The following is a 545,495-nucleotide window of genomic DNA, read 5'->3' as shown; positions in this document are numbered from 1 at the left end:
TAATAAAAACACAACAGTAAGAATGATGTCTGCAGCTAACAAATAAGACATACAGAAACAGACATACAGAAACACACACATAAACAAACAAAAGACATTGACAGAGAGACAGACATAAAACATAAGGGACCAAACACATACACAAATAGAAGTAAGAAGGCTATAGCACAAGTCTACAGCATGGATTTCAAGGATTCAGCAATGTTGAGCCAAGTGTCCAAAGTTTTTTCTGACGCTCCATTTATGCCAGCTGTAGAGAGCTCCATATATATGAAATCCAAAAAGGAAAGGGTCCATGTACGAATAGACAAGTCATGAGGTGGTTTCCAACGGGTTGCAATCATTCTCTTAGCAGCTGTAAGTCCAGCAAATACAGCACATTTTTGAATTTTAGAGAGCTGAAAGGCTGACAAATCATTCAGAATCAAAACACTGATAGTAACAGGTACAGTATCATTAATCAAGGCAGATATTTTGGATGCAATATTGTTCCAGAACTGACAAACAGGAAAGCAATCCCAGATCATGTGAAGATATGTACCTTGAGCTTTTAGTGGGCAGAAGGTGCATAAAGGACTGTTAATTACTTTCATGGGATGCATTTTCACAGGGGTGAGATATGTCCTATGAATGAAATTGTAGTGAATCGGCTGATGGTCTGGATTGCGTGATACTTCTGGAATGTTAGACCATACATCATGCCAGTCAAGATCGATGTTCAGGTCTGGGCAATCGCGTTCCCAGACCCTCACAATAGGAAGGCCAGAGCGGCCAGGTATCGCCAAAAACTGCTAAAGCTTGGATACCATACCACAGGTTTTTGGCTGCATAGTAAATAATTTCCAGATAGGATGGATGGGCAAAGATCTCTGCCACCGTATACCTTGAGTGCTGATCTTAGTTGAAGGTAAAAGAAAAATGAGGAACGTGGTAGACTGAATGCGTTTTGTAAGTTGGAAAACAAGCCAACCTCGCTAAAATGTCTTTTAGATAATGAACTGTGGAGCTGTTATAGGCCTCCCACCAATCAGGAGTGCTGTATTGTTGAATAATGGAGAAAGTGTATGCCAGTTACATGGTATATGGCAATATGTTTCAACCAATCTCCAAGTTCTGATGAGAGATAATGGGGCCAAAGCGTAGCTGGCACTGTTTATTAGAGATATTGGCAAAAAGAACGTCATGGAGTGACCATGGTTCTGTCATAGCACTTTCTAAAGTACGCCAGCAAACAGACTTATCTGGGTCAAACCAGGTAAGGAGGGGCCTTAACACAAAGGACCAAAAATAATGTTTAAAGTGGGGAACTGAAAAGTCACCATCTTCCTTCCTCCTCTGTAGAGTAGACATCTTAAGTCGCGGCCGCTTGCCTTTCCAGATAAATTTAGATACTGCTGATTGTAATTTATGCCAATAATCAGAAGGAGGGCAAAGAGGTCACATAGAGCGCACAAAATTAATCCTGGGTAAAACATTAATTTTAACCACAGAGATACGGGCTTGAATAGACATGGGGAGAACCATCCATTTTACCATATCTTTCAAAACAGAAGAGCAACAGAATAGTTATGCTTAATAATCTGGTTTAAGCAAGGGAAAACCTCAAAACCTAAATATTTAAACTGTTTAACAATGAACAATGAACAATTGAATTGCAAGCAGAGTCATTTAAATGAAGTAGTGCAGACTTTGACCAGTTAATTTTAAAGTATGATAAACTTCCATACTCCTCGCATAAGGATAGAAGGTGAGGAAAGAACTGAGAGGGGTTTTCTAAAAAAAAACATAACATCATCCGCAAACAGTGAGAGGTGGTGATGGCGCAATGGATATTACACTTGCCTTTGGTGCGGGAGATCCGGGTTCGATTCCCACTGCGATACATCAACCAGTGTGTCCCTGAGCAAGACACTTAACCCCTAGTTGCTCCAGAGGCGTGTGACCTCTGACATATATAGTAATTGTAAGTCGCTTTGGATAAAAGCGTCAGCTAAATGACATGTAATGTAATGCTGTGTATTGCAAATGCATATTGGTGAATGGCTTGAGCCAGAGGCTCTAGAAAGAGCACAAATAATGCAGAACTCAAGGGGCAACCTTGGCGTGAAGATCTAGAAACTGGAAATAAAGAGGAGGACGTGCGCTGAAGGGTTAGAATACATAACTTTAATCATACCAATGAAAGTGTTACCAAAGCCAATCACCTCTAAGACTGACCATAACAATGATCACTCAAGTCTGTCAAAGGCTTTCATTGCGTCAAGAAAAAGAAGTGACATTGGTGTCTTACTGTCTTCTGCGGCATCAACAATAGGGAGAAGGCGCCTAACATTATCTGCTGCCATTCTCGTTTTTATGGATCCTGTTTGGTCAGAATTTACTAATTTTGACATATGACGGGCTAGGAGCTTTGCAAAGAGTTTAACAGGCTCAGAGGTCGATAGAGCACTCTGCAGGATCCTTATCCTTTTTCAAGAGTAAGGAAATCAAGGCTGTGTCCCTTGAGAATTCACCCTTCTCAATAGAGAAGTTATAAAATTCAGGGGGGATCCCACCAAAGCCCTGTGATTTTCCCTTTTGCATTCTCTGTACTGCAACTCTTAGTTCTTCTATAGTGATCAATTTGTCTAAGTCAGCTGATTCCTCTACTGATAATTGAGGAAAGTCAAGCTGATTTAACCATCTGTCACAGTGGGTTTTATCCGAATTAACCTCTGATTCATACAAATTAGAATATCTGAAAGGTTTTATTTATTTCAACAGGGTCAGTTCTAATATTGCCATTTTTTTTTACGTCTCCCGTAGTATTGGTTTATGAGGGTCATATAAGACATTATTCATTCTGGTACTCTCACATACATACATTCTCTTTTCACATACATATATTTTCACTCTTACATACATATATTCTCCTTTGACATAAATATATTTTCACTCTCACACACATACATACATTCTCTTTTCACATACATATATTTTCACTCTCACACATACATATATTCCATCTAAAGATTTAATAGCAGGTATATCTGCAAATAGATAGATTTCTGTTTCAGAATGTTGTTTATTACTTTCTTGAATAGTGATTGTTCTAAAGCTATTTGATCAGTAAAATTAGTTTGCAACAATGAGTCTAATCTGGTGAATTCAGCTTCAAGGTTTTGTAGTTGAAATGACCTCTGCGCGCATTAGAGCAGAATAGTATGGTATTACTCCTAATAAAACCTTTTATCACGTCCCACAATATCCTGGGGTCTTCTACAGAGCCAACATTAGTTTCTGGAAATATCTGAAATTCTGCAATAAACTGAGTGATAAATGATTAATTTTTCAATAAAGAAGTATTGAAACGCCATCTAACAGCATGTTGAGACAGTCGGCCGTACTACAACATTTAAAAAACAAAAAGCTAATTATGTGACAGTATCACAGTAGCAGCTCCCCTATGTCTTCTTCTTCTCCATGGACATACATTGCGCCATATTCTTGATCCAAGCACCAATTGTAGGTGCCTCAATTTTCTTCCAGATGAGAGCTGTAGTCCTTTTTTCCTGTAATGTAGCAAAATCAATACATTTATATTGTTGGAGATTCAGATTTGTTGGATACAGGTGCAGAAAAATCATCTTAAGCCGCCCACACATGATAGGCGGCAAAACTGCTTTGCGCTGGCCGTTCCATTGATTTCCTCTGGGGAGAGCGGTGCCGCTCAACTACGTGCTGCGCTACCCCTGGCGTCACACACAGCTTGGATTTGCCGCTTTGCCCTGCGCTCAAAGTTAAAATTATTTCAACTCTGACCTAGTTGGTGCTGACGTCTTGAAAGCGCAACCAATGAGGTAACAGCTGTCATTACCTAGCAACGGGAAATAGCTTCCCTGCCACCCTTGATGTCGAAATTCTGCGCTGCACTTTGCTCTCTGCGCTTTGCTCTCTGCGCTTTGCTCTCTGCGCCCTACCTAGCGGTGCGCAGAGAGCAAATCCCTTATGATGTGTAGGCGGCTTTACGGTCAAATGGAATGTTCACAGACAAGATGAACATAGTTTTATTGCTCACCTCCCTCCATAATGTTTTAATTTTGTCTCTCAGACACAGTGCATAAATGATCTTTAGCCTCGTTGCATTTAAAAACTGCATCAACCAATTACATTGGAGTAGCTTTAAATTAGAGTTTGCTGGTTTTTTCGGTGATGCGTCACAAGTTTTCTTCTAATTGTTTTCTCAAATGTCCCCTTTTGAGTCTGCCCTCCATGTCTCAAGTCTAACGATCGATGTTTCTTTAGAGCCAGATGCAAGCCAGTTATAGATTGATGAAATCAACCCCCTCTCATTGCAATTGTTAGTTGTAATTTCTTCTAAGGGTGAGAGTGCAGGAATCCTGACTGATTGGTTTTGCATAGACAAAATAAAGTTCCTCACTTCAAAGGTCATTAGAATCCCTTCTTTAAAGAGGTTGTTTACTTTATTTATTACTTTCTTTGCCCATATCTGGAATCCTGCATCCAGCTTGCCTGGTTTAAATGAAACATTGCCCCACATTGGGCTGAATTGTGACAGAGAGTCCAATATGTTCATATATTCTTTTACCTCCTACCATACATTAACCATATTGAGAACTATAGGATGATGTGTTCTTAAGTAATTTAGCTTGGCTGAATAGTACAATTTTGAGATACTTGTACTTCAATCCAGGTTATGCTACTTTGTACGTTTCACCTCCCTAGATGTACGTAAAGTAGGCTACCTCTCACATCAATAATAATGATCCAATAATATAATAGTAAAACTGACAGTAGACACTGCATTCTGTGGTACTTTTTGTTTTTGATGCTTTACCTAAATTATGTTGCTAATACCTGATTTTGAATGCAGGACATTTACTCGTAATGGAGTATGTTTATAATGTGGCATTGCTACTTTTACTTTGAATAGTACCTCATTCACCTGTAAGGGAAACATTCATTATGATTATTAATTTTATTATTCTTTTATCACTTGTGTTTGAATTTTCACTAGAACTATTGAACTATAAGTTATTATTTTAAATTGGCTAAATGTACTTGACAAGATTAGGGGTTTCAGCCGAGGGAGGATTTCTCGAGGCCTTATGAGGTCTGAGAAAGAAAACTGATAATAGTGTATCTGCTAGCTTAAGATGCTCTTTATATGGTCAAGGTAGTGATGTAATGAAACTATTAGCTCATCTTTTCTCTGTGTGTGTCTTTTGTATAAAGTTATCTCTGTGGGACTGCCCTACAGACTCAGACTTTTTTGCAGACTCTGACACTCTGTAAACTGTCTCTTCTTGTGCACAAGAATAAAATACCACAAAGACATTGATTGACTCAAGATCTTTTATTGCACAAATCCTTGTTACCGAAATTTCCTTTACAACTTGGTGTCAGAAGTGGGATCCCAGGACCGTGGCCATCCAAGACCAGAAAACAGACGTCTTGTCTCCTACCTCAGAATCTTAAGAGAAGGGAGGACCGTCTCCGCGCACCAGAATTGTCACCTCGGGATCCAAACGAATTCCAATCTTCCTGAATTTGAAATTGGTAAGCAAGAATCTGAATCGATTCAAATATTTTTTTTATTTAAATAATTCTGAAAAAAATCTATTTTTATTGAGTCTAGAAAAGTGTCTTTGTTCTGAAAATTTTAAACACATGACTGTTGAAGACTTCTGGTGGTATCATTGGAGCTGTTTAATGTTGTATTCTGACTAGATTCATTGAATCTCTGAGTAGGTTCGAATCTCTGACTAGATTCGTAGAACCTTTGTTTTTTTTCGGAGGTACTGGAAAAATATTTAATACAACATTCTGAGGAGTTTGTCCGTTACCTAGGTCATCCTAGCAAGACGGTGTTAAGGATTCTGGAAAATCTCACGTGAGCCTGATCCTAGGTATGGGGTCATGAATTTCCAAAGATTCTAAGGAATGTCCGAAAACACAATGTTGTTTAATAACGAAAGGGAAATATACTTTCCACATCTTCACTTTTGGGTAAAAGAATGTGGTTTCCCTGAAGAGGGTTCATTCAGTGTACAAAGGTTAAAAAGGTTACGTGAATGTATGGAGAGTAAGGAAAAAGAGCTAAAAGGTAAAAAGAAAGTCAATGGAAAGGAATTAGGAGAAATAGAAGGTCACAAAGCAAGTTGGCAATTATGGATGAATGAAGCAGAAAGAAGAGAACGAAAAATGAAGAAACAGTTACCAAAAGGTGACGGTAGTGATTCAGGGAAAGAATGCAAACACACACATACACCAACCTCCTCCTCAGCTCCACAACCTAACCAAGTCCCATATTCTGAGCTTTCCAGTTCTCTACAAGCCATGAAGGCGAGCTGGAAACGGGGGGACGACGACGACACATGTTTTGTGCAACGCCGCCCAAACCCCAGACCCGACTCCCAGGCAGGACCGCCACAGCAGTCCTCACCGCCAGCCTATAACGAACAGTCAGTACCACCTCAACCCATCGGATCAGATCTGACTGGACCATGGCGTCTGTCACAACCCGTTGTAACCCAGCCACGATATGGCGAAGCAGATTCCACCTTAGGTTCAGTATCACTCTCTGACTCACTGGACCACTGTGTGGCGTTTTCAGCCGTTTTTAAGCCTTCCCCAATGTTTCTTTCCTAAACCCAACCGTTTATTGTTTTCCTAAGCGTGTGACGTTGGTCACCGTTGTGTTTTTTTGGTTTTTGTCGTGTTTTTCTTGTTTTTTTTGTTACTAAAGCCTTTCCCAATGTTCTTTTCCTAAACCCAACCTTTTTTTTTCTTGTTTTTTTACAAGCGTGTGACATTGGCGGATTGTACGGCACGTTCTCGCGATAACACGCAACGTGGCGACGCACGTGGTGTGTATGTTTACATCCGCTGTATACAGCGTAGACATACACGTGGATCGCTCAAAATGCGTACAGATAACACGCCATTTGGCTTTAAGAGAGTGGCGTGTATGTTTACACAAAGTCATGATGCCATGTTGCTGCTAGACTTCTGCAAAATCTGGAAACCAACGTCACATGAGGTAAGACGTCTCCTCATGAAAACCTGGACCTGTGGACAGGTTCAGAAGATAATGGCCAAACTGGACGGAGATTACAGACAGGCCCAAACAGCCTGGGATGGCACCAAACCATATGAAATATGGGTGACTGCCGTTTGCACTGCCATAAAAGAGGTTTTTCCTGTAAAGGTCAACATGCCATTAATTCATAATTTACTCGTTTATGTCAAGGCTTCACGTCATCACCTTCCTTGTATAATACTGCTCTATCTCGCAGCCTGTCCACACTTTCCTTGCCTGGTGGTTCTGCCCTTCTAAATTATGTCGACAATCTTTTTGTGGATTATCCCCCCAGAGCTCAGTGTGAGGAGGACACCATCGCTTTGTTGAAACATCTTTGTCAGGAGGGACACAAAGCTTCTCTGAATAAGTTGCAGTTTGTCAAGCAAGAGGTGACATTCATGGGACACATTCTTACACTGCAAGGTAAATCTTTGTCCCCAACTAGGATGTCTGCCATTGTAAACACTCCCAAACCCATTGCAAAGAAACAATCAATGTCGTTCTTAGGGACGTGTTCTTACTGCAGACATTTTATTCCTAACTTCTCTATATTCTTCTATTGAACGCCCACTTCGTGACATCACACATAACAAGGGTCTGACTGCATCCAGTCTTTCGTGAGTTTGAAAACATCCTTGCAAACCACTCCCACTCTGGGTGTGCCTAATCCAGACAAACCTTTTGTTCACTGTGTTGATGAAAAGGAGGGATGTATGACATCCGTCCTCTTACAAAAACATGGATCACATCTAAAACCTGTTGCATATTTCTCCTGCACGCTCGATCCTGTTGCTAAGGCACTTCCTAATTGTCTTATAGCCGTGGCAGCCGTGGCAGCCGTGGCAGCCGCATAGCGGGCGGTCCTGGCCTCTAGAGACTTTGTAGGTTTTTCTGACTTAACTCTTCTGGTTCCACATGCTGTCTCTGCTTTATTAGCAGAGCAGAAAACCTCACATTTATCTGCAGCCCGCTGGTTCAGGTATCACACCACACTCCTTGATCTTCCTCATGTAACTGTGAAACGATGTAACACACTTAACCCTGCTACTCGTTTGCCTCTCCCAACAGATGGGGAGCCGCACAGCTGTGCAGCAGAAATTGAGATCCCCTGCACTCCAAGACCTGATGTCTCGGATATTCCTCTGCCTAACTCTGACCTTGTTTTCTATGTTGATGGCTCTGCTTCTCGTGACCCTGACACTGGTCACTGTCGAGCAGCTTATGCTGTCGTCGATGATTTCAACACTGTAAAAAGTTCTTCTCTGCCTTCTCATTTCTCAGCACAGGCGGCAGAGCTGGTGGATTTAACTGAAGCATGCAAATTGGCTGAAGGTAAAACTGTATATATTTACACAGACTCCCGCTATATTTTTGTAATTGTCCATGATTTTGGCGCCATCTGGAGGCATAGAAAGTTTCTGAAATCAGTTGGTAAGCCTATCTTACATTTTGACAAAGTTTCTGCACTTCTAGAAGACATTTTGCTTCCAAAACAGATCACAGTTTGCAAATGTGCCACACACACATCTGCTGGTGACCCAGTTTCTGCAGGCAATGCTAGAGCAGATTCTGCTGCAAAACAGGCCAACAACACACACTCCTAACCTTACTCTTGTTTCACACGCTGTTGCTTCTCTTTCCAATCTCAACATCTTAGCCTAAGAGAAGAAGTTGTGGTCTGGAAACGGTTGCGTTCAAAAGTAGTGGTATGAGCCTGACGGTAAGCCATGTCTGCCTAAACGTCTTTTTCCATGTTTTGCTAAATTGACACATGGGTTAGATCACGTACCAAAACAGCGGATGTTTCAGGCAATCAAAGCAAATTGGTTTACGAAAAGTTTTTCAACTTTTGCTGCAGATTATTGTAGCAAGCCGCTCACCCAACCACAAAAAAAGTGCTGGATGATGGATTTTATTGAGCTTCATCCAGCTAAGGGTAGACGTTACTTTCTGACAATTGTTGATATGTATTCACGATGGCTAGAGGCTTTCCCGGTTAAACACGCCACAGCCACCGCAGCGACTAAGGCGCTGGTGACGGAGATTTTGCCAAGATGGGGTCTTCCTGAAAAACTGTCCTCGGACAATGGGTCCCATTTTGTAAATTAACTCTCAAACAGGTAGCTGCGTATTTTGGACTCAAACAGCACTGTTCGTAATATCCACAAGCAGTTGGTGCCATTGAACGACAGAACGGCATTTTAAAAAACAAAGTGTTGTAAAGAAACACAACTTTCATGGCCCAAAGCACTGCCTATTGTACTGATGTATATATGAGAATGTGCAAGCGTGAGCGACTTAACCTGTCACCCTTTGAGATTTTGTTTGCAGCACCTCCATACATTGGACTTGGGCCAAGAGGACCCCCACCGGACACACCATTGTGTGAGGACCAACTGGTAATGTATTGTATCTCACTTAACAAATCTCTGTCTGATATCAGAAGACAGGTGTCAGCTGCACAACCAACCTCAGCATCAACACCGCTGCACGACATCAAGCCCGGTGACTACGTGTTGGTGAGAAATTCCAGGAGGAAGTCTTGGCGCCAACACCGCTGGTTAGGACCCTTCCAAGTCCTGCTGGTCACCCACACTGCAATAAAGATCGCTGAGAGAGCAACGTGGGTGCACGCATCCCACTGCAAAAAGACACCAATTCCTGATGACATGCTAACAACCACAACGGCAGTAGGAGACACTCAGTGAGGTGCTGGTAACCCCTCACTGTAGACTAGGCATACAGAGGAGCAAGGCCATAGAACCACAAACACACACAAACACACACACACACACTTGCCAGAGGAAAGGAACAAGACGGTGGTAAAGACTGTTCTCCTACGGTGTGTCATGTGCTAGTGGACGAACCTCTGACACCAGAAGAACATGGAGGAAAGAATAAATCGTCCGTGGCATCCATTGAGGCATTTAGGGTGCCCCCTCAGATGTCTTGCATGTTTAACTCTTCTGTTTGCGATTATTATGTTTCTGTTACTATGGTTTCTCGACCAACCCTTGTCTGACAACACCACTGACAACACCTCCGACAACACCACAGAACAGAGCTCTCCTGACCACTGCTTTCAATCTGACGTTTACTGAAGGTGTCACCTCTGCATTTAAAGTAGATTTTTGTTCTGTGTATCGCTGTCCTAACCTCAAATTTGAAAGAGCCATAGCTAGTTCTGACATTTATCTGTGTATGGTATATCAAAATACAGAATCTGGCTGGCATTGTCACGAGTGGTCTAGAGTGGTCTGGACAACTTCACCAAACTCATGGGGTAATCACATTTGAGGCAGGAAAAACTATGACAATTTAGAAATCAGACTTAGCATACACAGAGGCCCTTTTAACCATACTTGCACCCAGGGAAACTGCAATCTGGTGTTCATCTCATTGGAAACTCCAAAACCAACTGATGCTCGTGTTTATACGTTTGGGTTTCAGGTACCGATCCAATAGCTAAAATCCAATTCAAGGTAACTCCACCAGGTAAAGCAATCACAGCTAAAGAAGCCCTCCAGAGCCATACTCAAACTTTGTTATCCTTTCCCAAATTTACAATCATCGCGCATATTGCCTGACCCAGACTCTGACCACTTTACAGGCCATTCAGGTTATCTTTGGTATCGATCCTTGATGCTGTTCGTCAGAAAAGCAGGCATCAATTCCTCCTGCTACATGTACCATATGTCTCCATCTGCCTTATCTGATGCTGTGCCCATGTATCCATACCCTCTAACTGCTAATGAAACAGCAGCGGCGTTGTTAGCTTTGTCCAGCAAAACGTCTGTTGTCCCAACACAAATTGTTCCAGCAGGTTTTCCTAATTACACTGGTTTCCCCATTAGAGCGCATGATGGTATTTCTCTGAGAACTGCAAATGCCAATGCATACAAATCTGTTTTTGTGTTCAACCCTAACCACCACCCATACTTTAGTCCTCATGTTTGTTTCCAAAGGCTGTGTTTCCGTAATTATCGGAAACACAGAGTAATTATCCCATGTGAGGATTCTTCTGTACAGACACCGATTTTTCCTGTAAAGAAAGTCAGACCTGCTGGTCAACCGGACGAATGGCGATTTGTCCAAGACTTACAAGCTGTGAATGCAGCTGTCTATGCTCCAGCTCCAAATGTCCCCAACCCTTACACTATCATCTCTCAGGTTCCTGAAGGCTCCAAATTCTTCTCTGTCGTGGATCTTTCTAATGCCTTCTTCTCAGTTCCAGTTCATAAGAATTCTCAGTTCTTACACATTCTTACACCGCAAGGTAAATCTTTTTCCCCAACTAGGATTTCTGCCATTGTAAACACTCCCAAACCCATCACAAAGAAACAATCAATGTCGTTCTTAGGGATGTGTTCTTACTGCAGAACACCACACTCCTTGATCTTCCTCATGTAACTGTGAAACGATGTAACACACTTAACCCTGCTACTCGTTTGCCTCTCCCAACAGATGGGGAGCCGCACAGCTGTGCAGCAGAAATTGAGATCCCCTGCACTCCAAGACCTGATGTCTCGGATATTCCTCTGCCTAACTCTGACCTTGTTTTCTATGTTGATGGCTCTGCTTCTCGTGACCCTGACACTGGTCACTGTCGAGCAGCTTATGCTGTCATCGATGATTTCAACACTGTAAAAAGTTCTTCTCTGCCTTCTCATTTCTCAGCACAGGCGGCTGAGCTGGTGGATTTAACTGAAGCATGCAAATTGGCTGAAGGTAAAACTGTATATATTTACACAGACTCCCGCTATATTTTTGGAGTTGTCCATGATTTTGGCGCCATCTGGAGGCATAGAAAGTTTCAACCCGGTCTCACGGCAGTTCGTGTAAATGTCCACGTTATTCTTAATGTATTGATACGTGTTCACGGAGACGTTTTTTACGTGTAAATGTCACGTTATTTTCTCGGGGAAGAGGTTGCTCCATAAGCCGGGAGGCGCCCGCGAGGCGGCCCGCTGGGGACCTGCTGGATGAGGTGGCCGAAAAGGACGCTCCATAAGCCGGGAGGCGCCCGCGAGACGGCCCGCAAGGCGGCCCGCTGGGGATGTCCCACAATAACGGGATGGCGGAGGTTGGGTTTAGGAAAAAACTTACGGGGAAAGAGCGCCGGGGGACGTGCCACAGTAACGCGGGACAAAACGCCACACGCAGGGACGCCATCCCCGGGAAACAAAGCGCCGCACGCGGGACGCGATCCCCGCTCGCGGGACGCGTTCCCCGCTCGCCCGGGTGAAAGTCCTGTGTTGTTTGACCCATCCACCACCCCGACCAACCTCCCTACGCGGATTTTCGGCTTTTTATATCACTCCCTACCATTTTGTGCTGTGGCCACAAAATATGCTTCCCATTGAAATACATTACTTTACATTTTCGTGTTGTCCACCACGTAAAAACCGACAAAAACGTCTCCATGAGCACATATCAATAGATTCAAATAAAGTCAAATTTACACGAACTTCCATGAGACCGAGCTGTTTCTGAAATCAGATGGTAAGCCTATCTTACATCATGACAAAGTTTCTGCACTGCTAGAAGCCATTTTGCTTCCAAAACAGATCGCAGTTTGCATATGTGCCGCACACACATCTGCTGGTGACCCAGTTTCTGCAGGCAATGCTAGAGCAGATTCTGCTGCAAAACAGGCCAATAACACACACTCCTAACCTTACTCTTGTTTCACACGCTGTTGCTTCTCTTTCCAATCTCAACATCTTAGCCTAAGAGAAGAAGTTGTTGTCTGGAAACGGTTGCGTTCAAAAGTAGTGGTATGGGCCTGACGGTAAGCCATGTCTGCCTAAACGTCTTTTTCCATGTTTTGCTAAATTGACACATGGGTTAGATCACGTAACAAAACAGCGGATGTTTCAGGCAATCAAAGCAAATTGGTTTACGAAAAGTTTTTCAACTTTTGCTGCAGATTATTGTAGCAAGCCGCTCACCCAACCACAAAAAAAGTGGAACAACACTGGATGATGGATTTTATTGAGCTTCATCCAGCTAAGGGTAGACGTTACTTTCTGACAATTGTTGATATGTATTCACGATGGCTAGAGGCTTTCCCGGTTAAACACGCTACAGCCGCCGCAGCAACTAAGGCGCTGGTGACGGAGATTTTGCCAAGATGGGGTCTTCCTGAAAAACTGTCCTCAGACAATGGGTCCCATTTTGTAAATGTAGCTCTCAAATCGGTATCTGAGTATTTTGGTTTTGACCTCAAACAGCACTGTTCATAATACCCACAAGCAGGTGGTGCCATTGAACGATAGAATGGCATTTTGAAAAACAAACTAAGTGTTGTAAAGAAACACAACTTTCATGGCCCAAAGCATTGCCTATTGTACTGATGTACACTACCGTTCAAAAGTTTTAGAACACCCCAATTTCTTTAGTTTTTTATTGAAATTTTAGCAGTTCAAGTCCAATGAATAGCTTGAAATGGTACAAAGGTAAGTGGTGAACTGCCTGAGGTTAAAAAAAAAAGTAAGGTTACCCAAAACTGAAAAATAATGTACATTTCAGAATTTTACAAAAAGGCCTTTTTCAGGGAAGAAGAAATGGGTTAACAATGTAAAGCTGTTCTGCAGCAATGGAGGTTGATCAGGGCTGGACTGGGACAAAAAATTGGCCCTGGCATTTTTGGCTCAGGCGGCCCACACCCACCGTCATTGGTCAGACACATTCCGTGCATACAGTCCTCTTAAAATATGCATGCATTCTATGATATGAGTTGGCTAGTGTTCTGCGTTCATGTGATTGTTTTGGATCCTTCAAGAGGGGTCTCAAGAATTACACTTACACTTACTAAGTAATTCATTCTTAGAGTTATGATTTGTATATTTATGGTATTTTTATTATTTTTTATTATTGATATTTAATATTGAATTGCCATTGTTATTACTATTTTGCTTAATATTGTCTTAGCAACTTTAAAAACTGTTTACTGTTAATTGTAACTATTGTAAGATTCATATTTTGTCGCTTTGGACAAAAGTGTCTGCTAAATACAATAACCATAACCATAGCCCTTCCCAAAAGCTACAATAAAGCTGAGAGTAGTATATGCCCTGGAAAAGAGCTAATTAAGCCATTCAAGTAACACTGATGCTTGTATCAACACAGACCTTATAGATCACACAGACTTTTCAGCTACCTAACAGGCCAACCGCTAGCATTTTCAATGTTAGCTTAAACAGTTAGGTTACCTGACAGCCACTAACTGTAATGTTACAGCCAAACTGCTTGTTGTCGTTATGACGTGAGGCGCAGATAAGCACGCGCGCACACACACACACACACACACACACACACACACACACACACACACACACACACACACACACACACACACACACACACACACACACACAGCCTCCCTCCCTTCCTGAGAGTCCCTGTTAATTTGCCTACTCCTTACCACGTCGTCATCTACTCTCTCTTCCATCTTTTCCTCACTCACTCCCATGGCCCTGTCATGGTCACTCTCCTCTTCCTCGGCTTCTTCCCTGTCATGATGTTGTTTCTGCTTCTCTGTATAACCAGCCACCTCTCCTCCTCCTCGGCTTCAGGTAATGCTGCTGTTGAAGCAGCTACTACAGCCCTAAACATGTCAAAAATGTCGGCACATTTTGAGGAATCCTATAGATTATTATTTTTTTCTCCCGTAATTTCTCTGCACCTCCCTTGCGCTTTGGTGGTCGTTTGTCCATTTTAACATGGATGCTAAACTTCCAGCATAACTATTACAGCTCGTTTCTCAGGGCTGGGAGGCGTGGCCATAGTGGGATTCGTAAATTTGCGCCCGGAGTTGGAAAAGTGGTTCCTGGATTTGATTGAGTCAGAACAGTGCCAATAAAGAAAATTAACCAATGGGCTGCTGTGAGTTCTTTATGGGCCAAAAATAAAAAATGGCTTATTTATATCGGCGATTCGGCCCAAAGGTTTAGTCGGGCCACCGGGAAAATGCCCGGTATGCCAGATGGCCAGTCTAGCCCTGAGGTTGATCAAGCTTTGAAAGTTGGTGTTACCAATTCCCACAGGTGTTCCAACTTGTCTGGATTACTTACAACCCCCTCTGTTTGTATAAAAGTATTGTTGGAACACACTGTGGTACCATACCCTCGTGAGCATTATTTGAACAGTATTGTACTGCAGAAAGTAGTGTGTTGCCATAAAAATGGCGGGGAAAAGGCAATTAACAATGGAAGAGAGACAGACCATCATAACACTTAAGAATGTTGGTCTTTCCTACAGAGAAATCGCGAAGAAAGTCAAGGTGTCAGTGAGTACAGTATTCTTCACCATCAGAAGGTACTTAGAAACTGGGGAATCTCTGACAGGAAGAGGTCTAGCAGACCCAAAGCCACAACAGAATCAGAAGACAAGTTTCTGAGAGTCAACAGCTTGCATGATAGGCGGCTCACAGGACAACAGCTTCAAGCACAGCTTAATAGTGGTCGTAATAAGCAAGTCTCAGTTTCAACTGTAAAGAGAAGACTTCCAGCTGCAGGTTTGATAGGTCGAGTTGCAGCAAGAAAGCCATTGCTAAGACGTCAGAATAAGAAAAAGAGGCTTGCCTGGGCCAAGAAACATCGTCAATGGACTACTGAAGACTGGAAGAAGGTGCTAGACTGATGAATCAAAATTTAAAATCTTCGGTTCATCACGCAGGATTTTTGTATGTCATCAAGTAGGCGAAAGGATGGTTCCTCAGTGTGTGACATCAACTGTCAAACATGGAGGAGGAAGCGTGATGGTCTGGGGCTGTTTTGCTGATAGGTCGGTGATTTGTACAGAGTGAAAGGCACCCTGAACCAAAAGGGCTACCACAGCATTTTGCAGCGCCATGCAGTACCCTCTGGTATGCGCCTAGTTGGTCAGGGGTTCATCCTACAGCAAGATAATGACCCAAAACATAAGTCCAAGTTATGCCAGAACTACCTTAGCAACAAAGAACAAGATGGTAAGCTTAAAAACATGGAGTGGCCAGCACAGTCACCAGACTTAAACCCCATTGAGCTGGTTTGGGATGAACTGGACAGAAAAGTGAAAGCAAAGCAACCTACAAGTGCCACACATTTATGGGAACTTCTGCAACAGAGTTGGGAAGAACTTTCTGAAGAATATTTGATTTCCATTGTAGAAAGAAAGCCACGAGTGTGTTCAGCTGTTATATCTGCCAAAGGGGGCTACTTTGATGAGTCAAAAATGTAGAATACATTTTGGTTTATAAATTGATTCAAGATTTCTTTTTTAACTTACATTTTTCATTTGTTGTATTCTTTCATTTCAGAGTACAATAAGACATTGAACTGCATGAATTTCAATAAAAACCTGGAAAAATTGGGGTGTTCTAAAACTTTTGACCGGTAGTGTATATATGAGAATGTGCAAGCGCGAGCGACTTAACCTGTCACCCTTTGAGATTTTGTTTGCAGCACCTCCATACATTGGACTTGGGCCAAGAGGACCCCCACCGGACACACCATTGTGTGAGGACCAACTGGTAATGTATTGTATCTCACTTAACAAATCTCTGTCTGATATCAGAAGACAGGTGTCAGCTGCACAACCAACCTCAGCATCAACACCGCTGCACGACATCAAGCCCGGTGACTACGTGTTGGTGAGAAATTCCAGGAGGAAGTCTTGGCACCAACGCCGCTGGTTAGGACCCTTCCAAGTCCTGCTGGTCACCCACACTGCAATAAAGATCGCTGAGAGAGCAACGTGGGTGCACGCATCCCACTGCAAAAAGACACCAATTCCTGATGACATGCTAACAACCACAACGGCAGTAGGAGACACTCAGTGAGGTCTTGGTAACCCCTCACTGTAGACTAGGCATACAGAGGAGCAAGGCCATAGAACCACAAACACACACAAACAGACACACACACACACACTTGCCAGAGGAAAGGAACAAGACGGTGGTAAAGACTGTTCTCCTACGGTGTGTCACGTGCTAGTGGACGAACCTCTGACACCAGAAGAACATGGAGGAAAGAAGAAATTGTCCGTGGCATCCATTGAGGCGTTTAGGGTGCCCCCTCAGATGTCTTGCATGTTTAACTCTTCTGTTTGCGATTATTATGTTTCTGTTACTATTGTTTCTCGACCAACCCTTGTCTGACAACACCTCGGACAACACCTCCGACAACACCACAGAACAGAGCTCTCCTGACTTACTCCGACGTACAAAACGTAGATCTGCTGCAGGTGCACGATGGTTAACCCATAGAGCAACCTATGCAGACCCCACCAAGATTGACACCACTGCTTTCAATCTGACGTTTACTGAAGGTGTCACCTCTGCATTTAAAGTAGATTTTTGTTCTGTGTATCGCTGTCCTAACCTAAAATTTGAAAGAGCCCTAGCTAGTTCTGATATTTATCTGTGTATGGTATATCCAAATACAGAATCTGGCTGGCGTTGTCCCGAGTGGTCAAGCGCCATACCTCTGTCTATTTCCTGTTTTCCGGTGAAGTCCACACTAGTCGATTGTCGAACTCATACAATCCAATATTCCAAAATGTATTTTTTCCCCAAAAACCCAATTTGCCGTTATGTCCTTAGTAATACAGGCTATAACCTGACACCATAGCTGAGCCAGCAGAGCTGCAATTCAAGAGTTCAAGAGCTATCAGTAACTAAACAGTGGGCTCTTGAACTTGTGACCTGCTGCAGCCATCCGCTCAGCTCTGCTGGCTCAGCTGTGGTGTCAGGTTACAGCCTGTTGCTACATAGTCATTACTAAGTAGCCTGGGTAAACCCTGATGAACTTCCAGCAAATTTGAGGTTTGCTCTGCAAGTCAGTCTGGCGAAGACCCCATTCAAGCCCATTTCCAATGTCCCCAAAATCGAGGCACCAATCACAATGCAACGATGATAGCGCAGCGACGGCGAGAAGCTTTTTGTTTACATTCAACATGACTGCTACCGAAGCGCAGCGTCACCCGGATTGTTGGTCTGATTGGTTGAAGGACTATCCAATGCGCCCAGAGGCATTTGAGCGGCGTCCGTTGGTGATGCCCCTGGAAATGAACTGTCAATGAACCTTTCCCAGACCCACTCTCAGTTACAACTGAGAAGGGTCTGGTGTCAACCAGGCTAATTACTAAGGACAACAACGGCAAATCGTTCATACAGAGGTATAGATTAACACAACTTTTATGCCTTTCTGTCACATCTACTGCAGTCAGACTCGCTGTGTTCCCTCCGAAGGAATCACTGCACATGGGTAGGCACTTGTAATGACATTTTGAACATGTTTAGAGGCTAAAAACACGATTAAAACTTGCCCTGTTTAAGCCTGTTGGGTGCTAACTCTAGCAGGGGGAGAACACGGTGTAGGCAGCACCAATTGTTTCCGTTTTACTTGCTACTGACAGCACTCCAAATTTCCAAATAACAGAGCTACATGTTGAAATCGCCCGGAGTTCTCCTAACAGGATCTCTTCTGTTATGATGACTTATGCTAAACTTCCACTGACTAATTTGAGGACACTCCTGACCTCTATCTTATTTCTGACTCTGACTTTGACTCTGACAAGGATTCAAAGGTGTAAATCTCTCAATGAAGATGTGTTTATGTGTTTTAAACTGTTCTCAGGGTAGTACTGTCAAGATGTGTGGCTAGAACCCAGAAGCAGACAGAAACACAGCTCGACGTTTTAACAGTTTATTTCAGAATCTGAGAATTTAGCAGAATGGACTGGTGGGGGAATCCTCTCAGGTGACAGAGCAGGTAGTGAACACAGGCAGGGAAGACAAGTCAAGCCGGGCTGGTGATTGCAGGCAGAGAGTGGCATCAGCAGGCAGGTACAGCGACAGCAGACAGAGTGGTATTCCTTCAGGACACGAGAAAAACAGTATTAAGGTCGGCAGGCAAAAACAGCAGATCAGAGACAGATACTGGCTGGACGTTTACCTACGTAACAACTATCCGGCTCCGAACAGCCACAGCTTTAGACGCTGCGCTGATGAGCCACAGGTGGTTGATTAGAGAATAGGCTCGTTCGAGATGAGCCAGATCTGCGCAGAATCGATCAGCGGCGATCGCCACCCAATGCATGCCGGTTAGATTTGTGCCCGACTTGATCCCGACTTGCTCTGACATCATGCTGCTGGAAACGGCTGGAAAACTGTCCGACTTGACAGTGGATTTTTGTCACCGCTCCCAGCTGCTGCCGCCTGCTCTCGTCCACTTTACAGGAGAGGCGCAGTTCATCTCGAACGAGCCTATTGCCTGCAGCTGTGCGTCATCCCGGGAGCGGCCAGTCACACACACTGCGAGAGAGGAGAAAAAGAGCGAGCAGAGGAGAGGGAGAGGAAAAGAGAGAGAGAGACTCCAGGAAACCCCGGCTTAACACTTTCCCACTAGTGGATTCGTGACAAGTACATTGGATGCTGAAATTAATTGTACTGTCACTGATTATTTTCTGCAAATCTTGGGTATTTTCTTTGAGTGATTATGTGTAATCAAAAGGAGGGAATTGTAAGGGAAAAATGTATTATCATTATAAATTTTATTATCCTTTCATCACTTGTGTTTGAATTTTCACTTGTGTGACTAGAATTGAACTATTAAACTATAAGTTATCATTTTAAAAAGGCTAAATGTCCTTGACAAGATTAGGGGTTATGGCCGAGGGAGGATTTCTCAAGGCCTTATGGAGGTCTGAGAAAGAAAACTGATAATAGTGTATCTGCTAGCTACGGTGGCCGGGAAGTGCAATGCAACATTACAAAGAATGAAACACTTTTACAAAGCTCGAGACAAATTTACATTTTGGAAAACAAATTTACATTTTGGAAAACAAATTTACATTTTGGAAAACAAATTTACATTTTGGAAAACAAAATAACATTTTAGAAAACAAATTTACATTTTGGAAAACAAATTTACATTTTGGAAAACAAATTTACATTTTGGAAAACAAAATAACATTTTAGAAAACAAATTTACATTTTGGAAAAAAAAATAACATTTTAGAAAACAAATTTACATTTTGGAAAACAAAATAACATTTTCGAAAACAAATTTACATTTTAGAAAACAAATTTACATTTTGGAAAACAAAATAACATTTTAGAAAACAAATTTACATTTTCGAAAACAAATTTACATTTTAGAAAACAAATTAACAAGATGCAAAACACTTTTACCAGTCCCGAAACAAATTTACAAATGACAGATTCTTCACGGAAGGGAATGTACCACATACCGGAAGTGATGAGGTGTTGTTGGCTGAGCCGCAGTCAATTTGTGTTGTTGTGAGGAGTATATGGCGTGAATGAAGTTTATGGTGACTTTACGCTGTGGTCGGTGTTTGGAGTTTTTATATGACGCGGACCTGACGGAAACATTGGAAAAACAGGGAACGTGACGACAGCCACCGGGCCGGATCGAAGCTACAGCAGGGGGCAGCTGAGTCCGTCTGCAGCTGCAGGACCTGGAGCTCACTGTCCATTCCTGGGAGCCAAAACCGACACCACGCAGCTGGAGACCCAGGCCGTATTGCTGGGCCCGCTGGAGGGAAGGGAAGCCCGGGAGAATCAGATCCAGGACTAAACGGAGCGGACTGTCACAGCCTGCTGAAGTTTAAATCACAGGTTTCCTAAAGGGAGTCTGGCCGGGACTCGGACTGTGGATCTACGAAACACGACTTAAAGTCTCGTTAAATAAATAAATACATGCAGAAATAAATGAATCATTAGTGTTTAAACTTCACTTTGAAGCAGAACCTCTTAGTTCAGAAGGGTGAAGTTTCCGTTTGTACTCATCTGTGAACTGATTATAATAAATATTCTTTGTATTAACACATTAATTAGTCTCTTTGTCTTTTGTTTAAAAAACTAGAACATCGCATGAGATTTTGACGATTTATAGTGATTTTATTTCCGTTAGACCTTTGCCTACATTGACGCTGATGCATTAAGGACGGGCCCATAGTATATAAGGGAGTGCCTCCCCTGTTCCAAGATGGCGGCTCTATTGACATTCGATCCATAACTGCCGTAGTCAAGGCGACATGTATACAACACCTCATCACTTCCGGTATGTGGTACATTCCCTTTCCGTGAAGAATCTGTCATTTGTAAATTTGTTTCGGGACTGGTAAAAGTGTTTTGCATCTTGTTAATTTGTTTTCTAAAATGTAAATTTGTTTTCGAAAATGTAAATTTGTTTTCTAAAATGTTATTTTGTTTTCCAAAATGTAAATTTGTTTTCTAAAATGTAAATTTGTTTTCTAAAATGTTATTTTGTTTTCCAAAATGTAAATTTGTTTTCTAAAATGTAAATTTGTTTTCGAAAATGTTATTTTGTTTTCCAAAATGTAAATTTGTTTTCTAAAATGTTATTTTGTTTTCCAAAATGTAAATTTGTTTTCTAAAATGTTATTTTGTTTTCCAAAATGTAAATTTGTTTTCGAAAATGTCATTTTGTTTTCCAAAATGTAAATTTGTTTTCTAAAATGTTATTTTGTTTTCCAAAATGTAAATTTGTTTTCTAAAATGTTATTTTGTTTTCCAAAATGTAAATTTGTTTTCCAAAATGTAAAAGTGTTTCATTCTTTGTAATGTTGCATTGCACTTCCCGGCCACCGTAGCTAGCTCATTAAGAAACTCTTTATATGGTCAAGGTAGCGATCTAATGAAACTGTTAGCTCATCTTTTCTCTGTGTGTGTCTTGTGTATAAAGTTATCTCTGTGGGACTGCATAAAGTACCATAGAATAAAATACCACAAAGACATTGATTGACTCAAGATCTTTTATTGCACAAATCCTTGTTACTGAAATTTCCTTTACACACCACTGTACAAAATCTACACTTTCACACAATGTTTGGCACAGTGTTGTTGACTGCCTGGTATAACAGTCAGCAGAAAAAGAGCTCAAAGTTTTGATTCAGTCCAAACAAGAAGAAATTCTATGTTTCACACTGTTGCCGATGCAAAGCAGACTTAGTTGACACCTTAAAATGATATCAAAGATATCAGCTGCTAATCTTGCCACCTCTGGTCTTTGTAGCATTGCAGTAGAAGCTTTCCCGTATCTGATGAGTCAAGAATCCTAGCGAGTTAACACCAGTAGGCTGGTTAGTGGATAACACGTGTGGGCAACTGTAACTGACAGTTACAGTGAAATAAGACGTGTGAGCACCACAGTGTGTGGTAGAAGGTTTCCTCAAACAAAGATGCAAACTGAGAAAATGTAGTTGTTTGTGGAAACTAAAGAACTGTAAGACTTTACTGTCAAAGATGCAATATTTTCATGTTTTGAAGCCCTCTGTTAACATATACAGCAAATAAACTGTACAGAAACATTTAAAGTGCATTAAAAGGAAAGGAGGGAATGGAGTAAGGGAAGTGTGAGCATGTGGAGGAGGCATTAAAAGCAGTTCCTCTGCAACAGGAGTTCCTCTGTTGTGTAAGGCTCTGCACTAGTAGACTGACTACTGAAACATTCAATAGGAGAGCCACTTTACTGTGAAACACTAATCACCAAATCTGCAAATATATTCAGGGGTAGATCTATGGAGGAGAAATAATGATTTTTTAAAATAAATTGTTTAATCATTTGTGCACTTTATGTTAGCTAGCCTGCGACCTAACAATGTTGCCATATTGGTGACAGTTTACCCGTCCAATAGCACTTTCGCCATCGTGATCCTTAAAGGTACAATATGTAACATTTCTGCATTAAAATGTCTGAAAACGCCAGCGGTAGCGCCTACAATCCCTCTGCCTCACTCCTCGCCCGAGGACAGCGGACGCTGGGCTGTCATCCGTTCTCTTTGCAAATAATTCTCCCTGTGGTGGGGAAGCGGAGGGACCGAGCAACCCGCTGCCATGGCCCGCTGGGCCACTGGATAGTTAGCAAGCTTGCTAATTCCACCCAACATGCCTTCATGCTACACTGGTTACAGAAAATGAGCCGAACAAAGTTGTCACACGTGGTGATAGCGACGTGCTTTACTATGCTGTGACAAGAGCATGTCAATAAAACATTAAGTTGTTAAATTAGATTTTTTTTTGATTTAGTGGCCGGCCTATAGTATTTCAACCGCTAATAAATTATGCACTGAACCACAAGGAGCAAAACTAAGAGATTGTCTATAATTTGCAACAGATTATTAGTGACAAACGCTGATGAAATCTTGCTGAGCTAAGCATGTTTTCGGTGCGTGGTTTAGCCTATTTAGCTGAACCTCTGTGGGAGGGCAGCACTTTCTATTCTAATGTATAAAGTCGGGAATTGAAATTCAGTGGTTTCCTTTGTTGGTAGACAGACGGGTTTCGCTTAAAGAGGCTGGTAGTACCCTAAACATGCCAATAATAGACTGCAGAGTTGGTTCATTTGGGGAGGGATGCAGTCATGAGGAAGCAGTTGATGGTTTTTTTCTTTTTCTCTGCCTGGTCATTTAGTTTTGCTTCTGCAGCAACAAAAAGTCTCCACAGAAATCCGCGAAAGTTTTGTCTTATCTTGAAAATTAGGGGGAAACGAAGCCAAGTCTGTGTGTTTCTCTTTTACAAGATTTTTCTCAAGGTCAAAAGAAAATATGTCGGTTTTACACAGATAAGATATTATAGACTGGTCTGTAGTGTTAGGACAGTCCTAATTGTGCACCCAGATTACTTTAATGCATAAATAAACAACAAAGACATTAAAGAAAGTTGCCCACCCTACCTCCAGTCTAACTTGCAGCCATGTTTATGTGGTAGCAATCAGTGACACCTGCTGACCTTTTAAAACTGACACCAAATTACAAAAAAGGACAAACATGGCTCATAAGTTGTGGTCTTCTAACAATGTGGAGCAGGAAATGAGAAAGAAAACTTGAATGGCTGCTAAAGTTTGACGTGTTTCAGTTTGCTAACTTTGTCTCAAAAGCATGGAAAAGGCTAGATGGATTAATTAATTTTTAATTATGATTTTTTTCCAGTACTACATTGTAAATGTTTCTGTGATTTATTTATGAACTTAATGATGGTCTGAAGATTGGTCCGTGAAAGATACTTGATCTGTTATTTTTGGACTTTCACTGTTGTTTGATAAGGTATATGCTGCATGCTGGTCCTGGCTTGTATGAATGTATCCTGTCCTGTAAGCCCAAGCGAGCTGTGCATAGGTATATGCATTAAACAACAATATGAATTTCATTCATTCTATCTGAAATCTGACTATTAGTTCTAAGCCAGTCAACATTTATCTTTGTGAAATCGCCCCATGATCTCAGTGCTAGGATGATCTATTTCTCCAGTCAGAACAGCAGACTCTTAATCTGAAATCTCTTCTTCCACATTCACTTTCTCTAACCTACTCTGTTACAGACCTGTACAGTACATTTTCTTAAAGGTCCCATGGCATGAAAATGTCACTTTATGAAGTTTTTTAACATTAATATGAGTTCCCCCAGACTGCCTATGGTCCCCCAGTGGTTAGAAATGGCGATAGGTGTAAACCGAGCCCTGGGTATCCTGCTCTGCCTTTGAGAAAATAAAAAAAACTCAGATGGGCCGATCTGGAATCTTCTCTTTATGAGGTCATAAGGAGCAAGGTTACCTCCCCTTTCTCTGCTTTGCCCACCCAGAGAATTTGGCCCACCCATGAGAGAGAGAGAGAGATATCATGGATTGAAAACAAGCAAAGTGGCAGTTGGTCAAGGCCACACCCTCCACCTTGCCCCCCCCCTCCTCCTCAATAGCTACAGACACAGAAATGGCACATACTAAGGAAAGCTCATTGTGGGACTGGCTCTAATGTCTGTAATTCTGCACAAAGGCTGAATTTCGGAAAAGAGACTTCAGATACAGTATTAGGGGACCACTAAGGTCTATATAAAAGCATTAGTGCTGTCAAACGATATTTAATCGCGATTAATCGCATTAATGTCATAGTTTACTCGCAATTAATCGCACATTTTTATCTCTTTTAAATGTCCCTTGATTTCTTTTTGTCCCATTAGTTTTTCTCATTTTAATGCTCTTATCAACATGATACGATACTTTTAAAACGGTGCCTGAACCGAAAGATATATATATTTAAAAAAGGAGCACCTTGTTCAATTGTATTTGTCTGTTCTGTATGTTCAAAAATATAAAACAATAAAAAGTTGATCTAAAAAAAAAAGGGAGCACAAAACGGTGAAAACAACCACTGGATGGGAAAAGGGTATTTTACAATTACAGTGAATGCACCACGAGGCTGGCGAGGCGAGCAACATAACATCATGACTGTGTTTTTCCAACCCGATCTCACTCAAAAGCGTACAAATAACACAGGTTTCTACCGTGCAATGTGTACGCGAAAGTGAAATTCTACGTGCATTACATACGCGGAGCGCTCCAATTGAAGTCATGGGGACCGGTGCGTTTTATATGCACGCAGCTCGCGTCACCACGTTGTGTGTTATCGCGAGAACAGCATCACACACAAAAACATAGATATGGTTGGGTTTAGAGAAAGAATGCAGGGAAAGGCTTTAATAACACAAGAAAATCACAAAAACACACTAATAAACGGTTGGGTTTAGGGAAGAAACATTGGGAAAGGCTTAACAAAAAAACACTACAAAGTCGCAAAAACGCGCCAAAAACACACTAATAAACGGTTGGGTTTAGGGAAGAAACATTGGGAAAGGCTTAACAAAAAAACACTACAAAGTCGCAAAAACGCGCCACATAAACACGCTAATAAACGGCCTAAAATCGCCAAACAAGGGACGCGAACCCCGGTCTCCCGGTCTCCTGGGTGAAAGTCCTGTGTTTTACCCATCCACCACCCCAACCAACCTCCTTACGCGGGCACACGTCCCTTCATACTATAAACGCAGTGGTTTCCATTACTGTAATTGGAGCGCTCCGCATATCTGCTGTACGCACAATTTCAATTTCGCGTACACATTGCACGTATTTCACAGGTAGAAACCCGTGGTATTTGTACGCTTTTCAGTGAGACTGGGCTGGTTTTTCAGACAACGGCAGCTACAGTCCGGTGTTGGAGTCCTCTCCAGTGAAATACAGACACACTTTACACCGTTTAGCTGAAAACATTTTAACCGCGTTGCTATTTGGTCCGGTAGATAACGGTTGTCAAGGCACTGGTGCCGTATTAGCACCGGGTCTCGGACCCCATTCAAAACGGTGATTTTCGTCGAAAAGCGACTAGTTTGCATGTATGTACTACTCTTTGGCCGGCTCGCAAGCAAGTGCAAACAAGTGTGTACAGCGTGCATGTTGTTTTGTTTCCGGTCTAGCTAGATCCGGTGTGGTGTTGTAGTTTTTCTAACGTTCCTAGTTGTTGCAACAGCATGTGAAAAAACTACAAAGTTCGCTGGGCCAAAAAGAACGTTAATCTTGCGATGCCGTTAAAATGGGTTTGCGTTAACGCCGTTAATAACGCGATTAAAGCGTAACTCTCGCCAAAACGCATCCTAGGGTCCTAGAGTCAAACTTTAGTTTAAAGCATATTTAGGACCGAATCGCCACTTTTAAGATTCACCGTATTCTCGTTTTTGGGTCAAATGGCCTTTTGAATGGGAGAGCTAGGGGCACTTTTATGCTAGTCTCAAAATAGCGATTTTCGAAATACTAAGAAGGCTCGACACAACATGAAACTACACTCGAAGTATCACCAGGGGCTCTACACATGAACGAAAGCATTGAGAACATTCTTTGTGTACACAGATTTACTAAAAAGAAAGTTTTTGAGCAACTCACTGCAGCTGTTGTTGTTTTTTGCGCTTTTTGCGTTGCCTAGAAAAATGTTGAAAGATCCACTATCATGATCCACTATTGTGATGATTGTGTTTGTCAAAAGTCAGCTGCAAAAGATATAAAATCAAAATTTGAAATTCAAAAAAGGAAAAATCAAGTTTTCAAATTCTAATTTTAATCTTTAATTTAGCGTTGATATTTTTTTGCTAAATGCCACTAAATTCTACAAACTGCTTCATTAAAGGGAATGATTTATCAAGTAATTTTATTTATTTAGTCCAATATCACAGATCACAAATTTAGCTCAAGGGGTTTTCCAATCTGTACAACATACAACACCCTCTATGCTTTGACCCACGATTAGCCTGATTAACTTGATTAATTGGAAATATAATTATTTAATAAACATATGAATGTACAGTTCAACCTTAAACTTTTAATGTCCTCTTTTGACCGACCCAATACAACCGCCTTGTTCCGGAGCCCTCAACTTGATCCCTGCAGAGTTATTTACTGTACAAGCGTATCTAAATTTAATTTTAGAATAGACATCTTATTTTCATAAACGGGAACTACAGTCTAATTTTGTTGGGGGAATAAGAATCCCCTCAATGAATTACTTACAAGAAAAGGATGTGGTTATCAGGGACCTCTAAGGCAAATTAAGTAATTAAGTACTGCGCTGCTTGAGTAGGATACTTAGACAATCAGACACATAAACCCCATTTCATCATACATTTAAATATATAACCACTTGCAGATGTTATGCACCGTCTTGTGGATACATTGCATTCTGGTCTGTTTATTTGGTGTGTGCGGTGTTATCTGTGTAGTGTTCTTGCCAAACAGCAAAGTGTGTAAATTCTGCTGTCATCAGGATGTTTTTATGCTGGGACTCACATTAAAATACTGCTATTCTACCTAGTTTACATTTCTGTGTTATTGTTTTGGTCCAACTTAAGTTAAAATTGTTTCATTTCTACCTGACCTGATAAATTAGAAGACAGTTCATAGTTTGAATAAACCTTTCCTTACTGTACTATCTTTACCATTTTGATACTGGAACAGTGAGCACATTGGAGCATATCTAGATGTCCCATACCTAGATATATCCCATACGTCAGGCTGGGATGAACCCCTGTGTCTATTGGGCACTTGGCCTTTTACCCAAACGTTTCACCTCATCTTATCCAATCCTTTTCTAACTTGTCGGACTCAACCACAACAAGTAAAATGATTGGCTGACTATGCCCAGACTGTCTTTCCCAGAAAACCGACAGCAATAGTCCTTTCGGGCAAACACTCAAAAGTACTTTACGTTTTCCTGTGACTTTGACACTGGAGACCACTGTTGGCATCCCATCTTCTACCAACAGTCAAAGTTGGTTTCTTTTAACAATTACCCTTCTCTAACGTTGGCCAATTAGTTTTAGCTTTGAAGGGATAGTTCAGATATTTTGAAGTTGGGTTGTATAACTATCCCAGTTAATACCACTGCCTTTCATATTGCCATAAGTCAATGCTAGACAATTATTAAGTCAGGCATGTGGCATCAATGTGGCAATAGAATCCAAAAATTGTAAGTGCATGAAAGATAATTAAGTACATTATTTTATTTTACAGTAGTGCGTAGTGGAGCCTGCTTGAAAAGACCAGTAAAAATAGACCCTCAGAAATAACTCAAAACTCATTCAGCAGAAACCCCCCTAAAAATTTAAGAGGCCACAATTTTTACATTTTGATGTGTCAAGACAGGAAAAGTGCAGTGTGTTTCCTATGCACACTTCCTTTTTTGCCGCTTTATAAAGCCAGACTCTACTCTATTCACTCTCAAAGACTCTCACATCACTCTCACATCCTCACTGGTGCTGAAAGATCAAAACAACCGCCAAGATGACAACTAAACCACTGCTCCTCCTGGCTGCTCTGACTTTCTGCTTTTGCATCGCCTCTCTGCATGGTAAGAGATTTTTATTTTACATTCAAAGCAGTTAATGACCTAATTAGAATTTTCTTAAAATCTTCTTAATTCAGTCCGTTTGACTACCTTCTCTCAGTTAAACAATAAGGTGTCATGTCATCTGCATATAATGATATTTTACTAATCTTTTAGACAATTTCTGTTGCTTTAATGTATGTTTATGTCACTCCAGATAAACTAAAGTTAATAAAATAAGGTGTCCTCTGCATATGATGATATTTCAAGCTAGACATTTTTAAGCACTTTATGCTGCTCCAATTTATGTTTATGTTGTTCTCACCACCTTATTTATGTATTAAGTTTGATACCTTACAGTAAGCAGGCAATTTGACAAAAAACTCAAAATATATCAGATCTCATATTGCTGTTCAAACATTTTATATATATATTATATATATATTCATATATATGATTATAATAAAACATAATAATTAAGCTTTTAAAATGTTTCATTTTCACAGCGAGGTGTATCTGCATACAGACGATCTCTACTGTCATCCCTTATCGGGCCATCAAGAAAATTGAGGTGATTCCTATTTCAGGAAACTGTCGCCGGACTGAAATCATGTGAGTATTTAAGATTGATTCAAAGACTTCAGGACTGTTAGGAACTGTCAGCTTTGAGCTGAGATGATAGTCGAGTTTGACACCGTGAGAGGTGAAAGAGGATTCTTTACTCAAGTAAAAGTAGCAATATGTAAAAATCTTATGTCTGTGCGGTAGCTATGGAGCTCGATTAGCAAGTGGATTAGCTTAGCATAAACACTGGAAGCAGGGGGAAACAGCTAGCCTGTCTCTCTCCACAGTTCAAAACTATGCCCACCAGCAAAAAACTCATTAACTTATTTTCTTAACTTTGGAGAGAGTCAGGCTAGCTGCCCCTCTCCCCCCGCTTCCAATCTTTATGCTGAGCTAAGCTAGTTGCCTCCCATCTCCAGCTCCAACCTTATCATCTCTTGGAAAGAATGCAAATAAGCGTATTTTCCATATTCCCAAATTTGTGCTATTCCTTCTAAGTGCAGTATTTGAGTAAACATAATATACTTTCCATCTCTGTTCGGGTTTGACATCAGAGCAATGATGCAGCTTTTGATTATAAACACAGATACCTGCTTGTTAACTAAAAGTACTTATACACTCAAAGCAAAAGTAAAAGTACCGGTGTAAAAGTACAAAGTTGCACAAAATGGAATAAGTAAGTTAGCAACTAGTTCAAAACACACATCTACAGTACTGTACTACTTCAGTAAATGTACTTTATGTTCCACTTTTGTTTAACTGAAACCTAACATAACATGACATAAACAACATGTTATGTCATTGAGTATCTTGTCTTGTCCTGATGTTTGTTGAGGGCCACAATGGAAATAAGTCTTGGACTTTATTGTGTTTTTATCCTTGATTGTATTTGATATCCTTTTATCATGTGTAAGGCACTCTTTTACAATTAAATAAATCAAATCAAATCAAACCTGTTTTACTATAACTCTGAAGTTCCTCTGAATGGAAATTTACATTCACTCAACAGGTTTACTCAAACATTGAGTCCAGTGTGAGAATTTCTCCCCTGTTAATAAAAGAATGTAACCCCTCTCTTTCTCCACAGAGTCACCACGAGGAAGGGCTCTAGAGTTTGTGTCGACCCAACTGTGCAGTGGGTCAACGACCTGCTTAGGTCTTTCCGAAAGTAATTACTTTATATGGTATTTTTCAACAAAAGCAATCAGGTCAGATTTGGCTCTTTAAAATCGAAACTTTTCACAAGTTAAATTTTTTAGACTAAACGATTTACTTGTAGCCCTAAACAAAAATTTTAAAAAGAAAATGTACATTGTACGGTGGTGGTTATGGAGATGTGTCACTATGTGTTTTGTGTTTCTGCCTTTAATTTTCCACACATTTTGTGTCCCTGAAAACAAATACAGAGAAAAAATTATTTTCTCCGTCCTCTGCCATGCCAGAGGGTATTTAATGTTATTTTATTGTGTCTAAAGGATGGACTGTAACAAAAGAAGGGCTCGCATTTTGTGTTGGTAGTCAGTTATTGTGATAATGGTAACAGATACGTTACTAGGATTGTATAATACTGTATGTTCCTGCTCAGTTATCATGTTATCCTTGATCATCATACAACTCTGTCTTTTATTGCTTTTTGAATAACTGTTAGACACTCCAGTCTTTAATTATTTTTTCTTGTCTTGTTTTAATTACAGTACAAATGTGAACTCCAAGTCAACCACTGTGTCCACCACTGCTTCCACAATTCCCTTTTGATCACATTTTGTGGCAATGCTTTGACATAACAAAAACCCTAAATTTGTATTGTAAAGTAAAATAGTTTCAAAGCACAAAATAGAGAATGCTTTCCTGGAAATGCACTGACTATATTAACGATGGTGCTGTAACCTTTGACATGATTGTGTTGTATCCATGTCTTCTCATGAAGAATAAAAGACAGACAAAAAGACTTCAAAAAATGAGATGTTTATTGCCTACAGGAGGTGGAGAGAGTCGGGGCTTTGTGTTAAGAGATGATACAAGTGCGGTTGAGCATGTTTGGTTTCAACTGAGGTGTAACAGCTCACATGTTAAACACAGCTGTAGCCTTTGTAGAAGTCCTCCATTCATTCATGGGAATATCAGTGATTCAACATGGCAAGAAATTATTTCTATTCATACAAGTGTTGAGACATAGGGCCCCCAGGAACCACTGAAAAGTTTAACCAAATCACTTATTTGGATGAAAACCTAATATCAGGTTTTTGGGGAACACATTTTATTCTATGATATCTCTCATAAAAAGATAAACTAACGAAGTGATTAAGTGCCTTTTTACTGATTTTAAAGCTTTAACCCTTGTGTTGACAACACAAGGGTGGGGGGGAGGGCTTCCACTGGGCCTTCATGACTTTAGAGAACAAAACTTGATAATTCGCCTACAATGTGCAGCTTCAACTTTCATAACAAATGGAAATTGGAAAAGGACCTCTACAAAGGACAGATGTGTTTTTTTTGTCAGAGGAAAACCACAAAGTCAGCTCAGCCCTCCTACGTTAGACAAGCTTCCACTTGTCCTCGCAGTCAAACAGTAAGTTTTGCACCTTTTTGTCATTTAATCTTCAGACGTGACGTACACTTTGGCTTCCACAATACCAAACGTGCTCCGTCTACGTTTAGCAGCTCTCCACCACAAAGCTGCAAGTTTTCCTTCCATCCAAACGCTCACTGACTGCTTCCTCTTGTCTGCGGTGGAAGCTGGTTGGACTGAAAACCCTTGTGGTGAAGAGCTGCCTGTCTGGAATCTGATAACATAAACTTAACACTGTTGTTAAATATAACAGGTTTAAGTGCAGTTCTTAGAAATACTATTGAGAAATAATGTAGCACCTTTGTTGGTGACTGCTGGTGGCGGAGGATCCTAACCCAGTTTCATTTCACATGAATACAACATCTGCTCAAAGTTACCGAAAGGCAGCAACTTTAAAGACCTTTTTTCTAGGAATGCACCAAGAATATAAATAGTTTGTTTCCAGAAAAATTATTTTCATTTTTTTGAATTGACAGATGCCAATTGGAAGTTTGAATTTTTAGGCTGTCAAAGCAACTGACAGAGGAAGACTTTTGAAGACTTTCGGACACTGAAGTTGCTGCCTTTCCCCTTTGTAGTCCAAATTTATAATAGCCTCATTCCAGCAAATTATCCAGTGCATTAACCTGTGTTCAGTATTGTAAAAAATAACATGAGGATTTACTTTTTATCAGACTTATTTGGCATTTGTTTGTGTTTTTGAATTCCTTTTCCACAACATTATTCACAGTTTAATACACTGGGAAAAAACATTTACGCAGCATTCTTTAAGTTTATGTTTCCCGATTTGAATTCGGCGACCTTGCCTAGTTCGAGGCCGTCAAATTCAACATGTAAAAGCAGATTAAAGACAGCAAAACCTTCGTCCAAATTCTACACGCTTTGTCAGATAATCCTCATGCGTCTTATTGGCCACCAAAGACTTAAAACCTCATTTAGCAACCACATTGCTGTAAAATCAGCCCGGATAAACTCAACAGTGGAAGATAAAAAAAAAAAAAAAACAGGGCCAGATATTGAACAACAGGGTTTTTAACATTCAGAAATCGCATGCGATGATGGTTGTGATAATCTTGTGAAAGATACAGCAAACTCTTTGCAGAGAAACTGCAACAAAACAAGTGTGTGTGAATTTCAGATATCTGGTAGAAATTAAGTGTCCTTGATGTTATGGATACAAAAAAGCAATTTGATAAAAAACAAAACAGAAAGCAGTCTGAGGTAAGCAATTAATTCATCAGTATCAATTCTTCATGATGTCATTGGATTGGATTGGAGGGATGAAAGGATGGATGGCTGGATGGTTGGATGATGGCGCTGGGTTAATCTCTGAGCGTCTTGGTCTCATGGGCAGTGCTGCTGTTGGAGAAATTGTACAAACTAGGCACGTTGTTTGTAGAAAAAGTATGTGAGGTGTGCTCTACAGAGACAAAATTAACAGGGCAAATGCTCTAGGTAATGATAGTAAAGGAAGTGGCTGTGGATGTTGGATGGTATGTGTGAAGGGGATCTGGAAAAACATTTTTTTTGGAAAAACATCAAGTAGAGTACCAAATTAATTTTGATTAAGCATCATCTCAGAGCGTGAAAAGATGTGCACTGGAGAAATGAAAGCCATCAAGACAAACTGCTTTTAAACGTGGAACATTTATCTTTTTTTCTCAAAAACTTGGTAATACTGAATTGTACAAAGTACCAATTGAAAGACTGCATGTATGTTAGAGACAGAAATTGCTGAAAATAGTTCAAAATAAAAGTTGGACAGAGACCAGTTTTGTCTCTACAAGAGTATCAGAGACAGATGGAAGTTGTATTCACATATGAGATCTTAGTGCACTGGGCAATGAAGAAAAAAAAAAATGTACAACACCAGGTACATCTTTGATTTGTGAGAAAAATACGCCCCTTAATCAGAGAATGGTACATTACCCTCACAGACGCCCTGTCAGCAAAGGCAATTTAAATCATGTACAGCTGTTGTACAAAATCAGAAAACCCTGTGAGTTTAGGAGTGAAGTATAGGCCTCAAAATGCTCAAAAAGATAGACTTCATCAACTCCACCAAAACTGGAGGTGTATCCGTTAGTATTAACGTCAGCGTCAAATCATGTGCAAATGAAGCGAAGCCGATACTGATCGGAGTACGGTTTAAAGCTGAGGTTACAGGGTGCTGTGTTGTGCAGACACCTTTTATCCCAAAATTATGGCTTTTCTATTCAAATACTGAACAGAGCAAATGCTTTGACTAATTTAACTAATTCAATCTCAAAACATCAGGGTTTACTAGACACTACAGTGTGAAATGTGCCTGATATGTTAAACACTGTGAGTGCATGTGTAGGCAGCTATTATAGAGTTCCCCTGCAGAGGTAGGGCTGGGTATCAAACCTCAATATTTTATTTTGGACCCATCAAAAAGTGTCAAAGTATCGAGAAATGTCAGGTACTGAAAGCTGGCATTGAATGTCTGCCCAGATTCGTAATCTTTTGAACTGATTCTTGAATCAGAGATGTATATTGTCTTTTTAGAATTTACCTGACACCATCTATACAGGAAAAAAGAAGAAGCAAAGACTACATAAAAGTCCCAAAAATAAAGATAGAAAATAAAAATGTCTTGTTTGCTACCATGTTAATTATCTCATGACACCAGGTTTGGAGCTACTGGTTTAGATGGCATTAAACATTTGAGAAGTCTGGCCCCTAGTCTAACAGACAAAAAGGGGTTCTGTAGAAAAAAAATCACTTTATTTTTTCAAAAATGTTTTTAATTTGGAATTTCTCAAAATAATCTAAATAATATTGGTACTGAATCTCAGGTACTGCATCAGTATTGATACCCAGTCCTACCACTGCATTCATTAATCTTATCAATCCCACATTGATACTCGTGCTTCTCTTAAAAAGCCTTACAACTAAACCAAATTTAAATAAACACGTTTTGCACCTTTTGGCACCTCAAAAGTTAGACTAATTTCAATTTTCTTTTTAGATAATAAAGCAAAAGGCTAGCATCAGTTTTATCAAAAATGCACCAAGACGTGGGACTTCTACAACAACAACATATATGTATGTAAGTACATACATTACCTGTGCTTTATAAAGGATATCCATACCAATAGCTTGCCGTTTGGTTTTGCTCTTACGACGTGACTCTGAGAGTCTTCAGTTTGAGAGGTACTGCTGGATGCATAGCATAGCCCTGAGTTACAACTTACATAAAGGGCTATTAGTTCTAATCATCTGGCACAAATATACAAAGTCCACAGGAATCTGGCATTAAGAGGCTCCGACAACCAATTTCATAGGGAGCCTTTGCTAAATACATTCGGCTCCTGGTCACAAATCATTGGCAGATTCTTCTCAGGAAGTCTTTTTTTTTTACCTCTGGCAACAATAAATAAATATCTTATTATCGACAGAGCATAAGTCACTCATTCCGGGGAGATTCTTTGGCCAGTGAGGTAAGGGGAAACGGGACGATACTCTTAAGACCGTAGGTGTTTGAAAGCACGACTCAAAAAGCTTAAAGTATTAAGCGCATTGTTGGTCAATGTCACAATTGTGTTTGAAATATATTTCATGTGTTAAACTATTTTTTTCAAAACAATTCAAAGAGTAGGGGCTAATTAGTTTGCAATGCTTATTAATATTTGAGATCTGAGCACTGATTTGACATGAACCAATCATTTTATTACATCATCGTGCTGCAGAAATCTCACAAGTTGCATCTTTTAAATCACAATGAGCATAAATCGGACGAGATGGACACGATACCTCTGCAAGTAAAATATTTAGCAACTAAAGAGAGGTTCAAGACCTGTTTTATGTAAGAAAAAAAATGATAGAAGTGAACGCAGCAGCTCAGCAACATTAACGCAGCACCGTGAGGTAGCTTTCCGGTTGAGATTTGCTACAAAACAAGTGTCAATCTGAAAGCCCCCTAAAATAATCTTAATAGTCTTCAATATTATCAGTGCTGTTGTTATTTACAAGCAGCTGTGGCAAGAGATGATTTCATATTCTAGTTCCCATATGAAACACACCAATTTAGTGTCATTACTTTAAAAAAAACGCCCAAGCAGTACTTTTTAATCTTTAAAAATGCAGCTATTTTCTCTTAACGTTTAATTGAATTAAGTATTTTGGCGTTTCTCGGCTGATCAGAATTGAAAATATGGACCAGTGATTGTAAACAAACCTTTCACATCCTCGTAAACATTCCTAACTTTCAGTTGTTTTGTAGGGTTCCTCCTTTCATTAAAATACCTGTCAGTTAATTTGGGAGTGATAGCAGGTTCCAGTTCTATCGTCTGGGATTGTTGTGTTGCAGCAATAATATTTTGTTGTGTTTTTACTCTAAAATTTCACAACTATGTGAAATGAGAAAGAAAAAAAAATCCCGCTAATCTGATTTGTGTGTTTTTTTTCTTTAAAAAAGTTAATAGTTAAGGTTTGTTGTTGTAGGAGCAGAATCTACAAGCGGTTATGATCTAAAGGCAAATAAAACAATTGACATTGGGGGTTACCATCGCAACTTCGTCCCAAGCCCAACATTTGGTATCAAGCCTTTTCGGGGAAATGTAATAAAACAAACATTTACAGTGTGCAAAAACACAAAAAGGAGCAACAAACGGGCGAATACTTCACTCCTTTTGTGAAGGTGTGTCTCAGGGTTGGAAGGGTCGGAGTTTTAACATGATCAGTAAACTGTACAGGGTCCTGTATAAAGCTGGGGGTGACAGTGTTTTTTAAAGGTGAGGCAGGAAGGTTGGGGGGGCTTTCTCCGGCTGCACTACCTGTGGACGGGGAGGTGCAGTCCGTTGAGGGGTTTGAGCGGGTGGGGCAGGGGAGGGTGAAGCTCCAGCTGGGCGAGCAGGGAGAAGTGGTCCGAGGGGATGTGGGGGTGGGGGCAGCCAGTGATGTTGTTGTTGATGAGCCACTGGCTGTCCAGCGGTCCCATCAGGCCCAGGACACTCATGTGGGTCTTGGAGAAGAAGATGTAGTCGATAACGCCCTGCAGACACAAACATATCAATTTAAGGCTGGGCATCCAACTTTAATCTGTTCTGAGTTGTGATGGAAATGTGTCTCTATACTGGGACTACATTCGTAATCCTTCATAAGATTAGGTATTTCCATTTAAAGTGATGGTTCGGAGTAATTTCACCCTAGGGTCCTTTGCACCACGACCTCGAGCTAAACAACCCCCCCAGAAGCTTTTTTCACCTGGGTCTAACATTGGGAGAGTTAGCGTTATCAGCTGAATAGCTTAGTGCAGGCGCTAATGGATCCAAGAGTGTATCTTGTACCCCACTGATAATGCCCGAAATGATACCAAACTTCTACACTAGTACAAATAGGTTATGTACTCATAAAACGATGAATTGGAAAGTTTGTAAGTACACCAGAAGTTTATTTAAATAACACTTACTGCTACCGGCAGTAAAACGAGTGCTTAGGGACGTCTACAAATTACAACACCGAAAAGAGATAAACAAACATATTTATTAATTTAACTTATTTTTTAAAAGTGCTGTAGTACAACTAGCAGGAGACAAGTAATAATTGAGGTAAGTTTGGAGACACTACCTTATTTAATCATTAAATTAATAAATATTTTTGTTGCATCTCTTTTCGGTGTTGTAATTTGTAGACGTGCCTAAGCACTCATCTTACTGCCGGTAGCAGTAGCAGCAGAGAGCAGAAGCCAGCAGGCAAGTGTTATTTACATAAACTTCTGGTGTACTTACAAACTTTCCAATCCATTGTTTTATGAGTGCATAACCTATTTGTACTAGTGTAGACCTTTGGTATCATTTCGGGCATTATTAGTCGGATCATTTACGAGATACAAACGTGGATCCATTAGCGCCTGCACTAAGGTATTCAGCTGATAACGCTAACTCTCCCAATGTTCGACCCAGGTGAAAAAAGCTTCTGGGGGGTTGTTTGGCTCGAGGTCATGGTGCAAAGGACCCTAGGGTGAAATTACTCCGAACCATCACTTTAAGAAAAATCTGAATTCTGCTCATTTTAGACTTTTTTTGTATTAGGAAAAGTTTGACATTTCGGAAAATGAGCTTATTCACGTTTATTCCCTCCGATTTATAAACACTAAACATGAAGCTACAGGCAGGAGAATATTAGCTTAGCTAAGCACCAAGCAAGCACTGGAAACACGGGGAAACGGCTAGCCTGACTCTGAAGGTAAATCAGTTACTATCTAAATAAGTTACTATCCCGAACAACACATAATCCTGCACATAAACCCTAGATTCAATACAGAAAATATAATCTCTTAGTTAGTGAGCTTTAGAGGTGGAGGTTGGACAGAGCTAGGCTAGCAGTTTCCCTCAGTTTCCAGTCTTTGTGGTAAACTAAACAGTCTGTTGGCAGTAGCCTTTTTAAACACACGAATGGTATCATTCTTATTATTTAACTTTCGGCAAAACAGCAAAAAAGTGTATTTCTCAAAATGTCGGACTTTTCCTTCAACATAAAGCAGCACACCTTTGCCTAAATACAGTATTGGGTAATGTCCTGGCATCTGTATCAAAACAAAATGATACACTTCACTGGTAATTTTACTACTGCAGGGAAACACTTCATTAAATTGATGCCACTTTATTTTCTGGCCAAAACACTATAAAATTAAGAGATTACAGATGGCAGTTTTGCCACTTCAGTGCTTTCAAAGACCATGTTGCAAAAGATTTTACCTGCTCAGTTTTTATAACCACATTTTAGTCTCAGATAAACATACTGTATAATCAATGTTCTTGAGCATACTTGGCCAAATCTTGAGGGACAAGTGCATCAGAAAATTCACTATAGGTTGAATAACGAGGAAAAGATCCTGTACTCTGTCAAAGAGCAAAAAGGTAGATAGGAAGACCTGCAGAAAAACGTATGTTTGATAATGTAATGTTGTGGTTTGTGAGCCCCAGACAGAATCATTTCCTTTTAAGATTGTGGTCGGGAAAACTTTCACTGAGCAAAGACTCTTTCAGTCAAATAAAATTAAAAAAAATGTAGACTTAGAGTTGTCAATCAAAGATAAATCTTGGAGAAGTCTGACAACATTTTGTGTACAGGAAGATTTTATGCTGAAATGTGCGCAAAGGAAAAAACTTCTCAAGCCCAAAGGCTCATCTACTGTAATTTTAATCTTCGCCCACTGATAAGGTTGCTGAAGCAGAAGCCCACTGACTGTTTCCAGACCAAAAAACTTGTAGTCTCTAAAAACGCTTTGGACGGTTGATGTTTGCACACTGCGCTTGACTCATTTCTGCCTCTCTTATCATTCATTAGTCATCCAATTTGTTTATACTAACGTAAAAAGAAACTCAGTGATGATGCACCTGTACAACTAATGGCACCAACGTTAAGATACTGCCAAGAAAACATGAACTTCTACACAAAAGAGGGATTCTTTGATTGTTCCAAAAATAAGGATCCACTTGGTTATTTGTTTCTGCAAGAACCTTTGCATGTTAAAGGTTTATGTAAGGGGAACTCCATTGCTTCTTTTGTAAAAACCAGGAGCAAAAAAAATAAATAACTGTGAATCTGTGTGACAAGTGCCTGCATGACTCATTAGAAGCCAGAGCAGAGACCACAAGACAAATTAAAGCAAATACAGGCATATACGCTTCACCACAAACACATCTAAAAAACAAAAAGCGTATCGTTGTTTTGTAGCACTTTATCATCACTTTAAATCATCACTGCAGTGTTCAGGGTTTCCATTCCCACTGGGATCTCCCACGGCAGAAAATACTCATGATGATAGAAAACATTCCACATAACTGAATCTACATTATTACTGTATACATCAGCTAGTTTCGGGTTTTAACCACTCAATGTTGAACTGTATGTCCTTTAACTTGATGCTGTTCAACCAGACCAAAAGTTTGCAACTGTACAGTAACTTTTGCCAAATGCATCTTGAAAGCAGGAGGAAATCAGCCTCAGTGAAAAGGGTGGTTCAGACAGATTCAAAGATAATTATTTAAGTTTTTGGTTGATTTATCGAATATTTAGCTGATGTTTGGCATGATCACAACACAAGTTCCAGTGTATTAAATTCTACATGCAGGGTACCTGAGTACTGGTCTAATTAAATATGGGCTAATTCTATAAATCAGGCTATGAATGGTATATTAACAAACTTTCAGTAGAGATAGCATTGAAACTGGAAAGTTTTGTTTATGTAAGTGCTACAGAGGGTGGAGATTTCTGGCTCAGAGTCTAAGAACAAACTCATTTTGACAAAACAGTCTTTAAAAATATGTCCACAGGAGAAATCTATACACGCAAATACACAAAGTAAAATAAACACCGAAATGTGTATTTTAGTTTAGTTTTCTTTCCACTTGTCTGAAAGAAGACCAGTACATGAAAAAAATGTTTGCCTGTAGTATCTGGCCTTAAAACTTCCTGCCTCAAAAGGGTTTTTACCTTAAAGTCATATGTGTAGTTGGTGTAAGGCATCAGATTGCTGTCGTAGGCGCTCTTCAGCTGGAAGCTGTGTGTGATGCTTCCATCGGAGTTGCCGTTCTTGCCGTTGCAGCTGAAGTTGGTCAGACATTCATTGTAGCGTAGCTCCTTGAAGTCCTTGTGGTTCTCGGCCACTCCTCCGTTGCTCAGGTATTCCACCACACCTGGATCATACAAAAAGGTAGACTTTTTATTGTAAAAGTGCATCGCATTAATCTAGAACATCCCTTTTATTTATAAAACCCTAAAAAATCGATTGTGTGTTTGTCTTAATGGAGATCAAGGCACCGATATTCGATATGCACGACTGTGTCATCTATTTGCATGAATGGGACACCGATATCAATGAGTGTATTAAAGGTCCCATGGCATGAAAATTTCACTTTATGAGTTTTTTTTAACATTAAAGTGAGTTCCCCCAGCCTGCCTATGGTCCCCCAGTGGCTAGAAATGGTGATAGGTGTAAACCGAGCCCTGGGTATCCTGCTTTGCCTTAGAGAAAATGAAAGCTCAGATGGGCCGATCTGGAATCTCCTCCTTATGAGGTCATAAGGAGCAAGGTTACCTCCCCTTTCTCTGCTTTGCCCACCCAGAGAATTTGGCACGCCTATGAGAAAGAGAGAGACATCATGGCTTGCAAACAAGCGAAGCATGGCAGTGGGTCAAGGCCACACCCCCACCCTCCACCTTGCCCCCCTCTCTCCTCCTCAATAGCTACAGACACAGAAATGGCACATCCTAAGGAAAGCTCATTGTGGGACTGGCTCTAGTGGCTGTAATTCTGCACCAAGGCTGAATTTCAGGAAAGAGACTTCAGATACAGTATTAGGGGACCACTAAGGCCTATATAAAAGAGACTTCAGATATAGTATTAAGGGACCACTGAGGCCTATATAAAAGAGACTTCAGATACAGTATTAGGGGACCACTGAGGCCTATATAAAAGAGACTTCAGATACAGTATTAGGGGACCACTAAGGTCTATATAAAAGATACTTCAGATATAGTATTAGGGGACCACTGAGGCCTATATAAAAGAGACTTCAGATACAGTATTAGGGGACCACTAAGGCCTATATAAAAGAGACTTCAGATACAGTATTAGGGGACCACTAAGGTCTATATAAAAGAGACTTCAGATACAGTATTAGGGGACCATTAAGGTCTATATAAAAGACTTCAGATACAGTATTAGGGGACCACTGAGGCCTATATAAAAGAGACTTCAGATACAGTATTAGGGGACCACTGAGGCCTATATAAAAGAGACTTCAGATACAGTATTAGGGGACCACTAAGGTCTATATAAAAGATACTTCAGATATAGTATTAGGGGACCACTGAGGCCTATATAAAAGAGACTTCAGATACAGTATTAGGGGACCACTGAGGCCTATATAAAAGAGACTTCAGATACAGTATTAGGGGACCACTGAGGCCTATATAAAAGCATCATGTCATAGGACCTTTAAAGAAACTAAACCGTATATAAGTTTAGCAGAATTGATAAAAATGTATCCAACAATAACGTTTGTGTTTGTGTTTCAACGTCTCCTTCCAGGCAGCGCTGCCTGGAAGGCACTAGGATTAGGCAATGGTTAAGGTTATGGTTAGGGTTAAGGTTAGGTTTAGGTGCCTTGAAGTCAACAGCCGCAGCGCTGCCTGGAAGGAGACGTTGGGGGCTTAAAACACCATCGAGCAACAACAACACCTTAATACCAACATACAGTACAAAACTAAATTTGCAGCAACATAAATTGAGGACGACTAAAAGACTGAGACTGAAACGAGGATCCTAAAGAGTGAGACAGTCCTACCGGAGTCGGGCAGCGAGTTGAGGTCAGCACAAAGTACGATGGGGATGGAGGACGGGTTGGAGGTCGGCGAACCGGTCGCCATGGAGCCTGAGGCCCTCTCAGCGATGCTCTTCAGCTCAGACAGGAACATCATAGTTTGGATCAACTTGACGTCCGAGTACTCGGGGTCCCAATGCATGTGGGCGTTGGCCACCAGGATCAGCTGCCTCTCCTGTTGGGGCTTCATGCCTGAAAACAGAGATGAGAAGAACAAACTGGTTAAGCCACAGATATGCAGCCAATGAAACAGTGGAATTAAATCCAGTCCACCAAGTTTTTAAGAAATAAAAAACATTGCTTAGGTAAGATGAAACTCTCTCATCATGGAATTTTAAAAAGGTCAAAACCTCAAACCTAAAAAAAAACTTATTTTAGTAACAAAAAGCACATAGCTGATGCAACTTTAGAAACTCAGAAAGTGCTGACACAATGCAATAAAAATATTAAAAGGAGAAGGATTTACAGAATGTGAGTGAAAATGAAAGTACATGTATGATTACTAGGGGTGTAAAGATTCACTTATATGAATCGGTATCTGGTTGTATTATCACAGATACGACTACATCGATACACGGACCCCTGAATCGGTCTAAATGGACCAAGATTCGGCCGATGGCCTGGTTCTAACGGTACGAATCGGTTAGTCTAGCTAGCTGTCTGGATTTACCCTGCAGAGATCTGAGGAGCAGTTAACCATAGTCCTCATAAATCCACCGAATTTAAAATTCCATCACAAAGAAAGCGGAAGGAAATGGAAAATACACGCATTCGGCGGATTAGTTGAAGTTATAGTGTATATTAGCATCTAGCTTTACTATTGCCGGTTCCTTTTACAAAATATATATTTATTTGAAGGTAGGCAATGCTTCTTTTATAGAATTGGATTATTTTCATTTATAATGGGAAATGAATGTGTGTACATTAAAAAAAATATTAACTGTATCTATCAGATTGAATTGTATTGCACCGAATTGAATCGAACTGAGTCATTTTATATTAAAATGTATCATCCCTGATGCGTATCGTAGTCCATGTATCTAGATACGTATCGGATCTTCTTATAAAAGGGAGAGATGCACACCCCTAATGATTACTGTTAAATACTTAATGCAGACAAAACAGAGCTGCTCATAGTGAGGCCAGCCAAATATAGCATCCCAGTGGAGAAACAAATTTTAAATTTTAACGAGAGTGACACTGTTAAGAACTTTGGTGTCACCTTTGACAAAACTCTAAATTTCTGCCCACATATAAAGGCTATCACTAGGACTGCCTTTTACCATCTAGGCAACATTTCTCAAATAAGACCAATGCTATCAATGCATGATAATGCAGAAATACTAATTCATGCATTTGTCTCATCAAGACTCAATTACCGCAACGCACTGTTCTCAGCCCTCCCTGCCTGTACGACCTAAAGTCTCCAGCTCGTACAAAATGCGGCAGCCTGAGTTTTGACTTAGACAAAAAACAATGTAGCTACATTTCACCAGTTCTGGCTGCTCTACATTGGTTACCTGTGATTTTAAAGTTCTTCTTTTGACTTATAAAGCCTTAAAGGGACTTGCGCCTGCCTACTTAAGTGAGCTACTTACACCATATATCCCAACACGCCCCCTTTGTTCTATGGATGCTGGCCTTCTGATCGTTCCAAATATAAAATAAAAAAGATCAGCTGGTCACCGGGCCTTTGCCTTTCACGCACCCTCCCTCTGGAATGGTCTTCCATCCAACGTTAGGGAGGCAGGCTCAGTGGATATTTTTAAATCAAGACTTAAAACATTTCTTTATTCAAAGTATTATGAACATGTTTAAAATCCATAACTTTTGAACCATTGTTTTATTGTTTATTTTATTATGCATTATCATTCGTTGTTTTTATTCCACATCTTAACAATTTTAACTTCTTTTTTTTTTGTGTTGTTGATTTTATATTTCATATTTAATTCCGTCTTTTATATTGGCTAAATTGTAACTTTTTAATTTTTGTTGTGAAGTGTTCTGAGACCATGGTCCATGGTGATAATTCACTATAAATATTGAATTGAATTTCTAATCAAATTCCCTAGCGACACCTTGTGGCAAAAAGACATTACTGCGTATCAACTTTTTCTGTGCTAATTTTATTTATTTATAACACATCATTTCAGACTGCTGTTTACAAGGTGCCTGCAATGTTTTAGTTTTTTTTGGGCTACACTTTTCGCTACTGTGTGATGATGGATTAATAGTTAGTAGTTATATATTACACATTAATAATAACACTATGCATGTTTTTTTAACGGTTAAACTTTAAAACTACAAATGTGAGAGGGTTAATTCACATGCATATAGAGCTCTTGGTTGTTTGCATGCAACAAACCACAATGGTCTTGGGTGACGCGAAGCCCCAGATGCAGTGCTTTATACCCGTACTGTACATCTGGTACTGATGGAACAGCTGAAGACATGAAAGGGGAGAGAGAGAGAGAGAGGGGGGGAATGACATGCAGCGAAGGGCCGCAGGTCGGAGTCGAACCCGGGCTCACTGCGTCGAGGAGTAAACCTCTATATATGGGCGCCAGCTAAGCTATCCAGGAACCCGTGTGTATTGTTAATTGAATATCTTTGGGTGGTGGATTGTTGATTGGACAAAACAAGCAATGAAAACGTCACCTCAGGCCTTTTCACTCGTTTCTGACATGTTACATACCAAACAATAATTAATAACAATGTTGACAGATTCATTGCTAAATTAAAATCATACTTAGTTACTTCCCCCATAGGCAAAAATGGTATGTTTCTGTGAACCTGCAATGCTTTGAGGCTTGAAAAGGGTTGCCTTTGATTACATTCATGCACAAGGGATGGTAAAAATGACATCCTCCGTTTCTGGGTGATGTTCTGAAGATGGTTCTTACCATCGGAGAACATGTCCTTGTTGACCTCAAGCAGAACGACCACCCCGATGTTGTCTTTGGTCATCACTCTGTTCAGCATGACCTCTGAGCCCTCAGAGTTGGCCATGGCCACCTGGTTGAACTCCACAGTGTGTTTCTGGACCAAAGTAAACCTGCAGGAACATCCACAAAGCAGCATAGACATTTACGGACGAGTTTGAAAACTCCTGTTTACATTTCAGATGTAAAAATGTCCCCGATTTACTGCATACACTACTGTTCAAAAGCTTGGAATCAGCTGTTATATTGATTTTTCCTTTCCTTTAATAATAATAATTTTAACAGGAGATAAAAACAGTATAATTGAGACACCAAATGTATAATATACCTTTAAAATAGTTTTGACCCCAAAAGAAGAATGAAATGATTCAAACTTCTACTATCCTTTTTTTCAGTCCAAAAAAGCACAGCAGTGCAATGTGCCTCTGAATATGTGTGTTTGTCTTTGGGCCCTCTGCACTCTGCTCAGTGGTTAGTTTGAAGAGGTTTAACTGTGATTCGTCATTCCACAGTATGTCCAGCTGACATTCCAACAGTGCTAACCCTAGACTAACCTATTTCTCTTGTGAAGTTTGAAGCAGACTTTGCTAAAGCAACATGTTGCCTGTTAATTCGAGTTTGTTATACTGTATGCTGCATTATTGAGGAATTGACACTAAAACTGGAACCGGTTACTATTTAAATCTGCACACATGTTGATGCTAAGCTTCCTGTTTCTTTTACCAATGACTGCTGATTTGTTCTCTTCTTATTTAACTGTTGCTCAGAGGGACCTTTGTCTCTTTCTGCCCTTTCAGTTGTCAGTCTGGTTGAACCATTGTACAGTGTTTTGTTCTCCATGTTACAAATCTAAATTACATCTATTTGGATGACTTTCTACAACCTAAAAGCATACAAAAAACATTCAAACATATTGAGTAGTCCACGCAGACGTCTGACTGGACCCGGTCAAGCTTTGGTGGCTGGAGATTACAAACTTTTCAACAGTAGTGTACATGAATCGTAGTCATCTTGTCTATAACACGCAGTCAATGTGGTCATGGTCAGTTTTAAATGAACTTCTGTAAAACTCCATCTCTATAAATATCGCTCACTTCAAACAACATTCTTCGATATCCAAAAAAAACAAAAACCTACAAATAGACAAGTGTATTCAATAAAGCAGGTTCCGTAAAGTGTAAAAAAAACCTTACTTTTCGGTTTTGAAGAACACAGCGCAGCCGTCCACGTGTTTCCTCTCCTGTTCAGAAACAAGTTTGGCACGAGACTTTGGGCAGAAGTAGCCGTCGTAGCCGCGCTCCTTCAGCGTTTCCAGAAACATAGTGTAGTACTGCTCTGTCTCCACCTCCTGCAGACACACAGGGCAAGAAATGTCACCTAAAAGAGTCAATGAAATGTATGTGTAAAAGGAGTGAGCATCAGCCAAATATAAAAGGCAAATACAGTGGGAGGAGGAGGGGTATTCTGATCCAGATGAGGTTGTTCTGTCCTGAAGATGCCTTTCAATAAACAACAAACAACCCTCTCTTGTGGGAAAGACTAACCAACATCAACTGAGATTTTATGTTCCTAAACTGAATGAATGCTTTTATTATATCATAAGAACAAGGTTACGGCCATTCATTCGGATGCAAAAATCAATAACTTATTTATAACTTTCCATTTCAAAAGATGAAGGATACAGTTGAAAGGAACTTTGCATTTAAATATTGTTTCTCTAAACAGCTAAATAGTGTGGTTTCCAATACATTTATCCCAAAAATACAATCTAATATTGAGAATCAAGTGTAAAATATATATCTGTTTTATTTCTCCCCCTTTCCTGATTTTCTGAACTTCTGCCAATTCAAAAATATTGCCAGTTTTTCTTCACTCTTTTCCTTGGTGAAAGAAAATCTGCTTTAAGTCAGAAATGTAACAAGGGAAACATGGAGGCCATGTCAACTTCAAGCTGAGAGGCCCTTCATTTACCTGCAGGCTGATGATGTCAGCGTCACAGCTGGTGATTTCCTCCATGATGCCTTTCTTGCGGTACTCCCAGTTAAGGGCCCAGGATGGACAGTAGCCGTACAGCTGTCGCGTGGCGTACTTGTCGCACAGCACGTTGTAGCACATAACCGTGAACACGGCTGCAGAGTGTGGGAAATGTTAAATGATTATCATTGAGATCAATGCAGTTTTATTTTTATTCCTCTGGTGTTTGCTGTCCTACATATCCAACGCTGAGAAAGTAGCAAGACAAACATGTAGTCTGCTGCAGGTAATTACTTTTAGAAAGATAGTAGACTGACAATCCATCTGACACTGGAATTTAGCATAAATACACTTTTTGTTCCTTTTTTTTACCACTTATGGCGCCTAAGGTTTATGTCAGGAATCATTGGTTAAGAAAACAATTTACATTTAAATGTTAGCAGTGAACAATTGAATGACAATCACAGTTTCACAATTTAGGCAAGAAAAGAACGCACTGTCTCAGCAAGTCGGGATGTGATGCCACGTGCTGATTTAGGCTGCTAAAATAAGTGAAATTGTATATAAAAACCTATCCTGCTGCAGCCTCAAGTAGAAAAGAATACATGTTTCACCTAGACATACAGTATCATGAATTATTTCTACTCCAACAGGCAGCTGAACTTGTAACTAACTCTGGCCCTGATGAACATACCTGTGGGAGTCATTTGGTCTCGCTCTTTCAGAGTGATCCAAGGTCTTTGAGGGAGCTGCTCTGGGTGCACTACAAACAGGGCAAGGCAGAGGGAAATTAGGAATAAGCGCCCACTTGGCTGTGACAAACACAATGGCATACCTGCAATGATACAGCTGCATTGCTCAGGTTTACAATTAACTGCCAGTTAAATATGCATGAGTTCCAATATACGGTTGTGTAGTAAGGTGAAGCTGCCGAGCCATTCACCTGCTAGATTGTCGAGCATGTAGTTCAAAAGCTTCCTGGTTCCATCCGACTCCTGGTACAGATTGAGGATGTCTTGGGACAAAGGGTTTCCTGCAAAACAATCATATAATAAATATTTAAAAAATAATTTAAGCTGGGAACTCACACTTTTAATTCACCAGCCACTCTCAGCTTTTAGGAAAGTTTAGAAAATACATAATGAGTAGTTGCAGCCAGAATTTAATCACATTTTGGTGGATAGTGGTAATTTAAAACGGTCAGAATTGAATGGTAATTAAAAGAAAGCCTCACCTTTTAGCCCCAAGGTTTGTAACTGGAAAAGCCTCCCGAGTTCATAAGGCAGAACTCGTAAAAGATTGTTGTTTAAAAGCAATTCCCTGCAAGAGAATGGGACACGAACAATGAGTATAGTCTCAGTCTTTTCTCTTTCACAAACTTTCTCTACATTGTGGTAATTCCTTGTCATCGATGTATTGTTCAGGAATTACCACAAACTGTTGTCAAAACATCTGCCACGTTGTCCTTTGTTGTCACTTCAATGAAGTCTTCCAGTCATAATGTGTCTTTGCCAGTCATCTTTGTTTTGTGTATGTTTGTCAGTCAAAGGGGAGGGGATTACTACTTCCACCCACACATTTCATAATCTTCCGCTTTCTTCTGAGTGTTTGATCACTGTGTTTTAATCATTACTTTTCTTCTAAGCTTTGGGATTGTTTGGCAAATAATCACTTGAATGAATCCAAAGAATTGTGTATTTTTCTAGACAAAATACATACTGTTAAGTGAAGTGAATCCTTTGTACAAATGAAGACATTAGCAAGATTCAATCCTTTGAGTAAACCTCAAACAAGTGGACAAATGTCAGCAGATATGCCGAGTGGAAGCAAGAAATATGATGATGAAGATGATTAGAAGAAAAACAGACATCCTCATCTGGTTTACATACAGTATATCTCAAAATATTTTTAACCATTCTCTTAAGATCTGTGACAGAGCTTTAAGGTAAGTTAATTTTTCTTACCATATTCAAAACTCCTATTTTGAGTAACCAGAATAAAATGTCTCTTAATTGAGCCTGATGTCAGTCATGTCCCTGAAATCCCTAAAGGCATCCCTCCTGGCCAGGTTCAGCCTACCTGAGAGAGACCATGTTGCCCAGTTCGGCGGGCAGGCTGCGGAGCTTATTGGACGACAGGTTGAGGAAGACCAGGTTGGGCAGCTTGGCGATGTCTGGCGGGATGCGGCTCAGGTTGTTGTCGTTGATGTGCAGCGCCGTCAGGTGGGTGAGCGTCCATAACGAGCTGCTCAGGCTCCTCACTCGTCCTGCGTCAAGACAAACAGGTACAATGGCGTCTTTAAAAATAACATAATTTCCAAAACTTGTTAAGAAAACACAGATTTTATTTAGGGATGGGCCGACGATCCGTTACCGATAGATACCGGCTGATACTGACTCAAATAGCTGGATCAGGTGTCGGTGACAATGGGGCCCATCTATTTAATTCAATTCAATTCTATGTTAATATACTATGTACATTATATACTGGAATTGTAATTCCTGTTTAAGTTTTTGACCAGTTTGTTTCTGCACTTAAAATGTATTCCTGTTCATTTTAAAGAATTTTTAACAAGCCTCTGCTGCACGATTTATTGTTTTAATAATAAATAACAATTCAGTAAAATTCAGTAAATGTATTTATTTGTGAAATTTAGTTTTACCAAGTTTGGAAAGCAATGTTTAAGTAAAGCCTGATGTTGCCTTACACATAAAAGAACTTCCACACAGCGAGGCATCCAGCTGATTAATTAAACACTGGTATGGGATCGGTACCCAAAGCCCAGGTATTGGTGTCGGGACTGAAAAAGTTGGATCGTTGCATCCCTAATTTTATATTTGAACTTTGTAATAAATCAAACCAGGGAACAAAACAATGTTAATATATATTTTTGTTTTGCTGCAAACATTGACATTTTCATGCCAAAACAATTCACATTCAGTTTTTCAGCCGGGATATAATTGTCTTCATATATAGGGTTTACAGATCTTCATTATCTTAACCAAAAGTAATTTAACCAACACCATCTTGGCACATTTTCTTGATCAATCAATTAACCTTTTGGTTTATAAAATGTCAAAAAAATGCCCAAAACACAAGGCATGTTGCTTATAAATCACTTAAATGATTTTCTGTCTGGAAAACCAGAAATTAGAAAAAATGAAAAACATGGTAGTGATTTTCAATCCTGAGCTATGCTGGCCTCAGTCGGGATGCTTTTATGGAATCAGATCCAGAGGGAGTTAGTTAGACTGACCAGAAATCTCGAGCTCGGCCCAGTAAGACTTCTTCCCATTGGCCGCCTCCTCCGCTGGCATGATGGTGTAACATCTGCGGGGATCAGGAGGATCATATTTTTCCTTTGGCATACCTGTTAATCTGAAAAACAACACAAGAATCACAGATATTATAGTCTATATTAAGAAAACCAAGAAACACAGAGAGCAGAGCTATTCTTCCCACACTAAAAAGAGCAGTACAAATAATACAAATATATATATATTTTTTTTAATGAATAAATAAAAAGCACTCCTACAGGGAGTGTCCTTCCTAAAACTGTAAATCAAAATGCCCAATAAAGTTTCCCACAATCCAAGGCAATGTCCTCAAATTGTCCAACCAAGAGTCCAAAACCCAAGATATTAAATTTACAGATATAAAACAGAGAAAATCAGCAAAATCCCCACACTGGAGAAAGTGGAACCAGATAATGATTAATTAATTTAAAAAATAGTTTAACTAATTGTTTCAGCTGTACAAACAATAAACAAAAGAGGTTTTATGTCCTTGTTGCTGTATGTTTTAAAATATACTTTATGTTTGGTTTAATTTGGATAAGAAATCTGTGATTTTCTCAACAGAAAACACATTTTGAGTCCTCTAGCACCATGAAATACAAATGTGAGGTGTGTGTCGGTTGCCCCTAAAATTCTCCAGCCACCTGCAAAATATGTTCCCAGCCATTTAAATATTCAAAAAAGTGTGTGGTGGGGTGGGCGGCCTCAGCCAGTGTTTACCGGCACACGGCTGCATGACAATGACACAAAGCCTTGACCAAATCTGAGCCAAACCACAACAGGAAGCACCTGGAGGACAGTAATGAGACGCTGCAACGAAAACGGCTGTCATCGTGTGATTAGCAGTATGATGGCGTTCAGCACGTGAGAAATACTTTTGCGAGAAGATCAGGACAATAAGCCTTTGATCTACAAGCCACAGCTAATTACTTAACAGCTGGAATTTTAGTGCAGAATACAGACCTCCACTCAACAGCAGCTTACCTACAAGAGTCTCAAATAAGAGTCACAAACAACAGTCAACACATTTTGGTATTAATACTGTCCTTTGTGATCTCACCCCTAAACTTATTCAGGCAAAAAAATATTTTGAAATCATTCCCTTAATAGGGTCATTTTGGAAAAGCATTTTCCAAAGAAGGAAAACATGTTCTCGTCTGAATCTGGACTTCTCAACCTCTTTTTTCTTGGTTGGTTATACAGAACTTTAAAACATTGGCCATTTTACTAGTTGATTTGATTTGGAAAATTCTGTGAAATGTTATCACGATGAGGATCAGATGATGTTATAGTTTTACAAAATCAAATTCTGTTGTCTAAACTAATAATTTCAAGCAGATAGATAAATTATTTATTTATTAATCACAGGGAAATTAAAGTGTCAAACAACTAACCTTAAATGTCTCAAATGTCGTTTTTATATATTTTTAAATGTGTAACACCACTTGACCTATGGTGAAACGTTGTTTCGTCTCACTATATACAGTGTATAAAACCCACTTGACTAACAAATATAAACCAATTCAATTGGGTATCACAGTTTTTGTTTGACCTATGTGAAGAGTTTGGGTTCATACAATGTATAACTGTGGGACACAGTTCAGTGCATTGAACATCAGTTTGATAATTTCAAACTTTAACCTGTATGTCACAGTTGTCAAACTTTTTGAAGGGTACAGTACAGAATAAATCAGACCAACTGAAGCATGCACATGTTGGCCTCCAATAGAACTAGAGTTTCTTTGATTTCGACCTAGCCTTCTTCAATCTAATTTGGACTCTTATCTCCAGCCCTATGCTCTGAAAAAGGATGTTAGTCAGTCTTTTGGGAAAGCACATTTTTATGCTACCTCTACAACATTATAATATAACACACATAGCTGTTAATAACACACATTGTGTCACAAAAAAGAAACCACAATGTGTTTTCCCAAAGCAGGTAAATATGAAGAATATGCTACTAAGACAAGATATATATTTGTAAAATATATCTGTCATATAATGAGACAAGATAGCACCTCAAAGTCTAATTAATGCAATACATTAAAAGGCTTAAAAATTACATTATATTGTAAGTGGCATGGTGTCAGGGCTTAACTCAATGTTCTTGAAAATAAAATAAAAAATTAAATGCCTTTATCTGAATAGTTATCATGTCAACTTCACAAGCTTTTTGTCCATGAGCATTGCTTAAAAGCAGTATCAATATGCAAAAAAAGTTATTCAGTCAAAAATACAGGAATTGCTTACATCTGCTCTATTAGCAGCCATGCAATCTGCAGGAGGTCTTCTCTGAAGCCACCCAGCTTGCAAGTTATTTAAACTCCCCCTGTCAGTCTAATGACTGCACTGCTCAGGGACACATAAGAGTGTATGACTTGTTATCTATTATCCACTGATTTCTGCACACCGTACATATGAGCACAAGGGAAAATATAAAAAGGGTGCATGATATTATGAATCCAGCCGCCTTGAGGTTAGCTGGGGTTGAACAAGTTGGGAGAAGACTTACATAACTTGTTTACACACTTCTGGGTCACAAGTGAGCGGCTGCGGGCAGATATACGGTCTGCTGGCAACGGTTCATATCACAACCATGCGGAGACAGTTGCAGCGGCGACTTTTATCACATGCCTGGGTTGATAACAACATTTTAGACTCCACGGGGCTGTGACAGAGAATGGTTTTCTGAATCTGATGCTTTGGAAACTGTTATAATTTTAACAAGGGGGGAGTTTTTGTAAATGGAAAATATGTTATCGATGGCAACTGAACTAACAGCTGAGTATCCAAACATAGCTGTAATGTCAAATGTGACAAGCACTAACGTTACATGGATGGGGGCCCCGTTCGGGAAAAGTTCGGCCCACCGCTCACAAGCTGTCACATCTGGCAGTGAGGTTAACACGCCCTCTGGATGTGTCTATTTAAACATTTCGAATTGTTAAAACTATTAAAATATTGTCTAAACGGAGCACGAACAGGTTAAGCGTCCGGCGAGCTCAAAGCACCGCGCTGGATTTGTTTGGCTAGCTGCAGCAGGGCGCACGCCGCCCGGGCTCACCGAGGCGGACAGCGGGGGTAGACGGGGTTGGTACAATCAGAAGCGGATTTAACGGTGAAATCGAACCCTAGAGAACCTAGACAAAATGTCCGCAGCATGACAACAAAGTCTGAACTGGCATTACCTTCATTCGGGAGCAGTAGAAGACGATTTATAGAGGGAATTGGTAGAGACATGCAGACACGGCTGTTGAACCCGTTTAGACCCTGAACGTCTCGGAAACAGAAGGAAGAACAACAAACGGGGCTTCCGCTCGTACCCGTACGCACCATAGACAGTATGCTCCCCCGGATTTTCTCTCTCGTTCATGTCATGTCAAGACCATACAGTCATTGGTCAAGACATGGAGTGTTTAAACTATTATATGGTTTAAACTCATTTTTAACATTAAGAATACAATATTACCCAAGATGCAGTCAAAAAGCCGTAGTTTACTGTCCCCACTTTAAAGCAATCCGAAGTGAATATAGCATTTTTCTGTATCAAAGTATTACCAAACTCAATTTAAATCATACGTTTACTCACACATCGCAGAGGATTAATTCATGTTTTTTCTTATAATATGTATAAAACACCGGGAAATTCGGCATTCATTTAATCCAGCAAGAAAATGTTCAGTTAAATTATAGCTGTATGAATTCCTCTCTAGATTTGCCTAAATGATCCTATAAGTCAAACATTTACTAAAATAAGTAAAGATTAGTTTATCAAACGCATGCCGAAAATTAAAGTGGAACTAAACATTCTACTTATTTAGTATCTGATGTATGTTTTGAGAATTTACCAATATGTTTGGAAATGATAGATTAACAGTTTTTGAACGGAGATATGGTTTTACTTTCCAGGTGGAACTTTTCAATACGTATCGCTGTTTTCACACGGACCGGACCAACGGCATTCCCAGACATGGCGACCTGCACGCGGACTATATGGGGAGGTCAGTCGTTTTGTGTAATTTACTTTATTGTAACTGAGAGTAAAAGTGCAGGTCATCTAACGTTTTTACCGCAGAAAAGTAGCCTACATGCTATTTCTTCCAGGCTTCTTTTTTGGTGTCTCGTTTCGGTTAAAAGGCAAAACAGTCATTAGCTTGTTAGCTTGCTGCTCTGTTCCCTAACGTCATAGATATATACACACTAACGTTGGCCCTCTTGGATGACAAGTAACGTTAACGTTACAGATCCCAAATGTGTGTACATTTTACTGTCACCTAGCTAACTTATTGAAGAATTCCCCACATGGGGCAACATTACTCAAGAGTACATTTTAATTATTTAGATCTTCCGTTTAATAGGGTATTAATGCAATTAACAATGTAACGTTAGCTTTTAATTGACCAAAAAAGAGCGCCCTTGTAGCAAAACCGGTCGTGGTGAACGGTGACGAGAAGTGCTAACGAGTTTATAAAAAAAGTTGATACTATGGTATATATATATATATATATATATATATATATATATATATATATATATATATATATATATATATATATACAGAATAAAAACCACCAAAACAGCTATTTATCTATTAGCTGTTATGGGCTGTATATATCAGCATCTGTCTCTGCCTCCAGGACTAACCACAACCAGGGTTCATACGTTTTGAAAAAACCTGGAAAAGTTATGGAATTTGAAAAATGCAAATTCCAGGCCTGGAAAGGTTTTGGAAACCTAAAAAGACCCAGAATGTTTTGGAAAAGTCATGGAATTTTTTTTTTAACACAACATAATAATATGTGATGTATTTTCACGTCGTCTTAACCTCAACATTTTATTCGGGGAGCGATATTACGAACCCCGCTATAAACCACATAAATTGTCGTTCATTTTATAGTTAAACCTCTGAGGGTAAACTTTAACACAGATTTGTATTCTTATTGTATAATGTCAACTGACATTTTCAGGAACACAGTCATGGAAATTTGCCGAAAAGTATTGGTTAAAATGCGTATGAACCCTGCACAACACTTCAACCAATTAAAACTGCATTTAATTAATTTGATTTGCATCCTGCACAGTCAGTAAAGCGGTACAGACACCGATTTACAACCGCACCAACACGAGGCAGCTATTCCCATGACAAATCCCTCCGGTCATTCCGGGATTTATTACTTATTATAACAAACAGAAAATTTAGATTCTCCCAGACTGTGAAATAAGTGAAAAGTGCTTTTGATGGTAAACAAAAGTAGCACTGGTGGCATGTTAACTAGTGCCAGGGAACACGTGCACACTAGCTTTAAATTTGCAAAGCACATTTTATTTTGCAAATCAGTGAGCTCTGTTTCAATAAAATAATATTGGTACAGGCAGATTTTCATCCACAGACATTAAAAAATCTTTATAGTTTCCTACAAAATAGCACACCACTAGATGCGGTCTGCTTCAATTTGGCAGAGATAAGCCCTGATGCATACCTGCTGCATTGGAGATGTCAAATGCTACAAGATCTTTACACTTTTTGCAGGTTTTAAACTAGAAAGGATATATTTTTGAGTATTCAGTGTTTCCCACAGATTAGGAAGCGAGAGAGAGAGAGACGCACGCACGCAGTTGGATGCTGTCCTCATCTCCTACTTCAATGCCTAACAAATCTATTTCTTTCTCTCCCCTGTCTTTCACTGGTTGAAGCCTGGAAATACTGTAAAACAAATTAATAACATAACTAATTCCACTGGTCGGGCTGTTCAGCTCTGTTTCAGAATGATACCTCCGGTTCATCCTCAACACTTGCCTTTTTCAGTTGCGGAAAATACTTTTCAGTAGGCTACTCATCTGGATTGAAGCAGCAAACTAAGAGTAAAAAATGACATAACATTATTTATAATACGTTTATTTGATTCACAGCTGCTACATATAGTGTTTTGACCTCGACAACTCTGCATTTTACCGCAAACTTGCGACTAGTTAACTTTCTAAAGCAGGCACAATCGCTTGTTTGCTAAGAGTCGGGTCGGAACTCCAACGTTAACACACTGACAACATTTTATTCAGAATCAAAAAAATGTTATAACACTTTTTAATGTGTGATTGTGTAAAGGTGTTCACGAGATAGATACCAACCTTTCGTGAACTTGTGAATTTCGCCAGCCGTCTTCTCTCCTTGATGGAGACAGACGCTGTGTGCACAGTGGGATCGATGGTGTTTTAAGCCTCCAACGTCGCCTATCGGCTAAATGTGTCCCGGCTATTCCAGGCACTACTACAGGCACTAACCCTCACCGTAACCTTAAACATAAGCATTGCCGCGATGCCTGGAAGGTGACGTTTGGGGGCTTAAAAAACCCAACGCCCCACGGTGTGTGTGTGAGCAAGACACAAGTGACAGAGAGACGGAGGAGAGCAGGGAAAGGAAATGCAGAAGAAAGTATTTTAAATAGCGTTTAAAAAAAAATAATAACGAAACGCAATGTGCGGCGGCCTGTGTTGATAGTGAGGCGGACCGCCACACAATAGTCTATGTGTGGGCAACATTGGTATTTGTGAACATTTCTCTGCATCATTTGACCCAAATGGAGGTCGTCACTTGCACCCTGTGTCTCTTTGTTTTAATTTCTTAACAGCTTTTTTCTCTTTTGCAGTTGTAGCAGGATGTCAGAGGCAGCTGCTGAGAGCTGGTGGTCCCGCCTACACAGGCGTCTTACATACTGCACTGAGGAATCCACCCATCAGGTCTTTCGCAGCTGTAAAGTAAGTTTATGAACCTTTAGTTTAATAAAACCAACTTTAAAGATCTTTTATCCAGGGTAGATTTTCTGTCCAATAGAATCAGTTTGTTGTTCAATTCAGTTCAATTTTATTTATAGTATCAAATCATAACATAGGTTATCTCGAGACACTTTACAGATAGAGTAGGTCTAGACCACACTCTATAATTTACAAAGCCCCAACAATTACAATAAGTCCCTCAAGAGCAAGCACTGTCAGCAGATAAAAACGTGAACTGGGCCTGGTGATCCAAATATTTTTCAGTTTAACATCTCCCTTATTGTTTGTCAGAGCACTAAGGAAAGACAAGAAAGAGGACACAGAGAAAGAGGTGAAGAAAGAAAAGAGGGTCATCGATGACAAAGACAGACACAAGCCATATGGCAAGACGGCATGGGCGCCTGTGGATGACGTGTACGTTATGAGGTACTACCCCCGGACAATCTACAATGCGGCAGACGCCATCGACATGCTGAAGAAATTTCAGATGTTGGACTTCACTCCCCACAAGCAGCCTATTTACATCGATCTGAGGCTAGACATGAAATTGGAAAAAAAGGTAATGGCAGGAGTTCTAAGTGTTGTTTGTAGCTTTCTTTGGATCAATTCTGCCTATATTAGATAGGAAACAGTGGAGAGCTGAAAGGAACAGTCTTTCCTAGAAGGTATTCATGTTAATGTGTTGCACTCTGTTATTTAAAGGTCCCATGGCATGAAAATTTCACTTTATGAGGTTTTTTTTAACATTAATATGCGTTCTCCCAGCCTGCCTATGGTCCCCCAGTGGCTAGAAATGGCGATAGGTGTAAACAGAGCCCTGGGTATCCTGCTCTGCCTTTGAGAAAATGAAAGCTCAGATGGGCCAATCTCTCCCCTTTCTCTGCTTTGCCCGCCCAGAGAATTTAGCCCACTCATTAGAGACATCAAACGAGCCAGGTGGCAGTTGGTCAAGGCCACACCCCCACTCTTCACCTTGCCCCCCTCCTCTCCTCCTCAATAGCTAAAGACACAGAAATGGCACATCCTAAGGAAAGCTCATTGTAGGATTGGCTATAGTGCCTTTAATTCTGCACCAAGGCTGAATTTCGGGAAAGAGACTTCAGATACAGTATTAGGGGACCACTAAGGTCTATATAAAAGCATCCAAAGAGCACCATGTCATGAGACCTTTAAGTTAAAAGTGACCGAAATAGTCAAATGAGAAGGAAAAAAAAGTTCAAACTCTGGCTCCTTTTTCACCTTTGCACAGCAGGCCAATTGTTGTACGAAGTGGGTGCGAATGTTGAATTGTCTGTATCGGAAATTCGGAATGCATAATAAGGATATAATAACTGTAGTGGCGATTTGTCCTCAGGCTAAACAAACAAAAACTCAAAATCAAACTGTCATTGAGACACCAAAGGAATGAATCTTACGCAGAGAAAAAAAAAACATGTTTATTGTCCAGGCAAAGATGGCATTTTGTGAGGTTTATTTTTCAGTTTTCGGCAAGCAAACATCTCAAAAAAAAAAAAAAAAATAAAAAATATATATATATATATATATATATATATATATATATATATATATATATATATATATATATATATCCTTCACCTGGTGGCTCAGGCTGCGTGGTACCTTCAAATCAAAATCACTAACGGATACTTAAAGTAACCAAAATAAAGATACTAATGATATGATCAAACATATTCCGCTGTATAATTCAAACAAAACAGCAACACAAATAAATAAGTAAATATTTAACTTTTAAATAGAACAAAACAACGAATAGCTCCAACAACAATAGATCTTTAAATTAATATGGAACTATTATATTAATAGATAGAGATTTGTTTTTTGGGATTTAGAAACTAATACTCAATTTAGTTCCACTATGTGATTTCTTACATGTATTTTGTGTTTCATATATATATATATATACATATATACATACATACATACATACATACATACATACATATACACACACACACACACATACAGTGCCTTGCAAAAGTATTCACCCCCCTTGGCTTTTTACCTATTTTGTTACATTACAGCCTTTAGTTCAATGTTTTTTTTGAATCTGAATTTTATCTGATGAATCAGAACACAATAGTCTAAGTTGGTGAAGTGAAATGAGAAAAATATATACATAAAAATGTTTTTTTGAAATAAAAAAACAGAAAAAGTCAATGTGCATAACTATTCACCCCCCTAAAGTCAATACTTTGTAGAGCCATCTTTTGCGGCAATCACAGCTCCAAGTCGCTTGGGCTAAGTCTCCATGAGCTGGTCACATCTTACCACTGGGATTTTTGCCCATTCCTCCTTGCAAAACTGCTTCAGCTCCTTTAGGTTGGATGGTTTGCGCTTGTGAACAGCAGTCTTTAAGTCTGACCACAGATTTTCTATTGGATTGAGGTCTAGGCTTTGACTAGGCCATTTCAACACATTTACATGTTTCCCCTTAAATCACTCAAGTGTTGCTTTAGCAGTGTGTTTGGGGTCATTGTCCTGCTGGAACGTGAACCTCCGTCCTAGCCTCAAATCACGCACAGAGTGGTACAGGTTTTGCTCAAGAATATCCCTGTATTTGGCACCATCCATCTTTCCCTCAACTCCGATCAGTTTCCCAGTCCCGGCTGCTGAAAAACATCCCCACAGCATGATGCTGCCACCACCATGTTTCACTGTGGGGATGGTGTTCTTTGGGTGATGTGTTGGGTTTGCGCCAGACATAGTGTTTTCTTTGATGGCCTAAAAGTTCAATTTTAGTCTCATCAGACCAACGCACCTTCCTCCATACATTTTGGGAGTCTCCCACATGCCTTTTCGCAAACTCAAAACGTGCCATTTTGTTTTTTGCTGAAAGTAATGGCTTTCTTCTGGCCACTCTGCCATAAAGCCCAACTCTATTGAGCGTACGGCTTATTGTCGTCCTATGTACCGATACTCCAGTCTCTGCTGTGGAACTCTGCAGCTCCTCCAGGGTTACCTTAGGTCTCTGTGCTGCCTCTCTGATTAATGCCCTCCTTGCCCAGTCCGTGAGTTTTGGTGGGCGGCCGTCTCTTGGCAGGTTTGCTGTAGTCCCATGTTCTTTCCATTTGGTTATGATAGATTTAATGGTGCTCCTGGGGATCATCAAATATTTGGATTTTTTTTTTATAACCTAACCCTGACTTGTACTTCTCAACAACATTGTCCCTTACTTGTTTGGAGAGTTCCTTAGTCTTCATGGTAGTGTTTAGTTAGTGGTGCCTCTTGCTTAGGTGTTGCAGCCTCTGGGGCCTTTCAAAAAAGGTGTGTAATGTAATGTAATGACAGATCATGTGACACTTAGGCAAGGCAGCTTTATTTGTATAGCACATTTCAGCAACAGGGCAATTCAAAGTGCTTTACATAAAACATTAAAGAGCAGTTAGAAAACAATTAAAAACAATTTAAAAACATTAATAAACAAATTAAAAACATTAAAAGACAAGAATAAAATTGATAGTGCAGTATAAGAATAAAAGTTACAGTGCAGTATAAGAAATTAAAGTTAATAAAATAGTAATTTAAAGAAAAGCAACATCAAAAAGATAGGTCTTTAGCTTAGATTTAAAAGAACTGAGAGTTGCAGTGGACCTGCAGGTTTCTGGGAGTTTGTTCCAAATATGTGGAGCATAAAAACTGAACGCTGCTTCCCCCTGTTTAGTTCTGACCCTGGGGACAACAAGTAGACCTGTCCCAGACGACCTGAGAGGTCTGGGTGGGTCATAGTGTAGTAGCAGATCAGAAATGTATTTTGGCCCTAAACCGTTTAGTGATTTATAAACCAGTAAAAGTATTTTGAAATCAATTCTTTTAGGCACTGGAAGCCAGTGTAGAGACTTCAGTACTGGAGTGATGTGAACCACTTTCCTGGTTTTAGTGAAGACTCGAGCAGCAGCGTTCTGAATCAGCTGCAGCTGTCTGATTGACTTTTTAGGGAGACCTGTAAAGACACCGTTACAGTAGTCAAGTCTACTGAAGATAAAAGCAAAGTTTTTCCAGATCCTGCTGAGACATAAGTCCTTTAACCCTTGATATATTTTTAAGGTGATAATAGGCTGATTTTGTAATTGTCTTAATGTGGCTTTTAAAATTCAGGTCTGAGTCCATGACTAAACCAAGATTTCTGTCTTTGTCTGTTGTTTTTAACATTGTTGTTTGAAGCTGAGCGCTGACTTTCAACCGTTCCACTTTTGCTCCAAAAACAACCACCTCAGTTTTTTCTTCATTTAATTTAAGAAAGTTCTGGCACATCCAATCATTAATTTGTTCAATGCACATATTTAGTTGTTGTATTGGGCTATAGTTCCCTGGCGATAAGGTTATGTAAATTTGTGTCATCCGCATAACTATGGTAACTTATTTTGTTGTTTTCCATAATCTGAGCCAGTGGAAGCATGTAGATGTTAAACAGAAGAGGCCCCAGAACTGAGCCTTGGGGAACTCCGCACGTCATATTTGTATGCTCAGATGTATAATTACCTATAGACACAAAGTAGTCCCTATTCTTTAAATAGGATTCAAACCACTTTAGTACTGAGCCAGAAAGACCAACCCAGTTTTCCAGTTGGTCAAGTAATATGTCATGGTCGACCGTATTAAATGCAGCACTGAGATAAAGTAATACTAAGACAGAAATTTTGCCACTATCTGTGTTTTAAGTGGATGTCATTAAAGATTTTAACAAGAGCCGTCTTAGTGCTGTGGTCGAAAACCTGACTGGAAGGCATCAAAACTGTTGTTTAGCGATAAGAAAAGGTTGAGTTGTTGAAAAAACACTTTTTCTATGATTTTACTTAAAAATGGAAGGTTTGATATCTGCCTATAGTTACTCATTAGTGTTGTGTCTAGAGTGTTCTTTTTTAGGAGTGGCTTGATAACTGCTGTTTTCAGGGCCTGTGGGAAGATACCTGAGAGCAGAGATGTGTTTACAATCTGTAGAAGATCAGAAGCCAAACAATTCAAAACATTTTTGAAAACACCCGTTTGTAGAATATCAAGGCAACAGGAGGAGGTTTTCAGATGTTGTATAATGTCCTCCAGGTTTTTAAGGTAGATCGTATGAAATTGTGTCATATTGGAATTTGTTTTACGTGCACACTGTGACAGCACATATCCTGTACTTGATATGGAAGCACTGACTGTTTCTCTAATTTTCTGAATTTTGTCTGTGAAGAAGGAGGCAAAGTCATTGCAAGCCTTGGTAGACAACAGTTCAGATGCTACTGGTACCGGAGGGTTTGTTAATCTATCAACAGTAGCAAACCAAGCACGTGAATTATTATTATTTCTGGCGATAATGTCAGAGAAAAAGGACCGCCTTGCATTCCTTGGTTCCAAATTATAAATGCGAAGTCTCTCTTTATAAGTGTTATAATGGACCTGGAGATTAGTTTTTCGCCAACTGCGTTCAGCTTTAAGACACTCTCTTTTTTCTGGTCTCACCACTATAAAATTACTCCATGGAGATTTTTTCTTACCAGAGACAGACTAGCTTTTGACATCAATAACATTTGTAATTTTACAGTTGAAATTATCTACAAGCTCAGTCACTGAGGCCCCAGTGAGGGTGGGTGTAGAGGAGAAAAGCTGAATGAATGATTCACTGGTGTTTTCAGTGATATACTTTTTTCTGATTACCTTTGTTTGAACACTTTTGGGCACAGATATAGTGCCGTTAAAGAAAACACAGGAATGATCAGAGAGAGCAACATCAGTCACCACAATCTTGGAAATGTTTAGACCCTTGGAGATAATCAAGTCCAGTGTGTGCCCCTTATTGTGCTGAGTCAGTCCATAGCTCTCAAAAACGCAACACAGTTCTTTGGTCCCTCGGTCCTGGGGGTTGTCAACATGAATGTTAAAATCACCAACAATAATTACACGGTCCAAGTTTATACAGATTATAGACAACAGTTCATTAAAGTCGTCAAAGAAGTTTGCACAGTATTTAGGTGGCCTGTAGATATTTAGAAGTATAGCTTGAGGGGAGGATCTTAGCTGAAGAGCCACATATTCAAAAGAAGCAAAATTTCCATAAGATAATTGCGAACATTGGAATGAGTCATTAAACAAAATGGCGACTCCACCTCCTTTCTTATTCACTCTATTCTCACTCATAAAACTGAAGTTAGGGGGGGCTGACTCAGTGAGAACAGCAGCACTATTATTATGGTCCAACCAGGTTTCAGTTAAAAACATAAATTACTTAGATTGCACAGGTGGACATACTTTCACTAATTATATGACTTCTGAAGGTAATTGGTTGCACCAGAGCTTTTTATGGTATTCATAACAAAGGGGGTGAATACATACGCACATGCCAATTTTCAGTTTTTTATTTCTAAAAAATAGTTTTATGTATATAATTTTTCTCATTTCACTTCACCAACTTAGACTATTGTGTTCTGATCCATCACATACAATTCAGATAAAAAAAAACATTGAACTAAAGGCTGTAATGTAACAAATTAGGTAAAAAGCCAAGGGGGGTGAATACTTTTGCAAGGCACTGTGTGTATATACACACACACAGTATATCTTTTAAAAGCACAACTGAAGGGAGTATGAGATCTAGTTTCCGTTGCCAAAGACTACTTTGGTCTAAATAGCTAAATTATCACATCTATATTGCTATGAACTTTAGGAAATCTCAGCAGAGTTAAGTCTGCACCCAAGAGCTGGCTCTCCACATGAAGAGACTTCTTGAAATGTGCATTTGGATGACCCTCAGCTCCTTTGACTTCATGGATATGCTCTGCATTAAGTCCATGAATCTGTGGGGAAGTCTGGACATTTGTTTATAGTCACTGATGTATCCCAGAAATCACCAGCTGCTTTATTTTAACAATCTAACTGGACCCTCAGAATAGAGCAGGATGTCCTGATAACGCTTGATCACCTGCCAAAGTGCCTGCTAGAGACTACTTTTAGCAGTCAGACTTGGCAGACTTGTTTGCCTTCCACAAATCTGAGCGATATTTAGCAGTCTTTGCAACATGAGTTTTGGTTACTCGGCAAAAACAGTGTGACACAGAGGAATAAAAACCTCAGTAGTTTGTTTCCACACCGCAGGACTGCAGTGCTGCTATGTTGTCCAGACAGTCCTCATGAGACAGACTTAACTTAGCTTCATCTGTCTGTCTGCAGAACCTATGCAGAACCAATGTTGCTATGCATAATGAATTAAGAACACTCCAGAGAAATGAAAAATTAAAGTTGTGGCGGAATAGATTTAATACTTTATTATCTGAGCTTGCTCTATGATTGACATCCCTCCTGATTTTTTTAGAGCATGATGAGGGTTTAAAACTATAATAATTGATTTTTTTTTTCTCCTCACAGAAAAAAGTTGACCCCTTTGTCAGCACGGTGCACTTACCACACCCCTTCAAGACAGAGATGAACAAAGTTTTAGTTTTTACTGAGGTAAAAAGTTTTATTTTTCTTCCCCTTCAGCCTCACTGAATCTTATTTCATAGCCAGTTGATTGCCTGCTGTTGATGAATTGCTTTAATATTGTCTAAACGTGATTCAGATTTGCTGCAGCACCTTCTAATTTGTTGCCCCGTTTGTCTGTAAAGAATGGGCTCGGGTGTTTTGATCATAGAACCCTACAAGCAGGATTTGATTAATATTCCTGTCGAGCAGCACAGGTTGTGGGTTGTAACTTAGATGTTGCATGTTAACGACCAAAACGATTTATGACTGGTGGGGTCTGCCAGACTTTGACACACCCAAATCAGATTTAAATGTGTAACGTTGCTCCTGTTTTTCTCTGCAGGATGTTAATCAAGCTAAAGTTGCCCGGGAGAACGGAGCTGTGTTTGCTGGGGGAGCAGAGCTCATACAGCCGGTGAGTTGGTTAAACAAAGGTGTGTGTGTGTGTGTGTGCGTGTGCGTGTGTGTGTGCGTGTGCGTGTGCGTGCAGGTGCGTGCAGGTGCGTGTCAGAGGTGTCAAGTAACAAAGTACAAATACTTAAGTAGAAATTTTGGGTACTGGAGTAATTATTATATTCACACAATTATTTGTACTTTCTTCTCTTTACATTTTAAAAATAGCCTCATTACTCCTATTTCAGTTCGGCTTGGTTTAATTCCAGCTTGTCATTAAAAAAAAAAAAAAAACACAAAATCATCATATCTCCCGCTCCATGAAACACATGTCAATGCTCAGTAGTACACATATATGGTTCTTTAATGTATTCGCATTGTACTAAAATGCGTTCATTTTCAATGGGCATAAATGCGGCTGAAACCGGTGCATCCCACATTTTTCAACATTAACATTTAAACATAACATTATAGTCATTATGGCCTTAAGAAAATTGTTGTTTTTGTGGAGGTGGGGTAGTGCACTATAGGCCCCTGTGGCGCGGCCTATGCTTTACTTTAATACTTTAAGTAGTTTTGAAACCAGTACTTTTACACTTTTACTTGAGTAAAAAGCTTGAGTTGATACTTCAACTTAACTACAGAAATCTTTTTAAACCCTAGTATCTGTACTTCTACTTGAGTAATGAATGTGAATACTTTTGACACCTCTGATATATACACTTGAAACGCAATGCATGTCAATGCTCAGTAGTACACATATATGGTTCTTTAATGTATTGGCATTGTACTAAAATGCGTTCATTTTCAATGGGCATAAATGCGGCTGAAACCGGTGCATCCCACATTTTTCAACATTAACATTTAAACATAACATTATAGTCATTATGGCCTTAAGAAAATTGTTGTTTTTGTGGAGGTGGGGTAGTGCACTATAGGCCCCTGTGGCGCGGCCTATGCTTTACTTTAATACTTTAAGTAGTTTTGAAACCAGTACTTTTACACTTTTACTTGAGTAAAAAGCTTGAGTTGATACTTCAACTTAACTACAGAAATCTTTTTAAACCCTAGTATCTGTACTTCTACTTGAGTAATGAATGTGAATACTTTTGACACCTCTGATATATACACTTGAAACGCAATGCATAACAGTGGAGCATGGTTCATTGCATTTAACTTCAATTGGATCGTCTTTGCAAACAATTGCCATATTGTGATATATCAATATTGGAAAATATATATATATATATATATATATATATATATATTTACTTTAACTGTGTGAATTTGAATAAAATTAAACACTCAAACCTCTGAGTTGTAAAACTACCACAGTCACAAGGGCAGTTAATGTTGCAGGTAGGGGTGGCAGTAGCTCAGTCTGTAGGGACTTGGGTTGGGAACCGGAGGGTTGCCGGTTCAAGTCCCAGTACAGAGTGTGGATTGGTAGCTGGAGAGATGCCAGTTCACCTCCTGGGCACTGCTCTTGAGCAAGGAACCGTACCCCCCCCAACCGCTCAGGGCGCTGGTCCAGCACTGGCAGCCCACTCACTCTGACATCTCTCAATTTGTGCATGAATAGGTCCTGAGCATGTCTGTGTGTATTTCAGGCATGTGTGTAGTGATTTCTAACAAACAGAGTGTAAATTGTAATTTCTCCAATAAACAGTATAAATGAAATTAAATAATAAACCCAAATAATTTAAGCCTTGTATACACCTGATTGTGGTTGGTGTAGACATGTATAAGGCATCATGGTGGTAGTTTTTGAGGCAGAAGAAAAGATTCCTCTCTGTGTGTGTGTTTGTTTCAGATAGGACTTCGGTTATTAAATGAATCAGTCAATCACTTAATTTGTGCTCAAAGAGCAATTGGTGATGCAGCAGAGAAACAAAAAATATCAACACCAAGCACATAGACATATCATATAGATACAAGTTAAAACTAGAATTGATTAAACAGTTAAAATATAAATAGGAATTTAAATGCTTAAGATGTTAAGGATTGTGTCTTCAACGTGCTCATGTCACCTTTTCCTCAGTTAGGTTTAGAGATGGAAGAGGGTATGAAAGTGTTTTTGTATATGTTAGGCTAATGGGACTCTATCTACAGTATACGGTGTAATATCAGCTGATAGTTATAGTTTTAGTTTTGACTGTTCCATATCTAAACATATTTCAAGTTGATGTTCATTTTCAAGGCTGCAGTTTGTTTTAAGTCAATTTCCAGTTAATGTGTTTAAGTTACATTTATCTAATAGTATACCTGCTTTTCATGCAGCGTCTGCTTTAAACTATTACTATTTATATAAGGCAGCTACACAGGTAAGCAGTTTGTATCACACAATCACTGTTTTTATAAGTGAGTGTTGGCAACTAAAATGGTACAAAGAAGCCAGATAGTTCCTGTATGCTATGTTCATTTATTAATTGGCTGCTAAAATCACAATCTGAAATTTTGTCAGAAAATGAATCTGTCAACAACTACATTTGTATTTGCTCCATTTATTGTCTGCTGTTAATTTGACTCTAAGTATCATTTAGACTCCCTGCAGGAGTCTTTAAAGTTGAATCTAATCAGTTGAATCTAATTTTATTCATTTCCAGATCTTAGATGATGAAATTTCAGCAGACTTCTACGTAGCGGTGCCAGATATACTGCCAAAGCTTGTACCGCTAAAAAACAAACTGAGGAAGAAGTTTCCAAAGAGCAAGAGAGGTAAGCTGAGGGTCAAAACAATATATGTGGCCCTGGTGTGTCTCTGCAGATTGACGATTTAACTCATGTGAAGAGGTATTAGGATTGAAAACCTGATTTCAAGACAACAAAGACAACTAAATGTCCAAAGTGTAAATATATTCATGACTACAGAGGACATCATCGCTGATCAATTCTATTCTCTGTTGACACTCAGGCTCGGTCGGCATTCACATTCCCAAGATGTTGGAGTTGTTTAAAACGGGTCACGAGTACATGGTGGAGAGCGACTGCTACGTCAGGACCCAGATAGCTATGGTACGTCTCAACAAGTTGCTGCAGAGTGTGACTGTAATAGCTGATAGTGATATGTGAGGGGTCCACAGAGGTAGTTTTACATTTTAAATCTTGCAAGTTAAAGTGGTCAAGGCTTAGAGAGAAATCCTGATTAAATAAGTAAAAAGGAAACTGGAACATAACATATGTGCATCCTGAGGAAGACTGTGGGATATGTTTGGGTGTATTTCCGCATGAAATACAATTTTTAAATTAGCTTTTTTTGTCCCTGTGTTTTGCGCTTTTACATTTGAGCTTCCACCAGGCTACATTTTGAATTGCACAAGACAAGGAAAAAACAAATATTGTTCTATAAAATACATTTTGTTTAGTTGCAGTAGTAATATTATTTTCTCTCCTTTTGCACAGCTCGACATGTCCAAAGAACAAATCTTTGCCAACCTGCAAACTATCCTGATTGATGTTTGCTCCCACCGACCTGCTAATATGGGTACGTTGACCAAAACCAACCCATAAATCGCAACACACAAGTTCAGGGCTGCTCTTCTTCAGCAGCTGATGAGCTCCTTCTAGCTGTTTTGACAGCTCTTCAGGATATAATAGCACTATGTTGATTGATTTTTTTTCTTCGCCTGAATGGTTGTTGGAGAGAAAAAGCTTTAAAAAAAAAAAAAAAGATCTAGCTTTCATCTGCTGGCTGGTTTAGATTTCCCTCCCTGGTTCAGATTACATCTCTGTAGTGAGACTAATGGAGTCAACATGCCCACCAGGCGTTCTTTGTGATCTTTCCAGGCTTACGGTTGCAGTTTCTTAATCAAGTGGTTTTAACTTTTTTACTCCAAAACGAGAGTGATTAGTCCAGTCACCTTTCCTGTTTTTACTAGTTAATAGCCGGGCTTCATGTGGATCCAGAGAGGGAAGATTTAATGGTCTTATCAAAATCAACTCATGTTTTCATCCACATTTAGCTGGAAAGAAGAGATAAAGGTGACTGACTTGTGCAATTTAATTATTATATTGGGTGTTATATTAACACATATACAAGTTTTCAAATGAAAAGCCCAGGGCTTCAAACCTGGATCTTTCTCTGCAATGTGTCTTTTTCAAAGAAATGCGTAGATGGATGTGTTTTATCCAATTTACTATACATCTTTTTTGGATGTACTTTGCCCATTACACCCATTCATTTCTCAACATTATGATCAAATCAAATCAAAAAATTGTGTAATTCATCACAGTGACCATGAAGTCTGCATTTTATTCTTGTCAAACAACAATTAAACAATCTGCATTTAGACTGCTCTACCACACAACATTAATGTAACATTTATGTTCACTGTGATGGATCACACAACTCTGCTAATTGATTTGCATAATCTGCAGGCATTAATGGAAACTAATGCCTGCAATGGTAGGACAAATAAATTGAAAAATCTGAAACTGCATGCATTTGAAGATCGTCAACCAAAGTATAGAATATACATGATTTGTAATGAAGGAAAACATGAAACTAAAACTTTAAAAATAGAAAATTGTTATGGCCCTTTAAACACGGAGTGAAAATGACCCAAGTTTCCCCCGACGAGGCAGCCGGTGCTCGTCCCAGTGCTGGTATAAACTGACAGGGTTTTTAGTATGTTGCACATTTGCTTCACTTTCCGTTCGATAATAAGATACAGAGTGTAATCATCAGCTAATGGACCCTCATTGGAGGCAGAGGCTTAAACGGTCAGCAATGTAATTGATTCTGAGCTTTCTCAATAAAATGTCATTAACAGTGCTGAAGTAAACTGCAGACCTTTCAGAAACGCTGATTGCGGTCACATTGAAACCCGGTGGCTTTTTGTGACTTGGAACTTCTCATATCAAGTACTCTTTACTTTCTCATTTATCTTGGATCTCTCTCTTGAGGATCATATTGCCTCTAAGGCATTCATCTCTTCAGCCGGCCACTGAATAATGAGTTTTTTGCTTAGATTTACTTCCTATAGGGGTACAAAATGCGTTCTAACCACAGACGAAATGTACCGCAGTTTGTATAAATCCTCCCAGTTCAGGTTGACTCAAGTACAGTTGCTTGGGCCTCAATCAATCAATTAATTTATTATTTGTCCCAGAGGGCAATTTCTGTCGCAGCAGGCATAAAGCATAAAAACATAGATACGTGTATTAAAGCACATAAATGCACAACAGATTACAGTATAGTTTACAGTAGATTATCGTCAAGAAAGACATATCATTCCCGGGGCGGCCTCTGGCTCACCCAGTGGGAGCGTTCGCCTCGTGTTGGCTGGGTCCTGCAGCGGCGTGGGTTCGGATCCGACCTGCTGCCCTTTGCTGCGTGTCATCCCCCATCTCTCTCCCCCTTTCATGTCTATCCACTGTCACTACTACTAAAGAAGGGAAAAGCCCAAAAAATAAGAAAGACATATCATTCCCTATCGTCAACAAACTACAAGTACAGTGTGAACTGTTACTGTCCTATCATCATCATGAACATTATCGTCCCCATCCTCAACAACAACAACCCCCAAGCACAGTGTGTACTGTCACCGTCATCCTATTATTATCATCATCAGCATCACCATTCACCACAGGCAATGGAAACTAAGATGTTACCTCCTTCTGCTAATAGCATTTTAAAGCATGAATGGAGACAGGAATAATAGTTTTTTTTTAACCTGTTTTTCTTGGTAACGGGCGCTGAGGCGTAGGCCAGATGTTTTTGTCATATTAGGTAGGTAGGTAGGTAGGTAGGTGGGTGGGTAATGCGGATTACCTAACAAACAAATCCAAGGTCACCAAAAAGAAAACGTCCTCTGCGGAAGTCATTCAACTTTTTCACTTCAGACCACAGCCAGCCAGCCAGCAGGTCTGTGGCTGCACTCAGCTTCTGATTGAAGTGCTCACAGTAAACTTGAGTTTGTGCAGTTTTATTCTGGATGTTTCCTGTGGGGACTCTTCGCCACTCACCCTGGAAATGTAATTGCTCTGCTCAACCTGCGCCGGGCTGCAGAGAGCATCCTCTGCACTACAGTGGCTGAGTGAAATGTCTCACTCAGTGGCTCGTTCCAGCTTCGTAATTTCGGCGGCGGTGCGTCGAGCCGAGGCACCTCGGCTTTTCTGAACTCTGTCAGCAAAGAGTCCTGCTGAGTTTATGCCAGCAAACATTATGCGGTAGTTCAGCAGAACTTAATTTCCTCTGCAGTCAGTAGTCAAGGATCATAAGATGTATATACTTACTGTTAACTTGAACAGCGGAGGTTCTTTCTTTATTTCCATTAATGTCTTTTAAAAAGTCTAATGGCTGCAGCGTGGGCAGAAACAAGAGGAAACTTCACAGAGAAATCCTTAAAGCGCTTCCCCTTGGGGAAGAAAACCCCAAGGGGTTTATGGGAATTATTCATGACAAAAAGCACCATGCAGATAAATAAAGACCTGAATGCAGGAAATCTGAGACAACAGGGAAAATTATGCTGAAATAACTATTCATAAGTTTAAAAGTAAATACATGGGAGAAAAAACTGCGAGGATTTTGTGCATGTTTTTAAATAAAAGAGACTCACAGGACGTGTGGGTGAGAGAGTGAAGGCAGCTGTTTAACATAATCTCATGCAGGCTGATGCTCAGCCTGATGTGTGTTAAAAGTTGTCAAGCTCCTTATTATTCTTTTTTTTTTAGCTTTGTTATCCAGGGAGACTCTGGCTCTAAATAACTTCTCACAACATATTTGTTTACAGTCATGCTTCTATAGAAATGTTGTAGACTGGGGTTACCAGGATTACAATGACCTAATATTAGAAGTTGGATGCTGTTCAGTATTGAATAGGAGAGAGGGGGGGGGCAAGGTGGAGGGTGGGGGTGTGGCCTTGACCAACTGCCACTTTGCTTGTTTGAAAGCCATGATGTCTCTCTCTCATGGGTGGGCCAAATTCTCTGGGCGGGCAAAGCAGAGAAAGAGGAGGTAACCTTTCCCCTTATGACCTCATAAGGAGAGGATTCCAGATCGGCCCATCTGAGCTTTCATTTTCTCAAAGACAGAGCAGGATACCCAGGGCTCGGTTTACACCTATCGCCATTTCTAACCACTGGGGAACCATAGGCAGGCTGGGGGAACTCATATTAATGTTAAAAAAATTCATAAAGTGAAATTTTCATGCCATGGGACCTTTTTTAAAAGTCAGGTTCTTCTTCAGTCTTAATTACGTATTCTTTGATCATGTATTTCTTAAACTACTGTAATTTGAAAATCAGAAAACAGTATTTTATTTAGTCAGCATTAATACTCTTGCATTGAGAAGTTTGAGATATTTTCTTGCGAGGATGCTTTTCTTTGTCATACATGATACTAAACTGAATATTTTTAGACTCTTGGACTGTTCAGACATCTGAAGACATCACGTTGGGCTGTGGAAACTGAAATATAATAATAATGAAAATAATCTTAATTATTATAGAAAATGATCAATACATTAATCACTAATTAAGATAAGGGTTAGTTGCAGCCCTATAAGCAATCAAAAATGAGAATACATTGCTTGATAGTGAAGATAGAGAAAGAACAGCAGCTTCATGGAATTGTTAACTGAATTTAAAAATAATATTGTTTGCATTGCAAAACCTGCATTTGGCCCATATGTTTTGTACAATTTGGTTTCATTTCAGTCTGATTCATGTATTTTTAATCGTGTCTGCCATTTTGTCGTTCATATCTCGCAGCAGCATCTAGCAAATTGTTCTTAAAACTGTTCTTTCTCTCCCCCTCTTCCTCCTCCTCAGGACCTTTGATCGAGCGGGCGATCATCGCCAGTCACACCAGTGAAGCTCTGTGGTTCAAGAGTGAAGACGTTTTACCGAAACCAGCAGAGGAGAAGGAGAAATGACCTGTTCTGTATATATTCACTGTATTGAATAAAGTATTTGTTCTGAGTTTGCGTCCTGAGTTCTGGTATTTAAAGTTGAAAAAAAAAAAGCGTAAAATGAGGACAAAACATACAGTAGAGAAAAGTGATTTTTATTGTTTTTTTCAAACGGGTAACTACAGCCCATAAAAGATCTAAAAAGGTTTGCGTGTTACCTAAATAATTACTTTAAATTTTAAATCCATTCCATATTGGTGCATCTAGGTAGCTCACATGGTTGAGCGTACGCCCCATGTACAAAGGCTCAGTCCTTGCCGCGGCGGCCGCGTGTGCCCTTTTGCTGCATGTCATTCCCCCTCTCTCTCCCCAATTTCCTGTCTACAGCTGTCCTATCTAATAATAGCCTAAAATGCCCAAAAATAATCTTAAAAATAAATTCCTTCCATATCAAGTTCAATTCCCCCTCGTTCAGTCTGGTATATCAACATTTTAGCCACTTTGTTTTTATGTTCTTAAACCTACAGTAGTTTTGAATTTAATATCTATTAAAAATGTAGTTAATGTGTTTGATTTGCTCGCTAAAACTGCAAATACCTTGTGAATGAATAAATTAATATCTGTATACTATAATTAGATATGATTCTCCAAATGTCCTTGAATATGGTGAAGTAGTATTCTGTTTCAAGTTATTCATTGTCATATGCACAACAATCAGAGAAGCAGTCGTTGGCAATGGATCTTTGGTCGCAGGCTCCCTTTTGATTGGGAAACATTCAGTGATCTGGGAAGAGATTGAAGTGATTTCTTGGTGTGAAATCATTAAGACACGATCTTGGATGAATTCATGCTATAGTTGTCAGAGGGGTGAGGGTGTCTCTGTTGAGTCTGGGTGCAATCCTGATCATCATACTGAATGGATAACCGCTGATCATTTAGGGAACCCCTGTCCACGTACTTTTCTGTACTTTTGGACTGTGAGTCAGAGCTGATCACCAAACATTAGTGTTGCACTTGGATCTCACTGCTAAATGGGAGCAAATCCCCGCAGACGTGTTACATAATGTTGTGGAGTTAGAAACCTGAACAGAAATGGAGATATAGTACTTCCATGTAAACACCAGGAGGCAGTATTGACATAGCCTGTGCTGCGGACCCCTGTAGAAATGAATTCCTGCAAGTTGCAGCTAAAATCATCAGAATTATGAACAGTATTGCCAAAAGAGTAGTTGGATTTTCTCTTCTAATATTTTACTCAATAATTCATAAAGTCCCACATCAACACTTAGAAAATGACAATCATCCCATAGAAGTAAATGGTTATTGATTGTATATTAGAGATGTACTCTACATAATTTATAAAGTGTGCACAATGGCTCCAGCTGGTATTTGAAAAAAAATCTTGAAGGCCTTTTGGGTTTAAGGAAGACAAATTTAAGCGTAAAAAGAGACTGATTTTCAAAACTTAATAGTGTACCGCAACATTCACATCTCAAAAAAGTTTAGGTCAAGTTTGTATTCATTTTAGTTCTTCAGTTTAAGCTCCTCAAGCTGTTTTCCCTGGTTGGTATCTTTATTAATTCATGTTTTGGATTAGAAGCCTGCAGTGAATAAAAGCTTTCTTAATATTAGCTTAATATTCTTGTGGCTGTCTCCCCACCATGTTAAAGAGCCACCATAATGCATTTTTTCTGCACTCCACACAACGGGAGATGTTAGCATGAGCTCCTAACAACATTCAGTGTGTCTTAGGAAGGTAACACATTGATGTCCCAAACCACAGTCGAGATGTCTTTTCAAACTGGGTGTATTGAATTATAGCCTCTTACACACCCGTTCTCTGATGCTGCTGTGCAGGTTGATATTCAGTGCAAGATTGAGATAAGTTGGGGCTTTTATTGGTCCCTTTGGGGCGATCAGGCTGTTGCAGCAGCTAATGTAATAGGATTTGGCAGATTAAAGAGACTAGAGAGAGGCACAATGAAAACTGAAATAGTAAAAATTATGAAACTGACAAGCAGCAGCTTTAGAAAAGTTATGTTAGTTATGTTATTATTGTCATTACAGAAGACTTTTGTATGTCTGTCTGTCCTCGAAGATCTTTACCTCCTCTGTTGCTCCTCCTGAGCAGACTTTTCTCTTTCTGTTTTACAATCTCCCCCAAGGTTACCCAGCATTTGACAGTTATTTCAAAGTAATAATTTGAGTCAACATAACTTTCAGTAAAAGCACAGTGAATGATTAAAAAAGAAAGCATTACAGAAGAAGTATCTTCCATCTCTGATCATTGATTGACCCAAGCCTTTGCACCTTATTGATGTTATTTAACTCCTATTACTAGTGTGAAAAGGTCTCTGTGGTCATAACCAGAAATGTATGAGGGTGACCCCACCTTACCTCAGTATCAAATCATCAAAATCAAAATAACTTTATTTGTCCTGTGAGGGAACTTCGTTTGTGGTCAGGCACATTCAAACACAACATACAACAATACATAGTCCATATTAATCATACCAGAGAATAAATAAATGCTAAATACTAAAAGAAACGTCAAAACCCTGAGGGTAGGAGTAGAGGGGCGGGTAGGGAGAAGTCTGGATCGATCGATGGGGGGGCGGTTATTGTTTGTTCAACAGTCTGATGGATGCTGGCACAAAGGTGGAGATGGCTCGTTTGGATCGTAGGGGAAGGGAATGGAATCTCCTCCCTGAAGGCAACAGATGGTACTGGTTATCGAGATTATGGGTGGGCTCCGATATGATGAGTTGACTTTTCCTGATGGCCTGTTTATCGAATATGGTTGTTGAGAGTGGTCTGGGGTTGTCCAATGATCTTCCCGCTCATCTTTATGATTCTGTTGAGGGGACATTTGTTCAACTCAGTCAGGGAACCAAACCATGCCAATAAGCTGAAGGTGAGGATGGATTGGATGAAACAGTTACAAAATGACTGGAGTACTGACTTCTTGACCTGCAGTCGTCGTAGTTTACAGAAGAAAGTACAGGTGTTGTTGACATTTCTTAAAGATGCAGTGTTACTTTTAAAAGTCAGCTTGTGGTCAATAATTACACCAAGGTATTTATACTCTTCCAGTCTCTCAATAGACCTTTTTCATGTTGACATGTCATAGTAGGAAAAGCACAGGTGTATTCAAAACCATTACTGATGGCTGCATTCCACTTAAGAGAGGTCCTGGTATTGGGCACGCCGACTCACTGAAATAGCTTACTGGGACACTTGATGGAATTGAACCATCGTTAAGGTTATCAATTTCAGCTGGGCTTTTCCTACTATGACAAGTCAAAAATGTCTGCTGTGAAAAAGGTCCATTGTCTGGCCATCTACCTGAAGAGCAGGGGGGTTGGTGGAGGAGCGCCTGAAATCTATGAACATATCCTTGGTTTGAGAGGTGTTCAGGGTTAGGTAGTTATCCCTGCACCAGAGAGAGAAGTTGTCAGAAGACAGCAGACAGCAGCAGCAGACAGCAGCCGCAGAAGACAGCAGACAGCAGCAGCATTAAAGCAGCAGAAAGAAAGAAAACTTTTCAAAGGCAAAACTGATTCTGATCCCTGTTTTTGGCAGAGGACAAAAGGACTGAGTGTAGATCAGGTTACTGCTATGTGACACTGAGGAATCTTAGACCTGCACTCCCTCTGATTAAACATTACAGACACAGAGAGAGAGAGCTGCAGACATCCCATAATACTCCATCATACAGACATCAGCTGAGTTAAAGACCCTGCCGCTACTATGGATTAAAAATAAATCCACCAGAAAGCATACTGTAAGACTTTATGAATGCAACATGCTATTAATATTTACTGAAAAAAAGAAAACCTCAACCAAGTCTCTATAGGATTATTTTCGCTGGGGTTAAAAATAAAACCTGAGTAACATAAGAATACTTCAACTCACAGTTCAATGTTTGCAGTATGTGGTTTCATGATAACATATGTTAAGAATTGTAACTATAAATGCTGTTAAGTAAGCTAAAATAACTATAAGCTGCCACCAGGCGTGTGATAGTTCTGTAAAGGGGATACAACTAGCAGGTTTAAGTTACTATAACTCAATGTTTAAACATTTAAATGATCAAAATGACATCAAATTATAAAGAAAGTAGAATAAAGTGAAAATTAAGCACCTTAAACACATTAAAAAGTTCATATAACACCTTAATCAGTTCAATATTATCAGTTTCTCCTGAGCTTGTTTACTTCTTTCACTTGTACAGATAATAGAAATGATTTTGGGATTGTGGGATAAAGAAACTACCATAATATCACTACAGAAAGCCCTATAAAGTAATACCTTAGAATATGTCACACCTAAAGTACCACAGAATTGGATATCATTGCTCCAAAAACACAATATGAATAATATAATCAAACAATAGCTGATGAAATATGTTCATGAATGTTAAAGTAACTACAATACAGGTTTTAGAATCCACATTTATCCTCACATTTTCTTCAATTTCCCCCAAAACTACTGAATTTTGACTTTTACTCATAGTGCAGATACAATAAATGAAAAAATAATTATTTTGGGAAGCCAGTGATACTTTATGAAAGATAAAATATCAAAGCGTCACTTCAAAAAGTCCCTATTTGTATACATAAACAGAATTGGAGTTGTAAGACTATTGCACATTAGATGAGGAGTTGAACCAGAGAGTGATTTTTGTCTCTGAAGATTGTTTTAATTTGAATCATGAAATGAAACTGTTCAGTATTATATGAGAAAAAAGAAAAATTAATAATTACAACACCCTAGCCCTCGGAGGCCCCGACCCCTGGTTTGGAACCACTGCCTTATAATTTGAATCTTTCTTTAATAATAATATGACACCTAAAGTGCCACTGAGTGCAATATCATCACCATGAACTCACTGGGCATTTAAATATACATGTAGGAACAGAATAAGAATATAATAAAGGTCATTTAGGGATAAAATGTCATTAAGTGAGATAAAGTCACCATTCATTCCCTCCAGGAGACTAACCAGGAGATACAACACCATAAAGAAGTTAAAGTCAGTATAAACACCTAATACAAACTTATAAAAGTGAGTATTGAGTAGGCTACCACAGAGAGGTCCCTAACATGCCTATTATAAAGACAGCTGACAAATTGTGTTTTTATGACTGTGGTGGGAAATATCAATATCAATGATTTATTATTTTTATTAACCTCAAATGTTGGGCTGTAAATTGGATTAAAATGATGAATCCCTCTGATAGCCATTTTATTTGTATTTTTTACATTCATTCCCCTCCAAAAAAAAGAAAAGAAAAGAAAAAAAAAACTAATTCTCTCCCTTAATCCCCAAGGAGCAGAGTCTGAGATTATGATATGAGCGAGGTGGGTGGTGGAGGTGGAGGGAGGTGCAGCAGCGGAGAGGTGGGACGTCCTCGTGGAGAGAGGAGGGGAAGACGGACAAGAAAAAAAAAAAGAAGAAGAAGAAGAAGAAGAAGAAGAAGAAGAGAGTTGGGGGTTTCGGGGAGGACAAGAAGACCGTCGCACCGCAAGAAGTGACTTCAAACACCGCGCAACATTTCGCCTCTCCGCCTCTCGTCGTCATGCGTCTCGGCTTTTAAAAGCGTCCCGGGCTTCTGCTTCTTCTGCTGCCGCTGCTGGGGGAGAGGACGAAGCACCTTGCATCCGGTGCTTTTCTTTTTGGCAGAGTTTTGTGTGAGCAGTGAGCAGGCGGGGAGAAGGAGAAGGAGTAGGAGGAGGTGGATACTTCTCCAGGTCTGGGACTGCGCCGCATTCGAGCCCGGAGCGCAGCGCTCAGGAGTCGGACCCGGTGCGCTCCGTCTCACCCGGTTCCTGGATCTTTTCCTGCTTGTTTCCTTGTACATCGGGACATCGATAATGCACACAGAGAACTGCTTTGATTCGAGCTAGAGTGACAGACACCAACACATCGCGCGTTTCCCCACTGACTGGATTTGGATTTAATGCCCTTTTTGGCTGCGACCATGGGTGCATGGTGGATATTTGTTGGCGCTCTTGCTGGGATCCTCACCGTCCCCCGTGGGATACATGGTTGGTATTTTTGGTCTCTTTTTTGAAAAACAAACCAGTTGTTGGGGTTGTTATGTAGGTCAGGGCTTATCAGGGACCCCATCCACATTCACATCAAAGCAACAGAACCTAAATTTGAGTAGATTTACTTCCATATTGACTACTTTTTTTTTCCAGCACTGAATCAGAAATCTGTCCAGGCTGCAAATCTGAATCTTGCCGGGGAGGGAAAAGTTGTGGTTTACCTTTTTCGATTTAGAACAGTTTCAATTGATCCAGGCTGCAGTGAATGTAATTTATTCCTCTAGTTGCCCAGGACACCCTGGAAGTTCCTTAAGGACCCCTGGAGAGGGCCGAAACCCTGCTTTGGGACCCCCTGAGCAGGTTGTTGTTTACCAGGGGTTAGAGCAGAGATTTGTGCTATGTGTTTCCCCAGAAGAGAAAAGTAGTAGTAGTAGTTGAAAGTTTCATCACACAAATATTTGATAGGATTTCTGAATGAGCACCCTCCACCTTGGATGATGTATTGATCATTAAGAGGAGATTTAACGTTTAATGATGCTAGGAAAGCAACACCCATACTCAAGTTGGTCAGATTTTTTTCAGAAAGCATTGGTTAGGAGATTTGAAGGTTAAGACTGGGCTGGATGGTTATAAAGTGAAAGTTTTTATGGTTACAAATGTTTTTTAAACAGCATTTCAGGGACTATATTTCAACCTGGAGTTAGGACACTGAACTATAAACATTGCAATGCTGTTGAAACAACTGTTGTATGTATCCTATGTATTAAAACATATTTAGCCAAAATTTGACAAGAAGTCTTCACATCTCTTGACCTGCAAATCAATTCTTAGTGAGACAGAGGTGAAGCTGAACTTCAAAGTCTGTTTTGAAAAAAGTCTAATTCGAGAAAACTTCTGCTTTCGGCAAACTTAAAGTGGAGATTTAACTGTTTATGATGCTGGGGAAGCAGCGCCTTGTTCCAAAAATTGTTTCCCAGAAGGCATTGATTTGGTGACTTGCAGGTGAAAAGACAAAGCCAAACTTTAGTGTTAAAACTGCGATCAATTTTGTTGAAAAGGGAAAGTTTTTATGGTTGTTTAAACAGTTTTTCAGTGATTTTATATTTGCACTTATTTGTAAGACATGCTTTACATTGAAATATAGTCACATAAAAGCAACAGTGTTATGAATCCTAGACATTTAAAACACCAAACGTGTCATCTTTGGACCTGCAAATAAGCAAATCAGTGCTTCATTGGATAGAAGTGCAGCCAAACTTGACCGCCAGTTTGAGAAAGTCTAATTTAAAGAGGACCCGACCCATGCTGCAAAACGTTCACTTATACTTGCCTCAAAAATACAGTATACAAACTTGTTGTCTGAGTCGACCTGTTGTGCATTTTCACTTTCTTAAATATCTCAATGTGTCTTTGAATCTGATCCCACTCTTGGCCTCTGTGCCATTTAAATATTCATAACTCTGCATCACATCTAAAAGGTCTGCCCATGCACAGCTACAGTATTCCCATCAGATGAGTTATAATGCAGAAGACTGTCAGAAGCTGAATGCAAAGCAGCTGTTACTGAACTGACCCATTCAGGGTTTCACTTCATTCCTCAAATCAAACTCACAATATCACAGTCGGGTACCTACGGAAAAAGTGTCGGGCTGCATGTTAAAATCTGGCAGGTGAATGTTTCGCTGCTCACATGCAGCAGCAGAACGTCAGACTTTTTTTTTCTTTTTCTTTCATCATTAGCGTCCTATCTCAGCCATCTTGGCATGCATCCAATCTGCTTGGCAGCACTTGCTTCAATACAATTCAAACTTTTATAAAGCTACTCCTTCGCCTCCTTCCGCTGAATACAGAGCACGTTGGCGTTGGCAACCAGAGCAGAGTAGTTGATAAAGTTGAAATGTTATCGACATTTAGTGCTGCTCGATGGATTGATGGATGCTGAGATGAAGAGAGACAAAAGTTTGGAGTTTACCTCACATGTTGCTTTTCTATTCAGATTATTTTACAGTCCGTGGCTGTGAGCATCTGCAGAATTATTATCCCTGACCCAACCAGATGATACTCTCACCCACCTTGGACATTATATTTTGTTTGATAATGCCTGAGTACTGTATTTTTGAGGCAAGTAACTGAATGTGTTCCAGCATGGATCATCTTTAGAGTAGACTAAGACAAACTGGTGAAGTTTGGCTGCACTTCTTCTATCCCATGAAGCATTGATTTGGGTTAAATAAGGTGTTTTTAAATGTCTTGGATATACTGTAAAACTGTTTCATTTAAATGATTAATATTTCAATGTAAAGCACGTCTCACCTTCAAGCTTGAATATAATTACAAAAAAACTGTTAAAAACAACCGTAAAAACGGGTCGCCTGGTTAGCTCTCCTGGTTGAGCATGCGCCCCCGTGTACAGAGGCCCAGTCCTCCAGCTGCTGCGGGTTCGGTTCCGACCTGTGGCCCTTTGCTGCATGTCATTCCCCTCTCTGTCCCACTTTCCTGACTTAATCTGTCCTATCAATAAAAGCAATAAATGCCAAAGAAAAACTGAATGTTTACAAAAACATAAAAACGTTCACTTTTCAACAAAATGTATCCCAGTTTTAACACAGAGGTTTCGTCTTTTCACCTGCAAGTCATCAAATCAATGCCTTCTGGGACATAAAAACAACAAGAGGATAAACCTGACTTTGACTACAAGGTGGTACTTCCCCAGCATCATAAACCATTAAATCTCCACTTCATATTGAGAAAAAGTCCTCTCAGGTGGAGGCCGCTCATTCGAAAACCCAAATAAAAGGAACGTTTGTGTTGTATGAAAGAGTCCTGACTGTGAGGCTGAGAAAGACAGCAGTTATGGGTGATTGTAGCGAAATGGCTAAAGTTAGGTTTTCTACATGGAAGCTGCGAGTAGCCATGGATGCTTCATTACTAATTTTATGATATAAATATATGAATTATATGTGCAGGCAGCAGGCCAACATATTTTCTTGTCTTTGTGTTGTTCTCTGATGCCTATTTCTTTCAAGGCTGAGATAACAACTCCATGATGAAACTCTCTTAGACCACGATTATCACGAGCTGATGAGGCACTCAAGGCTCGATCAAAAGAGTTTGATATCTCCAGATTCTGTTAAATCATTGGCATTGACAGGCATTGACATCTTGTGAAATGGGCTTAAAAATAATAATGAGCAACATTTCTTATCTCAGGTTTCCCTAATCCTCCGTCATCTTCCAACATATACCAAACCTCCATTCAAAATGTATACATTTTTAGAAAGTTCTAGAAGTTCTTTGCCCCCGTCAAACTATATCCCAGCCAAAACACGACATTTTTTTTGAAAAAGAGTGGAGTATGTTGAATTAAGATTTCTTTTCAGTATGTTTTGCTCAGTAAATCAATTTCAATTCTCAACACTTGTAGTATAAAAAATAACTTTATTGTGAGGCCATCACGTTTGGGCAAAAGCTGAAACACATTAGGTCTCACAATAAAATAGTTTATTTATACTGCCAAGTTTTTCAGAGTTCCGGCCTCGAATGCGGCGCAGTCCCAAGAATCCCTTCTTACATAGGCCTACTTTCATAAACAAAATCTGAATATAATTCTTTTTTTTTAATCTGCAAACTGGATTACATTGACTTCATACTCACTCTTTGATAAAATGACACACTCTCTTAAAGCCACCGACATGTGTTAACTGCTGCCTCAGAGTCAAACAGAGAGTTAATAAAATCTGTATGTTTAAAATCTGAACTGTTAATTGTTTTTTTTTAGAAACCGTATTCACAGCTTTCACATCTGTATATCTGCCCAATACTGATTAAACTACTATTATATTGTAGTTTTGTAGTTATTGATTATATTGTACATTGCACTTCAGTGATAACGAGATGATAGCATGAAGCAGCAGCATAAACAGACTTGCTCTCTCGTATGATAATCCAACTGTAACTGTGCTCTTGTTTTGAGGACCTGGACCGTTATGGTAAATGTTTACCTCTTGCTGTACTTCTCCCCCTAATGCGTCTGGTTTTTTGAGGCTCGGACCTAAGACTGTCCGTCTGTGTTTTCTTTACAGTTGGTCCTTAAATTGAGCAGAGATAATAATCGGTGCTCTGACAGTCTATAGGTCGCATATTTTTTGTTTTTCAAATTTCTGTTCATGATGCACTTTAAGCGCCAACCTCAGCTGCATTTCATCAGCATAAGCTGTGTGTTGGCGGACTCAGCTGGTGTTCATGGGGTGTTGAGCTGAGTGTAACAAAGTATAGCTTGATAAAAGTTTGTCCAAATATGACAATGTTGAGCTGAACTGACAAGCTGAGAGGGTGATGTTCTTGATCGGGCTTTCAATGAAAGCTCACCCCCAAATTTAGACACATGTAGGCTAACTATGTTTATTATATCCATCACACAGGGGATTTGGATAATTTTGAAGCTGAAATTATTATTGTTACCATCCCTGCATGTGCCTGCTCTTTAAACTTTGTGAACTCCTGCATGTCATGTGTTATATTTCATCCAGTTTCAGAACAAGAGTTGTCCCAGTATTTTTATCATTAAAAGTGCATTCAAACCTGAACCTGAAAGTTTTGAAATGATGTATGAATTAAGACACTAAGGTGAATCGGCCTAGTTGGAGACGTTTTGGTTCAGATACTGAAAACGAAGCTGATTGGACAGATTTCAAGGATTATTAAATGGGTAGAGAAAATTAGGATTGTCCAACTGCGACTCAAACTAAATCAGACTTTAACAACATCTTCATAGAACATTTGAGATCATATATGTAACCGTGAAATCTGAATTCCTGTGACCTTTTTTAAAGTGTGGTGATTTCATGGCTTCACTTCAAGTAAGGGAGATTTTGAATATTGGTTCTTGGATTATTCTCCCTATGGGATTCAGAATCTGTTTAATCACCATTGTCCCTCTATAGATCACTTTCAGATTTTGACAGTTCGCAACAACAGGCGACTTTACAGGGTTTACAGGAACAGATTTACATAATCCCTGACACATGGAAAGGTGTGATCATGACTGGAGTCTAATGCTATCTGTCTTTCTCTCCCCCTCCTTTATCCGTCTGTCATCCTAGGAGCTTGTATCTACGAGGGATCGCTGTATGCGGTAGGTGCACCCACCCTGTCTTGTCCAGTTTTACCTCTCTAGAATCACTGGCTAAGATTTCTTCCCCGTCCACTCACAGAATTAGGATCTTGGGTCCGTCTGTGAAGCCTAATGGGTATTTGCTCATGTATTATTCACAGGGGACATCTCCAGGTTAGCATGGCTGATGATTGAAGCTGTGTGTATGGAGATATAGGTGGGGAAAGGTGTGTGTATTATCTGTAGAGATTGATGCGTATCCTCTGTTGTCTGAGATGTAGCAGAGAAGATGTGTCTCATCTATAATGCATCCCATATTATGCATCAGAGAGAGAGAGAGAATCTTGCAGGCCCGGATGCTAAAAGAAGAGTCATTGACTCCCGCTGCTCTGTCGATTGGCTCATTTCAAAGTGAGAAAAAAGTTTGTGATGAGCTTTGTTTCTGCGGTTCTGCTGGGGATTGGTGAACATTCACGGTTTTGCTCTGAGGTGTGCTTTTTTGATGTTCTTTAAAACCTGCTGCAGGATCCTCATATCCTGGCTTGCAAAATTATTTTAATGTTTAAAGTTTGTCGTGTTTGGCTTTAGGCATTGACAGACGAGAAGTCCCCTTGTTCCCCTGCGCAGGCTGCCAAAGCCTGCCCTCCATCATACTTCTATGCATTTTCCCTTTAAATAGCCATAGGTTTGAGGTGTATAAAGTGGAGTTTGAGACAGAGATATATGCCAATATATATTTTTTTTTAACTGAGAATATGCAGAACATGGACAGAATAAAAAATTAACATTTACCAAGTTTTAAAAAGCTTTAAAATTCCCCACCTCAATGCTACAGATTGCCAATGTTATTAATGGGATGTTATTTTATTAAATCAACCGTCAGCCGTTCATGTCATCTGTGGCCAATTATATGGAAGCTTCTCTCGGACAACGGCTACATGAAAAAACTGCTACAAGTAAGACTACAATTTTTTTATTTAGCTAGTTGTCCAGATCAATTAATAATTCAAAATTTCCAAAGAAGAGGTGTGATGGTGGATCACTTTTCCTTAAAGAGCTTCTAGTCCTAAAATAAATGTACGCCAGATTTAACTGGAGGGTCTGAATGCTGTTTCAGAAGATTTTCTACCCTACAAGCAGTAGAAACACTTAGCAGCGTAAGATATTCAATATCCGCACAAGCTGTGCTTTGAAGTGATTCAGCCGTAATATAATTTTGTTTTCTTTTATTGGTCAAACCCCAAGTAAAAATTGAAATTTGCTGGTGTGCACTTAAGAAAAACACCACTTGTGTGTTGCAACAACTGGTAATCTCTTCTAAGAAGCCTTAAACATGGTTCTCAGCGGTAGACTTTGGGTTCCCAGCCAGAACTCCTGCTTCTTTCCTGCTGTGTTATCAACATAATTACAGTAAAACTGTAACCGTAGAGCATACCTACCTACAACATACCTACAACTACCTGCAATCCTGTAAATGCACAAGAACACATCCTGCTTCCCCCTGTTACTTATCCCCTAGCTTTGAAGAGCGGTAATTGTTAGAGCGAGGATGTAAAGACAGAAACGGCTCAGTCAGTGTTTTAGGAGGGAAGAGGAGGAGGAGGAGTGGTGGTGGTGAAGAAAGGAAAAGGAGGAGGGGGTTTGTGGGAAAAAAAAAGGAGAGGGCAGGGAGACAGGTGGGATGGCCCCAGCATGTTTGAACACAGTCAAGAAAAGGCCCATCTGGAGTTCAAAGTGAACTCCACACACACACACACACACACACACACACACACACACACACACACACACACACACACACACACACACACACACACACACACACACACACACACACACACACACACACACACACACACACACACCTGGAGTTGTGGGTAGATGGGAACAAATGGAAAATAAAGAAACCCGCAGATTAAAGTGTAGAAGCCCTCAGGCCTCTCTCTGTGGTTAAAAATAATCACAAGAGCAAACAAGTATTCTCACAACATGATCAGTGTCCCCTTTCTTTGTTTGCCAGACTTTACTTAAAGCGCCCATATTATGCTCATTTTCAGGTTCATAATTGTATTTAGAGTTTGTACCAGAATAGGTTTACATGGTTTAATAAAAAAAAAAACACCATATTTTTGTTGTACTGCACATTGCTGCAGCTCCTCTTTTCACCCTGTGTTCAGGTCTCTATTTTAGCTACAGAGTGAGACATCCTACTTCTGTACCATCTTTGTTGGGATTCACACATGCGCAGTAGCTGGGTAAGGATCACATCAGCTAGCTAGCTGTTTCTCTTCAGTCAGTACAAGGCAGGATTAGCTGGGAGACTACTTCTAAACGAGGGCGCACTTCCAACTTTGCGTGGAATACCTGCAGAACAGGGACATGTAAGTAGTTCTTTTGTAGATTATGGTGAACTTGTGTGTGTTGTAGCAGTGTTTTGCCATGGACCTTTTTCACAGCAGACATTTTGACTTGTCATAGTAGGAAAAGCACAGCTGAAATTGAAGTGTCCCAGTAAGCTATTTCAGTGAGTCAGCATGCACAATACCAGGGCCTCTCCTAAGTGGAATGCAGCCATCATTAATGGTTTTGAATACACCTGTGCTTTTCCTACTTTGACATGTCAACATGTCTGCCGTGAAAAAGGTCTATGGAGAATGAGAGGGCTAACCGCTAGCATGGTTTTTAGCCCCCTCGTTTCGGCTAGTGACATAGAAAACCCTGCAGATTTTGAACCGCTCACCCGGTTAAATTCAGAAACCCGTATCTCACTCAAAACAGCATGGATGTTTTTTTTTTTCTCCAAGTTTGTATGCGTGTGGAAGCACCAGAGACACAAAGTAACACCCCAAATCCCCACATTTCTTCCTACATAATATGGGCTCTTTAATTAGCTCTAGTGTTCAGCTTGATTTATACCAATGATAACTCTGTTAATCCATAAACAAAGGTGACTCTGATCATTCTTCACAGCTAAATTAAAAAAAAGACATATAGGCACAATTATATACTGTATGTCGATGACAGGCATTTCAAAAGCACAGGTGATACGCATATTAGGGCAGTAAAACTGTTTTCACATACCTTTTCTAAGGTTTTTCCTGTAATTTGTAATTTTTACATGTACACATGTGCACCACAAAGACTTCAGACAGAGAAAGTAGCAGAGGAATGATATCAGAGCTTTGCTCTCAAAATAAGGTTGGGTAGAAAGCTGATTACTGACCTGCTGCATGTATATGTGTATTTACATTAACCAGGTCACTACAGTGCATGTAAACACGATAACCTGGATTCTCTGAGTAAATATGGACTCACAGAGACCCCTCACACCCTGGGGACCCCCTGTTTACGCCTCTTTCCAGGCATGCTCAGAACCATACACACACAGACCAACAGGCTGAGAAACAGCTTTTTCCCAGAGACATGGACACGCTGCTGAACCCATAACACCGCCCCCCCCCCCAAAAAAAAAAAAAAAAAACAACAACAACTAGCACTTTCTTAAAATATATTTATATATGCTGCTAAGTGGAATGGGTTGCTGCCAAACCAAATAATTTTGTTGTGTTTAACATGCAATGACAATAAAGCATCTTATCTTATCTTAGATGGCTGGAAAAATGTTGACAATATAGTCGGTTGTCCAGCAAAGTGAAGTTCTGTTAATATCACAGTAGAGTGTCAGTCAAGAATAACACTGAATAATACTATAGCTAGCAAGTTTACAATGGATGTTTCGTCAGCAGCTGTTTGGGGAAACCGGATCGTGGAACTGCTTAAACTCCAACCAGCCAATCAAAATTTCTGATATGCCAAAAATCTGTCTGATCTTTCAACAGCCAGGTTTTTTAATTTTCAGGCAATTAATTAGGCATTGTGACCCCCTAAAACGGAACGTTCATCTGGTGGAAATTATTTAATATTCTAAGCTCTGCATACTGTACGACAGAGGCACAACTACATTGATATCAAACTCAATTTGGGGATTTTATTAAAACAAAGCCTGTTGGTTTGGTCTTTAAAACCCCAGATTGATCAAAGAAATTGTGATTTTTACATGTGGAACAATGTGTGCAATGGATTAAAAGCAGTGGGACAATGAAGAGCAAGTCTTTACATCTTCCCACAGAGAATAGTCTTAGTTCCCACGGCTGCATTGACCAGACCTTCTTATCAGTTCAGTTTCTACTGACAAGTTGCGAGAGGCCAGGGGAGACGGTGTTTGGCTGATGTTGCACATCCGCACTAAATCATTCATCAGTCAGCGCCCTCCCAGCTCCTGTAACCTGATGAATCAGATCAGACCCACAGACGGTTGTGCTCAGAGGAACATATATCGTCTGGGTGTAAACACTAAGTGACGTCACGTCACCCTTAGGTCATCCTTAACATCCCAATCTTGTCAGCTCATGTCACTTTGGACGCTTACATCATGTACTAAACATGGCTGCCAGTGGAGGAAAAAGCCTTCAGATTATCTACTTAAAGAGCAGATATCATAGAAAACAGGAATTGCTGTTACAGTAGATATATTGAGTAAACTGTTACATTGTCTTTTTTAAGTGATTAAATTGCAGCCATTTTAACTCTAACCTATCAAATTCAGTCTCTGACTTGTCGGGAACTCCCAATATCCCAATCAGCAAAAACCTCTACAGAAATTACAGGCAATGGACAGCCACAGATGTTAAACAGCTTCCCAGTTCTGGCCCAATGATGGCTGATGGTCGGCTCACTGTGTAAGGGCTGTAAAGCTTTCTAGATAAGGTCTAGAATGCACCGTTGTCATCCAACTCAAAATCAGCAGTACTTTATGATAGCTCATGTTTTTGTAAACTCCTAAAATGTTAATGAATTAAAAGTAATCATCAGATAAATTAATAAAAAATGCAAAACGTGATGTAGTGATTGCAAAGTAGAAAGCACTAATACCTCAAAAAACAGAGTACTTGTGTAAATGTTGCTGAATCCTTAACCCTCGCTGCCCATTGCTTTTACCCAGCAGCTGTACATTACGGTTGTGGACAACATGTTTTACATGCGTCCTGACAGATTTAAATAACCCCAGACTTATTGCAGCGGTGGAGTGTGCCACCAGGCCTGACACGCTGCTCAAGTACAGCATATAGCGTCCTCAGTGAAGGACCGCAGAGCTCGGCAACATGCAGCACCATGTCCAAATATATCACCTGCCCCCTCAAGGCTTAAATTCCTGGCATTGCAAGTCGCCGTTTCTGTAGGAATCAAAATGTAGGGCACCTCAAGAATAGCACCAGGTCCGGGCAGTAACGCCAAAGTTTACAAAGAGGGCAGAGTTGAGAACCTTTTTAACCTGAACAGAGCTGAAACGTCGTGGCGTTGGTACAACTCCAAACCCCTCCATCACACCGACTCACAGTAACTGCTACGTGTGTCGTAGAGGATTACATTTTCTTCCTGAATGGTCCCAATTCATTTCTTCTTGTCTCGTCCCAATCCTCCCACTTCGTACTGAGTCATTGTCCCCCCGTGTTGAGAATTGAAAAGCTCCAACCCAAAGAACTACTGATAACCACTTCTTAATTTGTAACTATTTCTAAATACATAAGAAATGAGGAATGCTTTTTTGATTCCAATGTGACTTCAGTGGTTAATTTTTGACCTGCTGAGCTTATGCACGCATCAATGCACATGCATAATGTTTACAATGTGGTGAACTATAACAGGTTATGAATCTTGCTGCTGTGCACTTTGGGAAACACCTTCTTATGTCTCTTTGAACCACTGCAATCTCTCTAAACACAGTTTTTCAGGGTTGTTGTCGTTAGCTAGTTAGTTAGTTAGTTAGGCCTTTAAAGTATGTGTATGACAGATTTTTCTGGATTTATGTAGAGCTGGCCATATAATTACAGGTCGGAGTCCGCCCAAGGCAGCCCTGTAAAATTATGTTCCCATAAAAAAATGATGATCACAAATAAGTTTTTAATTAAAGTCCGCGAAAGGAGGGATGGGTCTAACAGACACAGCACTTTCACCCAGGAGACAGTTCTTAGAGTCCCTTTGTGAAACTAAAAGTTTCAAACGTTGACTTGTTCACTTAACATACTTAACTTACGTACACACCTTAAATTACGTAACAAACTTACTTATTTCAACCCAAACCATCATCTTTTTCTAAACCCAACCAAGTAGTTTTGTTTCAGTTCACAACTTTAACCACATGTTTACAATAGGGACCGTTTCACCACATGCACCATTCTTTCTGGCAGAAAGTCCTATAGGCTATCTTCTCCCAGCCTGGAAATTAAGTTTCCCTTGAAAATGTAATTGAGAATGCGATTTTGTTTTTATGGTAACGTAATTCTTTATGAGACAGGGTTGTCCAAGGACATTTGCTGCATGTCGTCCCCCATCTCCCTCTCTCTCCTTCCTTTTTTGCTTTCATCTCTCGAAGGTCTCCAATCAATTAAGGCTCAAACATCTCAAAAATACTTCCCATGATGGCAAGGTTTTTCACTCTGCCTTCGAGTGTAGCCGCGCGGAACAACTATAAACAGTTTTAATTCCCGACGTGGTCGAACAACACTTTTCACAAACTAGTTCTGTTCAAGCACAACCGCACCCTGAAGTCATGACCACTTATGCCCCAGTTTTTAAATTGTGTTTGGAGTCAGTTTAATATCTGATTAGTTTAGTTTGATTAGTGAGAGTTAACTGTGAACGTAGCGTAAAGCCTCAGTACTGTTGCTGTAGTTAAACCCATTAAAATACCTGGAGCACTGATGTAGAACGGTGGTTAAATATTTGACTGAAACTGTGTTTGAGGTGTTCTGATAAACAAGACACCTACCACCCAATCAGAGTCAAGTAAATTGTTAATATTGATATACTTAATATTTTCTTGAAATGGCTACAGATCCTACTCCTAATCCAGTACTAAATAAAAATCCTGCATTCAAAAAATAACATAAGTAAAAGTATATACTGTACCAACAAAATGTACTTAAAGTATTTAAAGTAAAAGTATGAATTGTGCAGTAAAATGTTCCCTGTCAGTGTTTTCCTATCATATCTGATGTTTCTGGATTAATATTCCTGCTGCATTAATGTGTGTGTTGCATTTTACTGCTGTAGATGTTTAAGGTTGGGCTCATTTTAAGTCATTTATATACTGTTTGGTAGTTTAATCTTCAGCAATGCGTCATATTCTATAAGATCATCATATGTTTGTAGCGACCGTAGCCCCCTCTTCAGCTCTGCGACGATGCATTTTCCAGCTGATCCAAGAGGCTTTTTAAAGACTTTATTTAGCTTAAGAAGTAAGAGAATTTTTTCAACGCATAAAGGAACACTTCATCCTTCAGTTCATCACAAACATTCAACATCAACACCTCTGGAGATACGTGGTTTTCACTGGACAGGAAGGAACCTGTCGTCTGTCACACAAATGTAGTGGAATAAAATGTATAATATTTAACTGAGATGTAGTGGAGTAGTATAAAGTAACACAAAATGGAAATATTGAAGAAAAGTACAAGTTACTTAAATGTGTGATGTTAAGGTGTTGACTCCTATATAACATACTTTTTGAATCATATTTGACATTTATATTCTTAATTTTTTTGAGCATTTCAGGCCTTTATTCCTATAGGACAACTGAAGACATGAAAGGGGAGAGGGGTGGGGGGAATGACATGCAGCAAAGGGCCGCAGGTCGGAGTCAAACCCACGGCCGCTGCGTCGAGGAGTAAACCTCTATATATGGGCGTGCACTCTACCAGGTGAGCTACCCAGGCGCCCTATATTTTTTAATATTAATCTGAGCAGCCCTAATCACTTCTCATCATAGTACCTCCATGCTAAAGTTAACCTCCATATGTAATTTGCAGTACAGTAGTGATTTCTCAGGAAAATAGTTTTGCAGAACATTTCCAGTCAGTCACCGTCAGAAACACAATCTCAGCAGTGCGTCTGATTTCTGCTGCTGCCCGACCATAGATTTATATCTATGTGCCTGACACGCTTCACAACTTGAGGCTGACGACACTGACTGGAAAAAAAAAAAAAAAAAACATTAAAAGGAGATAATACAGTGAGCTATTTTACTAGCTAAATACTAGCTATACCTAGCACATGCTGTTCCTCCCCGTTCCTTCTGAGAGGCTGCTGTAATGTGTGAAGTTCCCGACATAATGAAGTGAACGCCGGCCGCTCTGATGTCAGAAGAATAGGGGCTTAACAGAAGCACTGTGGCCCAGGACACTGAAATAGATCATTTGAGGACTTGCCATTTGTGACTCTACCACATCTGAATTATTAAGTGGCACGAGGCTGTGAAGCGCTTGCACTGGCTGCTCTTTTCAAGATGCTTTTAAAGCTTAACTGCTTCTTGCATCTCAAATTCCTCCATACTTTTGAGCCAGAGCAGCAGTTTCCCATTTTCTTTGCTCAAGGGAGAAAGGGTATAAAAGTGCAGTGTAAAAACAGTGTTGTTTTATTGTCATGTCCATCACTGAGGTTGGTTTAGATTGCATAGAAGCATTAAAGTTTCAAGACACATTGAGACTTATTCAGTGAGGCGCTACAGGTTGCAATTCTTAAAATCCAATGAAAAGATTACTATCAGGACATGGAAATGGAACTTTTAATAGAGATACATGTGAACATAACTACATTTTCTTTTTCATGTTGGCATCCCTTGAACTTTAAAACGGCATTCAAGTGTTAAGTGTGGATACATCTGTAAACAGTTTTTGTGTTTCAAGTGTGGACTTTTTCCTTCAACTCTCTGATCACTTTTCAAGTTTAACTTAAGAGTGTAAAAACCAACAATGGTTTAATGATGGCGAAAGTAGCATATAGCTGTTTCAGATGATTGGCAGATCAGCCCAGGAAGAAGGACTTCTGTCATCAATGAGCCTATGAGAAGCTGGTACCTGGAGGAGGGTGCAGAGATGTGGAGAGATGCACAAAACTGAATCCAAGAGGAAAATGAGAGAATTAATAGATGTGTAGAAAGTTGGGTAAGGCCATGTACAGACGGAAAACTGCACTGCATTGTAAAAAAAATAAAAATGCAAGCAGCTTTGTCGGTGCAGACGTGTTGCTTCAGGTACAGGTGGGAAGCATGATCCAGGAAGTCCAGTTTGAATTATACATCTGAGTTTGAAGGCTTATTAGATGGCAAAACACTGACTGCACATACTATGCTGCAGGACCTCACTTACCAGTCTGTAAAGTGTCAAAAATAGAGTTAATTTAGTTAATGTATGCCTTTCATGCTACAGAGCAATCTAGTGTGCACTTACACATATTTAATAGCCAGTGCAGTGTGTTGCTGGATTATGTTGAATAGCATTTGTTTGCTGGGTTTCGCTGCATTTATTTTTGCCAGAGCACTCTTTCAGGACCCCTGCTGTGCTAACGCAGTAGTCGCACTGAAATGATTGAGGAGGCTCTTTTACTAGGGCAGTGCTAATGTTTGTCTGAGCAATGCCTTAGGGGATGGATAGCTAAGACTTATTGAAAAAAGGTTGGGTTTATGAAGTACAGCGCCACTTGATTAAAGGCTTTAATAAGAGTATTGGAAATAATTTTTGCCATCCTTCATGTAACAACCCCTCAGAGGGCCCTGATCCTTGGGTTGAGACCCTCCATTTGACACTGTCCCACGCCTCAGCAGTGCTGCCGGGGCTAAATGAGAGCTCGCCATGCTCCCTCGACTGGAACAAAGACTCCCCCACCCCCCCCACCAGCTCTGTGCAGACATGCAGAGATGTGTAGGACTGGAGTGAAGTGGGGCAACCTTTGGCAAACACCCAGTTGCTGGGCTAATGGGCAAACAAACAAGCTAGATGCTCCCCTTTTCTCATCAACACCCCCCTCATCTCTGACCCCCCTGACCCTCCAGGCCATCTGACGGTGGCTCTGACAGTTTCATCGCAGAAGGTCTGGGGGGGTCCTAGGCCTTTTGTCTCTCACTTGATTCAGATTGTTTGATTCCCGGCTTGCCATTCAAGCTAGTTTGCCTCTTATCTGTAAATACCAGCATGCAGCCCCCGAGCCCCGGTTTGTCTTTCTTGCTCTACTTGTCCTTCTGTCTGTGCCTGCAGGCTATTGGAGCTACAAGTGTTTAGACAGAGAAACGTTACACTGAGCCAAGTCTTTGTCCCTGTCGGCTAAGACGGCTGTGTTCACACACGCTGCAGATCACAAACCTCCCATCCACAGGGCTCATTTTTTGTCAGTTTTATGCTGAGTTCCCTCCTGTTTTCTGTCCTGAATGCAGGAGGAGGAAGGAGAACATCTTTAGGGGAAACCCCTTCAAAAATGAATTCTTTTGACTTTTAAGAAGGGACTGAAGGAATTCAAATGACTGTGAAGAAATCGAGCACATAAGGGAGCTCTCCATATTTCTATTTTTACTGATTCTCTTGAGTTCAAGAATTATTTCATTCTGCGAAGCCACAAAATCTGTCCATTGATGTGTCTATTAAGAAGCACCGTGAGAATTAAAGATCAATTTTTTTTATTTACATTTTCTTTTTTTTATTCCATGAATGTACAAAGTTTATACCAATTGTCTTTGTCATCTGGAAGATCACTACAACATGTGAAGCTTCCTGCACATGTGCATAAAAGCTGACACTATTACACTCAACTTTCATACTACTTAGGACTTTGAAGTTCACACTGTCGATTTTCAAGTCTTTGTACTGTGTTATCTGGCTTCACATTCTGGGGTTTTAAACATTTTCAGTAAAAAATGAAAGCATTTATGCTTAAGAATAGTGAATTTTGAAGTTCTGATTTTTACATTTCTGGGGAATTTCTGGCAGAAAAGTTGAATTGCAAAAGAAATTCACAAGACAATTTTGTTTTTAAAAGCAATTTAATATTAAAAGAAATATTTTTAATTGTAAATAATCGAACTTCACATGCTACCCATGGTCCAATCAGATGGCCAGATCGTTAACAGCGCTGACAGGCTTCACGGGAAGGACTGTGATGTTTACCCTCCTCCTCACGTTTGCTCTTTTCTTTCTCTTCTGTCATCAATTGCAGAGATTCATGCTCAATCTGGCCCTCCTCCTTCTCCTCCCTCCCTTTTTTCTTCCCAACTAGGAAGTCAATTTCTGGTCAACCACATTTTCCTTAGTGTCTATCTGGAGTATTGATGAAACAGGTGAGGTGAAACCAAACCGACAGCAGGCAGAGTGAAGCAGGTAAAGAGGTTCAGGGATAATAACACAAGCTCTTCATGTGGAGTCACAGCTTTAAAGGCCAGTCTAAAATTAGGTTTAGTGCTGCAACAATTGTTTTTTTTTTTTATAATGGATTTATCTGTCAATTTTAGTTTTACTTCATTGATTGATTGTCTACAGAACGTCAGAAATGTCATGTAAAAAATCCCAATTTTCAGGAAGACTTTTGGTGACTTTTTTTATATTGATTTTTTTTTTTATCTGACCAGCAGTTGAAAACCCCCAAATATTCAATCACAATGAATGTCAACATTGCATTACTCTCATGACTGCAAGAGATCACCTGCCAGGAATGCATCAAACCCCCTTTATTTGGGGTTAGGTACTAATTCTGTCTCTTATTATTTGTTGATGAAGTACATGAAGGGAAATCATTGCTGTACAATAGATATTGTATAGCTAGTACAACATTTGACACTTATTTACATGGAAATGTCACATTATATCCCTGACAAGAATAGATAATCACCTTAAATCTAATCTCGTTTTTATCCTATGATCATATATGATCGGCATGAATCACCAAATCCACGACCGCAAAAGCCTTAGAATTAAAATCCCAGAGATTTAAAGCTAAGCAGTATAATTGTGCCTCAGTCTGTCAAGGATAGTTTTATGAGTGCAGCATGATTATGGATTATCTTTGAGTCTGTGCTCATTACCCTGCACTGTTAACCTTTTACTAAAAGGAGGCCCGGTGGAACAGCGGCCTGTGCGATAAAGCAGATGATGACAGGTGGAGACGGATGTTTGCCTCGGGGGAAACGCGTTGAATGCCAGACCCGGCCTGTCGATGACTTCATTTCCCCTCCTTTACCTGGGTCGCGCTGCCTCACTCAGCAGAAAACAAAGCGACTCCGTTAGACCCCACAGGATGCTGGGATTACTCTACAGAACCCTCCACTAGGCTCCCTGCCTGACTGATAAGACAATATAAAGACTGTGGAACTGATCTTGTTCGTTTCCTGCCTCTTGTTTGAAGCTGTAGATTTGTCGCTGGCATTTATTCTTGATTGGCAAGCAAATTTTACTTCATCTCTCCTGGCCTTCTGCTGACTTTTTGTTGACATCCTCTCGTGGATTGAGCATATTGAGTTTAGCAGGTCACATGTTGGATATTTGCATTTCCCACCCCTCCTTGCACACTCAAAGTTGTGTTGAAGTGAGTTAACAAAAAGCTTTATTTATTATTATTATTATTATTATTATTATTATTATTATTATTATTATTAAGAAAAAACTTGGCATTGAGACTTGTCTTCATCTACCAAGACTGTCAGAAATCACTATTCCTTACATATTAAACAAATCGCTTTTGTACCTAAAGTAAAAGTAATTATTGTGCACTAAAATGTTCCCCGTCTGTTTCTGGATTAATATTCCTGCTGCATCAATGTGTGTGTTGCATTTTACTGCTGTAGATGTTGAAGGTTGTGCTTATTTTAACTCCTTTATATACCGTTGGGTAGTTTAATCTACAGCAATGTGTCATATTCTATAATATCATCATATGTTTGTAGCGTCGCTGTCCAGTGAGAATCACGTATCTCTAAAAAGTTTTAATGGTGTCAGAAAAACAGCCCTGTTTTCAGCTTTGTGAAGATGCAATTTCCAGCTGATACAAGAGGCGTTACTCTATTTACCTTAAGAAGTAGGAGAATTTTCTCAACACATGAAGGAACACTTCATCCTTCAGTTTATCACAAACAATCAACATCAACACATTTGGAGATACATGGTTTTCCCTGGACAGGAAGGGGATAAAAAACTGTCATCTGAAAAGTAGCTAAAGCTGTCAGACAAATGTAGTGGAGCAAAAAGTACAATATTTACCTTTTGAGATGTAGTGGAGTAGAAGTATGAAGTAGCATAAAATGGAATTACTCAAGTAAAGTGCACATGAACATATGGAGAATTTTTAGAGCAATATATTGTAGCTAAATGTTACACTGAGTTTGACAAAAATAAAATGTCATAAAATAATAATGCTGTAGGAATATATTAGGCAGTAATTCCAGACTCCGCATAAATGTTTAAAGCCTCATCAGGGGCCTACAATGTTTATTACAAAGTGTTTTCAGGGGAACCAATAACAGCGAGATGATTGTTCTATTCTTAAAGCATCACCAGAAGTTAAGATAATAATGTAAAGTTTGTCCTGAACATGCTCAGTTGGTTTCATGGCTGGCCTCTGGATTTTGACATTTCCTGTCTCACAAATGGAATTATTAGCCAACAAAATAGTTGGGTTCTTTCTCTGGAGACCATGAATACACTAGATTTAACAGAAGTCCGGCCACTTCTTACTCTTGATTCAAGCTTTGGACCAACTGACTAACCAACTTGGGAGTTAGCATGTTTTTTGTGATTTGCAAGCCAAAAGACATCTACATAAAAATGGGGCAGAAACAAAACCATTTTTAATATATTTTAACATATATGTACTACTTACAGTAAAATGCAGTCAGTTATATGCTCTTTCAACAACAGTTTCTCTTCAACCCAAATTTAGCCCAGTTTTAACTTAGACATCTAGATGTATTTTGACCTGCAAGTTACCAAATCAATCCACTCTGGCAACTGACGACCAACATCGCCATGCTCAGTCCCAGCAGGGCTGAAATCAATTGTGCTCCTGGCTTGTTTTTTGGGGGGTTTCAAACCTGCAACCTTTAGTTTTCTTTGAGTTTTTTGAGTTTGAGGCTAAATTTACATTGCTACGTTTTGAGCCAAAAGCATTCTCGTATACTGGGTATAAACCGGAGGCAGCATGTATACGTCGCCATTTGCTGGTAGTGTCCATGGTAACGTTAGTATACTCAGTCTCAGAAAACGAGACGTCAGGACTGATATGACCCAATCAGGCGGCGAAACATTGGCGTCAGTGTCGGCGTTGCCAAAGGTCTTTTTTTGCGGCCGTTGAGACTGAAACACAACCCCGCAGATTCCATTCAAATTTCTCCTGTTTAAGGGCTCTGAAACGCCAGAGCAGTGTAAATGTGAGGTGTAAATGTAGCAAAAGATATTCGTTTTTAAAACCAAAACGTAGAAAATCTACAAATGTAGCCTTAGACATGTTGCTCTGCTTGAAGTTACTTAACATGTCATTTTGCCATTTCAGAAGGCCTTTTTCACAACCTTTCCTAACTAGACCTTTTGTTCTCAAGCCAGCACTGTAAGATTTTCAAAATGACAGGAGGAAACCCTTCTAATATTCATCTTACGAGCCTCCTTTGACCTTTTCTTTAAAAGGAACTTGAAGCCAGTACAGCTAAAAGTGACCGTGCACACTCTCTGGTCTGTTTGAATGGTCTTTGCCCTTTTAGTTAGAGAGGGAACATGCCTGAACTCGTTTTATTACAGGCCAGTCCGAGGTGAAGACTTAAGGACTAAAAGCTTCTGTCCCTTTTGTTTTGCCTGTGAAAGGAACTTAGTTGACAGAATTTAGCATAATATGAGGCCTCGAGTTGTTTTAAATGCCCTGATTGCCATGTAGTTCTGACCTGAGGGTGTAAAAAGGAGGTATAAGGATGACTTCAAAGTTCAGTGAACAGAAAATGAGCTCCTTGTGGCTCCTGAAAACAACTAGTTAGAATCGGATCAATAATCTAGAGTCGATTTTCTGAGAGAACAAGAGCTGACACTGTGTTTGACCCCACGACCACCCGGTTTATTGTTTATTGTAAGAACGAATGCTGTTTAACTGAATGCAGGCGTTAAATGTTTATTTTAACAGTAGCCTCATTGTCTGGACGACGTAGCTCTTTTGTCTTGGTCATTATTTCGGGCTGTAAAGAGATTTGTCTGATGGCGGCTGCTACAAAAGAGAAAAAAGGACATTTTTTAAATTCCTTGCTAGGCGCTCTAGAGAGGAACTTGGCAGCAAACTGAGAAGTTGTCTGCACGTCGTAGCTCGCTGTGTAAACATCTAATGTGTGTAAAACAATGTCTCATGATTCTTAGGTGTGATGCTCAAATATGATAACCAGCTCTGAAGCAGGAGGAAAAGACATGAGCATTTGTCTCTGAGCCAGAACGTGGGATGAATTTTTGATGAGCTGCTGTGCAGGGGGGGGGCACTGATTTGTTTGCTTTGATACGCGCACGGAACATCAAATAATTTCATTGCAATTAGACCGCGGCGTGAAGCTGCGGCACTCTTATCGCAGCATTTATATAATAGGGGAAAATTACATTTACATGTCCCATTTTTCCTGCTTTGTTGCCTCGGTGACACCATCAGCTGAGTCAGCTGTCCTGCTGGGTGACACCCTCTGGGCGTTTGACAGCTCTGTCTCCGGTGGGCCGTCAGGGTTTCATTGAGGGTTTCTACCCCCGTGACGCTGCTACTCGGCAGGGTGTCCGTCCTTATAAGTGCCAGAGAGACAGGGAAACTAAGTCCTGACTGGAGGAGGGGGGGTCAGGCTTTAGATTTAAGTAAAGGGCTTATAGTTTGGTGACCTGGTGCATCAAGGTTTTAATTTCATGAAACCCCAGAAAGATACTGACACATTTGTCATGCCATAGAGGCCCACTTGAGAAGGTTTTTAGGTATTTTTACATTAAAGGAAGAGAACAGAAGTAGAAGACTCTCAGTATTACCCTGGATTTCCACTGGATGCGTAACTGCTGCATAACAGCGGCAGAGTCATTAGGTTTCCATTAAAGTCAGTGTGTGTATTTCCACCGGTTGCAGAACGTTTGCGTTCCGACTGCGTCCCAGCTCCGGCGGTCCGCAGCCCTCCGGAGCAGATACGCAGAGCTTCTATTTTTGCCGGACGCCGCGGAGAGCTCCGCAGCAATTCAGCACAGGGCAGATAGTGCGGGACAGGAAGTCGAGCACAGAAGCAAAATAAAACATCCGGTTAATTTTCAAAATAAAATACACCGTGCTCACGGCGGATCATACCCCCACAAAAAGCCAAATACTTCCCTCCAAAAAACTTAAAAAAAAAAAATCCCCCCCCCTTGTTGGTTTTGTGGTTCTAATTCTACTTGAATTCGTGACTACAGCTGTCAGTCATGGCCGCAGCCGTGCCACAACAAATCCAGACCTAGTGGGTATTGACGGACGGCGGAGCACGCAGCAGACACGCAGCGGAGCCGGTCCGCAGCCGTTATTATCCAGTGGAAATCCGGAGTTAGCCTGACAAGCCAGACCCACATCAAGATGTTGGGTCTGGGAACACACCATTGGCAGGGCTCAATCCGAGGGGCGGGATAAACGTTTTTTTTCAAATTCCCTCTGCACGCAATAGGATAGTGCTACAACCAACCAGAGCAGAACCATGCATTTTCCCACCAGCGGAGCTAGTTGATAGATTAAACTTTTGCCCTATCCGGTCGGCAAAACTCCAAACACGTCTTCCTTTTTTAAGAATGACTTCAGTACCATTCTTTGTTCTTTTCTCAAAGAAAAGCTTTACTCCAAGTCTTCCAGAGTCGCGGCCAAAGCCGATTCGAAAGGCCGCTGTTTGCAAGCAGCAGCGGCCTTTTCCTTTTGTTTTCAAGTAGCAGGGAATTAACGCGGAACCGTCGCAACTCTGCCGTCATTATGTTAAGCACGCCCACCGACTCTATACACGATGTGATTGGCCCGACTAGAGTTTGGTTTTTCCATCTTGCAAGCCAAGTTGCTAGACGACCCTGGCTGCAAATTACATTTGCTGCCGCTGGGGTGCGTCTAGATTTATCTCAGTATGCCTACTTCTGATGAATATTGGCAAGAGATTTGTGATATTAAATGACAACGTTAACAAAAAACTAGCCACAGCTTTATTCTACTTTCTTCAGAGAATTTACAGAAAAACATTTCAATGCTTGATATTACTTTCCTTATTTAAAATTTAATATTCGCCTGCCTTCTGTTCCAAGTCACTTTTAACTGAAAATACTGGATCAAAAAAAAGGAACACATCAGTTTCAACTGTTCTTAACCCCAATGTTATGTTCCCATTCACCCGAAAGTTGTCGTATTGTCTGCTGCAAGAAGATGCTTATCAACAGGACAGTGTCTCGGTTCTCAAAACTCAGAAGATAAAAATGTGAAACTGAAGTGGCTGATTGTGCAAAATCCAAATATTAAATAGTTGGTTAAGAAAAAAATCTCAACACAAAGCCCATTCAGTAGCTGTTCTGAAGCCTTCAATCAAATCACATCATCTTCATCAGTAGATGGAGTTTGTCCCGTGGTAATAGAGTTGTTTTACCCCTGAGAAGTCCTTAAAGTGCTCTGAAAACATGGACAAAGATGATGATATGATTTGAATTGCTGCAGAACAGCTATGGGCATTGAAATTGTTTCCTCAACTGCAGTTTCCAAAGTTAAACTGTAGAGTGATTGTGTTGCAAATCTTTGAATTTTTGTTTTTTGGTCCGATTTTCATCTGCAACAAACCAATAATCTCATGGATTTGTTTTTCAATAAAATAATAAATAAGTGAGGCCCACAAATAATGATAAATTAATCTCTTCCTCTGACTTTTTCTGGAGACATTTTAGAAGTGCAGCAAGGACTCCCGAGGGTCTGCAGTGCTGAGTTTGGGAACCACTTTGTTGCTACTTCATGCAGAAATGAATGTGATGGGGCACACACAGCTTAAACAACTCCATGGTTGAATGATGGGTCATGTTTTTTTTTTTTTTTTTCGTTGAAGGAATAGGGAGGGATGCATTTTCCCACTGTGACAATAAAGTGCTGCAGTTTACAGAAGAAGGAGGTTATCATGGGAACATGTGAGAGCATCAAACAAGCCTCACAAGGAGGAACCGTGCTGGTGATACGACAATAAATGTTAGCTATGATGACCTCTCCAAAGGAGGTTAACAGTTAAATCTCCCACCCTTGCATCGCCTGCACTGTTGAAACATTTTCCTTGTCAAGAGGCATCATGTAAATTTTACTGCCTCTCCCTTCGTAAAGTCATAAGATAAAGAAACCATTTAACAACCGTTTTACTTTCCTCAGTGAATTCTCCACTCTGTCAGCTTTACATGGTGCACATTATATGGTACATCATGCATGGAAAAGCTGCGGCAAACTTGAAAGTTGACTGCTTAAGGCTGAACAAAAAATAATGGGGAGGCACTATTTTTGTCTCCACAGGGTTAAAATGCCACAAATAAGCCTGGAGGGACAATAATAGCAGGCAATTACTGCTACCCAGCACCCTGTGCCTCCCACGTCTTAGCCATAGGTCTTAGCACATTGACTCTGGCATACTTTATCTTGTCCACTGAAAATAGCACAGAGCTCGTCGTGCCTCCTGCTCGCTGTTTCAGCCTCAGCAGACCCTGGAACCTCCGCTGGTGACAGTTGTTTAAAGGTAAACACAGTCTCGCGGCTCCCTATAGCCTCCTCGCTGCCTCCTACCTTCCCGCAATCATTAATCTAGAGTATAAACAGTGCCACAGTATCGACCAGCAAGTTTGGTTCAGGAGCTGAAATATCCCGCCTTCTCCTTCTTGTCCTCCTCATCATCTTCCTCCTGCTCTGTGTTTCTTCACTCCTCCACCCACCCTTTTCTTCTGGGCTTTCCCAGGGGAACATAGAAAAGTTGCGAAGTATAAGTACATTTATTTAAGTACTGTGGAAAATGTAGGTTTATTACAACTTAGATGGATTTTCATGCTTTCACATCAATTGAAGAAGGAAAGCAAATTAAGGAACCGAAAGTTGAGAAGGATGAAAAGAAGGAAATAATAGAAAATAGGGATCATAGCGGAATTTGTATGGAATTGTAATGTGTGTACCATAGTTGTAAGATAAAAGCAGCGGAAGTAATCATACCTTACGTGTCCAATTTCCTTATTTTTGTCCTTCAGCATTCCTATCAATAAATCATTAACATTTCATAACAATCCTTTTGAGGTATCACTCAAAGCACTTTACCTAAGTATTTTTGCATCACTGAGTACCACTAATTGTAAGATAAAAAGTAGTGGAACTCGGAGGGGTACAAAGTCTCACAAATCGGAACTAATCAAAGTAATACCTTCCTTGTGTCTGATTTCCATATTTCTGGCCTTCATCATTCCTATCAATAATAATATTGTTTTTTGATACTTTGGTGAGTAAAAAGGTTTTGTAAATGAGGGCCAAAACTGTTACTCTACAAAACGTTGGAAGGCAACTAATTTGAGGTACTAGCACTTAACTTTTTAGCATTTTTGCCTTGTGGGACTAATTTTAAAAGGTAATACTGTGTTGGCGAGTGGCTTCACTGTGAGTCCAGACAATGCACAAGAGATAAATGGATAGATAGCAACATAGGCGGACAACCCTGCGATACAAATCATCGTCTTCAACAACGAGGGCTCTGTGGAGTCAGTTATATCAGTCCAATTCTTATTTTTTTTCATGTATACTTTTTTTCGATTTTGGGGTGACTTGAAAGCATGGTCTCTTTTTTTAGCCAGATGAGAGTATCACAAGGAAAATTGGATATTTTGACCTGAATTATGTCTCAAAAACAGGGCTCAATCTCAGGCTGCATACAAACTCCAACTCCTATATCTAGCGCTATAGCACTGATTGATTTAAAAGCAGATCACCCGTTTCGAATGTTATCACTCCATGGGCTGATAACGCCCATTAAATCGGCTGATAACGTTCAAAGCTGGTGAACAGACCAACATTTTTACACTACTGTTTTGAAAGCTCCTTTTTTCAATTCCTGGAAAACACAAGCTGCAGTACAATAACTCTGTCTAAATAAAAAAAATAGATTTAAATCAGTAGCTACAGGTATGTGATCGAAGATACGGATACTGACACATTGTAGAAGGTCGAACAGTCCAAAAATATTACATTTTTAATTATATAAAATAAAGAAAAGCAGCAAATCTTTACTTTTTAGAGACTGGAACCAGCAAATGTTTTGCATTTTATTCTTAAACCAGCAATAACTGCTGAACGAAACACTGAAATATCATCACCATTTAAAGTGAACTTTAAAGTGAACTTGCAAAACACTTGCTTATTTCCACCTCCAGCAGTTACAGAGCAACATGATGATGCATTAGGAATCTTTGCATTTGTGTCCAATATTCTCTCTTTTAGCTCTGTTTTTAGTCTCCACCAACTCCTGAGGTAAATATCTGTCTCTTTAGCTGCTAAATACTAACTCCACTATGTTCACCAGCTAGTTGCTTACCATGTCTGTCTGCTGTTGGCTGTGGTACAGGTTAGTGTACAGTTGCGTTTTACAACTTTTTCTCTGAAAACGACGCTATGAGAGCTCTGAGAGTAAACCAGAACAGTAAAGTTGCAGCCTGGACAGCTAAACAATGAGCTGAAACACGACATAAAGATCCGTAAAGCCAAGGGGCGCTGCAGATTCAGATGATAATTCTCTGTAGCATCGTCACTATGAGAGACACCTTTCCACATTGTCTTATTGTTTTCACATTGTCATCCATCTTTTTGTGGGTGAGTGAGTGGGTCTTGGGCATCTGGTAAAGTACTCCCCTCCAGCTAATTTCATGATGTACCACCAAATGTTCCTCTTTGGAAATGCTTAAAGCATGTGTAGAGTTTTTATTAAATTGAGTCCTGTAATAACACCCTAAACAGCACAGGACACATACTCGGAGGAGTTTAAGATGCACCTACAGATATTTCACAGCGGGAGAGCTGGTCTGCAAACAGCCACTTTAACTCTCAATGCTGCAATTAGTGTTCAGAGTGCTGCAGCAGAGCGGCAGTGATATAATGTCAGGCGTCGTTGATGCTGCCGCGTAACATCTGGACCTGTGCGCAGCTGAAGTCGACTCCACTGTAATTTGTGAGAGAACGGCAGTAAAAACAAGGTAAGGCGGAACAGCTTTGAAAAAAGACAAGAGGCTGGGCTTCTCGTTACCTGTCATTAGTTTGCCAAGCCATTCATCTCTCTGGCATGTGTGAAAAATACAGGTCGGCAGTATTCATGAGAGCCCAGGAGATGTCTGTAGGGGGGAATAGTCTGTTTGGAGGAGTTGGGAATGCATTATGGAGCTGGAACAAGAAAAGAGTGATAGTCCAAGGGCAAGTAGGCCACAGGGAGTTAGACGATGGGTTTCTGCTATCTGCCGCTGCTCAGATGTATGGTATAGGAACAGCTGCGATCAATGCTTGAGAGGTATTGATCCTGCTGATAATAGTCCGCATGAGAGGGTTTTTGCAGGCTGCTTCAGGTCTTAATGAAGAGCCTGCACAGTCTTCACGTTGACTTTGGTTACCACCTATGAATAAGAGAAATAAGAGCTTCTCATGGAGATCATTATTTCTGAAGCAGCGGATGGAGAAAGACTCTTACATGGCTGTTTTTCTGTCCGCGGGGACCTATTCGGAGCCTTCAACGTACAGTGGGGCAAAAAAGTATTTAGTCAGCCACCAATTGTGCAAGTTCTCCCACTTAAAAAGATGAGAGAGGCCTGTAATTTTCATCATAGGTACACTTCAACTATGAGAGACAAAATGAGAAAAAAAATCGACATGAACCGCGCCTCGCCTGTAAAGTAGACGAGAGCAGGCGGCAGCAGCCGGGGGCGGTGACAAAAATCCGCTCTCAAGTCAGACAGTTTTCCAGCTGATTCCAGCAGCCTTCAGGCTGAACAGGAAGTGACAGAAACAGTGGTGGTCCGATTCCGATTTGATAAACTTTTATCAGACCCCTATATCAGCTCCTACACAGTCTCCAGCTGTTTTTATTATGACAGAGTAGCTGTCAAAATGCTCACATGCGATCTGTTGCTGATTTTAATTAACAACACACTGTAGATGATCTGTAATCTGAACAGATTTAGTCTCTCTGACTTCTAAACGTAACTATCAGTCACACGACATGTGGTCTGTACAGAATAAGCCTTTAAATCAGATAAATCACAGTTACAATCCCTCCGATTCCAAATCAATAAAAAGTTTATATAAAACGTCATCATGTTGTGTCGATTCTGAACCAATCAGCTGTTCGATCAGCTGAGAGGCTGGCGTTTCCCAGCATGCACCGTGTCCGCCTGGCTCTTGCAGTTGGTGAAAAGCAACTGCGCTACCTGCGTCTCAGAACTGCGGCTGCCTTGGTCTCGTGAGATTATCGTTACCCACGTGTGCATGACGTCAGAGCAAGTCGGGATCAAGTCGGACACAAATCTAACCGGCATGCATTGGCCGGCGATCGCCGGTGATCGATTCTGCGCAGATCTGGCTCATCTCGAACGAGCCTAATCTCCCTCGATCTGGGGCTCCACGCAAGATCTCACCCCGTGGGGTCAAAATGATCACAAGAATGGTGAGCAAAAATCCCAGAACCACACGGGGGGACCTAGTGAATGACCTGCAGAGAGCTGGGACCAAAGTAACAAAGGCTACCATCAGTAACACACTACGCCGCCAGGGACTCAAATCCTGCAGTGCCAGACGTGTCCCCCTGCTTAAGCCAGTACATGTCCAGGCCCGTCTGAAGTTTGCTAGAGAGCATTTGGATGATCCAGAAGAGGATTGGGAGAATGTCATATGGTCAGATGAAACCGAAATAGAACTTTTTGGTAAAAACTCAACTTGTCGTGTTTGTAGGAGAAAGAATGCTGAGTTGCATCCAAAGAACACCATACCTACTGTGAAGCATGGGGGTGGAAACCTCATGCTTTGGGCCTGTTTTTCTGCAAAGGGACCAGGGCGACTGATCCGTGTAAAGGAAGGAATGAATGGGTCTGGCGAGGTTTCTTCCTAAAAGGGAGTTTTTCCTTGCCACTGTCGCAATAGCCACTGCTAATGCTTGCTCTTGAGGGAATTGCTGTAAGTGTTGGGGTTTTGGAATTTATAGAGTGTGGTCTAGACCTACTCTATCTGTAAAGTGTCTCAAGATAACTCTGTTATGATTTGATACTATAAATAAAATTGAATTGAATTGAATGGGGCCATGTATCGTGAGATTTTGAGTGAAAACCTCGTTCCATCAGCAAGGGCATTGAAGATGAAACATGGCTGGGTCTTTCAGCATGACAATGATCCCAAACACACCGCCCGGGCAACGAAGGAGTGGCTTCGTAAGAAGCATTTCAAGGTCCTGGAGTGGCCTAGCCAGTCTCCAGATCTCAACCCCATAGAAAATCTTTGGAGGGAGTTGAAAGTCCGTGTTGCCCAGCTACAGCTCCAAAACATCACTGCTCTAGAGGAGATCTGCATGGAGGAATGGACCAAAATACCAGCAACAGTGTGTGAAAACCTTGTGAAGACTTACAGAAAACATTTGACCTCTGTCATTGCCAACAAAGGGTATATAACAAAGTATTGAGATTAACTTTTATTATTGACTATATACTTATTTTCCACCATAATTTGCAAATAAATTCATTAAAAATCCTACAATGTGATTTTCTGGATTTTTTTTCCTCATTTTGTCTCTCATAGTTAAAGTGTACCTATGATGAAAAATACAGGCCTCTCTCATCTTTTTAAGTGGGAGAAATTGCACAATTGGTGGCTGACTAAATACTTTTTTGCCCCACTGTATATATCTGTCTTCCCTCCACAGCCGAGCAGTTGTTTGTTTGATTCACACATTCTACAGGTCTAATGGGGATCTGATAAGCTGATGCTTCATGCCACATTAAAGACCACACCATGCACACCGTGTCTAGATTTTCCATGCACTATAAAATATAATGCAGCCCTCAAGCAGTGATGAGTCTGTTCCTCCTGATGAGAAAAGACAGTGTCAAGAGCAGAAAGAAGCTGATACTGGTACTGCAGAGTAACTTCCTGGTCTGCTGTTTGAGGCCAGAGTTTAATCCTGCGGTTTCGCACAGCAGCTGATGGACACAAACACACACACGCAACAACACCTTTACTAAAACAGTTTTACATAAATATAAAGTTCACCTCTTTAAAATCTTTCTGTCAGATGGGAAAAACACAGAAGACTTCTTCAAATCCAGACATGACTAACCACAGTTTGTGTTCACACAATAATGCACCAAACATAAAGTCACACTTGCATTTGAATGCCTGAAGAAAATAACCAACTTGATTGCAAGACCACACACTGGCGGCGTCTTCACACACCGTGGTTTGACATGCGTTAGTAATTGCCAGCATTGACAAGTCAACTCTTCAGAAACAAGCTTTTCTAGTCCAAATTACTGTTATCGAATTTGTTTTGCTAATTATGTTTTGATTTCTGATTATGTTGATAACTTACGTACTTAGGCCTTTGTATTCCTTGTGCCTTTCGTGTCAATTTGCTGCCATGACAGCCCGATTAGGTTCATTTTATGTTTTTACCAGTCAAGAAAATGTGCTTTTGTACTGCTGCTAGTATAAAATAAACATGTCATGTCCCGTGCCTCATAGTCACTGTTGACTTTTTTTCAGAATTTAACCACAAAGCCCACAATCTTTCTCTAACCTAACCTAACCTATAAGTGCTGTGAGTGCCTGAACATAAAGAGGTGCACAGTGTAGAACTCCGTTGGGTAAATGTGCAGGACAAAAAGCAACAAAAGTAAAAAGGAGAGGTTGTCTGCACATTAAAATTTGCGAGCTCCCAAAAGGCTTTTATTAATGCAACGTCATTGAGCTGTGTTTGCTTTTGAGTGTTTAAACATAATCACAAAAAAAGGGTTTCATCATGCTATAGTTGCTCTATTAGTGGATATTGTATTGAATTATTTACTTATTATTGTGAGAGTAGAGAAAAGTAAATGTAAACATTTGACTTGGAAGACATGTTTTTAATATTTTTTCTCATTATGTTGATAGAAACCGTTATAGGTGGCATTAATTGCTTTTTGCAAATTAGTAGCATATAAATAAAGAAAAGAATTTCCACATTCTGATTATAGTACTTTAACTACTTCCTCTGTCTTGCGGTTTGTGGTTTGTGCATCAATTAACAAGACTGTGTCATGGTGAAAGTATATAAAAAAAAGGCCCCCTGTTCCTCTGCTCCCCATTTACTTCTTGAGGAAGTTTTGTTCAGTATCGTTGAATTGCACATTTTCTCAAACACTTTGTTTCCTGAGAAACACACCCTTGGATTGTCTCTCACTCTGTCTCTATCACACTTCTTGCTTTGCTCTTTCATTTCTCTACTTATATGCCCTCCTTTTATAAGTCTCAAATGGGTCGTTTAGGAGAAACATCTCAACAGAAATCTATTAGCAGTCTGGGAGTGTAAGCGATATCAGCACTTTGAACGCAGACAAATGCAGATGTATAATCTTATGTTCATGTCTCTTATTTCTTCTCCTGAGGCAGTTGAGGAGAGAAATTCAGATGTAATGACCCCAAATGAAAGAAAAGCGATAAAGAAAAGCTGATGTGAGACAGCAGAGCCTCCTGTGTCATCTTTTACAGTAAATCACCTTCTTGAAACTCTTTATGGACAGATTTAACATGTTTTATTCGGAATCCTGAATTGTCATTTTTACTCCTTAACATCCCTGTAAGATGAACAATAAAAAACCCATTCCTGGCTTTTATTTTTATTGCTTATCGTTTTAGTTTTCACTCATTTCATTTCTATTTTATTGTCTGTGAAGCACTTTGTAGCTCTGCTCTGGAAAGTTCACCACAAATGAGGTTTATCCTTATTAGTATTTGTGAGCATGCACAGAGCTTTAACAAACCGCTACTCTGATTTGGGATTACTCTTTAAGTGTAGAGTAAGCAGAAAAAATGCAGTAAGCAAATACCATAATTATAATTCATTCACGGGATTTGCTTAGTTTAGATGCTTGTCTCGACAGATTTCCTCAAAGGAAGTGTGACGGAGGCGAACACTCTCGGTTCTCGTGGCATGTTTCAGCTGCTCAGGGCTTTAAAATGTCCACCTCACAATGAGAAACCGCCCTCTGTGACCTCCGGAAAGGCCAGCGTCAACACAGTTGGCCTCACAAAAAAGACCAGTTGAATGGAACAGGTGAAAATGGGTCCGTTTTGGGTTTTATTGAGTGCAGCCAACTTCACAGAGAGAGGGAGGGGGAGAAAGAGGGGAAGGCCACTTGTTGTTTTCTTTTCACGGCGTGGTTTGGGCGCTTGTTAGAGGGCAGTAATGCTTGAACTGTCAGATTAGGATGTTCAACCTGGGGCCCAAAGCCTCTTAAGGGGGGAAAGCGTGGCAGTTTGTCACGTATTCGAGCCATAGCGATGGTAATTTGGGACGATTAGTGAGGCAGCAGGGGTGTTGAGGCCAGAGAGAGACTGTCCTGCAGAGGAGAGGAAGCAGATTCATCCCTTAGTCACATTTATATATGCTGCCTACAGTACAGGATAAGTCTGATAATATTTTTCTTATAGTGAACAAATTCCATGCAAAAGTCGAAAACCAACTAAAGTATTGTTGTATTTGTGTATTAAAGAAGAATCTTTTTCTGCTCTGTGCCAAAGAGCTTCACTCGGCTCTGGGATCACTTGGATCTTCACCTTGTTTTTTTTTACTAACTAGTGTTCTTCTCTCCTAATTGTCCCCAAATCTGTTCCCTTTGCAGCAGTCTGTATTTGTTAACTTCCAACAGCTTAATAAGGTAGGACATATCCTATCATAGCTGTCATAAAGAATGACTGTTATTCCACCAGATATTGATTGTTAAACTCTTCCTGTGGTGACTGCAGATATCGTTATTACTATGATTTATTGAAGGGGATAAACCTGCTCGTTCAGTTTGCATTATTCAGTGTGTATCAGGTTGTTGCTAGGGATTGGGTATTTTACACAAGATTGTGGTCCAGATGAGAATTTTTCTGTTTGACATTAAATTCAAACTTGATCAATAAGGGATGTCAAAAGTTAGATTTTAAACAGAAGCTGTAAAACGTTTTGTCCAAGCCTGTAGTTGCATCGCAAAGGTCTGCAGTGTCTTCATAACGCTGTGCAAAGCAGATGAGTTGGTTTGCAGGCGATCATTAGACACGAGCGTGTACAACCCGCGTTTACTTCCCATTTGAAGAGGAAAGGGTCATCTTGTACGACTTAGTTACAGGAGGCAACGACGATGGATCGTTTCTGCAGGAACAAAGGTTGCTGTTGCTGTGAACGCTACTTCAGAGAGTTGGCGTCTATGTTTGATGGGAGGATCCTTTCTTTCCCATCAAACGTGTACATCCTGTACATACAGTACATTCTTGAATGTCTGGGGGTCCTCCTCCCCCATAACATTTTGAGCGCAAATACTTAATTTCCTGCATTTTGGTGAATTTGTATGCATCAATTTATGGTGCAAAAGTCTTTATTTGTGTAAAAGGAAAGTATTATTTTCCTGTATTGTTCAAAACTTTCTTCATATTTAAAACACCACACGTGTTTTGAGATATTTATTCTTTTAGGAATCATGCCTCCATCTCACGTCTTCAACTTGTGCAAAATGCTGCTGCTCGCTTTTTAACAAATACATCTAGACGTGCACATATTACTCCCGCTCTCCACACTCTACATTGGCTCCCTGTGCGTTTTAGAATAGATTTTAAGATTTTATGGTTTGCTTTCAAGGCCTTAAATGGTCTGGCCCCGGAGTATTTGTCTGAAATTTTAACTTTGCGGGAGCACAGCCGGTCATTGCGTTCTTCAAATCAGCGATTTTTAGAAGTGCCAAGGTCAAGGTATAAAAGGTGGGGTGATCAGGCTTTTGCAGTTGCTGCCCCGAGACTCTGGAACAAGTTACCCCCTGATATTCGCACTATTACAGATGTAGCTCTTTTTAGGTCCAAACTCAAAACTTATCTGTTTCGTCTGGCCTTTAATACGTAGCAGTGGTGTGACAATTTCATTCTTTTGTTTCTTTGTAACCTTTTCTGATTTTGACTGTTTTCTATGTTCATTCTTTCTATTGTATGATATGTGTTTCTGATGTTAAGCACTTTGGATACCTGCTGGTTGTTGTAAAGTGCTATATAAATACATTTTGATTGATTGATTGATTGATTGATTGATGTACATCTCAACAAAAAAACTGTTAGAGAATGAGACCTTGTTAAAGCTATAAGCTCCACAGTTTAAAGCTAATAGAAGACCGCAAATCACATCTTTATTTTTCACGGTCCTGTTGTGTTCTTGTTTGTATTATGACAACATTGAACACTGGTGATTTGTCATCTTAAGTCAACTCTTACAGGCGATAGGGTGGTTGTAGGAAAACATATTTATACTCTATAGCTCTTTGCTCACTTATTTCAAGTCACTCTGAACACGAGTATCCATCAGCTAAATGCCTCAAATGTAAATGTGAAAAATTGAACAAGAAAAGGCTCCATCTTTGTAACTCTGCAGTATATGGAAATGTGGGTCTGTAATTATGAATTATTCATGCTTCTCTTCAAACTGAGAAGTTTTAAAAACTAACAAAGTGTAGGGATTTTTTTTATCTTCTCTTTAGTCATATCACATGGCTTTGATTCAGATTCAATCTGCTGCAAAAAGCTTTAAAACATAAAGCCTCTTTATAGTGTTCCTGTGAAGATCAATCGATCCTCTTGAAAATATCAGTGAGCGACCGTTAAATTAGTTTCCACGTGTTTGACCAGGATGAAGTCTGCACCGTGTACTTTTATGATGACTGATCCTCTTGGGGTGTTTTCTCTTCAACTCTTTAATTACACAGTACCCGTTCCAAATCCTGCCCTCCAATGGGAATCAAAGCACCGGAGGGCAGGAAGTTTTTAAGCAGAAAGTATAGCCCGGGCTCTGATGAGTCAGTCATGACCCTGAGGCTGCCGCTTCTTGTAAATTAGCCTTAAGAGGCTGGAGCAGCCAGAGCCTCCCTGCCCCACAGCACCTGACGATGACGGGACATTAATGAGCACATAAGTGCCCCAGGGCTTAACTCTTGTACAAAATACTCCACAGTAACAGGGAGAGAAAAAGTCTTGATTTCTGTAGCAGTCAACTGTCGCTAAAGGTAGCAAGTCATTGGCTTGGTTCATTCCTTCTGCAGCAGTACTGATAAGTAGCTTTTCAGTGACTTTTGTCAATTCCCTTCCCCTAACAGTGGATGGGAAGAAGTACTCAGACCCCTTTAAAGCAAAGGTGCCCAAACTTTTTCCATTGGAGGGCCAAAACTGAAACTTAATGCTGGGCCAAACGCAAACACCCATTGTATTGTTAAGATGCAAAATAGATCCCAAGTTCCCTTAATTGAAATACCTTTTGTCTTTGTGGCACTGTCTCTGCCTACAAAATCCCTCCAAACTACCACATTAAGGGCGTTTTCACACCTAGAGTTTGTTTGCTTTGGTCCGAATCAGTTTTTGAGTGTGTAAATTTGGTGCGATTTGCCCTCGGTTTGGTTTCACACCTGGAAAAATCCAAGCGTACCAAAATGCGTCATTACAAATCACGCAAGAACGTTCACTCCTCTTATTGGACGAATGTGTCTGGGGGCGGGAGCAAGAAAGCAAATACAGAAAGAAGGTCCTGTGTTCTGGACTAGTGCATACTTCGTCTGTCAAACCAGCTCATTTCATTAAAATGATCAGACATTGTTTCGCGAGAGACGTGCTCTGGTCACTGTGACTTTGCTCTGCTCTGCCGGTGTCTGTCTCAAATTTGAGCCACGGCTGGTTTGACCACGGAGATGCGAGTGACGGACGGCGAGCTTGACAGCTGTCTATTTCTGTGATTGAAACACTGCAAGCTGCTATAGTTTGCTGCTCTGCTGCATTGAAGATTGCACACCTGACCACAGGAGACATTAGCTCAGACTTACAGAGTATGTATAGTTGGTGCGGATCACGTTCTCACCACAAACAAACCACTCCAGAGTTGGATTAAAAGCGTACCGAGACTTGATTTGGTATCATAACCTTTTGACATTTGGAGATTTCTGTAAGAATTGCATTGGATGTCGAGCACTTCTGTACTGGAAACTTCTCAAATACCCCTTATTGTCAATATACCTAAGAAAGCCATACGTCCTCTGAATGTCCTGGGTCTTTAGGTTGTGGTTGTAAGTTTCATGAGGATGTGATTATCCTAGAGGTCACAACAGCTCATTTTATACGGTGAGGTCAAGTTTAAAAAAATGGTCTCGCTACTGTGAAATGGCTACTATGGAGACTAACATCATCACACATGAGCACAATTCAGCTCATGGAATCCACAAGAGTCTCAGCTTTCCACTCACACCCAATTTATGGGACTCCAAGTCTGTTTAGGGACCCCAGTGTGCAGACATTCAAATACACCATTTTAGAATAGGCAAATTTGTACTGCATGAGACCAACTGCATGTTTAGTCTCCAAACTGCATGGGATTAGCATAAAGTGGGCACATCTAAAGGAAAGACTTCGGGTACCCATAGAACCCCTTTTCATTCAGATATCTGTGGGTAAGAGGTCAAGGGACCCCTTTGAAAATGGCCAAAATGTAGCCTATCCTGTGGAGTTGTATTTACCCACCTTCCAGTAAAGGTGGCAGTGCAACAACGACAAATACTTCATTTCAAGCCTTTTATTCAGATTGTTACTGTTAAAAAAAAGACATATTTGCAGTAAAATGCACTATATCAAAAGTTCAGCACTCCTAATGAGGAAGAATTTAGCATTTCTAGTTTTGAAGATTTTTATGCTTTTAAAAGTTGACTAGACAAAGAAACAATGGATTCAAGAGATAAAGAAAACATAAAGAAAGAGAGAAGGAAAGTTGTGAACTTGGACCATGTCATAAGTAGTTTGAGGATTTGCATGCTTTCAGATTAGCGGTAAAACAAAGAAGGATGGAAGGAAAGAAGGAAACCATGAACTTGAACCATGGCTAAAGCTAAGGGTAGCACTTCATTGGCTTTCCTCTCTCCAAAGCCCCCTGCAGGGAGGAAGGATTAGGGAAGTGAACCAGGCCAGAGCACCAACAGGAGACCTGGATGGAGCGTTGGGAGGAGGAAAAGGGGGGTGTTGTTGCTGCAGCTCGGGCCTTCAGTTGTACTTTATATGTGTCTAAAGGTTCCTTGTGCTCTCTCTGCTCGAGCTGTCTGTGACTAAAGGAGCTGAGAGGGAAGGTGCTGCCAAACCAAAGACCCCACACATCCTTTATGCTCTTATCAGACAACTTCTCTGTTACCTGAGATTGCCTTTTTGTAATGACGCTCTTCTTCTTGTCGTTGTGAGGTTGTTGCTGAAACAAAAGGACACAAAGACGGATATTTGTAGTGTAGTTTGTGTTGTGATAGTGGTGGAAGATGGACTCTAAGTACAAGTCAAAAGTCCTGAATTAATGCAAGTATTTCTTTTCCCAAAGGACTGCCAGGTATGGTGAGAAACAAAGAACTATACCTGTTAAAGAAGAAAAGAGGACAAAGTAAGGAAAGGAGAGGAAGAAGGAAATAAAGAATATAGGAAAAAAAGGGAAGGAGAGACAGATTGAGAGAGAGAGAGAGAGAAGAAAAAGAAGATGAGAAGAAATAACAGGGAAAGAAAAGGAAGAAAGAGATGTATAGAAGAGAAAAAGGGAAGAAATAAAGGAGAGAATGACCTTGGAAAGAGATAGAGGGGAAGGAGAAAATAAGTTAGGAAAGAAAGAAAATTGAAAGGACAGAAGGAGAAGGAAAATTGGAGGGAAAGAAGCTGTGAAAGTGTTGAAGAAGGGAAAAGAAAAAATAAGGCGAGAAGGACCCTAGGAAGAAAGAAGAAATGAAAGAAGAAGAAGAAGAAGAAGAAGAAGAAGAAGAAGAAGAAGAAGAAGAAGAAAGAGGAGACAAATTAGGAAAGAAGGGAGAAGAGAAGAAGGAAGAGATTTAAAAGGAAATTTAAAATAAAAAACAACATACTGGTAGAAGAAAATTAGGAAGGAAGGAAACGACGGAAGGAAAAGAAGGAAAGAAGAAAATAAATAAGAACAGAATGAATTTAGGGGGAAAAGAAGAAGAAAGGAAACAAGACAGAAAACAAGGGAAACAGTAAGTTTAAAGAAGGAAACGAAGAAGAAAGGAAGCAAGGAAAAATAAAAAGATATATTTTATAAGCCAATCTCAGTGATTTGAATATAAAACCTGACTCTGCAGTTAATGTATATATCCGTGTGACGGGGCGTAGAGAACACATGGAAAGTCTCTCCCTGATAGTTTGATGGTGGCACCTTGAACAGGTTGTGCTTAATTATTGTGTGTGGATCCTGGTAGTAGAGAGACTCAGTGCCGTCTGCAGCGTGCGTCAGAGAACACCCATATGCAGCTTTTCATCTTTCCCTCTCTCCAATGCCACCGACTCTCTGCGGGCTGATCATTGTCTGACAAGGACTCGCAGCTAAAACTGTCAGAGCTCTTGAATAACTCGACTTTGGCCTTCACAAAAAAAACGTCAGGCCGAAACACCGGAGCTGCAGTAGTGCTGTACATCAACAGAGTGTCAGAGAGGAGCAGCAGGCGGAGGAGGGTTGTGGAGCTGCTGACGGCGAAAGTCAGATGGATGGAAAAATATATATTTTCAGTTTTTTCGAGGTCCAGATGGATTGACTGGATGCAGCTTTGAGGACAGGAGTCAGAAACGACCTGCAGCAATATGATCCGAAATAACTCTGAATGACAGCTTTAAATGAAGTTCATTCAAAGTTAAAGGGGGCGGAAAGTGAACTCGATATATTATTAGTCAAAGTCACTGAAGCTGTCCGATTTTATGTTCAACATGAGATAAGATCCTAAATTGTATTCTTATTTTTATTACTTTCTGATGGGCTTCTTTCTTTTGTTTCCTTTGTTTCCTTTTTTATTTTTTTTGTTTTTTACTTCACTTCTCTTTTCTTTTTCTTCTACTTCTGCTTCTTCTGTTCTACATTCTTTCCTTCAAATGTTCCTTATTTCCTTTTCTGTCTGTTCTTTATATTTCTTTCCCTCCTTCCTCCCTTCCTTTCTTTCTTTCTTTCTTTCTTTCTTTCTTTCTTTCTTACAAAATAGTCTTTATGTCCTGTCTTTTCCCTTCTTTTTTTAGCTGTAGGGTTCTTTCTTTCTTCCTTGTTTTTCTTGCCTCCGCTTTTCTTTCCTCCCCGCTTTCCTTTTCTCATCTCTTTTTTCCTCTTACCTTCTGTTTTTCATTCTTTTCTTTTCTTTCCCTCAAATTTTCCTTATTTTCGTTTCCATCTCTCCTTCCCTTTTTGTTGCGTTCCATTCTTTTGTCTTTCCTTCCTTTATCCTTCCCACTTTCCATCTTTTCTTTTCTTTTGATCTGCATTCTTTCCTTCCATTCATCTTTTTCTTTCCTTCTTTCCTTACTTGTGTCCCAGAGGTGGGTAGTAACGAGTTACATTTACTCCGTTACATTTACTTGAGTACGTTTTTGAAAAAATTATACTTCTAGGAGTAGTTTTAAATCACTATACTTTTTACTTTTACTTGAGTAGATTTGTGAAGAAGAAACTGTACTCTTACTCCGCTACATTGGGCTACAATGAGCTCGTTACTTTTCTTTTTACCTCTTTGGTATTCTACACGTCATTGTTTGTATTCCCCAGTACGCCTCATTTTAATGTTTTATTTTGAAAGAGAGAGAGAGAAAAAAAAAAAAAAAAAAAGAGAAGAGACCGCCAAAGGCCCTACCGCACGTCGTGACTGTTCACCAATCAAACGTAGGTGTGCAGTCTCGTCAGCTGGCAACAAAAATAGGGCGGCACGCTGATGCGGAAATCAACACTTATCAATATCACTTCCCCATCAGTCAGGACCAAGATCTGACCATAATTCCAACTTGTGCTTTCCATAAACTGCCGTAATTAGCCTATTATTTCAGTTGCAATCCTGCCAGTGGAAGCGACCGTAAAAGCAAATAAAAAATATAAAAACATAATTCAAACCCGGCGTATGCATTGGCTCGAAGACGCAGAGAAATAGCCGATATGTAATTCCCTCCCATTCAAATCTATATATTTCATAAATATACCCATCAGGGAATGTTTACGGCGTTGTCGGTCTCTAAATGTTTTAACTTTTATGAGCCGCACTCTTCCCTCTCTCTCTCTCTCTCTCTCTCTCTCTCTCTCTCTCTCTCTCTCCGCACCGAGCTCCGCCTGATCTTCTATAAGAACGGTGATGCCGTTATCAATCGAGTAGGCCTATTGATTGGTCAGTAGGCGGTGCTTTTACACCGGTTGATCTGTGATCTCCAACATAACCTGCTCCCGACCAGGTTAGGCGTCCAGCATGAGTTACCACGGCGATTGAACCCGGTAACAAGTGATCCACCTTCGTGATAAAGAAAACCCTGGTGAACCTGAAGTTACCTCGTAAACCCCAAATCTTGCTTCGTAGTCCAGGCCTCTGGCCTCATAATGAAAGCATGTTTACCTTAGTAAAAGTGCCAAACAGCAGCTACATTATCTTGTTCTAGTTCTGCCTGCAGAGCCTGGTAAAATAAAATAGGTTTGGAAATTTGTGTTACTTGTGCTTATTTATTTTTATGTATTATTATTTTATGTATTTAATTTTTTAAGTACTTGAATTTACCTGGATTATTTTAATGTAAGCTATTTTGTAATTCATTAATTTTTATTTATTTTATTGATTGGATGAACTATAATTTGCCTAAAGATGATTATTTAGTATTTTTGTCCGTCTGATTGAATGCTTATGTTAAAAAATAAATCAGACGTTACTCAACAGTTACTCAGTACTTGAGTAGTTTTTTCACCGAGTACTTTTTTACTCTTACTCAAGTAATTATTTGGATGGCTACTTTTTACTTTTACTTGAGTCATATTATTCTGAAGTAACAGTACTTTTACTTGAGTACAATTTTTGGCTATTCTACCCACCTCTGTTGTGTCCTTTACCTTCCTCCCCTTTTTTCTTCTGTTCTTCCTCCTTTCATTATCTTTCTTTCTTTCTTGCAAAAATAATCTTTCTGTCCTTTGTCTTTTTCCCTGTTCTTTCCTTCTTATCTTAGCTTGTGAGTTCTTTCTTTCCTTAATTCTTTCCCTCTGCATTCCCTCTGTGCTCTTTTCTTTTCTTTCTACGGTCTCCTACTCTTTTCTCCTCTTACCTTTTGTTCTTCATTCTTTCCTTTTTGTTCCCTCATATTTTCTCTCTCTCCTCTTTCCTTTTGTTTTTTTGTATTTCATTCTTTCTTTCAATCATTGTTTCTTTCTTTTGTTCTTCTGTCTTTCTTTTTCTTTCCTTCCCCCTCTCTGTTCCTCATTTTATGGACACTGAAGTGATTTTTATTGTTAATATTTGCTTAACAAAACGTATACTGTAACTTTACACAGAATAATTTTACACTGTAGTATAGTCTTAATTAAGTATTTAAAGTGCTCATATTATATACTCATTTTCAGGTTCATAATTGTATTTAGAGGTTGTACCAGAATAGGTTTATGTGGTTAAATTTTCAAAAAACACCATATTTTTGTTGTACTGCACATTGCTGCAGCTCCTCTTTTCACCCTGTGTGTTGAGCTCTCTGTTTTAGCTACAGAGTGAGACATCTCACTTCTGTTCTGTCTTTGTCGGGAGTGGTACATGCGCAGTAAGTACTGCTAGCTAGTCAGTTGCAGAGTATGAGGGCGTGCCATGCTACCAGCTAGGCGAGCATTATAACGTGTGTTACAAAGTGACGCACGTTCGTCACGGAAGTAAAGGCTGGACTACAGTAGAGCTGTTTGGAGCAGTTTGTGAACAGTGTTTTCTGTTGGAGATGGTAAGTACCTTTGGGGTGGACTTTGGGCTTTTTCACTTTGTAAACCTATAACGTTCACAAAAAGATATATAACACAATAAAGGAAAAGGGAAAAGCCAAAAAGCACAATATGAGCACTTTAAAGCTGTCTGGCTGACATCGCTCTCATCAGAGAAATAAACAGCCCTGTCCGAGCCGAGGCGCCCTGTGTCGTTAACACTCCTCTTCCTCGAGATGACAGTAACTCGGGTTCAGCTCTGATCCAACCACCAGCTGCCCTTCTATCTGAAGAATTAGCAGCATCAGAGAAGACATGATCGAAGAAAGCACTCTTTCATTTCACCGTGTATTCATTGCACACTTGGGAGGACAAAGGGATGTTCGCGGATGAGCTGCAACCAGAAAAACTCTGTCTCTGTAGAGCCGAGGCCATGAATGAGGCCTTTGTGCTCTGCGAGTCCTCCCAGTGCTTCCAAAGCGACCAAACGGCCTCCAAAAACACGCTTTTGTCCAGCCTCATTTGTTTCCCTGTTGGCTTTAGAGTGACTCTGCTGTCCCTGTAAGAGGTTTACAGTGTTGGCCTGCTCCTGGAAGTCAGTACCTACATCAACCCCAACACACACACACACACACAAACACACACACACACACACACACACACACACACACACACACACACACACACACACACACACACACACACACACACACACACACACACACAGCTATATAATGAAAATCAAGGGTGGCTGATCCGCACAGCTCCGGCTTTGTGACGAGGGTTTGAACTCGCACTGGTCGACAGAAGGAATTCACTTTGTTGTTTACACCCACAACGCAGCCTCGTCTTGGGAGTCCATTCACCCCCCACCACCACCATCCTTCTCTACTTCCAGCATGAGAGGGGAGGATTGAAGGAGAGAGTGAGAAAGCAGAGGGGGGGGATTTGTGAAAACATGGTCATGTCTGAGCTCATATCACAGACTCGGCTTTGACTTCTTTCATGTTCTTTACATAAAATGTGTTCCTGCTGGCGCTCAACGCTGCAGAGCTCATCAGAGATTCAATATGTCAGAATGCCTAATTGGAAGTTGAAATCAGGCAGTAATTACATCACTGAGTTGTTATGTAATTATTGGCAGGACTGCAGTCTTGTGTTACTCTACGTTAATTAGGTTTTGTTCTGGTGGTGTTTGTATTGAAAATGTGAAAGGTTTTAATCTAAAATATTGGAAAGGTTCTGCTATACATAATTTATTCTTCACTATTTCAAACATACTTGACTTCTACAGTCAATATTTGATTGGGGCTGTAACTAAGGATCATCCTCATTATTACCTCCGCCAAGGAGGTTCTGTTTTTGGCTCAGTTATGAAACTTGGCGGAAGGGTGTAGCATGGCCAATGAGGAACCCAATACATTTTGAAGAGTTGATACACATTTTATTTTTCACTTTGTTAATATTGCCAGAAAAGGGCATTTCTGCTGCATTCATGTGGTGTCAGCATAATGGGAAAAATTTGTTCCCGATTACATTTCATGGCTGACCTGGTCCATTCCATTTACTTCATTGTCACGCAAATACTGGAAAGATTTTTCAACGTGTTATTTAAACACTCTGAGCACTAAAACACAACACATATTCTTGGTAGTGTCCATGTTGTTTTCACATTACGACCTAAAGCTAGCCTGGGTGAACCCTGATGAACTTCCGGCAAATTTGAGATTTGCTCTGCAAGTCAGTCTCCTGAAGAGCCCATTCAAGCCCATTTCCAATGTCCCCAAAATCGAGGCACCAATCGCAACCGCTGAGGCGAGCTTTACACTAATCACAACCGTTGAGGCGGGCTTTACGTGATGACGATAGCGCAGCGACGGCGAGCAGCTTTTTGTTTACATTCAACATGACGGCTACCGAAGCGCAGCGTCACCCGGATCGTTGGTCTGATTGGTTGAAGGACTATCCAATGCGCCCAGAGGCATTTGAGCGGCGTCCGTTGGTGACGCCCCTTTGGAAATGAACTGTCAATTAACCTTTCCCAGACCCACTCTCAGTTACAACTGAGAGTGGGTCCGGTGTCAACCAGGCTAACCTAAAGCATGAACACACCGAAATCGGAGGAATAACTTCCGAACTCGGGAAATGGGACTATCCGCGGTGCACGCAAATGCATCATAGGCCTTCATTGCTACTACCCTTGTATTATTACTAAATAGCAGATTAACAAAGTTAGCGACCAGCTGGTGGAGAAAGTGGAACATTTAGCAGCTATGGAATGAGATATTTTTTTCAGGAGTTGGTGGTGACCAAACCAGAGCTAAAAAGAGAATGAACATTGGTTTCATTAGTTGGAAACACAAACATAACTTCTATGAGATGTTAATGTTGCTCTGTGTATGCAACACGTTTCTTAGTTGATTACATGTCAGAGTAATGTGTCCGTCAGCTTTCTGTAGAGTTTAGCTGCAGTTAAGTTAAGTGTCCTGAAAAATCTATGAATGCAGCTTTGACATCAAATAGATGAGAGAAAGATCTGTGAGATGTGTTTTGTCAATTTATTGTTTCCAAGCTAAAGAATGATCTTTCAGGCTCAATAGTTGCTACTGGAAGGCTGTTTTATTGTGTCATAAATCCTCACTGCGAACAAAGCAATGTTTGGTTTCAATGTGTTGAACCGAGTGCTGTCACTTATACCTAATATTATAGCTCAGGTCTGTAGATGACTTATATAACTTTAATAATAATAACTCTGCCAGCCAGCATAGTTTTTCTTTTTCATCAAATGTGGATCTCATTTGAAGCACAAGGTCTCAAAGGATCTGTGATTGTGAGCCAAACATTATTTTTTTTTATTCCAGTATATTTCAACAAGAGCTACAGCTTGTGAGCTTATATCAACTTCCTTTTTTATTTCACCTTTTTCCGCTGTTGGTCGATATGTTTGTCCTTTAACAGAATCGAGGCCGTGTACTGTAAGCCTCTCACGTAGTCAAATATGTCCTTTGAGTTCTCACCTTTTGCACAGCTGGTGGTGCTTCTCCACAGCTTTTTATTGCTTCCTAAACGTCCTACAAATGCTTACTCTTGGTGAGTTTTTCCCTTCACTGATGTGGATGAGATGAGGGCTGTAGCAGCTTGGCAGGGATGCCATGAGTTTGTCCTGAGTGTTACCAGATGGAGGAGATTTTAACCTTTTTTGTTTCACAGATTTTCAGAGAGCATAAGCTCTGCCTCACACCGACACTTCCAGTCAGACAGTCATAACTGGTAGCCAGAAGCCCACAGGCCATCTGGAGCTGTGGGAGGGTTTTCCTCGAGGGACAGCAGTGAGTGCAGCAGTGTGGATAAGAAAAGATGCCTGAAGCTGTTTGGCCTGTTGGTTAGTCCTGTAGACTAGTCTGCTTCAGGACTGGGGAGTCTTAAGTGCCATGGAATGTTCTTGTTTCTAATTGGCTGGCAGACCTTTGCACAAGATATATAATTTCTCTGCAACCATGGCAATGAAAGTAATACTTGATGCTGCCTTATCACCCATCACCTGTACAACTGAGATTTGAGGATCTGTAAATTGCTTATGTAGCGCTGATTCTTTGGTTGGAAGCAACGTTTGGGTCAACATCACATCACTCACCTGCTTGTATACCAAACTACATCTTGATCAACCTTTGATTAGGTGCCTTTTTTAAAGGATGTTTGGCGGTATTGGAAACTCAGATCCTCTCCGGTTGCACTTGAACTAGAAGCCCTCCAATCTGTCTGTGACATTTACCTGCGGCCACCTCCACCCCTCGTTTACCCCCTCCCCTTTGATTAGGTGCCTTTCTTAAAGGATCTTTGGTGGTATTTTTTGTTTGGAAACTCAGATCCTCCCAGATTGAACTTGAACTAGAAGCCCTCCAATCTGTCTGTGACATTTACCTACTGCCACCTGCACTGCTCGTTTGCCTGCCCCCCACCCCCTCCCCCCAGCAGACCCCAAGGCCTCAGAAATGTGCTGCAGTCACCTGTCACGCAGCCTCTGGCGTGAAAATTATTTGACACGCTCGGCTGCTTCCTCCCACTCTTTCTCCCCCTCCATCTGTCCTGATCTTCCTCCCACAGAGCGGTCAGCGTCGCTGCTATTTCAGCCACTTCTCCCTCCGACACAGAAAATGTAAGATGCGGTGGAACAACAGGTGGAATTCCGCCACATCAGCCTCTCTGTCCGACAGCCGGAAATGATGTGCGTGTGGGATGATTTTATATGTGTCATCCTTATGCTGGATTTCTGAACTCTAGCGTCATGCATTTAGATGTTAGAGCAGTAGAAGAGCTGATCCTTTACTAAATGTTGCACCTGACTCAGCAGTTTCCCTCAGCTCTACAGAGCGTTTTTGCGTCAATCTTGGTAACAACAAAAAGCTGTAAAAACCCACCTGCCTACGCATCACCGTATGCACCAACAAACACTGGAACATGTCTGTGTAATCACACACCAAATGTAGTATAAACAGAACTGCATGCCATGTATGTCCACAGAGGTGTGTGTTTAGGAGTATATCCAGCTCTGAACTCCAACTGTGAAAGTTTATTCTCTGAAAGTTTAAATGTGAAAGAGAAAAAGTAGAAAAAACTGCACTTCATTATCAAGTCTGTCTATAGATTGATATTTATGAAGCAATATACGTATCTATTTATTACCACAGGTGTGACACGAGGGTGTAACTGATAACTCAGACTGGGTGTGAATGTCACGCCCTTTCGTCTTTCTCACCACACACACTCCTCCGTGAAGGATTAGATGTAAGCTGGTGCGTGTGGGCTGGGATCATCGCAGGACGAGCCATCTCTCCTTCCCTTTCCATCCTCTCTCCCCTTCCTCCTCCTCTCCCTCACCCCTCCTCTCTCTGCTCTGATAAACCCAAGTGGAAAGGTTGAAGAGGAGGGAACGCTGGGGTCAGAACTGGACTTCCCGTTAGCTCCTGAAATGCGGAGCAGCAGTGCTACATTGAGCGCTTTGACATGAATAAAATAAAAACCTTGTTCGATTTTGGGATGTCAGTGTAATTACAGTAAACAGATGATCCATAACTGAGCAGACTGTCAGCCGCGAGAGGCCTCTACTCTGCTTCTAATGTTATAAAACGCGAGTTCAACTCCGAAGGTCTGACTTTATAGCACCGAAAAGCAAGACAGTGTGTTGTTTCTCAGCGATTGTAGTTGTTTGTCCTTTTCTGGAATGGCCACGTCATGAGGTTAATGGGAAATGTGGTCTTCATTTTAACGGATTTGAAAAATTATCAGGATTTGGTACAATTAACCAACCAGAGTTCATTAACGGGGTTTATTGTGCAGTATTTGTTAATAGAGATGGCCCGATACCATATTTTGCTTCCCCATACCGATTCTGATACCTGAACTTACGTATCGGCCAATACCGAGTACCAATCCGATACCAGTGTGTCATATATTTTATTATGTTTTAACAGCTGTATACTACTATCCCTGTATGGATGTGATATTATTTCTATCTTTGTTATCGGTCTGGCTCAGATAAAACACTTTGTGAAACATGAACAAACACAAACAATGAACGCCACAGAACTTTCTTTTATTCTCCAGTTTGACAGACAGTTATAACGGAAAAAGAACCTAAATTAACTACTTTAACGTAGATTTTCTTTAGGGCTTTATTACATGGTATCGGATCGGTGCATAAACTCCAGTACTTCCAGATACAGATACCAGCGTTTTAGGCAGTATCGAAGCCCGATACTGGTATCGGAACATCTCTATTTGTTAACTAACTTTATTGGCCTTTCTTGGCCAGGATTCTCTTGAAAACCACATTTTAAGATCAGTGGTGCTTTAGTGGTTAAATGAAGTTTAAATTTAAATATAAGGTGGACTCAAAACAAATAAACCTTTCTAAAATCTTATTTTGTTTCCGCCGGCATCGTCGGCATCCGCCTCTTTCATTTTAGGATACACAAGCAATCTAATCATCTCCCCCATGCTTTCATTTGTTTACTGTAATTATTTTAAGCGCAGATCTTTGGGGGTGTTTAAAAAAATGCTCCATGTTCCACCTTGAACTGCATGAGAGGGAGCCAGCTGTTGTTCCCACTAAATCACATGAGAGAGCCCCAGAGAAAGCGTTCGGTGCCTTCCTCCTTCCTCCCTGAACTTCACCACATCCTGGCAGACGAGAACATTTCCACTCGCCTCTTTGATTTTTCTCCCCCATCTTTCTAATTCAAGTCCGTTCTGCTCATCTAAAAGCCCAATATATTCCTCAGCATAAGTTCAAAGACTTTCCCCTCCTCAGAGCTCCAGTGTGAGAGTGGTTTTGTCTGAGGAGGGGGAGGTTTTCATGAAAAGAAAGACAAATCTCAGCTCGTCAGCTTGATTATGGCGACACCCGCCTGGGGTTGAGAGCTAGGGTTTCTCCGAGACCTCGAACTCGTTCACGTACGCATGATGAGGTGCAGAGCTGTGTAAGAAATGCGTGGAGAAAGTGGTTAAGCAGAGGGTTAAGATTAGGGCGGGGCAATATGGAGAAAATCAGATATCACAATATTCTTGACCAAATACCTCAATATCGATAATGCGGTGAAATTCTAGGGTTGACAATTGGTGCTTTAACAAAATATCTTCACACACAAGGCAAATAATAGAACAGCTAGAACAGTCTGATAAGTTCAGAAAAGTACATACCTTTACTGTAATGCAGCCTTTAAAACCAGGAAAAGACAACACTTACATCATATCACGATATTACAATATCCAAAATCTGAGACGATGTCTAGTCTCCTATCACGATATCGATATAATATCGATATATTGTCCAGCCCTAGTTAATAGATGAATATAGAATATATGTGAGGTCAGAGGTGTTGCTCTGTTTAGAAGTAGGTACAGCCCACTCCACTGGCAGCTCGCTTTTTCATCCAGAACACAACAAATTGCCATGTACTCCAGGTCCCTGAGAAAAAATGAGTGGTTATCAGAGGGCTGCTGGCATGTGGCACAGAGTTTGAGTGATGATTTTTCCAAAACTGGAGCTGGATCCTAAAGATCAATTTCCTTTTGAGCCACCAGGCCGGGCGGGAACAGAAACACCCCATCAGGGAGTCAGAGAGCCGTGACTGGAATCTGTTCAGGTCTAAGGGCAGGAATGTATTAAGGATTGAAAAGAAAGACTTTTAGTTTTTGGGTGCAGGTTTTTGCATCAGCTCTCAAGCGTGAAAAAGGTTATGTTGTTGTTATTATCTCTGACAGTTTGAACCAACCACTCCTCTGTGACTGGACTGGTAATTGTTAAACATATCTGGATGCACAAGAACGGCTGAGAAACCTGCAGTCAGTTCATGAAAGCTTTTACTTTTGCTCTTAAACACTCAAGGTTTCACTGACATTTTGTTTTTTGTTTTCTGTTGGGAATGGGTCGATAGCTTGGCCTCCGGTATTGCTGCTTGCGGTTTTCTCGAGAACTGCTCATCCAAACAACTTCACACTCAACACGGCGCGTCCTTGGGTCCTGAAGCAATACACCTGCCATGACATCGTTGCGTCCCCTAGCAATGCTAGAGTTTATGTGTCATTTTATTAACAGCTAGTTATTTCGGACCAACCTTTCGGAGCTGATGCTTGAAATGTTTGTAACCTGTAACCTTTTCAGTTCTCTTACTTCATCTCTTCTTAAATATACTTTAGAGTGCTACATAGATTGAGCTGTACCCAGCATGCCATTCAGCGGTGTAACAGTCACTCTCCCAATGATCTCAAGAGCTTGCACTCGACACTGCACATCCTTTGGTAGACAGACAGACAGACAGACACTCTTTGATTTATAGTTATATAGCCTAGCTATAGCTTGATATAGTTATCAAGCCTTTATTTGGTGAGCAAAGTCAAGAAAATAAATCCATTACAAGTCCTGCGTTCGAAATTGAAGTAGAAGTAATTGCAGTAATAAGTATCAAAATTAAAAAAAAATAAAAAAGTTCCTATAACTAAGCCAAGTATTTTTCCTCTGATAGATGGTTCTTCTGAAGCTCTTCAGTCACCAGAGTATCACACAGCCTTTCCTGATTATTCCTGAGCATCTGAAGCCAGTCTGAAGTCAAAACATGAAATGAGAAACTGAGATAAGCTGCTGTTGTTCACTTGAAATAAAGAGTTTTTCTTGATAAATGTTACCAGTCAGCTGCGTTTAAAGTTTTTGTGCCACTTTGTGTTAACATCACTAAACTTTTGACCTTCTCAATACTTTTTCCTTTAGTATGTAGGTTTTTATTTAAATTTATGAAACTATGTGGGAGTTTTTCAATATTTTGAAACTAGCTTCCTGTATACAAAACTGACCAGATGACGGTCTTATATTGATTTTCTCTCTGAGAATGAAGGAGAGTTTTTGTAGGCTGCAGGAGCAGAGACCGACATGACTCGGCTAACTCCCCCTGCCAATTGTTTACATATTTCCCATAACTTGTGCCTCCAGGCACCTGCTGCCTCGCCGAGGGCCAAATATCTAAAAGCTGCTCTGTCTGACTGCTTCTGCTAGATAACACAAGGCATAACAGCGTTCTGCCTGTCTGCCTTCCAAAGTGAGATTTCTGTATTTTGACAGGCTGTGGACAGAGCTGTCCCGCTGTGCTGTGTTTACTGCATTTGCATGGCAGGACAAACTTGTCTCACCTTGTTCTGAACCTCCTCTCCACCTTTGAACCTTTATTTATTTGCTGACAAATGTGCAGTTGACATTTAACACTTTGTAAGGACCGTGTATCAGTGAGTTTGCATGATTAAGCCTATAGTAAATGAATGAATGAATTTTTATTTTTGTGTCACACCATTGAAATGGCCCATCCCATTGTCACATTACATGTGATGCAATAATACCACATAAATATATCAACATTGTTAGAAGAATTATGTCATCATTTTCAGAAGGATTATGTAATATTAAGTAGGGCTGTCCCAAACGATTAATCTAGCGATTCTTTCAACAGAAAACACTGTTCACAAACTGCTCCAAACAGCTCTACTGTAGTCCAGCCTTTCTCTTCGTGGACGAACGTCGTCACTTTGTAACACACGTTATAATGCTCGGCCTAGCTGCTAGCGTGGCACGCCTCATACTCTTCTTCTGAATGGCTAGTAGTCCTTACCTAGCTACTACGCATGTGCGACTCCCAACAAAGATGAAGAACAGAAGTAAGATGCCTCACTCTGTAGCTAAAACAGAGAGCTCAACACACAGGATGAAGCAATGTGCAGTACAACAAAAAAATGGTGTTTTTTGAAAATTAAACCATGTAAACCTATTCTGGTACAACCTCTAAATACAATTATGAACCTAAGAAATTAGCATAAAATGAGCACTTTAAGGCAAAAGTTTAGACCTTTTTATTCCTGTTCGGCTCTGTTCAGTTCAGATTTTTACTGTCCTAAAAGAGGCAACAAGGCAAAGCCCCCATAAAAACACAGTAAAGCAATACCCCAATAGAAGTGTATTCGGACAACACTGTAAATATACTTAGAATGTATTTGTGTTGTGTGAAAAACAAATAAGTAGTAATGACAAGTGTTGGGCTGTGTGAGAAATTAATTTCAGTGCTACACGCGGTGTGATTATTCTTTATTTTCGGACTTTTTTTAAACAACTGAAAACAACTGAAAAAAATGTATACGCCACATTAAAAACGACCATCTTATAATGTTTTACATTGTTTTCAGCTGAGTTCAGTACACTGAGAGACGTGAAGCTTCATCACAATGAGCATCATTTTTTTGCCTCTACAGTTTCAAGGTTTTTATCTTGTTGTAACTCAGTTGCAAGTCAAAGTCAAAGAGCTCACTGTTGCAGGACTTGAGAGTCAGCTGCCTCACAGCAAGATTTTGCAGTGCAGGAAAATAACTTCACATTCTTCTTCTAATCATAACATCCACATGCTTATTCTTTGTCTTCTTAGAATTGGATTTTGTCCAATAGCTGGGTTAATGTCCAAGCTACCATGTTTATTGGTATGAAACTCTTGAAACAAACGTCTTTTTTTCCTGTATGAGTATTTTCTCTTTGTAAATATATGACAATCATGCTGAAATAACATAGAAAATAACAGATGCAAATACATGCATTTTGTAGTTTAAGCTTGAAGAAACACTGGTATGGTCCGGACAGTAGTCACTGCCATTAACAAACAGCCTGTATGTGATGTATTTGATGGCATGTGGATGTTGCGGTCCCTCAGTGCTGGACATGTCCCTTGTTATTGGTCCCTGAAGTGCAGCCTAATGCCAGTTTTCATCACGGTGTCTGTTCTCTCCCGACTGTCCTCCCTGAGGCATTTTGAGCATGCGTGTCATACGAGTCTGCGGTGAGCTCCACCAATCAGAGCAGCGTCACAGAGTCCACTCAGCTGTCTGCTGATTACAACAAGTGGATTATTGAACGGAGACAATGAAATACAAAACCTCACGTAGCTTCAGATGTAGACACAATAGCCATCAAACTATTTTTCAATTAACCGTTTATTCTTTAAAATATGAGGTAAAAATGACAAATACCCATCACAAGTTTTCAGAGACCAAGGTGACATCTTGTCTAGCTTGTTTTGTTTGACCAACAGTTCAAAACCTAAAGACATTCTCAAAATTCTCAAAATTGTGAAGCTGAAACCACCAAATAATGAATCTGTCTGTTAAATTATTGGGTTAATTGTTTCAGCCATTCAAGGAAGATGGTAGTGATGTGCTGACTTGCCGGGACTGAGGTTTGTACCTGGTGTAAGCTACAGAAAGTAATGTTTTTAATATATTAATTGTTCATTTTAAACTTGGAAAGTGAGGGGGTTTGAATCATTGTCTTTGATGGCTAAAAGCCTCAGGCGGGTTTGTCACTTTCAAAATTGGGAAATTTTGTAAAGTTTATTTGAGGGATTTTTGGTTGATATCGATAAAAAAAAAAACTTTAGTTAGTTCCAATGAAGGGAAATCTTAGTCCTGCAGCATACAATGATATTTTAGTTATTTTGTGCTTCCAACTTTATGTTTGTCCCTTCTCTGTTTCAACATGACAATGCCCCCCGTGCACAAAGCCAGCTCCATAAATAGATGGATTTCTCAGTATGTTGTGGAAGAACTGGACTGGCCTGCACAGAGCTCTGACCTCAACTCCATCCAACACCTTTGGGAGCAAGACCTGATTCCCCCCCCCAACATCAGTGTTGGACGTCACTAACGCTCTTGTGTCTGTTGTGAATGGGAGCAAATCTCTGTTGTCAGGTTCCAAAATCTGGTTGAAAGCATGAAATAGTGTAGGCTTTTAGTAAACACACTTTTGGCCATGTAGTGTAGAGATACTAGGTTTTATGAGGACAATACCAACGACAAGAAGATATTAAAGGTGCAGTAGGTAAGACTTATAAAACTAACTTTCTGTCATATTTGATGAAACTGACCCTATGTTCGAGTAGAACTACATGAAGCAGGTAATTAAATATAATAATAATCTGGCTCCTCTGGCACCACCTACAGCCTGTAGTGCGATTTGCAAAAATCCACCGCTCTCTGTTCAGATGCACCAATCTAGACCAGGGCGGGTGTCTAACTGCGTGTCAATCACTGCTCATGCACACGCATTCATTCTCCCTTGTGGGGGGAGAGGCTTAGGAAACCGTTTTGGGCTTTAGCGGAAATGGGGGAGGGACCGAAAAGTTGTCGATGTTCAAATCTTTTGGCTAAGTCCTGGATCTTCACAATCCTACCTACAGCACCTTTTAACAAGTGTACACTAAATGCTTTTTTGCTGCAGTAAGATTAGCTGGCATGGTGAGGAAGTCCTCTTTGATTTCATCTTTCTGTTGTTTCTCACCCGAGTGCCTCAGGACTCCTTGTGGACCACTTTTGCTTTTATGCTTTACATAATTTCCCTCGCTGCTCCCATGTATGATGCTGCCACTTTTTTACTGCACATTTTCTAAATTCATGCTGCTCCATCTCCAAAAGAAAAATGCAAAGACAAATCATATTGTGCTTTCTTTTCATCTGTCAAAAAAGGCAGTGAATGCTCCGCTAATGAGACGGCTGAAAGACACCGTGGAGTGCAACATTACAATATAGCGATTTGCTAGCAGCACTAATGCTAGAAACACAAAAGGTGAGAGAGATGAATAGTGGATTTAAATTCCCTTAATCTAAATAAAAATTAAAAGATAAAAGAGGCATATTCAAGCATTAATGATGCTTCCATCCACCTCAGACTGGTTCATCAGATGCTTTTTCACTGTGAGGACTTTTACTCGTCAAATATAAAGATGACTCTTTGCTCTCTGTTCAAAGCTACACTTCAGTTAATGCCATCGTAGTTACAACACCCACCTATATGATAACCGGCTGACGTGAGGATGAAGACTATCATCCAGAGTTAATAATACAGGATGAAAGCATAACAGCTTTCAGACTCCTGCAAAAAGCAAACATCCTCAAATGACTGAGTGTCTTCAAAACAAACTCGGGAGAAGAGATGTATCCAGATCCAATACTTCAGATATCTATGCAGCAAATTATGTTTTTGATGTAAACAGTAATCTGAACAAGTAATGAGTCCAATATGTGCAGTGATATTCGCGTTGATTTTAATTGGGGCCTAAATATAAGTCTAAACCACTGGTTCATCCAATACTTCTCCTTCACTGCAAAGACCTTCAACTCTCAAATGTAAAGCAGACGTTTCTTTAAAAGGCACATTTAAATAAATCATATCTGCTGCAGTACTCGCCTGACTGACAGAGGACATACACTGTCAAAATAGATTCTGCAGCAGTGATGGAAGGATTACTTAGATCCAAAGTAAGAAAGCAATACTTGTCAAGTACAAGTTATATATATACAAGTTAGTGTTTTATTTATTCAAGTTCAACATTGTTTTTTGCAAAAGAGACCTGAAAACAATCTCAAATATTTATAAAAAATATTAGCAAGTTAACTTTAAAGTCCCTTAGAGGAATACATTTCTCTAACTCTAGTTTTTGTTATGCCTCAGGAAGACAAGAGCCGGGGCCGGAGGCATTATGTTTTCAGGTTGTCCGTCCGTTCCCGTGAATGCAATATCTCAGGAACACCTTGAGGGAATTTCTTTAAATTTGGCACAAACATCTACATGGACTCAAGAATTAACTGATTCAATTTGAGTGTTCAAAGGTCAATGTCGCTGTTACCTCACAAAGTGCTGTTTTGGCCATAACCAACCCATTTACCACAAATGTCTAATAGGATAAAATTATGAAGTACTAACATTTTATATCCAAAAGGTCAAAGCTCAACTTCACTGTGACATGTTCTGCAAAAATGTTTTTCAGGTCATTATTCAACGCAATAACTCAGGAACAGAAAGGTAGACGTTTGGTCATTGACATTAATCTTGAAACTGTGGTAATTGTAGTTGGAGTGGGTTGAAGATGTGTGTGAAGGATACAGATTTTAACCAAAAAATACAGTTAATAGGCCTCCCTTCTTTTGAATTCCTTCAAAGTCTTCACTACATACAGTATATTATTTAAGTCTGGACAGACATGGATGCAAACTGAATTTGAGTGGTAGGCGGATGCATACAACCATGAGGTGGTAATTCTAGTTTGTGGTAAAGTGTGTGTTGGAAAACCACTCTTCCCTAGTTCGGTGTTGGTATGAGGAACATTTAAAGCTTATTAATGAAAACACGGGTCTACTGATGTTTCTAGATGTCAGTTATGACCTCTGACCTTTTCATATATAACTCACTGACTGATGAATGGAATGACATTGTGGTACCTAAATGGCATCTAGTGGTTCAAGGGTAGTCACACGTGCAGCAGTGTGAGTCCACAGTTCATCGCCATAATCCAGGGTGGATAGTATAGTGGGATCTAAAAATGAATGCTCTGTTTTACTGTTCTCTAGTTAAATTCATACCAGTACAGCATATTTTTTATAAGATGATCATATGTTTTATTTCTCAAATAAATGTAGCGGGAATAGAAAATGCAATGAGCGTAGGGGAGTAAAAGTTACTTTCCATTTCTGCTGCGGTGCTCCGCATGCCAAACATTCAGTCCTGACTGAGAATTAATTTTAAACCATTTCCCTCCCTTCATGGCTTCCCTCCCTGTGGCACAAAAACATTTGAGCTAAGACGGATAAATACAGTACGGCACATACGGTTTCCTTTATGAAGCCACAAATAGTTGGCTTGCAGTATCATGTTTGCTGCTGCGATGTAGGCCACGCCAGGAGTGGCTATCATCTGATTCATAATGGCTGCCTGCCCGCCGCTGCTTATCGGCTTATCGGCTATCGGATAAGCAGTGACGTCTGTTATTAATCCACTTTTTGTATGTTTTATACATATACATACAGTATACACATACATTTTAATCTATCTGGCAAAATAACTCCCTGCCTGGTGACTTTTATTTTCCCCCTGGATATTCGGTTACAAAGTGAAAGTTAAAATAGCCGTTTTACTCATGGCACCCAGCTGCAGCTGTTTTCGCCGGTGCCTGGAAAGTCTTTGCCACCAAAATAATCTGGGTTGGAGGCAGAGGGGCAGTCTGTGGAGTCATCACAGAGCTTTACTAAATATGGACGGGGCTGTCATACGTAGATTCACATGAGCACCTGCTCGTGCCAGCAGCCCCTGCAGCGGGAGGAGGAGTTCAGCTAACCGTATTAGCACACCGGTTACACATGAAAGCAAAGTGTATAAAAGAGAAGAAATGTACAAGTAGAGATAACAAAGACAACCAAACTCTTATTGTAAATTTTAAGAAAAGTGTCTCGAGGTCAGAAAAAGCAGGATGACATTATAAAAATACATTAAAGAACAAATAATTTCCGGACAGCAGAGCAACTTTCCGTCTCTGCCTGTAACCCAAAATCTCATCGCTTGAACAACTACGTCATGTCACACACCCCGTGTCCCAATTCTTCTTCCTGTACTGCCTCTAATATGCATCAATTTGTTTCTGTCTTCGGGTAAAAAAATCCTTTCCACCTTTTTCTCCTCAGCTCTTTATTTTCTCAGCCAGCACTTTTCTGCTGAACACGGTTTTCCTCCAAGGTCACAGGAGTATTCTGTTTCACCTATTGTCAGGACACAATGGTGAAGACTCTTACTTGCTATGGATTAGATGTAAAGTGAGTGGTACTGAAATGTCTTAGTGTACCATTACACATTTTGTACACTGGATATTCATTCAAAAGTCAGCTTCTGGGTCATTTTAGTTGCTTAAAATCTGTATTATCAGATTTTTCTTGGCCACTAAGGGGCAGAAGAACTTCACAACAAGCTGAGGTACACTCCTCTGACATATTAATGCCTTTTAAAGCTATTATGGCTAATGTGTTAGCAAACAGTCACCTATTTACACAGAATAACCTAATCAGTCAGTTAGAATCATGTTTGTGTCCACCTGAAATCCAATATTTGTCATATCCGGCTCTTTGGCTGCTAGATGTTCCACTATCTTCACCAACTAGTCTCTTAACTTTGTCTGTCTGCTGTTTGGTGCTGGGCAGATAGTGTACAGTGGGTTTATCAGTTTGATGAAAATTGAGTGAAACAAGCTTGATAAGAGCGCTGAGACGGAACTCATTCAAAGTGCAGTAAAACCAAAAAAGGAGCTAAAAGAGGCTAAAAAGCTTCATAGACCTGCAGAGTCAGTGATAATTGATTTTGTGACTATGAGAGATACTTTTCATGTTTCACGTAGTCATTATATTCCACCGTTAATATCAATAATATAAGTGGAGCTTTAAAGGTCCCATGGCATGACAATTTCACTTTATGAGGTTTTTTAACATTAATATGAGTTCCCCCAGCCTGTCTATCGTCCCCCAGTGGCTAGAAATGGTGATAGGTGTAAACCGAGCCCTGGGTATCCTGCTCTGCCTTTGAGAAAATGAAAGCTCAGATGAGCCGTTTTGGAATCTGCTTGTTATGAGGTCATAACAAGCAAGGTTACCTCCCCTTTCTCTGCTTTGCCCGCCCAGAGAATTTGGCCCACCCATGAGAGAGAGACATCATGGCTTTCAAATGAGAAAAGTGGCAGTTGGTCAAGGCCACACCCCCACCATCCACCTTGCCACTCCCTCTCTCCTCCTCAATAGCTTCAGACACAGAAATGGCACATCCTAAGGAAAGCTCATTGTAGGACTGACTCTAGTGGCTGTAGTTCTGCACCAAGGCTGAATTTCGGGAAAGAGACTTCAGATGTAGTATTAGGGGACCACTAAGGTCTATATAAAAGCATCCAAAGAGCACCATGTCATGGGACCTTTAAAGAGACATCTTGGCAGTCAAAGGATTTTTTCTTGGGTTAACAGGAGATATTAGAACCTGTGCTAGCTGCTCGTTGTTGAATTAAAGTTTAAGAAAGACTAACTCCTCAAATTAGTCAGATGGCAAACATTGCAGCTTGGTTATAAGTACAACAGGATCCATTAATATAGATAAGCATTGTGAATACCGGCCAATCTTGTTTCTTGAAATCCTAGTAGGGATCCTAAAGTTTCTGAAGATGACTGATGTGCGGTGCTTAAGTGCAACAAAATGAATAAATAAATCCAGATTTGTCTATGAATTGTTTTGTAGCCATTAAAAAAAAATAGATGTTTTGCATGTACCCTTTACCACTAACGCCTAAATTTAGGAGCCCCACACACACATTTTAAAATAAAGTTTTAAGAGTTTAAACAATGTGTTAGCTCTCTGACATGCCGTTGATTAGATTGACCAACTTGTAGTTCTGCAAGAAAGAGGTTAAACAAAATGATTACATTGATCTGAACACTTAAACTGTAAAAATAACTGTATTTAAAATATTGTAGGGCCATATCTAACTGGTCTCTGCTATTATTATCAGATCAAAACAGAAGCAACACATTTATCAACGTTTAAAATAAATGATGTTGGCGAAAAATGGCATCTTCCAATCAATCACTTCCGAAAAAAAACTGATGCCTGTATGATTGGAGATATACCACACACAATGTCTTACGTTAAAACTATTTTAAAAACTATGTGTGGATTCCATTAGTATAGTAATTTAAGCTGCAGTGGAGCCTATAAGGAGTACATACTTGACTCTCAGTATAGATGCACAGCATGATGCTGGATTGCTAATTCAAGCTTTTCCCTGATGTGCCAATTTGTCTCTAGAGTTAAGGATTCATGCACAGGCTGTTCTCTGATTTAGGATTCTCTTTATTGCTCAGGAGTTGCATGTTTAGGTTGAACACGCAATATGAGGATTGCGTTGACTTGTTTCACATGACTGAAGCTGAAAGAGAAAGGACTCCAACTGAGTAACAGTTGTACCACTGACAAAAGCCATCATGGTTTCTATCCCTTTGCTTTTATATTTTTAAAGCCCTATCAATACTTCCTATAATTTACAGTAAGAGAGTTTTTTAAGGTATACATGTACTGAATTGGATTTTTAAAATACATGGGTAGTTTCTATTAGGTTTTGTTCAAGCTGCTTGTCCACTAAACATGCAAATTAATGGATTAGGGGAGCCTGAATTTATATTACTGTAGGTGTCCTTTAAATCCTCTAAACGCTCAGATGCTGCATTAACTTTTGTGCTGTTTGAGTAACGTTTGTGGCAGGTTTTGTCTGCTTATTTCTACATGTTATGATCAATGAGTAAACCATAGAAATTATGAGAATAAACTGAAAACTGTTACTTCATACGTTGTGGTTCCTCACAATGGAAATGATGTGTTAGATTTGTGGAACAGGTCTTTAATAAGGAACCCCTGCTTTTTCTCTTGGGGTCTGAAATCTGAAGGAGCCCTAAAGGTTCCTCAAAGCTCTTGTACATTACTGACAAGTATCTTAAAAAAATGTCATGCTGGCTGATTCGCCCTGAGGTCTGGATGCTGTGTTCACTTGACAGGGGACTATTGCAAATTGCTCTCTGAGGGGTATTGATTGGAGACGATGACCTTTAGAGATAACTCCCTTAAGGTTATTGGACTGGACTGATGCAGACACTTGATTTTCTCTATCAGCCTTTTGGGGGCTGTTACATGTGTACATTGGTCAGGTTACCTGCAGGTCATTGAAAAAGTTTTAAAATAACAATTTGAGTTCCCCTCAGAATGAATTGTAATAACTGGTGATCCCTTAACTTTTCCTCATCAGGTCAGAATGTAATTTTGTCCAATTTATGTTTATTTATGTCTACCACAAAGTAGGGCTGGGTGATGGCGACGGAGAAAATCAAATATCACAATATTTTTGACCAAATACCTCGATATCGATACCGCAACGATATTGTAGCGTTGACTATTGGTGCTTTCACAAAATATTTACACAATGAGATTTTTGATCAATAATCATCAGTAATGTGGATATAATGACTAAGTGGGTAAAGGCAAATAATAGAACAGTTACAACAGTCTGGGAAGTTCAGAAAATGACATCACTTTACTGTAATGCAGCCTTTAAAACCAGTAAAAGACAACACTTATGCCATATTACGATATCCAAAATCTAAGACGATATCTAGTCTTATATCACGATATTGATATAATATCGATATATTGCCCAGCTCTACCACAAAGAGACACAAATGACTTCAAAGAGACACAAAATTAACACAAAGAGATACAAAATTGCTAAAAGACCCATAACAACTGCAAAAAATAAAAGGCAAAACCACCACAAAGTATGCATGTCTGTGCCCAGGGGCCCTTTGTCTAATAATCCGCCTATGGTTATACTTGCTAAACATAAGCATGTTAACATTGTCACTGTTCGCATGCTGACGTCAGCATTTAGCTCAAAGTAGGCTACCGCTGTCCCTAATTACAGCCTCACAGAGTCATGGCAGTCAAGACTGTGCATGTACTTTCAGAATAATGGTTTTAGTAATATGATAATTATAGTTGTGTTTTGCTAAACATTGTGTGATACTGTCATATTAGTGTATTCAAATCTGTTGTTTTTCTTAGATGTCTGATGTACAAAACATTTTCTATGCATTTTGTGAATCACTTCTTGCGGCATTGTGGGGAAAATAGCAGGTGGCCTGGGATTAACTCACGGTGAAAGAGCTGGTGGGGATCTCCTTGTGCAGCACTAAAAAGGCCGTCAACCTTTGACCTCCCAACATCGCCATCCTTAGACCCACTGCAAGAGAAAACAATTGAATGATCACGCCAACGCCAATTTCTTACTTGTTGATGTGGGAATGTCAGCACTTGCAGGCGTAGCTAGTACTGCTCATTAGCAAGGACTGTACAAAAGAAGAATCTCAGCAATAATGATCTTCTTCACAGACACTTACTCAAAAACTGATGTGAGGATGTGATGCTGGTTGGCTTGTTTACATTGAGTTGAACACAGATTTAGTCTATTTCATTTAGTTTATTCTCATTTGTTATTCCTCCAGTTTGCATTCTTTCAATACCAAGATCTCTCCTTAAAGTGATGGTTCGGAGTAATTTCACCATAAGGTCCTTTGCACCATGACCTCGAGCCAAACAGCCCCCAGAAGCTTTTTTCACCTGGGTCGAACATTGGGAGAGTTAGCGTAGAGTAGCGTTATCAGCTGAATAGCTTAGCGCAGGGGCTAATGGACCCACGTTTGTATTTCGTAAGTTACCCCACTAATAATGCCCGAAATGATACCAAACTTCTACACTAGTACAAATAGGTTATGTACTCATAAAACGATGGATTGGAAAGTTTATAAGTACACCAGAAGTTTATGAACACTTGCCTGCTCTCTTCTGCTAGCTGCTGCTGCTGCTGCTACCTGCAGTTAGACGAGTGCTTAGGTCCGTCTACAAATTACAACACTGAAAAGAGATACAACAAAAATATTTATTAATTTAACTTTTTTTAAAGTAAGTGCTGTAGTATAACTAGCAGGAGACAAGTAATAATTGAGGTAAGTTTGGAGACATTACCTTATTTAATCATTAAATAATAAATATTTTTGTTGTATCTCTTTTCGGTGTTGTAATTTGTAGACGGCCCTAAGCACTCGTCTAACTGCAGGTAGCAGCAGCAGCAGCAGCTAGCAGAAGAGAGCAGGCAAGTGTTCATAAACTTCTGGTGTACTTACAAACTTTCCAATCCATCGTTTTATGAGTACATAACATATTTGTACTAGTGTAGAAGTTTGGTATCATTTCAGGCATTATTAGTGGGGTAACTTACGAGATACTAACATGGGTCCATTAGCCCCTGCGCTAAGCTATTCAGCTGATAACGCTACTCTACGCTAACTCTCCCAATGTTAGACCCAGGTGAAAAAAGCTTCTGGGGGGGTGTTTGGCTCGAGGTCATGGTGCAAAGGACCCTAGGGTGAAATTACTTCGAACCATCACTTTAACGTCCATGAAGTTATATATTTCAAATTATCTTCATCACCTCCCTTGCGATCACAGATCAGCATCATCAATCAACTGGACTCAAACTCACCCTCGACCTGATCCCTCTCCACCCAAATCTATGGTGACATAACGGCCTGTAACACTACAGAAATTACGGGGCCGGCACAGCAGTCATGCCTCGTCCTCCTCATAATTGCAGCTGTCAGATCTGTTTCACGATGTCTTCTGCCAAATAATTACCCCAACACTGTGCCCACTGGGGGGACTGGACATGGCTGACTACTTCTTGGCTCTTGTTTCTCATCTAAAGTCATTCAACACTGCACAGTTTGGTGGCTGGCTTCCCTCTGTAAAGACTTTTGGAGCCAGGTCTGTGACTTGAAAGGCTGGCAGCACAACGTCTGGGAGCAAAGCTGCAGAGGACCTACTTTTCACTGTGTTTCTCGCAGAAGAGCAGCTGCACCTTTTTGCCGCCTGAGGGGGGGAGGGGGGGGAGATAACGCATGTGCTCCATGACATTTATGTCATCACACACTAATAAATCCATTCATCCCTCAGATCGTTATTCTGACAGCTAGATATCAGTGCATATGGCAGTATATTAAATTAACTGCAAAATCAAGGGAGTGGATGTCAAAACATTGAAACACAAGACCATGTATCCAGCGCTCAATCACATGTTTTATTGCCTTCACGCTAATGCTTTAGGAAATCAAGTAAAGCCTGACAGATATGACGAGACAAGTTTAGAAGAAGACTATTCTCAGTCATTAAAGTTAGCATGCTTAATAAAACCATATGGTTCAAATAAATATCTCTCTGCAGCTATAATTTAGGAAAGGTGCAGGAAACTACATGCATGCTTTCTAACTATAGCTTTAGGTCTTTGCTTCAGTTTATTTACATATGCAAATGCAATGCCAAATGGGAAAAGAAATAACAAATGCAACTTGTTCCGCTGATTCAAAGAAGCCAAAAGAGTCTTAAAAAAAATGAGATGACAGATAAGACGAAAGAAATAAGTTTGGAAAATGAAAATCTGGAAAAAAAGGCCTCAAGATTGATCGGTTAAAAGAGATGTTGGGATGCTGCATTCTGTATTTTAGGGAGCGGCTTTTTAATAAGAGTACAGTCTAAACAGAAAAACTCTTAGAAAAAAAATCTGTTATCTCTAGATTGCAACTTCCTGAAAGTGCATCTAAAAACAAGTGCGTATTGTGTTTGTGGGTTTGGATAACATACTTGGATTATCAGTCACCCTGGGGGGGGCAAAGCCTACACACACACACACACACACACACACACACACACACACACACACACACACACACACACACACACACACACAGCACTCCTGTTAATACCACTACACAGCTTGGTGCTTGTAACATCTCGTGTTGTAGAAGGATCTTGTCAGTGGGGGTGCAGAGGCTGTGTGTGTGTGTGTGTGTGTGTGTGTGTGTGTGTGTGTGTGTGTGTGTGTGTGTGTGTGTGTGTGTGTGTGTGTGTGTGTGTGTGTGTGTGTGTGTGTGTGTGTGTGTGTGTGTGTGTGTGTGTGTGTGTTCGTGTGTGGTAGCCAGGGTTTGTGTTTGTGCTACGACTCTCGAAATAAAAATTTGGACAAAACCTTCCCAAAAGAAAGATACAGCTTGGGTCTGAGCTGCTGAGAACAAACCTAATTATAGAGCAGGGAGAATGGAGTTTGGATTATACACAACACACACACACACACACACACACACACACACACACACACACACACACACACACACACACACACACACACTTTTGCCCATTTAGCTTCTTTAACAGTAGCTATACTCCACCTATCCTGATCAAGACATTAAAAGCTTAAAAGCGCACTGAAAGGAGGAAGACCAGGATGTATGAGTGTGTGTCTGGATTTTATTGGGTGTAATATACTTGAAATGGTTAAGACACACACACACACACATACACACACACACACACACACACACACACACACAGTGCAGTTTGTTCAGTGGTTTGAAAAGTGAAATGTATGTAATGTGGTAATGCCGAGCATGTGTAGTTAATCCTCTTAGTGGTTTCCTGTGAAGACTCTTGCCCTGTCTCTCTTTCTCACCACAGTTTACTGTTTAGCTCTAACTCCCATCATGCCAGTTTTTACCAGCTGCTCTGTAGTAAGGTAATTTAATTCATATAAAAATATGAATGACAACAGTTTCCTACGGAAAAGGAGCTCTCTTCTACCCTCATTATGTGTGTAGGTCATAGGTCTTAGATGCCCAGCTACAGCCAACTAAACCCACTTGAAGACAGGAGCCGGCTTCTGAAGCCTTTACTGGAAGCAGTTTTGTTACTGTTAGAGTAATACAATTGGTTAGCACAGTAAAGGCCCACACAGACCAGCATTTCAAAAAGCTAAATGTCATGGTGATTTCAATTGAATTGCCATATTCAGGGTATTCACTTTATGTCGGGTCAAATAAACTTTAAACTGACAGACCGTGCTGACCTCGAGGGGACGGTCAGCCAGAGAGTCCAACATGGAGGAGACTATTACTAGATTGTGTCCATCTGGATAGATAGAGCCAGTGATAGCCAGTAGATCAAGATGTACAGGAAAGGGAAAAACCAAGGGACGACAGAGAGAGTGTACTTTTATCTCTGTGTGAGTTTACTGACCTGCTATCATGCACACAGAGGCAGTGGATCCACAATGCACGACAAGTAGAATTTCAAAAGTTTTATTTGGAGCGCAAATTAAACTCACGGGCAACAGTTTCCAAATCGACAGGCAAGGCATAGGCGCCGATACCGTGGGTGCTCCGGAGCTCGAGCACCCACGGAAAATACTGAGCACCCACGTGTGCCAGAATGCCAGTTCATTTTTACATTCATTTCAAATTAAACATTGCAGTTGGTGCTAAGTGGAGCGTCTGTCATAGTGTGATTGGTTATGTCGGTGGCATTGATTCTTAATTTCCCACAAAGCTGCTTGCGGTTACGTGCCAGTTAATGTTTTCATCTCCAATCCTATCTGTATTTGTGAGAAGTGGCGCTGTCGTGAGTTGAAAGCCTACTTTACAGCTTTATTATCGAGTTAATAGACGTGTGTGTTTGTTTCGGCCGCTGTCCATTTCCTAAGGTTCTGAAATCCAAACATTTTTCTACTACTGTTTTTTTAAAGGGTGTGTGCGTGTGTGAGCACCCACAGAGGAAAACATAAATCGGCACATATGGGGCAAGGGGAAGTCCATTGCCAGGCATTGGAACAAAAACACAGGGAATCAGAAAAACAGGAACACAAGGAATACTGGAAAACTGAAATGAGACAAGACGGTGAGTATCAAAATAAAACAGGAAGTGGAAAACCAGACAGAAAACATAAAAGGAACTCAAAACAAACTTTACACAGGAGCAGGACGTGACACCCGCAAGGTGTGTGTGTCTGTGTGTGTGTTACCTAGTGCATTTGCAATGTGTGTTTGCAGTTTGCCACCCTCAGCTTAACTCTGCTCTAATTGCCTTTTCCTGCTCTGCACACTCACACACTTACACTAAATGGCAAATGTTATTTTTGTTGTGTAGCTCAGAGGGGTAGAGGGCCTGGTGCTCTGGTGCTAAACTAAATGGTGTCACACACACACCACACACACACACACACACACACACACACACACAAACACACAGACACACAGCTGCTGCTCTTCTCATTCAGACAGCAGTACGCCTTGTTTCCTGTGTCAGATTCCCTTTGGCTGCTAAAGCTGTATGGGAGCTGCTCCTCTGGTAATCAATACTCTGTGTGTGTGTGTGTGTGTGTGTGTGTGTGTGTGTGTGTGTGTGGTGTTGGTGTGTTGTGTGTGTGTGTGTGTGTGTGTGTGTGTGTGTGTGTGTGTGTGTGTGTGTGTGTGTGTGTGTGTGTGTGTGTGTGTGTGTGTGTGTGTGTGTGTGTGTGGTCTGTCTAGTCGTTTTACACCCATAAAGAGTGATGTGCAAACTTCCCGGACTTCTTTTACGAGGGTTTTAGTTTTTATCATCTGCTGCTTCTTGAACTTGCTGCATCATATTCCAAGGAGCAGGTGTACGTATGTAGCTGCTTTGGAATTCTTTTGCTCCTCACTAAACTACCGCCGCACTTTTACACCCTGAAAGGAAAGTTTTGTTACGTTTACAACCTCTGCCAGGAGGTAGAAGGAGCAGACTGGTGTCTAGCTATAGAGACAATATTTTGTCTAAACAGAGCACTTAAAAAGCAGTTACACGCACAGTTTCAGTCTGTTCAGTCCACTACACAATATGGAGGGTAGGTAGGACATCCTCAGGTCATACTCCCATTCTTTTTTACATCAGGGTGATGTCAGAGTAGATCTAGAAGGCCATCTGACATCATAAATTAGGGTGGGGCCAAAGTAGAAACCAGAGCGACAATTTCAAACACAATTTCTTTTTTAGGCAAATGATAGTGTTATGGGATATTTTTATTTAAAAGGCTTACAGATACATTTATAGCTCTACGTGATCCAGAGTGTGCTCTCTTGAAATAATCCTAAGCACTAGATTCGTGCAAAAAAAACAACAACTGCCTGTTGAGTTCAACTCTCTGTGGCGACAGCAAGCGGCAACCATAACAGCTAAATGTTTAGGCAAATGTGGACGTACCGTGACATGCTGCTCCTCTAATGGAGGCTAGATGATGTCGTGGAGAAAACTCTGACTGTATTGAAATCAATGTGTCTTTTCACGACAGGTTCAGCTCCTAATGACGGTTTTGACTTGAAACATTTTTTCTGTAAAATCCACTTTGACACTCTGCCTACTGAGAGCTTTTTAACATTTCCATATAATTTTTAACATGACTCAGTTGTATAAAAACACTATTGGATTGTTAACACATGCACAACATTACAAGGCTCTTATTTCTGCGTACATTTGAAATGCTGCACCTTGATCACAGAAATCATTATGAAGCGGTGGATTTGATGGCTGCTGGATATCGGTCCAGTGCTAAAATTGTTGACCCTCTCCACACTTTAAGACAAGGTAACAAGACAACTTAGTTAATGTTGAAGCTAACAGTCTCTCTCTCATTCATCTAAATCTGTGTAGTCTTGCTTGCTGATCTCATGATTGCATTTCACATCTAAAAGATGGAAAAAAAAATGAGCATTGGACTTAATCAAAAGGTTTTATGTGTCACAATTATGTTTGACGCTTAAAAAATTATGAAAGATACTCAACATTGACCTTTAGCACAGAGCTTTCATCATGTTCTCTCCCTTACAAAGAGAGAAAAGAACAATGGCACACAAAGCAAATGATACTGGCTTAACAGTTTACAGGTAACTGTAGCTTATTAGTGCAGCCTGTGTTTAAAGTTAAACGTTGGCTGGGAGTGTGCAACATGACAAATGCTAGCGGCCAGTATGCATGTAAGCTTGACAGCTAGCCAATAATCCTGCCAACAGGACATCCTCTGCCCTTTCCCCTTTCCTTCTGTCTGATGGCTCTGAAGTTACAGGAGCAGTTTCATGAAACATTATCCAGCTGGTATTTCTTAGAACAGGATAGCGGTTGTGTTGCAGCGCGGGGCTCCAGCTCGGCTCACAGCTGCTACACATTAAAATTTGGTTACAGATTCATAAGCAAGAAATCAGAGACATCAAAATGGGTCAGAAATGACTCGTTAATCTTTTAACTCAAGTTGCATTTTCTGCATGTGATTTAGAAACTTGCTCAGCCTCAAATCCCTGGTTACACTGTAGCTGCAGAGATGGAGGGCTGCTATCTGCATCACCTAACATGACTTTCACCACGGCTGAGTGGTGCAGCCGATGCATTATTGAAAACCACGCTAACGTGCACATGATTGTGAGGGCCGAGTGAGAGCTGCAGGTGAATCCCTGAACTGCGAGCCGTCTTTAGTGCATCGCCCTCCGCGTGTTGAGGAATATACGTTGGCTAAAAGTAACTTCAAAGGCTTGCTCACAAAGCTATCTACATAATATGAATTATTTACCTTTTGTTTTGTTAGCCCAAAAGCTGTTGTTCTTTTCTCAGAGCTGCAGACTGTTGCTTGCCGAGATGTTTGGTGCTGAAATATATGAGCTGGAGGGACGGTGATGTGTCTGCAGCCGGCCAATCGCTGTGGGCTGGCAGGAGCAACAAAACAGAAGCAAATTAGACATGAAATTGTTTTTGATCGATGCACTTGAGTTCTGTCAGATGTGAGGACACATGTTTATTGGATAATGATGGAGTCAAAAGGCCATCATCAAAGGAATGAAGCTCCTCACTTTCTGTTCGCCTGCTTCTTTGTCACGGTCATTTTTGTCCCCTCTCTCCTTTGGGGCTCTTCTCACACTAAATCCCCAAGAGATTGTTTTTTTGAGTCACAGAAAATGGTTTCTTGAATTTGTATCTTTCCAATGTTGAAACTTCTAAATCAGACTAAATCTAAAGTGCAGCACAAACTGTCAGAGCCGTGGGAAAACATTGGCTGGGCATGGATTTTTCATTAGAACTAATAAAGAAAGAAGACAGAGGAGGTGAGTTATTGAGCAAAATCCTTTTGATTGTGTGTTCGTCGTCACAGAGCTGCACAGGAAAAAAGCCTATCACAACTGGCCTTGTCATAAACCATCTTCTATTAGCCATTACTCTTTCTATTTATGATTGATCTAAAACTGGATCCCTCTGTGGCTGGCTTTTCTTTAACATGTTTTTTTCTGCTTTGGTGTCTTGAATGTTCAGAAATATTAACAGACTGTGAGCTGTGAATGTGCGTTTCTATTCTTGACCTCCCTAAATGGGTCAGCGACTGTTACTGCAGTCTGGAATAATCCAAGCAGAACGGGCCAAAGTTATTTTCATTTGGTCCCGTTCTGCAGCACGCCATCATGCAAAAGTGGTTTGATGTGACTCCGTTTTCTCCTATCAAGCATGTGTTTCTATTGCATCTAATCATCTGTTCACTTATACAACTGACGCATTCCGAAAATCTATTGATGTAGCAACTCACAAACCAATGTTTTCTATTTCCTCATCATCACTCTCTCCCTGTGGCTCCAGTGCTAATCTCTCGGTTTGTGGTGGACCCTGACTCTTTCAGACCATCTGCTTGACGATCCAGAACCCATTACGTGCTTGATGCTGATATTTGGCTGCAGGAGTGATAGCAGCTATGGCAGAGTGAGGGCAGGCAGCTAGATTAATGGGCTCTGGGAGGCCAGTGATCAGCCAGTCATTTGTCATGTCTTACCAGCAGGTCCTTTAATTGGACTGGAGGTATAGGGGGGGGGGGAAGTTGAATCAATGAGCTAAGTCACAACTTTTTAAATTCAAGCCTTTCCCCCAGATGAATATGTGTGGCTATTAGCATAACCACGCTAACAATGTGGTAGAGCACACAGTCTCCTGCTTTACATGCAGATTACTCCGCTGCTAAATAGCTTGTATTGGTGGTCAGATGATGGATAACACACAGAACAGCCATGGCAATTCATAATTAGACCATTGAGGAACCAGAGTCATCTCCTTACTCTTTATGGCTGCTTTGAATATTTGCCAAAGCTTTGATTAAATCAGGCTTTTTGGCAGAGCCTGTGACAGTTTTAGGCGTCCTTCAATTGGGCAGCGCTATAACTTTGCTTGTTTTCACAGCTTGCCTCGCAAGAAATTAGCATATAATCACTTGGCCGGCATTGAAGGAAGTTGTGTAGTAAATCAATTAAATGGCAGCAAATGAATACATTTGAATTCATTTCAGGAGCGAGTTATTCGGCAAAACAGGAGCGACACAGCTGCTGCCCCCTAAAAACGGTAATGTTAACACTCCTCGTGCTTCTACTGAAGATCCCAAATGATGAGGAGGCAGCTTGAGAGGAGGCAGTGATAATGAGAAAGAGTCGACAGGCTGTTTGAAGTTACAAGTTGTTTCTGCTTTTTTATTATTATTATTATTTTGGGCATTTTTTAGGCCTTTATTTGACAGGACAGCTGAAGACATGAAAGGGGAGAGAGGGGGAATGGGAAGTTGTGCAGCACTTTCTGTGTGTGTGTGTGTGTGTGTGTGTGTTGCTCAGATTAGTTTCTCAAGGCAAGTTTTTGTTATCAAGAAAACATCAAACCGCTTACTGTCCTCAAGCATCTTCTAAACGGGTTGTTCTGACAACTTTTTTTCAATTTTCAATTACATTTTATTCATAGTATCAAATCACAACAAGAGTTATCTCAAGACACTTTACAGATAGAGTAGGTCTAGACCACACTCTATAATTTACAAAGACTCAACAATTCCAGTAATTCCCCCAAGAGAAAGCATTTAGTGCGACAGTGGCGAGGAAAACTTCCTTTTAGGGAGAAACCTGGGACAGACCCAGGCTCTTGGTAGGTGGTGTCTGACGGTGCCGGTTGGGGGTTTGATGAACAGTGGCAAATAATAGTCACAGTAAAGATAATGGAACTAAGACTAGAAATAGTAGTTTTAGTAGTTCATGGCATAGCAGGGCACTGAGGGCGTAGCAGGACGTAGCAGGACGTAGCAGGAATGTTTAGTAACCAGTAAGTTGTGCTTTCAGTACAACTTAAGCAGAAAAGTTTTTTTTCTTTCTGCTCCAAGCGTCTGCAGCTTCAAACCAACACCAGGCTAAATCTGAAACAATAGCTATGTAACTGTCTTTGATTTGCAGTTTAAATAAATTCACATGGCACAATGTGTATACAATTTTAGACGGAACACACTGAACACTGAACGCCACATGTGTTAAAGAAAAAGCGTCCTCAAACTCATTAAACATTATTCATCTGTGACGTTTAAAACAATACAGGATGTATTTTGTGATAAAATGCTAAAATTCACCTTCTTGTTTTACCACTTTCCTTCAACCTGCCTCATCTATACTTAATAAGTGACAATATAATAAGTGTCCTACAATTCCAACATTCACAAACCCTCAAAAAATATGCCTAAGGTTGTTGCTGGGAGTACTTTTTTTATGGAACAAAAAAAAAAAGAAAGTTTTCTAGTCAGAAAGACATGAGTTGCCCCTCCTTGAAAACATATCTTGTTTCAGCATTGCATTCTGGTTGACAGTGTTTTGGGTCTTTGGGCCGCTGCTGAAATGAAAGGCCTCTTCAACCTAATTTCTCTCCATTTGGTTGTTGAACGTAAGTGACAAATGTCAGACACCAAAATACATTGATGCTCTCATGGATGTTTTAGATGGTTGAATCTGACCCCATTTGAGTCATGGCCAGTGAATGTGGTGATTGAGTGATTGATTGTCAAGAATGAACTTTAATGCTGATGTTGTGGTGGTTTAGATCCATGTATATGTGACGAAAGGGAGCCAATCTGGTGCGTTCTAATGCATAAAACAAGCACTTCTTAAACAAAACTGAGCAGATATATCAGGCTGCACACACAGTTTAATATTAAAGTTAAAGTTAATCAAGTTTCTTTTTCTTCATGTATAATTCCCTAAATAATTGGTAGGGAGATAAAATGTATGCAGCATTAAACCCACATTACTGATGATTATTTATCAAAAATCTCATTGTGTAAATATTCTGTGAAAGCACCACTAGTCAACCCTACAATATCGCCGCATCGATGTATTTGGTCAAAAACATTGTGAAATTTGATTTTCTCCATATCGCCCAGCTCTAACGTGATTTGTGAGACAGACTTTTTGGTTGTCAGAGAAACAAGGTAGCCTAATGTTAAACAAAATATCGTTCTTTCTTTGCTGTCAGCGCATGATGATATTGATGTGGGGTCTACTTACTCTGCTATTACGAGGTATTGCATTATTGAATCCTGACCCAGTTATATGTTGTACACACAGATTTGGGGCCCTGGTGTGATCAGGTTGATCAGCTGGTAATATAAAGCTGTGTTGACAGAACCAGGCTTCCCTCGAGGAGAAGCTCAAGTGTTTTCGCAGCGTCTCAGTCGGCAGCAGAGTTGCTTGACTACTGTAAGCCATCACGTCCCCAGATTGAATTTGCCTCAGTAAAACCTTTCGTTTCTATCCAATTATAGCCCAATTACTTTTTGCTAGTCTGGCAGGCTGCCTTTCTTCACCCTTCCCCACGTCTTGAATGGGAAAGTCCGACGAGTTTAGCTGACAGCTCCAAAGAACTGAGCTGTGTCAATGGGTGACTCTGCCTTTTGTTCTTTATTGGACTTTAATTGAATCTACTTAAACCATTGACTCTGACTCATTCAGGAAGACACACTTTTCACTTCTCCCTTTTAGGTTAGCATGATGAGAGGTCAGAAATAACATCTCAAAAAAGTATGTTTTAGTGGAGCTAAACACCTTTTAATCGATGAGTTCATTAATCAACTGAGCGTGTTACTATTATTATTTTTTTTAAGATAATTTTTGGGCTTTTGCGCCTTTATTTGATAGGAAAGCTAGGTGAGAAAGGGGAGAAAGAGGGGGAAGACCTGCAGGAAATCATCACAGGTCGGATTCGAACCCTGGACCTCTGCATCGAGGCATAAACCTCTCAGTATATGTGCGCCTGCTCTACCCACTGAGGCCACAGTGTGATTTAATTTTTTATAATTTTTTTGAAATGTGAGAATTTGATGCTTTTTGTCATATATGACAGTAAACTGAATATCTTTGGGGTTTGGACTGTTGGTAGGACAAAACAGGCGATTGGAAGACATCACCTTGGGCTCCAGCTAAATATAATGGGCACATTTTTCACTGTTTTATAGACAAAACAATGTATCGATAAATCCAGGAAATAATTGGTGGATTAATCAGTGATGGATATAATTGTTAGCTTTTTAGTCACATGAGCTTTTTTGTTTTATTTGTTTGTTTAACATATTTCCAATCCAATGTGGCAGATACAGTACAGCCAACTTCATTTAAAAACTGTTGCTGCTTTTAAATTTCATTTTCAACATTAGGAATCAAGTGCATGATAGACCTAAAATTGGCATTCAAGTGGTTAAACTCAGGAGAACTCTGATGCTGAGAAAATGAAACAAAAACTGGGAGAAAAAAAAAACATGTTCCATTGATCCTTTTTATTTAACAAAAATTCTAAATACTAGCTAGTTCAAGTTTCTTATATGTGAGGACTTGCTGCTGTTATCTATTTTTCTATTTTTATAATATAATTTGTAAACTGAAAATGTTTAGGTTGTGGACTGTTAGCAATTTGAAGACCTTGTCATTTTATATATAGTATCAAATCATAACAAGAGTTATCTCAGGACACTTAACAGATAGAGTAGGTCTAGACCACACTCTATAATTTACAAAAACCCAACAATTCCAGTAATTGAATAGAATATTTTGACATTTAACCGACTAAATGATTAATTGATAATAAAAAATATAATTAGTTGCAGCCATAATACATGTTTTTAATAATGTTAATAAACATTCATATAGACTATTCTATAGACCACCTGATACCTGACTCCACGAGGCACCCTATTTCAAGTGCTGCTCTGCAGTGATTTTTAGCTGCACAGTGTCTTACTGTTTATCACTTACATGTCATATGTGTGTGGAGAAAGAAGCCATTCCCCATCTAGAAAAAAGCTTTTCTAATGTGTTATGCATTTTGGTAATCCCTTATATAAAACAAAAATGACTTAAAATGAATTTATTCACCTGTCCTATCTACATAATTCAACAACCTACCAGCCAAAGGTCCACAGTGCAAACCTCAAACTCATATCTGCCCTGTATAATTGCCTCTAGAATGTATTCTGTTTGAAAGTTATGGATCTATTTTTTTCAATCACGGAATTGGAGACGTGCAGCCGAGTTGGCTGAGCTGGTTCAGCCCTTAATCAAATCTGAGGCAGATATCTTTCTCCAGGGGGGGATGAAATAAGCCCTCAAGTCCTTAGACATTTAATCAACAAATCCCAGGTATGGGTCCCTGTAGGGGACAATCTCATTGGGAGGAGGGGAGGAATTGCCACTACCACTCTCGCTGCTGTCTGCTGTATAGCTCCCCTGGCCCGGACTTGACAGGTTGGAAGGTCAGGTAATAGCAAGTTCAGGTTTGCTCCTCTTTAAGAGGTCCCTGTTTACAGTGAACCTGGGGTCAATCCCATTCCACTCGTTGTCTGTTTGGGAGGCAAACAGGACGTTGATTTGGAATTGAGCACAAGCTCTTCGATCCTCTTGGGACCTCGGCTGACATGGACTTGCCCTCTGAGCCGTGGCGCTCAGTCCAGTCAGAGCTGAAGTCAGCTAGCTGCTGTGCTAATTTTACCCAGCGTTATGAAGACCTAGTGACATGAATGGCAGCCACAGAGCCATAAGGGGAAACTTATTTCTGAGGCATACCTTCATGCACGCAGACTTATTATTAACCCTATAAATGACCTTTTTACCCAACTTATGTCAAAGTAAGTCAGATGTTACACATGAAGATCTGGGTTTACAAACAACAAATACACACATACAATGTATTATTATGATCTGACACTCCCGCCACCTAAGCACAGTCACACACCTACTGTATTCAATGCAGCACATACACATCAAAGGGGCAGCTTTATTTAGGATTATATTTATTTTATTTTGCGTCTTTAAGATATCTTTCTGATCACTGGTGAATTTCTTTTTTTCATTTAACCTTTATTTAACCAGATTAGTCCCATTTAGATCAATGATCTATTTTGTACAAGAAATAGCAACAGAAATAAATAACAGGCGAAACACATACAAACACATATGTCAAGTTTAAAGAGAAGATAAGAGTTTTGCCAATAATGGCTCTGTAAATAAGAACATACCAATGACTGAGGTGGCATACACATAAAGCAGATAAATTAACTTTTAAATATATAAGTCTAAAATGTTTGTGACATGATTAGTTTTCTCAATCTGTGAAAAATAGCAAAAGCCTGTGTCTGTTAAAAAAAGAATTTGAGTGCAGGAGCTTTTATTAACTTGTGTAAACGCAGTACAATTTGATGTATTATATCATATTTATGGAGTACATGTTCCTTCTCTTGTACTTTAATAGCTTTTTCATTTGCTTGACTTTTTTAACTTTCTAAACTCAATCTTCTTGCATTCACTTAAATAGATTTGTGATAAAGTTTTGTACTCAACCACTTTTCAAAAGAAAATAATTATTGAGTAGCCTGAAGTTCTGGTCCAGTCAGAAGGTTTTCCCATTTATACGTTTGCTTTGAACCTCTTTACCCTCGTAGGGGCAATCTGTTAGAAAGCTATCTGATGAAGAGAAGATTTTCCCTACTTTGGAGAGCGTCACTGACTTGTAGTGAGATTGGTTGGTCCGGTGGATCCACGCTGAAATGTTTATGTTCAGGATATCACAGTGACCTAAAGAAGACACTCTAAAGTTTGGAAAAGGCCAGGGGCAAGTATCTCTGGCAAATATTTTTTTTAATGCAAACAGACACTGAGAGGGATTGGTTTACTCAGTGTGACAAATTGATCTCACTGTATCCTGTGAATTGCTCTTTGCAGTCAGAAGCCATTACCTGAGGGACAGTTCCCCTTTCTGTAATAGTGCGAATGCATGGAGGGGTACAACTCTAAGTACCCGTGAATCTGATTTTGTATTTCATCTGGATTGCTTTTTTCTTGTATTTGAACATCCTGTTTTTTTACCATTGAATAACTACAAAGACAGAAAGGCAGAGTGAAGAACTCATGTGTTGAATGTTTGCAGGAGACACATCAATGTGTGTTCAGATATAATGCAAAGTAAACTTTCACTGCACTGTCTTCTTTTGTGTCTCTTTGTAGTCATTTTGTGTCGTTTTAAGACGTTTTGTGTATGTTTACGGTCATTTAGCATCTCTTTGTGATAGTTGTTGATGTTTCAGAAACATTTTGTTAATCAGAGCCCCTGGGACTGTGGCTGGTAGGCCACCAGTAATCCATCCATCAATGTTGTAGTATGTGGAAATAATTCATGCTACATTAAATATTACAATGTAAAAAAAGTTGGCAAAACAGTTCACGAAGGCTTTCAATAAAACTAGATTCACAACTTTCGTTTTCTTTAATACCATCTCTTTGAGGAGTTCCTCCAGGAACCCTCTTGGATTCCCTCATGATTGCAGCATATGGGATAAGGCCCAAAACCTTCTAAATTTCAGACTGATCTCATAAAGTGGCGTATTTATTGGCACCAATTCGTATGCAGTTACTGCGTGTTATCAAGACGCATAATCGGCATTTTAGCAACGCCACGTGGCAACGCCACGCGGTGTGTATGTTTATATCCACTGTATACAGCGTAGACATACACGTGGATAGCTCAAAATGCGTACAGATAACACGCCATTTGGCTTTAGGAAAGTGGCGTGTATGTTTACGCAAAAACATGATGTCATGTTGTAAATTTTAGCTCCCATCTTTATTTAGAAATGTTTTAAATTATACATTAAGAAAATGTATTTCTATATTTTAATGGTGCAGCTATAAAAACATGTCAAAAGATATGTCTTCATGATTTGAAATATAGTTAATCCTGTGGAGACATGACAAAATGTACTGTGATAACATGCTAAAATATTAAAGTGCTCATATTATGCTTTTTGGCTTTTTCCCCTTTTTCTTTATTGTGTTATCTTTTTTGTACATGTTATAGGTTTACAAAGTGAAAAAGCCCAAAGTCCACCCCAAAGGGACTTACCATCTCCAACAGAAAACACTGTTCACAAACTGCTCCAAACAGCTCTATTGTAGTCCAGCCTTTACTTCCGTGACAAACGTGCGTCACTTTGTAACACACGTTATAATGCTCGCCTAACTACTAGTGTGGCACGCCCTCATACTCTGCTTCTGAATGGCTAGTTGTCCTTACCTAGCTACTGTGCTTGTGCGACTCCAAACAAAGATCGAACACAAGTGAGATGCCTCACTCTGTAGCTAAAACAGAGAGCTCAACACACAGGGTGAAAAGAGGAGCTGCAGCAATGTGCAGTACAATTTTTTTTTTTAATGAAACCATGTAAACATATTCTGGTACAACCTCTTAATACAATTATGAACCTGAAAATGAGCATAATATGGGCACTTTAAAGGAAATGTCAAGCGCTAAAAAAGTTATATAGCATCTTCTGCATGACCTGTTTATGCAGCAACTTGTTTTGTTTGACAGTTGAGTCCTTGTCAGCATTGTTCATCTCAGATTGTGTGTGTTGAACAGTTTCTGTCTCAAGAGGACAAAAGCCTACTTGGGAAAACTGCAGCGCCCTGTTGACTCCCACATTCTCTTTACTTTTGAAGGTCGCTCCTCCTCCTCCTTCTCCTCCCTGAACTGGAATATGAATATTGCCAGCAGAGATTGCCCATGACCTTACATAAAATGCATTAAACATCTGGCTACAGCTGTGCAGAGATGCACTCCCACAGACTTACAATTAAACACACGTACACATAAATAGCTCAAACCACATTACAGGGAACATATCAACTCACATATGCTCTCTTCAGTGCTTTCCCCTCAGCTGGCTTCTTTCCCTGATTCAATTTTCATTCTGTGTTGTTCTCCTTTTTGTCTGTGTCTTTCAACATGACCTATAGCTACTCCCACATTTTACTGCATGCTTACAGCATGACTTTCTCATGTACCTTAACTTAATTACCAGAGTTGCTTTAAGAATTAAGTTTGGCTCTCTGTTCAGAGCTAAGATCTGGGAAAAGAAACATAAGCAGTCAGACAATCAGACAGGCTTGATACTGGGCGATACTGACTGAAATATCTGTATCAGGTATGGCATCAGTGACAATAGGGCAGATCTACAGTATCCAATACAATTCTATGTTTATATACTATACATTATATACTGGAATTTGAATTCTTGTTAAACATTTTGACTAATTTGTTGCTGCATTTAAAAGGTTTACACTTGAATTATATTTTCTGTTAATTTTAAAGATTGTTTACCAAGATGCTTGTGCACGATTTATTATTTTTTATTATATTCAATGTTTCCTTTACATGTACTGTATACCTGCCAGAATAGCAAGTTGAGCTACTGGCTGCACAACCAGGACACCTGAACATAGATCCAGCCACGATGTAATGCCTACTACTGTTTATCCTGTATATCCTCTTGTGTTAGCATACAACGTATGGGACTATTAGTGGTCTGGTTGTTACCTAAGGCTAAAGTTTTCTGCCCATTAAAATGTCTGCTTTAGTCTCTGGATTTAACAGCCCCCCACCCCACCGCCATGACATGTCTACTCAATAAGCACAGCTGCCCGTGGATATTCCGTCATGAGTGGGTAATCAATCATCCGTCTAAATCGGATTTATGGACTGTAAAATGATATATCTGAGCATATGCAGGCTGGAATATTGATTTAGTTTTGGCTTTAAGCTAGCCATAATACATTGTCAGCCCTGTTTTATGAGCAATTGACATATACCTGGCATGCTAAAGGGTGCGGCCAACAACTGGCAGAAGTGATCTCCAGCCTTTCTCCTTTTTTGCCCTATCTCATTGTGTAGTTGGCCATGATGCTCAAGGCTTTTAATCAACACCGAAGCAGTTTCACTCCACCTGCAGCAGAAATACTTCAATGTTTTACAGCCTGATGATTAGAGTTCAAAGTGTGAAATGATTTTCTTATGGTGGTGCTCACATTTTGGAAACTAGAGCAGTAAAACCTTACTCAGCTACCACGGACCTCACGGAGCCTATAACACAAACTGCTGCAATGCATGGAAGCAGTTCTGATTGCCTTGAATATTACACTGATTAATATAAATCCATTGTTTCTTCATTTCATGTGTCTGTTTTATATCTATATACTGCATATTGTACAGTGGTTTTTATAAAGTCTGGCATTTGTTTTGTGTCAACAGTGGTCAGGAGAAAATTCATTAGACAGCAGAGGCTGTAAATCAAAATGCAGGGAGACTCAAGCTGCACTTTACTGTACCTGCAAATCTGCTAGTGAGAAAAAAAACATTTTTATCAGTCACATTAATATGCATAAAGGGACCTACACGTATATTGTCATTTTCACCAGCTGTCAACATTAACATGACATGTGGATGTGTTAGGATGTAATAATGGAGAGAGTGATTTTTTGATTTATTTTTACAGTGATGAATCGGGTCTGCCCGTGGTAGTGTTTCATGTCTGTTTTTTTGTTTTGTATTGACAGAACAACACCTCATGGAGACCGCAGTCGTGTCAGGAGTGTACCTGCTACAGCGACGTGGCCATTTGCAGGCCCACCATCTGCCCCAACCCACAGTGTGACTTCCAGAGGGTAAGACACTTTACATTTAACAGGAGAAGTTTGGGTGCTTTTTATTATGGGATTTAAAACAGTAGGCAATTCATACCAAGGGTAACAAGAAATCAGTTTTTGTAAAGGATAAAGCTGGTTCCTTTGAGCATGTATATTTCTTTAAAGAATATGTGTGTGCCTCTTTTTTACTTTAGTTAAATAAAAAAGGGCTCAGTAATTTCCTGAAACAGTTAGCCATACTTTACTCAAACAGGAGTACATTTGTTAGGGACTATTTTCAGTGGCAGCCTGATTAATACACATTCAGTGTACTAATTAGTAATTCTGGCAGCGGGATGGTGAATGTGGGATTGAGTCTAAATAACCTACTGTGAGTGTGTTCGTGATAATGAAGGAACATGTCACCCAGTGTGGCTCATTGATGTGTTTTTAATAGTTTTTGGACAACCATGGAGCTCTATGGCACAGAGGAATATAAAACTCTGACTGCACAGATAATACTTGTTAGTGGGATCAATATATTTTTGGTTTTGGGCATTTCACAGGATTTGTTGATGATAAAATAAATAGTCACAACTTGGACATTTTTCTGCATTTATTACGTTTTAATACTAATAAATGCCCCCACACACACACACGCTCTTAATACATCCATGTGTACGGAACACCGTTAGTGTCTTAGTAATAAATTAGTCTGTAATGGGTAGCTTAAGTTTTAGCCTAATTCAGTAAGGTAACTAAGCTAACTAGGCTAGCTAACAGTGAAACTAAACTGTATTAGTTTTTATTTTTAAATAAATTTAAGTATTTTAGTATTTAAATAGGTTTTAGCTTAACGTTATATAAATTAATTTTGCAGGTAGGTGGTGGTTTAACCTTTTTAACTAGGAATGAATATTGTTAACGTTACTTAACTGCTATTGCAGCAGATAACTAGCGCTAGACTTACAGTACTTTCAATGAATAGCTAGAGATGCTAGCTATCCTAATACAGTACTACCTAAATGCACATTTTATTTCTATGACTAAATGGCACTTAGGCTAACATTAATTTAGCTAACCTGGTGTGAGTCAATTTTTTACTCTTAACATGTAGGTTCACTGTATTCCGGACACTTCCGACAGCTCGTGGTATTCCGGACACTTGGCTTTTTTCCTGCAAATTTTATGAATTAATTGTTATTTTATCGGTAATATATACATATAGTATATATCATTGTCTCCTCTTTCAACTCCGACCAACCTCCAGTTTCCAGAGGGGAGAAATTTAGGAGAAATCTACGTGAGTTTCCAAAGTGCGTTCAGAAAATGGCGAGGGAAGGGTATTCAGCAAGGACGACAGACCGAAGGAGAGATTTAAGATCGCAAAATACTGGTTCAAAGATTGATAACCCACCATCAAAATCACAGAAACGTTCTTAAGGCCTCATAACACTCACAAGTTAGTTTTTGCAAATATTTTGACTTTTTGAAGTGATATACATATTTACAGAGACATTTTGTCTGACGTGAAATTCTCAGCTGTCCACCGTGTCTACAGTTTTTTCAAGATTTCTACCAAATGATTTGCCCAAAATGTGTCAATCAAACTTTAATTTGCGTGGAAGACCTGCCCCCCAGAGACAGGTAAACCAATCAGGCTTATCTTTCCACGCGTTGATATATCTTATGGGACTTTTAGTGTGCTTACTACGTCGAAAGTGTCCGGAATACAGTGAGTCTATCCTGTTCTTACTGTTTGTAACAGATCATTAAGCTTCATGAGATCAGCTTCTACTCTTCTAAACTTTTGTTGAAATGCAAGACGTCTAGCTTAATAATATCAAAATAGCAAGAAATTAAACTAATCTTGTATGGCTACCTTAAACCTAAGTTTTATCTTAACGTTACTGTAAATTTCAGTTAGGCAACTAGCTAACCTAACTAGCTAAGAGTTCAGGTGGAGGTTTAGCAATTTGACGGCTATTTAGCCATAAATACAAATACACTTGACATAACTTAGCGAAACGTTAGCTGTGTCCACTAAAGCACATGGACAACACAGGAGTTTAAAAGTATAATAATAAGAAGATGTCTTCCAAAGCATCTCTACCCTTTGAGAAACGTTTTGGAATCTGACAAAAAGCAGGTGGGAGCATATGGAAAAAGGTTGTTATATGTTGTTAAAAATGCAGACCCACTGTCATGGTGTAATTCAGAAGTTAGCTACAGAAATGCAAAATACTCTAAATAAGCCCCTGGACTGGACAGCAACTGCAATCGGTACCAGATCAAACAAGTGAATAAACTGTATGGCCTTACATATTCAGAATCCCTTTTAGTTATATTTTAATCTGCCGTTCTCCAATTTTACCTTGAAGTACAGGTCTACTTTGAAGGGCCCGTTTACTCACTTGTGTTTGTGAGTTTCCTATTTAATTTACCACAATGACAACTGGTTGGAGACTGTTAGTAAGTTCCAGCATAACTTTCTTTGGCTCATTTGAATTTACAGGAACACATTTTCATAGCTCTTTTTTACTCCATCTATCCGGCTGTTCCTCCCTGTGCTGCTTCTTCAGTGTGATTTAAACCTCAATGCCTGCGGCGATGGCATCAAATCCAATCCCAACACTGAGCTAAAGCAACAATCAATGTCTAATGAATTCCACTCTGCTGGCTAGCAATCCAATGTTAATTAAAAATAAGTCATCATGCTCACCAAGCCGTGTGCTCCCTCTGTTTAAAAAGCTCTTCAAATGTGACTCCCTGTCACCTACACTGTGATAAAAAAATTTAAAAAAAAAGGATTCATTAGGATAGCGATTTATCAGCTCTCTGTCTCTCTTTTGAAATCCACTTCCATTATCTACAAGCTTACATTTCCTTATCCTAGAACTATCTTAAAACACTCTGGGTGAATCGTCTACTACAGATGTGTATGTCTGGATAGGCCAGCTCATATCTTTGTCGAATAGCATTTTTTAAGTAACACATTCTGACTGAGTGCAGGAATTCATGGATCTTTGGGTTCTCCCCCCAAATATTTGAAATTCAAATTTGGGCTTCAATGATCATTATCAATTCATTTGCTGAAAATGTTCTCGATTAATCGTTAAGTCTATGAAATGTAAAAAATGTAGTGAATAATGCCCATCTCACCTCCCCAGTGTCCTTAAATTGTATGTTTTGTCTGACCAAAAAATCATATATGACAAAAACAAGCAGCCAACCTGCAGCTTCAGCTTCTTGATTACTAATTTTCTTTCGATCGGCTTTTTATTATTAGTGCTCAAATTCACACTGTTTTAAATTCACAATTTTATTTTGCAATGCTTTTTTAAAATCTATGTCCTTGTACTTTGGCGCTTTCTCATCCATGTTTCTCCTTTGAACTAGTGACATTACATGAGGTTACAACTTTGCTAGATAAGTTGAAACCTTCTTGTTGTCACAGTGATGTTCTTCCAACTATGCTGTTTAAGCAGGTTTTTCATAGTATTGGCCCCTGTGTTGTAGAAATGATCAATACCTCTCTTTTAACTGGTGTGGTTCCGGACATTTTTAAACATGCTATTGTTGAACCTGTTCTTAAAAAACCCAGTTTAGATCCATTGCAACCAATGAATTATAGGCCTATATCTAAACTCCCTTTTATGGCTAAGATTCTAGAGAAAGTGGTAGCAGAGCAGCTTACTACTTTCTTAGAGATAAATAATATTTTTGACAAATATCAGTCAGGTTTCCGGAAAAAACATTCTACGGAAACTGCACTAGTTAAAGTTTCGAGTGATATTTTGATGTCAGCAGATTGTGGAAAGCATACAGTGTTAGTTTTATTGGACCTTACATCTGCCTTTGACACTATTGATCACAATATTTTGATTAATAAACTTCAGGATCTATTAGGGATATCGGGATCAGCTTTAAAATGGTTTTCATCTTACCTTACCGGTAGAAGTTTTGGTGTCTTTATCAATCAGATCATGTCAGATACTGCAGGTCTATCGAGTGGTGTTCCTCAGGGTTCTATCCTGGGACCGATTCTCTTCCTTTTATATATACTTCCTTTAGGACATATAATCGGCCAGTACAAGGATGTTTCTTATCACTTGTATGCAGATGACATTCAGCTATACTGCTCTTTTAAGCCTACTGAGTTATATAAACTGTCATCCCTACTCAACTGTCTGAGTGGGATTAAGCAGTGGCTAAATGATAACTTTTTACTGTTGAACTCAGCTAAGACTGAAACACTCATCATTGCCCCAGAGCAGAGCATCGCTCAGATAAAACAGCATCTCGGTGCCTTAGGCGCTCGCGTCGTGCAGCCCAGTCTCAGGAGCTTAGGTGTTGTTTTTGATGTTTCCATGTCTCTAGAGAAACACTCGGGCAACTTATTAAAAACTGTTTCTTTCAATTAAGGAACATTTCAAAGATAAGAGCTTTGGTGTCAAAGGCCGATTTGGAGATGATTATTCATGCATTCATTTCGTCCCGTTTAGATTATTGTAATAGTCTTTTTATTTGTCTTGATAAGAAAGATCTTTGTCGCCTCCAGACTGTCCAGAATTCTGCTGCTAGGCTTTTAACCCACACTAGTAAGCGGGCACACATCACTCCGGTTTTAGCTTCACTTCATTGGTTACCAGTGAAATTTAGAATACACTTCAAGATTTTGGTTCTAACTTTTAGAGCCCTACAAGGTCAGGCGCCCCCATATATCTCTGACCTGATACAGCTGCGTACGTCCTCACGTAGTCTGAGATCAACAGGTCAGAGATTTTTAGTTGCCCCCCGTACACATTTTAAAACTAGAGGGGACCGTTCGTTTCAAGCTGTGGCACCTAGGCTGTGGAACTCACTGCCTCCTTCCGTACGCTGCTTGGATTCAGTGACAAATTTTAAAACTCAGTTGAAAACTCTTCTTTTTAAAGAGGCGTTTCAATAGACCATAGGGTGATTAGGCCGGTTTTATTGTGTCCTAAGTGTCTTTTCTGATTATGTACTGCAATGTATAACTGTTGTGTATCCACCAATTTGTTGTGAAGCACTTTGTGATTTTTATCTGTGAAATGTGCTATACAAATAAATTTTACTTACTTACTTACTTACTAATAAAGGCACATATATGGCTTAAAGTGCCCATATTATGAAAAAATCACTTTTTCTGGGATTTGGGGTGTTCTTTTGTGTCTCTGGTGCTTCCACACACATACAAACTTTGAAAAAAATCCATCCATGCTGTTTTGAGTGAGATGCGGTTTCTGAATGTGTCCTGCCTTCAGTCTCCTGGTGAGCTGGTCAAAATCGGCTCGGACTGTGAGGTCACAGTCCGAAATGAGCTGGCTAACCACAACCGTTAGCTCGTAGCATGCTAACGCTAGCATGCTACGTCGTTCACAATAGCAAAGCACTGCTACAACACACACAAGTTCACCATAATCTCCAAAAGAACTACTTACATGTGCGCCCTCATTTAGAAGTCTCCCAGCTAATCCTGCCTTGTAACTGACCAAAGTTGGAGAAACAGGCCTTCTTTTACTGTCTCTAGAGCTAGCTAGCTGACATGCTCTACATCTGAGCTACTGCGCATGTGCGAGTGCAATCAAAGATAGTAGTGAAGAAGAAGATGAAAAGAGGTCTCACTCTGTAGCTAAAACAGAAACCAGGTGAAAAGAGGATCTGCAGCAGTGAGAGAGAGCTGTGCAGTACAACTAAAATATGGTGTTTTTTGAAAATTAAACCATGTAAACCTATTCTGGTACAACCTTAAAATACAGTTATGAACCTGAAAATGAGCATAATATGGGCGCTTTAAAGATATTATAGATGTAACAATTTCCTTGCTTGTTCGAAACCAGAAAAGTCTCCAGCATCAGAAAATGAAATTAGATTGTTTTAAAAACTGCATAAAAAACAGAATGGATAATTGACCTGAAACTTCAGTTCATGAAAAAATTACCTTTAAAACTAAATGATATCTTTGTCACCTCTGTTCTACAAATACACATTTACATTATTTTATAATCAGATAGAAAAGTGGCTTGTAAATCTCAAATTTACTCTTCACTGTTCACTTTTTATTTTCTTGCAAAAGCAACTTGAAGAGTAGAAAACCTTTAATCTTATTACTGTAACAATGCAGCAGTCCAGTGATAAATAACACTGTTCTCCCTAAGCCTGAACCATCTCTTTTTATTTGCAGCAATACAATCTGAAATTGGATCAAATTCTTGTACTACAGCCATATTTTGGTAATTAAATTTGAGGCAGCAGACCAGCTCGAGGGACTAAGAGATGAAAAGTTCAGGAAAAAAGAGAGCTTAAATATATGAAAACATTCAGAGGCTTAGATTATTTGTGTTTATTATTTATTATCATAAAGTGGCTGTCAAAATTCAGCTGTTGGTCTAGTTTTTAATCTTAAAATGTGTGCTTGTAGATGATCTATGGAGCTGGAAACTACAATATAAACCCTCGGTCTGGCCAGCTGCTACCTGCTACACAGCTCACTCTCCATCTATTTTCTTTTCTCAATTGTTATTTAGTGAGAAGCTTATGCCGGTGCCATTCTTCTGCTTGTTCACATGCAATTTGTGTGCTGCTGCAGATTCGGTGACCTCTATTCAGTTTTCTTCTCTTTTTGAATTGACACAAGACATTCTCTGAACCTCCTTCAGGGTTGTTTTCAATCACCTTATACAAATTGTATTATTCCCCTCCTTCTTTTTCCATTCCATATAATTTGTATTTACAAATAAATGACTGGCTCTGTCTGGCCCGCGCCGTTTCACCATTTGCTTGTTTCCACACATTCGGCCTCAATCAGTGCAGCGCGGATAAAGAACTGCGTTTGAATCTGTATTGTAATATGTTTTGTAAAACCTCCACGGCGCTCACTATGTATTCTACTCGCTGTTCATGCCTGATAGAGTCTTCATATTTCCATTATTGTCGGTTCCAATGTGCTATTAATGTCATGTCAGTTATTTTCCATGGAAATGGACAGTTTGTAGTCAACACGTTTTTATATTTATGCTGGTTAAAGGGACCCACGTCCATTTTTCTCTTTCTGTCTCTGGGGATTTGTGTACTTTGGTCATGCTTAGTGTGTATTTATATTATGTTTTTCTTTTCCAAAGGGGGAGCGCTTGAGGATCCCTGCCAACAAGTGCTGTCCGGAGTGCATCCCCTCATCCCAGGGCTCGTGCCAGTACGAAGGAGTCGTTTATGGAGTAAGTGAAAGCGTGGATGGCGAAAATACTCTTCTTCTGTTTCTATGATCCCACCGTTCAACAAAACATTAATATGCTCACATATACACATATTTTAGATATAGTGTGCTTACAACTTTGTGTTCATTCCTTTCCTGTTTCAATATGACAATGCCCCTGTGCACAAAGCATCTCCATAAATAAATGGTTTTCCCAGTTTGGTGTGGAAGAATTTGACTGGCCTTCACAGAACCCTGACCTCAATCCCACATTTGGGATGAACTGGAACATTGACTAATGCTCTTGTGTCTGAATGGGATCAAATCTCTGCAGCCAGATTTCAAAATCTGGTGGAAAGCCTCAAACCAGAATAGTTTGAGAGGCTGTTATAGCAGCAGATTAATGCATCTGGTGTTGGAATGACAAGTTCAATTATCACATAAGTGTATGTGGTGTTTTTCTAAAATATTTGTTCAAGTTATTCCAAAGTGGATTTGAGTGAAATTTGGTGGGAAACCCTAAATCATAGATATTAGATCCAAGGTAATTAAACCCACAAATCGCTTTTCAAGGTTACTGTAAGGTTACAGTGTAGTTGCATGGTATTTGTTTGTTAAATTTGGTTGATGCTGAAAAACTGGTTTCGGAGACCCACCCCCCTTCCCGCCTCCCTCTCAGTAAAGAAACAATCACTGTCTTGTTCATCTCCCATCGAGTGGCCTCCGGCTTAACGAGCTGGACTTTTTAGCATCGGGGCCTTCTGAGGTTTTTACTGCATCTTCACTGAAATGATGTTGCAGACTCACTACTGCTGCTCCTTTCCCAGGAAAAACAGTGTGTAAAAACTAAGCTTCTAGATTTCATTATATTTTCCCAGAATCAGATTTGTTTTCACAGCCAGTACAACACAGAAACGTAGAGATATACTCAGTACATAAACATAACTGTTTGCTTTGTCTTATGATGATGACGATTTTTGTGATGGTGGATGTTTTTTGGAAGACTTATATTTTTTACCAGTAGCCAAGTCGGTGATATTCGAAATTGTGATAAAACATTTACAAAGGACAGCTCCAGAATCAGCACCCTGGACAGCAGCCGTGACCCAAATTAGCAAACAATTGACTGATTGTACTTTAAATGTCCCTTATTGTAAAATGTGAGATTTCCCATGTCTTTTTTTTTGTTGCTTTAAAGCCGATCAAGGTGCTGTATAAATACTGTGAAAGTTGATACTGTGAAAGTCAGAATGTTTAATCCACAGAGAAATATTATTAATTTATATATTTATTTATAAGTTATACAGTTATTCCCCACCTGCAATTGAGGTACAGGGACTCTGAGAGCTCAGATGAGACAACCCGGAAATGCGGACCAATCACAGCAGACTGGGCTTTTTCGGGAGGGGGGCTTAAAGAGACAGGTAAAAAAAAAAGCTTAAAATGAATATGAGAATCAAACAGACAATATAAAAAAAAAAAAAAAAAATAAAAAAAAAAAAAAAAAAAAAAAAAAAAAAAAAAATAAAAAAAAAAAAAAAAAAAAAAAAAAAAAAAAAAAAAAAAAACATGGGACCTCTCACAAATAAAATATTGGCTGCATACCAAAACCATAAAAAGCTTTTGCTTGTTGTTTTGCCACATGCATCTATTCTTTCCAGGGTGAAAAAGCATTTAGACATTCTCCATTAAAACTCATGCTAATGATTTATTTCATGCAGAGCAAAGAAGGTTTTATTGCACAGCCTGACTCCTCAAAAAATGAGTTAAGTCAGATCCTCACCTCTATCATTTAGACTGCGGGCCACATCGACATGCTGATATCTCATTTAGAGTGAAATAACAACACTGAAGTCAAATATCCTCGAATGGATGTACTCTGGTTTAAATACCACTTTAATTAATACCCCAGAGATTGCAAGTATCAATTCCATCAATCTGGTTCTGTCAATCACAGGATATAAACGCCCTTGTGGTTTTATACCAACACATGTTGGCCTGAGGCATTTTCTCAACACTAGTATATACTGTACACATATGAATAAAATGATCAAAAGAAATCTAGGAAGATCGCCAACAAGCTTACAGTCCACATCAAGCTGAGCCAAAAGTCGAAACCCGTCTTTAACTGGGCATACTGCTCTTCTGAACAGACTTATCGTATAAATCGCACATCTGCATTTCAGTTTTGAAATTTGAATTTAAAGTCCTCTCACAGTGTGCCTCCTTATGCACATTCACAAACACCCTCTTTCCCACCCCCCCCCACCCCCCCATCCTCTCTTGCCATGGTCTGACACATCTTTCCTCTACGTTCTCCCCCCTCTGTGACTCTATTCTCTTGTCTGTCACTCAGACTTAGGCTTACAAAGTCATCTCATCCACAGAGAGCAAAACAGCTTTCCTTATCCCACTGTCTCTCTGGTTCTTCTTCTTCTTCCTCTCTTCTCCCCCCTCCCCGATTGTATTTATGTGTGTGTAACTGTCTGTTTCTCTGGTTTCCCACAGCATGACAGCCAGTGGAATCCCTCGCCCTGTTCGGTGTGTGTTTGCTCCAGAGGAAGTGTATCCTGCAACGTTCACCCCTGCCCCCCGCTCAGCTGTCCTGGGGACCAAAACCCGTTCAACCCAGCTGGAGAGTGCTGCCCCAAGTGTGGCCGCAACGGAGGTGAGGGCAGTATCAGGCACACTGTACAAACAGATTTGTTTTTTATGTCTTTAAGGGATCTTTTTTTTTTTCACATTGTAACATCTACTGTACTGTGTACTGTTTTTATTGGCTTCCTGCTTCCATTCAGACCTTTTGTTTCAGTTTGTCAAAAGGATATGAAAATTAACTCCTTTCTATTTTTGTCAATTAAGGTCACAGTGTAGTTTTAATGCAGTTGAGAGAAGAGATTGTTTTGAAAGCTCTGTGTTATCGTTGCATTCAAGTGCCCGTGGGAGTCTAAGACATGCAAGCTTTGAGAGTTGCATGAGTACCATGCAGAAATCTTTAGAGCAACAAAATACACCCAATCCTTTTCACAACCACCATGTTTGCTTGTTTGTTGTCTTTCAGCAGCATTTGTTTATCAGTCAGACAGCATAAAGTGTGTTTCCTTTCACCTGTTTGTAGCCTCATTTTCAATTTGTACAGTGGAGACGCTAAACATTCGATTCAAACTTTAGATATTGCAAAAAAAGTCTCTGCCTAGAAGATAGGAAATCAGATTGTGAGATTGGCCATTGCTCAAAATTTTTCTCCACTCAAGAAGTGCCACATAAAAAAAAACCTATAGTGTTTGTCAATGATGCCCTGCTTCACCATGGTATGAACAGCGCCACACATTTAGACTGGAAGAGACCTCAGGCAGCCACTGCTGACCAACAGCAGCTTCACCTCTGTTATAATTCCAGTGCCTTTCTCAGGGGAAGTTCTGCTGTAGCTGGAGGCATGCAAGTAAAGAAGGAATCTCACATATACACAACATAGTGCAAATTGCATAAGCAGCTCTATGAAACAGTGACACACAAAACAATACAAAATACTGCATGCACACTATACCCCTAACACCACAGACACCCCCCCACACACAATAGCTTGCCCTGTGGACTGCCCTTACACACTCACAGAGGAAACCTGAGTCTGAAAGTGTGTTTGTGCTGCAGCTGAGAGTCCTACAGAGCAGCACACTGCCTCAGGTTAGCTCACTTCCTCCTCTTTCAATAAACATGAGCTTTGCTCTCAGTTCAGGTTCCTCTAACCTCAAATGACGAGGTCATTTTTAGTGAACTTTTTTATGATTCTTGTCTGAGGCTGTCGACTGCAGCAATGTGCAGCATGGGACCAAATTACTTATTTTGTGTTTGGATAGATACATATTTCTTTGTTGTATTTCCATTTTTCAGTCCTTCCAGAAAAATGCGGAGTTTTTTTGGGATTGTTGCGGGCAAAAATCCTTGATTATGCGGCACGTTTTCTTAAAATGCGATGGAATATGCGGGATATTTATGCAATTTTATGCGATGAAATTGCGGGAACTTGCAAAAACTGCGGTTTGATGAAAAAGAGAAAAAAAAGTGATTCCCCCAACACCCTGCTTTTCGATGATGTTCACGTCGCGTAATTACGTCACTTCATAACATTCCCATGGCAACAGGGGAAAATGGCTGCTCTAGTGTGAAGTAAACGCAAAAACTTTTCAACTTTCTGCTAAGATATATATATATATATATATATGACACCAGACCCTTCTCAGTTGTAACGTCACCAACGGACGCCGCTCAAATGCCTCTGGGCGCATTGGATAGTCCTTCAACCAATCAGACCAACGATCCGGGTGACGCTGCGCTTCGGTAGCCGTCATGTTGAATGTAAACAAAAAGCTGCTCGCCGTCGCTGCGCTATCGTCGTCGCGTAAAGCCCGCCTCAACGGTTGTGATTGGTGTAAAGCTCGCCTCAACGGTTGTGATTGGTGTAAAGCCCGCCTCAGCGGTTGTGATTGGTGTAAAGCCCGCCTCAGCGGTTGTGATTGGTGCCTCGATTTTGGGGACATTGGAAATGGGCTTGAATGGGCTCTTCGCCAGACTGACTTGCAGAGCAAATCTCAAATTTGCCGGAAGTTCGTCAGGGTTTACCCAGGCTAAGATATATGTGACTTTTTTGCAAACGAAAATGCGGGAATTATGAAATCATGCAAGCTCTGCATATTTTGCGCGGAAATCTGCAATTTATGCGACGAAAGTGCGGTGTATTTGAAAAATGTGGCCTCAACATAACTATGCGGACTTTGGCTGATTATGCATTGAATTATGCGATCGCATAATCACGTTTTTCTGGAGGGTCTGCATTTTTCTTTCTACAACAGTTGCCTTATACAACCATGTGTCGTTTAAATAACGAATGCACCTGCGCCCATCTTTGCGCCCATGGACGTACTGATCTTACAGGGCGGTGTGTTCAGGTGCATTCTTGGCATATTGCTATCTTGAGGCAGCGGGAAGTGATCGCGCCATTGACCAACAAAAAGCTGGTCTGAAGTCAATAACGCAGCATTTCATTGTTATTTTAACAGCAAATTAGTAAGAGATGACACTCTGATTGGTTTGTTGCATGTTACGCCCAAAACACACCTATGATTAATTAAGACACTAAGTACAACCCTTTTGAACCAACAACCGCCCAGCGCACGGACCCATTTTTAGCAAAAGTGGATTTGGACACGCCCTAAACGCACCTGCGCCATGCGCTTCACACCGTGCACTTAGATCGTTAAAATAGGGCCCTAAACGTTCCCAATGCAAATCTTAATAAAGGAGATAAATGCTTTTCATAAAGTAAAAAATTATTAATGCTTTTAGAGTTACAGTGGTGAATAATATGCGTCTGAATGTTACTGGAAATTAGTCATAGCTGGTGACTTCTCATCACACTAAAAGTAAAATATCGTAGAAGATCATTTACTGATTTTCCAAATTACAGCCAAAAAAGAAACTAACTAAAATAAATGAATCCTGTTCTATCGGTACATCTTTTTATAAGATCAACCTTTTGATGCATGTTGTTCTGCCTCATATCTTGAAACTTTGATGACCCTTTATTTATTTATATAAAATTTTTAATTTACTAACCTCTTCAGTGGTTCGGTCTTCAGGGGACTATTTAGGAATTTCAGCCCTGGTGAAAGATCGCTCAGATGTGTAGAGTGTGTGGCGTCTTGTCTTCTATTCGACAGATTGTTATTGTCACAAACTGTTTAGAGTACACAGACCAGTTGGATCCGAGCTGAAAGGTTAATCTAGACTCTAATGATGTCTTGGAGCTGCTATAATGCATCCCAACGGTTAGCAGCTCATTAGCGACTTCTTTTTCCCCCCTCACTGTAAATCAGTGAGTTTGAGGGCAAACAATGCTCCAACTGTAAGCTCATTATCGGTCATTATGTCATTACCTGACACCCATTTTCTTGGTTTACTCATTCTGTGTGTGTGTGTGTGTGTGTGTGTGTGTGTGTGTGTGTGTGTGTGTGTGTGTGTGTGTGTGTGTGTGTGTGTGTGTGTGTGTGTGTGTGTGTGTGTGTGTGTGTGTCTCAGAGTCTTGCTCCTGGCAGGGGACTGTGTACAGAGATGGTGAAGAGTGGAAGCCGAGCCTCTGTTCCAAATGTGTCTGCAGCAACGGGGAAGTCCAGTGTTTGGTTGCAGAGTGTCAGCAAGTGGCCTGCAAACCGGTCAGTTTCTGGAAATATAACACACACTTTTTTTATTATATTCACGCTGTCGGTGACCACGGCCATGTGTCTGTCCCTCTCAGTTCACTTTGTCCAAATTCAATAAACCTACTGGCATGGAATGTGCTTTTTTTTTTGCCCTGAAAATCCAAAGTCAAAAAAGAAGAAATTTTATCCAATACAGTACATAATTGATTATCTATTTCGTACTTGTACATCATCTATATAAAAAATACTAGACAAAGATGCCCTTTATTTCTCATCCACTGCGTCCTTTACGGGTGGCTTCATTGCTGGATTGCCCGGAGCAATGTTTAAAAAATACAGACTCCCCTCTTGACTTGTATATTTTATACTTTATATACTGTATATACAGTTTCTCCAGATGGTTCGCAGACTTTGTGCTAAGCTAGGTCAAACACCTATTTCTGTGCTGGAGGCACAGCGATGAAACTAAAACTGATCTTACGTAACTCTTGGTAAGATTGCATTTGCCAAAATGTCAGGCTGTCTAACCGTATTATCACAGCTTATTTTTACAGCGTGTATCTAATATAATTATATTATACAACAGAGGAAGAAAGGAAGGAAGTGGATTTATTGTAGGACATCTGTCTGTCTCTCTCTCTTTCCGCCCCCACAACAACTTTACACACACACACACACACGAACTGATTTGATTTTTTCTTCATTTCCTTGAGTATGATAACTTTGTAACCAGACGCTGACCTAAGGTAAACATACCATACGGTAAGTGTGTATGTGTGTGTGGGAATAAATCTGTACTAATGTGACCTGGCACATTTTATACTCTGTTTCATGTTTCTCTGCTAAATCTGTTAGAATATTTTTTATGATGACAGGGAGACTTTGACATATCCATGTATGTATTTTTGTGTGTGTGTGGATTTTTTTTTTTTATATTGAGTTGAGTCTAAACTCTCCTCTATCTCTAATATCAGTCTACTTCACATCATCTGCCTTTACTTGCTTTCTCCTGCTGTGTTCACAGCGTACACGCACGCACATACACACGCACGCATGCACACCATCCTTCTTTTACTGCCAAGTTTCTCCTTTGATCATGTGTATGTGTGTCCCATCCTGTCTAATGTGGGTTTGTTTCTTAAGACACATACATGCCAATGCAACACGCACACACACACGCACACACACACACGCACATACACACACGCACATACACACAAACATTCATGTTTGCTTCGGAATGACTTCAGGTGTGTGTTTTCTTCTTTTTCAGGGTGATCTCTATTTGTTATACATTAAATATAATGACTTGCTTTTGGTTCTCAAATACACAACCATGTCCATAAATGTACACACATGCATGCATTATTATGATTTGATAATATAAATAAAATTGAATTGAATTGAATGTACATGGAGGCGCTGCAGCGATGGGCAGAATGAGAAACATCATATGTTTTTTGAACATGAAGGCATGGACAACTATTCTAGGAGACCCCTAGAGTACAAATATGACACTGAAAAGAAGTATAATAGGGGCTCTTTAAAACGCAAATTAGAGAATTCACAGATAATCAGTTTTCTAAGTGAAAGGACCACAATGATATTTTGTTTTGTTTTGTTAAGGTACAGTAAGGGTTTGATCTGATGCACTTTTATTATTTATGTCAATACTGCAGAAGAGATCAATATTAGTAGCTGTCTACAGGAAGCCCTTTAACCTGACATGATACAGATTACACACTAAGTAACAGTCGTGTGTGTTTGTGTATGTAGGGAATGTCTTTAAAGATTAGGACTTCATTCACATTAAACATGTTCAGATCTGTTTATTCAGACCTCTTTATATCAGCATGTTTGTTCAGGTGAGAACGAAGTTGTTTGAACTCTTATTGAACCAAATGTGAGTTTCACTCCTCTACAAAGAGATCTGTGTTACAGTCCCATTATAAATCACTCACATTATAATTGGCATATATATTTCATACAGGTTAGTGATTTTCAAAGAGCTCTTCAAAGTGCTTTACAGGGTTTTGATCTCTTTATATCAATGAAGAATGTTTTTTTTCTTGTGAAATAATGAATTCATTTGCAATCTCTATGCTTCAGTCAATATTTAATCGAGCAGTTTAAGCCTGAAGAGGAAGGAAGTTAGGATTTAATCTGACAGCTAAAGGGACTTGACCCCAAATTGAAACAGATTATATATTTAAGGCCCGAAACACATCAGGCATGGAGCTGCTGTGTGGGACTACTTAACTTTAGTGTCCTGATAGAGGGAGTGCACAGACTGTCTCTACCAGGGAGACAGACGTTTATGAAGAAAGTTATGCTGTTCATGGCTATTTCATTAGGGAAAATTAGGAATAATCTAAGTTAACAACTCAGCAAAATTATGTAAAATGGGTCTAGTTGTTTTTAGACATTTTAATGCGGAAATGTTACATATGTTTAAATCATTATTTATTTGATAAATTGATTTTCAGAAGTCTCATATATTAACTAAGTGACGAATTGTTTTGGTGCTTTACCTGAGCAGGTGAAGCGTAATGTGTATAATTATATTAAAGGTGCAATATGTAATACTTACAGCTAGTCTTTAAAATAGTTACTGCAGCATTTTTAGATTTATTACAGTAAATATATTACATATTGGACCTTTAATGTAAATTCTTCTGCACAGATGTGTGTGTAGGTTGAATGTACTGCTGCTTCTGTTTTCTTAGAGTTCAGTTCTTCACGCTCTGTTGTTTGAAAAGTTTTGAACTTCTCATAATTATGTTGACATCTGATAGCTGGTATTTGCTCCTGACAGCAAAGTGTGTGTGTGTGTGTGTGTGTGTGTGTGTGTGTGTTTGTGTGTTTGAATGCCATTCACACTGGGAGGAATCCTATCCACACAGAAAAGAAGATATTCATTGGAGTCAAATGAGCTTTGAGTTTCCTACAAACAGCTTGTGATGACCTGTGTGTAAGACTGGATATGAGTGTGTGTAGTTTGGAAATGGTCTTAGGGTTTGTATCTGTGTGTATCTTGGCAGCATGGCGAACAGTGGCAGAAGAACGCCTGCACCACATGTGTATGTGACAGGGGTCAGTCGAAATGTCATACACACACCTGTTGGCCCGTCACCTGTGACAAGGTGGGTAGCCACACACACACACACACACACACACACACACACACACACACACACACACACACACACACACACACACACACACACACACACACACTAAGTCTGTATTACTGTCTTTGTGGGGACATATCATTGACATAATGCATTCCCTAGCCCCTTACCCTAACCTTAACCATCACAACTAAATGCCTAACCTTAACCCTTACCCTAACCCTAACCATAACCTAATTCTAACCCTAGTCCTAAAACCAAGTCTTAACCCTCAAACAGCCCTTTAAACTCGTGGGGACCAGCATTTTGGTCACCACGAGGCTGTGCAGACCCCACAAGTATACTGTAGTCCCCGGTTTTTGGACCCCACGAATATAGTAAAACAGGTACACACACACACACACACACACACACACACACACACACACACACATTCAGTTTTATACAGAATCCTCCTCATACATTTGGCTCTGTATTGAAACTCTAATTGATGCAGAGATGTTTAACTATGCAAGACCCCACAGAAATGTCTTCTGCTCTCAGTCTAACACACACAGGCTGACATTTAATTGTTAATTGTATGCAAATTTCCACTTGCATCATCCATTCTGTGCTGGAACTCTTGTTAGTTTTGTTTGTTAAGTCTGAAAGGACCATAAAACAAATTCCAGACGCACAAATATGAACGGGCCACGTACAGACAATCATAATAATACCAATAAAATTGACTAAAAATTGAGTAAAATAACAGATTATTAGACAGATGAAATAATTCAAGTAGTAGTGCAGTTAAAGTGTAGTTGCATTGCAGTAATAGAGAAATGGACCAGGAAAAATCATATGCACAAGAAAAGTTTTAAATTTGGATTTTAAATGAACAAAAGTTGTGGCATATTTAAGATCATCAGAAAAGCTAAATGCATCTTCGGTGTGTGTTATCTTCTGACTGGAGGCGACCAGCTGACTAAAGATCTAAGGGCCCAACTGAGTTTATAGCATATCAAAAATGTATGTTAGCCCTAAGCTACAAAGTAATTTATAAACTCGCAGCAGCATTTTAATATGTATCATTTACGGAAGCCAGTACACCTTTAAGAATGGGACTAATGCATTATTTATATTACAAGTGTTGCTGGAGCTGCGACCTATACAGACTTTTTGCCAAGTTTCACTTTGCTCTTTCACTCAGTTTGCTTTTTTTAATTTTACCTAAAAATATTCTCAGCTCTCCACCCATACCCTCCACTGATGATGATAGAAAAAATACTGAATCCAGCACTGCAAAGAGAGGATCCCAGTGGACTCAAAGACTCAAAACCACCACTCTGAAATAAGCAGATAAGAGCTAATAACTACCTTTTCTGTTAATACATGGATAGACTTTGAACAGACTGCCACAACAAATAGAGGGAAAAAAAAGTCTTCTATAGTAACCTGAGCTGTCTTCATAAGATACAGAGAATCTCAGATTCTCAGCTGTGGTAGAGTCACTGCAGCATCAGTAAATCTACACCTCTCAGCACTTTCAAATAAAGTCGTACAGTAAGAGATGTCTAGTCTAAACTGCATGTGCGTGTATATGTTTTCCCACAATAATGCAACACACACTCTCTGCGTCATCCTCTTATCTTTCTGCTGAAACACGGACACAAACAAAAAACAGCCTTTTTCTAAGCCCCTTGGATTTTCTTTGTCTTTTCTCACAGCTCCGTTTGCATTCCTTCATTCCTGTCATCTGTACTGTACATGAAAACCAAACAAACACCAACCTAAACTCGCTGCCGTGCTTTCTTGCAGGGTCAGACCAGAGTGAAGCGTGTTGGTCAGTGCTGTGATGAATGCGCCGCTGCCAAGGGAAGCTGCCTGTACGAGGGCATGGTGCGTTACAATGGAGACCTGTGGAACAGCACGGGCTGTGAATTTTGTACCTGCAACCGGGGTCAGGTCCTCTGCCAGAGGGCTGAGTGTGGTCGTGTTGAATGCCCGCAGGTGAGCCTGAAAGAAAAAAGGTCTTTAATCTGGCCTCATCTTTGGAAACTGTAGCTATCCATTTTGTTATTACAAACCTTTCCTTGAGGACATGACTGCCTTCAAAGCCTGGAAAGACTTATTGGTTTGATTACATTTTATTTAGCCGAGCCAAAGAGCTAAAAAGTTGAGCCTGGCTAAACTTTTGCCACAGTGTATTCTGTCATCTGGCAGCACATTCTTGGTAGAATACCTTCTAACGTGAATGTCGTTGGTCTTCTGTTTACCTTGCAAATTTGTGATTTGTGATAGTGGATTACATACAAATTAAATTGACTTGATCACCTGCTTAGATTGATACCTATTGAAAATGTCAAAAGGTAAGATATCAGTATAAAGCCTAATATAAAGGCTATCAGTCCAAATATTAACAAAAAAAAATCTATCTATCTAAATCTTTCTCAACAAGCAAAGTAATGTCCGTTAGCTAGCTGAACAAGTTTGACCTAGCCCTACGCTGGCTATATAAGTTAGTATGCTAGCCTGCATCATGAATGCAATGATGATAAATAACTAAAAATAGCTTATAATTCATGATCTTTTTATATTTTGAGTTCCTCCTTTGTCATTTAAGTTTGCTGGTTTAAACTCTCCCCAGTTATAGTGCGTGAGATTAGATTACAATAGTTCTGAATATAATGCAGCTATTCTTTTAGAAATACTTGTATATATAAAACTCATCTTATTTTTTCCCCCCAACATAGCTAAAGACAGTTTAGTCTTTTGGAAGCGAATGGTTCAGTGCAAAACAAGTTGAAACTCAGTGAAATACAGTGTAAATCAGCACTAAGTGACCCCAAGACCTGTTTTCCACATGAGAATACATAGCTAATGTGTGTAACCTACAAGAGGTTATATGTGCTGTTAGGCCTGTCACGATAACAAATTTTGCTGGACGATAAATTGTCCCAGAAATTATTGCGATAAACGATAATATTGTCGTTGAGAGACCAATTTGCATCTAATGATAATGGCATAATAATGCAGGTACACTTTTTCAAAGGCCTACGTGCTGTGCTTTGTTGCTGCTACCATAGACCCAGGGTTCTTTTCCTGCAGGCTCCACCTGCTCTAATCTTTTCTACCACATTCTCTTGCCCCCAAAATGCAACATGTCAGCACCCAGAAATCCCATTTCCTGGCCTTCAAGTTGGTCCGCTAAAAAGTTAATTGAAGATGTCACTGTTACTTTGTTCACAGGTTACTACAGTCAATGTAATTTGCTGCAGTGAAATTTACCAGTTCACAAGGTCTGATGTAACTTCTCATCTTCATTGGTATTTAGGAGATTAGTTGGAATGGGAGAATTGGGTGATCATTTGAGGTTACAAGGTTGGCTGCTTCCATCACAGATAATTCACTCACTTAAGATGAAGTAAATTGAAAGACAAGATGAAACCATAATGATCTATGTGGAAGCCGGGCACAGCAGCAACAAACATACTGTAAACTAGACACAAAAAAAGCACTCAGCTACAATGCACCTACAAGTACATCAACCTTACATCACACTTAGAAGGCTTTCTCTGAATGCAAAATCTTTTAACCCAATAATACTATCCCCATGTCAAATCAGCCTGTGAACACAACAGAAGCATCAGTGGTAGCCTTCATGTAAAGACATGCTTATCAGACTTGGCCCAGTTTGAAATGTAGGACGTTGGAGTTTTTTGGGACAAAACAAAGCATTTGCTGAGGTTATTAGCTGGTGTTCCCATAGTTACTTTTATTCCATAAAATGACCCACTTTGAGCTTGGCGCTGCTTCGACTGAACACCTCTCCCATGTTTTCTTTAATAATATTACTTTAATATCCCCTGCTATGACCAAATACGCCCTCATTAATCATGCTGTATGGTCATAATTACAGCTGGTAAGTGTCATTAACTGTAAGTAGCGTAACTGGCGTTTGTCCAGCTCTGAATTGAGCAAGGTCACTCTGCTAAGAAAATCAGAGTCATGCCGTTTTCACCGTGTGTGTGTGTGTGTGTGTGTGTGTGTGTGTGTCAGTGTGCAGAACGGATAAGAGAAGGTTATGGGTTTAATGACATGCTTGCGTCAATAAGCCAGAGAAAGGCACTGAGGTACAGTTATAGTAGAGCAGGGTTATGATTCCTTATGGTGCCACCAAGGTGCTGAAAATGTATTGTAATGGTCCTGTAAGGAGGTCTTAGCATCAGAAAATTGCATTAGTGGCCTATTGCTTTTGCAATGTGCAAAGCTTATAACCCCAATTTAGATATTTTTAATGTTTGAATTCTTATCAAATGCATACATGGTCTATGGGCTGAGCCAATAAATGTAAACATAAAACATCTACATTTAGCATGTAAAGCTCAATCACAAATCTGTTTTCTGTCTCTTTTATTCTTCTTGCCAAATAATTGCACCACTATGTATTACAACTGAAGCGTTTGAAATTAGTAATAATGAATGTGCATTTTCAGTTAAGTTTTTCAACTAAAATTAATTAACTGATGTTTGATCGTTAAAATTTAACAGAATTGGACTGACTGAGATAACTGGAATAACTGCAGATAACTGAAGGAGAAAACAGAGGTTAAAAAATTACTAAGAAAACCAATAAAATTAAATGTTACATATACACTGCTTTTTATCGTGCCTATGAAACAAAAATGTTATTTAGTTCCTGACTATAAAAACTGCAACTTTCGGAGGATAGACTGTACTTATACTGTGACTCTATCAACTTATTTATGGTGATTATTTTCTATTTTTTAGGGATCAGAGCTCATTAACCTGCCGGGAAAGTGCTGCCCGGAGTGTTCCTCTGTGAAACCTTCCTGTTTGTACGAGGAGAAATCCTACAAGGTATTTTGTTTATTTAACGTTGAGTGTGCTTGCATGTAAGAATGAGAGGAATATTGTTATATGAGGCAAGAAATCCAAACTGTGTGGGTGAGACACCACAGGGCTTCTGTAAACTCTCTATTCTCAGAAGTAAAAATCAAGTAAGTGGCACAAAGTGTCACTGCAGAGGAGGCTGCTTCAAAATACATCAATATTAGGCAGGTATATAACTATATGAAAATAAACTGAGAATGAAAGTTACAGTGACGCAAGGTAAATGTGTTTTAGAACAGACCAATCGGATTACTTTTGGCTGTAACAAAAAACTGCAGTCAAGTTCATTATTCATAAGCTACCAGAACCCAAAATGCAATGGCTTTAATTTTTTGGGACATTTCAGCCAAGGAGGAATGCTTATTAAATGCTGCAGGACAGCCAGCCAAGGCCGAGGCTCGCAGCGAGTGTAGAGAGTGCTATTATGCCTTTCCAATAGATTTTTCTTGTCTCCCCGAGGAATTCATCTTACCAGTAGTAAACAAACGAAAAAATGGATACTGCATACTTATTCCACACCTACACACATCAATACGTACATTTCTCCACTCACTTTGAATGGCTCGGCTGAAAGGTTGAAGGAGCAGGTTTGTTACTGGATTATTACTGGTTTAACTTCCCAAGTGACAAGAAAAATCATAGCAGGGAAAGTTAATGAGCAAGAACAATGCACTATGTTTATCTTTCCGCTGATTTAGAAGCACATTAAGAAGCTATTTAAAGCAGGCAAAAAGAAAATAATGCCGTTGTCACTTGTCTGTTTCAAGACTTGATTGTCCCAAACTGTATTAAATGTCGTTAATTGTTTTGGTTTAAAGTAATTAAATAATGTAATTCCTGTTGTAGTTTATGACCATCCATGAGTACGCTTCCTTCTGCCAGGTGATACGGTTGGCTGGCGTTGTTTGGGAGAATGAAAATAGATCCTACATAAAAGTTACTGCTCACAACCAGATCTGTGAATTATCTCAAGTAACCGGGTCATGATATCTGGAAAGAGACTTTTTGAAGTGTACTTTTTTGGGGCTTTGAGCAACACAAGCCGAGTTCCATCAGTTCTATTATATTAGGCCGAAGGCAGACATCTCTACGACCGATATCTCCAAAGCCATGCAAGTCACACTAAAAATATTTAGATTGATAAGTAGCACTGCAGGTAAGAGGGGAAATATGTATTTTTGATTTGAGGGTAAACTGCCCCTTTAAATAAAAAAAAATATATTAATAACAATTGGACTATTTTTTGTGTGAGTGTGATTGTGCATAATGACGTTAAGCTGCTAGAAAGTAGTTTGTTATGTTGGGCCTCTGTTTTTTGGCACTGTAGGAAAAGCCTCCAGTTGTCTGATAGATGAATGAGTTGGAGATGTGCTTTCTATAACAGTTCACTGGTGTTAAGATCTGCTGATTCACTATATAGTCTGGGAAATATGGTAGATAATGGGGGAACAGAGTTTTAACCGACAGGTTAACTGTTTCAGACACCCAAGGCTGCAGATCTCTTTCCTCTATCGTTCAGGGCTGCAGGTTTTGTGTTCTTTTCAGATAAGATCGTTGGACACAAGTGGTTTGTGAATCAGAGTCCTGCTATAAAAAAGAGTTAGTTTTCAGTCAGAAAAGTTTTGATTCAGTGCTGTGATCTAAAGCCTCCGTCCTTGTCTCTGAGCTTTGACCTGCCACCCGATTGTTAGGAAACCGTCCTCATGATTTCTTAAAACCATTTTACTTTTCAGCATTAAATCTTTTTTTTTTTTTTTTTTGGGACGCTTCCTGCTGTTTGACTGACTATCTGTCCTCTGTGTGTCTCTGGCAGTAAAATTCTGCTTTGAAAATGTAAGTCTTTACTGTCAGGCTTCTTTTATAGATGACACATGCAGCTTGTTAGAATTCCGCTTTGTGCCTGGTCTGCGGGGCCTCCTTTTTGATTGCAATTCAGTTTCTTCAATTAAAAAAAAAATCCTCTCTTTTTGGGTGTTTCTGACATTCTGTCAGTAAATATATTTGCCACAGTCGCAATTTATGCGTACAAACTTCAACCTCTGCATTCACCAGGTCCAGGTCTAATAAACTCTCTCTCTCTCTCCTCTACTTCATTCCCTGTCTCTCTACCTGTCCTCTCCTCTTTCAGCACCTGGCTCGATGGACTGATAGCAGTTGCCGGGAGTGTGAATGCCGCGATGCCGAGGTAACTTGTTATCTGCGCTCCTGTCCCACCTGCCTGCCGGGCTCCCTGGTCGTCACCCTGGAGGGTCAATGCTGCCCCGAGTGTCGCCAAGGTACGTTCCTGCAAAGGATGCTGTGTGTGTGTGTGTGTGTGTGTGTGTGTGTGTGTGTGTGTGTGTGTGTGTGTGTGTGTGTGTGTGTGTGTGTGTGTGTGTGTGTGTGTGTGTTTGTGTGTGTGTGTTGTGTCTGGCCACATCTGTAACATGCCCCTGCTCCATCAAACCCTGTTCTATTTTTACATCTCCCTCTTTGACAGCGCACACATCATAAAGGATTCACTGTGTTGGTGTCTGTAGGTGACTTTGGCAAGTTAATGTCCCTCCTTCATTTTATGGACCTAATTTTATAGTCTACTCATTTTTGTTATTCATATAAACTACAAAGTACCTAGATGAATTATTCTGAGGCCCTGTTAATCAGCTTTAAGATTCCACTGTCACACGCTGTTAAATCTGTGATATTCAGTGCATTCCAAGAGTTATTTTTGGATGAAGTTGGCATTTACCTTTTAATCTCATACACCACAGTGCCCTGAAAATGTCCTACTCAATCTCACAAGTGTTTACAGCTGTGATAATACAACTAACTAGTAACTGTGAATGTCATACTGCGTCTCTGCTCGCTGCCAAATCCCATTGGTTTTTTTGTAGCTGCATTGCATTTGAGTGTACAAGGAAATCCACTCAATTTGATTCTGTGGGATTTGGCACAAAAACTTCACCACTGTGATATTGTTGGCGGGTAGCTCATATCTCTTTACATAAGAGATATCTTTTTTTCTACTACTATGGGCCAACAGTTAACATAGAAACGATTAGACATACATTTAAATGCCCTCTGTAAATGGTGCCCTGCTGGTAGGTTTTACAACGTGACCTACTTTCACTTAAGTACGGTGCAGTAAAATCAATCAGATGTCCGTGATCTGCGTAACGACAGTACAGTGGGACGTCTGCCTTCAACAGAGCGACAGTAATAACCTAACATACCATCATTACTGAGTTTAAACTACATTCTCGGTTGTTTGCACTGAATAACGCATTCAATAAACAGAAACATAACTGGTTATGTTTGCACTGAATAACGCATTAAATAAACAGAAACATAACTCTTGCAGGGCACATGAACAGATGCGCAATATTAGCTCACACATAAAATAGCACCCATAAATCCTTCATAAATCCTGCATAACATCGTCCCGTACCTAGAGGACCTCAGACTTAATTATTGATGCACGCACAGAGTAGTGTCGACAAACTTAGTCCAATGAGGGGAGATACTGCACATGTAAATGAGAAGCTGGTTGGATAATACAAAAATTGGGCAGGGGAAAGGGGTCATAAACAGTTTGGGAGTTCATAGATTTGCAAGTAAGTCAGGAGGAGGCAGAACTTCATCTTGTCCTTGGGGAGGCGGGCAGTGCTGGCCAAGCTGCTCTGTATGTTTCAGCATGCCATCGCCTGAGGACAGAGACTGAACTAGTCACACAGAGTCAATATAAACTATCCCCAGTCTATCACTGCTTTTACCTTTGGCTTTAAATCCAACATTTATGTATGCCCTTCTTCATGTTTACATTCAGTTCTGCATCAAAATCAAACTCTTATTTCAAAAGGTCATATAATGTACTGAATTCTGAAGTCGGTTTTGTTGTTTGATGGGATGCTTTCTTTGTAGTTTTTCAAACAAAGATGGCATCATTTGAAGTTGAGATATTTTCTGTGCAGTTTTGAAAGTGCAGAATTGTACAAAAAAAAATGTAAAAACTTTGTGAACACAGTGCTGCTCCTCACCTCCCTGGGGACTTGAAGTTACATGAAATGAAAAATGACTTTCACTTTGTTGGCCAATTTTCCTTGGCAGAATATATACACCTATTTAATTTGTGCAGAAAATGCTTTTAGAATGATACAGTGTAACTGTAATGGTGACCTCAGTCCCAGTTGGTGCAAATTATTAATTTTAATGATCTTCCCATTTCTCTTACACCTGTTACAGCAGGAATTATACCACAAACTAAGTAATGAAAATGCTCTTAAAGAAATTAAATTATGGCTTTAAGCTAATGTCCTTCTGTAAACCACATAGTCACATCACAGCATGTCTGTTTCAACCCCCCTCCTTTAAAAAAAGGCTGACCCATCTGTCATATTGCCTGAAAATGGGCACACAGACTGTCAGCAATTATAACCAAACAAGCGTATGTTAATTTCTCATATAGATAAATACCCCAATAGGCAATTAAACAGTGGGACAACATTGTTAAAATTTATGAAGATTTATAATTAGATTTGGCTGCATGAATACATAATTGCAGTTGGGCAAGGGAGACCTTTTTCTTTGCACCTTACAAATGGACTGTTTGAGACGACAAAAAGTTTAATGAGGTTGGATTGGATGAAGGTGTTCTGTGTCCCTCGGCAGTCTTCTTTGCTCTCTTAGGCTTTACTGTTTAGAGCATTTCTCAGCAGCAGCATATTAAAATGTTTAAAACGTAAAAAACACAGTCTAATTAGTCCAGGTAAACAACAGGGAAACCTATAAAATGTAATATCTATTGTCTCTGTTGGCTTTGTGTGTTCAGTGGAAAAAACTGATTTCCTCTAAAAGTTATGTTTAAAGCTCCATTGTGTAATTTTTTTAGGTGATTCTTAGCAGAAAACCCTTTTTTCTTCCACAAATATGTGCTCATTCATGCGTAATTACTTCCACCAACTAATCGAAGTATTCTCGTACGCGTAGTGCCATTCAGAATCATTCAGAATATATACGAGCGACCATTGCGAGCGACTCGCTTGAATGACAGCTGCCATGTTGCGTAATCATATGTGTCGTGATTTCCCTGGCAGACAACTCACGTCATGTGCAGTTGTAACACAGACTAGCTACAGCTAGAACAGCTGCGTGTAAACGATAGAGATACTAAGAGCTAATTTCGGTTTCATTGACATTGTTCATACTGCTCAGAGAAATATATTAAAAGCACAAACCTCCGTTGCTTCTCTCCTACGCTGTAAACATTGCCTTACACTATTAATCTCGTACAATATACAGAATAATGATAGCACTGATACTTTACTAATATTAGCTTGCACATGTTTGGGAACCTGATAGCTGATGTTAGCAAGGAAATGGTACTAAAATAACATAAAACTATTATTACACTGGAGGGAACACTCACAGACGAAGTCGTACTTCTTGGAATAATACGGCCACCATAGGAGTTAGAACGTGCTCGGGATTATATACAATTTCACCGCTAGATGGGAGAAATTCTTACACAATGTAGCTTTAATTCAACAGATTAACAAAACACCAAATTGGTTATTGATGATATCCACTAGCATGCAGTGGCTTTGCTGTTCCATTCACTTAATTTCCAACTCATTCAGCAGCTCGGTCTCCAAAGCAAGATTTAGTGTGATGTTAATGTTGTGCAGCAAAAAGTAAGGGTGTGGCTTGTTAGCTTCGAGGTTCATCCCCTCTAATACTAGAAGTCAGCATTGACGTATCTGTTACCAGGACAACGATGTTTCCTTAACCGAGTGGTTTTAGGCATCATGCATGTGTAGATAAGGATTCAGTTGAGAAGTGTTAGCAGTGAATGTTTGTGGATGTAAATGTTGTGCTACAAATGTCAAGGACAAACCAGGACAACGCTGACTTATAAACCAAAATAGATGCTGCATCATTTGTGCCACGGCCCATGTTAATATTTTCATTTCGTGCAGTTTTATGCTTCAACCTCCCTGCATTTCAAAGGGAAATATTGCATGTTTTACTCCACTGCGGTTAGTTATTTTTCAGATTGAAAATTTTACATCAAAAATTTGATCATCTTCAGAAACACAACAACATTGTTGAAGATTAAACCAGGAGTTCTTCGACCAAAACAAAAGGTTCACGTTCCACCGAAAAGACATTCCCCCTCTAAACTTGTCAATTGTTAATTTCAATAACTGTCTGAGGCTCAAGGAGGTAAAATTATCAAATATTGCCCCAAAAAAACAAATATTGGATGTCACAGCATTTTTTATTTTTTATTTTTCCTACCTCGTTGATCATCTCTTAAATTTATGTTGTGACCCTTTAGAAGGGGGCCCAACTCCCACGAGACTAAACTACCTACCTTCATATGCTTTACTTTTTCCTTAAAGCTTTAGTGTGTAACTTTTTGATATTAACCAACGTCCGTTACATTCAAGCCATTGCCAAATGAGTTGCTACAAAGCTAATTAAGCCTATCTGCGCCACACAACTCTCTCTTTATTTCTCAGTATGGCTGTGATCAGAAGATTGTGGCGTCCGGCGACTTTTGCGCGCAGAAACTCGATTGAAGATAATTACCTCTTCTGAAGAGTTCGTAATGTTTTTTTAATCCTCCGTGACGTCCTTGGCTACTAGCAACTGGGTGGAAGAGGGGTGGGGGCGTGATCACGGAAGGCTTGTATCACGTGGACGCGCTGACAGTTTTGTTGTCATTACTTAGAATTTCCCCTTGGGGCGACAGAAACTAAGCACTATAGCTTTAAGGCCAGTGTACAACACCTGGATGCTTTTTGAATTTATCTTTTTATTTTCTATTTTAGATTCAGACACTTTATTAATCCCAATGGGCAATTCATTTGCAACTTCCCTGTCCATACAGTCAGTTCCAACAGTTTACAGTCTATACATCCTGTACATTCTGTACATGTGTTTTTGTTAATAAGTGCGTGTTAAAGATATGTTTCCTTATTGAAAGTATTAGGGAGATAGTATGTGTCTGTGTGAATAAATGGTCTGAGTGGCTCATGTGTTTTGAATGCATACACAGTGGTTATAAAGTGTGCCTGAGTGAATCATTTCAATGTGTTTGTGTGGTTTGCACTCACATTATACCGTACTTGCACCTGTCATTACCTCGAAACTTGTGTGTGTTCATGTATGTGTGTGCGCAGTAATGGCTTTAATACCCCCGTAATGCACCATAACCCAGATATGCATGCCTTAACAAATTGATTTTAACATGATTTACCTACTTCACCTTACATTTATGTACTTATGCAGGAAACATGTTTTCGCTCGTTTACCCTGCATTAGTCCATCTGCCTGGCTGCAAATTGGGTTCCCAGACTGTGTTTAGTTTGCAGCTAAAAATAGAAAAAGGCAAAATAAAATTTTCTTTCCCGGTTTCTATAAGAACTGAAACTATACATCTTCCTTTGAGGCTATTAATCACAACTGTCTGTAGATATAGAGGTCAGCAGCCTCTCCTCTCTCATTGGGAAGTTCACATCTGAGGGCCTGGAGTTGTGCTGCGTTCAGGTCTCATGGGAAAGGTGTGAGCTTTCTGCGGTTCATCTCTGCCAGGGTTTGACCCAAATTATTTTTTTGATATACTTATTTTGTACCAATATATACTGTATGTACGAGTAGATTAGGGCATGTCTTTATCAAGTGTTTCTAAATGGGGAATCAGTTCTTACTGGTGATGCATATTTGGGTCTAGTTTTAGGATAAGGATTAAATCGTGTTAAATCAACTTCCCTAACTAGGGAAATGTGTCTTAATCTGACGTCAAAGGAGAGATGTTTAGGGAACTCTCAATGACAGTGAAAGATGTTTTGAAAAAAACAGAATATTTTCTATGTCTGAACTTCTGCAGGATGCAATCATTCCTTCCCCAAAGACTCCACAACCTAATGTGTTTTGGCAACAGGTAAAATGCAGCTTTGTAACAGCGATTATTTGTGTCTGACACAAACAACAGTTCCGGCAATATTACATCAAATTGGACTATGACAGTGCCTCAGATAATGTGCAAATGTATTGATTTTCCAGACACAGAATAAAATCATGAAATAACAGTTATACACAGCTCTATTACATCGTTAAATGATTGTAATAGCTGACTGCGATAATTTCACACGTATATACATTTACAGTATTTTGGGGCCAGTGGCTTGCCAGTGTTTACTTACAGGTTACTTTGCAAAATAACATATTGGTCTAATTGTGAGATTGAAGCTGTTTATTAGTTTTGATATCATAGCAGCTGATTACGCTTCAAGAAAATGGTGCTACGGTCTGCCTTTCAAATGTATCGACAAACCACAACTATCAGATCAACCACACAGTGGTGGAGAGTAACTAAGTACATTCACTAAAGTGCTGTACTTAAGTACATGTTTGAGGCACTTGTACTTCAGCATATCCATTTCCTGCTACTTTATAATTCTACTCGACTACATCTCAGATGTACTTTTTACTCCACTATATTTATTTGATGAACTTTGAACTTTATCTACTTTGCAGATTCCAAAATGTTGTACAAGAAATTATATGTAATCATGGGTTAAGATACAATGCAACTTGACTGATCTCCAGTATTTAGGCTAATAGTAGTAATAATAGTAGTAGTAATTAAAATAAGCTCTACCATTACCAGCTGCTTCCTAAAAGTGATGAACACATTAATACATCTATACTTATAATTCAGTAATATAATTTATTCAGAAATGAGCCATTCTGCATAATTACATACATTTTTATACATAATTACATAAAAGTACATTTAAAGGGATACGCCACCGTTTGTTGAAATAGGGCTTATCACGGTCTCCCCTAGATGTAGATAGGTGGGCCAACGCATTCATACGGTGGCGTATTCCTTTAATTTTGGCACTTTGTATATTATGATGCTAATACTTTGGAATGCAGTACTTTTACTTGTAGCATAGCATTTGTACACTCTACTTTTACTTAAAGAGGCGTATGCAGTTTTGGCCATTTCTTTTTGCTTTTTGCTGGCAGGTTTCTCTATAGAGCTCCCCCTACAGCTTCGGAATAGATATTTGGCAGCTCCTATGTTTACTTGTGTCTGACTCTTCGCTCGGTCAGTCTGCCGTTTCCTCTTTCTCTGTTCCTCCGACAATGCTTTCCGAGCTTTCTGCTTCTTTTTAGCCGGCTCAGCCATGACGATAGTGTGAAAAACTCCATCACTACCTTGTTAGCCGGTTCCTGAATGGGCGTATATGTGCAGCGCCGTGAAGCAATTCGTTACATCGCGAGACCTGATATCACGCGATGCTTCCTGACCCTGAGGCCGGCGGCTCGCTGGCCAAAAGTTGCAAGGATGGTTTTTCCGGGGAAAAAAGTCATATAACCTTTCCAATGACTCCAAAGCTGTTCAGTTAAGGTAAATTAAGCTAAAAAAACTGCATAGTTCCCCTTTTAGTAAAATCGGAGTACTTCCTTCACCACTGAAGCTACAATACATAAGCGACGTCACACTTTCTCCCAGGAGTAGTCCTCTTTTCTTTTCTTTTTTTGTTTTGTTAGAAGCTTCATAAATAACTGAAGTTCTTCTTTGTCAGAGGTTGGACTGTTTTTAGTTTAACTTTCAGTGTTATTCCCTGGAGGGATTCTGAGATGTTTGATAAATACAGGGCCCAGAGTGCCTAAAATGTGTGCACACACACACACACACACACACACACACATACATTGTTTTTAGTCTAGCACACTTAATTCCTTCTCCATTATTTTATAATTTTTAATCAACAAAGTTTGGACATATTGAATGGATTTAGTCCTATGTATCTGTTTTATTGTCTCAAATAAAGAGTGACATGATTGCAAATTTGGTAGCACACTGAATTGGTGAAATACTGAATGGTGCAGTGCCTTTTTTTTACTGGGATTCAGGGTGTTAAACTACCTTGAATCACCAGCTAACTGCTGGTAAAGGTTGGCTGTGGTTGGTAAGTTGGCTACAGTACTGTGGGAGGTCAGGTGTGTGCTAACAGTCAAGCTTGCAAGTGTTTTGTTTATCCTATACATTTCTAACGACGCTGTGTGACACAATAACAACATCTCTGCCACCTATTAACACATCTGCAGTTTCACACAGAATAATGTTTCTCATCAGGTATTTGTCATAATGAGGTGGAGCTGTGCAGTTAATCGTGCCTGGATCCAGACCTCTGGATCAGTTGTTTTCACACAACTTTGCTGTTAATCACAGCTGCAGTTTTTAATTTTGTGCTTCAGGGATTCTGGCTCGCTATGCTCGTGAGGAAATTAAAGTACAGTGTGCATGCGTCAAGGCAGCCTTCTGTAAACAACGGCTTGTAGCAAAGCGTGTGATTGCTTAACTTGCGCTGTAAATGTGTTTTTATCCTCAAGAGGGAAAAATCCAATTCTGGTTCACTCATCAGCTGTCAACGCAAACAAGAAATGATCTTGTAGCTATTCAGGTGGAGTTTTGTATTCAAATATACTCATTTGTTTTCCACTATTTAACATTCAGGAATGAATTGTTTGCACAAAGACCTCAGGATAGACGAGAGACTTCCACAGTGGATCCCAGAATATCTGTAAGAGATTGGTACATTACCGCGAGCTGAAGCGTTGGCCACAGCTGAATAGAGAGATAAACACTTGACTAATATTCATATTAGCCAATTAGCCCGTCAGTGGGCCAGAACATACAGCGTTAAGTATCTCAATCTCACACTTTTCTCACTCTGCTTCCTCCTACCAACATTCTCTTATTTTTGGACACAGCTCCAGTTTTTCTGAGAGAAGACAAGGGAGGTGGTGGCATGAGTGGCAGATGAAAGGAAAATAGATGGGAGAGAAAATGAAGCTGTAAAGGAGAAAGAAGACAGTGAAAGAGAATAACCAGAGGTAGTAGAGTGGGGGAAAAGAGAGATGGAGATACTTAGAACAGTATGTTCTGGCTTACTGACAGTCTTATTGGCCATTAAGGTTAAAGTCTCACCTCCGTCTTTCTCATCTTCTCTTCAACTATTTCTCTTTTTTCCGCTTTATCCCCCTTTATAGTCTCTCTAGTCTTTTCGCCTACAAGTCTTATCCTTTTCTTTTCCGTTCTTTTTTCTCTTCCTTCTTCTCTTCTCATTAATCAGATCCCTTTGTCACATTTTTACAAGCAGCAAGGATTTTATTTACTCAATGCATTCACATAATGAACGGAGCAATCGCAGTGCAATCGTGTGCAAGCAGCTGCATATTGTTAGCCAAGAGGCTTCACGCATCCGCTTGTTCTGCCATGCAGATATATATGCTAGTATATTTTAGATTTTGAACAGCCAGTACATTTCGAAAAAAGAACCTAGAGGATATCCAAGACCTTGACAGATGGGTCACTCTTCAAACTTGTTTCATACATTAATTGTACTTAAGGATACATTTCAGCTGCTTTTCTTCGTTGTAGACTAGAAGAAAATGGACTGTTTACGCCTTCACAACGCTCCTTAGTTGGCAAATATAAAAACAAACCCAGCACGTATAACGTTTTCAGGTCACAAGTGCACTGACTTAGTTATGGAACGTCATGAAAAAGTTAATGCAGTTTAAAATAATCTCAACACTATGAGATGCTCACCCATAGTGTTGTAATAAAAGAAAATCATATTGACTTGTTTCTTATAACTCGACCTACAGCATGTAGACCTACAGTAGGTATTACACTGATGAGAAGTCAGAGGAAAGTCCCGGCAGGATTGTCATTAGGCCCTTGTTGCGCTGCTACATCTGAAATACGTCTAAGCTGGTGCCTTGTAGACAGTGGTGGAAGGTACCTAAATTAATTTACTCAAGTACAGTATTAGTACAATTTTCAGGTTCCTGTACTTTACTTGAGTATTTCCATCTTCTGCTACTTCATACTTCTACATCACTGGAAGCAAATATTGTACTTTTTATTCCACTACATTTCCATGATAACATTAGTTACTTTGCATCCATCAGTCCTTATAATCCAATAATATAATATATATTATTCTGAAATGGACCAGTCTGCATAATGAGTACTTTTACTTTTGGTACTTTAAGTATATTTTGATGCTAATAGTTTTTCACTGGGGTATTGCTACTTTTACTTAATTAAAAGTTCTGAATACTTCTTTCACCACTGCTTCTAGATCGTATGTAATGTCAACATAGTAGTTATTGCTAAGTGTATTTTAGCAGTAAAGAAGCAGCTTTCCAGATGCAGTACTGAAGATGACTTTTAAGTGCAGTTGGTCAACACATTAAAGAAACAAGCTTGTCTTCATAAGTTGTTGGTAAAACGTTGGACCAACTGGGAACCAGTGTGGGCAGGGAAAGCACTTAAACACATCATAACAAAATGCACCAGTGCAGTTGTTGGCAGACAGTGGAAGGCTGAAAAACTCCCCATAGGGCACATTTTGCATAGTGAAACTTCTCTACCACCACTAACGCAGTCTGACTGTAGAACCAAATGTACTGGATGGAATTTGTTAAAACATTTAATTTTGTGTGTGTGTGTGTGTGTGTGTGTGTGTGTGTGTGTGTGTGTGTGTGTGTGTGTGTGTGTGTGTGTGTGTGTGTGTGGAGGGGGGGGGGGTTTAGAAAGTCAAATCTGTCTGCCTCTGCTAACTGAGTTTCAGTGCAGAACCAAATCTGATCTGATTGGCATGAAATGAAATGTCAAAGTGTGTGTGTGTCATTGAGTAAGTGAGAGAGACTTAAAGTGCCACCAACAGTGTCTGTCCAGATGTATAGAATAAAATTTGCATGATATTGGTTGTGTGTGTGTGTGTTGCATTTATGACCTTTTGTTTCATCCAGTATCCAGATTTCTGCTGTCGATGCAAACATATTGTATTACATTTTTCAAATGTGTAAATGATATAAATGACATGTGTGTTTTCCAGTCCAGTGCCATACAGACTGCCTGTCGTGCTCGGGGACTCCAGACCAATGTGAGAGCTGCAGGGACCCAAAGGCCTTCCTCCATCTTGGCCGCTGTCTGTCCGTCTGTCCAGCTGGCTACTACGCCGACGGACCAGTATGTGCAGGTAGGACCATCTTTTAAAAAATATATCAAAATAGCTCCTTAAAACTGTTCCTTATCTTGCCATTATCTCACTTTTACACTGCAGACAATGCTATTTGCAAGTAAACTACCATGCTGGTATAATACACCAGTGCACAGTTTCTCACAATTAGTAGGTAATAAATGTCTTGTCCTTTGTTGTTTTCAGTAAAGGATGATATCAGGGCTTGACATCAAACTTTTTGAGGCACTTGTCCTTCGGACAAGTACATTTACGTTTCACTTGTCCATGCATAAAAGTCACTTGTCCGGGTAAAGATTCATCATTTTATAAAAAAATTGTGTTTTGCTAATGCAGAATTTGAACAAACCGTTGAAAGCATCCAAACACTATCAACATTAATACAATTCTGTTGAAACTGTAGAAACAAACGTGCCCCAACAATAGATTTCCCATTCAACAAGAAAAAAGGATCTCCAGACTCCATAATACAAAGTAATATGTTGCAGCGGTGTGGGGCAGAAGTTAATATATTGAGATTCTAAGTCAATATTTTAAAGTTTGCTTACTTTCAGATTCCTAGTCAATATTCCAAGTTACTTAGTCAATATAATGATATACTAAGTCGATACTTTGAGATATTGAGTCACTATATTGAGATTGTAAGTCAATATTTTAAATGTTTTTAGGTTTGAGATTCTTTGTCAATATTCAGAGTTACTAAGTCAATATATTGAGATAATAAGTCAATATTTTGAGATAAATCAATATATTGAGATACTGAACAATATAGTGAGATATTAAGTCAATATTGAGATACTAAGTCAATATTTTGAGATAAATTAATATATTGAGATTCTTAGTTTATATTCTGAGATACTAAGTCAATATTTTGACCAGAGGTAGTGGTGACTACGGCTTGTTTATTGCTAAGGCAAAATTAAATGATTTATTAAAAATGTAACAACAATAACTTATTTCACCAGTAAGTTCCTGTTAAACGACAAAACAACCACTGGATAGGAAAAGGGTATTTTACAACAACTTTGAATGCGCAACGCGCTGGCGCGGCGAATTTCAAGTGAAACGCAACATCTGTGTTTTTCCGACAACAGCAGCGGCACACTGTCATATGTTCCTCTCCAGTGAAATACAGACACACTTTTACACCGTTTAGCTGTCAGCATTTTAACTGTTTAGCTAGTCCAGCTGCTAGCTAACGCTAGGCTAACGTTACTTGCTGTTGAGTGTAGTGTTAACTAGCGTAACATGCGGCGATGTTTTCGGAGCATCCGAGAGAAGCGCAGGCATTTCAGTGGCACCGCGTTGCAATTCGGTCCGGTAGATAACGGTCGTTAAGGCACCGGTGCCGTATTAGCACCGAGTCTCTCCTTTTCTGTCAACGATGTGGCGAGGAGGTAACGTTAAGGCGGAGTTAACAAGCTAACGTTAGCTAACTAACACCGGCAGGTTCACCGTGCTTTCATGCTGCATTGCTTACAGCAGAACGAGCCTGAAAACGGGGGGCGGGTCTAACGTTAGCGGTCCGCTGACCGGGATTGCGGGGGAAAGAAATTATCGTTTCAAATCAGTAAAATAGACGTAATGAGTGGCACATGACGTGAACTAACATGGCATTTTAGTTTGTTTGAGTTTTAACTTGTCCAGTGGGACAAGTAAATTTCTCTTCCACTTGTCCTACAAAAAATCCACTTGTCCCGGACAAGCGGACAAGCCTTAATGTCGAGCCTTGGATATTGTAAGGCACTTTACAATAGACGAAAGTCTGCCCCCTCTCCTTCCCCTTATAAAACATGTAGCTTGTTGCTACATGTAGCATGTTGATTGATGTCCAGTGCACACAACTCATCTCGTGGACAGTGCTAGCTTGCTATTCTGTGCCCGAGTTAGCATCCACAACCCATAATAATTGCCTTTACTGATTATGTACCTGCCGAAGTTAAGTAAAGTTCCAAAACGGAAAAATTCCTTTTTGTCTAAAGTAATTTCCTCTATCGCGCATCATTTTAGCATCGGTGAGAAAACAACGGAAATAAAGAAATATAACCTTTTGAAGGAGCACAATAAATCTTTTTAACCTGCAGTTTGCTTAACAATGTACACACCTGAGAATCATAACTTCAACTCAGAACACACAGAAGTCAATGATGATAACAAATTGCTTGAGCAACTATCTCTGATGTCCATCGCGGATAAGCTGAAGTAGCTCCCAATAAATTCAGATTTCTGTTATTATATTTTATATTTTTATGGTGACCCTGTGGAAGCTCTAGAGATATTCCTTGTGGTTCACACAGCAAACTTTGGGAATCAGGTTTCGTGTCTCTCAACTATATACCATAGTACTTGAACTAGTACCTGTACTCTCTGGTAGCTGTAAAGAAAGAAAAGTTAGCATTTTATGAAATAGAAAGTTTCAAAAACATAGGACTGCAACAGCGTCTCTGTGTAAGTGTGTGTGCTTGTATCTATATTGAATTTATGTAGGATTTCCTGCTCATCCTCTATTCATGCAGGAATGTGTTTGAGCTTGTCGCGGTCTCGCTTGCCCGACTCAAAACCAGCCACACCACCTTGACCGAGCATTGACCTGCGACAGCCGTAATCTTCTTAGCATTTTACTGCATTGAATTCCTAACACCCCATTGAACTGTTTTCCTGGTGAGCCAGGCATTGACCGCCCACAGATATTCATGACATTTTAAACACCAAACGCACCGTCGTCTTAAAGCTATCAGGCACAGATAAAGGTATTAACTTTGAAGCCTAGCTTCAAATGCGAACGGCTGAATTTTTAACAGCCTTTCCACAGAAATATAAAGAGGGATACAAGGGTCCTCAATATATGCATTGTGTACAGATGTAGCCAGTGTTCTAATAACTTTATTAAACCAGGAAAGTGCCTTACTGAGTTTAAAAATATTATTCAACAGGCCAAGATAGCAGCAGCCCAATAAAACACAGACGTATACAAAACATAAAATGCTGACTTAAATTTGATAAAATATGAAGATAATAGTCAAAGATCATGATGACTATCTGCTTATTGTACTTGACAAAAAATATGTTGATATTACAGGATTTTGGAAAACCTGCATTGCTTTAATGACATTTCATGGCAATAAACGAATGTACTTTTAGTTAGTTACTTCCATTACTGACAAAACCTAGAGAGTGATCAGTAGTCTGAAACATGCTCAGTCTCCCTCTGTCAATTCCACCCAGCCTCATTTCTATATTTTTGACTTAGTGCATGTGGGTGACAGAAAATAATGCTGCAAGCCTGAATATGCATTGTTGATAAAATCGTTTTTGTATTTTCCCTTCTCCTCCTTTTCTCTCAGACTTCTTTTCATCTTCCTTGACATCTCATTCTCTTTTTGCCTTGAGTCTGTCAATCTCACAATCTCTTTTTTTCCCGAATCTGTTGTTGTCCTTCTCTCCATCTTCATCCTAACCACAATCTATCTTTCCTCAGTTGTCAAAGCTCCTCTTCCTCCCCTCTCGCTCTTCTTTCCTCCTGCTATCTGTGTAAGTGGATGTCTGGGAGGTTTTAAAGGGATTTAGTTACTTTTTTTTCTCTCTAATCTCGAGATTTCTCATTAGATGCTTTTTACTCTTCAATCTTGAAATTTCTCATTAGAGCAAGAACATTTGAAGTCTCCTCATTGTGCTTTCTCTCCCGTCCTTTATGCACCCGTTTCATTTTTATGTTTGTGGAGATGTCTGTAAATAGATTACATTTCACCAAACCATGTCTAGCTGCCAAACTGAAAGATCTTTAAGAGTAAATAGGGTGTGTATAATCAGAATATTTGGATGAAACAATGCTTTCCTCATTTCTTTGCGTAATATATTTCATTCATTCGACTGGCATATCACCTTTTTTATTATAAACTAAATTAAATCTGTAAAACTTCTTTGCTGCGTGGCCGAGTTGGTTCAGTGGTAGAGCAGGCGCACATGTACTGAGAGGTTTATGCCTTGGTGCGGGGGTCCAGGGTTCGAATCCGACCTGTGACGATTTCCTGCATGTCTCTCCCCTTTCTCACCTAGCTGCCCTGTCAAAATTAAAGGCAGAAAAGCCCCAAAAGAAATACTCCTTTGCTGCTCTACATTTTAAAGCAATGTTTTTACCACATTTACCGAATGTTGCTGCTCTTTTAGTCCTGATGTTGTTACACTCTTGTGCGTATTTGCATTGCAAAGAGTTCATTCACGTTTTGCTTTCCCACTTTTTTTTAATGTGGACATTTTCCTTAAATGTGTGCAAAATTTGGGTTGAAATGCACATTGGGTTTTCTTCTGGGACCTCCAGTTTCCCTTTACAGTTTCAGAGCGACTAGAGACACCCACAGGTTTGAATACTTTACGGGGGTCACCTTTAATGAACTGCACATCCAGATTCTCTGGTTTCTTTGTCTTCCACCACGAGTGGACTAAGCTACAACTGTCAGTCCTGAAGGAAGCTCAGAGGAATAGGAAGAGCAAATTCATTTTTGAAGTGACTGACTCTTTCTCTCTCCCCCTCTACCCCTCTCTCCCTCTCCTCCTCCACAGCCTGCCAGTCATCCTGTGCCACCTGTTCCAGCAGGTGGGACTGCCAGTCCTGTGGCTCCCAGCTGCCCCTGCTGAGCACTGATAGCGGCGAGTGCCTGTCTTCCTGTCCTCCTGGTTCCTACCGGCACGACAACACACACTGTCGCCGTGAGTATCACAGGATGTCAGGTCACTTGCCTTCTGGATGCCAGTGTCAAGGTCAGAATGGTGGTTTGGCTCAGATTTAACCACTAACAAGGTGCATAAAATGGGAAAGTAACAACAGGGAAAAGTCCTGAGAAAGTCTAGCTTATTGTCGAATGTTTTCATTACTCTGAAAACTTTGCTAAATTTGGGTAGAGATTAATGACACTAGGTTCAGATGACAGACACATTTCATTCAGTTTTTCTTAATTTGAAGACTGAGAAATCTAAATATGTATATACATCTATGAAGCCAGATGGATAAGTTCTGCATACTTTCCCTCTCTCTATTTTTCTATTCTTTTTTTTTACTCCAAATGTTTTTTATGCGCGCTACTCTACTTCCGTTATCTAATCCCATACTTTTGGGACACAACAATTGGCCTTATATCAAATATCAAACTCTTGGCAGTAGGGCAGAAAGTGCATCCACAGTTCAGCAAACAAGAAGATTAAAGATAAACTCTGTGTGACTTGTTTTCAGTAGATGAGTTCAGGATAATTTTGAGGGGATGTTCCGACTGAATATTTTACGAAGTGATGAAGTATTGCGCTCTCCCCGGGGTTTAAGTATTACTGTTTCAGTGTTGTGGCTTTGCTGACTGTAAGTCCTAGGAAGTCCTTTTTATTGCATGCTTGCTGAACTGTTACTGAACTTCGGCTCTATCTCCCCGACAGAATTGTTTAAAAAAGAGTTAGGATTTGCTGTCTTTTGCAGCGGAAAGAGAGAGTGCTTAAAATTTATACCGCTTTTGGTGTCGCCACACAAAGTCTTTCCAAAGTAACATTGTGAAAACCAATTAGCGCTTGAAAATTGATTTGGAATTGGAAATTAAATGGACTTTTAAATCCCAGAGTCTTATATGGCTTTTGGCTTAACTTTTCAGTTCTATTGTTATTTCACTCAACTGAAGCCGAGTGTGTTTTATTATCATTACTGCTTCATTAAGCTCTCAGCCTCCTGTCAATCACTTGAGACCCACAGGACAATAACAGAAACTCTTGCCAGGAAATAATTCCTTTAAAAAAACCAAAAGGCTGCATTGTCAAATCCACCTCTTATTTATTTAGGGGGGGGTAAGTCCGTTGAGTCACAGCAGCTCATTTTAAGCTATGTTTGAAGCACAACTTGTATATTTTAAAAACCAAGTGAAGATTATAAACCAGGGGGTGCAGCGGTGACACAGGAGCAAAACATTCTACCACCAGTGCAGATCACTGGGTTCTACTCTCAGCACCAACACCTCTGATTGGCTTCAAAGGAAAACAGTTGACTGTTTTGCAAGTGGTAAGCTGCTGAATGCAGAATCAACTTGGTTGGTTGGTCATTTACAACCTCCCAGTCAGTCATGGGATCCTGATGAATCTCCTTACTCTTACTGTAGTCGAAAAGAAGTGAATGTTGACCTCATGTGTATTAGGACAAAAGGATAACACAAAGTGAATTCCATACATCAACATTATGAAATGATTGGTAGAAATGTTCACCACTCATACTAGACAGTATAAAATACTGTATCAATATTTGGCTTCCAGTGTCAAAACTGCCAATTCATGTTGGTTGTGTCTTAGTTTGTCCAATCTACCAACACTTAAATAAATAGCAAAATCATCGTCATACGGTAGCCGGTGGGTTGCGAGATTGCATTTCGGCCAATGCATTCTGTCTCTTTTGCTCTACAAATTAACTGTGTACCTGCACGCAACCAAAGTCCACTCAAAAGTGATTGGTCAATACTACTCGGACTACAAACAGAAACCTGACGTTTCCAATACCAAAATCTTGTCCTGTTGCCTACAGATTCTGCATCTAACTGTTAACATGGAATAAAATGAGAAATTGTCACGTCTGATGCTTATTTTTGTTCCCAAAGCTACACGTCTGTCAGCTTGGGCTGATATTGATCCTGGCATAACTGTGATGCAAATGTAAGTGTGACTTAAGTGACTGATTGTTACCAGCATTTAAGTGCTTTCTATATTAAATCAAATTTCTCATTGTGTAGGGTTTTAAAGACCAAACCAAAGGAGAACTAAACTAGACACAGACACAATTTAAATACTACAGCTTACAAAAACACATGCATTCTTGTTTTACAGTATAACCTACAGGAATTGCTGCAGTCTTAAAGGTGGATAAAAGCAAGAAGGGAGGCTAGATCCCACTGTATACAGTGCTAAAGCAGGATAAATTCACAATGAGTGCCGTCTACATTGGCTGTTACTTAACCAATCTACCTTAAAGGTCTCCCAGCGTTGGAAAGCCTGGACCAATAAATAAAACTTGTGGCTCAGTAAGCTAAACCCCTGTGGGCATGCTAATGTACTCTGAACAGTTTAGCCAAGCGCCTCCATCGGGTGGGGAAGACCTGCTGTTACTCCTGGGGATGATGGGTAGAAATAGAATGAGAGAGAGAGAGGGGAGGGAGTGGGCGAGAAAGCAGAGAGTAACCCCAATGTGATTACAGTCTGGTTCTGAGGCTCAGTTTCACACCTTAATGAATATAGGATTGAAATCCCAGACCACCCACTGCACAGCCTTAAACAGAATACACATTGTAGAAGCAAGCTTTGCTTTATCTTGCCTCCACCCACCCAGCTTTGTGTACTGTATTCAGTGCAAGCTATTGTACAAACTCATCTTGGAAATCCCACTTCATACATTTATGCTGCCTCTGTCCCGCTTTGGTGCCACGTACACTGGCAGCATCCATTGTAAAATTCCCTTCTCATGCATTAATCCAACATCTACCGTGCATTAATACTGCATATATTTCATTCTCAAATGTTGCACAGTGAAAGCAAATTAAACAGCGGCAGCTGTTGTGCAAGAAACCCCCTTGTATTTATCATGCATCTATCCAGGTTTAGTAATGCAGAAATACTTTCTTTTCACAACACAAACCCCTTGTGGGCCTCAGCTAACTAGTCAGCAGACCATTTCTGTTAACCTTCAACTGGCTTTAATGGGAGCGAAGCCCCTTGGTTTCTCCCAAAGTGTTTCTCCTGGGGTAGGAGAAAAAGAGCTGCAGTGGAACATGGGACTCACATTCACTGTAAGTGTCAATCAGGAGGTGCTATTCGGGTGGATTTAGCCCGAGTGAACTCCTATTCCAACGCTTGTTTATGTGGAAAAAAAGAAGGAAGGAATGGGGGAAGAGGTAGAGGAGATGAGAGCTGACAGCAGTTATTAGCGTTGTTTGGAAGGTGCTACAGACAATTATAGCGGATTGTAGCATTTCTTGGCAGAGGACCGGGACCACCCAGAGCCCAGTGTGTCCCTGGAGGCCTCCGTGTTTTTTTTTGTTAATGCTTCTGGCTCATGGCTGAAGGCTTTACTGCGTCTGCTTGTGCATGTATTCAACGTCAGCTTGTTAATAATTATGGGAGGCGTTGTGCTGAAGATATTATTCTCTCTTCTTTACGTCCTCTCCTTTTTTTTTCTGTCCTCTTTAACCCACTTCTCTGTTTTTCCTCCCGTCTCTAATGGCTCTGTGAGATAGACACAGTTGGCTTGTTGCACAAACTTTTACAGCTCCTGACTGGATGTTCAGTAAGTCAAAGTAAAAGAAAAGAACCAAGGGCCTGTTTTCAGTGTAGAATATGTCTAATACATGAGACTGTTACTAAGCTCCTCATTTTTTAAACACCCCCGTTATGCTCACTTATTCAGATACATAGGCTGGCCTATAGGTTAAAGTTAAAGGAAGTTCAAGGTGGTTATTGTTGGGAACATTTAGCTTTCATTGTTAAAAGAAAGCAATAGATTTGATGTGGACCAAGGTATGTATTTCACCCCGACCTCTCTAACAGGTTTTAGGCTACATAAAGCCCCATTACACTGTGCAATTTCAGACTGTTTCAGATGAAGTCAAAGAAACCTGAATACATTTTTTGTTGTCAATCATAAGCAATGGCCCAAGATCACACTCAGAGACAATTTAAATATCATAAGCGACCAAAGACAGTGTCAAAATGTGTGACCATATTCTGACAATCTGCCTGCTGCTACGACATAATGTAAATGTATCTGCTTTAAACAATAAAAAAAAAAAAAACTGTTTGCAATCTACTCCTCTATTGAATTGTTGTGTCCAAAACAACTCGTAGTTTGCCACATTTTCAGAACATGAGTGGGTGGGTGAAAGTGAGTGGGGAAAGTGAAAGAGCAGTGCTTGTCCCTCCCTCATTACCACCACTGAGGTGCCCTTGAGCAAGGCCCTTAACCCCAACCGCTCCAGTGGAGCTGCTCAGTGGCCAGCAGGTCAGACTGTGGTTGTACTGGGCAGCTTCCAGGTGTGAATCTGTAACTGTGTGAATGTGACAGGTCGTCGTTGCAAATGAGAATTTGTTCTCAATCGACTTACCTGGATAAATAAAGGTAAAAAAATCAATAAAAAACGGCACAGATGAATGACATGAGTTGATGACATGCATCCTTTTTTTCTTCTGTTTACATCGTAATAGTCCGATTCACCAGGCAGTCATCGCATCGTGTAACATGCCTCGAAACTGATAACGTACTGTCTGACACTAATTGTGACCGTCATTTTAGTCTTCAAGTTTATTTTCATTCTTTCTACACTCATAACTACAGTGATTGTGTATTGGGCTCTGAGCAATACCACAACGCTGGTGACCAACTCAATACTGTGCCTGAACACATTTTTGATTAATTTTTTTCCTCAGGTGTATTCACTTCTTCTTCTAAAAAACTGTTCATGTAAAGTTCCACATAAGCCATTGAATATAATAATTTTTAGAATACAATAGAGTTACTGTAAAACTGACCTCTGTTTCATTCTAAAAGGAGTTAGCAGCGAGAATGCTAACCTGTCTTATAAGGCAGATCATAAGCTGCCTTCTGAATTTAGTTTGTCGAGCTTTTCATGCTGACAAACATTTTTATTTCACTCAAAGTATCTTACGTTCTGTGAGATTATATAAAGGCAACCTTCTTTCAAGAACACTATTTTTTACTCCGTATCTCTGAAAATAAACGCTGCTGTTGGCTTTGATGCAACATACATGCAACATATTCATGATGACTTCCACTACTGTTCTATCATGACCTCTCATTCACACTCTCATTCACTGAGAGAGCTATATTCTATTTACTCATTGAACTAGAAAACCTTTTGGCATTGACATTTGCTTTTGTTAGTTATGATTTTTACAGCTCAGATTCTTATAAAGTCTCAAGAAAGCCGTGACAGATTTAATCGATACTAGCTTGATAGTATTTTTTTTCATCCATTACCTGAATTTTGTATTTTAGTTTTGCTGTGAATGTGGCAGTCAGGAGCCGAGCCACGTGAACAGCACAAAAAAAACCGTTGCCTTAGTGGAATAAAATGTGTCCCTCAGTGTGGAGGTCATACAGCCATCATTGAAAGGTTGTTTTTTCTCCTGCGTGCTTTCTGAGCAAATTGTGCAGTTAAGCTTTGAGTTTGGTGAATATATGCAATATTGACCGTATTGTAGTCATAGCCATGTTTTTGTGCTGGTTTGCAGCTTCTCAAATAAAAGTTGAGATATAGGCTTTTTGCTGTCAGTGACCAGGTATCAGAATAACAGAAAAAAAAAAACATTCACATGCAGACCTGATTCCATTTCTGATTCCATTCCAATAATGGGGATTTTCAGAAAAAAAGCTCCCATTTGATCTATTTATTTTACACTTTTCCTCTTCGCAAAGCTGCTTTTTTTCCCCGTGCTCAGTTTAATTGCTGAATCTCTCATCCCATCTCGTTTTATCACTCATGGTTTCAGGGGGGTGTGAACCACCGCAGCACAGTAATCGTGCCCCCGCCCGTCCCCGAAGGACAGGGAGCGAAGATTATCTGCTGCACCGTGTGACTGTGCATTCATCTCAACCTCCCCTGGTTTATGCAGAGTAGGCTTTAGAGGAGGTTTTTGGCAACTGCCCTGCTAGGATTACATTTGTTGATAACTTTGCACTTCAGGCTGCACAGAAAAATAAATTGCTTTCCTGTAAGGGGCAAGGTAAAGGACATGTAATCCCCTTGTTGGCCATAACCATTTTGTGTGTGTGTGTGTGTGTGTGTGTGTGTGTGTGTGTGTGTGTGTGTGTGTGTGTGTGTGTGTGTGTGTGTGTGTGTGTGTGTGTGTGTGTGTGTGTGTGTGTGTGTGTGTGTGTGTGTGTGTGTGTGGAGTGACCCACTCATAAATGTAGTCTTATCTTTTACAGAATGCTTGTAGATGATGCATGTCGTTTTGCTTCATCTGCAGGAAGATTAGTTTAGAAATGTCCAGCATATATATATGGCTGTGGTTGATCAAAATATCTTTGATTGTTTATGAATGATTGAATTTTAAAGACCCTATCTGGATCTTCTGCACACTGAGAAGAAGAAGAAGAGGTCAGCTAGAGAGAGAGACATTGAAATTGAATAGATGGAGAAAAAAAAAAGGCTTGAGAGAAACTCACACAGAGAGAAAGAGAGATGATAAGAAATCCAATGTGAAACTCGAAAAAAGGCCAGAGGGCTGAGGCAAGAAAAAGCCTGTGACAGAGAGAAGAGAGCATCATGGGACAAGAAAGAGAGAGTGTGGTGAGGTGCACTCCACAACTTTTGGGGATAAAAATACAGATCCTGAATTTGTAAATAGTGTAAATAATTTAGATGTCATCATTCTAAATGAAACATGGAACCATTCATATTTACTATCTAATTGTCCTAATAATTACATTGAATTTTCTGTACCTTCTGTAAAAAACAACAACAATGTTATAAATGGAAGAGATTCAAAGGCAACATTAATTTGGCATAAAGCACAGGATAAAAAGGAAAAACTCACTTTTGGATAAAAATCAACAGAGGTATAGTTAATAGCACCCTAGATATATATATTTATGTGCAATCTATATACCACCCTCAAACTCCCCTTATTACACTGGGGAGATTTTTCAATAACTTCAAAAGGAAATAATTAATTTCCAGTCACTGGGTCACATCTTAATATGTGGAGATCTCAATGCAAGAACTGGAAAAGAGAACGACTATATTGAAGTAGATGGAAACAAACACATATTCGGCCAAATCTCCTCAGTCCCAGCTCACACAATACCACAAAGAAAAAGTTTTGATAATATTATAAACAAAAATGGAAAACAAGTTCTCCAGATATGCAAAAGCCTTGGCTTACATCGTTATGGAAGGACCCGTGGTGACTCTCTGGGTTTATAAACTTTATTTCAGACCCAGGGGGATCCACATCACAATAAAAAACACACGGAGTATAACATAAAATACAAAAACAATACAAAAATACATACGTGAGGTAGAATGACCTATTCCTCTGTTTTAGGTAACAGTGTGGTGGATTATACAATAACTGATATCGACCCAGAGGATATCAGTGCATTTGAAGTTTTACCACAATTTACCTTTTAAGATCACTTCCAAACAAAACTTTATTTAAATAAGTCTACAAAATATAGCATAGCACCAGAATCAGAAACCAGCAAAATGTATGACCTCCATCAAAATTATGTATGGAAAAAATGCAGCAACATAGATGATTATTTAACTGTACTTGGCAGTACAGAAATCAAATCAAAACTTAATCTCTACAGATTTACTAACTACCCATGCACAAAAGATGGAGTCAATTTGGCTACCCAGCATTTAAACAATATATTTGATGAATTAGCTACAAAGTCAAATCTCAAACTAGTTAACCATAGTAACAAAATAACAAAAGACAAACCTCCAAAAGATGAATATGGCATGAAGGACTTTTTTTTATAAACTTATTGAAAGCGGTATAGGGGGTAAAGTTTATGACACTATTAAATCCCTGTACACAGAAAATAAATGTGCAGTAAAAATTGGCTCCAAAAGAACAGAATTCTTTAAACAAGGGCGTGAAGTGAGAAAGGGATGCAGTTTGAGTTCAACACTGTTTAACATTTACATCAATGAACTAGCAGCAACGTTGGAACAATCTGCAGCCCCAGGTCTCACACTTCATGATACCAACATCAAGTTCCTGCTCTATGCCGATGATCTAGTTTTGTTGTCCCAGTGCTAGAGCAGCACTGTCAGAAATGGGCACTGACAGTCAATCTGAAAAAGACCAGTGTTATGGTATTTCAGAGGAGAGCCAGATCTCAGGGAAAAAGCCAGAGTTACAACTTCACTCTGGGCAACACCAGACTAGAACAAAAGGATTCATATAAAACTGGGATAAAATGCTCTTTTTTTATCCTAAATGTTCGCCCAAACACCCCAAACTATGCATGCAGAGCAGAACTCTGTATATTCCCTCTGAAAATTCAAATCCAAAAGGTCAATTAAATTTTGGCAGGATTTAAATCAAGCTGATACAAATTCCATTGCATACAAAGCTCTCCTGAGCAACCAGCAATGTTCAGATGTCCACCCTCTGGACCAGCTGGCTCAGAGGTACACGGAGCCACCAGGACATAAAAAAAAAAACAAAGGACAAAAAGCTTCATTTTTTTTATTAGGGGAAGATAAAAACACAACATGGCTAGGAGCTAAATATGTCTTCTCCTGCCACAATATAAGGCAAAATAAGTAGAGAATTGTATATATTATCATTTTTGTTATTCTTTGATTTGTCTTTATTTTTTTAATAAATTTTTTAATATTGTTTAAACGTACCCTTTGAGGGACATGCACAGAATTTGTTTATTATCTGCAGTTCTATCATAATTTTCCTGTTCACTTGTATTATTATATCTGATGTATTTACTCCTTGTTGCTGTTTATATGTCTGTTTGTTCTTATGCTTTGGCAACACAACAATACTGAAATTGAAATTAAGAGAGAGAGAGAGAGAGAGAGAGAGAGAGAGAGAGAGAGAGAGAGAGAGAAAGAGAGAATGGCAGGGAAATATGAACTAGCTGAGGAGCACAAAACGTGGGCTAGGAAACTATTTCACCTGTCAATCTACCTGTCACGTTGAAGGATAGGTTCCAACCTTCACTGGCAACTTTAACCCTTTTCACACAGAACCGAACAAGAAACTTTACTCCTCTATATGCTTTGGATGTCCTGTGAGTTTCTTATTAATTTAAATCCTTTGCAATTGACTGATTGCAACTTAAAGGAATAGTTTTGGATGTTTTAGCCCTCTAAACTACAAATTGTGTACACTTTACTGCCATCCATATTTTAGAGCCTAATATAACATTTAAGATTGATTCCCTTCCTCCCAGGCAGTCGCTAGTTTGCATGCATCTCAGAGCAGTATAAAAATGAACTTGCAGAGACTTGAAACCTGCCTGAGATAGATATTCAATAACAGAGAACATTAGCTGTACTTTCCTTTAATTTTGACCATGCTACGTCTTTGTCACCTCACGCTACAGTTGCACGAGGCTGTTCTGAAGACGTTTGGTGGTTTCGAGTTCTTAAGGAAAGAGCAAACATTTGAGAGTGATGTGTGCCAATGATTTTCAGCAGCTGACTCTGACAGTTTCAAAGTTGGGTTGAGTTTTTCCACAGGCACTTGATGTACCAAGAAGACATTTTTTTTTTTTTTACTACAACTCACATGCTGGATGTGACCATAAATAAATAAATACATATTTGCTATAATAGATAATTTATTAAAAAGCATCTAAAAGATGATTTTCATACCATGCTGATATGAGCTAAAGCCAATGGCTGTTGAAAGATCTAAAAAGTGATTGTATACGGTAATTTTGGAAGTAACCCTCAGTAATATAAAGTGTACATCATTTGTAGTCACCAACTATCAAAAATTGATATCCCTTGCCTGATAGAAAAGAGAGAAACTCTAGGGCATAGGGAAGCTGAGAGAGAATGATTTGTTAAAAAAGTATAGACCTTTTCAATGGAATTCCATTGCTAGGCAACAGCCTGGCCCCTTGTTAACTTCCTGTCATTTGATGCCATTCACATACACTGCAACAGGAAATCAACTTGGGTCCATTTAGAATGTTTATGTTTACATCTGTGAAAAGGTCTATAGTGGGAAAAGTTCTAATTATATGGAGAGAATTTAATTTAATTTGGCTCATAATGTGAGCTTCCTGGATTTGATAACGATGGATGTGGCAACAGGAGAAAATATCTCTCCAATCGGAGCCGATGATGTAAATCACACGCTTTACACCGAACACAAGCTTTAGGCTTGTGAGAGGCAGGAAGAGCAACTTTGAACTTCACTTTTTTTTTTTTATTCTCCTGCTGAATTAAAAGACAAACAAGTTTAAAAGTTTAAAACAGACAACAACAGTCGCATTGTGAGTTGTGCAGCAGAAATTCAGTAACACCAAAGCTCGACATGCTGGAGAATAAAAATAGGGAACAACAAGGGAAATAAAACTTATTAAATCTTCCTCAAATTACATAATCCTGTTGAGAGTAAAGTGTTTGTGGTAGTATGTTGTGTTCCTGGTGGGTAATGTGTGTTTTCTAGATGATAAAGAGAAGCGTGCAGGGAAAGTGAGAGAAGATATCAACCTGAGGAAAATCTGTTTTCAAAGTGCAGGAGGGATCAGGAGATTTATCTCACGCTGCTTCCCAAGTAACTTTTTGCGATAAAATATTTGGTTGACTTCTGGCGTCTTCCTTTAATTGAGTGAGATACTCAGCAGCATTTCTTAAATGGTGCTGATTAAGTTTAATCGTCCTGCTGTGTACGTATGCGTTCTGAATTCCCTCCCCTTCCTCGACCTCTTTTCACCTTTTGACTTTCACTTTTTGGTCTTTATCCTTTCACCTCTTAAACTGTGACCTCATTCACTCTACCTTTTTTCACCTACGTATCTGTGTCTAGCTTATTGTATTTATATAAATATTAGCTTGTATTTTCAGGAGATGATAAATGATTTGGTGATTGTGGAGCATGTATCTAATTTGGAGCAGAATATTCTACATATTTAAAACTAAATACTTGCAGAGATCCAAAGAAAAACAATAAGAATGTCAGAGGTTATCACTAAGATGCCTTTTAGCAATGCAGTTTTATTTATATAATATATATTTTATTATAGGATATTATTTAACTGAATTTTCATGGAAGAACTACCAAGTTTCATGAGCCCTTCGGAGTTCCGCAAGGCTCTCCTAAGATTTAGCGGTAACGCTTTACTTGAACATAAGGGTGACATGAAACTGTCATGACACGGTCATGAACCCTAACCCTAACTACCTAACCATAACCCTAACTTGACAAAAACCGAATGACACTTACTAAAAGAAGTGTTATGTCATTATGCGCTAAAACTGGTCACATTCGATTAGCATGAAAACCGATCCCAGAGAACGGTCGACTCGGTAACACGTGTTATTAACCCCTAGGTTCATTTTCACCGGATTTCTCCTTTAATGTTCCTCCCACCTTCCAGGCAGAGATTTCGGTAATCCATCACAATGACCACGATGTTTCAATTTATTGTTGTGAAAGTGACATTGTTGTCACCTTTTAATGGAATTGAAAGTGCAGATGGTTTAAAAGGCTTCTCACGTTTACCGCATCGTGTACAGTATAATGATTTCCTGGAGAAGAATGGAAACAACTGGCAGCACCCTAGTGTATGTGATGTGCACTAAGTGGGCTTAGACATAGATACAAGTGTTATTATTTAAGACCATTTAACACTGACAATATACAGTAAATAGATGCCTACAGTAAAAGTTTTTCTTTCCACCAGGCTGTCATGAGGACTGCTCAGAGTGCCGTGGGCCGGCCCAGCAGGAGTGCGTGTCGTGTTCGGACCCGGCTGCCTTGCTCAAAGACGGGGAATGTGTTCCTGACTGTGGCGCTGGTTTCTACAGTCAAGAAGGCGTCTGCTACGGTAAAGTTGACACATTCACACACATTCAGTATTTTATTGTTTCTGCATTGCATTATGATCTATTTTCTGCTTCTGTGGGCACACTAATTGGACTCTCTGATTCTTAACAACAGAAAGTATTATTGTTAAATGTCTGTGCAAAATGGCACAAGTCTTGTTTACCTGAGATTCTTCAAATTGCAGAAGAAAAATTCATTTTTACAGAAAATATCTTAATGTGACTTCATTTTCTCTGAATGTAATACAATATAAAAATAAGAAAAATTCTCAATTCCCATATCTATAACAGGAAACATAGAGTTCAATTCTAAAACCTTAAAATGTACGGAAATATATTTTAGGCTACAAAAAAATAATGCACAATTCATACTTTAATAGGGTTTCAAAAAGCAGATACAGAATAAACCATATGTGATACTGACATTCGGTGTGTTTTTATGTGAAGAAAAAGTTTAAGAGGAAAAAGCAACTTACAAAACGGCAGTTATGCATCTGAAAAGTGTTCACTGTGCAGCTTCACTTCATGAGGAGTGAAAGTTGATATTTAAACAGGCTAATTAGACGTCACGGAATGTGCCGATGCAGTAAACAGAAAATAGGTTTATTGTTCGCGGTCAACTGGAGGTGAAGGTTTGTTTGGGCTTGTTTTTTTTCAGCCTCCCGATGGAGCTTCTTGCCAGCATCCACTTCACATGGTGCCAAAATGATAAGTCAGCAGTACCTAGAGTTAGCAAACAAACAATTTAAAAAAGTACAATAATTAGCAGTTCTCTCTTGCACTAATGAGAATTCAGACGCTCTTTGAATGAGGAGATCCTGTATGAATATGGATGGTTTCTATTTTTGAGTGGTAAGATGAAGAAGAGCAAGAATAGGCCTCCCTCGGGGTGATGGTGAACTAGCGGCACAGAGCTAAGCTCTTTCTTTGGTTAAAAGCACCTGGAGGGAGGAGGTGGGGGGGACAACGACGACTCTTCATCTCCTCCGTCTTATATGGAGGACTATTTTAGAAAATGTCGAAGCTTTCTGGAAAAAAGGTCAAATCCATTAGAAGTTGCCTGTTTGTGCTTTGAGGTCTGGTTTAAAATGTCAACACCCGGAGAGAGAGCTGAAGAGGTTTTGAACATGTCATTTTTTTCTCCTCAGGGCTTCCTGGGTTAGATTGTATGCTGCTCTCTTTTTGTCCCCTCCAGCATGCCGTAGGAATAGCTCTCACTGATTTCAGCCTCTGTTTAGATGGAGGCAAATATCTGTTTGAGCATGTGTGCATCAAAGTGTCATGTCAATATGGAATTCTACACATGCGCGCATGTACACACACACACACACTAAATTGGTAATTCATTTATTTCATTTTGTGGACAGACTTCAACTTTTTAAAGACTTAGAATTTTGATATCTTATCGGTTAAAAAAAAACAACTAAATAAATATTGTACTTGGCCAACAGTTGAAACAAAAAGTTGGACTACAGTCACTTCCGTGGTGGTCCTTACTAATTGACAAAGTGAGACTCAGCACACCTCACAGACTCATTAAGAGACTTTGCTGGAGCACAATGCGTTTCATCATTCTGACCAGAAGTCATTAACACTTGCTTCGGTTCACAGCCTGTGATTTGTCCTGTGCCTCCTGTTTCCCTGACAACCCCAAGTGCATGAGCTGTCTCCCGGGGACTGCTTTGCATCATGGGAAATGTATTTCCCAGTGTCCAGCTCAGCATTACCTGGACAACCACAGCAGATGCAGAGGTAGGCTAACTCTTCAACACATGTGCTACATAGCTGTAATTATAGTGCTCTTCAAGTAACATGTCATCAATGTGTCATGAACGGGCGGAAGTAGTAACCATCTTTAAACAGACAGTTCCAGGTCAGCTCCACCCTTTTGCTTTTCTCCTCAGCCTGCCACAGCTCCTGCGCTTCCTGTTGGGGTCCCTCGGTATCCCAGTGTACCTTGTGTCCAGGTGGGCGCCTTCTCCACCAGGGCCAGTGTGTGGAGGCCTGTGGGGAGGGACTCTACTCCCAGGACAACACCTGCCACAGTAAGAGCTTACAGTATATCTAAGCATTTTCAAGATTATACAAATAAATACATTTCCACTGTTAATCTGCACCCTGGGCGCCTCCCTAGGGAAGCTTTCCAGGCAGGTCCAGCTGGGAGAAGGCCTCTGGGGGAAGACCCAGGACTAGGTGGAGAGATTATATCTCCACCCTGGCCTGGGAACGCCTCGGGAACCCCCAGTCAGAGCCGGCTAATGTGGCTCGGTAAAGGGAAGTTTGGGGTACCCTGCTGGAGCTGCTCTCCGAACCCGACTCAGAATAAGCGCATGGCGATGGATTGATGGATTTCAATCAGCTCTTTTGACCTTTCATCTCCCCTGCTTTTAGATTGTCATCCCACATGTCGTTCCTGTGTGGGACCCTTGGCCTCAGACTGCCTCCGCTGTCTGAAACCAGAGGAAGCCCTCCTGCCGCAGTCCACTCACCACCAGCACGGCGTCTGCACAGCCGGGTGTCCTGCACACAGTTTCCTGGATTACATGCAGACATGCAGAGGTGAGTAGCTAAGGTTTAATTTGCTCCTTTATTTGGGAGGATCAGTATCTGCAAGACTGAGCGAGGGTGTCTCTGCTGTTCCTGGGCATGGCTGTTAATTAGTTACCACCCAATTAGCAAGCCAAGCATCCCTTTGGGTTTCAAAACAGATCAGGTAATCATTAACACTGAAGTCTTTTGTTCAAACCCAATGAAGGCCAAGCGAAGTTCAATTAGAACACAACGCAAAATCCATGACAAAGCAAACAAAATCATGCAAACGTCTAATAATTTGACTTATCTGTAGTGATTTATCAAATAACAATGGCAAACATTTTTTGATTTGAGCTTCAACTATGATCAGATTTTCACCTTTTTAACTGAACAAAATAATCATTTAAAACATTTTAGGCTCTAGAAACTTGCAGTGAGCATTTGTCTTCATTCTTGGACATATTATAGACTAAACAATGAGTTGCTTCATCAAAAAAATGGTCAATAGAGTAATCCGTGATTAAAATAATTATCAGTGGCAGCCAAAATGTTAATTGAATTTCAGGTTTCGCCCTGGCCTTTTCAAATAAAAATCTCAACCTTGGTTCATATTGTTACATGTCCCATCACAAAGACACAACTAATACCTGCGTATCTTTTATTGCCGAAAGGTGTAGTAGAGTCTAGTGTAAATGTTATTTGCACTCGAGCCAATAAACATATGCTACATGTACTATAAAAAGAGTATTATAGCAACATGCAGCATCTTAAAATCTTTCCTCTGTGGTGTGTGTGTGTGTGTGTGTGTGTGTGTGTGTGTGTGTGTGTGTGTGTGTGTGTGTGTACTCTCTTGATCTAATACTGTTTGGAGAATGAAGATAGTGCGTGTGGAGACACCTGATTAGGTTGTTTGTGACTGTGAAATTGTGCATGTAATGAGCAAATTTTTAAGGTTGGTTTTAGGTTTCAGGGGATAGTCTGTCAAGAGAGAATAATTATCACCCACCTACCAACACACACACACACACACACACCAATGTAACTACGTTTCCAACTCCTCGCTAGTATGCCAGGGGATGTTTTTTTTTATTTTTGAAATGAAGCGGGACGACAACGAAAAGGAAAATGGAGATAGAAAGACTGTAATCAGTTTTCTTTACCTCCCTTGTACCTCTAACTGTGTGCTGTGAAATTCTATTTACCACAATCACCGCTCTGCTATCGTCTTACCTCCCTGTTCAGTCTTTGTACCCACTGACCGTACTGCGTTCAGTATTTGGCAGAGAGAAGAGTATTTGTTCTACCTGCTCACTCTTCCTCGAGCGCAGCCAAGTCATTCACCAATGCTGCCATTTTGTTAAGCTCATCTTTCTGTCTCTCAGCTTACTTATCATCTGAGCTGCTGTTACCTGAAATGAGATAAAGCCCATGCTGCCAAACAGCTGTTGTGTACATTAAGGTTGAATTTTAGGTATTTAGTTGACAGAATGAGACTTTCAAGTGCGTCATTAACAGTGGTTTAGGGAAAGACTGAGGTCATGGCTAAAAGAAACCAGCATAGACTGTTTGTAGGAAACAGAATTTGAACAGCGATATCACTGATGAAGATGTAGGATACAGGAGGTGTGGGTCTAGGTACATGCAGTGTTGCAGTGTCAGTTGTTGATGTAGTGAACAGACATACCTGGACTCTCTGGAAATTAATATACAATACAAAGCTTCAGTACAGCATGCACTTTTGAATTGTACTATTACCTATCATAAAAACTTGAAACTGGACTAGGGGTGTGGGGATATGGATGCGTTTGCTGCCTTTCTTAGTTTTTTATTTATTTTAGTGTGTCAAAGGAGATATGAAGAATTTGAAGACAAGGCAGGTTGCATTCTGGGTAGGTTTATTGGGATTTCTCACAGCATTGCATTCGGTTTACAGTCACTGAGCAGCTGTGTTACAAGGTGAGAGAATACGTCTGAGGAATGTTTTTATAGTGTCTTGTTAGCTTGTTGGTTCCTGGGTTCCTAAAGTTCGCAAACATTGTCATTTGTTGCTTCTGTTGTTGGTACTTTTTCCTCCAGTTCCTGTGTTGTTTCCTTATGTGAGGAAAGTGAGTGAGATTAAAAACCTTGCTGGTTTGCTAGCAGTCACAGTAGTTCCTAAATTGGAGTTTGCAGCCTATTTAGGAGTCACAAAATGATTCTACTTGGCACAAATTATCATTATAATGCTTTTTACCTTTTGAATAATGGATATTTAGAAACCTCTGGGCTCCTTTAAAAAAAAAAAAAAAAATTAAAAATACATCAAGTCAAACAGTCTGAATACAGAAAGTCAAATTCTTCATTCACACTTGAGGAATCTGCAAATTGAATGTATCTCTGCATCTTGTATCTTGAGTCTGTATCACTTATGATTTTAAGGATATTGAGCCTGAAGCCTAGCCTGACAAGCCAGACCCACATCAAGATGTTGGGTCTGGGAACTCACCATTGGCAGGGCTCAATCCGAGGGGCGGGATAAATGGTTGTCTTTCAAATTCCCTCTGCATGCAATAGGATAGCGCTACAACCAGGCAGAGCAACGAAGAAGGTAGCGGAGCTAGTTGATAGATTAAACTTTTGCCGTATCCGGTCGGCAAAACTCCGAACACATCTTCCTTTTTTAAGAATGAGTTCTGTGCCGTTCTTTGTTCTTTTCTTAAAGAAAAGCTTAACTCCAAGTCTTCCAGAAGACCGCTATTCGCCAGCAGCAGCAGCAGCCATAAGCCCGCCCACTGACTCTATACGTTTATTTTTCCAGCTCGCAAGCCAACGGAGAGTTGCTAGACCCCCTGGCTGCAAATTACATTTGCTGCCGCTAGGGTGCGTCTAGATTTCTTGGCTACCCGACGCCATTTAGATTGTAGCATGATTTGTCTCCTCACCACAGTTTACTTTTAAGTTTAGAGCGGGCCAAGCACCGATGAAAATTTTGTTTACTCTTCCTGGATTGAATAGCCGTTAGCAGTATTGGATTTGCTTAATTGGAAGAGACAATTACAAATCGATGAGTAGTAGTTGGATTGGAGCGTCCTCTAACACCCATTCATCTGTGTGATCGCATGGGACTGATACTGAGCCAATACAGGGGGTTTAAGCTCAAGTTAAAGGCTATTGTCACTAAATGGAAAATGGTTTGTAGTAAGCAAATATTCACATTAACAAGAGTTATCGAATCAAAGGAGAAACACCAGATTAACCAGCCAAAACGGCAGAAAATGAAGTCAAAAAGCGTCTTTAATGGAAAATGTTTGGTTAGGTGTGACTTAAAAATCCACATGCGGCAAGGGGAATAGGACAATAAAATGTGCCTTGAACTGCATGTTTAGTAATGTGATTTCAATTATATTTCAGCACCCTCTAAAAATGTAATATTGGATTTTTGCTGTTTTCCTGCTCACACTTTGGAAAAAAATGTGTTTGTTATACAGAAAATTGGATTTGAACTGCTTGTCACAGCACAGAGTCACTTTGTACAGTGCCTTGCGAAAGTATTCGGCCCCCTTGAACGTTTCGACCTTTTGCCACATTTCAGGCCTCAAACATAAAGATATAAAACTGTAATTTTTTGTGAAGAATCAACAACAAGTGGGTCCCAATTATGAAGTGGAACGAAATTCATTGGCTATTTCAAACCTTTTTAACAAATAAAAAACTGAAAAAGTGGGCGTGCAAAATTATTCAGCCCCCTTTACTTTCAGTGCAGCAAACTCTCTCCAGAAGTTCAGTGAGGATCTCTGAATGATCCAATGTTGACCTAAATGACTAATGATGATAAATAGAATCCAGCTGTGTGTAATCAAGTCTCCGTATAAATGCACCTGCTCTGTGATAGTCTCAGAGGTCCGTGTAAAGCGCAGAGAGCATCATGAAGAACAAGGAACACACCAGGCAGGTCCGAGATACTGTTGGAGAAGTTTAAAGCCGGATTTGGATATCAAAAAGATTTCCCAAGCTTTAAACATCCCAAGGAGCACTGTGCCGCGATAATATTGAAATGGAAGGAGTATCAGACCACTACAAATCTACGAAGACCCGGCCGTCCCTCTAAACTTTCAGCTCATACAATGAGAAGACTGATCAGAGATGCAGCCAAGAGGCCCATGATCACTCTGGATGAACTGCAGAGATCTACAGCTGAGGTGGGAGACTCTGTCCATAGGACAACAATAGTCAGTATACTGCACAAATCTGGCCTTTATGGAAGAGTGGCAAGAAGAAAGCCATTTCTTAAAGATATCCATAAAAGTGTCGTTTAAAGTTTGCCAAAAGCCACCTGGGAGACACACCAAACATGTGGAAGAAGGTGCTGTGGTCAGATGAAACCAAAATTGAACTTTTTGGCAACAATGCAAAACGTTATGTTTGGCGTAAAAGCAACACAGCTCATCACCCTGAACACACCATCCCCACTGTCAAACATGGTGGTGGCAGCATCATGGTTTGGGCCTGCTTTTCTTCAGCAGGGACGGGGAAGATGGTTAAAATTGATGGGAAGATGGATGGAGCCAAATACAGGACCATTCTGGAAGAAAACCTGATGGAGTCTGCAAAAGACCTGAGACTGGGACGGAGATTTGTCTTCCAACAAGACAATGATACAAAACATAAAGCAAAATCTACAATGGAATGGTTCACAAATAAACATATCCAGGTGTTAGAATGGCCAAGTCAAAGTCCAGACCTGAATCCAATCGAGAATCTGTGGAAAGAACTGAAAACTGCTGTTCACAAACGCTCTCCATCCAACCTCACTGAGCTCGAGCAGTTTTGCAAGGAGGAATGGGCAAAAATGTCAGTCTCTCGATGTGCAAAACTGATAGAGACATACCCCAAGCGACTTACAGCTGTAATCGCAGCAAAAGGTGGCGCTACAAAGTATAAACTTAAGGGGGCTGAATAATTTTGCACGCCCAATATTTCAGTTTTTTATTTGTTTAAAAGGTTTGAAATATCCAATAAATTTCGTTCCACTTCATGATTTTGTCCCACTTGTTGTTGATTCTTCACAAAAAATTACAGTTTTATATCTTTATGTTTGAGGCCTGAAATGTGGCAAAAGGTCGAAAAGTTCAAGGGGGCCGAATACTTTCGCAAGGCACTGTACATCAGCTATTGTGTCTGCCACTTTTCTTTCACTCTAAGCTTCCTAAATTAGGCTTGACAAAGTGAGCTGAGGATCAACTTGATAAATGACGTCTCATTAAATCTCTATTCACAGTAATATGTAGAGCATTTGCTCCATTCTGCCTCTATTCTAAGTTAGTGTCAGTGGGTTCAGGTGTACGATTGGGAACAATGGAGGCTATTGTACGTGTGTGTGATGCTCTGACAGATACTTAGACCATCTCAGCAGCTACCTTCCTGGAGCGGAGGAGGAAGGCATGTAAACATGCACATTAGACTCACAGACTCCAGCCTTTAGGTGTGTGCACACACACACACACACACACAGAGTGAGATACACATTAAGTGGGCCTGAAATGACGAGCTGTCAGGTATCTAAGAGCAAATTCCAGGCTGAAAATCCCCCTCCTCTCCAGTCTTCAGCCCTTCTGAGCAGACAGATAGTTGATGTGTAGGAGGTTGTTATATACAGTCTTTGTGTTTAATGCTGCTCGATAGAACAGTTAATGCATTCATATTTTGAAAACATATCATGCAGGTGAAATAAAGGTTGTGGCATGTGGTGTTATACTGTACAGTTGTTTTACACTTGGACTGTCTTATAGGATAGTTATGAGATACGTTTAGTGAGCTATGACAGATGCAACAGAAAGAGGAATCAGCTCTTAAAGGTCCCATGGCATGAACATTTCACTTTATGGAGGTTTTTTTCAACATTAATATGCGTTCCCCCATGGTCCCCCAGTGGCTAGAAATGGCGATAGGTGTGAAAGCTCAGACGATCAGGAATCTTCTCCTTATGAGGTCATAAGGAGCAAGGTTACCTCCCCTTTCTCTGCTTTGCCCGCCCAGAGAATTTGGCCCGCCCATGAGAGAGAGACATCATGGCTTTCAAACGAGCAAAGTGGCAGTTGGTCAAGGCCACACCCCCCCCCCTCTCCTCCTCAATAGCTACAGACACGGAAATGGCACATACTAAGGAAACCTCATTGTGGGACTGGCTCTGGTGGCTGTAATTCTGCACCAAGGCTGAATTTCGGGAAAGAGATTTCAGATACAGTATTAGGGGACCACTAAGGCCTATATAAAAGCATCCAAAGAGCAGCATGTCATGGGACCTTTAAGACAATTGAGACGATGACGGGAAGCGGCCCTTGTTTATGTATCTGAAACTCCACTGCCATGGTCTCTCATTTAAGTGGCCGGACTTCTAGCATACCATAACACAGCAGAAACGATGTGATGACACTTCAGAGGAATGAGCTATTACCCTCCACTTGTGTTTCTGCTGTGTAGCTCACATAACTCTCTTCTGCACTAATATAATGATTGGTCCTGTACTGTACCAGGAGGATCGTTTGTGGAAGGCATGAAGGAGCACTCACATCCCCAAACTAAATCACAACCTCATCGACTGCACCCACCTCAAATTATGACCCTGTCAGCACAAAACACAATAATGAATCTGATTCTCTGAGCGCGTGCACCAGATAAAGTGTGATGACGCAATGACTAACGCCTGAGCAGAAATTTGGGTATAACAGGAATCAATATGCGCTTTCCGCCCGCAACAAATTAGATATCCAAGCTGCAATAAAAGAAGGAGAGGCCGCCTATCATTCTTATTCTCTCCTCCTATTAATGAAAGATGTTTGACAGGAAGCCTATTGAATATGCCTCTGAGTGTGTGTTCGGTTTTTAACTGTTGATATGAAGGTTTGTCTGAACTCAATGTGTGTTTATGTCAAAGACGAGACTTGGTGGTGGGTTCCCGGAAACATGTAGTCTGTCTTATCATCTCAACTAACCAATTACGTTGCCATATTTGTTGGAGAAGAAGGGGCTTATGGGTAGGTGGCACGGAAGTAGCTGGGCGATGATGCGACGTGAGATTGAAGTTTCTGCTTACACTGCTGTGACTTATCAAGGTCCCCGCTTTGACACTGAAGTGTTCCCAAAGGGTAAATCATTTTTGTAAATTGACATACACGCCTGCACGCCACACACACACACACACACACACACACACACACGCACTGCAGTGTTGGCTCAGGTAGAGCTCCAGTCTGTTCCTGACAGTGGCTGTCATGCAAAGTGTACACAAGACCCGGATACAGCTGACAGCCCTCTGAAAGAATCCAGAGAGGAGTAATTATAAACACACACATACTTGAGTGTGTTTTCTGTGTACTAAAAAAAGTCAGGCGGCACACACAAACACACACACACACACACACACACACACACACACACACACACACACACACACACACACACACACACACTCGTCACTCCTGGCCAGTTGGTGACAGGCCTTTTGTCTTTCATTCCCACCACCACTGCCACCACCAGCCGGGCCGACTCAGCTGCCAGAGCTGATAGCACTGCTCAGCTATTTGTCTTCATCGTGCCAAAGCAGACATCAAAGGCCGCACAAAAGGCCGGTTTCAGGGCAGCAGTGGTGTGGGGTGAAGTGTGTGGGGGCGTGTAAGAGAAGGGTAAATAGCCAGGGTCAGAGAAGTTGCATGCATCTGAAGCCAAGTTTAGAAAAAACACACAGCGAGCACAGGAATGTTGCAAGTAGTGGCCAAACCCGTTACACATAAAGCCAAATGTAATACTGGTTAATAGTGGCTGCATTAGGGAACAGCAGAAACCTGTAGATTTGTGACCTTAGTCTAAATAAAATTCTGGTATCCAGTAAGAGAATTCAAACCTAAAAACAGTAAAATAATAACTCCTGTAAGTCTGTGAGCTAGCTCTCCATCCAACTTAATCTTCTTCTATTGGTTCCTCTTGCTATGACGCATTATACACTCTAGTTAGTTAGTTAAACGTGAGCATAATGGTGCCACATTACATGATTTCTGAATAGTAGCAAGTAAATCCTGGCTGCCATTTGGAGCCAAGTCACCTGGTGCAGCTTTAACCTCCCTACCTGCAAGTTCCAAATCTATGTCCTTTTTAGATATAAATCATCCTAAAATGATCCTTGTAAAGGTTTTATGTTTCATCATCTGAACTAAATAGTCCAAACTTAGCAGCAGAGCATATTTCAGAAGTCTTTGCTGGCTCGTGGCCATCTTGGATCCGTCTCTCTGAGCTGGCACCAACTCTGGTGTTAATGCGTGACTTCTGGAAGGAACAAGATACAGCTGAATGGCTGCAGGATAACAAAAATAGTGGCGCAGATTGGAGTTGGATTGCAGTGTCCAGATATATTGACTATTTGTAAGTATATATATTTTTATAGCAATAAGAGCATAAGACATAAGACACTTTATTGTAGGCTTACAACAAAATTACGTTTGGTACCTTTCAGTGACCAGAAGCAATAGAGATAAAAATAAGATAAGAAGATAGAAAAAAGATAATAAAATATAATAAATAATCAAAAGGTATTGCACAACACACTACATGTATTTGATACAGTGTTGGGGTGCATTAGCAGCAGTTGGGGGGTGGGTGGTAGTCCTCCTTCAGTCCTTCATTCACTTTTTATGCGTTTATGCTGCATTGCTGCTATATACAGCCAACAAACCCACACGGCCCTCAGGTGACTTCTCACCATACTGTAAAAGTACGCTCCTGGTTCCTTCTGAGCACTTAATAATGCATCTTTTTATTTTTTTTCCTCCACATACAAAACCCTTTCCTTGGAGATTCAGCAAAAGTACAGAGAGTTATAGACCAAGAAAATAGGTAGTCCACTCATTTTGCCATTTTATTCTTGTTATTGTGGCAGTAGAACAGTGGTGAGGAGGCACAGTTGGCAGTCGAGCATCCTCTGTCTCTAGCCACAGCTTGAAAATGTGAACTTTTCTCTGTGTCCTTTTCAGAGTGTCACCCCTCCTGCTGGCTCTGTACTGGGCCATCTGCAGACAACTGTACGTCCTGTCTCTCCCCGTCCAGCCTGCACGAGGGCCGCTGTGTCCCCAGCAGCCCACAAGGCTTCTTTATCCAGGACAACCAGTGCCAAGGTGAGAGCCGCGCACACACACACACACACACACACACACACACACACACACACACACACACACACACACACACACACACACACACACACACACACACACACACACACATTATTTCTATACTTTTAAGCATACCCATTTACATGGTGCATTCCCCCTGTCCCAAGCTCAACCTAAAACCTTAAACTAAAAGGCTTATCTTTAGAAGCTGTTTGAAGGGACTCAAGAGACTTATGATGTGTGTGCTTTCTGGTGTTTTTGGGTCCAGACTAAAAGCTTGTAGTTCAGTTCAGTTCAGTCAGCATAATAAAAAGCATTGATATTACAAACATTCGTTTAGCCCAGAGCCCCAGGTGTAGGTGTTAGAAATTCTGTTTGTGTTCACCACATAATTTGATTTTCGTGTAATGTCAGCGGTGAAAGCTTTTCACAGCTTGGTGCTGAAGTGTAATCAGCGAAGGTGTACTTTATTACCACAATTATATACATTTTGTTTAGTTAAGTTACCGCTACATGACATGTAAACTAAATACCGTAGATAGCCGTAGAAGGAAGAAGTACTCAGATCATTTTCTTAAGTAAAAGTAGAAATACCACAGTCTAAAGGTACTCCATTACAAGTAAAAAGTAAAAGTATTATTGTCAAAATGTACATAAAGTATGAAAAGTAAATCACTGTCAAAGTGTCATCTCTGCTCGCATTGAAGCAAGACCACCCCTGCTCTGTCCCGTCTACCAGCACACAGAATCTTACTGTTTATGTCGAGGCAAACAAAAAACTGTGGTAAACATCATTAAAGTTTGTTTTTGTTACTCCTAACTTTGGCTGAGTAATTGAAATGGCAGACACAGGCGGATACCTAGACAGTAAGGAAGAACGATGGGCTCAGATTACATTTATTTACCCGCTGGGATTTCAAAATAAATTGGATCGGTTTGTCCTCCTTTACTGTTGATTGGCTCATTAGAAGCTACCCAGATACCCTGAAGAAGTATTGTATTTCTGTCTTTAAGAGAGTAAACTTTTACCACAAAGTTTAGTTGCTGGTGACTTTGTATGCTTGGCAATAAGACAGTGTGTAGTTAAAGCTCCATTAATCAATATTTCCTTTATAATGGCAATTAATCAAATGACTATGAGTAATGTGAAAGGGATGGCTCGTAACGACAGAGCCACAACGGATTATCATCGACTCTGCAGCTTTACTGAGCTTTTTTTTTAGCTTCTTTTAGTTAATAATAATTTTTTGTTACTTTATGATTCAGTCTCAGTGTTTTCCTCAACCCTGTTTCCAGCAGCAGCAGACAGCTGTTCACTACAAGCTGTCAAGCAAACAAGCTCTGATAAACACACTGTACACTACCTCCCCAGCTCCACAGAGCAGACACAGTTAGAGCTTTGCATGGGAAGAAAGAGGAATCTAGCAACTAAAGAGCCAGATATTTTTCTCAGGAGTTGGTAGAGACCATAAACAGAGCTTTCCTTCATGCCTCCGTTCCTGTCTCCTCCTAACTTTCGTCACCACTTTTATCCTGATTGTTTGCTGGATTTTGACCCTTTTCTCTCATACCTTCCCTTTGTACCTCTCCTCTCCCTGTCCCCCGCCAGCATGCCACCCATCCTGCCAGACCTGCTCCGGGCCCTCTCAAGCTGACTGCACCTCATGCTCCCCTCTGGCCTCCCTACAGAGCGGCTACTGCAGGACAGGCTGCCAAGAGGGGCATTTCCTCAACGCTGTCACTGGAGAGTGCCTCAGTAAGTCAGCCTGTGTGCGTGTAAATGTGTGTGTCATTTGTATGCCATTTGCGAGAGGCTTTCACCAAATACGCCAAGAGTGCTTGTATTTTTAACCTGAGTGGGTATAAAACCACCAACTCTGCCCGCTGAGCTTTGTACGAACACATACACTGAGACATAACCAGTCTTTAACTCTAATAACCTGCATTATTCATGAGAAATGCCAACCATCTCTGTAAAATAGATGTTCTTGGATTGATATCTTTGACTTAAAAGCTCTGCACTCTGTTTCTTTTGAATTGTTGGGTCTCAAATTATCTGCAGAGCTGCAAGCTGAAGTAGAAGTCACTGTTTCTACTGTGTGGAACAGTTGGACACAAAACAGGTTCTCTCTGTACAGTAGCTTATCAACTGGCCAAGATTTGTTTACATGTAAAGGGTCCCATATTAAAAATAATCCACATTAATTCTTATAATTAACGCCTGCTCAACCGGAAATTTATTATAACAATTAAAAAGAATATTGTTGAAATTAACTCCTGAAACCCTAAAAAGATCACTGAAATCAGTCAGACCAGTTGGCAGGATTTGAACCTTAATGTTTTCATCACTTAGTATAATTTGAATTATAGCAGCTACTGCAGTTGGTCAATTAGCCGTCTGCAAACAATATATGAGAATAGAGTAGCATGGCATCTCAAATATGCCCTTTTTATTTTCTATTAGATATACTGAGGTGACTTACAGTTGGAGCACTTGAAGTCTTGGATGGACATAAAACCAGTTTATTTAATAGAAACAAACATGTGCATCTGTTTCTGAAAAGCTTTGGTTCTTTGATTGAAAAAAAGTTTTTAAAGATACAGGCCTGTTTATGTAAAAAAAATAGGGGATATAAGGAGAGAAGAAGCTAAGAAGAACCTATAGTAATGTTAATTTTCTGGAGAATCATCTGTGTCTATGTTGAGGCACGTTTCCTTTAATAACCATAAAAGAGAACTTCAAAATGTTGACTACGGCTCCTTGAAAAAAAAAAAAAAAACTTGAGAAAAGTTTCTTTCCATAAACGTATCCCCACATTTTGTTGTAATTTTTAAGAAAAAACAACTTTTAATGAGATTCTCGCTCGCAGTTACGCTTTTCAGAGAAACTCATGAAACATCCACCGGGATACAAACAAGTTACAAGTACAGTACAAGTTTTTTTTTTTTACTTTGCTAATAAACACCAGCCTAAGATACTTCACTCCTTCCTGCCCCACTTCTCTTCCTCATAATGCACAAAAAAAAATGCTATTTGTTTTTGGCAGGCAAAAAAAATTAGAAACTACCGGACAGAAAATAAATAGAAAAGGGAAGCTTGCAGTGTTTGTGTGTAAATGTAGCTCCTGCTGCCCTTCTCCCTCTCGCTGGGTAATGAAATGAGTTTTTACCTATCTGGACCACTGGCTGTAGATTAAAAACAGGCGTGTTTACACGATGTAAAGTCAGCATGGAAGAGATAGAAGGGGGTAAACAGAATCTGGGGAAAAAGATAGACGCATTGATTTTTAATTACAGTTCTCGGTGACACACACGGTTTGGAGATGTGAAACTGCAACCAGATCTTAGCTCACACACACACACACACACACACACACACACACACACACACACACACACACACACACATATGTGGGCAGACACTGCTGGCTCGCACACAGAAGCACATAAGCATGGTTAAACACACATATATATTGCAAACACACTCACACACAACCTGATGTTAACCCTTTTGTTGGCTTCCCATCGACCATGCAACTTTTGTTTTTCTGGGTCTAAATTTAAAATTAAAACTATTTGGTCGTCTTTTCTTGACAAGTTTTTTGTCACTTTTTCCGATGTTTTTTTTTTGACGTTTTTGTTGTTTTTCTCCCCCACGTTTTTGATGCTTTTTCAGACATTTAATTCACTTCTTTTAACGTTCTTTTATAATTGTTTTCCAATGCTATAAAATTGAATTAAACCAAATGTAATGAAAGTAGTGAACTGATCAGTTATTTTACTTGTGAAGAGCATTGTATGGAACCATCCATGTTATTTTTTTGGAAAATTTGGTTGAAAGAAACCCAAATTTCTGATATAGAAACTTTTTGAAAATGGGTCAAATTTGACCCGAGGACAACAGGAGGGTTAAATGGGTCAAGCTCAGCCAAACTCTGGTTAATAAAAGATGACTTGAGGCACTACTGGGCCACAGAAATACTGGGGTCATCATTTCTGCATCAAAAGAACACACACACACACACACACACACACACACACACACACACACACACACACACACACACACACACACACACACACACACACACACACACACACACACAGAGCCTTGGATTCTCTATGTCCACCCAGTGGTACCTTCGGTGTTACATAACCGTCTTAAGGCGATGAGGCTTTCGCTCTCAATCACGAGTTCATACATCTGTCTTTCTTTCACTTTCTCTCTCTCTCTGTCTCTTCTTCTCATGTGATTCATCTTTGAGAGCAGCAGCGCTCTTGCTGCTCATACTAATTACAGCCAGCCAGCCCTCCAGCCAAACTCACTTGCAGAAATGCCCACATCCATTAGAGACTGAAACCTGTATATCGTATATCTATGAAAACAGACAGTGATGCTGAAGACATTTGTTACTGGGTTAGTTGGCTCTGCTAGCTTTCTTTCCATTTTTATGTCATTATTCTCAATGTTGACTGAGACAACACTGAGTACGTTTACATGCACACCAATATTCCAATATTATTCCGAATATGACAATATTCCGAATTTGATACAGGTCATGTAAACCGCATATTCAGGTTGGATATTCCAAATAAGGCCTTTTTCTTTTTTCTTTTTTTTTTTTCTCGAATATAGCATTTTTCGATTAAGACGTGGGATATTCTGGTATAATTCAGGTTTTAGAGGCATTCTTTGGATATGTATACAGTGTATTCGGAATATGCGTCTCAATCAGGGTTTTTACCGCAGTTTACTCCCAGTTTACGGCCTCTTGCCTGTTTATGGCTTATGGTCACCTCTGTGCGTTGCTATGATTGCTGTACACAAACCAACCAGCCAACAGTTTGCAAGGCTGGAGACCCGATAAGAAGGAGAAACATTATCAAAGACTTGGATATCAACAGGTTTTTGGATATTTGCACACCATTTCAAGAAGCTGGTTGAAGGAATGAAAGAGGGATGCTGTGTTCGCATGGTCCAACAAGACCACCACCGCTGAAACAATTGTATTTTGCTACATTTAAACGGGAATATTAGTGGAATGGAATATTCACTTTCATTAGCCATGTAAACAGCTTAGACTGAATATTATGTGCATGCAAACGGAATCACTGACTCAATATGCCTGTCCACTAAAAAATTTGGTTCCGTACAACAAAACATTCTCAATTATATTTCGAGGGAATTGACTTTCCAGAGACTGGCGCAAACTGTGACATTCAGTGTTTTAAACATGTGGTTAACATTGTGAATTGAAACCAAACTACTTGGTAAGGTTTACAAAAGAATGATGGTCTGGGTTTAAAAACTACGTTTGTGAAGTAATTTAAGTTATGTAGGTAATTGAAGTCAATTACGTTAAGTGTTTGATGTATGTGAAGTACGTAACGTAGGTTAAGTATGTTGCGTAGGTTTAGTAAGTGAGGTAGGTTAAGTATGTTACATGTGTTAAGTACGTTACCTAGGTGAAGTAAATTATATAAACAAATCAACATTGACTTTTGATTTTACACGGGACATGAACAGTGGTCTTCTGGGTGCAAGTCCTGTGTTTGTTTGACCCAACCATCCACTCCGACCTCCTGGACTTCTGCAGGCTGAGATTAGAAACATATTTGTGATACGTCAAAGACAATAAGTGATACGTCAAAGACAATAACGCAATCTGAGACAAATTATGTTTATATTATAAAAATGCAAACATTGGAAATTAAAATACAAATATAAAATTCATAACTTGGAATCAAAACCTGCAATGTAAACAAAGTTCATATGGTTAAAATTAGAAAACAAAAACACCATCTTTGCCGTTCACACTGGGAGCATCAGTATCAGCTGCAGTGAGAGACAGTTTCACTCTCTTCACCATCCCTCTCTCTCTCTTCCCTTTTTCTAAAATCCTTCTTTTCTGGTGGAATGAAAACCAACATCTGAGTCACACAGAAAACGAGGGAAAACAAGTTTTCTGGAACACTTCAGCTCAAAGCGTGCAGCTACACAACTTTATTTTTTGCGTCATAATTGTGTTGGAGCCATTATTTAACAGAATACAAAGCTTAAAATAGACCTGCATGTTGAATAACCGGAATGCATCACCATAGAAACAAGGCATATCAGTATTGAAATAAAATGCATGCTTTTTTTCTTGTCAATGAAACCCTCCATGGAAACCCATTTAAGTTGTTGCCTACAGCGACAGCTGCTGTCGATGTCTTTTTTCATGCATTTATCATGGTATTGATGCTTAAGACCAACATTTATGCATTACTCTACTAAACCCCTGAACATGGTAACTCCATTTAGCTAACTAGAGGACATTTTTTTTTGTCTTTTTACAGCTTTGATTGGGAAACCGGTTCCCACATCTTTGTACCTTTTGGGTATTGTTTCTGTTCTAATTTACAAACTCTGCATAGATCTGTTTAAAGGTCCCATGACATGCTGCTTTTTGGATGCTTTTATATAGGCCTTAGTGGTCCCCTAATACTGTATCTGAAGTCTCTTTTATATAGACCTTAGTGGTCCCCTAATACTGTATCTGAAGTCTCTTTTATATAGACCTTAATGGTCCCCTAACACTGTATCTGAAGTCTCTTTTATATAGACCTTAATGGTCCCCTAATACTGTATCTGAAGTCTCTTTTATATAGGCCTTAATGGTCCCCTAATACTGTATCTGAAGTCTTTTATATAGACCTTAATGGTCCCCTAATACTGTATCTGAAGTCTCTTTTATATAGACCTTAGTGGTCCCCTAATACTGTATCTGAAGTCTCTTTTATATAGACCTTAATGGTCCCCTAATACTGTATCTGAAGTCTTTTATATAGACCTTAATGGTCCCCTAATACTGTATCTGAAGTCTTTTATATAGACCTTAATGGTCCCCTAATACTGTATCTGAAGTCTCTTTCCCGAAATTCAGCTTTGGTGCAGAATTACAGCCACAAGAGCCAGTCCCACAATGAGCTGGTTCTGGACATGTCCTTTAAATCTCTGCTGGCTGTAAAGAGAACAAAAGTAAACTATTTTAGTAAGTAAAATAAAAACACTGATTAAGAGTTAACTTACTAAATGTGCAGAAGCTGGGAGAACAAAATCATTTTGTATAGGAAGAGATTTGTCATCTTTGAAAGGGTCCTTTTTCTTTTCTGGGGAATTACAATTACGTTCCCATACAACAAATCTGCATTCTCAATTATGTTTTCGAGGAAACGTATTTGTTTTCGGATTCCTTTTGTTTAAAAAAAGATATGTTTCTAATCAAAGTGCGCGTTCAAGTCTGCATGGGGGGGATGGGTCACTAAAACACAGAACAGTCCACAGTTGACTAATTTTAACTCATGGACGTAAGGTACTTATGTAAGGTACTTAATTTATGTACATAACTTACGTTGCGTAACAAATGTAGGCGACTTATTTAACCCAAACCATGATCTTTTCCTAAACCTAACCAAGTAGTTTTACCAGTTTAACCAGTTTTTTAAAACTACGGCCGCTTCACAACATACACCTGTCGCTTGTACGTAATCCGGGGGAAAATACTTTCCCTCCAAATGTTATTGAGAGTGCAGTTTAATTGTATGGGAATGGGTATTTTTTCCGGTGAAACCAAAAGTCATTGTGACTGATTTAAGTAACGTGCTTACCTACTGTACTTCACGTACGGAATGCACTTTTATTTTTATTTTATTTAATTACGTAAGAAACCTACTTATTTTAACCCAGACCATCATCTTTTATCTAACCCTAAGCAAGTAGTTTTGTTTCAATTCACAATGTTAAAACGGCCATCGTACAAAAGGATATGAGGCGCTGCTCTTTGTGCTTTAAAGCTACATTGTGTAAGAATTTCTAGCGGTGAAATTGTATACAACAACAAACTGAATATTACTTTCTAGCCCCTCCCATTCCGATCGCGTTAAATCTGCTACGGTGGCCGAACCCAAAATATCTCCATCGTTCACACGCAGCTGTCTCAACTTTGGTCTTGTTGCTTTGCCTGTCACATTGTTGTTTTAATTCTCTTTTCCGCTTCTCTGGCAAGTAATCTCCCCCTGGCATTCGTGATGGTGCGGGGTGCCACTGAGTGTAAAAGGGCGAAAGGCGGAGGTACGTCCCTCTTTGGCTAATGTATTTTAAAGAAGGAGGTGCTACATGGCTGCCGTCATTCCAGCGACTCAACCGTATGTATTCTGAATGATTCTGAATGTCAGATTCTACGCTTACGAGAATACTTTGATTAGTTGGTGGAAGTAATTACACATGAATGAACACATACTTGTGAAAGAACAAAGGGTTTTTTGCTAAGAATCAACTCAAAAAATTACACAATGTAGGTTTAACACTTCAATTACAGTATTCTTAGCTTCATCACTAACTGCTGTGGCTTTTAATGTTCTGCACATGATGTGAACATAATTTAATTGTTGTTGCTGACCAGCTTTTTGCCAATTTGGAAGTAAAAAAAAAAGTGTAAATAAGTCCACACAGATCAAGTCGTTGAGTGCTCTTGTCCCTAATTTATCTAAGAAATGCCTTAAGACCTCTCTTGACACACATTTGTTCGGCATCTATTCTGAGTTATGCAGGCCTTTGTTTGAGTGACATAGTTGAGCTAAGTTTGAATAATGTACAAGAAGAAAAGTGTCTCCCAACCAATTTCCAGAACAATCCTTACCATAATTCTGACATCTAAAACAAGAGCAGAACTTTTTCTGTTATGGGGGACAGAGCCAGCAGTGAGAAAAGTAGGACTTTTTTAATAGCGGCATCTGTAAATCCATTCTTTGTCGGGGCAACATGTCTAGACAGGTTGAAGTCAGCGTCGGAGGACCACACAGCGTCTCTCTCTGCAGCACTCTGTCTCTTCATACGCCTTAAACTTCAAATGAAGATGATGTCCCACTTTTGTTCCTCTTGCTTTCTGAACTTTTGCTGCACTCAGACTCAAAACAAGTCTTATTCTCTTTTCAAAAGGAAGGAACTAATTGAGGGACATTAAAGATTTTCCTGTATGACATTTGTTAGAGACAAGTTGTTGTTTCTGCTCTATATATTTGAGTAGATTCAGGGGAAAGAAAGCATGATATGGGATAACGTTTGGTATATATCCGGTCTTCATCCAGTCTGTGTCATGCATTTATAACTCCAGCATACCTTTTTATGTGCTTCAAAAATGGTAACTACACTATAAAGAGGGACTCTGGGGACCCAAATCAATACCATTTTAGTTTTATATTCAGTTTTAGTCTGCACAGTCAATAATCCCTGACACCTGAATTATCTTATCTCCACCATGGAGCCATTTGTTTAGCGCCCGGAGCCGGATTGCTCAGAGTGTTGGCAGGAGGAATGCTGATACGTGTTTTGTTGTAAAGTGATGTGATATGCAAGGTGTGGATTGGGAGATGACAAGAGAGGAAGTTCTTTTTTTGTTCTTCCACTTCTTCCTTTGCTCTGTTGATATTGGACCTGCTTCAGAAGGAGCGTGTGACTCACCTGGGCAGATGCCACGTTCAGGAACTTTGAAGCTCTACAAGCGTTTGTCAGAGGAACAGCTGCTCTGGAGGCTCAAATAATCCCAGTCTGAGTTAAATATCAGCCACTAAGATATATAGGCAAGCAGACGAAAATAGCTGTCAGACACATAAAGAGAGATCAAAACATTTCCCCATTTAATTAAAAAGTTTACAATCTAGTTTGATATATCATTGACCCTGTTAACAGAAAAGTCAATCAAGTACATGTCTTGAAAGAAATGTCTGCTGTTATTAGACAAGGAAAGTGTACTACATGGACCTTATCTGATTGGTTTTCTAAGTGAAAGTTGCCATTACCAGAAATTACTAAGGCAAGGCAGATTTATTTATATATAGAACATTTCATACCCAATGTGCTTTACATATTACACAGAGTGAATCAAAAAACAAAACAAAAGCAACAATCAAATGCACACAGAATAAAAACTAGAAAAACAACTAAGCCTAACCTTAACCACTTACCTAAATGTTTGCAAGTCTTTAACCCCAAACAGCTAACCAGCTAGGTCTCACAGCAAGTGTGTAGCAATTTGACTAATGTACCACACATACATCTATCACAAATACACCATACATATTCCATGTAGTAGCTTTGTAACACAAAATAGAGGCCCTTCACGTCTGCATATGCATAGCGTATTCCTTTAATTCTTGATATAACAGTGAAAAAAAAGTAAAGTAAGAAATCTTACTGAAATAAACTTAAATGTTCAGCTCATTTACTTTCTCTCCTTGAATCTAAGCTTCCATCAACTGGTGCCTCTTAGTTTTTAGTCTTGTTAAGTCCGAAATTGTGTCACATAGTTCAACTGAACTGACCAAAATAAACCAAAAGAAAATGTATAGAGACAAATAAGCAGAATTTAAAGGGGAACTATGCAGTTTTTTTTTAGCTCAATTTACCTTAACTGAACAGCTTCGGAGCCATTGGAATGGTTAAATGACTTTTTATTCGGGTTGAATGGTGGTCGTCTCGCTTCCCCCTAGCGCCTGTGAGCGGAAAAACCACCCTTGCAACTTTCGGCCGGCGAGCCGCCGGCCTCAGGGTCAAGAAGTATCACGTGATATCAGACCTGCAAGCAAAAAGCGAGAAAACAGCGAAGAAATGGCCAAAACTGCATAGCGCGTCTTTAAAACTGGTTGATATCCTTGGTTTTGAAGACTTGAGGGTTGAGGAAATGGGGTCTTAGCCCTCAGGGCCAGAGTCAGCATCTTCTTTTAAACACTTCTAAACCTTTTGCTTATTTTTTTTATATAGAAAATGAAACGAGGAAAAAGTACTAGTCAGAAGAAAGTATAGTTCATGAATAAGTATTTTTAACCAAGCCATGGAAACGGGGCGTTAAATATAACATGCCTGTGTTTGCAGGGCAAAGATGTTAAAAACACCTACGTGTTTTGGGATTTTATTTATCCCACAAACACTTGGTTTCATATTCAAGTTGCTCGAGGTGTTGTTCTTGCATTTATTCACTTGTATTTTATTCTTATTAGGGCCCGAGCGCCGACAGCGGCGAAGGCCCTATTGAAACTGAAGGAATTATTCTTTCTTTCTTTCTTTCTTCTATTATTTTCCCGTCAAATGAATTGGCTTTTTGAGGGGCTTAATATATTCAAAAACTCACCAAATTTGGCGGTCGCATCAAGTCTGGTGAAAGTTTACGTATTTTAAGGGTTTCGGGAATAGGCGCACAAAAATGGCTCGCTAGCGCCCCCTACAAAGTTAAGAAAATTGAGCCCCTCCAGTGCGTTTAACGTAGACTCACGAAACTTGGTACACCTATGTATCATGTCAAGATGTACAAAAAACTTCATTAGAGCCATACCCTAAACCCAACAGGAAGTCCGCCATTTTGATTTCAAAGTTCGAAATTAGTGCAATTTTGGCCATTTCCACATGTCGTACTTTAACGAACTCCTCCTAGAGATTTCATCCGATCAACTTCAAACTCGGTCTGTACCATCTTAAGATGTTAAAGATGAAAAGTTGTTAAAAGAAAAACTTTTCGTCATAGGGCGTGGCCGTGGCGGGGCGGCCATTTTGTGCATTTCGCCGCCGAAACAGGAAGTGGCTGTAACTCGAGTGTACGTTGTCCGATTACCTCGAAACTTTTCAGGATTCATAAGAGTCCAACCCTGAGGACAAATAAAGGCCGATATTTACTTAAAGTCATAGCGCCCCCTAGTGGCAACAGGAAGTAGGCCTAAAAGTCAAGGTGCTATACTTTAACGAACTCCTCCTAGAGATTTCATCCGATGGACTTCAAACTTGGTCTGTACCATCTCAACACCTTAACGATGAAAAGTTATTAAAAGAAAAACTTTTTGTCAGACGGTGTGGGCGTGGCGTGGCGGCCATTTTGAGTGTTTAGCGATGACCAAAGAAGTTGTTGTAACTTGAGTGTAATGCGTTATCGTGATTCGCCCGAAATTTGTCAGGATGGACAAGGGTCCAGGCTTGAGGACACCTACAGGCCAAAATTGACTTTTGGTCATAGCGCCCCCCTCTGGCCACAGGAAATCTGCCTTATATGACAAACATCATCCGATTTACATGAAACTTATAATATGTGGTCTACATGTGATACTGAGCCAGCCCCTATAATATGACCACGCCCACTTACTCAGGCCACGCCCCCTTTCATAACATTTGAACCGTCTAAGGTAGAGTCTTGTGTGAGGTGTCATTGAACTCAGCAGAGACTTCATTTTTAATTGGTGATGGTTTGACCTGCCCCCTATTGTTAAGCCCCGCCCCCTTTCATACAATTTGAACCGTTTAAGGTATACCCTTGTGTGAGGTATCAATGAACTCAGCAGAGACTTCCTACTTCATTGGTGATGGTTTGGCCCGCACCCTATGTTGAAGCCACGCCCTTTTTAATAAATGCTGACCCATCTAAGGTAGAGTCTTGTGTGAGGTATCATTGAACTCAGCAGAGACTTCCTTCTTCATTGGTGATGGTTTGACCTGCCCCCTATGCATTAGCCACGACCCTTTTCACAGCTAATCAACCGTATGACGTTGTCTTGTGTGAGGTATCGTCGAACTCGGCGGGGAGTTCCCTTTTCATTGGTGACAATTTGCGGCATTTGAGTGCCGCGCAAATGCACGGTCGCAAGGAGCGGCGTCCGCCGGTAACCACGACGCGCACAGAGGCGCGAGGGCCCGTCCATCGCTGCTCGCAGCTTTAATTGCTTTTAAATCCATTTTAAAATCTTTTCCTTTAAAGCATGTCTAAACTCTTTTAAAAGTCTAGTACAACTCTTCTTGGTCTTCCACTTACTTGTAAAGGGTTAATCCACTGACATACTAGTTTGGACCTGCAGCTAGTTACCTACGAGAGTGCCCAGTCATCAACCAACAAAACCCTAGAGAAAAGATCACCTGTCACATTTTCTGACTAAATCTAGATCTTGTTGTCACACGGTTCGATATTCGTCTGCTTTCACCTTGTAATCACTCCAAACTTTTTTCTCATTTCCGTTAATCCTTCACAAAGAAAGAGAAGTACTTTCATGGTCTTAACATTTCTTTCTAACACCCGTACGTGACCAGCCTCTTTATCTTTTCCTCTCACCTGGCCGACACACAACTCTTCACCTGCAGAGCCCCTGTTCTGCTTTTCTCTGTAGATAGTTATCTCGGCACGGACGGATAAGTTTAAGGTCCCCTCCACTGTGCCAGCCAGACACAACCCAGATACCATCAGATAAAACACCATGAGGTGCTCTTCATTGTTCTGCTAATCTTGATCCATGTGGGCAACCCTGCTGTGCTTAGTTATGTGGGTATATACTGTACAGGTTTGTGGGTAGCTGGATGTCATGTATGAGGGAGATCTAAGTTTGAGAGTTAATAGATGAGAGAGAGACAGATTTTTTTGTATTTTTTCAATGTATTTCTGACAAAAGATTTTTTACTTAGGTTTAGTTAGTGCATTTTAACACCCAATTCCAGGATTTTTTAGATGAGACATCGTCATTAAAATCGTACTTTTATAAATGCTTCCTTTATGCAGTTATTCTTTAGTTCTCTTGCTCATGTCTTCAGTTGTTGCTTTTTCTTTTGTGTGTGTTTCAAGAAGGCTCCCACAGCATTTGAATCCCCTTTTAAAAGTTAACAGATTTTAGAAGAAGGAAATGTAGTAAAAATAGATTTAAAAAAAAGTTTTTATGAAGAAATGGATGGCCTTGGAATCCTGGTTTGTTATTCAAATATTACAAGCGCATGCATAAAGATTTTATCCGCTCTCTGTCCTCAGTTTAACACTACACATCCTATCAAATCATGATGATGAAGATCAACATTTTTTTTGTTTTGTGTTGAGTTGAAAGTGATTGTACTAAAACAACCGAGGCTTTTATCTTGATTCAGACTGATGACCACTGACAAAAGGCCCCAAATAAGTTTGGTTTGGCGGGTCCCGTCGGGTTCAGCCAGAGATCTTCAGCTCTAGACCACATCATGTGTTCCCTCTGAATGAACAACCCAGAAAATTAAACACAAACAGCACTTTTTCAAGCACTTCATTTTGGTGACGTGACAAAAGTACAGCAGTATTCAACCATCTGACTTTGTGTGACTTTGATGGTGGCTTGATGTTTATATGTGTCCAGTATGATGATGTAAGAAATACGTGCCCTCCTTTCTGTGCGTGTCCTTCCTGCAGAGTGCAGCTCAGACTGTCAGCGCTGCACGGCAGACCTCCAGACGGGCATCGGCAGTGTTTGTCTGTGGTGTAAAGTGCCGAGGACCTGGCTGCTGGGCGATCATTGCGTCTCCCACTGTCCCCGGGGCTTCTACGCCTGGCACGGAGCCTGCATCAGTAAGGACTTTTACTTCCCTGCCTATACACACTACATGACAAGGTCAGAGGTGAGCAAGTAGCTGCCTCTATATGGAAAAGCTGTAAGAAAAATGCCACCAATGCTTTTATGTTTTATTCATTAGTTAAAATATCTTTTATATTGATGTCATTTTGTTGACCTGGTACTGTAGGAGCTTTTTATTGAAGTGTGTGTGTGTGTGTGTGTGTGTGTGTGTGTGTGTGTGTGTGTGTGTGTGTGTGTGTGTGTGTGTGTGTGTGTGTGTGTGTGTGTGTGTGTGTGTGTGTGTGTGTGTGTGTGTGTGTCCTTCTGTAGTGTGAGCTACCACACTGGTTTTGAGTTCTTTCCTGGTGTTGTCTGTCTGTATGCAGCTAGATTTTGTGACCACGATAGCGTCCCAAATGTGCAAGATGCAGTCACTAATCTTTACGGGTGTGTAATTGAAATAAAAATGAAGGCAGAGTTAGAAGATGGGTGTTGCCTGAGCAAGGGCACCGAAAGTAAAGTGGTAGGAAATGGAAAAGAAGCCATTGTCCCCGCCACACTTTATGCCCCTAGCCCGATTTGGCGTGTCAGGGCTCCTGTGATCCCATGGCAAAACGGTCTCTTTTTTCAGGTTTAGTTTAGTTCTTTTTATTTTGCAGTGTAATGAATTCCGTGTACATCCCCTCAGGCTTTAGAAGTACATGAGAAAACTACTCAGAGATACAGTCCCTGATTCAGCTTTAATGCCCAAAAGAACACCAAATCCACAAATGTCCTCCCAGCTCACTGTTGATGCTTTGACGCTCAACTGCAAACTGTGTAGATATTGAAAAAAAAGACTGGGCAGATATTCGGGGATTTGGAGGAGTTACTGTGTTTGAGAAAGCCTGTATTATTGTTTAAACAGTTACTCTGTACTAGAAGCGATAGAAGGTTTCATGTTGGTTAAGTATAGCCATCATCACCCCCACTAGTCATTATTATTAACATCTTCATCATTGTACTTATTTTCATCACGCTCGTCAGTACCATCTTCGTTAGTATCGTCCTCATCATTATTATTGTCCTCATTCTGCTCATCCTCGACATGCTCATTGTCTTCATCATCATAATCCCCCTGACTATCCTCATCCTCCTTGTCCTCATTATTATCATCATAATTATCATTTTCGTTATCATCGTCCTCACCCTCTTCATCCTCATCATTATTATTACCATCACGCTCCTATTACCATCACGCTCAGCAGCCATAGCCGCTGCCTCCACACTAAGCTGCTGTGAATGCCCGCAGATTTAAATGCAGAGTGTGAACAGGAAGCGTAAGCTGTAAGAGCAAAACCTCTGGAGTCTCATTTAGCTGAGCCCCACACACACACGCACACACACAGAAATATATATGTGTGTGTGTGTGTGTGTGTGTGTGTGTGTGTGTGTGTGTGTGTGTGTGTGTGTGTGTGTGTATAAGAATATAGAAAAAACAATAAGAAGAGAGATCCAAATAGCACTTGTAGATACATATACAACCAAAATAAATCAACCAACAAGTACCTAAAAACAGACAATGAGAATACAATTTTGAGTTTAGGTAACATCTCACTCCGGTTGTAGATTCAGGCCTGATGGTGAATTTCGCTAGCCTGGATGCCAGCATTTGAGGTTGGGAAGTTCGGTCTGGACTTCATCAACCATGCTCGAACCAGAACAGTTTGGACCAATCAAATTGTCAGGGCGGGCTTTATACGATGATGGATAGATGATCAACAGTAACATAATTAACCACGTCCCCAAAGAGCACTTGGGGTTGAATTTGTTTACAACAAAGATGGCTGCCGCTGGAGAATTGAGATGTGTAGATTCCGCCATCGCGTCTTTTATAGACGATATCGACAGCGCGTTCATTTTAAAAGAGGAACAGAGAACCGCGATCAAGGCATTTGTCGATCGGAAAGATGTTTTTGCCGTCCTTCCTACGGGATTCGGCAAAAGTTTAATTTATCAGCTGGCCCCGATGGTCGCTAAGAAGATGGGGCACTCTGATTGGTTGTAGGTCTATCCAATTGAGTGCAGAGGCATTTTCTTTCCTGGTTTGGTTGGATTGATGATTATTACGCAAGGCTGAATATGAACAGTGTGTGGTGGTGGTGGTGGGGTATTGGAGCAGCACAGCAATCTGAGAATGATTAGACCCTTGATAGTGATTAGTGAGACTTATGAATATGTATTTTTTATTTAATTTTTTAAGATATTTTTTTGGGGCATTTTACGGCCTCTATAATCACAGGAAAGCTTAGACATGAAAGAGGAGATAGAGGGGAGTTGAACCTACGGCCACTGCATCGAGGACTGAGCCTCTGTATATAGGCACACGCTCTACCAGATGAGCCAAATATGTATTTGTAAACTCAAGTATGTGGCTTTAATTAGAATTTTGCATGATTTAATTACATTTTTTCCCAGCCACTTTTTTTTCTGAGAGTTTCTTGAAATTCACGGTGGGTATATAACTACAGTACTGATTTAAAACTGCATATACTGTACATCTCATGTAGTGTTCTCAGTGTTTCATGGGTCAGTATAGCCTGGAAATCCAGACCCAAATCTGAAAGATTAAGAGTCTGGCAATGAGTAATGAAAATGGCCCAACTCGAGGGGCGGCACCAAGCATGCATTTGAAAATATCACTGCACGCAATTGGATAACACTACGACCAATGTTCACTGACTGATTCCAGACTTCGACTTCGCAGCACTGTCGTCATCTGTTTAGCTCGCCTCTGGCCCACTTATATCCGATACACCGATGTGATTGGTGCAGCTCGGCTCCAAGGGCATAGTTAATGAGCATCATTACTCATTGCCAGAGTGACTCGCTGAGCAAATTAAAATTATGCTCTCACAAGAACTCTGGATTTCCAGGGTAGGGTCAGTACTGTTAGTTCCCAAATATAATGCATTGATATATTCTAAGACATAAGTTGATTCATGTTTTACGCTGCATTATACTATCTTATAACACATTTTTCCTTGTTGTAATTCCTTGAACTATACATGACGTTTCCATGACCCAGTTCCTCCACATGGAATATTTTAAGTTTCCATTTCTTTTGTACCCAGAATGCCATCCTTCATGTGATTCCTGCAGTGGGGCGGGGCCTCTCTCCTGTACTTCCTGCCCTGCCGTCAGCGTTCTGTTGCCCTCGGGTCTCTGCGCTCCCAAATGTCCCCTCGGTTACTATGACAACGGTCACAGGATCTGTCAGGGTAGGTAACCGCTGCTGCATCTCACCTGGGAGATAAGACATCTGAAGAACCAGAGATGTTACTACACATCTGAGATTACATTGTGTTTTAATGACTTACAGGAGGTGGACAAAATAATAAAAACACCACACAGCACAGAGGTCTTGTTCCAATTCGATCGGTAAATTGCAGGTGAGCTCTGCAATTAAACGTATTATAGCGTTCCTATTCGTGACATACGCACCTGCAAGTGAAGCATAAACTCTCAGTTTGTACTTCTGCTAGTTGCTTTGAAAACATGTAATGCAGTCATGAGGCATTTATTCAAGCTGACATATTGCTACCTGGTATTCAGAATATTTTGACTTAAGTACCATTTTCAATGCAGGACTTTTACTTGTAACGGAGTATTTTGACAGTGTGGTAATAGTACTTTTACTTAAGAAACGGATCTGATTACTTCTTCCACCACTGCTTGGATACAACAAAGCCACATTCAGCTAATCTTTGGTGATGGCAGGTGTTATTACGTCCTGCAACCAATCTTTTCCCCTCTGACCGTCTGACCTGATCTCCATGTCGACCTTTTTGTCTGCGGCAGCATGTGACAGCCAGTGCCTGACGTGCGACATGACCGGGGTTTGTGCGTCCTGCCACGACCCGGCCAAGGTGCTGCTGTTCGGAGAATGCCAATACGACAGCTGTGCCCATCAGTATTACCTCAACACCACGACCCGGGCATGCAGAGGTACGCTGCCGTCGCCATGGCAACCCAACACACACTGTAGTGGTACAGGGAGGGTGAGGTGGGAAACACTGGATTAATAATGACAATATGTAGTGCTCCCTTTATGATACTCATAAATTAGTCTCCATCCATATTGCATGTAGTGAAGTGTGCTACATGGAGTTTATGGGGTCCATTGATCAAGTAATAAACTGTGGGACCAAATATGCAAATCCCAAACAATGTGTGTGCGTTTTAACTCTGTATTAAATCTTCCAGTGAAGTTGATGAATGAGCCTCAGAGGATCCATGTCCAGACTGAATAACTTGTCATTTTTTTCATTTTGCATGCAATAACTCTGTTCATATATTTAATTACCCACTAACCAGCCCAGACCACATCATGTCACATTGAATCTCGCTCCTTTTTATTGCCAAGTCACAAACAAGATGTGTGAAAATATGTTTTGCCTCTATTCTCCTTTCTGCTTATCTGAAAGAACGATGATTAGATGGGATTTAGGTTCAGAATGCGAACAGCCCAACTGGCTTAACACAGATATCCACTTTAATTCACAGAAAGCCATTTCATGTGAAGCTTACTTCCCACAAACGTCTCCTAGCAGACTTCGCTTTATCAGTGATTTGGTTCAATGTAAGGAGACTTTTCAGGTGCCCAAAGGAACGGGCCCCTAAGGTGACCACCACTTCTCATGTCTAACACGGGATTAGAAACTAAGCTAACTGCTAGTGGCTAGATACACAGTTTGATTTCCTGTGAGGCAGCTAGCAGTGCCTCCCACCTCGACAGGTGGTTTTAGCCATCCAGCCCAATCTCGCTCGTGTTTATCCCCCCAGCTAGCTGCAGGCGCTATCTGGATAATCCACTGAACCCTGGATGAACCCAGAGCGTTAGAAAGCAGCACTGCTCGTTGCTCTCTGAAAACTAAAGGGCTTTAAAGGAACCTTTGGGAGCTTTCACTTTGCCACAGGGGAGAGTTCCCTGAGAGAATCTCTTATAAACCCGTCAGTACGTTTACAACAACCTACATCCGTTTCGATTTATCTTTTTCTAAGGAGGAACCCCTAATTTACCTCTTGGCTCACTTTGGATCTTCAGAAAAACCCTGTGGAAGCCTCCACTATTCATCCCAGTAGTGGAGTAGCTTTCTACACTCCCTCTGTCATCCACAGTAAAAAAGTAAAATGTTGGTAGAAGGTAAAGAGATGAAGCGTAAGATGTTTTACTACTTCTCATGTAGGCTTTAACACAAAATGAGGAAACATACTGTATGTAAAAACTTTGAAATCATTCGGCGTGTTTACTAGCAGTAGATTGATCAAAAAGTATCTTCTCAAGAACTGAGGATGCTTTTGGGTGTATGTAAAAATGTTGTCAGTAAGATCTAAATTCACAAATAGTCCAATATTCAGATAACTAAAACTTGCCAAAATGAAAAAACAAAGATGCTGCCGGCGTGGCTCTAGGGATACCAATATCGGTCAGTCAGTCGGTCCACCACTTTGCTAAAGAGCGAAATGCAACAATCCTTTGTACAGACATTCATGGTTCCCAGACAAAGTATCCTAATGCCTTTGGTCAATCCTCTTATTTTCCTTTATAGCATCTCCAGCAGGTTGACAGTTCTTGTTCTTGAGGGAAATTTCTTGACAACTATTGGAATTGGAATTGGAAATTGATTTATTTGAAACAAGAACAGTGCACAAATAAACATTAAACTTGTTAAACAAGAGAATATGTCTTGGGCCAGGTTATAGCAACAATTGCTAATTTCCACCTGTAGTCCCTGGGCAGGTATGACAAAGGTATTGGGCAGGTATTGGACGGATAGCCATGACATTTGGTGTATACATTCATGTTCCCCAGAGAATAAACATTTGATGAGGATAGCACCCTTCTTGAGAAGTTCATGAAGACATTTACTGTGACCAATTTATAATTTACTTTGCCAAAAAATTTAAAAATAGTATCAATCTTACAATCTGGTTCTTTACAATGATCATTACTGTACCACAAAGCTGATAGCCTGACTGTAGACTGTTATAATTATACATTTTGCATTACAAGTTTATATTCTGTATAATATAATGGCCCCCTGGTTTACTCTGTAATTGCCAAGAATGCCATGATTAGTCATTGCTTCTTTGTTAAACCTACTTTACTTTTAATACAAACCTAGAAGCTCACACAAACAGAGTTTTATTTGTCCTAATTGTGTTTAATTCTCTTGTCAATATTAATGGAGCACAGCACAAACACAACAGATGTGCAGGTGATAAGACAGAAGGGGAAAAAAACACAAATGGGTTTAGCATAAATCCCCCGCTGAAAAGAATGTATTAATCCTTTTTTCTCTCTCTCTCTCTCCCTCCCTCTCTTCTGTTTTGCTCTCACCTTTTGCTCTCGTCTTCAAAATCCCCTCCCTTTTAATCCCAATGTCCCCACACACAAACACACTCCTGTGCTGCCCTCCATCCTGTTACCAGAGTGCGACTGGAGCTGCAACGCCTGTAAAGGCCCTCTGCGGACAGACTGCCTGCTGTGCATGGAGGGATACGTCTTGCAGGATGGAGTGTGCACCCAGGGGTGCTCGCCTGGCTCCTATCAGGACGGAGACAAATGCCTTGGTCAGTCCACCAAAAAGCAGATAAGCTGACAAACATCACAAAAAAGAAAGTGTAGATATGTGCAGCTACAGTCGTACCAGCTGCATGTATTGATCCTTCTTTTGCGCTTTTGCGTTTCTGTATTATCTTATATATTAAGGTGCTTTCAGATATTTTTTTTAACCATGTATTTCTTATTAAAAACTGTTAATCAACAGCAGGGGACCCCAAAGGTTCCTTGAGAGATCCCTTTGATGGTGTATCTGTAACATGTGGTTGTTCAGGTCAAATTTTCCTTGTGAGGAAAAGTCCTTCACAACTCTTATGTAATCATATGTGTACCACCATATTGTATAATCATAATAAGTAGTATTTTTTTAACACATGCTAAATATTCTCCTGAATGCCAATTCAGTGGACTGAAATCCACAGAAACAGGAATGAAGTAAATGTGCATTTTGAGGTTTGCCACTTTGGTTTTATCCTCGTTGTGTGTGTGTGTGTGTGTGTGTGTGTGTGTGTGTGTGTGTGTGCGTGTGCGTGCGTGTGCGTGTGTGTGTGTGTCTCTCTTTCTCTCTGCCAGGCTGTGATGATCACTGTGTGGAGTGTCGGGGTCCTGGACAGTGCCAGCAATGCCAGCCTCCCTACGCCACCCTGCAGGGTCAGTGTGTGCTAGAATGTGGCAGAAAATACTTCCTGGACGCCTCCTCCCAAGTCTGCAAACGTAAGAGTTAAGACTTTGTTAAATACAATCCTTTTTTGTTTCTTTTTTTTTTTTTTTTTTAAATCTCTCATATTTTTACTTATTTAGGATGACACAGGGCATCTGTGCAAGGTCAGTATATCAGTTTACAGTATCTTAAAATTGAGGGGGGAAAAACATTTCCAACCAGCCTCAAAGTTTCTTTTGAGAAAAGAAAGGTTATAGAAACATTGTGTCCATTCATTAAGAATTCTATTCTAAAAAAACTATATTCTAAAAAAACTTGAGAATGAAATGAAATACTCATTGTGTGGATTAGCAAAATACCAGCTCAAAGTACAAAATGAATGAAAAGTTGGGTTACACTTTACTTGAAGGTATCTACATAAGAGTGACATGACACTGTCATGAACGTGTCATAAACATTTGTGACATAACGCTTCTTTTAGTAAGTGACATTCGTTTTTTGTCATGACAAGTTAGGGTTAGGGTTAGGGTTAGGGTTAGGGTTCATGTGTCATGACTGTCATGACAGTGTCATGTGTTCATGACACTCTTATGTAGATACCTTCAAGTAAAGTGTTACCAAAAGTTGTACCAGCTTTATAAACATTCCATCTAACACTCTGACTAATCTTCATCTTCTTTAGCTTGCTCATCCGACTGTGTGCTGTGTGACGGGGTCGGACGCTGCAGTGCTTGTCGTGACCAAACCTACCTCATGGAGGGATACTGCACGCCCGACTGTGGACGTGGATTCTACGCCGATCAGAAAACCAGGACCTGCCACGGTAATAACGTGATGTCTGTTTTTTTTTGGTTAAAGGGAAACTTGGTTACTGTCCCATAGCACAAAATGACAGCAATCAGAGGGTCGATAGAGTTAGTTAGTTATAGTTTATGTTTGGTAAATACAGCTATTTTAGCAGATATCACAACTGCCTGCTCTCACTTAAGGAACTGTCCAACCTCCAGGCACTACCTGGTTAAAAATCATCGGGTCATAAATGACATTACTACAGTCCAATATTCAGCAATTTTATTTCTATTTGTTTCTCCTTATTAGATGCATAATCTGTAAATACAGTCTATGATTAGATGCCTCTGTTGGATCTTTGCACTTACTGTATTAGTTAGCGGAAAAGTATGAGTTTAGTGTGTTGCAGGTCTGTGACAGTTTACATGCAGTAGGCATGTTGTATTAGGGAAAGATAAGTTCTATTAATGCTAAATAAACTTGTTTTAGAGATCTAAAGCAAAATGCTGCCATGTAACTGCTCGGGGCGCCTTTAATGGGCAGCTCCTTCACTCTGACATTAGGGCTGCACAATTAATCGCAATTTTATCGAAATCGCAATATGAACTAGTGCAATATCCAAATCGCAGGGGGGCGCAATATTTGTTAAAGGCAAAATATGTGTCAAACCATTCTAAAATAAAGTATTGTAGTGCTGCAGAGACATCCCGGCCTACAAATCGTATCCTGCAGACTAAAGAAAAAGTCTTTGTTTGGTACAGATCCTCGCAAAAAAAATCACACTTCAATCATTTTTTTTTTTTGATATATTTTTCAATGAAAATGAGAATAATGATACAAAATTGATCATTACCTCCAATATCGTGAATCATATAGCAATTGCAATATCAGTCAAAATAATCACAATTAGATATTTTCCTCATATCGTGCAGCCCTATCTCTTCATTAATGCATGTATTGCGTGTATTTCAGGCTTGTGTGTAATGTGTAATATCAACAGTGTAAAAATGTAATTTCCCCCCTGGGGATCAATGAAGTATGTCTTCTTCTACTTCTTTATCTAAGTTAGCAAATTCTTGGAAACTCAGCTGCTTGCGAAGATGAACCAGCCTCTTTTTCTTTCTTCCAGCGCACATATTACTAATTATTATTTACGTGAATTACGTCATTGGACTACACGTTCGCTTCGCTGTTGTTTCAGAACGATGAACAGCACTGTTTTGTGTCGGTACGGCGCTGTCCATTGCCTGATAATAGTGACACTGAAGCACACTGGAGCTCTATAAATATATTCATATTTTCCTCATTAATGATGTATTTTTCCCCTACCGGCAACCCATCCACTAAAAATCTATAATGTTAATTGTTATGACCCAATCCCTGGCTGTGTGTGGTGTATTTTACTGTATACTTTACTCCACAGTAAATTTGCCCTCTCTGTCAAATCGCCGGCTTACTCACCTTTATATGTTCATATACAAAGGAATTTTAGGCAGGCTCCCATGTTACATATCTGAATTTCTTTCTTTTACGCAGAGTACTTACGGGTTAGGCTCCCAGAAGACTATTTCATTGAATGTTCCTCAAGTCTGGACAGAGTTGTTTCAAAAGGCTTTCATGTTTGCTGCACCTTCTACTTGGAATGACCTACAGAAAACACTCAAACTACAGTGTCTAATTTCCTTAAACGATTTTAAAGGTTACGTTAAAACCATAGAACATGAGTCCATCCACACGTGCAAATGTTTTAACTAATGGTACTTTTATTTAATTGAAATGCACTTGAGATGTCTTTGCCTCTTTTGTGATTGTTTTGTGATTGTAAATTGTTTTTCTATGTAACAAACTTGTTCTGCTATCTTGGCCAGGTCTCTCTTGAAAAAGAGATTTTATATCTCAATGAGACTAACCTGGTTAAATAAAGGTTAAATAAAATAAATTTGGCCTTCTGCATGACTTTTCTGCAAATATAAGATGAGAGCTGCAACGATGATTGTGTAAACATGGCCCGTTGGCTGGTATTTAGAACACATGCAGTGGGCTATTCGTAGTTTTATAGTGGTGTTGTATCGGCATTGTTCTCTCTCACTCACTATGTCTGCCTGCCCCTATACAGTTCCATTATGTTTTACAGTAGACATTTGTAGTTAACTAAGAAGGTAAACTTATTTGTTTTACCTTTGGTTGAACTTTCAATTCCCTTTGCATCATGCACTATAAGTGCTTCATTCTGCACGGCTTTCTCACTCTCAAAACAGCCTAATTAAGCCTTAAAGTTGATCTCGTACGTAGGAGATAATATCTCCTAATTAGGAGATAACCTTTAAGATATTTTCTGCTGCGTAGGAGATAAACATTTTTGTTTTTCCCCCCCTTTTTCCTTTCAGGGCTTCTGTTCCAATGCAATTTGGAACACATGTTAATATTGACTTTATAGTCATTTGTATGCAAATGAAATCAAGAAAGCCACATAAATAATGCAAGTTAACCTCAAGACGTCACATGAAAACAAATCCACATGGTGGGTTGCTAGGCAACAGGCTGGTTAACCAAGGCATACAGTGGTGAAGCTAACCGTATAATCCTACGGCCTGATGCTGTGTGAGGTGAAGTTGTTAAATGTTAATGTCCCTCCAAAGCTGCAGCTCATGTCGTGAAAAATGTGTGCTGTTCTCTAATTAATTTAACAGCATCAAATACACGATTGCTGCTAATTTACAATTTATGTAGGACAAGTCACCTAATGCTGAGATCCACATTGGAACCAACTACAGTTTTTGTGTTGGTTCCTGGCTGACATTCACAAGTAGAGTACAAATATACATATCACACAAATGACAACTCCTGGGAGAAAGCTGTATTAAATATTTGGGAACTTTTCCTATCGGTGACATAAGTATAAGTGACATTTGCAGCTTTTTAGAATTGAGCATTTGAATTTGGAAATTTTGTTGAAAAACTTAAAGGAACAGGAGGGACATATTAAGGAGTAATTGATAACATTTCTTTGTGTTAATGACAACGACAATGAATGGTTACCGATTAAGGTCCTAGCTTACATATCAGCCCTTTTAAGCTGCACCAAGTGGGTTTTTGTTGGCCCCATGGGGGCAGAATAACTCAACAACAAGCTGACCAACACAGACGGGCGAATTCACAAAGAATGTATTGTGGACGCTGATAGCACCATGAATTGCGATTTAAAAAAACAAATTGATATTGCGCTAATGATATAACAGCGCAAACATGGCCATGAAGTTTTGCAGCTGAGTGCAATTTGCCCTTTTCTTTGCATGTGATATTAGAGCTACAGGTCCTGACCGGCAAAGGTGCAGAGGCATTCCTCAAAACTTCAGGCAAGGAATTTAAAGGTGACAGAGAGATTTAATATAGGAGATAATATAGACAGATGAAGACAGGAAAAGGGGTAGAGAGAAGGGGGACAACATGCAGCAAAGTGCCGCGAGTCAGACCCAATCCTGGGCCGCTGTGGTAAGGACTGAGCCTTCGTACATGGGGCACACGCTTAACCAGGTGAGCTACCAGGGCGACCCGAAGGTGGTATGATTTGCGCTTCATTACCACCAACTCTCTGAAGACGCTAATAATGTCACCGTAACTAATGGCTGTTAGAGCTGAACTGGACTGTTTTTTCAACAAGGCTCATTTGCATAGAAAGGGGCATATTACCTAATTCCTATACATGCAAATAGCAGAGGAGCACCGAGAAGCTATTTGCTTGGCAGTTCAGTTAAAGGTGCATTTCACCCGCTGCGTGTGCTTTGAGAATTACACGGTGTCTTTTTGTCTCGTTTGTGTTGGTTTAGCGTAAAAAAAACAACGCAAAGTTGACTGCCACCTTGAATGCTGATTGGTCAACTCCAACACACAGGTGGAAAGCAATCGTCTCAATCACCTGGAGAGAAAACAGAGTGAGCAAGGGAAAAAACAACAAGAGAGAGAGCCACATGCAGACAGGCACTTTGGCTTTGGCGCAATAGTTTGGGAAATTTGCCTCAGGGAATATATTTAGCAAATATGTGATAGCAAACAGTTGCCTACTTAAACGTTCAGCAGTTGCAGAGCAACATTAGCATTAAGAGTTATCCTGATTAATGTAAGTCCAGAATTTACAATCTACTGTTTGTCACCCTCAAACTCCTGAGGCTCAAAAGATTTTGATTCAGAGAGATTGGAGCTCAGGTTCTTTTCAACAGATTGCCAACATTAACTGTCTGACTATTATTTTCCTTTTAGTAAAATACTACAGTAATTGGTTCTCCTGAATAACACTGAGAAAGAGCATTGTCTGCATGGTCAGGTCATTAGAGGAGTCATGTACTTTTACTGTACTTTTTGGCTTTTATGTTCAAACAGTGCTTGTCATTCTGCAGGCGGAGATGCTGTGGTTTTGTGATGATTTATGAAAATGTACAAAGCGTAATTACAATGGAGAAATAGATTAGCATGCACCTTTTGTGATAAATACTTTCTTCTTGTGGAATAATGAACATTTTCAGCCTCTAGGCTTTAACTAATCCACTATTATTCAAGCGAAATTGCCTAGAACGAAGTTGCTTTGTTTTATTTTCTGTTTTATTTTATTTATTTTTTTCATTTTTGCCAGCTAATAAAAAAAGTTGAGAAACTAGTGCTTTAAATTATAGACTTGTTCTCATTTGTGAGTTTAATTACATGGCCAAAGGTTTGAGATTTTAGAGTGCCGATTGGCATCATTAGAGGAGATATAATGAGATTACAATGTGGCCTCTCAAAAGAGCTGATCTTTAAAAAGTTCCCCAACCAAGTCAGTTCCAATTAAAGCCAACTTCGAAAATGCCACGGCAAGACCGAGATGCCTTGCTCATAATTCACCAGCCATTTTTCTCTCACACACAGACACCCAGACACACACGCACACACGCACGCACACACACACACACACACACACACACACACACACACACTCCACACACACACACAGACACACACACACACACACACACACACACACACACACTTTTCTGTTCTCAGTTTATAACCTCGTCTCATCCCTACACCCACTCACTGTCTGATCCAACTGCACTTTTAATTAGATAAATGTAAGGCTTAAAAATGCATTACACTGTATTAATTAGAGTAATTGGAGGCTTTGTGTTTTCCACCGTGTTATGAAAGCTTTATTTTAAGTTTTCAAGTGTCAATTATATTTTCCTTTGTTGTGTGAGACAACTTTACAGCTTTTTTTCAGCAACGATTTCTTCTCTTAATTTTTTGATCACACATGCGCTGTAATCAAAATAAGTGTGCTGTTTTTAAACCTGAGGTAGCAATTCTAGCATTAATTGTTGTCTTAATTTCCTACTTTTCTTTAATATATTTCCACTTTGTTATTAAGCTGTAATGGTCCTTCTAGTAATACTTCACAACCCCTGTTTGCTTTAATCTTGTTTATGACGATGTGTACACTGGTCTCCCCTCAGGAATCATTAAAGTGTGTTATTTTGTGTGTGATTCCCCTCAAAGAGGTTTTCAAGTTCAGTTTAGCTCTGATAATAAGACTAAAGAAAAGTAATTTAATTTTCTCTTTCTGTCCTCCCTCCTCTTCTCAGTGAACACCCACCCCCCTGCCCTCCAGGTCAACGGTTCCCTGCTGGTTCCCCTCGCCGGTCTTGCCCCGCTGCCCCTCACCTTGCTGCAGGTGAAGGATCCTGACAGTCCGTCTGACCGGCTAATCTTCCAGCTCGTCCAGGGCCCAAGTAACGGACGGCTGGTCCTGTTCCGAGGGGAGGAAGGAGAAGAGAGGGGAGGCAGAGGAGGGAATGCAGGACGAGACTTAGCCAGGGACGACAGCTTCACCTGGGCGGAGCTGAGAACTGGCCGGGTCCGGTTCAGACACCAAAAAGACAAAGCCAGGTCAGTGGATCTGATGTGTAGGAGGTTTAGGGAGGTGGATAATGTTTTAAATCCTCCCAGAAGCACTCAAAAACTGTTCAAATGAGCTTGTGGTGATAATGTTTGGTGTTAAATAACTGGACAGCCTGGTCACACGAACAGATATTTTGCAGCCACAGATTAAAGTAAAAACAGTCAGAAAATGTTTTTGGCCATCATGAGCCTTCAGAACAGCTTGAGTGGGCCTGATCCTTGGCTTAAATTCTTTGGAAGTTTACATGTTGGTGGAGATCACTGTCCAGGGCCTGAAATTAACACCCGACCCCCAGCCAAATGCGGCTGAATTTTGCAATTGGTGGGTAACACTGTCCATCTACCTGCCACAATGGCAGGTAGCCAATGAGAATTGAGTGATTCAGACGCGTAACTATCGGTAAGCAGGGTACGCGGTTGCTTCTCGGACCAATCAGGGGCCCGCATTGATTACCAGCCAGGGCCCCCTATTGCATTTTCATTACTCGCGACAATCCCAGCAGTCCCACGTGCAGCCACTGACCAAGCGGGAGTGAGAACGGTTCAAATTAATTTCCTTGTTTCTGTTATGAAGACGACATGTGTGTGACTCGAACATCTCACATTTACCAACAAAACGTACATCGAAAGACCGTGCAAAACTTTTCAGACCTTCCTGCCAACATGTATACATTTTTACATCAATGTACGCTGTAACGATTTTTCACTATAAAGTCGCTGTTTCAATCCTGTCGGCTCTCTGCAGCGGGCGGGTCTTTATGCAACTTCCACTGTCTATGTGAATCCCTATGCAGTATTATCAAGGCGGGCCCCCCTACTACAGCACGTGATGACGGCGCAATGAGTAGACTACCATGAATAGGACAGGATAGGATCATAGAGATACAGCAAGTCCTGTTTTTCACCTTTATGAGGCAAAATAAAACTGGTAAAAAGTCACTGTGGCAGGTGGATTTTTAAATCAGCCACAGTGGCTGGTGGTCAAAAAAGTTAACTTCAGGCCCTGTACACTGTCTAATTCTTCATTCAGACTGACTCAGGGGTGGGAGTCAAACCTCAGTCAGCCCTCAATCTGAATGGGTCTACAAGGGATCGTCCAACCTTGCATCACAACCCTCCTCCTGACTTTGATTGAGTAGAACTGGTGTCGACTTTCTAACGAATGGGTGTCTTGATGTAGGTTATATTTTTTTTTAGATTATTTTTTGGGCATTTTTGGCCTTTATTTTTGACAGGACAGCTGAAGAAATGAAAGGGGAGCTAGAGGGGGAATGACATGCAGCAAAGGGCCGCAGGTCGGAGTCGAACACGGGCCCCCTGCATTGAGGAGTGAACCTCCAATATGGGCGCCCGCTCTACCAACTGAGCTATCCAGGCATCCAGAGATGGGAAATGTATTTAATGATGTTGACATTTGGGGCTTTATTTTGCAGCATGGCGGAGATTGCAGTCAAATGCGCCATGCCCAGTGTGTCGGGAGCACTCGGATACAGGGTGGGATCAGAAAGAATATGTTATCAAACATTTTAGTTCGGCATGTTAAAGGCTGGCCAATCACATTCACTACTTTCATCCCCTTTAAACACAGGGTTCTCCTCGTCATGACGCACTGACAGTTTGTGTATGACATGCCGAAGATCTTATGGTCATCGTGTTTTCCGTGTGTAATAGTGCACAATTTTATTTGCCATCACAATGATCGATACAACAACCATCTGCACTCAATACCACCTCAGTGCCATCGATAAAGAGAAAGCACTGGGCGACCTCTAGCTCACCCAGTAGAGCTCCATGTAGGCTGAATCCTTTGGCAGCAGCCTGGGTTTGAATCCGACCTGCAGCCCTTTGCTGCATGTCATCCCCTTTCTCCTTCCCGGTTTCCTGTTTATTTACTATCTAATAAAAATAATAATAATAATAAAAAAAAAAGAAAGCAGCATTTTAAATGGGGTCCATTAATCTTCATATTGCTACATCAATGTGATCCTGGTGGTGATCCATCACGTTACTCATCACAGCCATACATCTACCTATATTATTAAAAAAATGCAGAGCTCCAGGCCAGACTATATATCATCATATAAATATGATGTTCGCAGCCGTTCCCACTGGTCATCGGGTGTTTTGGACGGAGAGGCATTAGCAAAAACAGAATAGCTAGGATTTTTCTTGAAACTGTGTGAACGGTTTTCAGTGCATTCCTTCTCTAACATGCCTATTGATTTACACTGCAGCCAGTAACTGTAGAATAATCAATCATAACAGCACCTTTGTTGTGCACATAAGCGTGAAAATGAAACTTTATTAGGTAATTTTGCGACGTAGTGATGTGTAATTGTGTCGTTTGTGAATAGAATGGAGTGTCTTGTAACAGTGACAACTAGAGATCAACCTATGACAGCCGTCTCATATGAATGGGCCGGTTGAACGCTGGTTGAACGTGCTTCAGTAGACCCGTGTCATACTCTCGTCACAGAATCTCCCTGATGTTAAATTCGACTGAGACTGAAGGTCGCAGCATCACATAATTTACATACTCATCAAACCATCCAGTGAGCCCTCGTTCCCTGAAAGGAAGCAACTGCACTTGTTGTGTTTCTCCACATATGTATTCATATTTTCCTTTGAGTAGTCTCCTGTCTGTATGGCAGTGTAAAGCAATGCAGGGCTAGATTTTCCCAGATTGTCCATTTTACACCCAACACTTTAAAAAGCTCTGGAATTCAAATTCATTTCTGCTTTTGTTGCCAAATTGTCAGTTTTAACACAAGGCATGTCTCTTTTATGACATTAAACACCTCATCTCCCTCCTTTTAGCCACGAGTATCCTGACATTTCATATTTTGCTGCTCTTGTTATTGGCCCAGCTTCCTGCCGTCTGTTTGATTTATGCAGCTTCCTGGTTGGAAAGTTCATTCCCATTAACCCACACACGGACTGGAGATACATTACATTTACACTTCTTAGTTACAGTAATGTGGCCAATTTTTTTTGCAGTATCTGACGTGTGATGTGATTAAACAGTATGACTATCTGTGCCAGAGATCAAAGAGGCTGCTAATATGTGTGTGTGTGTGTGTGTGTGTGTATATATATATATGTGTGTGTATATATATATATATATATATATATATATATATATATATATATATATATATATATATATATATATATATATATATATATATATAATCTTTAGAGCTCAACCTGGAGCCGACTTTCCTCACTACAGCTGTTCTGCTGTGACCTTTTCCTGCAACAGGTCTGCAGCATTTTGAGTTTAAGCCCATTGTCCGTTCAACCAATCAGAATCGACATGTTCAACACATTATTCAATCCTGACTCAGCTGGTCTAGCCTAAAATGGAGGCATGCCAGGGAATTATAAAAAGATGGTCCACTGCCCAGTTTTGAGCCATTAGATTAATGGAGACAATAAAACATAAAGCCCCAAATAGGATTTAATCTGCATATTATAGCCATATTTTTCAAATGATGTGGAGTGGAGGATAATTGCGACAGACACAGAGCCACAAACAAATGCTGTGTCCAAATGTCCACACCACGGATAACATACACAGTAAAAAGTATAATCATGAGATGGGCTGTTCAAAATGAGCTAAATTCTTTTCATTTTTCAAAAGAGGGTATTTTTTTGTATACATGACTGAAAAACTTAGTTTTATGTCTCAAGTGGCATACTTTTGTCTTATGTCTGCATAAAAAAAAATCCATCTTTCAACTATAATGAATTCAACAAATATACCAGTCACAGTCGCATAAAAAGAGAATTAGAAGTCCTATGTCAGCAATATATTCCTTATGTTACTTTAATAAGCTGTCCAATACATCTTTAATGGGTCCCAATTATTCTAACCGTAACAAATGCTGTAGAGCTGTGACCAATCTCACTTCTGTTGCCGGAAATTGGAATTCAAAGAGTTTTATGTTAAAAAGGCGCTGTGAGGATGTGTTCTGTGACGGATGAATTTTAAAGAGGAAACGGAAAGCTTCACAGAGATGCTGCCTTGCTTAAATGTTGTGCAGATAGAAAATATACAGATGGGTGACAAGTGCAAAGAAATACAAACAGAAAGTGTCTCAGAAAAGGTGGGGGGGCCACCACCAGCCTCCAGAACAGCTTCAGTGTTCCTTTTCTTCAAGTCACTGAACGAATGAATGGCATTCTTTCAAAAGATTTCACCTCAAAAGTATTTTTGTATGCTACTTTTGACTTCTTCTCCACAACTTTTTGGAAGCATATTCATACTTTTCACTCCACTACATTTATTTAGAAACAGTTGTTACTTAGCAGATGGTTCAGATCATAGCCTTTATTATTATTATTAGGGTTGGGAATCGTTTAAAAAATGATTACACCAATGCCAGTACCCTTAAAGATGGATGGATGGATGGATGGATGGATGGATGGATGGATAGAAAAATAGATAGATAGATATATTGATTGATTCTGCAGCACAATACATAAATGGATTTATAGGAAATATAATGCTATTTCTGTCTCATTTGCTTGCAACATTTGTTTTCAGTTAACCAAAATAAACTACATTTAAATTACATTTAACTAACACTATATACAGTATATGCTTCAGCTTGTAGGCCTAATTCCCTCTCAGTAGCCAACTAAACCAACAGCCTGCTCAGTCATTTGGTCTTCAGCTGCAGATGGCTGTGTCCCAGCCCCAGGGACTTGTGGGTAATAAGCCTTGTCTTTGATGATGCTGAGGCGGCACGGTGAGAGGAGATATTGTTAATGATAAGTGTGTGAGCAGGTGTGCTTGTGTGTGTGTGTGTGTGTGTGTGTGAGAGAGGTTACTGTCCTCCACTCACCTAGATATCGCTGAGGTGATGAGGTCTAATGAGTAACAACTAGGTGAGCCTCACATGGCTCGTTTTCCCAGAAACCTCCGGGGCTACAAACTAAGTTTGCAGGTCATGTTCATTCTAAGTGAGTTTAGGGAAGAGAGAAATCTGAAATCTCTTGAATTGAAGTCTTTTAAGTGATTTCACAGTGTCCTCTCTTTTTTTCTTTCTTTCTGCAGCTCTGGTGAGTTCACCTTGCGTGTCGCTGACCCCCAGCTGTTTTCTCAACCAGAAAGAATTCAAGTTCAAGCCGTGTCAATGCAGGTACCGTATAATAACACAGACACTTTCTTCTGGTACTCTAAATTATATACCTTTTTCCAAAAAAGACCAGAGAGAAATAAATTGTCTTAAAAATGGATCCATACGCTGTAGATCAATGCATCATAAGTGTATTCTCCATTAGAGATATCTAATAAAGATGGCTGTGAAGATCAAGTTAGTAACATTACAGCTAATAGAGAAGAACAGTCTGCCAAGGCACATTTGTTTCCAAATTTAGTTTACGGTGAAACAATTCAATATTTCTGTCTGTGCTCTGAGGTTAAAATGCCAAGTCGATACTTGTGTCCTTGTTGAGAAAGTTTGCCTTAGAGAGAAAAGACACGTATAAAGCAGCTTCCCTCCAGTTTGAGATGATGCACACATAAAACAAGTAGAGTTTCATTTTCAGTTTCTTACAACCTTATACTGTGTAAGGTTGGGCTTTAAGGGCATGATGTTTCCTTCTCACATTGATTTTTGTCATGTCAATACTCAATGTATAAAATGACTGCGAACAGAAGTGTGGTAAATCACATGAGCCTGGTTTATTAGAAATCAAACTTATGAACACTAGAACAGAGAGGTGTTTTCGTGTTCGATGGTGTTTTAAAGGTCCCATGACATGGTGCTCTTTGGATGCTTTTATATAGACCTCAGTGGTCCCCTAATACTGTATCTGAAGTCTCTTTTATATAGACCTTAGTGGTCCCCTAATACTGTATCTGAAGTCTCTTTTATATAGACCTTAGTGGTCCCCTAATACTGTATCTGTAGTCTCTTTTATATAGACCTTAGTGGTCCCCTAATACTGTATCTGAAGTCTCTTTTATATAGACCTTAGTGGTCCCCTAATACTGTATCTGAAGTCTCTTTTATATAGACCTTAGTGGTCCCCTAATACTGTATCTGAAGTCTCTTTTATATAGACCTTAGTGGTCCCCTAATACTGTATCTGTAGTCTCTTTTATATAGACCTTAGTGGTCCCCTAATACTGTATCTGAAGTCTCTTTCCCGAAATTCAGCCTTGGTGCAGAATTACAGCCACTAGAGCCAGTCCCACAATGAGCTTTCCTCAGAACGTGCCATTTCTGTGTCTGTAGCTATTGAGGAGGAGAGAGGAGGGGGGCTAGGTGGAGAGTGGGGGTGTGGCCTTGACCAACTGCCACTTTGCTCGCTTGAAAGCCATGATGTCACTCTCTCATCGGTGGGCCAAATTCTCTGGGCGGGCGAAGCAGAGAAAGGGGAGGTAACCTTGCTCCTTATCCCTCATAAGGAGCAAGATTCCAGATCGGCCCATCTGAGCTTTCATTTTCTCAAAGGTAGAGCAGGATACTCAGGGCTATCGCCATTTCTAGCCACTGGGGGACCATAGGCAGGCATATTAATGTTAAAAAACCTCATAAAGTGAAATTTTAATGCCATGAGACCTTTAAGCCCCCAACGTCTCCTTCCAGGCAGCGCTGCGATCGTTGACTTCAAGGCACCTAACCTTAACCTTAACCCTAACCATAACCATTGCCTAATCCTAGTGCCTTCCAGGCAGCGCTGCCTGGGAGGAGACTTTGGGGGCTTAAAACACCGATAAACTGTTTTTGTGTTGTTGTTTTTTATTATGCTTAGTATAAGAGCTCCGCCTGCTTATCTCTGTATCAAATATCTACACTTCACCAGGCCTAACTTTGTGTTGTTATGCTATTGTTGATTCTGTGTCTCATAATAGCTGTCTCTCTTATCTCTATGTAGTGCAGGCTTTGTTTGTATCTGCTTATTTTTCACTGCTTTTGGTCGTTTATTGTACTTTCAATGCTTTTATTCTTAACATCTGTCCTTTTAACTATTGGCTGCCCGGGGACTAGATGAAATTAAGCCCTCCTGGCTAAAAACGTAACTAAAATTAGACACCAGTTCACGAACAAAACAAAGAACTGCCACCTGTGCTATAATACGATTTTATTAGTAAATAACTATTATTTTTTTCCCAGTTTACAGTTTACAACTAGATAGCATATTCAGCTATCTAGATGCATGGTTGCTGCCATGATCACATTATGCAGCTGAATACATAGTCAATCACATGAATTAGAGGAAACAAAATATCCCATCTATTTAGTTTTTTTTAGAACAACACAGTGAGCTGAGAACCTCCTAAATGGCCGCTATGTAACCATTCAGTATATATTCACACAGTCATACAACATAAGTACAGAAACATATATTTCTAAAACACTTAGAAATGTGAGATATAGTATCGTTACAATCACTATTGGATGACAAGCAGCACACAGCCAACAGTTTATCTTTAGCCATTTCTCATTTTGCTGCATCATCCCAGCTGATCTGCATTCTTCACTGTTTTGAGGCTCTGTCCCCACGGACTGAGGCCCGGGCTGTGATTGGCCGATCTCAGCCCAACAGAGGGCCGTATTTGGTGTCGAGTTGACCTCGACTTTGGCCCAAATATTGAAAATAATGAGGAACAAGGGATTAAAGGCTCTGAGATTTGTTGATAGGTGAGTTTGACAGCTGCGTTACTCTCCTCTCTGTGTGTGTGTGTGTGTGTGTGTGTGTGTGTGTGTGTGTGTGTGTGTGTGTGTGTGTGTGTGTGTGTGTGTGTGTGTGTGTGTGTGTGTGCGTGTGTGTGTGCGTGTGTGTGTGTGTGTGTGTGTGTGTGATAGAGACTACACAGGGGACAAAGTGATAGACGGTTGATAAAGAGTAGCAAAACGGTAAAGGTGTGTAACAAATTGAAGTAATGATGTAATTACCCGAGTGGAAAATGTTTCATTTGTCTTTATTAGAACAAACAAAACCATCCATATCTGTCACTAAGCGCAGACTTCCAAGCAAAATGTCTTGTTTTTAAAAGTAGCGTTGGTGTAGTTAATTCATAAATTAGTATAATTAATAAATATGAATGATAAAAAACTGAAATAAACGGATTAAAAATTAATATATGCAGGCAAGGAAAAGGGCTAAAAATTACTGCTGTTTACGGTTTTCTTAAATTTGAGTGAGTCCCAAGTAAATTAGTTTTGCAGGCGCAGCTATCCGAGTGCTGCTTGCAGATGGTGATCGAGAGGAGCTTTAGCATTTAGGTGTGTTTGGGGGGTGACTGCTCAATTACACCATCGCTTGATTAGCTCAACTTTCTCAGACAATATTAGCTGAAGCAACTGATAAGGACAGAGCAGTAATTTAAGCACATAACTCAACGTCGGTGACTGTTGAGACATAAATATCGGAGGATTAAAACGCCATAAATAAAATTAAGAGTAAAATAGAACATTATTATTTATACGTTATTTGTTTCAAAGCTTAAATAAGTAATGTTTATGTTTTCCGGGCAAATAATAACTTTTCTCTCTTATGAGCAAAGGTGGAACTAGCATGGCATTGTAGTAGTACAGTATAGTGCAGCAAAATGGTATACGTGCTGTTTAGTGTCCCAAATTCCCTCATACGATGTCCTTAAATGTGAACCTGCTAAACCACCTGTGCTGTTTAACAGGTGTTTTATAGTAATTAATGTGCGCATGAAAAGTTTGCCGTTCAAAAAGTAATTTATTAAGTCATTTTGTTGCAAATGTGCATTATTTACAAGCGGACAAATGGCAGGGGGACCCAGTTCTTCGGAAACGATTGTGGCAAATGAGGCCAAATGTTTTCCCGCCACTAATACACACAGTTGCCACAATTTACAGTGTAGCCTAAAGAAATCATAATAGGTCTACTTGCCTAACCCCCACCCCTCAAAACTCGTTTTATAAACACTATGGCGCTTTTCCGGCCGCACCCCGACCCAGTCACGAACGGCTCTGCTTACCCAGACCCGAGGGCCCGGGCTACTCCAGACCAACCGAAGCACTTAGGCGCATGGGTATCACTACGTCTGGGTGGGATTCTGACATATTAGAGGCATTCAGTCATCCCGCAGATGGTGGCTTTATGGTAGCTTTGGGACACTCAGTTTTTGGAAAATAAAAAACTAAACTGTCTCAAATAAGACCCTCATCATTTGGGACACTCAGTTTTGGGAAGATAAAAAAATAATAAACTAACCTGTCTCAAATAAGACCCTCATCATTTGGGACACTAAACTGCACGTATACCCAGCAAAACGTCCCTAACCTTAACCAATCCTTCCCTAACCAAGTCGATTTAGTTGCCTAAACCAAATGAAACCTTAATTATTAAGGTGGCAGATCAGAAAACACCCATACGAATAATTCTGGAGCAGCTACCTATGTTGTCTTTCAGTTAGAGTATGAGGAGTTGTTGGATTCTCCAAGATGAGACGTTGATCTCTTCTCATCTCCATCGTCTCTAAAAGTCCATTCACTTAGCAGACATTTCTGACCGCAAACATTAACTCATTATCCTGTTTTTCATCCGTTTTATCGTTGGACTCATTCACTCCAAAGTAAATGCATCCACAAACATGTCACAAAGAGAAACACTCTGTGCAGCAACAGAGTGTCACGAGATTCCGAGAATTGGAGGACCCAAGTGCAGAGACAGCCAGGCAAAAGGAAGCTTTGAGGATTTAATACAATATTCCAAACAAACAAAAGGTGTCCTGAAAACAGCAGGCAAGGTAATCCGAAATGTGGTAGCTGTCAAAAACAGGAATCACAGGAAACAGGAAGAAGGAGACAAAATGGGCAGACTAACAAACAGACACTCCAACAAAGAACAATGAACTGACAACAGACAAAGAAAACACAGAGACTAAATACAAGAGGTAACGAGGAAACAAAGAGACAGGTGACACTAGGCTCAGGAACGGGTGAAACACATCAGGGTGGGGCAGACAATCACAGAGGCGGGAAAACGCAAGGCAGGAAGTAAAACAAGACAAGACAAGACAGAAAAACAGACTACCAAAATAAAAATATACACAACCATAACACAGAGTCTCATGCGATTGCATCTTTCACTCTACATCAAAGAGCAACACAAACACTGATGTAACTTCCAGTTTTGCTTGTGTTTACACTCGTGCTACAAAGACATATTCCCATAAATTCAGTCTTTTCTTTGAAAATTTAGATCTTGTACAGAAAGACAAGAAAATGTCAGGGTTGCTTTGAAAGAAACCGTTCAATGTATTCCAACCTCATTATAAGGAGCACAACATAGTGTAGGGTGACAGGAATACGCTCAGGCATGTCTAAGTTGATATGAATGCACACATACTGTTCCAGCCTCAGCCGACGCAAACAAACTACATTGTATATTCTACCTAAATGCAAAAGGCACTGTTGAACAGGTTGACTGTAAAGCAGGATGGCATGGAGGAAAAGACCACTTGTGCTAATGCAGCCCTCCCTGTATAAATAAGGTTGAAAAAAGAAATGGCTGATAGAGATCTCTAGCCAGCAGACACCTCAGAATGTAATAGCCGTTATGAAAGATATATGCGGCTGCCGGCATTTCCCCCTTCTGACAGAAGTGGCTGCTTCTTTAAAAAATAAAAATACAAAATTCTAAGAGTCTGGTATCTGCTAATGGCATTTTTTGTAGCCCTTTTCATCTTAACGTGGCAACCTTAAACTGAAACTTTTTCCTCTTCTCTCGTGATATCTCTGCTCTCTTTGCTGTGGACTTTCTGCCTTGCCTTTAGCTGTCAATCTATATCGGGGAAACCTTCTACATTGGACATTATTTTTGAAGTTCAGAATTATGTCTAGAAGTAAATATAAAAGTGTGTTAACCACAAAATGGCATTTCAAATCATGATGGTTATCCTTCAATGCATCATTTTGACCATAGTTCCAGGTTAACAGTCTGTGTTGTGACTGCTTGACACAAAAACATGAGAGGTGAGCTGCAGATAAAAGGCAGTGTTACAAACCAAGAGGCTTACAGGCAGACATGGATGGAATCGACTTGGGAAACACTTCCACTCTGCACGTTGTGCCTCTGAATACCAGTACGATCACAGCAGGAAAAAAACAACAAAACAAAGAGCAAACGGAAAAAGAAAAGCCGGAAGCAGCACCAAAAAAAAATGTTGAAGTGCTGCAAAGCCCCATGGCCCCATGGGTGACGACAGCTTTCTCCCAAACATGAACCTCACCTCACCCTCACCTGTGAGGTGAGGATGAAAAGGTTAGCCCTGCTGAGTCTGCCCGTGTTTGTGTTTGTTTTCCCTCTGCCTCGGGGGAGAGATTGCAGTGCTTTGCCTTTAGTGAACAGGCATGTCTTAGCACGATTTAAAAGCAGCACACACACACCCACTTTCAGCCCCCGCCAACACATCCGAAACCTTTTGTTTGCCTCCTACGAATTGCAGAAGTGAACACACAGGATTACGGAGGGCGCCCGAGGGCCCAGTTGTCTGTCTCTTGGAGATAAGTCCTCTTACGTCTAAAAATGTGTCACTAAACGACCCCCAACAGAACACAAAGGGCAAGGGGCTACAGAAAACAACATGCTCCCTCTGCGTTTCAGCTCTGTCTCCTGCTGTTTCAGTCGGAGGTCACTTTGGCTCGAAGACACACGGAGGGATTGTGTGTCCCACAAGTCATTTTTCTCTCCGGCTCCAGCTTGTTTCATACGTCCCTCTTTGCTTAAGCTGCTGCTGTCATGGCAAAGAACTGGAGCTCAGCCAGCAGCCGCCGAAGGCAACAAATTGGACCCGAGCCCTGCTGAGCGGCTCGGAGCTCCCAGCAGGACAACTGGTTTGATTTAGGGCCACGCAGCCCATGCCTCTTTACCTGCGCCTTCGTCGCTGCCAGGCTATGATGCTAATAAACGTCTGGCAGAGAGTCATATTAAAATAACCTACATCAAGGCACTTTCTTTGTTGTTTTTTTGTGTCATATTCAAACACACAGACGATGCAAATGCACTTCTAGCCTCATGAGAATCTTCCATTGATATTCATATATATTCATTAATATTCATTAATGCATAAGAATAAATTCATATTCATTGATATCAACATTAACTCCAAGCTCAAAAGATCATGTGTGCATGAGTGTCGGGAAAACTATTTGTTTATTCAAATGTCTGGAAAAAAAACTGTTGAAGAACACAGAGGTACCTTTTCTAAGAAGTTAAAACTTATCAACATTTGGTACATTGTTCGCACTACAGACACGCCTAACACTTTCAAATATTAGAGCCATTACTTACTCAATTATATTACTTACTCAATTAAAAACCCCAAAATGTGGACAAACGTAAGTTCTAATTAAGTCTGGTTTCTCAAAGAAGGGAGGGTCGGCCAAAATGGCTTTACTTTATAAAAATATCCATGCTCTGCACTTCTAATCCTCCATATCCTTTTTACACAAGCAGAGGTAAAAACCACAGACAGAGACAGACACATAGTGAGTTCTGGATAAAGTAATACCCTTGCTCAAAATAGGAGGCCTCCCACTCATTGGTGCTCCTGAAATGACTTTGTTGGCGAGATGAAGCCTTTCGCCCCATGCTGAGAGGCTTCAGGTACGGCTGACTGCAGCCTAATGAGGCGCCCTGCTGAACCTCACCTTCATCTCCCTCAGTGACAGGACACTATGCCCCCCCCCATGCCCCCGAACCCTCTGGGAGAAAATTCATCATCTGACAATTTGGGACAAATTGCTGTGTCCTATTGCTTTGCTCTCAGTCAGCCTTTATAATTTCACACCGACACTGAAACAAGGTGTGGCAATGATCGATTTATCGGTCTGTCTGTCTGAATCTAATTTATCTTTGTCAGATTGTAATGAAAACATGTTCTTATTCTCGGACTCTCTTCCTTTTTTCCTTTTTATAATTTCTAGCCTCCGAGGGTCGTGACTCTCTCTCCTCTACCTGTGGAGGGCCGCGGCGCCCTGGCAACCATCACCAAGTCGGTCCTGCAGGTCGACGACCTCGACAACGCAGCCGATGTCCTGGTTATGGTCCTTGAACCGCCCCGCCACGGCCGGCTGACCCGTCTCCACGGTGACCGGGCGCTTAGCCGATTTAAGCTGGAGGAGCTGACACGGGAGCAAATCCAATACATCCATGACGGCTCGGAGGGGGCGGAGGATGGGATGGTGCTGCAGGTCAACGATGGCCACAGTTATAGGAATATTCTCCTCCAAATCCACATCAATCAGAAGGTAGGATAGTCAGAGGGGCACTCTGGGATATTTGATATTTATACAGCAAATCCATGCTTTCAATATTCCAAGATTTGCAACTTTAGAGGTCTGCATTTATCCACTGATCCGGCATTTAACTTGCACTAATACTGAATGGATTCTACAGTATTGGTGTATTGCAACACAGGTCTAGAGTCTGTTAGGGTTAGAGGTTAGTTAGGTATCAATCAATCAATAATTGTATCTGTCCCCAGTGGGGCAGTTGGTTATGCAGCAGTTGAATTCAAATATTTAGCACACATAAAGCACAGGTACTGTACAATACAACACAAAAAAGAACCATTATGCAATTAACTACATTTTTTAGGTTTAGTTTACTGCTTGTTGTAAAGAGTTTCCTGTGCAGTGCAAGTTATTGAGAGTTATTTTGCTGCAGACATTGACAACCTTATTGAGTCCTTTTTTTTGTTGAGAGATTGGTACCAGCAGGTAAAAGAGAAAGAGAGCACATGCTCAATAACAGATCGATAAAACATTGTTATCAGGGTCCTGTACACCTGGAACTTAAAGAGTTTCCTGAGAATACAGGCTTTTCTTGTACACCATGTCAGTGTTTCTCTCAAATGTCAGTTTCTTGTCTAGTATAGTTCCCAAATATTGCATATTGCTATTTCTATTTTCTGGCTATCAATCACTGTACTGCCAGGTAAGGCTTGGTTAAAAGGTTTCTAGAAAGACTCTGAACTTATTATTTTTTATATTTTCTCTTGTAAAAGAGGCAACAGTGCACCGCTGGTCGAACACTTTTGCTCTCATTTTGCGATGGCTACAGCCAAGGACAAAAAAAAAAAAAAATAACATTTTTTCGTGAAACAGAACTGTAAAGCTCTCTAGTGTTTAATTTAGAGTTGTCCTGCTCACTGCCTCAGTTCAAACATCTCTGCAGAGGCAACTGTTTCGATCCTCTATTAATACTGGATGAATTTCTTTCCTTGATGTTACGCAACTGAGCCAGCATTAAAGCTCCAGCATCTCAAGCAACTATAGTATCCAGACTGTAATTTAAACAGGATGAAGGGCGGGAAAAGCAATAGACTTTTTTTTTTTTCTTTTCAAACAGATCATCTTAAAGGGGTGATAAAATGATTATATAGGGTATTTCACACTGTTCCTTATGGTCTCCTAATGGGGTATGTAACATTGGTTGGGCTGAAAATGGCCTGGTTGACATTTTACTGGCCCTTATGCATCCCTGTGTTTTGGCCCTATTTGTAACAAGAGCTTTTCTTCCAAATATGGTATGGTCATGAATATTTAGATGAGCTGCGCGGTGATTGGTTGAGCGACTTGCCATACGCAGACATTAGAGACGCGCGCTGATTGGTTGAGCGAATCCCCAATACACATACATTAGAGAAGCGACAGAATCTCATATTCCAGACACTGCAATGTTTCATTACCAAATTCACTTCTGAGACTTTTTAAGCGAGAAATCAACTATATAAAGCTCAAATATGGGCCGTTTTACAAAAATTGATGGCTAATTGCAAATTTGGTAAGACGTGTCGGACTTTAGGAGCTCCACACAGTCTGACGAGAAAGCGACAGCCTGCTGGGCTCCATACCCGGGCAAAGTCACCCTTTGTGGATACTGCACTACGGGGCTCCGCGGCCAGCTGCCGGCATAACTATATCTATAAATAATACATTTACGGTTTTGAATGTCCCAATGTCTTATAAAGCTAACCGTTGTGTCCAATTTGATTTTAAGGCATTTTTATGAACGCGAGGCGTCTTTGTAGGACGAGCAGCTGCTTGCTATATGTCCCATTCATTACAATGGGGAAATACCGCAGCTAGCTAGCTACATTGTCGCCATAACTAAATTATATTTACAGTTTGAATTTCGTCACGCCACTTATACAACATCATTCCCCAATGTCTTATAAAGCTAACCGTTGTGTCCGATTTGATTTTAAGGCATTTTTATGAACGCAAGGCGTCTTTGTAGGACGTGCTATATGTCCCATTCATTACAATGGGGAAATACCGCAGCTTGCTCACTTTCGCATAACTAAAGTATATTTACAGTTTGAATTTCGTCACGGCATGAATATTACAGGTTCCTCAAGGTCTTACAAAGCTTAGCTAACACTTGTCCGATTTCGGATTTCAATTGAATGTATTTTTGTGAATGTCAGAGTTAGGAGGAGGCTAGCTAGCTCTCATTGATGGACTCCATCTCACCGCGGATCTATCAATGAGACTCGCGGACAAGAGGCGTTTATTTTCCCGATTGTTTGTTTAAATAACTCAACACACATACCTATTATAAGATTTACTGGAACCTGCGGGCTGCGGTAAAAGACTGCGGGCGTAACAAGCTCGCTGACACTGCGGTCAGGGTGGCGATGTAGCAACCCAGGCAGCACCAACACCGGCACTAGACTCCGACACACAGTCGGAGAAAATTTGCAATCAGCCATCCTTTTTCGTAAAGCAGCCCATATTCGAGCTTTATATGGTTGATTTCTCGCATAAAAAAGTTTCAGAAGTGAATTTTGTAATGGAATAGCAGAGATCTGCGTGACCTAGCTAGATTCAGAAAACTACCTGATCTCAGGTCAGTTGTGTAGCCTATGTAAATGTTGGGGCGTGACTGTTCTCTTAAGGTTCCGGATTTTGAGATGCTTGCGCAAGCAACTCAGCTTTGCTTTTCAGCGGCAGTTTCAAAATATGAGATTTTCATAGTAAAGGGGTGTCAGTGGGATTTTGAGCTTCTATGTATGTCCTATTTACCCACCAAACTGTCGTTATTCAACTATGACAGGGTAAAATCGGTTTTGCATTCTATCACCCCTTTAAGGGATTGAGCCAAAAGTGCAGAAGTTCACAAAGAATGTGTTAAAAAGTGAGACTACAATAAGTGCATCTTCTGACAAATCTACACAAAAATCACTTCTACTGTCAAATGCACCATCTGCTACATGCTATGTAACTACTTTGTGTCGTGTGCATGCTGTGGTAATCTTTAATTATTGATTGCATTCATTACATTCTACAGTTATACTGTAAATTGTTAATGATTTTTGCATTTTTATCCATTTTAGAGTTCACTTAGTGGAAACATATTCCTCTGGCAGCAGGAAACATTTTTTTGTGGGTAATTGAAAATACTTGTGGAGTCATAATCGGTTTATAATCGAATAAATGCAGAGCAGTGTGCACATTTGATCTATTAAAATAAACTCAAGGACTGATTTCTGTATACTTCCCCCAGAAGTTCAAAGTTAAACAGTTAGGAAGAGAAAATGTTTAATAAATACACTTAGATGTTCAAAGTGGTCAGATTCAAGGTAACTGCATTTGTGTCTCAACTGAAAGACACATTTTCAAGGTGTTATTCATGTGTTGAAGTTGTCACAAGTGGATAATATTGGATCTCAAAAAAATATTCCTATTGGTTTTACTTTACTACACAGTTGGGTGACATTATTCTCTGACTTGCTGTCTAAACATTTTAGACAGCCACTGTGTTCCTCTAAACTCCTGTCATTGCCTCAACCTCAGCATTAATCACACTGATTGTACTTGACGTGTCCACGCAGTGTGCTTTGTTGACTTTATCCCTGAAAATAGTTTTCTGGAGTCACAGGGTAATGCCTGCGTATTTAAGCACTGTAACAGAAAGAACAGATCAGGCATTTGAAATGGCAGCCAGTATCCCTCCTCTGTCATCGCTTCTGGTGAGGTTTTTATGACAAGGACGCAATTATCTGGCTACAAGTGCCGGCCACCGTGACGAAAGCGGGGGGAGTGTGTGTTTGGCATGAGACAAATTTGGCAGCTCACTCAGTTACAAAACATGAGCACACACACACACACACACAAACACACACAGAACTGAAGACCAGGCAGGACCTGCTTCTAATATTGAAGATGTCTAGACATACAAGCATCAAAGATGTGTGTGTGTGTGTGTGTGTGTGTGTGTGTGTGTGTGTGTGTGTGTGTGTGTGTGTGTGTGTGTGTGTGTGTGTGTGTGTGTGTGTGTGTGTGTGTGTGTGTGTGCGTACTTCTTTATGGGGTCCAGTTTTAGCCCTTATGAGTAAGGAAATTTTGGAAAGCAAAGACATTTTGATGGGTCTTCACTTCTTCAAAGCACTGTTTGTGACTTAAAACTAAGATTGAAACTTTGGGTCTCAGAGATGTGGTTGTGATGATTAAGGATAGGGTAATGCTGAATCAGACTACATGATATCAGCCTAATCATAACCCAACCTGGCAGACGTAGGGTGTCGGCTTAGATCTAGCAGCTTAGACCTTGGTGTTGCAAGTGGATCTGTCAAACAATAGAAAAGGCATAGTCATTTTTTTCATTCTTTTTTTTAAGGCTTTTTCGAACTCAAGACAGCCAGCATCATACACACCACCATTGTCTTGTTCCTGGAAGTCGGTTCCAAGCACTTCCTTCCCGATAACACAACGCGGGTCGTGAAAGACGGCTAGCTATGATTGGTCGTTGACCAATGTGTAGTCTGTCATATCTGTCGGCCGAGTCACGGCAAGCGTTTATGACTCTGTAATCGACTGATCTGACCCAGTGACCACTGAACAGACAGAAATATTGTGGAGTCTGAACTCGACATTAGGGACTATGGGAATATATTGTGTTCAATGAGGGTCTTCACAACTATAGAAATCCATTTATGTGTGTATCAGTCTTTTTTTGGGCTCCTCTCACGGCCGTATCAATGTCCCACTGTAAAGGATCACAGTCTATAGATACCTGTGATCCACACATCCACTGTTGACACACACACACACACACACACACACCAACAAAACTGACAGACTGATTTACATACACACATAGATATACTAAGAGAAACTTTTCCAAGTTTTATATTTTTAAAATTTTATATTTTAAGTCAAAGCCGCAAGTAGAGTGAATTCATTTCTACACCAGATTCAATTAAGACCCATAAACTGAATAAAAATATACATTTATTTTAAAGGTTTTTCTATGGTGTTCATTTAGTTTTGATGCCCTTTAACTATTGCCAATAACACATTGTACACATTTCCTCCAACATTTTTTATAAAACATACAGAAACCTTTAGATATTTTGAGGCAACTCAACAAACAAAGCAGGGTTCAGTTGAAAATGTCCTAAAGGTTTAGTAAGACATTTTCTAGTAGTAGATAGTAGAAAGATAAGAAAGAGGCTCCATAGGAAAGGAGGACTGGTTCAAGGTTGGTTCTCGCAGAATAATCTTCAGGAAGGAGTTACAGAAGAAGGAAGAAGTGTTACAATTCATGATACAAATTGAAACAGATGAGAGAGGCTTTGTTTAGAGTTTTTCCAGACTGGAATGTAACATATTCACAACAATAACTACATGGTTTACCTTCAAATCACAAGTCGACTTTCCAAGCGGTCAAATCTTATAGCGTAACTCTCAACAAAATGCAACCTAGGGTCTTTTTGTGAATGTACACGTGTCAAACTTTTGTTTAAAAGCATATTTAGGACGAAAGCGCCACTTTTAAGATTTACCGTATATTCGTTTTTCGGTCAAATGGCTTTTTGAATGGGAGTGATAGGGGCACTTTTATGCTAGCCTCAAAATAGCTATTTTTAAAACACTAAGAAGGCTCGACACAACATGAAACGTTGCTTGAAGTATCACCAGGGGACCTACACATGAACGAAAGCATTGAGAACGTTGTTTGTGTACCCAGAGTTTACTAAAAAGAAAGGTTTTGAACAACTCACCCTAGCTCTTGTTGTTTCCGGCCGCTAACACCTTAGCAGTCAAAACTAGTCGATATCCGAATGTGAATGAACAGACTCCATATGAGGCTCCTTTTTCAACTACAAGGTCAATATTGTTTTTCACTAATGATAAAACAACAAATAATCCGTGCATTTATGTGGAACTAAGCTTTAGGAGCTTTCCATCTTTACTCTCCTCCCTGTTATGTTGCATTCGGAAATCGATTGTTTATGGCTGACAAAATGGCTGCGGCCGGAATCAACAACAGCTGCGGTGAGTTGCTCAAAACCTTTCTTTTTAGTAAATAGTACACAAAGAATGTTCTCAATGCTTGCGTTAAGGTGTAGAGCTCCTGGTGATACTTCAAGCAAAGTTTCATGTTGTGTCGAGCCTTCTTAGTATTTCAAAAATAGCTATTTTGAGACTAGCATGAGAGTGCCCCTAGCTCTCCCATTCAAAAGGCCATTTGACCCAAAAACGAGAATACGGTGAATCTTAAAAGTGGTGCTTCTGTCCTAAATATGCTTTTAAACTAAAGTTTGACTCACGTACATTCACAAAAATACCCTAGGATGCATTTTGGCGAGAGTTACGCTTTAAGTAAGTCTCACAGCATTCTGAGCATTCAGAGTTATGTACTGACAGTTTTAAGTCCGTTCTCACATCTGAGAACGTCTGACTTACAGTACACGCAGACTTAAAGGTCCAATATGTAATATTTGTACTGTAATAAATACAAAAATGACACCAATGCCTCATCAGATATTAAGGAAACATGTTAAACTGAAATACTATCTTTTCTGACAACAATGCTAATTTCAGTATTTTTTCTTTTTGAAATTTACATTCCGTGACGGAATTTATGTTTATGTTTTGATCTGTGTGTTGTTATCAACGGCCCAGTTTGACAGCCAGGCCGGGTTGCCAGATATACCTGGAAAAACGTAAACCCAGCGCGCTACAGCTGTAACGTTAGTACAGCCATGAAAGCAGCAAACAAACAAACAGGATCAATGGAGATAGATTCTACCCGACCTAAAAAAAAAGAAAACAGCATGTTTCTAACAGTTGCGTGACCAGAGACATAACAACCCCCTGGTAAATAATGGAGATGTATTTGAAAGATGGAGACAGCTTAGAGCCCAAAAGGACGCAGAGTTGGCTTATTTTCTCCTGAACCGGTAAGCATTAGCTTCAGGCTAATTTATCACAGCTACTAGGGACGGGCATTTTTTGTCATTTCAACATTTGTGTTCTCACATTGAATTATATAGCTAGAGTAGCCGAGTTGGTTACTCGCAAAAACAATTGAGACACAGCCAGTAAAGTGATCCCGACTGGTCCTGGCTAACGCCGCCTTGCTAACCCTGCTTACTGCTAACGTTACCGGAGAACCAGGCAAGCAGCCCACGGCTGTTTACAGCGTGTAGCCTCGTCAGCGGCTGGAGCCGACAACGGTGAGTTATTTTAAGCCACGGAGGGGGCTGTAAAATCGGAAAGAGAGGACTGTGAGTTTGCAGTGTGTTTAGCGATTTTGCCATAATTCTAAGCCAATGAAGTGTGTTCCGTCGGTAAGGTAGTGGTATTTTTAGCGTTTCGTATTGTAATTCTAAGCCGAGGAAGTGTGCCTGACTGGCGTGTGGAGAGGACAGTGAGGTTGTTGTGTTTTTAGCGGTTCATACTGTAATTTTAAGCCGAAAAAGTGTGTCTGTCAGTTGGTTACAGAGCTGCGCGTGAGCACGGGCTTTTATGACTGTCAATATAGCCAGCATCTACCGTTAGCTACTCCGCTGTGCTGTGGAGTAATGTCTGGCTATGTGAGAAAAGTGTCTAGCAACGTTGTTGTGAATGCTGCGGTCTCAGCCTGGCAACCCCCGTGAACTTCGAGTCTGGGCAGGAGGGGGCGGGGGAAACGACTCTCCAGTATTTTGAATTGGTAGTGCAGTAACTATTTTAACCGCTAGCTGCCAGTATTACACACAATATTACATATTGCACCTTTTAAAGATATTACTCCAAAGATATATTTTCCTGCTTTCTGTCTCAGCAGTCCATGGTAGTAACTGCACTCGACTTTGGTTCAGATTTCATACCACTGAAATAGAAACCTTCCCATGATACTAAACAACACCCCACCTCATTGTGAGCCAGTTATACTTTTGACCTTATGGCAACAGAGAAACTTTTCGGTGATATATTTTCTGCTCACACAGTCACTATAGTTTGGTTTTGGAGGGCAGCTCTGTTAGTCTGGCTGCATACAGATGGTGTGCTTCAGGCTCAACTCCTCTGCTTTTTTCCTTTTTGTAAATCAATAACATCCCACACACACACACACACACACACACACACACACACACACATGCATACCAGTATCCATTTACTGTGAAATGTCCTGATGCTGCATTCTGTCGTGCATTAGACAGAGCAGGATGGACAGCATGATGGAAAGCTTGGAGAATGCCCTTGATTTATGTTGGAGACTTTTTGGCCAAGTCCCAGTAGCCGTAGGGAGAGAAGTAGCAGTTACTAAAGAAGAAGAAGAAGAAGAAGAAGAAGAAGAGGAGAGTACTCCATCTACTTGTGGTTTCTTTCAAAACTTGCATCACAGAGCAGCTGTGTGTGGTAAACATAAAGCATGCTGCATGCAGCTTACTGATGTCACCTCGCAGGATTTCCTGATATTCAAGTTCAAGTTTGGTACGAACCTCCTGCTGCTACGAGGAGCTGCCAACGCGCCAGGTTGTCTAATGTAGATGTAACACTAGGCATCCTGCTGAGGAAGCTACTTTTGAAAGTGCATGAGAATAAGCTGCAAACTCACACAAAGAATCAGGAAATAAAGCTAATAAGATCAAGGCAATGAAACCCCAAAATCTAATTTAAGCTCAATGACGTCCTCCATGAACCCCAACTTCCACAAAGCTCAAAAATAAAACCCTGAGTGATTATTGGCTCCGTCTGGACTTCAACAAATCCGAGCCAATGAATCCTTAGTTTTCAGAGCGTGGCACTCTTCGTACTTCCAAGCCCACCATCCAGGCTGCAACAGTGGCTGTCGATGCCAGGCTGTGCCTGGGACAATAGGCTTCCTGATAGTTGGATTACTGAGCTCTAAAGCAGGAGACTAATCAGGCCCTTAATGACCCTCTGATTGATGGACTTTGTCTCCACTGAGGCTGAGCCCTGAACTGAGATGGAGCTCGGCTGAATAGAAAGCAGGGCCTTGGCTTTCAATTACTGTCTCGGGGAGAACACTTTGAGCCTCTAAAAATCCCTCAGGCTTTTCTGTTACTTTGCAGAAATGGAAGGGAATTAGATATTTTTTTCTGATCAGCCGTCAGGCTTTGGAAGGCTAATAGCTCAGCGTTGTTCTCAAGCTGAGGAAACTGGCTGAGTGCTTTGAGGTTAGCTCTTCTCTCGCTGAGCCTTCATCGTTGTTGGAGAATATGATACCAAGTTTTCTTTTTGAAGTGTGTGATTACATTTTATATTGCTGTGATTTTTTTCTGTTAAAGCTGGCGGCCCATGTCACACAGCCCCCATGTTTACTTTTGATACAGGCTCTGATTTTAGACACCACGGCAGCATGTCTAATTGAGATTAAATTAGAATTTGTTGCAGATAAGAATTCCATCTCCATTCTGTGACTTTCACTCACTGTTTGACATGTCCATCAGCTCATCCTGTTCATCCCTCCCCTGCTGGAATTATGGAAAAATGAGAGATGACAATGTTGTTGTCATTACAACAGCATGGCCATCCCGGCTGGCAGCAAGCCGATGTTTTATGGATGACACAGACTCCATCTCGGTAATGTTTCTGTTTCTGTTTAGCTCTCCATCCAGCATCATCTCTATTTACAGTCCATCTCAGACCTGGTGGCTCAAAGCCCCTAAAGGTCTCTTATTATTCAATTTTAATGCATTTGTTCTAAAATGTACTGCAGCTAAGGAAAATAATAATATTCTTTAGGCTTTATTTTCTAAAATTCTAAAAATGTATTATTTGGCTGATCTAACCACCGACTAACAACCCCTGTCCATTTACATCATATATATATATATATATATATATATATATATATATATATATATGTATATAAATATAAATATATATAGATATAAAGTATAAAAGTAATAGTGTGTATAAATATTTTTTACAAAGACGATGGTGTAGATAAAGATAAAAACATGTAGAAGCACAAATACTCGAAGTCTCATGGTAAACTTTTATGAAGTATACAACAGGGGACAGGAGGACATAAAATATGTAGTGATTATAATGGTGGCCAGAGCGTTTTTTTAACACTGCAAGTTGGCCAATTGCATGATTTCTGTGGAAATCAGAAGTATTAGCCAACTTATAAATCCTCGGACCTTTTTTTTTATTTTGTGCTGTTTCTGGGTGTGAGTGTCCTTGAGAGACCTTAGTGCTCATCAGGAGAGGTAGATAATCTCCTGGATGACGTGGTCCTTGGAGTTAAAAGCCTGCCATGCTGACTTATGCGTTTCCTCTGCTGCTCGTCTGCGATTCTTTGCCTGCTGCTGCTACACTGAAATAGTTTGATTTGGATCAGCCGAGCGGCGGGCAGAAGAGTCGCGGATGGCCGGTAGGTTGTTATCTGCAAACACAGCCAGCCACACATGCACACACATTCAATCTCACACACCTGTGCACACTTTTGTAAATCTATTATTACCCACTGCCACAGTGTTTCTGCTACTGCACTTGTGTGTGTGTGTGTGTGTGTGTGTGTGTGTGTGTGTGTGTGTGTGTGTGTGTGTGTGTGTGTGTGTGTGTGTGTGTGTGTGTGTGTGTGTGTGTGTGTGTGTGTGTGTGTGTGTGTGTGTGTTCAGCTAGAAAGACTGACCTCATTATTGTATTAAAGTTTTGGTACTACTTTTTAATAAGACACCCTAAAGGCTTTATTATTGGCTAAGAAGTCGTCATGATTTATAAATCAGTTAGAAGCTAATAACAAGTTTTGGGTTGGCTGTCTGTTAAAAAATCTATTTTCCTTTTCATAATGCAATTATAAATGTTTGGCTGTCCATCAATAAACACTTGTTGGTTTCTTAGGACCTTGTTTAGTTTGGACTTTAGAACTTATCAGTTTGAATCGGAACTAAAATTACAAGTGTCAAAACCTCGCCAGGACCAAACAGCCCAAACTTGGTTCGACAAAAACAGGTGGACCATGGTTTGGTTTGTTTCTGGTGTGAAACCATTTTTTCGGACCAATTACACAAAGTTCTGGCAGGCTGTCATTAGGTTCTAAGAGCAGGGAAGCTCCCATAAGGAGTATTTTTAGTGCCTCAACTCACAAGGTTGATTTCATGCGGACTTGTGGCTTCTACAGGGGCATAAACCATTTCACAATCTCATAGCTCATGGTCTAGCTTGGATGGGTTAGACATTATGGGAAATAATCCAAATCCTTATGGAGAAAATAATTGTGATTTTCACTTTCAGAACCACACTGTTGAGCTCTACAGTATACAATCTAACAAAAATGTGAACCTTGGACCATGGTTCAGACTTTCAGGTGTGAAAAGCCCCTTTCTCAAATGCCATCAAGTCTGCATTAATTAATGTCATTGTTGATGTATTTCTCTTGGTGTAGATGCTCTGCAAATCTCCCCCTTTATACTGTATAAGTGATCTGACAGTTCATTGAATGGCTTCTTGATAAATGAAATTGGTAAAAAGACGAAGAATTGTTTTTACCATATGGCAACCCCAAAGTTGTTCTGAGTAATAGTTTACAATGGTCTAGTCTCGCATTGCCAGACCTTCCTCCACAGCGCTGCTTAGGAAGGTCTGGCTAGTCCACAAACTATTCCAGGATGGGAGAAAAACGTGTTCTGGTTTATTGGCATTTCTTTAAACCAATTACAATCGTCTTGGGTGGAGCTAAATGCCGGACGCAATAATGGTGCCTCTGCAAAACAGCCTCAGGAAGGAACTTCTTTTGGTGGAACATGTGCCCGTCCAAACAATGTTTTAGTCGTGCAACAGAAAACTCAGATAGTCTAGCTAGCTGTCTGGATTTACCCTGGAGAGCTCTGAGGAGCAGTTAACCATAGTCCTCATAAATCGAGCAGAGTTTCGAATGCCAACACAAAGGAAGGTGACGGACATCCGGCCAAAAAATTTTTTTTGGCAACACCGGAGCCATCCCCTAAATTAATCGTCGCCGATATAGACTAACAATGATCTGTCTAAGGGTATCTTATTAGAAAGTGTCCTTTAGAATCGATTTATGCTCAACTTTAATGAATTTTTTAAGATTACTGTTAAACTATTGTGTTATGTCCTCCTGAGAGTATGGGAAAATTGGGTTAAGTACAACCTCCTGTTCATGAGATCACATCCAGTGTGGAATTATGTACAATCACCCGTGAGCTAATGATGACCTTTCAGTGCATATCAAGATGTTTGGTTAAATCGGAATGTAATTGTTTTTTATTAATTTCCTTACTTTCAAAAGTTTTTCCCTACTGTCAAAAGTTTTTTTTCTTACTGTCAAAAGTTTCCCAGGCAGTAGCCGTTTTTTATATAAACTATTTTTGACAGCTAGATGACTTTAAAATTCTTTAACTTCCAGATATAAAATGTGGAGCTTCTGTTTTCAGGATAAATAGGTGGGTTTTATAGATGCCTAAGAAGTATGTCATACCTGTTTTTATTTAGTCAGCAGTGTGACACGGTGAGTAAGAGGTCCAGTTCAAATCCTCCCTGACAGCAGGCATCTTCCCTGCTAAAATGTCCTCGAGCAACACTGAATCATCCACCAGCAATGTGTTCTCTCTGCAGCTGATCCTGCTCTTTGTTCTTTGCTTTGGAGGGAGGGCGAGCCAATGATGAGTTACTCTGTCACAGATCAATAGAGCATCACAAAAATAAGTCTGATTTCAAAGTTGAGCGAATGCACAGATTGATACATTACTATCTGGTGGAGCGGACTCTGGGCTTAGTGCTGCTGATTGACAGCTCTGCAACGGGCTCCTGGGACTCACAATGCCGAGGTTACAACAGATGTGGATCCTGTGACAAAGTGACAGTGGCATTAGCTGCACCGGAGGAACAAAGTCTATTTTTATTTTATTTCTCTTTATACATCAATGCCTACAACAGAGGGATTTCACATGGGGTTTCTCAGTTTGAATAATACTCAACATATTGCTCAGTGTACTATGTTTAAGAGTAAACTTAATTTGCTACTGCACCTGTGGCTAATTCAAGCTACCGTCCAGGTCATGCATGCTTATGTATGTGATCCAAATACCTGCCGCCTGTTAAGCTCTGTCCAGAAAAAAAAAAAAAAAACACTGTGGCAAACTTCAGATAATATATTTTATTTTTCTAGTTTGATTGGGTTTAACTAACAAACCATCTTGTCAAAGTTTCACAAAGTTCTGGTGAAATTCACAGACAGACAGTAGTTAGAAAATGAAAATCAGACAGTTGGATGTCGTTAATCTTCATATAAATTAAAAATGATGTTAAGCAGAACTTGCTGTACCCAAACAGAAACCAACCACAATGTTACAAGGCTTCAAATTTATATTTGTGTGTGTTTCAGGCTGCTGATTCTCCTCATATGCTGTCTGTACCCATGACCTGGGTAAAAGAAGGAGGCTTGGTGCGACTGGATAAAAAATACCTGCTGGCGGATTACAAGGGAGTCGGCACCGATGGCATCGTCTACACCATCCTTGTCTCAGATGGACAACCTAAATATGGTACAAACTCACTAACACTATGAGATTAACTCTCTAACACTATGAGATTCACTTCAAAACAGGCTCTTTGATACTTTTAAAGAGCTGGAAGATTGCTCCTCATGTGGCTTGATTTTTGCTGCAGTTTGGTGGACATTTAATTAAAAAATTTTAAATGTCTTCTTTTCAGAATATCATAATGTATCTGATTAGCCAGTTCAACTTGAGTATAATTAGCATCTGATCAACTCCATTAACATTAATCCTGACTGTGAGACACAGTCTTACAGATCCTGCCACAGTTATGGGCCAAGATAGAAGCCCATAACTTCTTACCCTAACCCTTAATTCTGGTGATGATGTGATTCCAGTCATTATAATAACTGATGTATAATAAATGAGAGAAACGGTTCATTACCTCCACCTTTTCTCTCTCAGGTGAAGTGGTGCTGGTGTCCATGCCAGCTGACGGCCCGCCAGAAGGCTGGCGCCCCTCACTAACCGACGACCGAGGCTTCACGCCCACAACTTCCTTTACTCAGCAGGACGTCAATGACGGCACCGTCTGGTACCGCCACTTTGGCAGCGCCACCAACAGCGACTCTTTCCAGTTCCAGGTTAGTGCTGATTCTTACCGTACACCCCATTTACACTGGACATCCGTTTCACTGGTGTCTGATTCAATGAATATGCTTCAACTTTACTATGACACAAAGAATACTTTCATGCTTTAAGTCTGTTTTTTTCTGACCTTTTCAGTGCACAACCACAATAATTGTGTATTAATTTAGGCTCGTGCAAATACAAAGTGAAAACTTAAATCGCCTATGTCATTACTTTCCTTCACTTAGAAGTGTAGAAGTGATCTCAGTAAATTACAGAGAAGAAGCACTACAGCAATGGGACTACAAAAATGGAAGTAGGGTATCATGATTTGAAGAACAAACAAAGAAAAGCTCAATGCAGAGTTTCAACAAAGTGTTAAAATTTGCTCATTCAGTTGCACTATTCTAATTATTGACAAACCTTTTAAACTCAATAGTAAGATACAAGATGTAATAAGTACGATAAACTAAACATAAACATATGCCAGATGAATTCTGAGATCACCTACAGTAGACCATTATATGAAAAAGTAAAAAAAAAACCGGAGGAATACACTTTGGGGACAAACACGACAAGGTTGTTGTTGTTTTTTTCTTCCTACTGAGTGTGTAGTATACTGTCTGTATACATGATTTCAGGAAACTGATAAAAGAAAATAAATACGCTGTGACAAGAGGAAACCTCAGTGGGCCGATAAGAACGTCTCACCATGAAATCAAAAAGAGGTGGAGATGGTGACTTTAATGTTCTTTGAAGTTCACAATCGTACTCTTGTTCCCATGTTCCCATGGTTTACCTCTTCTCTCCTTTTCTTCTCTAAATGTCTCCCTCTGGCTTGATTTATTTCATCCCCCCCCCCTTCTCTTTCTGTCATTTATCTCTGTCTGTCTCTTTCACCTCTATCTGCATCTCCTGTTCCTTCTAATATTTTTCTCATAACCATGAAATTCTATAAAACTGTGTGGTTTATAGGAATCTGTACAAACTGTTCTTCAGCCTCTGTTTTTTTATTATCTAAGTTACAGTCTGCTCATCACTCAGCAGTTGTTTTAATCACCAACCACATAACTGTTTCTGGGTATTAACGCAGGCAACAATTCGGCACGTGTATCCATTCTTTGTCCTTTCCCACTTATTTTTCTCCCAACTCTCCTTTAAGTGTGTTCACTGTGGATTTCTTCTACTTCAGTTCAGACCTTGGCACCAAACTTCCTGTGTGACTCATAGGCATTTAAAATCAACCCATAGCGACTTATCTTGATTAGGGTTAATGACCCCAAATTACATGCAAATTGGCTCCAAATCCGAGAAAATCCCAGTAAAACCGATGCAGCATTCATCACGCCTTAGTTAAAGCATTTTCATGCCAGTCTCTGCTTCACCTCGACTCCATTAAAAAAAAACAAAAGAGGCAGCCAAGAGCTTGTAGCTACATCTAATCATTTCTCTCCCTCCGTCCAGCCCCCCACATCTTGGCTTCATCCATCAGGGCAAATGTGTTTCAATTACACAGTGCTGGATTCAAATTAAACTCTGAAGTGTCCCATCATTTTGACGGGAAGTGGAAAAGCAGAGGAGGCGAGGAAAAGCGTAACCAATTGCAAACTGAACTTCTGGAAGCATTTGTGCTGATTGTCAGAGGTGGCGATTGAACGTGACGGTTTGTCAGGGTGGTATTATTGTCCTCTGATGGTTTTTATCCAAGTGTGTGGCACCTACTTAGAACTGATGGATTTGAAATTCTTTCTGCTTCTGCAATTTGGATCTCTGCAGCTGAAGGAAGTGGGCTGCACAGCACTTTAGACTCTTGCACTGATGTGTTATTTTGCTAATCGTAACGATAGCTAGATAGATTTAGTGTCCCTGAAATCTTTTGTCTGAAGTAAAAGTTTCTTCTTTTCAAAAACAAATCCCCGCACTTGGCTTGTTTTTATTGTCTGCCTAAAGGAATATCTTACCGAACCCATACAACAAAGAAACTGGACACGTGTGCTGTGCAGTGTACAATTACCCTGTTGATAAAAAAAGAATAATAGGTTATTACTATGTATGTTTAGCAGGACAAGGGGCACCAATCTAGATAGGGACCTTTATTGCATGCTGTTCCCTATCACTCTCTCCCTTCATTTCCTGTCATCTTTTTACTGTCACTGAATAATCAATAATTTACTACAGCTGCAAAACACCACCTTTAATAAATCCAGCTGACTCAGCACTGACTCTTATGGTAACAGCATTACTTGTGATTGGTGGCGCTGACTCCAGGCTTCATGCTGGTGTTACATTACTTCTGAGCGACAGAGCTGACTACAACTTCTTGAACTTTCTTCCCCCTCAAATGCCACCAAACGCCACTGATGTGACAGGAACAAGCAACAGCAGAATAAGTAAGTGCTGACAAAAATTGGCTTTTAGGAGGAACAACCAAAGCTGCTGCTGTTGCGTATGTATATCAGGGGACAAATAAAAGTTTAGGCTACATATTGTGGAGAGGTTTGAGTAAGATAAATAGAGCACCACTAGCAGTTTGAAATAAAAGTTGAAACAAAAAAACGGTTTACTTTAAGCAGCGTGGGCGGAAAGGAGTAGAGTTTTTACTCCAGTCAGGAAGGCAGAGCGGATCGAACTGATTCACCAGCTTATCCATCACCTATTGGTAATTCTTTTAACTTCATTTTAATTTCTAATTTTAAATCATCTGCTGCATTATAAGCAAACAAAAGTACAGAGGTCAAAGGCCATGGCCTCAGCACAGTGCTGGAGAGAAGAAGAAGAGCTGAGAAAAGGGGACCAGCTTTTTCTGTTTATGAAGGTGGATTTCTTTTATTGAAGGTGGAGCTCTTTTCTTCGAGTGTGCAGCATCATAATAAACATCATACTTAGGTTTGTGACGCAACTTTGGCTACATCTACACTACTAGGTTTAAATTTTTAAGCAACGTTTTCAGACAAAAAACATCAATTCAGTAGACGAACTAATCTCCGTCCATAATAACACGTCTGACAACGCATATGACATTCACTGAGCATGGGCGTGATGGTGTAAACAGGACGCAGATTGTCTGATTTTAGTCTGCGGTTAAAAATCCTGAATGTATAAGTCGAAAATACAGAAAATACTTTGGAGAAAGAACAACAATGGCGAAAAAGTAAGACTAGGGATTTATTTGCTTGGACTGATCACGAGGTGGAACTATTACTGAAATTTATGTTAGCCTAACCGATAAGACTGACTGACATACATTGTTGTTTCCAAAGGTCTCAGATTGTGCCAGTCCAGACTACAAAGCAACCCTTATGTTTCCAAACCAAAACGGGGGCTGCAGTTTCCAAATGTCTCCATTTTAGGGGCTCGGAAATGTTGGAGTAGTGTGGACGGCAGGCGTAAACGTAGCAAAAGATGCACTAGTCTTTTAGCCTAGAAATCTAGACGCACCCTAGCGGCAGCAAATGTACTTTGCAACCAGGGTCGTCTAGCAACTCTCCGTTGGCTTGCGAGCTGGAAAAACCAAATTCTGGTCAGGCCAATCACATCGTGTATAGAGTCGGTGGGCGGGCTTAACATAAGGACGGCAGAGTTGCGACGGTTCCGCGTGAATTCCCTGCTACTTGAAAACAAAGAAGATGGCTGCTGCTGCTGGCGAACAGCGGTCTTTCAAATCGGCTTTAGCCGCGACTCTGGAAGCACTGAAGTCATCTTGATGTGGGTCTGGCTTGTCAGGCTACTAGTCTTTCTTATAGCAGGAAATGTTACTAGAACATTTTACAGAGTGACCTAGAATTCTGGGTGTCTGGAAAAGAGGAGACATTATCGTTATTTTTAATTAACTTCACAGGAAGGTCAGAAGGTTCAGAAACAGCTGTCTGCTGCTGTCACCCCACTGAGCAACCTGCTGCTTAAAGACACCGGGAGGCTCCTTCTGTGTCCTGTTATGCACTTTTGAAACTGTTTTTTATAGATTTTACAAAGTCATTTCAAGGTAATCAGGAGTGTAGTTGCTTCAGTAAGAGAAATAATATTCATTAATATTCTTGTGGTTTTCACAATGATTCATGGAATAAAACAGACCCTCTGTGGTTCCTCCCTGCAGCGCAGCCTGATGCCCGGTTCACTTTTTTGTTGTCGCAGTTAGAAACCGTTTTCAACACATCTGTTCTGTATCTTACTCCTGGTGATTCTCAAGAGCTGTCATCAGCTCCGTCACTCAGAAATAATGTTTAATAGACAGAGTCGGTTTGCAGCCGAACAAAATAGACATTTAATGAGATACTTTGTAGAGAAAGACTTCAAACTTCAAGGTAAGAGAAGTTAAGAGTGAGTGGAGGATAAAGAGAGGATAAGAGGTGTGTTGAGTATAGTTTTGGTTACACTTTAGTTGAAGGTATTTACATAAGAGTGACATGACACTGTCATGAACGTGTCATAAACATTATAAACAAGTCATAAACGTTTATGACATAACACTTCTTTTAGTAAGTGTCATTCGGTTTTTGTCATGACAGGTTAGGGTTAGGGTTCATGTGTCATGACAGTGTCCTGTCACTCTTATGTAGATACCTTCAAGTAAAGTGTTACCATATTTTCTACAATATTTAAATCTCTAATATAAAGTGTGTGTGTGTGTGTGTGTGTGTGTGTGTGTGTGTGTGTGTGTGTGTGTGTGTGTGTGTGTGTGTGTGTGCGCAGGTTTCCACAGAGGCAGCCCCAGTCATACGAAGTGATGCCCAGACCTTCACTATAGGAGTCCTGCCTCAGATGCCAGGATTCCCCAGCTGGCCCCGACTGTGACCTACAGGTCACGGTAAGGGATATAAAACAAAAATGGCCCGAGCCTCATGGAAACTTTGACTTTTAAATCGTAATGCATGCATGCATGTCCTGGAAAACAATGGGTTATATGGGGACATTTATATTATTTTAATCTTTTTTTCCAAGAAGATTAATCCGATGTGATCCAAAGGAACAGTTATAGGACACACAGGTGTGTGCGCGTGTGTGTGTGTGTGTGTGTGTGTGTGTGTGTGTGTGTGTGTGTGTGTGTGTGTGTGTGTGTGTGTGTGTGTGTGTGTGTGTGCGCGCGCGTGTGCGCGTGCGCGTGCAGGCTCTGGAGGATCGGGTGACGGAGATAACGCCTTCAGCTCTGTCCTTTATCGACTCTGAGACTCCCAGTGAGAAGCTCATCTACAACATCACCAAACCTCTACCGCAAGGACAAGGTCAGCAGCACACACACGCACACTGAACTTTTCCCTCATAATGTGAAAAAGATTAAAAGGAATAAAATCTAAGTTGTGTCAGGGGGCAGGAGCCTTATAATTAGACACAGTGAGTGAGCTTCTGAACTTTTGCTTCAGAACTGAAGCCGAGTGAGAGAAAGTATTGTGTTAAGCTATACTGTTCCTCATTAATCACTCAATTATTTGAAGTGCCCACAAGCAAGGCACTGTGATCCATAGCTTGCAGCGATACAGCTGCTAAATTGGTCCTTAGTAGATTTCTGGTATAAAAGTGGAAAATGTATTCCTGTAAAACAGTTTTACATTTACTAATAAAGATAACTGTTACACACATCAAAATGATTGTATGATTAATTTAGGGGAGCTTTAGTTTTAATGCCTTGCTCAAGGGGTTTGCTTTTCCCAGCTGGGAATACGAGCCAAAAAACTAACAACCTGTTGTTCCATCAGCCTGCTTCAGTGGCATCAGCACATTCTAAAGTTATTGAATTAATGTCTTTCAGTCTGGATTTGAATGAGTGTTGATTTCCTTTTTGCTGAATGTAATGTGGCGTTTAGAATTGGAGCCATTAATTTCAGCATCCAACCATCTGACAAACCTGACTGGTTTGTCATTTTCACCTCTCCGTCTAATGAAAGGGAAAAACGATTTACAATGGGTCATATTCATCAACTAATGGACGGATAAATGTGCGTAGGAATCATTTTGAACACAGCCAGTAAGGGGGAGGACAGAGTCAGATTAAACACCAGCGTTTGTCATTAACATTGTATTTTCTGAAATTAGATTTGAGATGTTCTGAGTGTGGTGTTATCCGTCCAAAAAACTGTAGTTCTTTGGCTCTGTCTGCTGAGAAAATGAGATTATTTGTGCCTCCCAGAAGAGCTTCAAGTGAATCTATTACTCCAGCGGAGGGCAGATAAAGGAGTAATTCCTCCTCCACCGTTTAAAGTAATTCTCTTGTCTTCAGGTGCGATCGAGCATCGGGACAGACCAAACTCACCGGTGAAACATTTCACTCAGGCCGACGTCAACAACGGCAAGCTCATCTATAGACCACCGCAAGCCCCTTCACACCTCCAGGAGCTCTACCAGTACTCATTTATTGGTGAGACACACATGCACACACTCACATACCTACAAGTCCAAACCTACATGTAACATAAGTGTGATCCAAAGTAATGTGATTAATACAAGCATTAAAGGAACACGCCGACTTATTGGGACTTTAGCTTATTCACCGTATCCCCCAGAGTTAGATAAGTCCATACATACCCTTCTCATCTCCGAATAAGTGACAAAGTAGCAGTGCTTCGCCTTCTGAGAATATAGTTCCCAGTATGTATACGGTTAGAAGATGGCTGTGTCTCATGTGACCTGGTTATTTGTACATGCTGTGACTATACAAATCACAACATGTAAATAGGAACATGTTGGCAATATTTTGTCATTTATTGGGAGCAGTAGGCTAGATGGAGCCGGTTACCTCCAGGATCTGTGCTAAGCTAGGCTAGCGGTGGGTGAATCAGACAGAATTACGACACGCACGGAGATGAGAAGGGTATGTATGGACCTATCTAACTCTGGGGGATACGGTGAATACGCTAAAGTCTCAATAAGTCGGCGTGTTCCTTTAATACAAGCATACATACTCACACTACAACCTTCAGCAACTGTATAATACACTGATTTAATTTAATAAGGAGAACTTTGGGTAATAGTGTGGCAGTTGGTCAGCTTGGTAATTACTGTAATGAGAATGTCCAATGTTTGTTGGCTTCAGGGAATAAAGTATTACAAAGTTGGTATCAAACATGTAAAAAAAAAAAAAAAAAAATCAGTAATGAGAAATTGTTTTATCTTTTGTTTTATTAAATTGCCTCTGGATGCTTACATTCCGAAATGCAATTTAATTAATCTGAACTGGCTACAGTGGCCAGGTTTCTTTTTTGAATGGTTTTAGCCAAGCAGCCACATTTTGATCTGCAGCTGAGCAGTCTGCCGTCACCAACCAGAAGCACTTTCTTTAGAGACAAAATAAGCAACCCCAGCTTCATAACACTGCATCGGTTTTCACATACCACTTAAAACCAGTGGATTTAGCCCCCGCGTGTTATTTTCAGGTGATTTACTACTCTTAGAGATGTGTATGTCACTCACTGTTTCCTTAAAGGGCCAGTCTGCTGATTGTATGTCAAAGTCAAGCTTCGTGTCGTAAAGATCTGGATCTGGCTAGCGTGTGCATTTGTTTTTGAAGCATGTGAAAGAAAGACGCAACTTATTTTTAATAATATTTTACTTTTTTAACCCTGGTGTTGTCTTCCAACTTTTTGTTTTTCTGGGTCAAAAACCGTCGACACCTTTATCATTTTTCCTGACGTTTTTGAAGCTTTTTAACGATGTTTTTTTTTATCATTTTTTCCGATGTTTTTATTGATGCGCTTTGCATTTTATTTGATGTTTTTTTTTTCAACATTTTCGTCACTTTTTTCGACGTTCTTTTATCTGTTTTTCTTCAAATGCTATAAAATTTTATAAAACACCCAAATTCAATGAAAGTAGTGAACTGATCATTTAATTTACTTGTGAAGAGCGTTGTATGGAACCATCCATGTTATTTTTTTGGACATTTTGTTTGAAAGAAACCCAAATTTCTGATGTGGAAACTTTTTGAAAATGGGTCAAATTTGCCCCGATAACAACAGGAGGGTTAATGTAAACATAGGCTCTTATGGTCTGCATGCTGTAAATGGTTTTGTCTGATTTTGCGGGGAATCAAACCGGGGACAGGTATAAAAGTCTTCTCGCTGATGGTCTTGTTTGCTTATGTAGGTCCTATGGAGGCATCAGTATTTAATTGATACTGTTTCATAACCAGTTAAATACTCCTTGTAGCTACTTTAAAGTTGTTTCACTTTTTCATGTCAGTCATTTTGCAAATTATTTCTTTTTTTATTCTGCCCTAGATTTTGAAATCCTGAATCATACTATCGCCAAGCTATCAACAATAAACTCAGTATGCGTGATGAATATTTTGTGTTCCTGTTTTAAAGGTCCCATGGCATGGAAATTTCACTTCATGAGGTTTTTTAACATTAATATGCGTTCCCCCAGCCTGCCTATGGTCCCCCAGTGGCTAGAAATGGTGATAGCTGTAAACCGAGCCCTGGGTATCCTGCTCTGTCTTTGAGAAAATGAAAGCTCAGATGGGCTGATCTGGAATCTTCTCCTTATGAGGTCATAAGGAGCAAGGTTACCTCCCCTTTCTCTGCTTTGCCCGCCCAGAGAATTTGGCCCACCCATGAGAGAGAGAGAGAGAGACATCATGGCTTTCAAACGAGCAAAGTGGCAGTTGGTCAAGGCCACCCCCCACCCTCCACCCTCCACCTTGCCCCCCCTCTCATCTCCTTAATAGAATTTAAAGCTACAGACACAGAAATGGCACATCCTAAGGAAAGCTCATAGTGGCTGTAATTCTGCACAAGGCTGAATTTCGGGAAAGAGACTTCAGATACAGTATTAGGGGACCACTAAGGTCTATATAAAAACATCCAAAAACCAGCATGTAATAGGACCTTTAAAAAACGATCTGAGGGCGGGTGAGACTTTTTCAATGTCAATTTTAGCCATTTTTAAGAGACGCACCTTCCAAAAGATAATCCAAGATGAAGGATGACTTTAGTTTCTCTTAATCTGGGTTTGTGGAGCTCCAGAGAAAAGCTTTGCATCAGTAAATCATCCACATTGCCTTCTGACTTTTATGCATTATAGCATCATCCGTTCAATTTTTATGTTCACTGCAACGCCCTGTCAGCTCTGCCTGAATCCCCTGTTTTTCTCTTTTATCACCTCACAGCTTTAAAAAAATTTTTTTAACCCCTACAGGTCTGCCAGAGTCACTGAGCGTCTATTTCACAGGTAAATACTTCATCTTCCTCAATTTAGAGAAGTGGAGGCAAATAGTTTCCTCTCTCTCTCCCTCTCCTCCGTCCTACACTTTTTTCTTCCACCTGCTCTCTTCTCCTCTCTTTGCTAAATCCTCTCCATCCTCAATCTTCTCCTCCTGGCTACTCCCACCTACCCTTGATAACTCTGACTGCAATATTTGTCTTCTCTTTCCTCAATCTCCTCTCCATCGCTTCTTTTCTCTCCCCTATCCCCTCTACTTTTATCTCGTTTATCTCGTATCTCGTTGTGTTTTCATCTTTCTTGTTGTGGCATTTCATTTTTTCTGACTTAATTCTCTCCCCTCTTCTCTTCTTGCTCCTCTTCTCTGACCTCATTTTCTCCTGTTCTCTTCCCACCTTGGATTTCTTCTTTCTCTCCCTTCATGTCTCCTTTCCCATCCTTCCCTGTTTCCCTTCCCATCCCTTAAATCTTTGCTATAAATGTCATTTCTCTTTCCTCCCCTTTTTTTCTCTCCTCTCAAGCTTCGTCTCTTCCTCCCTGACTCCTTTGCTTTTTCTCATCTCTTCTCCAAGCTATTGCTCTCACCTCCTCTCTTTTACCATCTTCTTCTCCACACTAATTCACTCCTCTCTTTCCCTCTTCATTACCCCTATACTTTTTCTTCTTCATTTCACTTCTGTCACTTTGCTCTTTGTTACACTTTTACACTGATCTGTCTCGACTGTGATCTTCAGATCCCCTGTGATTTTCTGTTCTGGCTCTTTGACCTCTATCCTGATGACACCAAGTCTTCTCTGTTTACTGTACGCTAGATAAAGTGCTACTGCACCCGGCCTCAATCCTCAACAGAAGCTGTTTGGGAAACGAGTGTTTAGGAGTGTTCAGGGATGTCACTAAACTGCTTTTCCCTTTAGTGAAGACCTTGAGGCGCTCACACAAAACACACACACGCACACACACACACACACACACACAACACGATCCAAGCTTCACTTTTCTCTTTAAAAGGAAACTAAGTAAAAGATGACTTTTGTTGCCGGCCAGCAGAAAGTGCAACAGCCGTTATCGAGAGTGAGTTACGGCTCTGTGGCACAAAAGATAAAAGTATATTTACTCAAGTCCTTCTGAAATGTAATTTTCCCTTGCGGGTTCAATAAAGTATGTCTTAATCTTAATCTTAGGTACTTAACTTGAGTATTTAAATTATGTGCAAGGTTATATTTCTCCACTACTGTACACTTGAGAGAGAAATATTGTACTGAAATTTGTTGTCAATTTATCAGCAAAGTTCTGGCAATATTCAAGTTGGAAACTTTCCATTGGAATTTATGGGAATAACCTGAATAAAATGAAATACACAGATAGAAACAACCCTTCCCCAAACCATAAGCAGAGATAATCGTAAACCCTTCTAATAGAAATAAAACAAATCAACACTTTAATTAAGTTGAACTTTAATTAAATGATTTGACTCATTTAACATGTATTGAACTTTCATTGAACAAAAAAAAACAAAAAACATTTCCCTCCTGTGTATTTTACCCCCTAGTAAGTTCACTATACGATTCTTATATTGGAATTGTGAAAAAATATGATTTTTCCAAAAATTCACAACTTTGAAGGGACACTTCCGTATTTTTTATCTGGGCCCTATTTTTAATAAATACCCTAGATTCCCTTTAACTTCCCTTCATAAATTTAGGGATATTGAACGACCCTTTGCAACCCTATATTCACAGCCCTACACTACATTAATGGCTACTTCTGGATACTGTTTTGCTCTGTCAATCTTAATCTATCTTTTTGATATCCAAATGTGATAATTGGCTCGCTGTACTTTCTTGGTTCATTAAATTTGTCTTGTGTAGAAGTGACAAATGCAGCCAAAAAACATTGAAAACATTTGGTGAGTGTGTAACGGTTTTCCACCTGAATCCCTGATAAATTGTTTCAGCGGTTTGGTTAACTGATTCTTTGAGATTTTTAATTACAACTCCTGTCATCCTGTTTTTTTCCTTTCTTTCTTTCTTTATCTTATTAATGATCGTATTAATAATCTTGTGTTTAGTGATTCGTCTTGAGGAAGCTGATGAGGTTCTTTTTTTACTCCCAGTTTTACTCTCATAAAATATTCCTCAGTAAATGATCTAGGCAGATAATTAGCATCTGAGGTGTGTGTGTTTGTTTCAAAAAGCGTTTTCTTATTTGATTAATTTCCTTATTCTTGTGTGTGTTTCTCTGCCTTTTGTCTGCGTGTTTTGTGTGTACACTTTTTAAATTGTTTTCTGTGTCCTGTATGTGTGTCTCAGTGTCGGACGGTGAACACACCACTCCTGAGTTGGACTTTGCCGTCCTGCTGCTGTCGAACCATCAGCAGCCGCCAGTGTTTCAGGTCCTGGACCCGCTGCTGGAGGTCAGCCTGGGAGGACAGGCCTCCATTGGTAAGAGAAGAATAGACACACACACACTTCCAAAAAGACAGCCTGTGGTGAAGCGGTCCAGTAAGTTATGAAGTGGTCTGTGTGAGGTAATGAGCTCTGAAGTACAACCCTGTTGAGCAACAATACTGGAGAAAGAGCTTTGTGTGTGTGAGTGTGCAGCCTGGTACAGACAGTACATTTTCTCCTTCTCCTACTTAATCTCTCTTAACGCTCCTTTTCCCGTGTGTGTGTGTGTGTGTGTGTGTGTGTGTGTGTGTGTGTGTGTGTGTGTGTGTGTGTGTGTGTGTGTGTGTGTGTGTGTGTGTGTGTGTGTGTGTGTGTGTGTGTGTGTGTAGGCGGTCAGCAGCTGGCAGTGAGCGACGCTGACACGGCTCCCGATGAGTTGGAGTTTGAGCTGGTTGAGGGTCCAGTCCACGGAGAGCTGGTTAAGACCGATGGCAACACACACACCAGCATGAGCAACGGTGAGATAATACACACACAAATTTTGATGCTTCGATCGAAGGAGCCTGACTCGACTGCCAATCTCACAGTCAAATCTTGGCAGAGGCATTATATAGCAAGGATCATGCCGTTTTTGGGGATGCTCAAGTCGGACTTTACATATAACTACCTGTTTTCTCCCAATAAGTTATTATACAGCATATTATGATATAAATATCAACATATAATGCTGTCAATAAAAATGTGCAAAGAAAGAAGCTTTTAATAAATCTTTTTAAAGAGCGTGAATAAATCCAACATGACAGATTTAAGTTTCACTTTTCCATTATCCGTGCCCGAGGTGCATCTTGGCAGCAGGGATTTAAATCTTTAACTGAAAAAGTCTGGGAAAAGAAAATCTAAAGTGTGGGTGCACTTTGAAATAGTAAAAGATGATCCAAAGTAAGAAGCAAGTTGTGTGCCACCGCCCAATACAGGAGCACAGCCCAACGGCACGATCCGTTCGCCCCAATAATGACCACATCCTGCCCCTCATCAGACCAGCAAGCCGCGGCGATATATGCAACGTTTGCGTTTGTGGCAGAAAAACGTTATGACAAGAGGATTGTAAAAGAAGTATAGACCGTGCGCAGCAGCAGTCAGATTTTTGCTCTGTGCGCGCCGCTTCTCGTCACTGGGGGAGTGTGCCAGCTGCTGACTGCTTGAGTGACTCGCACGCGGTCCTAAGCTCTTTCAATTAATCTTCTCCACCCCTGCAACACTTATACAATAAGAAGCTGCAGAGTGTAATTACAAGGGGTGCAAAATTTGATTGGACGAATCGTGCTATGTTACTGGTTACTGGTTGCACGGCGTTCGGCGTTCGACTGGTCGTGACTGTTTTCCCCGAGATGGCGCCCGCATGTATACGTGAACGGTACTGTCTTTATAATCTATCTTTTTAATAAACTGTCTGTACACTTACAACGTTCTCAATGCTTAGGTTTACATGTAGGGACCCTCATTATGCTACCGTGGAAGGGTGGTGCTATTTTGAGCCTTGTTAGTGGTATAGAAATAGCGATTTCTTTTTACTTTCCCCGTGCCCCGACGACTAGCTTTATAAGCTAATTAGTGGTTTGCGCTAAAACTGGTCACATGAGATTAGCATGAAAACATCCCAGAGAACAGTCGACTCTGTACACACGTGTTATTAACCCCTAGGTTCATTTTGCGCCGGATTTCTCCTCTAATGTCTCCATTCACACCTTCTCCATCCGTTCAGGTGACATCTTCACCTTCAGCGACATCACTCGTAACGTTCTGCTCTACCGACACGCCGGCCTCACCACCCAGGACGACACCATCACCTTCTCTGTAAGCGACGGCATCTCCATGGCGACCACAGTGGTGACGGTTGCGGTGCTGGGCGCCGGGGGCAACGGGCCCCAACGTGACCCGGCAGCCACTCTGTCGCTGGAAGTGGGCGAGAAAAGCAGCACCGTGATCAGGCGCTCACACCTGGCTTATACTGTGAGTTAAACGGAGATGAGTGACGGCTATAACTGAGATAGTAGTGTTTTCTTTTGGTTTGAAGATGAGAGAATGTGTTTTTCTTCAACACATTGAGTCATTCAAGCTGCTGTTTCAGGTTTTGTTTTGGAGAAAAATGCTAGTGAAACCGAGCACGCTTGGCATTAGACACCAGTAGATATAAAGTTTGTTTTTCAAGGTCCCATGGCATGAAAATTTCACTTTATGAGGTTTTTTAACATTAATATGCATTCCCCCATCCTGCCTATGATCCCCCAGCGTCCCCATATGTGTTTGTGTTTTACGTCGTGTGAATGTTTAAATGAACTGCTACCTCCTCTGTCAGCTCTAGCCACTGAAGAGAAATAAGCGGAGAAATCAGGCCAAATACAAAAGCTGGTCAGTCTGACGTGGTGTTGCCTGAGCTCATTACTATTCATGAGCTCGCCCAGTTGCGCTGGGTAAAGGATGCTGATAGCCAGGCTCTCATTGGCTAGCTGTTAGACAATCAGAGTCAAGCAGCTTAGCTCGTTGAATATTAATGAGAACTGGCACAAATCGAGCTGAGTCTTCCTGCAGGCTTTCTATACCACGCTAGAATGGCTTGAAACAAGGTAACCAAGGCATTTTTTACCACAAAACATGTTACAGAGTCCATGGTAGAACTTCAGACATTACCACAAAGTAATGAAATACGTGTGGCAGCCAGGGCACCTTTTAATTAAGCAAGTGGATCATGTTATGCTCCTTATGCAGAGCAAAGGCAGAATCATTTCATGATAGGAAAGTTCTTTAAACTTGTAGTTGTGATGGTGTTTTGGCTCTCACAGGACAGCACGTCCCCAGACGACCAGATTCAGATCCAGTTGGTGTCGGTGCCGATGTACGGCATCCTGACCAGGAGCCAGTCTCAGCAGGAGCACCAGGAGCTGAGGGAGTACTCCTCCTTCACCATGGAGGACATCAGCAAGCACAGGATCAGGTCGGAGGGAATACGGGCAGTACTGGTCCTTTGAGCAAATGTTGGAGGGTTTAAGCAGTGGTGGAATGTAACTAAGTACATTTACTAAGAAAAGACTCAAGTACAAAGTACCTCAAAGTTGTACTTAAGTACAGTACTTGAGTCTTTTCTTTTCATGCCTCTTTCTACTTCTACTCCGCTACATTTCAGAGAGAAATATTCTAATTTTTACTCAACTTCATTAATCTGACAGCTTTATTTACTAGTTACTTTACAAATAAAGATTTTTGCACACAAAACACATGTAGTTTATAAAATACGATGTTTTATTACAAAATAAACTACCCAATAATATATAGGCCTACAAGTCCAGCTGAAATGATTAGACCATTAAACACTTTGACAGAACTGTTTCTAATATGTGAGGATTTTTCTGCATTGAGTACTTTTACTTGTAATACTTTAAGTACATTTTCCTGATGATACTTACATACTTTTACTTAAGTAACATTTTCAATGCAGGACTTATACTTGTAACAGAGTATTTTTTACAGTGATGGTATTAGTACTTTTACTTAAGTAAAGGATCTGAATACTTCTTCCACCACTGGGTTTAAGGCACTGTAGACAATGTAGAATGAATTAATGTTACCTGAAGAGTTCATCAAACCAAAACCAAATATAAAGTCCGGAAGAGTTTTATGATTTCCACCAAGGTTAGACCGATGTATTTTTTTTGTTTATTTTGGTACTTCATGATCACACCTTGGAGAGTGTTTTTGTTAAAAAAAATCTGTGACCAGAGAAATCATTCCAATGTGATTTGGAAGTTTTATACTCAACTTCAAAGGCAAGAGTTTCTAAAACTTATAATGAAAAGCGCCAAAAAAGAATATCCTTGGATCAGCGCAGGGTTTTAGTTTCCCATGATGGTTTAAATGCTACTTCAGAGGCTTATAAAAACAGAACATCAGCATAAAATATGCAGCTATTAACAAAAAATGACTTTCAAAAACCCTTCATTGTTTCCTGAAGCAGTGTTATATAAGCAATGAAGGTTCATAAGGGTTTATGGGAGAGAAGAGACTGAATTAGCCCCTTTTTAGCTCTTCATTTTAAAAAAAAAAATGCTCAGAGAGTTCTGTTAACAGCTCCCCCATGATGACAACTTTTTTAGATTGAAGTCGAGAGCAGGAAATAGTGATATGCTTTTGGTTTGCTGTAGCAATGACAGAATTTGTGAGCCTTTAATAAAGAGGCTGTTCTAAAAGTTTGGTGTTGATTCCACTCTGTGAGAGATAAAAAAAAAAGAGCTTTAAGGGTTCTTCACTCTGCAGTCGTAGACGTGATATATTTCTGTGATTGCAGCTTGAGTCGGTGGGGATCATGTTCCCCTCAGCATCACAGCAGAGGAATGGTAATGGCTTTGCCGTTGTCCTTCAATCTAACATTTTTCCTCATCAGACGAGAGCTCTGCAAACATTAACGTTACCAAAAGCCAGTAAAAAAAATAATTTAGTATCCTCAGTGACTCAGCCTGTTGGCGTAAGCAATGCCAGTTAGCATCACTCTGATATTACCTGTGAGAGGTGCTAAGGCCCCATATGAGAGGAAAGATGAAATATAAATATTCACATTCTGCTTCATTTCCGTAATGCAGGACCTGATTAGCTTTAGCGCAGGGCGAACCTCCGTGGGGCCAATCTTCAAATCGCCTGTATTAGTTATGTCTCTGTGGTGTTGGCTCGTACAAACAAGAGCCGGGAATTGTTTTATGAGAATTAAAAAGGATTAGAGAAGAGTATACCAGTATGGATTTCAATTTTATTAGTGCTTTGCAGAGATTAGCAGCTGCATCGTTGTGGGAGTGCTAATGCAAAAGCTTTTCCAAGTCCCCTTATGAGTCCAGGATTAGACACACAAACAGATATTTACGTATTCATTAAAAGATAATTATTGTATCAAACAAATTAGTTACGAAACAACATGCACTCCATTTAACAATTCTCTTTTTTTAGACAACAAATCTAACCGATATCCCCATCTGCAGGTACATCACTTCCCTAGAGACAGGCAGCCAGCCAGTTACCGACATCTTCCACTTTGTCGTTTATGACGGAGACAACAATCGCCTCGACAACCAGATGTGCACCATCACCATCACCTCCATGCCCAGACAGCCGCCGGTAGTCACAGTCCGCAGCGGCATCAAGGTAGTGACACACTTGTATGCAGTACAGAAACGCACACAAGCACAAAAAGCCTACAACACTCTCACAGGCCCAATTCTAAAATCATCCAAATATATAAACAATTACAATATTATGGCTGGTACAGTACATAATTAACGAGACAAACGAAGCAGAGGAAACCATTGCACACATGTTGTCCCTCAGATCAGACCAACCCTGTTAGTGTAAAATGTAACTAAGTACATTTACTTAAGTACTGTGCACATTGGAGGTGCTTGTACTTTACTTATTTTTTTCCTGCCTATTTCTACTTCTACTCAGATCAGTCGATTGATCAATAAGCCGGTTGACAGAAAATAAACTGGCAACTATTTTGATAATAGTTTATCAAAATTTTTCTTCCAAAAAATTGAAGATTTGCTGCTTTTCCTTTTTAGTAATGTTAATAATTGTATGTATGTATTAGTAATAATGTTGAGGTTTGGGCTCTGGGGAATTGTAAAGCCATTTCTCACTATTTTCACTATTTTTACAAACCAAACAGTCACAGCGGACATTTTTTAATACTTTTAAGTACATGTTCCTGATTGAAAAACTTTTACTTTAATAGACATTTCACTGCAGAGCTTTAACCTGTAACAGAGTATTGTTACAGTGTGCTATCAGTACTTTTACTGAAAGATCTGAATAGTTCCTCGATCACTTGTTAGTAAATATCTCTGTGCTAAAGGGTTTCTTTTTTTAGATGTATCTTTAAGTGAACACGCATCTTATGAAGGTGAACATAAAAATGCATCCTCTTAGTTTGAGATGGACTGGGGGTTTGATGCATAAGATACAAGTGTTAATCTTCAAAGTTGAATATTGGGACTTTTCTTTCCTACATGCTCATCAAATATCCATCGGTAACGTATCATCCTCGTCCTCCATCGTTGCATTATTTGCCTTTGGCAGTTTAAAATGCGAAATATGTCTTGAAGGGAAAAATAATGCACTCGTTGCATGTTAGTTGGGAGGTGTTTTATTTTTGTAGTCGTAGACAGAGAAGAGAGAAAAAATGTCCTTTTAACTGTCTCAAAATACAGCACAGTAGTACTTCTCCAGTGGTGCAGTACACCTGTTAAATGTTTTGGGAAACTAAAAAGAACATTGTATAGGTGGAAGAAACTCTACAAACCTTTTTTGCCGTTTAAACTTCCTCTTAGGATTTGGAAAAAAGTCTCAGATTTAGTTTTATCATTTCTGTGTGGCAAAAAAAAGTCTTAACAGTAAAGTCAGAAGTTGAGGTATTCAACAGAAAAATCAATAATAGCAGATACGTTATATTGGATTTTTCAGAATCCAAAAACATTTTCGGAGTTAATTTATATATGTGTTGTCTGATTCTGTAGTTTTAACATGCAAAAGTCACTATGTGAATCAGCACTATGTATAAAATGGGACTAAATGTTTAATAAGCATCAGTTACAATTATTGAAACATGTTAACAAAAACCTTTTCATTGGATCCTTTTTTGCTGGTTATTGATTCACTTGTTGGACCCGTTATTTCAAAGGCCATTCTTGTGGTAAATACCTTGTATTTAGCCCAGTCTGTCTGTGCTGTATCTTCCTGATCACTCTGTTTCACGGATTTTGAATGAAACTATGTCATCAGTACATGAAGTCATCATTCAGTCTTTATTCAATCTGTGTGCTGTGTTACTGTTACAGTTGCAACTAGCTAATGTGTAAAAAAAAAAAAAAAAAAAACATTTAGAGAGAGTTAAGTTTTCAAAGTAATTTTTTCTGAGGAGGTAGGGAAAATAAAATCTCTAACATGTCTTCTAATATCCAAATGTCTGATTATTCAGAGCCCAACCTTTATTTCTGTTACGAAAAACTAACCCTACAACCTGTCTACAACATTGTCGATCCAAAAATGATCCGTAGAGCAAAAAACATTTGGACCAATCAACCAAAAGGACTTATTTTAGTATTTTGTTGTTAAGGTCCAGGCAGGCGGCCGAGTGCAGCTGTCTACCAATCACATCATAGTGTCGGACTTGGACACGCCCAGGAAGGACCTGCTGGTTTGGCTCGTCAGTCGTCCAAAGTACGGCTTCATCGAAAACACCAATAAAGGTGAGACCTTCGTGTGTGTGTGTGTGTGTGTGTGTGTGTATGCTGTGAGGTTCACAGTTTTAGAGTACAGACATTGTTTCTTTCCTTCTCCGTGAGGCTACAAATCAGAACATGAACAGACGAAACATTCTGTACACACGAGCACAGGTGACATAGTGTTACTTTTCTGTGGATGCATACAGTCACACTTACCTTACCCCGAGTCATTTCCACATTTCTATTAATGTCACACTCATACGCACACAATCCGGGGTTCAATTCCTAGCGGTGCCGCTACCATCTGTCACAGCTTAATTATGTTGTGGATTAGCACCACTAGATAGCCGGCTACAGATGGAGCCATTGTTGAAGTCCCAATGTTGACTGCATGCTTGCTCAACCACCACTGTACCTTCTTCTTTCCCTCAGAGGATGTGTTTTGAAAAATGAAAAAGGTGAGATGAGTTGAAAAGTAACTGATCCCCACTGGGAAAATGTATAATTGTACTGTAAGAGCAGAATGGAAGTCAAAACCAAATAAAAGACTTGGATACAAACAGAAATGGTAAAAAGTACTCAAGATGTTTGTAGTAAAGTAATATTATGGATAATATGTAATCTCATATGTAAATGATTAATAATTTTACAGAATGTATTTGGAGTTTCATGATTCACATATACAGTAAAGTCAACCATATAGCTATGCACAGGATGTATAAATACAAAACTGCACTGTTAACCATCCACATTTCTGAAGTATGAGGATCACATGAAGAAAATACTGCATAACAATAACACAAAAAGGTTAGAAGATGCTTTGAATTAAAGGGGCACTACTAAAATGCTATTGAATTGCATCATGGGAAATGCGTGTTTGGGGCTTGACCTTCACTTGAGACTTATGTTGGTTCCAGTCAAAGTCGGAGGTAATTTCCCATTGTACTTTTTGTGGTAGAATTGCCTGGAATGCAACATAAACGTCAGTATATCTCAAGCTCTGTTCACCTGCTAGCTTTTCTCCCAAGCTTTCAGCTGCATCTCTCATTGGTCGTTTCATCATCACATGACCTAAAGTAAGATATTATCACTTGACCGAAGTTTGATGTCCTGATTACGTGATGATGACTGAACCAACTCCATGGCAACTGAGCAAACTCCATTGGCTCATGAAGGCTGTGAGATGCATTTGAAAGCCCTGGAAGAAGTTAGTAAGTAGACATGAAGTTAAAACACCCTTTTTGAAGTGTACGACGCCCCCTCCAGCAGCAGAAGATAACCATATTGAGTTTATATGTAAAGCAGCACTTTTCATTTTTCAACAGATGTGAAGCCATATTAATACAAATGAGGCTCTGCCAAATGACATGCAAGAAAGAGTTGTCTGCACATGTAATAAAGGATAAATGCATGGAGTCCGATATTTATATTGTCTGCCGAAGTAGATAAGCAGCTGGCTCCAGTCTTCACTCTCCATATCCTTGATGGCTGCTGGAGCAGGGGGACAGTCGTTGGTATTCAGCAGAGTCGGTCGGCAGAGTGAGGTGACTGGATTACTGCTGTAACCGGGGCACAGGGGAGGCTAGCCGGTGTCACCGTCTATGTGTTGCCTTTTTCCCTCTGCAAAACCAACACAGGTTGTGTGTTGATGTGCAGTTGCACAGGAAACACAACAGGCATTCAGCCACATGTTGATGTTCTGCATTTGTATGATTACATTACAGAACAAAATCTAGAATAGAATACACACATATATACATTTTCTGTATTTATATGCACAACAGCGTCTAGCAAAACATTAGCATTTACATTTGTGTGCTTAGCAGAGAAACAGGCACACATAGCGTACAGGGATGCACAAAAGACATTCTCTAAAAATACGCATTTTAATTTTAAAAGCTGGTGCAGAAGTATTTAAACATGCAAACACATATAACTGCATTTTTTAAATAATAGACGGAGGTTAGCAGTGTTAGTTGGTCCATTAATCTGCCCCTTACTTCAGTCCATACTAGTGAGACACCTGGACACCAACAGGCCAGATTTACTTTAAGTCAGCTGTGGATATTCATGGTCCCCATGATGAGCACTGACGTGTTTGGTCAAGTCAAAATACATAAAAAAAATATATATATATATATGCTTTACAAGCTGCAACATATGCGACACAGATCAGAGAACAGCCTCAGGAGCAGCTAGTGGGGCTTTAAACGTTTTTTATTAAATTATCTATCACTCATTCATTCATTAATTTCATTTCAACACAATAATTAACACATTTTGCAGTACATTCATTCATGATTGTTGTTATTTTTTTATTGAATTTGGTAACACCGTCGGCTGGAGACCATAATGAAGTTACTCAGCAAAATATGATTTAATATATTCAATATAAATGTTTTCAGTAAATGATTCCTTTACAGCAACCGTAAGCTTAAAAGTCAGAAATATTTAAAGGTGTGAAAAGCAGTAATTAGATATGTTTTTTTTATTGTGAAATGACATAATTCTTTGATTAATATTACAGCATGCTCCCTATGATCTTAACTTAACACATCTGGGCTTCATGTCCCTGAACAATTTCCATTTCCATTTCCTCTACTCATATATAGTTTCACAACTTGGGAACAATCTGAGATAGATGCCAGCAGTGTGCCTTCTCGTTTTCCATTCTGAAATCAGCCGATAACCTGTTTGAGAACGGATCAAAAAAATGTCCCCATTTCTCTGGTGGCTGCAGGTGATTTCCCATCCTGATCAGATATCAGAGTTCAGATAGGAGACTCCCTTCCCTCACCTTATAACAGCGAGATGATGGAGATGTGATGTGATTTACAAACATCAGCTATTCTCTGCATAGCCCTGACTCAGCTCACTACGGAGTCATCCATCTTCTGTGACAATGACGCTCACACTTTGTCTCAAACTTCAGAGATTTCAAGGTTGATTTTTGTACATTCACTACGACTCTCCTTCAATGCCATGAAGTGCCAGAATTGAAAGGAACTTTGAAAGTGTCTCGGTGCAGCTATCCTGCATCCAAACTGCCAGACAGTTGTGACTAAAGGGAAATAAAAAGGCTGTTTGTGGAAAAGTGACCAGGTTTGCTGTCATCCCAGCTGTCAGATGTTATAAGTGATGGCCCGGTAACTGGTCGCCTGAGAGCCACATGAGTTTTGTGTTACTCTACGGTAAATGTTGCCGTGTACAAAGTGCGACTGTTATGAGACTGCGGTGACTGTAAAGTCTCAGCTGTAGATGTGCATGAATGGAGAGTTTCATAATAAGCAGTGAAAAAGTGACAGAACTTGTGTAAAAATAGTGCTTTTTATGGTAAAACAAGAAATAAAAGTAACAGTTTCTTAAAATAGCATGGACTCAAGATAAGTGAACGGGGTTCTAATTTTTTGGGGCATTTATTTATTTTTATTTGTAGTTTATTTAAATGGGGACAGATACAAAAAAGCATAGATTATTACAGAAATAACAATCCGATGCCTGTATCACAGTGTTTGTAGCCAAGGCTAATTCGCAACACCAGTCCCTAGGAGGGCTTTTAACAGTTCAAATAATAGAAGAAGTCAAATTTTTACAATGAATACAATAAAATGTTCAAAAAAAAAAAGTGTAGTAAATAAACACATTAACTTGGACTCGCACAGATGCACACCTCACAAACACACAGCTATATATTTCATATGGCATGATCACACTGCTGCTGCTGTATTAACCATGCTTTTAAAAAATGTTTAAAGGTGGCATTTTAGGCCTTTATTTGTATAGGACAGCTGAAGACATGAAGGGGGAGAGAGTGAGTGAGGGGAAATGACATGCAGCAAAGGGCCGCAGGTTGGAGTCAAACCCGCGGCCGCTGCATCGAGGACTATATGGGCGCGCGCTCTACAAGGTGAGCTACCCAGGCGTCCGGGGTTCAGATTTCTAATGACTGTCTTTCTATTGTCCCGTCCATTAGGAGGCTCAGTTGGCGGCTCGCGGGTCATCACCCCCGATGTGCCTTTCTCTGTGGAGGACCTTACGTCTGACCACATCTTCTACGTACAAGACAGCTCGCACAAAGCTCCGGCTGAACAGGACGCCTTCAGCTTTTACATCAGCGACGGGCACAGCCAGACAGAGGCTTTCAATGTCGAAATTGACATCCAGGTAAATGGTTTCTTTTCTAACAGGAAGAAAACTCTTAATTTAGGCAATTTCATGACATTTCCTCCTGCACCTCCATCAGTCCCAATTATCACCATGAACCTCCTCCCGTGTTACATAAATTATTCATTGACACTCTGGAATCCCATTATCGTGTTTTCAGTAAAAGTGAGAGCTAAAATTAGAGATTATTAGATGGAGGTCTGGAGTTGTTGGTGAAAGTTATAAAAGCAAATAATTCACCCTTAAATGTTTTTAAATTCCTTAAACATTTGCTTTTGTCCTTTACTGTATTCTGGAAATTAGATGAACTACATCTGTCGATCATTTCTTGTGATCATTTTTACTTATTATCATGACAACTTTTCACCCTGAGGACCAAAACACACTGACTATTACAGCTGCTCTGTGTCATCAGGAAAAGTTTGAGCTGTTTAAGTTTAGTTGGGACTTTACAGCTTCACACACCAGTAATGTAAAAATGGACCAAACCACTATTCTTAATCTGCATGTGACATCAGCTAAAAAAAAATGTAAACAGCTCTGTCCTCAGACTGTCAGCCTAAACACACTCAGCGTCCAAATCAATCACTTAAGCCTGTCTTGAGTTGAATTGATGAGGCTGTCAGTAAGCGGTTAAGTATGTGTGTGTGTCTGTGTGTGTGTGCGTGCGTATGCGTGTGTGTGTGTGTGTGTGTGTGTGTGTGTGTTTGCACGTGAGCTGTATGCATGCTGTAAGAATTGGTGTGTTTGTGTATGTAGAGGTGGTAGTATAGAGCAGTGGTTCCCAACCTTTTTTCATTGGCACCCCCCCTACTTATGTCTAAGAAAAGCTGAGCCACCCCCCCCCCCCCCAAAATCGAAGTTGAGGTGACTCTTGAGAGTTATCAGCATTTTTACGTTTCTCCGCCATGTTTCATTCATAAAATAGTGATGCCGTGGCGGCAGGAAAGACGAGGATGATAGCAGCTAGCAGCTGACCTGATGACAGCAAGGGTCCCAGGTTAAGAGGTCCTGGAGGTTTGGCCTACTAAGTAGCCTGCCTACAATTTTAAGCGAGAACAAAAATATATAGTTTTCCATACAGACTTTTGTATACAATATATATTCTATATATTTGTTTAACATGTGCAAATATATTTTTTTTTACCTTAAACCAGATAAAGACTTGCGCACCCCCTGTGATCTTTGCCGCCCCCCCTAAGGGGTACCCGGACCCCAGGTTGGGAACCACTGGTATAGAGTGTGTTTATATACAAACTGACTTCATGCTAGTCAATCCATTTGATTGCAGGAATCTGGGAGTATTATCTTATGAAGTGTTTTATTTCTCCTCTCTAAGCAGAGTAAAGAGGACAGAGAGCCTGTGGTGGCGGTCAGCAGCATCCACGTGGAGGAAAACTCTGGAGTCGTCATCACTAACTCGTCTCTCAGCGTCCACGACCAGGACACACCGGAGAACGAGATCCTCTTCACCATTGTCAGGAAGCCTTCCTACGGTGAGCACTGACATAAACATGCTACTGTGTATAGGCTTACACTCAGTTATTAGGTCTATCTAGCTAAAAAAGAATGCAGTCCAATGCAACAACCCTGTAATACAGTAAATCCTACCTTCATTATGCTGAGAGGAGCTTTGACTATTTAGGGCCCTATTTTAACGATCTAAGCGCACGGTGTGAAGCGCATGGCGCAGGTGCGTTTAGGGCGTGTCCAAATCCACTTTCGCTAGTTTGATGTAGGAAAGAAGGGTCAGTGTGCTGGGCGCATTGGTTCAAAACGGTTGTACTTAGTGTCTTCATTAATTCATAAGTGTGTTTTGGGCGTAACATGCAATAAACCAATCAGATTGTCATCTCCCATTCCCTTTAAAAGCCAGGTGCGTTTGTAGCTTGGCGCATTGCTATTATGATGCCGGATTTGCACCGTAATATTTTTATTTGTAATATTTTTGTGTGTGTGTGTGTGTGTGTAACAAGAATAGTGTGCGCACGCTGTGCATAAGCCTAGGTGCATTTTACTAATTTTCTATTGACCAGGTGTTTGTTGGTCAATGGCGCGATCGCTTCTCGCTGCCTCAAGAAAGCAATACGCCAAGAATTCACCTGAACACACCTCCCTGTAAGACCAGCATGCCCATGGGCGCAGGTGCATTTGCTATTTAAACGACGCGGGCGCTGGACGCTGGAAATTGACAAGTTCAACAAAATATTAGAAACACCTTTCAGTACGATGCAGTACATTTCAAAATAACCATAACCTTGAATCAACAAAAATGGAACATTAAAACGTTCATGAAGGGAGGATTTATGCCACGGCTGTTGTATGATACTGCAATAGTTTTAGCTTGCTGTTCCTGATGATGGAAATTAGCTGCTAGCTCCCTCTGGTGGAATTTCTTTTAATTGTGCGATGTCCCTGCAAAAATAAACAATAAAATAAAAATGAAATAAAACATTGTACACTGCAGAAGTCACAATTCTTCACTAGATTCTGAGCGCGACTTTAGCTCCACATCCTGGATGAAAGTGTTCATCAAACTTCAGGTTTTGGTCTCTTTTAATGCTAAAGTTCGAAGAAAAATCTGGTAATTTATCAATCTACTACTAAACTGGTTCCACTTCTTGATGAGAAGACTGGTTCTTTTAAGTAACCCGGTTCGTGCCGTACACCCCCCACTAGAGAACAGACTTGTGAACGTCTCTCTTGGCTCACCTACACCTACAAGCAGTATCAAAACTTCTCCAGTCAAACGATATGGCAGCATTGCTCAGTCTGTAGGGAGTTGGGTTGGGAGCCGGTTCAAGTCACCATACGGACCAAAGTATGGTGGTGGACTGGTAGCTAGAGAAGTGCCAGTTCACCTCCTTTGTTGACAGCTTTAGCCCCCACACTCTGACATCTCTCCATTAGTGCATATATACTGTACTGAGCATGTGTGAGTGTATTCCAGGCCTGTGCGTAATGTTAAAATTAATAAAGTATAAATTATTATTATTATTATTATAATATCTGCATTTGATCCATTTTGTACCCAGATCTATAAAAAAATGATTATCTGTATGGCTTTGCTTACAGCCAAACACCTCAAGCATTCTTTGATTTATTGTGACGTGTTATTGGCCCAGCACCACAGCAGCTACAACCCATACATCTGTTGTGTGGTGTAGTCCAGCGCAGTGTATTTAACAGAGCCGGCAGTTCAGTGTGCCGAGATGCTACAAAAACGTTAGAAAGTATGACTTTTACTACAGGCCTGTGGCGTCTGATAAAAACAAATGCATGAAATGCGGAAGGTTCATGATTTCAAACAAAGTACAAATGGCATTGGCATCCCTTTAAGTGTACAGGGCTAATTTTGTAATTTTTTCAAACGTGACCCAGCCCTACACTGTAGGCATTTACATTTACACGTATGTTGTCTTTTATTTAATCATGTTGCTTTAAGATGAAAGTCTATTTTTCAAGAGGCAGCATAGAAGTAAAACATTCACTGAAAGACAAGGACATGTCCTTTCAAATGCTTTTAATTGTCATTCGCCCATAAGATGCATACATTTATGTATTTTAGTGTTTAAACCAACCATTAAGCAGTAATTATGATGCCATAAGTAAATTTAATGGACCTACAGAGGTGTTTCAAAAGCAGATTATCATGTATATTTAAATACATACAGACGTAGCATATTTACTGCAGGTAAACATTGGAAATTATGCATATATACTCACACACATACTCCTATTCACAACACGTATACTATCAGATATTCCACACACACACACACACACAGCACAAACTAATAAACAGCCCAGCAGAGAGTTATGCTGAGGGGTATCCAACATGTTGATAGTAAATTGTTCTGAACTTGAAAGAGATTAACGCACACACAGACAGACACAGACACACACACACACACACACACACACACACACACACACACACACTTGTAAACACATTACTCTCACTTCCGACACCTAAACAGTTTAAAAGAAGACAAACACACCGTTGATCAGCTGCAGTGCAGCACACTGACTGCAGCCATTTCTCACACACTCGCTGCACACAGCACAATGACACACACTCAAATCAACTGACCTCCAAACACTCTGTTTTCCTGACGTCCCCTCACCATCCCAAATTGAGTTTTCTCTCCTGCCTGACAAAACCTGGTAGACTAAAAGAAATTCATTTTTTCTGGACAAAAATACTCAGCAATATTTTATCTTACCCAATTTTAGCAAAGTTTACAGAATCAGGAAAAATTCAATGAAGAAAGTGAAAAGCAATAAGTGATTTGTCATGCTGGAATAATGTCAAATGAGAGACAAAAAAATGCAAAAAATGTTAATGCTAAATTTGTATTAAAGGAAAATATCAATCCCATAACGAGTCAATTAGATTATGTTTTGTTTAAGATGTAGGATACTGACTTTAATAAAGACAGCCAACCAGTTTTTATGGATACTTGTCTCATATAAAAAAAAGAAGAAGAAGAAGACAGGCAGTGCAGAATAAATTACCTCACATATTTATGAATATTTTTGGAAAGCATTCCCTCTTCAAGTTTCAGCTCATGTCAGCAGAGAAAGTTTTAATTGTTTCACATTGTGAATATAATTAGACAGGAATCTAGTTAGGAGCCAGTTTAATAGAAATTCAATGTTTACTTGTTTTACAGAGTGTAATGCCTATAATCAATGTGATCAATTCAATACTTTTATTAATCTATGACAGAGAGAAAAACATTTTGATTTTTATGTCAGCTAATGTCCAATTTTGTTTCTTGCCTAAACGTACAATATGTCATTTTCTGTCGCTATGGGGTTTCTCAATCAAAACAATAACAAAAGCCATCGACAGGCAATCAAATGTAATGTACCGTTAGCTTAAATAAGATGACAGATTTGTCTGGGTTTGAACATTTTTGGAAACATTTGGGATAATGTAAGTACACAACTTATCAAAATACTTGTTGTTTGACATTTAAAGGTGAAAAGTTACATATTATATCTAAGTGAAATTGTTTAATTTCATGGAATCCATTTTTTATAACCAGTAGGAAGAGGACTGGGATCCAGTTTCAAATGTTTGACCATGTCACGATCAAGAGCCTCTGTCCATGAAAATCCCTGCTTTTTATTTTAAACTCGTCTAATCTGCATGTTTTTATCATCTGGTGAAGATGAAGATAAATTCCAGCTCACAAAACACCTCTACGCACCTCTAGCTAAACATTATTAAAAAATGTTCACAACAATATGAAATTACTGAATTTTCAGTCTTGATGACAGCGCTCAAAAAGCCAGTTCAGCAGATGACCCTCATGGATTATTCCACCCAAAAATTTGGTACTGGCTGGGTGTTTTTTTGATTTTCAATAAATTATGAATCCACTATTAGATACTGTATATGAATAAATATAATAGTGATAGAAACTACAATAACAAGGAACTGTACAGTATGTACAATGAATTTCATAACATATGTCCACATTACAGAGAGCACAGAGTTTGTTTTTCAACTGTAAAATGTCCTGATAAGAACACATCTTGGTAAGAATTCTGTAATAACAAAAATGTATGGGATCCTTATTAGGAGCTTTTCAGGTACCAATACAAATCTGTCAGAGTATCGAACCATGACACAAAATCACACTGAAAGCTTGCGTGGAATGCTTGTTTAGATTTATGTGTTTGTGTTAAAAGCAAATATCAGTGGAGGTGACCTGGTGGCCGAGGGGTTAATGTGTTCGGTTTCCTCTGTCACTATCTAATAATTCATTGCGCAATAGATTGTCATCTGCTCTTTTGTTGTTTTTACTTTTAACTACCAGCCTCAAATATATAAGTCAATATTTAAAAGAATGAAAATATTTTGAAAATGTATGTGTGTAAAGGAGAGAGAGAGAGTGTGTGTGTGTGTGTGTGTGTGTGTGTGTGTGTTCTTGTTTAACTATATTCGTATGGTCCAGTATACTTGTGGGGTCCTGACAGCTTTGTGGGGCCAAAATGCTGGACCCCACAATGTTAAAGGGCTGTTTGAGGGTTAAGACTTGGTTTTAGTATTAGGGATAGAATTAGGTTATGGTTAGGGTTAGAGTAAGGGTTAAGGTTAGGCATTTAGTTGTAATGGTTAAGGTTAGGGTAAGGGGCTAGGGAATGCATTATGTCAATGACGGGTCCCCATAAAGATAGTGCCACAAACCTGTGTGTGTGTGTGTGTGTCCTCTCATTATGCTCCAGGATTTAGGCTCAAATCCCATTTAAATCTGGGCTTTGATTTGAGGAAGCAGTGTAATTTAGTGGAATCTAAAAAGTCTCATTAGTTAGTACAAAGACCTTTCTTAACTTTCATGTACTGCATGAAAAAAATCCAATGTCCTCCGTTTAACTGAGATAATCACGGTGCTGAACCAGATACAGTGTGAGGTGCTGCTTTATTCAGCTACCACACACTTATACCCTCTTCAAAATCAGAGCTTCATTAATCTCTCATTCCCTCAGGTAAAGTCCGCAGACGGCAGTTTTACTCTCAGCCGCTGGAGAACGGCCGGGTCCTCACGCAGGGATCTACCTTCACCTACCAGGACGTCCTCGACCAGTTGCTGGTCTACACACCTGAAACAGTCAGCGGGGGTGCCGACGAAATGGGTTTCACGCTCACCGACGGCATCTATACGTACACGGGCCGCCTGGAGTTCACCATGGACGTCAGGAAGAGTGAAGGACCCAGAATGACCGTCAACAGAGGCCTGCAGCTCCCAGCAGGTGGGGGGGGAGGAAGGAGGGTCCCATTAGCACTTTATGTTGATACAAGGTCTCAGCAGAGTTATAAAAAAGTGTGAGAAAAGTCTTAAATTAAGCATTCAAAGGGAGATAAAGACAAATTCAATTTAAAATCCTGGTCCTTATTTTTAGAGACCTGCACGGTCGAGTTGTATTTGTTGTATTGTATTGCATTTTATTGTGAAGCACTTTGCGATTTTTATCTGTGAAAGGTGCACTACAAATAAACTTTACTTACTTATTTACTTACTTACTTACTTAATTACACTGGGTTCTCTGGATTATTTCAGGATCTTCGTCTAAAATCACAGAGCAGAATCTGAAGGGTACAGACATCGACTCAGACAGCCTGAAGCTCAGGTACGTCCTGACCAAAGACCCTCCGGCCGGAAAACTTCAGCTCAACAAGAGCGAACGAGTGGAGAAGATTTCTGTCAAAGGTCCCGTTCAGAGCTTCACTCAGGAGGACGTCAACAAAGGTTTTTCTATTTTTGTGGTCCTCTGTGTTTCTCCCAGTTTTAAGCTCCACGCTCGTCCCTGTTCTATTTGTACAGACGTAACCATAACAGAAGTCTTTCTTTTTATTTTGTGTAATTCTGCTGAAGTCTTTGCTTTATCCACGAGAAATATAGTCAGCAAGTGTTTTGTTGTTATTGTTGAAGTGACGAGAAATTTTCTGACAGAGAGTCAGTTGAGAAGCAATAGATATTTGCTTTAAACGTATACAACTTGGAATTCTACAGCGTGGTGGTCAAGAAAACAAATCCCAGCATTCTTAGTTTAGTAATTGATTTTCTCAAATTTGACTTCTAAACCTCCTGTGATGAAAACTGTGATTTGGCACATTTATATCAAAGTTTGAAAGATCACAGCAAATCACTCCGCCCAAGTAGCAGTGCTTCACCTTCTGAGAATATAGTTCCCAGTATGTATACGGTTAGAAGATGGCTGTGTCTCATGTGACCTGGTTATTTGTACACGCTGTGACTATACAAATCACAACATGTAAATAGAAAAATGTTGGCATTATTTTGTCACTTATTGGGAGCAGTAGGCTAGATGGAGCCGGTTACCTCCAGAATCTGTGCTAAGCTAGGCTAGCAGTGGGTGAATCAGACAGAGTTACGACACGCACGGAGATGAGAAGGGTATGTATGGACCTATCTGACTCTGGGGGATACGGTGAATAAGATAAAGTTCCAGTAAGTCGCCGTGTTCCTTTAAAGAGACAGTTCATGGCTGATATCTCCAACGATGGGCAACTCACACCGAAACAATCTAGATTGATAAATAAGAGAAAGAAAAAAAAAACTGTCTACGGGATATTGCTTGCTAATTCAAAGGTGAAAAAAAAAGATTCTTGGAGAGATTGTTAATTATTGAAATGCTGTCATTTTTTCCCCTAGCAGTCAGTGTTAAAGTATGCATGGAGCTGAAACACAACAGTAACTTAACACTGTGTGCGTGTCTCTGTCTTGCAGGCCTGCTGCAGTACAGCCACGAGAAAGGAGAGAAGGGAGGCAGCCTGTCTTTCAAGTTCAACCTGCTTGATTCCGAGGGCAACAAACTGATCGACCAGTCCTTCTTCATCAGTGTGCTCGGTAGGGTTTCCTCCATCCCCTGTTACCTGCAGCAATCAAATAGGCTGAAGTGTTCCTTCATTTGGTGAAGAGAGAAGAAGGCAATTACAATAGATTTATCCCTTTGTCCTGCATGCTTGCTAATGTGGCACAGAACCTTGGACACATCCTGAATATGAATTGTGTAGAGCCACTGTTAGCTGTTGAAAATTGGTATAGATAAATACTTTTTTTCTAAATACTTATATATTTTTAGAAAATGTCAGGACAGAATAAGTTCATGCAAATTTCGTCCACTGTATCATCAAACTTCGGTGTCTCTCAGTCAGCTGGATAGTTTCTTGTCGCTTGTGACAGCTAAAAACACCCAAACTTTATTTTTCCATTCACTTCCTTCTGTGGACTCAGCCAAACTGTTGCAGTGGTTCAGCAGTTAAAATCCAGACTTCTCATGCAGCTACTGGAGACTGAAGGATTGGCTGTCCCTCACGGTTCAACAGCGTCCTGATTCGCTCATATCTTTCCCAGCTCACGTTTTATCTTGTTCTTTATTATTCCTGCACTTTTTCCACTTTTTCTCTCTTCTGCTCTCTCAGATGTGACTACAGTGAAGCTCTCTGTTCATATCTCTTTCTACCACAATGCCCTTTGATTACTTCTCTGCCCTTCTCTCAATCTTTTCTCATCCGTTTGTCCAAATCTCTTAAACCTATATCACTCTTTCACACCTCCTGATGTGCCTAACTCCCTTTTTTTTCTCCGTCGCCCAACTTTTTCTGGTTTTGTACTTGTTGTGTCATTTCTCCAGGACCATAACACACCCCTCTGCTCCTCCAATCTTCTCTCCTCTCCAAATAAGTCTGTTTCTTTCCCTTCCGCTGCTTCAGTCCATATTTTTCACATTGTACCAGCATGAAAAATCGGCTCTGAATTGTTTTATCTCCTTTTGGATGAATTGTTTTCATAAACTCGGGAAAGGCCACCATGCTTTTACTAATAAATCTTTGCCTGGAGGGTTTCTTTTTCTTTCCTTTCATGATTTTCCTCCGCTCCTCTTCTTCCATGACTAATCTTCTTCTTCTTCTCCCCCCCAGAGGACCGTCTACCTCCCTCTGTGGTGGTGAACAAAGGCCTGGTGCTTGATGAAAACTCAATGAAGAAGCTGACCACGCTGCAGCTGTCGGCCAGCGACCAGGACAGCGAACCGGGCGAGCTCATCTACCGCATCACCAAACAGATGAGCCTGGGTCACCTGGAGCACGCCATCAGCCCAGGTACCGACAGGATCTGTGTTTCTGGTTTTGGAACTCAAAGTTAACTATTTATTAGGTCATCCCTATGATGGAGCATATTATTATGCCTATAACAGGTGACTATCTGTCAAATCTGAGTTTTCTGTTGCACAACTAAAACAACCTTTGAACGTACACATGTTCCACCAAAACAAGTTCCTTACCAAGGCTATTTTGCCGAGGCACCGTTGTTCCACCAGCGCACCACCCTAGGCAATTGTGATTGGTTTAAAGAAATGCCAATAAACCAGAGCACGTTTTTCTCCTATCCCAGAATGTTGTGTGTACTAGCCAGACCTTCCTCCGCAGCGCTGTGGAGGAAGGTCTGGCAATTACCATGTACAGTAATTGAAAAGACATCTCCATACCATTATTTGAGGTGCAGAAAAATAAACTAGCTGTCTATGTCTGTCAAGCGCCACCAGCCTCCAAACTCCATTTGGCAGAGTTTGAGTTCTGGCAACTGTAAAAAAGGTATCTAATTTGTGAAACATATCTTTATACAAGTAATGACATTAGTTCCACTGCTACACATTGTTAATGCATGTAAAGGCTAGTAGGTGTAGAATTTTAAAATGTCGTACTTTGGCGCCCCCCAAGAGGCTAGTAGTTTATCTTAGTAAAATATGAAATTCAATGAAATTGCGCTGTACTCTTGCATTTAGTCTACTTTACTGGTTGCCACAGTAAGATCCCAAGATAGATTCTGGGAAGGGGTATAGGGTTTGAGGAGGTCTGATAAGTACTGGGGGGGCGAGGCCATGGAATGATCTGTAGGTGAGGAGGAGGATTTTGTGTGAAATACAGGACTTGATCGGGATCCAGTGAAGGTGAATGAGGGTGGGGTTGATGTGCTGCCAGGGCTTGGTGTGGGTGAGAAATAACATTTATACTGGCAGTGAGTATTTGAATGAAATGCTTGAATGAAAACTGCACGAACACATCTAATAAGCTCAAGGGCAACATTATTATGTACCCACAGTAAAGGCCTAATAGAGTTGTGTACTGTATATTGAGTAAAATGTATCTCTCTTACTTAATCCACTGATAATGCTACAGCATGCATTATTTAAGAGCATAAGAGAAAATATTTTTTATTTTTTTGGAGTTGTATTACTGTTGAATACAAATATGAATGTTAATGTTATTTCTAAGGCTTTCAGAAAATGAATGCTCACAACACATTGTGTGTGTGTGTCTGTGTGTGTGTGTGTGTGTGTGTGTGTGTGTGTGTGTGTGTGTGTGTGTGTGTGTGTGTGTGTGTGTGTGTGTGCGTGCGCGGGAGGGAGGGGAGTAGAAAAATACTCATAACATTAATTCATATAGAGAAAGATTTATTCTAGCTTTGATAACTACACACACGCATGCGCACACACACACAAACACACACACACACACACACACACACACAAAATTCCCTTTCAGTATATTCCAAAACTCTTGAAATACAACAACCTTTTATGTGCATATTTCTTCAGCACTATCAAAATCAGTTTTTTTTTACACGGGGAAATTAAAAAATGTTCAGAGTATGTCACCTTAAACTGTGTTTATGCAAGAAAAAAAACATGAAAACAAACAAAATGATGCATCTTCCAACCACAAAGAGGTGATTATTCGCTTCTGTGCTATTGAACAATCCTGTCCCCAGCTGAATGGATTCCACACATCGCTGAACGCTCTCGCAGCATGCTAATTAGCTAGATGTTAACACACTCTCTGATCTTCGAGCTTCAGCTCACCTCAGAGCCACAGAGCAACTCTGGATAATTACCGCTATAGCCATTCAGCCAGACCGTCATTCCATGCTAACACGCACAGCTAGCTCCCTGCTCCAGCGGGATAGCTTGTCAGCCTACAAGGAATGTCAAGGTAACAGCACGGAGAGATGAATGCCCACGTTCAAAGCAGAAGTCTTCAAAAGGCTTATTAACTTACTAAGGTTATGACACCCCTCTCTAGCGTTTGTCAAAAAGACACCTGCCGCACAAATCAATGATGACTGTAACTCACTGCCTCAACTCAAATTCCTCTTATGTTTACTGCAACTTCTGTTAGAGACAACTCTGGGGGGGTAAGGTTTTAGGCTCAGACTTTCATAAAGGTACAAAAGAGTAGAGAGCACAGATGCACATGCCAGGGGAAAGATGAAGTGCAGCCTTTCATGAATTTTCTGTCAGGACTTCAGTGTTCCTGCAGCAGTTCAGCAGTGGCATTTTCCTGCCACGTCACTCCTAAGAGACTGTTGTCAGCGGCTCCACCAATCAGAAGTAATGAAGAATTGCTTTCAGTGCTTTCAAAAGGAAGTATACACAGTCAGAGGTAGTCTCGCATTGCCTCCACAGAGCTGTGGAGGAGGGTCTGGCTAGTCCACACGGCATTCCGGGATGGGAGAAAAATGTGCTCTGGTTTATTGGCATTTCTTTAAACCAATCACAGTTGCCAGACAGAGCCCCCGTGCTGCTGCAAAATAGCCTCTGGAAGGAACTTGTTTTGGTGGAACGTGTGTACGTTCAAAGGTTGTTTTAGTCATGCAACACAAAACTCAGATTGGACAGGTAGTCTAGCAGTTAACCATAGTCCTCAGAAATCCACCGGAGTTTAAAATGCTAACACCAAGAAAGAGGAAGGTGACGGACATCCAGCAGCACCAGAGCAATCCTGGAAGTGGAACAACGTGGATATAGACTAAGTCAGAGGCAACTAGAGCAATTACATTCGTTTTGCTGGCTGTATAGAAGTCCAGGCATTTGGATAGCTTATCTTCAAATGTCATTTTGTATGTGGTCATGAAGGAAGGAAAAAAAGAACAATTTAAATCAGTGTCAAAAAAACCATCATGCCAATTGGTTCTGCAAGGTTCGCTGACTAGAATACAAAAGAAACTGTGGCTTCTTGGCTCCACTCACAGAACTTTAAATAATTGACAAGGAGTCCCTCCTGACCAGCTCTGCTCTGGGTTATCAATTATGTCCCAATGGCATACTACATACTGAAGATGCACAGTGTATACCATATGTTAATATTTATAATGTACTTTCTTTTGTAGTTTGTATACAGAAATCCACGTACTTTTACCATTTAATACCAACAGGAAACTGTACGATACCAGCGCCATCAGACATCAATCCAGCTGAGACTTTTAAATGTCACTGCCAATTATATCACACATAGAAAGCATACTGGTTGTTCGATTTGTGTGAAATTAAATTGTACAGCTCTAAAACTATTGACCTGCCTCCTCCCTATTGAGCATGGTACTGTTTTTTCTTTCTCTAATCTTTTTTTTCTATTAAGTATTGAAGATACACATTTTTCATCCTTTTGTGATGCTCATATCATAGAATTAAATCAGAGTTGCACAGTCTGTGTTTATACTTCTGGAAACCAACCTCTTCCCTGCTATTTTCTGTCAAGACAAATGGAAAATACATTTCCATTTAATATGATGGGGCAAATAAGCAGGTATTTTCATCTCTGACTGAGAATATTGCCTCTGTCTCCCTGTGTGCCTGTCCTGATTACGATGATGTATAACCTTCCAGCTGGGGAATAGATGACACAAGCTAGGAGGACCACAGACTTCAGCGTGTTTCACTTTGTCAAAAGTTGACGTGAAGAAGATTAATGTTGAAAAACGCTCATTTTCCATTTCCTTAAGCCCCCTTTATATTATTTGACCTGCCTCATTGTTAATGTTTTTTTATTTTTTGAAAAATTCCTCCCATCTGCAAAGGAAAATAACCTTTCAACCATCCCATCTGCTGAGGGAAATAACTTTGCCGTGAAGTTATTACCTTCACATCAAAGCCACTGGTGGCATGAGAGGTCCATTTATAGATGATTGACTATCCCTTCATACAATGACAAGCCTGTAACAAACAGCGACAGCCTAATTTAAAATATTTAAATATCAGTTAATGGTAAAATGCTGTTAGCTGTGAATTATAGGACTCACATGCTCTCATATCCAGGCATAAATACTTTTCTACACCCATCTGGTATTAATAAAGCAATTTATATGATAACATTTTTGATTCGTTAAACTGTCTGCTGTGAAAATGAAATGTTAGGAAATGAAAAATCAGAGATGGAAATAATAGAAAATGGACACTTTTGCTGAACTTCTGTCCATTCTCTCCCCGGCATACACCATACATAACTAATTAATGTCAGTGTCACACACTGTATATATCAAACATAACCATAATTACATTTCAGTATCACACAAAGAACTCCATTGTTGCCTTTCTAAAAGCTTTTACAAGTGTCTTTAAGCAGCCAGCCCTGACAAATCAACAGAAATTAAAAATGTGGGTTTTTTTAGACAATTTCCTTTTAGTTTTCCTCAGAATAGTTTGATCGCTGCAATCAAACTTGATTAAGTTTCCCACTGAGTTTTTATCCATGAAGGCGTCAGAGAGTGAAACAGAGCTTGAGCCTCGTTAAAGTACCCATATTATGAAAAAATCACTTTTTCTGGGATTTGGGGTGTTATGTTGTGTCTCTGGTGCTTCCACACACATACAAACTTGGAAAAAACAAAACATCCATGCTGTTTTGAGTGAGATACGGGTTTCTCACTGTAACCTGCCTTCAGTCTCCGGGTGACCTGTTCAAAATCTGCGGGGTTTTCTACGTCACTAGCCATGCTACCATGCTAGCGCTACCATGCTGGCGGTTAGCCCACTCATTCTCAATGGCAAAACACTGCTACAACACACACAAGTTCACCACAATCTACAAAAGAACTACTTACATGTCCCTGTTCAGCAGGTATTCCACGCAAAGTTGGAAGTGCGCCCTCATTTAGAAGTAGTCTCCCGGCTAATCCTGCCTTGTACTGACTGAAGAGAAACAGCTAGCTAGCTGATGTGATCCTTACCCAGCTACTGCGCATGTGTGAATCCCAACAAAGATGGTACAGAAGTAGGATGTCTCACTCTGTAGCTAAAATAGAGACCTGAACACAGGGTGAAAAGAGGAGCTGCAGCAATGTGCAGTACAACAAAAATATGGTGTTTTTTGAAAATTAAACCATGTAAACCTATTCTGGTACAACCTCAAAATACAATTATGAACCTGAAAATGAGCATAATATGGGCGCTTTAAAAAGGTTTACATTTAGTTTTAGTTTATTTGCTCATTAAAATAAAAAAAGCCAACAAAGAAAAGAGGAAAGGAACTCTGTGTGTGCGCTGGGAAAAAATGGGAAGGGAGGCCCCCCACCTTATAAAACTGTCTAATCCCAAAATAGAAAAGATCTATAAAATAAAACAAAACAAAAAACACAGATGATTACAAAGAGACACAGAAGAATTGGACAACAAGACAATTGACACTGAAATTCAATATGGGAAAGATTGGTAGAAAACAACAAAATGGATAAATACTGTAAGTAATGCAAAGTGAGTGTGGCAGCATGTGTTGCCACAAGAGTAGTAAGTATATTTTTTATTTTTTTATTTTTTTATTATGATTGTTCCAGCTCAACTAACAGCTATTCTTCTTCTCTCTCTCCAGGCACCAGAATCAGCACATTCACCCAGGCCGACCTGGCATCGCGTAGCATCCAGTACGTCCACACCAGTGAAGAAGAGAAGCATGCCGACCAGTTCTCCTTCACCGTGTCTGACGGGACAAATGAGGTGAGCAACACTCGAAAGAACAAAAAAAGGACTTGAAGACCTATTAGGGGTGCTGTGGTTCAGTTTGGTTCAACATCATGGGAGCTCAAAAGGGTACCTTGAAGAACGTTTTCATCACACCTGGTTATACGCTATGACAAGTTGAAGGAACTTTGTTTGGGACCCTTTGGCCCTTTTTACCCTTGCGTTGCGTTCAGCTGATCAGATCAGATTTCATTACTGCCTATTTCACTTCCACTAGAAGGTCAAAGGGCCCAGCGCACAATTTTTATCTCCACACTCTCACTAGTCACGTTAGTGGTTGTTTCAGTATATTACTTTAGTGAAGGGGGAAACCTTTTGTTCCCCAAGTGTCTCAGTAGCTAATTTTCCCTTCATTCTTGTGTGTTTTTGTTGGAAATCCATCCTGGAAATCCATAGTTCTCGCGAGAGCACAATTTGAATTTACTCAGCGAGTCACTCTGACATTCAGTAATGATGCTCATTAACTATGCCCTTGGAGACGAGCTGCACCAATCACATCGGTGTATCTGATATAGGCGGGCCAGAGGCGAGCTAAACAGATGACGACAGCGCTGCGACGTCGAAGTCATTAGTAAACATTGCAAGATGGCTACGGATGACCACCAGTTGTTTCTTCGCTCTGGATACGTCACCCTGTGTATTGTTGTGATTGGTTGTAGTGTTATCCAATTGCGTGCAGTGAGATTTTCAAATGCATGCTTGGTGCCGCCCCTCGAGTTGGGCCATTTTCATTACTCAATGCCAGACCCTTAATCTTTCGGATTTGGGTCTGGATTTCCAGGCTATGTTTTTGTGGCAATTTTCAAATATATTATTTCACCAAGACCATGTTAAAGATGCTCAAGGCTGTAGGACACTTGGTCAGCTATAGCAAAAAATAACAACAAACTGTAGCTCTTTTGTCTTTAAGAGCTACATAAGTCTTAGCCAAGTGCTCAGTGTTAGACATCCCTCATCACATAATCAAAAGTGTGGGATAAGACAACTCTGATCAGTTTTGAAGAGGCAGACGGCCATGTGCCTGATTCGTGGTTGAGCCTCTTTTAACAAAAAAAACCCCATTTGGCACGTCGGTGTCTCTCTCTCTGCAATGATGAAATAAAGACAGACAGTGTTCCTCCTCCATATAAAAGACCTTTCAGAATGCTTTGTCCTAGTTTTTTTTGTTTTGAGACTAAGCTTTCCAGCCTGAAATAGTGACACAGGGCCAGTAAAAGTGTTCTGACCCATAGCACAGTAATTACATTTCAATATAAAATATAAATATATATGAAATCCAATGAACTCCAAACTTTTAAAGTGGTGAAGAAATGGCAGTCCAGCCCTTCCAGCACCGCCCGCCCCCGAGTTCGCCTCATACATAAATCTGCCTTGCTAATCCAGACTAATGAGGACCACAAGGACTTGAGTAAACATGTGAAAAGGGTCATTTGGCCTTCACGCCTGGCTGACTGCAGTGTGTGGCTTTTGTGGGCACTGTAGTGGTTAGTGTTTGTGAAGTGGTTTGGTGCTTTTACTTTTGTTAACTCTCCTTCTCTCCATGGGAGACCTGTTCAATTTTCTCTTAGAATAGCAAGGCATATTGATAACCAAGTGTTCTGCATTAAAGATGAGTTTTATTTCATTTTAAAGTGTTACTTAAGCAGACTATTTATACTTGTTAGTGGTGAGATGAGATTGCTCAAGGGCATAGAGTTTCTGTAATAACTGCAAGTTTGTGCTATTTGGGTTATGTCATCTGGGTTTTACAGATGTGTCAAATTTCCAGCTGAAAGTGACTGCATATTAGTCTGGCTATCACCAAAGCAAGCTCAATCTTTTAAGATTGAACATTAGTCTGGGGAGTCTGCTCTGTATTTTCTACTGCATAAGAGGCATGATCAGCGGGTGTCTCCAAAAAATTTTCAATAGCTACAAAATCAGCCTTGTTTTCAGCTTTGTGACAGTTTTTTTTTTCTTCAGAAAATACAATAGGCTTCAAAGATAGGTTCACATTTTTTCAAGTCAGTCTTGGAATAATACCCACATGCCTATAGGTATATTGAAAGAGCTATTGGTCACTGTAATCGTTCCTCTTGTTCATACTGGCTTTCTGTGTAAAAATGCATTCAGCTGAAGTTAATATGAGGCTTCAGCAGTGCGAACACAAATTAAGTGGGTATCCACTCTTTACATATGGTACATTAGGGTATGTCAGTATTGTTTTATAAACTTGTATGTACTGTATTTAAGAAGTAGGAGTAAAGAAACCCTAAATCCTTTAGTTTAAATAAATATGTGCAAGTCACCAAATTTAGAAAATACATAGTTGTCATTGGTCTGTAACAAATATAATCCTAAACTGAAGTCATTGATGCACAAGTAAAATTTACCAGTGAATAAAATTAGTGATAGAGAGATGGAAGAAACAAACCCAAAAAAACCTGTAGTGATAACTGTTTAGAAACAGAAATGGCGTCATATTGTCCTGTACATGTCGTCTCCAGGTTGCCCAGACTTTCTACATTACCATCAAGCCAGTGGACGACTCCCTGCCTCTGCTCCAGGTTCCTGGCATGAGGGTCCAAGAGGGAGTGAGGAAGACCATCACTGAGTTTGAGCTTAAAGCCACCGATGCAGACACTGAGGTAGGACACTAAAAACCTGAAAGTTTTCAGCAACTCTCATTATTTATTTTACCAGTTTAGAAAAGAGCAGGACCTCCAAATAATAGTTGGTGATCAGCAGCTAAGCTGGCCAAACTAAGCTGTGTAAGCTGTTGTTTAGAAAGCTGGCTGTTCTCTACGGCTTTATTTTTTCTGTCAACAGCATCACAAAAAAGATTTCCTCCGCCAGCCCCAGATACGCTTACACTGTTAATCCCATCAATATGCCATCTTCAGCCACTCCAGGAGTTCTTTTGTGATAATTGGGATTTCCCATTTGCTGTGTGGATCTACTTTCTCTGAATAACCATTACTACATCTACTGCGATTACATTTCCTTCCTTACACGGGATGTCTTTTAAAAGCCACGAAGGAGCTTAAGTATTCAGCTGTGGGTTGTTGAAGATGCAAAGTCATAATAATAAACTATATTTATAGAGAAGTAAACGGTAGATGTTTAAAAAGAAGAAGAAAAAAGAAACCCTCACTGTTTCTGTGTTTTCACTGATTCTGACAAACTGACACTCAAAATTGACTTTCACCAGAACATCCTCACCACTCACTCAAAACTCTTTCCGCTCCCTCCATTTTTTTCTGCTGAAACATAACTTTGTCCAGGCGGAGTCCATTGTCTTCACCGTTGTCCAGGCTCCTCGGCACGGCACCATCGAGCGCACGAGCAACGGCCAGCACTACCGGCAGACGAGCAGCTTCACCATGGACGACATCTACCAGAACCGCATAAGCTACAACCACGACGGCTCCAACTCGCTCAAGGACCGCTTCACCTTCAGTGTGGCCGATGGCACCAACCTGCTTTTCATGGTGGAGGAGGGCAGCAAGGAGGTTTGTGTGTGTGTGTGTGTGTATGTGTGTGTGTATTTTGACATTTTAACAACAGCAGGAAGGCTAAATTTGCTGTTAGATTGTGTGTTGGTGTGTGTGTGAGGAGGCTTCTTGACGTATTTATTTCATTTATTAACAGAGTTAGGGCATGCATGTGCGTGTGTGTTTGTGTGTGAGTGTGTGTGTGGCCAGGGGAGTCGCTGCTCTGACCTTTTCATGACAAGAGAGCTGAATCAGCACTTTGTGTATATTCTCTTGTTCTTATATCTTTGTGAGGACCTAGTTCAGTTATAGATCCGAAGAGTGACATGTTCGAAAAGACAATGTTTTGTAGAGTGAGGACAATGTTGGAAAGTGTGGACATATTTTTTGTAAAATTAGGACATTTTTTGAAAAGTAGGGACATTTGAAAAGTAAGGAAGGAAAAGTCACGATGTTTTGACACATGAGGAAATTGTTAGAAATGTTGGAAACAGTGGACATGTTTGGAAAGTGAGGACATTTTGAAAAAGTGACAATGTTTTGAAATTTTTTGAAACTGTGGACCCATTTTGGGAAGTGAGGAAATTTTTTAGAAAAATTAGATGTTTTGGGAAACTTATTGCATGTGTAGAAAGTGAGGACGTTTTCGGAAAGTGTCTTCGTGTTTGGAAGGTGAGGATTTTTTTGGAAGGTTCACAAGGTCACAGATTATTTAATCTGAGGCCTGCTTGGGTACAATTTAAAGAATATGAAAAAAATACAGAAAGATCTAAAAACACAGTTCTATGTACCAGAATGTTTGTAATTTCTTACCTGAGAATCATCTCGCAATCCATTAGATTCATTTTGCCATCCCTGTTTTCTGGGTGTAGAATGCAATAAATGTGGGTCCTTACAAGTATAGAATTACAAACATCTGTGTGTGTGTGTGTGTGTGTGTGTGTGTGCGTTGTTAATGTCAGCTTTATGGTGGCAGTTATGAGCAAGCCTCAAGGTGAATTGACTTCTGCGCTTGTCAATTTAGCTGTCCCTCTCAGCCGTCCTCCACCACCTGTCACTACAAATAGTCCATATGATTAAACTGAATGACAGCAGGCAGGTATTGATAGATATCCCTGACGACACACACACACACACACAATTATATGAGGCTTGTGTTTATTATCTTTCGACCGCCTGGGGACATTTGGCTCAATGGTCAGACGTGTTCTGCACCTCAGAAGATGGTTCGTAGCATTACCGCTGCCAATGTTTGAGGTGAATGTGCTCCCACTGGAGCTGTCCTGTGATTAAATAATGCATGAGCTCCTATAATACCTTTTGGATGAATGCATCCTTGAAATGGCAAGTGTCAAAGTTGGCCTTTGCAGCATCTGTGTGATGACAGGCTGTTCTTTCTGTTTTCCATTTTGCACCTCGGACACAATGCAGTAAGGTTGGAGTAGTTTATCTGATTCAGTCATCACAGCTTGAAGGGGGACAAATCAATAGAGTAATAGCCTGCTGTGCTTGTTTTTGCCACTATGATGACACTCAACCTATACTGTATCCAGTTCATGAGAATCAATTTTTTTTGTTTTAACTACTCTTTCTGAATACAAAGTTGTCCCAACTTTTGTCAGTGGGAAGTAGTTCAAATGTAGGCTGTACATGTTTCCAGCAGACTGTTTCTGCAACCAGATGCTGCTGCTTAAATGTGGAGCACCACAAATACAACTTGATTCACTTCTATTGTATTGGGATGTAGGCAGTAATCTGAGGGACAGATATCTAAAAAAAAAATCTCAATATACCTGGAGCAGTTACATTCCGATTGTCCATTCAATTTTCAAAAAATGTCTTCAAACATGTATTTTTATGTCAACTTTTCTGGTTTTCCAGATCGTGACGGCTGCTCCACAGAAGTTCAAGATCGATATTCTGCCAGTTGACGATGGCACGCCGCGTATCGTCACCAACCTGGGACTGCAGTGGCTGGAGTACATGGACAACAAGGTACAAGTCTTCCTCTTCACAAATGTCTGCAGAGGGCGCCTGGGTAGATCACCTGGTAGAGCGCACGCCCTTATGTAGAGGTTTAACCCTTGACCCAGCGGCCGCGGGTTCAACTCCGACCTGTGGCCCTTTGCTGCATGTGATTCCCCCTCTCTCTCCCCTTTCATGTCTTCAGCTGTCCTATAGAAATAAAGGCCCAATGTAGTAGTCTTTGCTCTGTTTAATGGTGATGCTTAATAGCCAAAAAGGGAGTAATGGACCCAGTGATGAAGATCAACTTTCTAATTACCCTTTTCAAATTGCCATTGTGTTTGGTTTTCCAGTAGAAGACTAGTTTCACTGGACACTTAACTGTACACACAAAAAGTTGTGAATGTGCAGGAGGCTGGGTTGTTGCAGAGTGGTCTGTAGGCTCAACAGACTCCTTAACATGACAAGACATGCAGTTTTCAAGAAGTGACTTGATTGTTTTTTCTTACTTTATATTTATTTTTTTGACAAGAAAAAAAGAAAAGGAAAACCAGACAGACGGACCAAAGGAAAGCAGAAATGCTCAACATCATGTAAAACAGGAAAAGAATGCGCAGACAGCTTTGTGCTTCTTCATCCAATCACAGTGACATATTAAACGTGTCTTTGTGACTGACAGGTCTGCCAAGGGAATCTCTATCACTGTTTGCTCTCAATGTGTAATTTACTTGCTCCCCCTGCTGGATAAAACACCTCAACACAACGCAACCACCAGTTTCTATAGCAGATGTTCTAAAAATGTCATTTGGGGGTGAAAGAGGCCTTGCTAGATAAAGTCTGTGATTTAATTGAATTTAAGACCTTCCTCATGACCTACAAAGCACTCCATAATCTCGCACCCAGCTATATTACTGACCTCCTACCAGGCTATGCCCCTTCTCGCTCCCTCCGCTCTTCCTCGTCTGGCCTCCTTGTCACCCTCACATTCTGCCTCTCCACCATGGGGGCCAGGGCCTTCAGCTGCTCTGCACCAAGACTATGGAATGCCCTCCCACATTCGACAGGCAGACACAGTTAATTCATTTAAAAAAAAAAAATAATGTTAAAGACCTACCTTTTTAAGAACGCTTTTAATCTTTAAGTCTCCATAATACTGCATCGCCATAGAAACCCTCCCGACACACTTTTCTGACGTTTCTTAGCACTTTTCAGATGTTGTCAATTTTGTTAAATGTATTTCTATGAAGCTAAATGTATTCTATTGTATTTTCTTCTTGTATGCCCTCTTAAACATGTAAGATGTCCTTGTGTATCTAGAAAGGCGTCCGCCAAATAAAATGTAGTATTATTATTATTATTATTATTATTATTATTATTATTAACACCTAGAGTATAATATTGAGTCTAAATGTGGCAGAGCAGGCTATTTCAGTCATTTCTGTTAAATGTCCATTAGGCCACCAACTTGATCAGCAAGAAGGAGCTGCTGACCATGGATCCAGACACAGATGATGGACAGCTGGTTTACGAAATCACAACAGAGCCAAAGCAGGGCTTCCTGGAGAGCAAGCTGAAACCTGGCAACCCCATCACCACCTTCACACAAGGTATATTATTATTGCACATAGAAAAATATTTAATTCCTTTTATTTCAGCTATTTTATATTATTTGTAAGTAAAATAAAGAGAGTTTTTTTTTAATGTTTTGGCTTGAGAACACTCAGTAATGTAAGGTTTTCATTATTGTTATTACAGCTTTGCAATTGGCATTTCACTGCCACTCTTTAGCAGTTGTTTCTAACACTTTTGGCGTGTGGTTCCTTAAAAGGAAGCCATGTCTGCTTGTGATCCCTAATTACAAGTTCTGGTCTTTTTCCTTCTAAAATGATTTAATTTGTAGTATTTTAAATGTAGTATCTAACATTTCAAAAAGAGACAGGCAAAAGTGATATAAAGTGAAAGTCAGAAAAAATATTATTTTGTATGTAGATTTTGATTCAGCATCTTATCCTTAAATCATTTTGTGACCCCCTTATCCAGGTTGATGTGGCATCTCTGCCCTTTCCTGTTTGTTCTTTTTCTTGAGCTAATTCATGGTGTTATATAACACTTCATACCAATTAGAAAGTAGAGGAGGAGGGTTAACCAGTCACTTAACACAGTGAAGTTTTGAATTGGGACTCCACTAAATTCTACATGTCCTCACAGTCAGAAGGAGAAGGGTTTAAAGGTAAAGAACATAAGGAAAGGACGCAAACCTGACCCCCACCTTCCTGCCTGTACACTCTCTGTCTCCTCTTTACTGAAAGTTTTGTTCAAGGGCACTTCAGCAGCCATGGGAATATCTTTCTTCCAGTTTCACATTGCCCACTTTGTTTCCCAGCCAAAGTGCAGTTTGAATCAGCAGTGTTCTCATCATGAGCCTGCTTATCTCCACCTCTAGGCTGCAGCAAGGGATCAGTGTCGGTGTGCTTTTGTGAAATGTTGATCCTCTAGGCTGGAGTGCAGCTTGCAAACACTCACTTTCATATGTTGTATTGGAGCTTGTAAACATAATTTCCTAAATGATTCAATAACCAAAATAAATTGTTACCCTGAGAGAGAAGACATGTGAATAAAGTGGGTGATAACAAACTGTCTGTCAACATGATCCCAACTCTTATATTCTGCCATATTCTTGCACTCAATGTTTTGAGAAGTTCTTGTTTTGGATATTAGAGCATACATTCTTTAGCCTGTGTGGTTTAGTACTATTTTCTGTCCATCGCTGCAAGTGTTCATTCTGAACCTCCTGAAGGTCACTTAAACATCTTTCTAGCACGGGGACTCGCACCCGTCTTTTGGCGTTCAGCCCTCAATTACAAAGTAATTTCTTTTCTCTGAACTCCTCTGGAAGTTAGGCTATAAATGAGCAGAAATTGTGAGCCAATGATGGCTTTCATCTTCATTTTCAACTTTTATTTATTGCTCTCGTAATGGAAAAAGGCCAGAGGCTGCACATGATATGGAATCATTATTTCACAGAGAATTAATTCTTTACAAAGATTTTTACGATTAAGATTCGACCCCTGTAGGAACTGGGTAAAGATCAGGGCTAAGTGTGCTAGAGGACAAAATGTAGTTCTCCCCGTCAACGAGCTGTTGCAATGCTTGAAACATTATTTTACAAATATACTGTATCTATTTACATTCGGCAATAAACTGATTCCAAAGGACGCTGTGTAAAAGATGAGAATGTAAAGAATGTAAAAGATGAGAAGAAAGTGTGAAAGGAAATAAATGTTTGATCATTATTAATCTGACCTTGTTCCTTATTAGCTGATATCAACCTGGGTCTGATCCGCTACGTGCTGCATCAGGAGAACGTTCAGGAAACCATGGACAACTTCAAGTTCCTGGTCAAAGACAGCAAACCAAATGTGGTCAGCGACAACGTCTTTCACATCCAGTGGTCACTGGTCAGCTTTGAGCACAAAAGGTCCGTATCATGTGTGAGGCGTTTACCAAGACCAACATCCATTCGTTCACTGTTTGGGAAATTACTCAGAGAAAGTTATCGTTAGGTAAAACTTCCTGAAATGGCATTACTTTATCCAGAAACTCATCACATTGTTATCCAAAAGTCATACCAGTCAGTACCACCGCCCCATGTACAGAGGCTCAGTCCTCGCCGCAGCGCCCGCAGGTTCGATTTCGACCTGCGGACCTTTGCTGCCCTTTGTCATTCCCCCTCTCTCTCCCCTTTCATGTCTAAGCTGTCCTCTCAAATGAAGACCTAAAATAAAAATAAAATAACCTCTCACTTCCTGTGATGGATCCACAGCTACAATGTGAGCGAGAAGGCCGGCACGGTGGCGGTGACGGTGAAGCGAGCAGGTAACCTCAACCAGTACGCCGTCGTGCTCTGCCGCACAGAACAGGGCAGCGCCACCTCCACCAGCAGCGTTGGATCCCGACCAGGCCAGCAGGACTATGTGGAATATGCTGGACAGGTAAGCGTGCATCACCAATGACTAACTGTTTTTTATTTATTGTCATTGCTGTGTAGGAAATTTTAAACAATATGTCAAAGCTTCAGCCTTCTTCTACAACTGGCTTTCAATTGAAGCTTTTTTGGATATAACATTGGTATATAAATTCAACAACTGACCGCTAAATAATGAAGTATCAATAACTTGGGAATTTAAGTTTTAAAGACTTTTAAGTTTATCCTTTTGTAATCTCTCCTGCCCAATCATTTGTCTTGAGAACAAAGAATTAGAGAATAAGTTTCTCACTCCAAACTTGTAATATAAATCCAACCGTCCCATTCTTCTTTTCCTAAACCCAACCGTCCCGTTCTTCTTTTCCTAAACCCGACCGTCCGTTCTTCTTTTCCTAAACCCGACCGTCCCATTCTTCTTTTCCTAAACCCAACCATCCTGTTCTTCTTTTCCTAAACCCAACCGTCCCGTTCTTCTTTTCCTAAACCCAACCGTCCCGTTCTTCTTTTCCTAAACCCAACCGTTTGTTCTTTTCTTTTCTAAAACCCAACGGCCCTCCTTCTTCTTTTTCCTAAACCCAACCGTCCGTTTTTCTCTCTCTTTTTCCTAAACCCAACCGTCCGTTCTTCTTTTCCTAAACCCAACCGTCCCTTTCTTCTTTTCCTAAACCCAACCGTCCGTTCTTCTTTTCCTAAACCCAACCGTCCGTTCTTCTTTTCCTAAACCCAACCGTCCCATTCTTCTTTTCCTAAACCCAACCGTCCTGTTCTTCTTTTCCTAAACCCAACCGTCCCATTCTTCTTTTCCTAAACCCAACCGTCCCATTCTTCTTTTCCTAAACCCAACTGTCCGTTCTTCTTTTCCTAAATCCAACCGTCCTGTTCTTCTTTTCTTAAACCCAACCGTCCCATTCTTCTTTTCCTAAACCCAACCGTCCCGTTCTTCTTTTCCTAAATCCAACCGTCCCGTTCTTCTTTTCCTAAATCCAACCGTTTCTTTTCTTCTTTTCCTAAAACCAACTGTTCCGTTCTTCTTTTCCTAAACCCAACTGTCCGTTCTTCTTTTCCTAAATCCAACCGTCCCATTCTTCTTTTCCTAAACCCAACCGTCCCATTCTTCTTTTCCTAAACCCGACCGTCCGTTCTTCTTTTCCTAAACCCGACCGTCCGTTCTTCGTTTCCTAAACCCAACTGTCCGTTCTTCTTTTCCTAAACCCAACTGTCCGTTCTTCTTTTCCTAAACCCAACTGTCCGTTCTTCTTTTCCTAAAACCGACCGTCCGTTCTTCTTTTCCTAAATCCAACCGTCCTGTTCTTCTTTTTCTTAAACCCAACCGTCCCATTCTTCTTTTCCTAAACCCAACCGTTTGTCCGTTCTTTTCCTAAATCCAACCGTCCGTTCTTCTTTTCCTAAATCCAACCGTTTCCGTTCTTCTTTTCCTTAAACCCAACTGTCCGTTCTTCCTTTTCCTTAAAACCCAACTGTCCGTTCTTCTTTTCCTATTAACCCAACCGTCCCATTCTTCTTTTCCTAAACCCGACCGTCCGTTCTTCTTTTCCTAAACCCGACCGTCCGTTCTTCGTTTCCTAAACCCAACTGTCCGTTCTTCTTTTCCTAAACCCAACTGTCCGTTCTTCTTTTCCTAAACCCAACTGTCCGTTCTTCTTTTCCTAAACCCGACCGTCCGTTCTTCTTTTCCTAAATCCAACCGTCCTGTTCTTCTTTTCTTAAACCCAACCGTCCCATTCTTCTTTTCCTAAACCCAACCGTCCCGTTCTTCTTTTCCTAAATCCAACCGTCCCGTTCTTCTTTTCCTAAATCCAACCGTCCCGTTCTTCTTTTCCTAAACCCAACTGTCCCGTTCTTCTTTTCCTAAACCCAACTGTCCGTTCTTCTTTTCCTAAATCCAACCGTCCCATTCTTCTTTTCCTAAACCCAACCGTCCCATTCTTCTTTTCCTAAACCCGACCGTCCGTTCTTCTTTTCCTAAACCCGACCGTCCGTTCTTCGTTTCCTAAACCCAACTGTCCGTTCTTCTTTTCCTAAACCCAACTGTCCGTTCTTCTTTTCCTAAACCCAACTGTCCGTTCTTCTTTTCCTAAACCCGACCGTCCGTTCTTCTTTTCCTAAACCCGACCGTCCCATTCTTCTTTTCCTAAACCCAACTGTCCGTTCTTCTTTTCCTAAACCTAACTGTCCGTTCTTCTTTTCCTAAACCCAACTGTCCGTTCTTCTTTTCCTAAACCCAACTGTCCGTTCTTCTTTTCCTAAACCCGACCGTCCGTTCTTCTTTTCCTAAACCCAACTGTCCGTTCTTCTTTTCCTAAACCCAACTGTCCGTTCTTCTTTTCCTAAACCCAACTGTCCGTTCTTCTTTTCCTAAACCCGACCGTCCGTTCTTCTTTTCCTAAACCCAACTGTCCGTTCTTCTTTTCCTAAACCCAACTGTCCGTTCTTCTTTTCCTAAACCCAACTGTCCGTTCTTCTTTTCCTAAACCCAACCGTCCGTTCTTCTTTTCCTAAACCCGACCGTCCGTTCTTCTTTTCCTAAACCCGACCGTCCCATTCTTCTTTTCCTAAACCCAACTGTCCGTTCTTCTTTTCCTAAACCCAACTGTCCATTCTTCTTTTCCTAAACCCAACTGTCCGTTCTTCTTTTCCTAAACCCAACCGTCCCATTCTTCTTTTCCTAAATCCAACCGTCCCATTCTTCCCGCGTGTCATGGAAACGTAAGCCCACCCACAAACTTTTCCTTAACCTAACGGCGTCAAAAGTGACTTCAATAGTCCCGACCAAGCGCGTTTAGATATGACACTAAAGGAGCCTTTTAGCGTCAATAACAACACCAAAGGCACCTGACCAAGCATCCGTATTTGACGCGATGGGTGTGAGAATCTGTTGACGACACCAGGGCTTCAATCTACAATTAACATCAGCAGCTTTTCACCTCTAGATGATACTTTTTTTTTGTTTTTTTTTTGTGCCAGCTTGTTGTTTTTGTTTTTTTCACATGCACTGATCTGAGTGTTTCCTATTCTCTGTACCATTAGATATTATATGTCCAATCATAACCCGATATACATATTGACCATTATCATGTTAATTAACAGGTACAGTTTGATGAGCGTGAGGACACCAAGGTGTGCACCATCGTCATCAACGACGACAAGGTGTTTGAGGGAACTGAGAGTTTCCACGTGGAGCTGAGCATGCCTGTGTATGCGCTGCTGGGGGGAAACACGCGCGCCATCGTCAACATCAACGACACCGAGGACGAACCCACTCTGCAGTTTGATAAGAAGACATACCATGTCAACGAGAGCACCGGCTTCATCCATGCACCCATTGAGAGAAAAGGTAGAGAACACTCAGCAAACTGCAACATCCCTGTTAACCTCTTTGACTATTGACCACTTCATTTCCCACTTTTTATTTAAATGAAAGCTAACTACATATTTGCAAATATGTTCTGTATCTGCTTATTGCAGCACTTCTTTAAGGCCATATGAGGCTTACACTAAGTGATGTATTCACACCCGTATTCCCCGTTTAAATATTTGAGGCAACATAATGAATGTACAGCCAGCATGAGTGGGAAGCAGGTCAACTTTTAATGTCAGATGCCAAATGGTGTTAAAGACAGTATTCATCGTGATCAATTAGTCAATCGGCAGAAAATTAATCGCCAAGAATCATTTATTTAAATTTTTTTTAAATTACTTTTCATGCAGAAACACTAACTACGATCAGGTTCCATTATGTTTTGGGGTTTAACCTGGACATTTTCAAGTAAGCATGTTAAAGATAAGGCAACAAACACCAACCAAACTGTTATGGTTCCACATAAATCCAAGCAAACATGTCTATATTTGGGCACAGAGTGCGGTGAATAAAGCCTCCAAATAAAACAAAGCACCAATACACCAAGCAGCAACCTATGACCAGCGGTAACCCTGTCTCTCTTGGCTCATTTCCACTCAGGTGACTCCTCCAGCACCGTGTCGGCTCTCTGCTACACCGTGGCCAAGTCGGCTCAGGGCAGCAGCCTCCACGCTCTGGAGTCCGGCTCCGACTACAAGAGCCGCGGCATGACCAATGACAACCGCGTCATCTTCGGCCCCGGCGTCAGCATGTCCACCTGCGACGTCAAGCTCATCGACGACAGCGAGTACGAGCTGTCTGAGGAGTTTGAGGTGGTGCTGTCGGACGCCTCGGATAACGCACGCATCGGGGACGTGACGTCCGCCAAGGTCATCATCGACGGACCCAACGATGCATCGACGGTTTCTCTCGGGAACGCCACCTTTACTTTCAGTGAAGATGCTGGTATGAGCTGTTTTCTGTTTTATTTCTTGTTTCTGCAGTTTTTGGTTTTTCTCTATCCCCAAGAGAAATTCTTTGAAATTGCACATTTTTTTCAGATTAAAAGGGAAATGCGAAAATCTAATGATCTCCATGGGGACAGTGAAAGAAGAGTTACAAATTGTCTTTGGAAAGGGAAGTTTCATAATGGCTACATCTACGATCTGAGGGTGTAGCATTAACGTTTTGCCAGTAGTGCAGTGTCTGTGGACCCCTGACCCTCTCACTACACATGAAACAGAATGTTAGCACACTTCCCTGAACATTTACACATCTCATTTGTAGGAACAAGATACCTTCTGTTTTTCAAATAAGTCTGTACATTTTAGCCTTTTTAATTTATTTAGGAACAGAGAACATGTTTTGAAGTGGAATAACAGAGGATGTATAGTTTCCTTTTTTTATTAATTAGCATGCTACTGCTGTCAAAGGTTCACTATGTCCAATTTACTTCACAATCACTTTTAGCAGCATTTTTACTTAAAGCTACTGTTAGTTCTCAAAGTTCCTCTCTTCACATCGGCATGAATTGGATCCACTGCACAGCACTTATTTAAAAAAAAATAAATAAAAAATACTTTTAAAGCCGGTTTGCCTGTTACTCCCATTATTTCCTTACAAGCAATGTAGCATTTTTTAAACAGAGTCCGGCGCAGTGCTCACTTCAAATAGAACACTACATTACATCATTTTCAGCAAACTTCACAGAGAATAATGAGGGCAAAACTTCATCACCAATCTGTTTTAACCGAATACTCTCGGGTCCAGCTTAGCTAAAAACACAAAAAACGTCAGCAGGTTAGCGTATTGTTCCCTACCTGCTGTTACAGACGTTAACTAACCACGGACAATTGCGAAGCTGCAGAATGAATATAGGGGTAACACAATGGATATTTGGCTAACTATTTTTTTAATTAAAACAAACGATTTCTCTGGCCTGGTGGATGTTAACGTTATCCTGGTGGCCCGCCAGACCTGTACAATTATAGCGGAAACACTGCATCTATAGTTTGAAGATACAGAGATTCTGTTTACAAAGTATTCCCATATTTTTTTAAACCTGCGTTTCATTCTTATCTCCACACTCTAGGCACAATTGAAATACAAGTGCTGCGCCACGGCAGTGACCTGTCCTCTGTGACTTCGGTGTGGTGTGCCACCCGCCCCTCAGACCCCCCCTCAGCCAGCCCGGGGGTCGACTACATCCCCAGCTCCAAGAAGGTGGAGTTTAAACCTGGAAGAACTGAGGAGGTAAGGGCAGAGACTTCTCACCTAGAGCAAGGATATGTAAAAGTGCTGAATCAAAGGCAGCTGGATTAGAAGGGATATAAAAAAGCCTCTTCATTAATTCTTAAAGATTAACATATTTACATGTCCAACAAGTCCTTCAAAGGCAGAATGAGAAGCAGGAATTTTTTAGCTTTATTTTTTAATGAAATGCACTCTTCATTTGTGTTTTTTATTATAACCCAGAAAATAACATATTGAACTAAAGAAGACAATGTTTCCTACCTCTTTACCTTTAAAACAGAAGACCTGGCCTAGGACACCTTTAGAAACCTTGCTAATATTCAGCTCTCTTTTTTTACAGACGTGCAGTTTGACCATCATGGACGATATCCAGAACCCGTCCATCGAAGGACCTGAGTCGTTTGTAGTGTTCCTCAGTTCTCCTCAAGGTGCTGTCCTCCAAGAGCCCTACGAAGCCAACGTCGTCATCACTGACACCTTCCAGGACAGTATGTACACCCAAGAATGTCACAGCATGCAACTATGCATTTCATTTCTTTTCATTTGAGGCTTCTTACATCTCGCATACCTCACATGCATAATCAGCTTTCTCACAGCCATCATCCCCTCTCTCAGTTCCCAGCATGCAGTTTGAGAAGAGCGCCTACACTGTGAAGGAGAAAGACAGCGTCCTGCACATCCCCATCATCCGTACAGGAGACCTGTCCTTCAAGTCATCGGTGCGCTGTTTCACTCGGACCATGTCAGCCATGGTGATGGACGACTTCGAGGAGAGGAGGAACGCTGACGAGTCGCGCATCACTTTCCTCAAAGGAGAGAAGGTAGAATTTGGTCCAAAGTGTTCATCTAAAGTAGATAAAGTTTGTTTGTATGTTTTTTTGTCAGTTGCCTTCCCATTCAAATGTTTTGTGTGTGTGTGTGTTTTTTTTTTTTTTCAGGTAAAAAACTGCACCGTTCACATCAACGATGACTCTGTTTTTGAGCCCGAAGAGGAGTTCCAGGTGCATCTTGGGACACCGCTGGGTGACCACTGGAGTGGTGCCATGGTGGGCGCTAGCGACATTGTCACCATCACCATCACCAATGACGAAGATGGTAAGCAGATGCCTCAAAAGTCACATACAGCAGGTAGCTTTCTGGTGAATAGATGTAGTCTCACTGACAGCTGAACTTTCGTGGCACATCTGTTTTGTTCCAGAGAGAACATTTGATTTGTCTTCTTTCTCTAGCTCATGAAAGTTATACATCATCGTCTCAGTGTATTTTAGGGTTGCAACAACGAATCGATAACGGTTATAATTGGTTACTTACCTTTACACAACTATTAACTAAAACAACAAGTATGTATGTATTGAGTTGATGTAAATCAATGTTTTTTTGTTTTTTTATCTGATTCATCGATTAATCGAAAAAATAATCGACAGATTAATCGATTATTAAAATAATCGTCAGTTGCAGCCCTAGTGTATTTTATTAAGAAGTTAGAATATTGTTTTTGAAAAATACATATTCTTTGAGTATAACATCAAATAAACTCTTAAAGAAATATCAGATTAGCACGGTTTGCATTTGCTGACATACTGACGATGGCATTAAGGCCATTGTAGGTTAAAAATAATAATAATAATAATAATAATAATAATAAATATATATATATCATCCAAATCAGTGTGTTGTTTTCTTCTGAAAAGGCCCTATTCAAGCTCCTTCTGGACCGCTCTACTTGACGCCCCCCTCCCCATTTTGCTCGGGTTTTTTTTTTTTTTTTTTCATCTCCTCTCTTCCTGTATCTCTTTTAATTTGTCTAACTCTTTCACTTTTATCTTTTGATGTTGTGTGCCCTTACTGGTGTGTTTGTCAGTGTGCATGGGTCTGTGTTGTGTGTCCCCGTTTGTTTTGGACCTGAACTGGGTTGGTTTGTGGGTGGGTAGGGGAATTGAAGGGAAGTGAAAATTGAAATAAAAAAAGTTGAAAAAATAAATAAAAGGCCCAAGAGGAGTTGTAAATCACATATATATTCTTTTTACTTAAAGTATGTACTGGTGCATGCAGTATGCATACAATCGGGACATACTTCTCCATATGATTGCGCCTTGAACTTTGACCCTCTTGCTCATATATGCTGAGCAAAGGATTGTGGGTCGGAATAGCCATAAAAGCTGACTTGCATACTGCAAAATCCGATCAAATGTAGTAGGGCATCCTGGTATTTTTGGCATACTGCATTTAAGATGCTATGTGATGGGACATACTAAATCTTTTTCTGACATACTAAAGTGTAATGTAGTATGGGTATTGGAACGCAGGGTGTGTGTATTTAATGTGCAAATCATTATGGACAGTACAACCACTAGAGGGCAGCTCTTTGACCTTTCATCCTCTTCTGTTCCTCCAGCTCCCACCATTGAGTTTGAGCAGGTGTCCTATCAGGTCAGAGAGCCTCCTGGTCCCGATGGCATCGAGGTGCTTAACATCAAGGTGATCCGTGGCGGGGATCTGGACCGGACCTCCAAGATCCGCTGCAGCACCCGAGACGGATCGGCCCAGTCTGGAGTCGACTACAATCCCAATAGCCGAGTGCTAAAATTCACCCCTGGTCAGTGCTGAAAATTCACAGAAAAAAGTTACATCTTTTAAGAGATTTTTTTTTTCAGATTCAAACTGAGATTAAATATGGCATTAATATCCCTTACTGCTTCCCTCTGTAGGGGTAGACCACATCCTATTCAAAGTGGAGATTCTGTCCAATGAAGACAGGGAGTGGCACGAGTCCTTCTCATTGGTCCTTGGCCCTGACGACCCAGTGGAGGCGGTGCTCGGGGAGATCACTACGGCAACAGTGACCATTCTGGACCAGGAGGCTTCAGGCAGCCTCATCCTCCCTGCCACACCTATTGTAAGAAATGTTGAACATTTCACTTGTTCAGTGGGCTTTAAATGACATAGTGACATAACTAATTATTCAAGTCTGTCTTTTTTGATACAAACACAGAACATAAGGTGGGACAAATTAGTACAACAAGCTTGTGCTGAGAGCTTAAAATGTATTAAGCACTACTGACGCTACAAAGCAGAAACATCTCCACTCTCTGTAAAAGCCCTTCTCTCCTCTACTACATATTCAGTTACTCCAACAGGAAACATGGGCAACATTTTCCTTCAGCAGTTTGTTCACAGGCTTTGGCAATTCAATTCAATTCAGTTAAATTTTATTTATAGTATCAAATCATAACAGAGTTATCTCGAGACACTTTACAGATAGAGTAGGTCTAGACCACACTCTATAAATTCCCAAACCCCAACAATTACAGTAATTCCCTAAAGAGCAAGCATTAGCAGTGGCTATTGCGACAGTGGCAAGGAAAAACTCCCTTTTAGGAAGAAACCTCGGCAGACCCAGACTCTTGGTAGGTGGTGTCTGACGGGCCGGTTGGGGGTGTGATGAACAGTGGCAAATAATAGTCACATTAAAGATAATGGAACAGTGACTTCGAAGGTCATCGTGGAAGTTCATGTCATGTCGGATGCGGCGGACGCAGCAGGATGCAGCCGGGAATTGCAGAGAAGAAGAAACATAAGGACTCCGGGGAGTAAACTCCCCAGAGCTAGGTTAGTAACAAGCAGTTCTGGGACAGGATGCATACAAAAGGAAACAAGTAGAGATGAGAGAGCAGCTCAGTGTGTCACAGGAAGGAAGGAACTTCCCCGGCAGTCTAGAATTATAATAGCATAACTAAGAGAGGCAGGTTAAAGAGAGGTGCCTGGTCGGGCTAGAACTCTCCCCAACCGGATCGGGCTGTACTGGCCTGCCTCCCTCTACTCTCGCTATATTATTGATTATATGATAAAAAGAACTGATGACTACGAAGAGAAGCAGGTGGGCCGGTTAGGCGGACGCTGCAACTCCTCACTCCCTAACTATAAGCTTTATCAAAGAGGAGGGTTTTCAGTTTACTCTTAAATGTGGTGACGGTGTCTGCCCCTCGAACCCAAAGTGGGAGCTGGTTCCACAGGAGCGGAGCATTTCTTTTTAATTTAACTAGAACCACTTAAAATGAGTACAGCTATGTTCACATGCCATATTATGTGGTGGGGGGTTTTACCTATGTCTTTTACTACCGTAGCAGGAACCTCATTTCATGCAGTGTCATGCAGTCTCTACCCAACTCATTTTTTGAAAGTTGAATTCCTAAAAATAAAATGTAATCAGTACCCATCTTGCTTCCTCCTCAGGTGGTCTCTCTCGCGGACTATGATCACGTCCAGGAGGTGACCAAGGAGGGCAGCAAGAAGACACCTTCTCCAGGTTACCCTTTGGTGTGCGTCACCCCCTGTGACCCTCACTACCCCAAGTACTCTGTGATGAAGGAGCGCTGCGAGGAGGCCGGCATCAACCAGACCCAAGTTCACTTCTCCTGGGAAGTGGCGGCGCCCACCGACACCAGCGGTGCCCGGTCCCCCTTCGAGACAGTCACAGACACCACACCATATACCAGCGTCAACCATATGGTGAGCTGGGATTTTTGAAAAGGAATAGTTTAATGTAAAGTTATCAGTAAAACATGACCAGTTTCGACAATGTGATAAAGGGCAACAACTTCCCAGCTATTAGTAAATGTCTACCCAGAATCCCCTGGTAAGATGGATCTATAAATGAAAAAAATGTCCTGGTAAAACCAATTCGAAGAAAAAACCTAGAATTGCTTTTGTGCCGTCTCTCATGTCTCATCCTTTCTGCTGTCTCTCTCAGGTCCTGGACAGTATTTATTTCAGCCGTCGCTTCCACGTTCGCTGCGTCGCTCAGGCCAGGGATAAGGCGGGACACCTTGGAACACCACTGAGGAGCAACATCGCCACCATCGGCACAGATGGCTCCATCTGCCACACGCCTGTTACCACGGGAACCGCCAGGGGCTTCCAGGCTCAGTCCTTCATCGCCACGCTCAAATACTTGGACGTCAAGCACAAGGAGCACCCCAACCGGTGAGCAAACCAGTGCCTTTTTTAAATTGTACGCAAGTCCCGAGCAAAGCGTTATGTATTGTTTGTTAATGTCTCTCTTTGTGTCCCTGTGTGTTCAGGATACATATCTCAGTGCAGATCCCCCATCAGGATGGAATGCTCCCCCTGGTGTCCACCATGCCGCTGCACAACCTTCACTTCCTGCTGTCAGAGTCCATCTATAGGCAGCAGCACGTCTGCTCCAACCTGGTTACCCTCAAAGACCTGCAGGGTCTCTCCGGTCAGTCACTCAAACACACACGGCCCTCCTGTGAATCCTTTTAAAATCAGAGCTGAAACAGCAGACATGTTGTTTATGTAGTTGCTTGCAATGTAATATACCAATGTGCAATGAATAAAGAGTTGTGCTTAAACTTTTACCAGATCTTTGGTGAAATCAGAAACTATCGTTTTCAGTGACCGTGGCACAAAGGTTTCTTGGATCTGTTTCGGCTAAGACAAACTTTGACGGCATTCTTCCACAGAGACGGGTTTCCTAGACGACGTGTCCTATGACAGCATCTCTCTGGGGCCGGGATACGACCGCCCCTACCAGTTCAACCCCAACGTCCGGGAGGCCAAGAGCATCCAGCTCTACAAGCACCTCAACCTCAAGAGCTGCATCTGGACCTTTGACGCCTACTACGACATGACGGAGCTCATCGACGTCTGCGGGGGCTCCGTCACCGCCGATTTCCAGGTACATGAGAACAGTCGAGGGCCAGTTGTTTCTACGACCACCATATACGAGTCGCCGCGCTTTAAATTGGTCAAAGTTATCAATTAGAACTACAAAACTATGTAGCAGACACCTCGACTGAGTAGCTTTTGATATTTGTCTCAAGATGAATATCTAAATCACCACCAAAATGTTGTTGATTGAACTCTACTCAAGGTCCACTACTCTACTTTTTCTACGGGGTTTTGACCATATCACACAGTCTTCATCATCAGAAGTTTGATTAGTTGTCATGGAACTGTAGATGTTCAAATTTTACATTATTCTGAGCACTTTAATGACTTTTTTAATTGCTTAAAACTTTTAAGCAGACTTTGGCAGTCAATTATTTTCCTTGGAATAAACGTGCAACATACAGTGCTGTAAAAAGCTCTAGAACAAGCGAGTACTGTAAATGGTACTTTTGTCAACTGCTGTTTACAAGGTCAAGAATGAACTGGCAAGTTTAATCAGTTTTTATTCATACAGAATTCAGTTCCCTATGCTGATATATAAACTAAGAGTATTATGTCCTTGGTGAAGACAATTTGAAAAATATATATAGAAAAAGTTATACATTTTTACATCTGCGACCATCGATCATAGTGCAGGTCAGATCTAAATAAGATATTCTGTAGAAAATACTACAAAACAGTAGTTGCTCTGTGCCTGATGAGTGCCAGTCTGCAGGTAGAGAACCAACATTAACTCTTCTTCTTCCGTGTGCCCAGATAGCTCAGTTGGTAGAGCATGTATATAAGAGCATGTATATAGAGGTTTAGTCCTCAAAGCAGTGGTGTGGGGTTCGACTCTGACCTCGGCCTTTTGCTGCATGTCATTCCCCCTCTCTCTTCCCTTTCATGTCTTCATATGTCCTGTCAAATAAAGGCCTAAAATGCCCAACAACTCTTCTTCTTCCAGGTTCGGGACTCTGCTCAGTCCTTCCTGACGGTGCAGGTTCCTCTCTACGTGTCCTACATCTACGTGACGGCACCGCGAGGCTGGGCCTCTCTGGAGCACCACACCGAGATGGAGTTCTCCTTCTTCTACGACACCGTGCTCTGGAGGACAGGTCAGGACCAAAATAAACTGAGTTTATCTATTTATGAGCAAATCATAATTAGAGATGGCTCCGATACTGCCTAAAACGCTGGTATCGGTATCAGGAAGTACTGGAGTTTATGCACCGATCGGATACCATTATGTAATAAAGCCCTAAAGAAAATCTACGTTAAAGTAGTTTATGTTCTTTTTCCGTTATAACAACGAGAATAAAAGAAAGTTCTGTTGCATTCATTCATGTTCATGTTTTACAAAGAGTTTAACCTGAGCCAGACGGACAACAAAGATAGAAATAATATCAGATCCATACAGGGATAGTAGTGTACAATTGTTAATACATAATAAAATATATGACACACTGGTATCGGATCGGTACTTGGTATCGGCCGATACGCAAGTTCAGGTATCAGAATCGGTATCGGGAAGCAAAAAATGGTATCGGGCCATCTCTAATCATAATGCAAAGTTACAACAAGTCTCCCTTTATGCATTTCTTCTGGATCTACATGCACATTTTTCAGTTTACCCAAATTTGTGTATTACATAACTAAGTCTCTAGAGTGAATTTGAAACATTTATTACAGATTTTGAAAGTATATCTTAAGTTGTATAGGTAGTTAACGTGAAAACAGAGCAGAAGAGGTTCAGCACACATAAATATGAAGTTGGATTTCTACATTTATACTTGACATTGTGACTAGACATGTATCTGCATAGTTGTTTATGTATATTGTGGTTTTGCTCATTTTGAGTAGGGTCCCCTGTAGTTATATTGGATATGAGACAGGTGAGGAGATACAAGATGAAAATGTAAAACTTTATACAGTTAACATGTTTTTATACTTTAATTTATTGTTCATTTAGATGTGCATTTGGTCCATGTTTGCAAACATCTGACACATTATGTGAAATGATCAGGATCCTATTGTGTTTAGTTTAGTTAATTTAACAGGCACCATGCACGACAAATATTGAGCCAGTTAGCTATATAGCTAATTTGCATCTGTGGTCCCTGGGTTGTTTTATTTATCTGATCAGCGTTGCACTTTTGCTTTATTCTTGATCTGACCTCTGACCTCTGACTTCCTCGGGTGGTGTTTTCTGAGTGCAGGTATCCAGACTGACAGCGTCCTCTCAGCCAGACTGCAGATCATCAGGATCTACATCAGAGAAGACGGACGGCTGGTGATTGAGTTCAAAACCCACGCCAAATTTAGAGGTCAGTGCCTCTTATTATACCACACATATACTTTGTTGACTTGGTGGCCTAAGGGATGAAGAGAGACAGCAGTCTTTTCGTGTGAAGCAAAGGATGTTCTCAGCCAGTCCACTTCAGAGCAAAGAAGCGCACTTCTCCATCTCACTTTTCTTCCTGGTTTCCTTTCCTCCAGGTCAGTTTGTCCCTGAACACCACACTCTGCCGGGCCACAAGTCCCACCTGATGGCTCCCGACCACCTCGGAGGCATCGAGTTCGACATTCAGCTGCTGTGGAGCGCTCAGACCTTTGACTCACCGTACCAGCTGTGGAGGGCCACCAGCTCCTACAGCAGGTCATTCAGTTCATCCACAGCCATAATCAGAGGGAGCGACAGGAGACAGAATTATGGGGATTATGGAGCTGCTTGTTACAATTAGTTTTGTACAATTGGTTGAATCGAGTAAAAGATTTTCAAAATGCAATGTCATCCAGCGAATGGTCGCAGTAGCCATACACATTTTAAATTACATGAGAAGATGTTAGTTGGAGGCTGATGTTATGTTTGCTGCAGGGAGCTTCGGAATGCTCCTTGTGGAACAACCACAATGGTTCCGTGAAAATCCTCGAGTGATATGATTAACCTCTGAAGGATTTTATCTGCTCTCGAGATCAACCCTTCGATTCTTCAGTGTACCTCACTGTGCCTTGGTTATAATCCTTTTGTGTTGTCTTTCTGGGAATCCTTCAACAGGAAGGACTATTCTGGAGAGTACACAGTCTTCTTGGTCCCCTGCACCGTCCAGCCCACTCAGCCCTGGATCGACCCCGGTGACAAACCTCTGTCCTGCACGGCTCACGCTCCAGAGAAGTACGTCCCTGCTGAAGTCCAACTTGAGTCCAAACAGTTTGAGTTTGATAATGACATATTTTAAAGAGCCTGGTGGTGATGCATTGTTTAGTTCCGTTTCGTTTTTATTTATTCATTTATTTATCTGGAACGATCAACATACCTTAAAAAAGAAAAAAGGGGCGCCCGGATAGCTCAGTTGGTAGAGCGGGCGCCCATATATAGAGGTTTACTCCTCAATGCAGCGGGCCTGGGTTCGACTCCGACCTGCGGCCCTTTGCTGCATGTCATTCCCACCTCTCTCTCCCCTTTCATTTGTTCAGCTGTCCTGTCAATAAAGGCCTAAAAATGCCCAAAAACTAATCTTTAAAAGAAAAAAAAATCAAACAAAACACAAAGATAAAACTCAATCATATACCAATCAATCCGATTCCATCAAAGAAGAAAAAAGGATGAGTTTGATTGTGGGAACAGGACTAACAAAACTGAACTGTCTTGTTCTCCCCAACAGGTTTCTGGTGCCGATCGCCTTCCAGCAGACCAACCGGCCCGTTCCGGTGGTTTACTCCCTCAACACGGAGTTCCAGCTGTGTAACAACGATAAGGTGTTCATGATGGACCCCGCCACCGCTGACGTCTCTATGGCTGAGATGGACTACAAAGGAGCGTTCTCAATGGGTACGTGTAGAGAAACACAACTAACCTTCTTAAAGCAGCCTTTTAGATAAGTTGACTAAAGATAATAAGGAAATTCCCCACTGACCTTTCTTATCGTTTTTACAATACACTGTCCTATTGTTTCGGTTTTTCCTACTCCAAACCTTTTCCTAATAAATTTAAATAATAGAGGTGATGATTCATTTGACAAAAGATCCATCAAATATTCTGGACATGAATCATATTTTTTCAATCATATACAGACAAATTATATGCATTATAAGAAATCAATGTGTTTTGTGTATATTTAATCCTCTTAACTTATTTACATTTGTGAGGCCTTTGGGTGTTGCTTCGTTGGTGTGGGATCTGCATTTATTTATATATATTATGTTATGAGTTACTAAGAAGTACTGTAACAAGATAACGTTGTAAATCTTAACGTCATTCAAGTCGCAGATGAAGAGGGTTTGAGTTTTTACGCAGACGTACAAACGAAAGAAAACCTGTCCCTCTGCTGCCCCTGCAGGTCAGACTCTGTATGGCAGGGTGTTGTGGAACCCTGATCAGAACCTGAACGCAGCCTACAAACTGCAGCTGGAGAAGGTTTACCTCTGCACCGGCAGGGACGGATACGTTCCCTTCTTTGACCCCACAGGCACGCTGTACAACGAGGGGCCGCAGTACGGCTGCATCCAGCCCAACAAGCACCTCAAACATCGCTTCCTGCTGCTGGTACAAATGATGTTGTGTTGTGTTTACTCTGGTCTGTGGTGAATGTTTATTCATAATGCGTCTGCCAACCTGAGGGTAAATATCATTACTAAGATCATTATTAAATAATACATACATACATATTGAGGATTCAGACGGTGTCTTTATCTGAACAACTCTGTTGTATTTTACATAACAGCCGAAGGTTTTTATGAACAATAAAAGGCTGGGGAAAAAAAGTAGGATATAACAAAATTACTTTGATTATAATGATTGCCATGTTAATTTTAACAGAAACACTACTTCAATCACTGATTAATTAAATCTGGTCAGTTCCACTACCCCGTCCAGCTGTTACTAAAAATTGGTACTTACTGCTGTTGTTTCATAATAAAAGACTTCAAGGGAAAGGATTGAACTGCTGTAGGCATTTTAATGTGAAACTGATACAATAGATGTTGACAAGGAAACAGCATAAACATTAAAATAATATGATAAATGGGAGAAAATTCAAAAATGGATGTCCTACACAAATATGATCAAATATACTTCTATATACTTTGAAACAGGGAAATAAGAAACAAATGTCTGTCTAATATAAAAGCCTCATTTAGTTGAGGTAAAGGCCTCTGTCCACGGTTGGAGAATCCATGGTGCTCCCTATCATTTAGGCAAATAGTTGCTGGGAGAAAAATCCGGCTGCGGGAGCAAAATTGCAACCATAACATTTTCATAAAATGGTCACTGAACTTTACATTTACATGAAAAAAAGAGAAGCAGTAACTTTACAGTGTACCTGTTAAGAAAAGTGCTGTAAATTATTGTTTATGGTTAAAAAACATTAACTTAATTTACCCTTTTTTTGTCAGTCTAGCTCTATAACCAAAGAGAAAGAGCACTTTAGATTTTCTTTGGAATTATTTGCTTTAGATGACCTACGATAACCCTATTCTTCCTGTAGGCTAACATCACACCTTTTTACCTCTCACACCAGTCTGACCAGTCCCACCTCTTAAAACATTCTCATTTCGAAAGCATTCAAAGCCTGTCGGTTATTTACACTACCGACAGTCTTCACCATGTAAATGATCTTTCTGATGCTGGTTGTCGTTGTTAACAAACCATCATTATGTGCAGCAGAAATGCTGCTTTAATGCCTTTGCCCTGCAGCTACACTATACTATGCTGCAGACAATTATTTCTTGAATGTCACTATGTAGAGCCGTTGTTTGAATTTCAAAATGATTTGTAACGTCCAGCAGATGAAAACAAGAATAAGGAAGACAAGTTTAATTTAAAGTGCTCTAAATGTTTTCCCTCTTCATGTTTCCTCTACAGGACCGAAAACAGCCAGACGTATGTGATAATTTTTTCCACGACGTTCCCTTCGAGGCTCACTTTGCCTCAGACATCCCAGAGCTGCAGACAGTGGCAGCCATGCCGGGCGTCGACGGCTTTACAATGAAGGTCGATGCTCTCTACAAGGTGTGTGGAGCCAGCTGTACTACAACAGTGTTGTGTTGACATATTCCGTCCTCTTCAGCATTTGAGCGATTTGATGGACGAAGCTTTAAACATTTGCTTCCTGAATTTAATTTCACAGACTGATACCTACCTGATTTCAGTTTGATTGAGTAGAAATGTTACGTTCCTCTGTTCAGTTCATTTCTATCCCTTATTCCCCACAAGCTTAAGTGAAGTTCTACCAATCAGAGACATCACTGTTACCATGTTACCGTTTAGTTTTTCCGGTTCGTTACTTTTCTTTTTGATTCAGTCACTGCTCTTATCAGGGTCGTTTCCAGTTGCAGCAGGCAGCTATTTTCAGAGAAAAGCTCTAAACTCCACTGTACTGCCCAATGTAGTGAACATAGTGGAGCATTTATCAGCTAACGAGACAGATATTTCCCTTTTAGGAGTTGGTGGAGACCAAAAACGGAGCTATAAGAGAGAGACTGAGTTAGAGTTACGTTCATCAGAAATGACTCCAAATAAATGCTAATGTTGATCCGTGTCTGCTGGATGTGTAAATAAGCTACTGTTTGCTACCAAGTTCACCAAATGATGAAATGTTGATGTTGGATTTACAACTTGTGTCCTCTGCCCCCAAGTGGCCAAAAATCTGTTCATGCAGGTTCAAGGTTACCTTTTTAAAGTAACAATCTCAAAGATCTCCGGTTCGTTCTCTATGGTGGCCCCTATGGCAATAAGCAGTAATTGCATCAATCAGTTTTTAGATCTCACTTCCCAGACACCCAGTTGGTAATACTGCAAATGCAAGGGCTTTCATCAGTGGGCCAAAAACTCAATCACCACTTCTGTTACCCCATTTAGCGACAGTGATTTAACACACATTTATTTAAATGAAAATATGCAGGATTATTACTTTAAAGGTCCAGTGTGTAACGTGTTTAGTTGTTCATTATCAAAATCTGTGTTGCCCTTAACAAACTTGTCCTTTTTCATGAATATTTACCACCACCATCAATTCCAAGTATTCCTATTGGCGTGAAATTTTATATTTGCATTCGCATGAACTGGGGTAGATGCTCCATATTCATGGGCCATCTTGAAATACGTTAGCCAGTAAGGGACATAGAGGACATACTGCTCCGCCTTTTGTGTTTTCGCTGTCACATGATAACCTCACAGGTGCTGCTAATGCTGCTAATGGGTATCGTAGCTTTCCGGCCCCCAGCAAGTTTGAAGAAGGAAACGTGGAGGACCACACACATTCAAAATCCAAATTTCAGGAACAGGAGTCTTCTTCTTTGCCCAGAAAAAGAAAAAGGAGATTGAAAAGAGCAAGAGACGGCTTTTTGAATCGTGAAGGCTACCGTAGCTGTAATACGTACTTTGATGGTGCCAGAGAGTTGATTGTGATATATGATCTTGCTAGATGGGAGAAATTCCTACACGTTGGCTCTTTAAGGAAAAGGGATATTCTCACTTAAATGGGGTGACATATTAAGAATGTAATGTTTACATTTAATTAATTTAAATTGGATAATTTAATGTAGAATAACAGGATATATTGTCATTTTCTGAATGGCCTTTAGAGAAAATTAATGGGAATCCATTAGACGGGATCCGATTTAATGAATCAGAATCTGAAATAAAGACTGGCTGCTTCAATAGCTAACGCACTCCTTCTCTCTCTCTGTTGATTGACAGGTAGAGGCGGGGCACCAGTGGTACCTGCAGGTCATTTATGTAATCAGCCCGGAGTCCCGCGCCAGCCCCAGGATTCAGCGCTCGCTGACATATCAGCTGAGCCGTCCGAAACGTGACCTGGTGGATCGCAGTGGGCGCCTGACGCTGGACGAGTCGCTGATCTACGACAACGAGGGCGACCAGGTGAAGAACGGCACCAACATGAAGTCGCTCCGCCTGGAGGCCGGGCCCTCGGCCACCTTCAACGCCCACGTGGGCAGCTCGGTGGGCGGGGGCGTGGCCGCCGTCACCCTTCTGGTCCTGGTCCTGCTGGCCGCCTGCTTCCTGTACCGCCGCTGCCGCCGCTCGGCCACGAAGAAGAGCAAGAAGGCCCAGAAAGTGTACGAGGAGTATCCGCTCAACACCAAGGTGGAGGTGTGCATGGACAAGTGTGTGGAGAAGAACTTCAGCACCAAACACTGCACGGTGAGAAACATCAACATCCTGAACCGCAACCAGGACGCCAACGGCAAAGCCAAGGTAAAACAGGTCAACCTGGAAGTCAAGCTCCACAACAACCTCAACGACGGCACTGAGGTCTGAAACACTGACGAGGAAGAGGAGAGGACGAGGAGGAAGTGAAATATAAATAAGGTATTTTCTAAAAGAAAGTTTGTACTTAAGGAACGAAGATGTTTGTTAATGTATTTTTATACCACTTTGAAAAAGGGAAGAGTTTGACGTGCAGACAGGTATGCAGCATTTGACTCATTTTGCAACTGGGCTACCTCAGGAATCCACAAACCACTCTCAGCTGCGTGAAACAGCCAAAACATCTGCACCCGATCATCCAATACTATATGATGTTGTTAACCTCATCACTGTTTTACTTGATTTACATCCTTTTTTAGCACCAAAATGGTGACTGGTAGCTCAGACACTGGCGATTGTTTTCGACAGAAACACTTCTCTGCTGTATTGAGTCATTTCACTGCTTCTAAATGTCACTACTGTGGAGCGGTAGCCAGTGTAGAAGTCCTCCTTTTCTGTGTTGGTCCTCCAGGTATCATGCACTGTTTCTGCAGATATATTAGCTCTTAAAACAAAAACAGAACAAAGGGACTTCTACATCGGCTGCAGCTGCTTCTGACCGATGTGAAAGTATTAAGCACATAGAGTGTGCTGCTATCGCCCCCAGGCCGAATGAGTGCAGAGTGTAAATAATAACAAAAATGAATGATACCTATTCAAGTGCAATTATGCCATCACTTTTTTGTTAATCCTTCCCTCATGAGCAGGAAGGTTGTTTGCTTTTAAACACGTGTTTCAAGCCTTACTTAGAGACGTTTGTACTGTCACGTTTAACAAACATAATTCTTTTCTTTTTTGTCCGTACTGTACTCTGATAGCTGCCAATATTAAGTGCCATGCAGTATTTTTCCTCATGAATTTCAAAGCGAATCATCCAAAGTGTTTTTTCTTTTTCCAAGAATGAGAAAGAAAGTGGAAAGTTCCATGCGATTGTAATAAATCAGACGCCGCCGGTTGATAAAAGGTTTGATCCCGTCCACATGACTGAGTGCTTTCGCCTTACTACTGTCCTAATGAAAATAATCACTTTTTAAAAAGATGTATTTTATAAGAGATGTGTGTCTATCTGCCTTCGTTCCACCCAAGACATAAAATCCCTTTTTTTTTCTCATTTATGTATTCATATGTTACCCTCTTATGATGATTATGATTATATTACGCTGAGCTACTGATATACCCATGATGTTAAAGTGTATGTTTTTAAGTGTATGACACTGGTTGGAGAGCACTGAAAAAAAAAAGAAAAAATGTTTTCACATGTGAGATGTTGACATGTCTTTGTCTCCATTCGTCTCTCTGATCCCACCTCCTGTCTTCTTTCAACTGTGTGCCTATCAAAACAACACGGGAACAGGACATTATGGGAAATAAAAAATATATTTTTGGTGCTATCATTTTGTGGAAAATATCTACGATGCTATCTACGTGATGCCTGTATTTGGTGCCTTTTTTAGTAATAAAAAAGTAATTTGAAACCCACAATCGTCCTGTATTAAATCTTTATTCAGGATTTTAGATTCAATCACTTCATTTTTTGGAGAAAAAGTACAAATGAAAAATGAAATCAGACATCTGTGAAGATGAAAATAGACTGATTTGTGTACATGTAAATGTTAAATGTGAGCATTTGTGCATTTGCTGATGCCACTCAACAAAATGGGTTGTGTATCTTTTAACCAACATCAGTCCTCATCCTCGCTTTCAAATATTCATTCATTTTCAGAATTTAACCTTTGCCGGTTTGTTTACATAATGTTACTGTTCTAGAGTTCTGCCTTTTCTACCTTCCTTGCTCCGGCCTGCCTTAGTACACGGCCCGCAGCACAGGACCTCTGCCAGCATGGTGTACCAGCTGGAAACGTCGCAGATGTGGTGTACCTAAAGTACAGATAAGGGGGAGAAAAAAAATCTAATAAAGGCCAAAGCTTTTTTCTTGCATGTTTACATAAATAGTATTGGTTATTTAACTGAAATGTAATAACTCTTTACAAAGATGAAGTGAGGTATACCCAGGTGTGGTAGCCAGACTTGTACAGGTGCACGTTCTGCGCCCTACCCACACACTCAACACCCCGAGGACACTTCAGGGAGTATCTCCAAACTCCAACAGGGCACCACACAAAAACACGGCTCTGGAAGAAGAGCTGAGGTTTCCGGCAGGTAGAACCGCATCCGGTCCGACTTCATCGCCCGTCTCTTTCTCAGAAGACCGGTGATGTCTTTGTACACCCGGACAGGAGTGAACAGCCCTCTTTCTGGGTCCTCCTTTAACCAGGTGATGTCGGCAGATGGAATGCCATTGGGGCTTTCCCATGGACGCACCCAACCCTCTATCTCCACCTGCAACACACATAATGCATACAGAACAATTGGTTATTGCTGTGTACACAGTAATGTTGTAACCTAAAAAACGATTTAAAAAACATGTTTTAAAAAAATAATTCTCATTTTACATTGTTTGCATATAATGTGAGTATCACTTACAGTCAGGGCTGGACTGGGACAAAAAATTGGCCCTGGCATTTTTGGGCCAGGCGGCCCACACCCACCGTGATTGGTCAGACACATTCCCTGCAGATAGTCCTCTTAAAATATGCGTGCATGCTATGATATGATTTGCCTAGTGTTCAGCGTTCATGTGATCGTTTTGGATCCTTCAAGAGGGGTGTCAAGACTTACCTGTTGGTCTTACACTTAAATAATTCATTCATTCTTAGGTAGTGATTTGTATATTTATGATTTATTTATTAGTTTTATTATTGATATTGTATTGTCATTATTGATATTATTACTATTTTGCTTAATATTGGCTTAGCAACTTTAAAAACTGTTTACTGTTAATTTTTAACTATTTTTAACTATTGTAAGATTCATATTTTGTCACTTTGGACATAAGTGTCTGCTAAATAATATAACCATAACTATAACCCTTCCCAAAAGCTACAATAAAGCTGAGAGTAGTATAGTATATGCCCTGGAAAAGAGCACCAATACAAGAGAAGCTAATTAAGCTATTCAAGTAACACTGATGCTTGTATCAACACAGACTTTATAGATCACACAGACTTTTCAGCTACCTAACAGGCTAACCGCTAGCATTTTCAATGTAAGCTTACACAGATAGGTTACCTGACAGCCACTAACTGTAATGTTACAGCCAAACTGCTTGTTATCGTTATGACGTGGCACGCGTGTACACGCACGAACACACACACACACACACACACGCACACACACGCACACACACGCACACACACACACACACACACACACACACACACACACAGCCTCCCTCCCTTCATGAAAGTCCCTGTTAATTTGCCTACTCCTTACCACATCGTCATCTACTCTCTCTTCCATCTTTTCCTCACTTGCTCCCATGGCCCTGTCATGGTCACCCGGCTTCTTCCCTGTCATGATTTGTTTCTGCTTCTCTGTATAGCCAGCCACCTCTCCTCCTCCTCCTTCCTCTACTTCAGGTAATGCTGATGTTGAAGAAGCTACTACAGCCCCAAACATGTCCGAAATATTTGAGGAATCCGCCTGTAGATTCTTAATCTTTTTCTCCTGTAATTTCTCTGCCCTCCCTTGCACTTTGGTGGTCATTTGTCCATTTTAAAGTGGATGCTAAACTTCCAGCACAACTACCCAGATAGCAAACAGTCATTGAAACTATGTTAAATCAACATTGCGTTGTCAACATTAAGTCATTGAAACAACATCAAATTCTGATGTTGATTCAACATCATTTTGCACCCTGTTTTAATATTGAAACAATGTTGAAATCCTGTCCATAGATCAACGGAATTTCAATGGTATTTCAATTATCAGGAATATTGAAACAATGTTGAAATTTCAACTGAACTAAGGATCAACGTGATTTCAATGGAATTTCAATCATTATTAAGCCATAGAAAAGTATTGCTAGGCATACGAAAATGTAATGCCCTAAATTAAATAACCTATAATGAATATCCTGCTTTATCTACAGCCAGGAAGGTAAAAAGTGATTGAACATTTGAAAGCTTGTATGCCTATAGCCTAGCCTAAAAACACTGACCACACCACACTGTTTAAGGTAAAAACAAATTCATTTTATTAGCCTCTTATTTCATTATTTGTCCTCTTTAGCATAGTTACAGTTCATGGTCCTCTGACGTCTGACTGGTTTGTCGTCCAGTCCATCCTGCCCGGTCTGACGCATAGTGCAGCAACTGTTGCACAGCCTGGGCAAAAGTAAATTGGGTGACGCTGGCTGTCCCCATCTGCTGTGTATGAGCATCTAAAACAGAAAATACAAGCACAATGCAAACAAATTAGCCTTTAAGTTAAACAGAACACCCACATATATACACACTTGGAAACAAATTCACTAGTCCTAGTATTTTTCAATGATCGGATATAAGGCAATTTGTCCAGTGTTGTAGTCTAGCCTATCATGTTTTCCCTACATTCAAATCACTTTTCAAAATTGAAGGTTACCTTTTTACTTGCTTCAGTCCCTCTGGCAGGTGATCTCTTTTCTTCTCTCTCCGCCTGGCATTTTCCTCTCTACAAACACATTACAACACAATTAGAGCAACAAATACTGTCACATCCTTGCCAAACATCAGTTCAAAATGGATATTTAGGCTAAGGCTAGCGCTAGCTAACGTTAGCTAGCATTAGCTAACATGACCGAATTCTAAAAGTTGTCCTCAGCAAAACCCAAAAGCTATAATGCAACTACAAATGGAAATTCAGTCATATCCAATAATTTCCTTGCCAAAACATTTCCAACTTCATCTGTACCATGTTCTAAGACTGTTACTGCTAGCTAACGCTAACGAATGTTAGCTAACGCTAGCTAACGTTAGCTAACGCTAGCTAACATTAGCTGTTTTTAAAAGTTGTCTGATGCAGAATCCAAAAGCATAATGGACACTAACCATCATGTTAACGAGTAACAGTATTTGATTTAGCTAGTTACAATTCATTTATATAAAAAATTAAATATTAAAAAAACTTTCTTTTTTTTTTTTTTTACCCCAAAAAAAAAAAATTTTTTTTTTTTTTTTTTTTTTTTTTTTTCCCCCTTCCTTCCCCCCCTCACCCCCAAAAAAAAAATCCTTTCTCTTTTCTTTCCCCCCACCCAAAAAAAAAAAAAAATTCTTTTTTTCAACTATAAATCAATGCATTTTCAATCATATTTCCCGGTCAACTATATATCAATGCATTTTCAATCATATTTACCGGTCAACTATATATCAATGCATTTTCAATCATATTTCCCGGTCAACTATAAATCGATGCATTTTCAATCATATTTCCCGGTCAACTATATATCAATGCATTTTCAATCATATTTCCCGGTCAACTATATATCAATGCATTTTCAATCATATTTCCCGGTCAACTATATATCAATGCATTTTCAATCATATTTCCCGGTCAACTATATTTCGATGGCTTTTCAACAACAGGTCGTTTCCCGGTCAACTATAAATCAATGACTTTTCAACACATTGGCAATATCGCCCGATATACCAAATATCAATGCTTAATCAATCATAAAGATAACTACAGATCAATGTTGTTCCAATGTTGTTGCCATCAACATTAATAACGTAAGGTTTCATCGATATTGTAATGGTGATTCAACATTTATTTTGCATTGAAATTTCAATATCAACCATAATGATGATTCCGATGGAAAATCAATATTTATTCAATGTTGGGTTGCTGTCTGGGTACAGCTCGTGTCTCAGGGCCGGGAGGCGTGGCCATAGTGGGATTCGTAAATTTGCGGCCCGGAATGGGGAAGGGGGATCCTGGATTTGATTGGGTCAGGCCAGTGCCAATAAAGAAAATTAACCAATGGGCTGCAGTGAGTTCTTTATGGGCCGGCCCGGCCAAAAAATAAAAAAAGGCCTATTTATATCGGCGGTTCGGCCCAAAAGTCCGTCGGCCCACCGGGAAAATGCCCGGTATGCCAGATGGCCAGTCCAGCCCTGCTTACAGTGGAGTCACTGAGAGGTGAGTCCATGGGGGCAATCCTGACCCTTGGTTTTGGAGGGGGACTTTGTGGGCCGTGACAGTGGACTCAGGCTGTTTTGACTGCACAGCGAACACCTGCTGCTTGGTCTTCTCTGTTGCCCGGGGACCCTGAGACTGACTGCTACTCTCGCCCATAGCCATAAATGGGGACTTTTGGGACCTGTGCAGGTCTAAGAATGTATCAAACAAAGTAGTTTTGTATTATGATTGAATTCTCGTTTGATTTCTATTAATTAATCTCACTCACATTCCACAGCCTGGCTTACAGCCAGCAGTTGAGTCTCATCACCTGGCCATAAGGAACGATCCTTCTTGGAGGGGCTTGCCTGCAGTTGCTGGACCACAAATGTAATGTAACTATCTACATTTTATGATTTACTAGTTTTTAAATACCAAAAGCAAACATACACATTTATCCAACTGCTTAAAATATCATAAAAAAAAATATTTTCATAACTATTATCTCATATCAAATTGTAGTCATTAGCTATCTCGCTCTTCCTTTTTCATGACAAATAAATAGTCAAATCAACACTTACTTGTTCTTTGTCCCTGATGTATTTCCGGAACCTCTTCATCTGCACGCTGGTGATGTGGTTGTCTGGTGTGTTGAGCCATCTCCTCACAGAATTGGAGGCCTTTTGTATTACCTCCCTCTGCTCCTATTATTGTATTATTGTACTGACTGTAGAGCTCCCACATCTCCTGGAAGGTGCGATCCTCGAACCCTCTTTGGCCGTAGATGCACCCGTTGATGTTGGCTTCGGGGTGACAGGAGATTTGTGGGAAGCTCCCACCGTTTCCCCACCTCTCCCTTCCGATGTGGGTTTGCGACCTCTGACTGGTGCTTGTCAAGCATGCTAAAATTATATAATATGTAAACATTATGTAAAGATGCTTATTAAGCCCACCAACATCGCTTTTCAGATGTTTAATCTATACTGCCCCAATTAAAGTGAGAACATTTTAGGTAAAATGAAAGTCTAACGTCTGGGTGTTTATAACCAATTTATATCTGTTTTCACTTTTATTTCATAAATGGCATTTGAAAAAGTGACCAGCTTTTTTGCTTTGTTATTAATGCAGAAAAAAAGGTAATCTTCTTGTAATGTGATGATTGGTTTTTATTGCAGAAATAGTCATGCTTTTCTTTCTAAGCTTGTTGCTGCTACTTTTTGTCTGTGATTGACTATGGCGATGTTTTAACATAACTTTAGCAGTTCTTTTGCAGAAAAATGACCATATTTGACTTCTCTGGCAAGATGGCTACACCTCTCCTGACTTATGGCATGTCCTGCTCAGGAGAAAACTCTCTCAGACGGTGTAGAGGTCTGTACACACCCAGGTATGAGTTTGAAAGGGCAGACAATTTGGGGAGGCTGTCCTGCCTCCCCCACCACCAGGCTACAGGCTCTTGTCCTGAACGATAGACTAGCAGAGCAAGTGTAACATGTTTACTAGCGATCACGTGCAGTGAATGGTTAATATGCTTTTACGTCTGTTTTGGTGAGCCCAGAGGGAAAAATATGCCATTTTAAAAGTAGCCTACATTTACGATAGCGTGATATTTTTACGTCAGAGTGTGTACAAAAAGCCGTCTATCAGCAGGGATTGTAGAGTGCATATATGTCAATGAGTGCATGTCGCAGAATAGCGCGGACACGCGCTTCACACCGCGAGCGGGCACGTGCGCCACTCGGCAGGAAAAGGGAGAAAGAAAAATGAGTCTGCCGCTGTCCGGAGCGACAGAGGGAAAATATTTCGGTCGGAACGGAAATTAATCCGGTCCGAATACTACCGTTTGCGTAGGAACCGGTTCCATAGTGGTAGCCAACCCTAGGTAATACACTGAATATGGATAAGTAGGCTGGTGGGCGTGGTGAGATGACTCTTCAGGTTGATATTCAGGTTTCCACAGAGATTGAAGGTGTGGCGAAACACTTTTCCGGTTCAAACTAAAATCAGGTGAGCTTTTCTTTGGTCTCTTTAACTCTAACTAATGTATTGTCTTAAAATGCACTTGTTTTGTGTTTAACTGTTGGTGTAGTAACAGATTAGTAAAGGTTTAGAGCAGAGGTTATTACACAGGTGATACCTTTCTCATGAACTAATCATTAGGCAAGATTTTACGCAGGTTAGGCCTACATTAGTTAAGTGTGCTTTGGTCGCGTTTTTTTTATTTTGTTATTTTTATTTCCTCCTGGCTCTTATATTATTTCCATTGGATATAATCTGTATAGTTTGTGATTATTGTTTGGTTTGCTTAAATGTCGACAGTAGGGTTGGGTACCGAAACTCGGTGCCAATAGGGAACCGGTGCCGACGTAAACGGTAGTAACGAGACCGAATAAGAACGAAAATTTCGGTGCCTCATTTCGGTGCTTGACTTTACACTACACCTGACAGCATGTAACGTTAGCCTACCTTTAGCTAGCAGCTGGATTAAACACCGGTAAAATGTTGACAGCTAACGTTAAACAGTGTAAAGTGTGACTGTATTTCACTGTGGAGGACTTCAACAGCGGGATGTAACAGTCTGCTCTGCAGCGCAGCAGCAGCTGCCGTTGTCGCAATTCATAGATATACAGTATGTATATGGTCGGAATGAAACAACACAGACGGTGCGTTCACTTGCAGCTGCAGTTGTCGGAATTAAACAACACAGACGGTGCGTTCACTTGCAGCTGCCGTTGTCGGAATTAAACAACACAGACGGTGCATTCACTTAAAACAGGTAGCCTCGTGGTGCGTTCACAGTAATTGTAAAATACCCTTTTCCCATCTGGGGTTCAACAGCAATTTACTGGTGAAATAACTTATTGTTATTGTTATAGTTATTACATTATTATTAAATCTTTAATTTTGACCATGTCCTTAGCAATAAACAAGTTGTTGTTTACTACCCTTATTTTTTTTCTTATTTTTTTTTTTACTTTATTGAAAAGTACCGATTCAGGCACCGTTTAGGCACCGGAACCGTTTTAAAAGTATCGATTTAGCACCGGAACCGAAAAAAAACCAAACGATACCCAACCCTAGTCGACAGTGATGTAAAACTGCAGCTGGCTTCACTAATGAGGCTGAAAGGGTTATTTACTTCACATTTATCAGAACAGCTGATCATACAGGCAAACATGGATGTGTCAACATGTCAAGGATTTCTAAATCCTGTTGGAAATTTGGACAGATGCTACACAGACATCACAGTAAATTTGAAATATTATAGAGCTACAGTATAAATCCTATATCACACACATTTTATAAAAATGAAAAGAAAATACTATAATATAGGATTACTTCTGACTTGACAGAAGGAATATGCGGGCCATTTGTTAAAATTAATTGAGCTCTGCAATTCATTTCAGAATTTATTTATTATTTAAAAAAATTCAGTTTAAGATTAAGTATAAATCTAAGATTAAATTAGGCCTGCAACTCACAATTATTTTCATAGTCGATTAATCTGTTGATTATTTTGTCTATGAAATGTCAGAAATGGTGAATCATGTGGATCAGTGTTTCACAAACGCCCAAGGTGACGTCCTCAAATGTCTTGTTTTGTCCTCAGCTCAAAGATATTCAGTTTACTGTCACAGAGGAGAGAAGGAATGTATATTCATTTAGAACAATATTCACATTTAACAAGCTGGAATCAAAGAATTTTTACTTTTGTCTTAAAAAAATTACTCAAACTGACTAATCGATTATCAAAATAGTTGGTGATTAATTTAAAAGTTGACAACTAATTGATTAATCGTTGCAGCTCTAGATTAAATATGCTGTAACATAGCAACAAGACAACTGTAAACTCACGTAATGCCTTAACTAAACATGCTCTAACTCATTAAAAGGAATAATAAACAGTAGACAGGGTAAACTGACACAATGGTACTAAACATAATGCATTGCCATAGTATGAACAATTTTGAATTTGTGCTGCTTCATGAAGAGAGTTTTGTGAGAGTACATCATGAAAAGAGCTTTCCACCATAAAATAACAAGAAACCTTCAGAATGTGTTGTATTTTTTTTTCTTTACAGAGGAACTTCCTGTTGTCATCATGTCTTTATGGGTGAGCCAAGTTCTGTGTTTTTGTATTTATTTTATGATATAGTTTTGACTGATCGTACATTTTAAACAAAACTGCTTAACCTTCTGCAGGATGACTTGGAGTCTCTTGTGAGTTCACCTTCTTCTTTCACAGCAAAGGTAGGTCCAACTAAAACTTTACATTTCAGGCTTGACTGTGACTTCTGTTAAATAACGAAAGAAAGAGAAAAACAATACAAACTGTCTGTTCCTCAGACTGGGGAGAGAGGAACCATCAAGCCCATACCCAACTTTAATGCAGGAGGCGATGCTCAGGCTCTGAAGAAGGCCATGAAAGGACTTGGTACAAATACACACAGACACACACATTAGCCTGTATAAATGTAGTCGTTCCAGGATACACAAATGAACATCATTTCAGTAAATGACCGGGGATACCTCTAAAACTAAAATACAGTGAGTCTCTGTACAATTTTGAGACTAACTTAGTATGCTAACATGCTACATTTACAATAGTAATATGCTAAATGAAGTATTCATAATAATAATTATGCCATAATTATGAAGCCTTACTTTGCTATTTTAGCACCACTAGCAACATGGTGACTGTGAACGTGTAAAAATGCTATTTTTGTTACATGGTAAAACATCAGCATGTAGCCATATAGTTAAACCTCAAACATATGTTAGCTACAGTACATTACAGTATGTGTAGGTATGTAAACATTCAATTCAACTTTATTTATAATGTGAAATCATAACAGAAGTTATCTCAGGACACTTTACAGTAGGTTTTAACCACATTCTATAATTTAACAAACAAGAGACCCAACAATTTCATTTGGCGGGAAAAAAATGTCCTTTTAACAGGCAGAAACCTCAGGCAGAACATGGCTCTTGGTGGGCGGCCTGTTTTACCAAATATGGATGTGGTAAATGTGTATGTATATACTTTGTTCATGCTTATTCATGTCCCTCCTCACGTTTCTTTTATAAATGTTCAGGCACCGATGAGAAGACTTTGATTGACGTTTTGACCCATCGAAGCAGCGCTCAGAGGCAGCTCATCTGTGAAGCTTATCAGAAAGAAACTGGCAAAGTAAGATATCTGTCATAACGAGTGTTCTTATAGTTGGACCCACGTGGCAGACGGAAGACTCTGAAGCTTGAACTTAGAAGTGAACAAAAAGAGTTTTATTGCTCCAGAAAAGTTCATAAAAAATACAGAGGCAGTCTTGAGCGACATCTTAAGGCTCTGACACACCAACCCGATTATCGGCCGTCGGACAGTCTGGCAAGGTCGGGGACTCGAGTCTGTTCGGAGGAGGAGCCGTCGGCATCCATTTTGGACGATTTGACTCGTTGAATCGGCCAGTGGGCAGTCGGACTCAATGACCAATCTGATTGACCTTGACTAGCGAATCAGTGCTTCTTCCACAAGAAGAAGCCCGAGAGCGGACAACGCCGGTATCTTCTTATTACTAGCCATCGTATTTTCTTCCGTTCAGCGAGTAATGACAACAACGATCCTTCTTGACCACTATCAACACTCTCTGATGAAAACAATGACTGACGACAGCGTGCTCTGTGTTTACGAGGTCTAGAGAGATGTTACGTCATTTACGGTTTTCATTTTTTGGGCGACAATACAGATTAGCGCCGCTTGCTGTTATGGAGACGTATTATGTATGCTCAAGTCGGCGTCACTTCGGTGTGTCCCGAAGCACTTTTTTGAGAGACGGGAGCCGACTGATCAGTCCGACTGCCTTTTCTGCTGACGGTTGGCCGTCTGGTGGGTGTGTCAGAGCCTTTAACTGGAGTGGAGCTGGGCAGAGAGAGTCAGTAGGTGGAAATCCTGGAGGCTGGTGAGGGCAGATTGGAAATTGCTGGAGACAGGGTCTGAGGAACAGGACATGGAGATGGGATCAGGATGAAACAGAGAACAAGGTAAAAGAGTGAAGATTCTTAGGAGCCGGGGCAGTATACCATTGTGGGTAAACAGACGATCTGGCGAAGAGTGGGGAGCTGAACCAGGCTTTTATGCAGAGTGGAGTGAAGGTGGCTTGATTGCAGATTACAGGCAGGTAGATAGATAGATAGATAGATAGATAGATAGATAGATAGATAGATAGATAGATAGATAGATAGATAGATAGATAGATAGATAGATAGATAGATAATTATTGTCCCATGAGGGAGATTTATTTTCACAGTCTGTTTCATGCACGGACAAATACATCAACAGATAACATAAAGATGCCTTGTTAGCAGTTGCATTTCACTTCCTGTGTACACTCCCTGACACCTGATATTCTTTTTTTTTATTGTGAATCTTTCAACTAGGGCATCCCTTTCTATGATTTAAGGTCGAATTGATTTTTTAAATTTTTTTTTTTAAATATCGTCTTGTGCAGCTTTAACATGACAAGTAGTTGCCCCAGTTACTGTGTGTGCTCTGGTAACATGCCTGTGATTGGCTGTAGGCCAGACCTTGGGTGTATTTGCATGGGTGTGGTTGCGTTTTAGTTTGTTTAATTTTTGGTTTAATTATTTTTTTTCGGTCATCTGTAACTCACAACAGTCAAACATACATTGCGACAAGAAACAAACAAGACTGAAAAGGTGTAGGCTGAAGCCGGAGCTTATTACACCTACCCTTTTTACATAAAAAAATTAAAGTTACAGAAACTAAGTATACACTATATACCCCAGTACAACACAAGAAGTCCAATACATTTTGTACACCATCTAGTATTCACACTTCTGTTTTATTTGTTAATCACCATATATTTAAATAATTTTTTTAATCGGTTGATTGTGTTATACTTTTTCAAGTCAATTTCTAATTCATTCCACAGTTTAACTCCATACACCAAGACACTTCTTTGTTTTACATTTGTTCTGCTTTTTGGTCTAGTAAAAGTACAGCTTCCCCTCAGTTCATAATGGCATTCTCTTATTTGAAACAGCCTTTGGATACAGTGTATGTGAGTGTGCCTTTGTTTGAAAAGTAAAACCGGTTTTGTTTACGTCATATAGCCATTAGTGAATGACCTGAAAGGAGAAACCGGCGGTAACTTTGAGGAGCTGCTGGTGGCGCTCGTCACCACTCCTGCGGCGTTTGACTGCCATGAAGTGATCCGGGCCACAAAAGTTGGTGTTTCTTAACTTCACAAATACATGTTGATGGTGACAGAACTATTTGCTCAACAACATGCATTAATACATACAGCTTGCAGAGTTGGAACTGAATATAGTGCATCAAATGGAACCTATCTAAGCAGTAAGAAAGAGAACCCCTTAATTGTACACCTTAAAAAAAAAAAACTTTAAACTTTTGTAATAAAAATAAATGTGAATGGAATTGGTTTAGCTAAAGTGAAGCCCAAAGTGTTACTTAATGCTCTTGTCCTTGTATCAATGATTAAACAGTTCATTTAAGAAATATTTAAGCAGGGAGCCTAGACATTTAGCAATACAATGTACTGTGTGAAGTATATATGCACAGATCAAGTGATGATTCAGTTACGTTTAGTCTATTCATAACATAAGGGATGTTTGTTCCCTGGTGAAAAAATCTTATTAAAGGAGAATTCCATCCGATTTTTACCTGAATCTAGCAGGCCGGCTAGCAGGCCGAGCTAGCTTCCGTCAGGATCGAGACAGGTGACAGTACAAACTTTGAATTTAAACGGTTTCTTCATGTCTGAGTTGAAAACACATCTTGTTGTCACGTAAGGGCCCTGTTCATGTTGCACAGACATTTTAATTGCATTTGTGTCTGTTAAGAGGCACAAAGGCACGCTTTATAAGATGCCCCGACAACTGGCGTTTTAGCTAAATGGGAGTTCTGGACGTAGCATATTGCGATCAAGATTCAGGTAAAAATCGGCCGGAATTCTCCTTTAAGGAAAGACAGGTTATCATTAATTATTATTGAAATAATTTGTTCATTAATTGTCATTCATGATGTAAATGCCATTCAGACAGTGAGCTCCATGTGTAAAGTAACTGCGTGACGTTGCAGGGAGCGGGGACAACAGAGAGCGTCTTGATTGAAATCTTTGCCTCCAGATCCAACGAGCAAATCAAAGCTCTCTCTGATGCCTATTTCAACGGTAAAGATTGCAACTGAACAGCCTTAATTCCTAAGACCCTTCACCTATTGTCTGGCCCTTTTTGAAAGTAGGAATTGCTTGTTTTGGGATTGGTTTTCTTTTCAAATATCTGAATCATGAGTTTGTTTTGGATGTTTTCTTCCACAGAAACAAAGAAGAAGTTGACTGAAGATCTGAAGGGGGAAGTTTCCGGAGACTTTTCCAAAGCGCTGCTCCTCCTGGCCGAGGTTTGTCATCACAATAGAAACAGTAACAACTGTGAACAGTGTGTCCAGATACAGAATTATAAGATCTGTGAAGTGAAGACCCTGTGGAGTTAGATGGATATTTGGAGAGATAATAAAGTAAAACCTCACAGTCTGAATTTAACTATCAAGTTCTTGATTGTCCTTGTAGGAATCTGCTCCCATTTATTACATATCACATTTCCTTCCTTTTTTTATTCTTTTACTCTTACAGAAATGAATATGTATGAGATGAAATGAAAATAATAGTTAAAAAATAAAACAAAGAGGAAAATGGGCAAAAATGGCAAAAGGAGCGCACATATCTATACTGGTGAGGGTGAACTGCACAAAACAACAAGTCCATTCATTCGTCATAATTACTAACCATAAAAGGGATAATAAACAGGTTCTGTTGGTTTTGAACAAGGAGTGTCTGCACAACAGGATTTTGGAAATGTAAAACCACTAATTGCGATGAGGAAGGAGTATAGTCACGCTGGGTCTAAAATCATCTGTCATCACCCAGTGCCCCCCTCTCCAATCCCCATCTTTCCTATCTCAATCTGTTTTTCTATCCTTTTCTCTGCTGTCAGAGACTCCCTTCTTTGTTTCACAGCTACTTTGCACGTGGCCAGAAGTAGGCCTTTTGTTTTGAATTAATATAACTGACAGCTAAACATAAGTTTGAAGTGTGGTTTTAATTTTCAGCAGTATTATAGTCAATATGGCCTTAAGCAAGACATAGGTTTGAAGTGTGATTTTATAATTTCAAAGTAGATGTTTGTTTTGAAGTTTTTGCTGTTTCACAAAGATTTAGAGATTTCCACGAAATAAATGTAACATTGGTATAGTCATAGAGAGAGCGATGGATTATGTTTACACTAGTGGCTAAAAACTACATATAAGACACACGCACCACACCGCTCTGTCATTTTATTACCATCATAGTTTGGTTTTTTTTGGTCATTTATTAATGTTGATAATTGCCACTGAGTCGTACTTAGGTCTAAAAAGAGGGAGCCCATTTTTACTGTTTTACACTTACTACTGTTAGGCTCCACAGTGTTTTGCTGTGGAAGAAGAGGGTGTTGAAGAATATATTGTGGAAGAATAGAATGTCTTGTAGCCTGGGATGGCCTCGCTCTCTCCTCTTGTCTGGCATGTGTGAGATAAGACATTTGCAGAATTACTGGAGTAAAGTGCTCCTGATAAACATTTGGAGCAGAATGCACCTAATAAAATATCTAATAGTAACAGACAAGCTTTAGGACCAGGAGAGGAGGAGAGAACAAGAGCGATTACGACGCCATGGCGGAAGAATGAACCTGGAGAAGGATAAAAGAGTAGGCAGAGAGAGATCCAGGGTCAGACCTGGAGAGACTGTGTTGAGGGTGAGATAGTCTTGAAGGAGTTCTGAACCATATATATATATATATATATATATATATATATATATATATATATATATATATATATATATATATATATATATATACTTTGCTTGCAATATCATTTACTAAAGATTTGTTATAACTACACTGAGCGAATCCTGAGTATTGATTTCCTGGTCTACCAGTCAAGGAACACTAAAACTTAAAAGTGCAGGGTGAAGTGACCAAAACTGGAGTCAGATCAAATCTGGCCACTGGGGTCAGAGCAGAATCAGTCACAATTTTTCCTTCAGTGCCTAGTTTGAGTGTTTGAAAAGGGATGTAAGGCTTAAAATCAGGGGAACAGAGTGCCTGGTCTTATTATTATTTTTTTTTTTTCCAGGGCAAGAGGGCCGCGGACACCACAGTAAATACAGAGAAGGCAAAAGAAGACGCCAAGGTGCAGTATATGATGCACGTTTGAATTGGTTTCAAAGGGAAAATGTTTTTCGATGTACTGTACTGGCTCTCTTTGCGATGAGTATATTATTATTTTTGTTCTACACAGACCCTTTACAATGCTGGGGAGAAGAATTTTGGCACCGATGAATCTAAATTCATTGAAATCCTCTGCCAGAGAAGTATACCTCAACTGAGACAAAGTATGTCACGCTTAACTTATAATATGTTTAATCTGGACTCGATTGAAGTTCTTACAATAGATGGTCAATATAGAATGATCGGAAATGTAAAGTGCGACTTTTTCTTCCGTGTAGCTCTTGTTGAATACAAGAACATCAGTGGAAAGACTCTGCAGCAAAGCATCGAAGGAGAGATGTCAGGGAAGTTGGAGATGCTACTGGTGGCGATCGGTATGCGCTTAAACTTTTAATTGGTTTTGATTTCATATGCACTATATGGCCCATAGTATGTGGACTAAATCTTGTGGAAAGTCTTCACAGAAGGGCAGCAGATTAATGCCCATGTTTTTATAATAATATGTTCAACAGTCACATATGGTAGATATTGTGGGTTGTCTACATACTTTTGGTCATGTAGTGTATATCCCCGTGTCGAGAGTGAATTTTCTTTGTTAGAGAAACAAATATGTACACTGTCATATCATTTTCTCTTTCTCTTGTAGAAAAAGAGTTGTATAAATGCTGTTTCTAACCACATTGTAGTATTCAACTTGTGCTACTCCTTCAGTGAAATGTGTGAAGAGCGTACCGGCCTACTTTGCTGAACACCTGTACGGGAGCATGAAGGTGAATATTCTGTTTGTATTGCATATGTACGTTTCAGTTGCAGATCACTATACAAACAATATCCAGTTCATAGCAACATAGTCATGTTAAGAAGTTATGTGAAGAAAGTACATCATCAGTGTCTGTACTTTATGTATGTGTGTGTATGTATGTATGTATGTATGCACTATGTTGTGTTGAACTCTTTAAAAAGCAGATATTGTTTGTATATTGTATAGATGTATAGATGCCCCACCATTTACTGTATGGTTGCTGAATTATTACCGCACTTGAGCTGGATTCACGAAAGGAATTATTTGGACATTTTAAGCTACTTAAAATTCCTGACCCAACGGTCATGTCAAAAAAAAACATTACATGTTTAGCAAATGCATACTACATCATTTTATACAGTATCTATTACATACTAATCATCATGGGTTCATTTGCTAAATGAGATATATCCGTTTTCAATTATTTTCCAAAATGATGTTTTTGTTGTGAATGCAATCCAGAAAATATCAAACTGGTGTTGGGTTGTTTTGATAAGTTTTGATATGTTTTTTTATGCACTAAAGGGAATGTCAATCAAACTGTTATTGATTTATTTACTATACTGTGTGTGTGTGTGTGTGTGTGTGTGTGTGTGTGTTTGTTATCAGGGTGGTGGAACAGACGAGCGGACCCTGACCCGGATCATGGTGAGCCGGTCCGAGATCGATCTGTTGGACATCAGAGCCGAGTTCAAGAAACTCTACAAATACTCACTGCACTCTGCCATCAAGGTGAGGAACTGCTCTAATCGAAGTTTGAATGAAATTATCTATATTAAGTGTATTTAATATATTTAGTATTATATAATATAATATAATTTAATATAACCAGTTGCACTAGCTTTCATTAATAGGATCCTTGCATGGGTTTTGTCTACAGTACAGCAACATTAATTCACTACAAATTGAGTGTGATCAGAGGATTTGACGGAGCCTGATCTGCTTGGCTCTGGCCTCTTTTGATTTACGGTTTCATGCGTCATCAGAGTTTGAAGGATGATCTCACAGATTGCAACTGACAACAGCTTGATTTTATTTGGCAAGCCACTTTGATATCTGTGAAGCCAAATATATATATATATATATATATATATATATATATATATATATATATATATATATATATAATGCAAGAGCCAGACTGTACTGAGACAAAATGATCTGCTAGATAACTAGGGCTGTTGGAAAATGGAAAGGGGCCTGAACACCTCTTCATTTTACACACAACTAATATGTTACTAACATTTGGAATAACATTTAATGAGACTTTATTAAACATTTAGAAAACACTCAAAAACCTATTTATTGGTGAGGTATATGTCTTCTGAACGCCCCATATGGAAAAGGTTTATGCCTTGACGCAGAGGTCCAGGGTTCGAGTCCGACCTTTGACTATTTCCTGCATGTCTTCCCCCCTCTCTCTCCCCTTTCTCAACTAACTGTCCTGTCAATTAAAGGCGGAAAAGCCCAAAAAATAATAAAAAAAAAAAGAGACACCACCCACCTGTTGCAGCCCCAGAGGCAAATAAAAAAACAGCTATTATATGCTTATATGGTGGTAAATTACAGCCCACATCCAGCCAATCACTTGGTAATTACAGCTGTAGCTGGTAAATTTGTATGTTAGCTCAGCCTCTCTCACAAGTAACCATCATTTGGAGGGATTATGGGAATTTTAGTCACAAATCTTTTCCCAGAGGCTGCGGCGTCACTTTCAAGCTAATTTCACATTTCCAGACCTATCGTCACAGTGCTGGAGTATGGTCTGGTAACCAGGGTTCAAAAGCACCATTTACTAGCCAAATGCTGGTAAAATATGCAAGTGGCTGGTAGATTTGCTTCACTCACCAGCCAAAAAAACAATGGTAATCTATTAGTTGGTCAAAGTGGCTGGTCAAATTTGAAGATTCACTAGCCATTTGGCTGGTGGACGAAAAAGTTAATTTTGAACCCTGCTGGTAACCACCTATCTCTTCTGGGGTAGGGGGAAAAAACGGTCTGGCTTGTTTGTATTTCTTTAAACCAATAACAACCGTCCTGGGCAAGAGGGGAGGGACATCCGGCGTGTCTCTCACTCACCGGATGTCAGGCTCTGTCCCAACCAATGTACATCCATTGAGCCAGACTACCTTCAAGCTAATAAAATAAATAGCGTAAATAAAGAAGCATAAAATGGAAATGCCAAGTAATGTAGAAGTAACTCAAAATTGTACTTAAGTAAATGTACTTAGTTAGATTCCAACACTGCTGGTCAGTGTGATTGGAAGACACTTTTCTCCTGGCTTGTGTTGCTGTGTCCTCCAGTCAGATCTGTCGGACAGCTATGGGGAGTGTGTGAACGCCATCTGTGGAGGAGACGACTAACGCCTGAGTTCTACCGTACCGTAGGCCGAAAAGAAGTCTGCCTCCTCTTAAACTTGTTCTCTGATACTTATAATCAGTGGTGTAGTCTACGTGATATGCAGGTATATGCAGTATACCCACTAAGAAAGCTCCAGGATTTCCATATACCCTCTTAAAAATGCCCAATGACATGCGACTACATACTTTCCATTATATTTTTGATACATTTTGAGTTGTCATCTGTTTTCTTTTTCTTCGCATAAGCTAAATAAAGGTATTTCCACTGTAAATTGGTGCATTAAAGCATATCCAAATGCAACATAAATGAAGTTGCTGACGCTCAAAAGGACACCCAGATCCCCCACTATGATATGCCCCCTCTTTCCCCAAAGGCAGATTCTGGCCCTTACATATTGGCCAATATATAGATAGTACAGTATACCCACTACAATACATTAGACTACACCACAGATTCTAATTTACTTTCAACTTCAAACTACTACCTAATAACTTGTTTTACAGACAGCTTTGAAAGACAGACGTCATGTGATATTATGGAAGGACAGTGAAAAGTCCAGAGAGGCATGCAGATCATCAAAGATTGATTTTCTTTTTGTAAATGAAAACGTCGGCTGAAGTTTTAATGTACAATTCTGTTTTGTTTCAGTCTGATTGCGGAGGGGAATATGAAAAGACTCTGCTTCAAATTTGTGGAGGAGATGACTAACATCGACGTGTCTTTTCTTTTTTTTTTCTTTTTTGCAATTTCCCATGGATACATGCTTTATGCTTTATTTTTCTTCCGCCTGCAAATAATTCTTACAATATTGAAGATTTTGACCAAAAGAAAATTCTAGAGCAAACAGCAGTATTGCAGAAAGTACACAGTAAAAATTAGGGGTGGGGGAAAAAATCAATACAGCATAATATCGCAATATTTTCCGTGGCAATACTGTATCGATACACAAACGCCAAGTATCGATCTTTTATTATATATGTGTTGGTCAGTCTGTCTGCTTGACTATCCCATTTTGCAGCAATAAAATTGAAGTGAGATGAACAAACAGAGAAATGTATCTTTTTAAATAAAACAGATGTTGACAAAGTTTCCTTTTGGGGACATCATTTGAAATTGGAAAAGATTTGATGTTGGAAAAAAGGTAATAAATTGCAATATATCGCAGAATATTGCAATATCTTTAAAATCACAATAATATTGTATCGTGACATAAGTATCGTGATGATATCGTATCGTGAGGCCTCTGGTGAGTCCCACCCCTAGTAAAAAGTGGCTTTTATAAGATATTAATGAGTTTATCCTTGCTGAAAATCTCCATAAAAGAAGATACACATGACTTGTGTATATGTGTAATGTTATGTGTAATGTTTGTCCATTGTGTTATTAAATCAATGTGACTGTTTTAATTTGCATCAGAAGGCTAAAATTGTTATATAATATAATATATTTTCCAATGAATCAAAACATGATAGATGTAAGTTCTGATAATGGGTTTGAATTTTTTTTTATGACTTTCTGATTTGTTAAATTGTTATCATTTAGGCTAAATGCAACAAATTAATAAATATATCAATAAAAATAATCATTAAATAATGGCATGAACGCTTTATTCTGTAGATTTATCATTTATCAAATGGTTTTCAGGTGTTCACATAAAACAGCATTAAGAGACTATTTACTGTGTCCTGCATTTTTGAATAATTTCATATTTCCTCTGAAGTTTACTACGAATAGCTACATACTTTTGTAGTAGTTACAGTCATTTTAATTATATGATTCATCATTCTATCAATCATTCTTTAGAGGAAACCTCCTGGGAAATAATAGGAAAACATTTGTAAATTGCTGCCCCCTGAATCAAAGCTTCACCACACCATTAAAAGCACTAATTAAAACAGATTATTACATTAGAACTATGTGGAAATAAGTGTAAGGAGAAGATATAACGGTAATGTGCAGTGTGTACTTAGAAATCAAGTACTTAACTTGTAGTCCTGTCAGTAACAAGATTAATTACTACATTTGATCTTGTGTCACTCTTCGGCTTTATGATTATCATATTCAGCTCTTTACTCTTCTGTCTCCCTCTCTAATTTGTGTAACTTCCAGAAAGAACAATAAAAAAAAAAAACTCCCCATAAACTGTGAGTGAAATTGTTTGTTTTTAGAATTGTCTTCACTCGCCGACACACTAACAGTCTGGTAGTCCATCAAAGTGACCAGCAGGGGGCAGCACTGACTCAGCAGCAGCTTTGTAAATGTCTGCAGGTCTACAGATGTAAAACAAAATATGGCGTTAAAAAAAAAAAACATTACTTTCCACGGCTGAATCTGATGTTTTTCTTAATGGACTCAGATGACATCCGTTGTTTTCAGAAAGAATCAACAATTGTCCATTAGAACACTGTGTTCTTTTAGCAGTCTCTTATATGTATATCCGTTGTGGCTGACTTGGGTGGGGAACACAGGCTGAATGCGCTCTGGGCCTCGGCACTCAACGTAGAACATGGATCTCATTAGAAGAATGAATGTGTAGTAAGCACATAGAAAACAGACAAAGGTTCTTAGGTCAAAGGTTTGCTGACAGTAGATGCAACTAAATAATCTATAATAGGAATGAAATATTGGATGCTGATGACCTCGGTGCTGTTATAATTTAGAATCGCAAACGGAAAACAATGCACAATACTAAAACGGGCTCAATTGATCCTTTACGGAAGAACAGTTTTATTTTTTAAATCAATACGACTCATTAGCAGCAGCCTTGTGATTAATGATGCAGCACGGCCTTGTGAAGAGACAGAATATCTGCACACACATAGCTACAGTAATTCAGGCACATCTGACGATTGAAACCCAAGAACCAAACAGTGGACTCAAAGGTATAAATGAAGAAGAAATTTATTTCAGACATATCAAAAATAAATCCAAACAAAACATCAAAGAAATGTACAAATAAGTTAAATAAGCAAAACATTCAATAAACAATTAGAAACATTAACCAACATAGACATGTCTGAAAAGGAGTAGGAAGAAGTATACACTTATTTAATCCTACCCCTTTTCCATAGTTCAGTCATTAATTATTATTATTTTTTTTAACTTCCCTTTCTGACCCTTAGTACTTAGTACTAATAGTATCATTTATATATGTGTAGGAAATGTGGGAAAACCATCAGAAAGGGTCTGCTATTGGGAAAGTGGAGCAGAATGACAGCAGCCTGGGGCGTCTCAGGCTGCGAGAAATAAACACAGCTTGTTTTCCTCTTTGTAAATCTAAAGAGTAAAGTTTAGCTGCTAAAAACTTTGACATCTGCTCTAAAAAAAAAGACAATATATAAACAATATCTGGTTTCTTTCAGGCAAATGAAAAGTAACTTAAGGTACTTGTTTGGGAAAATGGGAACGCCTGTCGAGAGCATACTGTATCCTCGGATGATTGATTAACTTTATCTAAAATAATAAAATTCAGATGTCCCCACCCCCTCCTCCCAACATGTGTTTATGTCTATGTTTTGATCTGGCTTTTAATTTGGAGTAATGTTATAGCCTTAGTTTTTAAGATTTTGGTGGCTTTTGTGTTTCCCCATAGCGTCCCCATCAGGTCAAAACTTCTTATTGTATTTTCACTCCCATAATAGTGGCAGACTAGAAGAAATTCTTGCATACAATACAAGATTTGAGTGCAAGATTGTTCATGATGATGAGGGTTCACGATAAGTGTGTTTAAGGTTCAGTGCAGAACATAAACGTTTTTAACCTGGATTTAAAGGTGGTCTTATGTCCTCTGGAGGTTTGTTCATACTCTGTGGTGGTCAGTAACTAAATGCTGCCTCTTCATGTTTAGTTCACACTGAACGCCCTCTACTACTACTGATGACCTAAGAGGCTGGGTTCATGTGGTAAAAGACAATCAGTGATTTATTTGGGTCGAAAGTCATCGTGGGATAGGCAAGCAGCAGGACTTTGTTAGGGCTATTAGCAGCAGCTTTCTGAATGAGCTGGAAAAAAAAACCATTACAGACCAATACATTAATCTAACCTGATGGGTATTAAAACATTTATTAAGTTAAGTTCTGCCTGGACATGAACCCTCTGAGAGGCAATATAATGTTTCACAAATTTATGCTGTTAAAAAACATCAGCTACAGTCTCTCACCCCTGCCAAATGAAATCTATTCAGCGTCTTTCTGGGGCACCTCATGTCTTTATGTCTTTCAGTCCTGCAGGGAGCCGACAGTTAAACTCAGGCCAGACACACTCACAAACTATTGAGGTAGATGAGAGCCTGAAGGCAAAGCAATTTTCTTCATTAAAGCCGACGTAATCACCCAGACTCCACTCTGCTCCCTGCAACAACCCCCCGCACCTCCCTCTTTATCTGAACTGAAGGAAAACAGGAAGAGAGGCTGCAGGCCTACATTTATACATCTTCATATTCTGACAGCTTCACATCCCCTGTGTGTGTGTGTGTGTGTGTGCGTGCGTGCGTGTGTGTGTGTGTGCAGTATGACAGTAAAACAGAACGTTATCAGCACACAAAATATTTATAAACACTGTTTTCATGAGCCATGTTGTGTGACCTATTTAGGTAGACTGCTAAAAACATTTTAAACGTTTTCACTTCACAATAAGTAATTATTCATGCAGATAAAAATGTTTGTAAGTCATTAATGCATGATTTTTGGCCTAAATAATGTGCAGCCTTGTCCCATTAAAATAGGTTCAATGGGGGGGGGCTTCCTTCCTGGCTAAATAAAGAGCTGACTGTAGGTAACAAACAATGTTGGAAGAGGATAGACACCAACCAAAGTAATCCTTCACTTAAAGGAGGCTCACTGTGTTCCAACCTATGTTTCTTTTTATTATACGGAATACTAAATTCTCATTTGTATTTCAATTACTCACCCCAAGTTGCCTTGAATTCTTGAAGAAAACTGAGAAACGAAGAATCCGAAGAGGGAGAAAAGCCTTAATGCTTTAAGTAAAATGGGGGGTTGGGTTTAACGACAGCAAAACTGAGATAGTGTTGTTTAAATGGCTGTTGTGTTTTATGTTAATCCTATACTGAGCTTTTAGTGACCTTGTGCATTTTTCTCATGCCCTAATCACATTCCCTCAGACATTCCTACATTGACTGATAGCTTTGTTATCATACTAGTAAAGACTTGTGTTTTTGCATTACTGTAGTTCTTTGTATCAGACTGCATGAAGCCTATAATTTGTGACTGTATCGTCTGTGACAATGTGTGCTCTCACAGTGGCGTTCCAGCGAAGAAAATGACACTCACAGGGGAAAAGTATAAGAAATGTAGGCCAAGTTCATCCGCGCTCGCTGCGCTTCAGACTCCAAACTGGTGTGTGATGCCAAGTGTAAAGTGTAACAGACCAGAATTCAAGAGCAGAGCTTTTATCTCCTCTGACACGAATCCAGGAAATGTAAGCTTGTCTGTGAAATTTCCCCAATTATATTCTTCCCATGTGAAGAGTTCCATTCAGAAGTCCAGTATAGACCAGCTCCACAGTCTTCCTGGGGTTTTATTGAGGACACAGGAATGTCATCAACACCATAAACAGTTAATTTCTCCCTTAAATGTCCCTTTCACATTTCTATGAAGCTGCAAAATCCCTTGTAATTGCTGCGATTCTATGACCGTGTCACCTACTGTACAGCCTGTTGTTCCAAAACTCCCACCAAGACTCGGGCAGCATTTGAAAATTTCAAAAATGCACATCATTTTGTGTACGAGTTTTGACTTTAGTATCCTTGTAATTATCTTGTGACCCCTTAGAGTCATCTTGAGATGCCTTTTGGGTTTTAGACTTACTGTACAAGTTAGGAACAACTGGTTTAAGAAGTTATAGCAAATGGCTTATTTGTCTAAGTAGTTTTTGTTATATTTACAGTACAGGCCAAAAGTTTGGACACACCTTCTCATTCAATGCGTTTCCTTTTATTTTTTTTATGACTATTTACATTGTAGATTCTCACTGAAGGCATCAAAACTATGAATGAACACATTTGGAATTATGTACTTAACAAAAAAGTGTGAAATAACTGAAAACATGTCTTATATTTTAGATTCCTCAAAGTAGCCACCCTTTGCTTTTTTATTAATAAGGGAAATAATTCCACTAATTAACCCTGACAAAGCACACCTGTGAAGTGAAAACCATTTCAGGTGACTACCTCACGAAGCTCATTGAGAGAACACCAAGGGTTTGCAGAGTTATCAAAAAAGCAAAGGGTGGCTGCTTTGAGGAATCTAAAATATAAGACATGTTTTCAGTTATTTCACACTTTACATAATTCCATATGTGTTCATTCATAGTTTTGATGCCTTCAGTGAGAATCTACAATGTAAATAGTCATGAAAATAAAGAAACACATTGAATGAGAAGCTGTGTCCAAACTTTTGGCCTGTACTGTACCATGTGAGACGTGTCCAAGACAAACTTCCTCTCCAGGTCTGGTAAACTTGACCACATCATATTTTATCTAGCGTTTCAGGTCAGAGGTGGTAAAGGTGGATGAGTTTAAATATCTCGGGTCAACTGTTCAAAGTAACGGGGAGTGTGGAAGAGAGGTGAAGAAGAGAGTGCAGGCAGAATAGAGTCGGTGGAGAAGAGTGCCAGGAGTGATTTGCGACAGAAGTGTACCAGCAAGAGTGAAAAGGAAAGTTTACGGCATGATAGTAAAACCAGCTATGTTGTATGGTGTGGAGTAGGGGTGTAAACCACACATTTTATCACGATACAATATTCTATAGATTCTTTGGACAACGATACTGATATCACAAAGTCTGCCACAATACGATTTTGATTCAATTCAGGGGCCTGCGAACGATACGAGACGACACATAAGACCATTTAACACAATCAGTTACATTTATATATATATTCACAAAAAGCAACTAAAATATGATTTGACAATTTCATTTCTAAGCTCTTCCAGATATGTAGCGATATTTTCACCTTTTAACGATAATACTGGATCGTTGGTGATTGAATTAATATATAGTGATATACTGTAGATCGATGTATCGTTACACCACTAGTGTGGAGGCGGTGGCGCTGATGAAAAGACAGGTGGCAGAGTTGAAGGTGGCAAGTTTTTCGTTGGGAGTGACGAGAGGATAGACAGGAATAGAGGGACAGCTCATGTTAGACAGTTTGGAGATAAAGCAAGAGAGACGAGATTGATATGGTTTTGACAGGATGTATCGGGTGAAGGATGCCGAAGATGGAGCTGATAGCGGAAGAGGAAAAGTGGAAGGCTAAAGAGGAGGTTGGCGGGACAGTAGGAAAATGCTGGGGACAGGAAGAGATGAAAACAGATGACAGTAGCAGCCAAACAAAGAAGTTTCAGGTCAGTTCACTTCAGCCAGTAACTCATAGAGAAGCTAACACCAATTGGGAGACTCCCCTTAGCAGCTTCCAAGAGGTCAGAGGTCAGCCTTAGAACTGGTTCAAATTTCTGCCCAAAGACACTCCAGCAGGAGGGATTTTTGTTAATACATTTACTTGCTGAATGATCGTTTTATGTGCATTTGTGTATTCAAACACCAACAGGTGGCAGCATATACCTCACACGCAGCCAGACAACAATCAGTGTGTCAGAGAGGAAAGATCCCCCCCTCCAGAAACAGGATGTGTCCAGACATGGGGGTTGATCCTGCTCTGCTCCTCCTCATCTCTTATGTAATCCCTATCTCAGCCATGTGCTCCCCCCATAACCACTGACCTGAATGTGGTAATTGTGACCAGTTACTTGCAGAAGTAGATTTATTTTTTACTTTTTTTAAATAATGACAGAGGCAACGTTGGGTGATGTTGCACTTGAGTTGGACCACAAAGGAATGAAAGTGTGTAGCATTATGAGGTGGATTCTCCAGCCAACACACATACATGCCTTTGTTCATAAAGCCTGTAGTTCACAGAGGCAGCTGTCATACTTCCTCACTTGTGAAAAATGACATTGTTTTTTCCACTGCGGATGATCATTAAAGTCAAAGGGAGTGGGGTGAAGTAGTACTACTGAAGAAGTAATAGACCAGCAATGTTTAACAGGCAGAACAAAGACACAGTTTTGATAAGGATCTTTAATAATAAACAAGATGATAAATGTAACACATTAATAGTGTAGCCTGAGGTTTGTTCATTTCTCCATGCACTGCATTCTTTCCAGCATGTTGTGTGCTCTCCTTCCTCATTCACGCCACCACTCAATAGATGAGTATTGTCTGGGTGTTTCTTATGGAAGCACATTGCCACCAAGAAAAGGAAAATGTTCATTAAAATGTTACAGCATTGAAATAAGGACTTGTGGTAAGTCAGAATAAATGTAGACTTGTGTTTCATCATCAGTTCTTACTCTGCCTGTTTTGTCTTGGGTGCTTCGGGAGCTATTTTGTACAGACTTGGGGGTGACAAGTATTTTAGAGAAAGATCAACAATTTAGATTTTTGAATATGTAGTCTATTCGTCAGGGTGAGACCGATTGATCATCTCGGTCACTAGCAGCCCAGCTCTTCAGTATCCATCGTCATCCTGGGGAGAACAGCCATCCGTTACTCCCTATGTCCATACACAGAAATAGACATACAGCTAAAAACAAGGACAACAAAGCTGGACAAAGGTAGAACATAAACATTTGACTACTATATACAGATATAATTATATATAAAAGTATATACATATATAAAACCAACAAACAACAATGACATTTATAGACAGTAAGACAATAGTGCAATGGTGCAGAGTGCAAAGGGTGCTGGAATAAATATGGAATAATTAATGTAACAGGTGGCTTTACAGTACATATATACAGTACATGTTAAGAAAACAAACAATATAAATATATATTATTTTACAGGTACAGTGGATGTATGTGTTTCAATGTGTTGTCTTATTTTATCACACAACAGGTTTACAGGTGTTTTGAGCACAAACACTGTGACTGAAGAAGAACACTGAGACTTAAGACTCCCGTGTTCAAATCCCAAGGATGCGAACGTGAACTTGGCATAGTCTGTATTGACAAAGGTCTACTATCTCAATATTTTTGACATATCTCATAATTTTGATATTTATTTGTTTTAAGTGCAGAACTTCATTCATCCATTTTTCTCTCTTTTCTGGACAATAATGGGCTTCCATACTTTCTTCACTTACACCAATCATAACAATAGGAGGGGGCGGGGCCACGTCAGGTTAGGTTGTCACTCTTATTGGGTAAATAACAAACCACCCACTTATTTTGTAGCCTACCGTGGGGAGTCACGAGAAGTTTAACGTAAGCGAAGCTCCCCCGAAAATGACACTGAGGTGAGTGGAGATGACACAGGTGTACCTCATGAAAACGTCTTCGCAGGGAGGAATTCTAAAGAGACGCGTGTGAGGTTCTTGGTCGCCTACTTTGTTAGCCCACCTGCACTCGGGTTGGCTCGGCTTGTGGAGGAATCGCTGTGTCTGCTAGCGAAGCACGTTAGCCGCTAATTCCCGCAGCTAGTGAGCTAGCTAACTAACGTTAGCCGCTTCGCCCGAGTGAAGTGAACAAGTCGCGGTGTGTGAAGATAACGGCGCCGAGGCTAATTCTGGAAGGCTGGATATATTCCCGGGAGGGATCCGTTGCCGGCTGAGGAGGTGTTATCAACACCGGTGCCAACTGCATTGTTGTGCCGCTCCCCTGCCCTCTTCTCATTGTTGGCGGAGCGTCCTATGCTAGCAACTGCTGCTGCCAGCTACAGTAATGTGCCACATTAGCTAACGAACATATCATAGTTATATATATATTTTTTTGGCCATTCGTGAGTGGATACTGTCACCGGTGCTAGCTTTTGGAAACCGACGTGGTTGTATCAAACGACCGTGACGCCCGTATAGTAACTGTACTTTCATGTCGTATCACCCGACAGCTAATAGTCCCTCCAGAAGAACCAGACGCGGAGCATGCAGGAGAAGAAAAGACTACAGATAATTAGATAGGGACGTCGGACACAACCGAGTTAAATTGGACTGTGCGGTTAGTCTAGGAACAAAATAGGGGTTGCATTTGGTGGCCGGACTGAAAGAGAAAGTAAAGGATGAAGAAGTTTTCCAGAATGCCAAAGTCTGAGAGCGGCGGGCTCGGAGGGGCGTCCGGCTCCAGCTCCGGAGTCAGCAGCTACTTCGGGAAAGTGTTTGCCGTCGGCCGCTATCAAGTCACCGTGGATGAGCTTATTGCAGAGGGTATGTACAGTAGAGGATTTGCATTACGGTGTTGGTTCAGTAAACATGTTTTCACATTAAGCACCACAATCTGTTCTGGGACACACCCGTCATCTTCTGTTTGGAGAGAATAACTCACACAGGCACAGCAGTGAAGCAACTCCTCCAGCTTTGTTCCTTTTATGGGTTGGTAAGTGGTTTGCACTCCACAGTAAAAGCTCAGTTTTCCCCCACTAAACATCTGCACATCTGCTTATTTCCCCCTAGAAATTACATGCAGAGTTATTGAAATAGGTCGCTCTCCTCTTCCAGGCTATGAATGCTTTGGTATTTAAAGTTTGGCACCAGGGATTTGGTCCATAGCTGGATTTTAAAAAGTAACTTTTCCCCACACAGCTGTAGTTTACATCCTGCTTCAGCTTCTCCATTGGGGGGGGTTGCCCCCAGGGTAACAAAGGTTCAAGCCTCCTGTGTCAACATACAGCATGTAAAGATCCTACCATTAAAAAAAAACACTTAAACATGTTCACTCAAGTTCTTCTGCAGTTTGCTTTTGTCCCATGAGGACTTTTTTAATGGAAATATGAAACTAGCAGACTAAGTTCTCCATAGACTGGCTGAGAGACACTACAGTTTTGTGTTAAGTTAAACTAATTTGATTAGATTGCATACCATTTTTAAAACGAGTAACAGTGCTTGCTGGATAAACACACAAAGGATGTCTTATGCAATGGCTGCACCTACCCAGTACAGCTCTTTAGGATGTCGACAGGCTTCTTGGAAACTTTAGACATTTCCTTAATGACACGAAACCCTGTGTTCAAATCTGTTAAAGTGAGACTCTCCTATGTACAGTCAGACAGGCAGATAATGAGGAAGTGTGGAAACAAAAAAGGTTTCTCAAAACAGCTGATCTTTCACAAATGGTTTAGTGCTTATCAGTGTATTAATTAAAAACACCCTTTGATTTATAGAGCTGCCCCAGCTTAGCCAATTAGACGGCTAATTGCTCACAAGGGTCTTCACAGGAAAGTCGCATTTTTTATGCTCTTTATTACAGAATAAGGTGATACTAATGAGACATTACTGGAAAAGGCTAGTCAAAATAACAACAATCAAATCAATATTCACGAATGTATTACAATAAATTAGACGTTTCGTTACTGTGTCTCCTCGAGTAACTCAACACTGTAAACATGCTGTTGAGTCAAACTGCAAACCTGATCTCACTGGCCCACAAAAAATAAAATAAAAACCACACACACACACATGCACACAACCACACAACCCTTCCTGCAAGCAGTCATGAGTCTGTGTCATCATATAATCATGTGAAGTGGCTGTGACTGGTTTTGCTAGAGCACACGGTTACATTGTGACCTTTGCTCATTATTCTGTTCCAAGGTAAGAGGCAGTCTGTGCGTGTCTGGGCTGCACAGTTAATCATATAATTGTGTATTTCATTTGACATACAGTGCCTGCTGCATTTAGAAATTGACAACACGTTTAAGTCAGACACCAAAAGCAAAATGTTGCTCCTCATTGGGTTGGAGTAAAAGTGCTAGCTGTAAATTCTGCTCAAGTAAATAGCTATTTGGAGACTTTTTTCAGAGTGAAACCTAATGCTTAATCAGAAGCAAAAACATGTGATGTGATATTTACAGCATCAAAAGGCAGAAAGGGTAGAATCCAGAAAGAAGAAGAAAAAAAAAAAAAAAAGTGCATTAAGTTGATATATATATATATATATATATATATATATATATATATATATATATATTATATATATATATATATATATATATATATATATATTATTTATTTATTTATTTTTTCAATTGAATGTTAACTCAAATTCACAGTCATTAAAAATACTCCAGAAAAGGCAAGAACAGAAAAAGCTACTCTGACATTAACCATAGTAAATCATTGAATTGCTTTCACTGCTTCACTTGCAATTCATGATGTAAATACACACTTGCATAGGTAGCTTGTGGTTGCTTTAGTATATAGGGAGCTGAGAACTTTACTTTTTCTGTCAGTGGTGGGTCCCATCATGTGCTGGCCATTCACCAACTGCTGCTAATTCTTCAATGAGGTTTGGGGGTTTGTGGCCGGAACCACTTGGCAGGTAACCAGCCATCATATGGAAGTCCTGTTCTATTTAAAGACCTACTATGCTAGAAAACTGGCGTGTAAAGGTTATTTTTGGGATTTACCTGCCATTGTGGCCCAGAAAACACAAGGCATGATTACAAGATTGTATTTAAAATTTCAAGTGTTATTCATTTAGTGCAATCTATTATTTCTTTTTGTCCAGATGAGAACAATGACATTTAAACTCAGATGCACAGTCAGTGACTTCATTGATATACCTGAGGATGCCCATTGCAGATTGACTGTAGAAGTTATGGCAGAAGTCTACCATAACGTGAGGTTTTATGTGTAAAGTTGGCTGTCATGATAGCAGCGGTTCTTCCTCGTCAAAAAGTTTTTGCGTGCTAAAATCAGACAAGGCAAAGCCACAGTTTAAACTGATGCTCATATTGAGCTATTTCTTCCTGTCTTCTTGATCCTACCAGATAAGGCAAATTGTGTCATTTAGTATCCTCTCCATCTTTTCACAAAGGACATCTAGGGAGGTTCATCAGTGTGCCCAAGTTTGATCAGGCCTGCTGCTGGACAGTGTGTGGCACTGGGTCACTTATATGACTCATGCTTAACTGTTATCTGGCAGCTGTGCCAGTTTAATGAACAGCATGAGATTCACTCGGAGCCAAACGCACAACTATAGTTTTCTGTAGAAGAGAAACTGATGTAAACATGTTTAAAAGATCAGGTTTTGAACAAAGATACCTGGTATCTTTGGTCAAAACACCATCTTGTCCAAATATATTCAAAATGAGACTTTTGTCAAGCTCAAAAGTTCTCTTGACGCTATGTGGTTGGCAGTTTCTTTTTCCAGTGACATATCTGCAAAGCTAGACAGTTCCTACATTGAGTAGGAACATAGTCATTTCCCTCCACTCCCCCTTAGCCTCTGTGGTTTCTCTTGAGCTCTATCTGCTGCTGTCTCCAAGAGGAACACAGAAATGACATGTAGGAACAGGATGCATCTGTGAGCAGGTCACCCTTTTCTCCACTAACTCTTATCGTTTGGGGTTCCACGTCAGGGCCTGTAAGTTTGGGAAATGTGTGGAAATTATTATGTATTAATTATGGTTTGGTTGTTGAGCAAAAAGCCTAACAAAGTTTGGGGACATCAAAATAGACGCTTACTAACTGTTGTTTTGAAATATGTTTTAAGTTTTAGAAATGTATAGTACTTTTTTTTTCTTTTTTTTTTCTCTCCCCTACAGACATCACCCCTTCTCACTTGCACTCAGTTGCCGGTTTATTAGGTACACCTTACTATAACTAATGCAGTCTCCTTCAACAGTCCTGTAAATCATTATGACGGTTATAATATGTTTTTGTATATGTATATTTTTTGTTTTGGAGAGGTACTGAGTCAACTTTATGATCAATTTGGAGGATGTAGTTTGCAGTGCTGTTTAACTGCATTGCCTTTAGGAAGAGCGGTGTTTCTGTTATCTAGCCTACCCACATTGGTATAAATGGGGTGGACAACAATTGTCAGAATAACGCAATATAATTCAACAACACCCCAAACTGCAGCCTCCAAAATGAGCTGTTAAATCAGCCCCTCTCTTTAACAGATTCAACAGAAACTGAAAAATATAACTTTTCATAAATGTAGGATTTATTGCATGACTGTTGTATTCAACGACATGGGTTATAGCTAGGTGTACTAATGAATTGATAACTGAGTGTTCATGTTGGTTGACTGACCCTTAATTTTATCAGTTCCACTTCCTTTATTCCAGAAAAAGCACCAAGTTTTTCTGGTAAATACACCTCTGTTGGTTTTCTTTAAGATGCTTGAAGTCACTGTTTGTAAAAAGGCAGACAAACTGTTCTGCACCTGCAGTCGGAATATTTAATCAAGCTATTTGCTGAAACAGCCCCTAAGCAATTCAACAGATAACTGCCTCTGGAACATGTCTTGTTGTCAGCTTAACTTGCATAATAGCCATTATGTCACTGTTATTTATTCACCAGACCATGACCACGTTACATGACTGCTGTACCTGCCTCTCACTGTAGGTACAAGGAAAACAGTTTGCATGTGTTGGTAAATTCATGTTACAATGTCAGTGCCTCTTTCTAATTAACAGGAAGACCTTGGCTCAGTGGTTTCACTTCCTATGTTTGAGGTTTTAAAAGCAAGGTTATAATTCATCACTGCCTCCTCTTATTAGGGTCAAATCCATCTTCTAGGCATCAGATCTGCAGACGTTGTGCTTCGTAGTGGTTCCTGTTGTCTATTCATGCGTCATTCTAACCTTCTTCATAGAAAGCTTGACTCCCAGCTGACTGGTCCTCTGAGTATTCTCTGTGAATTTTAAGACGCACGCCTGTCACAAAACAAAACTTTTTCTCTGAACCAAGGTTATAATCGTTAACGAAAACGAACGAAATAACGAAAAGTAGGTGGGAAAAACATTGTCGTTAATTGAAATAAAAATCGATAATTAAACTAAAACTGTAATGTCTGTTTGCAAAACTAACTAAAATAAAATTATCGAGCAAATGTGTGTGTGTGTGTGTGTGTGTGTGTGTGTGTGTGTGTGTGTGTGTGTGTGTGTGTGTGTGTGTGTGTGTGTGTGTGTGTGTGTGTGTGTGTGTGTGTGTGTGTGTGTGTGTGTGTGTGTGTGTGTGTGTTTGTTTTGCTTTTTTTGATAACTCTGCAAACCCTTGGTGTTCTCTCAATGAGCTTCATGAGGTAGTCACCTGAAATGGTTTTCACTTCACAGGTGTGCTTTGTCAGGGTTAATTAATGGAATTTTTTTCCCTTATTAATAAAAAAGCAAAGGGTGGCTACTTTGAAGAATCTAAAATATAAGACATGTTTTCAGTTATTTCACACTTTTTTGTTAAGTACATAATTCCATATGTGTTCATTCATAGTTTTGATGCCTTCAGTGAGAATCTACAATGTCAATAGTCATGAAAATAAAAAGGAAACTCATTGAATGAAAAGGTGTGTCCAAACGTGTGTGTGTGTGAATATAAATATATAAATAAAAATAAGTATGTCACGCCAATTCGTATGCCGTTTCGGCGTGTTATCAAGATGCAGAATCGCTTTTTAGCGTGTTTGTCGATGCTGTTCAGCCGCCATTGACCTATATTGCGTGTGAATTTTCGCCGTTGCAAGTAGTATGAAAGGACATAAGTCCGCAGAGGAGGGGCGGATGGGTAAAACACAGGACTTTCACCCGGGAGAGCTGGGATCGCGTCCCACGTGTGGTGTTTTTCAACTTTTTTATTTTTATTTTTTAAGATAAAAGCAAGTGCCCTGCAGTGGAAAGTGGTAAAATATGTGGACAATTTATTATAGGGAAAAATTCCACGAATTTGATCACCTTAACAACGTAAAGGAGAACGCAAAACCCCCTTTCCCCGAAACAGAAGCTAACCCCGGTACAGGGCATGGGTGTATGGGGCAGGCAGCATGACGGAGACAACCGTAGGGTCTGTGTATTGATACTGGGATGTCTACACAACTGTGAGTCGATTGACTTCAAAAAGTTCGCCACTTTACTCGAACCAAAGTTCAAAACACCTGTTCATGTATGTCTTCTTTAGTCTGTTGGCTATTTAGGTTTTTTCCTGGCACACGTCCCTTACACATTTTGTACTTACTGTGGAGTCTTGTGTAGACTGTTTACATATTTATGACCATATGTCGGCTACATTTTATGTACTGGTGTTATTGTTGAATACATTGTGAATAGATATTTCTAAAATTGTATGATGTTTTTGAGTTATTACACAATACTTTTTCTGACCTTTTTGAATCCCCTGACAAATAACCCATATTAAAAAAGACTAAAACTAATAAAAACTAAACTAAAACTAAGCATTTTCAAAAAATAACTAAACTAGCAAACCCGCTTTAAAAACTAATTAAAACTAAACTGAATTTGAAAACAAAAAGTCAAAATGAAATAAAAAATTAAAAACTAAAGAAAAATGCAAATCTATAATAACCTTGGTCTGAACATGCTGACTTTGCTTGCTGTCAGCAGAATCTTGAAATGTTTGCACTGGGGTTTATAATGGCGCTCTGTGAGTGTAAGACGTTTGGCCTTGGTTGCAGGGACTCCCTGGCCATGACAAGCCACAGATCATGTAAACACGAGAAACGCAAACACTGTTTCCATGCAAATAGCTGCTAAGTTCCCAGTGAACATGAAGCTCTTTCACCTTGTCCTTTTGTCACTTGTGATCTGGACAAATGCCATGCATTCAACCAAACAAGTTTTTGGCCTCTCACGACTAGAAATTTACAAACTAAAATGTATTGATGCAAGTGCAGTACCACTTGAAACAAGTACATTTCATAAGGTCTTTGTTTTGGATTTCTTTTGCGGTGTTTGCTTTGTTATAGAGATTACCATGAATGAAAGCTAAAACCAAATGTTAAGTAAATATACTGTAGATATCTGCCGGTATTAACTTTTGGGTCTGACACAGTTTAGATAAAATGAAAAGCGCTCGGCAATGTTGGAGGGCCCTCTTTAACTTTGCTCTGGTTCAGACTAATAAACAGCATTGCAAACTAGGTTCAACTTTTATGGTCGACAGTTTTGTCCTTTTCAAATGTTTCTTAACAAAGCCTAACATATTTGATGGATTGCCATGACATTTTGTACAGACAATCATGGTCCCCAAAGGATAGATTGAGTGCCACCATGAGGTTGACATTTGTAGTTGTGGTTTAAATGTCTCAACAACTTTGGGATGGATTACCATGCGATGTGCTGCCCCCTTAAGATAAATTGTAATAACTTGACATGATAAAATGATAATTGTAATCCCCTGACGTTTTGTTTAGCGTCAAAATTACCTTTTTTCACTTATGACAATATACCTGGAAACTAATGACATTCCAATCATCAGCAGCTGTAATTTGTGTTTTGTGCTAAATGGCAAATGTTAGCATGCTAACATAATAAACTAAGATCGTGAACAAGGTAAACATTATATCTGCTTAGCATCAGCATGTTAGCATTGCCGTTTTGAGCACGTTAGCATGCTGACCTAGCGTCTAGTTCAAAGCACATACAACCTTACAGAGCTGCTAGCATGGCTGTAGACTTTTAGTCTTGTTTAATGATACTTTGCTTGGATTGCTTAGCTTTCTGAAACAATAACACAATATCATCATGATACAATTCCACTTTAAAGTAGATAAATGAAAGGATGAGTATTTGAGTAGCACTTAGCCCTGAGTCGGAAAGGTCTTTTGCTAACCCCAAAATGCTTTAGACTTGCCAACAGTTACATACACAAATAACACTGTAATTTCATTGAAACAAGTGCAGGTCTAATTGCTTCCCTAGTCACTGCCATCAATCATTGCGGTGCAGGTCAGGTCTTTACTTTTTTTTTTTGAATGACCTCTTTGATCCTCCCTCTCTGCCAGGGGAGGGGGTGAGAATGCATCCCATCTACATTATTAGCATACTGTACTGGTGATGAATAGGCACATTGTGCCCCTTTGTTGTCTTATTCTAGCACCGTAGAAAGAATGCTGGTACGACGCAGCACTTGGTCCCGTGATTGGCATCGCTGCCTTTGTGCTTGCTCATTGAGGCCTTCTGTATCTGCCTCTCTGCGCAGCCGCCCCTCCTCGCTTTTGTGAAACTGCAAATTAATTATTTTCTCTCAATTCATCATTGCCCGATGTGAGGAGGGCGTCGAGCCAAATGTGGGAGTGAATTCGGGTCACAGGGAGACTGCCAAACAGAAGGACATTGATGTGGAAGTCCAGTACAATATTTCACTTCAGTTTACTTTCAGTGACAGCTTTATGTCTTTGATCAGTGTGAATTTCTCAGCACTACTTGAGACCCATATGTATCATTAGGATTACATTTAGTGGATTTAAACTGTTAATGCAGCATGATTCAAATCAAATGCAGCAGTGCACTGGGACGAGGCAATACCTCTTGTCTTTTATTTAAAAAAATATTTGGTTGTACTGACATTGCGCAAGGACAACTTTTATAAATGTGCTTGCAGCTCTTTGAACTTGGTTTGTCTGAATAATGATTGGTGTACTTCAGAATTGTATGCATTGTAAATTCACTAATCCTGGCATTGTAACTCCCTTACTATGATAAACAAAGGACTGTAGACTTCTAAGTCTGAGTAACGGAGTGGAAAGTTTCTACCAGTCCAATGTTTTATTTTCTTGTGGACAACAAATTATTTTCTAGTCTGCCAGTTCCTTCAGAACTTTTTTTTGTCACTCGGTCAGAGGTTGTCCTCTACAAACCCCAATTCCAATGAAGTTGGGACATTGTGTAAAATGTAAATAAAAAGAGAATACAATGATTTGCAAATCCTTTTCAACCTATATTCAATTGAATACACTACAATGACAAGATATTTAATATTAACTGATAAACCTTTTTTTGTTGTTGCAAATATTCGCTCATTTTGAATTTGATGCCTACAACACATTCTAAAAAAGGTGGGACAGGGGCATGTTTACCACTGTGTTACATCACCTTTCCTTATAACAACACTCAATAAGCATTTGGGAACTGAGGACACTTAAAGCTTTGTAGGTGGAATTCTTTCCCATTCTTGCTTGATGTACGACTTCAGTTGCTCAACAGTCCTGGGTCTCCGTTGTCGTATTTTGCGCCTCATATTACGCCACACATTGTCAATGGGAGACAGGTCTGGACTGCAGGCAGGCCAGTCTAGTACCCACACTTTTACTACCAAGCCACACTGTTGTAACGCAGAAAGTGGCTTAGCATTGTGTTGCTGAAATTAGCAGGGACGTTCCTGAAAAAGACATTGCTTGAAAAAGACGTTGCTTGGATGGCAGCATATGTTGCACCAAAACCTGTATGTACCTTTTGAGCATTAATGGTGCAAGTTGTGCAAGTTACCCATGCCATGGGCACTAACACACCCCCATACCATCAGAGATGCTGGCTTTTGAACTTTGCGCTGATAACAATCTGGATGATCCTTTTCCTTTTTTGGACCGGAGGACATGGCTTCCATGATTTCCAACAAACAATTTGAAATGTGGACTCGTCGGACCACAGCAAACTTTTCCACTTTGCGTCAGTCCATCTCCGATGAGCTCGGGCCCAAAGAAGCCAGTGGCGTTTCTGGGTGTTGTTGATATATGGCTTTTGCTTTGCATGCTAGAGTTTTAACTTGCACTTGTGGCGACGAACTGTGTTAACTGACAATGTTTTTCTGAGGTGTTCCTGAGCCCACGTGGTAATATATTTTACATAAAGGTTTTTAATGCAGTGAATGCAACTGATGTCATCGTGGAAATGAATATTCTGATAACCAGAAGATAGATTTTATGTGTGAAAAATAATTATGAATCTAATAAGTCAATGTAATGTTCAGGTCTTGTGTCAATAAGCTGTCATAACGTGTAAAAAAACAACAAATAAGTTTCCTGGATTGTTCCTAGTCAAGTTCTGAGAGACTAAGTGCAGGTTGTACAGATCGTAGCTCATCGCAGTTCGTAGGCTTTTGTGAGTTCACTTTACTCCGTGCTTGACTGCACTCAATTTGATGACAAGTCAGAAGTGATGAATGATTGCCTCACCCTTAATGACCGTGGCTGTTGAAAACAAGTTGGTGTTGATCAGTTTGTTTGGTGTAATTTCCTTCTGGGTGAAATGTCAAATCAGAGCAACAAAAAAGTTAGTTCAATTGATGTTTGTTCATTTTCAGTTTTCACATATGATATACATTCATTCAGTATCCTACAAACATGAATATAGTCATCATCAAATGGTGTTCTGCAAGACTTGATTGTCAGTTAACAAGCCACAACTTGTGTGCATCTGACGGAGCAGTTGTGACTCATCAAAGTTTAAATCTACACGTATAAGGCATAAAACTGCTGCTGTCTCTACAGCCTGAAATTGTACTGGCTGTTGGAAGTGTTGCTGTACCTATGCTCTAGGGCCTGTGGTCAGTAATTTATAGTGCTAAAAAGTCTCTACCTGTTGCCCTTTTCTCACCACAGCAGCACCACTGGAGAGACTTTTTTTTTTTTTTTTCATTCTTTTTTTTGCAGTGTTTGAAAAACTGCTAGAAGAACCCCGATTTTTAATCACAACTTTATACAGAATCTTTCAGAATCCTAAATTAGGCTGCCAGCCCCCCGGGGCATCATGGTTAACGGGAGAGTCTGTTACAGTCTGACTGTAGATGGTAAAGCGTGATTAATGGTTCTGCGGAGGCTTCACGCAGAGCTTTCGCCGTAGCCTACATAATTGGCCTGAAGTTTATACTTGGTGTGTGCCTGGATCTTTAAGGAAAATGGCAGGGCCGGCGTGTGTGTGCGTGGGGAGTGTGTGGTAGAGCGACTCTAGAGGCATAGTGAGAGAAACAAAGTGTCTCCCCTGTGCTTTCTGACCACGGTGAAAATTTGTAGCAGGAAAAGTTAACCCTCTTCTTGATTTTATGTTGTTTATAGAGAATGAGAACCAGGAAATGAGTCGGGGAATGCAACGCTACCACGGCCGAGCGATGTGTGTCGCGCTATGTGTAGTCACAGAGAGGTACACGTCAGGCTACCGCGCCGGTGTAGGGTCCGTGCCTCCACGTACATAGCCACGGCATAAATTTAACGCAGAAGCATAAATCACGCTTAACTGAGATCCCGTTAGCACTAGCTTCACAGCGGAGCGTTCATAGCCGCATGTGTAAAATATAGGACTAGCAGCTGTGGATTAGAGAGAGGCTGACTGTTGAAAATCTGACTTTTTGGAGCCCGTGATTTTCCTTTGGCGCTGGCTAAAAACCTCTTTGGGGGGTGCCAAAACGTTCTATGCAGGAAAAACCCTGCTAACAAGCTGTGAAGAAACTAAAACTGCTCCAACTTGAGAAACTCATATGGGGGAGTGCAAAGTGGCCCAAGCAGATTAATCAGTTTTTGTTGATGTTTGCGTTGCTTCTTTGTTTAACTTAAAGGAGAATTCCGGTCGATTTCAACACGTAGCAATGTTATTTGTGGTCACGGAGTCAGTCAGTAGCGAGAAAAACGAGAAAAAAAAAATCGGTGTTGCCTGCACCAAGTTACAGTATGCTCCTGCTACAATTCGCACCCAGGCGGCTGGAACGGGGCAGGTTTAAAACATGCTTTCAGCCTCTTAACATGTTCGAGATGTCATTACAAGTTAGGACTGTTGAAACATTCCAAAAGTCAAATATAATTTGAATAGTAAAAAAATCAATACTATTCTAATGCTGAAATTATTATTTTTTATTTTTAATATAAATATGTTGGCTAACGTTAGCTAATTTCCCTCTTTTCACCTTGGCCTACCCACATGTGAAAACAAAATGCTTTTGTCGTGTCACGTCTGATGAACAATAAGTAAGTGGGAGTGAGAAACACAAGGCATTGTGAGGTCTTTAGATCACAGAGGTAACGTTAACGTTACGTACCGAGTAACGTCAGTACAGTGGGAGTGACAGGCTGTGGCTGGGAATCGGAAGAAATAGTTTCGGGTGGGAAATAGTTTTAACATGACTTTAACAACCTCATCCACCGAACCAAAATGCTTATGTTAGTTAGCTCGTTCGTGTTTCCTAACTGCGTCACGAGTTATAGGAGCTTAATAGAGACAGCTAAACGTCTGTTAGCTGCCCTACAGCTGTCAGTTAGCTTCAACTTCATACATTACCTTCTAATAGCTGTATTCTCAGTAACGTGACAATCTGCAAGAAACAGGTTGCTTATAAATCACTAAAATAGTAGTGACCGCACAGTTTGGCTTAGTTATCAATGGCGTTAGCATTATGGCTAACCCTGTTGTTACTAGCTAGTTTATGACAAATCGTTTCGGCTGTGCTTTCTAACATGATGGCGTTGTGCTAAGCGAGCACCGTTTGCCTTTACAACAGAGCTGCTTCAATTCACTTGTTAAATAATGTTTGATTACAGAGTTCTCTGTTGATTTGTGTTTGTCGCTCTGTGCTCGTTGTGGAAAATGAATGTAAACAAAGCTGCGTGCCAAAAATACAATGAGTCATGATGTAGGTTCCCCTTCAAGGCCAGGCTAATGTTAGAAGTCACTAGTGGACAGAACGTGTAACAACCACCACATGCTTAAAGCGCCCATATTCAGGTTCATAACTGTATTTTAAGGTTGTACCAGAATAGGTTTACATGGTTTAATTTTCAAAAAACACCATATTTTTGTTGTACTGCACAGCTCTCTCTCACTGCTGCAGATCCTCTTTTCACCTGGTTTCTGTTTTAGCTGCAGAGTAAGACCTCTTTTCATCTTCTTCTTCTGTACTATCTTTGATTGCACTCGCACATGCGCAGTAGCTCAGATGTAGAGCATGTCAGCTAGCTAACTCTAGAGACAGTAAAAGAAAGGCTGTTTCTACAACTTTGGTCAGTTACAAGGCAGGATTAGCTGGGAGACTTCTAAATGAGGGCGCACATGTAAGTAGTTCTTTTGTAGATTATGGTGAACTTGTGTGTGTTGTAGCAGTGCTTTGCTATTGAGAACGACGTAGCATGTTAGCGTTAGCCGGCTAACGCTAGCATTAGCCGGCTAACGCTCACGCTACGAGCTAACGGTTGTGGTTAGCCAGCTCATTTCGGACTGTGACGTCACAGTCCGAGGCCGATTTTGAACAGCTCACCAGGAGACTGAAAGCAGGACACTTTCAGAAACCGTATCTCACTCAAAACAGCATGGATGGATTTTTTTCAAAGTTTGTATGTGTGTGGAAGCACCAGAGACACAAAAGAACACCCCAAATCCCAGAAAAAAGTGTTTTTTTCATAATATGGGCACTTTAAAGTGTTATTGTCCATGAATAAGCCTGAGTAGTGTAGTACATATTAATAATCAGGCGGCATTTGAGCATTGAATATTAGAGTATTATTTGAATAATAAAAAAAATAACAGATGAAATTCGAATGGTATTATAGAGGAAGATTGACCGTTGTATTACAAGTGCCTAGCCATGTGAACCAATTCCTTCCGAGTGAACACAGTGACTATGACTGCAGTAGATGTGAAAGAAATGCATAAAAGTTTTGCTAATTCAGCCAGTGCATATACGTCTGTTTAGTTCAGGTGTTCGATTGTCGAAGTCATACAATCCAATATTCCGAAACGCATGGTCCCAATATGCCCCAACAGTTTTCATGTTACTGTGATGAGACAAAGGGAACTTTTCTCAAAGAGGATACAAACGGTTATTGGCTTTATTCCCTGTTTAGCCGTTTTTGACTATTTAGATTGTTTAATTTAGACCACAGCTAGGACATTTATATGGTCTAAAGTAATGAACATAAACCTGCATACGTTTATGAACATGGACATGTAGTTTTCTTGTCAGAAAATGCATTGCATCTCGGAAAGGTACCTCAAAGACATCATCAGATAATCTAACACATTTAGAGATCAACCTCCTCTTTTCTTCTTTGTAGGTCAGGATGGTGTTGAACTTGGACTTACAACTGATGTTGTTGTTTTTACCCTAATGTATATTTTTTTATTCTGCATCATCTCTGTCTCTTTCCCCAATTTCATCATAAAGCCTCCAAAAGCACAGCCACTTGTGTCTGTCAGTTCAGTTGTAAACACTGTTGAGGAAAGATGTATGTGAGCTGAATGCCAGAACCTTCCAGCTCACTAAGGCCAGGATGAAAAAAACATGTACACTCATCGCTGCACCTCCTCATATTACCTTTTATGGACTTGCTGATCAGAAAGACTTCTTCACACACTTGTATCGGTCTTGTAAAGAGCTTTGCATCATTCACCTAGGTCGGGTGGAAATTAGATTAATTGCAGTCAAGGCTCCTGTACTTTACACAAGGGCCATAGTGGAAGAATGAAAACTGAATAAGGAGGGAGAGATGTAGCCCAGCTTTACAGTTTTGTGACTCGTACGACAAAGAGTTTGCAGTGGTGTTTGCAGTTCTCCCTTGCCAGGCAGGAGTTATTGCACACACCACATTAAGGTGTGTGTTATGGGGAGATAGGATAGTTAGATTTGTGGTGGTTACAATGATGACAGGGCATTACCCCAACTTCCTCTTTTGGCTTTTTTCTTTGTTTGAAAACCTTCACTGTGACTGATGCTTTGCTGTTTAATTTTATTGTGGCTCTTCCCAATGTCCTTCTTCAACAGACAGTATTGTTTGTAGTTTTGACCCATTTTTATTCTTTGGCCATTTTGGCCAACATTTCAATGTATACAGAACCTAAGGCTGGATATCAAAAATGTAGTAATGTAATGAAAGCTGGCATTAAATGTCTGGTCAGATTTGTAATCTTGTTTAATTATTCTTTTGCCACTTTTAGACTCTATTTTATGAAGGCTAAGTTGCTAAAATGTTGAACACAATAGAATAGCCTTTCTCAAACTGGGTGCCTCCTGTCTTTGTCAGGGGTGGCGTCAAAATCAGAACATGTTGGCAGCGCCCGAGCAAGTGGGATGCTTCAATTATAGATGAAAATAGGATAACACCAGTCATAAAAACAGGTTGCTAATAATAAAACTATTTTAAGATCTAAAAAGCAACAACACAAGTATGAGAAACATAAAATAAATATCAAATAACAATGATGTTACAAAAAGGTTAAATTATATAAAGGCTAAATCATAAAACTAGGTGTAAAACCCATAGACGGTATATAAACCTGGACCAACAGATCCTTTTGCTCTGGACGGAGACCAGTGAAGGATATTAGAAGCACTTTTCCGGTGATGGCTGAGCGTTACTGCGCAGCCTCCAACTGAGAGAGACGACGTAAATGTGACGTGAGCAACCTGTCTGAAAGTTGTAAGTCTTCTGGTAGCTGTGCCAAGAGAAATCTCAATCATTCCCAATCTTGCAGAGACGGAGAGCATAGGTATATGTAAGGAGATAACATGGGCACAGGCTAATTATTGCTAACTAAAATGCTAGTTAACATTAGTAATTAAACCTAAACAGCTCATGTAAGTCGAAACTGCCTGCGAGCTTCTCCTGTAGCTACTATACGGTAATTTCTCTACTATGCGACAGTAAGTCGTTTGGTTATGACACAATTGTTAGCCTATTTTTACAAAAACGTCTGCTACGGAGCCATAACGTGAGGTACAAGGTAATGGAGCCTTTTATACATTGTCGTTTTTCTTTAGAAATAAACAATGGACAAATATTGTCTTTAAACGCTTCAGATGTAAAGTTATTTGCGGTCAAAGTGACGTCAAAATGAATGGCAGTCAATGGAATGCTAACGGGAGGTGATCGTTTTGCAGCATCAAAATGGCGCCATAGGAGGTTTGAGTTCTGAAGCGAAGCTTACCCCCTTGGTAAAACCACATATGTGCGTGTGTTGGCCGTCGTATTAGTTTTTTTAATACATTTTAGACGGGTGACTTGAGGGGAAAAAGAGGGGAAGTGACATTCAGGAAAGGGCTGCAGGTTGGAATTGAACCCAGGGCCGCTGCAGCAAGGACTGAGCCTTTGCACATGGGGCGCATGCTCAACCAGGTGAGCTACCCAGGCGCCCCCATTCCTGCATTTCTGGTCCTGTTACTGCCAACTGTGGATCAGTGGAATAGTGTGAAACCATTGGCTGTAGTGTCACCGGTGTATGAGCGTAGGCGTGCAAAAGAATAACTCTATAGTGCTATGAGAGGTGAAAAACTCCACAGGAAATCTTTTATTGCCACAATTGTGACAAACAGATTTACATATTTTGGACAGTACTATATCATAGGAAAGAAATAGATTGTCAGAGGTTGTTCATACAATGCTGTAATGCTCAAACGCTGCAGTGGCACTAAGCAGATGTACAAGGCACTTGCCAGCTGAAAGTGACCTGTCCTTTTGTGAGGAAGAGCAGCGTGCTGCTTAATACAGAGCAGAGGTAAGTGGGATGGAGGCTCGATGGTGTTTTAAGCACCCAACGTCTCCTTCCAGGCAGCGCTGCGATCGTTGACTTCAAGGCACCTAACCCTAACCATAACCATTGCCTAATCCTAGTGCCTTCCAGGCAGCGCTGCCTAGAAGGAGACGTTGGGGGCTTAAAACACAGATAAACATGATGGAGAGTCTTTTGAATAGAAATAGAAAACAGAGCATCCTTTTTACAAGAAAAAAATGTTCCAGAAAGATTTATTTCCACACAACAGAGCTTCATAAGATACTGATAATTAATAAACTCTCTTCCATATGGTTCCATTGTGACTAATTTTGAATTCTCAAAAAGACTACTTCATTGACCATTTTCATCAACAAGCAAATATGACGAGCAAACCATGATCCAAATTTAAGATGCATACTGAATTCTTAACAGTTAGAGTGAAACATGTGTTTCCTCTAAAACTGGTAACGTTGAAATGCGATCAGCATGCTTTTGACCGAATCACACTCCTAGATGTTGGAACATTTGCCAGATTGAGGTTTTCAGCTGTTTTTCCTCTATGAATGCACCTTTCATTCATTTTAGGACAGTATGCCTGCAGCATCCCACTAGCTCCTCTGTGTTTTGGCAGAGTTCCACCATCACTTCTAAAAGTTTAAAAATATCTGACCTGCAACAACCATGGTTATCTCCTTGCTACAGTATGGTCATGCATATTTGACTTGGCAGGAAGAGGACACTAAGGTTTTGTAGGTTAGCTCTGGTAAAGGTTTAAGAAACACATAAGTGTGACATAAGCAAAGTGCAGTGTTATCTTTGTTTCATACAAAAATATTGGAAAATAATGAACTTGCTATAAATTTAGAATCCGAATTTGTCCATTTTCCGAGAGCAGTATCTACCTAAAAATCAATGCAGGATTTCTACCTTGAAAGGTCTGGAAAAGATGACATGCTGGTGTGGTGTTCAGTCAACAACAAGCTCAGAGTGCAGAATCTCTCAACTGCTTGCTAAAAGCAAGTGAATGCCTATTTTTAGGCTGATAACCTATGCCACTGATGCATCTTGTGAATGTTGCTACAGTGTAACTTTTATGGACTCGAGAGAAACCGATTAAGCAGTGTTTTTAACACATAGTCGTTAACCTAAAGTGGCTTACAAGGGCTTTATGAGTGCAAACTGATGTCTGTCAGTGCCTGAAGAATGTGAAAGATCTCAGTGTGAATGGTCTGCGATGGATTTCTAGAATGAAACGGACAGCCATTTTTATTCTCTTACATTTTGAAACGTAGGTTTACCTTTTGGCTCTGCAGGCTTGTTATAACACCAGTTTCACAGTTACCAAATGGCGTGTTTGTTCATTACAGTATCAAAAGTCCATCCTGCATTAGTCTGTATGATGCCAAATCTCAAGGATTTGCTAAAGCGCTGGAGATCAAAAATTCATTATTGGTAATTAGCGAGAGCAGCTGGCACAACATGGCAAGAAATCCATTTGGTTAATTTCCGTCAACCAAACTGGACTCGTTGATTATGACACTAATAGCTTAAATTCTTAGGTCAGTGTTATGTTGAATGACCAACAATGATCAGTGTATGGGTCTGTTAAGCCATAAGTGGTTATTATGCAATTGTGTCCGTTAGTTGTAATCAAATTGTATCGGGAACTTAAGTTGGTCCTGGTCTTGATGTTAAATATGTTTAATGTTCCTGAACGTAAGGCTACTTCATTGTCACTGAAGCCTTAAAATAGCCCCGTAACATGTTGGAAAAATAACTGGCATCTTATTTGGGAATGACATTGTTGAAGTAATTCACCCTATTCATTTGGGATCAGTTGACGGATTGACACATTTTTAGGGTTTGTGTTCCTTTTTAGAGAGTTTACCCAAAAGGTGAGCCCTGTCCAAGTTTAATTCTTATGAAATAACAATCTCTTGTGGGGAAGTTGGAGAAGAAGACCAAGTGGAGATTTTGCAGGTGAAGGAGGCATAGAAAACTGAATTGCTTCTCAAAGTACGCTTACTTTTCACATGATTTCTCATCATTTCAAGTAGAACAATTTCATCACTCGCATAAGCGAAAAGACATGCCAGTGTTCATAACCACCTTTACTTATTTTAAACGTTATTGCAAGTTGAACTGAAGCTGAGATATCCTTCACACTTTTTGTAATGTAGTGCGAACCAGAGTCTACTTTAAGTTGTTTTAAGCTGTAAGGACTTGTAGGGGAGGTGTTGTGGCTTCATGTTAGGCAATGAGGGCCTCCAGGAGGAAATGCCTAAGCCTGCTCCAAAAGAAATGGCATTCTCCCCCCTTCAAAGCAGCTCTACAGCTGAATGAGGCACTTTGAATTGTTACATTCTAAGTTTGTAGTTTTTTAACAAGCTAAGACGTCACGCCAACTTAAGGGGGTGGCAGTTGCTCAGTCCGTAGGAACTTGGGTTGGGAACCGGAGGGTCGCTGGTTCAAGTCCCAGTACGGACCAAAGTACAGAGTGTGGATTGGTAGCTGGAGAGATGCCAGTTCACCTCCTGGGCACTGCCAGGTGCTCTTGAGCAAGGCACCGTACTCCCCCAAACCGCTCAGGGCGGCGGTCCAGCACTGGCAGCCCACTCACTCTGACATCTTTCTATTTGTGCATGAATAGGTCCTGAGCATGTCTGTGTGTATTTCAGGCCTGTGTGTAGTGATTTCTAACAGAGTGTAAATTGTAATTTCCCCACTGGGGATCAATAAACAGTATAAATTATTATTAAATTATTATAAAGCTGTGGGATGAAATGAGGGAAATCGACAGAGAGAAAGATGTGAACAGAAGACTGACGGTCAGAGACTGGTCTGTTATCACAGATGACCTCATGCTTAAGAGGAAGAACATCTGTGCTTTGTGCCTACGCAGAAACTATAAACTTATCATCTCCGTTCGCTGCATGTTACTAAGTCCTCTAATCCTCACTTGCTGAGACACTCCTCTTCCAGTTTTGAAGTTTTTTTTTCTTTCTTGCCTATATCACTAGGTATGCTGAGTATCTGTTTCGCAAAGGCTGTTGAGATCCTCTTTCAAGCCTCTTCCACAGGCTGTCATGTGGGCTGTCTGTGACTGTCCTAGTTAGTCAGGTTTTGCAGTGATTTCAGGGTCCCTAGCGCTGGATGCAAGGCTGGGGAAAAATTCTCAGTCAGTACCCCCATTTCTTTCTTCCTGGCCTGATGGATTTGGGGTTTTCCTCCCAACTGTCACTGACAACTTACCATGTCCTCACGGTGAAGTGCTTCCATCTCCTCTCCACAGTGCAGCCAGCTAACAGACGAGCGGGAGGTACAATAACAGTTAGATGTGACTAATGGGCTTTGAGCACCAGCGTTAGACATGCCCATCAGCAGTGCTTTAATACATTAAAGGTCCCATGACATGGTGCTCTTTGGATGCTGTTATATAGACCTTAGTGGTCCCCTAATACTGTATCTGAAGTCTCTTTCCCGAAATTCAGCCTTGGTGCAGAATTACAGCCACTAGAGCCAGTCCAACAATGAGCTTTACATATGACCTCATAAGGAGCAAGATTCCAGATCGGCCCATCTGAGCTTTCATTTTCTCAAAGACAGAGCAGGATACCCAGGGCTCGGTTTACACCTTTCGCCATTTCTAGCCACTGGGGGGACCATAGGCAGGCTGGAGGAACTCATATTAATGTTAAAAAACGCATAAAGTGAAATTTTCATGCCATGGGACCTTTTTTTTAAAAGGATTCAGTTACATTTCTGTGCACAAGAAACTTCAACAGTCTGTGTAACTTAAAGGTGCTGTACTCGATATTAAAGTAAATATACAGTTAGAGTAATGGTGTCCTGAGCAGAGAATGAAGTCACACTCCCTCTGTGTGTGTTGTAATCCAAATTTGTCTGTTCTTTATTTTAACGACCGTAACCATGTCGTCCTTTGTTTTCTTGACATCACCTCTTTGTAATCATATTGTGTGACTCTGAAGAACCTGTGTATATGTTGTAAAGACGCAGGTATTTCACGTAGTGGGGAGCCGTCTGTGAGAGCTGCCTGAAGGCATCCTCATTCTGCTGTTTATTTCAGTATTTTGAGTAAAGCCCCTTTTTAAACTTGAAGCAAATCATCTTCTGATTTGACTTCTTTTACCAAAACCTGTGTGAGTCAAATCATTGTGTCTTAGTGAGTTAAAGATTGCAAAGAGGTCTAAGGACATTAGAAGGGAGATGATTCATGAAATACAGAAAGAAAATGTGCAGATTAACTTCTTAATGAGCTACAGCCTCTTGGCTCTTAGGTTTGGGGTTCAATTGCATTTTTATCAAATCTGCTGATGAAATCCTCTCAAATGCCATATCTCAAATCTATTTACCTCAACTAACTAACAACTTTGAGCAACAAAAGTCATAAGTGAGTTGATATTTAGGTGTGGATGCCATCACAACGAAGGATTGACATTCAACTAATTTCTAATCACGTTTTTCTAGATATATTACTTATTTGCTCAGCTAAATTACTTTCTGCTAATTAAAAAGACAGGAAAGATTTTATAAAAGATGAGAAAGATTTTATAAAAGACTTTTAAAGAGATATGTCAGACGCTGAGCTTAACCAAATTCAAGTATTTTGGAACCACATTGGAATTGGCTATTACATCCCAACCTTATTGGATCTTGCCAGTAATTAAATAAAAAGCCTTCAAAGAAAGAATCATTAATCATAATCACTTATTCCCACAGTTCATCATCATGCTGTACAGTAAGAAGCTGTCACCTTTCTGAGATTTGTAAGCCAAAGAGGTTGAGGTCCACTTGTCCTGTGATGAAAACAGTAGCTTTTGAATGGGATTAAGATTTGGTTAAAAAAAAAAGAAAAAAAAAACCATATGTAGCAAGAAAATAAGATAAGTGTATAAATAAGTGACCTCCCAGATAGGATAACATCCCTGCTTTGTTTTTGTAGACTGCGTTTATGATTTTTTAAAATTTTCTTTTTAAGCTGTTGATGTCGGGCTTGTTATTAGGTTGTCAATTGTATTCCCAACTTGTATATATGTTTGTACAATCTTTTTTTTTTTTTTTTCTTTTTTAAATATTTGTTCTTGTATTCTCATCCAATTTATTATTTCTTGTATATTCTGTGTCTGTGCTGTGTGTCTCATATTTTGCTGCTGTAACACTGAAATTTCCCAATTTGGGATCTATCTAATTTCTGTTTCATTAACAGTTCTGTCCTTACATTGAGAGAGTCCCAGTCTGTTTCTCTGAGTCTATATGCATCACACACTCAAGTCCTTTGTCTGACGTAGCATGTTATTGTTTGCATCTGTGTAGTTACTGTCGGTAAGTTACAGACAGCTTAGTTGTTGTCATTGGTTGAAGCCAGTCTTCTGTACAGTCAGGGACCTTTTGTGTTGTTTAGGTGTCCCGTATTTGTCCAGGAACTTGGTATGCCGAGCACAAAGCCCCTCTAAAGGAGCCACTCAGGAGAATAATACACTCAATAGTGCACCACTTCCGTGGCTGGCATAGTCATGGGAGGCAACAAAAGCCCCAGGGTGGTGATTTAGTGAGAATCTGATCCTGGAGCATATGGCTTCAGTCAGTCCCAGAGCAGACCAGCAGGCAGACATGAAGCGTTTGGTAGGATGGCCTGGGCCGAGGCCTTGGTCTTCTAACTTTCCAAAAGCCACCTCCTCTCCGGAGGCACAACGCCGGCTGCCAGGATCTGTGAAATAGTCAGTTTCTAATGACAGACCGCTAACAGCTGGAGTGAGGGAATCACAGGAAGGATTGTCAACAATTCAGTGTAAGAATGCGTGTATATTCTGTAAAGTCTAATGCTCACTACTAGGGCTGCAACTAACGATTATTTTCATTGTGGATTAATCTGTCGATCATTTTCTCGATTAATCGATAATAAAATGTCAGAAAATTGTGAAAAAATGTTGATCAGTGTTTTTCAAAGCCCAAGATGACGTCCTCAAATGTCTTGTTAAGGCCACAACGCAAAGATATTCAGTTTACTGCCAGAGGAGTGAAGAAACTGAAAATATTTACATTTAAGAAGCTGGAGAGAGAATGGTTTACTTTTTATCATAAAAACGACTCAAACCGATAAATCGATTAAAGGATTAATTTAATAGTTGACAACTAATCGATTAATCTTTGCAGCTGTATACACTACATGGTTTTTGCCACATTTGAGGCTCTAAAACAAATCTTTTTCAAAAAAGACAATGTGCACATCCATGTAATTGCTGGTGCAGGACAAAAAAGTGAATGTTCAAAGAAGGTAAAGTCTGCACAATGGCGTAATGCTCTGAAAAAAATAACGTTTTGGCTCAAAATTTGGCAATTTGGCCTTGTTCAGGTGTTAAGCTGACCCGAGGAAGGCCAAATTGTTGGCCGAAACATTGTGTGCCTTAATTGCACTATTAAAGTATTTTTTTTTTTGGAGAATTAAGCTGTTGTGCAGACTTTACCTTCTCTGACCAAAACAAATCTTGACCTTGTAGTATATTGTAGAGAATAACAAGTTGTTTGTAGTTGGAGCACCTTGGAGATGGGTCTTAGACAAGAGACAAGCAGATTATTTGCTCCAGTGGCGCATGTCTCAGACTGAAATAATCTTATAATCAGTATACCTCATCTGACTTCACTTCATTCCAAGTCAACATATCCACAGTCTCAGCCAACACGTATAGTATAGTCCGCTCTAAGACAACCGAGTGGGAATGAATTTGTTTGTCAGGGTTTTAAGTGTAGCTCTCCAGTTTGTCCTGTTTTTTGTGCGAAGGTTAGCTGTTCTTTTGTATCTTGTCCATGCATGCTTAAACAGCCTGCTCTTTTGGCCCACTGCCTGAGCACATGGATTTATCCTTGTTATCTGTCATCCTACCCATCCAACCCCCACATCTTCCGGCCTCCATTCTTGCCTAAAGTTTGGTCTTTACTACATCAGCATCCTACATCTTTGTGTCAAACAGTACATAGAGCTTGAGATTTGCACAGGATGACTCACGGGTATTTTTTTTTTTTTTCTTTTCTAATATGGCAGGGATATTAAGCAGACTCTGCATCACATATGAGTTTCAGCTCGTAGCTTGTCCTGCTGCATTCTGCTGTTTTTAAAAGTCTTTCACAAGACTGTCATAGGATTCCATTTTTTGCCTAAAGAAGTTCACTCCCACTCTCTCAAGTCTCCAGATGGCTCAGCTGCCTCGTTACAGGAAATCAATTTAAGCTTGGCCCAACAGTTTGGAGTGACAGTCAAGCTTACCTTACCACACAGAGAGGACAAGGCAAATCAATGAACAATGTCATCCAGCAGGTGTAAACAGCCTTGGCTCTTGTACTTTTGTTTTGGCAGAATTTTTGTTTCAGTTTTATCCGTTTTTGAGATGGCAGCAGGTCTACGGATACAACTGCTGGGTAGCTCTATTCATAAATGCAACAAATATCAGCTTTTCATTCTGTTGCATTATTTTAACTATTCAAATTATTTTTTTGTGCTGCATCAGTGATATTTCAAGTTATTGTATTTAAATTCCCTGACAAAACTCTGTTCCTCTATTTTGTTTCCTTTTGTAATGGCTATTTGATATCATTCTGTTATCCATTTCAGCAGCAGCAGCATGTTTTATAAGCTGCTTGTTGTTTCATCAGCAGTTTGTATTTTTTATTGTCTAGTTTGAAAAAAATATATATAAAAAAATTGTCTATATGCAGCTAACCTTGTGAGTGTCAGCAGTAGAAATGCTAATCTTTGGATCAGTGGCATCAAAAATCACCGGGATCTTAGATGTTTTTGAAACGAGGCAAAAACCGCCACTTTGTTGGCGGTTCATAGTAGTTTCTCATTTACACTATCCAATGATCTGCCTCGCTTTATTATCAGCTGCCTGTTCCCTTTGCTGCAATATGGCATCATTTACCTCTTATCTGATGCTGCTGCAGTATTTGCTTATGTCTACTAAATATAAGCAAGCACTACACTTCAGTTTGTTGTTGTCTCTCCCAGCCAGAGGTGGGTAGAGTAGCCAAAAATTGTACTCAAGTAAAAGTATTGTTACTTCAGAATAATATGACTCAAGTAAAAAGTAGTCATCCAAATAATTACTTGAGTAAGAGTAAAAAAAGTACTTGGTGAAAAAACTAACTGTTGAGTAACGTCCGATTTATTTTTTTAACACAAGCATTCAATCAGAAAATACAAAATAATCATCTTTAGGCAAATTATAGTTTATCCAATCAATTAAATTAATTAATTAATTACAAAATCGCTTAAATTAAAATAATCCAGATAAATCCAAGTACTTAAAAAATAAAATCAATAAAATAATAATACATAAAAAATAAATAAGCACAAGGAACACAAATTTCCAGACCTTTATACTTTTTTTGCCAGGCTCTGCAGGCAGATCTAGAACAAGGTAATGTAGCTGCTGTTTGGTACTTTTACTAAGGTAAACATGCTTTCTATATGAGGCCAGAGGCCTGTACTACGAAGCAAGATTTGGGGTTTACGAGGTAACTTCAGGTTCACCAGGGTTTTCTGTATCACGAAGGTGGATCACTTGTTACCGGGTTCAATCGCTGTGGTAACTTATGCTGGACGCCTAACCTGGTCGGGAGCAGGTTAAGCTGGAGATCACAGATCAACCGACCAATCAATACTCGATTGATAACGGCGTCACCGTTCTTAGAAGATCAGGCGGAGCTCGGTGCGAGGAGGGAGAGAGGGGGAGAGAGGGGTGCGCTCATACAAAAAACATTTAGAGACCGACAACCCCATTAACATTCCCTGATGGGTATATTTATATTACATATCGGCTATTTCTCGACTTCTTGAGCCGTGTGTAATGCGCACAGCGGTTTGAATTATGTTTTTTTTATATTTTTTATTTGCTCTCACGATCGCTTCCACTGCCAGGGTTGCAACTGAAATAATAGCCTAAAGCAACGGCAGTTTATGGAAAGTACACGTGTAATTATGGTCAGATCTTGTGCCTGACTGATGGGGAAGTGATATTGATGAGCGTTGTGATGTACGCATCTACAGCGTCGCCTATTTTTAATTTTTTTTGCCAGCTGTCCACCTGTTTTAGGAAGCAGCGCCTGTATTGCGTTTTCCCTGTAAAACCGTGTCTGTGTTCTTCATATTTATGTAGAATTATAGTTTGCTCTTCTTATGTAAAATATGTGGCTATTGGTCATGTTGTGCAAACATCGCCTCTTTTATGTGAACACGCGCCGCTGGATTGGGAAACCCTGATGGTTGATTGAACTAGTTGTTAACCACCGTCGTGAGACAGCTTGTGGGGCCGCGGTTGTTAGGTTAGGTGAAGCCGGGTAACTGAAATAAATCCAGGACATGTTGATCTGGCCTCTGCCGACGGTTGTTTCTGACAGTCATTTTTGTTTTGCTACAACTGTAAAGCTAACCCGTCCCGCCGCCAAGGGGGTAAACTTCACTTCAGAACTCGAACCTCCGATGGCGACATTTTGTTGCTACAAAGCGTATCACCTCTTGTTAGCATTCCACTGACCACCTTTTTTTTTTTTTTACGTCACTTGACTGTGAATAACTTTACATCTGAAGCATTTAAAGACTCTATTTGTCCATTGTTTAGTTCTAAAGAAACACGACAATGTATAAAAGGCTCCATTACCTTGTACCTCACGTTATGGCTCCGTAGCAGACGTTTTTGTAAAAATAGGCTATCGATTGTGTCATAACCACGCGACTTACTGTCGCACAGTAGAGGAATTACCGTATAGTACAGGAGAAGCTTGCAGGCAGTTTTGACTTACATGAGCTGTTTAGGTTTAATTGCTAATGTTAACTAGCATGTTAGTTAGCAATAATTAGCCTGTGCTTATGTTATCTCCTTACATATACCTACACTCTCCGTCTCTGTAAGATTGGGAATGATTGAGATTTCTCTTGGCACAGCTACCAGAAGACTTACAACTTTCAGACACGTTGCTCACGTCACAATTACGTTGTCTCCGTCAGTTGGAGGCTGCGCAGTAAAGCAAGGGATCACCGCAAAAGTGCTTCTAATATCCTTCACTGGTCTCCGTCCAGAGCAACGGGATCTATTGGTCCATTATATATATGTCAATGCCCGCCGCTGATATTGAGTATGGTCACGTGACGAGACTGCACAACTACGTTTGATTGGTGAAACACAGTCACGTGGTAGAGCCTTTAGCGGAAGTCTCTCTCTCTCTGTCAAAATAAAACATTAAAATGAGGCGTACGCGGGGGATAAAAAACAATGACCCTTAGAATACCAAAGAGGTAAAAAGAAAACTAAGTAGCTCATTGTAGCCTAATGTAGCGGAGTAAGAGTACAGTTTCTTCTTCACAAATCTACTTAGGTAAAAGTAAAAAGTATAGTGATTTAATACTACTAGAAGTATAATTTTTTCAAAAACGTACTCAAGTAAATGTAATGGAGTAAATGTAACTCGTTACAACCCACCTCTGCTCCCAGCGAATGTTTACTGTCAACACAGGGACACACCGGCTTAACCTGAATTACTTATTTGTACAGTTTCACTGTGCTCACAACAACACAGCCTCTGAGATCTATTTAAAAGTAATGTTGATGGACTCTTCAGTGAGGGCCTTTTGTTGCCCACTGGTTACTTCAGCTCCCCTCCATGTGTGCTCATTCCCAATCCAAATCCATGCTGTTTTTCAACTGACCTAAGGAAACTTTTTATGCAACAAGTGTGCCATTGTTGATCCTTTTTTTCTCCTCCTCGGTCTCAGACTTTGATGCCCACCACTCAGTGACCCCCTCCGAATGAGAGTCCATTCACCCAGAGAGGCACACAGGACAGTGACAATACCATAGATATAAAACTATTATAATTGTAAATATTGTAAAGCCAATAGCTTCATTTACTCCAGGATTACACCCGATTTGAAGTCTGTCTAATGCTAGTCTATATCCACGACATTCCACTTCCAGGATTGTTCAGCTGCCGCCAGAAATTCTGCTGGATGGCTTTCATTTCGGCCAGATGTCCGCCGTACCTTCCTCTTTATTTGTGTTGCCATTTTAAACTCCGGTCGATTCATGAGGACTATGGTTAACTGCTGCTCAGATCTCTGCAGGGTAAATCCAGACAGCTAGCTAGACTATCTATTGAATTAGAGTTTTCTGTTGCACGACCAAAACAACCTTTTGAATGTACACGTTTCACCCAAACAAGTTCCTTCCCGAGGCTATTTTACAGCGGCATCGTTGCTTGTGCGGTGCTTAGCGCCACGATTGTGATTGATTTAAAGAAATGCCAATAAACCAGAGCACGTGTTTCTCCCCTCCCAGAATGCTGTGTCTGCTCGCCAGACCCTCCTCTGCAGCGCTGTGGAGGAAGGTCTGGCAATGCCAGACTAGTCCAATGCAAGTTAAATCAGCTTAGCCTACTTGCTCATGAAATCAGCCCAGTTAGCTGCTGTTGAAATATCAGCTCTTGGATGCCTTTTTATAAATCCTTATTTGCCACACATTTTCTCCATTGAGTTTAAAGAGAAGGTCAGCATCCTGTATGTACCACATTCACACCTGGCAGTACCTACAGTCTTCCACTGTTCACTAAACCGCACAACTAGACCACTTTGGCATGAAATGTCGGTTTGGTTTGATTTATATTTTATCTCATACAACCAACAATGTTGCAAAAGAAATCAAAAATAATTAAAACCACAAAATTAAAACACAATCAGAAGACAATAAAATAATCATGGTTAGTTCAAGAGAAATTGGACACTGTGAGAAATTAGATGTTTGGGGGGGAAAGGAGTTTGTAATGGAAAATTTGATTAATCATGTACAAGTACATTTTTTGCAACAGTACACTAACCCTATAATGTCTTCACCACCGTTGCTGTCATGAAGGAACATTAGCCAAAGTCTGTTTTTCAAATGTGGAGACTTAAGTCTTGTGTAAACCATTGCCTAATTTAACATGATTAGTCAGTGAGCAATTTTGTGTGAAACATACTTTTAATAATGCGATGTAATGCTAACTTGATATCTTGTTTTTCTCCAGGGGGCTTCTCTGTGGTGTTTCTGGCTCGTACGCACAGCGGTGTCCGCTGCGCTCTCAAAAGGATGTACGTCAACAACGTCCCAGACCTGAATGTTTACAAGAGAGAGATCACTATCATGGTGAGAACCGCGTCAGTGTTTGGTTGGAGTAGTTGGAATGTCTCTTAACCCAACTGAATTCTTCCTTCTTGTCTTTATTGCAAGAGCTTTTATTAAATATGCTCATTGGTTGTGTGTATTGATTTACACAATATTAATCATGGGAGAGGAAATCAAGATATACAATTACCTGTGCTTAAGTGGATAGTTCAGATCTTTTGAAATGGGGTTGTATGAGGTACTTATCCATAGTCATGTATGTATCATGTGTATTAGATGGCCGATGGCATGCCCCCTCTTTAGAGAAGCAGACCGGAGTACCGAAACGGGAGATAAGCAATGTTCTGCTGTGAGGGGCAGCAGCTAAACGTATTTTGGTACCGACTGTCATCTAATACACAGTGCAGCTCTAGATGGTGGTAATGTTAAATTAAAAACTTTTACTGAAAAGTAAATTTCACTAAAAAGTAAAAACTGTGTGAATTGAACACAGCTTATTGGAGTTGAAATTAAAAGAATTGGCTTTTCATTTTGCTGATCTCCACATCATTTTATTCCTCTGTTTGGCTGCATTGTCAACAGTGTTCCTTCTAATCCTTCCCTGGCTGGAAAACAGATTGCTCTCCCTTTTTTGTGCACAGAGGGCCTAATTTGCACTGTGCTCATTATCTGAAAATGTCATCAGGGCATTCTCAGTTTTCAGGTATTTAATTTAAGGACATAACTCTTTCGTTTTAAAATGGTGACACAAGCCCTCGTAAAGATGCATGCTCTCATAAAGCAAGGTGCGTATAAGTGGCTTCATTCCATCTTCGTAACCCAGCCTGTTTGCCAGCATTTCCAGTCTGGCAAGAGCAAAGCCTTTTGGCTGTGTGCTGGGTGACATTGTATTAATGCACCTGGTCTATTGGCTGATACATTTGATCTATTACAAAGAGCTGGAACTCACACGATTACAGCAGATAATTCAAGGTGTTTTATGTCATTCAAAGTTATTCTCATTTATTCTTTAAACTAGCAGACATAGACAAGTACTGGATGTACATGGATAACAGCAGATGTGTCGTCTTGAACGTTTGACCCCAGTGTTTCAGTGAACAGCTCACTCTGAGCTGTTTGGCCAGCTTTGTGTGTCGTTTTACTTGCCTCATCAGCTGTGTAATACTCACCCACACAGCTGACCTTAAACATTGACACAGTTCTGGCCCGTTGGGACGCTGCCTTAGGTGTGTCAGTTTCCACAACACACAGCAAGTCTGTGTTGTCATGCTGGCATTTAGCAACCAACAAATACAACACTGTGATGCTTTAATCCAGCGAATGAATCAAGTTAATAAAGATAGGTGGAGTTCAGAGCTCATCATGGCGTAGGAACATGAAGGAATACAAAAGGCAATCTTGCCACACAGTAGCTTGACTGCAAAGACGAGACTAGACTAAATTCAGCTGGATGTTTACCTTTTGGGATGTATTCTCTGAGGAAGCTATCGGCGTCAGCAGTTTTTCTGTGGTCGTTTGCAATTGGATGTGGTTTCCATAGATTTATAAACACTGCTCATGCATAGCAAAACCAGGAGGTATATCCACGTCATGGCTTGTAATAAGGCAGAATTTAAGTTTGTATTATTCAGTATTAGACATTTTGATGTGTTTTTTCCCCCTGAACAAATCTGATTTAAAATGTCTGCAGCTTTGGGCAACGTAATTGGTTTATCTGTAACTTATCTAACATGATTGACTTTTCTGTCCTCTTTAATGCAGTTTACATTCATAGTTGCATACTGTATACCACTTTAAAAGACATGAAGAAACATCAGAGCGTAATTCCAGTCTGAAGGCTTTCATGCTTCATTTTAAATTAAAACATTGACTAGCAGCATCCCTGTGCTGAACAAATATAGCAGCGATACTATACAAGTCCAAACATGAATGTCTGAAAACAATCCACATATATCCTTTGTAAATGCCTCAAAAGCTACCATGTGTTTATTTTAGGCTTTTGTCGTCGGAGCTATGTCCGTAACAATTACATTCTGGACAACTCCTTCTTCTTCTTCTTCTTGAATACTCGTGTGACTTTCTGTCCTGATCAGTTCCATCTTTTCATCCCATATGTAGAAGGAGCTGTCAGGCCATAAAAACATTGTCGGCTACCTGGATTCTACAATCAATGCAGTGTCAGACAGTGTCTGGGAGGTCCTGATCCTAATGGAATACTGTAAAGGTACTGTACAGCCTCTCGGTTTGTAAATACACACATGTCCTGAAACCATGACATGACACCATGTTTTATACTCTTATAATTCAGCTGCATTGAAGTTTCCGTTTAAAATATCTGATTTCTGATTTTTATTTAGGTTAGTTAGGATTACTTTGGGACAAATAAACTAAATGAAACCAAACCTTAAATTAAAGCAAAACTAAAGGTGGTTTCTAACCACAAATGTCTTTTTCTTGCAAATGTGAGTTTTATATGTTTTTGGTCCTTGTCGCACACTGTAGTTAAGATGGTGGATGATGTTTGGTCTTCACCACTTGGAAGTTACACAGCAATGCTTTCCAAAAGTAAAGCCAACTTCACTGCACATTGGGTAATAAATACATTCTAGCATTCGCCAACTATCTACATCTGGTTTATCGGGCTATATAGTTAAAGTGGCCTGTGGCTTTTTTAATGTCTAATAGTTAAATGGTATGTTGCTGCCTCTGTCCTTTGTGTGGCACCTCTATTTATCCTGGCAGCTTGCTTTTACATGCAAACATCAATCTGGTTACTGAAAATAATCAAATTGATAAAGCTTTTACATGGTGACATATTTAGTTTACTTAGAAACGGATTGAAACATTGATTCTGCCGTCTGCCTACACTTTCTGGCACACGCTATTGTCCTCGAAACATGCGTGTAAGCTAAAATCAGAAGATTACGTCATGGACTCAAATGACACATGACCTTTCCCTTTTTTTATTTTAATGGGGTATTTTTAAGGTCACAAAAAAAGTAGCCGACTTACTTTGATAATAGCAAAAGATCTAAGCCTTTAGATACCATTTGCTGTATTGGAAATATTGAGTTTTAATCGTCTCACTTTGAGGCTGTGAATGGAAGCACATGTATACAAGACAACTGCCAACTATCCCAGTTGGAAAATTTAGTTTGCAAATATGCTGGCTGGTAGATGGTTTCCCAGCCTGAACTGATGACCCGAGTCCTAAAGCTGTCCTTCCACCTTTCTCCTGCAGCGGGTCAGGTGGTGAAGCAGATGAACCAGCGGTTGAATGTGGGCTTCAGTGAGGCTGAGGTCCTCCACATCTTCTGTGACACATGCGAGGCCGTAGCCCGCCTGCACCAATGCAAGACACCCGTCATCCACAGAGACCTCAAGGTAGGGAGAATGTTTGCCCCCCCCCCCCACCCCATTTGATGCAACGGATTATCTGTGTTTTTTTAAAAATCTCAACAAAAAAAGCCCATTACAATTTCCAAGGTGACATCTTCAGGTTGCTTTTTATGTCAGACCAACAGTCCAAAACTGAAATATTATCAATTTACAGAGATATTTAACAGAGAAAAGCATCACATAATGTGGAATTTCTGCTTAATAAATGACTTCAACCATTCATTGTTGTTAAATCCTTTAATATGTGATTGCCGAGTCATTAATCGACAAATTGTTTAGGCCATTCACTGTACCAAACACCTAGTAGGCTGGGCTGGTCTTGAAAAAGGAAAAAAAATGATATTCCTGGAAGCAAGGAACAAAATAGGAAAAAAAAAGAAGTAAAAGAATATCCGGGGAGTTACCATGAGCGGTAAAAGATTAGCGTGTCACCTACAAACTTCCTCAACAGAAACGCCTAACCCTAACCCTGCACAAAATCTACAGCAATGGATTTCCAAAGATGTCAACAAAATCAAAAAGAGGAACTTGGGGTTTGCCACTTGAACAGTTATTTTTCAAATGTAGTGTCAGATGATGTTTATAAGGGCTGCACGATATGACCTAAAATCTAAATCACGATTAATTGCACATTTTACCTCGATAACGTTAAATGAACGATAATTAATCACGTTGTTCTAAATCATCTTTTCTGAAGCCAAAAAGGTTTCCAGACGACAGACACTGCGGTGTTTTTTTTTTGGGCACAAGTTGCTCAGTTGACTCAGACTCTGTGTTTGAGTTATCCTCCATAATGCTTTCCACGCGGCTGACTGGTCCGGGCGAAGTCACGTGACTACACACACGGTAGAATGTTTTTAATGAGAAAGTAGGCCTATCAACAGGAATAAATTATCGTCATGGGAAAAATACGTCTAACAGCTTCAGAATTTCGATGTTGATACTTTTTTGATTAATTGTCCAGCCTTGATGTGTATAAACTTAAGTGATGTCAATCTGCTTGGTCAGCAGAAGAAAGAAAGAACACTTTGGTTTCACAGCTCGTTCTAATTCCTCTGCTTCCTCTTACGCTCCCTGCTTCCTATGCCAGCTTGCTCTTATTTCCTCTTCTTTCTCTCGTCCCATACCCCCCCTCGTCTGTTGCCTGTGCACCCTCTTTCTCCTTCTGCACCAAACTTACTCTTTGTACAGGGCCACAATAGCTGATACATCTTGAAATTCCTCACTAACTTTCAGCTTACGTGGCTTTCAGAATAGATTTTCAAATCAAGAGTGGCTGTGAGCCAGATTTACCCTCGTTTTGCTGATGCTTGGAGGCCGGTGGTAGTTTCCCACCCTAGTTGAATTCTCCTCAGTGCCCCATCAGTGGGTCGCTGTACTCTGTCCAGTTGGACAAGCCTCTAAACAGTGCAGTCCCTTCAGCCTCACAGGCCTGTCCTCTGTTCGCTGTCTGTATCTGTCTGTTCAGCCTACATGGCTTACATAACATCGCAGGGACACAAAAGACCACGGAGGCCCAGTCACGCATCACCAGGGGAAGTGAGAGTGCAAAAAAAAGCCCCTTAACCCAGAGCTGTCAAGAGTATTGAGACACTGTTGCTTTCATTGGCTCAGCATTTCCTACGACAGTTTGAAATCTTTCTCTTGATACTTGTTGGTCTCTCCTCCTCTTCTGTGTCACAGCATGGCTTTCTATTTTCAGATGTTCACTTCTTACACTTTACATCTTATGGCATTATTACACTTTCAGCCAGTCTCCTCTTTCTGCCGCTTCCTCTTTCTTTGCTACTTCCCCCCCCCCCATTTTTCCTCTACCTGCCTTCATTTCTTTCTAGCCTTTCCTCAATCATTCCTCATACCTTTCTTTGCTGTTTTTTCTTTGCGGCCCTAAAAGTTTTCTTAAAAAAAGAACAAAGCCTGACTCCCCGAATAGAAACAACACATCTGATAACATACAAACACAAAACATCTGTTTTCAGACTGACTTGTTATTGAAATTTGTCTTTTGTTTACGGGACCATAGTAGAGTCCGGATCGGGACAAATTTTTCTGTCCGAGCCTGGCCCGCGTCCGACAGAGCCGTGTCCGAACCCGGCCCGAGCCCGACAGGTATTAAGAAATTTATGTCCGAGCCCGACCCGAGCCTGACACAGTTAAAATCTCATCTTTTTTCCTCTCATACTAATGACACATGTAGGCTATGTTTATTTGTGTGGAAAGCCCTTTTTTATTAAGCAACTGTAGGAAGGCATTCGGAAATGTCAACAGATGAGCGCATACCGGGCAACAAGCGCACGTTAATAAGCTGTTAAAATGTTCAATGTGTTAACCTTTCCTGATCGCTTCGTTTCCGACCGTGATCAGAAAACCAGGGGATACTCATTACCTCCAGGGCTGACGTTATAACATGAATAACCACTAACTCTGCTCCGGTTGCATCTACAACACGTCTATTAATTGAGTTCAGTGGAATATTTGTTTTTATAAGCAACTTTATCCACTAATTGTCATCCATGCCCATTGTGATGTAGGTGGGGATTAGCTTCGGCTTGGTTGTTAGTTTGTTCATCTGTCTGCCACAAACTATTTCATCAGAGTCACAGCTGATGTCATTTTAATGGTATGGTGTCTCAATCACAACCACAGTGTAGCCTTTATTAAGTTATACAGGGTGCAGTCCATGGAGAAGGAGCTGCTTGGTCATTGTCAGACCAGTTCTACACATAAAAAGCTGTTATAGGGGAAACCTATAATAAAACCGACAAATAACAGCAAATGCAGATCCAAAAGTTCTGGGGTTGCAGCACAGTTATTGGATGATCAGTGACGCTGCGTTCAAATCGGCCAGCCAAGACAAAGTTACATTTAACTGCATCTGTCAATTTATACTCTATGTTGTTGGTGTGTGTATGTAGTTGTCGTTCATTTCAATCTTTTAGATACGCTTTTTTTGTTTATTAAAAAGTCTAAAACCTCCGGTCTGTTTTTTCACCAGGTGGAAAACATCCTGCTGAACGACCAGGGAAATTACGTGCTGTGTGATTTTGGCAGTTCCACTCACAAGATTTTGCTGCCACATAAAGATGGAGTGACGGCCGTGGAGGACGAAATTAAGAAGTACGTATGTTCTGCATGTCACTCAGTACAGTAGTTAGTAAAACCTTAATATTTACTTGCCACTTTTAATGTATGTCCTGGCTGCTGGAACTTATTGTTTTGGCACCACAGGAACTTTGGGGGAAACCCAGGACCATTTATTTTAAATCTCAGGAAGTAAACCTGCATTTCGACTGCACAGACATGTGTTCCGTTCTAGTTCCTGCCTCCCCAAAAACTCCCTGCTACGGAGATAGGCCCTAGATCTATCATAGATGAGTTTAACTTACTGGTCAAAGTTGCCTTAAGATCGTTACAGCATGCATTGTGGAATGGAAATTTCTTGTAATGTTATTGCTGTTTCAACAGAGTTATGTAGCCCACTTTTCAACCAGTCCAAAAAAAAAAAAAGGATGAGGCAACATGAGAGACTGTTCTAAGTGTGAGCTTGAGCAGTTTAGAGAAACATTATTTGTTAATTGTTTTAATGCAGTTATTTTCAAAAGCGTCTCCTTTTCATCATTCATGCAAATATCACACCGTGACACAGAAGAAAATGGCAAAGAATAGCACGATAACGCTGCCTTGTAATTGTTCTAATTGTCCTTATCTTCATGGTTCTTCAGATGCAGTTGAAACACAAACAGGAAAGCACAAAAGCGACTTGTAAGGCCACCTTTCGACCGTAGTAACTTTCTCTCGGAACTAAGAACCATCTGAAGAATTAGCTGCGTTTCGACCGCCGGGACAAGGGTCTAAATTAAGTTCTAGGGACATTTTCTGGGGGCCTTTTTACCCCTCAAAGTAGTATTTTCTGAAAGTCTGAGGAACCTTTGGGATGAGGCGGAGCAATGGAGCTGTTCTCCTCAGTTCCTGGTTGAAAATGGCCATCAACTGGCAGATTTATTGGAGGTGAAGGTATTGTTACCTTTATCTTAACAGGGTAGTCTTATGATGTTGGACATCCCAGGCCAACAAATCAACCTGTGGTAATCACACTTTACTCATACCACTGTTAGGCCGTCAGAATACTCCTACCTAAAACAAATCGTGTGGCCAGATTGCTATCAAATACAATGTTGCACACAACCAGCTGCAACTCGAGGCCTGTGTCCACAAAGCAAATTAGTGAGCTTGCAGATCAGAATAGCTCTGTTCCCCAATCAAAGAGCTCTACTGGCATATAATTGCATAACTATACAAGTAAACGCATCAAATCACAGAAGTTCATTCAAATCTGGCCTGTTAACTTTCCGACATTTATAGCTGCAATAAAGTGCAATGTGTGGTGCTTATCGACAGTATATGGTCGTGTGTAAACTCTCCTTCATGACTCTGGTCATACAGAAAGCCTCTGAACTGTGATGACTCAGACAGTGCTTGCATTTTTATAACCCAGCTGGGTTCATTCCAAACATAACCAGCTGCTTTGATTATTATCTATCTCTGTTACACTGAGAGGTGAACTACGCAACCTTTGCTGCAAGATTTTGGTAATTATTTTCTGTCTGGAAACGGAAGCACACATTTGTGTGTGCAGCAGTGCAGAAAGAAATAGTTTTCAGTAAAAGTAGCAATACCAAAATGGAAAATTACTCCATTACATGTAAAAACTTCTTGTAGCAAAACTACAGAAGTAGTAGCAAAATACACTTAGGTATCAAAAATAGAAATACTTAATGCACAATGCCTGCGTTCAGAATGTCTAATATGGTGTTATTGAAATAATTTAAAATCAGCTAGATCAATATGTTTATGAATGTATGAAATGCAACTTGTTTCAGCTGCCCCCAAGTGGCCAAAAAAAATCTACTTTTGAAGGTTTAATGATGAATTAACATAGCACTTTTATATATTTTTGAGAAGTTAAATCTATACCAACTCATCATATTTTATGTTTATTATATGTTTTATATATTAAAATAACAACTATTGCTGGCAAAGAATGCACTAAAGTAAAAAAATGCATTTTCCCTTTTAAAAATGTGTTGAAGCAGATGTATAAAATGGCATTAAATCAGGGAACAAGTACACCTTTGGTGCTTAGTCATTTTAACTTTGACCTACCACTGTCTTCTTCCTTCTTCCTGTATTGTCATTTTAATGTGTTATGTACTCTTGTATGTTTTTTGTCCTTGTAAAGCACTTTGTGACTTTATCTGTGAAAAGCGCTTTATAAATACATTTGATTACTTACTCCTCCTCCTTGTTGTTTCTCACAGGTACACGACCCTTTCATATCGAGCACCAGAGATGATTAACTTGTACGCAGGGAAAGCCATCACCACTAAGGCTGATATATGGGTAATCTCTCTCTCTCTCTCTCTCTCTCTCTCTCTCTCTCTCTCTCTCTCTCTCTCTCTCTCTCTCTCTCTCTCTCTGTCTCTCTCTCTCTCTCTGTGTGTGTCTGTGATGACATTTGCAGCTCTGGTTTGTTCTGGCTGTGTCCTGGGCGTCACTCTGCCCTGACAGGTTCCCCGTCTCTCTCTTGGTGTTTGGAGAGCAGTGTTGTTGTGAGGCTGGTCAGAGTGGGCAGTAAGCCTCTCTACCAACTGACATAAGGGACTCTTTTTCTGGGCTCAGCTCTTGAATTTGGAGTGCTTTGAAGTGGAGGGTGCCTTGGGGGCTGGATTTTAGCTTGTTTAAAAAAAAAAAAAAAAAAAAAAAGTTGAGCGTTCGCTTTTGAATGGTAATTATCAGTGGGAATCTGCAGGATCCTGCTCTAGATGTGTTTTGTTGGTGTCTTTCTGTGTACAGAACACATTTCTAGTGTGTGTAAAATGTATCCGCAGAATTCTGCACATTAAGATTCTGTTGGATGTTTGTCCCAACGGGTGTAACTCTGATGACTGAGCGGACCCTATACTTCACTACCGAAACAGCGCGATTGGCTGGATGACACTATCAAATAATTTAAGTTGGATTTTAATTTGAAATTATAAAATTTTCTCTTAATTGCATTTAGAGCGCCTCAAACTTTTCATTTTAGCGCATTCACTGCCATGTTGAAACTCCCTGATGCGGTTATGGTTATATCAAAGTCTTCAATCGTTTCTTCTAATGTTTGGAGTTATTCTTTTTTATAATACATTGAACTGAATTGCTTTGATTCATTGTTGTCCCTCTGTCTGTGTCTGTCTCCTGGCTTGCCCCAGGCTGTTTGCCTCCATCAGCTCTCCAACAGTGTTTTTCTCTCATAAAACATTGAGCAACATCATTCACAACACTCCACCTCATCCTATTCCTCTCTCCCTGCTGCCTGTCCTCTTCTATTTTCCCTCCCTTTGAGATAATTAGGCACAGTTGACGACCTCGATAAGCTTGTATGAAATAGGCCTCGGCTGTTTTTTTTGAAGGTGCGAGGTAGAGACGCAAGGAACAAGTGCTTGGACAGCAGCCATTTTGAGGAGTGGCGTAAATTGATGCGCCCAGGGAGTTAAACCAACCAGCATATAAAGTTGTGGCTGTTGATGGGACATGAGCATTATAAACATGTGCATAGACCTTTTCACATTCTGTTGTTTTACAACTTTGAATCAAGACAATTCAACAATTCCTTTTAAAAGTGCAGCTGCTTTTAGTAAAATAAGACATTTATCATTTTTGGTACAGTAACAGTAAAAAAAAAAAGTTGCAAAGAAACTCCTTGCAAAGATAAATTTAATAGCTGGCAACGTTTGTGTGCAGGAGTTTCTTTGCTACTTTTGACCTACTTGTCCCCCTCAATGCACCTGTCTCATGTTATAGATCTGCGAAGTATTTGTCTGTTCACAGTAACGGTATAAAACGGTAGTGCAACTGAACTTGGCAACACAAGTGTCACCCATCCATACTGAAGCTTGCATTCTGTACACGTCGTTTTACTGGTGGGATTTCCCAGTGTAAAATATTGCCAAATTGCTGACATTTTCTCTCCGCTAGCAGACCAATCTGGAAGTCAATTCTTCTAACTGGCTCTAAAAGCAGTAGTTGCCAGTGGCAGCACAATACAACATGCTGTGCAGGCTACTGTTTTAGAGCAGCGAAGAATAATTGATTTCCAGGAAAATGGCCGTTTTTATCCAGGTGAAACTACTTTAAAGTTTATTATTTTCGGGGCTAAATTATGTGATATTGGATCGGTGCGTAGGCTTTACAAACTTGCAGAAACCCGATCCAGAATTTTATGCAGTATGGCAAGTGTATAATCACTTACACATTGCCTAACTTCCAGCCACTGAAACCAGACTTTTTATATTTACTTTATGCTGCGACTGAGGATAAATGTATCAGTCTGCAGTGATAGGTGTATGAGATGTATAGACAGAAGCTTTAAACAGGACTCTGGCTGCTGGAACTTCTGTAGGACGTGCAACAAAAACACTAACTTCCTGTGGACTACCCCCTGCATTCTCACTACCTGTTCTATGTTTAGCCACAAGTTTAAAAGTCTGTTGTTTTATACATTGTTGCCTCACACAGATGTCATATGCATTTGGGAGTTGGGTTTGGAGGATGTGCTGTCTGACTCAGATTAGGAGTTTAGTATCAGACTGGATTAGCTCGTTGAGCGGAGGACTATCCGTCTTCAGATGGAGTGCTTAAAGGAAAAAACATTCCATTAATGCTAATTCCAAAGTCCCTTTCATCTCCAACTGCACCATCAACAAAAAGATGCCAGAGCCAAATATAGCGGCAACTGCATATATGATTTGGGAGCAGAGCACTTTTGCATGTGGATTTGTTTGGACAGCCATATTGCCAGGAGAGCAGATTCTTGGCCTGAATTTCAAAAGCAATGAGATAAGGAACATTAATTCTTTGTTTAGCAGGCCTGTGTAGCTCAGTGGGTAGAAAATGGCAACAACATTGCCAGGGTTAGGACTTCACTTCCCACATAGATGGACTGTACTTGACATGTTGTGGTTGTAGAAGTATATTTTTCATGTATATTTCTTGTATATTTGTGATATGCCTCTAGCCTTGTAAAAAGCACAGATATCATACGTGTATTATAAAACAACTAGGGCTGGGTATCAGTACTCGATAGCTTTTTAAGTTATCGGCCGAAATAACCCAGTACCAAATAGTATCCAAACCTCTCTGCACTTAATATGCATTCAATCCTCTTTGTACTCAAATCTAGAAAAAATTTAAAATTTGTATGGTTTAGCTTGCAGCTAGTCACCACAAGAGTTGTTCGATTTAATGCAACGTGTGATTGGCCCGCTACCGCAGCAGCTGCAACCCATACAGTCCGTGGTGTGGTGAGGTCGAGTGCGGCGTATTTGACGGAGATGGCAGCGTGCAGAGATGCTTCCATTCACATGATGGGTACCGAATGAAGTTGGTATCGGTTTCACTTTAAGGGTACTCGTATTGGTATTGTAGTTTTTTTCAAAGATACCCAGCCCTCATTTTGTTTAAGCCTTTATAGCTCCATTGCTAATTAAGCTGTGATGTGTTTGATGTTTAGCTTTTTTGTTAAAAGTAGAAAAAGGGTTTTATGGAAAAACATTAAATTCCAAAAGGTGGTTTTAAAAAGTATATTGTGCAATACAATACGGTACTAAACCTCTGGTATCATGTTGGCACTGGCATTGACAATTTCATATGCTACTCTGCCCTCAAAGTTAGTGAGGGTGTCAGGTGTTTTTCAAGACAGTTTGTTTCTGTTTTCTCCACAGGCACTTGGATGCTTGTTGTACAAGCTGTGTTTCTTCGCACTTCCATTTGGGGAGAGTCAAGTTGCCATATGTGACGGAACCTTTATCGTTCCAGATAACTCCAAATTCTCCTTCAAGCTGCACTGTTTAATCAGTAAGTTTGTGGTTAATGTTTTAATTACTACCTCAGAATTAATTTCTAACGCCATTTAGAATCACTTCTATTTCTTCTATTTTTTTTTTTTTTTTTTTTTTAAACTGCATGTGTCTGTTCGGATGTTTTGGGAGTTATTTATCATTTTCAAGTCATTCCACTTCACTAAGTGCATACTGCAGTGGAGCCTCCCTTTTTTGTTATTATGTGACCAACAGCTCCACCAAGTGACCAAATGTAGAAGATGCACATCAACCACAATACATAAGCTGATGCTGTATGAAATGACCTCTGTCTTTTTCAGGATATATGCTCGAACCAGACCAGGAGATGAGACCAGACATTTTCCAAGTGTCCTACTTTGCCTTCAAATTAGCTGGAAAAGACTGTCCAGTGCCAAATCTCTTTGTAAGTCACCGGAGTGAAGCAATCAGTGTGGCTTTAGCCCTTTGCGGCCATTTGCTTATTAACCTAATTCTCCTCTCCTTTTTCCAGAACTCTCCCATCCCTACGTCGCTACCAGAGCCTCTAACAGCTAGTGAGGTCGCAGCTAGGAAAAGCATGACGAAAGCCAGGTAATTTATTTTCTTCTTATTTTAAATTTTTTTTATGATATACAAACTAGCACTAGGACTGATGGATAAATTACAAAATAGTACAATAAAATTAAACTCTTAAGCTATGCTGGAAAGAATAATTAGATTTTTTTTCCCCAGGCTAATTAAAAAGAATCGATTAAGATCACTGTTTTTTGCTGACTTTAACATGTATCTGGGCAGAACAGCACATTCCACATGAGGATAGCAAACAGTACAAACTTTGCTGTACATACACCACATGTTGAGGGACATGATTATATTGGTATAACAACTTTTGACTTCTTCCCAGGATAACAGACGCTGTGGGCCCGACGGAAACATCAATTGCTCCCCGACAGAGGCCAAAAGCGGCAACCAGTAACGTCCTTCCCCTTGCCAACACTGTCACCCCTGTCAAGATGACTGTGCCTTCAGCACCCGTCAGCAACGGCCAGAAAGGTTTGTTGAACATCAGTGAGATTCATATTTAATGTCTATAGAAGTTTACGTTATCTTGAAGGAATGTTCTTATCTCTAAACAAAAGAAAATAGAAAAGAAAATAGACCATAACATTAAGAAATTATCAGTGTATTACATGAAGATATGTATGTACATGAGTATGTATTAGAGGAGAGTAATCCTTAATGTTTGTTTAAAGTTGTAACTTTTGACAAAGTATAACAAATGGCATTTCTGCAAGGTTTTTACAGTATACTCACAAAACTGTTAAAAAAAAAAGTATTATCCCTTGTACGATTATTTTTGATGTGTCACTAGTGCACGTTTGAAAATGCTAAATGTTTCAGGTTTTCAAGATGACCAAGCTGCTGAAAAGCCAAAGTACTGTAGTAAAAGTCAACCTTCAAGATTTCCCTAGTCCCACATTGCCAGACTTTCCTCCCCAGCACTGCAGAGGAGGGTCTGGTTAGTCTGCACAGCTACCGGCATGGGAGAAAAACAGCTGCATTTTATTGCCATTTCTTTAAACCAATTACAATCGTATTGAGCGGCGCTAAATCCTCATAAATCCACTGGAGTTTAAAAAGCCAACACAAAGAAAGTGGTAGTTGAGGGACATCCAGCCGAAATGAGGGACATCCAGCAGAATTTCCAGCGGCACTGGAGCAATCCGGAAATGAAACGCCATCGATATAGACTAAGGCTTTCAGTTATAAAGTTTACATGTGTGGGCTTCTGTGCTCCGTGTTGTTGTAATACGTAATAAATCCATCCATCTATACCTATCCACTCAGCTCCCACCCCTGGCTCTGGGCAGCCATCCATGCAGCCCCAGCCCAGCAGTCAGCAACACAGAGTCCTGCAGCAGCTCCAGCCTGGTGACCTGCGTCTACAGCAGCTTCAACAACAACAACAACAACATCACCATCAACAACAACAACAACAACAACAAGCAGTGCAGCAACAACATGCAAATGCACAGCAACTCCAATACATCCAGGTACATCCACTTTACCGACATACAGGACAAGTCAACCACTACATTTTGGATATCATAATATCGTCATATGACAAGTGTTGTCTTTTCCTTGTTTTAAAGGCTGCATTACAGTAAAGCGATGTAATTATCTACCCGTTTTATTATTTGCCTTACCCACTTAGTCATTGTATCCACATTATTGGGGATTATTTATCAAAACTGTCAGTGTGTTAATATTTTGTGAAAGCACCAATAGTCAACCCTACAATGTCGCATCAATATCGACATTGAGGTATTTGGTCGAAAATATTGTGATATTTGTTTTTTTCCACATCGTCCAGCTCTAACTGTAACTGTCACTAAGAGAAATGTTTTTTTACAACCCTTCCTCAGTACCAACAGGCTGTGCAGCAGTCCCTCCTCCTCCAGCAGCAGCAGCAGCAGCAGGCCCTCCTCCAGCAGCGGCAGCAGCAGATGATGATGCAGCAGCCCATATACCAGCAGCAGGTCGCTCAGGCCCAGGCTCAGGCTCAGTACACAGCTATGGTGAGTTCTGTCAGGGCTCTGAAACTGGCAACAAGGCTGCCAAGGCTTGAATTTGATTTGCGGTATGTGCTTAAATGGACATCCATCAAATTCAACTTGCTTTTGTTTGCGTTTTAAAGGCAGGGTTGGTAACTATTTCCAATATATACTTTTTATGTATTGTTTGAAATGGTCTTTACACGCAGACTGCAATAAATAACTTATGGGCTCTATAAAAGGAGTGAAAAATATCTGTCGTCTGTAGCTGCTGTAATCCTGTATAAACGCCCGCCAAACACTGCCTTACGGTCCGCTTGGAAAGAACTAATGAAATGCCTCCTTGCCCCACTCTACCCCTCTCGTGTACGAGTCTGAGCTCAATGTGCGTCAGTAGTCATATTTATTTTAAACATTCGATATGATAATATTAGTTGTTTGCTTACCGGTGAATAAGAGACGTGAAGTAAATTGTGGTTCCTTTCTCCGCTCTGCATCAGTATCAGTGACACAGCGATGCTCGTGCACGTCTGTGTGTGGGTCGGAGGCCTGAGGGCAGGGGGAGGGGTTAGGCGGAGCCCCGAGGCGATGCTAATTTCAAATCTTGCTAGGTTTTCAACATTACCAACCCTGCCTTTAAGCTCATCCAAGCATCCAAGGATGCTTCTAGCTCAGAATCATGACTGAATTTCAGAGCAGAAGATTTGATCCAAAACTGCAATAAATAGTTTGAGCAAATGACAGCGAAACACATGGAGACACAGCATGAAATAACACTGAGCTGAATATTTCATTTAATGTCAGAATGGCCTAAAAATGCTCTCTGTGTTCCAAACACTGGCAGCCAGTCCTCTTTAGTCGCATCACGTCTGTGCCAAGCAGCATTGGAAGCAGACGCTCAAACTTCCTACAGACTCTGTCCAAATATTCAGAAAACTAGTATTTACGCGACTACTGAATCAAACACACAAACACAGGTCCTCTAAATGCGCCCTGCTAGGGTGGTGCAATTTTTAGTCGGTTTCCCACCGAACGCGTACCATCTGTTTTATTTCAGAGGCAATCTGGTCTGAGCGAAGCCACGAGGGGATCGAACAGAGGGTGAAATCATGCAATTTCTTCTATGTTGCATCCTGACATATGAAGCGGTTCACAGACAGCGGAAGAGATCACCTCTTAAAATCACTGTTCTTATTCCCAGGGTACCTGCTAAATGTTCAAAAAAAGCATTTCCTCTGTGATCTTAGACCTGCTCCTTATTGTGACAAGGAAGCTTTGCTAAGTGACTGCAAATTTGTAATATGGTGTAATGACAACAGATCAACTTTATTTGTACAGTACTTTAAAAGCGCAACAGCGGTTTGTGTGTAGAAGTGCTTTACACAAATGGTTTGTTGACAAAACATGGAAAAAGGAGAGGGTGGAGCAGCAATGGCAAAATTAAGCTATACAAAAACAAGTTAGAAGCATGAAAAACATTGACCATATTAAAAGGTTTATTTTGAGTTTTAAAATGCTCCTATTATGCTTTTTGGCTTTTCCCCTTTTCTTTATTTTGTTATTTATCTCTTTTTGTGCATGTTTATAGGTTTACAAAGTGAAAAAGCCCAAAGTCCACCCCAAAGGTACTTACCATCTCCAACAGAAAACACTGTTCACCAACTGCTCCAAACAGCTCTATTGTAGTCCAGCCTTTACTTCCGTGACAAATGTGCGTCACTTTGTAACACACGTTATAATGCTCGCCTAGCTACTAGCATGGCACGCCCTCATATTCTTCTTCTGACTGGCTAGTAGTCCTTACCGAGCTAATGCGCATGTGCGGCCCCAACAAAGATGGTACAAAAGTAAGATGCCTCACTCTGTAGCTAAAACAGAGAGCTCAACAGGGTGAAAAGAGGAGCTGCAGCAATGTGCAGTACAACAAATATATGGTGTTTTTTGAAAATGAAACCATGTAAACCTATTCTGATAGAACTTGTAAATACAATTATGAACCTGAAAATTAGCATAATATGAGCACTTTAAAAGTTTGTATTTCCTTAAGTGAATTCACATGAAAACATTATATTCAAAGATCTGCACTGTGCTGCTATGTTATATATCTGAGCTTTAGTCCCCGAACAGTACTGCTAGATACTTCTGGTGGTCCCAAACACACCTTATAGGTTGTTGTGGCTGCAGATCTTTTGAGTATAAGAACACATTTTAAATGCGTGTTCTCTAGTAGAGAAAGAGCCTCTTTTGAAGAAGCCAGATCAATCAGTGGAAATCTGGTGACGGAGAAAGTGGAACATTTAGCAGCTAAGCAGTCCGATATTTTCTATGGCAGAGAACAAACCATAGCTATAAGGAGAGAATAAATATTGATATTTAAGTGAATGCTCCAAAAGAATGCTAGTCTTGCTCTGCTTCTGCTGGATGTGTAAATAGGCAGTTAAAATGCTGTCCATAGCAGCTAACTATGTTAAGACTTTATCAGTCAGCTTGTTTTGGAGATATTATACCTCCCCTAAAGTCAATGAATGCAGCTTTAAAATGGTCAGCCAGTGTTTGAGGTGATCCTTATTGCATTTGGAACTTAGTTAATTTGTTCAGTTTGGTGTCCTGTTTGACTTTCATTCCTTCACCCCTCCCCTCCACTGTGTCCCCAGCTTTCCAAATCCAGAACTGGTTTCTAACATTTCATCATCTTGTTGCCATCATTGTGCGCCATTGAAATCAAAGGTCCGTCCCTCATTCCCTTCCCCCTCTTCTCCTTCTTATCCTTCCTTAACAGCTGCACCAGTACCAACAGGCTTTTGTCCAGCAGCAGCAACAGCAGCAGCATCATCATCAACATAATCAACCTCCTCCGCAGCAGCACCCCGCTCAGCAGCCTCCTCCCTATATGTCCTCCCCTCTTGAGTTCCAGATTCCGCTCGGTTCCTATAACGCAACCACGCCCTCTGCTGGAGCTGGGCAGATGGGGGGGCTGTCCCCTGTGGATCCATCATACACTAACCCCAGGTAATGTCCCCTGAACTTATCACATTGTTGGACGTGCATGTCTCATTCTATATGGAGGAAAATTAAGTACATTTCCATGGCTTTTTCAAAGCCAAATAACAGACAGTAGAGTTTTCACTGTTGCACATTCTCATTGAAAGCTCAGGTTAATACTTTTTCCTTCTACAAGGTTGTAATTAAATTTGTATGCCACTATTGCCTAATTCAGTATAGAAATAGATCTATTTTTTTTAAATCCAAATGTACTTAGTCTTCTGATAGATAGCCCAGTGACCACTCACATACACTTTCTTTTTCCACAGTAAGGTATCGTTTTAGTTTTCCCAAATTGCAGTAATGTTGTTTATTAATGGTGTCATACAGGCGGCTAGTGTGTGTTAGCTCCCAAACTTTAATTCTTTCACAGGCTTCACTTTGAGAGAAACAAAGACTTTCTGTCTTTCTTTACCCTCCTCTGTAAAACACTGAACTAGTGTGCTACATCAAGTTTGCTTACCTGCCAATGAAAAATAAATTAAAAAAGATAAAAGGAATACATTAAAAGAGGCGAATGGGAGCAGAAAAATTACAGTATTTACTTACATTATGTGCAAAAGTTTAACTTCTGTCAGTTTTATATTCTTATGTTTGTCTGAGATTTGTGAACTTGCATGTGTCAGACAATTGCCTCAGATTTTTTCAGTAGAGAGCTGGGAGTTCCAGACTTCCAGATTTGAGTTTCTATGTATCATCTCACAGCCTTACTACTCTGTCATTATTGTAACAGTAATGTGTCCTCGAGGTGAATTCTACCCATAACAGGTTGTCTCTGTTTGTACTGTCTCCACAGTAGAAACCCTCTGCTTGCTTCAGATGGGATCACGCCACCCTCTCACAGCTGCAGCAGTACAGTCACTAACCCCCCCGACATGTCGCACTGGAACCCTTTCGGAGAGGACAACTTCTCCAAGTTGACAGAGGAGGAGCTGATCGACCGGGAGTTTGACATGCTCAGAGCAAGCAAGTGACCCCTTCAATGATTTTGTTATAGTGTTTGTCAACTATTTATATCTCAAACATGTAACGGATTGTAGTGACGTTTTATGGAAGTGCTTAGTGTTTGTGCAGATTCATGTTTTTTAAGGATAGAGAATTTGTTTTTGTCTACATTTTTGCTATTTTTGTATCAACCAATAACGCACTTTTGTGAAAGAAAGACATTCGTATCCATCTACTGCTATGTTTATTTTGCTTAAGCATTTCTAAAGACACAATTCGGAACAATTTCCGATTTGTGCAGCCCTGGACAGTGCTTTCTTGTCTCTGAATGCTTACTAGTCTACAACAGGGTCCATGTGGTTTAAAAAAAATAACATGTCTTGGTGTCACAGCCTTAGATGATCTAATTTTATTCCCCTCCTACATATAGACAAGCCATTGGAGAGAACAGCCAGTGTGGAAACAGACCGACTGCAGCCTGCTGCCTCCGCCAAGCCCCTGCCACCAGAGGACCTGTTTGGCTCAGTCCCATTCGTGGCCAGCGCAGGCAAGTCTTAGAGGAGTCTCTACAGAGAAGACCCAACACTGTGGAGCCACCTGCCCCCCCCTTCTCTGCCCTCTCCTGCCCCTCTGTTCAGCTCTTCTGCTCCAAGCTCCTATGCCACACAGACCCCACAGTGGCGCATTATAAACCAATGATCAGTTAGGGTTTTGTTTAGTTTCCCAATGTCGGTCAGCAACAGATTAGTTCTTCAGTATAAACTTTAAGGAAAAGGTGAGTCGAGGATCTTCTGTGACTAAATTAAGAGGAAGAGCAGGAACAGCAGATGCATCAGTGAAGTTAAAGCACTTTCTTAATTCACTGCAATCAGCTCTGGCCTTTAACACTGGGCTTGGTGGTGGTCATTTCTAACTGCCCTGCTGTAACAAACCCTTATGCAAGTCAGCTGGAAGAAGTGTTTGAATCTCCTCTATAGCTCACTGGGTGAAGCAAGGCACAAACTCTGCCAGACATTCCCCTGTCTTGATCAAATGGCTTGAACAAGTTACTAACCCATAGGGCTCTCACTATAATGTATACGCGCATGGTGAGGAGCTTTGCATAGGATTACATTTTTTTCTTTCTTTCGGTGCATAAAAAAACTTCCAACTTCGGTGCATACATTTGCTGTAGTTCCATCGGGACTAAAAGCAATATGAACCTAACGAGGCTGAGCATCCGGACACATGGCTGCTACTAATTAGGGCTGAGTGATGCCAAAATTGTATAGTGATATACATTTAAAAAATGAACAAATAGGCCATCTAATAAAAAAAACTGCTTTGAACAAACACATTTCATGAATCCTAAGCATACTGTTGTTGATTTCTTATGCTGTTGAATTTTTATATATATATATATATATATATATATATATATATATATATATATGAGAATAGAATTTCACAGAACGTATTAAGAGCACCATGTGGAACAAATACTTATTTTAGTAAAGTTCCTTTTATTAGGTGTTCAGCCAGTGCTAAACACTTGATTTTACTTGCCGCTCACGTCCTAAAGAAATTTGCCTCTTTGGGTTGTATTTTGCTTTCATACCAAAAGAAAAGGGTTAGTAAGTGGATGTAGCTTTTGGAATCTGATGCTTTGTGCTAATTCTCCTCCCCCAAATAATGTTTATAGTTGGTTTAAAAAAACAGTTAACCAGTGACTATTAACCATCTAAATTTATAAACTAATTATGTTATATTACACTTGAACTAAAGGTAAAATAATAACCTAGGTTATGGCATGGGACATATAAAGTCCTATTTCACTCTCTAAAAAAACCTTAAAAAATTAGCATTATGATGTACACATCTACAACGTCTGTCGAATACCAATTTAACCCAAACATCACTCAGCCCTGGTACTAATCCGATCCATTAGGGGAAAAAAGACAACACTTGAACTTCCAAAGTTGTGGCTCTTTGCCATTTGTTTACATTAAAACACCATTGCCCCTCTTCGGCCATTGAAACTGCAAAGATTCCTCACAGAATTCTAAGTGTTTTATTATTATTTTTTTTTATTGTTGGGACGAAGCCTCAAATGTTCTTGTGTGGACTGTGCACTTAACTGCGGGGGTCGATGTCGACACACACACACACACACACACACACACACACACACACACACACACACACACACACACACACAGACACACAGACACACAGACACACACACAGACACACACACAGACACACACACAGACACACACACAGACACACACACAGACAGACACACACACACACACACACACACACACACACACACACACACACACACACACACAATCAGTTCTCATTCGGCTTAACTAACCACTCAGACTGCGTGAGGTTTAACCCCGACACAGACCATAGCCTTGGTATAATGTGAATATAAAAATGCAGTATTTCTACATATATTACGTCGGTAGCAGCAATAAGCTTTTGTGCCTCTGTACTCTTCCTGCTCCTTAAATGTGAATGGGTTTTGATAGCCAGTTTAGAAACGCTGTTTGTTACTCAGACTATGTTTAATAATTTAACGGTATCAGCGCTAAAACACGTAGATATTTTCTAGAGCAGAGGGAGAGTTAACTTTTTTTTTTTTCTACAGTAAATTCATCTCTTGTGTTCTTAAACACGCTGGCTTGATGGGAGCAAGTCCAGTGGCTACAGTTTAGAGTAGGATAAGACAAGATAATGATGCAATATAACCCTCTAAGCACTTGAATGTAGGTGTGGAAATATTTTATTGTCTTCACTTGTTACTTATAATAATGAATATAAAATTCTATTTGAGTTGAAATTGGAAAACCAAAAAAAAGAGAGAAAGAAACCAAACAAATTGAAGGGACTTTTGTACAGAATTTAAAACCCAGAAGGGTCAAACACACCCATGTTGTTTGGACTGGGTGTGATTCCTACAGGCTGGCATGAGGAAATTAACATTTTTGATCAGCCTATTAGCTTTCTGTGTTTGTGCCATCACAGTTTGTCTGTTGGTTGTTTAGGTTGCAGGTGATCCTTTAAATATCCTTGTGCAAACACACCGCTGGCAACTATCAGACATCAGTCAGGTTTTTTTTTCTGCTTGTTTTAGTGTGTCTGCGTTTTTATTTGGGTGAACTTTGGTTGACCTCAAACACCAGTGTTTGATCAGCTTGTCTTTGACTTGCATTAATAACTAATTTCTCCAAGGCGGAGCTGCCCTAACAGGAGCTTAAGTTTCATAATTTAAAGTCATTTCTCGTTTTTAACTGGGCTTCTATATATATAAAAGGCTGTAACACAATGTGCGATTTCTGACTAAAAGCAGACAATTATTTGAGAAACGTGGTGAAATCTTAGACCATCAGTCAGCTGATTTGCTGACCAAAGACAGCCTGTGTCGATTTTCTGACAGGGTTTAAAAGTTTGGACGGAATTCCCACAATGTGACTGCTGCTACGACCCACTTCTACTTGAAATGACACAAAATACTCTATCCGATGTGACATCATAAGTGCCATTTTTAAATAATAAAAAAAATAAAAATAAAATAAAAATCCTAACCTGACGCGTCAGATGGTTCGTTAACACAGAACCGTTTGAAAAAGGGCAGGTACTGAACCATCTGTCTATCACGTCTGCCATTGTTTTGTTTTGAACAATTCTCGCATGATCTTGTGATCCCGTGAGTATCCAGCTGCCGTGCATGTAAAATAAATCCAGGACTATGGCCAAAGTTTGTTTTGTTTTGCTGGAACTTAAATAGTGAGAGCAGTGCATATGGATGACTTTCCGCTTACATTTATTTCCTATATTCCTATTTACATCCTAGCACTAAAATGTACCAGACCTCAAAATGTATATTGTACAATCTGACAGATTGCGACCAAGATTTTATAAGAAACTTCTCACAGTGTGACATGCAATGAACCTGCAAGATAAGTGTCGTTGCATAATGTAGAGGGGTCTTTAGACAGATAAACTTAGTTCGTATGACCCTAGTTAAGTTGCTGATCGTGTGACTGCACATTTTAATTCATCTCGTTTTATTGCAATTATTAAGCATCACCGTCTTAAAAAAAAAAAAATTAAAAAAAAAATCTATAGTGGAAGATGTTTCTATTTCTAGATACAAAGTGCCTTTGTGTGGCATTTTCATTTACCTGGCCGACAATGCTAACCAAGCTTTTTTTTTTTCCTCACGGAGTATAAAATGATTGCATGTATTTATTTTTTGTCTCAGATTACATTTAGCTGAAAAACTAAAGGTTTAGTGGTACTGAGCAGCAGTTTTAGTTTTCCTCAATTTTACAAAGTTTAGATCAAAGGAAACACTTTAAAACCAGCTGGCAGGTAAATGGAAACGTATCCGGCACTGACGAGTGTAATTCTCGACCCTTTCAGGTAACCAGCCAACAGACAGTCTTTTAGTGCGTTCCATTTACCTCGGAACTCGGAAGCCGAAGCTGGGAATGACGTCACGCCCGAGTTGAATGCGTTCCATTTACAAGTCGCATTTTCATTGTTTACATTAACTCTAATCCGGTTAGCCATTGTTGGCATTACCAGTTAATAGCAACGCATTATGCTGTTTTTTTGTGTGTGTGCATACAAACAGCGTAACAACGTTGGCCACAGATAGAAGTTGGATAGCACTGTGTGTACGACTGATTTAGTGAGACACAAATGCTTGTAAGTGCTTATAAGTGTATGTTATTACAGCTTTCACAACTGTTTATACACCGAGCAACCGTGTTGGATTTTTAGCACTGGGTACTCGGTGGTTGCCTGAGTTCCGAGCTCGGAAATCCGAGGTCAGGGGGCGTTTCCGACTTTGACCTCGGAAAATCCGACTTCAGAGGACAAATGGAATGCACTATTATCAGAAAGTATGCTGGCTGGTAAAGTACCTGATGTTAGGAGCATAATTCCCACATAAAGTAGATCTGCTTCATAGGACTTTCATGAGCAACTGACACAACTTTGTACTCTAAACCGTGTTATTTAAAAAAAAAAAAAAAGTTGAACACAACTGGCTTATGGCACATTCAGTGGTGTAAATGTAAATTGGAATGCTAAAAAGTAATGCTTGATGATGAATTTATTTTTGTTTTGAATCCATACAATCCTAAAGGGCTGTATGTTTGTTAACCCTCGCTGTGCTGCTGTTATTCCGCCTTAAAGCAGCAAGTGAGAAGGTGACCCATCTAAGTCATCCATGCAGACATGAATCATACACATTTTTGTACAAATATGTTAACTGGTATAATTCACGTGTTTAGCTGAAGGTAAGTTTGCGGAACAGTTAATGTTCCACTTCATGTTTCCGCTCATATCACTGCCTACTGTAATTGGGCTTTTTGTGGAAAAATTCTCTTCAGTTAAGTTTTATTTCCTTTGTTTATTTTCATTTTTCATTCAGTAAAACAGCCATACTCAGAAACATCTTGTTCATGTGTATTGGTGGATGGATCTATAGTGTGGACAGGCGAACCATCAAAGCCAAAATGAAAAGTAAAAGATGACCAGAGCCATTACCTGCACTTTAATATTCTTTTTTTTTTTTTTTTGTCAAAGTGCGAGGTAGGAAAGGAATATGTTTTTGTATATTGTTTACATTTGCGAGTTTTCTGTGCTTTTTATCCTCTCTGTCTTGACGTATGATTTTCCCTTCTTAGCATTCTTTGTCAGTTTTATACCCTGCTAGAAGCCCCACAACAGATCACTAAAACTTTGGGAACTTTTCTATTTAAATTCCTCCTCATTAGAAGCCACAAGTCTTTAGTTGTACTCTATATCAGCAGCTCATGGTACCGCTCCTGCAGAAAGAATAAAAAAAAAACTATAGATCAATAAGTTGTCTTATACATATCTTGTTTTTGCAACAGACTATGTAAAAGGTCCTGTATAATACTGTGAGTGTGAATGTATTTCTTTATATAATGTTACTGATAAATAAAAAAAACCATTCAAAATCACTATTCACCTTGGTTCTTTTTTTTTAAGTATTGGAAAGTTTAGTCTCTCCACCACTACACCATGTGCAAGATGTTCCTGTGGTTAACATGGCTGTCTTTGTTTGAGTTCTCTCTCGTCCAATCAAACGCAAACTAAATATACACCGAGGCAGATGATGGTGATGGTTTGTCCTGCACAAACAGGTGTGTGAAACATTAAAGTGCTCATATTATGCTTTTTTTTTTTGACTTTTTCCCTTTCCTTTATTGTGTTGTGTATATATCTTTTTTTTTGTGCATGTTATAGGTTTACAAAGTGAAAAAGCCCAAAGTCCACCCCAAAGGGACTTAACCATCTCCAACAGAAAACACTGTTCACCAACTGCTCCAAACAGCTCTACTGTAGTCCAGCCTTTAATTCCGTGACAATGTGCGTCACTGAGTAACGCACGTTCTAATGCTCGCCTAGCTGCTAGGAATGCCACACCCTCATACTCTGCTTCTGACTGGCTAGTAGTCCTTACCTAGCTACTGCGCATGTGCGACTCCCAACAAAGATGGAACAGAAGTGAGATGCCGCACTCTGTAGCTAAACCCGAGAGCTCAACACACAGGGTGAAAAGAGGAGCTGCAGCAATGTGCGGTACAACAAATATATTGTGTTTTCTGAAAATTAAACCATGTAAACTTATTCTGATATAACCTCTAAATACAATTATGAACCTGAAAATGCACTTTAAAACGTAAGCAGTTCACGTGGCAGATGCGTGGCATGCATCCTTCAGGTTCAAGCCCTGATGGTGATAAACAACTTCAGTGTGGTACATTTTTTAACCTTAACCTAAAGGTTTTAACCTTTTTTTTTTCCCCCTGCCTCAATTTGACTGTTTTCCCCCTCTAAAAGGGCCCAGTTGCAGGTTTCTTTGTGTTTGCCTGTAATTGTACACTTCATTGTCTCCCGTCTGCAGTGTTATTTCACTTGTGCTGTTGCAAAATTTGCAACACAGGATCAGTTAAAGATGGCTCATTCAAGTAGAAACATCAGAATGTCTTCCTACGATAGCAAAGAAGTCCGTAGCTATTAGTAAGACAGCATTTTATGTTCCCCAACTGATTTTGGCTAAGATTTCCTCAATTATATATGCAAGTACAACTTTATTTATACTGCAAAGAATTACTCTTTGGGCTTAGAAATATTTCCAAAAAGGTTTTAAGCAAATTAAAATATTTTACATTCTCATTTTGAAATTAAGTAAGGTTAAAGGAATAATTCACCCTCAAAATAATCATTTGTATTACTCCCACTGTGTTACCTTGAATTCTTAAAGACCCATTTGTTCAGTACATGTTGCCCCCTATTACTACAATTCATGTATTTTCTATGATTTCTTAGTTCACCGTGGAGGCATGTGACAAAAACTAAATTTTCTTCATGAATTTAAGGCAACAATTGGAATAATTGATGTAGAAATTATAATTTTGAGGGTGAAATATATCTATCCAGAGCTGTTATTTGATTAAGTGTACAGAGCAGCTCGCTATACAATAACATACATGCAGTAAACAAGTCGGCATTGGAAATGGATCCTCTGATGTAGTTCATTTTCTGATACACTGTGGAGTGTAATTGAAATGTCTCTTTCCTTTTGTAGAAGTATAAATCCTCTGCAGTGACGTGACAAAAATTCAATTTGTAAAAATCTAGAACTATCTCAATCATTTTACATATACAGTATGACAGAGTACAATTTCACCTTCCATTCATTCCTCTTAAAAACACAAATCCTGTGTTGAAGTAAAAACAAATTAACCTACATTTTTAAAAGTGACTGGGATTTTCCCCAGTGGGTTTTTAGAATAAAATCACAGTTATTAGATCCTTTCCTTAGTCACAGATCAGTTCTCTAAAACTGAAGCAGCTTTTGCATTCAGTGTGGATGTGTTGAGGAAATGTGCTATAGTATACGGTATTAAGCATGTGTTTTAATTGTTTAATGTAGGTGAATTCCAGCCACAGTGGTATGTAATTAAGGAAACAAATGAACAATGATTTACCGTTGAATCTAAGTGAAATAAGACCAACAACTTCAGGTATTTAATGACCGTTTTACAACGATGCGACGACATAAAAGAGAAGAAAAAGATCCAAGCTGATCCAAGAGAGGTTTATTATTTTACTTTCTGCTGATCAGTGTCCTCATTTCTTCATCTCCCAGTATTTTGAGAAGTTATGTAATCCGAGTCACTCGGCCTTGTAAATGTTCGCCTCTCTGCACCTTCATCAAATCAATCTAGGATCAGTGGGAGTTGTTGTGTGAGAGAAGAGACTTCTCTAAGCTCCTGCTGTCAGACATCTCTAACAGATTTTATCTTCCATCAGACAAGAGAACAATCGCATGCATGTTTTCACCACTTATTGGTGTCTTTAAAAGATCAGACGCAGCGTGTAATCCTTCAGCTTTCCACTCAAAGGAACATCGACAAAACAAATCTGTGTGTCGGTCTGACATCTTCTCTGGTGATTACAGATGTTTCTATTGTGAGATTGTCTCACTCCGAGAAGTGATTACAGGCTATAATCTGGGAGCAGTCGGGTGGAGCGGACCGATGCAGAGCACCTCCTGCTTCCTGCGTTAATATGTTTTATTACTTTTAACTTTTATCGCTGCCTTGTTTCATTTATCAACAACACAGCTTTTGGCTAATCTGTCCTCACGTCCTGCCAGTTTGGACGGTTGAAGACGTGAAGAGGTTTCCATTCTCGTGTTCACAGCGGGGGGTCCTTTCTCTGCTTTCTAATATAGAGCTTCCACTAATAGGGAACAATAAATTGGCTCATTGTGTATGGCACAATTTATTTTCAATATAATTGGAGACTATCCACTCGCTAATTAGGCTAATTTCTAAATTATCATTATGCAAATCTCCTTGGAAATAATTTTACACAAGGCACAAGTTTTTCCAGCAAATGCCAAATATGCGTACGGATTTATAGAAATGCAGAAGTAAGGAGTAGTAATTGGAAAACAAAGCTTTATTTATTTAGTTTTTTTTTTAACTCTGAAGGAAGTGACTGACAGCTTGAATCTTTTCACAAAGAGATTTAAATTTGAAAGCAACTGTGAATCTTGGGCGTCTCATTTCTTCTGCCTCTAAGCTCTTCTTATTGCAGGATCAGAGTAGAGAAGTCAGAGCAGCTTTTAGACCATATTGAGTTTTAGGATTTCTCCTCCGCTGCTCCTTCTGCTTCAATATTGGACAAACTGTTGGAATTTGTATTTGTGGACTTCCTAAACCAATTCTTGTTTCAGTAATGCCACATATTGCATACATAGGAAATGAAAACTTGTACTTCTGGCACCAAGAGTCTCCTTCTGTCAGTCATTTTTATTCAATTTATGAGGTTAAAACTTGAAATGCACATAGAATATTAAAAATACAGAAAGCCCGGTTTAACTCTTGCATTTGGGTCTTGCTTCTGCAGGCACCGATGAGATGAAGGCTGAGCCGACCAATGAGGAAGTCGGCGTTCCTGCCCTCGTCCCAGCCACTGCAGAGGATCTGCAGCCGGCGGTGGCCAAGGAGCACAAACTGGGCAAAAAGAGCAACTGCAGGCCAGGTGAAGATTCTGACAGCGACTTCGAGTCGGACCCACCTTCGCCAAAAAGCAGCGAGGACGAAGAGCCGGAGGAAGAAGAAGGCCTGAACAGTGAGCACAGTGAAGACACGGAGCCAGAGAATTTAGGACAGAGGCCTCTGCTGATGGACTCTGAGGAAGAGGGAGAGGAGGATGAAGACAAGCACAGCTCTGACTCGGACTACGACCCTCGCAGGGTCAAGAACCGCTCAAAGAAAGCCCTGGCCACTAAAGCAGCTCTGGCCGCCACCAGGAGGAGCCCTCCGGAGGATTCGGCCGTGACTCTGATCACCCCTCCTGAGTCTCCCAGCGGAGCGAGAGCTGCTCCAGCTGCTCCAGCTGCGGGATCTTTCGATGTTTTTGGTGCTGTTCCCTTCCTTGGAGGAACCTCGCCTGTCGGGCCTTCAGAAAGCTCGGACATCTTTGCCAAAGCGCCTTTCAGGCAAGTCGGCCATGAGCAGCACGCTACGGGCGAGTTTGATGTTTTTACCAAAGCGCCATTCAACCGGAACCTCTCCAAGTCGGGCAAGAGTGGCAGTGACGTTCCCATGGGCCAAACACCGCCCATTTCCCCTGACGGCATCGACATTTTTGGCTTCTCCCCCTTTCAGCCGGGCCCCACCGCGCCGCCTCCCACCACTTCTAGAAGTGCAGAGGACATCTTCCAGCCGTTTTTCGAGGAGTCGGCCAGCCCTCAGCAGCAGAGGCTGAAACAGCGCAGCCTCCAGAAGCTGTCATCACGCCAGAGAAAAACCAAGCAGGAGGCCACAGCAGGCGGCAGCAATGGAAAACGCCACCACAGTACGCCGACCGGTGGCCGCAAGACCAACAAGCCAACTTACCGCACACCTGAGCGAGTCCGCAGACACAAGAAGGTTGGCCGGAGAGACTCGCAGAGCAGCAACGAGTTCCTTAGCACCTCTGACTCGAAAGAGAACATCAGCGTTGATATAACCATGGCCGAAGGGAAAGACAAAGGCGCCTCTCTGCCGGTAGACGAGGCCCTTTTAGACCCGTTTGGAGCCAAACCTTTCCATCCTCTCGATGGCAGCCGGCACGGCCAGTATCAAGGACTCGCCGACGGCAAGAGCGAGCTGGGCACAGCCAATGGCAAGTCCTGGACCGGCCCCCTTCACGGCGCTCTAGGAACCAGCAGCATGGATGATTTCGGGGCGGTGCCCTTCACAGAAACGGTCAGCCACAGGGGGCCTCAGCAGCAACCGCCGCCAACGCCCTCACAGCCGGTGGACCTCGACCCGTTTGGAGCTGCACCTTTTCCCACAAAGCAGTGACTTCTTTTTCTTGTCTTCCCACTCTGCCAGTTGCTGACTAATAACCCCTGAGCTTTTTTTCATCTTCAACCAATCAACAAGCTAACAATGTGCTAACACTTCTTTTTTTCTTTTTTTTTAGAAGATTTTAATACATCTCTCTGTTTGAATACCTAAAACCTAAATCCTGTGGAGTGTGAGTGATGTTTCCACATATCTTTTAGCTGTACCCGTTTGCTGAGAAGCCTTTTATGCTGCATCTTAACGCTTGTAAAGACATTTGAACCGGAACGGAAAACTCACTCAGATCGTACTGTGATTATAAGCTTAACGTTTGACCGCTTGACTCGCTGCAAAAAAGCTCTTTATGGCTTGCCTTCTGATCTACCGATATGTTTTTTAGCACCACAAAGCCTTACCTGAGCTGGGCTCTGCCTTGCTGCACAGTACCTCGGAAACCACGACGCAGTCGGCCCAGTTGGCCTTGCGTGTCCGTGGAATCGTTCGGGAGTTGACCTTAACCACTTTGTTTTATCCTTATTAGATCTTTCTCTACTTCTTTCTCTATACATCATTTCACAGTAGTCTTTACGCAACCAAATGTGGCTGTCATATGTGTTGCATTACACTTTGAATACTAGAAGGGATCGAATTTATTGTACTTCCTTTAAAAGTTGTTAATTGGGTATGGTTTAATTTTAGGCTCCGAACTGTTTTCTTTTTTTTCCCTAACCGTAAACGTCTAGGTATGTACTGTTAATTTTCTATTTTATTAAGTTTTTTAACTCAACACATTCTGTTAGAAATAAGAAAATAAACACAAAGCCAAATTAGATCACCAGATTTTGACCCCATCAAAAACTCCCGAGCTGTACCGCCATTTTCTCAGCAACGTAAAGCCGTGTTTCCACCAAGCAGTCCGGTTCAGTTCGTTCGGTTATTTTTGCGTTTCCATTCTCAAATGTTGGGGGTGGTACCAATAGAATCGCTCCATACTGCCCCATTTTTATCGTTGCCCCTTTGTTGAAGAAATCAAGCACAATGATCCCATACTAAAAGGTGAAGCTAGTAAAACTGCAGTCCACTGATTGGTGCATCAAAGAGGGAATACAGCCATGGAGCAGTGAGGAAATGTAAAAACTATAAACAACAAGCTACTCCCACGGTTGATGCGTCTGTAACCATCTGGTAACAACAGTGCCTACATATAAGAGTACTGTCTGCGGTGGAAACGCAAAACAGATCTAATTGTTAGGTACGGTCCGTATGGGTTTAAATATACCGAAAGTGTTTGATGGAAACACGGCTGAAGTGCTCCTAACATTTTCAGAATAATTTATGCTGAAGAATAAAGGGGAATCGTACGATTAGTTAAAGGTTGGCCTTATTGTATATACTTTGTTTTTCTTAACAAATCCCAGGAAAAGACCAAAACTAACACTTTGTGACTTCCTGTCTGTGGCGCCCCAAGCGCATTGGTTCCCACTGAATAAGCCCATTTTAAAGGAATGGTTCGATGTTTTGTGAAATAGTTATTCACTTTCTTGCTGAGGGGTGGTTTAGAAGATCATACTGTAAAGCTACAGTCAAGAGACTGGTAGCTTAGCTTAGCATAAAGACTGGAAATTGGGAAAATGGCTAGCCTGGCTGTATCCAACTGTACCAAAATCTGCCCACCAGCACATGTAAAGCTTAGTAATCAGTGTAAAATGTGTGTGGTTTTTACAGGGGGTTATGTAAGAGACTATTTCTTAACCTGGAGTAGCGACCTCCTCGGGTCCCTCTGGTTTCGTGGAAACCTCATGGTCACGTTAAGACTCGGCCAAGAAAGGTGCTGGTGGATTTTTGTTACCTTTGACGGAGCCAGGCCAGCTGATTTACTCCGTGCTTCCAGTCTTTATGCTAAGCTAAGCTGCTGTCGGCTCAGGCTTCACAATGAAAGGGACAGATGTGAGAGTGGTATCGATCATCCCATCAAACTCTCAGCAAGGAAGCATATACATTTTCTTTCCCCCAAAACATGTCAAATCTATTCCTTTAAAAAAACCCGCTACAAATAGATAATTTGATTAACAAATAAAGGTTCAGTCGTTTCTAAAATATTAGATTCTGAAATAGTTTTTAATCAAATGTTTTCCAAACAGGACTAAATAGTGCATTGGTTGGGGACTATTTTAAGCAGCGGATTAATCCACATTTGGTGCGACTGAGTCAAAATCAAGTAGAGGAATAAGATATCAGATGTTAGTAGGATCAGTTTACTGCTTTTGGTCTTTTCCTGTTATTTGTTGATAATAACAATAAAGAATATCACCAGTTATTCTTTAACGCGGAATGTGAATTGGCGTATTCATAAAGTGAAACAAAATTCAACACCCACTGAGAAATCTGTGATGTGTAATCAGGTCATTTGTATTCATGAATGCACTTTTTTTGGCATTGACTTTTCCCATGAACTAGTTCTCTGTGTGCTCTACGTCGACGGCTTTAAGCACTGCATTTACCTCCACGACCATTTGTTTAAATTAAACCTGCAGGTTGCCGTGTTTTCACCAGTGGAACCGTTTGATACTACTTTGGGTTTTTTTTTCTTCACAAGGTTAAATCTGATATTGTATTTATCATGCTATACTGCTGTTTGATGCAATAAAAAAAAGAGTCATCTCAGTGCTTGAGGTGGGTGATGTAAAGTGGAATTTAAAACTAACACGTTTTAAACAGTACATGGTTAAATTTTATTTAGAGTCAAGTTCAGCAGTTTGATTGCTCAGGTATGAAAAGACAAGATACAAAATTTCCGCTGCTACAAAACGAGTCAGACACACAGCCGATGTCTCTTAGAGCTTATCAAAGAAAACATGTTTACAAACAGTACAGAGCAGGTTCACAATGAATAATTTAAATACAGAACAACAAAAGCAATCTGAAATCTTAACACTAGAGAACATTTTGTCATCGGCCTAAAACTTAAACACTGAATATTACACACAAAACAAACAAAAGACTTTCATTCCAAAATGAGACCGCTACCATTTAACTGGATATTGTAATTAAACAATGACAAGCAGAAATGCATGAACATTAAGAGTCAAAAGTCCAAAACTAACATTTGAGATCATTTAAACATTTGTTTTGAAATTCTGAGCATTGAAGTTAAAATAGGACTTCTGTCCACCATGGTTGTGTTGCATTTTGGAATGAAGCAATTCAATAACAAACCAGTTGACCTTTAACATTGCACATCACCCTAAGTGAGCTGGAGAAATAGTACGGTGTCTGAACGAAAGTTCACTTCAGGCAGAAAAAGCAGTTAAACAGTTGTTACTACAGTACTAAACTATAGAGAGAAAAAGTAAAGTCATCTGAATGTACAGTGTGGGGAAAAGTCATTGCAATATGAACTACAATGCACGTGGATACAGATTTAAAAAATGTTAAATCAGTGCTTTAATCTTTAAAAACAACTGTGTCCCAACTTCAAACTAATTCTTACTTGAAATTAATTACAGTAACATGGCAGAATACATCACTTTTAAATGGAAAGGATTTTCTCACTGCTGTAAAGAAGAGTTGAAAATTGTGAATGGTGCTACATCTCCAGACCGCTCAAAAAAAGTGAAATTGGCTGAAGCCTTGTATCATTTTCAGTTAGTATACACAATACACATGTAGAGACAGTGTAGTGCAGGTGGCTAAACACTGATACATATAGGCAACTGAAACTTTTTGTCAGTTACCTATACAGTATGTATGTTACGTAGACTAAACGATACAGTTATCTTTTAGTGTTCAAGAAATAAATGTAGTTTGTAATGCAACATGTAAGTCAACATGTGTAGTCATGTATCAAGTATCAGTTTAGAATTGGGACACAGTTTAAAAAAGGCCTAAAAGTCTTACTAGCAGCCACTAGAGGCCGTGCTGACCACTCACCATTTGAATAAGTCTCAACTTTCACTGGTTAGTGCCGAAAAATAATAAAATGAAGATATGAGAGCGAGAAACTATTTAATAACGTAGGGGGTTCAGCGCAGTTTTTAAATAAACTGGACTTAAACACTTCTCAAAGAAAACATTCCAGTAGTGAACACTGAGGCTGTTCCCCTCTAAACATCCTGTGCAGATGTGATATAAATGCCAGGATGAACTGAGGCATTGCAGCCCCAATACATGAAAAGAAAAGCATTACATTCTGGAGGACCAGGTACTTGTACAGCTCATGATTCTGTGTAGTATCTGTATTTAGAATAAGTACATTTCACCACCCTGGGATTAAAACAAACAATCTGTTGTCTCTCAGCAGTGAGACACATCAATACTGTGCACACTCATGGACAAAATTAACAATCAAAATGTGATGTAAACTGATGAGCATATTGAGCTTTGCTCCACAGCGGTCTTTGGTTTTCCTATCTAAACATGAATTAATTACTGGTTAGTTTTTGCTTGTTCTCATTAGGAAATACCTAACAGTTTCACCACAAACAACTTGTACGACTAGTAGTTAGGAAATAAAATGAATCTGTTAGAAATGATTTGGGTCGAGCTCCACAGCTCTTAACACTGTAAAAACAGATTTCCACACATACTTTGAACATCTGTGCAGAGGGTTGACATTAAAACACTTAAGTTTCCCTTTTAAGGTCATTTTACTTGATTACTTAATGAAGGAAGCCTACAGGCAGAACAAGCTGTTTTTAAAAGCATCATCATAAAGTGGAACTATATTCAAAATAGATTTGGGGGGACACCTCTCAGATTGAGAACCACTGTAGGTAAACCTTTAAAAAAAAAAATGAGTGAATTAGTTGAGATATTGGGCCTTCAGAGCAAACCTTTACAGAACCAGACTTACATGATGTTTCACTAACAGGCACTTAGAGAAAACATGATCTCTTATAAAAAAAGGAAATGCTACTGATTTGAGTCTTGTTTTTTTTTGCCGCTGCATCGGTGATGAAAGCTGCTTTTACAGTTATGTAAATTGGGATGCAGTGAAAATTCTGGAGATTTTATAGTTTGAGTTGAGTTTCTGGTGATAAGATGGTAAAAAATGTGTTCGTTTCAACCACAGGTCCCGTTTTAGCTTAAAAACAAACTCAACATGTGTCACCTCTCATCCCGGGGGTCACAGGCCTGATTCCCGTTTGCAGCCCCTCTGATGGTTTCCTCCACAGGTCAGGTGGACTGAAGACAGGTGCTGATGTGTCCATCTGTGGGGACACTGAGATGGACTGAAGGCCTGTCCATGGTGTCTCCTCGCCTTGTACCTGTGCATGCTGGAATACACTGCAGCCATTCACCACCCTAAAGAGAGAAAACAATGGTTTAAACAATGAAAGAATTAAAGGATGAAATTATCATAAAAAGTCAATAGTATTTAAAAAGAATTCATAAAAAGTCATGGTATAGCATGTCATTACAATTCATAAAAAGTCATAAAAAGTCTGAGTATAGCATGTGAAAAAGTGATAGTATACTAGTATGCAATAAAAAGTAATGGTATAGTATGTCAAAAATTTATAAAAAGTCAGTATTATATGTCATAAAAAGCCATGGTATAGCATGTACAAAATTTATAAAAAGTCATAGTATAGCATGTCATACAAATGTATAAAAAGTCATAGCATGCCATAAAAAGTCATAATATAGTATATCAGTACAGTATGTCATAAAAAGTATATATATAGTATAGTATACATGTATATATACACACAATAGTATGTTATATTATACTATGACTTTTTATGTCATAAACAGTCTTGTATAGCAAACTTTGGCATACATCTTTGGAGAAAGCTATATATTAAAAACAAGCGACAAAATTGAATACCTCAGGTAGAGGCCATATTTGTCGGTAAATGGATTTATCATCTTTTAATACTTTTTAAGACGGCATGAACCTATATATCAAATGTCTTTTTATAGCTATAAAGTAATAGTGCTGCTTACAGTTTGACAGAGTCAGGGATCTCAGCGTTGAGAGCAGCGTCCTAGGCGTGGTGGGATGCGTCGAGGCACGGCTGGCTGTGCCTGTACGACATGATAAAGCACGCCGACTGGTGCCACCAGTAAAACATCAGCACCAGCAGCAGGTGCCACACCTGGTGACTGGAGCCCAGGTAGTTCAGCTGACCTGCAGCAGCATCACACAGGTGGAAAAGAGCAGGAAATAAAACCAGTGTCCTGACAATTTGACTCTGGCTACATATTGCTGACACAGAGTACTGTCTATACTGAATGATGTGAAGACAGGTTCTTAAACATTTGTCTTTTATAAAAGGGTTACTTTTACAGACTTAAATCTAATAACGAGTTAAAGACTTGAGCTTAAGTAGGATTTGATCGTCAGTCTACATCTGGGGTGTCACACTGAACTTCACTAAGGGCCACACTGGAAAATAAGAATCCCATCAAGGGCCAGACATGTTTAGTTTATTGATATGCTTTTATTTAAATCGGAAGAAAAAAAGTTAAATATCTTTGACTGTATTATTGCATGTGTCATATAGTCTTCTCACTTACAGTTTGGTCAACATAAAGTCCTAAAGAAGTCAGGAAAAAGTTCCTCAGCCATCATAGAAAAAAAAAGCGCCCAAAAACGTTGGAAAAAGTGACAAACACTTCGGCAAAAGTCACAACAACGCCGGGAAAAGTTACATATCGTCAGAAAAAGTGACAAAAACATTGTATTGTGAACCTAAATTGATATGTGGGCTGGATCATAATCTGCGAGGGGCCAGATTTGGTCCGCGGGCCTTGAGTTTGACACGCGGTCTACACCAACCTTCACAACTGTTGTTTTTTTTTTTTTTTTTTTTTTAAACATTTCACTGGTTAGTATGATAATATTGATCATTCCTGATCATCTATGGAGCTCGACATTGTTCCAGACAGTTGTAATCATTACAGTTTGTGAAGTGAAGAACAAAGTGACAGTAGAAAATCAAAAAGTAGGCTCACCCGGGAAGTAGCGTTCAGGAACTTTTGAAACGTAGAAAATGAGAGCTAATGCAGCGATGAAATACATCCCCAGGACTCGAGGAACAAAAGCCTGAAAGGAAGAAATGTTTATATAACCTAGGGGTGGACCAACAGCTACAAGATCCATTAGAGAAGCATGGTTCAGCACCCTGCTGTCGGAAGTCAAAATATTAGCAAGAGCTGTCTTTTCAAGTGCGAGCGCTAATGAAATTGGGAAGAAAACTTGACAAGAATAACAATTCCACAATTGCATAATTATTATAGTCAAAGAATTTTAAAAAGGGTCATATTACTTTTCACAGCTGTCAATAAAGAAAGTTCAGCATACATCAATGCATCTCCAGAATCTTCAACCTCCACAAAGAAATTGGGTAACACTTTACTTGAATGTAGATACCTACATAAGAGTGACACGACACATGAACACATGACACTGTCATGAACACATGAACCCTAACCATAACTTGTCACGACAAAAAAACGAATGACACTTACTAAAAGAAGCGTTACATCATAAACGTTTACGACTTGTTTATAATGTTTATGACACGTTCATGACAGTGTCTTGTTATGATAGGGAGAAAATCAAATATCACAATATTTTTGACCAAATACCTCGATATAGATACCGCAACGATATTGTAGTGTTGACTATTGGTGCTTTCCCAAGATATTTAAAGATTTGTGATAAATAATCATCAGTAATGTGAACATAATGACTACATGGGTAAAGGCAAATAATAGAACAGTTACAACAGTCTGGGAAGTTCATAAAATGACATCACTTTACTGTAATGCAGCCTCTAAAACCAGGAAAAGACACTTATGCCATATTACGATATCCAAAATCTAAGACGATATCTACTCTCATATCACGATATCGATATAATATTGATATATTGCCCAGCTCTAACCGAAACTAGTCCTTCATGTTTCTTTATAACAAATGATTTCAGCTCGAAAATGTTGTTCACTCGGCTCAACATCAAATTTAACCTCTCAAAATAAACGCACTATGGTTACTGTGACAAGACTGAGCGCGCGCTCACCTGGACGAGCTCTGAAGAGAAGCCGCCAGTGATGCAGATCCAGTGGACGGTGGGGATGAGGCCGTATCCGGCCACCACGCAGAAGATGAGCGAGCGCAGCTGCTTCCACTGCTTGCTGAGGTAATGAGGGTGGATCTGAGCGAAGAAGGCCGCCAGGATCATGGCCAGGACCGTCACCAGGTACACCTGCCGCCAGTACTGCGGGAAGGGACAGGAAGGTCGAAGGTCAAATCACACCACGTACACAGCGACGCACACTCCCTTCCAGTTCACGGTACACACATGGATGCTTCTCACATTTCCCCTGAAGCGAGTACATTTGAAGGCTTTTCCGTTTCATTTACATGTGTTACATTGTGTCAAAATAAAACCTTTTAGACATACAAGAAAAGGAAATTAAGAGCTTTCAAAAAGAAAAGAAAAAAGAAAAGAAAAAAAAGCTAGTAAAGCAGAATGTAAGCCAAATAAAAAAAATGTGTATCTGTGTTGAGTACAAGATGCTGTAATGGATGTTTTGCACACTGGGCTGCTGATGCTGTTCTGCATTTAAGTAATAATCTTGACGATTTTCATGTGAATAAATGTCAGTTACGTCACTATCAATGAATGAGGTAACACAATAGTGATTGAGCCCACTGTTGAAAGCCCTTGCATTTGCAGTACTGCGTGGCCACATTGTTTTTGGATCTCTGGGAGATTGTTTATCGCCATAGGTGCCGCCAAAGAGAACGAAACGGAGATCTTTGAGATTGTAACTTTAACTTGTGAGTGAACATGCAGCACAGAGAAACCCATTCTTACATGATTGCAATACATTTCATGATCTGTATTCAAGATACATATTTTTAAGCTTCGGGGAGGATCTTTGACTTTTCAAGGTACTTGATTATTTTTTGTACTTCTCTCCTCTGCATTATATCTTGAGTTCAATTTTTTTTTTTTTATAATTAGTGACAGAAAAGGAGAGTGACAGAGAGCAATCATTTGACAGAGCAATAATGTATCCAGCAAAAAATGCCATATTCTGTTTCACTCTAGCTTCTCAAATCTTATATCTTTGGGTTTTAGACTGTTGGTCGGACAAAAATAAAATAAAAAAAATAACAATTCACCTTGTGCTCAAAGAACTTGTGATTTTTACTGTTTTCTGATCGATTATTGACTGAAAATAAGACCAAGAATAAAAACAATTGTTTGTTAATGCCATAAACTGTTTTCTGTGATCCAAATCACTTGGTAATTTCACTCTTTTTTGTTTTTAAATGAACACTTTAGATGTCTGATCTCTACGTGTTGGTCTATTTTATTTGCAAAGGCATATGATAATAAACTTCCTCAATAAAACAGTGAAAATTAATGTACGTAGGTGCTTTTAAATCATACTTAAACCTACAGAGAGTCTTCACTGTTACTTAAACTTCTATAAGTAACTGTGCACAGTCTGGACGGCCTCGTCTCAGTCCCTTCTGTCCATTTGTATGGATGTAGGCCTCCGTCCAGTCACACGTCCTCATGTGACGAGTCCTGCTGAATTTCACAGTGAATAAATTTGCACCAGGAACAAGGCCCAACTCGGGTCCAGCCAAATTTCTTAAGCTCTTCTCTAAACAGACACCACGTTCTCTTCTCCAAATCTACATTTCTAAACCACTGACGAGACAAGAGTTTGACTGGCTAAATATAAAAATCAGGTTTTTCTGTAGGGACTTGGCGTGCCACAGGAGTGGAGCCACCCAGAAGCAGAGCCCCATTCTTGGCAAGGACAGGGGGGGGGCCCCTACGCTGAGACAGCTCCCAGACTTGCGAACGTCATATGGTGGGGAACAGGAGTGACGGACCGCTTCGTGAACGCAGCCATCTGGTTTGGGCTGGAGCAGATTTCAGCTGCGTTCTGGGGGCAAAATAACCCAGCGCTTCCAATATGCGGGGGAAAGCGAACAGTAAAGAGCACAGCCAAATACTTCAGGAGTAAAAAAATAAAAAAAATAGCATGGTTGTGGGCGGCTGTCATCAGAGGCTGTTTTCCAAACGATGAGCGCAGCAGAGGTGTCGTGTTGCTTATTCACCAAGAACAATGAGTCAATCGGCAAAGCCAGACTGTGGGCTTCACTTCAGCTTTATTCAATTACGCCATCTCAGGCCGAGGACGTTGAGCTAAAAGTCTCCAGGGAGGACGGTGGTTAGACGTTTTAGTGATGATCCGTGCAAGGACGCTCACACAAACATATTTACATCATCTATGATGTGCATGAAGCTGCAATGAGTGTAAGAGTAAATAAGCCTCAATTCTTCTCAAATCTCAATACTCAAAATGTGTCTGTACTGCAGGATCAAGTATCAAATATCTGGTCAGACCCATAATCTTGTTTACCAGTTCTCTAATCAGATAGTCCCTAATCTAAAAACATAAATTTGTCATTTAAAGTTTATTCTTGACTCAGGAAATAAGACTAAAAGTGCCAGTTTGGTCTCCAGAATCAACGCCCACATCTCAGATTTAGCTTTGTATGAGGGATGATGAGGGAACATCAATGCCATCTTCCCGCATTGCTTGCTAGCTACTTAACTACATCCGTGTAAAATAGCAACAGAAAATCAAGCATGGATGATATGGATGCAGCAATACAGGTTGTTGCAAGTCAATTTATGAAATAAAAACTCTTTGAAGATTTTGATTGCCCTGAAAAACGTTGACTGAACTGCTTCAACAACAGCTACCACAGCTTCTGGCAGGACGGATGAATCGACCCCGACCACTACCAAGAGTAGCGAGTACAGGGTAAATATATGGAAACAAGATATGAAAACAGTAGAGCAGTTTGTCTGCTTTGCCTGTCATCTGCTGCATGATCTAGACTCCACAAGGAGAATAAGCCATTTACAATTAAACTGAGCCGGAGCGTCATTGAGTCACAGAGGTTTGGAGAGCAGCTTTAACATTTAGCTTCTTGTTTCCTTAAAGGATTTTAAACTGAAGCTCTGGACGCAGCTCCAGAGGGAGAAAGTGGGACAGAGACAAATCAGAGAGAACATATCAAGATAAACCAGAGAAGTGACTTGCAGGCTGCAGGTGAACTTACATTATTGCAGTAGAAAGTGTAAAAGACTCCAGGGACATAGCAGCCCAGAATGCCAATGGAAACCCCCGCGTAGTCCAGCGCCATCCAGCGGCGGCTGGTCTTCTCTGAGCGGTGGCAGCAGAAAAGGTGATAACCCACCGAACACAGCATACACAGCTGACGATGGTGAGACAACAAGGGGAGAGTCAGGCATTACTGCAGCAAAGGATGTGACATGCACCGCGAGATAACAAGTAGGAAAATATTATGATTTAACAAGACCTAACTATTTCATCTCAAAATTGTGCCTTTTTGCAATACTAATATAAATATATATATATATATATATATATATATATATATATATATATAGTATTTCTGTGGTTTGTTTTTAAATTGGACTTGAAAACTCTAGTTGTGAAGCCTGGTCAAGCCAAGTGCTGGACTGATTATTTTTCATTTGATGAGAAGAACTGCTAATATTTTGGATAAGCTCTGATGTATTTCTGTAACCATTGAGATTAAGGTAACACCATGCAATTGTCACATATTCAGTTTCCAGGATATTTGGAATTGGAAATCACCACACTGCTCAACATAAGGAGAAACCTGGTTGTAACATAACAAGCCCAGCCTAGGTCAACTTGGCTAAATGTAAAAATGACAGAAACTCACCTGAAATATCTTTTTGTAATTAATCCTTATTTATTTTCGAGCAAATAATTAGCCTCAAAGTGTGACTCAAAATTGATTTGATTATTTCCTACTACCTTGTAATCTGCATCTGCCTTTATCATTTCATTTCCTAAAATCGGTGTGGGTGAGGTCTTCAATATGGTGTTTTAATGGCGACAAAGATGACAGTTGTGTTCTACCAACTGTCATTTCTAAAGTGAACTGGAAAATATAGTCCTGTACCTGAAAGCAGAAGAGTCCGATGCAGTAGATGACGTAGTCCTCTTTAGAGGCACCGATGGCCGGCAGCACTGAGACCATGTTGTAAACCCCGACAAAGAAGAAGAGCAGGAAACCCAACAGATGGCTCCAGATATTTACCGTCTCATTGGATAAAATGAAGAGGCTGCACAGAGGAACGTTAAAACAGTCATTCAGATAAAAAAAATTGTTATTCTCCTCACAAAATCATCTTTTACTACAGACTGAGATCAGTCATCTCAACTGCACAGCTCACAGTATTTAAATTCAGCATACAGTGGTGCTCATAAGTTTATGAACCCATGCTAAAGTTGACTAAAAAGAGGAATAAAAAAATTATCTTTTGGAAATTGATCTTAATTAGAAAAAAATTAGGAAAAATCCAACCTTTAAAAGGACACCAATTTTCTTTGTGAATGAATAATGTATCGTAAATAAATCAATGTTCATCTTTAAAATACAAGGGGCATACGTATACACACCCCTATGTCAAATTCCCATAGAGGCAGGCAGATTTTATTTTTAAAGGCCAGTTATTTCATGGATCCAGGATACTATGCATCCTGATAAAGTTCCCTTGGCCTTTGGAATTCAAATAGCCCCACATCATCACATACCCTTAACCATACCTACAGATTGGCATGGGTACTTTCCATAAAATCATCTTTCAGTGCAAATCAATCCAGCTATTAGGCTAACTGAAATAAAACCATGCCAATCTCTAAAATTTCCTTTGGATGAATAAAATATCTATCTATCTATCTATCTATCTATCTATCTATCTATCTATCTATCTATCTATATAAAGTGCAGAGTAATCTAATCATACATTTTAACAACAGAGGAGGTGGATGATTTCTTTACGACTGCAAGAAAACAATGTCTTTTTTTCTCCATGGCCACTGTGGCTGGTGGGTTCCTCTCTTGTTTTAGTTGCTTTTCTTTATACATAAGGTTGATACCCACATATATCATACATATAGGGTTTCCCATTTGCCTATTTAATAACAATATTTAAAGTAATAGTTCGGCTTTTTAAAGTGGGGTTGTATGAGGTACTTCAGTCCTCCAGTCAGTCAGCACTTTACCTTGCCACCAGACAGCCCTTTCCTCCAGTTTCCACAAAAGTTTCCCCTTTCCCTTTGACTTCCCTGAGCAGCAGTCAAGAGAAAACACAACTTCTCCTTTGAGGATTACTCAATTAAGCATTGCGACATTACTTCTTACCTTTTGATGCACAGTCTGGAGGGCAGGTAGGCTCTGTATCCATCTGTGATGTAGGGGTTCTCCCTCAGAAACACTGGGATCTGTTCGTAGGTGTACAGTCTGATACCTCGGGGCACCAGCACAGGCCAGTACTGATAACCTCCCAGCTCAATGTAGTGTGAAGTCTGGGCGCTCTTTTGGGGTTTCTGAGGCATGGCTGGGCTGGAGGAGTCTGTTTTAGTCGGACCTGAAACTGAGAACAAAAAGTCAGATCAGATCCAATGGAGGCTGCATCCTACATGAAAAGTCAATTAAATGCCGTTACATGTTTGGCTGTGGCTTGCTTGTAAGTTTACCTGACATGCCAGTCAGTGTCAGGTGGAAGATTTGTGTTTACTGTCCAGTTGAGCAATTATACAAGTGACACACTTATTTAAAGGGGATCTTTGGTGATTTCCTAAATTTAAGTGGAGAACATAGCAAAAGCTATCATCAGGGGAAAGCTGATTCTCTCCATATTATCTGTATGAAAGAACCTAGATGAGGTAATATTAGCTAGGTAACACAAATTGGCTGGTTTAAAAGGTGGAGCCACCGCTCTAATTGTATGGAGAACTACTAATACCAAACTCCGTTCAGTACCATCGCATTTGTTGTACGTGCTAAGCGCCAGGCTCCAAACATTAATCCAATTACCGTCCGAAACAAGCACTTCTTAATTAAGTTTAGATTTCTAGAAACGATTTAACTCCCAGTCTTTCCCTACCAAAATACAGTTGACACATTAACGTTAGAATAGATGCCAATGTGTCACTGATTATAACAGTTGTGATTTGGTTGATCTAACATGCCTGCTTTGTAAATTTTTTTCAAGCCGACTATACCCCAAAAAACAACTGATCTAGAAACCATTTTAAGTTAAGCCTTTGGTGGTAAATAATACTATCGTAAACCAAGTCAATCTTAAAATAATAAGACTTTTCTAAGCAGTTTGGCAGCTAGTGATACAGCTTGAGTCTGTCTGAACAGGCTATATGGCTAGCTAACATGCCGCTTTGTTTAGAGCCAAGAAATTAACAACAAACTCACCTTTCAATTTTGTATATGTGCAATTTGTTGCATTGTGTGGCTTATAGTACGTACTACGCATTTGTTTAAATATATTAACATTAATTTAATATACAACGCAGTGCATCAAGTTTCGGCTACAACATCTTCCAAATCACCAGAGACGTCATCAGTAACGGACCCCTCCGCTGTCCCAAAAGACTGCCTGAATAAAAAGACCAGACCCAGACATAGGTGGCTCGTGAGCTGGCTAGAGCATGCACCGCTTTTACCTTAACTTTTTACAGTCTATAGTTTTTACTTATGTCAGCTAAGCAAACTCCGTTGATGAAGACCGTGAGATGCTGTTGAAAGCCCTGGAAAAAGCAAGCGCGTGGACTCTTAGTAAATATATTTTCTTATCGAACTATAGTTTCCAAGGAAATTTCAAAAGCATGTCATTACAGTGAGTGCAACAATGTTATGTTATTAAACAAAACAGTTCCCTGCAGTGGTTGGCGGTCTCTAATAGCCAGCAGGGTGCAAAATTAACTTTTTTTTTGGTCCACCAGCTAAATGTTGAATGTTTACCAGCAGCCATTGTTTGTTTGTTTTGGCTGGTGAACCAAATCTACCAGCCACTTTCATATTTTACCAGCATTTGGCTGGTGGATGTTGCTAATTTTGTACCCTGATAGCCAGTTAATAATAATTTATTATCATTTAGCCTACATATCAGGACATAAGAAGCCCTCCAAGTGTAGCCTATCTGCCTGTTTTATTATTTCAATTTACTTTTTTGTCCACTAATGCTTGATGTCATGTTCCTAACTTGCTGTTTGTTGTAACCTTTGTGGTAAAGTGCTTCACAAGCACACTGCATTATTCAAAAACAAAACAAAAATTTATAATAAAATAGTAGCATTATTACTAACTTAGGCTACTTGTCACAAGCAGCAACTCGGCCTGTGAAAACAGCTACATACCCCCTGAAGTTTTGCCTTGTAGGCTTCTTGCAAGGTCTCATGATTTATAAAATATTTAACCTAAAAGTATGCTGGGATACACAGGTGTGGCTCATATGGCTGGGAACATAATCCTCCTGTCCAAAATGAGCCACGTTTTTTGTTACAGATGCTGTAACATTTCTGATTTCTGTAAACTTCAGACTCCACTTCCTGACAGGCTGGTGTAGCTTGCACAATTACAATAATTCACCATGTTGACAAATGGTAAAATGCAATGTAAAACTACAGAAAAAAAGACTAACACACCAAGTCCCGACCGGACAAACCCATTACCACATACTACTGTTCTGCAGAGGCAGTGCAGGGACAAGACTCTCTAATGTTACGTAATATAACGCAATGTTGATAAAAAAGCGCTTTAGAGAGCATTGCCCATAACAGAATTTTTACTATTATGTCTGCATCATCTGCATTAACTTTTCAAATGGTAATTTTCATGAAAGCTTACTTATACATTTTGTAGAAAATTCCACCTGCATGTTGCTCTGAAAATGTATAAATGTATGTTTAAATGTCTTTAAACGTAGGCCCGCATAGTGCAGCTCTCAGTCTCCTGGCTGTCGTCCCGCTGCACTGTGCGACTGTGTTACATCGTCCTGTCGCTAACTGTCATCCACTATCCTCATCAGAGCGAGCGTTTTCCACAGACCTCTCAGGTGTGAGAGATGTTGGGAGGATTCCCTCAGGAGGGAAGTCACACTCCGTTCTCCCTCTGCTGTTTACACCCCTCTTTAATTGCCTCATTCTCAACTGGAAGTGTGTTCTCTATTATCACTTCTAATACACCTCTCAGCACATCCACTCTGGCAAAGTGTCAGCTGCCAAGTTAAGATAGTAACTCATGCATGCAAGGGCAAAACAACAAGAATCTCCTGCTGCTGCAGTCGCTGCTCAGTTATTAATTGATTTTGTAGGCTTACAGTTGGCAATGTTTGATGCAAATGAGGCAACACATAGAGGAAAATGTACAATATCTATTTTCCTTTTGCTTTCTTTTCCCCACATTAATAATCAAGTTATAAAAAACATACCCATTTTTTCCACTTTGTACGCACTGACTTAAGTTATTTTTGCCCCTGGCAATACAAAAACAAAAGTAAAAAAGTTTCTAGGTGTTTTAAAGCCTGGTGTTTGTGTTTCTTGTGCTGCCATGTTTTTCAGTTAATACAACAAGGAAGCAATAATCTTAATATCCTCTAACTGGACAGCGATTCTCAAAACCCCCACCATGACACAAGAAAGTCAAGTTAAAGGATAATTCCAGTGTATATTAAAATTTATTTGAATAAGATCTGAGTTATGAAACATGACCAGACAATCAGACAGTTTTGTTGCCAGAACCAAAAATGAGAACACCCAAAATGTTACTAATAATTCCTCACTGCACAGATAAAATGTGTGCACACAATTATGTGCTGGATGTGAAAAAAAAAAGCACAATATAACTGACTTTATGCTAAAGTGATAGCCACCTAGCTCCGGCAACAATCTTAACACACATTAAAGGACAATTCCGGCGCAAAACGAACCTAGGGATTAATAACAGATGTGTACCCACTCTGTCGTTCTCTGGGACATGTTTTCATGTTAATCGAATGTGTCTGTAGCTTGGAACATGCTAGCGCGGGCCGCTGATTAGCTTACAATGCTAGTATATGGGGCACAGGGACACTCAAATTAAATCGCTATTTAATACCACTAAAAAGGCTCAAAATATCACCACACCTTAACGTTAGCATAATGAGGGTCCCTAAATGTTAACCGAAGCATTGAGAATGTTGTAAGTGTACAGATAGTTTATTGAAAAGAGAGATTATAAAGACGCGTTCATGTTTACATACGGGTGCACAGACACTCCTGTTCGGTGGCCATAGCTTCACAATGTCCGCAGGTACACCACCAGTTTCCCGAAGTATGAGGCTGTGTTGCTGCATTGACTACCGGTAGCTCTCTCTCTCTCGTAGCCCTTTCACAGAGCTCCCGTAGCTCTTCATCAGTATATTCCGGCTCGAAAAGATAAGGACGTTCATCAAATTGAAAGGGTTCGTTGTCGATGTTTTGAAATTCGGTTGAATAATCCGCCATCTCTTTAGTGTCTCTTTTATATCCTGTGGAAGCACTAGCTAGTCTGTTGTTGCGTTCAGTGCTTCTCTTATGCGCTCGGTGCTTTCTTCCGGCAACATCGGACCATGGGAGATTCCACGTTGCACGGCGTTCGGCTAGTCATGACTGGTTTCCAAGATGGCGCCCACATGTAAACATGAATGCGACTGTCTTTATAATCTCTCTTTTCAATAAACTATCTGTACACTTACAACATTCTCAATGCTTCGGTTAACATTTAGGGACCCTCATTATGCTAACGTTAAGGTGTGGTGATATTTTGAGCCTTTTTAATGGTATTAAATAGCGATTTAATTTGAGTGTCCCTGTGCCCCATGTACTAGCGTTGTAAGCTAATCAGCGGTCCGCGCTAGCATGTTCCAAGCTACAAACACATTTGATTAGCATCAAATGTGTGGGTACACATCTGTTATTAACCCCAAGGTTCCTTTTGCGCTGGAATTGTCCTTGAAGTACTGATCTTCTCATCTAACTCTTGGCAAGAAAGAGAATCCGTATATTTACCAAAATGTTGATGTTTTCCAATAAAGAGAAAGTTAGTTTTCTTCTATTAAATTCAATGCAGTCTAAGTTCTCCTGGTTATAGCTTTGACTATAAGGACTACATCTGTGCAAACACCTCCTCTTTCTTATTAGTTTTAGAAAAGCCAAAAAGGGTTAGTAGGAGAGTTTCAGGGTGTTTCCTTCAGGTTATCGCATAGGGATGGGAATCACCAGAGACCTCACGATACTTATGTCACGATAAGATATTATTGCGATTTTAAACATATTGCAATATTCTGCGATATATTGCAATTTATTACTTTTCTTTCCAAATTCAATTTTTTTCCCAATTTCAAATTATGTCCCCAAAAGGAAACTTTGTCAACATCTGTAAAAAGATACATTTCTGTTTGTTCATCTCACTTCAATTTTATTGATACAAAATGGTGTTATAATAATAAATCGATACTTGGCATCTGTATATCGATACAGTATTGCCACGGAAAATATTGCGATGTGCTGTATCTGTATATACTGTTTTTTTGCCCCACCCCTATTGTTGCAGTGAATTACAGCCATCAAACCAGACCCTGGTACATTCATGATAGAGGACTAGAGCTGGGCAATATATCGATATTATATCGATATCGTGATATGAGACTAGATATCGATTTTGGATATCGTAATATGGCATAAGTGTTGTCTTTTACTGGTTTTAAAGGCTGCATTACAGTAAAGTTATGTCATTTTCTGAATTTACCAGACTGGTAACTGTTCTATTATTTGCCTTTACCCACTTAGTCATTATATCCACATTACTGATCAAAAATCTCATTGTGTAAATATTTTGTGAAAGCACCAATAGTCAACACTACAATATCGTCTTTGTATCGATATCGAGATATTTGGTCAAAAATATCGTGATATTTGATTTTCTCCATATTGACCAGCCCTATATAGAACACACCTCTCACATGCACTGTGGACTCTAATGGAGGTTTTTCATAAGGGTGACTCCTCGTCTCCCGCCCCACCACCTTCTTTCTGACTCCTCACTGATTCACTGTGACAATCTGTCGTTGGCCCTTTTTTGTCTTTGATTTCTCGCCTCCATTTTTCTGTCAGACTTGACGTAGAGAAATGTGCCTCAATGTAATTGTGCGCTTATACGGCGTGTAATGGAACATGAAATTAAAGTGCTCCTGCTTATACTGCCCTACAAAGGCAAAGTGCAGTAACTACGCCAACACTGAAACTGAGAAAAATGGCTTCAAAGTTTTCATACAGGCCAGCCAAACATGTTGTAGGTACAATAATGTTGATACTTTTATGTAATACCTTTACAGGAAGGAAAATGTTATACATAAAAAAAAAGACCATTGATATGACCTTTGACCCTAAAAATGTAGATACTGCACTCTGCCTTTGTCTAACCTCAAGCAACTAAAACACTATTACAAAGGCAGAGTGCAGTATCTACAATTGAAATGTGTTAATCCAACTTTCTTTTTTTATTCCTTATACATTTTCATTTGTTTTAATTGGTTTTATGTTTTGTTTATGGATGTTTATAGGTTGAGTGTTGAAAGTGCTTGTTAGTAACCTTCATCCAGTGTATTCAAGAATAGTATTTTGTCGTAATGTCCCTGTTACATTAGTCTTAAATGATTAAATTGTCACTCATTATTTCCCCCAAAACATCCTTATAATTTTACACACAATCAAAATGCTGGTATTTTGGTTTGTGTTTGATTTTATGTTAATTGAAAATTAATTCATTAAATACCAAGGTTACTTATAAAACGGCACTTAAAAATTCATATACATTTAACAACATAACTCAAACAGAATAACAAGAGTGTGTGTGTGTGTGTGTGTGTGTGTGTGTGTCAGCTAGACAACATTATAAAGCAGATGCGTTAGGCACAGTCACAGTATGCTGCCTTACTTTATATGAAAAATTGTGTTGTTGCGTGAGACGGTGTGCATATGTCCATTTCGTGTGTCACAGTCAATTTTGCGAGACATTAAAAAAAAGATGTTTTACTCTGACAACTGAAAATACATATTGACATATTAAAAATATTATTTAGAACGTAGCCTATCTCCATATAAAAAAATACTCATAAAATTAAATGAAACTAGTGTAACCGAGCGTTTCTTATATTGTCTCACTGTTTGGGCTCTAAAATAAAGACACAAAGACGGCACGTCTCACTTAATTCAAATGCTGACAACGGTCAGAAAATACAACGCTTTTTCCACTTCCCTTTTCCCGTCAAAATAAAAGCTCTATGTTTACAACTTCCTCTTAAGCTTCAACTGAGAGATTACCTAATAAAATACATTACAATAGCGTAAGTAATGAAGACAACAAGAAACAAAACAGTTATGACAGCGTTTCCAGAGTGGATAGATGCTAACGTTACTGCCTTCAAGGGGAGCAGGTAAGCTAAAATGGTTTATATGCTAGCAATTTATTGATTTAGGTGTTATTTGCCAGGTTAGGTGTTCATATTTTACCATGTTCCTTACCACTGTCTGGATACTTGCGTTTCAAAGCTAGAGACACTATAAGTTTTCCTCCGGATTGTGCCATGTTTCTCTGGGTTAATGATGTTGGCTTGTTGGTGGTCTGTATCACAGTGTCACCTCGACGCACGCGTTCCTATATAACAGACTCTGTGATAAGGATGCTGCGTGCTGTGGCGGCGGACAGATTGGTAGATTTGAATGTGGCTACAGAGGCAGACCGCAGTATCTACCGCGTCAAAGTCGGGTAAACAAAGGCAGAACGCAGTAACTTCACTTACTGCGGTTTGCCTTGGTACTAGCTACCGAGTCAAAGTCGGGTAAACAAAGGCAGAACGCAGTAACTTCACTTACTGGCGGTTTGCCTGTACTTGCCTACGGATTTTGTAGTTACTGCAAATTTGAGATAGTGATTTCTCTGAAACGGGATACAGTTGAACCAGGAGTTTTTGTCACAAGACGTAGGAGATGTTACAAAGCCCATTTCCACTCTAAACTCAATTTTGACCAAATATGTAGTTACTGCGTTTTGGCTTTGTACGGCAGTATACTCTAAATGTTTCTTCAAAAAAGCAGGAGGTGATTTGTGTATCGGCCATTTTATCAGTGTCAAAATATCCCATTTGTGCTGATTATCGCAGAGATGCTGTAAGTGTTCCATGTTATGGCCGACCTGGGATATTTTCCTTCTTAAAGCGCTAACTGTGGGTGCGTCCTACAATGAAATGTGCAATAAAACGGCACTGCATTACATCTTAATCGAGGGTGCCTACACTGTCTTGGCAAATGAAAGTCTCTCCTTTCCAAACAAGGGGCTGTTAAAGTGGTTTAAATAGAGACAGACAGGCCCCAGGGCCACCGATGTCCTTTGGGATTGTCAGGGTCATCAATGAAACACAAGGCTACACTGGTGCGCTCTTCTCTGACTGTTGCACCCCATTTAATGGCACATTACGATATGGTGAATACATTGGATGTTATACTTCTTCTCACTGATGTTAAACGCTTGCTAAATTGGCTATATGTTACTGCACAGAGGAGAAATTAACACTGCATGACATGTTTTCCACTGCATCCATGTTTCCGTTTCCCTACGCGCCTCTATGCTCTCTATAGAGCTTTGTGCACCTCAGCTTCCACCATTTCCTCTCACACCTGCCCCAACACGGAAAACAACTTTTGATAAAACCTCAACTTTAGGGGCTAGAATCTTTATTTTCCTCTCAAACCCTAAACACAAAGCCCGCAGGCTTCAACACGGGGCCCGCCAAATGTTAGCCCGCCTGCCGTGCCAAGACTAGACAGGCCTTTTGCAAAACTAACACGGCCTCGCGGCGGCTTGTGCTCGTCAGCGGCCGGCTGGTCTCATTGGCTTTATTTATAGTCTGCGCCACAAGACATCTGCTGGAGACGAGACTCTGTCCTCTGTGTCCACACAGCACCACACAGAGGGAGCTTGTCAACGTTTTTTCGAAGGCAAAGTGTTTGCGAGGACTCCGGTCAGAGGAGGGGAGAGACGGCTGCAGCCTCCTCTAATAGGACGGGTGTCCCCTCCGATTGCTTTCTCCGCAGCTCTGATTAACGACACCGGAAGACAGAGGGAGGCTTCACAGTTTGTCGTGTCTTGTGTGTTAGCCGATGTTTACTTGATCTGAGAGCTGTTGTTTGTTTGGTATCTTCAGTCTGGTCGTTGCTCGCCACTATTTTGGGACCCTGACACTTGGATGTAGCTCGGCAGTCGTCTGATGCGGCCTCGCCTTTTCCTCCCCCCTTCTGTGACACACAGAGTTTCTCCTCCTCTCCCATCCTCTTCTCTTCACATCGAGGACGTCTGGATGTCTCTGGCTGACCGTGCTTTAGGCCTTGACACAAAGTGTGGGGGACAGCTCTTTGCTCTTCCTACACAGCAGGGGGTGAAGTCAGACTGCCACAGTGTGAAAATACTCTATTCACATGTTCCTGAAAAGAACCAACCTGAGAAACCCGCCATTACAAAAACATCTTTATGAGGAAACGATACCAAAAACCATATCAAATCAGGTTTTTCCCTATACAGATTGTGAACACTAATATATAATATTTTGCAGCCTAGACTAGGTTAAAATTGAAATTAATTAATTAATTATTAAATAATAATTAATTTAGTTGAAAATAATATCTTTTAGATTTTTATATTACACATGACAGCAATACAGTGACTATATTTTTACATGTCAGGACCTTGATGTCAAGACTTCACCAAATCAAAAAAACATGCTTCTAATTTGGAGGAATTTCATTGGTATTCTGATCACAATAGAGCCTCATTGGGCTCCCTGAGGAACCCCTTCATTAAGTTCTTACAGGGCTATGACGGCTCATCCATGAAACAAGTGTTTCTCTTTCTAAAATGTGTGACTACGCTAAATCCATCAGAAAACAGACACAGTTTGTGATGGTTTTCCGTCAGGTTGCACATAAGAGAAAACTTTGCTCATATTGTGCTGCTAATTCATTGTGAAAAGAAGAGACAAACTACTTACTTTTGCTTCAATTAAAAACTGAAATTGCACTGCCCAGAAATAAGACAAAAAAAATTGGGGAGGAGTTCAAAATATATTACTTTTCATATTAAATGTGGATTTATCACTATGCCCAGAAGTGTGTCTGTTGGGAGTTGAAGTGGATGGACCGAAATCTGCAATGCCTGATAACATTGGCATTCCATGAACACCCGAAAGAGACTATATAAATAAGAGACATTTAGTGTAAGAAGTGTTTTTGACTGTTCCATATATAAAGCCAGTACAATGAATAGAAACCATAAACCTTGTTTGTAGAAAAAAGTCTTGCCAGGAACGTTTGGTGATGCAATGATCTCCAGAATAGGACGGGTGTCCCCTCTGATTGCTTTCTCCACAGCTCTGATTAACGAGACCAAAAGACAGAGATACCCACAAAAATGATCAAATCATAAATAGATAAAATATCAACCATCTGATATTAGACACAAAATATCATACAAAAACAAACCATTTTCTGCTTGGAGGCCATATGTAGAGCAATACATCACAAACTGGGAAAAAAGAAGTAAAACTGAAATGTTGCATCAACAAATGTTCCAGCAATAATGTCTGCATCTATCTTCGTAGCATCTGGGCCACTGAGCTCTTTCTGGGAATGAAATGGCATTGTTGCTTAGTCTCCTTGTACTTCTTTTTTTTTGGGAAAGTTTCATCTGTATAACAATATTGAAAGGCATTAGTCTAAATCCCCAGGCTTCCTTTTACTTTTTTTTTTAAGTCTTAGAAGATACATCTGGTTCCCTATCTTGTAATTCCTGCCTGGATCCCAAAGAAAAGCGAAAACAATTTCTACAGCAGTGGAGGGATTAAGGAGGAGGGCAGTGTGGTTGTTTTAGGACATTTAGCTGCTGCTGGGAATGAGATTAATGCCTCAGGAACAGCAGCAACTGCTGCAATGTGTTGCACTTTTTTGCAGCTGGACGAAACTTCATGGTAATCCTTAATGGATCAGAAATTGTAAGCCCATCCTCACCACTCAGACAAACTGTTTAAGCTTTTTGACACAAAGAGTATGTATGCAGGGTACTTTATTATTTTTATTTCCAGAACAATACCAAAATAAACCCTTTAATATACAACTGTCTGTAGATTAGACCTACATATGCGCTGTTACAGTCATCCTCTTTCTGCAGGGCTACATGGGGCGCAGATTGGTTTTCTTGAGTTTTCCAAAGAAGATTTAGATTTTAAAAATGATGTAATGGTGTGTTTTTCTAAACCAAAAAAATACTTTTTTGGTGTGATTGTTATTTGTACTTCTCTACCTCTCCACATTTAATAATAAATCACCTAAAACAACTTGTTTCAGGCTGGGGCCACATAATCCTGCAGCAGCTCAAATATATATTTGAGATGAAGTGCTGTGAGTGACTGAATGAGCAGGTTTCTTACATGATGTGGAAAACTAAAGTGTTTGGATTTTTGTTTGCATTTTTGCAGACATTACCTTTAGATCACAACACATATATTTGCTGTGTTTCCCTAATGCTCGGACACAGATGAGACAGAAAGTTTTCATGTTTTCTGCACCACTTGTTACAACTTTAATTATCCTGCAGAAGGACATTCATTTGAGTACGCTGTTAACTCTGGCCAAATATAAGACTAATGAAACTATGGTAAAGGACTCCATTGTCTCTGTTGATTAGACCTCTTTATTGTCCACTCACATGGCAATTTGTCTGTCATTCTGTATAGTGTATACACTTAAAAACGTCCTCTGTCATGGGTTAGAATACATGAGATGAAGACAATAATAAAATGATAAGTGGGCCAAACGGTTAGGATGAAGGTGCTAAAATATTAACAATTAATAAAATACCTTAAATAGATATAAACAGAGGAGGCATTCACATTCTGATGTTTTTTAGACTTAATATGTTAACATGTCAAGGTGTGTAGAATTAAAAAAAGACTCAATATCTCTTTGTAGGCAAAAATCCAAAACAAATCAAATGAATCGATCAAAGTCAATCTTTGTCTCTATCAGAATTATATCCCTAGTGGTGTGGAAATATAGAGAATCATAACTGAGCAGTAATGAAATAGGAGAAAAAAAATATTGTCAGAATATTTTGTAAAAATATTTTTGATTTGGGGGTTGTATTGTCAGAATTTGGACTCATGACCTCAGTATTTTTTTTAAGTCATGGCTAAGACCTTTATAGTAATTTATGTTTTAAATCCTAGGTTGTGCAAAATGATGCACATACATAGGAGGTTGGCTGCATGTAATTCAAAATGTATACTATTTTTAGAGCCTAAGAGATGTTACAAGACTTCATGTCATTCATTTGAGAGACACAGTGTATGCTAAGCCTGTTAGCATGCAGCACTGAAGTCAAACATCTGCATTTGGCATTAATGCTGAATATTCTCACAGAAATGTATTATATTCTATATCACCACAACACTACACTACCTCAGTATCAAACCACCCCTGTACGGCACTGTTAAAAGTAAAAACCTTTTCATTCTGTAGCTATTTAGTCAAACTATACAAGAAGATTCATTAGAAACTACTGCACTAATCTGTAATGTCTTATTTATCACTCGGCTGCTGTGGAGAGAATTCATTTTCAGAATGAGAATCTAACTTTCTGAGTGTGGGCAATAAACAGCAGCCTCTTCAGTGAAATGTATCAAACTTGTGGACGTTAATTACAGGGGGCGCCGACAGTTTTGTTGTCATTACTTAAAATTCCTCATGGGGGGCGACAGAAACTAGGCACTATAGCTTTAACAGACTCCCATTCAGTGCCACTCATAGATTTTCTTTATTTTAAAAGGCACAACGCACATTAATCAACATGAGCACAAAGTCCAACATGTAAATGTGCCAGATTTAGCCGTGCAGGCTAATTTTCATCTGCAGTCCCTAGCATGTTGATGGCTTAAAACATTAGATGAGCTACAACAATACAACACATAAGCATAGACAACTCCATCGTATCCATTACATACAGCAAATATTTTCTGATTAACTCTGTGATTCTTGTGATTTTGTTGCTGCAATAACTAAGAAGTACAAATGAATGAACTTAAGCGGTTGTTGATAATCATCAATGATCATTTTGGTGTTTTTCCTCATCAGGCTGCAGTTCAGTTTGCGTCCTGTGGAGGTCACTCTGTGCCTGCTGCAGAAGGCCACCCACTGAATGAGCTGCTTCAGATGAAACTACATTAAACGGATAAATCTAATCTGTCTGTCACTGAGGAGGACACACTGCATGTACAGTATGTGGCCACGTTAAATATAATAAATATTATCATCATTAGAATTAACATTTCAACATAAATATGCACATTTGATCCAGCTTGTCGGCTCCTCCGATATGCAATATACAAAATTAGAAATATAAACATAATGTGACACGAGCAAGCATTTGTAATTTTGCATTAAAAAGTAGGATTTTTTTGTTAATTTTTTGCCTAGTTTCTTTTCCCTTTTACTTTTTCAGTTAGATTGCGGAGGGATCAAATAAAAAATGAGAATACAAAAAATGCTAAATTACTTTTCTTCTCCCATCATTCAGCACTGAGCAGAACAAGTCATCCTTTTAGTATTATGCAGCATGATGAATTGCAGTGTTTACATTTCTTTCATGTTTTTTAATTTTCTTATCACTTTATATTCTTTCATATGCTATGTGTTTTCTTAAATCATTTTTGACTTTAGCTAACAGTATAGAGCAAAGAGAGAGAAAAGGGGAATGACAAATGTAACAAAGATGGCCAGACTCAAACTAGAGATTTTGCAATTCAATTAATCAGCATCATCATCATCATCCTCTTGGCTACATGGATAATTTGACTTATTCTGTGCTTTTTTATATTTAAAAGCATTAAAATGGGGTGCCTGGATAGCTCATCTGGTCGAGCGTGCGCCCCATGTACAGAGGCTCAGTCCTTGACGCAGTGGACGCGGGTTCGATTACGACCTGCTGCCCTTGACTGCGTGTTGTTTCCCCTCTCTCTTCCCTTTCAAGACTATCCTATCAAATAAAGACCTTAAATGCCCCAAAAATGATTTAAAAGCAAATAAAATAGAAGAAGCAAGAATAAATGTCTGAATTAGCCACTAAGTGACTTCCGTACAGTAAATCACAGCCTAAACACAGTTGTTACTTGCTGTTTCACTGTGTGGCTGCAACAAAAGACTCGCAGCTGCCGAGCAATGAATCAGAGACGAGAGGAAAATTAAACCTCTACTTCCCTCTCAAGGCAGCAGGTGGCGGTACGGTATCTCTGTCTGGGTCCTCCACAGAGACATCCACACAGTGTGTGAGACCCCCAGAAATGGCTCCTGCATCAGGCCAATAATAAATAGCACACCAATTGGGGGCTGTTTTAACTGGTATGATTTATTAAAAGTTAGTGCATTAGATCAGGGCAATAATTGAAGTTATGATTAAGGAAATGACGGGATTGGGACCCGTGGACGATGAAAAATGGATGCGTAGATGGACAGACTAGCACACAGATCTCATTTGATAAATAATTCACAGTTGGATTAAACCAGATTGAGATAGAAGCCAAGCCTATATGTAAGAAGGATTTTTCTCATGAGATTTGCTCCAAACCTGCCACCAGGAAGCTCTCTAGCTGGTGGCACGTTGCTCTGAGGATCATCATTGTCATCATATGCAATCCAGTATTAAGATGGATGCTGCCTGATCCCATCAAGATAATGGGTTTCATGTCTCCTGGCGTTGGGGGTGGGACAGAGAAGATCTCTTCAGCTGATTTCTTTTGTTTCCTCCCTCATCTCTGCAGGCATGTCGACCCTACGAGTCTACGGTACAGCACATGCTGCCACGAAAAAAATGACTGCTCGTCTTAATGCAAAATAATTACCTCAGAAGTTAAGGATGCGTCCTCAGGTTGGAGGCAAAGAGGACATTTTGGGTTTCCAGCCAGCAAGGACAAAAGAAAGACACTTTGGTCACAACAGAAGGGTTGTTCTGTCTCTATAATGGAGAGAAAGAGAGAGAGAGAGAGAAAGAGGTTAGCCCTGAACCTGTCACCGCAGGAGAGGTCATGTTGGATCAGGCACTCTGGCTGTGTTCATACCAAAAACATCCATGATCATTTCCAAATTTGGGATCATATTTGGCTTGTACCGATGTAAACTATCACTAAATAATATATATTGTCAGTGCTGTCAAAAAGTCGAGATGAACAATAATAACTGCACTTCTTTCTTTTGTTTCCAACTCAATCCTGTTACAGTATTTGACTTAACTGAATATGGCAATGTAAAATGACTCTATTACAGTATGGTACAGTATACTATGGACAGAAGTATTAGCAGAAAAGTGTACCCGAATTAACAAAAGTAGAAGTCCTCATGATTGACTGACTGTTTTCATAATGTTATAGATTATTGATGCATTGACCTGCAGCACTTTAATGTTGCAGCTTGTCCACAGTAGGTGGTGCAAAAAGACTCCTATACTAGTATTGTTGTATATAGTGTCTTTCATTGCACCCTCCCTGCCTGGTAAATGTTCATGGTTTTCAAACTCCACACCAACAGTTTGTAACAAAATCTTTTTGTTATAAATGAGTAGACTCCATGGCCAAGCGTATCTCTGATAAAATCCTGAATTTCCCTTTAAAGCCTTATTTTCCTAGCCTGACAAACCAGACCCACATCAAGATGTTGGGTCTGGGAACTCACCATTGGCAGGGCTCAATCCGAGGGGCGGGATAAACGGTTGTTTTTCAAATTCCCTCTGGCGCAATAGGATAGCGCTACAACCAGGCAGAGCAACGAAGAAGGAAGAGAAGCTATAGTTGATAGATTAAACTTTTGCTGTATCCGGTCGGCAAAACTCCGAACACATCTTCCTTTTTTTTGTGCCGTTCTTTGTTCTTTACTCAAAGAAAAGCTTAACTCTAAGTCTTCCAGAAGACTGCTGCTGGGAAGCAGCCATAAGCCCGCCCACCGACTCTATACACGATGTGATTGGCCTGACCAGAGTTTGGTTTTTCCAGCTCGCAAGTCAACGGAGAGTGCCTAGACCGCCCTGGCTGCAAAATAATTTTGCTGCCGCTAGGGTGCGTCCAGATTTCTAGGCTATTATTTTCCTACAACAAGTAAAGATGTCTGCCAGTGCAGTGGGAACATTCTAGCTATTTAACAAACAATTCTTATCACCAGGTCCACATTACAGGACTTTCAAAGTTGCCAGATCACTGTCGTTGTGGTATTCACACTACATGACTGACCGGCAAGGGGGCCACACACTACAAGATCTTCCACCAGGAATCTCTGATGAGTCTGTCTGCTATGTTTTGTTAGAGAACATATACAAGAAGTGACATGTGAAATGATGATATACCATGCAAGAGACAGGATTTTATCATTAGCAATCCGCAGAACTTTCTATGTAGTAATGCTTGTTACCAGGTGCGACAGCGACGCTGGTATTGTTTTCTACTTGTGAGTCTGTGTGTGTGTTTGTGTGTCTCTGTGTGTGTCATCATGACAAAATGTGGTCCTGGAGACACCTACTGTAGCGGTAACTACCACAGAAGAGGATTTGAGTACTTTGCCAGGTGTTTATGTGTCTGTCTGTCTGTAGCGTCACAACCATGCAAGATGCAGCCACGAAACTTTACAGGTGTGTAGTTAAGATCAAAATAAAAGCTGAGTTCAAAGATGGGTGTGGTCCGAGCAAGGGTGCCGTAAATAGGGGAGTAGGAAGTGGGGAAGGGGCCTTGGCCCCCACACTTCACGCCCCTGGCCTAATTTGGCGTTGCAGCTGGTTACCTTTATTATTTATAGCCTGTTTTTCTAAGTGCAACAACAACTTTTGCCTGTGTTGCAAATGCAACACATACAGTAAAAGCTCCTATTGTTACAGGCAACCCCTCAACTGGTGCCTGCGCTCTCATTGGCTGTAGCTCCCAACAGGACCGGATCAGATATTTAGCCTGCTAGATATCTCGGATGCGTCTGCGATGCAACGGCGAGCTTAAAAAAATCAGGGCTAAAGTCGTATAGTGTGAACTAGGCATTAGTGTTTCCGAACTTCTTAAGCCACATCTTTTAGCTTTTCTCAGTTATTTAAAGTCTGCCCAGTTGCCATGGTCACATGACCTGAAATGTTGGTCACGTGATAACAGGTGGTCACATAACACATAACACCTTCCCTCAATATCGCGATAACGATATTACTTGCGATAAATAAACAGATAAAGTGTACTCAGTTCTGTATTTCTGCTGCTTTCAGTATTTTGCTAAAATACAACAAATTGCTCGTTGAATTTAAAACAAATATAAAGAAATAATTTCCAACATTCTTTAGTTGAACAAATTGAACATGGAATTGAATATAAAAGGAACAACTAATAAAAGAATGATAGTTACATTATAAAGTGCAGTTTTCTACTGATATTTTCTTTCAAATAACACAAATATTTTTTGGAGTGTCTTATGTCGCAGCCTTTCGCGATGCGTATATTGAAAAAATGATATATTGTGCAGCCCTAGCACTGAGTTTATTATTTTAGGATAAAGACAAACGATTCTAGAAAAATCTTGAAACCAGTTGATGTTTGTGTCTGCAGTGTGGAGGAAGTCTTATTCAGCTCCCGTTGTCTGGCGGCCCCCTCACTCCGACTCCCTGGCCATCCAAACCCTGCAGTGTGATTCACCTAAAATAAGGGATGGGGGTGGATGGTGAGTGGGCAGGGCATGCAGAGGAGTGGATGTCTCGAGGTCAAATGCAGAGTGGCGAATTGGGGTGGAAGCAAACTAATGAGTTTTTTCGTTCTCTCCCTACCCCGGACCGCTGGCATCACCTCGCTGTCCTGTCAATCCACCTCACCCCCTCCACCTCAACCAACCCACCCATCTTCATCCCCTCCCATCTTTCTCTCTTCCCACCTTCACCACACACATAGAGAGAGAGAGAGAGAGAGAGAGAGAGAGAAAAACAGGAAAAAACAGTTTATTTCTGAACAGGCCTCTTAATCTATTTGGACTGGGCGTAATAGGACATTTGCATGGCGAGCACAGCGAGGTGTCAGCGATAACCATGGGGTTGTGACATCCCCTCCGAAATATGCTGAGCTTTCGCTAACCTCTCATCAAACACGCTGATCTTTATGGACTGTATCATATTGTGCCGTAATGTGCTTTATTGTCCACAGAATAAGCTTTTCTTTAAGGTAATTGGAAAGCGGGAAATGGCCGCTATCGGCGGACTTTTTAAATACATTATTCCTGAAATGTGGCTTGTGTAATGACCCTGTCGGTGTAAAACGTGAGATTTATCTTGGCAGCAGAAATTGATCCATTTCACCTTTGTCTAATGGAAATTTTTATCAAGGATTATCTGTTTATGTAAATGAGCGTGGCCCCTGGAACGGAGGGGATAAAAGAGTCTGGAGGGGGGAGCAGTTAATCTAGGGCCTCTTTACGTGTCAGTCTGGACATAATGCATACAGGATTCATCTTTGTGGGGGTGGTGTTGTGTGTGTGTGTGTGTGTGTGTGTGTGTGTGTGTGTGTGTGTGTGTGTGTGTGTGTGTGTGTGTGTGTGTGTGTTCCTGTACCTCTATCTCTGTGAGAACCAGGTGGACTTGAAGACCTTCACAGTGAAGATATTTTTGCTTACAGAGGATGTTTGGGATGTTCCTCAGTTCTTTAATGGCTGTTTTAGAGTCAGGACTTGGGCTTAGGGTAATTTAATAGTGAATACAGTGCTGCTGATGTAGTGTTGATGTTTAAAGAACCCTTCAAATGGTGACTTTAATAACATCCAGAAACCATGTCACCTCTTGGGAAACAAGACATCATTCTGCACAGATGTCAGTTCATGGGGGCTTCAAAATTTGGATTAGCTTTTAAGGAATAAATGTTATCAGTGGTGGTGAGTACTACCACCATGTGTTTGTGCGTGCGTGCGTGCGTGCGTGCGTGCGTGCGTGTGTGTGTGCGAATCAACAAGTCCTCATTGAAGTGAAATCTAAAACAACCACATGAGCTTTTTTTCTGATCTGGAGCCCAAATCGGTGGGATGAAGAAATACAAAACTGTAAACATGGACACTTAAACATGCACTGCTGCTAAACCCTCCTACTTTATTGAATGAATGTTGTATACGAGGGAATGATTTGGACCTGAAAATAAAAAGGCCAACAACTAAGTCTTGCTACAGACACTTACTTACTATGTCAAAGAGTAAAGATGGTTTAAAATGTTTGCCACAGTTATTAAAGATGTATTTCATGCATAGTAATATGGGGGCACGTCACTCAAATATTAGTGTTATGTCAAAAAGGCTTTGAATGTCCACAACAAAGCATTCACTCAGCTTGTGTTAGTGTTATTTCTGGCCCCATAATGTCTATTCATGGTCTATTCATCACAGAGGCTTTTAGCATATTTCCATATCATAAAACTTTTCACAGACAGCACCGTTATGTGCGGCATTATACGGTAACTCAGACGTTTGGACATGTCAGCTGCAGAATAGATGGCACATTTTGGATCCTCGACCGCGCAGCATGAAAAATTAAAAATGAATGAATAGCGTGGAAGCTGTGTGTAGGGCGGTGGGCTACAGTCACTTAGAAGTGGGGCTGTAAAGATTGACAAGGCCCCCCTCGCTTGTGTTTTCATTGCAGCGGACGCTTTTGATGTTTTATGGGAGAGGCCTCGCCTTGTTGCCGGAGTCTTTGCCGTGACAGCAGTGCGACGGTCTTGAAATACAGCTGGTGGGGGGATTCTCCACAGAGGGCAGCAAATGATGCTTCACCGGGAGCCAGCGGTCCCCCAGTGGCCCCCGCTGTCATCTGCCATCCTGACAGGCAGACAGAGAAGGAGATAGAGAGGGGAGAGTCAGCCGGGCTAAGTGACAGACACGTCAATGTGACCCAATCCACCAGAGGGAAGACTTCATCACTGTCTTAAACGCCCTGATGTTCTCAGAGGCTAGAGACTGAGAAGATCTGGTTCGAGCCCGGGCTAACCTCGGCCCACGGCACCCCTTCTGATCAAACAGAGGCCATGATGCATCACAGTGGCCAGAGTTCAGATACAGCGGGCTGAGGGGAGGGAGCAGAAAAACAGAGAGACGCTGTGATACAGAGGATGATGCATGGCATCAAGGATAATGCTGAACAGACACTGCACTCAAAGGTCTTCTGGCTACAGCAAAAACATTGACTATCACACACTGAAGAATTCTGTGGTCTACAACGTCTTTTGGTAAATTCAGCCATTTTACAACCTGGGGGTATCTTCTAAGATTTGTCCATTAACCATATTACTGTATATGAAACAATTATATGAAAGAAAATAAAGGTGAAAACACCCAAAGTGTAAATAAAATAAAAATAAAATAAAAATAACTCCATGAGCATACAGCCACAGTAGGTATGGGGAGTTGAACCATGAAGTAGCTCTGCGAAATCTAAATACATGTGCCCATTTAATGATTTAGATAAAAAATTCACCTATTAAATACGTGGTTTTAATTAAAAAACTGTACAGATTCCATGTCCACAGATCACAGCAATTCAACAAAAAAAAAGAAAAATGCTGTAGGTAGAAAAGTGAATTGATGGTTAATTAAAAGTTATAAAACTAATCTTCAACAAACAAAAGCAAACAAACAGTCTTTGGGAGTCTATGGGAGTTTTAAAGGGGAATTCAATCAGATGTAGACATGAAGATCAGTTTATGAGGAGTACTACTACAGGTTTTTGATGTCTCTATGGTTCAGGAGGGAGCTTTGTCAAGTCTTAAAGAACAACGCTGATCATGTCATTAGGGTTATATCAGTTTGAACTGCATTATGGGAAGTGTAGGATCCAGTGTTTTTGGTGCTTGATTTGTGCTATGGTCTAAAAGTCAGGATATATATCGGCCCTGCTAATTAAATTTTAGATCATTCTTTTGTGAGTCCCCCAAAACTAAACTACTGGAGTCATCTTGTTGCGATGTTGTGTAAGCTGTGTACAATCCACATCACTGATCAAATAATTCCCCTTCTCTCTTCATCGTACAGGGCTGAAATATATTCTTTGCCCAGCACAAACCAAGATGAATGGCCAATATGCTCTCAACTAAAAAGATAATCCAAATTACACACCATGGATGTATTACGAGAACTCAATACTGTGTTCCAAGTTTGTAATCCATTCATTCCAATAAAAGTTACTCAACAGGCGCCTATGCAAAAGCTAGTTCTTTGATGTTTTATGTCATTGCTGCCTTCATTTTCTACACAATGATTTGTTAATTTGAAACCTTAAGCAACTCTATATGACTTTACTGCACCCGGATCCATTCAGGTGAGCATCTGAGAGGTAACAATCCACTCGTGTCAGTATCTCTCCATGTCTACAGCCCTGACCCATCATGGTGATCCACCGGTGGGACGTGCGTGAGTTGTTCTGCCACTATAATTGCAGGAAAGTGCTTTTCCAGCCAGTTCAGTCAGTGTATCTGTCCCCGAGAGACACACGTGGAGACCTCCTCCCTTCATCCTCCCTTCTGGCACTTTTGACTTCATAAAGAACTCACAGTGCCGAGGTCAGCCGTCAACTCCAGCATCTCACTAAGGTCCCCAGACCAGAACCAAAGCACCTACGAGGCCAGTGAGACTCAAACACTTCCCATCCCCTCCATCCATGACTCCTGGTATACTGGGACCAAAATCTAATTAAAAGGGGGCTTTAAATTGCCCCCAAGCATTAAAAATGGATCCTGTCGGCAGCAAATGGAGCATCTCCCTGCTCATCTGCCGCCATCTTGTCCGGTCCTTGAGGGCTGGAGGCCCAGACAGATGCTCCTCCAGGAGGCGAGGGAAGGTTTGTTTGTGCCTCAGGAGGAAGTGGCTGTCTGTGACCGACTGGAGCCTTTTTGGAGGATCCTTGAAGGCATTAAGTCAGAATATTGTTGCTGAAAGATGAAACAGCAGTCCAAGAATGACAGGTTGTTATTAGTTAACTTAAACTTTATTTAAATAATTACTTGTCTTTATTTAAGCAGGTCGTCTCGTTTAAGTAAGGACAGATTTTTGGATTTAGAGAGCTATTGTCAGGAGGTGGAATCAAGACGGTTCTAAAAGATGTACAGCAATAATAAATGAATGAAAAGGTGAATTTCTAAGTAATAGAACATGCTCAGTTAAATACACTCAGGGGTTCTTCTGCTACAGCCTTTCTTTTCTGGTATGATTAGTAACTTATGGTCTAATGTTAGTCAATGTCAGCTAACTTTACATAGATATTGTTGATACAGGTATAGGATCAAATCAATCAGTCAATACATTTCATAATAACAAGACAAAAATGAACTTTGGTTCAAGGGCATACATTTGTAAAATAAACCATTTCTGATTTTTAACTCATTAAATAACATTTATGAATTTGTGTTCCCCTTCTGTTCCCCATATTGTTTTTGTTTTAGATAAAACAGCTTGAGAAGGATCTGTTATAATGTAATTAACCTGCTTGCTACACCTTAAAATGTAAAAGAGCTTTGAGGAAGTACAGTAGGTGATCTTTAAACTTAAACCACAGCAAACCACACAATGTTCCTTGATGTACACCATCACAAAGGGCTGATTCCACATCTGTAAAGTTCTACCTAAAGGCAGTTTTTGGGGATTTTTTGTTGTTGTTCTGGGGTGCTCAACAGTCTTGTAAAAAGTATGCATGTAAGAATGAAACGTGTTAGAACCCTAGTGTTGAATATTCATTTTCTACACTGTGACTTTATGGATTAACCAAATCAGGCCCAAACACAAAGCCACACAAATTAAATGTGCTCCCTCTTCACCAATGAGGAGCAGCTGCTTGTGCACTCGTTGCAGGAAGGGGCTAACCATATGAGCTCCGGTGTTTTCCCTCTACACTTATTACATTACCATGAGCTTAGTGGCGAGGGGCACCGCTGCATCATAGACACAGCTATTATTTTGAGTGTATGAGGAGTCTGACTCTGTGTGTGTGTGAGGAGGAGGCATCTGACTCCTTGGTAACCCCCCCCCCTTCTGCACACACACACACACACACACACACACACACACACACACACACACACACACACACACACACTCTCCAACCTCTTGCACCCGGTGTCAGAGCCTTCTCCTGTCAGTAATTTGTTGCTAATCAGCTGTCAGCTCGGAAGCGATGATGAGGTGATCATCGTGGGCGGTGGAAGGTAATGGCCTTAAAAGTCACAGAGTCAATGTCAATGGGATCACTCGGATTCAATCAGGGGCGGCCCGATGAAGGATGGCACCCGCTGACATTACCACTCATTTTGAGCCCAAGCATCTGGGCCCTAGTAAATAACCATCAGTGGGTGGGTCCGGGGGACAGGTCATTAGCCCTGAGAAAAATAAATATATCCTCTCTCGTGAAGGCTGCAAGTCATTTAGCACAGACTAGGAAATTTCACCCTAGATTAAGTATGATGAGCCAATATCAGTCAGAGGAGAGGCCATACTGAGTGGGGGGGCCCTGATGAGACGCAGGGAAAATTTATACGCAGGCTTCAGCAAATGTAATATGATTTTAAAGGCGAGTAAGTGTGTTGGCACAGGACTGGAAGGAGGGACAGGACCACTTGAAACTAGTGTTTGACTGATGGGGTTTTTTAAGAGCTGATGTCTTTAGATTGAAGCTGCTGATCGCTGGTACTTTCTGCTAATATTCTACATTTTCAAATTTGCCCAATTTAGAGGCAGATATTGAAAAAGAGGTATAGTTTCCTGTATATTTATATTGTTGTCAGGGTGGGAAAGACTTCTCAACACCAACACTGGCAGATATATCTGGTTTTGTTTAGAAATAAATTTACAAAAGAGTCAAATGATTTCATCAATAAATAGACTGAAACTGAGCATTTAAAGGTTTCTACATAGCTATAGTCAGAGTAGAGCCTCCATTATTTTAGAGGCAGGAAGCAATGACTGGTTGATATTCAATAAATAACCAACGTAATCGTCTGATCATATTTTAATTTACTTTTCTTTTATAGACACTGCAAGAGCACAGCCAAGTTTACAACCCTCTGAGTGCAGGGCACAAAGGCAAAATAACTAATGTACCAAAGGGAAGGTTCAAAACATTGAAAGAGGTGAAATAATATATATATAAAATAACAATAACAAAGTAGTTATATACTGTAGATTATGTGAAGTTCAAGTTCAAATGTTAAATGTTAAAAGTGAGTCAATTGTAAAAAATCTATGTAATACCATCTGGAAATGAAGTTAAAGTGCCCATATTATGAAAAAAACACTTTTTCTGGTATTTGGGGTGTTCTTTTGTGTCTCTGGTGCTTCCACACACATACAAACTTTGAAAAAAATCCATCCATGCTGTTTTGAGTGAGATACGGTTTCTGAATGTGTCCTGCCTTCAGTCTCCTAGTGAGCTGTTCAAAATCGGCCTCGGACTGTGACGTCACAATCTGAAATGAGCTGGCTAACCGCAACCGTTAGCTCGTAGCGTTAGCATGCTAATGCTAACGCTAGCATGGTACCTCGTTCTCAATAGCAAAGCACTGCTACAACACACACAAGTTCACCATAATCTACAAAAGAACTACTTACATGTGTGCCCTCATTTAGAAGTCTCCCAGCTAATCCTGCCTTGTAACTGACTGAAGTTGGAGAAACAGCCTGTCTTTTACTTCTATGGAGCTAGCTAGCTGACATGATCTACATCTGAGCTACTGAGCATGTGCGAGTGCAATCAAAGATAGTACAGAAGAAGAAGATGAAAAGAGGTCTCACTCTGTAGCTAAAACAGAAACCAGGTGAAAAGAGGATCTACAGCAGGTAGAGAGAGCTGTGCAGTACAACAAAAATATGGTGTTTTTTGAAAATTAAACCATGTAAACCTATTCTGGTACAACCTTAAAATACAATTATGAACCTGAAAATGAGTATAATATGGGCGCTTTAAGTAAAATATCTAAAATAAATAACACATCTCTGCTGGACCTTGAGCAGTGTGTCTCCCTTATCTTGCCAACAGCCCTGAGAGGTCAAAGCCCAAATACCAGTGATCTTGATAGGAGGAAGGAGGACAGATATGGGACACATTTTCTGTTGCTAAGTTAAAGGAGGTGTCTAATAGGCTAATTAATGTTGTGGCTTCTACTGTGTTTCCCCCTCAGCCCCCCACAGGTCAAGCGCTCACAGCATGAACCACAGCTTGAAAGATGTTGCAAAGTTCTTACATCACACAAGCAAAAGACACACACAAAGAAACCCTCACATTTGATGCCACTGAGCACGTTTACATGCACACTAATATTCCACTGTTTTTCCTAATATTTTTAATAACAATATTCCAAATTTGATACCGGTCATGTAAACAGCATAATCCGTTTGGATATTCCGAATAAGGCCTTTTTCCGAATTTAGCATTTTCTGATTAAGACATGTGGGATCCGCCGGTATTATTCGGGATTTAGAGGCATTCTTTGGACATGTATACAGCACATTCAAAATATGCGTCTCAATCAGGGTGTTTTACCGCAGTTTGCTACAGTTTCTCTTGCATGTTAACAGCTTACGGACAGCTCTGTGCATTGCTATGGTTGTTGTACACAAACCAACTAGCCAAGAGTTTGCAAGGCTGGGGTAGAGGTGCATATCTAAGAGAAAAGGAAGGATGAACACACCTACTTTTAAACTATTACTTATTAAGAAAGACTTGGGTATCAATAAAGATATGCGCAAATACTGCAACACCAATGTTTTGAAGATGGTGGTTGAAGAACTGAAAGAGGGACGCTGTGTTGTAACGGACGTTGTGTATGTAAATGTAGTCATTGTTACTGATTGTCATTTTAGTGATCCGTTCGCCCAAGACGCATTTTAAAACCAAGTGTATGGTCATAGTTGGGTTAGGGCTGGGCGATATATCGATATAAACAAATATATCGATATATTTTTAAATGAGATATGGAATTAGACCATATCGCATATATCGATATAGTTCAAATGTGATCCTTGCTCCCATAGATATGTCGCCGTGAGGTTCTAAACATACGTCAAAACGCGCCGCCATCTTGGAACAGGGGTCGAAGCATTCAGATCAACGCTAAAGATGCCGGACTTTTGTACTGCTTAATTATGTTCGATAGAGGAAATGAAAAGAACAAACAGCATGGATAACATTTAACAGGTGACAATGTGTTTTATGATTATATATGCCGCCGACCAGCAATCTGAGCTCCGGCGGCGCGGAGGCGGAGAGCCCCGTGGCGGCCGCAGCGTCTCTTCCCGGGCAAAAACACAGCTAGCTCGCTGCCGCGCGGGTCCCCGCTGATCCAGATCGGACCAGCCAAAGACAGAGTTGTGACCGGTAGGATCTTACACGTAGTCCAGGACGAACTGTATGTCGATATCGGCGGAAAGTTCCACTAAGTTTGCCGGGCGGCAGGCGGACGGAAAGAAGCTACAGCGGGGCAGCGACCGTCTGCGGCTGCAGGATCTGGAGCTCAGTGCCCGTTAAAATTACATGTAACGCTTAAATACATACAGAAATAAATAGTGGAGGAATGAGCCTGGACATTTCAGTCTGTTTAAACTTCACCTTGAAGCAGAAACTCTTAGTTCAGAAGGGTGAAGTTTCCGTTTGGACTCAGATCTGTGAACCGATCATAATAAATTTCTTTGTTTTGTAGTCGATAGTTCATCTTTTAGTTTACTTAAGTGGAAGCAGTATCAAGTGGAAGAATGGGACTATAACCTAGGCTTACAGGCATGAGGCATTACATTTTGAACAAAGTAGATTATATTAATATCAAAAGCTTAATTGACCTTTGGAACGAATCACAAATAGCCTATGGAGCTTTGATTTCAAAAAAGTTACTCCTGTTATACAGTATTTAGGTTTACATTTTATTGTTATTTGAACAGCTGAGCATTTAATCATGAACCAGGTGAAGAAACCGGTTTATTATTTATTTGATTTTGCAACTGTTTCTATGAAACTACTTGTGACATGTCATATTTGATTTGGGCTTTGACTGAACATTTGCTCTCACTTCGCGGAAAAAATATCGGGATATATATCGTATATCGATATTCAGCCAAAATATATCGGGATATGACTTTTGGTCCATATCGCCCAGCCCTAAGTTGGGTTACACTTTACTTGAAGGTATCAACATAAGAGTGACATGACACTGTCATGAACGTGTCATAAACATTATAAACAAGTCATAAACGTTTATGACATAACGCTTCTTTTAGTGTCATTCGGTTTTTGTCATGACAAGTTAGGGTTAGGGTTAGGGTTCATGTGTCATGACAGTGTCATGTGTTCATGACAGTGCCATGTCACTCTTATGTAGATACCTTCAAGTAAAGTGTTACCCATAGTTGTAACTACAGGCAGTTATTGGATTTGGAGCCTTGCCCAAAGGCAGTGCCCAGGAGGTGAACTGGCACCTCCAGCTACCAGTCCACACTCCGTACTGTGATCCGTATGGGACTTGAACCCAAGCCAAATCCCTGCAGACTATGCTATGGCTGCTGCCAAAAGGCAAAATGTAAGATTACAAAACAAAGTAAGTTAGCAGTAGGACTTCTTTTAGATCAGCTGTCTATTGAAATATTTTGTTAGATTCTCTGACAGATGTCCCTATTCCCTTTTAGCTTGCTGATATGCTGCTGCACTTCAAACGTGGTTGCTCGTCTTTATTAAGCCTGAACCAACAAAAATCAGTAAAAGGTCATTTATATTTGGTTACATAGTTGACTTCATGACACTTCACTTACTTTTGTTGGTTTGGGGGCTTCATACACCTATACTGTCATTAACTGCAAGTAATTGTACAGTTTTTTGAGATACATTAGAGTTGTAACACTAATTTGGTTTTACTGTGTAATAAAATAATGGTATTAACCTCATCTATGGCATTAACAAAGGACACATGAAGGAGAATTTGCACTATGCCTGACACTGTATGCTTTTGAATCACTATTATGTGTCATCCTTTTGTTCACAGTGTCACAAGTTTTGGACTACAGTAGAACGGAGACTCTATCTCCTTCTCTAAAAGTCGTGCACACATGTCATCCAACTTGACTAATGTAAAGCCTTGATGATGCACAAATGACCCTGGCGGCTTTGAACTGTCATCAATCCCATTAATAGGAGATGGCTCTGAATCCATTACAGCAAATATAATACAAACATTATTATATTAAGCTCCAAATCTAGTCTAATTCTATCAACATAATTAATTTAATCCATTTGCAAAGTGCCAGTTTTATGAATAATTAATATCAACACTTAAATATTAAATATTCATATTTGTTCATGTATCTCAATTGTCTTGGAGCGCTGCTGAGCTGCTCTCAGTCAGCTGTGGATATGAATGTGTGTGAGTGTGTACAAGACTGACCTCTCCAAAAAACTGACAGCATCAGATATTTCAAAAGCATTGTATGTTTACGTTGAAGTGACAAAGCCCTCTAGAGGCCGCAGGAATATTAGTATGATGTCCGTTAGGAGCAAAGGACGGAATAGTTTGACATTATTTGAGAGCCACATGTCTAATGCTGCATTCATATAGAATCAGGCAGACAGTAGATGGCAGACGGACAAACATTTGGACGGCACAGGAAAAACTAACTATTCTTACGGAATGGCAGGGTGGCAAAAGGAAACATGCATGACAATATGCTGATGAGGTGACGTCGGCAGGAGACAAAAAAATTTGATTGTATTTGATTGTGCCATGAATTACACGTAGATGTACATCAATTTAAAAAATAATCAAGAAATCAAGAAAATCAAGAAAGTCTCAGTTTTCTATACCGACAGTCCGAGGTGGTTTCTGTTAACCGTGACCAAGTTGTTTTGTGCCTAAACCTACCGAACTAGCGGTGTCAGATCAGAAAACTGTATTTTGCCACAGATGAGATCATAAAATGCTTTTTTAATCTGCTGTTCTGGAAGGCGATAAAACAATTCACTTGGTTGTTTCATTTGAAGCAATTGTACGGATGAATATATATATATATATATATATATATATATATATATATATATATATATATATATATATATATATATATATATATCTATATACAGTACAGGCCAAAAGTTTGGACACACTTTCTCATTCAATGCGTTTCCTTTTTTATTTTCATGATTATTTACATTGTAGATTCTCACTGAAGTCATCAAAACTATGAATGAACACATATGGAATTATGTACTTAAAGGTCCAATATGTAATATTTGTACTGTAATAAATCCAAAAATGACACCAATGCCTCATCAGATATTAAGGAAACATGTTAAACTGAAATACTATCTTTTCTGACAACAATGCTAATGTCAGTATTTTTTCTTTTTGAAATTTACATTCCGTGACGGAATTTATGTTTATGTTTTGATCTGTGTGTTGTTATCAACGGCCCAGTTTGACAGCCAGGCCGGGTTGCCAGATATACCTGGAAAAACGTAAACCCAGCGCGCTACAGCTGTAACGGTAGTACATCCATGAAAGCAGCACACAAACGAACAGGATCAACGGAGATAGATTCTACCCGACCTAAAAAAAAGAAAACAGCATGTTTCTAACAGTTGCGTGACCAGAGACGTAACAACCCCCTGGTAAATATTGGAGATGTATTTGAAAGATGGAGACAGCTTAGATCCCAAAAGGACGTAGAATTTCCTCCTCAACAGGTAAGCATTAGCTTCAGGCTAATTTATCACAGCCACTAGGGACGTGCATTTTATGTCATTTCAACATTTGTGTACTCACATTGAATTATATAGCTAGAGTACCCGAGTTGGTTACTCGCAAAAACAATTGAGACACAGCCAGTAAAGTGATCCCGACTGGTCCTGGCTAACGCCGCCATGCTAACCCTTTTAACTGCTAACGTTACCAGGGGGGGACCAGGCAAGCGGGCCATGGCTGTTTACAACGGGTAGTTCAGCAGCTGGAGCCGACAACGGTGAGTTATTTTAAGCCACGAGAGGGGGGCTGTAAATCGGAAAGAGAGGACTATGAGTTTGCAGTATGTTTAGCGATTGTTGCCGTAATTCTAAGCCAATGAAGTGTGTTCAGTCAGCATGGTGGTGGTATTTTTAGCGTTTCGTATTGTAATTCTAAGCCGAGGAAGTGTGCCTGCCTGGCGTGTGGAGAGGACGGTGAGGTTGTTGTGTTTTTAGCGGTTCATACTGTAATTTTAAGCCGAAAAAGTGTGTCTGTCAGTTGGTTACAGAGCTCCGCGTCGTGTATATATCTATGGCTCCGCGTGAGCACGGGCTTTTATGACTGTCGATATAGCCAGCATAACGTTAAGTACTCCACTGTGCTGTGGAGTAATGTCTGGCTATGTGAGAAAAGCGTCTAGCAACATTGTTGTGAATGCTGCGGTCTCAGCCTGGCAACCCCCGTGAACTTCGAGTCTGGGCAGGAGGGGAAACGACTGTCCAGTATTTTGAATTGGTAGTGCAGTAACTATTTTAACCGCTAGCTGCCAGTATTACATACAATATTACATATTGCACCTTTAACGAAAAAGTGTGAAATAACTGAAAACATGTCTTATATTTTAGATTCATCAAAGTAGCCACCCTTTGCTTTTTTTATTAATAAGGGAAATAATTCCACTAATTAACCCTGACAAAGCACACCTGTGAAGTAAAAACCATTTCAGGTGACTACCTCATGAAGCTCATTGAGAGAACACCAAGGGTTTGCAGCGCTATCAAAAAAAGCAAAGGGTGGCTACTTTGAGGAATCTAAAATATAAGACATGTTTTCAGTTATTTCACACTTTTTTGTTAAGTACATAATTCCACATGTGTTCATTCATAGTTTTGATGCCTTCAGTGAGAATCTTTAATGTAAATAGTCATGAAAATAAAGAAACACATTGAATGAGAAGGTGTGTCCAAACTTTTGGCCTGTACTGTATATGTATATATATATATATATATATATATATATATATATATATATATATATATATATATAAACATCAGATAACAGCAGATCAGTTTGCTAGCTTGGAAAACCTGCAATGCAATGTTTTTACATTTACACTTTCCTTGACTTTTGTAAATATGGTAAATATTTCATTCTAGTCTGGGTTTCAGTGGCAGGTTTTAATAACCCATGTTGGTCTAAAATGTTGTTTTTTAAGTTCCCTCATTACCACCACTGAGGTGCCCTTGAGCAAGGCCCTTAACCCCAACCGCTCCAGTGGTGCTGCTCAGTGGCCAGCAGATCAGACTGTTCCAGCTTCCAGGTATGAATGTGTAACTGTATGAATGTTTTCAGGGCGTTCCTGCAAAATAGAGGCTTTCCCTAATTGAAACTATTCCCACCATGATAAGCTTCACATTCTGGGGTAAAATTGAAGCCATGTCCACCATTGCTACATCAATAATTAAGACCTACCAGTGAAACGGTGACTCCTGGGTTGCTGCATCGAAAGCCTTAATCAGATCCGCATTGAATCTTTCTACGATTGTCTGAAAGAGAAAGGGAATGAAACCCATTTATTTATTTATTTTATTTGGTCACCTGTCCGGGGAATGGGGCTGAAAATGAGCTTTTAGCTATATCTCTGCATAATGTACCAGATTTCAAGTATTGAAATGTATGTTTATTATATGTAGTACCTGTCAAAAGGTACAAAAGGTAAAACATTTAAAACGTGTTGTAACAGATTTTGGAAAAACAAATAAATGCATCAAACATTCACACACCAGACTGTGAACCATGAAATCTCATATGTATGAATTTTGTAACAACTTGATGATATTTGAATTTACAGTGTAGCTCTAATCATACATACATCTGTTTTTAAAATACCCATGTTCAGGGATGTAAAAATCCCACTTATTCCACATAGGGTGCTAAAAAGAGAGACAAATATGTTTTCAAATGTATCCACATTAGTGTCTATACATCTGAATCACTACCTGGGTGAAAATGAAAAAAACAAAATATTAAATAAATTCTATTGGCAGTGACTTTGATGCAAAAACATTCATACAGAAACTCTCGAAAGCCATTTTCAGTCAATCTCTGGTGTGTCTGCATGTACGGACAGAGCAGTTAGACTTACTTTCATGGACTCACAGTTTGGTTCACTAACTCCCCCTTTCCTCTCCCCCCTCACCTCCTGGGTCCTGGCAATATATCTCCCCCTGTTCTCTCGCCCCATGCCCAACACTCAGCAACTCTTGGCGAGGCATCATTAGGTATAATATACCTCCCTCCTCTCTCTCTCTCTTGCTCTCTCTCTCTCTCCCTCTCTCTCTCTCCCAGGGATATTTTGGAGTGGGGCAAGCGAGCTGACCTTACTGAAGGGCTCAGACTGTGCTGCCAAACACACACACACATACACACACACACACACACACACACACACACACACACACACACACACACACACACACACACACACACACACACACACACACACACACACACACACACACACACACAAACACACACTCCCCTCATCACCCCCAGTGTTTTGTGAGTACATGGCAACATTTACTATTGAAAGCAATGTTAGAGCTACCAATCGAAACTATGTTATAACTGTTTTTATTGCCTTCATTAGGAACCAGCTTGAATTTAAACTACCCAAAGGCTTAGCTCTGATCAGCTGCAGCAGTTTTTAATATATATTAGTTTTCTGTTATCACATTAAGATTAAGGAGTATCCTTTTTTGTACTGTTACTTTAAGGCCCTGTTTACACATACATGGTCATTTGAAAAACTGAGACATTTCCCTTCGTTTACACGCAAACGGAGAATTCGCCTCTGAAAACGAGTCTTTCTAAAACCTCCTGCTAGAGTGGAGATTTTGGAAAACTTCGTTTGCATGTAAAGTGAGACAAACGGAGGTTAAGCCAGCCGAGGAAGTGAGGAAGAGAAGAGAGAGGAAGTCATTCGTTGCTGTTGTTGCTATTTTCAGGATTCTGATTGGCTAACATGGGCTTGAGCTTCTCGTTACACTGCCACCTACAGGTTTGGCGTGCTGTTGACGGCATTGACGGCATATATACACGGGTACGTGTAAACGAACACTTTTCTGAAAACTGACAGCTGTGCACGATGTTATTTTTGAAAACGGAGAGGTTGAAATGCCCATTTATGAAAATAGCCGGCCACATGTCAACGTAGCATAAAAGTATGAGGGAAACATTGTATATCAGGGCTGTTGATTGGTTTCTTTGATCTCCCATAAAAAAAAAGTATCTCGGAGACTAAAACAGAGTAAAGAAGAGAGTGAATATTGGATCAGATGGCCAAAATCACAAAAGGTCCAATATATAATATATTTACTGTAATAAATCCAAAAATGACCCCAATAGCAAAAATAAGTCTGACCTACTAAATTTTGTGATGTTGCTTGATAAGATTAGTTTATTCTCACATAAAGATTTGTCCCTGTGCAGCTTGAGTTGGTTTATTCCTAAGGCACTTGCAAATAAACAAATACCCTCCTCCCAATACTCGTCACCCTGCCATGTCCACTGACAGAAGCAGGTGCTGGGTCCAGGTGGGCCTGCCAACACACTAGGCTGCCACGGACCAACAGGGAGTCCGACCAGGCCAGGAATCCACCAGGACTGATCTACCTCCCGCACTGCAAAACCTGTAGCCAACTCCCTCCACAAAACACATATACTGACTGAGTGCTTTAAAAGGCAAAGTGGGAGGGTGTGCATTCGTGGATGAGCTGATTGTTATCGTGAAATGATAAACTAGAGGGACAAATTAGCCCCAAGTTTGAGAGTGTGTGTGTGTGTGTGTGTGTCTGCGTTGAAGCTGATGAACCCTGCCTGGAAGACGATCATTAGTGAGTCAAATACCAGCACAAATGGCCGCCCGCGATAATGGCTGACATTCATCTATGTCTGAGTCTTGTCCAACTCGCCGCTTAACGCTCACACGACGAGGGAGCTGAAGTCTGACGAGTGAAAAAAAAAAAAAAAAAACTCATCTCAAACTCATCTCCAAGTATGAACCTGTGTCAGTTTATACATGTTAATGTTTACATTTTGAGCTGAAGTTGTGTTACGATAATTATTTATCAAGAGATGGACAGAATCACTGAAATTGTCTTAAAGTTTGTTTACTTGCAAGTAGAGTCAGTTACAGCACTTGCAGCAAAGTACAGAAATGACTGACGAAAGCCTACTGCAGCAGCTTTTCCTAAGCAAAACTGAAGTCATAACACAAAAGTTGATGTTGTCTCCCACAAGGTCAGGAAGTGGGTCCCAGGAGTTTTCTCGAGAGAATGTCAGCAGTATTATGGCTATCATCATGCAAACAGTTTAATATTAACAGACAACAAGAAGAGTTTAGTTTTTTCTAACAAGTTGTCACTTAAAGAGAGTGGAATTACCTCAGATTAACCCTTTAACAATAGAATAATGATACAACGTGTTAAGATCTGAGTTGTTAACATCCTGAAAATAGATTTAACAAAATATTCCTCTCACAGTAGAATAATCATGTATGATGAAGTAGTGCAAAGGAAGGAAATAAAAGCTTGTTGCGTAACATTTTAACACTCACCCACTTCGGTGTGATCAATCAGGCTCCCGTGCACAGTCCATCCCTCTGCCCCCCCATCTGTTATTGCAAGTGCTGTCCATATAACAGGCGCCTGTCAATTTCGCCTGCTTTTTATTGACTCATCCTCTGAGCCATGGAGGGGTTTCGATCACAATTATCATTTTTTATGAATACATTTTCATGAATATATTAGCGTCCGCCCCACCACCGCCACCCACCACACACATACACATACACATTTGGTGGAGTGTTGTTTTCTCACAGTTAATCAGTGGCCAGATAAATCAGAGGCCATATTTGCAGTCCATCTGCTAGGAAGGTGCAGTGGGCTCCAGACGCCATTCAAACATGCTGGACAATAACAGGAAGTGAAAAGACAGCACGCAGACGTTACAGGCATCACACTTCACGGTTCACTATGTTCTGTCAATACAGGCCAAGAGGATTCTTTTTTTCTGAAACAGGACACAAAAAACTTTTTGGGTTCTGTATGTTGCAACTTGTGATAGTTTAGATCTATTGATTTTCTTACCAGTAAATACTTTACTTACTCGAAACTGTGTTAAGATTCCCCACAAGGGGAGGGGCTGTTCATTGTTGTCAGATCATTCCTACACCTGTCAACCTGTACTCCCTAAAGGAGAGGGAAATTTAACAGCAGCAGCAGTAGTTTAGATCTACAAACGTAGTCATGCTGATGTTGCCATCTACAGGCAAAGTAAGTAAATGCTGCTCCACGACTCTTTCGCCACCTGCAGGCGAAGTGTGACAACTGCACTTTTTTATAGCTGTGGTTTTCGTAGGTTTGACATTTTAAGGCCGGGACACACAGGGCCGATAATCGGCCGTTGGACAGTCTGGCGAGGTCAGTGACTCGAGTCTGTTCGGTGTGTCCCGTGCCGTCGTCAGTCTGGGGGGCTGTCGGCGTTCATTTTGGCCGACCTGACATGTTCAGTTGGAGGCAGGGCGGTCGGGACTCACCCGGAAATGGCGAGCGGAATGAGGTGACTAGAGTCTCTAAAAATCTGACAAAAATCTTTTAAACTGACCTTTGTTGAGCTGAAATGAAGACAGATTCAGCAACTGCATGGACTATTTCTCACTTAAAATGTTTTCAGAAACATGTTTCAGTGAACTATTTTAGTAAAATATGAGATCGTATTCTGAACGAGCTGCCATGAAAGTCTGGCTTTGAATTTCCGGAGAAAACAAACCCATGTGACGCATTCGTCCAATCAGCTGCCGGTTTAAATTTCTTGGGCAACAATTAGAGTAGCGCCGCCTGCTGCTATGAAGACGTATTACGTTTCTCAAGTCGGTGTCACCTTTGTGTCCCGAGGCAGTTTTTTGGACCTCGGGGACCTGCCTGATCATTTTGACTGGCTTTTCTGTCGACTGGTGTGTGCTGCTGCAGTAGGCTTTCGTGTGTCAAATAGACAGTAAATAGATAAGTAAAAAAATATCCTATTTCTATCCTTATTCACAGACATATGACAAGATGCCTTCCAAGGATAAAGTGGAAAGAAAAGACAAATTAAACCACCAGGGAGTCAGAGACAGAGCATCGTTGTTTAAAATAAAAAAAGAGCCACTCCAGCGGTGAGTCTTGGAAACTCAGAATAAAGACCCAAACGGTAGCCGGGTGCTTTGTTATTCGAGATGGCTTTATGGGTCATGAAAGAGTGATTCACGCATCACTTTAAAAGTGCTTGTCGCTGGCCTGGCGTCTAACCGCTCCTCTCCTTAAAAACCGGGAAGCACCCCATCAATTATTTGCTAAGCAGCCATACTGAAGATCTCACTTTGAACAGTGTGTGGGGACGGCGGCCCTGTCAGCGTGATGATAGATGCACTGGAGGCTCACGCTGCCCCAGCACGCCTCTCTGAGGGTCGGCAGCTGTACAAAGTCTAAGCTGTCTCTGTGTGTGTGTGTGTGTGTGTGTGTGTCACACACACACACACACACACACACGCACACACACAAGGCATTCACATCCTCAACTCCCAGGGATGCGTGTGCAAACACCTGCACATATGCAAACCCACATTTGCATAAACACCTTGTCTTGTACAGATATACTGACACACACATATTAAACGTACATATGTAGGAAAATGAATAACAAGTGGGGGAACGTACAGAAAGTACAGTACTTGTGAGCAATTTTGAGGTGCTTGTACTTTACTTGAGAATTGCCATTCTACTTCATACTCCTACTCCCCTACATTTCAGATTATACTTTTTTATTTTCTAAAATTGGGTCCTACTACTAGAATAATGATCTAATTAAATACATTAAATATAATAAAAATGTAATAATAATAATAATATATAATAATTGCATTCTGCCAAATAAGTACTTTAGTTTTGTTACTTAAGGCAATGATTTGAATACTTGTTCCACCACTGCTAAAACAATATAAAGCATGCACACACACATAGGAAGACCCATTAAGACACAATAAGTTCATTAAAAAACAAATGAACAGGAAATAAACGAAAATACAACCAGAAGAACATCACAATAAGAAATTTGGGTTTGATTTGTAAATCATCTTACTTCCGCACATCTGCAAACCCACTACAACCTGGGCGACTAATTACACCGTTTGCCACTTTAATGTCCAATGTAGCCATTGAGGATTCAATTGGGTCTGTGGAGAATTAATAGAGCATTAATCAACATGCGCTAATTAGCTAATAACATGTTAATTAAATCAGGTATTTAAAGTTCTGAGACGTGTAATGCTTATTCTACCGTACACGTGTCATTTACTGTAGAGAGAGAGAGGGAGAGAGAGAGGGAGAGACAGTATGTACATGCATGTTGTATTAGGGACGACAGCGAGTCAATACAAATGTCACGGTGTTGGATAAATCCGACCCTCATCGCTCCATTGGGGTTTCCCTCTTTGCACCACTGTTATTCCGCTACACCTGACCCCTGAACCCACCCACCCCGAACCCTTAACAAGTCTCTTCTCCCTTGTGATCAGCTGTGACACATTTACACACAAAAAGCTCTTTTGGATCAATGTTGGCATTTAGGACACCATACGCCGCACGCTCGCGATAACGTTCATAGATTCTACTGAGCAGGATGGAAAATGGCAGAAAGCCAATAGCTGAGCTTGTCTTTGAGGTCCAGATCCGTGAATTACTTTCATAGTGTGGAGCCCGTCCCGCTGCTCTTAATGTGAAATCAATACACCTTCTTCCACTTACCAGTGTAAAACGCTTGACCTGAGGATTGCCCTTCTTTGTTTTTCCCCTCTCTTTGTCTTCTAAAAGGAATGGGTCCGTAAGTTTGAGGACAGCTTTTAATTTTGTGGCGATACACATGTTGCTCAGGCTGCTGTTCCTGTTCAGGCGCTGTAGGGCTTTGGCTACTCTGGGCTCAACCTCACACCAACCTTACAGGTCGGACTATCACATGACTTTCACCTCAACAACAAAAAAGAAGTAGTTAGAGTAAAGCTAGTCTATATCCACGAAGTTCCACTTCCGGGATTGCTCCGATGCCGCCGGAAATTCCGCCGGATGTCAATCTTTTCGGACATTCCGCTTTCTTTGTGTAGTAATTTTAAACTGGTGGATTTATGAGAGCTATGGTTAACTGTTCCTCAGATCTCTGCAGGGTAAATCCAGACAGCTAGCTAGACTATCTGTCCAATCTCAGTATTCTGTTGCACGACTAAAACAACTTTTGAACGTACACGTTCCACCAAAACAAGTTCCTTCCTTCTTGCTATTTTGCGCTTATTAATTGCCAAGACAATTATAATTGGTTTAAAGAAATGCTAATAAACCAGAGCATATGACCAAAGCACGTTATTCTCCCATCCCGTAATGCTGTGTGGACTAGCCAGACCCTCGTCTGCAGCACTGTGGACTAGGGTAAAGCACATACTAAAGGGCCTCAAAGGTAAATTCTTTTGTTCTTCCACACTAAACTGAGAAAAACATTTCTTTATGGAGCCCGACTTTGTGCATGCGGACATTGTCATGCTAAAAAAGGCTTTCCCCAAAAAGTTTCTATAAAGTTGGAAGCACACTATTATATACACAAAATTATCATTTTATGATGCAGCACTAACATTTCCCTTCATTGGAACCATAAACAAACCCAAAGCATAAAGTTTCTTTGGACAGTAAGTAAGTAAAGTTTATTTCTATAGCACATTTAAAAACAGCTCGCGCTGACCAAAGTGCTGTACATAGCGCATTAGCCACAGGGTAATAAAATAAAATAAAAATAAAACACACGTACAAATCAGTGATTTAGGCTAAAAAGGACATCGAAAGACAAATACTTAATTTCAAACATAGCAGGATAAGACAATTAAAATGCCGGGAAGGCCAATGTAAAAAGATGTGTGGGTGTACAGGGGTGTACACATACTTTTGGCCATATTGTATAATGTGCTAAATTAACTTTATACAAAGCCGCTTAATAAATAGTCTTCAGGCTCCTATATGAGCTGCATTTGCATCACAATGTTGGCATCCAACTCACTTTGATATATGCTAACAGCAAGTGCAAAGTCCAGATATGGTTGGCAAGTAAACCCTACTGAAAAAACAAAACAAATAAAAAATCACAAAATATGCCATCATAGCCTGTTGCCTGCAGGTATGTACAAATGTATTTCAATCAAACACTACAAGAGTTGATTTCACACAACTTTAACCAAAATCAAGATTAGAAGTAAAATCTTGTACAGGGTGAACTGTGAAGTTCCTTTGAGAACATAGGGACATAACGACACCATGTGCTTAAAATCAATTGTAGATTTTCTCCGTTCTCATTCACATCTCTCCTGGTGGATCATGTTTTAATAAACCCTCTGTACATCCTCTTGACCCCACCATGTCACAGTCTCCTCCTCCTGTCTGTCCCAGTCACCTCACCTTAAAAGGAGGAGGCCACAGATCAATACGTTTGATGGGAAGGCAATAAGCAGCCCTATTAAGTGACAAAGGTTTACTCTGTAACAGCTGGGCTGGCGCGAGAGCCGAGCTTGTCTGACTAATGAATCGTGAAACAATCAGGCAGTAGCCATTTGTGTTTAGATCTGTAAATATGGCGCGGTACAAGTGCCAGACCATCGCTGGCACTCCAGCTGGGGCCACAGATGGTCTGGATTGGAGGCGAGGCGCAGGCAAACCGTTCCTCCGGCCCACACTGCACCGCACCTCCTCTGTCTCTGAGTGACAACTTCACTTTCGCGCTAACTTAGCCCGCCTGCCCCACATTGGGAGCCAGGATTTGGTTGAAAAAAAAAAAAATAAGAGAAAAAAAAAAAAACTGACAGCTCCTGAATGGGAGCCCAGCCGATGAGCAGTCTTGCTGCAATCCGGCAGAGGGAACCAGGGGGAGTAGAGAGCCAGCCGAAAGAGAAGAGCAATGATGATCCTGCTATTTAAAGACATGATCAACCTAATTAACCTTGGGATGCCAATGACAAATTCTGAGGTGGCTGGTCCACCACAAGAGTGGTGAGGCCTCATAAATCTCACTAATAAGAAGCACTTTCTGAAATAGGAGGAACATGGGCACACAGGCCGGTCATTATTTGGAAGAGTATTGAGAATACTGTATGTGGTGTTCTTATCAGTTAAACTGGGGAAGGAGGCGGCTGGTAATGTGGCGGAGATGGGCTGTATTTCACCTGGTGACAGCTGAGTAAACACAGAAACATTCAAACAGACAAATAAGAATTCATTTCAAAGACCTTTTGTCATTTGCCTGCACAAATGATTGAAATAGAGACAGAATATATTGTGTGTAGTGAAGAGGGAGGGGGTTGAGGCATTAGCAGGTGGGGGTGGGGGGGGGGTGTCCTTGAAGATAGAGCTATGAAAGAGATGAAAGGTTTATTTAATCTATTTTCAGGGTAAAATGATCTTCTGGCGCTTTACTCTACACATTTGGTGCAGTGAATGTGAAAGCGGTACAAAGCTATTACAATGCCCCCAAGTCCATTAAACTGAATGACAGACGTTGTTTACAACCACTACTGCTTCTGCAACCGCACCATTATCGCTGCATACTGATGCAAGCATCAACAGCAGGATTGGCTGTCATTACAGAAGGACGGCAGAGCGTCTTAAAGCAACATTTATCAGCGTTTCTAAAGGATTTGTAACCTGCTAATCACTAGATGGCAGGTTACTTTCATCACTTCCACCAGCATATTGGCCTGCGGACGTTTAACATTGGCATTGGACATGGTCTGTCCATTCTTTTAACAATATAATTCCAAAGACTATGTTTTCTTTGCATTTTTTAGACATATAGTAGGTACTCAAACATGTCATGATGAAGGTCTTTAAAGTTGCAAAATCACATTGCAAACATTATTGCAGCGCCGGGACAGTATTTACGACTGTTTGAATAGTTTAAAACCGTGAAATAAAAATACATTTTCCGGTTTCCATCCCGTGCCTGCATTAAGAGTTCAGAAACGTATGTCTTGGTATAAAATATATATAAAATTTCATGAAAGTAGTGATTGTAAAACTATGGCGGTCAATTGCAGTTGCAATTCAACAAATATGAGCCACATTTGTAGGCGTGTTTAAAATTGCATCTATCTTAAATCACTTTAAAAGGTCCTTTGTCATGAGCTGTTTACATTATTTTGTCAAACCCATACACCACATAAGTGCAGCTTTTACAATAATGACACCCAATTGACATTCAGATGTTCTCCGAAACACAACACCCAGTCAGCCCCAGTGTCTGGATGTTCTGCTCTGCCATGTGCTGGAGGGATATTTATGGGCATCTAAATGTGCATGAGCAGTTCTGCAGAGCCTTTGTTTCACAGTGGTAATAATGCCAGGCCCAGATCTACTGTCCTTGCCCCCTCAGTGCTGTGAATACAAACCTAGGCAATGGAACTTTTTGCGCAACGTTAACTGTCACGACCTGCGGCGGCGACTGCAAATGGCTTAACTAAACTGTCAGATCTAATAAAGCCAATAAAGGGATCAGATAAATGTTTATTACATAGTGGGAAAAGATCATTTCTGGACAGAAATTGAGGATGACCTTTCCGGATAATTCCTCGCTGCCTTCGCTCCCCCTCCTTCTGCTGGATAAATCACTGGGTCCCTTTTGTTTCACGGCTGATGGAGCCTTGCTGACGTGGGATTGTTAAAACCTCGCTAGCTCTTCTTTCTTTGTCTCCCCAATTACAGGAGCCCTCTGAGTCTGAATGCCACCTCAACGTACAGACAGGGGCAGGCTGCTTTTCTCCTGCTGCTACAACAGTAACATAATATAATACAGAAGTCTAAATGCAGATGCAGCCTTTTTTTTTTTTATTCAATATCTGCTTCACTTCTGCGACACCAATGTAAAAAAAAAAAAAAGTAACTTAGAAGATGTTCCAAGGTGTCTTGTTCGGACAGAAACTGTTTTTTATTTGTGTTTAATCAAAATAAACCCGAATGTGGTTCTGCTGAATAGCACTGGAGAATAAATTGTAGTAGTAATGAACGTATGCAATATAAATGCATGAAGAACAACTTTTACAAAGGCTTATAAAAGAGTTATATAGAAGAGTTACATAGGATAACTTGTTTCTTGTTAAAGTAAATACAGCAAGTCTCAGTGGAAATGCACATATATTGGTACGTTAGAAAGATTAAGGGTTGGTAGCGGATATTTTCTTATTGCAGTGGTCACATTTTAGTTTTGCCCTGCAGAAGTTATTGTGAGTACATGTGACGGCAGGTATGTTATTAAGACACTCTGTAAAGCAGCATTAATTGTTTGTTTTTTTTCACTTGGGGGCAGCACAACAAGCTGTACACACGTCAACATATACGTATCTCCTGACACCTTATTAAGTTGTTATGGCTAAAGGGTTAGCAAATAATTGTCTCTTTACACATTAGCATTTACGTTAGCCTCGGGCATATAGCTGCTAGATGTTCCACTTTCTTTGTAGCCGATCCCTCTGAAATCCCACATACATCGCTCATGTGCCGGTACTGTACGCATACATGTTAACATCGTTACCAAATAATCTTGGATAATTTTATGAATTATTTAGGAGATTCATTCTAAAATCATATATCTGCTATTGAAATATCTTGTAGTTGGTTGGCTAGCTTTGACACAAGAAAATCAAGTCCGTGTCCGTACCCTCTTTAAAATTGCTTCTCAAATCACAATTCTATTTTGCAGCTTACACTGATTTCAGTTCATTTGGCTTCCTTTTATTTCATCCAGTTGTATTTTTATCCTGTATGTACCCGGTTGTCTGCTGTGGTTTTATGTTCTACTGCACTTTGTCATTTTTTTTTAAGAATAGTGCTCTATAAATACATTTGAATATTATTATGATCATATTATGGAGGCAGCAACTAGTGGCCATTAGAAGAACAGCAGCATCGAGCACTTCCATCATTCAGCCTCGGGGCTTGCTGCTTGGATAAAACACTGGAATGCTGCCTTTGTAAAGTGCGACCAACTTTGCCAAGTAAAGTCCAAGTTAACAAAGTCAAAAAGCTCAGTGTTGATTATTAATGTCAAGGGAGGAGGTGACTGGAGTCAGGCTTATAGTTCAAACCAATGTAAAATTTAAGCCTTACACAGAAAACCTGTAACACTCATCAAATATGGATGGCGACACCTACCCGCCTCACGGGTTCACATCAGCAGATGTGGTGTGATGAGATCAGGTTAGGGGGTGTTCGAAGATGCTTCCTTACAGCCCCATCCCCTTTATTTTCCTCTCAGAAACCCGCTCCCTTTCTCCCCATTCCCCCGCCCCTCCTTGGCCTGTCCTCTGAGCTACATGTGGCATGGCTGCCTACTGCTTCCTGTGACAAGCCAAGCTGTCCGCTGACCACTTCATTTTTGATGTTGGCAGGGAAAACTCAGAAGCAGTGGCAGCCAATGTGTGTGTGTGTGTGTGTGCGTGCGCGCACACACACACACACACACACACACACACACTGGGTTCAAGGGAACATCATCCAAGAAGAAGAAGAGTTTCCAAATGACCAAACACAGGCTGCTTGATGAGTGTTTGCTTCGCCTCTTCTTTGTTTTCTCTCCATCTCCTTCTCAGAAGTCCATCATTGTATCTCTGTTTATCTTTCATTCCCTTTATTACTCCTTCTTTGTTTTGATATTGATATTTCTGTCTGTCCTGGCTGTTGTTTTTCTCTTTGTTTGAGAAGCATTTCTATGTATTTTCTCTCCTGCTATTTTCTGTCTTCTTTTATTTTCTTCTACTTTCTTTAAGATCGTACTTTCTCTTAGTGTTGTCTGTGCCTGTCTTTCTCTTTCTTTATAATGTCCATCCCTATAGCATTTCCTTTCTTTCTCTCTCTTTTGTCTTTGTGTTTCTCTAATTGTTTTTGTCGTCAGTTTTGTTGTCTATATCTTTTTTTTCTTTTTTTAATTGGTTTTGCTTTAGGCCTTCCTGTCTTCTGTCTTGTCTTCCTTTTAATCACTAATTACAGTGTTTTTCTCTTTGTATTTATAGTGTTTGTCCTTTTTTTTTCATTTTCTTACTTTATATTATCAGTCTTTATAGTGTTATAGTGTTTTTCTTAGTTTCTCCTACTGTTAATATTGTCTGTCCGTCTAATTAGTTTGTAGTCTTTTTCTACTTTTGTTTCTTCTCTCTAGCATTTCACAACACATGATCCTGGCCGTGCATATCCAGATTGAGTGGAATATTACAGCAGTCACTTTTGTAGTGTAAAAGCCTTGTCATTCTGCATTTTAACATCAGTTGAAGGTATACATGCTCCTCTAAGGGTTGGATGATATGGAGAACAGATTAATTAAACCAAAAATTAAAATCACAGTTAATTTTAGCAGCAATGTTTGCAGTTCCTGGTTTCCATATAACAGCAATCAAGTTCCAAAATGAACTTTTTTGTCAACCAGCCAAATGGCTAGTGAATGTTCATATTTTACCAGCCACTTAAAATATAACCATTGTTTATTTGGCTGGTGAGTGAAGCAAAACTATCACCCACTTGCATATTTTACCAGCATTTGGCTAGTAGATGGTGCTAATTTTTGGACCCTGACAGCAACCATATACCTTTTCCTGCTTTCTGTTCTTGAAACTAAATGATGACCTGAAGGTAAAAGGTGTTCTCCTACTTCTTCAGCCATATAAGCCATTGGATTAACTGCAAAATGCATTGTCGCAAAGTTGAAAACATGGCTGTTTTTCTTGGCTCCTGAAAACGTTTCCATTTTATAAACATTACAAAACTGAATGTTTTATGTCTTCCTCTTGATCTTGCTCTGTTACTGTCTGAAATTAAACAGATCCTTTCTATTTATTTCTCTTTTTTTGCTCCCCTGTCTCACGCAGAAGACATCATGTACTACTCTATTACCTACATGCACCCTGCTCTCTGTATCAGTGTCATAGACCGATGTGAGCCTAAAGACATGACAAGGCCCCTGTTTAAGGTCAGCTACACATTAGATTTTGGGGTCAGGATAAGAGGCTTTGATCGGTGCAACCATGCTGGGTTCATGATCTGTGGAGGCGGGAGGATAGCGTTTGTGTGTGTGTGTGTGTGTGTGTGTGTGTGTGTGGTCATAGCTATAGAGTGAGAGTATATGAGGCAGGAGGGCCTCACCCAGCCCATTAGATGTGCGCACTGGCCTGTGAGATGTTGTATCACTTTAATTAGCGGGGGGCTGTGGGCCATGGCAGCGCGAGAAGATGGGGAGAAGGTTGATTGTGTTTTAGTCATTGCCTAAAGCCACGGACCCCCCCCCTTGCCCTCACCCTCTTCACCCCAACCCCTCTAACCCCCTCCTCCCCACCCGCATGTAAAAAGTTTGTCAGGCTGATGACAAGATGGCTATTGTTTTGTTTTGATGGCAGCACATTTTTTTTATGTGGGAACAGTTGTGTTAGTCTTGTGGTTGGGACAATTCTATGTTTTTATTCTAATATTTTAATTCACGCTGCCATTAAAATATCCCTTCTTCCTTTTAATCTCACAACTTATTCTTTAATTGCTGCCATATTTCCATATTAGCAGATCAGTAAGAGCATTCATTTAGCCATTCTGCCTCCGGCCTCATCTGAATTTGAGAAAACTGGGCAGAACTTAAACGCTGTCACACCGTCTGAATAAATTGCAAAATAATGAACATTTTCGATAACTATGGTGAATCCGAGCACGCTGAATGCACCCTGGCAACGAGCCAGCCCCCGCAGACGGTCAGAGATGGAGCCATAGAGAGCAGGAATGGGGATTCTGGGTAATTGGAGTCATTGTCCTATTGTAGAAGCTAATGAAGTGATGCAACTGAGAGGATGATTATTTGCGATTGTCTTTAAAGTAATTCAACAGCTTGTAGCATTAGACATTTGATATGAATAACAATAATTACGTGAAAACACGAGATTTGTTGCAGTTTGAAAAATTAAATCAAGCAGAAAATGAAAACAAATTCTCATAATTCTGATAGATAATACTAAAGGTACTTATTCAATGCACCCTGGCAAACAAGCTCATTTATGTTGCAGAAATAACTACAAACTGCATGTAAGGATTTTCTCCCCACATTTTGTGTTTTTCTAAATTATATTCCTACGTTGTGAATTGTTAAAATAAGGGACAAATGATGCACAGAATGAGGAATTTTTGCATAAACTTGGATAACTGGTTGGCAAAATGTATTTTGTGGAAATAATAAATAATACATCAAATTAAAAGATTTCATCTTATTTTACTTTTTAGTAATTTTTTTCTGCATGCATCTTTAACACCAAGCTTAGTAGAGTACACTACTTACTTCCCCCAAACAACAAAAGCAGCTTTCATTATAAAATTAGTCCTTACCCTGGCAGTAACATGCTATAATACATGTTGCAATAGTTCCTGTGAGAGGTCATGTTTAAAAGAAAGACACGTACACACCAGAAATTAGTAAAGATTGATGTCAGAGGTGAAAACCATTGGACAATAGTCTCCTAATGGCCAGTGTCACATCCCATGTTTCTCTCTCTGTTAAGGCTGAGGTACAGGGATGCAGGATTGGATGGGAAATGGGAGTCGGGAGAAGGGGGGGTTGATGATGGGCGGTGCTGGGGCTCTTTATTGCTGCCATAAAAGTTTACACGACTGCCATCTCTTACAATCCATATTGACAGGAGTTTTTAGAGAAAAGCTTCCCAAAGCGCAGGAAAGGAAAAAAAAGAGATCATCTTCCAGCCTTAGGTGCATCATACCCTTGTAATAGGCCAAGGAAAATATAGACTTATGGAAAATGAAATGAGGCATGAATGACCATAAGCGTGAAGACAATTATACCCTTCGGAAATCGTATATTTGTGAAGATTATTTCTAGAGGAGTCTGCGTGCTCGGAACCGGTGGGGCTACAGTATCTTCTCTATGCTTGAACTCTCCTTGAACTTGGGATAAGCGTCTCTGGAGTGGGACGTGGCTATCTGCCCCTGCATCTGGTTATTTTAGCTCCAATTTGCTGCCTAATGCCACAATTACCCTGATCTATGGCTCAAGTCACCCCATTAATGGCTCAGTGTCAAAATCAGCACATTTGCAGACGCAAGGGCCTGAGAGGAAGTCCTGACTTTGCTCCAGTGATGGGTTGATTGATTTGGGAACTACTTTTCCATTATGTGACTGGCCAGATGATGAGAAGTTAAGGGCAAACCAAATAACTCGACTGATAAAACTGAAATAAAAAGTCTATACAGTCTCCTTTACAAACGTCATAATGTTTGTAATAATGGCCTAATGTATTAGACTTATGGTGGTTAATACAACAATAAAACTAAGTGGAGAATGAGATGAAAACCTGAATCACTTCTTTACTTTCTCTCCTTCTATTTGCTCCTTTACTGTCTGAAATGAAACAGTTTTTTTTTACTCATTCGGTTAGGTATTTTTTACTGTTTTATTTTTTTATTGCTCTTCATCATAAATCATAATTTAAAAGGTCACAGGGATGTTTGTCTACCACTGTCATCATGCACTGCTCTCTATTGGTTACTTAAGGAAGAATTCTGAATAGGATTACAAGAAAATAACAAGAATACAATATAGCTTCACGAAGTGGGCCTGCTGTGATGCTAACACACAACATGGCACGGATATTAAAACCCTAACCCTAACGCTAGTTACATTAGAGTGAACTGTTTTTGTGATTTTGAATTGAAATGAAATCTTACTGTTTTGTATACAGTATGTCTACATGTTGCAAGATTGCATATAATCATTATTTTCAACACATGTAAATGGTTACAGAAAGAAGGCTGCCAGACATTCAAGATGTTACTTTAAAAATACGATAAAACAACAAGGTAAATGAATTAAAAAAACAAAAGAAAAACCCTTCCATCTTCCAAGTGGATAGTTATTTAGTCAGAAGCATTGACATGCTTACACCTGCAACTCACTAAAACATTGTTCACTGTGTTAATGTCCATAAAGCTTAGTAGACTCTGCAATCATGATCTGAATATGTCCCTTTGGATGACAGTGTAGTGATAAGAGCCTAAAATGTAACATTACAATGTGAGATAACATGCTACTGTAATAACATGCTACGGAGGGGAGATGCTGCAGTGTGGAGAGAGTGACTCCACTTTGGCTGCCCAGAATCCCCTCTCAGCGATGAAAAGCAGCCCCCTGAAGTCCACTCCATCACGGTATGGCTTTCTGCCCTCACTGTGGCGTGACTGGGACAAGGATGAGTGGCGGTAAAGGACAAACTCATGGACACCAGTTGGGCTCCCAGAACCAGCACACATTATTACCCCCAACAGAAGCCGAGTGAAGGCGGGAGCCAGGAGCCCGTCCCCGGCACAGCTTCGGTGGGAGATGCAAAAACAGATGGCCACCCCCAGCAAGACATTAGCAGCAGAGATTTGAAAACATCTTGAAGCCCCTGTCGCAACACAGAGACTATGGTCAGGAGGCTAATGTGAGGATAGTAAAACATCGGAGTAAATGGTAAAATGAGCTGCGATAAGAACAACAGCTGTCCGAAATTAGAAGGAACTGCATGCTACAATGTATTTATTTGGGTCTACAGTAACATTGTCTGCCTGAGCATGGGGAGCCTGCTGAGGATTTACTTGGACCAAAGATGATGTTACTTAAATGGAACAAGCCAATCAAAACCGAGATCTACCCCTGCTGACAAATATATACGGAGGTTAATAATTAAAGAGCCCCTATTGTACTCCTTTTCAGCGTCATATTTATACTCTTGTGATCAACGAGAATAGGTTTACATGCCTTGATGTTCAAAAAACACATTATGTTTCTAATACTGCCCAATGCTGCAGTGCCTCCACCTGAAATTCTGTCTGAGCTCTTGGCCCGCCTTCCTGAGAAGCCCAGTCTGCTCTGATTGGTCAGCTGGCCCACTCTCTTGTGATTGGTCAACCAAATTCAAACAAGCCACTGGGCGGGCTGTGTTTGCTGAGGCAGCACATATGAAAAACTGGGCTGGCTTTCTCAATCAATGACATCATTAATTGAGGAATTTCAAACAGGAATGTGGGTGAGCCGTTTTTAGGCAGTGTTGTCTGTGGGAGAGAAAGCTCCATCTGGAGTGACATTTGCTTTCTATTACATACTAAACACCAAAAACTATATAACACACTAAAGACAGGAAAAATCAAATAAAAGCATAACAGGGGCTCTTTAATGTCAAACCTAAGATGTACTAATACTGAACTCTGTAATCTGTAACATTATTCAAATGAAATGTGTAAAGGTGAACAAATCACTACTGGCCTGAAGCAAACATCCAAACAAATACTGCAGCAGGAGAGTCACCCCCACCAGAACCCAAGGTGACACGTATCATTGTCTCCAGTCCGGCGGTTGTTCAGCGGGGGCAATATTTGTCGCAGCGGTGTCAAGAGACTTGTGAACAGAGGGTTTGGCTATTCCTGGACATATTCTCCACACCTGCGCCTGGAGTGCACTGGGTTGGCATTTCAAACTTTATCACCTGTCACACGAGAGACACCGGCTGCTCTGGAGAGCACTGCACCTTGCCGCCACCACTCCCCCGACCCCCCTCCTCCCCTCCACTCCACTCGCGAGACATCACACCCGTCCTTGGAAGTCGTGCTTGGAAAGAGAAGACGAAGATTTCCCCAGTGGGAGGCTGCGGCCGCTGGCCAGCCGACGTCCATATTGTCTTCTGGCTCCTAATTGATTTGAGGGCTGTGAAATCATCTTGATCATGTAAAGCTAGAAGCTGCCTCTTTATATATCCATCCATATGTGCAAACCCCACAGCTGGACGCAATGTACAGGAAGTGACATATACAGAATAGCCCGACTAACCATGTCTGCAACGCACAACTTGTTGATATCGTAAATATGTTTTGTTTTTTTATTCTATTTTATTGCTTTGCCTCTAGAATCTTTCAAATGTTTACTGCTGCAATGACAACATTTCCTCAAAGGGATAATTATCTAATCTGTTTCAATATTTACAGTTGAATCATCTTGGCTAAAAAGATAATGTGGTATTATCTTGATAATTACAGAAATAAAATCACAAATATCACTGAAATGTATTTTAATGACTTAAAAAAGACTTGAGGAAAAATTAATGGAAACACATTTTCTCTATACTGTACATGAAAAGATGTGAAGATATTGAACCGGACACATTAAATGTGCAGTTTCTTTCATTGTCTCTTTTTTGTGTCCACTAACGAAACAGTGCTTTCTTAACCTTCCACCAAATTTTACATTAACGTCATGTTAAACTTTGAATCAACGCTGTTTATCTTCAGTTATTATGGTAATAAAAATACAACTCTGTGATAATATTTGAAATAGATAATGCAGTTATTTTAATATCCAATCCATATGACTGAAGATGTGACTAAATACAAGCAGATGGTAAAAAGGTGTCCTTACAAGTATGGAAAGGTGAGGGAACTCCGTTGGTTGGTTGGATTTAGGGTTTATAGTAGCAATTTTGTTATTATTAGTAACAGGCTAATGTCAAGATGGGGGGGAAGAGTCCCCACAAGCATAGTAATTTAAATTTGTGTGAGTGTGTGGCAGTCTCCCGGGGACACAGTGATCAAGGTGACACGTCTCTCTGGTCTCCACAGGGGGTGTCTGGGCTCCAGAAGGCCATGGGTGTCACAGCAACAAAGCACCTCACTGGATGATGTCATACCACCCACCCACCCACACACACACACACACACAACACACACACACACACACACACACACACACACACACACACACACACACACACACACACACACACACACACACACACACACCACCACTGGAGATTATAAAGGGTTAAGTCTACAGTTAAATTGTTACTAACTAGCGATGGTTTTGACTGAAGTCCTCTGTGGTAAATGTTATTATGTGTGTTTGATTGCAATGTTAATGTGTCCAATGTCTGGGTCCTAAATGTTTTATTACACTGGCCACATGCCGACGTTAAAGCCAGGAGAAAACAGATATCATGTCTAAAAAAACCCACTTTGGGTCGCAGTTATAGTACGTGGCTAAAGGACAAGCTGTTATGTGGCTGATGTGGACAACTGCATTGATTAGAGTTCAAGGTGATCTGCTCTACAAGACAGGTGTGAAATGGATAAAAGTGTCCAGTTTATCCATTAGTGTTTATGGGTTATTTTAAACAGACTCATATTTGACATTTAATGAATTACACATGAACTCTGAAACAGCTGACATTAAAGTCCTCATATTATGCTTTTTGTCTTTTTCCCTTTCCTTTATTGTGTTATATATCTTTTTGTGCACGTTATAGGTTTACAAAGTGAAAAAGCCCAAAGTCCCCCCCAAAGGCACTTACCATCTCCAACAGAAAACACTGTTCACAAACTGCTCCAAACAGCTCTACTGTAGTCCAGCCTTTACTTCCGTGACGAACGTGCGTCACTTTGTAACACACGTTATAACGCTCGCCTAGCTGGTAGCGTGGCACGCCCTCATACTCTGCAACTGACTAGCTAGCAGTACTTACTGCGCATGTACGACTCCCAACAAAGATGGTACAGAAGTAAGATGTCTCACTCTGTAGCTAAAACAGAGAGCCACAGGGTGAAAAGAGGAGCTGCAGCAATGTGCAGTACAACAAATATATGGTGTTTTCTGAAAATTAAACCACATAAACCTATTCTGATACAACCTCTAAATAATATTATGAACCTGAAAATGAGCATAATATGAGTACTTTAAGCTTGGGCAATTAAAGCAAATTGTATTCTAGTCAGGGTTAAAGCAGCTATGAATGATATTTTTTTATAAAAAAACAATGTGACAAGGGCGCCCGGATAGCTCAGTTGGTAGAGTGGGCACCCATATTTAGAAGTTTACTCCTTCATGCAGCGGGCCCTGGTTTGACTCCGACCTGCGGCCTTTGCTGCATGTCATTCCCCCCTCTCTCTCCCCCTTCATGTGTTTCGGCCAATAGACCTTACATCTGTGATCATGAAGTCACTGGAAAAGATCATGGTTCAACACCTTAACAAACAAATCTATGGAAGCAACAAGACCCCTTTTAATTTGCATATAAACAAGGTCGTAGTACGGAAGATGCAGTGGTAACAGTGGTGCACCTCATCTCCAAACATCTTTGTCTACGTCAGGGCTCCGTTTCTTGATTTTTCATCTGCGTTCAATTCAATTCAACCAGATTTACTTTTATTAAAAATTAATCAGATTCAGATTAATCCTTATCTTATTATTTGGCATTTTTCATTTCTCACAAACAGGGTTCAGCTACCAGATGTGTTTCCAGGTAAGAAGTCACAAGATTATACAAAAGCGAAATGTTTGGAACATAAAGGGTGGATGAATTTCAGCATTATAATATGGTAATTACCAATTTTAAATTCCAAGAAGTTTTATCTAATTTGGAAGGTATTGCGCTGATAGTAGCCTATAATACTGTGAAAACATCAACATATATTACCCCATTATTACCATGTTATTACAATATTAATATAACTATATTACCATTACCCAGATATACATATGGTTATTATCAAACCCTTTCCTACTTATTACATTGGTAATTGCATGTTATTACATCTGTTACCTTCTTATCACCTTATTACCCCAGCGTTACATCTTATTACTGTGATGTATTACCAAGTTATTACTTTGGTAATTACATGTTATTACCTATATATTACCTCTATATTATCACACTGTTACCCCACTATTACCATCTTATTACTGAGCCGTAATTTTAAGTGCTACCAGTTAGTTTAGTCTGAAGCAAATCAGTGGTTCTACTCATTTAGTTCAGTTTCTTCTTATATTTCACTTCTGCTTTTTCTTTTCTTCCACAAGCAAAAGACCATGAGTTGGCAGATTCCCAGTAGGTGTGGAAAAAAAAAAAATCGATTCATGTATGTATCATGATGTTAATTGCGATGATGTTACCAATGATTCATCTAAATATTTTCTGTTAATACGGCAGAGGTGTCAAAAGTATTCACATTCATTACTCAAGTAGAAGTATAGATACTAGGGTTTGAAAAGACTGCTGTAGAAGTTGAAGTATTAACTCAAGTTTTTTACTCAAGTAAAAGTGTAAAAGTACTGGTTTCAAAACTACTTCAAGTACAAAAGTAAAAGTAATGTAAGGGGAAAAAAATGCCATTAAGGACAAAAGCTTAGCCCGCGCCACAGGGGCCTAGAGTGCACTGCCCCACCTCCACAAAAAAAAAGAAAGCATCTTGTTCAATTGTATTTGTCTGTTCTGTATGTTCAAAAATATAAAACAATAAAAAAAGGAGCACAAGGCGACATTAAAGAACGGCTTGTGTATTGCTATGGCCACAGGGTCAAATTTAAATGATTTATTAAAAATGTAATAACAATAACTTATAACAATAACTTATTTCAGGCTGAGTCTTTATTTTTCAGACAACGGCAGCTACAGTCTGGTGTTACAATCCTCTCCAGTGAAATACAGACACACTTTACACCGTTTAGCTGTCGGCATTTTAACCGTGTTTACTCCAGCTGCTAACTAGCTAACGGTAGGCTAACGTTACCTGCTGTTGAGTGTTTAACTAGCGTCCCGTGCGGCGATGTTTCAGTTCCCTCTAACTTCCCTTTTTGGAGCATCAGAGAGAAGCGCAGTCATTTAAGTGACACCTAAATAAGGCACCGAAATCCGCGTTGCTATTCGGTCCGGTAGATAACGGTTGTTAAGGCACCGGTGCCGAAGTATTTATACTTCGTTACTTGACACCTCTGTCATACGGTACCGCCGACGGCGACTACATGATATCAGTTTCCAGCAAAACTGATCGAACAGAAAAAGCAGAAAATCGTGGCCGGGTTGGCTCAGTGGTTTGAGCAGGCGCACATATACTGAGAGGTTTATGCCTTAACGCAGATGTAACGGTACAGATAGTTAATGCCCCACATCACTTGTGACGGGTGTATCACCCTATCAGGAGTAGAGCGTTAAGGACAAGATAGCCTATCCGGTGTGAGGGGGGTGGGGTAAAAAACAGGAAGCAAGTGTGTGAAGTTGGGAGCGAAGAAAAAGGTACGCCAAAGTTTACTGAAGAGCCCCTCTCTCGCTTGAACGGAATAAAAAAGAACCAAACTATCGTGTGAGGGACCGATAACAAGTTGGGGTCACTAAGCTTTCAGTGAGGGCCGAATCTGTTCGCGTCGTCCAGGACACACTGCCTCTGCTGAATAAAGGTCGTGAGGCTATTAGCAGTAGCGGACGGAGTCGTTTGATGTCAGCCGCCTTCCGTGTGGCCCTGGTGGCGAAAGGTTAGAGCCGAGAAAGGAGCGTTGTCAAATCTTACTCAGCGGCCAGTTAAGCTCTAAAGGAGAGTTTTCGTGACTGGAGGGAGTTGAAGAGCGACCGCCTCAACACAGGCCCGCACCTGCGACTTAGAGAACGTTACCCTGCGAGTGAATATTGGAGTTAGGATTCCCTGCCATTCAGACGCCATCTCAGCGATTCACCCTGGTTTCATCTGCGGCACGTCGTTCTGGACATTCTGTCGCCACGGATTTGTTTTGTTCATGACATACACCAGAGACTGAGGTATGGTTTATTTTTCACTACTTTGACCGTGGACTGGGAGCGTCAGCAACTAAGGCTGTAATACTGTCACGGACAAGAGACTCTGGGAGCAATTTTCAGCGGACCCAAAGCTTCACCTTTGGAGGGACAGTGAGTGTAAACTAAAGTGATTCTGGTTGAACTTATTGATTGCTGGACATTTAAGCAAAATTAGCATGCTCTGTTAAACTGTCAATAATTTACTGAAACTGTGCTTTGGGTTTTGTTGACTGCAAACTGGTGTTTATTTTCCTCTGTGGAATATCGGTTGAAAACAGTTAGGGATTGTCTACAGTGAGAAACTTTTTTTTTTTAGATAAGTATATGTTTTTCTGTCACATTGAACCTTATTTGGTTTCATGTAATTTTTTTTGGGGAGTAATTCCTGCAATAGCAGAGTTGAAGCTGGTCGAATTTGATCAGACTAGGTTTAATTTACGACAGTTAAAAGGGTCAATCAATAAATAATTTGTTGAGATATCTACCAAGTTGTTGTAAATTGTAAATTATATTTGTTTTATATTGCTCTGGAGTAGGGGCGTCCCACCTATCTAGCCAGGTATAGGATACAGGGGGGAAGACTGTGCAGACCTTAAGTTTGGTTTAGGAGCACATCACACTTCAGGTGGTCACCGTGTTAGAGATACAAGTCCTGAAGCCCATCCTACCATACTTTCATTGCTCCACGTTGATTAGGGAGATCAGCCAGATAGGTAACAACATACTTACTGAATTAGATACTGGGGCCAATTGCGCTGGGACGTACAGACCCAGATCTTGTACTCTTCCAGTCGTTCAGAGCAGAACTATACTAATAACACCCCTACATAGTGGGGCTTATCCTCCACTACACAGAGGTCCAGGGTTCGAGTCCGACCTGTGACGATTTTCTGCATGTCTTCCCTCTCCCTTTTCTCACCTGTCCTATCAAAATTAAAGGTGGAAAAGCCCCAAAAAATTATCTTAAAAAAGAAAACAAAATGCAGCCAATCCATGTTATGTACTTCTTTACAAATGAAATAAATGTCAGACTGACTGACATGTGATGTGCATTATTTTTACAAAACAATTGTATTATTCAACTTTTGTTTTTGTTAAAAAAAGGAAAAGAAAATCACAATACTCAATACTATCGAATCGGAATACTTCTAGAATCACAATAAATGAAAATCACTATACAATCGCAAAAGAATCATATCGGGACAAAAACATATCGCCCAGCCCTAATTCCCACTGGAGTGAAAATGGTACAGTATGTTTGCTTGTTGTCAATGTCTTTCCATGGCGTTTTTTAGATTGTGAATACAGGTTACCACCCACATAGACACTGGACTTGTCCATGGCCATCAGCCTGTCATCTTTGTGGTGTGTTCAATATTTAGTACGACATAAAGATCATCATGTTTTGTTAGGATTCCTTATTCCACAGAGAGACACATTTGTTAGTTCCACAATACATTAAGTCTTAAAAAGTAAAACTATAATCCATATGCACTATAAAATGACTTGGGGAAAGACAGAAATGTCCTTTAAGATGAGGACACGGAAGCTCAAGTGGGAGGGTCAAAGCCCCCTGCTGTTCTGGTGTTAGCGGCTATTACGATACAAGTACTGGTCATTATCTGTCCTACTCCACTACACCCACTCAGTGTCTGCGTGTGATGTACGATCATCAAAAAGTGCACGCCGGGGGGGAATTAGGGAATGAAACATAATGTCAGCAATAACACAAAGGACCTTGGTTCAACATTTCAGCCTGTACTGTGTCTCTGCTACAGCCCAGAGCGGAGCCAACACTGGCCTGCTGCTACGCTCTGACCCGCCCATTCCACAGGCTCGGCTTCACCATCTGAGGTTTGAAAATGTGTTTGCTGCACAATAATACACCATGAGCTGCAAATCGTTCACTGTCCACAAACAAACACATCTTCATGTGTGGTTTGAAGATGTATATACATGGTAGACAAAAAATGGAAATAATACGCACTGGATTACATTTATCTGATTCAATTTTACATTTTGTTTTTAATTAATTTAAAGTGCCCATATTATGAAAAAAACACTTTTTCTGGTATTTGGGGTGTTATTTTGTGTCTCTGGTGCTTCCACACACATACAAACTTTGAAAAAAATCCATCCATGCTGTTTTGAGAGAGATACGGTTTCTGAATGTGTCCTGCTTTCAGTCTTCTAGTGAGCTGTTCAAAATCGGCTCGGACTGTGACGTCACAATCCGAAATGAGCTGGCTAACCGCAACCGTTAGCTCGTAGCGTTAGCATTAGCATGCTAACGCTAATGCTAACACTAGCATGGTACCTCGTTCTCAATAGCAAAGCACTGCTACAACACACACAAGTTCACCATAATCTACAAAAGAACTACTTACATGTGCGCCCTCTTTTAGAAGTCTCCCAGCTAATCCTGCCTTGTAACTGACTGAAGTTGGAGAAACAGCCTGTCTTTTACTTCTATGGAGCTAGCTAGCTGACATGATCTACATCTGAGCTACTGAGCATGTGCGAGTGCAATCAAAGATAGTACAGAAGAAGAAGAAGAAAAGAGGTCTCACTCTGTAGCTAAAACAGAAACCAGGTGAAAAGAGGATCTACAGCAGTGAGAGAGAGCTGTGCAGTACAACAAAAATATGATGTTTTTTGAATTAAATTAAACCGTGTAAACCTATTCTGGTACAACCTTAAAATACAATTATGAACCTGAAAATGAGTATAATATGGGCGCTTTAAAGAAAATAATCAGGAAAATGATAGACTAAATCACTAGTGTGACATGATAAAATGTTTTAAAAACAAGAGTGTAACTACTTTTTCCACAGTGTAGGATGACGCATACACTGTGCTTGCATGCAGGCACACACACACACACACACACACACACACACACACACACACACACACACACACACACACACACACACACACACACACACACACACACACACACACACACACACACACACACACACCTAATTATTAAACAGAACCTTTTTTACTCTATTCAGATAAAAGAAGAGGCATTTTAAACATTCAGTTTTATGATAATGAAGGATAGAAGAATTTGATTATCTGGTTTTATCACTTCTGTTATCTGCAGAATCATAACTGAGCAACGATAATTTGGTTTTCTTCATTTTAAATCTGTTACACGCAAATCGCAGGGTATGAGTGTGTCTCTTGCATCTGGAGTCCTGCAAGTGTCCTGTTACTGTGCTGTGTGTTATGTGATGCTCCGACTGTTTTATCTGTTACTCATTGGGAGCGAGTAAATCGAAACAAACTTAAACAGACATGTCTGCAGTCATTCGTACATCGAGGTATCTGAAAGTCAGTGAAAGCAGACTGTGAGACCTTTAAAGCTAATTTTCTCTGATGTTTTAGTTTCAGGCAAACTTTATAACTGAACCAACTAAATATAAATAATATAAATACAAAACCTATAGGGCAATTCTTTTGTTTACAGGAGCAAATTTGTCAGGCCTTGAATAAGCCCATTTCAGACATTTTTAGATTTTTAAGGACCTGCAGATACCCTTCTGCGCATTCGCACGCTCGCACACACACACACACACACACACACACACACACACACACACACACACACACACACACACATATGCTGCAATGCACACACGCCAGTCGTTCTTCATCTTCACAGGTCACAGTCATGAAACCCTCCCGTACCAACACTAACACCCACACATTTTCACCCTCTGCTTTTCCAAGTTCTTACCCCCCCCTTAACCCATGCATGCACACACACACACACACACACACACACACACACACACACACACACACACACACACACACACACACACACACACACACACACAGACACACAGACACACACAGACACACAGACACACACACACACACACACACACACACACACACACACACACACACACACACACACACCTCCTCAACCACACTGCTTGAGCCACTTGCCTGCCAGGGAGACAAGATGGCCCTCCAGCCCTCCAGCCAATCAGACAGCTTGGCTCGCACAGGAGCTCACAGGGCAGCTGATCCAGCCTCCCGACTTCTTTCTTCGTCTGCTCTTCTGGAAACTTTTGGACGTGAGCGCAACATCACCGACCGAGCTTCATGGGTCTGCTGGACAGTGTGAGAGAGAGAGAGAGAGAGAGAGAGAGATTTTTTCAATTCATAATCAGTGATTATGTAGGACTAATGATTAGGGATGCACCGAATATTCGGCCACCGAAAACTTTTGGTTTTCGGCCGAAATACTTGAAAATGTTGTGATGACGCAAACAGAAACCGCGACCTGCACGTGTGTCAGTACCCGATCCACCTGCAAAGCGTCTCCTAAGCAACGAGGTTGAGACGGATCACGGAGTGAAAACAATGAAAAGTACGCTCTTAGAGTCTGTCAGCACACGTTTCAGTGAGATCTATTCGGATCCTCTGCACTTTATCGCGACTGTACTTGATCCGCGTTATAAAGACCATTACTTGGATGCGGAAATAAAGCAGGGCGCACGAGAAATGATCCAGGCCGCGATGGAGGCGGAGAACCCGCGTGGAGACGGAGACGGAGCGCGCACGGAGCAGCGCAGGAGGAGATCAGAGCGCAGAAAAAAAGACTCGTCTCTCTGCACCAGATGAGGGACATGCACCCTCGTTGTCTGATATGTTCAATGAAATCCTGCAAGAAAGTGCCTCAAATAATAATAATAATAATAACAATAAGTAAGCTATTCTGTTCTTAGGCTACTGTGTACTGTATGTGACTATCAGATTGTAGCCATATTTCTGCTAGATATTTTTTTAATTAAACTTTAATATTAATTTATACAATTGCAATGCCTTGATTTTAGTAAAGTTAGTACACAGTCATAGCCATAAATGCAATGGTACTAATAATTGGCTTAATTTCTTTCGGTGTTTCGGTTTTCGGTCTTGGTTTCCTCTTTTTTCGTTTTTTGGTTTCGGCCAAGAATTTTCATTTCGGTGCATCACTACTAATGATACATTGAGTGAAGGGTTAGGACAGTGTGCATCTTCCTACTGCAAAGTTACATGAAAAGATCCATATCAATTGCATCTCTGATTTCAGTAAAAAGGTAACTCTGGCCTAGCTCCATTTAAGGTCCCTTCTTTCAACTCCAAATATGTCTCATTTACAATTTGTGTCTTGAAATAACAATATACAGTCAATTCTCAAATAAAAGATGGTATTCAAATAATGGTCAAGTTTTAAATAAAGGCGGGTTGCTAATAAAGGCTTCAAATGTGAAAAAGAATGTAAAGGAAATGAAAAGGAAATGTGTTACATTGACGGTAGCTTAAAACATTTTTAAGAAAGGACCCAGCTAAGTGAAAACGACTGTAAATAATGAGTAAAGAAAACCAGTATTTCTATTTAAAAGAGAAACTCAGTGGTGTGTATGACATGACTCTGTTGCTGTACAGATTCAATACTGTAAGTGCTGCGGAAATGTCAATTATACTGACGTTATCAACACAACAGATAGAGGAAGTAATGAGTTTATATTACAACAGCATAAACAGCAATTTACAATGGGTGCAGAGGAGAAAAAAAGGGGAGCTTCTTACTAAAAAAAAACAAAAAACAGGACATTTTGAAATATAATCCTGCCGCGAATAGAACCTCTAAATAAAGAGCTGCTTCTCTCGGAAGTAAATGAAGACCCCGGGCACTATTTGGGAATCTGGACAGTTAGCTTATTTATTGGCGATATATTGCTGACTAGTCTCGCATTGCGAGCTCCCCATCTCCACACCGCTGTGTCAGCGCTGGAGTATGGTCTGGCGCAACACCTATCTTTTCTGGGACAGGGCGAAAAACACTCTGGCTTGTTTGGGTTTCTTTAAACCAATCAAAACCACCCTCAGCAGCGCTAAGCTCCGGATGCTGCAACGGTGCCCTTGCAAAACAGAGAGCTGAGATAGCGGAAGTGGAGGGACATTACACGCCAGATGTTAGGCTGTGTCTTAGCGATGTACATCCGTTAAGCTCAAGGGGGTAAGCGAGCATCCGGAAAGCGTACCTCCTATGGGGAGATTCTGAGGCTAACAAGCTATCACCTGCCGCTAGCATCCCATTGACTGCCATTCATTTTGGCATCACTTTGACAGCGAATAACTTTACATCTGAAGCGTTTAAAGACTCTATTTGTACATTGTTTATTTCTAAAGAAACACAACAATGTATACAAGGCTCCATTACCTTGTATCTCACGTTATGTCTCCGTAGCAGCCGTTTTTGTAAAAATAGGCTAACGATTATGTCATAATCACACGACTTTCTGTCGCACAGTAGAGAAATTACCGTATAGTCAAAAAAAGATCGCAGGCAATCGGGGGGACGTGGAGGCATACAGTCAAGGGAGAAGCCCATAAAGAGTCTATGAAAGCATCGGAACAAAATATTTCAGCAATGTTTTGATGGATTGGAAATACTTCGGTATGTGGTAAGATACGGAATGATTGAGATTTCTCTTGGCACAGCTACCAGAAGACTTACAAATTTCAGACAGGCTGCTCACGTCACATCTACGTCGTTAAGCTCAGTTTGAGGCTGCGCAGTAACGCTCAGCCATCACCGGAAAAGTGCTTCTAATTGACTTCACTGGTCTCCATCGAAGTCTATGGGGTCACTGTGTCCATTTCTTTAACGGTCTATGGTTAAGCCATAGCTGACCAACAACACCTGGACCCAGTGACCACACAAAGCATCTCTGCTTTAAATACTTCCACAACTCTAAATCAAACTGAAATGATTCTTGAATGTGTTGGTGGCTAAACAAATTGACAATTCTCTATCAGCGATGTATTGGTGGAAGAATCAACCCAAAATACAACCCTGCACATTTTGCAAAACCTTTGCTCTAGCACAAAGGCGCCCTCCAACCGTGTTGTGCCATAAAAAGGATCTTGCATACATTTCTCTCCAAACACATATATATATAAAATGCAGAATGGAGGGCACTAGAGATGGACATGCGCTGCATCTCATGTCGCTTAAATTGCCTCCTCGAGTCCTCCACTTGCCTCCCTTCCTTGCGTCTTAGTCCCTCCCACCGAGGAGGCACGGGAGAGACGCGAGGAAATCATAGGAGGAGAGAGGAAACGAGCAAATGTGTTTTTAGCGGGATGAGAAGTCCTTTCCTCTGAAGCGTCACATGAATTCGTCAGCTGTATGGGCGGAGTTAGCAACTCATTCAGCTGCACGGCTTCCGGGAAGCTATGAGACGGCCTTCACCGAGGAGGGACAGAACAACTTCCGGTTCAGCCGAGGACCGAGGAGTTGAGGAGCAATCAAATATGGGTGATGACATTCAGCCACTGTCTTCTCAACATTTTGCTGATATTAAAATGTTACATGTAGCACTGCTAAACCAGCTGTTTTTCCCCCCTCTCAGTTGAACAGAAGCATTTTAGCTCTGTAGGCATTCAGCTGCTGCTTCTATCCACGGTGATTTTTGATGAACTGAAACAGCAGAATGAGCTTCATCTTACAGATAACCAACACTACGAGCGGCCAATAAGTGAAGAGTGCAACGCTCACGCTCGCCTTGGTTTTTATTCGGTGTGACACACTCGCCCTGTTTGTCGTCCAGCCTGCAGCTGGCGGTGGAAGTGCTGATCATGCTAAGTGGCATGTGGCTGGGATGCAGAAAACCACGCTTGAGTTGTTCTACCTTGAAATTTGCTTTTGCTCTTTCAAAGAGAAAAATTAGACAAGGGGGGAGAGCGAGACTTTCCAAATGAGAGGAGTTATAGAAGCCCCTTTAGATTTTAATCATGTCTCTATGTATACACCAACGATAACGTGTATACTGATTGTGTATAACAATTTTTTGGGGGGTTTTAATAAGACCGTTTTTACAGACTCTAATTATACATCATAGCTAAACTTGGTAGGGATTGGCTACCCTCTCTAAAATGATCACTACAGTCATACAGCATTTGAAGTAGACAGCCTCAGTTTACCTGATTTAAATAGAGTAGAGCAGGTATTTTGGATGTCCAGATTACTTGACCTTAAAGTCCCATCTTCATTTTCTCCAGAGACAATGTTAGGTATAAAATGTTCTATAAATAGGGCTATGAATGATATATGAACAAACCCCCTGTACAGAGTTTAGTATTTTAATGCCCCGACTCTGAGGACATATTGTAGTCTTGAATTGAATAAATTCCAGAATTCCTTTTATGAACTATGCTATTTTTTAACTTCATGACGAACGTAAACATGTTTTCAAACATGAGTCATAGAAATGACTTATATTGAATACTTTTTTTTCAGCCTGTAAAACACACACAACACACACACACACACACACAACACACACACACACACACACACACACACACACTAACACATCTGGAAACAGCCATCTGTAGACACACACACACTTCATGGCACACACTCTGAAGTGAAAATCACATCCCCGTTCTACCGGGAGTGGAAACTGTTGTGTGATTATGATGAACTGGTTAAACTGCAATTACGCCGGCGAGCGATGGGAGAGGAGACGACAGCAGTTTAGACGACAATTTGGGAGGCGGCTGCCGTGGCTGCTGCAGCTGGGGCCTGTTTTAATGCAGTAATTGATAGACTCTGCCAGTCACTAGTGGGTTCAGAATTAAAACTCAAATTATCATCATTAGAGACCCCACTAATTGCTGCATCAAATGCACATCAGCGTTTTTGTTTTTCATTATAAAATTACACTTGTGTTATCTAATTTCATCAGCTGCATTGACGGCGTCCACTAAGGTCTTGTCAGTGATTTGAGGAGGATTATTTTCTTCCCTCGTCAGCCTCCTCACACAATCCCAGATCACTGTACAGCCAGTTAATGAACATGTGATAGATGTCTGTCAGATGGGGGGCCCCTCTCTGGTGTTGATACACACCATAAACACAATGCAATCCCGCTTCACATACATGCAGTACAGACAGGCTGGCAACATTCTCGTTTGGATGACTTATGAATCAGTGGGAATGGTAGCTGTGTCCATTGAATGGCTAATAAAGTCCACTCAGTGGTAACGTCTGCATTCATTGTGGTGATGGCTCTGCACCTTTTCAGATCACGCTGAAAAAGAAAAAGGACTTGATCCACATACAGACAATGGTGAGGATGGTAAAGGATAGCCTAATGTAAAAGACAGCATAGAATCCACAAGACCAGTGCATCTCAACCTGGGTGTTAGACAATATCAGATATTTGGTGTGTTGGATTGATTGCAATGTACCCTCAAACTTGCCTGGGTTTAGATAACTATCATAGAATACTTATGGGAGAAAGAACAAGACTGCACAAACTCTGCAGGTGAGACGGAGAAAGAAAATGAAAGCAAAAAAAAAAAAAAAAAAATCATCACTATAAACTAAGTAACAACATGGCTCAACCCAAAAGAAGAGGGGGCAAAAACATCAAACTTAATGGACAAATTAAATGGTGTTAAATTATTAAAATCCGACCACATGCAGTGAAAGTGAGATTAAGCGGCGGCAGCGATCACACAACCAAACACAGGATCGAGGTTACACGTCACTCTGGAAACACAAAAGCTAAACAATTGCAACTCCTTTATCCTATAAATCGACCAAGTCTCCTTGCCCCCAGCTCATTCTGTGTCTTTGTCTGTGTGTATGTGTGTGTGTGTGTGGGGGGGGGGGCTCATATAGTAAGCATCCACATATAGCATACTGTACATACTGTAAGTATATGCTGAGCAAGCCGATCTTCCCCTAGACCGACAAGTACTGGGTGCATGTGTGTTTTTTTGTGGGAGTGTCTGTGTTTGTGTGTGTGCGCCCTTGACAGCAATCCTGACCTGCTGTTATCCAGCTGTAACGCAGTCAAACACTGAACAATCAGCCTTTGCAGTGCTGCCAAGCAGTTAGCAAGATGTAAATTAGCACATAGTCTGTCACACAGCAGAGCTAAATTGGTCAAAACCATGGTGTGTCCCTGCAACCTAGATATCAGGCATAAATGCAAATTAAGTTCTTAATGCAAGAACGGTTGTTTTGCAAATATTAAAACTGTATTTTTTTTTTTTTTTTTTGCACTTTAGGTTGCACAAACAAAATTGTGATTTTTTTTTGGTTTTAAAGTGAAATGTGGGATGTTTGTAAAGTGTGACCTTCACTGTGTAATAAATATGAATAAAAGACACGGTTAAGGGAGACAAAGCACCATCATTTTTTGGAAGCAGGTGACCGAGGAAAAGCATTGCAACGTTATTTAATTGTCTATAACATAAATCTGAATTTCCACAGTTAACAGTTTGACAGCAGGATCTTTCCAAAGCTTACTGCACTGGTGTGTTCAGGGTGCTACACTAGTAACACGAAAACAGTATCTGCAAGCGCTACGAACACGAGTCCTTCTTCTTCAAAAGTGTTTTTCCTCAACTAAAATCTGGCCCAATTAGAGAATATTAATGATTGTTAAATGTGCATATGCTGTAGCTGGAAAATGGGAAGGTTAATAGACAGGCAGCGTCACACGATCACATTTATCAGTTTCTATTTATCTCTCCTTGGGAGGTGGCAGGTTTACAGTAAATACCTTCTGTCCCCCTAATTTCCTAATGATGGTGATAATGATGGAGAATGGCGCAGTCATTAGCAAGGACAGGCTCTGTGCATCACTCTGTCAGCTACGTCTCTCCCAGGCCCGCAATGAGAAGTGATGGGGCCCAGCTGTTCCCCACATCCTCTCCCCAAACTGAACCTCTCTCAGAGACCGAGAAAGAGGGGGGAGAGAGACTGACAAAAAGGGGAAGAGAGAGAGAGAGAGAGAGAGAGAGAGAGAGAGAGAGAGAGAGGGAGGTAAGAAAAGGACAGAGACACAGAGAAAGTGCAAACATTGAGAGACAAAGAAGAGAAAGGAGACCTGAACAACTGCCAACTAATAGAGGACACAAAATGTCACAGGACTGTTATTAAGTAATTATCCCATTAGCCAACTTAGCTCCTAACTGAGAACACAGACAACAAAACCATCCTACTAAACTGTTCACACAGGTATCCCATGCAAACACAAGCAAATGCCTTGTTCACTGATAGCAGTCTACAGTACATGCTAACACTTTGGAATACACTATGTTGACAATAGTCTACATGCTAACTCTTTGCTGAGAGCCAGTGGGCTGCACATAAACATTTCAGTAGATGGCTTATTGACTGATATTACTCAACGAAATAACACTAAAAAGTAGCTAAAAAGCAGCTAAAAATGGGAGCATGTCTATGTTCCCTCAGTCCTGTTTTCTCTCAACCCTATGATTGGGTATGTGGGCTGAGGGAACAGGGCCTAATTTTGATGCGGGGGAAATGTAATAGATATTAAGATATGAGGGATCATAGGGCTGAGGGAACATAGGGCCTAATTTGGGGGGGAAATCCTTGAGGTAACATGGAAACACTGAGGACTGAGGGAACAAAGGGCCTAATTTTGATGTGGAAGAAATCTCATAGAAATTTTGGAACATAGGGCTGAGGTAACATAGGGATGAGCCCCTAAAAACTATGCTGACATAAGCATGCTTGCAAATGCTTCAGCATGCTGAGTGAAACTAGTATCATGCTAACACTTTACCCAACTTTACTTATTAGTTGCAGGCTCATTGCTATTAGTTAGTAGGCTACATTTAACACTTTGGTAGACAATATGATGAGTAAGTAGCGGACTGTGAGCTAATGCTAGAAAAAGCTATAATAGGTGATAGCAGGTTCATTGCTAACACTTTAGCATTCCTCATGGGCAATGTATAACATCTGCTTCCGTGTAGCTACGAGGGTCCATGATGTCAGCAGCTCATGTTGGAGACAGTCCATGCAAACATCTGTGCTAACCATGTGCGGCCCAAAATCTAAGCCTACGCGGACTGTACCCACCAACTGCCCACGTGTGGAATTCATCCACATACACAGACAGCAGGTAAAGAAATGCTAGTGCATCCACTGTATGTACTACTGTGCTCTTTTGCATCTGTTTTGGAGTGTATCAGGAATTTTTATAGTAAGTGGTGGGTGATTGTAGGCTTCATATTAACACTATGTGTACACAATGCAAGGGAGACACCTAAAACAGCATTTAACACTGTACAGCATATACTGTACATACTTTTAAAGAGGGAGCAAGTACCTGAGATATATAATAAAATGGGCCGAGAATAAGCAAGGGTATTAGTAGAGACCACACAAAGCAAGAGAAAAAAATAAAATTATATATTTTTTTTATCTCCTTTCCTTTCACTCTGGCTCTGTCTCTCCCTTCTCTCTCATTGCACTTATTTTTATTGTGCATGCTCCCTTTGTTCCCATCCTCTCTATTAGTAGTCCACACCACATGCACTACTATCAGCCTTGCGGAACATGTTACAATTAGAGCTGATAGCCAAATATTCCTCTTTTCCAATAGATTAATTTGAGAGCAAAGCTTATCAAGCAGGCCTTCCTTGTCCTGTGTAGCGATAGCATTTAGTAAAAAGAACGCTGGTGTGAAGTTATCTGAAAGGAAGGCAACCATTATCAGAATGGAAGTTAAAGACTCTGGATCCACTCTATATACCACAGGAGACTAAAAATGAACATTTTCATTTGTCTTTCTTCTCCTATTAACAGTCATTTTTCTATTGTTAATCTTTGTGTGCTGAGTATTGAATCCTTCAGAGGAACATTTTGACAATTGGACGCCAAGGCACGGCTGATAATGCACTGTGTAAACGTAAAGTTGAATAAATTATGCCAACAAAAAAAATCTGTCTGACTGTTTTAAAACTGGCGACGTTCAAAATTTCAAAGTCACCTCTGATGAATAGCGCAGGGTGATTAATTCATGATGGGATACGCCACCTTGTCAGGCCGAGCTCTTCACTGGGTAATGGCAACACATGCATAATAGAACAGTGGTTCTCTGCCTCCCCTCGTTGTCTGAGTGACTTCAGAGGAATTAGAAATGGAGCCATCAAATTACATCTGTTGTGTTACTTTGTTCAAACAGGAAAGTGGATCATATCACTTGGACTGTCTCTAATGCAGTGAAAGGCCAAGATGAATAAAAAAAAGGGGTTTTAAAAGGTAAAAGTCAGAAGGATTTCTCTCTGTCTTTCTACATTAGATCCCACTGAGGCAGTTTCTGTCAATATACTATCTTTCATGCGTGAGAAAATTTTATCTTTGATATTTAATAATTGCAATTTTTTTTTTTTTTTTTTGCATCTAACATCTACTCTGCATAATGTCTGAACGGCTGATGAACCTTATTTTTTAAAATATATTTTCTTGGGAAATTAGTTGAATCTGTGGATGTAGTGCAGCAGCAGCACGCCGTAATGACTGGACTCCTCTGCACATCTCTCCTTCACTAACAGAGTGAACAGTCAGTTCAGCAGTGGAGTGACCTTTTCTCTAAACCCTCCAATAACTCTACGGCTGACAGGCCGAATGAGCAGATGATCCCGGACTCCTTCATGGTGTGTTGCGACTGCACTCAGTGCAAAATGACAAGTGAATCAAGCTTCTATTTTTACCTCAGGGTGGGGAACTTGTGTCACTCTCGACCACTGCACCAAAGAAAATCAGCCATGAAGTTTGGTTTTGGGCAATCTGACCGCTGACACCGCGGAGCTGTCACTGCGATGCCCTTCCCCTCCATCAACCAATCCCCTGCCTCGATCTCGCACCACTCCTCACACCTGACTGGCACCAGGGGTAGCGTGCCGGGGCAAAAAGTGTGATTGACACCTCGCCCGATCTTCTGTAAACACCTTGAGATCTCGGCACCTCCAGCAGGGAAGATCAGTGACTTGTGTGAAAGAGGCCTCTCCTCCTGGCCATGGCTCAAGTCTGCTGGCGCTCGCTATGATACAGCCTGACTTGTCAGCGGGAGTAACAAGATGCTGAGTGACTTAGCACCTCTGGAAATGTCAGCCCCCGAGCCGGCGGACGCCAGGCTGAGTGGAGTGGGGAGTGCACAGAGCCCACTGGCTCAGCTGCTGCCTGTAAGAAGCAAGGAGGACGACACATACGCTCGACGAGACAAGACAAGCAGCAGAGATGAACCGGGCCCTTACGCCGCATTCTCGCCCCATTCCCCCAGATTTCTGCCACGTCTTACGCTTGCTTCTCTTTATCGGAGAAGTGCATCTGCTGTCGTCCAGCTGCTGCTGCGGCTGAAACAGACCTTTGCTGCCCTAGTGCCCGATGTGCAGAGGGTGCGACAAAGTCCATGCGTGATGATGATGTGGGCAAAAGCAGAAACTGGAACATGCCTAAGTGACCCATTATTGCTCTGGTGAATCATGTTAAAGGAGACAGGGCGCCAAATAGACACCCAACACAGACGGGAACTCAGCCACGGCACAGTCTGTCAGACCGCAGTTATTTACCATGTCGACAAACACATTTTTTCTCTCCTCGAGGAAACTCCAGGGATGTATAACGCAACATGTTTAGTGCAACACATTTATAGAAGTCAAGCAGAAAGTCAGTTTGGTGAAGCATTAAGGAATCGGAATCAGTAGATGCAGAAAAGAAAGCTTTTACAAAACGAGAGAGAAGAGAGACACTTTGGAGCGTGATGATGCTCAGTAAAATCTAATGGGCTGTTTACTCACCGCCTGCCGAGATCCACACTGCTACATTGACTCTTGATTTATATTTTCTGATTCATAGAGGCGCATGCATCTTACTTTAATCAAGGTTCTTCCTATCATCCCCCACTCATTCCCTCCATCTCACTGCCTGCCATCGTTGTTTTTTCCCCACAATGCACATTAACAGCAAAAAAAAATATAATCAGTTTTATGACAGACTATGTTTTTAGCACATGATGGGTGAATATAGCATTTTGAAAATGGCCCGTCCCTATCCTCAATCTCCAAATAGATCCGCTGGGATGGAAGGCAATATCAGCAGAGAGGACACAGTCTCAAGGGTGTGTGTGGGACCGAATTGCTGCAATCTGATGCCTGCTATTTTTCACATTTGTTAACAAAATACAATTTGAGGGAGGAACGGAATATACAGATAAGGACATAAGCACATTATTTGGTTGAACTGAAGAATAAAGTTAGAAGTCTGCAGTGTGTCTGAGACTAAGGACAAGTTTCCACTAATAAGTGGAACTAATTATTGCTTCCACTGAGGACGTGTCTCACGCTGTCAAGTGTGTTTTTTAATTTCAGTAATTGTATCATGCATTTACGTTGGAAATGGAAGTGTACAGCACACTTGATTAGATTGTAATAAGGCAGTGACAACAGCTTCCCACACATCACTGCCCCTACAATTCATCACAGTGCATTTGTCACAAAGCCAAACAATAGCTGCTACCTTTTCTTAAAGAAAGCAAACGCTATGAGTAAAGTTTAGCTTCTCTCTTTCAGGGGTTAAGTTTCAGTTTCATTTCTTGCTGGCTGCCATTAGCTGATATATCCGAGAGGGCTAGAAGGCACAGGTTCGGCAGATTAAGGCTGGGGATTTCTCTTGACCTTTCAGCCAAATGCCATGCTGTTTGAGGTGTACAAGCATAATTAGATCTGATCATCCCCGTTACTTTCTAATCTGTGCACGGCCAAATTTTTTTTGCATCGCAAAATCGCTGTCGTTCATTAGCAGCGTCTAAGATGTAGAGGGCACAGGCTAATGACATGGTTGAAATAATCCTGTTGTTTCTGATGATTCCACATGATGCCCACACAACTGTTGCGTAGCTCACTTTCAAGGAAGCCCCCTATTAATGAGGAGGACAGCCTTCTGAGGGTCCGTTTTAGTGATGTAAACACCTCGTCTGGGGGGGGGGAGAAGCGCTCTCGCAGCTAATGTAGCCGCCAATTCACAGTGACATTTGCCATTAGCTCCATGCTGAATTCGACCGGCAACAAAAGCAGAAGAAAAAGCTCAAATCATTCCCAATTAACGGAGGCATCAAACAGTGAAAATCCTAGCAGGAGATGTTATGGGCAGTGCACGGAGAAAGGTCAGGCTCCAGTGGAACAAGGCAAAGTCACAGCATTTATTAGAACTAATGAGCGCTTTCGTTAGACCGAATTAACGCCGGTACACAAGCAAAATAATAAATAAATAAATAAAGGAGGCTGAGCGTCGCATTTGTTTTGTGACACACACACACACACACACACACACACACACACACACACACACACACACACACACACACACACACTTGACTGTCTGGCTGACAGACTGACCCAGACACAGACCGGAAATTAATAATGTCCCCTTAAATATGTTAGATTTGTCAAATTCAACAGTCATACCTGCTTTTTAAAGTGCCATTTGAGCCCTCCAGTAGATGCAACAAGAGACTCATACATTTTAAACACTTCAACAATATCCTTAAAACAATAATCTAAAAATACACAGATTCATAATTAAAACATTTTATTTAACAGCCAGGATATTCTACCAGGACTTAAAAGGCACAATTCATGAGCCAAAAGTAAATAATGGGCCTGCTATAAACATACCTAAAATCAAAGTTTGAATGTTTAAGGATGCTGTAAATACGTCGTGTCTGTTAACAGTTTTGGTAATATTAAAATGTCTTAACACTGTCTCCTTCTACCCAAACCACCTGAGCCTCCTTTTACAATCACCTCATTCTACTAATGAGCTCCCAGCCCTTGAATAGAGGACAGAGTATTTATTGAGATATTCAGATGGATTCTCCACTTGTCTTTCTCCCCCTTGAAATGATGGAGGTGGAGAGATATAACGGAGATTGGCTGTGACAGCACCAAAATGAGGCTAACGAATATCCTAATGAGGAAATGCCAGCCATGTTCTGTTGTTCCAGCCACACCAGATAGCTGGCCTTGAGAGAGACGAACCCAAGCTGCAGCAAAAACTCTAACTGACCTCGAACGGAAACACCAGCATGCTTAGTACTTTCAACACGTTTAGTACTAATCCTTAATGTGTTTTTGGATCAAGAGTTTGTTCAGAGGTATAACAGCCTAAATGTTGTGCATCAGTGATATGGATTTACATTTTAGTGTTATATTGGGTTTCAAAACAGGACTAAAGCTACAATTTTGTTGTTCCAGTTTGTTTCAGTAATTTCTGTCAATCGCAGCGCTGGACTATGGTCTGGCAACACAACCTATCTATTCTGGGATAGGGGAAAAAACACTCTGGCTTGTAGGGCTGCTCCCTCTTAGTCGATTAGTCGACTAATCGGTCGTTTTGGTCTTAGTCAACTTAAGATTTCTTTAGTCGATTAGTCATGTTTTATGCTTTTTTTCATGCTGAATGACTTATTTCCAAGAAGCGTACAAGCATATCTCTGGTAAACACAAGAATTAAAGTGGTGCTTTTGCATGACTCTTTGCGAAGAAACTCAGATTTACAGATCTGTCGATAAAATCAACTAATCGATTAGTCGATACAACTGAATGAGTGTTAGTCGACTAAGAATTTCTTCAATTGACAGCCCTACTGGCTTGTTTGTATTTCTTTAAACCAATCATAACCGTCCTGGGCAGCGCTGAGCCCCGGATGTAGTGACGGCGCCCTTGCTAAATAGATAGGGGAGATAGCGAAAGGGGAGGAACATCACACACTGTATGTCAGACTTTATCTCAGAATTGTACATCTGTTGAGACTAGTCCCTCAGAAACAAACAAACATTCTATTTTGAACCGGCCTTTAGTGATCATGAAGGGGAAACCAAAGCAACCACAGGGCCAACTACAGGACATGTTATGTATGTGTTGAGTAGAGGACATAGACTCAGAACAGGTTTTCCTGAGTGCACTTACAGAAAAAACACCTAATAAGTCTAATAATAAATAAACTTCTGTATGAACCAAGAATTAACATATTTAGGATACATATGTTCCAATTTCTCTATTTATAGTAGATGAAAATAGACATTAATTTATGTTTTCAATCTGTAAATTCTGGTTTAGTTGCAATTGGACAATGAGAAAATAAAAACAAACCACAACGTTTTTGGATGGTTAAAATCAAAATACAAACAGAAAATATTAAAGAATAGCTGAATACTTTCACTCAGTTGGATCACTACACTGACATACTGGGGATCCTCAGGAGTCACCTCAGGAACCCCTGGAAGTACCCAAACCCCACTGTCCCACCCAGACACATCACACTCTCCTTATATCACTCTGACAAGGCTTTGTGGATTCAAGACAAGGCCCAAAAGTGGCAAGCGATAAAATCGCTTGCAGACGTCTCAAAGATCTCTGTGGAAGCTGGATTCCATTAGAGGACAACAGGGACGGGGCCCCTAAGTCGCGAAGGTCCTAAAGCAGCATATGACACAGAGCCTGAGGGCAGAAGAAGTAACTCAGCCTTACTTAATCCACTGGACGAGCTTCACAGGAGACAGACTCACTTAATGTGGGGCAGATATTAACGACAGTCCACTGCAGCAGTGATACCACTAATAATAATAATGACTTAATAATTGCCTTCTAAAGGCCAACAGCAAATTCAGACTAGAGCTGAAGTTGAGCAATTGATTCGCCAATCAACAGAACAGCAATGGATAAGAGTTATATTAAGTGATTAAGTTGTCACAGCCTCTTGGCTTTAATTTTTCCATTACATAACAAGGTGTTTTGGCTGTTCACACAAAACAAGACATCTAAATCAATTTCTAATCAGCATTTGTCAGTTTGTTTTGGTCAAATGAAACTATTGATGATAGATTAATTACGAAAATCTACAAAAAAATGTCATACATTTTCAATTTTTTCCAAAATTTTGAATTGGCCACTTATTAGCAGTACAAAACAAATAAGTGCAACATACAGAAAGTCAAATTATAAAAAAAAGAAAGTTTAATTTACTGATTTATGGGAAGTGCTGAGCAGAAACACCACAGCAATCAGCACTTAGCAACAAAATCGTAACGCAAGGATTCCACCGGACGCAAATGTGCCGCAGTTTTGTTCCGTCCTTCGTTGTGCGTCGTAACTCGGAGCGTTTCAGAAGTGGCACTTTTTGCCTGCCCAACTAGCAGATTTTGTTGATTTGGTAATTTTCCCTGGATATATGTGCCTTTACCATACAATTATAGCCCACAATAGTTCATTGTTTCTATTTTGTCTGTTTGAGATGTGTTTATTGTTGTTATTTCCTACTTTGTTGTGCTGTGTAGCATACAGACAAAGTTAATGGCCTACTGTTAAAAAGTCCAATTATGAACGACATGGATCAAAGATTTGTAGCTGTGTTTTGGTTATTAAAAAAATTACTGTAGGGTTATATTCATTTAACACAACAGTTTCTTCTGAAATAAAGGCTATTCAAAAACATGGGAAGAGCAGAGACTCTAGGTGCTTGGTAACAGGAAGGTCCTCATGATGTATGACTGATGTATTAGTGATGTGTCTTTACACTGCTTGTTTGTTTTTAATGGACTAAGCCAAAGTGCATTGTATTGTATGTACTAGATTTGTCTTATTTAGTTTTTATGTCTATTTATATATATATATATATCTTGAGTCTTTGTTTATGTTATATACCAAAGCCTATTTAGCAAAACTGTTGACCGATCAAGTTTGTGAAAGAGAAAGTCCGGATTTGTGTTACTGAGACTAAACATACTAAAGGAGCAAGAAATGAAGCCTGGAGGGTGTTTTACTTGTAAAACCTTCTACAGCTTGTGTGCATCCTGATGCTGAGACAAACATGTTGAGGGATGATGAGAGTTGGTTAGGGTGGTATAGTAGTAGGAGGAGGAGGGGATGTGGGGGTGGGGGTTATGGAAGGGTTGGCATATGGTCACATGAGAGGCACTATCACGAGTTGGGGAGCCAAAGCCTTGCCTTGTGTATGATACGCACCGTGGCAAGAAACATGGATTACGTGTTTATGAAGCGTCTACTGTAGGTTGTATGCAAGGGTGGTGGATGGGTGTAGGGTGGAGGGTAAGGGGTGGGGGGTGGGGGTTACGGTTTGGGGACGTGTGACGATGGCCTGAATTGAAAAGAGCCACCTTTTGATTTTGGTCGGGCCCTGTTCCTGGCAGGCTGGCCGGCCATAAGGCTGGGTGGGGCCTGAGGATAATGGCAGCAGAAGGGAGAGGAGGCCGACAGCTGGCGAATTCTGCCCCAATATGTTTCCATGAAAGAGGCGAGGAAATTTCAGAAGACGATGCCCGAACGACACGCTCGGCGGCAAAAGGGAAGATTAAAAATAAAATTAGTTAACATCTTGCCCGTTTCACCCCACGATGCACATTTCAGCGCAGGAGGGGGAGGGGGGAAATGATGGCAACGGCCATTCACATTACACCAACAACCAAAAAAAAAAAAAACCTTACAGTTAATTAGAAGAAGTCATGTGTCACCTCCTGAAGCTCGTTCAGCACACACAGATGTGGCCTGGAGTGTTTTAAGCCACTTTCCATCATCCCTCTTTCTCTCTCCTCCCTGCATACATATCCTGTTTTCCCATCCTAAGCATATTGTAAATCTAAAATGCAAATGACTCCCTCTTTTTTCCCCATCTCCTTTCTTTTTTTATATATTTTTTTCTACCTCCAATCACCGTGCCTCTAATGAGGTGTAAAATATGTGCATTAATGACAGAAAAGTTGTTTAGATCTTGGGGAGAGTTAATTGGTTTTAATCACAGCCTACATCCATCTGGTTATGCGAGACAACAAACTACTTCATCCTGATGCCTCATTAGACATATTGTGAGACGACTAAAGGAAACACTCGCTCATCTTTAACTAGCTTCTCTTATAAACAAGCATTGTTCAGCTGCAGAGAGTTTATGATCGGGATGTGCAGATAAAACCTAGTCCATGTGCTCTTTGACCAAAACAGACCTATCATGTTAGTTTTTTTTTTACATTGTCTGACTGTTGTCATTTGTTGTACTTCTCTTTATCTCTTTCTTAAGGTGAACATAACATACAGTTTACCCTTTTACTTTAGTGTGTCTTAATTGGAGTTAATTAAGAAACTGCATCATGTTTCAGTCTAGAAATGTTTGCCTGTGAGCTGTCAAAACAAACCCAGGCCTGAAAAATCGGAGCAAGCAAGAACATTTGAAAAAAAAAAACTCTTTTGTTTTCATTAACACCTAACGCTGACTTTCTATCGAGCAAAGCACTTCAGCCCAAATACCCCCCAGTTGAGTTGCAGAGTTTCGAGAAGATACAGACTACTGTTAATTTACACAAAAGTATGTTGAACGATACTATAGATATCGAGTATGTAGTGCATAGTATGCGATTCCGAATGCAAACCTTGTTCTTACATAAGCTTCAAGTCTTCAGAATTGTGTGTATGGTTCCATTTTGTGTGTGTGTATAATAGAGAAAAACTGTAATACATTAGCATTTTTCCCAGGAATGTCACGCCAGACACCCAGTTGGTAATTCTGCAAATATATGAATATTGCAATACTTTTATCAGTGGACCATATGCCCAATCATCATTGTATTACCTCCTTCTGCCATAGTGACTAAATTAAAAGACAGTTATTTAAATGAAAATCTAATCTGCATAAGTATAAGTAAAGCATCAGAATCTTTCTTTGTTACTGGTATACTCAATAGGTCCAAAGGTAATTTACAGCGAATTATGCAGTCTTTTATAACAGTTACAGGAACTGGAGTGTGATATGTTTTCATTCTTAATTACATACCAACAAAAATCACCATCTTTAACTACAGCGTTCACAGTGTGCTATAAATTACCTAAACATAACCATAAAAAAACTAAATCATGCCAAGTGGCCACAAGCAGATAGTTTAGGAAAACAAATCAAATCTGTACGCCAGTGATCGTGTTGCAGGCATGTTCGGCATGAACATTTTGCAACTCTCAGACACATTCATTAAAAAGTTTCCTCATATCGAGTTCACTGTTGCAAATGTGTTGTATATGAACAGTTTTCAGGAGACCGGGTTGCAAAAAAAGTTCACAATAAATCTGCACTAGAAATGTGATATATTTGGCCATTGTGATGCATTAGAGATACAAAATATATCTTGTTCCCTAAAATCAATAGTAATTTGTACCGTCTTACAGAAGCAGCTTAATCCAATAACAGTTCAGTACTATCAGACATTGTTATTTTCAAACTAACATGATTTTTTAACAAACATGTTAAGATAAACATGTTGGATAAACTCCCAAAAAAAACAACATAGAGTTTAGTGTCATGAAGTGCACTCTTCATCATGCATCATATCTTCAAGTGTTATCTTAACCCCCTTTTGTGCTAAACCTGACATTAACTGTCACTAAGCCTGCTTTCATATGTCTCAGCTTTCCTTTAGTTACTGACGAGAGCTTCATCTCCACCACATTCCCCGAGTGGTCACATAAGTTTAAAAACAGACATTAATTATGCCTCAGGGGAACATACATTTCGTGTCACCGCCATGAAGAGTTTCTGTTTGTGGGGAAGGGTCTCTTTAACCAAATCACTCAGCTATCTGCTGTCTGTCTCCATCCGCTAAGCCTAAAGATGCTCTCACCATCTGTTGGCAGTGTGACCATGTCCAAAGTACCATGTTTCTGTGGCTCCTAACAGGCCAAGAACTAAAATGTGTGAACTGCAGGCCTGCTAATCTGAAGTGTTGATAAGAGGCTTGAAAACATACCACGTGTGACTTGCACCATAAAAACTACGAGTTCACTGGGGATTCAGCCAAGATCCAGAGGGACTCAATATGGACCTTAGGGTTATTTAAACACATGAAGCCCTAAAGATTTCCTTGCAATACCGTCTTTATTCTACAAGTAGGGATTTAAAGTTTTCTTAAAGCTCTTCTACATTTTATCGTTGATGCTTGTTAGTTTGAAGATCTAAAACTTGACCTCACACGGAGGGATGTCAACCTAAATGTTCTTTTTGTTTTTGTTTTCAAACTGAAGGAGCAAACTTTATTGCAGATGACAAGTGCATGTGGGAGAAGACGGGATCTGCAACTAGGTTTACCCATGTGCCTCATTAATCATTAGCATTTGGCTGAGAGGCTGCTTTATATGCCACTAGGATTCACATTGTCACTTACTGTAGTCCATCTTCATTTAAAGTGCTCATATTATGCTCATTTTCAGGTTCATAATTGTATTTAGAGGTTGTACCAGAATAGGTTTATGTGGTTTAATTTTCAGAAAACACCATATATTTGTTGTACTGCACATTGCTGCAGCTCCTCTTTTCACCCTGTGTGTTGAGCTCTCTGTTTTCAGATTGATCTCATAAAGTTGTATGTATGACACAGCAATTCGTATGCCATTTTGGCGTGTTATCAAGACGCATAATCGCTTTTTATGAACGCCGTTTGGCCTCCATTGACCTACATTACGTGTGAATTAGCACCGCAGCCAGTAGTATGAAACGACGGAAGTTCGCAGATGGGTAAAACACAGGACTTTCACCCAGGAGAGCTGGGATCGCGTCACACGTGTGGCGATTATCAACCCTGTTTTTTTTTTTAAAGCCTTCCCCAATGTTTCTTTCCTAAACCCAACCGTTTGTTTTCCTAAGCAAGTGACGTTGGTCACCGTCATGTTTTTTTGTCGTGTTTTTTTGGGTTACTAAAGCCTTTCCCAATGTTCGTTTCCTAATCCCAACTTGTTTTTTGTTTTTTTTAACACGCGTGTGACGTTGTTCTCGCGATAGCATGGCACGTTCTCGAGATAACACGCCGTATATTTACATCCGCTGTATACAGCGTAGACATACACGTGGATAGCTCAAAATGTGTACAGATAACACGCCATTTGGCTTTAGGAAAGTGGCGTGTATGTTTACGCAAAGTCATGATGCCATGTTGCTGTTTTAGCTACAGAGTGAGACATCTCACTTCTGTACCATCTTTGTTGGGAGTCCCACATGCGCAGTAAGTACTGCTAGCTAGTCAGTTGCAGAGTATGAGGGCGTGCCACGCTACCAGCTAGGCGAGCATTATAACGTGTGTTACAAAGTGACGCATGTTCGTCTCTGAAGTAAAGGCTGGACTACAATAGAGCTTTTTGGAGCAGTTGGTGAACAGTGTTTTCTGTTGGAGATGGTAAGTCCCTTTGGGGTGAACTTTGGGCTTTTTTAACTTTGTAAACCTATAACGTGCACAAAAAGATATATAACACAATAAAGGAAAGGGGAAAAGCCAAAAAGCATAATAACAATTTAATGCTGTAGGTTTCTAATGAGTTCTGTTCAGACGAGACAACGAAAATGGTTTTGTACAGGTGTAGCCTCACTTACAGTCATTGTTTTTTTTTCTATCCAAACTGCAGTAAAAGTTTTTTTATTAGTTTGTTTTAGGAGCACGCTGCCCAACTAGAAAAACAAACTAGAGTTGCATGAATGAACAAACCGTTTATTTATTGAAAAGTTAGTAAATACTGTTATTCCAGCAGGATGTCAGCACAGAATCAAAACTAATCTGATTCCAGTTTCTCTAACTTTTAGAACTGCACTTTACTGTAAATGACTTTTAATCATTTTTTTTTATTCTAAAAGTTACAAGAAAGACAGCTGAATAACCTTTGTTTTCTGTCTTGGGTATGACAATGTTATAACAATATACCATTTACTGGATTAGAAAATAAAATTGCAAGTGAATGTAATCCAGGCAGCAATTACGCTTCCCCTTAAACATATTTAGCAAATATAACTGATAACATATTCATGCATTTTGTAGAAGGGTTGCTTTTTTTAAAAGCTGCTGTATTTTATCTTTTCCTCCCCTACCAGAGGCTCCAGGTGGGAGGGAATGTACGATACAGTAATTTTCTGTGAGGATGATATTGTATTGAAAAGCAAGGTAGCAGCAGCATTTCAGCTAAAAAACACCTGCTCAGAAATATAATGAAGGATGAAATTCAAAGAGTCCATATGTACTGCATACATTGAGTACTTACAAAACAATGTCCCCAACTCGCAAAATTAAATTACCTTTATATGTACATGTTCTCTTTTGTCAGCTGTTGAGTCCTGAAGCAGAGGAAAGAAAAGGATTTCTATAAGTTTTGTAATGCAGCTATGAGGTCTGTTTGCTGTTGTCCAAGACATTCTGTCTGATTAGAAAAACATACATGTTAATTATAGAAATCAGTATAGTTGCAGGCTTGTGTGGGATGAGAAAAGTTGTGCAATTTACTGATTTGCAGGATGCAACAGTTAACCCAGCAGCAGCAGTGATGGAAATTGCTGTGGTAATAATTAAGAAGACCTTAGCATATTTAGATAAATTAAGCAGCTGGATTTACAGCATCGCTTTCTTGCTAATTCCCCTTGCATCCTTATGTGTAGTGTCAGAAATACTTTCTCAGTGTTTACATTTCGTTTCCCCGCTCATTCATTCTGATTGACATTTCTAAATCTATAGGGCCCGAGTGCACCGATTCACCAACAAACCACAAATTGTACAGCCAGAAAATGATGTGTTGTGACGATCATTATCGAATCCTGAACTTTGTCATCTAATCACGAAAACAGTATGCAAGTGGTACGGATAATTATCTGAGGGAGTTTCAGTGCGTCTGTGTGGTGTGTGTGTGTGTGTGTGTGGGTATTTCTCAAATGCATATTAGTGCAGAATGCTAATCTTCCTCGACTGTAAAAGGCCACTGTATAGTAGGTTTAGGAGGCATTAATAATAATAACATCTACGAATAATAATTCATGATATAAAAAATACAGTTTACAGTAGTTGTGTCTGGTTATTCTGATGTGCAGTTTCCACAAATGTAAAACTATTATGCCAGGGAATATACTAATTGTCTGGATCACGGTGAAGGCCTCCACTCAGACAGGATGAATATGTCCTTGCAACAGTGTTGCATCATGGGAATGGATGTGTTCAAAAGGTTGACGGGGAGGATCCAGGCTAACACCCAGAGAGAGCACTGAGGCTGCAAAACCACAGTGGATTTTTACATCTGTCTGGCCTCATTGCTATGCATAGAGCCCCGAGCCACATTTCTCTGCTTCCGCCTAGGGGTAGAGCACATTGGCAACACCACCGCACTGACAGATTACCGCCCTAAACTGTGGTGCCTCCGCCAGTGAGAAAGAGGCCTGCCAGCAACAGCTGTCCTTTAGCATTGGAAATGCTAAGTTCTCCTTTGACGAAGACCGAACAGGAATGAGCGTCAACAATGCTTCGCCCTGGAGTGGTTGCTAGCATCTTGTAACTTTCTGTGCTCCGAACCACTTCTGTTGGATACTTTTACATCAACATAGCAGCCGAGTTGTAATATGTATGGTAATTTTTCATTTTTTTGGCCCCTCTGCTGCCTGTTGTAGAGGATAAAGAAAAAAAGAAAAAAAACAGTGTCAACAGTGCTCTTGAACTTGAGCGGTGCGTTAGCCGGCTGCTATGCAAATGAGGTTGGAGGAGAGGAAAGCAAACAAATCTGTTAATTGATACATCCTGTCAGTGAAGGGCCTCGAGGATTACCTGGAAGAGCTGGAGTGTCATCGTCGGATGGCTGTGACACACTGCAGGAGTTTAAAGTGCATCTAATGGGGATGTTAGCGATCGTCCTCTACAGGCTAATGGCAACCATTTTGTTGGCTGTGGAGAGGTGCCCGAGCTGTCGAGGGCCAGGCATTTGGAGTGACCGAGGTGACCCCAGCATACAAGTGTGCGGGTAAGTTCAACAGCCTCTCCAGAAAAAAAGCCGTCCGTGGCAAGAAGACACTAATTAAGGTAACATGGGCGGCTAAGTCCCACAAGTGTAGCACACAGTTGGAGTGTATACTGAACCTTGTCATGTAGGTCACTTTGGAGCTTTTAGCAATGCTATGCATATTAATGGGCCTCTGCCACAGCAGTCACTGCCTCGGCGCTCATGGGGTGTTTTGTGTACTAACTGTGGGGCTCTTTTCTGAAACATATGCATTGCAAATTGAAATTACGGCTGGTTAAAGTTAGCACAGGTCCCTGCGGCATTTAGCCATAACAAAAATAAGAGTACATGATGCCGAAAGAATCATGAGTTACTCATGGATGAAATGATTACAGTAAAAAAAAGGTTAGGGAGAGGACCATATGCTTAGTAATATGGAAAAAAACACATCTGCCATATGATTGAAACCCAAATGAATTCAAGGTCTGCGCACTGTTTGTGTGTTTCAAGCAGCTATTTACCTAAACATCAGGTGGCTTGTTGACTGCACGTTAAAGATATAGGCCACAGGAGTTGTAAATGATTCCATATGGTTTGACATTCGCAAAGGCTCACGGCACTTCTGTTGTTTGGTTTTAGAGATCATGTAGTAACACAGAAGGCTGTGAGAGAGTCAGTAAGAAACTTTCAAGGCTACTGAATACAATAATGTTTCAGACAATAGTGTGCTTCCAACTTTAGGGCAACATGTTTATTTGTCCAATTCCTGATTCAACATGACAATGCCCCTGTGCACAAAGCCAGGTCCGTGAAGAAATCGTTGTCCCAGTTTGGTGTGGAAGAACTTTACTGGCCTGCACAGAGTCCTGAGCTCAATCCCCATCCAACACCCAGACCTGATCACCCAACATCAGTGTTGGACCTCACTAATGCTCGTGTTTGAATGGGTTGAATGGGAGCAAATCCCTGCAGCCAAGTTCCAAACTCTTGGCAAAAGCATTCCCAGAAGAGTGGAGGCTATAATAGCACACAGAAGAGGAAGTCTTGGCCCGGATATCCGTTGGCTACACCGGAACCCCACAAACATTGGCCATGAATTCTGCATTTAAAGTAAAATTCGGATAGTTTTGGATGTTTGTCTTTTTGCACATATTTAAAATGTGCATTAAAATGGGTGAATGGAAACAAACGTACATACATGTTACACATGCAGTACATGTTAAATCAGCATTAATTGGGACTTTTACTTTACAATACACTAATAAATACAAGGGTTGAGTCAGCAGTCAGGAATGTGCCATAAAGCTGCACATGAAACTGTTCATCAGGTGTCCTATGACTACCGATTTGACCCACAGTGTCTTGATATCCTTCAGCTCAGTGGCATGCATGTGGCACGGATCTTCAGCTGAGCCTCACAAATCGTCTGCCGCAATGTCAGTCAAGCCTTGTTTACAGATATCCAACATCCTTTCCTTCTCGCTTGGCTGTCTCGGTGCAAAGTCGGTCGGGGATGTGTGATGTACATCATCGGTAATCAGATAAGTTGGGTACCATCCTCCTGCTTTCTCTCCAAAACAACATGTCCACTGAACTGAAAGCCAGAGTGCAACTGTCACATTAGCAGCCAGAGAGTACTCACTCCGCTACATGCCTGGTAAACAAACCCCGAAAGATGTTTTGCATGACAGAGTGACGGCTCTTTCAGGCGAGACCAGAGCGTCGCCGAAAAGAGCCGCCATCCTCTCCTCTCTGTTGTCTGTTGAAACTCTTTAACCAATTAAAATGTCAGAGCAGGGCGCATACTTGAATATGCATGACAGAATGTTGCATTTATGCAAAAAAAAAAAGGGTTGAAACTGCTAATTATGTGGTCAACAGTGTAACACTGAGCTGTTTTACCTTCTATTTTAATTCGCACATGAATTCTCTCCTGGATTTTTATCTCATATCGAATCGTGTACGCTTTCAAGTGTGCTGCTTTAATGAGGCATTTCATAATCACTGAAAGGGATTCTGTCAAAGAATAGTGATAAAACCTCCCCGATCCCAACTAACTGTTTGTCACTTTTCATAATGAGCCTCGGCCTTGTTAGCTTTCCTTTTCCTGTAGATGATAATAGAGTCGTCACAGTTTTGTCACCTCCCCATAGCTATGTTCTCATGTGGAGGCGACACTAGGCGGTTAAAGTTATCACTTGATGAGGTTTTGCTTTGAGCACTCTGGCAAAGTTGGACAATTATTTTTGAATCCCTGGGCTCTCAGAGGAGCGAACATGACGGAAACAGCCAATTACAGAATGTGATTTATTAAATTGTAGAAAAAGAAAAAAAAAAAGTAGTGTTTGTGAAGTTATTGGAAATGTCATTAGGTGAAATAGATGTTTAAGACTGCGTGACTGAATGACTCATGCAGTTATAGTCATGAACTTAACACTGCATTAATGTAAATATTTAATCTAGTCTATCAAATTCAGAAAGTACAGTTAATCAAACTGTTTCTGACTAGTCAACACTGACGATAACAAACCGGCAGTCCAAATTCAGCACAAACATAAAGTATTTACCCAATGTCAATTCCACAACCACAGGGCATCCCACAGCTCAGCTGGGACACTGAAAGCCTTCTTCTCTGTTTCTGAGGTAGGGAGAACAAATTCCAGTCAGACCCTGTGCCGCTTGCCAAAAACACTGCTCATCCAAAGTCATTTGCAGCAAAGTCCATTATCATCATCACTTGTGGTGATGAATTCCCTATGATGGTGGCAGGCCCGCAGCAGCCTCCACTCATAATGACATTCTGCTCTTGTTGGCAGTCACTCCCCGTCAGATGGCTCATTCCCAACAGCCAGCGTGTCAGACAGAGCACACACACAATACTGGGCTGGGCCTTGCCGCCAGAAACAGGAATGGCGCTAGAAAGGCAGACTTCATTTGTGGGAAGGCCGCAGTGTTCAGTCTAGTCAGCATGTTACTTTTAACGTAATCATCTGTGACATTATGATACAAGAACGTTTTGTTGCGCGTTTCTCTCATGTTTTTATTTTAAGCTTTTTACTGTTCTAAACAAACACTGATGTTCAGGTATTACCAGGAGGAAATCCTCTGGTACCATAGACTGTTAATATTAATGGACAAAGCATCCGGCTTCACAAAGTGCTGCAAATGCGGAAGTGCCTTAAACCTGCATTCTATCTGAAATCCAGCAGGGGGCGACACATGCGGTGGCAAAAGGAGGTCGGTTTCTTTAGAAGTCTATGAGAAAGTGACCCACTTCTCACTTGATTTATTACCTCAGTAAACATTTTCATAACGAGTTTATGGTCTCAATTGCTAGTTTTAAGTCTTCTGCAACACAGAATGATGTTCATTTTTTGAATTATGGTCTCGATTTAAAAAAAGCAGGGGGTGTTTTAGGGCGTGACTATGATGTGATTGCCAGTGAAAGTGTGTAACTTAACGTGGCTCCTCCCTCACTCTTCCCTCTTGTCTAAAGTCGTCACATCCGCGACCAGGATGGCTACGCCCATAACAGCAAACTCGACGACTCATAGCAGATCTCCACAAACCAATGGGTGACGTCACACCTGCTCTGTCCATTAAATATTAACAGTCTATGTCTGAAAGAGATGCAAATTCTATCACACATTTGCTTACATTTTGTATGAGCAGCAAAATCATCAAAACCATCATGGCTGAACAGAGAAATAAATGGCACTCTAACTTCATAAACAGAGATTGAAAAGATGATGGATGAATGATGGATGAAATGATGTCAAGTCTCCAATCTTCATCATTGTCAGTGAGCCTAAGGGTGACATGAAAACAACCCTATGTCCAGACAGAAGGTTGATTTTGGATGAGTCTGTAAAACCTCAGATTACCTTCAGTGAAAACTTGTTTTAACGTGCTACACAATGTTTTAAACACAATTTCTTTCTCTGCTCATGGCAACTGTGTTATGGCTAATGTTTGGGATGTGGTTATGGCAAATAAAATATGGTTAAGGTACAGTAAAGGTAAAACATTAATGTTAAATTCTGAGAAAGATTGCAGTTACGGTCTAAGCAGTAAACATAAACTGTTAATGGGATAAGAACTACAGTCTCCAGCATACACTGTAATCAGAGCTGTATAGTAACGAAGTAGAACTACTTCACTACTCTAAGTACTAAAAGGCTGTATCTGTACTCTACTGGAGTATTATTTTTTTCTCCTACTTCCACTTTTACTTGAGTACATATTTTCGATGAATGAAATACTTTTACTCCAATAGATTTTTTATGTGCTGCATCGTTACTCGTTACTGTTGTGAGTTCCTCGCGCTACGGAGACTGTGTAGGTTGCAGTGTGTGTATGTTAGTTATGTACGTAATTTATGTAAGAAATTCCCGAGATCGCGTCGTGTTTCTTTTCATTACGGTCGCCTGTTCAGAAGGCAGAGATGATGTAAGTTTGTACTCTTTCTATTTTGCTATTGTTGCAGCAGATGAAGCTATTCTTGCTAGTTTATCTGTGTGTTGCTAGCTTGCTAACTTTCCTGTACATCACACATGTTACTAGCTAGTGTTTGATATGTTTTTTTCGGGCTTAAATCGTTACTGTGCTTTTGAGGATGTTCATTTTACTTGCACAGTGTGATAATTGTACATTTTATTTAAAATTTGTTATTTTTAATATAATATATTTAATATTTGTTAATTCCTTTGGCTACAGCCTTGGCTAAACATTTGACATAATATAAACAATATGATATTCAAACTTTTGACTGCTTTCTTTAATAACTAAATAACACAATACTTGTACTTTTACTTTCAGTACTTGAGTAGTACATTTTAAAATAAACTACTTGCAATACTTAAGTACAAAAAATGTTGAATACTTTAGTACTTCTACTTAAGTGTTGTGCTGAAAGAGCACTTCTACATCTACTCAAGTCACTTTTTTATAGAGCACTTGTACTTTTACTCAAGTATGGGTCTCTAGTACTTTATACACGTCTGACTGTAATCAATCAATATTAAACATCCTGCATAGCATGTACTGCACACAGGGCAGAAAACAATTCTAACGTTATCAAACAGCCCCAGTGGCAAGTGGAATGAAATTCAATAGCCACAGTAGACGTGACAAAACAGGTTTCTCTTTAGCTTCGGATTTCCTTGCTTTCAATTCCTAATCCTACATGAACACTAAATATAGACAAACAAAAATAAGCATCAGACTTAATATTTAGACTTGTTATGGAGGATGACTGTGGCAGATAAGAAGTTACACATGCAGGTGGATGCTTCATGGCCATCCGATCGAAAACGTAAAGAGAGACATCGTAGATCTGAAGTTCGTTCAGTTAAGGGAAAGGAAGAGACAATGATGAGCTTCCCTGATTTCACTGCTGGACCAAATTAAGGTTGATGCCCCATGAAAAGGAATGTAAGAGGAGCTGCAAGGCCAATAATATTTAAAGCACCGTGCGACTAAGTCATCACTTCGGAAATAAAACAGCTCTGTGGACACATGGTGAGTCTGCTCGCTCCAGTAGTACGACTCAACAACTCTGTATAACAAATGACACTGCCCTTTAAAAAGACCTCGAGAGGCACATTTTTAAAGGGAGGTCAGATTGGGTCTTTTACTGTCTGCTTGTTTGCAGCAACATACAAAACTAGAGAACACAACTTCAGCACTATAGTACTACAAAAATTGCATTGTGAGCTCCAAGGTATAGCACAAGATAATGTATGTTGGACATAAGAGTTTAAACTTGAAACTTTTCTGTTTTTCATAAAGTTATAGACAAGGTATTTACATTTTAAGATTATAAACACCAGAAAACAACAATATCTGTCTCTCAAATTAGTAACTCATGCCCTAAAATTACAAACAATACTTATTAGTAGAGCTTTAAGGGTATAATGTGAAATGCATATTTGATATATACAGTTGGGCACAGGATATCATGACAAAAACAAAATGTAATTTTCCATCTTTTTTTGAGATGACAATAAAAGATTGACTTGTAAGATCAAATAGGAAATCCTGGGAGGTGCAAAGCAAGATGGCTGAAGGTGACTCTAAGCCCGAGTTTATCAGGGGATTTGGTAAACAAGAGGCCTGGCAAGCGCAGCCCTCAGCTGTTGACAACTGGTGATGGTGACCAGGTGGGATATGTTATCCTAACAGTCTGGAACTCTTGTGAATTATTTGCTGATAGATATAAACAGCTGTTATTCTTGGTAATGGAAAGCAATTAGAAACATCTGCATACTTGGCTGTGAGCGATGCCTCCGAATGGCGGCCGTGGCTCCCAGGTGCCACTGGGAAATAATTACATCATCAGGACAGGGGCCGAGGCTGGAGGACTGCTAGTGATCTGTGAAGAGCAAGGAGGAGAGCCCAAAGAGGGACACACACACACACACACACACACACACACACACACACACACACACACACACACACACACACACACACACACACACACACACACACACACACACACACACACACACACACAATGTATTTGTCAGACTTGTTTCTGTTGATTACATTTCAACCCCCAACATTTTCTTTGATCCTACAGTAGTCCTAATCCTTAAACCCAAGACCTATCCTATAAAACTATTCTTAACCAAAGTCTTAACCTAAACTTAACCTTTATTTTATTCTATTCCGTCTATTCTTTAGTTGCACTGGCTAGATATCCTATTAAAGTCTTTTCTCCTAAAATCGTATGCCATTCATACTACACAGTATCAGCCCAAATATGGCCCAACCACCTGACAGATGTGGGCAGTCACAAAAACGGTTAAGAGCATCAATTGCAAAGTAATTCGACAGAGTGACAATATCATAAAAATAATGTGTAGTCTGGCATAAGAAGGATAAAAAAACTCCTGGTGCAATATGCACTTAAAATTTGCAGTCAGAACCTTAGTTTACCCCAAACCCAATCCTAGTTATAATCTAAGCTATTAACCCAAATAGTAAACTAATCTTCAATTTAGCTCCATCCTTAACAAAAACTCTAATGCTAATTTATAGCATGTACAACACATTGCTGCACACAAAAACAGCAACAAAAAAAGACATCTAGAGTGTTTGTGAAGGGAAATATCCTCATCTCATTCAAACATCTTTAGTGAAGAGATGAAGTTTAACACCATTGGCACTGTCGACGGGACAGGTGCGACCTGACAAACCCGATCAACATTTCTCAATAGCAAAGAGCATCTGCAGCCACAGTAAATCCCCACTATATGTTTCAGTACATTCACTATAAAGACAGATACAACACATTCATTCAAGTTATACATTTCAGCCGTGAAGATGTGAGGATTCTAAATAATTTTATAAAACTGTCCTCTCACCAAATGTCTGAAACTCTAACTGCATCTCACAGGCGGACAAGTACAAAAACACACTTATAAACAAAACACCCACAGAAGTAGACAGCAGACATTTGTTATGGTGATAATTAATTCTGTTTTCCAAGCAATATTAAAGATGTGTGTCTCGCTCTGATATTTTTGAGTATAAGAAGTATAAATTCCCTCTAAACGTCGTGAAGTGAAACTCTTCAACCCTTATAAAGCCACACGGAGAAGGTGAGCCAGCGGCTGACACAAAAACTGCCAACAGTTTCCTCGGCGTGGCGTCTATTCTCCGTCCATTGTAGTAATTCATTTGTTGCAATCAAAGATGTGAATCTCCGCAAGAACAAAACAAGAAAGTAGTAAAACTAGTACACTAGCAGCCACTATTGTGACGAGAGCATAATCCTTCAACAGCTTCCAACGAACAGTATATCGCTTTAAACTACTTTTACCTTTATGGAGGATCAATAAATCTGGGATACATTTTCTTACATCTCTGACAAATGTACTTTTCAATCCAAAAATGTACCTTTTTCAGTGTAGTGTATTCTTCCCATCTTCCTACTAAGCCCTTTACTGGAAATGTCCTTTGTGATATTTGATTTGCAGTCAGTCACGCCACAGTGTGTCTTCCTCTAATTGTGTTGTGTATGGAGACGCTGACCTTCTGCCCCAGCATCCTTCTCGCTCTAAACAACGCTGTGACTTTAAGAGCCCCAACTGTGCGATGGCTCCGAATTTACCCCCACTAAAGCATGACTGTGACTCTCCACATACATCAAGGTACAGGCCCCTACTGAGCGTGCTCATCAGCTGTAAATACCAGCAGTCTGTGCTGCCGTGATGAAATGAGCAGTCTGGGAGATTTGATCATGTTGTGAGGTGGCAGGTTGGGCCTGATTGTTGACGTGTGTGTCCTGTAGGCAGAAGGTCACGGGCCTGATCCGCTCTGCAGACAAAGAGTCCTGACAAGGTGTCCCTGAGCACCACACTGACCCCTAAAACCAAGCTAATAATGTCATCAGCTTTCACCCAGGAGGGCCGGGATGGCCTCCCGCGTGTGGTGTTTTTCAACCTTTTTTTTCTTTTTGTTAATTCTTTTTTTTTTTTTTAAGCCTTCCCCAATGTTTCTTTCCTAAACTCAACTGTTTATTGTCTTCCTAAGCGTGTGACATTGGTCACCGTCGTGTTTTTGTTACTAAAGCCTTTCCCAATGTTCTTTTCCTAAACCCAACTTTATTTATTTTTTTTTTACATGCGTTGTTCTCGCGATAGCACGGCACGTTCTCGAGATAACACGCCGCACCACGTGGCAACGCCATTTGTAGTGTATGTTTACATCCTCTGTATACAGCGTAGACACACTTGTGGATAGCTCAAAATGCGTACAGATAACACGCCACTTGACTTTAGGAAAGTGGCGTGTATGTTTACGCAATGTCATGATGCCAAGTTGAAATTAGTGACACAGCTGCAGCCACAGGACAAACATGGAAATATTTCAGTTCAGTTTCAACGTTATTATAAACTATATATTCAACAAAGTATACTCGCAACTTCTTATCTGCCTTCATACTGTCAATTATAGTCATTTATATGTTTTAGATAGTTTAAGTACATTCATTAAAAAGCATGTTTACCTGACTGAAGTGTCACTTTGGTCTGGTGACGGTTTGGTGTCAGATATAGGCTCTCCATCTTCATATAGCTCATTATAACCCGGGTATACTGGGATTGCAGAGGTCCAAATTGGTGCACTTTGTTTTTAAAGTTACTGTGAATTGTATGTAACTGGTGGATTGACAGTTTTATTTTTATTTTAAATTGTACAGTACTGTAAGACTGAAGTAAAGCAGATGGGCAAGCACTAATTAATAAAGTACTCATCCACAAGCTCGGAAAGGTTTTACATATCCAGTGTATACACAAAGCCATAAGTAGGAAACGTCCAGTCTGTTGGAGAAATATCACTTTGATCAAGATCTAATAAAGTAAGAACAACACAGCAAAATCAGAGGGTTGGGGGGGGAATCTCCTTTTCTACCGCATAGTCTCTGCAGCAGACGGGAGCAGCTCCAACACAAAACATTATGTTTGTGCCTTTGTTTCATCGGGGCCTGTAATCCCTCGGGCAACAAACAGAAAATATCCGTCAGAACGGATGAACCTCCGGGCCGTGAGTCGCGGCTGTTGTGGCTGGATATGTTGATGCCGACTGGCGTACCTGTCACAGAAAGCTGCAAGCGTAGTTCAAAAACGAGGTGGATGGTGTCACACGAGTCTGCTAAGAGAGTGGTTGACGAATATGAGCACAGCAGCGCAGCGAGTCTGTATCCGTCAGCACATCCTTATCCTGACTTTTTTCCCCCTACTTTGTAGTGTGTTTGGGGTTTTTTTACAGGAGGACTAAATGTGTCCTACTCTGTTTGAATGCTAATCTACAAGATCCTGTTTGCTTTGTAATTTGCCTCCATATTTGTTGATACACTTTTTTTACGAATAGCTTTTTTGGTGTTACCATTGAAACAACGTGAGCGTTCTTGCAATACCTTGTTATCTTTTATGTAGAATTTATGTTGAAGACTGATTTGCTTCAAAAGATGGAGAAACTAATAACTGGATAACAGATCCATCCATTTGACACTCTGCTCCAGTTGTACACTCTGCAATTCAGTGCACCTGGGAATTGTTTTTAATGACCACTATGACCAAAAAGACGAGCGTTTTGATACATATAGTACAGTATATTACATGTTCATATTCATGCAACTTTTCAGAGAATGAGCAGTCTGTGAAAGTTAGGTTCGGAACAATGGGTAGGAAAGATTTTTAGCGTGCAAATGTGTATTGGTTTCAGCCAATTCATATTGGACAATTCTGACATCTCAACGTCACCAACAATGTCAAGTGCAGGAAGTAGTGTCCTCTTTCTAGAGTAGTGAGGCAGAAAGTTCTCTTTTTCTGCCCTCTTAACCTGGAATACACTGCAGCAGGATCTAAAGCTGACCAGCTTGATCCCACTAGGGAATTTTAAACTCATTTTAAGGGCACTGAAAAGAAGAGTCTTTGGAATCTTGTTCTTGTTTTTAGTATTTTAGTGTTTTAAGTCTACTTGGCTTTCATTTAAATATTGTGTACTATTTTGTAAATCTTGTATATACTACTGTAATCTGTCTTTAACTGATGTTGTGTATTGTCCCAAACAGGTCTCTTTTGAGAATGAGACCATGCATCTCATTGAGATTACCTGTATAAATAAAGGTTAAATGAAAAAAAAAAAAGAGAAAAAGGTGTGGAAGTCAGGGTGGTGGACTGGTGGTGGATGCGTGTTTGACATCGATGTGGGTGACCTGAGGTTAGTCACAGACCACCAATTAATGTTAACAGTGTTTTAAACATTAACCACTATCTTTCCTCGGTCATAAACAAATATTTCCGTTGATTCAATTATAACCATACCTTAACCATAGTTTATTTGCCAAAACCATGACCCTTTTTTACATTAACCATGCTGTTGTTGCCACGCATGGATAATGAAGACAGAAAAGACAGAAATGGACAGAAACGTTGTCATAGTACATATTACTGGGGGTTGCTGAAATGTCAATTGTCAATGTCCGTTCTTGTCTGGTGACAGGGTTGCATTGTTTAAGCACAAAAGGGAAGCCTGCACTCGTGTATTTTTTTCCGATCAGTGACATTTCAGGTCAACAGATGCACTGGTTAACATGCAGTGAATTACACTGCTGCAGGCAGTGATGGGACAAATAAAATCAGGTTAAACTGATAAAAATGGTACAGCACAATCCATATCCTGGTGTCTGTACCGGTGTGCCCTTTGGTAGAGGTTAAGCTGCCTACTTCTACTGTAATACCATAGTACATGGTGAATAACGTGATTGTGATATAACTCAGACTTGTACAGTCTGTTAATCTATTCATAGAGACTGTGGTGTCCTCATACTACAAGTCATGATCAGATATGCTTTTGTAAATGCTTTTCATTTAAACTGACCTGGTGGTCTGAGTTGATGAAAAACAATAATAATAATTGGTGTATGGAGGTACAGTACAGCACAGCGCAGTGGATGAAACCAAAGTACTTTCCTCCTCCCAGATGGTCCGTTCAGCCTTTTAATAATGAAATCTGCTTTTGTGTTATTTAAAAAATTACAATAACCTTTCCGCTAATCCCCCGATTTACGACCCTGTACACCTGGATTTCTGCGCTGCACGTACGTCCGAAATCCCCCTGGCTCTTGATAACATATTAGGATTATACCTCGGATATGGTTCTTTAATAAATAGTTTAGATAAGCATATCTCTTTAATTTTATCCACCCGCCCTCCCTCCATGCAGGATTACAGTTTAAGGGTTGCTTTTGTTGAGCGAGTGTACTGCAGTCTGCAGACAGAACATGCAAACATCTGTACAACAATTCATCAGAAAGAATTATGTATGGCAGACTGGAGGGCTCTAAGCTGTGTGTATTTCAACATCCCAGTGTCCTCAATGACTGAGGCAGATCATAAATAATGGAAGCAGAATTAATTGGTTTATGCTATGAGCATGTGTTATATATATTGATGGCATACCGTTGGTGTGCTGTTGCTCTATGCTGGACTGGACATGTATACTGCAGCTTCCAATTTGATGAATGATCTCGATCTGGTGGCTGGAATTATAAGGTTTAGGTTCAGCTTATATTAGTGCAGACAACCCAAACAAACTAAATAGAGGAAATTGAATCAATACAGCTAGGAAAAAAAGTTAAACAACAACAAAAAAGCAAGTTGTCAAACACAAATGGGTAAATTTGTTAACCAAACTTTTTTTTCCATGTTAGGCTAAGCTCCTTAGTTCAATGAGGTCTGGCTCACCGACTGTGATACATGTATTTAAGATTCTTTGCAAGAAATTCATCTGAAGTGGATCCTATTTAAGCAACTAAAACAAGTACCCAAGCCTTTTTGGGTCCTAAGCAGAATTAAGTCCACTCGCAGTCCTTTGAACACATTTGTAGGCATTGAAGAGGGAACTGTATATCATTGCTGCACAGTGGCCATTAACTTCATCCTAATATATAATATTATAGCTATTGAGGGATGCAACCCTACCACCAGACAAGAACTTTAATACTGGGAAACTCTTAAAAACTCAACAGAAATACATTAGTGGTTTCTGAAAGGTGCCACAAGAAACGAGCACAATTTTAAAATAATTATTTACCGTAAAGTTATTCACAAATTTCATTTCATGTTTTTTTCAAATCACTGGTGCCACTGGTTCAGATCTGGGGTTATGTATCCATATATCTGACTGTTTTCTGATACGTACTGGTTAATCTTCACACCTCTACTGGAAACACATCACTTTCTGTGGGCCAGAGATGTTTCCTCAGGAAAGATGTACTTGAATTACATTATTATTTGCGGGCTTTTAGCATCAGTGATAGACAACAGCAAAATGTCATTTAAATTAAACTTTAAATACATAGCACCAGTGTTTCATGTTGAAAAAAAAAAGTGTTACAGACTTTTGAATTATGCATGGCGCACTTGACCATGAGGTCTAAATTTTCTAGGCCAAACACCCTGCTCTCTGTGGGTCGTGACCCCCCCACCCCCTGCTTTGTTTTTTTACCTTGCGTGCTGGGGTAAATACCCCAGCACCTGCATGTTGCACTGATTTCACCCAGCCCCGGCAGATGGTCCTCACCCTTCACTGAACACACACTCTGGCACCTGGGACGCTGGGGGAATCCTTCCGTGCTCTTGCCACTCTATCAGAGAGCACATGCACATATTATACACACAGATGCAATGGCATGTGTGCAGGCATGCGCGTCCGCAAGCATGCGCATAAATGCAACGACAAGTGGGCGCGGAGACGCAAACAGGCTTCTCGTTTCCCCATATGAACACAAATTCACTGAGGTGTGGAAAAGAAGGTTTGGATAAAACAAAGAGCTTTAAGATAAATGTACAGAGCAGCTTTACATTTTACAAACTCATGCATACAGTACACAAACACCACATCTTCAATAATTGGGGGAGGAAAAGTGGATTTGAATTTACAAACAAAAAAAAAAAAATGTGGACAAAGTTTTGTGTTTCAGTACAGTTAAAAATATGCCAAAAATGTCACTTCACATTAATATATACATTTTTGATAATTCATTCAATCAACTTAAATGATTATGCAACTATATCATGCATAAGACATGCATAAAAACATTTAAGACATCTCTTCATCCAACTTATGTTTTCTAACTGGTCAAACAGGTCATAGAAATCACAGCCTGTGTGCCCCATTATTTCATTCTGCTGTCTTTCACTAATATGTATCTTGGTCTGGGTTCACCCACTATGAACCATAACTCGGTTTATCCCACTGTATGTGTATTTCAATACAATACATGGACAAAAACATGCGGGCACCCAAACATTGCACCCATGTGTGATTGCTGAATATCTCATTTCAAATCTGCCCATAGCCTCCACCAGCTCATACTTCTGACCATATCATGTTGTTTTACTGTGCCTTAATTATTACATTACATTACATGTCATTTAGCTGACGCTTTTATCCAAAGCGACTTACAATTGCTACATCTGTCAGAGGCCACACGCCTCTGGAGCAACTATGGGTTAAGTATCTTGCTCAGGGACACATTGGTTGATGTATCACAGTGGGAATTGAACCCAGATCTCCCACACCAAAGGCATGTGTCATATCCACTGTGGCACCCCATATCCTGTGGTTGTGTTTTTAAAAATGTTCTCCAAATTATAGCATCTGGCCAAATATTGATATAAATAATGATCAGAAAATTTACAAGTTAGTGTTTTTCTTTCAATTCTTCATTATTTTAGTTTCATTCAGTTTGACTTTTTGTTTTTGTCTTATCACATTATGTTAAAATATTAAATGACTTCACCCTGTTGTTTTAGAACTCTGTTTGGAAAAGTTTATATATAATTATAGATAATTACACATACAACACATTGGGTTCTGACAACAGAGAAGTTAAAAACACACACACCCACAGCTCGAGAGATGCAGGCTGTGTAAGAAAGGCTGCTGTTGTCCCCTCACAAAGAATCACACAGTAAACAAGCAGCTGTACTCAGATTCATTGTGATGAGGAGGAGCTGTTTCTTCCTTGAGCTTAATGTGATAACATGCCCCACAACCACATGACTGCGTGCCTGGACGGATGCGACCGCAGGCACAACGTATAGACAAATACACGCCTTATGGCGACTGTTGTTGCACTTCTCTCTGATTTAATTAAAGAAGCCTTCTGTACTAGCAGTGCAGCACAAAGGAATGTTAATGATGGAATTAATGGCTGCTGTTTACCACACTGAGCGCCGCACCAGCCGCACGCCGTCCAAGAAGTATCCCTGAGCTGAATTACAGACCGGGATGATCTACTTCATATGGACACAGACTTCACTTTTCATATCTGCACTGTCAAAGTGAGCAGCAGCAAATGCCTTTTGTTTTTAGCGTTAATTTAAATCCCCACCACACTAATGCGATATATCATTCAGACTGTTGAGATGGATTTAACAAGCAGAATATAGCTTTTGTCAAGTGGAGAACTAGCTTCTATAGGTTTCAGGCTATCATTGCTGTTACTCAGCTGACACTTCTTAGTGAAGGAACAGTGCAACCATCTAAAAAGATTTTAAAAAGTCAAAGGAAGAGTATCACATCATTAATCACATATAAAGAAACCAACAAACAACAGCAAGAAACGTTTAGTGTCGGCCTAACTGGGGAACCATTTTTGTAAAAAGACGAAGGGTATTAACCAATATCTAAAATATTCTAAAGTTGCTCAGTCAGCATGCTTCATGTGCAGGTCTGCATGGTGGTTACCCAGAACAACCTTTTCTGTGCAGCTTTGCAGACGTTTACATGCATCTTTGCAGCAGTATAATTTCAGCTGTAGTCAACAGTAGATCACTCTTTACACTCAGAACAAGTAATCCTACATTTCAAATGAAATGTAAGTTTAAATCATGCTACATAATAATAATAATAAATTGAATTTATATAGCGCTTTTCATGGACTCAAAGTCGCTTATAGAGATTATCCCAATAAGTCTTCCAAACTAAACGACAAAATTGGTCATTTGTTAATTCCTTTCAAAATGACCCGTATGAGCGAATAGCAAATAATGATAATCTTAAACATAAACAAAACTGGAGCCCAAATTAATTGAATGGGTTAGTAGTGGGGATTTACCAACATAAATATATAATTAGAGTAACCAAAGAAGCTTGGAAATGTTTCTTCCAAACTTACATTGCGGTTAAACAGTTCAGCCATTTTCTATCTAATCTGGTAAGTGCATTTACCCTTGGCCTGTCTGAGATATTTACACACAAAGTGATGCAGAACTTCACTTCAGCACAGGTATCATTTTTGTTTAACCTTTCGGGATATTAATGAAACTTCCCACAATGTTTATTCAAGAACTTAAATGAATCAGACGCAATAAATCACACCCGCGTGTCCAAAGCCCCCGGACACAGTCAAGGGAACTGGGTAATAAATCACTGGAAGAAAAGGTAATGTGGCCTTATACTTCAAAGTTTAATCGCCACGCAAAGAATCACTCTCTCCTCGCAGACGGCAGAGTCAAAGATACTTTGAGGTCCAGACCTTCACTCCTGTCCCACATCAATCACACCTGGGCGTTTTTAATTTTCTGACTGTAGATCTCTCTGCTGCTCAAGATATCACGGGACAAGTTATTTTTACACATGTACTTGACACTTACCAAAGCAGCTGTTACACATGGAGCTTTTGTAGCACTACAGTGTTAAAAAGGGAACTGTTTAAGTGTTTCATGCCCTGCAGGGGATAGTTGATAGGATATGTATGTCCCACTTTAAATCGTAAATGGAGCTTTGAACGTTCAGTGAGGTAGACGCTTGCATCTACAGTATTGCTCTCGTCTCATTCACTTCTGGATCTTCTCTCTCCAACCATTCTACATTTTAAAATCAACTTCCTTGTTTAAAAATAATAAACAGCTCCTTAGCAGTACCAGAGTTAGCTATAAGCTAATTTCATCTGTAGTCCCTGGGCACAGAAAATAACATATCTGTACTTTCTCCACTATAACGAACTGTATGTAGCCTCTGTTCTGATTTCATAACCTATTAACAATGACCCCTTGAAACTGACACAATCCTAAAACAGACTTAGGGCCCTATTTTAACGATCTGAAACGCGTAATGTGCAATAAACCAATCAGAGCATTATCTCACATTACCTTTAAAAGTGGCCGCTCTTGTTCCATGGCGGATTGCGATTATAATGGCAGATTTGCTAGGCGTACGCTCTTAATACATCCATGGGCGCACGCCAGGAGCGGTTCACAGCCGAGGAGACCGACGTTTGCTATTGATTTTTCTTTTTGACTAAATGTTAATAAAGAAATGTCACAAAAACATACATCCCAATGTTTTGGGCTCACTCTCACTGAATCACGAGGTTATGAATGCATCGTGATATTTTTGTAATGTAGTCCAACATTAGACCGGGATTACCTCACAGCTCTTCTGGCTCTCCTCTCCCGTGCTGCTGCTGGGGCATTTGGGTTAAGTGGCATCGGCACATGCAGTTCAACATCCCATCTCCTCAAGTCCTCTAATATTTCCTCATTTATGTCATCAACACATCCATGATAAATGGAAATGTTGTGTAAAACAAGGACATATGTTTCCTTGTAGTTATTTATGGTTTGCAAAAATTGGGAACTGCTGGGTCCGTGAGATGAGAGAAGCAAAGTGTATGCGCACGCGCCCTTAAATTAGCATCTGAATAACGCGCCACTGACTTCAGACTAGGTTTTTCCTGGTCTGTGGCGGAATTGTTTTCTGAAACTGCAAAATAGCACCAGGGAACGTTTGCGCCGGAACATGCCTCTTCTTTTTGCTGAACCGCACCCGGGAGTGCAAATACATTCCCTAATTTACCGACGTGATACATGCGTCTAGAGATGTTGGCTCCGATACTGCCTAAAACGCTGGTATCGGTATCGGGAAGTACTGGAGTTTATGCACCGATCCGATACCATGTAATAAAGCCCTAAAGAAAATCTACGTTAAAGTAGTTTATTTATGTTCTTTTTCCGTTATAACTGACTGTCAAACTGGATAATAAAAGAAAGTTCTGTAGCATTCATTGTTTGTGTTTGTTCATGTTTCACAAAGAGTTTATCCTGAGCCAGACAGACAACAAAGATAGAAATCATATCACATCCATACAGGGATAGTAGTATACAGTAGAGCTGTAATCGGGCCTTAAAAGTACGGCCCGAAAAGGCCCGAGCCCGACAGAGTTCGGCCCGAGCCCGACAAGTACATTTTGATTGACAGCTTTTTAAAAGCCCGAACCCGTTTACAGCCCGACTGTACAAAAGGCCGTCTATCAGCAGTCATTAGAGTGTCGGAGAATAGCGCGGACACGCGCTTCACACCGCGAGCGGGCACACGCACCACTCGGCGGAAAAAGGAGAAAAAGAAAAAAGAGACTGCGCCGCACGTACACAGCTCCTTTGTCTTTTGTAAAAAATGAGTCATTTATACATGTTTTAACATCATTTATTCAACTAACGGAGGCTATAGGCCACTTGGAAGTTGGAACAAAGAAATAGGCTAAGTCCTCCAGAGACCAGCCTCTGTTTCGCCTCCTCAGGATCCATTTTCACGCTAATCGAAACGCATCAGCTGACCGCTCATTTACCATGCAACCCGAAGCGCAAGCCCGAGCCCAGCCCGAGAAATAGAAATTAAGACCGAACCGACCGAACCCGACCGAACCCGTCGGGGCAAAGATCTTCAGCTCTAGTATACAGTTGTTAAAACATAATAATCGGATCAGTACTCGGTATCGGCCGATACGCAAGTTCAAGTATCGGAATCGGTATCGGGAAGCAAAAAATGGTATCGGGCCATCTCTACATGCGTCGGTGTACAAAGTCAATTGCGCTGGGTGCAAGATAGGGCCCTTAACTCTGATGGCTGATTCATGTTTAATCAATAAGGCAATTAATTAATTAACTAAATCCTGATTAAAATGCAATTCATGCATTTAGCTCATACTAATCAAAATTATGCAAAGCTGCTACCTGAATTATTGTAAAGTGCTTGTTGCTAATGATAACTATCTGTGTATCCATGTGTTTGCTAACCCTTGCGTCATTTTTTTTTTATTTTTTTTTTAAACCGGATACCGATCTATCCTTAGAATCAGCTCAAGACATATCTGGTATTAACATAAAAATCCTTCCTCATGCAGCTTTAAACATTACTCTGAATACAGCATATGGCTCAAGTATTATGCATCTGTGACAATATTTCCATAATCTGAGAGTAACCTTATTTCTATTCAGGGTAAAAAGATTTCAGATATTATACTATACAAATTGTCAACTTGCTCTCAGTGTGTCACAGACATTTTCTTTACTTGTTGCTCATACTGGATTTGTTTGTACCGTTTTCCTCTGTGTTCACGATTGGATATTTTGTGTATATAACAACATGATCTTCATTGACAGTGAGGCCACCGTTTCTGTCAATGACGTTTCTGAAGATTTAAAAATTGAATTGGGTTTCCGAAATTATGTCTCCATCAACAATGTACAGCAGTTTCTAACTGAGAGAATGCACACACAGCAAGGTGCAGCCCAGTTTGAGCATTAAAAATGTTGTATTTTTAGGACATCCCGTTACAGAGCAGTCTGACATACAGTAGACTGATTCATGTATAAAATATACATGAATAGCACCATTTTGCTTCCCCAGTCAAATTAAGTACATCACATATTCATTCAAAAATAAGTAATGATCATTTGGGGTGTGAATCTTAACTGGTCTTACAATCCTGTCAACGATTCAAACCGATTCGATATCACGATGCGTCACCTCCTCAATATTATATACTGCTACACATGGTTTTCATCAACAAATTCAATTTCAGTCAGATATGAACTCCCCTTTTTATTATATCTGCTCTTAAAAACGACACTTCCTGAATGTAGCGGAGTCTGAACACAGCAGACAACAGACAAAAGGCAAAAACAAAAAAAGCAGCGACCGGAAAATCAACAAGCAACATCAGTAGACAATCGAATATTGTCTGTCACTGCATCGATGCAGCAATGATTAATTTCAACATCCCTAATGATCATGTTTTCAGCTGTTTCTCACACATTTGTATGCATTTGCCAATAACTTAGCATACAAAACATTAAAAGATCTTTAACCCCAGAAGAACTGAACAACATTTGCAGTATAATCACACACTTCTGTTCTGTCTGAGGCTCTGGCTGCTACATCTGTTTTATCTTTGAAACCACCTCTTAAAACATGTTTTTATAGACTTGCCTTTTATGTAATGACATTTTGTTAAAAAGATTTGTTTTGACTTCCCTTTTTATGACTCTGCTCTGTTCATACATTTCCCATTGTTAATTTTATGTTTTTGAGCCATTATTCTAGCCACCCTTCTTCATAGTATCATCATTACTATTACTATTACAAATTGTTTCCTGCAAACTGGCTACAGATGGGAGCCGGGACATCGAGTGAAAACAAACGATAGCACGACAAGCATTAGATTAGTGGATAATATCTCAAAGCACACATTAATTTCACACTAACATTTTCTGTTGCCTTACACATGACTCAGTGAGTCAGGAGTTGGAAACTACTCAGTGAAAGTTTCTCACATCTCTGTATGCATGTACAGTCCATGCCTTCTGCATGTTTCTCTGCACCCTAAAGATTAACCAAAGACATCTGTGCCAAAAGCGATGATGATGAGGATGATGATGATGCAGTTTGGGGGGGATAGATTAAAACCCTAAGCTATTGACCCATAACTAAAGTGATGTTTGAGCTCATAATCTTTTCATCTCGAGGTAAGTGAAACCCGCTTTGTTGGATTTTGACCGTCAGCAGACAATAGGGAGGATCATTTTAACATGGCTCCATGCTGAGCAGGTGGGAGGGGGGAAGAGACCAATATTCACCAAAT

The 545,495-nt window shown here is 40.2% G+C and overlaps 7 protein-coding genes and 3 long non-coding RNA genes across 15 annotated transcripts; 6 read left to right on the top strand and 4 right to left on the bottom strand.

Annotated features, from left to right (window-relative positions):
• Positions 1-28,653: 28,653 nt before the first annotated feature.
• On the top strand, positions 28,654-31,274 carry LOC120560471 (C-X-C motif chemokine 13-like). Its single transcript, XM_039803022.1, has 4 exons — positions 28,654-28,776; positions 29,259-29,364; positions 30,404-30,484; positions 31,011-31,274. Exons 1-4 carry the CDS (start codon positions 28,710-28,712, stop codon positions 31,069-31,071), a joined length of 315 nt encoding a protein of 104 aa, XP_039658956.1. The 5' UTR covers positions 28,654-28,709; the 3' UTR covers positions 31,072-31,274.
• A 5,350-nt stretch (positions 31,275-36,624) lies between these two features.
• cnot6l (CCR4-NOT transcription complex, subunit 6-like) lies at positions 36,625-53,770 on the bottom strand. Its single transcript, XM_039803019.1, has 12 exons — positions 53,641-53,770; positions 50,413-50,534; positions 49,236-49,422; positions 48,391-48,476; positions 48,100-48,189; positions 47,851-47,919; positions 47,154-47,311; positions 46,376-46,530; positions 45,144-45,295; positions 42,205-42,432; positions 40,349-40,551; positions 36,625-36,902 (listed from the first exon to the last, which is right to left on the bottom strand). The coding sequence occupies exons 2-12, from the start codon at positions 50,522-50,524 to the stop codon at positions 36,681-36,683; spliced, it is 1,662 nt and encodes a 553-aa protein (XP_039658953.1). The 5' UTR covers positions 50,525-50,534; positions 53,641-53,770; the 3' UTR covers positions 36,625-36,680.
• Positions 53,771-54,263: 493 nt separating this feature from the next.
• On the top strand, positions 54,264-72,997 carry mrpl1 (mitochondrial ribosomal protein L1). The gene is made up of 10 exons (XM_039803020.1): positions 54,264-54,281; positions 54,362-54,453; positions 57,097-57,205; positions 57,515-57,782; positions 64,586-64,669; positions 65,025-65,096; positions 67,681-67,792; positions 67,989-68,089; positions 68,477-68,558; positions 72,848-72,997. Coding segments are annotated over exons 1-10 (1,026 nt in total). The 5' UTR covers positions 54,264-54,279; the 3' UTR covers positions 72,952-72,997.
• A 5,367-nt stretch (positions 72,998-78,364) lies between these two features.
• Positions 78,365-344,644, top strand: fras1 (Fraser extracellular matrix complex subunit 1). The gene is given in 73 exon segments (XM_039804033.1): positions 78,365-78,978; positions 84,084-84,115; positions 157,425-157,532; positions 164,639-164,731; positions 167,218-167,377; positions 170,785-170,918; positions 173,948-174,049; positions 175,835-176,026; positions 178,808-178,897; positions 181,059-181,206; positions 191,842-191,985; positions 196,546-196,692; positions 208,406-208,549; positions 210,159-210,299; positions 210,452-210,592; positions 210,939-211,106; positions 220,082-220,222; positions 221,829-221,975; positions 234,436-234,591; positions 237,691-237,837; positions 238,418-238,564; positions 241,052-241,192; positions 241,755-241,895; positions 242,525-242,665; positions 248,244-248,547; positions 253,622-253,706; positions 261,483-261,806; positions 275,158-275,317; positions 275,735-275,913; positions 280,589-280,674; positions 280,676-280,703; positions 281,004-281,118; positions 282,111-282,248; positions 285,026-285,058; positions 287,359-287,490; positions 287,826-287,954; positions 289,199-289,446; positions 290,277-290,428; positions 292,458-292,620; positions 294,590-294,722; positions 298,672-298,862; positions 300,202-300,358; positions 305,364-305,627; positions 305,936-306,124; positions 307,127-307,246; positions 308,320-308,499; positions 314,041-314,165; positions 316,676-316,816; positions 317,453-317,680; positions 319,544-319,657; positions 321,084-321,234; positions 322,946-323,105; positions 323,451-323,619; positions 326,721-326,967; positions 327,592-327,936; positions 329,063-329,223; positions 329,564-329,711; positions 329,839-330,044; positions 330,162-330,318; positions 331,619-331,819; positions 331,932-332,119; positions 333,457-333,732; positions 333,974-334,206; positions 334,305-334,465; positions 334,710-334,924; positions 335,864-336,014; positions 337,116-337,223; positions 337,396-337,555; positions 337,955-338,071; positions 338,562-338,728; positions 339,237-339,442; positions 340,760-340,906; positions 342,596-344,644. Coding segments are annotated over 73 exon segments (11,967 nt in total). The 5' UTR covers positions 78,365-78,890; the 3' UTR covers positions 343,178-344,644.
• LOC120560576 lies at positions 95,246-96,289 on the top strand. The gene is made up of 2 exons (XR_005639492.1): positions 95,246-95,298; positions 96,027-96,289. It is a non-coding gene; the product is annotated as an uncharacterized LOC120560576 (long non-coding RNA).
• A 2,593-nt stretch (positions 344,645-347,237) lies between the features above and the next one.
• On the bottom strand, positions 347,238-348,070 carry LOC120560041. Its single transcript, XR_005639406.1, has 2 exons — positions 347,648-348,070; positions 347,238-347,447 (listed from the first exon to the last, which is right to left on the bottom strand). It is a non-coding gene; the product is annotated as an uncharacterized LOC120560041 (long non-coding RNA).
• A 2,865-nt stretch (positions 348,071-350,935) lies between these two features.
• Positions 350,936-363,619, top strand: anxa3a (annexin A3a). Of its 2 annotated transcripts, none has more exons than XM_039804200.1 (14): positions 350,936-351,166; positions 353,242-353,273; positions 353,363-353,410; positions 353,507-353,594; positions 354,256-354,350; positions 356,291-356,404; positions 357,279-357,369; positions 357,517-357,596; positions 359,370-359,426; positions 359,535-359,628; positions 359,743-359,838; positions 360,176-360,234; positions 360,876-360,998; positions 362,571-363,619. In XM_039804200.1, exons 2-14 carry the CDS (start codon positions 353,262-353,264, stop codon positions 362,628-362,630), a joined length of 1,017 nt encoding a protein of 338 aa, XP_039660134.1. In that variant the 5' UTR covers positions 350,936-351,166; positions 353,242-353,261; the 3' UTR covers positions 362,631-363,619. The 2 variants fall into 2 exon arrangements, with proteins under 2 accessions (XP_039660134.1, XP_039660135.1); XM_039804201.1 differs by having other exon boundaries at positions 350,937-351,166; positions 363,277-363,613.
• An 8,257-nt stretch (positions 363,620-371,876) lies between these two features.
• Positions 371,877-433,390, top strand: bmp2k (BMP2 inducible kinase). Of its 3 annotated transcripts, none has more exons than XM_039804181.1 (16): positions 371,877-372,858; positions 400,929-401,047; positions 403,145-403,250; positions 404,268-404,410; positions 407,421-407,542; positions 409,744-409,825; positions 413,188-413,320; positions 413,625-413,728; positions 413,816-413,895; positions 414,209-414,357; positions 415,153-415,358; positions 415,731-415,883; positions 418,639-418,868; positions 419,701-419,867; positions 420,277-420,393; positions 429,300-433,390. In XM_039804181.1, exons 1-16 carry the CDS (start codon positions 372,714-372,716, stop codon positions 430,742-430,744), a joined length of 3,501 nt encoding a protein of 1,166 aa, XP_039660115.1. In that variant the 5' UTR covers positions 371,877-372,713; the 3' UTR covers positions 430,745-433,390. The 3 variants fall into 3 exon arrangements, with proteins under 3 accessions (XP_039660115.1, XP_039660114.1, XP_039660116.1); XM_039804180.1 differs by having other exon boundaries at positions 419,698-419,867; XM_039804182.1 differs by lacking the exons at positions 371,877-372,858; positions 400,929-401,047 and adding an exon at positions 403,529-403,617 and having other exon boundaries at positions 419,698-419,867.
• Positions 433,391-433,434: 44 nt separating this feature from the next.
• On the bottom strand, positions 433,435-445,238 carry paqr3a (progestin and adipoQ receptor family member IIIa). Of its 3 annotated transcripts, none has more exons than XM_039804184.1 (8): positions 445,047-445,238; positions 443,979-444,204; positions 442,734-442,896; positions 441,837-441,992; positions 438,757-438,954; positions 437,687-437,777; positions 436,676-436,859; positions 433,435-436,030 (listed from the first exon to the last, which is right to left on the bottom strand). In XM_039804184.1, the coding sequence occupies exons 1-7, from the start codon at positions 445,105-445,107 to the stop codon at positions 436,717-436,719; spliced, it is 1,038 nt and encodes a 345-aa protein (XP_039660118.1). In that variant the 5' UTR covers positions 445,108-445,238; the 3' UTR covers positions 433,435-436,030; positions 436,676-436,716. The 3 variants fall into 3 exon arrangements, with proteins under 3 accessions (XP_039660118.1, XP_039660117.1, XP_039660119.1); XM_039804183.1 differs by having other exon boundaries at positions 443,979-444,210; positions 445,047-445,236; XM_039804185.1 differs by lacking the exon at positions 445,047-445,238 and adding an exon at positions 444,314-444,974 and having other exon boundaries at positions 443,979-444,210.
• A 6,472-nt stretch (positions 445,239-451,710) lies between these two features.
• LOC120561187 lies at positions 451,711-454,401 on the bottom strand. Its single transcript, XR_005639570.1, has 3 exons — positions 454,184-454,401; positions 453,980-454,074; positions 451,711-453,070 (listed from the first exon to the last, which is right to left on the bottom strand). It is a non-coding gene; the product is annotated as an uncharacterized LOC120561187 (long non-coding RNA).
• Positions 454,402-545,495: the final 91,094 nt, after the last annotated feature.

Source organism: Perca fluviatilis, chromosome 6 (genome assembly GCF_010015445.1).
Source record: "Perca fluviatilis chromosome 6, GENO_Pfluv_1.0, whole genome shotgun sequence".
NCBI lineage: Eukaryota > Metazoa > Chordata > Actinopteri > Perciformes > Percidae > Perca > Perca fluviatilis.
Note: the sequence above shows the minus strand (reverse complement) of the source record. Positions and strands in the feature narration are given on the sequence as shown.

Coding starts and splice junctions, on each gene's coding strand:
- LOC120560471 (XM_039803022.1), top strand. CDS start 28,710: ATGACAACTAAACCACTGCTCCTCCTGGCTGCTCTGACTTTCTGCTTT. Junction 28,777..29,258: donor TTGCATCGCCTCTCTGCATG/GTAAGAGATTTT, acceptor TCATTTTCACAG/CGAGGTGTATCTGCATACAG. Junction 30,485..31,010: donor CTGCTTAGGTCTTTCCGAAA/GTAATTACTTTA, acceptor TTTTAATTACAG/TACAAATGTGAACTCCAAGT.
- cnot6l (XM_039803019.1), bottom strand. CDS start 50,524: ATGCCAAAGGAAAAATATGATCCTCCTGATCCCCGCAGATGTTACACC. Junction 47,920..48,099: donor CATGCTCGACAATCTAGCAG/GTGAATGGCTCG, acceptor CCCTGTTTGTAG/TGCACCCAGAGCAGCTCCCT. Junction 36,903..40,348: donor ACTACACATATGACTTTAAG/GTAAAAACCCTT, acceptor TTGTGTCTGCAG/GGCGTTATCGACTACATCTT.
- mrpl1 (XM_039803020.1), top strand. Junction 67,793..67,988: donor GTTTCCAAAGAGCAAGAGAG/GTAAGCTGAGGG, acceptor GTTGACACTCAG/GCTCGGTCGGCATTCACATT. Junction 68,559..72,847: donor CCACCGACCTGCTAATATGG/GTACGTTGACCA, acceptor CCTCCTCCTCAG/GACCTTTGATCGAGCGGGCG.
- anxa3a (XM_039804200.1), top strand. Junction 357,370..357,516: donor CTCTGATGCCTATTTCAACG/GTAAAGATTGCA, acceptor TTTCTTCCACAG/AAACAAAGAAGAAGTTGACT. Junction 357,597..359,369: donor CGCTGCTCCTCCTGGCCGAG/GTTTGTCATCAC, acceptor TTTTTTTTCCAG/GGCAAGAGGGCCGCGGACAC.
- bmp2k (XM_039804180.1), top strand. CDS start 372,714: ATGAAGAAGTTTTCCAGAATGCCAAAGTCTGAGAGCGGCGGGCTCGGA. Junction 413,321..413,624: donor CAAGCTGCACTGTTTAATCA/GTAAGTTTGTGG, acceptor TGTCTTTTTCAG/GATATATGCTCGAACCAGAC. Junction 413,729..413,815: donor GTCCAGTGCCAAATCTCTTT/GTAAGTCACCGG, acceptor TCCTTTTTCCAG/AACTCTCCCATCCCTACGTC.
- paqr3a (XM_039804183.1), bottom strand. CDS start 445,107: ATGCGTAGTACGTACTATAAGCCACACAATGCAACAAATTGCACATAT. Junction 437,778..438,756: donor TCTCTTCAGAGCTCGTCCAG/GTGAGCGCGCGC, acceptor TCTTCCTTTCAG/GCTTTTGTTCCTCGAGTCCT. Junction 436,860..437,686: donor TCCTGAACGCTACTTCCCGG/GTGAGCCTACTT, acceptor ATGCTGCTGCAG/GTCAGCTGAACTACCTGGGC.